The sequence below is a fragment of the Phaenicophaeus curvirostris genome, chromosome Z, assembly GCF_032191515.1.
Source record: "Phaenicophaeus curvirostris isolate KB17595 chromosome Z, BPBGC_Pcur_1.0, whole genome shotgun sequence".
Classification (NCBI taxonomy): Eukaryota; Metazoa; Chordata; class Aves; order Cuculiformes; family Cuculidae; genus Phaenicophaeus; species Phaenicophaeus curvirostris.
The window spans coordinates 30,252,259-30,828,974 of NC_091431.1; the positions used below are offsets into that span (position 1 = coordinate 30,252,259).

The 576,716-nt window shown below is 41.0% G+C and overlaps 5 protein-coding genes and 1 long non-coding RNA gene across 10 annotated transcripts; 1 reads left to right on the forward strand and 5 right to left on the reverse strand.

Annotated features, from left to right (window-relative positions):
* Positions 1-775: 775 nt before the first annotated feature.
* ROR2 (receptor tyrosine kinase like orphan receptor 2) lies at positions 776-149,040 on the reverse strand. Of its 3 annotated transcripts, none has more exons than XM_069879945.1 (9): positions 148,940-149,040; positions 48,503-48,580; positions 35,040-35,327; positions 33,943-33,973; positions 11,844-11,971; positions 8,227-8,541; positions 6,123-6,368; positions 4,278-4,480; positions 776-2,617 (listed from the first exon to the last, which is right to left on the reverse strand). In XM_069879945.1, the coding sequence occupies exons 1-9, from the start codon at positions 149,004-149,006 to the stop codon at positions 1,175-1,177; spliced, it is 2,799 nt and encodes a 932-aa protein (XP_069736046.1). In that variant the 5' UTR covers positions 149,007-149,040; the 3' UTR covers positions 776-1,174. The 3 variants fall into 3 exon arrangements, with proteins under 3 accessions (XP_069736046.1, XP_069736047.1, XP_069736048.1); XM_069879946.1 differs by lacking the exon at positions 148,940-149,040 and adding an exon at positions 71,628-71,678; XM_069879947.1 differs by lacking the exon at positions 148,940-149,040 and adding an exon at positions 71,514-71,533.
* A 19,682-nt stretch (positions 149,041-168,722) lies between these two features.
* SPTLC1 (serine palmitoyltransferase long chain base subunit 1) lies at positions 168,723-373,470 on the reverse strand. 2 transcript variants are annotated; one of them, XM_069879952.1, is made up of 16 exons: positions 373,465-373,470; positions 203,007-203,049; positions 200,382-200,489; positions 191,892-191,986; positions 190,565-190,658; positions 190,050-190,122; positions 187,909-188,041; positions 186,068-186,197; positions 184,177-184,266; positions 182,389-182,496; positions 180,684-180,779; positions 180,288-180,384; positions 178,951-179,005; positions 176,244-176,361; positions 174,622-174,695; positions 168,723-172,414 (listed from the first exon to the last, which is right to left on the reverse strand). In XM_069879952.1, exons 2-16 carry the CDS (start codon positions 203,025-203,027, stop codon positions 172,321-172,323), a joined length of 1,386 nt encoding a protein of 461 aa, XP_069736053.1. In that variant the 5' UTR covers positions 203,028-203,049; positions 373,465-373,470; the 3' UTR covers positions 168,723-172,320. The 2 variants fall into 2 exon arrangements, with proteins under 2 accessions (XP_069736053.1, XP_069736052.1); XM_069879951.1 differs by lacking the exon at positions 373,465-373,470 and having other exon boundaries at positions 203,007-203,082.
* Positions 248,041-412,107, reverse strand: CDC42SE2 (CDC42 small effector 2). Of its 2 annotated transcripts, none has more exons than XM_069879958.1 (5): positions 412,095-412,107; positions 283,714-284,028; positions 254,907-255,008; positions 250,172-250,289; positions 248,041-249,747 (listed from the first exon to the last, which is right to left on the reverse strand). In XM_069879958.1, the coding sequence occupies exons 2-4, from the start codon at positions 283,765-283,767 to the stop codon at positions 250,191-250,193; spliced, it is 255 nt and encodes an 84-aa protein (XP_069736059.1). In that variant the 5' UTR covers positions 283,768-284,028; positions 412,095-412,107; the 3' UTR covers positions 248,041-249,747; positions 250,172-250,190. The 2 variants fall into 2 exon arrangements, with proteins under 2 accessions (XP_069736059.1, XP_069736058.1); XM_069879957.1 differs by lacking the exon at positions 412,095-412,107 and adding an exon at positions 310,324-310,396.
* LYRM7 (LYR motif containing 7) lies at positions 349,194-466,211 on the reverse strand. The gene is made up of 12 exons (XM_069881158.1): positions 466,182-466,211; positions 465,664-466,008; positions 462,382-462,424; positions 461,646-461,716; positions 421,661-421,733; positions 420,914-420,984; positions 420,099-420,180; positions 392,803-392,873; positions 352,978-353,050; positions 352,231-352,301; positions 351,416-351,497; positions 349,194-349,833 (listed from the first exon to the last, which is right to left on the reverse strand). The coding sequence occupies exons 1-12, from the start codon at positions 466,209-466,211 to the stop codon at positions 349,763-349,765; spliced, it is 1,083 nt and encodes a 360-aa protein (XP_069737259.1). The 3' UTR covers positions 349,194-349,762.
* Positions 417,878-419,167, reverse strand: LOC138733070 (uncharacterized). The gene is made up of 2 exons (XR_011339366.1): positions 419,049-419,167; positions 417,878-418,517 (listed from the first exon to the last, which is right to left on the reverse strand). It is a non-coding gene; the product is annotated as an uncharacterized lncRNA (long non-coding RNA).
* Positions 466,212-492,472: 26,261 nt separating the features above from the next.
* Positions 492,473-496,591, forward strand: HINT1 (histidine triad nucleotide binding protein 1). Its single transcript, XM_069879843.1, has 3 exons — positions 492,473-492,613; positions 495,434-495,538; positions 496,242-496,591. Exons 1-3 carry the CDS (start codon positions 492,503-492,505, stop codon positions 496,404-496,406), a joined length of 381 nt encoding a protein of 126 aa, XP_069735944.1. The 5' UTR covers positions 492,473-492,502; the 3' UTR covers positions 496,407-496,591.
* The last annotated feature ends 80,125 nt before the right edge of the window (positions 496,592-576,716 follow it).

The following is a 576,716-nucleotide window of genomic DNA, read 5'->3' on the forward strand; positions in this document are numbered from 1 at the left end:
TCCAGCAGTAATTGCAGTAAATCAAGTAAGTCTATAACCCCGTACAAACCCCAGCACTTCTGCAGTGCAGGAACATACATGTGGAGCCCTTTTCTATACTTGATAACCAACACGCAATTAAAGTTGGATTGTTAAGTTAGTGCACACCTACAATATCCCCTACAATATCCCCATTTTTGGTTAACAGTGTATTAAGGCTGCATGCTGCTGAAAATACACAGCAGAGTAGGAATACTTTCATCCACAAATGCAGTCAGATGATTTCATTTGGAAGCTTCTGTCACTGTCATTCATTGGGAATGATGAAAGAAAGCCATCCTCTCTCTTCTCACGTTATTCCACAGGATGATGTGGATGTTATGTGTGTTCAAAATCATTTGGATAAATTCATGGTGGAAAATTCCATCGAGGGCTATTAAACAGAAAAAAACTCCACTTCCGGCTTGGGAAGTCCCTATGTCACAAATTGCTGGAGGCTGGGGAAATACCCCAGGGAAATTCTACAAAGAAAATCGCCCTTGCAGTCTTCCCTGGGTAGACATTACCAACGAGACATGCTACTGGGCTGGACAGACCCATGGTCTGATTCAGCACAGCCAATTTTGTGTTCAGTTTCTGTATTTTTTCTGGTTCTTGTAATACATACACGGACCAGTATTCCCAACGTGTCATTTTTTCAGACTCAAAAAGCAAACAACAATCTCGTGTCCATTACTTCAAAGAGATAAATACTATAAACTAAGTTGTCCATCACGTCCAGGGCACTTCTTTATGCTCAGAGCAATTCTGCAACCATAGTTGGATTCCTTTTTGTGTTACTGGTTTAAGCATAATTCGCTAACATTAGAATCACATATCATGATATACATGATGTGCAATGTTACTCCGCAATTCGTTGCACAGCAACAGTACGTAACTGAAAAGCAGCTTCCCTCAAGAACTGCAGGACAGTAAAAGAGATTAAACCAAATAATTCTATACCATCATATTTGCAAAATCTGATGGTGGCAATGGTCAATAAACCTGGTGTACTATTACTGCTGCACTTTACATGGTTGTAGTTTTTTTGTTTTGTTTCTTTCAGTCAGAACAAAATCACTGCTATTAAGACTAATGATCTACAGTCTCCATGCATGGAAGTAATGTGAAATTCTTAGTAATGAGGCCAAATTCCTCAGGCTTCTGATTGAATTTCTGCTTCGTCCATTTGAAGTGTGTCATTATCACCCAGCAATTCTGTTTCAGGCACAGAGCCCTCCTCTTCCTCCTCCTCCTGGACAGGATTCTGAGCGATGTCTTCTGTTCCATTATGTGTGTCATCTGTGCCCTCTGAGAGCAGTGCAGCCCTGTCAGCCACTGATGCATTGGAAGGCGCTGTTGTTACGTAGCCTGTGCTGGTGGATCCACTCCCACTGTGGTGGGAGCCTGGTTTGGGAATGATCTGGGGAGGTATTTGTTGAGGAGCCATTTGCATTGGAATTTGGACGGGGTAAAAATTTGGCAAGTAAGCGCCATAGGCAGGCATTGGTTGGTAACCATTAACTGGAATGTAGAGCTGAGGAGGTGGGACCATCGGTCTCATCTGCCCTTTCATTTGTATGAACTGTGGTTGAGGAAAAGCTGGAGTTTTCTGCTTTGTTCCAATGTACCTAGCATTGCTGACATTGCTAACAGGGCTTGTGCTGAGAGAACTTGTCTGTGTAGTGTTGCTTGCCCCAGAGGTTTGCGCTGAGCTATTGTAATTAGAAAGGTTTCCCCATGTTCTTAGCCTGTTATGTATATCTTTAAATCTTGGTCTTCTGTTGGGAAATTCATTCCAACACTCCAACATCAAAGTGTACATCCATGTGGGACAGTCGTCAGGACATGGCAAAACCTGTCGGTTCCTGATCATCTCAATGACATCTTGGTTAGAATAACCACAGTAAGGCTGCAGGCCATAGCTGAAAACTTCCCACAACACAACTCCATATGACCATATATCCGAATCAACAGAAAACTTGCCATACATAATAGCCTCAGGGGACATCCACCGGATAGGAAGAAGGGAATTTCCCATTAGTTTGTAATAATCAGCAGCATACACTTCCCTGAAAAGACCTAAATCGGATATTTTCACGTTCAGCTTATCAAACACCAGTATATTTCTAGTGGCTAAGTCCTTGTGGACAACATGGTGGCTTGAAAGATATTCCATTCCTGCAGCTATCTGAGTCACGATGTGGAAAAAGTCTGCTGGTTCCAGAGTGGATTTTACTGTCTTGTCATCGTCAGTGCTGCCAACATCTGAATGGGGAGATCTCATCACCAAGAACTCATGGAGGTCACTGTGGGAACAGTAACTAAAGATCATGCTTATGGGTTGTTCCTTTGTCACTATTCCCAGCAAACAAACAATGTTTGGGTGCTGTAATCGTGACCTCATCATGGCCTCGTGTTTGAATTCTTCCCGAAGAGCCAGTTCTGCTTTGTCTTTAAGTGTCTTGATAGCAACAGCTTGTGTCTGTTCACCTGGTGCCGTACCAAAAAGATGCCCCTTGTAGACCTTGCCAAATCTCTCCTCTCCTAGTTCTTCCATAAAACGGACCGTGGACAGATTGATCTCTTTCAGTTTAGCCTGAAATGAAGTAAAAAAAGGTAAATCAATAAAAAATAAAAAAGTTTTCTAAATGGCAGGATTTCTTATTAAAGAAAAGTTCCCCATGATCATATGCTCCAAATGGAAGATAAATTGTGCCAAAATGACTTACCAACTTTTTTTTATCTACACTTCAGTATATTGATTTTACTGTTCACCTTGAAATGAGGTATACGGTTATCAGAAGTGTAAACTGAATTATCCTCAAGATGATGGGTATAACTATTTCTACAAAGAAGCGGCCGCATTTCTTGCACGCTAAATGAGTATCATTCAAAGTAAATCCGGTAAATGATGATGTTTATTAACCACAGCTGCACTTGCCTTGCAGATCTGCCCAGAGGTGCCCACTGGAGATCTGTCAGAAAAGCTGTGGGCACTGGCTGAGGAGGTGGCAGCCTTGGGGTGCACAGAAACATCCCCTATTGCAGGAGGAACAAAAGCCTCCCTCTCTCAGTTTTGCAGTAGCAGATACAGCCTTTCTCCTCCACTGCACTACAGAAACAGCTCCTGCCTATGGATCGACTGAGAAACCTTGTGCTACCTCTGATGAAGACAGAGGTGGAAGAGGAGCAGAAGGTACCTCTTTAGGTACCTCTCTGGTACCTAAAGGAAAAAGTGGCAAAACCAAAAAAAAACAAATTCCCAGAGCCTTCCTCCTGCTGCTGGCAGAGGAAGCAAGGAAGTTTGTCATGGTGATCAAATAGTCTTCATCAGAATGGGCTGGAGAGTCCCTGACCAAGCCTGAGGCAGGTGGTACAGCTTCACACGCAGGACAGCAGCAGGAAGGAGCAGAACAGATGGGAAAGGGGCTTTACCAGGTGATTTGGGAACAAGCTCTGATTTCAGTGGCCAAAAGGTTGTGGAATGGACCAGACAGTTTCCAGCACAGCTCAGATTCAGCTGTTAAACCAGTGTATTAACCAATAAAATCAATACAATTTGTTACAATTGGTAATATCCCACAAATATTCTACTATTTCCTGGAGAGATGTTGCCAATTGTTCCAAACTGAGTGTTGTTTTCTAGAGCTGGAATGCTGTAAATGCTGTGATTAAAAATTCAGCATTAGTTTTGCAAAGGATTTTAGCATGGAGATCAGTTAGTTGACCCAGAAAATTGTATGCAGGAGCTGAGGTCTGCAGACACAAGTTCAAAGCCATTTCGTCCTTTGCCATACACAGCCTTAGAAATATGTATACCCCAGCTCAGCTCCCTGCCCAGTGGTGGTTCACCATACCAGACGACTGAGTCAACAAATTAGACAAGAAACCCTACCAGACATCCTGCTTTAACAAAGCAAACTGGTTGTGTCATTACCAGGAGCAAAAATGAGCTGCAAGCTAAAGACTGGATCAGAAATAACATTTCCAGCGCCTGAGACAACAGGCAGAATGGGGATTGACAGATAAGGGCAAATGTCATAAAATACTTTGTCCTGAAAGTTGTTGTTTGAGGCCAGGATTTTTAGGTACAGATAGCAAGTATTAAGACCAGATTTTCACTGATGTAGATGGCCAGCACAGAATGAAAATTAGGTCTCTTCCAACATAGCTCAATTCAAACACTGGCAACATGAGACTCTGAAAAACACAACACTTTGAATATATGTGACCTAAGCAAATTCTGGAAAAAATACCTGTTTGTGTTGATTTATGAGTGGCATTTCCATGTCCTGGCTGGGAGATGCCATCAGTTGGCGGCGCTGTGGTGTAGCAGCAGATGCCTTCTGCTTGTTTCTGCACATGCAGACCAGGAAGAAAAGGCAGGCAATAACCAGAGGGATGGCTATGCTGGGAACCAGGATGTAGAGGATTCCCATTTTACTATTGTCATGTGGACCTGTCAGGCACAGAAATTTTCACTGTTTACAATAAATATTTTTAGTGCACTTCATAGTAAAGCAAAAACCAAACAACCAAGCAAAGAAACAATAGTATGATTATTAGTACTATATTTCAAAAAAAAGTTAACTCTTGCAGCTTGAAAACAGAAGACACATTACAATCTCCTCTTTCTCTGTAATTCTGCATTGAATACTTCAAAGGACTTTGAACAGACATAGGAACTAGCAGTATGGAGATAAAACTACAAGCCCCACACTTAATGTGTTGACTCTAAGAGTATGTGGTTTATTTCACCTTATTTTTGAGGTTTCTGGTTGTGGAAACCGCAGAACATAGACCAGAGTGCAACTGTATCTTGTTCAGGGGATAAGAAACAGGTGAGTACTCTTCATCACAGTATATATAAGGCAGTGAACTCAATATGATAAACCTCAGTACAACATTGCAGTCTGGCTTTCTCACTCAACTTCAGCCACTTCATCAGAACTTTGCACATTTTTTACCTCCACTGGTAAATAAAATAAATCTCACTTCTCACTGGCAAATACATTAGTTGTTTTATACTTAATAAAGTGCTTTTATGTTACATTAAGATTGACATGAAAAAGCCATCAATAAAAATAATAATATTTGTTCTGGAACCTTCTGCAACTTCTTTTTTCTTTACACTTACTGATTCTAGGAAAACATAGTGATGTCCAAAATATTCATTGGAACTGCCTGGGATGTTTTCTGCAACCTGTGGTTTTGCTATTTGTGGCTACTGCTTTCACCACAACCACATCCCAGTGTTATCTTTACACCATGTCACATGCAATGTAGAAATTTATTATAAACATCAAATCATATTACCATAAAAAAAGGGAAGTAACTAAGAAATCTTGGATCAATTTTGAGTACTCTTAAATATCCAAACAATCTCTAACAAAGCCCCTTTATGGCTTCCATGATACATTTGTTGCTGCACATGCTGCAGAAAACATGCTTTCTTCTTAATGAAGCACAATATTAAGCTGCTTTGTCGTGCCTGAAGACTGTCACCACTGTAACAGCTCTAGAGTGAAGGCTGTACGAATAGAGGGAAGTGAGTGGGACAATATTAAGCTCTGAGAGCTGTGTTTTCAGTTGAGTAGTGCAATGCCACTAGCAGATAGTGCAGTTTTTTTCTGATAAGATCATCTGTATCATGACATCTCTGCTTCTGCACTTCACATGGTTTCCTTCCAACCAAGCATGGTGCTGTACCTCCCTCTACAGGATCTGAAAATCCTTGCTGCCTGCAAGATGCCATATAGAGTGAAAGCGATATACCACTGAGTAGTGTCAGCAAACCAAACACATGCAGGTGAGAAGTATGTCAAGTCTGGCATTTGACAAGTTAGAATACAATCTGCAGTGGTATCATTAATTATTATTTCAGCTTAGGCACGCAATATGTAACAAAAAAGTGTCACAATATCTCAGTTACAAGCTCTGATCTCCAGAAAATATTAAACACCTACAACACAAAACAATGGTGACACATCACAGCAAGTGAAACGTCTTAAAGCATAATTCTGTTAAGTAAAAATAAGGAACATTCAAAATTCCACAAAATTCAGGACAGTAGTAGGGGAAAAAAGAAAGAGAATACATACTACAAGAAGGTATGTCACACAGTTCCATGCGTACGTTTTTATTCTTTGTAAAACACCAGGGCCCATCCATCTGACCTCCAGGATTTCGGCAATATGCATGTCCTCCACCTAGTTCTGGAAACTGTGCGCTTGTCAGATCATGGCTGTGGGGACTCTGGGAGTCCCAGAGTTGGCAAGTGTGGCCAGACTTGGTAATACTGACCGTCCCTCTGTAGTCTGCTCCAGAACCATTATAGCACTGATGATCTGCAACACAAGGTTTGACAAAGCATTGCAAATAGCAGAACAATCAAGGGCCAGCAAGATCAAAAGTGTTTTACTGCGTAGGCTATGTAAGCAAATAGTACTTGAAGGTACTTCAGGTACTTGACTGAAATTAAAGATGTGGGCTTTGAAATTTCAGTTCTGCAAGTATCTGTACATTTTGGCCAGGAGTGTCTCAGCTCTGTGACTATGGAGTAGTGAGGGGTGGCAGAGTGTTGCTGGCTTCCCTTCTCGCATGTCTGCCCCTACTCCGGCTCCATCCTTGCCTTTTTTTATTTCTTATAATCTTCCTGTCTTCCTTACATTGATAACTTCCTAGAGAAATTAGTGTGGCATTTTCTAAGGCCTCTTGCCAATTTTTCCTTCTTTTCCTCTTTAGAAAGAAGGATTTCAGGGTTTTCTTCTCCTTAAATATATTAATTTCAAATCTGCTGAACTCTTTATTTTTCTGCTATCATCTCTTCGTACTTTTGAGTGTTTCTCTCATATGTATCACATGAATGAATAATGCTTTTTTCTGTAAGTCTGCAACATCACCTTCTCCATTTCACAAGTCTCCAACAGAGCCCTTGCAAACTCACTTCTCTCAAAGCCCTTGCTTCTCACTCCAGAGTCTTCATGCGGTGAGTGTTCCACCAGAGGGAGCCCTGCTAGCTCCAAGGATGGAGGACAACATTGCCAGTATTTTGGTTGCTTTTATCCTCCTTCCTGTTTACTTGGTACTTGTCCCCTGTCTATTTGTCTCTGTCATCATTACCTCCCGCCAGGGGAGGTTTAGGCTGGACATTAGGAAAAAATTTTTCACAGAAAGGGTCATTGGGCACTGGAACAGGCTGCCCAGGGAGGTGGTTGATTCACCTTCCCTGGAGGCGTTTAAGGCACAGGTGGACGAGGTGCTGAGGGGCATGGTTTAGTGTTTGATAGGAATGGTTGGACTCGATGATCCGGTGGGTCTTTTCCAACCTGGTGATTCTATGATTCTATGATTCTATTTCTGCTTCTCAGCTACACTAGCTTATTGCCTTACTTGCACACATATAGTCTTCCATGCCCACGATTATGCCATAAACCCTGCTCCTAACTGTGGGTTCAGACAACGGATGCTCAGAATAATCTTACTACACTTTAAACTTCAAACATCTTTAGCGTCCTAGGCTTCCTTGCTGAACATTTTAGGGGGTGATGATTAATTGCTAGGAGACAGAATAAGCATAAAAATTCTCAGGACATAATTACTGACATGGAAATTTCCTTCCATTCTTGGATGCAAATATAAATTCATGGAAGTGAGATCAGTGTTTTCACCCATCCTGTGTGCGTGAATACTCCATGCTCCTTTTACAGGATTAATATTCTTGTAGTTTTCCATATAGAACGAATGCACTTTAGATGTTTAATTTCTGAACGGATTTTTCTCCACTGAAGTTTCCACAGCCTATCTGAGGTTTACTGATAAGTAAACAGAACTCACAAACAGCTTTATGGGGGACTCATCCAGAAAGGCAAGGATGGTGCCAGAGGTGAGCCAGACGTGTTGGAAGGGAAGCCTGCAACACTGCTGCCCCTCGCAAATTGGAGTCAAATAGGTTGTGTGAGAATAGAGTTTTGTAGTGCAGGGTGGTAGATATGATCCTTTCCAGTACTGAGCAGCATACTTTGGAATTCCCCCCCATCCTAACTATACCTTACAACAGTGCAAGAATATGGTCAGTATTAACATGATAAAAAGCAGTAGCATCCAGTATAGCAGCACTTTCTTCATAAAAATGCTTTTTCTCAGACCCAACTTGAGGAAGCAATAAATCCTACTTTTTCCCAGTGATGAAACACCCAAACTTACATCGGCTGAGTCTCTCCACCGGGATCCCGATCCTTATGCAGCTGGCAGCTTCCAAGGTGTCAGGTTTTGGGAGATCCTCACACTTAGGCAACTGTAGCTGCATCAATATGAGGGGGTTTGACCTAGCTATGTTGTACTCCTGCCTACAGAGGTCGTTCTCCAGAACTTCACATTCATCCCGGCACAGCTCCCGTGGCTTAGGATTCCGGGAGCGCTCGTCACACAGTGGAAACACAAAGTGGCAGAAGGATGGTATAGCAAACTGTGAGCACTGATCAGATAAATGTGTAGAAGTGCCAATCATAGTAAATGCAGCTGGAAAGGAACAAAAATAATACTTAAGTATTAATCATGAAAAGTATGAGAAACAATATAATTTCCATGTCATATGCATTTTAGAACCTTCATCCTTTCTTTAGGGTCTGAAAGCCTACTGAGCAGCAGCGAAATGCGGTCATTTCTGCTGTAAAAGACAGTTGACAATTTCAGACAGTAAACCCAGCATCTCAGTGTTCCTCTGATGTCTGCACAGAGCTTGTAGTGCATCAGTTCTTAGTAAGTTACCAAGGTGACTAGCATTGAGCCAACTTTTGGCACTTGACTAATATTAACTCGAAAGGATAAAGAGCAAAGGCAAGAAACACTGCAAGGATGTTGACATGTATTTCCAAAGTTCCCAATCAGGGAATATCTGAATGAGGATCACTTACCTTTTTCCTTTTGTAGACATTTTGACCGAGAAACAAGACAAATGTTTTTTAACAAAATGGGTTTTGCCTCTTTACAGGCAAAAGGAAGTGTGGCATAGGTATTTGGGGAGATACTGCTATTAATAGACTAATAGATACTGCTATTAATAGACTAATAGAGAAGCCTAACAGGCAGTGGCTGTGAGAAAAATCAATGTAATCAGTCTTAGCATATTGACCACATTAAGGTGAATGTCATAATGAATTAGGAGCTTAATCCTCCCCTTCAGCTCTCAGTATCTACACACTGAGTATCTACAGTATCTACACATTTATCTGAGAGTTCTCTTGAATATTGTAAAGAAAAGACAAACATGCATGTGCATTGTGTATCTAGGGATAAATCAAGCTTTAGATGTAGCTTTAAACGTAGGAATGTTTCCCATGCTGGAAACTATCACTTGTGAGTGAGGCTCACTAGACTGCACGTTGCACCAGTGCACTGTTAAAAGAAAGGAAATGAGCAGTTCAAGTCATTCAGCAGTCTATTTGCTACTTACAAAACAAATTCTTCCCCCTCGTCCACCTCTCTCCTTTCAACCACCTACTTCCTGCTGCCACTTACTGTCAGTCTCCTGACTCTTCCTAAATACCACAGATGTAGCAAGCAGCCCCTACTCCAGCCTTCTGTACTGCTTACACTTTTGCTTATTCTAATGCAGGGATATTAACACAGAAATATAACCATTTATCAGTCATGTAGGGAACACTCCATGAAGGCATGGTATCAGGCCTCAAATGACAGCTGTGATATGTGCTTGTCCTGAACACAAACAGGAAAAAATCAAACCTAAAAGAGTGAAGCAGTCCCTGTTGGGTATTTGAAACATCACACTAATTCCTGTGAAAGTGTTGCAGAATTTAGATTAGCATACGCAGAGTGCACGACTCACAATCCTGTCCTTATTTTGATGGAAGGCGCAAAAGCCAGCAGGACTGTGTAGTGGCATCTAAGAGGACTATTTTTTGTTATTAAACAGATACTAAACAGCACAGCAAAGACATTGCTAGCCACCCATAACCACAGGCAAGGGGTCAGGGCCATATGCTCTTTATTGCTGGCCTTCCAGTCTTTCAAGTCATGCCTCAATCTTTTCTCCAGAAACGTCCCTCTTTTTAAATATAAGACTGCAATTCTCACCTCATGGATTCCTCATGGATGTTGCCTGTAACCTTGTTAAATATTCTGGGCATTGGCAGTAGGTGTCCCTGTTTCTCAGATGCAGCCTCCCCTGAACCCTTTATAGCTCCAAGTACAGGGTCTAAAAACTGTGCTTAGGAAGTATGGGCAAAAGTATAAGCCGAATTTCAGCAGCAATTACATAGTAGATTTTTTTTTTTTCATTTAACAGGTCACGGCAGTTTCCAAAATACTCTGTCATTAGGGCAGGGAACACCCAGGCTTGCAAAACTGGTTTTACATATTACACGACTAGTAAGAATCAAGTACGCTGTGAAATCCTCAGGGTTATTTCACATCCTTTAGATGCATATAGTTTGAAAATGCCATATTTTTAATATATTATCATTGCTGCCTACCTAGGTACTGGGAAGTTCTACATGCTGGCTCACAAATTTTTTCTAAAAAAGAACGTTCCATCAGAAATTCTTTACAACTCCAGGACAGAGAGATTCAGCCCCTGGAGGTATTACAGATCCAGGAGCCAGGTCATGAATGTCAGTGTTGTATATTCCAGAAATAAGTATAACTTGATTTATAAACATTTTCTGGAAGGTATCACTTTTTTTTTTTTTAAAAGGGCATTATGAATCCAATTCACAGAGTTACAAATTTAATAATGTCAGATAGATTGAACATTTCTGTATTGCTGAAAACTATCCAAATATAACAGAGGTTATGTCATAGAAAAAAATTGCCTCAACAGTATGTACTGATTAATGACATAAAGTTAAAAGTACATGGAGTCATAACAGAGTGCAGGAGAAAAGAGGGAGGGGAATGATTTGTAACAGCACAAGTAAAGGACTTGAACTTCGCCAGTCCCAGGAATCTGATCACCATCTCAAGAAGATAAAAACACCTGACCTGGATTTCTGGCTTGAAAATAAGCCTTTAAGGTAATATCATTAAGGAGACATAGCTGACAAGTGAAGTCAAGCTCCTTTTGGCAACTAGATATGTTAAAATTGCAGACTTGGTTAGCCATTTCTGGCCAGGTGCAAACAAGCTCCTGTTGGACTGACTTAATTTGCTGTATATTATAATAAATAGTTTGTTCCATTCCATGGATTCATTTGCTGGGTCTGCTTGTGTACATCAGAGTCACAGCCACTAATTTCAGCTAACTGAGGTCCAGCAATGAAAAAAGAAACCCCTCATTGATGTACAGAACATTAGGAGCCATTAAGGCTCCACATGCAGGGCCAGGCCATATGAAAGTTGACTCTAGTTTTATATAAATCAATGTGAAATCCAGACTGACAGAAATACGCAGTAAGGGAGGAAACACAGGGGAAATCCACCATATAGTTTTCAAGAAAGTAAAAAAAAAAAAAAAATAGATTTATTACATCTCGAGTTGATTATTTAAAAAAATCTTCTATTTGACTCCATCCTATTCAAAAAGGTCCAGTGTAAACTACAGCTGTTAAAAAGTCAATGCTCTGACATTTTACTTAAGGATATGGAAAAAGTTTCCATACATGATGGCAGAAGTTAATCTTCCTCAATCTAAATTTTGCTAACCACACATGTAAGAACCTGGCTCACATCCTATAAACCTTAACATAAGGATATTTTTGTCACTAGCCAATAAAACTGAAATCCAAGGTTGATAACACAATATCTGAATTAGATACTTTCACAAACGTTTTTTCGCATTAGTACAGATATATAAAAAAGCTTACCAGTAATTCGGTTTTCAATTTCCCCTTGCATCTGGAGAGAGTCCACATAAATAGTCCTGTTTCCAATGATTCGTGCACATGCAATTCCCCTGTATGGCTGACAGAACCCATCTTCACGGTAATCTTCTCTGTAAAAGACAGATTAGGATTTTATGAGCAGAAGTCTATCCATCCCCAGTGAATTTTTACAAAACACATTCTTACAAAAGAAGAAAATTCAACAAAACTGTAAATCTGAAATTGTTCTATTTCCCCTGGTGCAGCTTTGTCCTCCAACTCTCTTCACACTACCACAGAAGCATTAGTGAGGCACAATGCAAATAGCTAATTGGAGAAAAAAGTAAACCAAACCCCAAGATTAATTAAAAAATCGTATGCTAATAGTAACAGTATTTAACAGATGAGTCTGCTAAAAAGCTGTTAGACTAAGACAGAAACACAGACTTTGTTACACATCCCCATGCATTTTTGGAATCTAGTTGCACCCAGTACAATTGCATCAAACTGCACCCAGGCTAACAGCCGGTTCTCTTCTCCCACCTCTTTCTCCTTTTCTTCAGCAGAGCAGCAGAAGAGACTTTGCCAAGCTCAAAGTAAAACACAGAATAACTTTGAGCTCTGAATTAGGTAAACAGAATGAAAAGTAATCAAGTTCTTAAGTTCTTTTTCTCATCTCTCTAGTCATAGTCAATGACAAATTCTCCTTCCAACATGTACTTTAATACATTTTTCAATTCAATGAGGTTAAGGGCCACATTCTACTCCATTACATCAACAAAAATATTTTGGTGTAAAAGACTGTCATTCAACACATTATCCTGAAAGCCTCAGTAAATAATACAGAGCTCATCTGTAGATCATGATCGTCTTGAGCACTGAAAAGAGGCTTCGGAGTGAGAGCGACCTCAAAGCTAATATCCAGTATCCTGTGTATTTCCTCCGGCATGGCACAACCTCTATGCTACGATTCACTAGCCTGATGGATGCACATCATGTCAACCTCTGCACAATGGACCAAAACCAGAGTATAACATAAACTAGAAAACCAGACTCTAGAGCAATCCTAGGACACTCAAAAGCTTAATCAGTTTCTGTAATCACACAGTCAGTTTAAAAGTCTGAGGTAGCTCTCCCACACCACCGATTTTCAAAGTATTACTTCAATACTCTTCTGCACTTTGTACTATATCATCTTTGGAGATCAATACTTGTTTAGGTCACCCATGTTTCCACTTCTCTTATAAAAAGTTTTCAGCCTTCCTTAGCATGCTACATAAGCAGGACAAAACTGTTAGTGAATACACGTAAAACCACATCACTTCAGTTGGGCCAAATCGGCATGAAAACCTGCTGCCTGACAAAAGCTAGCTGTGATGAGCACATCACCCAAAACCTGTGCAGTGCCGAGAACATCCCGTTATTTATGGTATCTTATTCTGTCTAAGAAACCTTTTTTGAATTTTCCTCTGCTGCATCTCCCTGGTAAAACACATCTCTTCAGGGAAATGTTACCACTATTTCTTAAAGTATAAACTCTTTGGCAGTGGGTGGTTGGGCAGGACTGTCCATACAGTGTAGCCAAAAGCTGGAACTGCTGATAACCACTCAAGCAGCGTCTCTCTCCCTTTCCTCCCAGAAAGACAATGACTTAAGTGGACCCAATCCATCACACCGCTGTTAGATAAACCATGGTGATATGATGTGTCTCATGCAGTTGTTGCCCAGAACTGATCTCTAAGTTTGTTAAATATTCACAAAGCAACCTTTTGTCTATACACTCCAAAACAAGTTCTGTTTCCACAAGGATACCTAAGTTTCTTATTATGGTGGATGAAGTAATGGAAGACTCTTACCAGATCAACTAATTCCTGCAGTGAAATTATTTCACTCTCATAACAAACCCTCTAGTTTTGCAACAACTGCATCATGCCTGAAGGGATAAAAATATCAAAGCATTTTGTTTGTACCTGTTTAATGATCCTTGACCACCTCAGTAGGAGGTCAGCAATTCCTATAAGGAGCTGAATGAATACGAAATCGCGATCTGACCTCCCTCTCAAGGGTAAATTCATACCCATATCTTGCAGATCAAAGTCTGCAATCTATCTAGCTGAAACTGCACCTCACACTTACAACTCTCAATGCAGGGCTCTCTTGCCAATACAAAAGAAAAAAAAAACCAAACCCCCAAATCCATGAAAACCAGCACTTCAGTGAGTTTGGTGACAAAAGCAGTGTGATCTCTTACTTAGCTCAGTTTATTTATTTCTGTCAAGAACTTCTAAATACAGCATAGATGCTATATATACACACATATGCTCCCCTCTCCCATGTTATAGTCAACCAACGATTAAACTAGACTGGATATCACAGAATCACAGAATAACCAGGTTGGAAGAGACCCACCGGATCACCGAGTCCAACCGTTCCCATCAAACACTAAACCATATCCCTCAGCACCTCATCCACCCATGCCTTAAACACCTCCAGGGAAGGTGACTCAACCACCTCCCTGGGCAGCCTGTTCCAGTGCCCAATGACCATCACCATGGATGCATGCAGAAGTAAATAGTAACTTGATGTCAGACACTGGACAGAAGCCGGGCTATTATTCTGCACACATTTTTGTCAGGTTAGGCAACTCAGTGAATATAGTTTGATTAGTACTAGTGATCAAGGGGATAAAATTACATTAGTGTTTTTAGGAAAACAGCTGATTTCAACAAAGTTGCAGAAGTGGCAACACTTAGAATCTCTCCTTACTGATTAATCTTTCCCTTGGCTACATGTACACACAGCACATGGCAAAACATCCGCAGCAAAAAGCAAGCACAGCACAGGAGTGGCGTCATGCTTCATTCAAACAGGAGTCTTTGGAATCATGTGTGGCTTTGATTTGTGCTCCAAACCATATGCCAGCGATTTAGTTGCTGATCAGAGCAAGAGTTAAAAGCTGTTGAAAATACGCAGACAAACTGACTCTTCAATTTCCTGCTGCTTGAGCTATAAAGTCTACTCTGATCAAGAAACCTGGTAAAAGCAGAAATCTGACTCTGCAAGAGGAATCTAGAGAAGTCCAATTCGTTCCACTTGCAGAAATCTTACGAGCTAACTGCCATAGGTACTTTTCTACCTTTGTTCTTTATTGTTTCTTTCTGAATGTTTCAAGATGTCATTATCTTTCCTCACTAATGATTTTCTTCCATTTTCATGTAACTATTATATACATATATACAAAACAAAAAACAGAGTTGGGAACATGCTAAGTGTTGACCTCCTTTTTTCACCTTTGCTAGAGGAAAGTCTCAGAGACAGTACAGCTGGAACATGAAACTTCTCATCACACAGATAAGAGTGGAGGTAAGGTATATTCTCCTACCGAGAGAACTCTCCTCCCAGCTACTTGTCAGATGTTTGACCAGAATTTGGATTTAAAAATAAAATCATAACGAATCTGACTAAACAGACCCTCTATTCCTAAAACCCCAACTTCCACTTCTTAGGATGAATGCCATTAGCTTTCCAGGCCTATAAGGTAATCTTCTACCAGGACAATAAAGTTAAGAACTACATTTTCAAGTAAAAAGTCAAAGCAGAATAACCTTTTATTTTGCACATGCACAAGTAGAACACTGATACTATTTCAGTGTATAACATGCGCTGCGTATAGGTTTGACCAGGCTTACAAGTCTGAAAACTTCTTGAAGAAGCAACCACTCATAAGATGTTTACAAGTTTCTTAACACATAAATGCTGTACCATCTGATTAAGTACAGTCTGCCTTCAGGTTTGTGGGAAGAAGTCTGTATGACATGTAGAATTAACCAAACAAGAAATGCAGTAGAAAGATGCAGGTTCAGTGTTATGTTGCCAGTTAAATCTCCTCCCACTGACAGAAACTGTTACTCCCAGAGACATCTGGGTATATAAAGGAAGCAATGGAAGATCCAGATGCCTCCAAATAGCAATAAAACCCAGCATGCATGAACAGGAATCTCTCTAGACGGTGATCAGGCAAAATAGCCATAAGGTAAATATTTCCTCTGCAAGTATATGGAGAGATTTCTAGGCATACTGCATGTGCTGCGGAAAACATAACAAACATTGTCACTTCCATCCTTGCATTAACCACTACTTTAATTTCACATGTGACACAGAAAGAAAACCAATCAAAACACTACAAAAGAAAATACCTAGTGAACAAAGAGGCTTTTCTTAACAAGAAATCTAAAATACTGAAAGAATACAGCTAGGCACGATACACTATATGATATGTATGTAACATAATCTATTCTATGCAACAGTCACAGTTTAACAATCCGGAGAGGATCTGAAATGAAAAAGTCCCAGTCGTGGAAACTCTATTCAATACTAAGATCACCTTGGGAAGTACCTAGGTCTAATGAGAGCGTTCAGTATGTATTTGTTGCCCCTGAAAACATAGTAAGTGCAGATCTAGTGGTTTTGCTGAAAAATAAAGAGAAAATACAGGAGGGTATAACAATCTCTATCAAGGGTTCATGAAAGCAGTTCTGAAAGTGAAGTTGAGAGATGCTAGATATTTATTTGCTAGTAAGATACCTCATCTGGTTGCATTCTACAAACTTAATTTGCAAAGACAATAAAAACTTTTAAGTTAAATCTACTTTCTTGGAAATAGAACATTGTGCATCGGCCATAGAAAGAAACTCAGAAATCCTCTAGAACACTAAGAAAGAAAAACTTTTTACTGAATACAATAAAATGCCCAACTAATTTAATATACCCCACCAACAGACCTTTGTAATGAAATTAACAAAAATGTAATTTAAACTTATAATTTGAGAACAATTTATTTTAATTATTCAAACAATAAATTTATAAGTTATTTGGAGGGATATGTCCTCAGCCTACACTTTACCAAAGTACGTAATATGAAGCCAACTCACAGACTATAACAGGATATTCCAGAGGTTAGTTTTTTAAAAGATAGTAGAAACTTTGTTACAGTAGTTTCCCACAAGCAAACTAAATGAAGTTAAAATCTCCTATAAATTTTTGCACAACAAAAAACAAACTTGAAGTTTTGACCTTCTTTCATATCACCAAGGGATTAAACAGCTTTTAATTAAAAACTGTTAAATATTAAGAGAGGTCATTGGGACTCCCCTTCATATTCCACTATAAGTGGAATGCCAAAGCAAGGAAAAAGTCACAGAAAACCACAGTTTGACAGTGACAGCTGATGGAAAGGAAAAATTATTTAAACCATCCTATTTGCTAAGGGTAAAAAATAAATTGGGTATACAGTCACTCATTTTGTAGGTAAGTCTCAGAGTTTTTAATAGCTACAGCTTGAAAACTAATGGCAGAAGCCATGTAAAGAGGATGATTTATAACTGACAGTAAGATCACAGAGAAAAGGACGGGCATCGTATTTCAGATTATGAGTTTACTTAGCCTGGTGTGAGGCTACACCATAAACATAAAGCACACAAGTTAAATGACCTGCAATACAAAGAATTAAAGAATAAAGGGTTTATGTTAATTAAAGAGAGGCAAATCACTTTGACTTGTGGGAACAGCATTATAAATGGTTGCAGTAAAATATCAGGAATTAATATTTTTAATATATATACATATATATTCGGTTTTGTTTTTTTATACTGTGTCTCAAAATCAGGACCTCTTATAATCTGGTACTACAGCCCTTGTAATTTGTTACCCTTAGTCTTAACATGTATCATATCATAGTGTCAGGGAGCAAACTCAGTTCACAAAGGGGATCGCTCTATGATAACTAAAATGGGTTCTCGTCTCCAAATATTTACTCCCAATGAAACAGGTCACAGAGAAGATCTGAGGGAAGAGAAACATAGTACCCTTGTCCATGCTGTACCATAGCTATAAAATTTGCCTTCTGTCAAAAACATAGTGAATTTAAATTAATGTTACTATAGAAAAATACTTGGTGCTTTATGATCAGCTTTGTATATTTGCCCTTCGGGGAAAAATCAAATAAACCCCTCTATTTCTTGCTTTACCACGAACTAAAATTTGCCGAGAGTGTTGTCTTTTAAAGTAATACATCTGACAGGCTATAAAACTGTTCCTTCTCATAGGCCTCCTGTTGTTCACAGGAGATCAATGCAACTTTTAATACTGACATTCAAGGCGACAGGACTGCTGTATAAATATTTGATGGAGGAAAAGAATGGGATTTTTAAATACCAGAATTGCATGAATTATTACTATTAATCCATTGAGAAGGGCTGGGCTAATAGCAGGTGCTCCTAATAAAACGCGTAACTTCTACCCACGCAGGGCAGAAATTCCGTAATATGCACAAATTGGTTGGAGGTTTTAGCAAAGTTTCCAAAGCCCAGGTGTACAGGAAAACAGAAAAAAAAACCCTACCCAACCCAAACCACAAAGCATCAAAACACACACACCTGCAAATCTGCGACCTGCCTGCTGAAGCCAAGAAGTGAAAGGATAGCCAGGACAACTTCACTGCTTCATCAGACCCCTGCCTGGACAGAGGCACCATGAGCCCATGACACCAGAGAAGGGTGCAGGCTTCCTGCCCTATGGGTTTCCATGTTCTGAATAGGTTCATTCTCTGACTAAATCTTTAGCTGCAAATAACCTACCTATGCAGCACATAAAATAATTTATTTGCACATCTTCACCCATGTCTAAAGATTAGCACTACAGGGATATCATAAAATATTCATCGAAGTAGTTAACAGCTCAAAGAGACAATTCTCTAAAATACAAGAGGGATGTAAAAACTTCTCCCATACACTAAAGGAATGTAAGAAACAGTATCAGAAAAGAAGGGGAGTCTAGTGTTAGAAAGTCAAACACTAACGGGCAGGAGAATTTGTGTGAATAGTCATAGCTCAGTTGAAGTCAATGGACCTATTACAATTTACACTCACCAGGAATATGATCCATGAATTCTGTTACCAGATGCTCATGGAGTGTAACAACAGACCCCAAAAGCAAGATTCCCTTACATCTAGCATACAAGTTTGATAAATATTAACCAATATTCAGAACAGAATCCATTTTTGTGCTTTTATCTTAAAAGTAGCACATAACAGAATCCCTAAAAAAATTAGTCACATTTATTGAACACAGCAATTGTGTAGTATTTGATTTGAATATTTACATGCTAATTCCTAAAAAAAAAGTACATCATGAACTGAAAGTCCAGATTTAATGTCTAAGATCAGTAAAAAACAACAGTTGATTTTTATTCTACTGATTCTACTAAATGATGAATTTGTTAAAAGTCCGCCTTAAAGATTTGAGACAGCATTTTAAGCCAGGTAGTACATGAAGCAGTTCATTGAAATGTCACCAGTAAAATCACAGCTGCCAATGGACTTAGTGTTTGTGACAAACCAGAGAAAGTAAGTTGTTGTCAAATAGCAATTTTTAAACAATAACCTTATTTTTTAGCCTGTTGCAATTATCTCCACAATAGATTATAAAATCAGTATTTTTAAACGCAGAACTCAGGCTCAAATGTCTGTCTCTAACACATAGTCTAAATCATGTTTTAAATATATATTCCAAAGTCACCGTGAAAGTAGGATGCTTTTAACGTAAAGTATTTAAAAAGCACTTACACATAAGAAAGAGGGAAGACATCAGGAAGATTTAAGCATATGAATACTTCATTGAATCAGGAACTAAACTGTTTTCCTCACTAGGCATTACCTCTGTCTACACTCCTAGCTGAGCTATCTCCTTGCTAAAAGATACTATGTTCAATTATTTAAATCAATTAAATCAATGAAAAATCATATTGCCATCCTCCCTTTCACAGAGTCATCCTATATCACTTCTATAACAAGAAAAATGCATAGTCTGCACTGTGTAGGAAAGAACAGAACATACAAAAGTGTGCCAGGATGCTCATCAAATAACACTACATGCTGCTGTGTTTTGATAATATCACAGGCATTCACGTATTTATTATTGTTTTACATATTTAGAAAAGGCTTCAGTGTACCAAAAACTGTTGCTGTTCCAAAGTACAGTAATCATCTACAGCAGCCAAGACAAGGGTGGCAGGATGGGTCTTACTACAGTAACCTGGTTACAAAACAGTCAAAGAAGCAAAGCTATACAAGGAGCATCTATGTCCTGCATTTCTGCAAGGAATGGAGGATTGCCCTTGGATAATCTGCCATAATCCTCTTATTATCACAAGTAGTTTCAAACAGATATTAATTCTACTTACAAACTCTCTGTTTACTCAAATGACATCTTTGTAAATTCTCCCCTTGCTTTCACAGGTGTCAGCATGTTGGGATGAGATCTTGATATCAGATGAGTCAGCTGACAGTCTAAGGAAGTCTGCAGGTTTGTTTTCCTGAGCATTGACATTTTTAAGAGAAATGACTCTGTTACAAACAAGATTACTGATGAACTAGAGAAAACAAAAACTTCCAGAAAACTAATTTCAACATGTGGAAACATGGAACCTGACCATGCAGCATTCCTTCTTCTTACTGGAATGGAGTGTCCTCCCAGCTCCTGTTTTTAAGGCAAGTCATCCCTCTCAGTGTGTTATGACTGTCTAATAAATTGTCTTCCTCCAACAAAACCAGGGGAAAACAGCAGGGCCAACAAGCCCTCTGAAGAGTCCCTAACAAGCACCTCCCAATTCTCCAAACTGCCAGAGGAAAGCAAAAATTTTCACTTTGATTCTTCCTCCTCCAGCCATGCCACTCTGAGAAAGTATACGCAGGTCTTGGAAGAGTCCACCAGCTGAAAATGTCATCATAACGTTACAGGCTGTTTTCATAGTTGCTCTTAATTTTGCAGAACATATTCAAGCTGAAATTTTCCACAATCCAAAGCTGATTTTTTTTTTATTTCTTCTTTTACTTGAAAAGAAATGGTTCAGGTGTTTTAAAAACTGAGGCCAGAGAAAATTACCGGTTTTCTCTTCAGGAAAAAAAGAAACATAGAACCCAAAAGAAAACCAGAACCAGGAAAAGGAGCAGCTATTTGGTTGTGATGCTGTTATGTTCCTTGCTATTGAGCAGACACCTGAGACTTCCTGAACATACCTTTTGCTGTTCCCATGAAACACTACCCAAATTTGTCCAGCCTTTACATCACTTCCAAGTTAATGTGCCCAATCCATAACAACGTAGCTGATACAGTCTCCAAATGTGGAGGGGAGGTTTAGACTGGACATTAGGAAAAAAATTTTCACAGAAAGGATCATTGGGCACTGGAACAGGCTGCCCAGAGAGGTGGTTGAGTCACCTTCCCTGGAGGTGTTTAAGGCACGGGTGGACGAGGTGCTGAGGGACATGGTTTAGTGTTTGATAGTAATGGTTGGACTCGATGATCCGGTGGGTCTTTTCCAACCTGGTGATTCTACGATTCCATGATTCAAACATCCCATCTACAGCAAGCTTTGCAGATGTAAGTGAGAAAATAAAACTGTTTGGCACTCTTCTCAGAGCTAGCACCCAAGATTAATTGAGGTAATGGTCTAAGGATTTTGCTGAGGGTCCAGAAGGGCACGGGCTGTGGAACTGGGAGGAAGAGGCAGGTCAGGCATACATACAGGGGCTACCACCAGGACAGCACATAGTTCACCAAAATCTGGAGGAAAACCTAATATTTTTTGTGTCTCAGCATTTCTTTCTGTCAACAGATAAGTACGCGTCTCCTCTTCCGGGGTGGTCTGTACTGAAGACAGCAGTCTATTATTAGCATTATCTGCCTGTCAGCTGGATTCAGCGACTGAGGTCTGGGTGGTATGGCTGAGGAATCCAGAACTCATGAAATAATTCTGGTGTGTCATCATAGTTCCACATAATATATTGATTTTTTCCAAATCAGGAAAATTAGCTTTTTCTACACAGGAAATTCTATGCCAGTTTCAATCAAAGCCTCTGGGATTCTCAAGACTTAAAAATAATCAGGCAGTTCTCTACTTCAGCCGCTGGAAGAGAGTAGAAATTAATGATCTCCAGCTCTGCAGCTACCCTTTGCTGAGGCTGGGGGCACGGTACCCTGAACCACCCAAAACTGCTGGGAGGCCAAGATATCCATCTAGCCCTCATGTAATCCCAAATGACAACTATAACCTACTTTTCTTCCTTCGGACTTAAAAGCACTTATTGAATGATCCTCAGACCTCATTTTCTTAGATATTTCTCTTCTATTTTTACCTATTAATAACCAATTAATGGCTGAATGTCACATTTTTTAATTTATATCTTCCCACAGTGTAATAGTGGATACTTCCCTTGTATCTCAGGCAAAGCAAAATAGCTCAATTCCAAAGTCAGAGTTACAATTTATTTTCAGATGCCACATACAATGTTACGTGAACATTATTAGCTTAATAGGCTGTGAGTAGCAATTGTACCAGCACCACAGCTCCATAAATTAAATTTAATTTGGCTTAATATTAATAAAGTCCTCATGAATCAAAATGTGTAAAAATTCAATTAGAAAATCAAATGCTTCTCCAAGTTTAGCATTTCTGCATTTAGCTCTCAGTGGCTGAAAACTAAAATCCTGTGTGTACTGATATATCTGTCAGTCTGAATGACAGGGAACTTAAAAGTACAGTGATGAGCAATTGCACGTTCTTGCTGGAGTGTCTGAGTATTGGAACTGTTGATTTTGCAATATATTTTTCCTTTTTTCTCTTCTCTTCTTCAATGTAATGGTGAAATAAAAAATATGCAGCTGAACTTTGTTACCCACTGATGTTGTCTTTTAATTACCAAATGCAGTATGAAGACACTACCTTTCAGCTACCAGCAGCAAATGGAGAGTTTCACCATAGCAACTCAGAGTCAAAAAGCAGCTACAGTTTTAGTTTTGTTAACACAGTGCACCCATAAGCATGCCTTTGTTCTAAGTTTCGGATTCCTATGTAATTCAGCAGATCTAACAGATAAGAACATGTTTTTAAGTAACACATAACATTTTAAAGTTGGACTTCATGATCTTAAAATGATTGCATAATTTTATATAATAAACTGTGTTCTATTACAGAAGAAAGTAAAAAGTCTGCACTACACCTACTGAAAGCGTGAAACATTTTCTTATACTGCTTGCTACTGAGACAGACATTTCTTACTCTTTCTATTTTGAGGACTGAGGTAACATTGCACATGTTCCTCGGGAAGACACATGGTGTGCTGGGTGAATAAGTGGCGGAACAGTAGGGTTCAAAGGGTTGTAGTGAATGGGGCTGCAGCTGGGTGGTGGCCAGTCACTAACAATGCTCATAAGGGTTCAATTCTAGGGCCAGTTCTGTTCAATACTTTAATCTATGATATGGAGAAAGGATTTGAATGCACTGTTAGTACATTTGCTGATGATACTGAATTGAGAGGCGCTGTTAACTCTATTGAGGAAGAGAGGCCTCACAGATGGATCTAGATAGACTTAAGCATTGAAAAATCACCAATGGCATGAAATCTAACAAGAACAAACAATGACTTCTGCACCTGGGATGGAGGAACATCAAATACAAGTGTAAATTGTGAGAGGAAGGACTGAAGAGCAGCCCTGCAGAAAGGGATTGAGTGGTGCCAGTTGACAGCATAGAATATCTCAGGCTGAATGGGGTCCATAAGGATCACTGAGTTAACCTGCTGCTCCTCACAGGAGTCCCTAAAACTAAATAATCTAAGAGCATATCCAGATACTCCTTCAACTCTGACAGGCTTCAAGCCATTACTCCTGTTCCAGTGACTGACCACCCTATGAGTGAAGAACTTTTCCCTAATGTCCAAGCTGAACTTCCCCTGATGCAGTTTCATTCCCTTTCCTTGTATCCTATCACTGGTGACCAGAGAGAGGAGGTTAGCACCTCTCCATCCACTACTGACCTTGAGGAAGTCGTAGACTGCCGTGAGGCCACCTCTCAGCCTTCTCTTCTGCAATCTGAATGTGGCAAGTGAACTCCACTGATCTGTGTAAATCTTACCCTCAAGACCTTTCACCATCACGGTCACACTCTTAATAGTCTGATGTCCTTCTAACCCTGAGGCACCCACAGCTGCACACAATACTCAATGTAGAGCCACACCAGTGCAGCGCAAAGTGGAAAAATCACTTCTCTTGACAAGCTAGCAATGCTGTGCTTGATGCACTCCAGGACATGGTTGGCCTTTTTGGCTGCCAGGACACACTGCTGATACATATTGAGCGTGCTGTCCCAGAGCTGCAACATCATTGGCATAAGTGAAACCTGGTGGCATGAGTCCTGTGACTGGTGTGCCATGATGGATGGTTATAGGCATTTCAGGAGGGATAGGTAGGGCAGATGAGGTTGGGGCTAGGCGCTGTATGTCAGGGAGGGGCTGGACTGTACGGCACATGCAGTTGGCAACAACACAGTTGAGAAACTCTGGGTAAGCAAAAGGGGAAAGCAAATACAGTGGATATTGAGCACTGAGCCAGGAAAATACCAATTAATTATTCTACAAGGAATTAAGAGATATCTCTAGATCAGCTGCCCTTGTCCATATGGGTGCTTTTAACTTCCCAGATGTCCACTGGAAATATCATACTGTGGACACAAAGAGGCCCAGCAAATCTCTGAATCATGTTAAAGATAACCTTCTTGGTGCAGGTACTAGGTCAGCCAGCTAGGAAAGGTGCCCTTCTAGATTTGTTACTTCTAAACAGAGAGGGATTTATCGACCAGGTGGTAACTGGTGACTGTCTTGATCGCAGAGATCGTAAAGTAGTTGTGCTTCAAATCACTAGTGAGATAGGAGAAAAACTGTCAGCAAAACTTTGACATGAGTATGGGGAGAGCAGACTTTGGGCTGATGAAGTAGCCAGTTAACAACATGTCTTTGAAATCTGCTTTTCAAGGTACTGGAGTCCATGAATGCTGGTTGTTTTTAAAAGCCATCTCTTATGAATGCAGGAGCAGGCAATTCCAAAGTGTCAAGAAAGTAGAGTTGAAGGCCGGCTTAGCTGAGCAGGGATCTTCTTCAAGAACTCTAGGTGGAAAAGGAAAGTGTCTGGACATTGGAAGCAAGGACAGGTGACACAGGAGGACTACAGAGATGCTGTATGACAAGTAGTGAGAAAATTTGTGTAGCTAAAGGTCTATTAGAGTTCAAGCTTGCCAGTTCTGTGAAGGACAACAAAAAAGGCCTGTAAACAGCAAAAGGAGGATCAGAGATAGCATTGGTCTGTTGCTTGATGAGGTTTGCCAACTCACAAATAGGGAAGCAGACAAAGCAGAGGTGTTTAATGCCTTCTTTGCCTCTGTCTGTAACACTGATGATGGATCCCAACACCCCAGAGCTCTGTGCTGTAAGACTATGACTGGGGGCATGATAAACTCCCAGCTGACTCTGAACTTCTTCAAGACTTGCTACTCAAGCTGGGCCCAAACAAGTCTACAGGGCCCACTATGCTTCATCCTGTGGTGCTGAGAGAGCTGGCTGATGTCATTGTGGGTTCTGCCTCCATTATTTTTCAACAGTCTTGGGAGTCTGGAGAGGTCCTAGTTCACTGAAAGCTGGCAAATGCTGTCCCAGTTTTCAAGAAGAGTAGGAAGGAAGAGCTTGGTAATTACAAGCCTGTTAGTCTCACCTCAGTGCCTTTTAACATTATGGAGAAGGCTTTTCTGGGAGTTCTTGAAAGCCACCTGAGAAACAATGCAGTCATTGGACATAGCCAACATGGGATCATGAGGGCTAAGTCTTGTGTAACTAACTTGATATCTTTTTATGATAAGGTCATCCATGTAGCTGAGCAAGGGAAGGCAGCAGATGAGGAGGTTTTGCATTTTAGGAAAGCATTTGACAGTGTCTCTGACAGCATCCTCCTGGACAAAATGCTCAGCACACATCTAGGCAAGTCCATAGTACACTGGATGAACAGTTGACTGACAAACTGGGCTCAAAGGGTTATTGTAAATGGGGTTACATCAGCTGACGATGGGGTGACATGAGTCACATGAAAGTATCAGGATTTCTACAGGCAGGTCAGCCTGCTGATAGTGTCCTACTGAACTAATGAGACTGATTTTCCAATGTGAAGGGGTGAGGCACAGTGAGGCAGGGGTAAATATGCTTTACGGGCTGCAAATTCAAGTGTTAGTAAAACTGGTGGGGGTGGGAGGGGAGGATGCATGTTCACACATACATATAAAAACAAAGTTTCTGTGATAGATCAAATATTGTTTATGTCCCAACTATAGTAATCCTCTGCCTCTTTTATGTTATTATCAGAATGAAAAAAAAAAAGATCAATGAGACATGACTTACTTTTTTAAGGAGCATCAGAGAGAGTGCTTATGAGATGCAATTCCTGCAACATTATTTTTAGAGTAGTATTACCTCAAATACTTTAGACTTAATAGAGCAGTACTGACCTAAAAGAGCAGATTTTCTTAGACCATTTCTTCCTTTTTGTAAAAACAATGCCTTCTATCACTCCTAATATTATTTAGTTTTGATTGGAAATGTTCAAATTTTCTGAGTTCATACTGTTTGTTTTACCTTTTCTTAAGTACCGTAAATGAATTGCATCTGTATTTGTTTGGCTCCCTCAAACTGCAACAGAGAATAAAATAATACAAAGGTAGCAAAAAATTAACCATAAAGCCATAAAGATTGAAAGGATGATTTATAGTGAGTTCTTACAACATTATTCCATTTTGCTAAACTACCTAGTTTTCATTAGAATGGTGTTCCTTTATCTTTGTGCCCATTTCCTTGTATGCACTTAAAGGCTATTCAGCATCCTAAGAAACTCTAATTAAACTCAACGTGGCATCAAATGCTGACAGGAAGTCTCAGGGACACATAACTACCTTTTTGTAGGACATACAATAAATACTTTGAAAGCCATTTAAGCTACTGAAGGAAGGACAGAAGTGAGGGGGAGGAAGTAAAATCAAAACAAACTAAAGATCACTGGTTATATCAGGGATGTCCAACAGCTGCAGTAGCTACTTGCCAAAAGCTTAAGGGCTATCACTACTTTGAATATCAATTTACATATATCCTTAAACGGACTAACAAATGTCTTATTTCACTTGCAGCTTCTTTGGTAGCTTAACACCAACTGTTTATCTGAGCTGCCCGAACCTAAGTACCTGGTGCTGATCTGGAATTTGCCAGAAAAAGGTATGTTGTGGTCACATATTTACGAAGTCACAGCTGCAACTGGCTCTTTACTATATATTGCACCACATCTCAGTGTTTCACCTTACAGCTTGCCTGATATGATAGGCATATGATAGGATATGATAGCCTGCTGGCTGGCTATCAAAAACCTAATCACAGTGCTGCAAAGTTGAAGCAGGCTCTCCCAACAAACAGTCTGTGGGTAATTTTTCCCCTACTGAAACCTTCAACTTCCTTTAACATCCACCTACACAGTAAATGTGTAAATGTATGCTGTAGTCTCATAAATAAATAATAGATAAATGCAAAGTGGCATGCATGACATTCATTGTGCTACTTGATCCAACCCATTTAAAAGCATTTTGACAGTACTAGTAATGTAAGTGGGAAGGTGCTTCCTCACATTTAACCCCAGATTAGCTTAACTGTAAGAGTAAACAGAACTGCAACTAATCACTTCTTCTCCCTAAAGTATTTGGAAACCTTGCCCAAGAGCAGGCATGTCCCATAGGGCCGCTTTCTTGTCTTTGCAACCAAGCTCTCTCAGTAAAACAGTGCAAAATAACTGCATTACATTGTTAAGTCTCAGGGGCCTTTGATTTACACAGCAGCACAAAGAAAGTAAAGCTTTCCTGGAGGTCTATTTTTAATCACTTTTGCAGATGCTTGCCTTTGTTTTTTTGAGTTTCTGAACAACATGGATTAGTAAGCATAACAGATTGAAACAAACTATCATCCTTTACACTGTATTGCCTGTCAGCTTTCTTTCCTTCCTTTTTAGAAAAGCAAAAAAACTATCACTTACAATACTTTTCCTCGATAACAAGTTGCAGGAATACTGACACTTGAGTCCACTCCAAGATGCTACGCATATTAGTTTAAATGTACCTCTGGCTTTTAAAATTAGTAAATTTTGTAAGCACATACTGAAATTCTATTTCTATCCTAAAGACTATAAAATGCATTAGATTGTTGATAATTGATTTTGAAACACAGAAGTAAGTTTAGCATAAAAATTATGCCATTGCCATTGTGAGACAGGGGGTTAGTATCTTCTGAGTGCAATCTACATCTCTGGACAGATCAGAGTACTATTTTTTAGTTATATATTATTTGTGACATAGTATATCTGTGAGCCCTACCAGGATGTATACTACTTACCTAGAGTTAAAAAAAGCACTGTACTGAAAAAATACACTCCAAAATCAGTAAGAGAGCAAAGAGTATGTAAAATAATCTAGTGTACCCTTGGCTTCAGTTCCCTCCTTCCTCTACAAATTTCCTGTCTCAGCCTCAGTGACTCTCAAATGTCATTTAAACCAGCGGACCCAAAAGCAGATCTGAGGCTGTGGTTCAAAATTCCCTGAAAGGAGCTCCAGCCTAACACCAAGGGAAGATATAACCCTCCCCAAAGCCCTTAAAGAAAAAAGGAAACTGACACACAGGGACTAGGAAGGAATGGCAGCCAGATTCCCAAATTCGATTGTCAGGGAGCCAGGATATATGCCAAGGCAAACATATCCTTTTTTAATGTAGACCAGCCCGCAATAATCTGTGCCTCAGTTCCTCATTTGTAAAATAGGAATAACACACCTTACTTTGTGGGGACAGAAGGTACCCTAAACATTTTGCAGTGATCTGATCTCATGGTAGAGGAAGACAAAAAATTCCCAAGATTGACCATCTCCATTTGATACATGAAACACGGAACAGACAAAGGTTAAACAACTTGCTGCAATCACACATGGAGACAGGAGCACAGCCAGAAATTGAATCCAGACCTCTAAAATTACAGTCCAGTGTTTTAATCACAAAAACTGTCTTCTTCCTTGATTGAAACAGGAAACCAGAACATGAAATATGCTCTTATTCTGTAACTTCAACATGTTACCACAAATAACTCAGAAAAAAAAATATACTTCAAATATAGTCATCTCAGCCAAGGGTATATTTTGAGAAAAAAAAAGGCGTGCATGTCATTCTGGAGGAGACCCATCATTGAACACCTGGTCCTCATGAGCCTGAATAAACATTGTAACTTTTGAGTTGAGACAACCTTGTATTGGTTATAAAAACATCTGTTTATGTGAATTTTAAGATAATCTTGTATAACTTACAAGATTAAAAATGTTGTTATCAGTGGCTGAACTGCACTTACACTGTATTATATTTTCCATGCCACCCGGGGAAAGATACAACTGATGCTGGTGTGTGCATTCTTTCCACTACAGTCACAGCCATAACAAGAAATCCAAACAGTTTCAAAACGGGATTTTGCCCAATGGGTAATATTCAATCTAACCCTTCAATTCAGGAGAACAATACATCAGACGAGAGAACATGCAGTCTCTTAGAATGAAATTATTTTGAAAGAACAATACCTCTAGAAAGGAAGACAACTTTTTCTGCCCTCCTGCTCTTAAGACTCCAAGAGGTTAACATTAATTACTTAATTGTCAATAACGATAAAAAAAGCCCCAAACATTCTCTAGTATTTGCTACCCATTTATTTTATGTCCACATACTCAAAACTTTCTGAATGGACAGAAAATCTCTCTTTAGAAGGGCAAAAGTTAAGACTGTTAATGATACAAAAGGTAACAGCCTTACACAGTAAAAGTATCCAGCGATTCAGCCTGTTAGCTTGTCCTCTAGTAGAACACTAGGTTTCTGACTTTTTAAGATTTTATTTCCTTTGTAAATTAGTTTGTATTACCTATTAATACCTTCAATAACTTTAATACTTTTGATAAATGAAAGTAATTGAGAGAGAGAGAGAAAGAGAGAAAGAGAGAGAGATTGTGGCTTTCCATTTCTACAGAAAAATTCTTGTAAATTTTCACAGGTAAGGACCTTCACAGAAAATAAAGATCTCTTCACCTTCTCTAAAAAAATCACAAGTTTAAGACTATGCATTTGATTGAAAATTTTCACCATTAGATTTTTATGGAAATGTCTCAACTTCACTACCTGAAGGTCAGCACCCTTTTTTGAACTGGCAATTCAGACTGCATAATGCACATTTGGTATCTGGCAATCTTTACTTGTAGATAATTTCTAGAAAGCCACAGGAGAACACACGGACTGCACAAAAACGCCTTGCTAGATGCTATCTCCACAGTTAATGTTTTTTATTCCTTAATAATTCATTAGACATAGTTTTAAACCAAGTTACAATGGTTTTAGGTTTCAGTGTTTCCACTCAAGCACGTTTTTTTGGAAGCATTAATGCCAGAAGAAACAGCTCTCAGGTGGCTCAACACAAGACTGCTGTGCAGCCAGTAAACAGAAAGAGCCCTTTGTTCCATGTGGGCTCCTTCCAAGCAGTTAGGTATTTCTCTTGCGTTTTCGCCCCTTCCCTCCTTTCTGGCTTTCAAATTGACCTGCACAATTTTAAACAAAACATTCAGTAAAAAAAATCATAACCAGTTTTTATAAAGAAAAAAAATACTGCCTAATTATGGCATTTTAGTTGAAGAACTAAGTAGGAGGCATGGAGAAGTGGAACATGGGAACAATTGCAAGGCATAAGAATAGGGAAGAAAAAAGGAAGTATCAAAAGGAAAGAAAGGAACTTTGAAGAGGTGAGGAAAACCTGGTTAAGTAACAAAGTGAAAGAAAATTGAAACATGAGCAGGTATGCAATGAGGCAAAGATCTGTAATCCCTAAAAACTCCTCGATCTCATGTGATAATTCCCTCACAACTTCTCACTAGACCTTTGGCCTGAGATTGTTTTTCTTAAGTTTCAACTTTCTCTTAAATCTAATGGATATTAAAAATAAATAAATAAATAAATAAAATCTACCAGCAGCATACTCTTTACTTCATCTTTCAATGGCAAGTCCGAAACAATGATGGCACGACTACTGCTTCCACGTTCTCCACTGATATCATTGTAAGAAGACCAATTTAGAGGTGTCATAACAAAAAGACTTTTAAAAATTGTTATTTCTTCATTTTAACTTAAGAGTTCATAATCAACAAATTTTTTTCACTCTGTCAGTTGGAATTTTTTATCTATATTGATATTTGTAAAATATTAATAAGTTAATGCTTATAATGGAGAAAAGCTTAAGAAACACTAAGGAAAGCAAAAGCTATAAGATTAATTATTTGCTCAATAACAAAAAGTAAATCAATGCAAGACGTGATTCCCAACTTCTCATCTTGTACCCAGAGCTTGCCACTCTTCAGTTGCATTAGAGAACTGTTCCTTGAACTTTAGTGCAGTGCTTTGCTACGCAGCCTTCAGTTTGCTGTCTCTTGCCTTCTGATCTCACAGGTCAGACAGCTTCCTGGTATCTCACAATTTTTCTCCTTTGTAGAACAAGTGAATAACACTTTCCTAAAGTGCTGTAAGATCTGAAGGATTTCAGTGGTTACTCTGTCATGAACAGCTGTTTTTAATCTTCAATAGTTAGCAATCACTTTTAAGAAAAATACAAAAAACTTGTTAAATCCCTATATCATAGAATCACAGAACCACCAGGTTGGAAAAGACCCACTGGATCATCGAGTCCAACCATTACTATCAAACACTAAACCATGCCCCTTAGCACCTCGTCCACCCATGCCTTAAACACCTCCAGGGAAGGTGAATCAACCACCTCCCTGGGCAGCCTGTTCCAGTGCCCAATGACCCTTTCTGTGAAAAATTTTTTCCTAATGTCCAGCCTAAATCTCCCCTGGCAGAGCTTGAGGCCATTCCCTCTTGTCCTGTCCCCTGTCACTTGGGAGAAGAGGCCAGCACCCTCCTCTCTACAACCTCCTTTCAGGTAGTTATAGAGAGCAATGAGGTCTCCCCTCAGCCTCCTCTTCTCCAGGCTGAACAACCCCAGCTCTCTCAGCCGTTCCTCATAAGGCCTGTTCTCCAGCCCCTTCACCAGCTTTGTTGCTCTTCTCTGGACTCGCTCCAGAGCCTCAACATCCTTCTTGTGGTGAGGGGCCCAGAACTGAACACAGTATTCAAGGAGGATTCCTTTAAATTAACTTACAGTTTCTGTGCATATAAAATGCAAGAATGTGTAGCATATGATATTATTTTTATATACATAAGACAACTGAGTGACATACGGGTAAGATGAATGGAGTGGTAGTCCAGTAGCCTACTGCAGTTATTTAAAGTTTTTCCACTTAAGCCACCAGATAAATAACATACTTGTGAAAAGCATCCATGTGTCTTTACAAATTTTCTTTTACTCTTATTTTTAACTAGTCTATCACAAAACTAATTTTATGCCATTAATATATAAAAGGCATCAGACTGCATTCCTCACTTCATTACTTGATCAACTGCAGAATCTACTTCAAAAATTATACAATCACAGAATAATAGAATCATTAGGTTGGAAAAGACCTTAAAGATCATCAACTCCAACTGCAGCTGTCTACTACTAAATCATGTCCCCAAGCACCTCATCCATCCACCTTTTAAACACCTCCAAGGATGGTGACAACCATCTCCCTCGGCAGCCTGTTCCGGTGCTTGATAACCCTTTCTGTGAATAATTTTTTCCTCATGTCCACTCTAAATTTCCCCTGATGCAGCTTGACACCATTCCCTCTTGTCTTATCACCTGCGTCTTGGGAGAAGAGACCAACACCCTCCCCTCTACAACCTCCTTTTAGGTAGTTGTAGAGAGCAATAAGGACTCCCCTCAGCCTCCTCATCCCAAGGCTAAACAACCCCAGCTCCCCCAGTCGTTCCTCATAAGACTTGTTCTCCAGCCCCTTCACCAGCTTTATCACTCTTCTCCGGACACGCTCCAGGACCTCAATGTCCTTCCTATAGTAAAGGGCCCAAAACTGAACAGCCTCACCAATGCAAAGTCCAGGCGCAGAAACCCTTCCCTGGTCCTGCTGGCCACGTTGTTTCTGATACAAGCCAAGACGCTTTTGGCTTTCTTGGCCATCTGGACACACTGCTTGTTAAGCCAGCTTTCGACCAACACCCTGATATCTTCCTCTGCCAGGCAGCTTTCCAGCCACTCTTCCCCAAGCCTGTGGCACTGCACAGGGTTTTTGTGTCCCAAGTGCAGGGCTCAGCACTTGAACCTCACCTCATTGGCCTCAGCCCATGGATCCCACCTGTTCAAATCTCTCTGTAGAGCCTCCCTACCCTCAGACACTTTCTCCCAGTTTAGTGTCATCCACAAACTTCCTAAGGGCGTATTCAATCCCCTCATCCAGAACATTAACAAAGATATTGAAGAGGACTGGACCTAGCAATGAGCCCTGGGGAACACCACTCGTGACCAACCTCCAACTGCATTTAACTCCATTTACCGCAACTCTTTGTGCCCAGCCATCCAGCAAAAGGTGTACCTGTCCAGACCAGTGTCAGCCAGTTTTTCAAGTAGAATACTGTGAGATACATTAAAATATGAAGTAGTTAAATTTAAACTAACATGTAAAATACCAATGATGAAACGGAAACAATATATTTTGTGAACTGGATCAGGAAGTGAGCCCAGGCAGCTAACAAAAATCACCAAAGTCAAAATGCCACTAACAAACAGAGGTTCTAGCCAGCTACTCAAACACAGAATTCTAGTCTTGTTTCATGTGACTTTAGAAGTTACAATAACAGAACATGGGTAAATGTACAAACACAAGAACCTAAGCATTTTACCCATTCATTTTTAAGCACTCTTCCAGGCCATACTTGCCCTATGAACAATTACTGTTCAAACATCATGACTTTGTGGTATTTTGCTTGTCCAATATAGAAAATAAGCAAGCAGAAGTTGTGCAAGAAAATTCAATCAAACCAAACCCCACTGTAACATAATGCTACCTCTGTCTGTAAAAGCTTCTTCCATTCTGAGAGTTTTAAATCAAATAATGTATTTTTAGCAAGCACACTGTGGTTGCAGACAGTGTTTGCTGAGCTTATGAAATAAATTCTTACAAAACAAAATTGGTCAGAGTGTATTAAGTAATCTTCCAAAAAGTACTTACTGAAGATTGTGATTTGGGCTGTTTGTCGGACCTGTAAAAACAAAACAAACATTGCTGACAAGTCTGGATTAAGAACAACAACATAAAAAAGCCAAGAGCAATCCAAGACACTCAAGACACTGTCTTTTTAAGGGTGGTTTGTCTCAAGATTCAAACAAAACCTTCTGTGTTCTTGCATATTATTATATATTGCTGTTTTCAAAGCCACAAATAAAAATCACATGAATATTCTGCTTACTTGGGCAGCAACACGAGTGGATCCCATTTTTTTAGAAAATATCTCTCACCATAAAAACACAGGCTGTTAAAAAGACAATGTGTTATCTTGACACATCACTTACCTCTTAATAAGCCCCACTAAAGCCTAGCTATCAGAGTTTATGGTATGACAAGGACATGGTCTTAACTTTAGTCACAGAAGGAACAAGATCAAATATCCAGCAAGTAATGAACCACTACAAACTAGACTGCAGAGTTCGCTGTTTTCACTACAAAATCAGAAGAAATTTTAGGAAAATGTCTTCAGAATTTTTTCTTTCCCATTGCTTCAGAAGCAAACTAAATAAAAGCTTGCCTTCCAGGCTGGATGATTAAGTGCAACGTGTGTACTTTTTAAAAGGTGTGCTGTACTTTCAGCTGTTGAAAGGTAGTATTTGAGGTCATGCTTCATGTAGCAGTAAAGACATGATATTTCACAAGGATCGGCCATCACTATGAACCTCGTATAGAAAATTGCTTCTCATTCTTCTCTGCAGTTTTTTTTTTAAAACAGACTGATTTCAGCAGTACAGTGAAAACTCCAGGCAATGCAATGTTATTTTTTTGTACTTTATACTGGTATTTGTTTAATTTTTTTTCTTCAGTACATATTTACAGATCATTCCATCTGTATTTACTTTCTTTTATTATGAGTAAATGAGTATCGAGTTAAATTGAGAAGTTCTGCACTGGAGGAGAGGCCCCAGGCAATAGCTTTATTTATTTCTTTTCATAAGAATTTTTCTTAAAATATCAAATTCATTTCTCATTATGCTATTGTGAAAACTAATACCCAGACTATAAAGCAATCTGAGTAATTATAAAAACCAGGAACTCACCAAGCCTTACAAACAACACTCCTGTTGCAGTTATCGTCTTCATCCCATTAGAAGCCACGCACTGATAGTATCCCGTGTCTGTAGTATCCAGATCCTGGATTCTCAGACGCGACCCATATTCTGTTTTTCTGATGATGATCCGTCTTGGCTCCTGAACCACCGGCGCATCATTTTTTAGCCATCTGACATTTGGAGATGGATTTCCTTCCACCTTGCAGTGGAGAATTGCTGTTTGCCCTTGGACTACAGTGATATTGTTTACCGGTTCCAAAAAGTTCAGGAAGTAACCTAAGAGGGTATAAGGTCAGAAAAGATCAAACTTCACTTTGGTTGCAATAGAAGACTGCCCAAAGGCACATTTTTAAGAGAGGATCTTGGAAATGGTTTTAGATTTCTTTCAAGGATACATTAAAAAAAAAAAAAAAAAAAGCAATTCACTGTCCTAGGGACATCATATCATCACTACAATTTGTCTTTCATGACTGACTTCGTGTTTGTTTGCAGACAGGTAGGCAGATTAGGAAGTAAAGCATGAATTACTGCCATTATAATCCTAACTCCCTTTGTGGACACTTATTCTGAAGCATTAATGACTTTTACTTGTCAGTTTCTATGCCTCTTGGGAAACAGGTACTGCTGTAACAGAAAAATATAGCCTTACTCCATACAACAGTAATCCCAGTTGCAATCATATTAGAATATATTATAAATTTACTACTTAATGATCTTACATAGTCATGTATTTGTCTTGAAAATAATTAAAACTAGAAATAGATATTAAATTCATGTGCCAGATACTCACCTGACAAGAAAATCTTAAGATGAGCTTGATTTCGGTAGGTTTATCTTACAACTGAATTTTAAAGATTTTAAGTTCACATTCAATTTAAAGGCTGCTGTTTTTTACATCAAGTCCTAAAATAGTGCTAAATCAAAGAAAGGTCTGTATAGATATTGAGTAATCAGGTTCCACAGGTTTAGTCTTATAAAGGGAAACTAAAAACTCTACTTTGTGGTTTGTTGAAAGCAAAGTGCTCATCAAAAAGCACATATGTTGTACTGGTGACCTCAAGAGATAAAAAAAAGATATGATTGATTGAAGAACACTCTAAAACTGGACAATCAAAGCTTCTGTATGTTACTATCATTCAGTTTAATTTGGTGCTAGGAGCACTGCAACTGACACACATCACAGATTTAAAGCTTGAAAGCATGTAATTCCACTGAAATAATAATGCGATTGTCAAAAAGATTGTCAAAAACATTAAGAGAAGTATCTAGCTGTCGTGCTCATATGTTTGTCTTTATGAATTTATACCACCTAGACATACAGCACTAGGAATATCTCATATTACATTATGCTTCTATGTCATCTGAATCCAAATATGAAATCGCTTTGATGGAGGTCCACATGTGCCATTTCCTGTCAGTTAAATTATTCTGTAGTTGATAAAAAATAGCATTACTGTGCAGGAATGTAACACCAGCAATACAGTGGTCAACATTCACAGTCTTAATTGCTGAAATACCTTAAGAAAATTGTTGTTCTGCTCTGATTTACGTTTGACATAATCATGCCAATCAGTTCCTCTTTAGTGGCTAGGTACAGCACTGGAGAGGGAAGCAGTAGAAACATCAGAATATAATGAATTTGCAAAGCCAGATTTTGCTGGAAAAATGGGTTTTCTCAAGTACTACGTTGTTGTCTATCACTGGCCTTTCAAAAGAAACCCTGCATTAATGAATAATATGAAAATACAATGTAGGCAAAGAGGAATTTAGTTTATCACTTTAGTTTGTAGAAAATGAAATAAAATCAAATATATATAATCTCCACATGATATTGCAAACTTATAAGAAAAGTATTTTGTCACCTTTTTTCCTCATAAAACAATAAATAATTCTGTATGCAACTTTACATTAGTTCTCCCTATTATAAGATTACAAATATATACTAGACTTTAAAGCACTTTGACAAAACACAAAAAATATTTCTTTTCAAACACCTGATAAAAAGGGGAGAAAAACATGAATATTTTCTGCAATGTCATATGACAACATCATTCATTGTTTCCAGTTACATTTCATAGCTGCAGAATTAGAATTATTAGGATGACATTCTGCCAGGGAAGAAAAAACAGCAGGCTATCTTGCTGAAATACTGAATACAAGACATTGATTAAAGCTATTACTTAAGCAAACATTTTAGCATTTCTAGCAGCAAGAAGGAAAGCACGATCCAGCATAATCGAAGAGCCCAGTTCAAGCTAACCACTGTGTAGCTTGAGAAGTAGTCTTGCTGAAAGGGCTTGGGGGTCCTGGTGGACAACAAACTGAACATGTATCAGCAGACTGCTGCTGCAGCAACAAAGACAAATTCGATCCTGGGCTGCATTGACAGGGGCATTACTATGTAGAGAGGTAGAAAGGTGATCATCCCAACCTGCAGAGTTTTTTGTCAGGCCACACGTGGTGTACTGTGTCCAGCTCTTGTTCACAAAATTTAAAAAAAGGTACAGAAAGACAGGGGAGAGTCCAAAGGAGGGCCATGCAGACAATCATAGAATTGTAGAACCACATAATAACCAGGTTGGAAGAGACCCACCGGTTCATCGAGTCCAACCATTCCTATCAAACACTAAACCATGCCCCTTAGCACCTCGTCCACCTGTGCCTTAAACACCTCCAGGGAAGGTGACTCAACCACCTCCCTGGGTAGCCTGTTCCAGTGCCCAATGACCCTTTCTGTGAAAAATTTTTTCCTAATGTCCAGCCTAAATCTCCCCTGGCAGAGCTTGAGGCCATTCCCTCTTGTCCTGTCCCGCGTCACTTGGGAGAAGAGGCCAGCACCCTCCTCTCTACAACCTCCTTTCAGGTAGTTATAGAGAGCAATGAAGTCTCCCCTCAGCCTCCTCTTCTCCAGGCTGAACAACCCCAGCTCTCTCAGCCGTTCCTCATAAGGCCTGTTCTCCAACCCCTTCACCAGCTTTGTTGCTCTTCTCTGGACTCGCTCCAGAGCCTCAACATCCTTCTTGTGGTGAGGAGCCCAGAACTGAACACAGGATTCAAGGAGCGGTCTCACCAGTGCCGAGTACAGAGGGAGAATAACCTCCCTGGATCTGCTGGTCACGCCGTTTCTGATACAAGCCAAGATGCCATTGGCCTTCTTGGCCACCTGGGCACACCCCTGGCTCATGTTCAGTTGGCTGTCAACCAACACCCCCAGGTCCCTCTCCTTCAGGCAGCTTTCCAGCCAGATTTCTCCTAGTCTGTAGCACTGCACGGGGTTGCTGTGCCCCAAGTGCAAGACCCGGCACTTGGCCTTGTTAAACCTCATCCCATTGGACTCAGCCCAGCAGTCCAGCCTGTTCAGATCCCTTTGCAGAGCCTCCCTACCCTCCAGCAGATCGACGCTTCCACCCAGCTTAGTGTCGTCTGCAAACTTGCTAAGGGTGCACTCAATGCCTTCATCCAGGTCATTGATAAAGACATTGAACAGGGCTGGACCCAGCACTGAGCCCTGGGGAACCCCACTTGTCACTGGCCTCCAGCTGGATTTCACACCCTTTACCACCACTCTCTGGGCCCGGCCATCCAACCAGTTTTCCACCCAGGAGAGTGTGCGCCTGGCCGGGCCAGAGGCTGGCAGTTTCCTAAGCAGAATGCTGTGAGAAACTCTGTCAAAGGCTTTACTCAAGTCCAGGAAGATACATCCACAGCCTTTCCCTCATCCAGCAGCCGAGTCACTTTGTCATAGAAGGCGATCAGGTTAGTTTGGCAAGACCTGCCTTTTGCGAACCCGTGTTGACTGGGCCTGAGCACCCGGTTCTCTTGCATGTGCTTCATGATAGCACTCAAGATCACCTGCTTTATGACTTTCCCTGGCACTGAGGTCAGACTGACAGGCCTGTAGTTCCCTAGATCCTCCCTGCGACCCTTCTTGTAGATGGGCACAACATCAGCCAGCCTCCAGTCCAGTGGAACTTCCCCAGTCTTCCAGGACTGTTGGAAGATGATGGGAAGGGGTTTGGCCAGCACATCTGCCAGCTCCTTCAATACCCTTGGATGAATCCCATCCGGCCCCATAGACTTGTGGGTGTCTAGTCGGGCTGCCAAGGCTCTGACCACCTCCTCTTGGATCATGGGAGCCTCATTCTGCTCCTCTAGCTCCTGGGTTTGTACACGGATGGAACAACTTTCTTTACACTTAAAGATTGAGGCAAAGAAGGCATTAAGTACCTCAGCCTTTTCCTCATCCCCTGTCACTGTTGTTCCTTCTGCGTCCAATAGGGACTGTATGGTCTCCCTAGTCCTCCTTTCATTATTTATATATTTATAGAAGGATTTTTTGTTATCTTTCACAGACTTTGCCAATCTGATTTCTAGTTGAGCCTTAGCCCTTCTGATTTTTTCCCTACACAATCTCACTTCCCTCCCGTAGTCCACCCAAGAGGCCTGTCCCTTCTTCCGGAGCCCATCAACGTTTCTCTTCTTCTTGATATCACTCAAGATCTCTCTGTTCAACCAAGCTGGTTTTTCCCCTGCCGGCTTTTTTTCTGGAACATGGGGATGGCTTTCTCCTGAGCTGCTAGGATTTCCTTTTTGAAGAGCTCCCAGCCCTCATGGGCTCCCTTGCCCTTAAGTATTGTTTACCATGAGACTTTGGCAACCAGCTTTCTGAAGAGTTCAAAGTCTGCCCTCTGGAAATTTAATGCTACTGTCCTGCTAACCATCCTCTTCACTTCACCTAGAGTAGCACTTCACCTAGAACAGAAAACCCTATCATCTCATGATTGCTTTGTCCTAGGCGTCCACCTACTGCCACATCCCCCACAAGGCCTTCTCTCTTCAATGGGTTGGAGAATATGCCATATAGAGAAAGACTTAAAGGAGTCAGGTCTCTTCTCTCTGGAAAAGAGAAGGCTCAGCAGGGAACCTCATCTCAGTTTCCCAGTACTTAAAAGGTGTCTACAAAGGGGATGGCGATGTTCTTTTCATGAGAAGCCCTATGGAGAACACAAGGGGCAATAGGTGCAAGTTGCATCAAAAGAGATTTCATCTCAACAGAATAAATAAATATTTTGCAGTGAGAACAATCATTCACTGGAAAACCACCTCTCCGGAGATGTGGTAGAGCCTGTATCAGTAGATGTTTTCAACATGCAATTGGACAACGTGCTAGATGATCTTGTCTAGGCTCCTCTTCCAAAAAAAAGGCTGGACCATATGATCTTCTGGGTTCCCCCTCAACCTGGGCTATTCGGTGGTTCTATGAGTCTATGATTCAGCAGTCCTAGGGTTGGCCTGATTGTGCTCACACAAGGCAGGCAAATGAGATGATTTAAGGTCTTTTTGAGAAGAATTAGGCCACTTCCAGTATGGAGCCAGCACAGAAGTACAATCATGTGGCTCAGAGGTGTTCCTGATTCCTAATAAGCAAAAGAGGCAGCGAAGATGTTTTCTGTACAGGTGGGATAAATTCAAGCACTGTAATTTGATAGCCAGGGAGCGTGGTTCTTCTACCTTTTCAATATACTTTTTTTCCTTAACACAGAAGTATATAAAGCATCTACATTGTTCTTCTGCCGTTGGTCAGCTTTTGTGCCATTGCTCAGCTTACACTTTGCTCAAACTCTTACCACTATTTCACTTTTCTTAGTTTAAATAGAGCTGGTTTGAGTCTGCACTTCAGGTTAGACATGGATATTACATTCAAATAAATCTGGATTAAAATAGATAGTAAGTTTTCCAAGAGATGTTATTAACTTGAGATAAACTAATGTTAGACATTTCTGTTTCAAAAATTAAACCAGAATTACTGTAGGAAGGAATTCAGTCCTTAGTTTTTAAGCAATCCAAAATATGTCATATGAGTTTATGAATATGATCCTATTAATAACTAGGACAGAACTATTACAACCAAATAGAATGCCAGAGATTTATGGATGAATTCAGACCCAGTGTGATTAGATACACTTCCCCTGAAGTCAGCATAACTGAACCCACTTCCTGCAGGTCAGAATTTGGCTTTAGTTCTTTATTTATCATGCCAATTTTACAGTTATTTTCTGCAGGATCTTATATTACTCTGTTATTACAAATCAAGTAATAAATATTTTAACTCATTGAACTTTGAAGCACTTGTGTTTTCAAAGTTCTGCAGAGCAGCTTAGGAGCAGTAGAGCTATTCACTGCCTATTCACTCTCTCTGTAGCCTGAAATGCATACTCTCTACTTAGTAGTTTCATTTCCACTTTAAGAGATGATGCTGAAGTCTGGTGTTTATATACTTAGTGAATCTGAAAAAAATGTATGACAAAGTGCACAGCTCTGTTGTGCTGCTCTGTTATTTGGTGCCCACTTCAGATAACCCGCAATTGCAAATCTTTCAAACAAAGTGGAAAATTTAACCAACCATGTTCTTAAGAATGTTTTCCTTATTTAGTTTCTGTGGTGATAATCAGTAGTTACTTTTTGTTATGTACGTCACACCATAAATACTGTGTGGATGCAAGTTTGATGCAATGGTTTAGGGGAAAAAAACAGTTTCCCAAGATGAATAAGGACCTCATCAATGTGTAAAGCAATGTTGTTCTTTTTCTCTCCTAACAAATATTCACTTGGACAGGTATGGAGGAAAATGAAATGTGAAGGTGCTAGAACTTGTATTTAACTTGTGCCCTATATTTTGTGTTATGCATCAGTGAATTTCATTTTTTTTAAACTTGAACAGTTTATTAATCTGTTTTAATACTGACATACCTTTGAAAGAAAGAATATACAAAGAAAATGTTTTGGGCTTGTTATTTATAAACAGCATTTAAAAACTTGTAAATGTTATATTATAAATAAAAATATTTCATTTGGTACACATCAAATAGAATGTTTTAAAAATCTGAGTGTAACGGACAGCAATTTTCTGTGCTACAGAATACTATTGCTGCAGACTATTTGCTATACCCCAGCTTGATTCCAAGGGTCACTGAAATGAAAGAATACACTTCCTTTGCCTTCAGTGATCTTTGCCTTGGCTTGAAGTACTTCAAAGGGAAAAGCTATCTGATGGACATTTCTGCATTTGCTGTAGGCAAAGATACTCTAAATTAAATTTCTCTTTTATTATGGTTTATAACGCAGTGTAGAACTAATACTACTTTTTTTTTTTTGCTTGAACAGAGTAGAAATGGTTCAGTCAACACGCTATGAGAAGATAATACAACTTAAGCTATACATTATCCTATACTTTCGTATTCTATTTACCCTATGAATAAAGCAGCTTAGGGAAACGATTGACATGAATCCTGGCAAAACTCTTTCATACTGTGAAATGCCTTCATTAGAAATACAAAATACTGGCAACCTAAGTGGAATACATTTGATAGAAGTATATAAAACAGAATCCCACAGAAAATCAAAATTAAGATGACAGGATTATTTTGTGCATTTTGACAAGAATGTGAAGATAAACTTCCCCTGCATGTGTCAAATCATTGTCAAGATACTGAAAAAACCAAACCAAAACAAAAAGAAAACCCAAAAAACCCCAAACCCAGAAAATCCAGATACTAAGCTAAAAACATAAATGTACAACTATTTACCTATAAGTAAGAGTTACAGAGTGTTCTGGGATTATAAAAGAGCTGCACGCTATCATTAAGAGAAAACAAACATGAAAGGTACTGAAATTCAAAGCATTTCATTCTAGAGGTGTCTATAGCAATACTGCTGTAAGAGTTCGGGGGGCATGGATCACACCATCACACCTCAGCTTTGGTAGGAGTCCAGTAAAGTGACTCTTCCCACAAGTAAATCAAAACAGGAAATACACTGAGAACCAACAAGGAGGGGTGAGAGAAGTCTAAGACCCATGATTTCCCGCACAAGGTATTTTCCTAAATACAAAGCAGTCTTCCCAATTCTTTATCCTTTTGCTTTATTTAACCACAATACGAAGATGAGTGATCTGCAACGTGCTAGAGTCAGGTTAGGAAATGGAAGGGGTATTTGCAGCTCTCCCGAAACACACACCAGCAGTTTAGGACACCGCATTGTTACACACTGCCACACAATGTTCCCAGATGAATCGATACATATATAGCCTAATTTAATCCCATTACTTGCCTGATATCTTCCATACCACTTGTGAACTCAATGTGTAAAACGGCAGACAACAGCATGTAAAATGAAGTGATTTGGATCACATGCATTACTTTGGAACAAATTATAGTCAAGTCAGGAATGAAGTTGAATCATAGAATCATAGAATCATAGAATAACCAGGTTGGAAGAGACCCACGGGTTCATCGAGTCCAACCATTCCTATCAAACACTAAACCATGCCCCTTAGCACCTCGTCCACCCATGCCTTAAACACCTACAGGGAAAGGTGACTCAACCACCTCCCTGGGCAGCCTGTTCCAGTGCCCAATGACCACTTCTGTGAAAAATTTTTTTCTGATGTCCAGCCTAAATCTCCCCTGGCAGAGCTTGAGGCCATTCCCTCTTGTCCTGTCCCACGTCACTTGGGAGAAGAGGCCAGCACCCTCCTCTCTACAACCTCCTTTCAGGTAGTTATAGAGAGCAATGAGGTCTCCCCGAATCAGCACTGAAATACTGCCACAATGTGCACATTGTACCCCGCAAAGAAACTGATGGTTTTACACTGTCTTAGCAGAATTAAACCTATTTTTAGGCAGTATTTTCTCATCCTGGAAGGACTGAAGATCTTAACTAGCCCTGGAATCCGGTTCTAAAGGGTGGAATGGTTTTGTTTTCTTGTTTTCAGAACTCCCAGATGAGACCATGAAGAGGCAGGTACCACCTATCCTAGGCTACTGACCATTTATAAGTACATCTTTGGGAGGCACAACAATGCAGGTAGGATGTGGACTGTTCTTTGGGTCACCAGTCACGTAGATAGAAAGCCACCACTTTTAGGATACATAGGAATGATTCCCGACAGCTTACCTTATATCAAGTCAAAGCACCCAGTCATAACTTGAATTTATTACACAGATAACCTTTTGCATCAGAACGAGTTTCCAGGCAGAAACCACAGTTAAGGTTAGGGGCTTGAGGACCATATCTCTTGGAACAACCCAAGTTACTCAATGTCTCAGCTATTGCAGGCTGCTCTTACTCATGCATTTCTTCAACTATCAAAGCATATTGCTGTAAGAATACCACCACCAGACATTATTTATGATGTAAGATTTGACTGGCATCTCAGCTATACATGAAGAGTCTGTATTTTACTCTCTAATATCTCCCTCAGCCTTATTTCAAGAGTATGAGAGAGTATGAGATTGCGAGCAGTAAGCTCCTCCATGATGATGCACTAACAGTGCTCATTATTACACACTTGGTTTTAGCTTGCGCCATAACTCTTGTAACTATTTCTCATTAATAGATACGTTCTTTTTCTTCTCTAGGCTTCAGACAGGAAAGCTTCCTGTTGGCCTTATCCTGGCCAACACCTTCCTGCCAGGAGAGAGGTGATTTCACCCCTTCCCCAGCATCACTGGCAGGAGAAGCTGCCCAAGAGCAGGAAAGCAGACAGAAAGCAGCTCAAGGCTCAGCAGGAAGCAAGTCTGGGTGTTTAGGGAGCACGGAGCTGACATGATTTCTGGCACCTGAGCAGGGAAAAGACTTTTTAGAAACTAGGGAGAGTTTAGTTTGTTAAAGTGTTCGCTGCAAAGCAGAAAGCCACCAAAAGATGTTAAATTGAAACTGAGGTTGGGGAAAGGATCATCTTTGCAAAGATTCCATGGACTGGGAGGAGACTGGTGTTCAAATCCTTATATTATTACTCTAAGACCTAAATTATTATGCAGCAAACGACCACTGTTCTGTTCTATTTTTCAGCAAAACATTGCTCAGAAGTAGTGTTCCTTTTGGTGGTTCAGGTGCTCACTTAAAGGAAACAGGAAGATAAGTCATCCTCAAAGCCTTTATCTGAGTTGTGGTATTATGCCAACTCTCAGAAGACTGGCTTCAGTTGTAGAAAGAGATTTGCAACTTTTTTAAGTGTACATTATTAATAATACTTTGCTTAACCTTTTTACATCTTTGGAGACAGAATCATTTTTCAGGACTTCTAGAGAATTTAGAAGAGAGAGTGACCTATAACCATTAGTAATTCTAAAGTGGCTTTAACATTGGGCACTATTAAAGCCTATTAACTATTATTTCATGCCTGTTTGGGGGCTATTCTACAATCAGAAGAAAAACAAAGGTCAGATACTAAACAGTTCTCAGGGAAGGAAATAAGGTCAATGTGATGGAAGAAGCTAAAGGACTCCTTCTAACAGCCTCAATGGTAAGTACAAACTCTGAAGCAGAACTATCCGATTTTTTGAAACAAAAATTGCTGCCTTGCTATGATACAGAAATACATTGGTTAACATTCCAAGCAAAGAAACAAAAAATTTCAGCCAGAAGATTTTTTGCTTATTTGGAGTATTTTGTTGCCACAAAAATAACAGGGGAGCAAAAAGAGGCCACTTCCAGACCAGGCGTGCTGGAAACTAACAACAGATCCTATACCAATGAGTCATGTAAGAATAAGGGTCTCTTTTTTTCTGACGGAAAAACAAAATCCTTATGATGTAGAAATGTTTGAGATGTGATTAATCACTTCCTTAGACAGGTATTGCCTGTGGCCCTGCAAAAAAAAAAAAGGAAATAACTACAACACCTTTCTCAGCAAGAATTTACCCAAGTAATGTCACATGAAATAACATTTTCTTTCATGTCTGTACCCTTAAAAGCTCAGACATAACAAAAAAGTAAAGTGGGACCAGCTTGCCAAGTAAACGAGCCTGTCAGATGCTGTGGAAGATTAAACATGGAACTTTTCCCACCAAAAGCAGTGGGTATGTGAATGTGGAGTGGCTAAAACAAGCACAGTATACAGTACTGCTGGCAGGAATGCCTACTACTGAAATTTACTTCTAAAATCCTGTAAAATAATTTGGGATTTTCAGGAAGTGGAAATGGGTTGAGGAGTATACCAAGTCTTCCTCCGAGATGGGAAGGACACAGCCACTTACTGATGATCAGTGAGAACATGGTTAGAGATATGCAAACATAAACACTTCTTTTATCCAGTTAAGGATAGAAATTCATAGAATCATAGAATAACCAGGTTGGAAGAGACCCACCGGATCATTGAGTCCAACCATTCCTATCAAACACTAAACCATGCCCCTTAGCACCTCGTCCACCCGTGCCTTAAACACCTACAGGGAAAGGTGACTCAACCACCTCCCTGGGCAGCCTGTTCCAGTGCCCAATGACCACTTCTGTGAAAAATTTTTTCCTAATGTCCAGCCTAAATCTCCCCTGGCGGAGCTTGAGGCCATTCCCTCTTGTCCAGTCCCGCGTCACTTGGGAGAAGAGGCCAGCACCCTCCTCTCTACAACCTCCTTTCAGGTAGTTATAGAGGGCAATGAAGTCTCCCCTCAGCCTCCTCTTCTCCAGGCTGAACAACCCCAGCTCTCTCAGCCACTCCTCGTAAGACTTGTTCTCCAGCCCCCTCACCAGCTTTGTTGCTCTCCTCTGGACTCTCTCCAGAGCCTCAACATCCTTCTTGTGGGGAAGGGCCCAAAACTGAACACAGTATTCAAGGAGCGGTCTCACCAGTGCCGAGTACAGAGGGAGAATAACCTCCCTGGACCTGCTGGTCACGCCGTTTCTGATACAAGCCAAGATGCCATTGGCCTTCTTGGCCACCTGGGCACACTGCTGGCTCATATTCAGTCGGCTGTCAACCAACACACCCAGGTCCCTCTCCTCCAGGCAGCTTTCTAGACAGACTTCTCCTAGTCTGTAGCACTGCACAGGGTTGCTGTGCCCCAAGTGCAAGACCCGGCACTTGGCCTTGTTAAACCTCATCCCATTGGACTCAGCCCAGCGGTCCAGCCTGTTCAGATCCCTTTGCAGAGCCTCTCGACCCTCCGGCAGATCAACACTTCCACCCAGCTTAGTGTCGTCTGCAAACTTGCTAAGGGTGCACTCAATGCCTTCATCCAGGTCATTGATAAAGACATTGAACAGGGCTGGACCCAGCACTGAGCCCTGGGGAACCCCACTTGTCACTGGCCTCCAGCTGGATTTCACACCCTTTACCACCACTCTCTGGGCCCGGCCATCCAACCAGTTTTCCACCCAGGAGAGTGTGCGCCTGCCCAGGCCAGAGGCTGACAGTTTCTCAAGCAGAATGCTGTGAGAAACTCTGTCAAAGGCTTTACTCAAGTCCAGGAAGATACATCCACAGCCTTTCCCTCATCCAGCAGCCGAGTCACTTTGTCATAGAAGGCGATCAGGTTAGTTTGGCAAGACCTGCCTTTTGTGAACCCGTGTTGACTGGGCCTGATCATCCGGTTCTCTTGCACGTGCTTCATGATAGATTAATGAAAGATCTGAAAATAAACCCTCTTAGTAAGCACAGTCAATGTAAGAAATCTAACTAGTGTTCAGGTAAAGTACAATAATGATTATATAACATTGGATTTCTATGAGAACAGAGACTGTATTCCAAGGTACCCTTGAAATTTATGTTCTTCTGGAAGAGAAGCTTCCAATGTTGTATCTGACCGGCAACTCAGAGGTTTGTAGGCTTCAGCACAAGCTCATCTTTCTGAGAATGCTAACGGTAAGGCAGAAAGCAGGCTGAGCTCTTCATGCTAACAAAATTATCTGACATTATGTCTAGGGATAGGGGTTGCCTTTCTACAGCAGTACATCCATACAATGAAAAAAAAGAGATCTGTATTACAAGTGAGAAAACTAGCTTCCTCAAGCAGAACACCAAAAATGCCTTAAGAAGTTGCACCAAATTGTAATTGGAGTCACAATCTGCAGTAAATATGTGCGTTTCCAGATCCAAGAACAGCATTGTGATCAATAGTTTAAGTGATAAAGTATTATAAAAAATTATGCTAGTCAACAAACTTATAGAAATTCTGCCATTACAGTAAGTTTAAGAAAAAAAATCACTAATGCTCAGAGCTACGTGAAAAGTAATTATTCTTGTGTTGCCATTGCCTGGCTTTAATTATTTCAAACAAAATACTCTTAGACACACCAATATTTCACATTTATCTTTAGATGCCAAATGAGGCACTGTAGAAAATTAAATAATTTTCATGGTGCCAATGCGACAGAAAATATGTGAGGAAGGTAATAATAACCCTCTGTGTTTGCGTCAAACATCTAATTCCTCTGTGTGGGGGGACTGAATATGCTTAAAAATTAATTTTTATAGACTCCTATAACCTTGCTATCCCTGCTTAGAATCAGAAGTATTAAGTCACACAAGGCTGCCTTTCTTACAGACTTGTATTCACAGGTAAATCAAGTGAACATATAATAACAAGATTTTGCTGGTCCTTTCTAAGTTATGCTTATGTTTGGGGGGAAGGGGTAGGTAGGTAAGAAAAAGTAACTACAATTAATTCTACCTTTAGGTGTTGGAATTGGTCTCTCAAGTCCATCTGCATGACCTAAGGGGTTATTTGAATCCGGAATTTCCATTTCACCTAGGGAAAAAAAGAGATTTTGTTGTAATGAGGCCTGAGTTAATCTTTCTCTTAAACAGCATTATGACAGTGAGTTCAGCAAACTTGTTCAGTCCAGATTGTGATTCCAAAGTAGCACATAGGAAACACCTACCAACAAGGTCAGTATTTATCCACTGCAGATTAGAAAACTTAGCAATAATTTACCTTGTGGACTTACCTTGTGCTCAGCAAATACAGGCAACATTGAAAAATACTTTCCAGTTCTTACCAGAATAAAATTCAAACAGTTTTATAAAGAATGCAAACACTTCCTGAAAGCAGTGCTAGGCCCGCAAACTAAGCAGTACCTGAGTTTTACTGATAATCTCAGTTCCAAAATAGCATAAATTCTATTTTGTAGTTACATTATAGTAATTCAGATTCTATTTCTGGAGGTCAGATTCAACACCTCTGTTTATTTTCTTATCCTATTCTCAACCACATCCCTAAAAGATATCATGTAGTAAATGTAAATACAGTAATCATTAGTCAAGTATTCCAAAGGGTGGTGAAATGGAAGGAAATCTTTCTGTGTGTGCTCCATGTTTGTGTTTAACATAGATCAAAATAAGCTACAAACAACGTTTATCCAGCAGCTGCTAAAGACAGTGGACATACTTCCATGTTCCTTTGTTTTTACAGGTCTTGCAAAACCCTGATCATTATAAAATGAGGGTTCATCTATTCACTCTTCTTTTTTAAATTATGATGCTGTCAGTAACAGAGTTGAACTTAGATAAAGCTATAGGGTTGCTTTTACTGAAACAATTTCTCAAATTTCATCCTCTATATTTTTGTATTTCTTCTTTTACATTTGGTTACCCAAATTCTTTATCACTTTGGCATATCACCAAGACAGCATGCAAATCTAAGGTCATCAGGATCCAAAGTGAAAGGTCTAGGTTTTGTTTTAGATGTGTTAGGGGTGTACATGGTAATGTTTTGGGCAAAATGAAGCTAGGGAAATGGCTATCCCTCTTCCTTTTGTCTCCATTCCGTTTCTTTCAGAGTAAACTCTACAGCAACACTCTGACTGCAGATAACAGTGATGAAACACAAGTAATCCCATCCCTATCTTCCACCATATTATAAAAGAAGAAAAGTATTAAGATTGTGATTATTCTTTATTTTTCTTTCATGCTTTTATCCATTAATTGAGAACAAAAGATTTAGCTAACTTGCCTTAAGTTTACAGGGTGAAACAGAAAAAATTGGAGGCTTCCTCTATCTCAGACTGAAAGTATTTATTTTATCACAGCACTGCCACTTTGTCACTACTTCACCTCTTCCTTTATCTTCTACTGCTTGAAGTTCCTTGCCTGGCACTACTACTGATTTCAGTTGAGTTGTGTGCTCATTCCCAGACACTCCAACCAGAGTGATGGTGAAGGTAGTGCTGTACTCCTGGTAAGGCACTCTCTTTCAAATTGCACCAGGTAAGGCTTGGACAGACAGCAGCTTCTGTCACTCCCAGCACTGGCCAACGGAAATGATAGTTTTCATTTGCAGAGTGGAAGGGGAAATGGAAATAGGTAGTCAACGTGGTGGCATCTTAAATTGCCCTTATGAATCCTGCTCCAGTCTGACTTCACACTGGCACAGTGCACACTCAGTGTCTAACTTTTTACTGTACAGTAGTTTTGTTGACCAGTGTGAAATGATGAGTGTATGATAGGGATATTTCCACCAAATTTCAGCAGAGATATGTAACATCAATTTTCCCAAGGGGCAGCAAGGCAAGTTCATGTCTATTCCCTGGCTTCTGCTTGACCTCCACTATGTCATACAAGGGCATTCACTGGCTACAGGGCAAATAAATCCAACATGAGACACTGGAGTAAAAAGAAGAGTAGGAAGAAGCAACTGTTCTTTAGTCCACAAGCACCTGTACCTGGCTTGTTCTGATGATCATAATCCACCAGTATTCACAGGATGAAATATTATTTATAGAAGCCCATTTTCAAGGACATTCAGTTGCTTAACACTCACATTTCTAGATCCCGAACTGACCAAGAACTGAGGAGCATTTTTGGTTTAATACCACATGTTCTAGTTTAAAATAGTTGTTTCCATCTCTTCGGTCATTTAGTGGGATTCACAACAGGAAAAAAACATTGGAGGGACAGATAAATGAGCTTATAAATGTCTTCCTCCCTCTCCCCTCCTGCCCAGACTCACATAGTTTAATTTTTTGAACCTTTTGAAAACAAAGAGTAACAAGTAACAAAAGCATTTGCTGATTTGAAAATGTTTCAATAATAGTTTTGTATGATTCATTCTTGTGCTTGATATGTTTACATCTGGAAAAAAAACATTAATCACCATACATCCTTTGCCAGGGAACAATTACAAACCATAGAAACCACCTACTAGCAAAGTTACCACAATTAAGCAGAGTTAAAATTGGAAATCCTTTGTGTATTTTGTAAATTAAAAATAAAAACCAGTTTTGTCACTTAAACTTGCTTTTATGAAAGAAAAATTTATATTTTCAGTTACCTGCAAAATTCCACTTCAATCGCATTTATTATGAATCCAAAGCTTTAATCCTAAATTTTCTGTACCACAACTTAAAACATCAAAAAGTTATAATTTGTATGAAACATTAAGGTTTTTTACACCATAAACTCTTCTGGCTAAGATGACCAACAAACCACTACTTGCTCTTGAATTAAACACAATCCAAAATATCCTGCAGTCAAGAACTTCAAGGAAAAAGCTGTGTATTCCTGTTGAACATTATTCTCACTGCTTTCTGATTTTGCATTCATAAACTTAGTATATTTTTCCTGCTAGGGGTAAATTTATGGTTAGACTCGATGATCTGGTGGATCTTTTCCATCATGGTGATTCTGATTCTATGAAATTAATGTTTTCCTCAATAGATAATAATTTTTGTTGACATTTTTTCTTTACTTCTGTTTACTGTAGTGTAGATGCACCCCTGATCATGTGCAATTACCAACTCTCTACAGTCTTACTCTTGTTTGAAAACTCCTAGACAACTGTGCTCCTGTCCACATATGATTTTCAACCTATGTCCCTTTTCCTATTTTGTTTACTCAACATTTCAGTAAGAGTACCCAATACGCTTTTCTTCTTCCTACTTCCTAAATCTTCTCTTGGCAGCTACTTTTATGTGTCGTTCCACTGCCTGAAGTGGAGGAAAACACACAAAGTGGGTGTCCAACTTTTCCTCAGTCTTATCAGTAAGCACCTACTGCTAGAAGAGATATAATTATTCATTAAACTGATTTTAAATGTAACATAGATATTAGATTTCTGTATCTACTACAAACACAGCATTGTCATACAATGCTCAGAAAAAAAGCAGGCTTGCAAACCATAAAACTGACAAAACAACAATGGCAACCCACAGTAGTTGCTATTAAAAACTGATAAGAAGATAAATGCTCAATATCTGAACCTTACATGTGCTACTACCAACACCCACTGGCACAGATGATGCTAATTAGCATGCTACTACGTAACTGTGTAGCTAGCTGAAGAAAAATCGATCACCATGGTGCCTGGAAAGCATGGACATTGGTGCACAAGCAACCCCCACAGCAGGCTGGACAACTGTGCAGGTGTGTACAGAAAGCAGCTGCACAGGCTTGTATAGTCCAAGCCTGAAAGAGCTCCTGGCAGAGGACTTTGCATGGCCCAGATGTTCCCTGAACAGGAAGGACAAAATAAAAAACTGGATAAAAGGTATACAGGCTGTCAAACTCTAATTCAAGACTACTAAATAAAGTGAAGCAGATCCCTAGGAATACTCCTCTTTTCAGCGACCACACAGTGTGGTTCCTGGCTTCAGCAGGGGCAAGTCCTGCTTGACCAACCGTGTAGCTTTCTATGAGGAGGTAACCACAGCAGTGGACACAGGAAAACCAATAGGTGTGATCTGAAGAGACTGGTTGGTTAGTCGCATTAAGAGTAGTGGTCAATGGCTCAATGTCCAGATGGAGATACGTGACAAATGGTGTCTCTCAGTGATACTTACTGGGACCAGGGCTGTTTAATATCTTCATCAATTATATAGGCAGTGAAATTAAGTGCACCTTCAGCAAGTTTGCAGATGACACAAAACTGAGTGGTGTAGTTGTCACACTGGAAGGACGGGATGTCATCCAGAGGGACCTGGACAGGCTGAAGGAGTGAGCCTGTGTGAACCTCATGGGGTTCAACAAGGCCAAGTGCAAGGTCCTATACTTGGGTCAGGGCAATCCTCAATTTCAATACAGGATGGCGGATGATGTGATTGAGAGCTACCCTGCAGAGAAGGACTTGAGGGTGCTGATTGATTCAAAGCTCGACATGAGCCGGCAGTGTGCGCTTGCAACCCAGAAGGTCAACCATATCCTGGCTGCATCAAAAGAAACGTGACCAGCAGGTCAAGGGAGGTAACTCCGCTCCTCTGCTGTGCTCTTGTGAGACTTCACCTGGAGTATTGCATCCAGTTCTGGAATCTCCAACATAAGAAGGATATGGAACTGTTGGAATGGATCCAGAGGAGGGCTACAAAGATTATCAGAGAGCTACAAAGATTATCAGAGGGCTGGAGCACCTCTGCTATGAGGACAAGCTGAGAGAGTTGAGGTTGTTCACCGCTGAGAAGAGAAGGCACCGGGGACACCTTACAGTGGCCTTCCAGTACCTGAAGGGTGCTACAAGGAAGCTGGGAGGGACTTTTTATAAAAGCATTTAGTGATAGGACAGGGGTGAACAGCTATACATTGGAGAGAGGAAGATTTAGACTAGACATTAGGAAGAAATTCTTCACAATGAGGATTGCCCAGGGAAGCTGTGGCTGCCCCATCCCTCCACTGAAGTGTTCAAGGCCAGGTTGGATGAGGCCTTGAGCAGTGTGGTCTAGTGCGAGGTGTCCTGGCCCATGGCAGGGGGGAGGTTGGAAATAGATCTTTCAGGTCCCTTCCAACCCAAACTATTCCATGATTCTATGACTCTAAGTGAAACACCGATTCTGTAAATAGCACCTCTTTTAAACGGCTCACCCCTACAAAAAGGATTTCTTAACTTTTCAGGGCAATAAAAGAAGCTATATCTATTTAAGGAAAATCCCAACTCCAAAAGAGAAATCATATTTAAAGCCAGTGTTCCGTTTCTAATGTTTAAATTACATTCTGTTCCTTTGACTTGCTATAGTAAACCACAGCAAGAAAACAAGAAGTATAGAAAATCCTTTTCCAAGCTGAATATAAATAATTACTGCTTCTTTTGTAAATTCCCTTCTGATGTTATGAGAAAGTTTGCTTCCTGACACAGTCCAGTGCAAGTAGCCCCACTGCTCCAGTTTAGCCACCAATGACCAACAAAATACACAGGCAAGCATGCTGTATTATTGAGACAAGAATGCCCTTTCACAAAATTTATACCCAGTTGATTGCAATGCCAACTCACAGGGCATATGGCATAGATCATAAAAGAGCTAAATTTTTCCCTCCAAAATGGTTATGAGTTCACAGATCATTCATTACCTGAGAGGGAACTGTAATAAATAGGTTTCAGAATGCTCATGACCATCAGCACACATCAAAACTATACATTAATCTTCATCAAAATGTCACAAGGAGGCACTTATCATAATTGATACCAGGGACAAACCATGGCCTCAGCCTAACATAGGAAGAGAATAATGAAGTAAAGCATTTTCAGCCAGAGTGGGCCTGATTAATTTAGAGCAGTTAAGAGCTGGCTGATGCAATGCCATGAATTGTTAAGAATTCAGTGCAATGTTTCAGTTTTTGCACAGCATAGGTGAGATCTTAAAAGATGCGAAATTGCACAAATAGCTCCTATTATTTATTAAAAAAGGGTAAAAACAAGTGCCAGAGAATTACAAACCCATCAAATTAACTTCAAGTCCTAGAAAAATTATGGAACAAGGAGGTTATTTTTAAGTATTTACAATAAAGCAGACGATGAGTAATAACCAACATAAATGCTAACATTGAAGTGGCTTACATGGATTAGAACTAAATGTAAGTCAACACTCTCAAGCTATTGAAAACAAGGCAAACATCATACTGGGACACATACATGGCAGTAATTCTTACAGTCTACTTAATGCTGATAAGGCTCTGGAGTGCCTTCTCCAGCTTTCTGTATTCCCATTTCAAGATGGATGGGTGTCAAATTGATATACAACTTCTGCTACGATGATGGTCTACAAAATACGACCAACAGAAAGAAAAAATTAATGACTGATATGCCTGATTTGTCTGAAGGAGAGCAGGCATGTACTGAGAGATAGCATTCTTCCAACACACAGGTTTCAGTGAATGAAATTTTCCAGGGTGGAAGACTAGGCAAGCACCTACTGCATATGATACTGCACAGATACAGCTAATGCTTCTTATCCCAGGGTGAAACAGAACCTCTAAAGGGCTTTTCTAGCCTCATTATTCTATGATGAAAACAACCATCCTCCTGCCATTGTATGTTATATCCCAAAGCTTACAAATAAATCTTTCAACACTAACAATTGCACATAGCTACAATTAGGAAAACTGCAGATTTTTGCTCAGTCTTTCCTTCCACTCATCAATAATCCTGCTTCTGGAGCTGAAACTATTTTCATATTTAAATAGCAACATACAACCTTTGCTTCCTGCTGCTGCAACCTTTGACTCAGGTTCTAACTTTCTTCCAATAACATAAAACTCCCAAACTCCCTCTCTTCAGCCTAATACCCTCTAATATTCTGTTCTTCTCTTCATAAAACTTTGTTGACCTTCTGTCAGTTACTAACCTCTGGAGCTCCCAAACAAAGGGCCCACTGTATCCTTTGATTCAGCTGCCAATCTGATTACTTTGGCTGGGGGGAGGCAGGCTGCTTGGGTTGCTGAATCAGGGCCTTTCATTGAAATTTCTCTTTTCCAACATCTGCAGCCCCTGGCAACCAATTGCAGAGTGGGCATGGCAGACCTGTAAAGGGTGGTGAATAGTCTACAAAAGATGCAGTTTGTAGCATAAAATCAGTACACCTCTTTCATAGTGATGGCAGATTAGAACCTCCACAGCATATGTTGCCTAACTGCTACAGCTTCACATAAAAATAGCTGAAGGTGAGGAAAATAACCTGTATTTTTTTGTTGCAGTTGCTTTAATCAGACACCTTTGAAGTTTGAAAATCCGGCATTTCTTAGCTTGCTATCAGCTTAAAAAGCATATTGTTCACACGATAGTAAGTTGTTAATTTAAATTTAGCCATCCAAAACTCTTTAAAATTACTCTTTGCTAAATTCGTAGTAATAAAAAGCTCTGACTACGAGAGCATTAGAAAGGGAGTAAGTTTTTGTAAGCCTTAACATCATCAGTTATAACATCAAAAATAAGTATATTTAAAGTAAATCCAACACTAGCCTGCAAGTCAGAGAACCTTCAGAAAGCTGGTGGACAACACAGACAAGAAACCTTTTACAAGAGAGAGAGCTGAGTTCTACAGAATAAGTTTCCATAATTTATAAGCATTTCTGATTGAAACAAATCTCTTGTTCCACTAATGTGAATTTTTCCACTCTTTAGATTATTTTTTTTAAACCTAGTAGTATGTTTGAAATGTTGTCATTCAGTAAGTATCAGGAAAAACACTCTATTGCAAAATGAAGGAACGACATTAGTGGACAAAGGCAGATCTGATATTTGTGGTCTGTAGCAATGAAAAAGGTTGCATTATTTATTTTGGACAGAAAATGTATCACTGATTTAAAATAAAAGACAAATGCTAGGTGATCTTCATAGTGCATAGTGAGATCTCGTTTCTCGAAGGCATCTTAACAGAGATTCAAAATCCTATACTTCGACGTCTTTTTTTTTTAAAAATGCATAAAGAGGAGATCTGCGTATTGCATTAATCTGTTACTGTGAATGTTTCTGTTAACAGACAAATCCAAGATAGACTAATTGTCTTTTTTTTTTGAAAACTGGTAATGGAGTGCATGATGAAAAAGTTGCTTTACAAATTTCACAAGGTTCCTGCAGGAACTTATTTAATAAGACAACCCTTATTAACCTACCATCAAAACAAAACACAGCAAAAGAAACCAGCTGGCCATCAGCACAGAACTGCAGAGAAAGAACGAGTCTTCATTTCCACACAGAGAATGAGCCTCCAAAATAGACAAAAGTATACTGAAGATGCAGTTTACCTTCTCAGTCATGAGCCAGGCACCTCACCAAGTGCTATGAAGTCAATGTGAAAAGAACAAAATCAGATAAGCCATTTAAAATACTATTACCAGGAATTCAAACAGAGACTTTGAACACTTTGAATTATTTCAATGCTTCAGATTGTTAATGCACATTGTACATTAACCACACAGCTACATTTTCAACTACACTGTCAATCTTTACACTTAGATTATACTACCCTCATCACTGAGTCTATCTATTGAATAACTTAGATTCTTCCTCTTGCAACTCATATTTGCTACTTAAAGTGCAAGTTCAGATATGTTAATGAGACAAAACAACAATAAATATTTATTCAGATTTCATTCACAGAGGAATCCGCACCAATAGCTGTCTCAACACTATAGTAAAATGAACAGCATCCATGGAATGAGAAGGTAGTTCTGAAGATGACAAGCTTTGGATTACAATTATTCTATTAATTCACACCCAAACCACTCTTTTCATAAAGTTACAATTAAGTTCAGCCCCTCTTGTTTTACAACAGAGTGGAGAACATTAAACAGGAACCCACCCTGCAAGAAGGAATGTCCAAATTCTGTTTGCAATTCTTGGGACTTCTTGCGAAGTCCTAGCCAAAGCACTTTGGGCCTGCTTGCTAAAAGAATTTCATGCCAAAAGATGCAGACAGATGTCTACCAGGGTTTTCAAAAGCATATAAACGCCCAGTTCTCATGGCTGCAGTAAGTATCTGTTAATCTTTTGTACCTCAGTTGCCCAGGGGCAGAGAGGGGGAAAGGTTAGCTCCTTGATTTGGTTGCCAGTGCAGCTGTGTGACTGCTGGAGTCAGCACAAGGAAAGGAGTGGCATGGAAGAAAGAAGCAGAGGCAGAGAAAAGGTGTGTGTATATGCAGTTTTTAGATGACTGTAGTGATTCACGCCACTTTCAAATGATCACAGATTTCCAGACTTAAACTTTATTCCTGTACACTGTGGTAGAGAAACCTTAGAGCCATTGCAGAGTGCTAGCTTTGCTCCTGGCCTTAATAACTCTATCATTCCACCATTCTGTTTGGAAGAAAATTAAGATGTAATTATGGCAACCATAGAATGGCTTGAGTTTGAAGCATCCTTAAAGATCATCTAATTCCAACTCCCCTGCCTTGGGCAGGGACATCCCACTAGATCAGGCTCCTCAAGGTCTCATCCAACCTGGCCTAAAACTCTTCCAAGGATGGGGCATCCACAGCTTCCCTGGGCAATGTGTTCCTGTGCCACACCACCCTCATTGTGAAGAATTTCTTCCTAATGTCTAGTCTAAATCTTCCTCTCTCCAATGTATAGCTGTTCACCCCTGTCCTATCACTAAATGCTTTTATAAAAAGTCCCTCCCAGCTTCCTTGTAGCACCCTTCAGGTACTGGAAGGCCACTGTAAGGTGTCCCCGGTGCCTTCTCTTCTCAGCGCTGAACAACCTCAACTCTCTCAGCTTGTCCTCATAGCAGAGGCGCTCCAGCCCTCTGATAATCTTTGTAGCCCTCCTCTGGACCTATTCCAACAGTTCCATATCCTTCTTATGTTGGAGATTCCAGAACTGGACACAATACTCCAGGTGAAGTCTCACAAGAGCGCAGCAGAGAGGCAGAGTCACCTCCCTTGACCTGCTGGCCACGCTTCTTTTGATGCAGCCAGGGTATGGTTGACCTCTGTGTTGCAAGCACACACTGCCGGCTCATGTCAAGCTTCTCATCAATCAGCATATAGAATTGTTCTGAATGGTTCAGTAAATAAGAATGAACTCCATGGTGTTTACAGCATAAAATACTTCAGGTTTTTAAAACCTAAAACTCACTGCAATGTACACAAAGGAACAAAGTCTACTAGCCATCACAAACATAGCTTTTCTGTACATATTTAACAGTCCAAGTCAGTATACCAAGGAGCATCAATAAGCCTCAAAGCATGGAAAAAACATAAGTCATTCTGGACTTCATAACAAATAGTCATTGTGGGTAATGTATTATGTTCGGAAAAAAAAAGTAAAAAAAAAAAAAAAAAGTAAAGCAATTATGGGTACATTCCAAAACTCTTCACTACCTCAGCAGTAAAACTGCAGTTTAAACACAACCAATAGTGCCTCTGAACACACCTGCAGTAGCTCAAAGAACACCAAGAAACATGATAATTATCCACAGCATTGTTACATGATTGATTATTTTACTGCTTCTGGCTGTGAAAACAAAATAATCTCAATGAAAAGGTTAAAAATAGTTGTGATTTCTGAGTATAACACTCCATCAACAGGGACAAACAACAATTTTCACAGTGCTCTGTTTTTCTGAAGAATAATTTAGAATCCAAAAATGCCAGTCCAGTTCACAGCCTTAGGCTGAAATCTTTAAGACTCCTATTAAGAAAAACACTCCTACTCAGACACTTGAAAATGGACTTATTTATAAGCACACTCTTAAATGTTTTCTTATATTTGAAACAAAAAACAATATTAATCTCCCTCAGCCTAGGTGCTAATATAAAAATAGCTTAGAGCACAAATGAGCATAACAGAATTTAGTAAGAACTGCTATTACCTGTCCTAATGGTTATTCTGACTGTGTTGACAACTACAACCAATGGAACTACTGTAAGTGAAAAAAAACCCCACCTTACTACAGTTTGTTTAGTTTTAACCTCTCATTGTACTTCTGAAGCAGGAATTGCAGCACCATCTTAGAAGGTAGTGCAGTTACAGCCAGCCACTCTGCTCTCCAGAAAACAGTGACAGTAAATAGCATGTTTCTACCAGAGTAGTTTCTGAATTATAGAAGTATTTGTGGGTAAGTATTAAAACCTTCTTCCTGACCAAAAGGATACAGTGGAGACCAATGAATAATTAATTCTCAACCCCAGTGCCTGATGCTAAACACTAATTTGAGAAAACTGGGCACCCAGGCAGGCCTGGCTTATCAATATTCTAAGAAACTAAGGCTGGCAAATGAACAAATGATAGGGCAATATTCATCACTAAATAAAATCATTAAACAGATGCTCATGCTCTTTCTTATCATCAAGTATCACAATTTTTAACAGACCCAAGCAGTTAGAGGAGTGTGCTTTTGTCTGTATGGAGCTCTACCTACTTGGGATTTGTCTCCATTGAGTCATATTTTACATGATTTTACAAAGCTAGGCTGTGAATATGTAACACCAAATACTGTGCTTAAAGAGAAGTAACTGCTTATTAGTCAAAATTATTTCTTACCATAGGTTTTTCTCATGACCGGTTGGCATAAAGTTAAATACACTAGACTGTATTCTTAGAGAAGGCAAATACCTTTTTAATGCAAAGTATGCTGGTTTCTAGATCAAGTGCTTAAAATTCTTAATTTTCTGCTGAAAGTCCTCTTTATAATGTGGAATGGTGTATGTAAAAAAAAAACCAAGAGTAATTCCTCTCTACCACTAACAGAACAGCTTGTACTGACAGCCATGAAGAAATACTGAGGGAGCAACTCAGTGTACAGGTTAAGACACAAGCGAGCACTATCAGCACTTGTGACCAGACCAAATACTGTTGGTGGCTAAACATACGTGTATGTGTGTGGGTGGGTGGGTGTGTGTAAGGATGCCAGGATATAAAGGAAATTAACACCTGATCAATATTTTAGCCACTGAAAAATGCAAACCAGTTATTCTAACAGTAAGTTTAAAGCATATTGTATTGATTTGTTTTAGTAGGGTTTTCTACAACAATAATACCAAAATTTATATAATATCTACATTTCTTTATTTGAGGGTAAATATCTAAACCACACCTTATTTTGGCTAATGACCTGCTTTTCCAGCCTAGACAGGAAAAATCTTTTTCTTCCTACTGCAGAATCTGTTTGACTTCTTGCATTGCAACTGAATGTATACAGCAAAGTCATAATATTTGTCTGCTCTTAAAAACAACTCCCATTTCAGATTATCCTGCTGTTTAAACTACCTTCACTGCTATAGAGGAAAAAAAAAAGCTCAGGTGCATAAATGGACTTTGATACAGTTCCTCTCTGTTGCTTGTCTTTAATTAACAAAGACAAGCAACGTTCTTCTGTGTGAAAAGAGAGGGGATATTATTTGCTTATTCTTTTCTCAAAAACAGTAATAAGAAAGAGTAGAGCCCTGAGGTGGAAAACAGAGTGAGCAGAATGTTTCCAGATATGGATACATGCCATTTTCAGTGACGTAAAGATCGACTTCCCTATTGAGTGAACACAGAGGAAACTAAATGAAAACGCAGTCCCACTGATAGTACCCAACATGGCCATTTCCAAATGATATAATGAGGTATAGGAGTCCCTCCTCTGCCATATCCACCTAGACACAAAGCAAGGAGCAGCTTCTCTAAGCCACACGTGCAAAGGACAGCCAGCCATGTGTTGACTAGCCTGCTCCAAGCACTTGGCAGTCTCCACCCAACTACTACACATTTCCCCAAGCCAGGCAGTGATTTCCTTTAGCCCTCACTATCATTTCTTATTACCCAGCTTAATGATCGTAACTGATGCTAACCTTAAAGATCAGCCTTAAAACCATTTAATTACAATTTATTTTCAGCAGCAATATTCAAGCCCACCACACTGTAGTTTTAATGGGCCCCGAAAGCAACACTTGTGTAAAGTGCAGTGCACTTTCAAAGTTGCATCTTGACACCAAACAGCTCTGAATCTTGGACATGTAAACTCCTGTTTTGCAAACTACAAGCTTTCTCACCTTTTTGTTACTCTGACAGAAGGACTTAGTTTTTTATCACATGGGTCAGTTTTTCTTCCACATCATAAAAAATGCTGAGTTTGTAAAACACCTGTTTTCATGACATGTGAGTGAGAAACAACATACACAATCTGAGATTTCATAGGCATGTTTTCAGAAAACCACTCACTTGAAGCATAGCCTCTTATACTTTTAACAAATGCAAAAAAAAATAAAACCAGCTCACAACTGTAAGTAAACTATTGCAATCGTAATCATAGATGGGAGTGGAACAAGCTGTGTGGAGCCAGCAACATTTACTGCTGGAAAATTGGTTGGTTCCACCACTGAAGTGTGAAGCACACCAAAACTGACAGCTATTCCAAGCAACTGCCAAACACGCTGGTCTTCATTCCTAAGTCATAATGCAGATCCCTTACCTTTGGGATTGAAAAAGGTTGTGTTTTAAGGAAGAGGGTGAGAATAGTGAGAATTAAACTTGGATATACTTGTACTCTGTTTTCATGCATTTTATTATGTTTCAACATCTGAAAATATACATCGCAGGTATTCTGCTCAGACCCATATGTTACTTTTGATATATTCCCTTGCAACCATTGCTTACTTAATTAAAGTGGACAACTGTGGTTTTCATTATCCTTAGGCAAATATTTGCACAACTATTACTTACTTGTATTACACATTACCATAAAGTTTTGCAAGCAAACATCAATCCTGCCAATCTAAATGTCCTCACATATGAACCTTTTGTAACAAGTGTGAGCAATTGCCAAATAAATTGTTTCAAGTGTATAAGCAGCTGCCTTCCCTCATGTTAGCAATGGACAGCTGTAAAACTGCAGTAGCTGCAAATTACAGGAGACTGCTAACTCTTATAAGTGGAAAAGGATGCTAGAACAGAATACATCTATATACACAGCAATCAAAGCAGCCATTATAGAAGAGAATAACATAAGAAATTACATGATTTTAAGATTTTAAGTACTTGTAGGAATCCAACACCTCTGTTGATTATGAAGCTTCAGTGGAAGTGTCCCATGTTGTGTGCTCTATGTGGAAGCAATGTATGCACACAGTTGGCACTTGCTGTCAATAGAGACATAGAAAACTGCTGAGCTTAATGGGGAACTTCGTAACTGCAAATGCTCTTGTTTATTCTCAATACAGGGTATATTCTACAATACTAACTTGGTTTCCTCTGGTACTACAACAGAAGTAGAAACAAATCTTTCCATTCCTGCTTGCACGTGTAGTCAAACCACTTTCCGTGCGCTATGTGAATTTCCTGGGTCTGGCTGGTACAGATCCCGCCAGATAATTACCAGCATGTTCTGTGCTACTGCACAGGCTGTGATCTGTGGTGTTTGGCATAACAGCTGACTCAGAAAGGGAACTGTCAGAAATGGAGAAGACAGCAGTTTAAGCTCAGCACACACAGATCAGGAGCTCACTCAACACTGAAAGAACCCAAACCGTAGGAATGACAGCAGCATGGCCAGTGAAGCAGAATGGAAGAGAGAAACTCACAATAGTACAAGCCAACTAGCCAGCATGATGACTTCAAAGCCAGGTGCATTTCTTGTCACACACTAGTCAGTATCAGTAAGAGGCCAACAGTTTGATTCCCATAAAAAACATAGACAACTTGTTATGAAATAAACCCAGGTGCTCCAGTTTAACCTGACAAGGCTTCACAGCAATATAAACTAGTTATCTGATGGCTGTCTAGGGGAGTCAGCCTAATTGATAGTAAATACCATTTACAGGACAAAAGACTACCATAAAAATTAGCAGCCCAAAGATATCTTTGCTAGCAGCCACAGAGATGCCATCATTAAAATGGTCAGAAGCAATCTATCATGGTACTGTAGACCGGGAAAGTTTATTATATCTGCCAACAGTTTGAAAACAGAGCTATATACTACTCCCAGGCATTAATTTCTCAAAACTTACTTTTATAAAATGTTTGTTATTTACAACTTTTTTTGTAGGAGCATCTAGCTGTCTCTTCCTCATATTTTTCAGGGCATGAGAGAATCAATTTTTTCCTGTAACAAAATTCAACTACAGTCAAATTTTTATATCTTGGCAGAGTACTTACATCAATAACAGTTACTGTGCTACTAAAGGTATGGGATATAATTTTTCCTGGTATTTATGCATGTTCCCATGCGTAAAATCCTTAGGGAATTCTGTTCAAAGCACAAAGTTAGACAGTAACCAAGCCTAACCATTAGCTGTTTGCTGTGGCATTTAAGACATGCATTTTTGAAATGACAGGAGTGGTTATTTGCACACACTGCATTTTCTACCACTGGACATGAAATTAAGGTTACAATGGGAGAAAGCATCTTTGGATTTTCCACTATGTCTGCTGCTTACTGCCTCTTAAGATTCTCTACAAAGCAACCAACACGAAAGAGACTTTGTAATTTACAGTCCAGCTCTACGAATGCAGATAAGATCTGGTCAAAGATCTAAAACAAAATGAAAAACTCCTGGAATGGCTTCTCAAATATTTAAAACTACTATGACCCAGAAAGCCAGTCAATTGATATATTGCCCTCGACCTTGTCATTCTCACCTAGTTTGTTTTTCTCTGCTCTGCCTATATATTCTGTCTTGTATATATTAATCTGAAATAACTAACCTCTCTCATTTGATAAAGTAAGCACTGATAATAGGTTCTGCTCATCTGCTTGGATGTCTGTGAGCATCTCCTGACCACGCACTACACTAGTTTCACTAGTGTGACTTTTCAGAAGAAAAATATAATTATAAAAACCTACTAAGACACCTTCTATGATAACAGAAATCACATTGGAAACATACTCTAGGAATATGTATTTTCATTGTTTTTTTTATAAAATGAAATTATATATTATATGCATTTTCCCCTACTCATAAAAAAAACAAAAATAAATTCTTTATTCCTCAAAAAAGGAAATTCTCTGTACATTTATAAAAACACCTATCTCCAATAAAACCAAAATTCAGTTAAACTGCTAATACAGTAAACACAAGGTAAATGAACTCCATTTTCTCCTTGTATATGCCACACTAACACCAACATATACCAGTATTTGTAACAGAGAAAAGCACTAGCAACTTGAACACACAAACATGTCATCAATCTAAATGCAACAGAAAAAAATTTATTGTGCATATAGAGCAAACAAAACAGGCTGCACTACATATACAGATTTTTCTCTCCCATTTTTCTCCTTTTCTGCACATAAATATGTATACAAAAAAATCCAAGCCCTCCCCCTAAATCCTGCAAAAGAATGTGAATCCTACCACTCATGCAGAAATTGGATGGTAAATCATAACTGACTACCTAGCACTGCAGTTCTTACATGCTTACAACTGCTAACACAAATTTGAGACAAGAACAGTAACAGATGAAGTCCTTAATAAGCATGGACATCTTTCCAGGAAAATGCACACCTTTCCACAAAACGGAAAAAATAAAGTTAAATTATAATGACAAAGAAAGAGATTCATAGACTGCAAAAGTCAGCACTGAGGACCACATACCCCTGCTACCGCACAGCAACTCAACTTTTAGTAGTCATAGAAGGACTGAATTCTTTACCATAACCCACACTTCTACCTATCACTTTCCATGAAATAAAGGCTACTGCAAACTTTGAGTTGCTTGGTTTGGCAGGGCTTTGTGAAACTACTTTATAAACAAAGAGGGAACATATATACTGTATTATGTTACTGTAACAAGGTTTTTAAGCAGATCTGAAGTGACCTTATGTTCCTGAGTCATAAAACGGTAATTCTTAGCGGACTTGAAATTTATGGTAGAATTTGACTTGAGCAACAGCCCCTTGATGCTTTAGTTAATATAAAGGGCTATATCACATCCTGATTTATTGCATTCTGATTGCTATACTTTTTAAAGAGATTTATAACAATGCTATTACCAGAGCCCCAGTACAGTGACAACAAGCAAGCCAATAACCGGGCTCTTGCATATGCATTTTTGTTTTTCAAATAAAGAATCTAACATTCCACACCAATCTCAAAGTGCTAGCATATCAACCGCAATTCTTTTATCAGCTATGTTAGTATAAGATACAATTATGTCAGTTCACTTCAAAATTATGCCTAATGAGATATGTTAGGCAAAATCACTTATTACATGATACAAGTGTGGCGGAATTTCTTTAGTTTTCGCACAATCCTAAGCATTCAAAAGAAGCTGCATAGGTGCAGTAATGCTTAACATGGAATAATAAAGTAAGGTGAAGCCTTTATGGTAAGTTGACACCTTCCTCCACAGACTTTCTAGCTAAAGTTTATGAGAGAAAGAGCTCAGTGAAACTGAGCGCACGTTGACAGAAAGCAGTGAGAGCAAAGGCTGTAATTACTGCCCGTTCCACTTCAGTCAACTAGAATATAAAAAAGGCTGATCAAAATTTAGTCTTGCTTGGAGGATGTCTGAAGACTAAATTGTCATTCAGTATCAGTAGGACTGAAACTATTCAATTGAGCACCACCTCAGCCTCTTCCATAGTATCAAACACTGCAATTTTCTCAGTTTCTGATATTTTAGTTGTGGAAAACATTTTTAAGGGTAAAAGTTATGCATAACTGTTTTGAAGATGATTCCAGGACTCAATGTTAGAAACAAATAGGCTTGTGCCAAAAAAATCATGTGTTAATTCTTTGCTATGCCCTGTGTAATGGGCCTACAGGAGCACGTCTTTACAATGAGAGAACACCATGTTGCTGTCAGCTGTGAAAGTGAGAAGCCCTTTGAAATTCAAAGTAGTTTGAAAAGTTCACATCTACCTAGAAAAAGATGTATTAGGAAAAGAAAAAAAAAAAGAACAGTTTCTTTCTTCTTTCAACGTTTTCAAAAATAAGACAATTTAAGAAAAGCATTTGTATTTACAGTCTCTCAAATACTGTAGGCCAGAAGTGATTAAGATATAAATGTGTACATATCTCAAGCAGTTGAAAATGTGTTTTGTATTAGATTAACTGAAAGCAGATACTAAACCTAACAGAGCGTTCAGGTTTTTGTTAGTAAATGCCTTTCTTTTCCTTTTTCCAATTCTTCAGGGGAGACTAGGAGCACAAATTAGAGTCCATACATTCACCTCAAGCTGCAGCCTGTCAGAAAATCTCATGTAGTAATCTTTGCCTCTGCCATTCTTTCACACCTTTAAGTCTTGGTTTCAATCCAGATAAACAGAGACAAAAATGCATTACCTCGTCTTTGTATCTTTAGTCCCCTAGCTATTGTTGAGGTCACAAGACATTTTTTTTTTAATGCACAGAAATAATTAAGAAATTCTGATAATAAAAGGATTTCCCTAGATCAGATCCTTAGACAGTGCCATGCAAACACACATTGGGTAACATTTTTGAGTAAGCCTGGGGAGTGTATAAGCCATGATATATGATGAAAGAAAATCCACAATCTTTCCAATTTGAGTTTTAAGCATGGCCCGAAGCCCAAGGACAGTGGAGAAGAAAGCCTGAAGCGACAGAGCTGCCACCCTTTCCTGCATGAACTGCAGCCAGGTAGCAACACTGCGGATGTACCTTTTTGGCACCTCTACACATGCTGCCTGGAGCTGTAATTCCCCCAGGCAGCCTGTGGAAAGCTTTCCAAAGGCAGATGTAAGGGAGACAAATTGTTATTAGCGAGCTTTGTGTCTTTTGTGTGTAGCTTAAGCCTTGCTGCTGTTGGAAATGAAGAATCACCACTACATTCAGCAGCAACTGTGAAGTTGCTACTTACCATTCAGAAGTGATTCCTGATACCACTAGAATTAATAAAGCCACAAAAAAACCTACTGTCTCCTTCCCACTTGCATTTTTCCACTTAGCTCTTCTCTTTCTAGAAGAGTTAATGTTTAGGTGGCAATCTTTACCCCAACAAACATGGGTGGACAGTCTATTCAGAAACAGCACAGATGTTTGCTGTGAGATATGTCACTGCTTTTTTCTGCCAGATATTGCCCTATTCAAAGTTTGTACAGCAAAAGAAACATAACAGAGAAGTCCTGCCTTTTGGCAAAATGACAAAACAGACATACATTAAATGTCGGCTTTCCAGAGTTTACATCACTCACACCCCTCAGTCTACAAGGACCTACAAATTACAGCTGTCGAAATTTTTGCATAACCTAAACTTTCAGCTCTAGAGAACCCTTACTTGTCTACATTTATTTATATTCTTGGTAATGGAGTGGTTCATTATTTATACTAGCCGTTTAAACAGTAACTGGATTGTTTTAGGAATTGTGCATTTGTGCAGAGATGGGCCGTGCAGTTTATGTATCTTAAGAAAATCAAGACTCATCAACCAAAGAAAGTTGACTTACATTTGTACAATCATAAGAGTAAAATATTTTTCCCTAACATCTTTTGAAATATTTTTTGCAAGTAAACAATGTAGATTAAGTTACTTCCCACATTTACTACTCACACTGATTGACCGTTAGGATTTAATACTGTTAAATCCATAAACAGACATTGCTGCATTTTCAAGTCTCCTTTCAGTTTTAAAAATGTATAAATTTGCGCATTTGTAAACAGCAGCTCTGGAGAGATGTGTTATGGAAGAGTTATTACCTACATACTAAACAACTTCCTAATGGAATGTAAAACCCATATTAGTGCTCTGCAGACCTTCAAAAATCTAAATGGGTCAATCTTTTCAAACAGGGAACTTTCTGATTTTGCAGATTCACGGTGTCCACGCAAACAGCAGTAACTCTTGCATCTCATATCTCCAGCATTTTGAATGTACGTTTCCCTTCAAAGTTGACTGCATCAACAGAATTGATCATTATTTGCAGGCAATTGGAAACCTGGACTGTGCATGCATGTCAGGTAGCCTGTATTATACTGAAAAGAGAGCGTTAACATAGTTAGGAGTATGCATACAGTAAATATTAATTTTGATTTTTTTTCTCTCTCCACTCCCATTCCTCTAGCATCTTCTAAGTATGCACCTTTTTAAGAACTATTCAATGGTGTAGAAATTCAAGTAATTTTCTGAAAACTAGTTAAGTAACTTAAAGAGCATTCTGGATGCCACATTTCAGACTTAAAAGGCGTTTAAGAAAGAAATTAAGGACTTTGTGCTAAAACAGAGGTAGTGACCATGTACCCAGTACAAAGGTGAGTGTTTATGACCTCAGTGAGATGGGATTTCCATTTCTTTTAATGAGCCAAGACATCAAACCCACGCTGTTTACTAATGCTTACACAGAACCAGCCCCTGGGACAATACGCCTGTTTCTGCAGAAGGCAAGTAGGTGTGGAGAAGGGCAGGGGGATGGCAGGTGGAAGACTAGGGTGGGGTGGTGTAAATGGGGGTGGGGACTTGGCAAAAGACCTGCATGACTACATCAAGAAAACGGTGGTAACTGTGCTCTGGGTGCTATTTGAGCCAGAAAGGAAGAGAAGAAAGCACAGCTGTGAAATTTTGCATTGGAAGTCACTGGTGACTCTGGGTGGCATCTCTGGGTAGCACTGTGTGCATTTTTCTTCCAAAGACTGAGTCCGTCAACAGCCCTAGTCACCATAAAATACTGATTTCCTGTTTGCAGTCTCCAGAACAATGGCTTTTGTTCACAGAGCACAGTGGTTTTTGCAGAGCCACTTGGATTTTTACTTTGATGGGATGGCAGAAGCATGTGTTACTCCAGCATCCATGTCATAATGTTTAATACTGGCAAAGGCAGTAAAAACAATGTGCCAAACTATACCAGAAATGATACACCGTATTTAAAGGCATCTTGTTTACTTCTGTTATTCACTGTTTTGTACTTAGGGAAATAGATGCATCTCAGACCTACAAGACATCTGGGCCACAAAGTCATAACTCTGCTTTATCACAACTGAGAAGGGAGCCTGTGAAGTTTAGCCCAAGGTTCTCAAAGCATACAAGTCTACTGATGGAGAGCAGAGATTGGATGGTGAGTGAGGAAGGAAACATTTGCCAGCTGTAAAGTCCACATCTGGCTGGTCAGCCGCATCCCTTGGCAAGCAGCATGTGCTGCAAGTTCACTCTGAACAAAGAAGACAAGAACTTCCATATAGAGATAAATAAGAATAAAGGCAGGAAGGCAAAGGGGAGGCAGGGGAACTAAGAAAATCTGGATAAGTCTTTGGAAGGGGATGGTGAGGTTGTACCTGTAGGCACCACAGAACTCTAGGAAAAAAAGCTTAGGTTTACTGGTGTATGTGTAAAGTGAAAAGAGGTCTCACTGGGGAAAAACAGGAAGCCAGATAGTAAATGAAGTTCTCAGCAGAACACCTCCCCACTTGCCTAGTATAACCATAACCTTCTCTAACCATACCACCTAAGCATACAGTTTTGGCTTGCTTAGCCTCAACTACTCTAGCCCCATTCTCACAGATCAGAGAAGTGAAGGTTAAAAGTAAGCTAAGTCTTGGAAATGTCTTTAGTGGTCTGTGAAAAAAAGACTGGAAGAGGAAAATAATCCATGACATTTGAAATATAATTTGGTGGTTCAAATTAGAAGGCCCTCGATGGATAAGATATACATTGTCAAGTGTGCACTACTTTACTCAAGGATATCCATAACCTGAAGTAGTACATTGTTTTATTTTTAATCTCACACTGAAGATTTAATCTACATGAGCACTATCTAGCATTGAGGCTATTTTTATAATACACTAAGAGCTTAATCTATGGGCAAGAATGAGAGATGATTGGGTAAAACACCTTTAAACTACAAAAATAATTAAATGTTGGATGGCTAATACTCTTCCTGGAGCTTTTCAATTTCTTAATTAATTTCTGGGAAAAGCTATTAGCTACAGCTCATTTGTTGCAGCTGTAAAATGCTGTAAAGTGCCAGACTAAGACACTTCATTAACTACTGTTTCTGAAATAACAGCTTGCTATCTAATAAAAGTATGCACTTTTATTTATTTATTTATCTAAAGTAACTCAGTCTCCTGGTAGCACATACGAAGAAACATAAGCCAACACAAAGCTTCCCCAGTCACTGATTCTGACAGGAGACTGACAGCAGCAGAACCAAAAACAGGAAAGGGAAAAGTGCATAACGTTTATATCTGACCTCTTAGCCTTTGTCATAGGGAAATGTAATCTGCACATATAACAAATTATGTTCCATTCAAAGAGTTTATGTAGGTTTCTGCCTCAGCTTCAAGCAGGGTTTTAGCTGTAATCTACAACTTCATAAGACCTACGCAACCCAGTTGTTCCACAAACACAGTAATAGAGCTTCTGTTACAGAAAATTGAAATATAACTTTGAATAAAACAGCCATACAGGTAGTTGTGACTGTTTTATTGTCTTGCTGATACCACATGACCGAAGTGCTAGCAAAAAGCAAGGAGAGCCAAAAGGATATTAAGGAAGCAGAAGTGTTAAACGTCTTCAATTCTTAGTAGCCTACACTTACACTTAACATGGTGAGATATCAAGTACATGCAAGAGTTGTGACTGATGTAAGAAACAGGATATTAAGTACAGACATTTATTCTTCTTAAACCGACTTGTCCAGTTCTCTAATGCTACACATGCTAGTTTATGTGTGAAAAAGTACTATAGACCCTCATCATTTGTTATAATAATGATACAGCCTGAACAGTTATTTCCTTATGAAAACCAGCTTTATAATAATTGAGCAGTATATTCTTATCTCATAGCAACATGACTCAAAGCATCTTCTTCCGTTAATATGGTTTGTCATTTTACCAAAATATATACTAAGGCTATTTGTATTCTACACAAAGCCAGAATGTAGGACCTGAAACAGAACACTCAACATTTAAGGTAAAATATGTATGTTTCAGTTCTGAATGAGGCACTAAATCAACCAAAACTTGCTTCTGACAGACTAGCGATTAATGATAGGATTTTCAGTAATCCTCCAGTAACAAAGTGAACACTGTTCTTCACACAGAAACCACTGGTTAAATCACACATGACACAGATCTGGTATTCTTGCTGGAAAATATGACATTACCTTGATTGTCAGGCAGCCTTCTAGAAACACTCAGTTTTCCAGTTTGCCTCTATATTAGCACACAGTTTGAAGAAAAATTATGTGACAGAAGTCATAAACATACAAAAATCCTACCTAGCAATGCAGATCTTGAAAGAGTTTTCTATGCTCTGGATGAAAGGCAAAAAATACTTTCAAAAATATACTGTGAAAGAAGGAAGAAGGATTACATGAGCTTGAATTATTTTGCAAAAAAAATGAAGCATGTCATCCCTCTCTAAAAGACTGTAAAGATGCCTAACTAATTAAAGTTGGTTTGTCACCTGTAAGAGGTTGGATTCTATGTGGTATTTGGAACAAGCCTTGCCTTGCAATGGTAAGCTCCCTATCTGATTGCACTATGTGGCAAAACGTTATTTGTGAAAAAGGGAGAGATCTCATGCTTCCTGATGAACATGTCAGTAACAAACAATCTAATGGGGCAAAAATGAGGTGCATGTACCACTCTGTGCTTTAAAGTATAAGTTTGCCACGGCAGAATTAATTCACAGAATAATTTCTACTAAAATCCCTATTCTAACTCTTGGACAAAACAATTAACCTGTATAAATAGCAGAGTAACAGAATGAAATTACATGACCCCCATCTGTCTGCTTTTAAGGTGATGAGCCAAGCTATGCTTATTGAAGTGGGAAAATGTATCAACCCTTTCTATCAAATACAATTTCTTCAGAGAGCCATCTTCTCAGATCTCCACAGGGATGTAGGCAGGGTGGATAAAAGTGACAGACTTTCTTAAAATAGCAGGCTTTTGGATTTTTTTTATTTAGAGACATCTTTGTATTCAAATTCCCCATTTATATTTAAATATTAAATTATTATATCCTGAGCAAAGTAGTAATCTAGTAAACACAACTAATTTAAGCTACAAAAATGTTCAGTAATATTTAAAGTGTTTAAGAAAAATCAGACCTCTGAAGAAGCAGAAGCCAAAACCAAAGCAACCGAAGCTAGAATAATCTGAAATGTTAAACTATCTTTTGAGAGAAAAAGTCTATTCCACAGGTGCACAGTGAATATTTGTTTCATTCCAAATTTCAACTACTTCATTCAAAGCTGAAAAATCAACTGGGATTTTAAAAGCCAGTAAACCTTATTTTCCTCTTACAATCCTTGAATAAAAATGAGGTGAGAAGTTGAGATCCAGTTTTAAAATCTCGAAGCCCATGGTAACGAGAAACAATCTATTCAATTCACTACTACGGATAAAATTGTATTTGCTATGTCAATATGTTTCAAATTAAAATGATCTCCTTGGAATGCTATTTTCTCTTCCCTACACACTAAAGAGATTTAATTTTATTGGTTTTTTCCAAGATTTGTTTCATGCATAAACAAACAGCACATCCATAGGTAATAAACATTTGCACTCATGTTGCTAATTTTGTGAAAATGAGAGAAGATAATATATGTATATGAATCTACAGTACTGCTAAAGTGCATCACTCTTTAGCGAAAAGGAATGGGTACATAAATCACATACTTATGTACCTCTAAGATGTTTTAACTATCAAAGATAATCAACCATTCCCTAACCAAACCAAACCAAACCAAACCAAAACATTGAAAGCAATAAGTTTTCCTATTTTTCAATTAGAAAGTATAGTAGGAAGCACATAAGTGACTTTAAATTTTCCTACCCTGCTCTTTTTGCCCAGAACATGGAGGGAAAGAGACATCAGTTACAGTCCTTGGAAATAACTTAACCCCTCTGCTAAATGTATTTCAGGTTTCTTTCATTGTAGCAAGGAAGAGTCCTGATACAGAGCTGAGATTATTTCTGTTGATAAGGAGTATAAAATTTCATTTTCTTCTTTTGATAAAATCACAGTGCTGAAAATACAAGCTCTAAAATTATGGGGGTATGGAGCCGACAGCGGGATTTGCTGGCTAGCACTACCTCTTCCCATTACCTGAACTGCAAAAAGGGATTTAAAAGAGCTCATTTCTGTTTCAAGACAAATTTCCTCACTTTCTCATGGCATAGGGGTAGTATTTTCTCTCTGCCTTTAAACAGCAAGGTGTGGTCTCTGTGATGAGGATAGAAGGAACTCCTCCAAAATTAAAATACACCAGTAAAAAGGGCAAAAGTGTCACTACCCTACCTCATCGGAGGCCACAGAATGCCATTGCTGTGAAGTCTCAGGGTGGGAGTATAATACCCATGTTGATACCACACCACCATAATTATCGAGACTGTACAGTCAATAGATTTCATCAAGTTGCTTTCAATTAAGTCACCTGATGTTATGAATTTATTTCCAGTTTCCGGTCAGACAGAAATGAGCAAGGAGTTGAAAGGGCCCGTTTAGGCTACAAGGGCTAAAGACAAGGAGAAGAACTACAAGACTACTGCTGTCTGCAGTAGTCAAGTTGCACAGATTAAGTCAGACCACTTGAAGTCCCCAGTGTGGACTAGGTGCATAGTACAGCTGGCACTCAGATTCACAGTTCAATATTAAACAGTTTTGATAAGCACAATTTCATGCCAAATAAAGCCATAAACTAATGAATTTTTTTTTTAAATTTGGCCATTTGAACACCTAGCAAACTGTTACAGTTGTGTTTTCCAGCACATGCAGGACAAGCTTAGCCAGCTTTCTAACTACCTAAAAACTTGTACCACTGGCTCCGTCAATTCAATGCACCCCTAATCCTACTCTGAAGGTCTGTATTTCAACCAGGGAGTTTCATCACTTAAGCAAAATATGAATTGTTTAAGAATAGCAATAGCAGGTCATGATACAACTCAGGTGTTCTGCAGCAAAACCACAGTACTATGGCACTATGTTTCCCGCCCCCCCCCAAAACGTTGCCAGTTTAATCAAGTTTTCCTTCCCCAAGACTGACTTCCTTGCTAATATTGCTTGGCATTAAATTAAAATGTATTTTTCTGTGGTAGCTTATTGGCATTTATTTAATGAGGTTTTTTTCTCACACTTTTGACCTTGGCACTGCAAACAGCATGTGATATTATATAGTTTATTTATGTCTCACTAGTTCCAATTAACATCTTCACTATCTTTTTAAGGTAAAGTTATTGCTATTTAAATGAAGAGAATATATTCAGACAGCTACCTGGTAATGCAGAAAAATAAATACTAAGATTTTTATTGCAGATGCACCGTTTATTTATGTTAGTGAGCCACACATATAGATATATATAATTTATAATTGCTTATGACAATGAAATATGTGTAAGTTTTAAGAACTCTTCTATTTACCAGAGAAAAGCAAGTATCTTATAAAACCAGAATGAATTCACTGAAAGGTATGAAGTTGATGCAGTTCAGCTATGCTGATGTAACTCTTAAGTTACCCAAGCTTTGATTCCAGTTTAGGCAGTAATAATACTATAATATGGATAAAACTGTACTATTTTAAAGATGTTTGTATTCATGACCTCCTCAAGGACAGGTAGCCCAATAGCTGCTCTGAATGTCAGTGGGCAGTCATCCCTGTCCTCCAGCTATTTGGTCACACACTCAGCAGAAGAGGAAACTGAGGACAGACATTATATTCAAGACTAATGCAGAATGACAGCAGTTGACATTCATTATTTAAAGCAGTTTCAGCTTTCCAAGAAATTTATTTCCTCCCAGCACAACCATAAGTACATCCTCAAAGCAGCTCTGAGAGCTCCCCACATCATGCATTCTGCAGGCACTGCAGGCACTGCACACATCAGGTATTAACCTCCACAATGACAGGAAATGGCTCAGTGGTAGAACTTGCCCTTGATGCATAGGATGAAGGAACAGAGCATAGTAAAGACCTGAGTGATGCTCTCTAGTGACTCTGCCTGCTTCCCTCCCCACCCTGAGCTTGCTTTCCACTCAGAACCATCTTTCCCTTCATCTTCCTCTACATGAACCTGATGGTCTTTGCTTTGACCTCCATGGGCTCAAGGCTGGAACACCTAAGTCTGGCTTACTAGAGCTCATACATCAAGAACTTTAGGCAATATAAGAGCCTCAATCTCCCATTCATCTTCAGAACCGTGCAAAGTGGCTACCTGCACCATGGGGTTTAAGATATTGGCAGGAATGTGTTAGAGTGAGTCAGAAACCTAGTCATGTTGTTGACGGAGGAGTAGTCCAGTCTCTCCTGGTAAGTGAGATGACACATGACCTAAAATTATATGAACGTGGCTCGTGCAAGTGAACAAACAACAGAAGTTTTCTTTCTGCATACCCAGAGTAATATTCTTTTTCTCCAGTATCCAGGAGAGAACAAAAGACATGGGCTTCAGTTAGCCTATAAAAAGGAGACAAGGAACAGAAGTAACATGGGTCCTACAGCATCTGAAAGAAAAGCCACCTCCGTCTGGGTACAAACGAAATGAGCTCCACACACTCAGTTTAGAAATACAGCTAGATATGCGTTAAACACAAAGTAGAAGTAACAGCAATATTGACTTGATCCTGTCCCGGAACCTGTATAGTTCAGAGAAAGCAACTAAAGCCAGCTTCTGGTGGCTGCATGGCCTGCATTAGAGGCAATCATAGAATCGTAGAATCACCAGGTTGAAAAAGACCCACCGGATCATCAAGTCCAACCACAATCTTCCACCATCCCCAAATAAAACAAATCAGGCTGCTATTGAGCTGAAATAAACACATCTGTGACATATTCTACCAATTAATGGGTGTATCATAACTTTTTTAAAACGTGTTACTTTCTCGTAGTGTCATCATTACATGTGGCTTAAATTGACAGTTACTGACAGTGTCTACAACTGATGTCATGCTAGTCCTACAATCAGTGAACCATCACACCTCAGCTTTCTGTGTTTTCCCAAGCATGAAATTATTAAGCATACAAACCCTGCAGCATCATAATTGTGCAGTAGCAACAATATAATCACATGTGTGTTGACCAAACAGGGACAGTTCTGAGGAAGAAAAAGAATGGCAAAGAAACTTGAGTAAGAAAGAAAATAGTAAATGCAGGATTTGGAAACCTAAGTCCAACACGCAGTATCTACTATCTTCTTTCACTCAAGCAGAACACGCAATACCAGTCCACAAGACCTCACTAGAGCTGGTTTTAAATACCCTCAGTTCTACATATTTAATATGCCTTCCAGAGTATCTGGTTGAGCAGAAATATCTTCTCTTTCTATATATATAAAAAAAAGAATACTCTTAAAACACAAAAATAAAATCCTGGCCCTTGGTAAACACTGCAAAGGCTAAAGGCCGGATTTTCAAAAGATAAACACTCTTTCTCAGAGGGTAATCTTACCATAAGGCCTTTATTTCCAATTGCACAATTATATATATGCGTGTGTTTGTACAATGCAACAATTATAAAAGCGAAGGAAAAACTTTAGGGAATTAGTTCAATCAAATTCCTATAAGAGACTATTTACTAAGGACACAATTTAAGTTCAAAGTACCTACATATAACGAACTTACTGTAAAATAATTAATTTTCTAAAACAAATACAAATTTTATACAGCCTAGGTCTGACATCCACTGGAGAGAAGCAAGTTATAGTCAACGTTAAGAACTCATTTCACAAGCAGCCTCCGCAAGTGCTTCATTTATGAGGGCTAGAGGATATAATGATGTTGTGTGATATGGATTTACAGGCTCAGATTGAAGCAATAACAAGTTTCTTAGAGGTTTTATATTCAGCAGTGCCACTGGTTTCTCTCTCATTTATACTATTGATTCATGTTTCTGTGATTTGAACAAAGCCTTGTCGAAATTATTGAAGTCTCTCTAGCACAGCTTATCCAGTAGTTACACTTTGTAACCTTTAACACTTATTAGTGCAAGAAGTCTCCATCAGTTGAGAAAAGAGTCTTGGTTAAAATGTGTTTTTACTGATATTCAACAATTTTAGAAGATTTATTAGTGATCTTTTGAAAAGATCTCATAGTTTAATATATATCCTAAAAAGTACCAACCTAGCTAAATAAGAACGTAATTATTAAATGTTTATTCTCATATTTTATATTTTTAATGAGAGTTTTCAGCACATTTTTGCTCATCTGTTCTCTAAAGACCTACCAAAACATTATGGATCTTGCACTTACACTACCTCTATGAGCTGAAGGCAAACAAATCCGCTAACTCTTGTGCTCCTAAGCAAACATTTCCAGAGAACTCCTTTCAAACATATATTAGCAATGATCTTCAGAGGCCAAAGGAAGGTCCCTAGAGTCATGTGAGAAAAGACAGACTTGTCATGCCATTAATCTAGCTCTTTCTCCTTATATCATTAGTTCTGTAACAGAAAGAGCAATTTAATTACATTTGCAGTGCCCATCAACAAGTTATGGACTTGGATGGAAAAGGGACCTTGAATTAAAGAAAAAAATTAATGGAACACGTCTCCAGAAACAAACAAAACATAGGGCACTACACAGTGAGTAGGTGAGGACTTTAGCTGAGTCAAGCGAGTAAAGAGAGAGTGCTTTTAGAAAAACTCCTGGGACAGAGGAGCTATTAGCTCAGCTGGTGACCCAGGCACTCCAGAGACACCTACTGTTCCCCCACATTCAGGTTAGGGATATTTAATAAGACAAGCTCAGCTCCTGCAATGGAGAGAAAAGTAGCATGCAGCTGCCAGCATTTGTTGGGAGAAACAAAAAAATAATCCATGGCCAGCTCAGGCTTACCTCCTTCTTAGCATTACCAGAAGACATAAATATGGACTCCTGGCAAAAAGTAGCCAGGTCACAGGCATCAGAAATAAGCGACACAAGACCCAGCTCTTGGACAAAGAACCACACTTAAAGAGCATCATGTTAGTGGAGGCACTTGTGCAAGGGATCTGAAGACAATGGACTTAGGAAAACATAGGTAAAGACTGAAGAGTCAGAAAATGACCTCTCTTATTTGTGAATCCCCAGCTGCTAGGTTGCAGGGATGACTAATGCTTATCCAACAAATGTGCTCAGATCTTAAAATATGTCTATATACAAAGTTGCAGTCTTATTTTTTCTATCCTCTTTCAAGTGTCTCTACCCTTACACCATTATTGAAATTCAGAACATATTTGTAATGCAGGCATGAGGCATCGCTTCACAAAATGCCACTCAGAGATGCAGAGAAGTTCTTTTAGAACACCAAAATTAAGAAGTTAAGTGACAGGGCAGTTACCTATTGCATCTATGTTTCACTCCTTCAGAGGCAGGAAGCAGAGAATGAACTTCAGAGCAATATGGAATTTTTAAAGGCATTTCCTTCTACCTAAGAGCCAAAAGCTGTGATCATTTAAGCTTTTTTAAATACCTATTCATTTTGTAGCTTTTGCCAAACTAAATGAATCCAGTCTTTAAAAACCTGGAGTTTTTTTTAAAAAAAAATATTTTGCTAATCATACTTGAAGTCTGACTTTTTTCCAAGGATGTCAACAAAAATGTATATTAATTTCTCCCTTTACAATGAATTCCAATGTGTGCAACAACAGTAAGTTAGCATTAGACTGTTATAGATCTCAAAACTTCAGATCTAAATACAACCATTTCACTTAATAACTGGGAAGCAACCACTCATTTTTTCCTGTAACGGTGTTTCTGTATTCTTTATTCTTTTTTTTTCCCCCCCGTTGGCTGATTTTTTAATCCCTTTTGGTTTTTTTTCACCTTGCCAACAGTAATATCAGGTAATGGTGATACAGCTGTTGACCCTGAAATTCAAAGACTGCTTAGCAGTATAGAATAATATTATAAAACTTTATAAAATACTTGCTGAAACTGTATTTGGGAGTGTTTTTCTTAATTAATAATTTAAAGTTGGTCATGTTTCCAAAGAACAATCCAATTTTCTGACTCTGCATATGTTTGATACACCTTACTCTTCACTTACGTGAAGTCCTGAACAGAAGCATAAATTATTCAGGAACACGGACTCCCCTAGAAAATGTTTCTTTCACTCCTGAGGAGCTCTAAAGTATTTTAAAAAAAATCAGAATGTGTTAAAAATGTTTTTTAAAACACAAAGATGTTAAAAATGTTAAAAAAAACCTTAATGTTGTTGCTTCCCAAATGACAGTGCTGTAAGAAAGGGAGAAATTTCTCATCTGTTGCAGTAAGAGTTATATGACTTTGGAAATATAAGAACTACAAATGTTAGAAGGAAAAAGAAAAATTCATTTCACAAAAATTGTAAAAACTGTTTCTGTTTCTAAAAGCCCGGACTAGTTTATTTCTGATTTTTTCTGTGTTCTGCATATGTACATTACACATTGATAGCAATTTTCTCACTCTGCTTTCTCATCTCCAATTTCATGCCTCTTACTTTTGACAAAAATAATATTGAAAAACCTGAACCAGCTTTAACAAGCAAAAAGGAAGGCACCGGGAAAAAGAACAGAAGAACACTGATAAATTATGCATGACATGATAAAAAAAATCTTGCTGGGTAGGGCCTCCCTGGGTGAGTTTATGTGTGTGTTGACAGTGTTTACTGCAGAGACAACCTTGAGTAAACCAACAATTGTAGACAACTGGACTACAATGTGGAAGAAAAAAAACCAAACAGCTAAATCACTTAAATAACCCAAAGAAAAAGACAACCTTAGTAGTTCAAAACTACCAAAATTAAAGTAGCATTAGATGATTTCCAGTAATAGTATTAACAATTAACAACAACAATAATAAAATAAATTAAAATAACCACTACTAACTAGGGACACTAAACCTCCTGATACTATAGTGCTACTTCAAACAATATAAGAAAAATAAGTACAACACACAAATCAGTCATACACTGAATAAATTAAGTTCTCAATCTCAGGTATTTATTTGCATGAAAAAGATGTACTTCCCAGAGCTCTTGAAATCTAGGTAATAACTCAGAGCATACTCTGCAAACAGATACTATTTGACTGTAGTAGAATTATCAAGCCTTAAGTCACGACAGTACTCAGCCAAGACACACAACAGGGAAACTTTTATGTCCAGTTCTTAGGAAAGCTGGCAGTACAAAACCAGAACTTCCGTGCATTATCATAAGGGCTGCGGACAGTTATGCCCCTTCTTCTCAAGCTCTTGCATGCCACTTTTCTTTCAGTACCTCAGACCTACAGGAAATGTGGCCTCCCCTGCATCATGTGCATCACACACATGATGAAAAATAACAGCAAGAAGAAAACAAAGAAACAAAACACAAGCTGATTACTCATATTTCTGATTGAAAGCATACAGTTACATCTTTAGCAAAACAGGATACGTACTACTTGCCTTTTAACTATAATGAAATTCAGTAATAGCCCAAATAGTCCAAGTATTTCAGCAAGGATTAAAAAAAAAATGGCCTTCACTAAAACAACAGCTTGAATCTCTCTCTCCAAACCCTGCTCAGTACTTGAAAGTAACTTTGTACTTTCTGGTGATGACAGAGGTAGCTGAACAAGTGCCAAATACCATTACGAGTTGTTTCAAAATCTCTAATCCTCCTGAGATTTCAGAAGTAGTTCTATAGGCAGCAACAGACTTTATGAAGCTGGAGTGCTGCTTGTGACAGCACCCCCAATTCTGGGCACAAAGATAGAAAAAAAACTCACTGCTAATAGTCTGTGATATTGTCTCAAAAATGAATTAAAGTAGTCCCCAGAACATACTGAACATCACTAAGAGTGGAAGTTGCATTCACTTTTCAACGGTGATGTTGCAAAGGAATTGTAATTATACATCTTTATTGCACTCTCCATATTTAAAAAAATACCCCAACAACAACAAAAACCAATAGCCCTTGCACAGCGAATAAACTATTATTTACATGAAAATAAGTAGAAATTTGACAATCTTTTTTCATTTTTCTTCTTCTTCTTTCCATGTTCTATTTATACTAAACACGACACTTCCAGAGGGGAACAGTTCACAGGGGAAGAGAAAATGAACTGTGCTCAATGCTTTAAGGGTATGATGTCAGGGCCCTGCTGTGCAGAGGCCAACATTTGCTAAGCATGAAGTAACACTGGTAAGATAACAGCAATACAGATTTTCAAATTCTCCTCAAGTTTCCAACCACAGACAATGCACTGAACAGATGATAGAAACTAAAAGTAAACTGTTATTTTTAAATCTCAGGAAGGTAACTGGTTTTTTTTCAAAATTTGTTCCCTTTAGCATAAGCTGTTTTCATTGAAATATTTGGGGTGCCCAATGCCTGCAGAGCAGCTGTACGTTGTCACAGTTTGATGAAGCAGACCTGCTTTGACAGGGAACAGGGTTACTAAGGGTTGTCATTCATATATGCTGCACCAGAGCAGGAGATCAGTCACTTTCTGAGCCCATGCCCTGCTCTTTATAAATATTCCCATGTGTTTGCAATTAGTTAGTGGGCTAACTATTCTGGCAGTAAAGGTTATTGAAGGCTGTTTTCCAGATGTAGGACACGGGTTTGGTTTGGTTTTTTTTTCCCCTCTGCACAACTAAGTCTCAATCTTAGCATGTTTAGTAACAACACAGCCGAACAGTAGGCTCCCATCAAAAAAGACCTTAAATGGAAGAGTTTATCTGCCTTCCTTTGCAAAAAATTGGAGATGCTTCAGATGTAGAGCACTGCAGAACGCAATTGTATAGCTTTCAGCAACCTATGACAAGCAACAGATGCCTCGTAAAGCACAGAAAATTTCTGAAATCTGTTTTAAGCTGCTGTTGTGTTTTGAGGAAGAATTCAACCCCTGCTGATCTGAAATTTCATTGTACTAATAGTTTCATTAAGAAATTAAGTTAGCTAGGTATTCCCCTCCAAGTTCTGTAAGTATTTGTCCAATTAATGAGTTATATCTCAAGAATTACATTCACTTGTGCACGATAAGGTGTGCAATGACAGAATAAATCATCATGGCCTTCCAGAACACATGGTGTGACATACCACATGTACTTCAATGTACCAGATTTCTGTTTGTTCTTTTACCCCAGATGGTAACTTATGTATCAACCAAACTGCCTAGATCTCATAATTACAAGTACCTAGTCTTAGGAACAATAGTGTAATCATTTTACATAGTAAATATACTCAACCAGATAAAGCATTAAGGATTATTCATAATATACCACTATAATGGGGAATGTCCTGTATGCAGGACTAAGGAAATATAACATGATTAAGTAACTTCATAAACAATGTTTGCATTTCAGTAGGCTGTCTCTAATGCTCTGTGAGGTTAAAATTGCAAGTGCTTACTTTAAAATCCTTGGACACAAAATGTAAAAATAAACCAAGTGCAGAGTAAAGTATTAGACCCTAAGAGAAAGGCTTTATGAGACTGTTAATTCACTAACCAAACCACCCTCTACAGTTTGTGTGGCTCATGAACTTAAGGTAAAGTAAACCCTGAAGCTGTAGGATTAAATGTGTGTTCTGCAATCTAATCTGACCAGGTGACTCTGATATCCTCACAGTACTGTCCTGTGATGGCCAAGAGCATCTGAAAAGAACAAGAAGAATCTTAACTTCTACTGCTGACATAAAGCCATTGTTTCCTGCCCAAGTCATCCCTTTGTTATGGTCTGCCTGTTCACTGCATTTCAGAGAAAGGCTACCGAGTCAATTCTGAGCATCAAATGCACAGTCAATAGTAACAGCAGTTAATTCATGCAATTTTTTTTTTTGCTACAAGCAACAGGTCATCACAAAGAGGATAAAATGGCTTGTTCTAGTAGAGCACCATACAGCAAACATACACACTTTAAAAAAGATCAGGAGAGAATATAGACAAAAGACTTGACTCTGAAAAGGGCTTTCACAGTGAGTTACAGTCAGTAGGATTATCCACGTGACTAAATGCAACTCATGTTATGAATTAGGCTTTAAACGTCAGGATTAGCTAACACGAGAGAAAGATGAGAAAAGGGCTGGATGAAAGTAAGGAATCTAAAGTTATGTAGTCTTTAAGGAAGGCATGTAGGTTAAAAAGTATGTTTAGATAAAAATTATTAGATGATTCTCAGGTTCCACAGTAACACATAAACCATAACCAATTACATTAAAGCCATATCTCCATATTATATTTAATAGATATGGAGTAAGAAGCAAGCCTAACATCTAGTCCTCTTCAGTATCTAGAAGGAAATGAGAGTTTCATTAAAAGAAAAAAAAAAAAGCCATTTAATTTTTACAGTACTGTCAAATACAGACATAACCTTACAAGGTAATTTGATTTCATAATACTTTTACCATGTAGGAATGAAAAGGTCTGATAGTAGCTTCCAGAAATTCATCACAACTCAAGCCAAGAACCAGATCCAAAATAGAGGCATGAGCCCAAATTTCAGGTGAAATTTCATTCAGATTTGCCCTCCAAGTTCATCTCCAATATTTGTACTATCAAATACAAGAAAGGAAAAGTCCAGAATAGAAACATAAGGACATTAGATGAAACTGTACATTTTAACAGCATTTACTGCTGCAAATGAAAAACAAAATAAATCCTTCAATTACATAATTGAGGAAAACAAACAAATAAACAAGAACCAAAAGGAGATCCTCATGTTCACTGCTTGAAAAAAACAGTCAAAGTCTAGCAGTTACAGACTTAGAATACCAAGACTGACAAGTATCTATACTCTACTGAGGAGTGAAAATCTGTATTGGTGATTCAGTACTGGGTAATACTTTCCTACGTCTACTCAATTATGAACAACGGAAAGGCTGTAAGTAATTTCACCTTTTTCCAGGAAAATTGTTGAAAATTCCTGTCTCAATATTTTCCAGTCGCTAGCCTCTCTGTCTATACCTTCTTAAGGAGATAGCATAGCTTAACGTTATTATAATGTCAGTTGTATTCCAGAGTTCACAAGACTCAAGCCTCACTGGAATCCAGCACAGTAGCTCATTCCCAGCTGATAGTAGTGAGGGAATGCTTGCAGTATGAAGGAATAAGCGAGCAGATAAAGAGTAGCATGCATGGCCAATAACATGATTACACAGCATACTCTGCATTTATTTTGAATTTCCCATCTGAAATTCAGTTGTGGTCTTCAACATTTGCCACCTACAATTCACAGTTGCTAAGAGATGTAAACATGTAACAGATTGGTCATTCATCTCTCTGCCAACGGAGAATTACTGCATACACCATGTTTTCTAGTATTAATCCAGCTCAGTTTTATGATTTCCAAGAAATGGAACCTCCCTTGAGAAACTATTCCTGACATTGACAGGAATGTTCTGATGGAATAATGCATTACATTCATTTCTGGCTTAAGTTTACTCTTATTCTTCATTATTTTACTATATCCCTTACTTACACCACGTAAGTATTTCAGTGCTTGTGCATTCCTATGGCACTATCACTTCCCCAAAATGCAATCCTTTTCATGTATTTGTACACATATACACAAGATGTGATAATTTTTGTTGCTTTTCTCTGAGGCCCTTTCAATTCATTAATATCTCTCTATTGATCACAAACTCACATCTGCAACAACCTAGCAAAATATTTTCCTGCCTCACAGAAAAGGCTGTTTAACACAAAACTGCTGGTATGCAGTCTGCTTGCCAGCCCAGCCCTTCTCAAGCATGTTCAAAGACCTTTCCTTCAGAAGCCATGCTGCCTTGAAGAGATTTTACTTCTCCAGTCCTGACTCCTTTTCCTCAGTGTGTCTGTGGTAGCAGTGTATCTGTTTATTCAGCCATTCTGTGATTTGGAACAAACAACAAACCAGGCTAAAAATAACCCGTCAAAAGCGAAAAAGATAAGTTCATTTTTAATACAAATCAGTTTTCCAATCCAGTTTACTACACTCTGTTGTAACAGTTGATCAATGGCATCTCTGGTGATTGCAGTAAGCAGCAGAAAGCAAAAGCTGCACTGCAGAATTGTACTGCCAGAAAAGGATACAGCCATGAAACTCTACAGCCATCCTGTGAAGAACATCTTGCCAGAGAGTGCCTGGAACTGCACTTTATCGCCTGCCCAGAGAGCCCTGTGCTGTGATGAAGTGCAAAGAAACACTCATTGGTGTAAGTGACATACAGGCGAAATCAGGTGAGAGGGCCTATTTTTACTCTGTACTCCAAATAAAGTAATGTATATCTTTAAAAGAACAAGCCAGTATATTGTCACCACTGGTCAAAGTAGTGCGAGGACTTTTACCCTTCCTCTCCACACAACATTTTTCTGTCACTGTGCTCGTGCAAGTAGGATCACTACTACAATGGCTTAGAAATGTCCCAGACTTTAGAACAGAGGTTCTTAAATGGAAAATCTCATGTTTTAATAATTATGATCTTCAAAACAGAAAAAAACCTTGAAAAAAACCCAAAAACATCTGCCATATATTATTTAAAATAGGTATAAATTTATGTTAACTGGGAATGAAGGTCAATGCTCAGAGGCTACTTCAGCACCTTAATGCACATGGTATCTGAACACTGACTGTCCTTCACACTTCTCCCCAGAAAAGAGAACCAAAATACTAAGTACCATCTTTACGTAAAAAGCTGAGTTTTTTTACTCCATAACATATAAGTTAACAATTATTTTTTGAAGAATTTTATTAGTGAACATCCTTTCACTACCACTGATATTCAGGGAACTTAATACATACTCACATGAGAAGACCTAACCTCCTTAACAGGATCTTTGAAAATATATACTACTCAGGAGAAGAACTTCAAGTAATCCCAAAGTAGGTGATTAAGAGAAATTTTGAACAAATACTGATTCTAAATCTTGTAGGAAGATCAAAAGCCTTGCTTTGGTTAGACATCAAATCCAGTAATGTCTAAAGCAGAGATAAAACATTCAAATGCAAATGACAACACTATATGAACTGGCAGCTTGTACAAAAAATCAATTAACAATTTGATGAAATACATACAAAAGATTGGTTAAAAGTCTATAAAGTCAAAAGCTATATTTTGTACCAACAGGGACAATCTTAGTTTTGATCCAAGCACAGCACACAGCAATAACTTACTCACCAGGCAATAAAAGCACAAAATACATCCTCATCCATCCAAAGATAAGGGAATGTTATGAGGAGAGTTTTATGATTATTGAGTGCAAAGGAGACTATGCCATAAAAATATACCTGTGCTTGCTGGAAAACCTTTTCTCTATTATATGGAAGGTGAACACTAAGAACATAATGCTGTGCAGATGAATCATCCACCACAGCTCTAGGATATCATACTGCTTACAACTTTGGATAAAAAAAGGCTACAAAAGCCCTTGGCAGGTAATTTCATCACCTTCTTTCATGCTCCTTGTTCATGTTTTGACAACATTCTTCAGAAAACCTTCAGGATCTCATTGTATGTGGCTCCTTATCTATGCATCACACTTCTGCCTCCTTTACAGTAATATTTGCCTTACACAGTAAGTGAAAATTCACTTGCAATTACCCTATACTTCAATAATATAGGAAGGGAAGTTATATTTCTTCCATTATTTGGATTTGCCTTTGTGTTTAAAGCAAGCTCACCAAGAAAGCTAGCTGCAATGTACAGATAAGCAGAACAAGAGTCCCAGCTTCACTTGAAAATGAGTGGAAACAGTTTTCTCTGGGTAAGGCTGATATGATTGACAAGAGGAGTCTTACAATGAGGAATGTGAAAAATGTTGAGATATACCCATAATTTCCACACCTAAAACACAAGAGAATGTAAATCAGGCAGATAAGAGCACAGTAACAGGTAAGTAAAATTAGTAAGCACGGGATAGAGAGTAAGAGAAAATAATTTCACCTAATATGAAGGAGAAATTCAACTAGGTATGCAAAAGAAGTAAGTGATAGGACCCTGCCTTATACATCCAGGACTTAGTGCAAGCAATCAGAAGCAACCAAAATATGATCCAGGCATTTTCAGGCCAGGACTTAATTAAGGGACAAGGGTTTCAGAACAGATATTCAAGGAAAGAATAATAAATTGCAAACAAAACTAATTATAACATAGGATCTATAATAATCTATCAGTGTTACCTGATATTCTTCTCTAATAATGATATATCCTTCCCTTAAAACTGCAGTGATTTTATAGATAATGTCTTCTAGCTTAGTTTAAGTAAAGCATATGCAGTGTTAGATGAACATATTACAAGAACAAGCCAAAAAAAAGAGATGGTAATAAGTATTAGCAAAATTATTTTAAGATTGGCAGGAGGTCGCTGAAGACATCCCAAACATCCTGATGCTGTGTCCAGTCCTGCTTAGTATTTTCATTGACAATGCCAGAACAAATGTCGTAAGTTTGATGCTGAAATCACTTAACCACAATGCATAGTGATGGCGCTGTAAAATGCCCAAGAAGAATGACCTTGGAGTTTGGATCAGAAAAAGGGAACCAATCAACATCAAAGTCATGACATCTTGGGGTCAGGGACTAACATAAAATTCTATAGTAGGCTAGAGCTCATCACTTAAACGAGGTGAAGATGGGTCTGAGTACACTAGTAAAACACAAACGTGAAACAGGAAAATCCTTAAACATACAAGTGAGTCACTGCAATACTGCAGAACTAGCACTGTTATGTGTCTTATATAGAACCTTGAATTAATATTGCATGCGTTAAAGAATGAAACAGCAAATAGAATTAAAGACAGAAAGAATTGAGAGACAGTAACTGCAGACTACATAGACACAAGATTTTCTTGTTTCCCATAGCATAATGAAATCAAAGACAATTCACATCTGCTCTCTATGGAAAGTTCAAGGAAAGTAAGCCCAGGATGAAAAATAACTGTTTGGACAAAAATAAATAGATATAAATGAGCAGTGCATAAACTTATGTTCAAAACTGAAGAATTCTACCTGTTAAAGCAATCAAGTCCTGGAACAGCCTTTCCAGTGAGAGACACGGGGGCAAGAAACAGTTACTGTTTTCTATACAGACTTCGATAAGTCTAAGAAAGGGACTATATGGCACAGTGCCCTCAACACCAGAAAACTGCTCAATGGTAGAGGAGGTTCCTTACAGCCATAGGAAATCTGCTTTTTTTCCCTTTGGGTTCAGCAGCTCATAAAGAATTTGGACTGCCACTCTTTCCCTTCCAACTGATCCCTATTAGAACTTATTGGCTGTGAAAAAGGAGTCCCTGAGACAGCACAGAGTATGACCACCAAGAGCCACAGTGATTAACGCTAGAATGAGGAGGAAATAAGAAGCCAGCAATGTGCTTCACACTTCATCCTGCAGCTGTGGACTGACCCAAACAGGATAAACCCAGATGGGTTTTGCCTGACAAAGAAGGTGACAGGCATGTCACCCCAGCCACAGAGATCTGGTTTGACTAAGTTTCACATAAGACTCTGGAAAACAGGCTGCTCCAAATAGAGCACAAGTGGAAATCAGCTGGGGACAGAGGGGAGCCCCATTCAGCAACAGCAACATTACATAGAATGAATCATAGAATCATTAGCTAAACTGCAACATCAAATCTAAACGTGCTGAATGTTGGCTAATTCAGTGCAATATCAGCTTGGGTGGCTTTGCTTAGTGCATCTAGCACTGGAGCTCCAGCGAGTGTTATCTAGAGGCATCGAAACACTGCTCTGAAAAGTCACATCTCAGCCCAGCTGAGTTTATTAGCTGATCCCAGCACTCCTGGTGCAGATTTAGCTCCAGTGATGACACATCTGAAGATGAAAATCCTTGGTTGGGTGTGACGAATTTTGGCATGGGGTGAAGAGGCTACAGATGAAGAGCTACGCACTGCAAATTTCGACCACTTATTTTTCTCAGCTAGGCCACTGCAACATGAAACCACTGCTCTAAAGTACATAGATCGTAGCTTTTAGTGCTGTAATAAAAGCTGTATACAGCCCCTTTTTTCTTTCTAAAAACACGTAGCTTACCTTTCAGACACATGCATCACAACTCTTAAGACCATCTACCAAAGCAGTGGTGGGCTTCTGAAATGGAATTTCTCTTCTTTTTTCTACATTTTTAACACATTGTTTTGACAAGAGGTTATTTCTGAATAAAAAAGGAAGTGATTTCAAAATTAAATAAAACATTTCTCTGAGTCTCATACTTCATAAAGGCACAGACCTTTAGATGCAGTACAACGGTTTACCTAAATTTCCATTTCTCTTTACTCCCACAAGGCCCAAGATAAACAGTACCCTAATAAAAGTTGATAGCATGGGCTGTGTTCAAGTGAAACCACTTTATAACTTGACCAAGTGTGTTCTCTGCCAGGAAATGATTGCTTTTCCAGTTCAACCCAAGAATGTTGCTCTGCCTTATGTCTGCTGGTAACAACATCTCTGTTTATGGTTGAGCTAAAAAAGGAGGATTCAGAGGCTAAATTTAGGCCTCAGCTAATGGTGCTAGGATTAAGATTTGGTGCTAGATTTTACCATATCTATCATACTGGTTTATGAGAACGAGCAGACAAACAAGGAGAGTATTGTAACATATTACATGGCTTACTAAGGTTCTGTATTTCTTGCCCTTACACTTGTTCACTGAATCTCCATTCAAATCAAAATCAGGTCCACAATAATGAAAACAGTAGCAGGTAAGATTAATTTAACTTCCTATATCATGTCAACACTATCATTGTACCCTCAGAGATGTCTTTCAAGAAAAATCCCTGCAACTTAGTGAAGACCATTCCTGATAAATGGAGTACAAAACGAGCACTATAATTGGTAAATATCTTGCAATGTCCCACAGCACTACCCTTTAATGAAGAGAAGGAAATTGATTCCTCCTAAAAGAGAAAGGCATTCAGGTTACTTAAGAGGTTCTGCTGCAGGACACCATCAGCTCTCTTGCCAGGGAGACTTGTGACGGAACATGCTGCCAAGTATTCCCTGTATCTCTAACGCAGAGAGTGAAAACTAAAATTAGACTATCCTCTCATCCTGCACCCAGAAGTAAATCACCTCAACATTAAGCTACATACTGTAAACACATTCATAGGAATTTCTCATGATGAAGAAAATCTAGTATAGGTTAGAGTGTTAAAAGAACTACAATTCACTGCTTGAGACTTTCTGTAATCATGAAACACCCTAGAATGTAAAGTTAATTGAATCACATAGTCACATTCTATTTACTGGTTGTATGGTACATCAAGTTCTGCTCTTGGAGATAAATATTTTTTTTTTTTCAGAAGAAAATCCTATCGCTGGCAACACTACCTGGAGCTGGGGAATTTTACTTAATTTATTTAACACAAAATAATCACTGACTAGAACATTGAGAAAAAGAACATAAACTAAAAATCAAACACTTAAATAAAGAAATAATCTTCCTCTTTCCCCATCTCCATTTACCTGATTTTCATCAGATTAAACTCAATCCATTCACATGACAAACAGGAAATACAGGAGGTTGGAGGTTAGCTTCATAGGTTTTCTGCCCTTCTGTCCCCTGGCACCCCTGTCCCAGCATGGGATACCTGTGGGCTGCTGCCCTGGCTTTCTGTTCCTGGCCTGGCTTGGACTGCCTATTGGCTGGGGCCTTTTAGGGGTGTCCCATTCCAGTGTGTTCCACTCATGGGCCCTCCAAGAGTGGTCCTGCACCCCTCCTACTTAGAGTCTATAACAAGCTTGTTCAACCTACTACCCCCACCTCTCCAAAAAAAATCTTTACTTTACAGGAGTTAACATTGTAACAGTCTGGACATATTTTCACTGAAGACCTTTCAGAGCTCAATCATTTCAGAAGGAAATCATAGAATCATATAGAACAATTGCAAGAACAGTAGTAAATTAAAGAAATAGTCATCACCCATGCAGCTACAGAAAACTTAAGATGGGTAATGTCTAAGCAAGAAGGGCAGAGGAGGGGAAAACAGCTTAGACAAACTCCCACAAAGAAAAGCAAAACGTGAACATTTAATTGAAATGCTTCTGTTACTAGGCTATTAGAAAAACAATTTTATCATTCAACCTCTCATATACAAGCCTCAGTTTTTAAAATAATCTCATGGTAGCAAGTTACCTTCACAGCCTGAGCAAAACATCTGGAGACCTTTCAACAGCTTCCAGCAGGGATGGGGTAAGCAGAACAGAGTGAAATTTCTATCTCCCTAGCTCTTCAGATTGTTCTTTTACTACTCACAGATGAAGTAGATATGCAAGTCTATCCCTGGAAAGAAACGCTTCCTACAATACAACTTAGTACAGCTGCAGACATGCCTCATTAACAACTTATCCAGAACTGTGAACACTGTTAGAAGTAGGCCAGAGTTGTACTAAATCAAAAAACAATCAGAATACCATTATACCAAAACTGTATCAAGTTACAGAACTGACCTGGTTTATAACAACTCTGTTTACCATGACACAGCATCAGAAAAAAAAACCAAACCAAACCAAAACCTTTGATTCTTGAAGTTTTAACACAAAGAACGTGGCAGATTTTCGGGAAATGATTGTCTAGCACACATCTCAGACAGACACCGGCCTTCTTAAACTGATACTTGGAGACCTTCACTTAGCATAAATAGTTTACTTTCAAGTCCTTCTGCATTACTCAACTTGGTAATGTCAACTACTTCTGGGCAGCCACCCTCATATAAGCTTAAGAGAAGAACTTTTTTAAATCAAGCTCTTCTTGAACACACTTTGCCAATATCTTATCTCAGTTATCACTAGAATTTTTAGTTGTTTGCAACATAAAGCTTTCTATTGCACAAGAAGAACAAGGAAAAATTAACTGTGGGTGTAAAGACTATACGTAGAATGAAGAAATATTACAGTCTTAAACCAAGTTGCTCAGGATTTAATACTAGACAAAGGCAGGCTGCACAAGTATCTACAAATCTTAGGCTCCTTTAGGGACCTAAAGGAAGCACAACTGTCTGAGGAATTGATAAATCAACTCTATTTTTATAGATGGGTTCAAATACAGAAAAAAAAAAGAGAAAAATTAAATAAGACTCTCTGAAGTACGAGGACAAAAATATAGCAAAAAGCGATATTGTGAGAGAAAGAAAAATAGCACAGAAGTAATATAATACTGACATCTTAGAGACATGAAGACAAAGGCAGGAGAAATAATATCCTGGTGTATGAAGGGCTTTGAAGGTAAACAGACTATTCAGTGCAAGTTATTTTTAAAAAGCCCCTTAATGGACGTAGGAAAAGCTGGAAATTACATAATCTCAAAATTCAACATCTTATAAAACACAGAATGTAGCAATATCTCAGGAATGTGACGCAGAGGAGGACCAAGAAAGGTTTAAAGCCAAAATTGAAGACAGGGGTAAGAGAAGGGGGAAAAGAAAAAGGGCTATGAAGAGAAATCACAAGTACGTAAGAAGGAAAAATGAAGCCATATTTTAGACAGTTGAAAAGGGCAGCAGGGTAGGCAAAGAAGATGTCAGAAAATCTGTTCTCGAAAAAAAAGCCATCTGATCTGATGACCATACTAACAAAACTAGCAAAGAGAAATACTGAGAAAACAGGAACATTTCTTAAACAAAAAAAATAAGTGAAAGAAGATCAAGAGTATTTTTACAAAGCCCTGGAAGACATGAGGATTTTATGTTTAATTTTTTTTAAAAGCTATTTATGTTAATCTGACTAGGTTAGCTGTTGAAAAAGTGGACATTATTGCTCCAGATCTACTCACTTGAGTCACTTCAGGAAAGTCAGAATCAGTACAAAAGCCTGTGGTTACAGACATCCTATATTTATTTTCATCTGAACTTCTGATACATTGTTAGAGCCTGCTGGCTGTTGCTGTCAAGCACTGCATGCCCATCTACACAGCTGTGATTTCTGCAGCTAGCAACCATATATGAATTTTGGTGCCAGAACACCTAAAAGACTTCTTAAATGTCGATGGAACAATAATTTCTCTTGGAAAATTAACTCTTGGAAGAGCATATGTGTGTATATATATGTATATACAAACTGCATTAATCCCTGCATAGCACATGGGAGTTACCACATTCACGTATTCCTCACAATTGAAGGATGCTCAGCTTCCTAAGGTGTATCATTCTCTGAAAGCAGATTATCATTTCTCTGATTAATGAGTATAGAAGTATTTCCCAGGTAAGAATTTTTCCTTGGTACAAGCAATATCCTGATAATACTCAGATCTATATTTCAGCCACCAACCTAGTATATGTTATAAACCAACAGTCTACATGAGAAAGGCAATGAAACATTAGCCCAAGAGCAGCTCCTCAAAGCCCAAGAAGGAAAGCAGAAAAAAATCTGCTTGGAAAAAAATATCCAATACATTTGCTAAGGTATTTCTTGTGCATTTAACAGGTCCTGGAATGTGTCCAAAGAAAAGCAACAAAGCTGGTGAAGGGTCGTGAGAACAAATCTTAGGAGGAGCAGCTGAGGAATCTTGGGCCGTGCAGTCTGAAGAAAAAAAAGGAAGAGGGGAGACCTTGTAACACTTTACAAGTTCCTAAAAGGAGGCTGAGGAGAGGCGGTGTTGGTCTTTTCTCCCAAGTAACAAGTCATGGGATTGAGAGGATATGGCCTCAAATTGCTCCAGGAGAGGTTTAGACTGGATATTAGGGGAAAATTTTTCACTGAAAGGGTTGCTAAGCATTGGAATGAACAGGTTGCTCAGGCAAGTAGCTAACTCACCATTCATGGAGGTGTTCAAAAACCATGTAGATGTTTTGTTTAGGGACGTGGTTTAGTGGTGAATTTGGCAGTGTTCAGTTAAGGCTTGGAAGAAATGATCTTTAAGGTTTTTTCCAGCCTAAATGACTCTATGTTTTTAAGAATTTCTGTGTCTTTAAACAGCATTTTTACAGTATCAAGGTACACAATCAACCCCAAAATTTTAGCAAAAAGTCCCTGCAATTATACTCTTAGCTTCAAACAAACTAGAGTGGAAAAGAACAGAACTACTTTTTTCCTACTTCTACTTCCTATTTTTTGCTTTCATTCAAAACCACCATAATCTGGGACCAAGAAAATTATCTGTTGAAATAAAAGTGTAAGACTCATAAAAATTTCAGTCATATCACATTTTTTTAAAAAAAACCCTACCACTACCTGAAAGGAGGTTGTGGAGAGGAGGGAGCTGGCCTCTTCTCCCAAGTGGCAGGTGACAGGGCAAGAGGGAATGGCCTCAAGCTCTACCAGGAGATGTTCAGGCTTGACATCAGAAAAAAATTTTTTACAGAAAGGGTCATTGTGCACTGGAACAGGCTGCCCAGGGAGGTGGTTGAGTCACCTTCCCTGGAGGTGTTTAAAAGACGGGTGGATAAGGTGCTGAGAGGCATGGTTTAGTGTTTGATAGGAATGGTTGGACTAGATGATCCTGTTGGTCTTTTCCAACCTAGTGATTCTGCGACTTTTTGTTGTGCTGAGGTGACAGGAACTGAAGGTGAGAATAATTTTTAATATTTGACTTACTATTAAAATAGCTTATTATAACTTCCAGGTCATCCTTCATATTGAAGCATTTCTCCTGCAGTATCTGTTCACAATGCAAATCTAGCAAAAGCAATTGTCTGCCAGAGTCAGATGTAAATTGTTCCAATAATTTCTTGTACTGTTAGTTGCATTCATTTTTACATCTTTATACCATAAAGGTTCTCAGAACCTAGTAGTAAGAAAAAAACAATAGTAAAAGAGCAGAATGCACACAAAATGGTCATTTCTGTAGAGTATAAAAATAGCTGCTAAATTTAACTATATATTGATAACTTCCAGCTGTAATAGTGAAAATTAAAAACATAAGCAATTCAGAACAAAATAACTGTGTCTCTGGCAAAAGTGTTCAAGCCAGCCATAAAAGAGCAAAAAGAATTCAAGAAGGATAGCGTTTTAAATTAAATCTGTTTTTTAAGAAACTGCTTTTTGCTTCAGGAAAAATGTAGAATTCTTAATAGAAAATCTCCTTCATCTACCTCCCATGGATGCTTATTACATGAGCACACCTTGGATACTTTTTAAAGCACCTCTTCATTCTGCCTCTTCATACTAATTGAAGTAGGCAAATAACAATACCCAAAATGGAAGATGCTGCCTCATTTCTCTTGTCCTCTTATCACCAGCTACAGGCTTACCTCCTTTGAGACGCAATTATCAGCTGTAAATTACCTCAAAGAACTGAATAAACATTCTAATTGCTCTTTCTCATCTAAAATAGATTGCTGCATTACACAGAATTGGGGAACAAAGCAACAGCATTCAGGATCGTCAGGTTAGAGAGACATATTCTTCTGCTTAGCTTGCAAAGAAGGTAGGAACAGTTAAGGCTTACTGTTCTCTTCATTTGCACCTGTGAAGAAGCAGGAAACATTTTTGGACTTGCATTCAAGATACAGATATTTAACTTTTAAATTGCACAGACTTCTGGAAATCTTTCTGTAGCACAAGAAAAATTAAGTTATTTAATTGCAAAAGTTAAACTCTTACAGTGGAAACCCTTGGCTGATGTAGCTAATTCCACTGTGCTCTGTTCTTTTTTTTCAAATATAAACTGTCATGTGAATCTTTCTATATGGTGATGAACACTCTTGATTACAGTCTGTCATCAGAAAGGATTTAAGTATAGCCCTATTCTAGTTCTTAACAGAAAAGCGCTTCTGTCCCTACAGCTCAGTGGACACCTTAATTCAATGGTCTAGTTCTTAGGGTGCTTAAAGACATGCCTATGAAACAATACAGCACAGTGATCAGTATAAAAATCCCACAAGCCAGCACAGAATTGCTTATGCTGGTGGTGAGGAAAGCACCTGAAATATTTCCACTGCCCACGGACACCAGGGCTGCCTGGGGTCTTTCTGTACAGCACTGTGGGAAGTTGCGCTTTGCAGCAAAGTAATCACAGACTTTTCTCCTTACACTAGTGAAGAACATAAAAACTCTTGTTCTGTGCTCAAGCTATCCCCAAAAAGCCAACCGAGAAGATGGATTTTATTCCTTAATGATAACCAAACATTTAATGACTACCTCATAATCAGTAAAAGCTGGGTCAAACCTTAAAGGCAGTGGCATTATACACATAGCAGTTGTAGCATAATACATCATTCTCAACAGCACCTGAAATTTAAGCCTATGGTTTATCTAAATCTAGTCCTAACTTACAGAGCTAATAGATGCTTGTGTCTCTGCATGCACGTGCACATGCATGCATGGTGGGCCACGAACATGTTTTAGGAGCTGTGTTTCTGAGTGGATGTAGGTGCATATGTAGGGGGGGGGTGCGTAGGAGGGTATGTGCATGGGGGCAGAGATGAGTGGGTATTTGCAGATATGTGTGTGCAATATGTGTGGATAAAGGGGTGCATGGGTATAGAGGTATGTATCTGTAACTGTGCAGGTACATGTGTGTGTAGATGCATATGTGTGAAAGCTGTGTGTACAAATGTGTGATGGTGTTTGTGTACAGATATGCACATGTGCATAGGAGTAGGTACAGGTAAACGTGTGCAGAGTTTGTAGGGAGTGTGTATGCACGCATCTGTGATTCTGGCTCTGACTAGGGACATGTAGTACAGTAAGCAGGAAATACATGGATGTTTACAGGTATGGGGTATCACAGGGAGGTGTAAAGTTGTGTGTATAGGTGGAGAAATATACATGTCTTTGTGCAGAGATTTGTTTGTACTGACGGGTGTCTGTAGGTAAGACTGCAGGGGTGTGTGCATGTGGCAGTGTGTGTGTGCACCCAAGCAACATAATTCAAGCACATGTAACATAATATTTAATAGATTTTCAATACATCAGTCCATTTTTAAATGAGTACTTTTGACAGAACTTAATACTGACTCATACTTAGAGTGAGTTTGCTGTGATTTCTGTGACATTTACTTTACTGCACTCTGAAGAATTAAACATGCATTTGGAGAAGCAATGAGTATACAGGCCGAGTATTCACAGATTATCCATTGACATTGAATTATTTAATTTCACAAGGAAACTGTGAGCAGCCAGTTTTGCATTAGTGTTGGATTTATCCAGAAAGGGAACCCTCTACATTTTCCAGCACTAATGTCATTTTATAACTCACCATTTTATAATATATTACCATGTTCAAGGGAGAAGTGTCTTCTGAGAAGATATAACGTTGTGCCTTCTGGTTTGATTTATTAGACTGCCATTTATCATGTAACTGAGACCTTACCATAAAACACATTAAATTAAGCTGAAGTTTTCATAAGTATTTTCTTCAATATATAGTAAAATAAATGTCTGGATTTAAATTCACTTCATGTTACAATTAAACTAATTTCTAGGCTTTAAACATATCGTATTAAAAAACTCCACCCCTCCAAAGTTATGTCTGTTTGGGGACAAGCTACAATATTTTAGTAGAGAAGAGAAATAGGAGTGTGGAAGCAGGACCTAACAGCAAGAGAGGTTATCTGGGTACGCAAAGAGAAAGACACAGACAATATCAAAGACAGCACTGCTCCCAAAGCCAATATTTTTTAAGGAGAATTAAATCAGAGTATCTGAAACTAGAGGTCTACTTCTTAAAATATGGCTGTAAAACCTTCCACATGTTAAGACGTGAGCATAGGACTATGCTGGAACTCCCAACAGCTAGTTACCCTTGGATTGCTTTGGCAGCTATCAAAACATAGATATATCTTAATCAAATAGCACAAGGAATCATTGACTTCAGGGACAAGGCTGCAAATTTACTCTGTCTTGGTTTATGCCTCTAAATGTTTTCAGTTGTCATGCAGTTGCTGTTAAGCAATAAGGACAAGGATGGGATGTTTACCACAGAGCATCTGTAGCCACTTCAGCTAGGGTTACTTTATAGCATTACCTCAAGGAGCTCCAGATGCAAAAAGATCTACTGTGCCAGAAGTACCAAGCTGTGAAACCTCCACACTATACAAGCTCCAAAAACTCTCTAATAAGGACACAGGAACGGGACACTCTTTCCCCACTGAAACCATTGAAACCCAAGAAAAAGTAACTAGCCAGTCTTCTCTTCCCATGCTGCTGATTTTCTATTGAGCAGTAACAAGTATTGCAAATTAAATATTGTTCACATATTACACTTTGCCTTATGTTAAGGATAAGCAGCCATAGTGCAGTTTTAGTAAAATAAGTCAAAAATCCCCAAGACAGATGGGTAAGAAGATAAGAACATTCCAGACCTTCTTAATCAGTAATAAAGGAAAGGACAGAAAAGCCTTACTTCTCCTTCTATGAAATGCCACATTTCCCTAGACAACCACTGTTTATGAGGTGGGTCCCTAAGTTTCAGGGGAAAGAAGGGGCAACAACTACAGGAATATAAAGAACCATGCTTTATTCTTGCAAGAATGTTCTTCTTCCTCAGCCCATAAATGAACAGTTATGATCAGGATTAACAAATGAATTATTTACAGTCAAGAGTAACAGATTTACCACTACAGAAAAAACATCACAAGATAATGCTGCAGCTTCTCTCACATGGAAGGCAGGCAGTAATTCCATACCCAGAGACTTTTCTCTCATCAGAAAGTTAAATTAAGGGTCAAGTTAGACATGCAACACAACACAATCTTCCATATTTCTGAAGGCACTTATTCTACCAAATTTTACATCCAGAAACAGTTATGAATTTTTTCTTTTAATCACTCTGGTACACAACACAACATGCAGCTTCTGACACACTCCATCTTCGTTGTGGAAGAATCTAAATCACATTAGATGCTTCTCTACTCACAAAGGAAAATTACAAATTCTTGTGCTAACTAAGACTTAGGGCTAAACCCAGACAAAATCCATGCAATCACCACCACTGAGGCACTGCTCAAGTACAGTCTAATAGGAAAGGCCAGGCTGTTACAAATCAAGTATCCACCTCCCCAGCTACCCAGTCTGCCACAGCATTCTACGGCAGTTATAAAAAAAAGTTATAAAAAATTAAAGTGGAGTTTGTATTCGTACTTCCCATAGATTCTCAAATCTTTTAGCTGCCTGCGGCTAAAGGGCTTCCTGAGCTAAACATGGTTTCTTGGTATTTAGTAGCTCATGGAAATTCTAATGACCCCTTAATATGCACACCTGGAACAAAATGTACATCTTACCCCACTTAACATCTTTGAAAGAAAATTGGTAATAAAGACATGAATACAGATGCCATATTGCATCAGATCAAAGGATAATTTAGCCCAGCGCCCTGTCTCTAAGAACAGCCAAAACCAGATTTATATATGACAATTCTGCTTCATGGTCTTCCAGGTTTGAACTGTTTTTTCAGATGGATGTATGCTTAGTAACCCTCAAGAGATTTCTCTTCCATGACCTTGACCTAAGCTCCCCTCGAAACTACATTTTGGTAACCAACATCTCCAGCGTCCTTTGGTAATTAGTTCCAAACCTCTTTTACAAGATGCATGAAGAGTCACCTCCTACTTGGTAAGAGATGGTACTTAACAGCTTTATTTGGTGTCTCCTAGGTACTCTAAGCCTGGGGTGAACTGTGATATTTCACATTTCTTTAAAAAATGAAATGTGGTCATGAAGAGTATCTTTCAGGCAGAAAAATGAAAATTAATCAAGTGGATGTGTGGTCAATGTTATTTTGATACCATAATTACAGAATCGATATCCACAGATTGTTTTCGCAAATAAAATATTCAGAAAAATCATGTTATCAAACAAGACCATGTTACTTCTGCTACATGATCTATAACAGCACTCCACTAAACCTAGAAAGAAATCGAGGTGTCTGTGTGCTCTGAAGTGAAAAATAGATTAACCCCTGTCTCAGCAGAGACGAAAATCTAATAACTAAATCCTGGGCAGAGAGACAAAAAATAAATTAAAATACACATACAGAAAACACACACTGCACAGGATCCTGATGATATCCATGCTTCTCAAGAGCAAGGCATACCTCAAAGCCCACCACAGTTCAAATATGGAACAACAGTACTTAAAAACTAAATGTAATAAAATATCAAGTAATTTTTAGGGGAAGAAAAAGAAACAGAACTCCCCTCCCTTTTGGACTGATTCCTGGCGCCACTGGTTGAGCAAGGAACCACAAGCACAGCATATTTACAGCACTATTTCCATATTGTGCTTCAAGAGCCAAGAACCTTTTCTGTGAGGCCTTAATCCACATCTTCACATTGCAGCTATGTGCATTGAATAAAGCTGCACATTCACATTTTTATTTTATTTACTATTGTTAAATTGCTTACATTACTCTGCATTAATGTCCTTTTTGTAAAATCTCCTAAACTGCTCATAAAAACTGCCTTAAAAAGAAGTAAAATGATCCAGCTTGGAGATCAAGGAAGAGAAATGAGGCCATTTTTCACTAGAGAAGTAAAGAACAGAGAAGAAAGCAATGTATCACTGACTGCTGTACAGGCCCTGGCAGCAGAATCAATTCTGGACTCTTATATGCTAAAATTTGTTCCAAAATGGTACAGAATGGTGTTTGAGAGAAGGCATCCATAGTCATGTTTTAAAAGGTAATTCTAAGCACAGAAATAAAGTTATGCAAGATCCTCATGCAAATTTAGCAGGAACAGGGAAATCGTATACAACCAAATTCCAATAACCCTCGCAGGTTTGAAAATCCAGTGAGACATCCTGAGTTTCTTTGGTAGCTATGAAGATGTATCTCTGGAATCTGACACAAAGACACATAAGTAACACATTGAAAAATAGCTGCCACCGTTTCAAAAATGAAGAGGCATCATCTTAGAACTTAGATTTAACAAAAAGAAATATAAAGACTACACAGAAGACTGTGTATGACTGTGTTCAAACAGCTATTCCATACAGGTATTTATCCTCAACTCCCTATTTTTGTAGCTCTTCTCTAGTAAAAAAATTGAAAAAAGAAAAATTTAAAAAAAGCTTAGGCTGATGACAAGCCCATTTGGCATGAGCTACTTTAAATATCGCAAAGTTTCCATTTCTTTCTCTTTAAGCACAAATACAGTCCTTTTATGTTCCCATTTAAGTAATCACTTCCAGGTTCCATACAGACCCATCCCCACAAGTAAGACTTAAAGTCTGCTGTTATGAGCAGAAAGGATATAACTGCCCTTTGGCAGAAGTGTTATTTTTGTGTTGTTAAGATTTTTGGATTTCTACCACTTCCCTTGCTGGCTTTCATTCTTCCACCTTTCCATACTTGCAGACATACCAGACCTTAACTTTTGCTGCCAAAAGTACATTGGGGGGGGGAAGAGGGCAGGGAGGGAAGAGTAATCAATTCTGCTTTCCAACGCTTTATAACAAACAAGCCACAAAAGGACTTTGAGTCAGCAGAAAACAGTAGGCGAATTACTGTTTATACCCTAGGAATGTTCCATCTTCTGCCCAGAAGGGAAGCTAGGACACCCACTGGAGTTGCACTCACTCTGCTCTGGCTTTGGTGATTCTCCTTGACTGGCAAGTCACCATATACATTTGATGGGAACATTTTAAATCATACCCCAGAAAGCTGTTAATTAGAATATGGTTATTGAAAACTTGTCAGAAAACACTAATTATTGAAACTGACCCACAGCAGATATTCAAAAGCCAATAATCACCAAAATAAATTACTATTAAACTTCTATCTTTTGCCTCCATGCTGACTTCTACTAAACTACGCTGCTGGATTTCTTACACCATAATTGGTTTGCAGGAAACTAAGATAGCACTAAAAAACTGACTGAAGTTCACTTTAGATTTGCAGGTGGTAATTTCAAAACTAAGGTATTGTGCACGCCCACTTTTGAATAATCAATGGGACACATTTTAAGGAGGTCTAAGCTTTGGCAGATACCACACAGCAACTTCATTAAATTGGTTTCCTGGTTTCCTTTGAAACAATCCTAGCTGAGTATCGAAAATAAAGTTTTTCGGTCAGAAACTTTTCTGAGGGTCACAGGAGAGACAACAGGCCAAATATCTGAAATGTCTATATGGAATGTCAGAAATAAGGAGAATAAACAGGAAGAACTTTCAAGTCCTTAGAAACAACCAAAAGTGTGGCTGAATTCACATCACAAAGACTAGGGATAAATCACAGGGCTGTGATTGGTGTGGAGGGGTGCAAAGAACTTGCTGATGAAGCAGAGGAGGATGAAAAAAGAGAAAGAAGCTCTTACACTTTAAGTCAAGAACATATACACTCACTTTGAAGTTCAGGAGGAGTTGAGAAGCAGAGTTTGAGATACCTCTGTGCAAATACAAAATGTGAAAAGAGTGAGGGCAATCATGTCTTGTTGCAGACCTGCTATAGATCACTTGTTCAGAGGGAGATATGCACGATGTTTTTCCTTTAAGCAACCAGTGGAGGCATCCACAATAAAAGAATGGGGACTTAACCAGGAAATCCATGTGCAAGGAGGAGAAAAGGAATATACAGGCACTCCAACAAGATTTTTTTTTTAGATTTCGTAGGTGAGGTTGATTTACACTTATCTCTAAGTATAAGAGATGAGTCAAGAAACAGAAGATAAATTAGTGGTAAAAAATGACAAATTCTTTACTCTGTGGAAAAAAAAAAGAAACAAGATTGACAAATTAAAAAACCCCCAGCCTGATACACTAAAGAATGTTGTATTCAGAAATGGATACAATAACATGCTAAAGCTACTGGTAAGCAGAGTGCCTGGGGATGAAAATCTTGAGTAAAAACAAGTGAAGAGAGAATTTGCCCCACCACAGAAGAAACAAGAAGCACAGCAAGTAACAAATGCAGTTGTGTAAGGGCCTCATTACAATCAGAAAACATAAAGGGAATTTTTTTTAAAAAATCTAGAAATGAAGACCCGTAATGAACAATCAGTTACAACATAGAGGAATTACAGGAACACATATGGGTAAAATCAGAAAGGCCAAAGCATGCAATGAGTTATAGTCGTCACGGATACAAAAGACAATAAAAACATGTTCCTTATAAACGGTATGTATAAAGAAAATATTGAAAGTAAGAGCCATACTTAACTGGGGAAGCAAACGAACAAAATAAGAAAGAAGTAGAAGTGGTTTTCTTAAAGTTGTTTTTAAAAACTGATTGTGACTTGGTTTTTTAACAAACGAATATGATCACAGGCTTGAAGAGAGGCAGCACAATCAAATACTATATAAATTGCAGTTATCCAGGTCATCATCAGGGTCTATCTGTCATCCTTTTTCCCACCAAATTCTTCCTGTGAGACCTTTTCTCAAGGGTTCATCAGATGTGAGCAGTGTCCTCAAGTTCTCGCCTCATCCGGTGAAAATCTCATCTCAAGGAAGGACTAAGTGCATGCATGCAAGGTTAGATGACCAGTAGCTGCAAGTCTATAGGGCTGTGCAACTGTTAGAATTGGGTAGGCATGTCTGAATGGCAGTCATGCAATATACCTTGACCAACTACAGCTTCCGACCATCTCTTCAAAACAATAAACGGGAACACAGGTAAAAAGACCAGTTAGGTATGCTCACAATTAACTGAAAAACTCTCTGCCTGCAGAGTAATTCTCCACCTTCAAAACAGAAGAGAATCCTATTCCACTAGGATTTCACAGGTCTACTGTCTTGGATTGTATTCTACAAAATACTTTAATTAGGAACCTGAAAGGGAGAGTATCAAACCTGTGAGTGACTGCCTTACAGCTGAAAAGATGAACTTTAAAAATGTTTGTATATGCAAAATTTAGTAACATCTAAAAAATACAGCTGTACAAAATGAGGAAAACTACTCTGTTTGCAATAGTGCAAAACCACTTGTAGCTGCTGCAGATAATAAAAAAGTAGACTATGGATGCTTAAGATTTAAAAGCCAAGGAAATGTTACTGGACCTATCAGACTGAGACACCAGAGAGGATTATTACAGTCGAATAGATGTTGCTGAGGACTGGAAATAATTATTCTTCTGATTAAGTGCCAAGGTCCTTGTCAAACTCTGGGCACCATTGAAAAAAATGTGATCAACAGACAGCTCCAAAAGCAACAGGAAACGTGAGTCAAAGAAAAATTGTGCAACCCAGTTTAAGTATAAAAAGACACAGGTGAGCATTTGTCCAATGTATAAAAGTTTGTTTAACATGACAGAATCTCTTTTAATTTCTACTATGTGAATAAGCAGGACGAATAAGCCTAATTTGCAGCCCATAGGATTTGAGCTAGGAACCAGGAAAGCATTTCTTATTTTGAGGATAGGTAAGCAAAGAAACAAGCAATATATTCACTGGAGATTTTAAGGAGAGGATAAACATCTGTTGGGGCTCGTTTGAAGTCCACATAACCTGCTTTAGAGCATGAGCTTAAACAGCATCACATGTTTGTTTTAAACTTAAATTTTTCCCAAAATCTTTCATCACTTCATTGCGGCTTTTGTCCTACAGCTGAAATATCTGCAAGGAACTGATATTTCTTTTTTTTATTTTAAAAGCAAGTGTTTAAGCTCCCAATATTTTTAGAAGGTACTTCCTAGGAAATTCCTAGATAATTATTACACCAACTTCCTCTTCTCAGATACAAGCTTCAAACACATGAAAGAGCTATCAACATTTCTCCTGAAATTGGTGGAAGACAAAAAACTTGCTGGATGCAAAGTAGCCATCTCTCTGGCAAAAGGAAAAAGCAAAATGAAGATAAGAGACCGATCAGGGGTGAGCTATTGCTACTGCAGAACCTGTAGTACTGGCAGTTCTGAGGTATCATTCCCCAGGTCACGCAGGAAAGTACTAAAATGGATTAAGCTTTCATTCAAAGGACACAAGCAAAGGAATGAGTAAAAACGTCTTTGCGTGGCCTAAGCAGACATGAAGCACTTTAAAACAACAGAACAAGTAAGAAGAACCTAGCATTAGTCCTTTTCATGTTTGAAGCCAATAACCATCTAAAGCCCTTCCTGACTCAACATGCTTGAATTTGGCTTTCATAGCTATCAGAGAGGTGCTGTCAAGATATGTCTTTTCCAATAAGCAATACTCTATTGTATCTTCTACTCCCTCTCCCTACCTAAAAGGGCAAAAACTCATACACAATCGCCGCCTCTAGACACCAAAAGAGCCTAGATTAGGCCTGAAGTCATACTGGCAGGAGATTAAAGTAAATTCTGATCACAGTCCAGAGGCTGATTTCATCTGGGAGAAGGAAGAGGAGATAACTGGGCGTGTTAATTCCTGAACTTAGTCTTTTTCATTCATCTTTGCATTGGAAAATAAATGAAGCTGGAAATCTTTTAAAGATGGGTGAATATACTGAAAAATAGGTTTATGCACATGAGCCAACTTTCAGACAAAGCATTGTCTCAAACTGCAGGTCTGCATATACCAGAGAAAAGTGAAAACACCACTAAGTCTTGTCTTATCAGAAAGTTCAGAGGTAGAATATTAGTATCTCTAATATTTTGCAGAAGAATTTTTCCACTAAAAAATACAAATGATTGAAGAATATAATGCAACTAACAGCAGTAAACCAGGAAGAGTGATTTTCTTCTATATAAGTGATTATAAACTTGCAACATCGAGTTATATAATTAAATAGCCAAATATTAACATCTACAGATACTTAACCTGCACTTTCATTAATTAGAGTCATGCTGGTGGTTTTGTTCCTTCCCCAAAAAATGTTAAATAACTTGAATGAATTAACTTTGACTATAGCAAAAATTCTGTGGCCATTACACAGACATTCTTCCCAAAAAAAAAAAAAGTTAGACCTGAATTTGTTTCAATTCTGTCCTATCATCCTGGTTAAAAAAATTAACTCTTTCAGCAATACTATTCTATCAAAACTATGTTTTGTAGATCAGGTTCCTCCACAAGCTAGCTTAATACTTTGTTGTTTTCCATACTAACAACAAAATACAGCACCAATAGCCAAAAAAGCCCCAGGAAGTAAATAAATTCATTTCAGTGTTTCTGCACTGAAACTAGCTTTAGGTGATTTTCATCTAAAATTATTAAACTCATTTAAGCCTCTGCTAAAAATTTGCTATGTTGCTACTTAACCTTAGGAAGCTTCTCCTAAATGATACAAACAAAAAAAAATCACACATGCCTTGTGCTCTTAAAGCATTCATTCTGCATATTTAATCGACCATTGGGTGGTCCAGCTACATGGCAGCATATTCCACAACTGACTGTAAGGTGGACAGGCAGAACAGGAAGGACACAAGCTGACCTACCATTCACTATTTTTAATACAGTTGTCATTTACTGACATACCTCTTGAAATGTTTTCCAATAGTTTTCGTTGGAAACGATCTTTTTGAAAAGGGTACAGATCACAGTCTGAAAACACTTCACAGAAGTGTATCTATTTCTAAGAAATGCAGATTGAAATACAAACTTTGCATGAATATGAGGATAAGAAAGGTTTTTCATCCCTAAAAAAAGCTACTCACCCTTCATTCACTTTAAATTCAATGCCAGTAGGAGAATTTCAGTACAGATCTCTGTATCACGAAGAAAAGGTTCATCAGGAAAATGGTACCTATTCAACAAGGGAGTCTTGGAGGTGGGGTGTTGGGAGTGTGCATATGCATGTGTGTTACATGGAAATAAACCTTATTTTTTGTTTTGTTTCAAGTTACTGGCTTTTAGCCCAAGTTTTCTCCCCACCTGATTTGTCAAAGTGGGTAGCTATCTCACTGCTATGGGCACTTAAAAAGCGTTAGAAGAATTACTTTCTGCAATGTGGGTAATCCTGAAATGACGACACACTCTCTTCCTCCTCCCAAGACAAACTCACTACTTACCTGATCATTTTGAATACTTGCAGCTGATAGTGTCATACAGTTCCAGCTCCAAACTACAGAGTCTCTGCTAGACAGCGTGTGAGTAATCTCCTTCTCAATATTAACTCTGCAGAATGGTTATGCAGTGTGAAAAATGCAGAACATTTACTCTTATGCAGAACATCTCTACATTTACTACTTATACATTCTTAGCTTTCTCAGCTTCTATATTATGAAGATTAAAAAGGTCACTAAGCATTTCCACCACTATAGTTATGCTATAAAAAGAATTATATCAATGTAAGAACATAAACAAGCAATTCAACCTTAAGGCTCCACATTCCCCAGCTAAACTCTATCTAATCCTAAAACCATGTACAGTTATGTTATGGCTGTTGTTAAGTAGCAGTGGTGCTGCGCACCGTCATCAGTGCTAAAATGGTGCCTCACATCTACTGCTCAGGCTTGTCTTGCTTTGTATTCTCTATCACTTCCCAGACAAGTAAGGACTGAAGCCATTTATGTCCCACCAGAACTTATCCCTCTTTCTGCAGCAAAGAGCCAGAGAAGTGAAGAAGACATTGGACAGGTTTTCCATTCCTGGTAGTGAACAGGTGAAATATGGGTTTATGCTGGACTACGAGTTTATGTTGAACTGTGGAATCTTACAGCCCATGGGAAAGAAAGCACACCCCAAACACCCTAGCAGAACATCTAAGGGAAGAAGACAACTCCTTCCCCTTCACTTCCAAGGGCATCAGTATACTTGGGGATGGGAGCTAATGAACAATGGAGACGGGAAGAGGAAAATTTTTTTCATGCATATTATGAGAAGGCAAAATGGTATTTCTCATTACTAATTTTGTCTTCATTTCCATGACAAATAATCCTGAACTGCAGGAGAAAGAAGCCAGTTACCTTCCTACCAATCCCAGAACAGAATCAAGTTCCTTCCGTCTTTCTTTCACTTTTTTTCTTTTTTTACACAGAGAGATGATTCAAAGATAAGCAAGAGAAGGTTGGGGTTTTTTATCCTCAAAATGACTTATTCTATTGTACCTGATCATGCAAATGGCTGAGAAAACACATTAAGATAAAAAAAAGATAAACATCACCAGCAGGTTACTATATTTTGTTTCTGAAGAACTGCTACCAGCTATATACCAGTATATAGTAGACCCGTTGTGCGAGTCAGAGTTCCTTTGATGTTGACGGAAACCTGCTTTTCAATTGATTCAAAAGAAGGGAAGCACACGTATTTCCACTGCAAGTGCCATGCTAAAATCTCACAATAAATTCTCTGCTAAATGCGGAACAGAAGAGATTTAAAAGAAAGTTATTTATATCACGGAATCTTTCAGTCAAATTGGGAACTAATCTTGATTTATCACCTGCCACTTTACACTAATGATACCTAAGTATGGATATTAAAATCGTGCATTTGCTGGGAGGAAAAAAACCCACCAAAGTAAAGAAAGTACTCTTTAATGATAAACTCCTAAGAAAAATCTAATTACACTTCTGATCTGTAAATTTTGAAAGGGCAAGCTAACAAGAACAATATCAAATAAATGGACCAAATTAAAAAGTTAAATTTAAAAAAAAAGTATTATTAAGCCTTTTAATTTTTATACTAATCATGGTTTCACTCTGAGCAGCTTCATAAGAATCATCACTGCATTCCAAGGTTATTGCCTCAAAGATTTCCAAAGCAATGTGCTCAGTTTACACTCCAGTTTGGTAAATTTGACCAGGAACCCAGTTACCAAGCTGAGATACTTCCTCTTTGTATAAAAATCAAGAACAAAGATAAGCAAAATTCTGCCACATGTGACACTTCAGAAAATCTGTCATCTCCATCAGCATAGCAGAGATTGCATTGCTGCCTTATCAGTAAACCAGGTGAGAGACAAACCATAAGGAAGGAAGATAAAATTACCTCAGGTGGATGCCACAATTTCAAGTTCAGCACGTTATCGTTCTAGTTGTGTATTTATTAGTGTGACAGGTGTCTTCTAGTTTTAACTGAAATTTCTGCACTTCTATCCAGCTCTTCACTAAAGCTCACCATGTAAGTTTCTTATTTCATAGCTTACCTGGAGCCACTGATACGGTTATATGCAGGACACTGTGGAAAACCAGACAAGTTTGCCTAAACTGATTTCACCAGCGATATATGTTGAACTGGCTGACTTCAAACAAAATAGGTAGGCAATATAGACATGTCCAGTTCCCTGAATTTATCTGGCAGAAAGTGGCTGCAGATTTAGTACATGGTACAGATATGGTATAATATATTAATTCATTCTTAATGTGAAATATAAGCAAAAACTGTGCTTAACAAAGAAAATTTCCACCTCTTTTGCTGCCATATACAATTTTTTTTAAAAAATACACCTTGACACCTGTAAAATTTCCACATTTTATACTATTCTAGGATGATGGCTTGAAAAGAGATGTGCAACATCCACTTGCAGTTAGCATAAATACCAGATAAACTGGGCCAATTGTTAAAGAAACCCCTAAACCTGTGCTGTTTTACAATTATAATTTTCCTGCCCTGATATCATTTCTATATTAGTAAGAACAAGAAAAATTATTAAATATAATATATTACTTAAGCCAGCAGGCTTTTGCCAATCTAAAAACAGTATGCTAGCAGTGGTCAATATTGCACCTCCTTTTTTCTCTAGCTACCTAGCTAACTAGATGGCTAAATAAAGAGTTCTCTGCTTAAAACATGGTTAAACAGTTTTCCTAACACATGAAAGACAAGAAGGTGAGACTGTGCACTTACATGGTCAGAAGAGATGTTTGTTTCCCCCTCAAGCATCTCTGATGTTAAGATTTCCAAGAGATTATATGGTAGTTGTGCAACAGCAGTTAAATCCTCACATGTACCACCAGACCAGTCCATCTTACCTCCAAACAAGACTCAAGATATGTAACTTCTAAGGAACAACTTGAATTTAAAATAGTAATTATTTAGTACTATGGTTACAAGAATAAAAGACCAGAAGTACCAGGAGTCTTTCTTCCTAAGGTGAAGATACAACTATAATATAAAGCATCTCACCTATGATTTTTGGACAAACTTTTCTGATCTGGTCATGAATAATGAACCAGAATGTCCCTCTGTTACAGATACACGAAACACGACAAAGTACAAAGGGCAACAGGCATGAGAAGAGCGAACAGTGGTCCTCACAATTAGACTCATACTACTTGTACTTCAAACGCTTAAAAATGAAAGCCCACATCAAAGTCCAGAGTGGTACATTCATAAGTAGAAACATAGCTTATTACTTCAGAGAGTAATTTTAAGGTAATGTGCGCAATACACTCTCAGACTCAATCTGCAATTCCTAATGAGAAATTAGCTCATATTATGTTAAGAAACATTGTTTAATTGTCATGATGAAGCCCTATATACACTAACAAACCTCTATTGCCTGAGCCAGAATGCTTCTCTCTCTAACACAGGATGTAAACATATATAAAGAGAGAAAATCCACATCAAATGTATTTATTTGTGTTTATATTTCGATGTACTGTAAGTACAAAGAATGTAGCCAAAGCTACTTTCAAAAAGACTTTAGAAACTGTAATTTATTTGTATCTTCTCTTGATTTGATACTTGGAAACAGTTGGTACTGGAACTAAAAACTTACTCCAAACTTGAAAAACAGCAGGACACAAAATTTTTTTGTTGCCATAGCAAATTACGATCAGCCACAAAAGTTCTATTACAGTTCATAAGATTAAAAGCAAATATACTACTTTACCAGAAAGACTAAATACTCCAACAGGGATTTTAATGTTATCTTATAAGTTTCTATATCTGGTGTGTTACCAGCTGAAATTACTTCTAACAGGTGAAGCCTGACAGCAACAGTGGCATTCTCTCTACCAAAAGTACACATTAAAAAAAACCCTCAAATTGTTATTGCTACGCTATTTTAAATGAGACTCTAAGGCACCAGAAGAAGGAACTATCTATAAATCAAGGGCATACTGTGTATAGTAATTCACTTACAGTGCTGAAAAGAGATATAAAATCTACTAATCCATTTTTGGCATGAAGTGCAAACAGGCAAGACAGTTTACTAATACAGGTTATAAGCACTGTTATTAGAGCTGCCACACCAGGGATCTCAGGCAAATTCTGAAGGATGTTGCTTCCTTTCTGAGCAAATTAAATACGCGGACTTCCCCCATACACCCTTAGCTTTGAACAGCTGAATCATTCTCGCAGCAGGTAAGTCTTTCTGACTGCTGATTATTCTGATGGGGTGGGGAGGGGAAGACATTCTGTGTGACAGAGTCCCTTTTGTTTCAGGCACAAAAATCTGGTTTACATTTGAACAGATTTTTTAGTTCTCCCTCCATAACATTTTTCTTTAATTATGATAAAAGACAGTAACTTAATCAGGTATAAATACTGTTCAAGCAAATATAAGAAAATAAGGGGATTAACTTTGAAGGCCAAAATTTAGACATGACCTCACAGTTACAACTGTAGATAATACACCTCTAAAGCACTGACAAGTGAAAAATTAATTCCTCAGATTTCCACTAGTATCATTAGAAAAATTAATTAAACAAACTTGCAATTTTATTTTTATTAACATGCTTTGCCTAGAATGTAACTATTGAGTTATAAAATTATCTCGACTTTTACTCCAATAGCATAGCCGTATATACGCATAGCTGTTGCCAGAGAAAAACATTTTCTTTGCAATATGCTATTTATTTCAGAAACTCTGGAGACCAACACCTCAAGTTGCCAAGTAAGCTGGGAAAAAAATACGAAGTTGGGACTGATACCAGGAGGGAAAGATACTACCTTCATAGCTGGGCTAGATGACACATGTAATACAGGCAAGTCCTAAATGAAGACTAGGATCAGCATTCTCATAGTACAAATACTCATTGCAAAGTCCCAAAAGTGGCATATAAGATTGCAATGATTAAACAGTTAGTTATTGGAACCAAAAGTCACCTTGGCCAGCTAAACTGCAGTAGAACTTACCATGATTCACACAGAAACAACCATCAGTTACTTTCAAAGCTGTGAATAGGCTGCCTGTATTAACCCACTCTAAAGAGGAATGTTCAAGCAGAACACCACCTCCACCCACCTTCTCAAGGAGCTGAGTAAAAGAATATACCAAATGACTCACCTCTTAGAAAACTGGAAATGATGGGAGTAAAGGAAGAACATGTTCTCAGCAGAGAAAAGTGAGAGGATGCACCACCAGACTAGTGTGTGAAGGAGCCTAGAAGTAGTGGCAGCTGAGCAGGAAACAGGAGAAGGACATGGAGAGATCCCAGTATGACAGGTTAGGGAGTTAAGATATCTTTAGGATGGAGGCATGAGGTGTTGTTAGACATGGCAGAGAGACAGCAAGGGAAAGAAATTTGAGGGCCAAAACTCGGATGTTACTGGAAACATAGATAGATGTGCAGAATGTATTCTAACTGAACAGGCATTGAATCTTACTGAGCAGAAAAGGTCAGAGGCGTTTTGTTGGCCCTAAACACAAGTGAAACAGTATGGGTAACACCCACATGCTAGCAATCTCTCCTCTCACTCCCAGAAAGGCTGGCCACATCAAGGCTAACCCTGGGAACGTGCCTTGCCACATGCTATCCCACCACATTATACTCAACACCGCCAGAGTTAGACCTACAGGCTAAAACTATGGCAGAGAGCATGTTCCTAAATAAACCACAGCCAACTGCAGGCTGGCATCCAAGCTTCAACCTAGATCCTCTTTTGTTTATAGAGAAGACATAACCCAGGCTACTGGAGAGAAAAGATGGGGGACACTGGGGATAGGCAATGGAGACAGAAGTTCACCATTAAAGACAACCTAGGGAAGTCACAGGGAGTTCTCTAAATACAGAGAAATAGACGGATCACACACAAAGATGTTGGTGGGCAGGATAGGTGATTTGCATAGGTTTATGTAACAAGGATGGGTTCGCAGACTTTGCAAAGTATCCAAGTGCTCCACTTCTCCCATAAATATAAGTAATTGCCACTACCAATGACAAGGTCAACCATGTACCACAGCGAGCTTTCCCACTGAGTTTCCTTAGCCATGGTTTATAGCTAATACCTTCTCTGCATAACAAGCACCAAGATTGCAGTTCTTAAGACTACAACGTCCCTATATGAACAAAAGATAGATTTGGTTAATTGGTTAAAGACATATCTTTAAGTTGCTTAAGTTATATATATCTCTTAAAGCTGAATAAAAAGTTGACTGTTCAAACTACAGACGTCAAAAGGAGAGAACTCCCTTGGGGCTTGGGGTTTTTTTGGCCAGTCTGGAGTGCATTATTTCAGGCAGAGTGGAACTGCCTCTGGCTACAGTTACAGAGCAGACTTTAAATGAAAACTGGTGTTGCTCTGCATAATATTTTGTGCACCTGGGGAAAATACTTATCCAAGCAACAGCCACATCTGTGGCCACCAAACACGTTGAGGCCTCACCGGCATTATGTTCAATGGAATCTTTGGAAGTACCAGCAAACACTTAATTGTATTTAATCCAGTTTCAAATCTTTAAAATTTATGAACAAAACTTAGCAAAAGAAACAACATATTGAATTAGAAACTAGAATATTCATACAACATAGTCAAATTTGCTACACAGTTACTCTCGAAGTACGTATTTTCATTATGATTTTTAGAATGACAATTCAGGTTCAAATGCATCATGCTTGTAACTTGTTTTCCCCAATTAGACGTTTCATAACTCTAAAATGTAAACATATACTTAGGGTTTTAATATCTTGAATGTAAATCTGCCCTTTTAAAAAGTCACATACAGACTCAGTCCTGCACATTAATGTTTTTTCCAAAACAAGCAAACATAATATGCCATACCAGCTTTGCAGTAATTCAACATCCAAATGTTAGATTTTAGGGTGTGTGATGCTGTACAGAATCAAGGGTGGAACAGCAATGCTTCCTTATCAGGAAAGAAGACATTTCAAAGTACCAACATTCCTTCTTCCTTTACATGGAAAGCTTATTATATAAACAAACATACATTCCTCTACTGCCATCCAGTCCCGACATCTCTCTATTCATATTACTGTGCTCCTGCATCAGGATAGTAGATTATTTGAGACATTGGGAAAGTTTTAATTAACTAAACCTAAATCACTTAAAGTGTAGATCACTATATATTGTTCTTTCCTGGAATAAGACAAAATATGACAACCACTTCAAATTCATCTAGAGCTAAATTACAATTTACGTTGTTCCTCCCCCAACATGCTAAAAGCGCTCTCTCTGTAAAAGAACTCTCCTAAATAACGTCTCTGTTACAGACGTGCATTTAGGTATCTTCCTAAACCTGAGATAATTAAAATCTGCTGAAGTAGTAAGATACTAAGTCTGTAAAGAGTTTACTGAAGAAATGCTCTCTGAATGCTAAACAGCATCTACAAAATTTTCACACAGATATTTTTTCCTAACCAACTAAAAGTATTCCTTCTCAACAAGTGTAAATGCTAACGTTAATGGAACTGCAGTTTTCACACAGGAGTACAGCTGCCTCAAGCAATGTCAAAAAGCATCCTCAGCACATCAGCATTGCTGCCCTGTTCCTTAGCCACACACTGCATGGAGTAATCACTTCTTGACAAGAGCTCAGACTACAAATTGCCTCTGACCAATTGACTTCCATTTTGTCTTCTGATGTAGGATGACGAGAGATGCCACTTAAAAGTATATTAAAGAAATTATTTCTTGTCCCTCAGTGACCACATTGCCTGGACTACACCAAACCTAGAACAGAAGCCATCCTCTAACCTATAATTTTATTTTACATCCAGAGGTAACTCAAGCTGAAGCAGAAGAAAATTACAATGGCCATTTGGAAAGCTGGGCTAATGACAATTTTGCTGTGAAAACCACCACAAAATCCCATGAAAATTATGCTAAAGGTGTAGAATGAAAATTCAATAATTAAAATCCTAATTCTTTCTCTGGAAATGCGATGTAGGAGTAGGTCTGTTCTGACACCATTTTAATGGGAATACAATTTTTCAGAATGTGTAATGTTAGGAATGAAAAAACTTTAGAATTTTATTACTTAAAATCTTTTTGCAATCTTCTACAGTCTTAATAATGAGAATATAAAATTCTAAACAAGCACATTTCTCACAAATACCAGTTTTAGTTTATGAAAATGTCTAAGTACTATTAAATTTACAAAAATCTTTTCAGACCAATGCATCACGAAGTATTTTATTCAATTATGTAAAGCCACAGCTGGTTTCAGAAGACCAAACTAAGCTGAGAGGAACAATAAATCTTGGTTTATCTTTTTAAGGTCACTTTATTTGATGATGTCTCACCAACTAACATTTTTCAAGATGCAAGTGATGCAGGAGTAGACATCACAGTTGGAAACAAAAGTGGCTTTTACACCTCTGTTTAGTGAATTTGCATTACCAGATCACAAGTGTAGCAGATTAAGTAAAATCTGATAGACAAAAGAAACGTTAGTGGTTGTTCCCACACTTGATTTTCCAAATACCAGAATGTAGATAACATAATTCCTTTTACTGCTGAGCAGGATTCCTTGGGTCTTTTTCTTTGTTTACTATGTGATAGAACAGACTCTGCTTAGGACAAAATACAAAGCACAAGCTTTTAGATATAACAAGAGTCTGTCAGCAGGAAAAAAATAATAAATAAATATACTGGATACTTACATAATTCCAAAGCTCAAAGTTGGAAGAAGTGAGAAGGAGATGTCAGTGAACAATCTTTGATAACTCACTAGGCTAAAAAAGTATTAGCAGACTAACACAGCAGAGACCTGGAAAACTCAGATACCACTGTCTCTTACCACCACCCATGGAGCAGAACCTATTGCAACCATATGATATGATTATGCCTTTTATGGGAATGTTGTATAAAACATTTATCAGAAACACCGCAAAAAGAACTAGAACTGCAAAGTGAGAGTGACCAGGATCTTCGCTTCTTTACCACACTGCCTCTCAATTCTGCTTAAGGGCCTGACACCAAATTGGCAGCTAAGTCTGTGGCATAACAGCCCACAAGTTTATTCAGCCACTTTGAGACCTATCAGTGATCAGATTTATCAAGGTATCAGGCATTTGAAACATTGAAACAATGAAACATTGTTTAAAATAGACAGAGGAAATACTGGATTTAAAGCAAAAAGGAGAAACAGATAAACCGCTAAGTCTGAATCAGTACTTGATGAGGATGTATTCTCAAGAATAGTCAAGAAGGAAATGCTGTTGGACATTCCAATATGTTTTTAATTATCTCACCCTACTGCATATATATTACTGTGACTGTTTCTGAAAGATCAGCTAAGAAATGTCCAATATTTACAGGCTCTGTAGTTATTTTTCAGTACAAATCCCTGCTGTCTTTTCAATTCCTTGCTTAACTGTGGAAGAGGTAAAGATTACAATAACACTTAAATCTGGTATTACCCTTGCTTGTTGAGAAATTGTTTGATTAGAAGCAAGCAGAGCTTTCTTTTTTCTTCTTCTTCTTTTTTTTTTTTTAAAGTGTCTTACCAACCCATTTGGCAGAAGAAAGAAGTCTTGATTGTTGGCAGTGAGGAACACACTCAGAAATTTGTGGTTGGACCAAAAAAGTTACTTCTAGTGCAATAATGGAAAACATAAAACCATCACTAAAAAAAGCAACCAAAAAAGAAACCAGGCCCCACTGTCTTAAAACAGTGAATCATATTTATCTTCTGTGCTGGAAATTCTGTACATCAATTAAAAAATGAAGACTTACCAATATCCCATCTAAGCATGGAAAATGTGGATCTTTTGCTTGCAAATTACACCCGTACAGTTGCAAGGATAATATTTAAAAAAAAAAAAAAAAGTAATGTTTTCATCCCAAATTCACAACTGGGATAATAAAGCATTAGAACTCTGAGTAATTTTATAACTGCTCTCTGCAACCCCACAAACAGTAAATCTACCAGGAAGAAAGTCTATTTCCCAGAGCTGCAAAGGAGTGTGAAATTAAGAGCTCGAGTTATCGAAGAAACACCCAAAGGATACAAGGCAAGTAGCAAGGCTTTTTTTCTCTGATCTCATCAATATCCTACATGAGCCAGCTACATATGGGGAGCCCTACAACTTCCCACTCAGCCAGATGAATACACAGTTTATACCCCAAAAACTGCAGCCAGAAGTAGCCTTTACAATTTTGCTAGGAACCCAACATTCAGCACAAGTATCCACACTCAGAGAATAGAAAATGATCGGGCTGAAAGGAAAGAGGTGGAGAAAGGCACCATTTCTCACAACCAGCCTCCAAAAATGTTTCCCATCCTTTCAGAAACATAAGGGCAATTCCTTATCAGACTCAACTCAGCTTTTCACAACTACAATTCATGTTTTCTCTTGAACTGCATATAAAGAAAAAGAGTTTGAAATACACACTCTAAGTTCCAGCTTGCTGGACTCCTAAGTAATTCAAGACTGAGCTGCTGTTCAAGGGGAGGGAGAAACAAACAAAACCAAAAAAGAGCAACATCAAAAAAATCCAGATAACCAAAAAATTCCACACACATCCCCGATAAAAGCCAATACCCATAATCCACACACCACAAAGGAAAAAACCTCCATTATATCTTTCTCACTAGAAGCAGGAACAATCAACTGTATGGCAATCAAATCAGACAAACAAGCTTTCGCTATTTACAGTCCATAGTCCAGAGATGTTCAGAAAGAAGTGTTTATGTGAAAAGAAGGGAGGTGCGGTGATAGGGTGGGAAATGAAAGAAATAAGACATCCTAATGAAAGAACTAGAAGCAAACTAATCAAGTCTAGTGTTATCTTCAAAAAGTCATTAATTCATACTGAGGTGTAGATTTATCAGCTCCTTTATAGCAAAATCATCACATAAATATCTTCACAAGTGAACATACACCCAGCTTCATCCTCTATTGTGAAAGCAGATCCCATGTACCGTAAATTTGTCAGGCTTAATCAGAATATACATCAAGTAAACAAAACAAAAAATTGAGGAGAAAAGACAGGTTTAGTATAAAGCACCTTTTAAACTTATGATCAAGATGTTACTTAAAAGCAATAGAATCACAAGGGTCTTATTTTTCCTTCAAGTGACTCCATGCAATCATTTCTAAATCATTGTTCTGTTAATTTCTTCTCTGCTCTTTCTGCTTGGCCTCCATTAGACTGACTTAAGTAGTCAGAGCATATGCATAAGTCAGTCTGAGCATATACATATTCAGAGTTAAGGCTAGTCCTTGAATCTTTATTAACAATTTAAGTTTCTCTGTGTGTAGGTGTCCCACTAACTGAGTTTAATTTTTCTCTTTTTCTTTAATGGCATTGTATTTGTCTACCATACCCTTGTGATGGCATTTTTTTTTTTTTACATTTCTACGTATTTTATTTTTCTGGGAGTATCTACCTTTACCACATGATATTTTGGTCTTGTAAACACCTTAAATTTTTTTTTAATTTTATTTTATTTCTTTTTATGTTCAGTTCAATATGATTAGAAGCATTTTATTATATACCACACTATATTTGTATAATGTTGGTACGTCTTCCTAAATATGAACACTGTCGAGGTAAAATGTGCTTATGACCTTCCATTTGTACATGGAAAAATGCAGTCAATATGTATGGTTAGAAGAAAACAGTTTGATAGTCTGAAAACTAGAATCTGCTAAGTGAAGGAAAAAATACTCCAAAATTACAAATACCGCCTCTGTGCAAAATCCGAATGAAATTTTCAAAATAACAGAATTTCTATTTTTAAGAAAAAAAATTAGAACTTCACAAAATTAAGCAAATTTTGTCAAGTACTTAAAATCAACATATCTATCTAGTCTCAAACCACAAAAAATAAAAATCCTGTGCAAGCAGACAGTACAAAAAAAATTACACATTGTTCTCCTGAAATATGTTCAAAATCGTGCCTGTAGATTTATTTTAAAATATTTTAAAAGCTTTTTAAATATGATTTTTGTGAATTCATAGAATCTCAGTTTAAAGAAATACTTTCAAGATTTTTTTTAAATATTGTATGTATGGAAAATCATACATACATTTTTACCTCCATCTCAGACAGTATTTAAAACAGACACAACATTACAAACACTTTTATGCTATTAAGTCTACAGACCATACTCAAACTCCTGTTGGTGAGCAGCGTTGTTCACTTTTCAGTTGATATTGGTAGTTGCATGCAAGCTGCAGGAGGTTTATAAATCCATTTTCCCAGATCCAGTTAACTTTCTGAAACAGCCTGCAAACTGTAATAAGAATTTTCCAGGAATGCACCTTCTAACTCCATTTCCTGTTGTATTTAGAGTCCTGCCAAAGGAACATTTCAAAGCGAAACACAGGATGTAAGAGTATGATGGAAAGCTTGTTGCATGCTTCCAAAATGACAAAAGTAGACACAGTAATTTAGAAACATGATGTGAAATTGTTTATTGAAGAAACATGGACTATTACATTCAAGCGGGTCTAAGAAATAATGCTAAGAGTGTTGCAGACCTCGCAGAGTTGTTTTTAATTTTACATAAAAGGTTGTTATTGAAATAAAGTACAACTGTTTCTGGAATTGCTTGTCTTCCCATCATTTTGCTCCCTCTAACATTTGGAGTAAAACAGGTTTTGAAGAAAAGCACTTTAAATACCGCTCGCTGCAGTCTTCAGATTCAGGGAGAGTTCAAGCCTTTTCTTCCAAAGGGGACCTAACTCAGTCCTCAGCGGAGCCAACGGAGAGCTCCACCACTGACCTGAGCAGGAGTAGGGCATCAAGTGGCCTCCTCCAGGTCCAGCACCCAGCACCCTCACAAGCTGCACCTTCTGGCTGGTCCTGTAACTCACTTCCCGCAGCAAACTGAAGCAACAGTGTGTCAGTGTGCCCTGTTCATTTGGTCCATTAAATAAGTGACTCAGGGAACAAGTTAAAACTCTTGTGTTTTGGTAGCATTGCCAACGAAAATTCTGAAAAAGGTATCTGAGGAATCTACAAGGCATTTGCAGGAAGAATGTGCTAGCAGTTCCCCTCCAACAACAGTTGTCATTCCTGGAAATGCTGTCATCGCTATACACAAAAACATAACAAAATTTTAGGCTACACAGCACCAATGAGCAGTAACCATGCCTGATGCACAGCTGTCAGCAACAGCTTCTGAAACTGACAGCATCTTCTCTCAATCTAGCAACACAGATGCAGAGCTCAAAAGGACTGACACTTCGATCCTGTGGGGTGCCTCTCATTAAATGAATAAATGTTCATTTATACAACTATGAAAGTAAAAACCTATCTTATCTATTGCTCTATCAATACCATTTCCTTCTGTAACCTGCAGACTTGCAGGGAAAAGTAACATACATGGGTTGTATTAGCTTTGTTTTCCAAGTGATTGTGAACAGAAAGTTGCATTCAGATCTTGGGTTCACCGAGCAATTTCTGGAAGGAAAAACTGGAATACATAAAATCAGTGAATGCAAGAAGCTTTTCTGCTACAACGGCACAGATAAAGAGCAAATATTCTTCAAAGTACACGAAAACAGAAGGAAAAATGACATGGCTTACACGAACATACAACTAACTTCTGCAAGCACCAAACTTGATTGAGCTGAGTATACTGGCTATATTAGTCACTAAGAAAATGTTCAAAACACATCTAAGAACTACTGATATTTTTTTTCTGTTTTACAGTTTTCTATAGCATACTTATTTCCTCGGAAGTACATACTTTTCATAGGACTTTTAACTATGCTTCCCTGTTTGACAATGAAGACCTGCAGAGGGTTAAGGATCTGACTCTGGACGTCGGGTGGAGTTTTACTGTAGTGCTTCTTATTGACTGCCACCAAATGTGGCCTTTTCGTAGGGAATAAAAATACTTCATTTTTTGTAGGCTTTTGTGGTTTGTTTTGATGTTTTTAAGTTAGCCATTACCTGTATTTAAGGAACAAATTTTAAAAGGACAAATATTCTAGAAAAAAAGCTCAAGGATGGCTAAGGAATTGAATGCAGATGTCAAATCATAGGTAACACCTGCATTGTAATCACAGGTCAGTGCTAGTTCTCTAAATTTTCCTGTGAAAAGTATGTTTTGGATAATGCTACTAATAATTACTTTTAAATAAGAGATCTATTCTTGAAAGCTGCTTTCATTTTACATACAGAAATATTGAAGTCTATGATTATTACTGAGAATGTATAATTACAAAAAATTTAACACTTTCAGATGGTCCCCAGATGTCCCCCACCCAACCCAGTCATCTCCACTACTATGTTATTTTATGTAAGAGGCAAAGAAATACTACACCATATTATTTTAAGATAGTTTAAGTCTAAATTATACTAGTTTGAAAGCATATCTCTCTTTAAAAAAATATATTATTTTAATCCCTCTGCAGTCCTATTTTTCTTTAGACTTAGAATTAATTAAAACAAAATAATGCTCTGTCCAAACCTGCATTCTTTTCATAGTTTTACCTTTCTTCCATCATCATCCTAAAATACTGTACTCTTAAAACAGAGAATTCTTTCATTAGTCCTGACATGCATCTACTTTTCACTTGGCCCAGCCCCAGCACACACAGTTGTGCTCTACTACACATCATTTCTCTCCATAACCTCTCTTTTCCTCTGGGTAACATACTTCATTTCAGAACATACCTTCCGCTAAAAAGCAAGACTCCAGGCTTCTGAAAGGGTTAACTTTGAGCTTGAATAATTGATGCACAAGCAGAATTCTAGTTTAGCTTAGAAATACTACTTTCATTGGATCCGAATTGTGGCCAAACCAGCTGCAAAACTACACTTCAGTCTTCCTAATCAATTGCCATAGACCATGACTGAAATCTTCATTGTTTCTCAAAAGGGTATGAGTATGTTTCAGGATCAATGATTCTTCAGGTTTATCAGCTCTTCTGTGATTTAACAGAAATTATTAAATTGGTAAAACATCAAGTCTAAATATTACTTCTGCTACAACTATCACCATTTGGGAACTCAGCCCAGCACCACAAGTATGATGGCAGAGAACAGAGATAGTTTTCCAGTACCACACCCCTGGCAAAGGAAGATACACATATATTTTTCTAATAATGGTGTGCAGAGGCATATCTTTTCAGAGAGCATTACTTCTGCCACTAAAAAAAACCAAAACACCCCTATTTCAGAAAACAGGAATACTTAAAACTATATATAGTTTTCCTAGGCCAATGGCTTTGATCTCAACTCCATTAAAAAGAGTTATTCTTCCTCTTGCCAGTATCATCAGCAACATACGAAATTATGTGCAATTCTGGGAGTCTGTTTTTCATTCACCATGCTGAAAGCCTAAAGAAAAACTTAAACTTCGAGTTACTGCTCTCTCTTCTTGATGAGAACATTGACTATATATCTGTTCTGTATACCGAGTTCTCACAAATAACAGAAATGTCTCCTCCAGCCATCTTCTCCTGTCTTTCTGGAAGGCTGTTCCACTGCAGGAAAGGCAGCGTCCATTAGATCTAGTTTAATCATATTGTGCCATTTCATATTTAGTTTAGAGACAATCATGTTGGTAAGCATACTTCACAGCAACTAGAAAATTCAGAGGAAGCTGTGAAATAAGAGATCTTGGAAATATCTGATTGAAGACAGAACAACCTGAGACAACTGTGCTGGCAGCAGGAAAGAAAGAAAAACAACCACCACCCTGCAATGAAAGCAACCACAAAGGAGTTAAACTTATAACTTCTTTATGAACTTGTATAGGAACGGAATACAACATGATCCTGGGTGTTAATCCACAAAAGCACTCCAATTTGGAGCACATACATAAACAACCCATGTCTTCAGCAGGTCACACACTGGCAGCTGTAGAAGAAAAGAAACAGTTGCGGGGTTGCTTGGGACTGAAGAGTTACACAGAGCATTTAAAATGCAATGGATGCCCCCAGATGTGATTACAAAATGTGCTATTAATCCTTCCTTTTTCTACTCCAGAATCTCTTTATGGGCATCACATTTACCCAGGAGTTCTGATTTTTACAAACAATGCACCCATAATTCTATTTCTGCATAACAATAATTTAAAATATATAGATTAGATTTTAAATATTACTGAGATCTTAATCCATCTGGGAAGCAATACTTATGAAGTATTCTGTTCACAAAAAAAAGGAGCATCAAAGAGTTTATTCATGATAAAAATTCTACAACACTTTCCACCTAAAATGCAGAGCTCGGGGAAGAAACTGAGTAATTCCCTTAAGAAATTATAGACATTATTAAATTAGATATCTCCTATACAACCATATTTTGAGTTGTGTTTTTCCAACCAAAAATACGTGAATCACAAGAGAAAATTCAATGCTCTTTCCAAGGCTACAGAATCCCAAGTCCTTAAAGCACGTGGTAAATATGCTTAAGGCTGTATGCTGTTAGTGCAGCAAAAGGTAATACGCTTAGCCACAGGGACAAGCATGAACATTTTATGAATAATGCAACAGACAGACAGGTAAAACTGACAAAAGCTCTTGAAAGGTGACGTAGAAACCCCCTCCAGGCAACAGGGACTGAAACAAGGTACTCCTCTTTCCAAGCTGCACATATCCTTTTGGTAGGACTTCATTTTCCTGGAGATACGCTGGCAGCTATACACAGTCATGGAAAGTTGGTACTTTGTTTGCACGTTAGACACAGTAGCTGGCTGAACAGACAAAGCAATGTTGAGTCAGCAGGTCGGACAGCCTGGTCAGAATAAGACACATTCATTACCTCGAGCCTGTTTTTTGACCAAGTCAGATTTGCACAAGAATGGAAAACAGGGCTCACTACTCTTTACAAGGGCAGAATTACTTTTCCAAGCTAAAGTAATTTTGATATTTGTCAAGCCAAACCTTATCCTCCTGCTTCGTGGAAATCTCTTTTGATCATAGACTTTCCACCAGTAACTGACACTTTATGGGTTCTTGTTAAGAAAATGAAAAGAGTAAGTGCTTTTTGTTGACTTCTCAAGGCAAACACAACCTTATCAATATCGTTCAACAACTCTAGATAGTTAGAAACCTATGAAAAAAGTTACTAATTTTGTTTCATTCAATTATTTTAAACAGATGAAGGCACATTCAAATTCTTTTGTTTAGGCAAATCTTTAGTACTTTGTTTGCTTTGTTGTTAGAGATAACAACTTTCCACTCAGGTTAAAGATAAACCTTATGGCTCTTGTTCACATAAATTATCAAAATTCCAAGCCTGATGTCTGACCTTAATCAGTAGGATCAGTCAAAGGACTCAGAAATATAATTTTCTTGTCCCATTTTCTTTTTTTGAATATATGTTAATTTTTGATACAGGGTTTATATGAAAGCAAACATTAATAAAGGCAAAAATAAAAGCTCCACTGTATTTGCTCTGAAGTACAAGAAACTCACTAAAAATCTGATTAAAACACTCTCAAAGCAGAACAAGGAAACTTTTAATGCATCAAAATGTATAGTATAAAGAAACTTGAGTTTACAATACGGCAGATTCTTATCATGGATAAAACCACAGAAAAGCTACCTACACTAAGTTAAAAATTAAGTTCTGCTGTTCTTTTGCAGTGCAGTCAGTAATGCAATTAGCATGTTATGCATGAAAGCAGGTCTTCTTTGTAATGTATTTAAATCCCAGGAGGCGAGTCTGGCCTCTGGCAACCAGTGTGAATCGTGACTGACTCCAAATATCTCTCTTTAAAATAAAACTTTGCTTCCACACTTTGTTATCAAGCTTTTCCCTTGTTTTGTAGCCACCACAACTGAATAAAAAATTAGATTGGAACAAGGTCAAACTGTGCTTTAAATGAGGATGAACCTGATAAATTAATGACAAGGCTAATTATTCTAAATGGAACGGTGCAAAGACTGCCACAAAGATTTTGCTCAGTACATCACTTCCTTTCCTCCTATGAGGGAAAAATATTCATATTGCAGCGTAATTTTCAAAAACTGCCAAGTAACACTTTTGGGATTGGCTTTATTTAAATAAGCATTTTAGAATATGAAGTGTCAAATTTATTGTCAAAGCGCCAGCAAAATGTATTGGGCTGTCTTTGAAACTGGAGATGGCTAGCAAGCTCACAAACTGTGAGTAGTCCATCACTTCCACAAATACACAGTTGTCACAACAAATCTGTCAAATGTTTTGTGTTTTAACCCTAGGTTCATTTATACTTCCATAGCAGAATGGTGAAGGCTGAATATGCCTTTCAAACAGCTCCCACAGGCCAGGTGTTATGATGGACTTCGGTGTTATTAGTAACACAGGAAATCCCCATGTGGCTGCTGCCACACATAGCCTTTGGGTTGAGAGATTTCCCTCCTAGATGGGCATAGCCACTGCCGTAACGCTCAGATACTGTGGTACATAAGACAGTATGCAACTGTACCACTATAAGAAACTGCAGAGGCCACCCATGAGGTGCTCAGCTTCAAGTGTGACGGTTTTGAAAGCAAGGTGATGCTCATCATCTGAAGGTTTAAGCAGACCTTCAGGAGACCCCAGGAGTCCCATGACACCTCCATACATTAGATTACTTGACAAATGGCCACCTACATTATCTTTTTCCATTTCCAGTTTACCCCCAGGAAAAAAAAAACAAAACAGGGTTCAGTAAAACGTAATCTTAAAGAAACACTAATCCATTTCACTCCCTCATGACCATATCAGCACATGTGCTGCCTCATCAACAACATTCTAACCAATAGATGTTGGAGGAATCTCATGCTTCAACAGCACCTAACTCAGTATACTCAAACCAAAATAATACTAATGGAAACAGTAAAAGAAAAGTCTGATAAAATTTTAGCAGCTGAGCTCCCAGAAGGCAGAAGTGCTAAACGTTTTCCCCCGAGACTTTCTTTAGAAGATAAGATACTGAGCTGTCACATCTACACCTGAACACCCCCATGTTCCTAAAACTTAAACAACAAAACTAATAACTGATCAATAACAATTAAAAAAAAATCTAAAAATCAGTCTACAGATTACAAGTTGATCTAGATCTCACAGCAGAGCAAGTAACTCAGCAAGTTCAATCTATGTGAAACTCAGCCTGAAAAACCAATCAGATGGTTTAACAGTAATCCAAGAACTCCTGGAAATGCCAGAGTTGTCAGGCCACCACCTTCTCAATAACATTTCCCCCAAATTAGAAACTGGATATACTAGGTCACTAGCTGGCAAAACTCCCAGCCCCAAATGATGGCCTGTCAAACAAGCGAGAAGGGCACTCTTCTACCTCCTTCACTACTAACAGGAGGGCCTGACAGTCTCTGGACAGCAGAATCAGTGCTTCAACACAGAAAAATGACACAGACATACTTGATTTTCTGTGCAGTACTACATTCTTCAGCAAACAAATTTATTCAGAATTCACTAAGTGGTTTTCTCTTCAAAACTTTCCCTTTAAGGAAACTTGATCTATTGCTAAGTAATGAACCTCACCAAAATCATAAATTGTAACTGGGAGTTCATTCGGAGTGGAGCAACCTGATTATCAAGGTGATAAAAACTTCACCAGTAACTCTGCTGCTAAATATATTTAAGTGTTGATTCCTTCATAAAAATTGGAATGGGGAAGGTGGTGGAAGATGAAACATTAGTAAATGGTCAATAAAGCTTTTTCTAATAGACTTTCCTGGAAGAAGAAAAAATAGCTGTTTCCAAATCAGATTACAATGTCAGGAATTCCTTTCACTCACTCACTTGCTTACCTTCCCAACCTTGAAGATGACCACTGCTGCAAGACCATCCACACATATCACAATAAACACAGTGCCACTCTCAAACATGGACATCCCATATGCCTTTATTTTAACCAGTCCTTTATTTTAGCCAGATCCCAAAATGTTTATGTGGCTCCCAGTGGAAACAAATGCCCTAGCCCCAGTAAAGAAGATGATTCACAGGAGGCAGATGTGATCTCTCACCTGCATCATGGGGAATGAACGCTCTGTGGAACACCCTGAGTCTCCAGAGGACTGATCTTGATGTATTTCATTTATTCCCTGCCCAAGAGCTTAAGTATCTTTACAAATGGAAAGAAAATATGTATTGCATATCTTTCCAAAGGAAAGAAAATATGTATTGCATATCTTTCCTTAAGGAAAGAAAATATGTAGTACATACCCAACCTCATCCTAGCGTGGAGTCAAAAAGAGCCTGGGGTGCACACTGGGAGACCAGAACGAGCAGGCATATTTTGAAATGCAATGTACAACAGGTCACCATCAAAAACATCCACGTGAAAGAAAAAGGCATCAAAGTAATTGACACTGCTGAAAATTCAGATAACCTTAACTAGGCTACAGTCAGAAACTAGGAAGTCAAATTTAATTTAAGGTGAAGCTACAAAGCCTTTCGGAACAGAGACTCTCCTGAAATGGCATTTACAGAGGCACACTCTGCCACTATATTTCAAGTTAAACATCTATTAGACACTTAAAGAGAAACAAAACACTAATAAAACCAGAAAAAAAGAATCTCTTCGATTCTCTACGAAGGTCACATATATGGAGTAAAAGTTAATCAAATGCTCTGAAAAGCAAAAGCATAAAAATCACTACAAGAGAGAAAAGAGCGAAATCCTAACTTTTCTAAATAAAGCAAAACAAAACAAAAAAAAACATTCCTATTCTTAAAGAAGAAAAGGTCTTTGAAAGCTATCAAGAGCAATCAACTTGAAAACTCCATTTTGGAAATATTTACTAGGAATTTTTTCCAACCAGGCTGAAATTATCACACCCAGTACAGAAAATGGCAGGAAATAATATGTAGTACAAATAGTATTTTAAAAATTCCATTAGTTATGTAGGATTGGGTTTTTTCTTGCAGAAAAAAAACTAATAGAGGGTGCACATAAAACAGAATTCAGAAAAATGCAGGATAAATTTGTGGGAAAGCATGTGTGGTTAATTCTTTTTAATGTTACTAAATGCCAAAAACTCATGACTTATAACAAATATAAGTAAAGTATTTCCTTATTAAAATGGTAAAATAATTTGTACTAAGTCACAGTGAAATCTACATAAATGGCACAGGGTTTGGCATCTACAGGTCTGTGTTTTGGGATAAACTAACTTCACTATCAGTGAAGCAGAACTGAAAGCCTAACCTTTATCTTGCACAAGCTGATTAAGGAGGCAGGAGTCTGGCAAACTTAAGTTGGCTTATGATGAGGGAAACCAGGCTGTTGGAGGAGGGGGAGGGGTAGAAAGTAGGCAGGACTACATCAAAATCATCCAACTAACCAATTTTGCTAGGCAAAATGGAAACTACATATACATTGACTTTCTGCCTTAAAACCACCTATCTGTCATCACAAGGACAGCAGAGGGGCAAGGAAACACATCTCCCTATTCCAAATCTAAAACATATACAGCATCAAGAATTGTTATCAGGGAAGAAAATACTAAACCATGCTTGAGAGTTTAGCTCATAAATATCAGGATATCTAATAGGAAGGGAGAGCATCTTACTGCAAAACAGCTAGCTCTTCCTCCAACAGGAGAGGAGCAAGGCTTGCAAGTACAAAATAAGACTTTTGTAACACAGTGTTGAAACACAGACCTGAAGATGAGGTAAGGGATGACCAGAAGGCATCCTCTAGGACAATCAGGCCAACAGGGCAGTGAAATCCTTGAGGCAGCAGAAGCCAGTGCCCCACATGCCACCAGGACCCACCATGGCTCACTTCTCCCACCACGGGAATTAGTCACCCACCCAAGCAGAGATCAAGCAGGCACAGTCAGTCATAGGGCTCTTCGCACCTCTCATAATCCAGGCTACCATCACCTTTTCAAGGAAAGGTACAATTTGTACTGAAGGTGTCAAGCGATTGCTGAGGACAGAAAGCCAAACACAGCCAAAACAGGGATGGTTTGCTTTGCCCTCTGCATGGCAGCTCGCTGGTGTTGGTGCAGGGCCACCTGCTACCACGGTAGGGGCAATTCGCCAGCTGCTTCCCCAGCAGCTACTCCCAAGCCTCATCCACAGAATGGGGCAGAACAAAATCATCTCACAACCTACCTCTTTAACCATTTTAGTTCACGTAACACAGACATCAGTTGAGCAAGAAGGAGGCAAATAATTACAAATAACCTGATAGTCAGCTGAAGCATGTAAAACACAGAAAGACTAAAGGACAAATATCCAGGTTATGCAGACAAACAACACTCCAAAACTTAAAATACTGTCAAGAATTTGTGCCTTCACAAAATGAACACTTTTTTTACCCAGTATTCTCCAAACATCATTACAAACATAGCTAAACTCAAACATTACTCTAGGTTATCATCAATAAAGTATAAGTAAGGCCAGTTAGCAGACCACAAGCACTTAACTTCCATCTGGGCAAATGCTGAGCAGATCTGAATTTCTGAAATATCTCTTGCTACTCTCCAATAACTTCATGTGTTGTAGAGGCCAGCAGAGAAACACAGCCAGCCAGCCAGGAGACCTCAGAGCCATGAAATAATTTTACTTTTGAAATGTGCCTAAATAATATTTCAGTGTGAAGAAACAGACATCTTTACTGTGCATTACATTCCTGTCATTCCAACCTGTCCACAGGTTCCTGTTCATTTTCTTTTTCCTCTGTATACAGAAAGCCTTCTTTCTCAAAGACATATTGCTCAGGGAAATTTCAGAGCAAGCTACACTTTCAGATGACATGCTTGAAAGTTTCAATTATTGAAAAAATACCATCCTTTAGGAAAAAAAAAAGAGTAGAAGAGAGACATAGACCAGATGGTGTGGGAGGCAAATCAAAACAGCACAAGAGTTATTAAATTGCATCCACTTGAAACTCTTAACTGCCCAAGAATCAGCAGGACAGGTTTCCAAGTGAGTCTGAACACTCAGACTAAAATCCTGTGCCTAAAACTAGCTGCAAGATCAATATCAAAAGAGTGACACTGTAAACATACCAGGAAAAAGAAGTAAAAAAGATAATTTATTTACTGTTTAATTTATGTGCTTGCTGCAGTTACAGCGGTGTATTGGAACCGAGACATCTTACCCACAGGAAAATCTGAATGCTGATTTTTATGCAGAATAGACTCTTCTACCAAAAAATATTATTCTTGCACATGACGTCAAATTATTTTTTTTCAATAAAAGCAGCAGATACTCTGTAATTGTGAAAATATAGTCACTTATATTTAAAAATTTTAAACATGCAAGTTAGAAAGCTCTGGCCAAAGTGCACAACATACCAGCGTAAATGTTTCCCAGATTTGCAAAATGCAACATGACTTACTATAGTATTTATTTACTGGAATGTAAAAAATAGTTTTTCTCCTTTGCTTTCACATTCTGAACTGCATGACCTTATACACAACAAAAGGGAAGAAAGAAAACCTCTTATGAAAGGTTGAGGACTCCTGAAACCATTATCAAATTTGTCAGCCTTTCAAAAAAACATATGGGCTAGAAGAACATTCACCTAAATTATATTAGGGAAATATAATAGCAGCTCAGATCCTGAAGGTCTAGGGCAATTAGGAAGAAGAGTTTGTCAAACAGAACAAGAGTTCTTGGGGCTGGACAACATTGTAACAACTGTTCCTGAAATGTAGTTGAAGTCTACAATGCAAGTAAAAGAACTGACAAAACGATACATTGCCTGTTAAAGGGCTTAGGTATTACCTAAGGTAATACCTTAGGTATTACAGGTATTACCAGTAAGTATAGACATACAACCTCATCTTCAAAGCGTTAAACAATGAGGAAGCTCAACTCTCCACTGACTCAAAGTATCATTCCTATTACGCATAGAGAGAAACTAAAGTGTTATGGCAACCTCAGGTTGTCAAGTCAGTCCACATGAAATCAAGCATTACAGGCAGAAGGTTGACTCATACTTCTTTAAATTCAAAATTATGACTCTAGAAAGGTCAGAAAAAAGGAAAGATTAAAGACGCTGTAAAGCAGAAGTGCCAAAAGAAATGAACAACGCTTTAATGAAATGTCTTCAACTTAAAAGTCAGCGTAGACACAGTGGAAGATCTCCAAGACTGAGAAGTTGTAATATCCAGGGTCCTAAAACCAAAAGACAGTGAGAAATAACATATATTTTTTGTATTTCAGGTATTTACTTCTAACAATCCAAGAAGCTGTGAGGTTAGGAGACTGTCTTTAAGCTTCTGCAAATCAGACGTTATTTCTACTGTCAATCATAACTATGGATAGGTACTTCCTAAAAACGGGTGTCTAGTAAAGGGTATCACTGAAACAAAGCTCAAAAAGATATTCTATGTATTTCTAGCCTTCTCTGAGTGGGCCTGAACCCAATGAGGAATTGAGGTCCCGTCAACCCTAAATATCCCAGCTTGCAAGTATTTCAACCTCATGTGTCTATTCAGTGTCTAGCCTAACTAAGGCTCTATTGTTTTAACTTTTTGTCATTCCATTCAGTATTAGATTTCATCATCAGTTCACCTCACAGCTGAACATCTGGCTCTTCAGGCTGACCACCCTGTAAATCCATCCCATCAAGAACCACCCCACACATGGCCATTGGCTGGATTTCGCAATTCAGTGCTCTAGTACTCTCAGAAACACTTCCCTCAGAAAAAAAAAAAACAGAGATAAACCTGAACATAAGCAAACTGCTGTAAATTAGAGCAGACTTAAGACAGAAATTTCCTGCAACACTTGCTCCAGTAAGAAAAAAAGCAAAACCAAGACCTAGCTTTAAATTGTCTCCACAAACCTCACACCGATGAGCATGAGAGCAAGAGATATAGGACTAAAGTAAGCCAGAAAAATAGCCATTTAGGCAAATGAAAACTATCAACTTTCAGAGTAACCTGCTCTTTGTTTTACGCCTGTGAAAATCTACACATCATTACCATATCTACCAGTACAGCAAGAATGAGAGGCATAAAGTCAAACCTTCAAATTATCTTTAATTTTAACCAATTTGCATTTACTTTAAAAAAGAATCTCTATCCTGTTGGCGATCTAAAATAACCCACCTTTCTGATTTATATTTAGGAAAAGAAAAGCAAATGATGAATGATTATAAACTGTAATCAAGTCATCCAAACAAGAGCATTCAGTCATCTCTTAACTAAACGTTAATAAAAAGACAAAAGCCAGTTACTCTGAGATCCAATAATAAGCATTTGCAAAGACATACAAAAATCCAAGATTAAATCAGTTCTTGATTCAAGGCCAGAGGAATGTTGTTATTTACAACATCTATATTGCTTCAAAGGGAGGCCAGTTGGCTTGAACACAGACTTTCAAATCAAAAACATCTTCAGGAACCAAAACCATCATCTGTCAGATATAAGAGACCCTAAATTTAATCTTTGTTTGAATGTTTATGAACATCCTCAGTGTGACTTCATTGACTATAATAGAATCATGCCAATTTCCAACAGCTGAATACAGGCATTATGCTTTTTGTAGTATTAACCTGTAGTCAGTATCAGCCGCTATACTCTGCAGTCATACAACAGGAGTAAAGGATGAGCAGAAAAAAAACAGTTGCAGACAAGATGCCCTGATGAAGACTGAGGCAAAAAAAGCTGTTGAGTATCTCAGCCTTCTCCATATCCCAGCTAGCTAGGAGACCAGGTCTACAGTCTCTTTCTGGAGAGGGCTCACATCTTTCCTGTCCTTGCTTTTACCACCGACCTACCTGTAGAAGCTTTTCTTGTTGCCCTTGACAATGTTGGCCAAATTTAATTGTATTCAGGGCTCTAGCTTTCCTAACCTAATCCCTTGCTGCTTGGAATATTTCTCCGTATAACTCCCAGGGTACCTGCCCTTGCTTCTGCCCTCTGCAGGGTTTCTTTTTGTGGACGTGTACTACAATTGTTTGTTACAATGTTCCATGATTCAATTATTCTCCAACTGTACACGTACATTCTCCTATTTTCTAATAAATCCATTTTAACAAGAGATCTTGGACTCAGTCATTCTAGAACAATTGTTAAGTTTTCTTCTAGTTATGACCTGCCTATTTTTCTCCCGTGCTTTCTGTTTTAACCTGCAAACCAACTTTTGTAGTTCTTTTTACAATTCTGGTCAGTATTGACTTGCTCAAGACATAGCTCTAGAAATGCTCTAAGTTTTTGCCATTTATGCTCTGCTGTCTGTTCCCTCTTTTTAACCAGTAATCATTAAGAATGAATCATAGGAGCAGGCCCAAGCTACTTAACTGCAGTACAGTATACATATGTGCCAAGATATTTAAATGCAGTAAGAAGAGCTTAAGTTACCTACTTCCTAGGATAAAAATGCAAGCAAGCTAGCTGCTTTACTTTCATTTGAATTCAAAACAATACGAATTTCTGATACAGGATTTTTATTTTAGCATTTTGATCTGTTATTTTTTCTTCTTAGAAATCCTGCATTAAATAGCATATTATGTATATGCACAGTCATGCCTGATGCCATGTGCTCTTGGACACAGCATACAGAAACTCTTGCTCACACAAAATCTTCTCTGCCCACAGCACACTTCACAGATTTTCCTTCTGCCTCAGGTTCCTCATTTGTGAGATAAACAAGACCATTTCATTTTCTCATTTATTTGAAAATTAATTAGCATTTATAAAGTCCTTTCACTTTGTAACAGGAGTTTCAAGACATGTTACTGACTCCACAAAACAAGATACCACTAACATCTACAGCTGCAGAAGTGAACTGCAGCTCCCTGCTCATTTCTAAGTGTTAAACACCAACCACTGCAAATGAAATGCCTTTCAGTTCCAGTTTTATAAGCTACACTATAATCATATCGGTCTGACTTCTCATTTTAAATAAACCTTCTATTGAGGTAAAAAAAAAATACTGTATTTTCACCAAGAATCTGGTTTTCTAACAAAGTTAGAAACCCATTACCTCCATCAAAGAGGTATAATAGCTAACAAAATGCCTCCAGAACAGCACTCATCCTCATGCAATTCAGAATGCCATTACAACGGAGACAGATGAATGTCTTTCCACACCTATTCCAGTCCTAGACCACATTGCTTTAGTAGCAGCTAGACCACTATGCAGACTGAGGCCTCTAATTTGCGATGCAATCTGTATGTGTACATGAACTTTACAAGCCACTTGCAAAACTGTTTTATTTGTGGCACTAATTATGATAGATGCATTTAGAAGAGAGTGTTAAACACATAAGATAACTTAAAGTTTAGAAGCAGAACAAAACGCAAAATGTGTTTATGAAACCACGTCTTTTAAAGTCTATCCCAGCAGATGGCTGCTGGGGCGCAAACGGGAGAACAGGCTACAGATTTTTAGAAAAATCTCTCTGTAGGGTTTTATTTCTGAATAACTCCTGGTTCTTGTAGCTCCTTCACTGTCCAATCCTGTGGAGACACAGGCAAGCTTCTCTTTAGATGGTTAGGGTTCACTTATACTGTTTGCCAGGTGAATAAAATCATACAGTGAACCAGAACCTATGTTAATGCAAAAAAAAAAAACATTAGAATCGGTAAAATAAACCTTCCTGGAAATTTCTTTTTAGACAGAGTGAAAATATAAAATAAGAATAGGCATCAAAGCAACTATTCTACGCTACACAAAGGTCTGCCTGCCTGGACAAAGACAGAAATAAAGACTCCTTAGAAATGGATGTTCAGGTAACTGAAATTCAAGTAAAATGAAGCCTCTGGAAACCCAGCAAAAATTACTTCTGTAAAGCTGAGCTGGCACTCGAGCTAACTGAACACGGCAAATGAATTAGTGGTGTAGCTCACTAATTAATTACCTACTTATCCTGTAAGTGCAAGTCTATTATTTGTCACAAAATTCAATACATCATAAACGTTAAACTCTGTTAAAACGTTAAGCCTGTTAAACTCTGCTGACACACAAATAGGGAGAAAAAGGGGTTATATACAATTTTTTTAGTATATGTGAGAGACTCCTATTGCTTCATAGATGCAACTGAAAATCCAAACAATGTTTTCAAAACTTGTGATGATGAAGCAGTGTTTCATACAGAATTCCTTTTAAAAAAACATGTGTTTGCACTGCATGTCTGAGGAACTCCTAGAACATGAAGGCTTCTGCTGCTTGAGTCTTAACTACTGCAGCTATAGTCATGTTAAACACCAATAAAAAGTATGCAAAAATTAGGGAAACATCTGCTAATAACACTGTTGTATATGACAGACAACACATTCTCAAGAGAATACCACAAATGCATCTTCAAACACTTACAAGGATTTAGCACAGTATTTGACAAGTCAGTCAAGTGAGTTGAGTACTGAAAAAATGAGCTCAGGAATAGGTTCTCAGACTTAAGTTATATTTTGCAGTTTCCACATCAAATAAACGTATGATTTAACTTGGTTTCTAAACCTAAATTTTTCTTCACTTAGATAGCTACTTGCAATATTAAGCTATCTGAAATTCTTTTCCTATATTAAAGGTCAAATTACATAAGCCATGAGAAGTTCCAGATACCCTACTTTTTCAATGGGTTACTGAAACATTAAAATTGCGGCATTTAACTTCGACATATAATTTCAAGCTAAACTATCTTATTTGCTAGTTGAATAGAATTTTCCCCCCACTCTACAGAGTGAATTCACCGCAGAGCAAAGAATTCTTACCACTTCATAAATATCTTGTTAACAGCTAAACTATGACCTAGGCAAGACACTTCATCACAAAACAGAACATTAAATCAACTAAACTCCTTTTTGTTAGAGCAGCAAAACAAACTGTCGCCTTTTCAGAAGGGAGGTGAACCCTGATGGTGGAAAGAATGATGACTAATAGTATAAATGAATGTATTGGGGTTTTTTTCTCTTGGGACTAAGGAAGGATCTTTTCCAAATTACAGCTTTAAATAAAGACATTTGGAAGTCTCAAGTCTTCGTTCCTTTTGAACATTCACCCAAATCCCTAAACTACCATATATTTTAGAAAAACTTGGCAGCTTCTGCACACAAGAGCCCAGGACTCGCCTAACTGACTCTGATAACCAGAAAGAATGGTTTAATCAATTTGAGGGGGGGGAGGGGGAGGAACAGGCACCCTAGGAAAACCAATATAGAGAAAAAAACACCAACGGGGCTACATACATCAAACATGCACAAGGATCATGATTTTCAGTATTTCATAACTATTGCTTTGACTTGAAGAAAAAAGCATGTATATTTTCCTAAACAAGCTGATTCAGATATTGTTTCTAAGCTGTTTCTAAGCTATCATGGCTCTCAAAGTGACAGGACTTGCAAGTGGTGAAATTGGCAATGAATTCTTGATCTGCTTTTTAATGTTATAAATTGGGCAAGCTATTTTAAATATCCAAGCACCACCACAGACACAGCTTCCCCTTCATTTTTCCCTTAAGTAAATCTTGTTGTATAACCCATGGTGAAAGACATCGCCATTGACTACATTGCATGTCCTGAAGATGAAAAAAACTAACACGGTTTTTCCCAAGGACAGTGGGGTGAAATGTTCATTACAGGTACCACCCGCCACACTGACAGGGCAGCAGTAGAAGTTTCTAATTTTCTGCCAGTTTGCTCTTGTGAGCACATTAGCCTCCCTTATACTTGTTATCACACATTGTCACAACTCTAACCCCATTTCCACACCCCACTTTATTTTCCTCATCAACTGGATCACAGTCCAACTCCTCTGCTCAGACAAGCCCATTTGCTCCAGCTCACTCCCACCTCACTGGAGGTGTGCTCCCCATATCATCCTTTCCTGGCTTTACTCTTCAACCCCATGCAAAGAAAGCACAGATCCCAATACCAACAGTCTTTTGTGCAACATCAGTTATGAAGGAGAATGCTAATGGTTCAGTTAGTCACAGAAGTCTGAGAGTCTGGAGGCATTTTTTCTACCTGCTGCTTAGGCTTTTTTTTTTTTACCAGACAGCTAGAAACATCTGCTGTAGATCACTGTGAAGCACTTCCTACCATTGGCAAGCAACCACATTGTATTTGTGAATTCCTAAGACTTAAAGTGCTAGGTAATTGAAAAAGAATTAGTCAGGGGTGGAGGGACACAGAAAGAAAGCAAGTAAAGAAAAAAAAGTATCAGAATAAAATAAGCTGCAGGGGAAAAAAAAAAATCATAGAACAGAAAAATAAAATTAAGGAAGAGGATGGAATAATGGCAGTCACAGGAAGCAATGTCAACCCTTTGGAGAGCAAAGACAATTACAAGGGCACATATTTATTCTTACATTATTTCTATAATGCTAAAGGCATAACTTATTCCAGATAAGTGTTAATACTTAAAATCGAAGCTATATCATATGGTCCCAAATGTAAAGTAGTTAGTTAATTGCTTTGGTCTTGCAACATGCAACTACTCAAAAAATATGGGAATTTTAAGTGCAAAAGAAGTAGGAAAATATTAACCAGTATGAGATCAAAGGATATAATTTTTATTAATTAAATTGACATAGACATGATATTAAGAGATAAACTCACTTCCAGAAGTTTTCTATGAACTTTGTCTGAGAAAAAAAAAAAAACCACAAAAAAAAAATCAATCTGAATCTTTGAAAGTAACTGGGTCTGAAAACTGCCTTTCAAAATGATGAGTCTCACTGGTACACTATGACAACATACCTTACCAGAGGTATGGTAAGCTAAGTTACAAAAAGATGAGTTATCTACGAAGTAACCAAAGAAGCAGAGAGTTTCTGCTGACGGAAGTTTGGCTCCCAAGGACTGTAGTGTGACATTTCCTATCCTGCACTCAATGACAGCATGAAACTGAGGTGCCAGCATGAAATGAAGGTGATACTTAGTTTTAGGGGAATTGTCTCACATGACATTCTCATAGATAAATAAGAAGAAAAATTACCTAGAGGCATATGCCAACTCATTGGAAAAATCACAGTGTTAACTCTCAGTGGTTAACTGATACTATGGAGTTTCACAAATTTCAGTGCTATGGATACCTCCCTTACCAAACTCCATAGGCAACACCAAGGTGTTAGGTGTTGTGAATAGTCTGATCTTGGCAGATGAAAAAAATATCAGAAAAAAAATCTATGGAGCAGGTAGGAATAAAGATGCACAACTGCGCGAAGACAGGCAGAAGGTTTTGTGCTTAAACCATTGAACTGGTATCAAACAGGGACTTGGCAACAATTCTGCATGAAAGAGATGGAACAGATCAGAACTTGAGCAATGCCATCCTGCCAAAAAACAAGTCAGATATTGCTCTGGGAAATAAAAACCAACACCATCTGGTAAATATAGGAAATAACCCTCTTCCTTTAGCTGCTGCTGGTGCAGCCTGAGCTGGAATACACTGGTTTTGTTAGCACACTTCTAGAAAGTCATTTTGGAAAAAGTCCAGTGAGGAGAAACGAGCATAATCATGAGATTCGGAAAACACAATGTAAAAGGAAAAGCTGTGAAAACAGGCTGGAGTGGTGGGGTGTTCAAGGAGAGATGACTACAAGCAAACAAGATAATTTTTTGGAAGAGTTTGTTTCAAAGTTTATAGGAACTGTTTCAGAAGTCACACACACAAAAAAAGTACAATTACAAGCCAGCTACAGGTGATTCTGCCTTGAAGAACACAGTATCTGACCTCTCAAGGTTCTTTCTGATGCCTTTTTCCCTAACCATACTGTAGTTACACAAGGTCATGAGTGTCCTAGAAAATATAAGAAACGTAAAGACACAAAGACACTTGAGAATTCCTATAGGGCCTGAGATCCCACTAACGAGGTTTGATTTTTCTCTGTTTATTTCTAGAAACAATAAATCACACACTAACAGCCAGCAGAAACAAAGACAACATTTCAAGTATTTCACTGATCACTAAAGACTTGTTTGCAGGACAAAATTACTACATCTAGTTTACTCTTGTTTCACACGAAACTAGAACTTTCTAATAACTACCTCTGCAGTATGGTAAGTGTTCAGTAAATGTAAGGTTACATTTTCCACTTTATGTAATTTTGAAAATGAGCTGTAAATCAACACCTTTGCTTTTTGCAGTCCTATGTAAACACACCCTCCCCAAGTTCTACTATCAAAACTGTTCCTGGCTTTAAGTGTGGTCTTTGGATTACAAACCAGGACAGCTTCTGAAATCAGCCTTTCCCAATTCTATATGGTCTTATCTTTGAACGGCATGATCCTCTTACAAGAAATTACTATACTTACGATGTTCTTAAATAACACATTGACAAAAATATGCATACTTTTCTCAAGTGCAATATTATTCAAAAGCTCTCCAGGGATAAAATTTGAGAGATGGATATTTTTCTTGTTACTTTGAAAACAACAGCATCATGAACTTCATAACAGATTCTCCTCTTCCTGTCAGGGAACAGATTTCTGAATCCTATTTCTACACTGACACAGAGAGAAGAAGATATATGTGGGATCAGCTTTAGGAAAACAATTTGAGTTACTGTCTACAGTTTCAGCTAGTAATACCCAAATTCACTGAATTTGCAAATCAAGCATAAAAACACTCACCCTCTCAAGATATCTATTAATGGCTGCTTCTGGTGTGGCTGGAAATACTTCTTAAAAAAATCAATTTGCTGCATTAAATTGCTTCCAGACAGATCTAGGAAGCACTGTTATTTTTAAAATTAAAACAACAGCAGATATATGTTCCTCATGTAGGTTTGATTCAGATCCTGTTCAAGCTTGTAATTTTATCTACATTCACTTTCCCCTTTGTAAGGGGTTCTGGTCTGTCATGAAAGGAGTCATCACAAACCACCACTTCAACCACAATTTTCAAAATATATTTTAATGTTTAAGTTTACCCTTCAGCTATTGAGTTCCTAGGGTACCACAAACAATTTCTATTTCCCATTCCCCTGTAAAGGAATTTCTTACATGAACATAATTCCCTGGTTTTTCTGTCACAGACTCCTCTTTTTTCTTTTCAATTTCATGAAAAAAACATATTTCATGTCTTTTCTAAGGAAGTATAATTTCTATTTCTATATAGAAAGTCATAAAATTTAAAAAGCAATTACAGCTAGATGCTAAAATATTCTTGTTACTTTAAACTTAGCATATTCAAATAACATACAAAGTTTTGCTACATCTTCAAAATCTTTGTAGAACTCTCCTTTTGTCCATTTCATTGTCTGTTGTGCCAAAAAATCTCCCTTGTTTTATTAACGCAATTAATTTCAAAAGATTATCCATTCTTGCCTATTACACTGCAATACAAAACTCAACTGGAATCCTAAAACTCAGCTTAAGCAACAAGTGCTAGAGTTTCAACTGCTCAGACAAAAAGAGAAACAACAAAGATTATTTATGGTGAGACAACTACCTGACAACTGATCAAACACTTGTTTGCAGACTACACTTTCAAGGCAGGTGAATTTTTTCTTATTTAAAGTTCACAGATTTGGCTCAGCTTTGCAGAACCCAAATCTTAGACAGACATCATTTATAATAACATTGTGAAAGCATTTAAAAATTTCTACCACACACAATTATGTTAATGTTTCTGCATATCACATTTTCTATCTCTAAGAGTATAGTCCCATGGCAATTTAAGCTACTCTGTGCTAGGGCTGCCACGTTGCTTTCCCTCCCAGCCCTACAGCCACCCAGTCTGGCCTCTTCCCTGAGCCAGTGTTGTTGCTACTGGGGACAGGAGATAAACCAATTCAGGCAGCCTGGTGAGCACTGCGTTGGATTTCGCAGTGTTAGCTTTTGTCCAGTCAGCTCTCTGATACACAGTTTGGGTAGTTTCACCTTACTAGACATTTACCCCTCAGGGCAGGCACACCTCAAGGCCAACTTTTCATAAAGAAAAATGCATTTCTAATATACCAGCAAAATGTGAAAACCGACACACATTTAGAGTCAGAATAGAATTTTTACTGCCTGAAATAAACAAATATACGATACTGTATTTGAATTATCTATCCAAAATCTATTGGCATAGCGTTCATTTGTCTTTTTAAGAAAATATAAAGCTTACTAAGTACAGAAACACCACTGCCACATTATTATGTCTACAGTTGTTGTGTTTTTTCTGCAACACAATTTTCTAAACTAGAAACAACTACAGTAGAACTATGTTAACTTAGCTCCCAGAATATGCACTCTTTCATTTTATGCACTAAGAAATCTCAGCATCCCCTTTACATTGTATAATTTCTCAATAAAACTTTATTATGATCAATCACGCGGTTTTCAAGCAGTTTTGTCCACTATTAGTCCATAAAAGAGATTCACATTACCTGTTTTAAAGTAACTCACCTGATATGATCCTGGGCTGTCAAGTAATTCAACTCTTTTTTTTTTCCCCACTCATTTTCTGATCTTTCTCTATTCAGCAGAATTTTTATACACCCCGAGTACCTTCTCATACAGATAAATCTGATGACTGTTTCTAGAACTGTCATTGGCTTTTTCTTTTCAGAGATGTTTCATCCTTCTAGTATCAGACTTTTGTTTGTTCTACATCCAAAAGAACAAACCAGCCATCTAAGGGGGCACTGCTGTGACTCAAACATCCTGTCCCTCAGTGTGCAGCCCTTTTTGCCACCACTGTTGATCCCACACACAACTAGTTTTATCACAGTGCTCTCACATGGACGTACTGTACCAGCAACAGTTTATTTCTTTATATATCTGTACTTCACTTGAAATCCAGGCACTGACCAAGGTTAGTCAATGATGCATTCAACTGTATTAAATAGCTTGCAATATGAGACAAATTTAAGACGGTATATACAGAGAAACAGACAGCAGTGACCAGCATGATTAAGCACACAATTAGCTGAACCTTCGCATGAGACATCACAACAAGGACGGATAACGATTCATTTTGCAGGTAGTTATGGAAAGCTTCTATAAAGCATGAAGGAAGAAAATAGGAAAGTGTAACATATTGTGAGCACCATGGAGATCAACACTGCTGTTGGAAGATACCACCACTGCTCCTATTTCCTATTTCCTATTTCCATCGTCTTCCCACCTGCTCAGCGAAATTCTCTTACTAAGGCCTACCAGCTCTGAGTGAGCTAGTGAAAAAGGTAACCTCCCTACTGAACCCCAGCTTAGTAACAGCACTGTCGAAGTTATAGACTCCTCTGGCCTATTGGCAGAGGTGCACATGTGAGAGACCTCTGATCCACTGATCTCAAAATCAACTCCATTAGTTTAGTACGAGTGAATTGCAGGATTTTGCTGATGTTCCCCAAAACAGGTTGCTGAAAGTTCACCTACTGCTCTGACAGGGAAGTTGGAAAGCGTTTACATCCCACAGGAATGAAATGATGAGGAGCTGAGGAGGAATGAGGTAACTTCTTTTATCTTTTACTTATGGATGATGTCTGGCCAAGTGCCTGAAAAAACTACAACAGTTAGAGCTTGTTAAGGACCTTAAAAGTGAAAGATTAATGTCTCACAAATAGAGATGTATACAAGGAGTAATTTTAAGATCTTACAATGAAACACAGCTCAGATACCTGAGTTGTGCTCTGAGTTAACTTGCTCCTAAGACTCTTCTGTGCTGGTTATCTCTAACTCTGAAATTTGCCCTTAAAAAAACCCACCAACTTTCATGTCTCCTTTATATTCAAGCTATAGGTATGAAATCTATCTATTCAGTTGTTAGACAGGGAGGAAAATTCCTCCACTTGTGCAGGAGCTTGCCAGTCTCATTAGTTTGCATTGAATGGAGTTCTATGATTCCTCTTTTAGACTTACATATGATGAATTTACTTTTTTTTTCTACAGTTCATGTGATATAGAAGAATAGAGTGTTTCTGACTAGTATAAATCAAATTTATTATTTACAATCATAGTCTTCATACATGTTTTTCTAAAGAATAGGGATAAAATTCTTCCTGTCTTTTGCTGTATTTTATCTGCCTACTATCTACTTCATAATTGAATATGTGACTGCATTATTACGTTGATAAGGAATTAGTCCTCTGATAGGTTGATTTACGATTCAATTAGACAGTTGTGTATGTTGTTTTGAAAGGTAAGACTTCACAGTTTTAGGAGAATTCTAACAGAATTTGTTCTCTCTATATACGAGTCAAGCCATTCTAGTTATGTACACAACACCATGGAAAAAAATAATGTTAAGGTATTAAACTACCAAAAGCATGGAAAATCACATATAGAAGCCACTTCATCTTGAAATAATGCTTACCAGATGAACCGCCTAGAGCAGTGTTGATGAGAACAAGCAGCAACAACCCAGAGTTACAGAATTAAATGTTTATGCTGCACATATAAAAGGAAGTGTCCAAACTAAGCAATTAGAAGACAAAAACCTAAGTTCAGTAGAGGTTTCATAGATATGACACTATACATTCAGCAATTTTTCTTTCAAAAAAGAATATGAAACACATGTCTGTTGTTTCTCTTTACAAGCTCATATCACCTAAATATAAGTATCAAGTCTAAAAGGTACTTAGACGCACATCTCCCATGTGACATCAATGGAGAGCGCAGTGCCTATGGAGACCCAACTTAACCTCCTTATCAGAGTATTCACACTTTAAAACTAGACACTGGTCAAACAGGGGTCCCGAATAGTCCCCCACTGATTTCATTTTGCTGTTCCTGCAAGCAGTACCCTCACAAAACATATTCCTGTCACTCCAGCAAAATCAGTGTAGAAGAAAAAGAAAAGGTCTCATCTCTTTTCATCATGCTAATTCTTGGTTCATCTTTGCCCACCTACTCTTTCATTTCTGCAGAATTCTTTTTCCTTATGTTTACTTTCCAATAGTGTTAGCTTGCTGATTTAATTAAATAAAAAGGAGCTTCAAGTGTCTATGAAACTGCACTTTCACAACTACACAAATTTTACAGGATGTCAGCCACCTCTGCTCTGGACTCAGAGGAAACAAATACATAAGCTCAGATTCACTCGTGAAATACCTACTACTGAAGCAGTAATACCATTATGTCATTTCTCTTCCATCAGCTGTTTTACGCCACACTTCTTCACCATCACAAACAAGCACACATTGGGAAGGTTTATATAGCAAAACCAGAAGTATTAATGTAAATGAAGACTAATTCAATCAGCAGGCAGCTGCACAGACCCCTTGTTTCAAGAAGCAGTGCATGCTATCAATAAAACACATGTTCACAAGCTCATGCAGATACACAGAAGTTAATTTAAAATGAATTCAGAATCATGTAACTGCCTACAGGATACCTACAACCCTCTTCAACAGGCTTTGCAAACTGCTCAAGACCAGTGCTAGGACTCTGTGAGCTAGTTAAGCCTGAGGTTGGTGGAATACATCTGCTTATCCTCATCTCAATAACAGTGTATCTTAAGTCAAACGCATTTCTACTGTGAGTTCTTGTTTTCACTGAAATTACAATGCAATTTGTTTGTATTTTTTAATGTAAGCTTTTACCCACTGCCAATTAAAAGACAAAAGTCCTGCTCTACAGCTAAGAGATCACCCTGGATTTTTGAAAAGCCTCTTACACTGCCACCAGAAAAGTCAGATACAGTCTTTTTTAATTTCAAAAGAAAGATCACCGGCCAGCATCACTTGAAAAACAAAGTGGAAATCCATTTCCAAACTTGCTGAAGAATACGAAGAGAAAAAGGTTGGCTCGAGTCAAGCCTGCGGAGAGCATCAGAAAAACTTTCTATCAGGATATTTGCAAATGAATATCAGTGCATGGTAAAGGCCCGGGGGGGGGGGGGGTGGGTAGTGAATACAAAAAGCTGGTGAACTACTCACACGTTTAGACTAAATCAAGAGGAAAGACAATCTTTAAGTTAAATTGTTGTTTGTCCCAATGGTTACTAGCAATGCTGCAGCAGTCTCCAGTATGAGCAGCAATTAAAAACAGGACTAACAAACAATGAATCTTCTTTCAGTTCAGCAAAATCCTGTCGTTCCTTTTCTTTGAAGCGTTAACTACTTTGTAGACACTAGATTAGAAGACTTGAGGACTTGCATACTTTCCAGACCTGCTGAGCCTAATGACAACTTCCTTTACAAAGCAACAGCCTCACAATGAATAAACAAACTTAAATAGCAAGCCATCCTTTGCACAGAGAAGAGGGACAGATGCTATAAATTAGATGGGATACTGCAAGTAGCATTTCTTCCCTCTGAGCACCCACACAATGCAACACAGAATGTCTATAGAAAGATTTATGTGTAAAAGCCAAAGGAAGTCTGTTTAATATTTTTTCTTTGCCTGTGATGTTCAAAATAATACAAAGAAGCTCTTTAAAATAAATTCTCTCAATTAAACTTATGATTAAAATCTTCAGATGCTGACTGCTTCTAGCTGACAATTTTATTAAACATAAAATGTTAATTTAAGACTGAAGATAAGCCACGAAGAGGACTCCACAAGCCTTCTATACAGAAGAATCTCACAGTTGTCAAACAAAACACGGTATTTATTACCATTCCTTCCTGTTATATTTCATTTGTATTAGTTAGTGAGCTAAGACTGTCTATTTCCTAATTAGCAGTCAAATGTACTCCCATGCCAATGACAATTCTGAAAGCTATTCACACCTTACACAGAGATCAGTGAGTTTGGAAAAAAGATCAGCTTTTCTGCAAACTGGAAGCTCACTAAATACGATTAATTTGCTTCGTCTGTCAACTAGTCCTTTTCTTCCTGCATCTTGCATTTCTAAGCTGTTTACAGCATAAAAGAGATTAAGGAGAAAACTGTAATTCCATTACAAATGCTTAACCTAATCAAGACACTCAAGAGGAAAAAAAAACATTCAGTAGCAACCCTTGACCCAAGGATAAACTTCACTACTAAACAACAATTTAATTAACACTAGAATAGGTTCGATTGAGGTTTGACCTGAAAATAGTTAATGTAGTCGATGCCATTTATTAAAAGCTATGCGAAGACTTTGTGTATTCAAAGCTGTATCAACTTTTACTAGGTGACCTATGTACAATTTCCAGAGCTGAATCTCTTTTATTAAAGTCAGGAGGGAGCTGTAGCTAAATCTCATGCAACATTAAGGATTCAAACATTTCAGTGTTTTGTAGCTAGAAAGTTAAAGGCATTGAGAAGTTACACGTAATTCAATCCTCCAGTAACGTTGTATTTCAAGAAATTGGGGGAGGGGTTCTTTACAAAATTAGGTAGAAGTTTACAAACTTCAGGGCTTGCAAAATCGTAGCACAGATTTACCATTCTGTTTCCATTCCCACACATTCTGTTGACAGAAATATCTTAAACACAATGTTCTGCATACTTCACGAGTCACGTGAGTATTAACTTCAAGTTGATTAAATGTTCTTTCCTATTTAACGGTAAGGAGGCAAAAGCCTTTAAACCGAGTACATTATGCATCAGTATTTCCAATAAACGACCATCCCAGTTCCTATCGCCGCTCACTCGGTGTAAAGTGAACACTGAGAAGGCTCAAGCAACATTTTCTAAAAGAAACGTTTAAATTAATGTAGATTAACAAAGACTTTTTTTTGTCCCATTAAGCAGACCTAATTAATCATAAGAATCCCGCTATCAAGAGGGTCTACGAGTATTTACTGCTGTGATTAGGCGCTCTCAAACACTGCGCTGCACACTCAGTGAAACAACTGGAGTCTCAAACTTCATGCCTATAGCGAATCCACACTTCCCACGGGTGGCTGAGACAATTATCACAAGCAAACAATTATCACAAGGGGTAGCATTTAAATAAAATAAAACAACATAAACCCCCCAACTGCTCTTTTAATGGTAGTTCGTGATTTTTACGGCCTCCACGAAGCCTGAAACGCTCTCCCCGGGTCTGCAGTGCCTGCCGATGACACGCAGGCAGCAAGCAGCAAAAGGAGCGGGGGATGCGCCGCCGCGCCCGCACCCCGAGCGCCCTCCGCCCCGGGAATCACAGAATCACAGAATTGCTAGGTTGGAAAGGACCCACTGGATCATCAAGTTCCACCATTCCTATAGGAGGGCAGGATGCTCAGGGTTCGGGGTTCCAAGGCCGCGGGGGTGGGCAAGGGCAAGTCGGAAAGAAGGTCCAGGGCTACCCTACACGCCTTCCTGCCCGGAAAAAAAAAAAAAAAAAGAGATCCAGCTGCTCGGGGAAAAGGGAAGAAAGCGGGGACCGTGACAGAAACTCGGGCATCTCCCTCCTCCCCGCGGCCCCGGGGGAGGCGCCGCTCCCGGCCCGGGACCCGCCGGGGGGGGCGGCCGCGCAATTTGTCGGCGGGACCCCCTTCAAAGAGAGCAATAAAAGCACCAGGAAAAATAAACGCGACGGGAACTGACCCCGAGCCCGAGAGCCGTCACACGCTCTTCCCCACCCCGGAAAACCCCCAGACCTCTCTCTTTCTGCTGACCCTCCATGCTAATGCAACAAATGGCAAGACCCGGGACCCTGGAGCTGAATAACAGGAAATATAGGCATCTGTCACCTCCCAGGGAGAGGTAAATGGATTAGCGAGAGCAACAAAGGGAAGAAAAGCCCTTTCAAACGTGCAATTGATTAACAAGTCCCCTCTAATCTGCAGCATCGCTGTTTTTCCTTAAAGACATCATCGGCCTCCCCCGGCACTTCGGTGCAATTAAGTTAAAGGCGGGAGGGCGGTGGGAAGGTGGTGCCCGCCGCGGAGGGGACAGCGCGGGAAGGGTTACAAACACGGCAAGGAAACGGTGTCGCCTGTCACCTCCTCCCTCAGTCCGCGGGCAGAGCGCCCCGGGAAGGAGTTTGCGAGCAACCTTTATCTGCTGCAAAAAGGGGGGAGAAGGCGATTTTCCAGAGAATGTCTTCCCGAGCGATCAAAGAGCTGAATCCGGCAGCTCCTATCTCCCCCGTGCATTTCGTATCCCAGGGAAAACCGAAAAAGTTAAACCTCCCCTTTTCTGCTGTGAAAGCACCACACGTGCCAGGCGGGGTGGGGGGAGCGTGGGGGCTGCAGATCTGCGGCTTCTCTTACGGGAACGGGTAACTCTCAGACCATCGCGGTTCTCCAGCCCCACTCGGTCCCCAGGGTCCCAGTGAATCACGGCGCTCTCCTCGGAGATGCCGGGAACCGCTGAGCATCCCCACGGGCGCTGCCGCGGTGCGAGATTAACAAGGGCAGCTTGCGCAGCCCCAGAAAGTATCGCGGAGCTCGGTGAACACTCTGGTCTCGGGAGTGTTTCCCGAGAGCGGAGGCTGACGCTTCTCAGCTCCCCAGGGTCGGTCAGGTACACAGAGGAAATCAGACTCTCTAAAGCTCAAGGACACACAGAAAGAGACCCCCAGCTGCAAGGGGGCGGCTGCCCCTTCTCCCCCTCGTGTTTCATCTCCCCTTTCCCTTCCTCCTGGTTCCCGCTGAGGTAGGTTCTCAACGGTCCAAATAATTTATTATAACCACTCCGAGGGGAGGGCTGGAGGGCGGGCAGAGCGAAGGAGGAGGCTCCACTTATTTCTTTCCACCCACGGCAACAACAAAACTCCGGACTTTTCCTTTGTTTTCTCCTTCTCTCCCCCTCCCCCCAGTCGCCACCAGCTCGCCTCCGTCCGTGCGCTGAATCGGCGGAGACACGAAACGCCAGGGTGCTCTTGGGTCAAAAGTTTTAGGGAGCCCTTCCCAGCGCAGCCACCGCTACCCTCCCACCAGGCCCCTCGTAAAAAAAAAAAAAAAAAAAAAAAAAAAAAAAAAAGGAAAGAAAAGTAACATCAGGTTTCCATTTTGCCAAGAAGAAAAATTAAAAAAAAGCGGCCCCCAAAAAAGAAAAACAAAAGAGAAAGAAAGCAGAGAAGAAAGAAAGAAAAAGCAGCCAGCATCAGCCACCAAGTGGGGATGCTGGCTGCTCCCAGATGGATAGGCGCACCTCTCCTAGAGGCTTCCCCGTCCCCTCCCGGGATGCTGCCGCCCCGGCGGAGCCCCGCTCCTTACCTGCGGCGCGGAGGAGCGATGCGGCGGCCAGCAGGGCCAGGAGGGGTCCCGCCGCCCCCCGGACCATGCTGCTGCCCGGCCGGCACGGACCCGCGGGGGTGCGCTGCTGCGGGAGCTCGGCGCGGCGCTCCGCTAACGGGCTGTCCCGCACTGGGGGCGGAGGAAGCCGCTCCCCTCCTCCTCCTCCTCCTACCCCTCCTCTTTCCCCAGCATCCCAACGTCACCCGGGACAAATCCGACGCGGGGGAGCGGCGCCGAGGGGCGGACAGGAGCGGGACGGTCCCTGCGCTCCGGCACCCTCTGCCGGGAGCAGCCCCGCCGCCCTCCCCTCCGCACGGGAGGCGGCGGGACTTCAGCCCCCTCTGAAGGGCGAGTCCTCCCCGCGGGAGCCTTGAAAACACCTCGGAGAGATCGCAAATAAACCAGAAACAAGCGGGCGGGGGACTCCTTCCTCCCCGCTGCACAGTCGACGCCTTCTCGCGACCACGCAGCGTTTGGGGACATTGGGACTGAAGTTCGCTCCGGCCCCAAAAAGTCCCGGGGCGTCAGGCTCGCCGCACACGCTTCGAAAGGCAAGGACCGCAGCCTCCGGGGGCTTCTACGCGCTCTGACGGTCCCCGCTCTTGTTGGGGTGCGAAAGTAAATTTCACTTTATGTCTTTAACGGGCAGAAAAATCATTCTGCTCCCAGTATAGCTTCGAAACATTTAGAAGTTTTTCATTACCATAAATAAGGGCATTCTGAGTACAATTTAAATGCGCTTTTCAAAATCCTTTTTTTTAATTTGTATTTTTTGCAGTTCAAAGGAATCTGCTTTATCTGAGATAAAGCAGAACTGTGAGCAAGCATCTGCTGACTATGTCATAAAACTCCAAGAACAGTAACAACTGAATATTTGTCATATTTTAGAAGTCATTATTTAATAACACATTTAATCAGATATCTTCTCTGTAAATACAACATTCCTATTGTTTTAGACTTCACTTCTGAAGATTTTATGCTCAGTAGTACTGAATACTTGCAAATCCTTTTAAGTTCTTACCCAAATCAAGTTCTAAATTCACAGTTGTTCCAGGGAAATTAATTTTCCATTAAATTTACTTCTTACTGCAAATAAAGACAAATACTACAACGTATTCTTTCTTTCTGCTTTTGTACTCCATTATTTTTTCTCTCTGGTCTCCTTTCCATCTTGAAACTTCTGGCACCTAAGGATGACAAAAGAAGGTCCTGTTCCCTCTTTGGCAGGAATGTGGGGCTGTCTGAAATCAGTCTCTTGCGATAACAATAATACATTTTATAGTCCCTTTCATAAACATATGAAACCTAATGTAAAAGTAGTGAGAATCTGTTTTATAAGCTTCACTCTTTAGATTAAAGGCTACTACAGATGCTTGGAAACCTACTTGTAATAGCCAGCCTGTATTTTTGTGACCAGTATATACTCCTTGTCTTTTGTGCCAGTACTATCCTTTCACATAAAGCTTTACTTCCCTTCTCTATGGTATTATATAAAATTAACAGAATCACACCTTAACCTTTATTTGATTACACTAAAAAAGCCTAACTTTTAAAATTTCCTCTGAAATGATCAGTTCTGCATTCTCTGATCACTCCAACAATTTTTCCTCACACACACACACACACACACACGACATTTCTGGCAGTCTGATTTAATCTTCCAGAAGATGGGTGACTTGAGCTCTGAATAGTAGTGCAACTGCTTTCTCTATCAGAGGTCTTGTAATTTCTTTTCTGTGCTGAAGAGACTGATATATTGTGATGATTACAGCAACTTTCCAGTTATAGATATTTTATGATGGGTTGGAAAACCTACATCCTCTCCTTCTTTGTCATTTCCACTATATACCCATCAGCAGAGAATTGCATAAAAATTCTGCATGTTCAGCCTCACTAATTCCCAAACCTTTTTTTTTTATCTCAAGTTATCAAGACCAGTTCTTTGTGTAAGACATCCTGCTCCATCTTTTATCAAAAATACCTGTTGATCTGCATCAGCAAAAAAACGTTGGCTACACATTGATAACATGTCCTAAAGCTTTTCCGAATGCATGGTATCTGTATTAAATATCAGGGATCAATAGTGAAGAGCATCCCTCCATCTAACAGTTTGCAGTTCAATATATCTCATTTTCGTCTTTTCTGCCAGTTTATCATCCACCTTGCAGTCTATCAAGGCATCCTCATAAACTCCATCTCAACTCCTAACTTCCTGTATGTATATCAAATGTTCAACTCAAGTCCGGATGAATGAGATCGAATATGTCCTCTGTTTTGAAATTCACTGAAAAGAAGCTGTCAAGGTCACCTGACAAGGTACCCCTTCAATAAGTGAAGTTTTATTCTATTAACTTCCATTATGTTATTTTTAATTCCAAACCCTGTTCCAGAGCTTTGTAGATTCCTGAGGTGGAACTAATAGATCTGTAGGCAACTGGATGGCTTTTTTCTTACTCTTCATAAATGTCATTTACAGGGCTGAAAAAAAGCCTTGATCCCTGGCGAAATAGGCAAGATCACATAGCCACATAATATGATACATGAAGCGTATGCAGCACACAAGCTGAGGATAACAAAAAAACTATATACTTCTCTGCTCCTCTCCAAAACCAAGCTGTTGCTTGCCACTGGCTCTAAGTAGACAGTGTGTTTGTTACTTCCCAGTTACACAATACTACACCTCCTTCAGCGGATTACGTGGGAGGAGTGGGGAAAGAGAAGAAAAACAGAAAGGTAACTAGGCCTGCAGTTGAGTGTATTCCTTCTCCTTTCCTCCATTTTTATTTTATCCCACAATTCTGGCAATATCTGCTGTTTGGTTGTGATGATAAGCACACTTCTCGTTAGGTGGTGGGATTAGTTCTGTTGCATGGCAAGAGATGAACTCATTGCCAACAAGTGGGGCCTAGAAACTAAAGTAGAGACAGTGCTGTGACTTTTATGACAAAGCTTGATTGGTTAAATCCTGTAGCAGTTACCTGCCTAAAACCTGACAAGCTCTGAATCTATGTTCCTCTGGAGCTTATGATTATTCAGATGAGTTTCTTACCTTTGAAATGTAACAAGGGATAAAACTACTTGCATAAATTTTGCACAGTCCTCTCAAGAAATAATATTTTGCATGTTTTAGGGTTTTTTTTTCTGATGCTCTCAAAGAATCTTACAAAATAACTAGGATATGGCTCCCAATAATTTTTGTCTTTGAGAATAAATTAGCATTTTATATTTATTTTTATATCAACAAATATTTGATATTAAATATTCACTGGTGAATTATTTTTCTGACTTAGCAGGGGAAGCTGGTTATGTTATAAAGGCTAAATGATTAGATAAATTTAACTGTTGAGAATTTAAGTCTCATTCATATCCACAACTGATTTTGTCACTGACCACAAACACTGCTGTTTGATATTTCACATTTGCAGGGAGAACCACTTGGCAGGAATAAGGTGAAGTCGGTACAGTGAAGAACCTACAGTACAAACTCTTGCTCTGTATTACAGAAAAATGTGTACAGCAAGAAAAGAAGCATGGACCAGTGCACATTTCTTCTGAGTTGGTTCACCCTGCTCAAGTAAGCCATTAGAGTGCTTACTCATCTTCTGCAGCATATGGTCCCAAACAGTTTTGTCACTGTTTGACAAAGAAAAAGCTGTGCATGTATTTGGTTGTGTGACCATATGTTATGTGCCTGATAGGAGTAGTTGAAAGCAATGGCAAAGCTGGAATTCAGTCTGAATTTGCTTGGAAATCTTTCACAGAATTTGGATAGATCACCTTTGCCATGTGTGTCTGCTTTCATAATAAATGTAACAAAAGTAACTTTAAAGAAAATTAAAGATCAGATGTAGTTCAGACTTCAAGTTCCTAGTATTCCTGTAATCATTCTACAAGCTTAGATAAGTCTTAATTGGTACGGTATCATTATTCAAAAGATTCATTCCACACCTCATCTTTCCATCCCTATGATGAAAGCAGCACAAAAAACATTATTGCAACCATTACTTACATGCTTCATGTTTGCAGGATTAACTCTTGGGCTTTTTTCTACAATGGTAAAGTATGTCCCACAGAATTCTGTTGTGGGCCTAAACTGATAGAAGGATTTAGACATCTAACATAGGATTCAGACAGGCTTCAGACAACCAAGTGCAGATTTGTAACCCCAAAATATAGATGTTTAATCTTCAATGTCTCTTTAGCTGTCTCCTGATTGATGTAAACATTCCTTGAACACCCAGACAGTTATACATCACGAGAACTACCCCAGCCATAGCAACTGGATGGCTAGTTCTACTGAGGGCCAGAAACTTTCCCAGTACAATACTTGGGGCTCTTACAACTCATGCCTGATTCTGGCCACCCAAACAATTTTAGTCACTCTCCTCTGAAAAGCACAGCTTGGAAGGAGTCTGTGGTGAGGGTACTCAGTGTTATGTATTGGTCCATCCTAACATAAAATCATAGAATCACTTGGTTGGAAAAGACCTTTGAGATCATTGAGTCCCACTGTACCTGTCCACTACTCAATCATATCCTTGAGCTCCTCAGCTACCCATCTTTTAAATATTTCCAGGGATGGTGGCTCAACCACCTTCCCGGGCAGCCTCTGCCAGTGCCTGATGAACCTTTCAGGGAAGAAATTTTTCCCAGGTCATTGATAAAGACATTGAACAGTACTGGATCCAGCACTGAGCTCTGGGGAACACCACTTGCAACCAGCCTCCAACTGGATTTAGCTCAATTTACCAGGACTCTTTGGGCTCGGCCATCCAGCTGGTTTTTATTCAGCAGAGGGTGCACCTGTCTAGGCCAGGGGCAGCCAGTTTCTCAGGCAGAATATTGTGAGAAACGGTGCCAAAGTCTTTAGTAAACTACAGGTACACTGTATCCACAGCCTTTCCCTTGTGCATTAAGTGGGTCACCTTGTCATAGAAAGTGATCAGGGTAGCTTGGCAGGACTTGCCCTTCATAAATCCATGTTAACTGGGCCCGATCACACAACCTCTTGTGTGTGCTCTGTGATAGCTCTCAAGATGACCTGCTCCATGACCTTCCCTAGCACTGAGGTCAGACTGACAGGCCTGTAGTTCCCTAGATCCTCCCTCCAACCTATCCTGTAAATGGGTTTAATGTTTACATAATCTCCAGCCAAGTGGAACTTCCCCAGTCAGTCCGGACTACTGGAAATGGGTTTGGTGGGTATCTCTGCTAGCTCCCTTAATACCCTTGGGTGGATCCCATCCAGCCCCATAGATTTGTGAGTGCCTAATTGGCCAAGCAAGTCTCTAACCATTTCCTCTTGGAACATTGGAGCTTTTTTCGGCTGGAAGCTGAGTACCCAAAGAACATCTTGACTTACTATTAAAGACTGAGGCAAAGAAGGCATTAAATACCTCAGCTTTATTCTCATCCTCTGTCACTATTGTTCCCTCTGTATCCAGTAAAGGATGGAGATTCTCCTTGGCCCTCCTTTTGTTATGAAAATATTTGTAGAAACACTTTTTATTGTCTTTCACAAAATTGGTCAATTTAAGTTCTAGTTGGGCTTTTGCCCTTCTGACTTTCTCTCTACCAGTGGATCTAGATAACAGAGAAGGGTACACTATGCAGTATGAAAATATAGTTCAGTTTCAAAATGCATCAGATCTTTGCAAGTCACCACAAAACTACATATTGTTTTATTTTGAAAGGTCATCATCTGGACATGAAGTTATCAGATGAACACTAAACTGAACCAAGAGTTTAAAAGCCAGCACCCAAAGGGTATTGACTATGGATAATGCTCTTTAAGAGCCTTGCTGTGTATGTCAGTATCTAAAGAACAGTTGCAGGGGAGGTTGGGAGAGAGGAAAGAAGTGAAGGTAAGGATTTTTTTGGTTTGGTGTGATTTGGGATTTGTTGTTTTGATTTGGATGGGGCTTTTGGTGGGGTTTTTTGTTGTTTTGTTTTTTAAAGCTAGCCTTAGCTAGACAACAGGCAGTCTTCAATGGCAGCACACAGGAGCTCAGGGTCAGAAACAGAAATCACAAGCTGCATGCCCGGTTCTTAAGAACATTTAAGAGTACTCCAGATGGGAGCCATCACACTACAAGTTTGTCAAAAGTACATCAAAGAATGCCTAGGATTTATTTTAAAAAAAAAAAAGTTGTAATTGAGAAAGAGGTAAAATCTAGGAGGAAAGTAAAAAGAGTCAGCACAAGCAATTATTTCTTATCCTATAGGCCCAAAGTTTCTCGCAACTCCTCTCCCTGTCACAAAGCAGCCCCTAAATGGACACCAAATTCAGTCTAGCAGAGGCAGGCTAAACAAATTGCAATCCTGCATATGGATCAGTCATGTGGTAAAATGAAATTCCTCTCTTATCCTCTTCCCTCCCAAACTCAGGGGTACATATGGCATACACACATAAGGGAGCAAGAAAAACAATGGGATGAACTTCAAAGAAAACATATTCCCAGTAATGGGAATACAAATATAACTGAAATCCACTTGGTGTTGCTGGGTTACTGTGGCATGGAGCAGATGACTGCCCTTGGCTCTCAGGATACATACCCCACTGTTTTAGGTTTGGCTTACAATACTGTCTTCCTAGGGTCTGCCACATTTTTTTGTTCTCTCACTCACAACCTGGACTTTAAAAATCCATGAAAATAAAATTCAGTGTATTGAATGAATATTAAAGTATGTGGGATACCATAAGCTAATAATATGTTCTATTGACTTCACAGATCCCTGTGCTTAAAGAATGGGGACCTGAGAAAGTGATATGGACTCAAACAGACATACAGACATGCATAGAACTGCTTAACACACACACACAAATGAAACTAGCCAACAGCATGAATAACAGAGACTTCACACTGAAGTACTCCAAAGAAGATGCGACTATGCTGGATGCTACTTTCGAAATATTTTGAAGACTACATAAAACGTTTTTTCCCAGAGAGATTTGCAAAGCCAATCAGCTGGAAAAAAAAGAACTGCAGGGTTCCAAACTCCCACATGATTGTTGATGTTCTCTTCTCTTAATTGCAGCATAGTGCTAACAAGTGAAATTATTTTTAAACAGATTATTTTTTAAATAGAACTACAATGTTGCACTGTGTCTGAATTGGTTATCAAATGGCTTTGAACTTGCAAGACTACTATCTATTATATATTATTTTCCTTCTTTGTTTCACCTTCTCATTGTCTCTGTACCAGTCCCATGCACACATACTTTACAAAAAAATTAAGAAGTTTGATACTTCTGTTCACTTAAAGATGCTCTTTATCTCTTCTCAGTCCTTTACTGAAATTGGAATAACCTGAACCAATTATTTGCTACAGAACTACAAAAGGGAGTGTTCACCTTATTGCTTCTTTTCTAGAACTTTACTTTTTACTGAAGTTGATTTTTAACTACCTAATTATCCCATCTCTTCTGTGCAGTTATGATCTATAAACTCTACAAGTAGAAGAACCTTATCTAAATATACTTTTCCTGTCAAGATTTCATTATTACCCATTTCACATTATACATCTTTTATTCACAAAAGAGACACAACAAGATTGGAGACTAAAATAATAAGAAAAAAATATTCATGTTTTATCTTAGGCTTAAATTGCAAGCTCACTCTGATCTGTCAAGGGAGGCAGGTAATTGCTTCAACCTAAGGGCAGATTAGATAACTCTCGTGAATGAAAAGGCCTTGTGTTCAATACACAGCACAGGGAGACAAAGAGGGACCAAAGGCAAGTAAGTTGTTTCACTTTTTATTACCTTGATGTTTTTGTACCTTGTCAGTTGCTTTGGTAGCACCATGTCCTGTTTCCCTTTAGGAATTACAAGAAGGTACTTCCTGCTTTGAGTCCCACTTTTGCACTTCAAATTCTGCCTCATCTGAGCCTCTGTTTACAGGGATCAGCATCCCTTCTCTGGCATCAGCTAGCATTAATCACCTTGAGCAAACAGGCAAGGATGAATTATCAGATCAGTCCCTAATATTGTTCCATAACAGCTGTAATTTGACCAAGATCAAACAGGAGAGAAAACTTACCTTAGTTCCTATGTTGTTCAGAAATTGCTGAGCCACAGGTTTTGATGGAGGTGTATCTTGCATAACATCGGCTGCTGCACTGCACAAATGTCTACCTCACTCCTGTTAAAGCCTCTTAAATGAGCACTTCTTGATATCTTTCTTTCATAGCTAACCATAGCAGCAGCAGTGAACTTCTTAGAAATAATGTGTAATTAAATTGAATCGCACAGTTAAATTAGACTCAGATGCTCTTAGCTATTGCATAGACTTGATGATATCTCTGAGACATCAGAGTAATTTTTGTGGAGAAGAGTTCATCTGAAAGGTCCCAGCATGTGCCAATTGCTGCCTTGTGCAACAGCTGACTTATGCAATGCTGGTCCTCTGTCAGGTTCTCAGCAACTACTGAGGAGCATGGGAATCAACCCAGCTAAGAAAAATAGGAAATGGAGAAATGGGACAGCTCATTTCCAACTCGGAGCTGAAGCCCTCTGGGAACATCAGCGATAAATGGGGAAAGTCTGAACAGCACTTTTTCTTTTGCCTTTAAGTTGTAGATAATAGGGAACGCAGAGACAATGGAATGTAATAATATTTCTCTGTGTGGTTGCTTCTGAAGTATTCAACACTTGATAGCACTTAAGTTAGACAAGACGACATGGACTTGCAGAAAACTGCTGTTTAGTCTGTAATGTAAAACATACGAGTGTGGTCTATTTAAACTGCATTTCTACACCTGCAGAATTTTTAATTCAACAAGGTGGGGGAAAATAAATAACTCTACTTTTGAAAGAGTATGAAAGGAATCAGGAGACCTTTGTTATATACTGACTTACAGAGTCTAGCGCTACTCACACTGAAATGAACTTGAATGGTACAGACTGCATCTGAGCCACACATGGCACTGGAAATAAAAACTGCTAAATACATACACATGGGGGGAAGGAACTATGAGAAATCATTTTTTCCACTGTAGAATGGGAGGAAAAATTGTAATACTTTTTTAGCAGAACTGTTGCCAGTGGGGCTGAATGTGAAACCTACAGCTTGCCATGGATGCTAACCTCACTGAGGAAGTTTCTCTGTGAACAAGAGCTTGAGTTCCTAGAACACAGAGACTGTATACTGGATATAGGCATATTTTGTTAATAGTGTACCACAGACATGGTTTTATACCGATGTGCATATTACCGAAATGAAGAACCTTACAAGATATTCTAATGCAAGCAGCTACGCGTATCCGAAACCCACAATTTTTTTTCCTTTTTGTTTTAAATTCTTCGGAAACAATGCCATTTAAGTAAGATGAAGAAGGGAGAATTAACAGTGCAATATGGAGAAGATAATGTAAAACAGAGTTCTGCATATATTCATTCTACTTCCACTTCTTGTTTACCTTTGCAATTTCCTGAAATTCTCTGTTAGTGTATGCTAAGGCAATAAAATATCAAAAAAAAAATATCCAAGACACAAATATATTCCTTATACATAACATGATTATTGCTAATGCTACTTTTAGAAGTTTAGCTTTTGCTGTTTATTTTCAGTTTACAGCTTCAACATTTTAAATAGCAGAAAAGAAGCAACTGTTAAGAATTCCAGGCCAAAGCTTAATAAAAAAAAATCATGTCTTTAGCAATGACAATAACGTCAAAAGACTGTGATGTGTAAAACCTTAAGGTTAGCCTACCTACTACCTACAATAAACTCCATGGGGTTCATTTTGTTTATTTAGCAATATATAAGGTCGAGGTGACTTCTAGGACTACTTGAAGCCATAGTTTTTTCAACTTTCATTAGCATTAGTGGGAATCACATACCTCTATCAGTGACAGGATAAATCCTAAAAGAATCCATTTTTAAATAAAAAGGCAGATTTAAAGACAGATTTCTATCAGTGCATTTTACATGACTATGCGAGGATTTGGATTTGATCCACACTCAGCAGGGGTGCCTGTTATTCAAACCATGTGGTATCCACTTGGTATGCATGGTATAATACTGCTGCTGTCAGCATTTGCTTTAAAATCTGATGCAATGTATTACAAAGAAGATTTGAACAATCATAACTAAAATTTGTTGGGAAGACTTGAAACAAAAGACTGAATGAATTTGAAAACTTATGGAAACAATAAAATCTAAAATGTTATAAAAAGAAACTTAGTATCCATATGGGAACTATTCTACAACCTTCTTGGCAAATTTTAATCAGACATACCTAACAAAAGTAATATAGCTAACTTCTACATAAACAAAAACATACATACCTTCCAACAAAGGGGTTAAACATTACAGTTAACATTTTTTAGGACTAAGGAATACTTGATGCAATCTGATGGCACTGAACTTACATAGCCAATTAGCAAAATAATTTCCAATACATTTCTATTTATCAGGTCATCTTTCACTTTTTTCCACTATGAAAACTATATTTACATTAGCATCTATACAATGTAATTCTACCAGTTTTATCCCATCTAGCTTTATTTGGTCTTATTAAACATTAGGAGAAACTTTTCTGTCCAAAACATACACTGATAGCCATAAACTTCACCAGCTACCATATGTAAATCATTTAAAGTTTGACTATCAGTGTTGCTGTAATTCGGTATTTAGACAGATCTGTCAGAAGTTATGAAGGAGTTTAGATCAAACAGTTTTTTCCCCTGAAGAGATCTAAAGCTTTAATGTAAGTTACACAGCACAGAGACTGAAGGCACAAGACTTGAAAACAGAGATTCACCTCATAATAAATACTTGGTACTGCACAATTTACTGGTTCAGGGGTTTTCAAAGTCTTATGGAAACATGGATACATGCAACCTAAAGTTAAAAGATGCCATCCTAGCAACTTTTTAGGGATAAATAATTTAAAACCATGGGAAGATTGGCAAATTTTTATAGAAATGGTGACAGTATGAGAAATAAAACCTGCATCTCAGATCAGGATATGAAAACTTGTACCACTTCAACTTAAGTCCATTCTTCAGAAGACTGGCCTTCAGCTACACAAAAATATCTTTCCTTCTCTACTCAAGCAGTAAAGTCTCCTCTGCCAAACTTATATTATTGCTAAGATCTTTAGAGCTAAAAAGTGATGTAGAAGCATAACAGCACGCCTTAATATACAACATACAAAACATGGAAAGGACTACAAGAATGACATTTCAGATAGTAAAATGCATTTTCTATTATTTATAGTGTCATTAAATAAAGGAAATGAGAACAGCACTATAGGATTTGATTATTAGAATTGTCTGGTGTTTTCTCCTTTTGCATGTTTAAGTTCATCAAGATCTTAAGGAAAAGAAAGGGTACTCTTAACCAAGGTAAAGCAGTCTTAAAGGTGTTCTCTACTCTCCTGTAAAAAGCATTCTGATAACAAGTTCTGGGGCAGACAGGTCAGTATGATTATTCTTTCATTAACTGTGTTCAATGGAAGTTTTCCTGTATCAGCAAGACTAGACACTGTCAATAATTTTTGCCATGTACTTGTTTCTGCTTTGGAGAAGATTACAGGGCCTTTTGCGATCCTTTTTCCAAGATAATTATTTACAAACAGTAAGATGGGTACTATTGTTAATACATAAAGTGCTAGAATCCCTGTGACCACAATGAAATTTTAAATTCTACCATGACAGATGAGTGCTTGTCACTGACATGAAAAACCACGGAAGTATCCAAATTTGATTTCAAATACAAGCAAAACTGAGACCTGAATACTTAAAAATGCAGACATAAATATTTTGCTGTTATAGTCAGTATTATTCTTAAAAGTACAGATTCCATCACAGATCATGAAAATATCTTTTTTTTAAGGGATATGTTAGTTTTTACCAAGGTTAAAAGTTCTGGTGACTGTATGCTCAATAGTTGTGCTGGCAGAAGAAAAATATATCTGAATTGTGCTTTTGTCACTTTATCTGTCCTACTGATTGGCATGCAGTCACTTATTTTTTTTTTCTTTTTGGATTCAACATAGCCACTTTTACTTGCCAAGTCTGTAGTACAGTCTGATGGAGATGTGCACAAAAAGAATAAATTGAAACAGAAAACTCAAATATTTTCTTCAGTTTAACCAATGGCAAATAGTCTACAGAAACTTTTTAATTCCAGTTTTCAAGTCTTTCTCTTCCATAGGTATGCATTATTTATTATTTTTAAGAAAGAAAAAGATAGTTTATTAAAAGATAATGATGGAGGAACAAGAAGACAACAACAATGTATTAACAATAAATTCAAATGTACTTTATTCAATGCTTCCTTGCCAGCTTCCAAAACACAAAAGGACCAGCAAGATCTGGGGGTTTTGGTGTTTCCCTTGAATATTTTTTCCACCTACTGTCTATCTAGAACTCTTACATAACATAGACTTTTTTGTGCGTGTGTGTTAGATAAATGGCAGTATTAGAGCACAATGTTTCTTAAAAAGCAATGTTGAAGGGACTTTTTTAAGCACAAAACACAGAAACAACCATCAGACACAGTACCAGAATACATAGGTCATGGCATGTTTCTGGCAGTATCTTTCTAGTCTGTTTGACTACTGATCAGCCATATGATAAGAAAGGTGTCGAAACTGTTCTTGTTGTAAGAAGGTATGTGCAAAAGCAGTCACTGAATTTAATGATATATCCTCCAGAAGCATCCATTACTATCTAGAACTATAGACCTGTCAAACACTACAGATAAGGAAAACTTTTATTATATGAAGAGAATGTTCTTAAAAGATGTACAACTTACGTCATCTCAGTTACCCATTCTGCACCAGAACACGTTTCCTCCCATTTCCTTGCTTTGATAGATCTATGCCATGAATTTTATTCCTAATACATGGCACCTCATATTTCAGTACATCATTCCTTATATCCTAGCCCACAGTATTCCACTGTGATTTCTGATGACCACAATAAATCACCAGGGAAAATCATTGTACCCACAAGAGGACAAAATTTGAGATCCAATTTCAAAGTCTATTGAAGTATTTCAGAAAGTCACTTTGATGAGCCTGAGCAGGGAGTCAAACAGGAGAGACCTATATGCAGAGGGATTCTAAGCGTATGTGCAGTGAAGTGGTTGAATATCCAGCTTAACAGCACTCCACACTCAGATAGGTACTGTACCCAAACACTACCACCAAATACAAATCCCTAATTAAGTGTAGAAGTTTGTATTAGGCACACATTGTCTACTAACGTGATCTGTGTATATCTCAAAGCTGCCATAATTTCATTTTTACCATTACAGATCTTCTTTCAATTCAGGGCCCTCAGAAGCTGGGAGAGAACTTGCTCTTTAAATATTTTTAAATCACAAGCACTGGGAAAAAACTACAATTGAAGCCATAGTTTGGGTATAAAAAATTATTCAGACAACTGCTTTTTATTTTCATTTTTGTTTTCACTGACTGAGAATGTAAATTGAACTTTAGCGCTATTGTGCTTTGTTCTCCCTCTCTGTGAAAATGTGTTCTGCATTAAATTGCATGGATAAACTAGAACAGCTCCAAATATCACCCTTCAGCTTTTGTACAACAGAAGAGCCAAGAAAAGATAGAGAATGTGGTTTTATGACCAACAGATGGTGTAATTGGTATCATAGATGGTTTTATGTCAGGGGGTCATAGGTTCAGCCTCCATCTGGAGCCTTCTCAGATCTGCTGTGTAGCTAAATGATTAAAGAAGCTATATTAGGTCAAAACCACAACCACCTGCCTGAGGGTAAAAGTATTGCTTTCTTGATCTAGCTGTTATACTACAGTTGCCTCCAATATTACAGTTCTCAAGCCAACCAATGCAGCAGCTAATACCAACAGGATTCACCAAAATATTAAACACCAATTTGCTCATATTCTTCAAGATTCTCAGTAACTTTTGACAAATCTCATAAATCTACTTTTGCTTATGTGAGTGAAAAGCTGTTCAATCAGACTGATAACAGGCAACAGGCCAAAACACAAGGAAAAGGAAACAGGTATGCTGTGTAGAATTTCACATATTCAGCATTGGTCAGTTGGCCATGATGGCTCATGTCTCCCAATCAGAATTAGACACATTTGTATTCTGATGTTAAAAAGCAACATTAATACTCAACACAATTGGTCTTCGCTATGTTGTCTGTATTAGGATCAGAATATCAACCAAAATGCTTTAATCCTATAGTATTAGGGCCGTATATTATTTACTCGTCTGTAAGAGTGTACCAGCAGAACAAAACCAATAATTTATGCACACAAGGTCACTAGTTTCTTTCTCTTATTGGGCAAGCATTAGCAGCAATAAATGAACAAAATCAGTGAAATCATGACTTCAGTGTAAACCCATACTCACGACTCCATGAGATAGGGATTCTACCTAGAACGCAGTTCTGCCTCAAAGCATCCTATTATTCTTCACAAACTCTGAATAGCAGTACTCCTATGCCAGACAGAAATAGTGGTCCAGGATCTGAATTTTAAAGATAATGACAATTACGTTTTCCATTATCACATTTCATGTGCTTGTACATAAAAGAACAGTAGAGTCAAATTATTTCAAAATGTCAAAAATGCTCACTTGTATTGTGTCTTAAGGATTCTCTCATCTTAAGATAACAATAATAACAAGAAAATATACAAGAAATAATAACAATAAATAATAACAAGAAAATAACAAGAAAAACTTGTTATTTATTAGTACTTCAAAATAAGCTCTAACATAAACTAAAAGCTAATGTTAGACTGGTTTATTTAAAAAATTTAAACACAAACCTTAAAATTTTAAGTGAACATAGATATGAAGAAAATATGTGATCTCATTACTATCTCTAGAAGTTTGTCTTTCCTTGAACTGAGAGATAGATCTCTGCAATCACTTGCTGAAGATTTCTCTGACTTACATACCTAAGGCTGAGCTTCAAAATAAGAGCTTTCAGCTGCTGATAACATGCAAGAGTACATGCCTCTTTTTTGCAGATCCTCAAACAAAATACACATATACATGCCTTCAGAAAGCAGTTGGTAATTAATGGCAAGTAAAATTTTAACTGCACTTTCTTCAGTGTTAAACATATATTTGCATAGGGGGTCATTTGTATTGTATATGTTTCCAGGTATAAGAAAAACTTGAAATACAAGTGAGAAAAAAAAAAGACATTATTTTCTCATTTCTACACACACAAATGTATCTCTATTTATTTTTACTCACCAGCAACAGTTGAAATATTTTCCTTTAACAAGGGAAACATGTTCTCCCTGCTGAAGAGCGCTTTTCCTAACAGCCAGTGTATGGGAAAGATAACAAGCAGTACATCGGTGTAATAACATATATTCCCATTCCAATCATCTCTGAATAGTTGAGATATTTCAAGTGGATGCAGGATTTATGAAAATGAGTAATTTTAGCTGACCATACCAAAATATTTATACTAGCTGCTGAGCATATTGCCTAGACTTTTGAGAGTCTCTTAGTAGCAAACACCATGAATTCAGCAGCCAAGAAAACAAGTTTGTTAATTTAAGTACTTCTATGTGAATTTATGTAGCCTGTCTTCACAGGTATGTTATGTCCCTTTATTACTGCTCAGGAACACGCCACAGTTTCACATAGTTCTTGGGAAAAAACCTTATTGAAAACATTTTAGTAAAATAAATAGGCAGAGCACTGCAAGTAGTAAGGAGGTCATACATCCTGAAACTATTGTGAAACACAGTATGATGCTCCTATGCTACCTGAGAAACCTAGTTTGCTTTTCCATGCACATCAGGAATTATTTAATAATGTCAAGGCACTGGATGATTTCACAAGAAAAGAGATAACGAGAAGACAAGGCCCAGACTTGGATCTTCCAAGAAAACTCAAAAATTAACTTCCTCTCATCTCTAGGTTCTTCGGGTAAACATGAGCACTTAAAAGTTATCCATTGGTCTTGAAGCTGCTGTTCCAATGTTACTGGTAACAAAGATGTTTCAAACCTCTCTTTTTGCCATTAATGCCTGGCAAAAGCAATACTGTGATATCTGTGAAGAGAGCAGGATGAATCCATGGCATTTTGGGCTGTGTTCTACTGAAAGAGACATAGCACCTAGAAGACAGTCTGCTTCCACAGGGAGGTGCTCTTCCTTCATTTGTCTCCTCAAATTGATCAATACTACCTCAAAGGAAGACAAACACAAAGGGGTGTACTAGCAGTCTAACACTTTTCTAAGGCTACTCCTGTGTGATGGAAGTAAAAAGCTGCATCAGTACCTTCAGCTAGACAGACTGGGCATTGTGCAAGTTTCATGCTGCCCATCAAGAGTTTGACAGTAAGCTACCCCAAAGGCAAATGCTGCTGCCAGTTTTCCAACAGTGACAACAAGAAATCCTTCAACCAAGAGTTAGCTTGCTACACCTTTCTTCTGCCCTGCTGGCTGCACAAAGAATTTCTGTGGCCAAAGCAGTACACATATGCTGACTTTTCCATTTTTTAATTTTAAGAGTTGAAGTAGCCAAAATTTGTTCAAAACTTGTAATTTAATACCATCTCTTAGCTCTGCTCAAAAATGTTATGAGGCTGGTTTTTTTTTCACCTAGATATTTTCAACCCTTTCCTTACCCCTGCATAGCAAATGCACTTATAGAAAGATGTGTGGATAGATAATAAATTCCCTTTGTTATCACACATCAAACTCGGGTATGTATAACTTTATTAACCTGCTAATTGCTGTGTGATTTCACAGTTGCATGTAACCTTGCTGCAAGGTCAGTCACTATCACTACTTTTTCTTGCAAAGACAAACAGTTTCTGACATACAAAAATCTCCAGTATTCACACCAAGCTTACCAATCTCTAGTTTGCAATTACTCTCTAGACTTGGGCAGATCAACAATGGCTTAGCAACAATTCTGGTGACAATTAACTTCCGTAACCTAGTCTCATTACTAATGATAGCTAGTCTTACTGTCCATTTTCTCCACTGCAACTCCACTCCAACATTTTGCATCCTTATGTCTTATTAATCTTAATGAGCACTTAACATTTCATGTTCAAACTGAGGGCCTGTCAAATACTACCAAATTGCACCTTTATGAAAAACATCACTATCTTGCTGTCCTAAACTCATAGCATTCAAAAAGTGTTTCCACTTTTGACCTGTAACTCCAGCATATCTGATACTGCAGCTGCATGCTTAATGCTATGCTTTCAAATAGTAAAAATACACTACAGTGGCAAAAGCAGCCTCCTGTACTTAGAGGTGAACACTGATGCATAAATCATTGTGCATTTCTACAGGTTTCAACTTATGCCTCAAACCTTCGGTATTCATGTACTGTAAATTGCACAGCATTCATCAGCATTATGTACCAAGGAACAGATAAGCACTGAAACTAGACTGAAACTGAGTCACTACATTTTCACTGGAAATATCATCTAATAAATCCAACTCATTTGTACCATCATATTAAATCCCCAGTTCAATGCAACTTTCTGCACATCCCTTGCCTCCCACCAGTCGAACAACAGGAGCATGCCTCTGCATTTAGGAAATGTGGACATAATCACTAAAACAAAGTCTACTGCATACCAAATACTTTCACTGCCTAAATAGTTTTTAAGCTTGCAACAATGCCTTTGGTTTTGGGGACTTTCCTGGAAAACAAAGGAGAAAAAAAGCAGAAAGATGACCGGAAAACAAAGGTGCAGGAAAAGCAAAAGCTTCCAGAAACAAGACACCAACAAATTTAAAAAGTCTGATCTCTTAAAATCCTTAAACATTTAAAAAATTTTATTCTCAAGATAGAAATTTAGGCAATTAAATTAGAAATTAAGCAAGTAAAAGTATTTAAGATTTGCTTATTAACAAAGTTTGAAAATTAGCATATTTCAGTAAAACAATCCATACACAATCATGCCTATGACTTAACTTCTTTCATGTAGTTCTTATTCGGGAAATTTATTATTACAAATGCTGATTACTGGTTGCTAGCAATTCTTTGTGTGTAGCTTGACTATGGACATCTAAAGATGGATAAAAATCAGATCTCTAGTCTTTCCCCAATAAAATATCCTATGTGAACAGCCATAAATAAGAATTTTGTTACCATTGAGTATTCCTTGCTACCAACTATTTATCAAACATATATAAAATTAAACATGTTCCTTTTCCAGGTTAAGCAAAGGTGGTAAAGACCATTGATTGATGTCTTTTGGCAGGATAGATGACACGTCATGACTCTGAGCCCCTTTCTCATCTCTACGTAACCTTGTTGCTGGATTTTCAGTATGAATGAAATACCTGTGACACTGCCTGCTTTTGTCTTTGGCCCTTGGCATGTGCCACTCCTGGGGGTTCATCTCCCACCTCAGATAAACAGAAAGAATCAGCCAATTTACTATTCATTAGTTTACAATTAAAATTCATTGCTGCATTATGATCCTGCTTGACTACCAAATACACACACAATATTTACTGAAGTAAATATTTACTGAAGACTGATTTGAAAAGCAACAAGCAACGTCTTCCTGCTGGGAACTGGGAAGTCCCAATTCAGTCAACAGTTTCTAAGAGCCTTGCTATCACTTCCCACACGCTCCTAAAGGAAATACCATACATTTAATAGTTGCAGCATTTGTCAGTTCTTGCACCTCATCCTTAAAGTGCTGGTATTTCTTTACTTTCTCCTGCCACTGCATCCACCAAAGACGTCACTTTACTCTCATACCTAATTGTTAAGTCCACGACAATAGCCTGGTCTGTTTTGTCAAACACCACATCTAGGTTATACAGTTCATTATATTCATCTTTCAGCAGTGGTTCTTGGACTACTATCCATTCCTTCTTTTTGGCTTCCTATACCAATAAATCACAAAGTTTGCTAAGTTTTTTAATCCCCGTGTCTTGCACTGTGGGACAATACCCAATGACATGCGAGCAGATCTCATTCTCTGCTTGACAATGCTGACATGATTTGAGAACCCTGTCTGCCCCTTGCCAAACACTCTTGCAGAGTAGACATTGACCCATAACTGAAATGCTGTGATGAGTCTTTCTGTGAGGAATGCCTCAGTTCTTACTTATTTTATCCCTCTCGAAGGTGGAAATTCCATGGCCCTAGGATATGAAGGCGGGTGATCATGTCTCTATCAGGCCTCAGAATGTTCTCATTTTTGGCCTGCACCAAATATAAGTTATCCAGTGGATTATACATTTCCAGTTCTACTAAAGTTTTTCCTCTGTCTCCAATACTAAAAGTTTTTTTTGCCAATCCTGGATCCCATGTAGGAAAATGCAGCTCAGTTATCCAAAGAGCATGCAGTCAGGTGGTAACATCCTTAATAGCAGGGGTAAAGAGAGAAATCTTAACCACGTAACATGTTAGGCAACATTTCAGTATTTTATTCCATAAAGGTCTTTCAAAGATGGGGCATATTTCATCTGGACTCAAGAGTTTGTTCATTGATCAGAAATTCCATTCTGAGTCACAGCAAAACTCTATCTGGCCCAGTGTCTAGTTTCCAACAGTCATTTTCCGTAAGTATCTGCTACTTAAGTATTAGAAGAAGGTCCTGTAAAGAACTGTCTTCCTCTGATAGACACTTCTGGCAATCTGCAGCTCAGCTGATTTATTAGTTTATATGACTTATTATGCATATTTTGCAATGACCTAGCACACACTGCACAGGAAACTAGAATCTAAAAATCCAAACAGCAAGACAGCGTAAGCCTATTATCTTATTGTCATGAAAACTGCGAAGCAACACAAAAACACAACAAGAAATGTTATCCAGACACTTCCATTTATTAGGACACTGAAACATCTTAATGTACAAATGCCTTCTGTTAGTTGTAAATATTTCCTCTGATTAAGCAGCACTTACAGCTCATATACACTTCTCAGGTCATCTTAAGATGCAAGACACTTCTGCGGTAGCAGCTTCAAAGATAGTGAATACCAACACTCCACAACCCTGTTTAAAATAATAAAGTCCAAATGGAGTGACAGAAAGGAGACAGTGCAATATTTTGTGCAGTGACTGGGATTGTATTTCAAAAGTGAAAACAAAAAAATCAAAGTTATTCAGTCATATCTCTCTTTCTTTCTTAATACTCTCCTTATGCATTTCATCTCCCTTCCAAAAATAATGACTACTATAATAAACAGAAAAGGCATCTGTGGGTTTTCCTATGAAAACAACGAACGTACATAAATAACTATCAATTATTTTTAAATATTCAAGGAGAACAGGTGTCTTTGTAAACATGTTTCTTCAAGCCAGAATACCTTCAAATATAAATCCTTTCCAGTCCATCCCAGTGCCCACATATTGCAAAAACCCAATTTCATCAGGACAGTTTCAATAAATGGGCACCTTTTTACAGTTAAAATGCATTCCATCTCAACTACCAGATACTAATCTTCAGTGAGAAAAAAATAACATTAATCTTTATTACAATTTATTATCCATATGCTTCACCGTAGCTCAAACTCTGTTTCAAATACTTGGCAGGGAAAAATACCTAATTAGTTGAACAAAAATTAGGAATCCAGATATTTATTTTCAGTAGAAAAGCAGAACTTCAGAATAAGGCCTATGTGCGTTTGATTCACCTCACAGTATCTTGCTGAAGAGCTTTTCATTTATTTACCAAGACCCTAGCCTCACTCACATATCCGAAAAAATGGCTAAGAAAGTTCCGCTTTGTCCAAACACAACTACCAGGCAACTATAACAGGCTTGTTCATGTATCTACCAGCCTAGAGCACCAAGAACTTAAGCACCTTGCCAGGGTTCTGATTTTTTTAATGTCAAAAGTTTAACCAGAATCACCTGCTGTCTCCCTAACACTAACCAACTTTTCTCCCCAGAGGTATCCTTCCCCTTCATCTGCTTGCCATGACAGAGACATTTGAGAAAAAAGTCAAAACAAAGAGGGCCAAACATACTCTAAGCATATTCTCTTCACCAACTACATCTCATAAGCATCTTAATTTCTCAGAGACTATGTATATAAACTGTCAGTAAAACACACATTATAACAGTACTTCAACTGCTATCAATCATAAGCTATCCGCTTTAATGTGATCTAAATGATTCTTTTCTTAACACCTGCAAATAACAAAAACGGACAAAGACAGTTTAGCCGATGTTTAAATGCTGGATATGTGTTTGCCAAATGAATTGGATGCTAGCATCTCTTAGCAACACCCTGGAACTTTCGTTTCATAATAGCTGCTTAGTCACAGATTTGACATTGCCAGACATTTCACCGTGCTTCCTGCTAATTTAGGTGTAATCACTCCATTTTAAAGCAAAAATCTCAAAATTAAAAACCACAAAACAAACCATGTATCTAAAGACTGTTGACAGTCCTCAAAAGTGCAAAAATAATCCTCCCATCTGCACGAAACCTCAAACAAAATGCAAGTGAATATAGATTCTGCAACCTAGTATCCCAATGCTACTGGCGATTTGCACCTACCATGAATTCCAAAACCATTTGCGCTGCTGCACTGGAATCCAAGTGCCTCACTTGTTTCCAGCTTACACATCAAAGGCTTGAGATTACTTGATCATTCAAGTTTCAATTATCAAACCAAGATGGCTCACAAGCCCCAAGTACAGTGATAAGTTTTAATTTTCATCTCTCCCTATCTCTGAGGGTCTTGAGAAGGTTGTTTTGCACTTGAGTTCCAGTCTGTAAAATGGGAATCAGCTTCCTTCCCCACATTTTTGCTCTTTGGAAGTGTTTGATTCTCACAGGCTTTTACTCACAGTTAACAGAGAAAAATGTAAATGTCAGTGAAACAGGAATACTTCTTCACATTGGAATGAAAGTTTCTCCTACATAGCACAGATAATTATTTCAAATAGTCAAGAAACAATAAGAAAGGTGCTTCAATGCAACATTAACTGGTTCATCTGAATTACACAGGAGAGGAGTTTTTAAAGCCAGTGCAGAGACAGTCACTATTTACTGAAGGAGGCAACATAGACAAATGCTTGTCTGATGCAGAAAAGCAAAGGTACGGTTGATCTTGATGTAAAAATCTAATTATATGGTAAGTAAAAATCTGAATCAAACATTATTAACTTTTTATTTAAACAATGTTCCTCAAAAATAGTCCCGTAGTCCTTGTAGCAGTAGCCAAAAAAAGGCACATAAGTACAAAACCACCCAGAATACAGATCAGGCAGAATACAAAAATTTTTAAACAAGCATTCTTAAAGCAAAATCCTGAAATACACAGCTATGGTTTTTATTTTATAAAAAGATACAACTTACTGCCACGCTTTCTTATCAGTTTCCTCTGACTGGTGTGTTGTGCCCCACTGCATAATGTCCACTTGTGCTTACTAAAAATCATGACAGTGTAGAATTTTTATTACTCCAAATATTACTATCCAATTAACACATATCGAGTTGTATTTCAGTAGTATTTGTACCATCTAAATTCTTAATTGCTATCTGTGAGTCTTCCCCTCTAAGGTATAGCTGTTAAGAGACAAAACTTGGCACATATAATTTTAGTGCTTCAAACAGTTGGACTAAGCCAGTGTTTAGTTGGTGTTTCAAAATCTTGGTTCATTCATTATGTTGCTTATGACTCCTCTTCAAGACTGGTGCAAAGTCCCCTGACTGAACCTAGTGTAATGGAATTACACTAATTTCACAATTCAGAGGTTTCATTTAGACGTTTTAAAGTTAATAATATGAAAAATCTCATCTATAATATCAACCATGCATATAATTACGTAAGAAAAGCAGAAAGATAAAAACAAAAAAGAACTGATGTTTCTTCTACAATTCAATAATAACTTACATAACGTAGCACAAAATTATCTCTTAAGGTGTTATTTTTTCGTATTGGCAGTATTAGAAACACCCTATCTTCATTTGGGGCAGAGGGGAGGAATAATTCCTTTAAATTTGTTTGAAGTGTCTACATTTTGATAATGTAAGAAAGAGAAAACAATAAACTTAAGATTTTTTGGGGGGAGAAAACTACATGTACGCATTTTTGAAAATATACATAGATATTTTTGAAAACATTTAAGGGTTTGAACGAATAAATTTAAAACTTTTTAAGATGCAACTTATGAAAGAGTCCTGTAAGCAATAGTGATGTCCTCTTTTAAGGAATGCTAGTAAATGCTAGAGTTTGAATTGCAAGTACACTGTGTTATTCACCAGTTCCAAAATCCAGCATACTTCCCCACACTGCATTTGTACGATTCTGGAACAATCTTATTCAGTCAGTTATTCAGTCAGGTTTCAATGCCATCAGTAGAAGAACTTGAATATCTGAAGTGAAGTCACTACACAGTAGAAAACACTTAGGGTATCTGAGAGAAAGAGGAATCTGAAACAAGATTCTAATTCAATACAGACTGTGCAGCTTCCTTAAGAAGTGATGCAGCTTTGTCAAGTTCTTGTTCTGTTTGTTCCACTGTTACCACTACTCGAATACTAGAAAAAGAAAACCAGAACATACACAGTAAACTTTATTCATTGCCTTCAGCTTCAGACTTTTCTTGTAGTAATTTTAACACATCGACATCACTATGTCTAGGGAAATAGCTATGCATTCATATTCAACCAGAAACAAGAAATGTGACTAAATAGAAATGGTCAGACTACTTCCCCAGTCCCTGTACCCACCACAGAAATTTGATTGTCACAGTTTTTACCTGCAGATGCACAGCTTATGGAAATGTGCCTGCCAACAGGTAACATGATGGCCTTTGTGATTCGGGTAGTTTTGATAGAGTGAGTGGAAGAAAGGCAACATAGTGCCCATTTCTAAAAAGGGTAGAAAAGACGACCCTGGGAACCATCGGTCTGTCAGCGTCACCTCTGTGCCTGGGAAGATCATGGAACAGATCCTCCTAGAAGCTATACTACAGCACATGGAGGATGAGGAGGTGTCTCGAGACAGTATGGCTTCAGCAAGGGCAAGTCCTGCCAAAACAACCTATGACAGGGCAACCACATCAGTGGACAAGGGAGAAGCAATGGATGAAATCTATCTGGATTTCTGTAAAGCCTTTGACATGGTCCCTCACAACTTGTCTCTAAACTGGAGAGAGATGGATTTGATGGGTGGACTCTTCAGTGAATAAGGAATTGTTTGGGTGGTTGCATTCAGAGAGCAGTGGTCAACAGTCTGATGTCCAGATGATGATCTGGGACAAGTGGTGTCCCTCAGGGGTCCATACTGGGACAAGTGCAGCTTAATATTTTCATTAATGACACAGACAGCAAGAACAAATGCACCCTCAGCAAGTCTGCAGACGACACACAGCTGAGTGGTACAGTTGTCACACCAGAACGACGGGATGTCACTCAGAGGGACCCGGACAAGCTGGAGAAGGGGGCCTGTGTGAACCTCATGAGGACCAACAAGGCCAAGAGCACAGTCCTACACTTATACAATAGAATCATAGAATCACCAGGTTGGAAGAGACCCACTGGATCATCGAGTCCAACCATTCCCACCAATCTCTAAACCATGCCCCTCAGCACCTCATCCACCCGTGCCTTAAACACCTCCAGGGAAGGCGAGTCAACCACCTCCCTGGGCAGACCGTTCCATTGCCTAATGACCCTTTCAGTGAAGAATTTTTTCCTTATGTCGAGCCTGAACCTCCCCTGGCGAGCCTGAGGCCGTTCCCTCTTGTCCTGTCCCCTGTCACTTGGGAGAAGAGGCCAGCTCCCTCCTCTCCACAACTTCCCTTCAGGTGGTTGTAGAGAGCAATAAGGTCTCCCCTCAGCCTGACATGGGTCAGGGCAATCCATGGTTTCAATACAGGCTGGGGGACAACATGACTGAGAGCAGCCCTGCAGAGAAGGACTTGGGGGTGCTGACTGATGAGAAGCTCGATGTGAGCCAGCCATGTGCGCACACAGAAGGCCACCTGTATCCTGGGCTGCATCAGGAAAAGTGTGGCCAGCAGGTCAAGGGAGGTGACTCTTCTCTTGTTCCCACCTGGAATACTGTGTCCAGTTCTGGAATCCCAAACATGAGAAGGATATGGGACCATTGGAATGGGTCCAGAGGAGGCCCTCAATGATGATCAGAGGGCTGGAGCGCCTCTGCTATGAGGACACGCTGAGTGAGTTGGGGTTATTAAGCTGGGAGAAAAGAAGGCTCTGGGAAGACCTTACAGTGGTCTTCCAGTACCTGAAGGGAGCATACAAGAAATCTGGGGAGGGATTTTTACAAGAGCATGTAGTGATAGGATGAGGGGGAATGGCTATACATGGCAAGGGGGAAGATTTAGGTTAAACATTAGGAAGAAATTCTTCACAATGAGGGTTGTGAGGCACTGGAACAGGTTGCCCAGGGGAGTTGTGGATGCCCTCTCTGTGGAAGTGTTCAAGTCCAAGTTGGATGGGGACCAGCCTGGTCTGGTGGGTACCTCTCCTGATGGCAGAGGGGTGGGAACTAGATGTTCTTCAAGATCCCTTCCAGGCTGAACCATTCTATGATTCTGTGACTTCAGGGTATTAGTATTCTGTAAGAGCCACTGAAAATATACCTCAAAACAGAACTTCTCCCATTTTGAGCAAGACCAACTCTTCAATCCAGTTTATAGAACATCCCCCATCATTGTATGAAAAGAGATTGAGGGTCATATGCAATAAAATGAAATAAGTATTGCCTTTCTACTAACCTCGGTGGAGGAAGACATTTTTCTTCTTTCTCCAAATAGCGGGCCTGAGTTAACGCAACACCACTATTCATGCACTACGAATAAAGAAAATACAGCTGTTATCACTCTAGGAATTTCTGATACCATATCCTTTTGATCACTCAATACAAAAACCTAACTTTTATGAGTCTTCTCCCGAACGAAGGTTTTGAAGGTTGTACAAAATCACCTCTAATTCTAATACAGCATAAACACACAAAACAGTATAGCTTCTTTAGCTTTCACCTCTAAGTAATCACAGGAAAATGCTGTATCAAGTAGGTTATTAAATCATACTGAAGCATATTTTTGAAGAAATCAACTTCAGTTTCTTTTTGTTGGGTAGTCTAGTTTACCTGCCACCTGAAATATCAAACTTCTTCATCAACCTTCACTTCCTTCATGTGGGAGAAAGAATGAACATGTACTGAAGATGGAAAAGGTATGACATACAAACATGACGACTTTTCACATAAAACAAAGTTCACAGTCTCAAAGAAGCAAAATTACGGAAAGCTCAACCTCAAATGGATAAAATACAGCACTAGAACTCTGTTGAAATGATAGCCTTTATTCTTAAGAACACTACAGAAATTTTCTAAGTAACAGTTTTGTATCCAAATTTAACTTGAGTTTTGAAATGTGCAACAGGAAATCATTATGAAATAAAAAGTCTAACATAGAATCATAGGATCACCAGGTTGGAAAAGACCCACCGGATCATCGAGTCCAACCATTCCTATCAAATACTAAACCATGCCCCTCAGCACTTCGTCCACCTGTCCCTTAAACACCTCCAGGGAAGTTGACTCAACCACCTCCCTGGGCAGCCTGTTCCAGTGCCCAGTGACCCTTTCTGTGAAAAATTTTTTCCTAATGTCCAGCCTGAACCTCCCCGGCAGAGCTTGAGGCCATTCCCTCTTGTCCTGTCCGCTGTCACTTGGGAGAAAAGGCCAGCACCCTCCTCTCCACAATTTCCTTTTAGGTAGTTGTAGAGAGCAATGCGGTCTCACCAGTGCTGAGTACAGAGGGAGAATAACCTCCCTGGACCTGCTGGTCACACTGTTTCTGATACAAGCCAAGATGCCATCGGCCTTCTTGGCCACCTGGGCACACTGCTGGCTCATGTTCAGTCGGCTGTCAACCAACACTCCCAGGTCCTTCTCCTCCAGGCAGCTTTCTAGCCAGACTTCTCCTAGCCTGTAGCACTGCAAAGGGTTGTTGTGCCCCAAGGGCAGGACCCGGCATTTGGCCTTGTTAAACCTCATGGAACTGGTCTCAGCCTGGCAGTCCAGCCTGTTCAGATCCCTTCGAAGAGCCTCCCGACCCTCCACCAGATCAACACTTCCACCCAGCTTAGTTCTTTTATCCATATTTTTACATATATTTTTATCCAGTACTACAGACCTAAACATCTGCAGCAAGAAATGGTTATAAGATAGTCTTTAATACAGTCCTGCAGTCAGCAAAGAAACTTGAGTTTCTTGCAGCATTCCTGCAACATACTTTAAGTTACCCAACAAGCCTCCTTATCCATATGCATTTTATTCATTATCCACATTATCAAAGGTAATGATATATTTAATTGCTATGGGGACACTCACATAATCCACAACTCTTCTGAGCAACTTCACATCATTTTCTCGAGATCCACAGCTCTCTTCCAACTGCAGATGCAATGCTGGAGAAAAAGATTCTCCCACTACTTTTAACCCAGAAATCCTAGAACAAATAAAAAGCCTTTAATGCACGTCCTAACTTGAATGTATGTGTTAAAGTTATATATAGTGTTTCTGCTTTCTACGTGGACAGTGAAAAGGAAGGGATATTTCACGTTACTAATACTAATGCAGACAAAACGTGCATTTCAGCTACCAGTAGGTAAATATTACTAAACTTACAAAATCTAATAAACTCCTTTGGGAAGATATCAATATAGTTTCAGCAAGTCTGTTAACAACAGTGGCTCCTCCTTTTGCAAAAAGAATTAACAGAAATTTTGAAGGTTCCTTATGAAAACGCAGGAGAAATGTTAGTGTTACGCATGTGTGTTGCTGACAAAAACACAGCTAGCTGAATCAAGTCTTTGGAGTCTATATTAACAAAATCAATAACAATAAATCTTTTTACCCACTTATGTGATAAGAAGAAATAATGTTTACTTTTTTATCAAAATTTCCAATTTTAAATTATTTCCTGCAGAAAATCCTTATGATATCATCTGTCACTCAGTCAGAAGCTCCTCTAAAACTATTTATATTAGTAGAATTGCTCCCATACCTGCGTTTAGGGTCAGCTGCTAATCGGGTCCTTCAAATCTAACTGAATTGTAAAAAATGATTGAGAGATGACTGTCATTGTCCTGATAACATCACTGGGACCGAGTTATTACTCTCAAAAAAACTATACCCGCTACCCAAGCAAGCCCTCTGGTCTACAAAACTAACAGGCCCATAAACTCATGTCTGCCATCACCCGTAATTTTGATTTGCTGACTTTTATGATTTTGCCTCAGACACATTATATGCTTATGTCCTCATTTTCAAATAACTTTTCTATTTTCACAAAGTTCATGAACCAGTAAGAGCAGAAGAGATGTTAAATCCAAAACCAACCAAACTGGAACCTAAAGGAGAGAGAACTGGCACTACAAACACTAGATCAATTATAAACTTAAAAAAAATAATAGTGTACTCTAGCATGGAAACATCTTGCATTATTTCTACAATGCTATTTTAATTCACAGTCCATTCCAGAAGGCAAGTAAAACTGATTTTCTTCCTCAGCCACAAACCGCAAACATTCTGGTGCCATTCACCTACACCTGCAAACTTGCAGACACAGGCTATTTCTTTAATACACACACAGAGCATTTGTCTTATTACTGCAGGCCTATCTAGGGATTGGGGATATAACATTTGGAAACATAAAGGACAAGGAAAAGAACTCCAAGGTGCAGCTACAAAATAGAAAGACATACGCAGCATGGCTATTTAACGTATCTGTTCTTAGTTACTTCCCTAGGACTGATTTGACTTCTAGCAGTACTGTTCTACAAGGAGGGAGGTAAGAGTATAAGTCAAGCTGAAGTCTCACTCTAACTCAAATGCATTTGCTGAAGTTCAAGACAAGGTGCTACAACTATTATGTTTTGTTTAGAGAGGAGTATTAGCTTCTCTTTACAAAACAGACATAATTCTTTAATTGAAATAGATAATTATAAATACCGCCCCCGCAAGAGTAAATGAGAAAAGAGGAGGAGGAAGCAAACTTTTTATCACCTCCATTCAAACTGAGACTTGGCCTTAACAACATGCTTTGTATTTGCTATGCACTTATTCATTGAGACTGCTTGCAAGTTTCAAACTTAATTTCAACCTTAAAGATTTTTCTGTTAGTCACAGCTGTAGTAAACTGAAGCACATAATTCATCTTATCCAACTATTTGAAGAAATCTAGGAGTTTAACATGAGGTCTTCTGATGGCCATACCTTAACCTTCATGTAAAATATTAACTATTTTTTTTTCTGAGCCTCTGCCAAATTAAGATTCAACAAGTATTTGAGCTCACTGAAACCTTCCTGAAATCAGAATTGATTTCTTAACAAGTGCTGGGGAAGTTTCATTTTCAGACAAAAATGTACAATTTCCACACAAAAGAGAAGTCTGAAAGATCTGATTTTGAGGTAAAAAAGGAACAAATCCACCCTCCTTAACACCAACACTGCTTTTAAGGCTAGTTCTGTATTAGTAAATTAAATATGACTTGGACTGTTTTCTAGCCCTGTGGTAAATGGGTATGGAATGAATCACACTCGTAATGAACACTTCTATTACTATTTACCATTCAAGTCTCATCTCTAAGAACAATACTGTAATTAAAGGTGACTGCAAGGTGTACTGAGTTTTCTGAAAGTGGATCTGCTAAACTACACCCTAAATGCTTTCACTTAAGACATTATTGTCAAAATGCTTATCAATACTTCATAGATTGAAAGCTGTTACAGTCTCCTAAAGACTTAAATGTCTAATGGCTTACAAACATACTCACTATCATTAAGGTATCGCATTTCAATTCTTGGAAAGGGATTTTGAAAACCTGGACTGGTTTTAAGTTGCATAACAGAGACACTAAGAAAAGGATGACTTTCTTCCTCTCGTACATACCTAATTTAGAATATTTATATCCAGTCTAAGCATCTGTAAAACCAGAAGTAGATTTGGGCAAGGACAGTTCTTTAAAGCTGGCATGACAAAGGAATGGTCAAATCAACAACAGCCAAAATAAACCAACCACCAAAATACACTTACCCTTGTAAAGCTTTGTGAATTCGTTCGCATTTAGCCCGGAGAGTCTGAAAAATGTCTATATACACAGGCACACAATTGAAAATAAAAAAAAAAAGAAAAGTAAAAGGCTTAGGTATCCTGAGTCTGCTTTGTATTTCTATTTGTCTAAGATTTAAAAAAAAAAAAAGCACTGGGAAGGAAAGAGATACACAAATCCATTGAAGAACTAAGTCTTTCACTACTTTTCAAAATGTTCCTGATTCCCATTTTTGCCAGGAAATGACAGGCTTTTAAGACCTGACAAGTGCATTACTTCCTTTTATCTCATTACTCCAGCTGCATTAGTTCATGATCATAGGAAAAGGACGACATGAATACTTGGAAATGACATTGAAATGGCAGGTCCAACTTCTTTATATCTACAAAATATATCAGCCACGCAGATCCTCGATACTTTCAACAACTCACTGCAGATTTTTAAATAGGAAATTCTGACTCCTGGATCTGCAGATCCTCGTTCTTTTTCTAGGTAAAGGTTAACCCTCCACTACAGCTAACAGTCCCATAACTTTTTTTTTTTCTTGCTTTTGCTTAACTTCTGAGGACTAGGCATGGTCTACCAAGTAGTTTTTGTTTATTTGTGACAGACTAAAATACTACTACTTTTTGTAGATGTCCTCCAATCAGCTGATGCTAATGAAGGTTAAAAACAAATACACACAGATTTAGCAAGTTTTGTCCTTCTCATATGTCTCACCCCTTTCACTCACCACAAAAATGTATGTTCTAGCAACAAGGGCAGTCCACTGATTCCAAGAGCAGAAACTCCTGCTTTATCCTTTATCTTTATCCAAATGTCCTGTACTTCATCCTACCAAAGCTGCAGTTGTTTGAACCATTATACTTTCTGAGACTCTTGCCTGGATGCTGACTTGGAGAAGTAAAAAGAATTATGTAGTGCAAGTGGAAACAAAAGGGTTGTTTGGTCCTGAGGAAATATATTCCCATTTGTTTCTCTTTAACCTTTCCTTCCTCCATTCGTGTTGAAGGAATTTGTTTTCAAGGAAGAAGCATTTAATGAGTCTACAAAGCATAAAGGATAACTTCTTATTTGCTTAGTGACAACCACTCTCTGTCCCTCCTAGCCTCAAGCAACTCACTCATTTCCAGCTGGAAGAATGAAATGGGAGGGGACACTGAAGAAGAAAAGCAGGATAGGAAAATATACGAAGAAAAAAACATGCACGTAAAATTAATTACCTAAAAAGAGAGTAAAAGGGGGAGGAATCAAAGTAGGAAGAAGCATGAGTTATTAGTTTTGGGTGAAGAAAGACTGAATGAGATCCTGAACTAAGTACCTGGATTATCTTCCATAATATTCAGAGCCTCAATAGCAGCAGCAGCTAACAAAGGAGGTAGGGATGCAGAAAAGCAGTAACCCTGACCAGACAATCGCTGTGGGAGAAAAAGAAAATAGGGGGAAAAAAAATCACTTTTTTTGTTCATAACAGTATAGGCGATTTTTTAAGTGTTAAGTCATATACATTTAAACAACCTCCCCTCTACACTTAACAGGCTCATGTAAGGATTTAAAAGTAGGTCTCTAGTTCACCTACAATATTTCATAGAGACAGACAGTTTTGCATAGAATCAAATGTTACATAATGATTTATACCATAACAGTCCTTGCAAACTAATATTACTAACTAACTCTCATTTCCTGCCACACCACATAAAAATGAGACCTGGCTTACCTGATGGTCAATAATAAAAGATCTTCCACAGCAAAATCCTCCAATAGAAGCAAGTGAATTTTCCATGTTTGCACTAATGAGATCTATATCATCAATCTGCCGGTTAAATTAATAAGTTATTAATCTAAGCAGCAACCACCCTTCCCCAAGTTTATATACCGAGCACAACATTTTATGGTATGGAATATCCCTTTGGCCAGATTGGGTCAGCTGTTCTGGCTATATTCCCTTCCAGCTTCTTGTGCACCTCCCTGTGGGCAGAGCACGGGAAGCTGAAAAAGTCCTTGACCTAGTATAAGTGCTACCCAACAACTGCTAAAAAGGTCAGTGTGCTATCAACATAATTTTCATCTCAAATCCAAAATATGGTGCTATCACGTACCAGAAAGAGTACGTGATACTCTTGAATTCTATGCCAGCCAAAATCAGGACAGCTATAAATGAACTAACAATTTTAAGCAATACAAGGAGACTTTAGAAATTCAGATTTATAAACCAGTAAATAACTCTATAAGTTATGTTCTTTTCCAGACATTATTATGTGAAGAACACAAACAAAGAACTATACAGATACTGGTAAGAATTCCTCAAAGCACTCAGTGTGACAGTGTCCTTCAAAAATGTAAGTAGTCCCACTGCAGCCAGTAGAAGTTAGACTGTGATCAAAATTAAGCATAAGCCTAATTAAATCAGGAGTTTGAACATTAGAGACACAATTGTCTTATTTCACTTGTTAGCTGCGACCATTTTTTTTTGCCAGGCCGTGTGATGAGCACCATGACCACTGCTACAAATGCCCACTCCTAGCAGACAAAACTGAAAGATTATGTTTGTAAATAAATATAATGTGGTAGATAATTAATCACATGGTAGTTGGCAAGCACCACAGTAGCACCTTTTGTTTCCTTTTCTAAAACCATTTAACATTTATTTTCTCTTTTCCATATTTGATATTAAGACACTCAAAAGTTAAACCAATAGGATACATGGGAAGACTTAATGAATTCTCAGAGTTTCATATTTCATTTCGAACCTGAACTCAGACACTGTCAGAATTAGTGAGAGGTGTTCCACACCAAAACACTGGCAACCAAAATAGCACTTCTTCCTCCCCAGCTCATGCAGCTGTGACAGCAATTAACTGCAAGGATACTATTCTGGATTTCCAAAGTACTCCTCAGCTGAATAAACACCATAAAAGGTAGATTCTTAATAAAAAAAAAAAATTGGTTTAATCTGCTGGTAAAGTAGTAAGATATCTTTGAAAGGACCATCAAAAGCTTTATCCTATTTTTTCCCACTGGATTAAAAGACAACAGAGCAAAGTGGGATGGCTTTGTGCCAAGATCATTTTTCTGACTTACCCCTAGCCCCTAAACATTTCTGTGTAAGCATCACACTTTTAAGAGGATGTAGCTGTAAACTACTGCAATCATCATCACACTGAGTCATGAACAGGATAAAACTATGCATTGTAGAAATTCTTATTATCTTCTTCCCTAAAGATAAGTAAAATTATTTCAAGTAAGTATATGAGAGAAGAATGCTGAGACCTGAATGCTTTAAGATTGAAGGAAAAGTATGTTTAAATTTCTATTGTAAGCTACTACACATTGTTGATGGCACAGGTACGAGAAATCAACTGCACCATTTGCATCTGTACAGGTTTCTTGTTCACAACAAAACTCACAAAAAAGTCTCTTACATTTATTCCAAAGTGTTCAGTTATTCCCCTTCCGTGTTCTCCAAGGACTCCAAAGGAAAGGCTTTCCTCCAAAAATATTCTGACTTTGTATTTATACTTCAATTTTATCTAAAATGGAGCAAATGATATAAAATACAAGTCAAGCAAATCAGAATTTGGTAAGAAAAGGGGGCAGGATATAAGGTACAGTATCTTGAATACCACAAAAATGTCAGCTCTAGAGTTGCATTTTATCATTAAGACACTTAAAATCCCCAAAACCCTTCTACCATGTAAGACTAAATATCATAAATGTTCTTGTACGAAAACCATTTTTGACTCTTTGTTTTTAAATTGGCTATCAAGTACTTTCAAGATGATGCATTTTTACAAGATTTCTTCCGTTATCTACTAGAACATAGGCTGCTCAAAAAGCCAATTTATGCTGAATAGCAGATATTTTCCTTGGAGTTTCCATTTACGACAATTCAACAGCATGACGTTTAACAAAGCCAAGTACCAAGTCCCACAACTGGGACACAACAATCCCATGCAGTGCTACAGGCTTGGGGATGAGTGGCTAGAAAGCCGCCTGGCAGAGAAGGATGTGGGAATGTTGCTTGACAACTGGCTGAATATGATCCAGCAGTGTGCCCAGGTGGCCAAGAAGCCCAACAGCATCTTGGCTTGTATTAGAAATGGTGGGACCAGCAGGACCAAAGAGGGAATTGTGCCCCTGTACTCGGCACTGGTGAGGCCACGCCTCGAATCCTGGGTTCAATTTTAGGCCTTTCACTACAAGGAGGACATTGAGCTGCTGGAGCGTGTCCAAAAAAGGGCAGCAAAGCTTATGAAGGGGCTGGAGAACAAGTTTTGCAAGGGTTCTCAAGCTCTGCCAGGGAAGGTTCAGGCTGGACATCAGAAAAACATTTTTCATGGAAAGGGTCACTGGACACTGGCAGAGGCTGCCCAGGTAGGTGATTGAGTCAACCACCGTGGAGGTATTTAAAAGATGGATGGATGAGTTGCTGAGGGGCATGGTTTAGTGGTTGATAGGAATGGTTGGACTTGATGATCCTGGGGTTCTTTTCCAACCTAGTTCTTCTGTGGGTGGCTGAGGGAACTGGGGTTGTTTAGATTAGAGAAAAGGAGGCTGAGGGGAGACCTTACCACTGTCTACAATTATCTGAAGGGAGGATGTAGTGAGGTGGGCATTGGTCTCTTCTCCCAAGCGACAAGTGACAGGACGAAATGGCCTCAAGTTGCACCAAGGGAAGTTTAGATTAGATATCAGGAAAAAATTCTTCACTGAAAAGGGTTATCAGGCTCTGGAACAGGCTGCCCGGGGAGGTGGTTGAGTCAACATTCCCCAGGGGTATTTAAAAGGGAGATGCAGTGCCCAGGGATGCAGTTTAGTAGTGGACAGGTATGGTTGGACTCTTGATTTCAAAGGTCTTTCCCAACCAAACAATTCTATGATACTATGATACTATGACACTTGTGTGAGGGTTGCTTTGAAACTTCCTATGTTTTCTTAGATATAACTTAGTTTAATGATTTAGTACCATACAGCATAGCTAAAAAATACATTATACTTTACAGGTTGAAAATTAAGACCATAAACATATACCCACGTACAGGTCTCATTATATATAGCTTCATAATCCTACTCCTGATCAGAAGTTTCAAAACAGTATGACTTATGATTGCCATTTCATGAATGTTTAAGAAAGCAAGAAGATAAACAGAAAACCTGTATGTAGAGCTTTTCCACATGCAGAATTTAAAAGGTAAACTGAAACCACTTACCAGTTCTGGAAGAGGGCACACATCTCCTGTGTTCATATACAATCCTTCCACTACAATAAACCTTCGAGTTACACGGGCCTTGCGAGGATTCTTTAGAGAAAGATATGGTTTCAGATGATATCAATTATTTCTAATAAGCAAAGTTCTTGAGATTTTTTCATAGGAAAGGACAGTAATGGAAAGGGAGATGAAGGAAGATAACATCTCTTTTTCCAGTACGCTTTTACTTTAGTTTAAGTATTTATCATTTCCAATGAAAGTTGAAATGCCTCATTCAACTAGTTGTTCTTTATACTGTAATTTTAGAAGTTTCTAGCTCTTATGCAAGATTTAAGATAATTTGGACTTTATGGATAAAATACAAACAATACAACTACAGAATACTATAAATCTTGGTCTCTAGTATATTCACCATCTGTTCAAAAGCCCTCTAATTGCCCAAAACAAGTAGTTTCTGCATGAGGATTCCCAATGCAGCACAAATCTCTCACAAGCAATGTCTTCATAAAACACAATCCAAAGCATTCAAGTTGCAATCTCCTTGACCAATCTCTGGACAAAATAGGCCAGAAAAATACCCTGCACTGGTTTCTCTTTAAACTTTAATGGTATGTTGTTTCCCCGTTACTTACTTTAAACCTTATTTATGTCTTCTGATCAGGGATTTTAAGTCATGATTCTTACCTTATTGAGTTCTTGTAAAATGAGTCAGAAAAACATCTATTTGGCTTTTCTAAGTAGTAGGCACCAAAGCTAGGCATAGTCCACTCCACAAGCTGGACCAGCTCTAGTGGTAAGATCTTTCTGTTCCTAGTCTAGTTCCTAGTCTTAGTTATGTACACACGGTCTATATTAAACTCTTGGTCATCGACTTCATGTTCACATTCTGATAATTATGTTAAGAAACGTTAACCATGTAGCTAAATCAAAGTACTCTGTGCTAACAAACCAAACTGTAACACAAATTGCAACACTAGTCTGGAACCACATCTGAAAACTTACGTAAAGATTATCTGACAAAATGTAGTCTCCATGAAGTTATGTTAACCCGTACATTGTCTATAAATTGGCTGTTAATCAGATCCATTACTGATTTAGACTGATGTTAAGCTGATTGACCTCAAATTATATGGTTCAAGGACTTTACTTATCGTGTGAGCGCAAAACCATCTTTCTTTCCATTGTCTGTAACTTTCCAGCACTCTGTTAACAAGGCACATAATGCTGCCAGCTCTTCAGCTAATTTTTTAAAAATTTATTTAAGCAAGTTATCTGTATCTCTTGATCCTAATTTTAGTAGCTGCTTTTGGATACCCTTTTGTATTACTGTCAGCATGAGTTGCCAGCCATCAAACTGACCCAAATTTCTCCAGAGAGAGAACACTTTCAGAGTTCATTGCAAGACAGGGGAAGGCTCTAAGAAAAATAAAAATAAAATAATGTTGATTCTGTAACTTAAAAGGTTAAGACTAGCCACTTTGTGTTGACTTTACGGTGTGGCATTTGAACAGATAATCAACTTGCGTGACTATGTAAATGCAGTTATACAAGTTTCTAAATGACCAAAAAAAGGCTCTGTAATGATATTTTAAAAACCAAAATACGCTCACACTTCAGTCAGCTGCCCACAGAGGTATACCCCCACTCCATGAATGCCTATGAGCTTGCTTCCAGCAGTTATGCAGACAAAACTAAATAAATAGATACTGCTTTATAGAATTGGGTCTTAATTACATAAGCTACATTAACTGCTTAACAGAGATTTACAAAAAACTATAAGTAAATGCTTTACCTATAAGCATTGCGTCCACTCAATTACAAAACCCAGTAAAAAAAAATGTGGGGGAGGTGGCGCAAAAGAATTCAAATATCTTTTCAAAAGGAATGGTACCTTTTGATCTTCAGTCTCCTGTTCTTTCAACAGTCGTTCAAGGTCAGTCATATCATTATGCTTAAATAACTTGATGTTACTACGAGATGCCTGTAATCCCTTCTGAATAGCAAAGCAGGCAGCTTCATCTCTGTAAATAAAGCAAGACCTTCTAAGTTTGCACTTTGAATAAAGCTGGCTATTAGGACTGTCCTAATTTGAGCAGATGTCTGTATTTAGGTGTACTTAAATCAGCTTTATTAAAGCTGATATTTTATTTACATTTTGAAAACTAATATCCAAAGCTTTGACTTTCCTATGCACTAAAGCTATGAAGGCAAGCCAGTAGGTTTTTTTTTCTTGAAGTGTACACTGGTCCTTTTGTTTGTATGTGACAGTAGTTTAAATGAACATAGCATTCCACAGACCAGGTACAATACCACAGTAAATCATCCCAGAAACCTCTCACTCCATTTGCACTGGGTCTTAGAAAAAAGGTGCAAAGATGTGCCTGTAACATTTATAGTAGTCCTCCAATACTCAAAACCTGCTTTTTAATATCCTTCGGGAATTACTGTCTCGGGGTTCAAATAAAGATATGGCATTTTTAAGTGTTGGAAAAACAAATCTCTGAGCATGATAATGTATGTAATTTCACAGCTGCTGAAGTTGAGTAATCTTTTTAAAATGGCAACTAAATCAAAATTTCTGCACATGCTATATGCAGTAATTTCAACCTAGTTGCTTTAAAATATAGTGTGATCATCTTTCAGTTAGAAGCTGAAGTAGTATAAGATAGCTAAATCCAGGATACACTGGCATTTTGAATGGTATGCACAATCTTGGTCCCAAAAATGTTGATCCAGAATATGTTCAAAGACTATCAAAAAACTTTATCATGATCAAGTTATGACATTTCTTTAAAAGAAGTCAAATAGCCTACAAGACTTGCACTTAGAAAAGAGAGCACTGACGAATGATTTTGGCAAATACAAAAGCATCAGTGTCTGGTGCCTTAACCCCAGCAAACAGCTAAGCCCACACAGTCACCCACTCACTTTCCCCATCGAGAATATATATCAGTTCATTGTCTAAAAATCAAATTCTTCAACTGAAATTGGTAGGTGTTGTCTTCAAAACAGGTATTTCATGTTTCTTCATAAAATGTTCAAGTTAAACTGTGAACTTACATGTCACAGAAGCACTGCAGTTATTAAAGACTTACAAAGGTACTAAATGAATAGGAAAGCTTAAGAAAGGTACATCAACTACTACTAAATACAAACCCTCTTCTTTGGCTCAGCAGTTTTTGGAAATTGTTAAATAGTTTCTCCTGGCTTTTGTTTTTTTGTTTTTTTCTTTAACTCTTACAAATTATGACTGTCTATTTTTAGGGGCCAGATACTGGGCTTGCTGAATCCTTAGTTTCACCTTGCAAAGCTGTTCTTGTGTTATTTCAACATGTACCAATATTTACCCAACTAATTCACTGCAAATATGCATGAGGAGAACAAATGTCCTGCAAGAAAGGTGAAAAGCCAGCAGCGAACAGAAGAAAAGCAAATACGACCGTATGGTTTCTTAAGAAGAAAACTAAGTATTAGACTTCTATTAGTTCCTGCATGCATGTTTTGTGTTTCTTTCATCTGAGTGCCCAAGTCTGCTCTTCCATGACAAAAGAAGTAACTGATTTGATCTGGACTATTTTACAAAGGTATCTGACCTCTGTACAACAAAATACTTGATCAAAACCAGCATTATTTTCTAAACAGTTAACTTAATATGATTAACAATAATGAAGAAGAGAAATTGAAAGAAAAACTCTTTAATCTGGAATTTCCCAAGTAGAAAACAATACTTACACAAACACAATGTCCCCCCTTTTTGAATATGCAGGAATAGCACTGGCAATTGTAGCAAATCCATATGAGTATATAATCGCTTCCTCTGTCCTCATGAATTTTGCTAGTCGTTCTTCTAATTCTAAATGCACATCTATTTGAGAGAAAAATTGAAAAGACCTTAGAGAATTTACTTGTTTTCATATCAGAAAGGCTATTATTGCTTCTACTAATCATCTAACTGAAGCAAACAGAATGTTTCTTTGTAGGAAAAGTGTTGGAACAAATAACTTCCAGTAAAACAGCTGCAACTAATCCAGCCTTACTTAAACTGACAAGTAACCAATATTAATCAGAAGCTTTGACACATGTGAAAATATTTACGCAATGTGGTTCTCTCATGTCCTTATGCAATTATGCAATGTTAATTAAAATCTACTTGTGATTACACCATAAATAAATGATGCAGCATTCCTGGACAATGGCTAGGGAGCAGTTTCCACTGTCAGACAACCAATAGCTGTGTAATTTATAGCAATTATGAAGTCTTGTTGGCAGATTGTCAGTTCTTCCACTGTATCTAATGCAGCTATTAGTATAACAGAAAACTACTCTTATCAGGCTGCAATCACATACCATGTCCCGAACACACTTCAGACAACTGAAATGGTCACTATCTCCGTGCCAGAGATTACTCACCCTTAAGATAAACTGACAATTACACATACAGGCATTTTCCAAATCAATTTGGTCAAAGCGACCCATGTTAGAAACAAAGCACCACTAAATCAAAAGATTAATAAGGGTAATACCAGATGGTGATTGGATTGTTGCTGCAGAAAGGTGAGCACAGTATTACGTATTCTGCCTAAATAAAATAACCTGTATCAGACTGTTATTTTAATTCATAGAACGACAGAGTGGTTTGGGTTCATAGGGACCTTAAAGATCACCCAGTTCCAAACCCCTTGCAATGGGCAGGGACACACTGCACTAGGATCAGGTTGCTCAGAGACTCATCCAACCTGGCATTGAACACTTTCAGGGATGGGCATCCAAACCTTCTCTGTGAAACCTGCTGCAGGGCCTCACCATCCTCAAGGTGAAGAATTTCTCCCTTAGATCTAATCCAAACCTATCCTCCTTCAGTTTAAAGCCATTACCCTTTGTCCTATCACTATGTGCCCCTGTAAAAAGCCCGTCTCCAGCATTCTTGTACCCCTCTCTTTAGGTACTGGAATCCTGAATCTATAAGATTGATGTCAAAGACTCAACTTCATTCTGATACACAGACTTCTAATAAATCAAAATAGGTAGAGCAACTGGTTGATCAATTAAAGGACTAGCTTGATTAACTTCTATGATTCTATGATTCTAACCGAGAAAAGTTCAAGCTTCTCTTGAATTCAAGCCAAGGCTACAGGAAGCCAGCTCTATGAAATCAATTGAGTAGAAACATGCTTTGAATGCAATCACTTTGAACTGGGAAAAGACTAGAAAGTTCACAAGATGATGAGTTGATGGTTCTACCCTGCAACTATGCAGTTATTCATGTATCACTTTTTGGTTTCAAACAGCATTTCAAAATACTAATGGCTGTAAAGAATTATTTCCAGAGGCTGGTATTTAACAACTTATTACTTCTTAAAAAAAGCATGAAAAAACTTTGTAACATCTGCTTGTGTCATCAAATTTCTTAATTACAAAAATTAAAACTATCACTAAAGGATAACATCATTCTGACTACACTACAGCATTAGATAAACTCAACTAATGACCCTGATCATGAAAATCAGACTGCCCTCTTGTGGTCTACTTAGAAAATTATTATTAATTTAAACACATCATGCATGAATAAATTTCAATGTTTATTTTCTCTTTCTACTATGGTGACCAGAACTAAACCAGATTATATTTAAATTTGCAACTCTCCTCCTAAATCAGTATTAGAAAGAGTAAGAAAACACATAAAATTAATAAGAAACAAAGCTACAAACGATAAAAGCTACCATACTTAACAATTACAGTAAAAAGTGTGTAAGACGGTAACTGTTCTTCCCAGCAACAGAAATAATTTCCCACTTCTGCTATGCAGGACTATTTTGGCTGACTTATCAAACCAGTCTGAACACTTTTAAAGCAAACCAAAGAAAGTTACTCACCAAAAGTACCATAGAACCCTCTAGGTCCACAAGTGCCAACACCATATTTTTTCAGAGATGCCTGGGCCGCACTCTTGAACAGTAAAGAATTACACAAAACATTTATTCATATGCTAGATCTCTTCTGTACACTTCACACTGACAATTTTATACTAGTTATCACAGGCCAGTTCTTGCATCATGTAACATGACCTGCTTTAAAGACAGCAAGATAGGTACTGAATTCTGTGAACTAATTTCACATGAAAACTATTTTAAACAAGTGTTTATGCATCACTCATGGTATTCTACTGATTAAGGACACTAAATACTAATCTAACTTGAAAATCAGCTAGTAAGCATTAAGCACATGAGATTAAACTTCAGTAAAAAGACAAACTCAAGCAGCACAATATTAAAAGTTTTACAATCTTCCTTGGCAAGGTTTCTGCTTTCTGAAGTAAAGTTTGATTTCAAGATAACATGCAAAGTAAAAGAGGAATAATCACACAAACACAATAATCGGAGGAACTCACCTTAACCTTTTCATTATCCAGAAGTCCAAGAAAGTTAAACGATGCAAAGTTTATACATTGCTTGCCATTAACAGTGATAATATGGCTGGGAGGACTGAAAAAAAAAATAATGCTGTTATGAATGATCGGTTGGCATTTTAATAAACAGTCAAACAGTACAGGAATTTTGGGTTTCAACACTAAAAGGCATACAGCTTTTTCAAGATTCTGTCCTTCTACCTCTTCCTTCGTAGCTGCCATGTAATATTTAAGTTCAGTGCCAAGTCACAAATTACTACTATACTCAGCAAAAACTGTAGTCCTGTAGTTTAATAAAAAAAGCTATAAATACCTTCCCAAGATACTTAGCTTGATGATTCCTTGCTGAAAACTTAATTAAAAGCTGACTCCTGAGCAGCCAAATAAAGTTTCTCCTTTAAAAGCAAAGTGATATCTATTTGAAAGGAAAAATATCAATTTTGAAAAGGAAACTTAACTCTACAGCACTGCCTGTTTCAAATTCTGAACAACTCAGAAAGACTGCTCACATCACAGCTGATGAAAATAGGCATCCCTCTTTCTAAGGCAGACTTTTCCATGGTGGCAGAACTATCAAAATGGAGCTCCCTATGACAGCAAATAATTGTGCTCTGTCACTAAAATATTTTAAATCATTAGTGTTACTAAAAGGATATCAAGTGCGGTTACTGACACAAAATCTGAAGCTGGTGAAAGAAATCTCAGAGACACTTCTGGTATACGGTGAACCTTGACTAAGTCAGCATACATTTTTAAAAGCCTTATAACAATGCAAGAAAGTAATCCTGAGCCATAGTTCCTCACAGAACAACTTTGCCATCGAGCATCTACACTTCTGATTGTTCAAAGAAGCACAACTTTTCATGAAGCGCTAAGTGGCTGCTCACAAAATCAGTTTCTTGAAGCGATTTGTGATGACAAGTTTCCTCTCAACTCACAGAATGTGGTTAACCACTTTTGGAGGTCTAAGTCTACCCACTCAGAAAAGAAATTAAACAAATTACTACCAAACGATACAGACAATGAAGGCAAATATAAAGTGTCCCTCCTGCCACATCATCCAATATCTAAAAAAAAAAAAAAATTTACAATATTTAAAGTAAGAAAGATTTTCTAAGATAGTCTTGATAACATTGCAAACCAAAGATCATCTCTTCAGCAGCAAATGTGGTCCTGCTACCTAAAAATGCAATTCATTTAGGGAAGCTTTTAAGGACATGGAAATGCATAGTAAGCAATACCCTTAAAACTATGAACATGAAGTATTTGAGTTGAAATGAAAAACAGAATTTATTTTGGTTACATTTACCCTGAAACAATGTTGTAGTTGAGAGCTGGGTGATCTTTTGGTATAGGAGGTACAAGAGGCTCTGGCTGCCATTCTTCAATTAACTCTTCTTTTTCCTGAAAAGGAGAAAAGAAACACTGCTCAGAAAGGATTTTCACTAGAAAAGACTCCATGTACTAAAATGCACTTAGCAATATTGCATGAGGAATTATGTATGCTAATATAGCCCTGTCATTCCTGCCCCTGTGGCATAGTGGGCTGGCACAGCTCTTTGCGCAGGTGTGTTGGGAAACAATCCCCTTATTTCATCTCAATAAATTCGGTTATATAGCCATAGTGGAGACTCCTCAGTAACTGAGGAAAGACTCAATTGTGTTTCAGACACTCTTGCAGCCAAGTGAGTGCAAGCAAAGTCAGGACGTGAGAGACTTCACTGTACAGGAAACTTGGGCATCGATATTAAGGATGTAGCAGCTTGTTCCAAATCAAATGCTGCAGTACTGAATGTTCTACTTGGGATGTAAATTGTCCGAATTCTTATTTTACACCCTTGCCAAAGTTAAAACCAGAATCCTGCTCTCCTCTTCCCATTGCTGGGACTTAACTATGTGAACACTTCTCTCACTTAGACAACAGATGTGATAACCAAGTTAGGGTGTTCCCACTGATAAAGAATATACTGCATAGAACTTCTATTTCTTTCAGTAATAGAAAAAAGTTTCTCAACGTGACTGAGCCAGTTTGTTGTGTATATTATGTATGCACATTCCTTAAAGCATTACAGAAATTAGGTTTTAATTGAAGATTAAACAATGTAGACATTTCTTTTCTGATAGACTCTCTTTTTTACACTGCAGAACTAAATGGTTGGACTCAATGATTCAATGGGTCTTTTCCAACCTAGTGATTCTATGATTCCATGCCAACTTTCTGAGGCACCTAGAATTGATATCTCAGTATGTTCAACTGAGGGGCTCCAAATTCTTCAGAGGGAAGGAAATGTAAAGAAAGACAGTCAGTTGTGCCTGTGCACTAAAGATCTCATGATGTGAAGAGATACTAGCTTGATGTCCCTACCAAATTTTAATCAATAACATTTCATTCAACCTATTACAATCTTCTTCTACAGTTTATGTAATTGAATACAAATCACATAATTATTTAATATAAGTTGCCTCACTTTACATTCTCAAGTATTAAATAGTACATTTAAACAACTGCGGCATTACAATACATAGCAAAGTAACATGTAAGTAAGGACAAAGTGGAGAAAAACTGCCAAATTCTCAAGAAATAGTAAGAATTACTAAACTACGTTTCTCTCACCTAACCATGGAAAAATACTGAATGTATATTAATTTTCAGTGTGCTTCCAACTATTTGGAAAACCTCAGATGATTTTCCAAAGGCTATATGGTAGACCAACCTAACAAGTGCACTAGACTAGTTCCACATAAATTAGCACACACTCAGGAAAATCACCACCAAGACACACCTGATAATATATTTAACACACTAATTTTGAACGATATGACTACAATGCGTTTTTATTTTTCTGTTATTTAAAAAAAACAATAGAATATTTAAGGCTACTTATTTAAAAATGTAAATTCTGCAATCAATTTTTGAAAATACCACAGCAATTATCCTTTCTCATTTTTATTTTTCTCACTTTTCAAAGCCTTTGAAGTACAAAATCAAATTAAGACATGAAAAACTCAAGAGGTAACTACATGCAGCAACAAAATTAGTTTCTCACACTTTCATCACTTTCCTTTTACTAAGCTAATGAATAACTTTGTTTCTAGATATTTCCTGAAAATTTATTAATATCACAGGACCTCCACAAAGGCCTATTTCAAATCACAAATGGAAATTTCAATAACTCTGTATTTCACAAAAGATCCTTTACATGTGATTGCAGTCATTTGTGTTTCTAATATTTTGCAGATATACTTCAAATACCTTTTTAACTTTCTCATGTTAAAGTATCTTGCTGGACTGAAATTATTCAATATTTTGAAGTGGCTACACTTATGTTAGAAAAACTGCTTAGTTTCTTCAGCCATCATAGGACAGACTGCAGCTGGAGCCTTCCACACAGTTCTGTATGAGTATGAGTTGAAATGCGGTTCCACATATTAAGGAAAGCATTGAAGTGAGGGGTTTTGTTAATTTACTTTGTAGTACTGCCACTCGTTTAATGTCAAATAACAGATTTTAATGCTTTAATTAAAAAAAAAATCCAAACAGATAACTGAGCACCAGAGAACAGAACAATAATTAAGTTGTGCGTAAATACTATTGACTACTGCATACTGCTATCAAAGCTGATGTTTGATGTGACTCAGAAAATACCTTGAGTACCCTAGAGGAAAAGATTATCAGATTATACAGCTCATAAAGACTAACACATAACAAAGTACCAAAATGGTGTAAAAGTAGAACTCAGATTCAGTTTAATCTCAGAGAAGAACCACAGCAATAAGCCTGCATACTAAACACCATGACTTCAAGGCAGAGAGTGGCAATTCCATCCATGTCTCGGAAAAGGAACTAGTCTGCATCTCTACACCATACTGCTATTTGAAAAAAAATAAAATCAAAGACATAATTTAACACTAAGTGTGCTGACCCACAGCACTGTTGGCCAGCTGCCGCTACCCTGCAGTCATCTCCCAGCTACAAATACATTCTTATGCCCTGAGCTGGCATAAGCAATACAAAACCACACTCAGGGCTCATTAAGCACAGTGCTGCTAGTAGGTCAAGGAAGGTGACTGACCCACTCTGCTCTGCACTGGTATGGCCCCAGCATGACTACTGCGTGCAGTTTGGGACACCACAGTACAAAAAGGATATATAGCTACTGGAGAGTGTCCAGAAGAAGGCCACAGAAGTTGGTGAAGGGTCTAGAGGGGAAGCCATATGAGAAACAGCTGAAGTCAGCTGTTGTGCCTGGAGGAGACTGAGGGGAGACCTCATTGCAGTCTACAGTTTACTCACAAGGGAAGGAGGAGGAGCTGGCACTTAACTCTTCTCTCTTGAGATCAATGATAGGGCCAAAGGGAATGGCCTGAAGATATGGCAGCGGAGGTTCACTCAGAGGATGCTGAAGCACTGCAACAGCTCCCCAGGGAAGTAGTCAAGGCGCCAAGCCTGACAAAATTCAAGAAGCATTTGGACAACACTCTCAGACACACGGAGGGAATGCTGGGGTTGTCCTATCCAGGGACAAGAGTTGGACTCCATGATCCTCGTCCCTTCCAACCCAAGACAATCTATGATTCCATGACTCTACAAAATAACACCAATATCTACCTCCTAAATATGCACCAAATTTCAGACTAATATCAAGAAGAAAAATGTTAGTTTTCCAACTCAGAGAGACAGAAGATTTTAATTTTATAATGTAACATCCTCAATATACAGTTTATTCAGTTTTTACTCCTCAGGTCACTGCACTGAAAATACCCACTTGAAAAGAATTAACTTAAAACTTTCAACTTACACTCTCTCAAGCTATAACATATGCCAAGTCATCTCTCTGCTCTTCTTCTTTGTCTTTTATAATTAATATTAGTTTATACAAACACAAGTGTTAAATAAAAAAAAATATTTTTATTACCACTACATACATATGACAATGTAACAGATATAATGTTTATAACTAAATTTTATAAATTATAATATAGACATTTATATATTTGCGCATATATATAAGCACTTTAAATAGTTATTTAAATACCCACACATATATATAAATATAAAACCAAACTGTTCTGGGGTGGTTCTAGATTTCACTTATTAAACACCAGATACCTTGGTAAGAGAAATACGTTGATGTAAACATATCCAACCCAAATTATTTAAATAAGTTACCTTGTTGACCCTGGGTTTTAAGAAAAGCTAGCAATTATGTTAATGGAGTTCTTAGCTAGGACTAATTTTGAAACATTGTCATGCAATGCATATTCATGTCAATATCCAAAGATTAATAGTTTTTTTTTTACTTGCTGGTTCTCAAATAACACGTTGTCAATTTCACAGTATGTACAGAATCATATGTCAGCATGGCATAAGTTAAAATGTACAATAATGAGCATGCTAGTTAGAAATCTCTCTTTCAAATTATGCTAATACTTAAAGACAGTCTTTACCTACATAGGGAGTCTTGGCTCAAAATGACTGGAAACCTTTCCATAACAGACTATTTCTGCTCTTCCACATAGAACAACATCCAATCAATCTCTGAATGCTGTTCCTGCTACAGAGAGCTCTTGTGATCAACAGTATTTCTCAATCACACATTAAACATTTGCCTCAGGTATGAACTCCTTGGCTTCCTGACTAATATCACTCTAATAAAACTGTTGCCATGCTACTACTGTAGCGAAAATTCTAAACCCAAAGACTGTTCCTAAACCCAAACTATTCCTCCACACAAATGGTAAGACCTGGCTCCTAGCAGGACTTCAGTGATTTTGAGAGTAGCTCAGTATAATTTACTGAAAAGTGACAAACATCTGGAGGGTACCTTCCTTCCACACAAGTGTTGTTGGCTGGGGGGTGACCTTGTACCTAAATGATGCCACCCAATCTCCCACAGCCCGCTCCAGTTCTCAGTAACACTTTGCTGTTTTCCTATAGATTTTATTTTGGGAGAAAATCCCATAAGAATCATATGCAGTACCCTGTCTGGCCAAAGACTTATTTGTATTCCCTAATAAACCAAACTATCAGGAACTTACAGTCACAGAGAAGAACTCCACTTTTTTAGTTAACGATTTAAGATATTTAATTATTTTGGAATACAACCAATTGGAATTCCTACAAAAACTGTTATTAAAGGGTGACAAATAGTCAGTTGAAAGCCGATTCCTGTACTGGATTTCATAGTACTCTTGCTACACATTAGACTGAACTCAGAAGCCACCTATGGGGCAGATTTCTTCACTGTTTCAGAAGTGTGACTCCTAAGTGCATTAGGTTGCACAATGTATCATCTACCTCTGGTTTCTCAGAACAGACAGGTCCTGACAGATCACATTAAGATGGCTGTGCAACAGTGGTGTTCTTCAGTAACAGTTATTATGCAGAGCCAGCTCTGGCAACATTCCCAAGAATAATTCACAGAGAAACTCAAAGTACCATTACATGAGTGGCTAACAAACATAGCCTGAGCTCCACCGCCTGAGCTGGCTTATCTCCAGGACTTATACGTGAGCAACCTAGTATTTCTTTCTGGTTTGATAAAGACTGGACACCACAGCATGAATCAAGCTAGAGCAAATCAGAAGGCAGATCAGCAGACTCCTCACCGAACAGCTGACATGTTACTACATGCAGTTCAACAAGCACGCAAAAGCCTATCTGTGTGGGATCCTATGTTGTATGAAACATACTGTATGGGGCCTGGCTGGGATGGTGTTAATTTTCTTTGTAGCAGCTCATGTAGCACTGTATTTTAGATCTGTGATCAAAACAATGCCGATAACACACTAATATTGTAGCTCTGGCTGAACAGCATTTGCACAAGTATCAAGACCTCCTGTTTCTCACTCTGCCTCCACAGCAAATAGACCAGGGAGTGCACATGGGGTTCAGAGCGGACACAACTTGGCAGACAACACTAGCTAACCAAACAGATATTCCATACCACATAATATCATGGTCAGCCGTAAAGGGAAAAGAGGGAGTTTAAGGAAGCTAGTGTCTTTTGCTCAGGTACTGGCTGGGCATTTGTCTACCCATGGGAGGTGGTGAGCAATTGCCTTCACATCACTTGTCTTGTTCTTCTTTTGCTTATGAAGGAATTTGATCTTGACTAACAAATCTTTTTGCTTTTACTCTTCCTTTTCTCTTCTCCTGTCCCAATGAGTGTGTGGGATAAAGTAAGCAAGCAGCTGTGTGGTGCTTAACTGCCTGCTGGGGTTAACCCACAACACAGCCCACTGCCAACTATCTGTGCCACCACTGTTGAGAAGTCAAAGTCATGGCAGTCTGGTAAAGTTCCCACTGACTGGAAAAGGCGGAAACATAACTCTCATTTTTAAAAAGGGAAAAAGGAATACCTGGGGAACTGTGCAAGACTCATTCACGGTTTCACTTCACTTTTGTATTTATGCTTACTATCAATAAATTATCTGTAGACAAGACAGACAAGAAGGGATTTTCAAATACAGCTCTTGTTATGGGAAACACTGCTTCCATCTCCCTAAGTCAATGGTAAAGCCAACTAGACTAAATTTCCTTCATCGTCAGCCAACCTGAACATACAATCAAACCAAAAGGCATTCTTCCATTCTATTCTTTTTGCCATCAAGGTACTGGTATCAAAAAGCAAGAATTACTGCAGCTTTCAACATCTAAAGTTAAACCATTTCTGTAATATAGCCATTAGTGCTTCATAAACTTTTTTCTTCTGTGCCTTGCAACTGTGAATCAATGCAACCAGTATCTGCACAATGCAATCCTTGATCACTTTAGATTTTTGCTAGCATTCATACTCCCTTCCACCCCTCAAGCTCAGCAAAGTTTCTACAAATCTCAACAGAATTACGCAGGCAATAACTATTTTTATGCTTCTATTCTTCAGCGAGCCTGCCACCTCTGTTCTGCCATTGAACTTTACTACTGTCCTCCTACAAATGGAGGATTGAAATAAAGCATGTTTTTTCTCCCCTTTCCAGATCCCTGCTTCTACCGTTCTGCAGCAAACCAGCTAGATAATGCAATCTCCCAGTTGCTCATTGTCCCCAGTATAAGAAGATACAGAACAATTTTCTTCCTTGCACACCACTGTTCTAGATTTGTCTGAGCACTTTCTTGCCTCAGCTTCAGCAAAATTGTCTGGCAGTGAATGAAGGAGATGACCTGCAACTGAGTGATAACATTCAATATGCACAAAGAAATATCTAAGTGTAATCCTCATTCTGTGAGTAAGAAAGAGGTTTCAGCTTTTTCAGGTCACCAATTATGCAAGAGTAGCAAAGAGCCTTTCCCCATCTTCTACTGCAGAGAAAATGGATCTTTCAAAGGAAAGAAAGTTACCCTCCAAAACACCAGAGGTTAAAACCATCTGATGCAGGAAATCTCTACTAAGTGAGCTACCATAACTTCTGAAAAGACAATCGGGGCTACTTTAAAGCTGCAGCATGTCCTCCTAGATGATCTGAACATTCAGCACTTCACCAGACTGCACTTCCCCTTGTGTTCACTCTTCCTCTGGATTCTTGACAAAGGTGGCAATCTTCAGGAATCCCAGGATCAACTTAAACCCTTCCACGCAAAAAATTGAACTGGCCTTTCTTGATGCCTTCTCAGCTCACTTCTTGCCCCCAATATTAAATGTCTTCAATAAGTACATGCTGAAGCATTCCCTAGACAAGTCTCAGCTCATTTAGCAAGTAATCCCCAAAACAGGACACTACGTGCAGATTTGCTCACATTTATAGCCTTGTGCCTACAGTCCCTGCAACCTGTTCACTGATGCTCACATGCTTAAAATCTATCCTTAGCAAGAATGAAATCAAAATGCATGATATAGACAGGAATGACAAGGTAAAACAGCCATAAATCTGTTTCACAAACCTTCCTCAGTACCAGGAAGAAATTCCTGTGTTTTATCCCATTCATAAAGGATAGCATTGCTCTGAAGCTCTAACAAAAGAAGCTTGTTTGTTACATGGGCCTTTAGATCACTCAAATCAACCCATCACATACACAAGCTGGTTGTCACATTGTAATGCATTGCTATAGCTCATCCTTGACCGAGAAAAATGAGTGTGCCTTTTTTCACCTCACTATTTTCACATTCAGAGACTGCACCAAATCATCCTTTGAATACATCCAAAGGCACCCTTGGACATTATGCAGCAAGCCCAATTACAGATCACGTCTCAGCATGTCCAGGGAAATCTCCAAAACAAACTCTGCTCACTCCTGATAGTCTCCTGCCAGAAGTCAGGAAGAAATTCCAGCCTTCAGAAACAATAACAACTTGTTTGTATTGTTGGTTTTGTTTGTTTAAGGGTTTTGGTTTGTTTTTTAGACAACTACATTGCAAAAGAAGAAAATTGCACTAAACTACAAAGTTTTCTGGAACACACTTTATCACTGTAAACTCTCAGAGTTATTACTCACATACAGTACATATACAGACTGATCATTTTGCTATTTCCTACACTCTTACAGTTTAGTTTATTATTTGGTGGGATTTGTTTCGTACAACTTCCATTCCTAAAACAAAGCCATCCACTAAGTAGATAATGCCAGCTTTTCATAGCTTAGCAGTCACATCAGTCCTTTAATATTTCTTAGACTCTCAAACACTGTGCTACTTTAAAAGCACAAACTGAAGTGTTTAAGCAGTTTCTTAGTTCAAAGTAAGCTTACTCTTTGAAATCATAAAAAAACCGAACACGATTTTTGATGCAGCACTGGTTCAACAGACAAATATATGAATAGCTATAAACAGTTCCTCTAAAGAAAAATATTTTTCTACCATACCTTAGGTGTTAGATCAGACCGCTCTTGAAGCTTATATGTCTTGGAGAAAAGAAGTCTGATTATCCATAGAATTAGAATTCCTTCCAAAATGAGATGGTAAGCAGGAGCCTAAAAAGAAGAGCACTAAAATAAGTCTGCACAGCACTCTATTTACATCAACGGGACACTAAGCAACAGTTTTGTCTCTGCTGGTATGCTCAGGAAAAAAAAACCACAAATCTGATCATTTACTGATATGTATTTCTAAATCAGTACAAATTACAATTACATGAAAGTGGACTGCTTTGCAACTACTAGTTGTAGCTGTCATCTTGAGTTTGAATGGATTTATTCAGTTGCTAATAAGTAATGCACATTCTAACGTGATAAGCAGTTTCAGTTCCACACATGCATATTAAATAACTATCCAGAGCAAAGGCAGACAAGCTGTACAGGTTGCATCAGTATCTGTGAGGGCAGAAGGTTTCACAACAGGCAAAAGCCTCTGAAGAGCTTGAAGGTCTGTGTCATCTGTACACACCCACTTCAACCCTACATTCTTAGAATTACAGTTCACCAGCAGCTACAGCAACTCTTCTTTACAAAGAAATCTAATCCTTTACTCATAGCCCATTTTTTGTTAGTTTCGCAGGCACTTTGAGCAGGTATAACCCAACACAGTCACCAGAAGTAGTTTTGCCCCTGTGTAATTTACTCTGTTTTGTGGACACAATAATTAGGAATACATATATATATACCAAACCAGAACAGAGAGTTCATCCAAGTTAGTGTTAGCTGCTTTGGGTGCTTGGAGAGCAGGAAGTTAGTTTCCTCTGGCAGCACAGCTAGTTTAGAGTAGACGTGGAGTTACAGCATCGGCATGTGACATCTAGTTTTAATGATGAGTTTAGCTATACCATTTTAGTATGGCTCCTGCCTACACTGTGCACAGCTAGTATTTTTAAAAGACTTGAAGTGCACACACCCTAGTACATTCCCTCTTCAAGTCAGTGGAAGAGCTTCCACACATGTATGTTTTCTGGTGGTATCTGACCTGTTAACAAAGGAAATGGAAGGCACCACACATCCAGAAACTAAAGGACAGTGAATACAAGTTTCCAAAACAAGGAGCACATCCTATAGCAGATCAAACTGCAAACAATGAATTCATTACTTGCAGAATACTTTTGATTTCACCAAACATTTTAAGAATACCTATGTACACTACAACATCTAACAACCCCATAGTATAGCAGTAGTAAAGGCCCCCACAAACTGCTTCCCTGTGCTTTTCAGTGCCTATAATTATCCTGAATTCACTGTACTAGACTGTGCCACCAGCTTCAGTAGCTAAGCAATTCTCCATTTGCCCTTCAAACCCTAATATAAGCCCTCAAAGAGTTACCATACTTTGCCAAAGGAAAGGAGGGAAATGGGCTGTTGATACAAGAACATCAGGACAGCCGTTTTAATATCATGAAACGAAGCATGAATACAAACGTACCATGATGATCCCTTGCAAGACAGAACCCAAGCACAAACATTTCAAAGTTCTACACAAGCTGGAAAAGTGGGCCTCTGTGGATTTTGTGAGGTTCAACAAGGCCATGTGCAATGTTCTACACCTGGGCTGGGGCAATACGCAATTTCAATACAGTATGGGGGACGACACGATTGAGAGCAGCCCTGCAGACTTGGGGATGCTGGTTGATGAGAAGCACGATATGAACCAGCAATGTGTGCTCAGAGCCCAGAAGTCCAATTGTATACTGATCTGCATCAAAAGAAGTGAGGCCACTAATTAAAGGAGGTGATTCTGCTCCTCTATTCCTCTCTGGTGACACCTCACCTGGAGTATTGTGCCTAGCTCTGGAATCCTCAACAGAACAGCTTAACTAACTTAATCCTTAACACAACCTTAACTATAGGAACAGGTCCAGAGGAAGGCTGCAAAGATGATCAGAGGGCTGGAGTGCCTCCCATATCAGGACAGGCCGAGAGAGCTGGGATTGTTCAGCCTGGAGAAGACAAGGCTCTGAGAAGACCTTGTAGTGACCTTCCAGTACCTGAAGAGACTGACTTGTAGTGACAGGACTAGGGACAATGGGTATAAACGGGAGAGGGGCAGATTCAGAGTAGACATAAAGAGGAGTTTCTTCACCATGAGGGTGGTGAGGCACTGGCACAGGTTGCCCAGGGAAGCTGCCCTGGAGCTGTTCAAGGCCAGGCTGGATGGGGCCTTGGGCAGCCTGGTCTGGTGCGAGGTGTCCCTGCCAGGGACAGGGTTGGAACTGGATGATGTTTAAGGTCCCTCCCAACCCAAACTACTCTACGATTCTATGATTCTCAGTCGTTTCTTTCTTTGTAAATAACAAACGTTCGTAAATTAAAAACCCCGACCTCATACCTAAAGAGCGCTGTGAATCTTATTAAGGTTTGATGCTCAGGAATACATCTTAAACGCAGCTTTATAAACTTAAACAGAGAAAAAAAAAACCCTCCGAGCCAGCGCCCACTTCATCTCAACACGCGCACCGGGCGCGGCGTTCGCGATCCTGCAAGCGCCACCGGCCCCTCCGGCTCCGGCTCCGGCTCCAGCCCCGGCCCCGGCCCCGGCCCCGGCCCCGGCCCCGCCGCCGAGCGCACCTCGTAGAAGGCCTGCACCATCTCCACCAGCACCCACTGCTGCCCCGCGCTCGCCGCCGCCATCCCCTTGCCCGCTTCCGCCTCCGCCCCGCGCTCGCGGCGGCCGCGCGCCGGCGCCCGGGGAAGGAGGCGGGGGGGTCCGCGGCGGCCGGAGAGCGCCCCCCGGTGGGCCGGCGGAGAGCGCGCACGGGGCGCGGGGAGGGGCGGGCGCGGCGGGGAAGGGGGCGGTAACTAAGTTAAATTGGCAGCTGAGTCCTGCCTGAGCAACGCGGTGGGTTTCTGTGACGGGGTGACCGCAGCAGTGGACACGGGAAAAACAACGGGTGTGATCTACCTGGACTTTTGTAAAGCGTTTGACACGGTCCCCCACAACATCCTCCTGTCTAGACTGGAGAGAGATGGATTTGATGGGTGAACGGTACGGTGGATAAGAAACTGGTTGGAGGGTCATATTCAGAGAGTAGTGGTCAGTGTCTCGATGTCCAGGTGAAGGTCTGTGACAAGTGGTGTCCCTCAGGGGTCTGTACTAGGACCGATGCTGTTTAATACCTTCATCAATGACATAGACAGCAAGATCAAGTGCACCCTCAACAAGTTTGCAGATGACATCAAACTGCGTGGTGCATTTGTCATACCAGGATCACGGGATGTCATCCAGAGGGACCTGGACAAGCCTGTGAAGTGGGCCTGTGAGAACCTCATGAGGTTCAACAAAACCAAGTGCAAATTCCTACACCTGGGTTGGGACAATATGTGGTTTCCATGCAGGATAGGGGATGATGTGATTGAAAGCAGCCCTGTGGAGAAGGACTTGAGTGTGTTGATTGATGAGAAACTCTACATGAGCCAGCAATATGTGCTTGCAGCCCAGAAGTCCAAACATGTCCTGACCTGAATCAAAAGAAGCGTGGCCAGCAGATCAAAGGAGGTGATTCTGCCCCTCTATTCCTCTCTGGTGAGACCTCACCTGGTGTACTGTGTCCAGTTCTGGAATCCTCAACTTAAGAGGGATATTTAACTACTGGAACAGGTCCAGAGGAGGGCTGCAAAGATGATCAGAGGGCTGGAGTGCCTCCCATGTGAGGACAGGCCGAGAGAGCTGGGATTGTTCAGCCTGGAGAAGAGAAGGCTCCAAGAAGACCTTATAGCGACCTTACAGTACTTGAAAGGGGTCAACAGAAAAGCTGGGGAAGGACTTTTTACAAAGGCATGTAGTGATAGGAAAACGGGCAATGGGTATAAACTGGAGAGGTGCGTATTTAAACTAGACATAAGGATAAATTTCTTCACTATGAGAGTGGTGAGGCCCTGTCCCAGGTTGCCCAGGGAAGCTGTGGATGCCCCTTCCCTGGAGCTGTTCAAGACCAGGTTGAATGGGGCCTTGGGCAGCCTGATCTGGTGCGAGGTGTCCTTGCCCATCTCTGGGGAGTTGGAACTACATGATCTTTAAGGTCCCTTCCAACCCAAACTATTCTATAATTCTCCGATTCTATAAGTTGGACTTGCATAAGAAGATAAAGTTGGGTGCACTGGTGTGTGCTTCCTCACTACATTTCCAGTCCAGTTCTGTTTGTTGAACCTGCTGCTGGTGTCATCTTGGTGCAGCTTTGTCCACACTTGCATGCTGCTTTGGCCAGACTCCTTCCCGGTAAAGAGCCAGACAAGGGGCAGAGCCCATGCTCTGGTACCTCATCAACACATATCACACACTGCCTCTGTACCTGAAACTGTGGACTTTGCTGCTGTAAGAAACCATCATTCATATACTTGACCAACAAGTTGAACAGCAAAAGCAGAACCACGGTATACTGGAAATAGTAAATTCAAGTAAAAAGAGAAATTACAGCTTGAAGAAAAAGGGTCATGGTGAAGACCTTGCATGGATGCACCTGAATGTGGGTAGCTGACTGACTCCTTGTGCTCAGCTGCAGAGGACATGAGTGACTACTGAAAAGGCAGCAGAGAGGATGGGGAGCTGGAAAGAATTTTTGAAAATTAACAGAAAGGGAACAAAGGACATTGCTGCTAAAAGAGATGTTTGGGAGCTACTTCATTGAAGCTAGATAGCTGTGGAGGGCTTCTGGTAGTCTTCTGGGAGAGTACCATGGAACTACACCCCTTGAGGCTTCACTCACTTGTCTTCAGCATGGTTAGATGAGAAGAACCTGGGGCAGCAGCTGATTAAACAGATGATAGTAAAAACTTTGTGCTGTTCTGTGGCTAACTGAAAGCAAACAGCAAGCTGTAGTTTTACAGTAGCAGATCGTTAAAGACAGTGAACTTCACTTTCATGCTGGCTGAAATGCACAATAGTTGATCTGCTCCCCCCGTTTCTTAACTTAATGATACACCTTTCAAATTCCAGGCTTTGCACAGTAAAGAGAAAAAAAATGTGCTTTGAGGCTATCTGAAAAGTCAAGACAGAGACAATAAATATTCCTTTTGGTTTTTAGCTTCATGAAGATTATTCTGTTCACTGTTAAGTACTTCTGCGGCCGTTACATTGTGCTGGGGAGGAGACTTGGGCTCCTGGCTGCTACTATCAGCCTCAAAGAATGTGTCTGGTATGCATCCCAGTCCCAAGTTGCCCCCAGAAGAGTGGGCGACATTCGTCATCTTTGTGAGCTGCATGTTAAGTTACAGCCCTGCTCTCAGCATCAGAATCTGACTTTCAATGTTTGCCATATATGTGTATGATTGTGAGACTAAGAAATTGATTTTGTGAAACACTGGATGAATTGTTTCCAGCTGGAAATGCAGTGAAGTTCATAACATACTAACCAGTAATTCTTTTGGCAGTGAATTCAGTTCCTGGTCTGGATAGTCGTAGGGTTGGGTGTCTCATAATTATGAGCCTATCCTTATTGTTTAGTAGTTTCATTGTTCCAACACAAGGCAACTGCTGCTAATAGCTTAAGGCTGCTATACTTCTGACAGCAAAGAAAGGGGGAGGTGAAAAGAGAAGTTCTTTGCAATAGCAGTTTATGGCTGGAAAGAAAGGGAAGAGGAAACACATCTTTGGTCTACCTCTGAACTTAAAGTGCTGAAAACACCTATTGAGATAGTGCCCTATGGAAGTTTCTACTCTAGAAGTGTCAAATTTTGTCTTCCCCCACCATATCCTCCAGTTGCACAGTATTCCTAAACTGCTCTGACTCTGGATATTCCTCACCAACCCACTTGTTTCCCACACACTGCTTTCAATTCCCAGCTAAATTCCCCTGGGTGAGTGCTGGCATGCCAGTTATCTGCAGTTGTTCTCAGTAACTACAGAAGCAGAAAAATGGGAGTTGGTATGGCTATCAGGAATTTTCTTTTTCCTAAATATCATAGAGGCACCCAGAACCAGTTGTATTTGTTCCTCTTTGATCTGTTAGCTATTCTTCTGCCTTCTTTGTTCTTCCTCTGTCAAGTATGAGGCAGATAGTAGGAGCTGGATTTGAAGTGAGGGAACAATGTGTGCCCTCTTGGGTCTCACCCCTGGCTTCTTTCACTCTGGAGGAGAATGTCAGTAGGAACTGATGCATGTCTGTGAGGGGGTGGGTGGTTTCTGCCATCCTGCTAGTAATGCTGTGTTGGAGATATGCATGTGAAGGGAATGGTGGGAGGAGAAATGTGGGAACTGGTGAGAATAGGTTCTGAGAGTCATTCACTTCCCCCCTCCTCCTCCAACCACACACACAGAAGAAGGGGATGATGGCTTAGGAGATTAGGGACATAAAGGGGCCTTTACAACCATTTTCATGTTTTGGTTGCTGAAAGCTTACCTTATATTATTGTGCTTTTACCAGACCTAGTAATTTCTTGGCTACCCTTAAAAAATAATAAAAAAATAAATAAAGCTTGGGGAAAATGATCCTGTACTGGTAAGAAGAACAGCACTAGTTAGTCTATTTTCTCTTGAAACCTGATGCTCAACCAAAATGATGCTGGCAGCAAGCACAGAAAATGTCCAAAGTCAGCTGGAAGCTTAATATTAAGCTCCAAAATCATGTCCAGATCTCTGGTGGGAAGCAGAAAGATGTTGCAAGAGTATTGTGCAAGTACCAAGAAAAACCTGAATATCAAGTTCTGCTTATTACCTGATATGTGGAGGAGTAATTGTTCACAAGGCAAACAGAGCACAGGATAAATTTAATATTATCTCAAGACATGCACCACTACATCTTGGAAACATGCTTAAACCTAGTTCTATAATGAATTAGCTCTGGATTAACTTCAGCTGCAGAAGCCTGTCTTCAATCTGCTTGGGAAACACCTAGAGATCGCAACTTTTGACACTAGATTTCTGTAGGAGTAAGAGTACCTACTGGTACACACTTATCCCTGATTCAAGACTTCAGACATACTCAGGTTGTGGATTTGCAGCCAAGAACATCCTGCTGGGCTGATTCTGCATACTGCAGAAGGATATACGAGTAGATGAGTGGCTCAACTGAATATACAGCTGAACCGCTGTCCACTTTTACTTCAAAACCTTAGTCCAAACAGCACATGATTTTCTACAAGTTGTGCCAGTTTAAACATCATTTCTATTAGAAACACAAGCACTGTATCAAGTAGTACAGCTTGGATTTGTGTTCATCACTTCTTCTTGTCCTTATTCTTTCTTACACTGAATCGAGTAATTGTTGCTTACCCCAGTGTATTTATATTAGAAACATGACAGACACAATAGGCGGACTTATACCCAAAGTCATTCTAATGGAATTAAAGCAGGTTGACCACAATGAAGTCAAGATCACTTCAGGGAGAAATAGTGCAGTATACTGTGCAGTTCTTCACATGCTAATTGGCTAGATTCAAATGTGCATGCAGAGAGATATATCATAAAGGTAGGTGTCTGCATCAGACTTTTTCTAGGATGAAAAGTGTTTCATATGCTATTTTTAGAAAGTGGTCTAAAGGGCTAGTCTGTCATGAGTTTTAGGTAAACACATGTAGCATGCACCATGTGTAAGGCAGAGGTTGTGCCATGCAAGATGAGAAAGAAAAATATAATTAGCATAAATTCTAGCCATTGGTAGGGCAGCCAACAGAAACTTCTGAGGTTTGGCTCTGAGGGTTCATATTCCATACTTCGTTTAACTACCACCATGCAGGCCTCTTCTCTTGAGAATGGGACTAGAAGAGAAGCAAAGGGATATTAACTCTGAGTCAGTTTAGCTTATTCACCTGAAGATTTGAACTCCAGTCAAAATCAAAATGTCTAAGGAGCTAGGTGGAGATGAGGATTTGTTTTTTTCCAGTCAGATATTGGAGTTTTTTGAATTAAGATAGTTCAGTCTATTTTTTTTTTTTTTTAAATGGAGCAGCATGTAGTGTAAATTACATTTGACTTCAAAGAATAGCGGCAGGTGAATAGGCAAGTACACAGACATGGTGTTATAGGTAGGTGGCTGTCTCCTACTTCGGTTTCAAAAGTTGTCTTAGACAGAGCCTGTGAAAGATTGTGTCTGTATCAGAGATAAGGTCTTTTCTGCACTGGACTGTGACTTAAATGTTCCACAATATTTCAGGTTTAGAGTGTGGTTCAGATGCAGTGAGCCTAATGGGAACAGTGTGTGCTGGCTTTAAGGTTGCATTTTAAGGATTAAGACAGCAATTTTATCCTCTTCATACAAAGAAATGCAATAGATACCTATCTTCCAGCACGAGCCTCAATAAATTAGCTTTCGATCAAGTACCACAAATTCAATTCCTAGTCTTAAATCTTAATACATTTTAAATCCATTCAGGCAGCAGATCATATTTAAAGGTTAACAACAAATTTATCCTCCTTATACTTCCATAGCTAATTGCCAACAAATCTTTAGGTGAAAATTCGGCATCCCAGGTGCGAATCCACTTTGCCCAGCTGCAGGACCCATTTGACATTGGTACTCTCTTGGGTATCCCCAGGGATTTCTCCAGAGAGACTCCTCTTTTCAATTGGATGGCTGCGGGGACAGACAAGGACCATCTGATTAAAGGTATTCTTCAGAAATTTTACTTTAGGGTTTGAGGACTGGCCTGTTTAATAATATAATATAAAGCAATAACTCATTAGTTATTGCTTTATAATGCAGGGTGAGCATATACTGGATTGATACTGTCTTGTAGGCATACATTGAAGTTACTTGAGTCTTGGTTGTAAAGGTGAATATTTGGTTTCTGCGTGGAGGTCTCAGTTGTAAAAGCAATAATAACCAGAGAAACTGGAGTTGTGTGACTACTTGGTTTCTATGCTTTGGTTTGAATTGTTCAAGTTAATATTGCTGTGTTGTGTGTTATTTTTGTGGGATTAAATATTTGTGTAAAAACTGTATTTGTTCTGTTGCAGATATTTTGTCCGGGTTGTATATGGATGACTGATTGGTGTCACAATCAGTGCATATTACATCCTGATAAACAGTATACACCTATATTTGTGTTGGATTGTGTGTGGTGCAACAAGAAATTGTGGGTTACATTCAGGTGGGATTTTAGTTGTCCTAAGTGTAAGGTTTGGATGGATTGGGACAACAAGGAAAGATTCACCTATACAGTGCAAGTGATTTGTGGTTGGGGAAATAGAATACAGGACCAATAATGTGGGAGGCTGGCAGAGTGCCCGCATTTTAAAATGAAGTCCATTGGGATGTGTTTTAGATCATTGGAAGGAGATTGGAGTACCACCAGCTGGTGCGACAAAAAGAAAAACCTTGATAAAAGAAATTGTAATTAGTGATGGCCAGTGTATAAGCTTGATTACAGGGAAAAGTAGTCATTTAATAGCAAACTAACACCTTGTTGCAATTAATGTTGCTCTTGAGACCTGAGAAGTGGGACAAAGTAATCTATAAAGAGCAGGTGAAGGTAAAATTGAAGCTGGGGCCATGCCTGTGATGGTCAGGCAATACCCACTGTGATTAGATCACAAGGGTATAAAAGAGATTGACAAGTTTTTGCAATTGGGTTAGTAAATAATGTCAGTTAGAATATAATACTCCAATATTGCCTGTAAAGAGAGAAGGATGTAAAAAGCTATAGATGAGTGCAAGACTTAAGGGCCATGAATAAAATTGTAGAAGATCTACAGCCAGTAGTGGCAAAACCCTATACCTTGTGTACCAAATTAAAAAAAAAAATCTTCAAATGTGGTTTACGATATTGGATTTAAAGATGCCTTTGTCTGTTTTATATTGGCTTTAGAAAGCCAAAAATTATTTGCCTTTTAATGGGAAAACCCTGAAACTGGTAGCAAACCAGAGCTAACCTGGACAGTATTGCCTCACGGTCTTAAGAACAGCCCAACTATTTTTGGGAACCAGCTTGCTCGAGACCTGGAAATCTGGGACCCTCCCTCTCAAACCAGAACCCTGTTGCAGTATGTGGATAGCCTTCTGATAGCTACATACACTAAAGAGGACTGTGTGCAATGGACAGTAAGTCTATTGAACTTTTGGGGACTCAGTAGTTATTGGGTCTCTCAGCAGAAGGCCCAGCCTATACAACAAGTTACTTACCTTAGATTGCAGATCTCTGGAGGACAGAGGAAGGATCTTGGGACAGACTGGAAGGCAGCTGTATGCTGTAGACCCATGCTGGGGTCAGTAAAGGAGCTCAGAATCTTTCTGGGAATGACAGGTTGGTGTCATTTATAGATATACTACTATGGACTTGCAGTAAAACTACTGCAGAAACTATTGAAAAAATATCCAATGAGATTGTTAAAATTGGCATGGACTGTGGAGGCAAGTAGGGCATTTGAACAACTAAAGAAGGAATTGATGAAGGCCCCAGCTTCAGGTCTCCCTGATGTTTCAAAGTAATTCTGGTTATTTTCACCACTAGCATTGTTAATCCAGCATCTTTCCTTAGTAGTGTCGCTTCAGAACCGCTGATACATCACTGCCTGAAGACAATGGAAACAGTGTATTCCAGCTATCCAGATGTAAAACTAAAAACGCTTATGGATGCAGAAGATTCCTGGTACACCGATGGATGCAGCTTTGTGAAGCAAGGCTAGGTATGCTGTGACCGCCACCAGAAAAGTGATTGAGGCCAAACTGTTATCCCCAGGAACATCAGCCCAGAAAGTGGAAATAATCACCTTAACTTGAGCATTGGAATGTGCTCCTTACTGTCCAGGGAAGTCATGTTAAACATGCAGCAGAAATCTTAAGATTACTGGAAGCTGTGAATCTTCTAGAAGAAGTGGCTGTCGTGCACTGTAAAGGGCACTGGAGAGGTAATACTGACCAGGAAATTGGTAGCAAATTGGCAGATCTTGAGGTCAGGAAGGCCAGAAAAGGCAGAAGTAAAGTCTGCTTTGATTCCATACAGCAAGCTTCAAATCCCTGATTCTGGTTGAAAAGAAAAATATTCAAAGGAAGATAGAAACCTGATTAATGATATGGCAGGAAAAGAAGGAAATAATAGGTGGGTTTTGATGTTCCAGACAGATAGATATTACCATAAGGAGTACAACGGAAATGGGTCTTAGACACGCATAGAAAAACTCATTGGGGCACAGATGTTCTGTATAAAGAATTGAGTAAGAAATTGGTGAATAGGAATGCAAATAGATTTCTCTGAACTCTCAAGCAAAGTGAGGGACTGTTTAATACTAATATATATTAGGGAAAAAGGGAAAAGCTTCTGGCTAACCTGAAAAAGTGTCTGTTCATACTAATATATACTAGTTCTAACAGATATCTGTCCTGTTTTTATTTGCAGGATAAATAAAGCAAGAGAAGTCACGAGAGTATTGTTGAATGAAATGATACCTCGATTCGGAGTGCCTGCAGTAATATTGTCATACGTTTGTGCTAAAGTAATAAAAAGGTTAGTGAAATTTTGGGAACTGTTTGGCAGTTACATATGCATACGACCACAGGCTAGTGGCCAGGTGGAGAAGATGAATCATCTGATTGTTGTTGATAAAACAACAGTTAGCAAAAATTGGTCAAGAAGCCAATTTGTATTGGTTTCAAGCACTTCCTTTGGCCTTGCTTAGGATTTAAACCAAGCCAAAGTCCAAGGAAGGCGCCTTATATCAATTGCAGTATACAGGAGAAGATCTTACACAATTAGGTGGGAATTTGCAATGATGTTTAATCAGCATGCAAAACCAGCTGAACTTGCTCAAAAAAATACTTCCCCTCCCCCCAAACAAACAAACAAAAAGCAACTTGTATTAGCTGCATGGGCTAGAGGTTTAGATGAACCTGTACATCCTTTTAAAGATCTTAAAGGACAACTGTTGGGAGAAAAGTGGAATGGACTGCACTGAGTATTGTTAACAGCCTTCACAGCAATCAAGATTAAAGAGCAGCCGACTTGGAGTCACTTTTCTCAAGTGAAGAAATCACCTACCATCCAGTGGACAACAGAACACTTCACATCTTTAATATTAGGGCTAAATAAAGTAAAGTAAACTCTAAAGATGGAAAACTGTTAATATTATTATTGTGTCCATTAGGACACAATTTTTTTTCCACTTTTTTTTCCCAGTGGAAAGTGGGATACCTCTATGAACATTTAGGAAGAACTGGCTCATACAATATATGACAGTACAGCTTTTTGTTTACATGCTGGTTCTTCAGTACAAGATGTATTTACTTTATGTGCTTTGGGAATCGCCGCAAACATTCAAACCTTGCAAAACTATACTTGGTTGTCAAACTTAACACATAAAGCCGAAAACTATACTGGCTTCCTTTTAGCACCAGGAGCATGAATTATAATATCTTAAAGAGATTTATTTGTAGCTGTGCCAAGAGCCTCAATTATACCCCTTGAGCTTTGGAAGCCTTAAATCTTGAAACTAGACAACTTCATGAAGCAGTTGTAGAAAACAGAGCTGCAATTGATTATCTGTTACTAAGACACCATAAAGGGTGCTCTGATTTTGAGTGCATGTGTTGTTTCAATTTGACCAATCAGTCTCAGACTTTAGAAACCTCTATAAAAGATTTGTACAGCCTTCTTAACTCCATACAAGAGCAGGAAGGTACAGATCTTTCTTGGTTAACATCTTAAGTTCCAAATGTATTGTGGTTAAAACAACCTTTTCCTTGTGTTGTATAGTGTTTCAATGTGCATTTCGGTACTGTCACTGAACAGTAGAAGACTATGAGACATGGAAAAGAAATTGGTTCAGACATGCAGTAGAATCAGGAAAATATTTTAGAAAAACCTTATTTTTTTTTTTTGGCAAAAATGTTTGTAAAGGCCTTGAAAAAGGGTGATTTGTAAATGGTGAGGTAGAATGTCAACTGTAATGTGTTAAAACAAGACTAACAACTAGATAATGGTAAAGACCCTTATCTCCCAGTGTCACTGAGACTAAATGCTCAGATATGGACAAGATTTAATGACTCTGGATGGGATTCATTTTAACCCACGGTATATGCAATGAAGTTCCAGGAATAAGGTGTGCTTGTCATTTTGTGGAAAAAACCTATGAATTTGAAGATACCTCTGTGTGTATAAAGTTCTCTGAAATCACTGTTGGGTAGAAGCACTCTGAGAACAAGTCCCGATGCTTCTCCAGTGCTGGATAAAGAATACCTGTCTTAATAGTTTAATTAACTATTGAGTGAACAAATTTCTTTGTTCCAAAAAGCAGAATTGTTGAACTACTGAAGGTATGCAGCATTCCAGACCTCAGATCAAAACTCAGATGAAATTATGCTCTGTGCAGTTGCTATTTTTGTTGGCTTAGGAAGAATGAAATGACAGCAAATAGTTGCAGATTAGGTGAAAGCAAAGGTACCCCTTGATCATACCTTTATTGTGGTGCGCCTGGCTCACTTTCTGGTAGCTTTTTACATATATGTAAGACTATGTGGCATTCAAGTATTTTAGTATCCCATGCTGTCTTCACATAATCAGAATGAATGTTTATTTCAAGTTTAAAGCAATCTGTAAATCTTCACAAACCATTTCCAAGAGCTTTGAGCGCAGGCTGAGCTGTCAATGAGAACATAATCTTTGTTTTTCTCCTTAATAACTGGGTCTCTTCACTAAGGTCTGCATGATATACAGTGCTCTCAGTAACTCCATTGTGCTGGCTGTTGAAAACATTGATTATTAATATGACACCTTCTACAGATGTTGATGGGTCTTTTTCTGTTAGTTTGTTTTTTCCTTCAGTTCAGCTCCCTTGATGTTTAGGTTGGTCTGCATTTTAATGGTAACAGTATAGTTTGTAAAACTCCTAGTGGCGTACTTGAGTTTAGAAACAAGAGGCTTATATGGCATTATTAGAGCAGAGAGAGGTTTGAAAAGTTATGGTAACTTCAGCAATTTAATGCACAGTTTTCACCATGGTATTTGGTCCCTTGAAGATATATTTGCAAAACTGCATGTAAAAGAAGCAACTAAATTTCAGCCAGAAAAACACCGAGTAGTCCTTTATCAACTCATCATTTTTGACAGCCTACCAAATCACAGAAAGACAGTCTATTGTTTGCAGATCTGCGTAACACATACCAGAATACAAATTAAAATTCTTTGTGGTAATAGGTAAAATGTGTGTGTGCATTAGTAGAGCTGGTCATGTCTGATAGGCAACACCTCACATATATTTGTTAACCAGAGAGTTGCAACATAATTTCTATTAAGTCAGAACAGATGTGGCTGGAAACATTTTTGAATGAATAGAGCAATGATCTTTCAGCTGCTGAAATTCTTACCTGGCTTTTAAACCATATGCTTTTACCTGTGTAAGTCGGGAGTGAAAACATAGTTCCCTATTCAACTGTTGTCCCGTAGCCAGTTGGTGGTTCACCATTATTAAACATCCATAGCCACCCCAGACATTTCACAAAACACAGCAACTGTAAACAGTTAACATCTAAAAGAATAAATAAACTGGATAAAATTATAATGCCAGGAAATAAAGTGACTGGGAACCACTCCACACACTATTTCCACCTGAAGTGCTTACTGAAAGGTATCCTTCAGAGGGACCTGAACAGTAGGATTGAACAAGGACATGAGACAACAGTGCAGCCCTTGTTAGTGGGTGAGTGTTGGTGGCTTCCTAAGACAGATTGTGATATTTCTGATGCTTTGAAAATCTGATGCCTCTGAAAATCTGACACCTCTGAAAATCTAAGTGAAAGACTGCTGGAATAAAATGAAAGAGTAACTTGTTTTTTGAAGCTTTTCAGAATCTCCTGGTGCACTCTTACCATCATGAAGCACAGTTTTTGAGGCTTCACTTCTGTAAGATGTTTGCACTGGAAGACAAGTCTGCTGCACACAATTGTTTAGGTCAGCTGCTGAAGCTAGTGTGAAAAAAATGGTGCAACTTATCTTGTGCTCCATCTGAATATCCTCGTAATTATTTCAGATTATCCTAACATTTTTTTCTCTTCTCTTGAAGGAAATAGATTCAATTTGTGGCTATAATATTAAGATTTTTTACATATATATGCACATTTATGCCATTGCTTCACTCTAGAATTAAAAAAAAAAAAAAAGACAGCAGATGCATTAGAACAGTGTTCTGAGAACTGCAGTGGACTGTGGCTTGCCTAGCCTTTTTGGTTTGGAAAACAAGCAAGTCAGTTTTCAATTGCTGTTTCTTTTTTCTAACTTTTATTTCTGTAGCCCTGGTTTATATTCTGTCTGTTTATGTAAAAGGATGACAGTGGTCTTAGTTGATGTTGCAGCTTAAAATCAATTGGTCTTTCTTCAGTGTAACAAAATGCAACAATTCTTCTAAGATTCTTGTTTATTATTTCCAGAAGACAGGAAAAGACAAACATGTTCATTATCCAAGCAATTATCAAATAGAGAAGAATGTGAGATGAGAGCTTTCTCAGTAAGTATCAATAACAGACACCACTAACTGATGCAAATGCAAATACTTGATTCTTTGGGAGAGGAGAAGAAATCTGGAGAGAAGTCTGATAAATTCTTGTAAAAGATCCTTTCTGCTAAATTTCTGTTTAAAGAAGCTGAACAACACAATCAGCTCTTATGGTTGCTAGCAAAACAAGGATGTAAAGTAATCCAATAACTTTCTGTCCTGGTAGGTTTTCTGTGTTTTTCAATTGTAACACATTTACTTTTCATCAAAAAGATAAAACCATTAAGAATACTTAGAGGTGCTTCTAAGCAAATCTTAGTTCCTTGTGCTCCTAGGAGGCAGAAAGTCTTCGTCTGATTCTTTGGATCATGTCTGTATTTATGTAGAAAGTATACCATTAGGCAGATGCCATCTTTCATAGAATCATAGAATAACCAGGTTGGAAGAGACCCACCAGGTCATCAAGTCCAACCATTCCTATCAAATTTCCTTCAGTAGTTCCTTGGATTTCTGTGTTCAGGTTTGTGATTCTGTAATATTACCTGTGTTTCCTTCTGCTCCAAGCACAGCTGATGAAATGAGCAGCATACATTGTTAAATTGCCCAACAGTCTTATAATGAAACAGGTGGCTTGTGCAACAGCAGTTTTTATATTCATGCACATTTCAAGGTTTTTTGTGTATGGAACTCATCAGGAAATTAGTGAGATAATAAGAATTTGGAGTTGTGGTACCAGCATTCCCAGACGCATTTCTTTATTCCATATGGAGAAACAAATGTGTAAAAAAATTTGCAAAACTACAGTATGTTTTCCAGCTGATTTTTCTGTTAAATATTTTAACCAAAATTGGACATGTGTGACTAGCTGCAGCTTTTGCCCTCCCTTAACCACACTTGCATTACCTCATAGAGAAAATTGTGCAAAACTTCTGTTCTAGATTGTTGTCTCTAAGACTGCAAATGTACATTGCAGGGCTTGAAAGAACATCTTTATTGGCTAGATGCTGCGACTCCACCACCAAAGCAATTCTTGGCGAGTGGTGTAAATTGCTATAACTATGTTGAAGTAGCTCTGACAGCTAACAGTGGCTGTCTGGTGTAACTGGCTGAAGAGGGATACCCCTACTCCTACTAACTTGGAAGAGCTGTTGTGTTCTAGTATCCAAAGCTATCCAAAGCTTTAAGTAACTTATAGTTATCTAAAGTACTGTACACTCAAAAATAAACTCTTCTACCCGCAGAAATACAGGCCAAGTACTAGACATCAAATCCAAAATTTTCCAGTTATTTCACTTGCTTTCTGATTTAGATCTCTAACTTACCAAAACCAGGAGCTGAGAATGCATATTTAGGTGTGTAATTGAAAAAAACAAGTTCTGTGTTAGAGAGGAAATGCATTTAAATCATAGCTAATAAGTCTTGGTAGAGTGACTTTCATGGATTGACTCATGACTTTTGCGGTGAATTGGCAAAGTTAAATACGAAGAATCATCCTAATTCTCTTTGTTTTAAAGCATAAAGTAAAAATTGAATTGAGATTTACAAAATTTTTATTTTCTCTTGTTCCTTCCGTCTTGCATTTACAAAAATACAGAAGCAACATATCTTTCATATTGCCAGAGCTATGAGAAAATAAGTGAAGTAAAATGATGATGCTGTTCAGCAGATAAAAACTGTTCATGTAATTATGCAACTGGTAGCCTTTGTTCAAATGCAAATTGATGGGCAGAAAGGGACATCTGCTGCCAGTGAGAGGCAATGCAGCAAAGTCATTTGACATTCATGCAATGGTATTGTGGAAAAGTGGAAATAACATACATCTTTGTGCTCCACTTATGCATTCATGCCAGACTCCAGGAAAGATCTGAGGATTTGTTTGTGTGTGTGTGTGTGTTTGTGTGTGTACGTGCTTAGTTTTGTGTGTGTGTGAGGAAAGGGCAGCAAGAAAGCAAGATGGGATGGATGGAAAACCAGATCTTCTTTCTTGATTCATTCACCTCAGAGCTGTAAGAAGGGCTTGCTCACCCAGATGTTTCAGAAGCTCTCTGAAATGAGGGTTATTTTCTTTGGTACAGCTGTTGCAATCCCTAAACATCCTGACAGCCCTTTCATTCAGCCAAGCAAGGTATTAGCCTCATGCTGGAAGACTCCTTCTTGGAACAGTTATATGCTGCAAGTGAACAATAGGACTGCGAAGTTATTAGTTTGAGTCTGGCTTGGCAGTTGTCCCATCACAACTAAATGATTTTTAAAGTATACTCGACTTGCATAGGGTTGGTTAGCAGTCTTGAGCCAGTCCCTGGCAAACGTATAAAGGAGTGAAAGGCAACAGTAATACTGACAAAATTTTCTTTAACCTATTTAGTGTGGAAAGGGTATTGTTGGAGGGATTTTAGATTAGGGCACACTGATATTTCACTGGAGAATACTATTTATTCCTGACACCTCATCTATTTGTAGTTTTATAACTTTCAGATGACACAGTTGTGTTAGTTTTCCATTTGGAAAATCTGTACCATGGTGCCTGTCATTAGACAGCTGCTGAAACTTCTTTCAGGTGTCCACTTCTCTTTTTTTTTATGGTGTTTACTCTTTGCAGGGGGTAAGAAAGTGCATTTCCTGTGAGTAAGAGTATTGCTATTATAAAAGGCATTTAACCTAGAAGTCAAGAGACAAACAAGTCACTGTAAAGACAAAACAAAGATGTAAAAAAGACTTGTGTTGCTCACATCTGCCATAGGGATTTTTCAAGTATCTTTTGACTTCCAGGTGTAACACATTGTCAGTGTATTCACCATCACAACTATAACAGCATTTCACATGCTTTACTGATGAAAATATTGTGGCAGTGAACTGTTGCATCTTAGCTACATAAATCAATTTCAGACAAGGCTAAATAAAATTATCATGGGTATCAGAAAAAAAGTGAAAATTTTGCTAGTGTCCTGAACTATATGGCCTGTTTCTGTTTTGGTTCTTTTTTTAAGAAAAAAAAGACAAACCCAAACCAATTGAAAACCAGCCCCAAAATACAGTGCAGGAGAATATTCAAGACACTGCACACACACCCTTTACTAGTTGTTGATCTTGTTTGATGGCAGCTGTGATTAAGTGTATTTCCTGTGTAAAAGAGATGTGTCATTAATTACAGTAAGAAGTTGCATACACCACAAAATTAGGCTACGATGAACACTATTCATAAATCTTAACCTTAATACTGCTCAGAAACTGAACATGTTGCTGCTTGGTGCCTTGCATCACATGCCTATAATAATGAAGTAAGCTGTCTCTGGATTTTCACATGAAACTCACGGTATTGGGGTTTGACCTCTGACACTCGTATGGGTGGGGATAAGACTAGCTCCTACCAAAAATGTAATTCTGCAGCTGCACTCAGGAGGCTCTTGAGGTGTCCTCTGCCACCCACAAAGGGAATATTGCTGACTCGGTGATGTTTATCAGGCTGGATCTGAATGAATTTCCTTTTTTTTTTTTGCCAAAGCTCTGATAGGTTAATTTTCCACATGTGCTTCAAAAAAACCCTCCAGCCACAAAAGCAGATCCTCTTGAAAAGAGAACTCTTTATGACACACTTTCTCCCTGGAAGAATGACAGATGTACTAATAACATATGGCAGATGTTATTTGGGCTGGTTTAAGTCTTAGCAGGAGCTCAGACACTACAGGGATAGGTGCTGAGTGAGAACATAGAAGCAATAGAAAGGTGGTTTTCTCCAGGTGATTTCTGAGTGGGGTTGCAAGATGCTGAAATGCGAAGTTGTTGCAGAAAGCTTTTATGCTGGGGTTGTAGGGAAATACCCTGTTGAAGGAGAAGGTTAGTGTGTAAAGAATAATACATTCATGACCTGTTTTTTATTATTCAGGTCATAGCATTTGACACACACACATTTATTGGCGGTTCAATACATATAAATTTAAGGTTTTCCTCTATTTTCATTGCTGGGGATTTTTGCAGGGAGATATTCATTTGTTACCAGTTTTTTTTTCAGGAGCAGGAATATTTTTCATTTATCACATTGGGCTATTTTTCCTTCATCACATTGGTCCACATTCTATGTGGAGTGCACACTCTCCTGGGTGGAAAACTGGTTGGATGGCCGGGCCTAGAGAGTGGTGGTAAAGGGTGTGAAATCCAGCTGGAGGCCAGTGACAAGTGGGGTTCCCCAGGGCTCAGTGCTGGGTCCAGCCCTGTTCAATGTCTTTATCAATGACCTGGATGAAGGCATCGAGTGCACCCTTAGCAAGTTTGCAGACGACACTAAGCTGGGTGGAAGTGTTGATCTGCTGGAGGGTAGGGAGGCTCTGCAAAGGGATCTGAACAGGCTGGACCGCTGGGCTGAGTCCAATGGGATGAGGTTTAACAAGGCCAAATGCCGGGTCGTGCACTTGGGGCACAACAACCCTGTGCAGTGCTACAGACTAGGAGAAGTCTGTCTAGAAAGCTGCCTGGAGGAGAGGGACCTGGGGGTGTTGGTTGACAGCCGACCGAACATGAGCCAGCAGTGTGCCCAGGTGGCCAAGAAGGCCAATGGCATCTTGGCTTGTATCAGAAACGGCGTGACCAGCAGATCCAGGGAGGTTATTCTCCCTCTGTACTCGGCATTCGTGAGACCGCTCCTCAAATACTGTGTTCAGTTCTGCGCCCCTCACCACTCACCACAAGAAGGATGTTGAGGCTCTGGAGCGAGTCCAGAGAAGAGCAACCAAGCTGGTGAAGGGGCTGGAGAACAGGCCTTATGAGGAGCGGCTGAGAGAGCTGGGGTTGTTTAGCCTTGGGAAGAGGAGGCTGAGGGGAGACCTCATTGCTCTCTACAACTACCTGAAAGGAGGTTGTGGAGAAGATGGTGCTGGCCTCTTCTCCCAAGTGACAGGGGACAGGACAAGAGGGAATGGCCTCAAGCTCCGCCAGGGGAGATTTAGGCTGGACATTAGGAAAAAATTCTTCACAGAAAGGGTCATTGGGCACTGGAACAGGCTGCCCAGGGAGGTGGTTGATTCACCTTCCCTGGAGGTGTTTAAGGCACGGGTGGACAAGGTGCTAAGGGTCATGGTTTAGTGTTTGATAGGAATGGTTGGACTCAATGATCCGGTGGGTCTCTTCCAGCCTGGTTATTCTATGATTCTATGATTCTATTCAAGGAATTAGTAAAAATTTTATTTGTGTGAGGAAAAGTAGAGGGAAAAATCTGCAATTGCCAAGTTTCAGTTCTGATAATGAGTGAGGACCAGAATGAAAACCAACCTATTATTTAATTCCTGACCCAGTTTTGGGGGCTAGATGATCAAGACAGTTTTCCATTCTTATGGAACTTGTTTCGTGTTTTCTTATGGGACAATAAACATGAGTGTTCTAAACAAATGAATGTCCCAAACTCATTATCTTTGATCAAACTGCCAATTATATTATTCTGTCAAGAGCAGTTTTTCAATAATAGTTTAAAAATTAAAAAGGGCTAGTTGTGGGAGGAATGTCAAGACAGAAAGGAGTACATGCTGACACCATTTCACCGGGAAAACACTGTTCCTGTGTCTGATATAATACACTGCATCCTTCCTGTGGCTAGTAATTAATTCCTGACTGTCCTGCTGTGAGGTGTGATATCCTAACCATTAGGCCTTCCCTCCCCTCTCCAGTATTTCATGTTTCTGCTTTTTGATGATCTCCTCTCACCCTCTCAGGTTTATTACAATCTGTCTTATGACAGATTGATCCCTAGATAAAAGCTTGGTTTTCTTTTATATACATATATGTATATATATTTATATATATTCCAGCACACTAATTAGTTTTCTTTTTGATCTCCTGCAAAACATTAGTTGGGGATGTTTTCAGCAATTTCTACAGTCAGTCGTGCTGTGAGCAACACTGCCTTGCCTCTGTTTGCTCAAGTCTTACAGAAGTGCTACAAGTGTATCTGACTCAATGCTTCCTAAACACACCAGTACTAATCTCCTAAATATTGGAAACTACATCTGTGAAGCAATGACTTAGAAGTGTGTTAAATTTTGTCTGATCTAGCAAGGGACAGTCTTTTATAGTTATACAAGTGCTTTTAAACAATACTGTGCAAAAGGAGAGATGTGAAGTGGTAATATCCCATTATCTAAGTGTGTGAGTAAAAGTGATAAGCCTTGCTTGAAAAGAATCTGATGTTATATTATTTGGAATTGAGCTAGCTTGTTGCCTTATGAGGGCAGAGTATGAGATTTCCTTGTATGTGCACATATCAGCTACGGAATGGGGGGTGCATCTGTTTCCTTACTATGTTAACTGTTCTGGGTAGTGCAATTGGAAAATTCAGGTAACTTATCTGAACTGTTTGGTTTGTACTACTGACTCCACAGGAAGTAATCTTCAGTTTTTCTTAAAAATTTTTGTCTCAAATTTTCTTAAAAACTTGTGTGTTTGAGTTTAACCTCAGTCCTGATGTAAATATTTCTGGAATTAAGTTGGATTAAGTTGAACTGGTATGCCTTGACAATGTAGAGAAATCTTGAGCCAAAGTAGTACTTAATTTAGTACTGCAGATATTTTTTTCATGCTGTAGAATAATGCTGTAGACAGAAAAAGCTACAGAAGCTTTTAAAGTGCTCATCTAAGGTATGTCTTAGACAGAACAACAAGATGTCCTGTTCTTACAGAATTGAACAACTTGCTTCCCCAGGCACTAGTTTCCCATAACTACTTTTTTTTTCTGCATGTGTGTTTACTTCTCACAGAACTTTGATTGACTTTGTACAGCAACCTGATCCTAACAGGAATCTGTAAGTACTCCAAAATGCAAGGAGCAAAGAGCTTTGTACGCATGCAAGACAACCTTGTTGCACCTTTTAAATCCCACAGCAGATCATCTGCACCATGCCGGCAAAAAACATTTTCAGCTAGGCAGCTGCTGCACTGTGATGGCTTCTGTTACGCAGACCAGTCTGTCTGTCTGTGCCACAGTGTTATATTGAGCTGTTGTCACATTGATCCCTTAGGTTGCTAGCTGTTTGGGCAAGGATCAGTTGGTTTTCAGATAGGGCTGTTGCTTAGTTACAGAATAAGAAGAACCAATACATAACAAGGAACTAGTGCATGCTAACTGCAGCGCAAAAAACATAGCAGGAGGAAAGTGCTAAAGGTTTAGCTGTTTATAGTTGTTCCTGACCAGCAGGTGCACAGGTTATGCAGCTGCGTGCATTTGCACATGTGAATGAGTTTCTGTCTTAAAAATCCAAAGCAGTGTTTTCAACTGATACAAACCTTTCACTGCAGTGCCTAGAAAGAAAGTTCCTGGAAGCTGTTGGTGTGCCCTATATTCCAGTTTTGAGGGCTGGCAGTTAAGAGAGTACTCTGAGGCGAGACTGTCATGAAGTGGAATCTCATTTTCTGTATTAACCTACTCCTCTTCCAATCTTCTTAATCTTTCTTTTACTGAACATCTGAAAAATCTTCCAAATATCATATAAATACAATGATCTAAGGAGAACTCCAAATATTTCTTAAGTCACTTAAATAATCTTAAGCACTCATAAACCTCAACTTAATCCTTCCAATATCCTCTCAAGAATCAAGTATTTTGGAGGCTATGGCAGAACTAGCTATCACTGTCCTCTCTGTGCCCTCCTTTGAACATGCACACGTAGCTGTTGCTGAACTTCTGCATATTAAAATTACCACTTTGGGTTGCCTTTACTTCCTGCACTGGAAAGCAACTGTTCATTCCTCAATCCCTGTATGCACTTCAGCCAAATACTGACATATGGGAGTCATGGCCAATTAAACTGTTGCACTATAGTTTAATCTACAAGTATACAAAAGGGAACACCCACTTATATGTGAATTACTAAAATGAAAAATGAAGTTAGGAAAAACAGGTAGAAGAAGAGCTAGGAAGGGTTGTGCTACACAGCCTACTCTAAACACAATCATGATTCTGAGAGCTAATGATAAGTTTACAGTTCTCCAAATTGAAATTAGTAGACTGTAAATTCAATTGTAATATTTCTTTACAGTCTTCCTTGAAGTCTGCCTTGGCAACTTACACAAGGAAGGATAAAACTGGGAAATTATTAAAATCATGAAATCATAGAATGGTTAGAGTCGGAAGAGATCACTTAATTCCAACCACCCTGCCATGGGCAGGGACATGTCTCAGTAGATCGGGCTGCCCAAGTTCCTCTCCAACCTGGCCTCGAACACCTCCAGAGATGAGGCATCCACAACTTCCCTGGGCAACCTGTTCCAGTGTCTCACCACTTTCATAGTGAAGAATTTCTTCCTTATGTCTAGTCTAAATCTGCCCTTCTCCAGTTTATACTCATTATCCCTTGTCCTATCACTACATGCCTTTGTAAAAAGTCCCTCCCCAGCTTTTCTGTTGACCCCTTTCAGGTACTGTAAGGTCGCTATAAGGTCTTCTTGGAGCCTTCTCTTCTCCAGGCTGAACAGCCCCAACTAACTCAGCCTGTCCTCATATAGAAGGTGCTCCAGCCCTCTGATCATCTTTGCAGCCCTCCTCTGGACCTGTTCCAACAGTTCCATGTCTTTTTGATGTTGAGGATTCCAGAGCTAGACACAATACTCCAGTTGAGTTCTCACAAGAGAGGAACAGAGAGGCAAAATCACCTCCCTTGACCTGCTAATCACGCTTCTTTTGATGCAGATCAGGATATGTTTGGACTTCAGGGCTGCAAGCACATTGCCAGCTCATGTCAGACTTCTCATCTATCAGCACCCCAAGACCTTCTCTGCAGGGCAGCTCTCAATCACATCATCCCCCATCCTGTACTGAAACTGCGGATTGCCCCGACCCAGGTGTAGGACCTTGCATTTGGCCTTGTTGAACCTCATGAGGTTCTCACAGGCCCACTTCTCCAGCCTGTGCAGGTCCCTCTGGACGACATCCCACCCTTCTGGTTTGGCAGCTGCACCACTCAGCTTGGTGTCATCTGCAAACTTGTTGAGGGTGCACTCGATCTTGCTGTCTATGTCATTGACAAAGATATTAAACAGGACCAATCCTAGTACAGAACCCTGAGGGACACCACTTGTCATGGATCTCTACCTGGGCATCTAGCTGTTGACCACTATTCTCTGAATACGACCATCCATCCAATTCCTTATCCACTGAACAGTCCACCCATCAAATCAATATCTCTCCAATCTAGAGAGAAGGATGTTTTAACCTTTAACCTTCATTTTCTGACTGACATACCTGTAGAAGCCCTTCCTGTTGGTCTTAATTTCCCTTGCCATGTTTAGCTCCAGCTGTGCCTTGGACTTCCTTATCCCCTACCTACACAACCGGGCAGCATCCCTACACTCTTCCCCGGTTCCCTGTCCCTGCTTGCACTGCTTTTGTAGTTCCCTCTTGCTTTTCAGTTTGACCAGCAGGTCTCAATTCAGCCATGCTGGGTTCTTCCCTCCTCTGCATCTGGGGACTGAGTGCTTTTGTGCTCTAGGGAAAGCATCCTTAAATATTTGCCAGCTCTGTTCTGCTCCCCTGTCCCTGAGGACCATATCCTAATAGGTCCTACTGACTAACTCCTTGAAGAGCTGGAAATTGGCTTTCCTGAAATTTAGGGTCCTGACTATAAGCCTTGCCTGTCCCATATCCCTCAGGACCCTGAACTCCCCCAGTGCATGATCACTGCAGCCCAGGCTGCCTCCAGTCTTGACATCACTGATGATCTCACTTGTATTGGTGAGTCTCCTGGATTGCCTACAGCTGCTGTGCTACTTTCGCAGCAGATGTCAGGGTGGTTGAAGTCCCCCAGTATGATGAGATCTTACAAGTGTGAAGGCTCCTGAAGGTGGAGGAAGAAGGCTTCACTAGTAGGCTGTCCTTGATCAGATGGCCTGTACTATACACCAACCATCCCTTTTGCTGCCTCGGTCTTTTATTCTGACCCACAAGCTTTCAACCTGTTTATGGCTACTCTTCAAAGACAAATCAAAATCAAACTATCTAGTGACTTTGATGCCTTGCATTTCTATGGTCACTTCCTAACTTAAAGGGAAAGAAATATTATGGACTAGTAATAACGTGCATGTGCATTAAAAGCTGACATTCCAGTCTTAAAAGCTTTCAAGATTGCTGATTTGAACCTGTTAAAACCCTGCACAGTGACACCAGCAGGAAATTAGCCCTTTTTTTTGTTAATTTTTTGCTTGTGATTACACAGCCTCCTCAAATATATTCTAAGTCTATATTACAAAAGATTGATCTGGTCCTTCCAGAGAAAGAAAGAATTACTATTAGAGTTAGCATTATCAGATCTAAACAGAGTTACATAACCTTAGTTTCAGTCGCTTAAATTTTTGTTTATAAATTTTTTTTCCCTTATTACCCATTCTTGCAGAACTGCAATGAAATTACTTCATTATATGAGGATTAAATAAGTTTTTTTTCTATAAAATTGCTGTAGTTAAGTTTTTGCCACCAGAGAGCAGATTTGCACTATAAAATATACTTTACCCTAACCAGAGACGCCAAAGTGGCTGGGAGAGCATCCTGTAAATAAAACCTTCAAATACAATGGTAATATGGATGTATGACTGTCGTCTTCTCAAAGATACTTTGGAGTCTTCCCGTATTGTTACAAATTGTATCTTTCAGAAACTGTAATTGTCAAAAATTATGTGTGTTTGAGGAGTTCAGTGGAATGCTACAGTTCTCTTCATGTTAACCTGAAAATCAGGAAAAAACAGAACATTCATTTGTGGTGTTCTAAGTATATTACCCTGGTAAATGTATGAACTGATGGAAACTCATCAGCTCAATTTAGTTTACATGTAATTCTTAAATGTTTTGCTCCCTTAAATCAACCTTCCTTTGCTTGGGTATTCAATTAAACTGTATTTAGAAGCAACATGGAAATATCTCTGAGCTATTGAGGTACTGCAAAGTATGCACAGTGTGGGGAAGGCTTTCATAATATGTTTTCAGGCTTTCTTACTGTCTAAAAGGTACAAAGACTTTGCAAAGACAGAAAAGGGAGGCTTAGAAACCCTGTTTGTTGTCCAAATACACCATAAAACTGTAATATTTCAGGTATAATCATGAGTCTGTTAAAATTAATAGTTGTGCTAATTCTTTCCTAAAGTAGGTGTAAGCCTAGGTGTTACTGGGGAGTGAGTATCCTTACTTTGCATCCCTTAGCTGAGGATGGTTAATAGATATCAAAAATGGCATTAGAAGCTTCCTTGCTTGAGTAGCACAGCAGTGGAAAAAAGTGCTGCTAAACAAAGTCACAAACAGACATGGTCAACGTGACAACTAAGATTCATGGGCCATCAGTGATGTATGCCTTTCATTATTCTATACATACAGTACATATTCTTCATGTGCAGTTAATTAGCTGGTTAGGAGGACCTCTCTTAATATCCCGTGATCACGCATTGCAGGATACTTGAAGAACTTCAGCAGTGAAATTTTCTTCCATTCAAGTTTCTTCACTGTGTTGTGTCAACTTAAGCCCACATACTTCTGATAAAAGGCAGTATTATAGAGCTAAGATTTGAAAAAATATGTCTATCACAAACAGAGAATGTTTTACCTCTCCAATGATCTCAGTTAACTTTATCTTATAGATTCTAAGAAATGCACGTGCGGTCTAGCCTGTATTTTGGTTACATAGCTGTTGGTGAGGTGTGGCTTGAATAGCAAGCACCTCAAAAGCTTCAAGCTAAACTTTAGTCAACTGTGAGTTATGTGACAGATCCCCTCCATGAAAGGATTGACAGGAACATTCAGATCACTTCATCTTTTCAAAGTAAAGAAATAGATGAACGTATTTTACATTCTCATCCATATGCTTGTTCTGCGCTTTTGCGGAAGCTACCAGGGGAAACCAAATCAAGTTGACACGTGTAAAACATGTCTAGGAAAAAGGATTTAAATATGTGTTCTTGGAAAAGTTATAACTCAGATATTTTAACATGCTGCTGCACCACATCCATACTCCCAACCATGCTCTCATTGTTCTTGCATTTAGGATATCCAGTAGTAGAGAACTAGATAGCTGGGAACAAAAGACATATCTCTGCTACCCGTGAAGATACAGCCTCTTGGCTGCTATAAAATAAATAGCAATGATATCTATGTTGTTTAAAATATCATGGTTTACATTGTATCCTAATAACATTTTAAGCAGAGTTGAAGGTTGTTCTGAGTAACAGAGCAGACTGGTGAGATCCGGTTCTCTTTAGCAGTTCATAAAAGAGACAAGAAAGAATCATTGGGTATGCCTCAGTCTTGTCATGTGAAGGGCAATAATGATGTTTCATTTACTTTCTTTCTAAACCATCTAACAATATGTCCACTTGGTCATTTGATGTGATTCCTTTCCCTAGATGTCCTTTGGAAAACATCTTAGAGGTTTAAATAGATTAGCTGATGTCACTGTTTTTGTCAAGTGATTTCTCCAGCTCTTACTGGGGTCAGATTATTCTATAACCAGCACTGGCTTCTCACAACAGTAACACTTTCTGAGGTCTACTAGGGTTCACTGTGGGGAGAATTGGCCTCCTCAACAACTGCTGGCAGAATTCATGGAGCAGCTCAGGTGGCACCTGCTCTTGTTCGTGTACAGCAACGATAGCATTATAAACATTAAGGAAGAAGATGAGCTTCAGCAAAATTTATGTCCATTATGTGTAATTTAACTATATTAGAATTCTCAGCGGGATGTAGATGGCACGATTCAGGTATTACTACTTGACATGCATACACTCCTTACTACAAGGATGGCAGAAGGGACCAGTAGTTTGCATTAATTTCATGCAAAAGCTGATTAGGCTGGTCATAAGCATAGCCAACTCATCAGAAACCAACTGTTGCCCTGGAATACTTGTAACAGTAGAATGTGTGTTTGGTGTAAGTCAAAATGTTTCTTTAACAAAATAATGTTTGCTTGTGCTCCAATAAAATCAGATCTGTTGTGCTAAGTAGGCAGCATATTATTTGGCTTAATTATAGTTACAGAATATGAAACTACCATTTCTTCCACCCTTTAACATTAATCACAAGAAAATGGGACCAAGGAGGAGAGTGCTCTCTAATTAGAAGCTTTATAGTTGTGACTCTCTTTATCATAGAATCATAGAATCACTAGGCTGGAAAAGACCTTTGAGATCATCAAGCCAAACCTTAATAGTGCACTACTAAATCATATCTCTAAGCACTTCCTCAACCCATCTTTCAAAATGTTTCCAGGAACGGTGACTCAGCCACCTCCCTGGGCAGCCTGTTTCAGTGCTTGATAACCCTTTTGGTGAAGAAATTCTTCCTAATGTCCAATCTGAACCTCCCCTGGCATGGCTTGAAGCCTTTCATCCTATCACCTTGGTAGAGGAGACCAACAGCCACCTCTCTACAATCTCCTTTCAGGTAGTTGTGGAGAGCAATTAGATGTCCCCTCAGCCTCCTCCAGCCTAAACAGCCCTAGTTCCCTCAGCTGCTTCTCTTAAGACTCGTTCTCCAGCTTCTTCACCAGCTTCATTTCTCTTCTCTGGACATGCTCCAGGACCTCAATGTCTTTCTTGTAGTGAGGGGCCTGAAACTGAGCTGGTGAGGTGCAGCCTCACCAGTGCCAAGTACAGGGGCACAATCATTTCCCTGGACCTGCTGGCCATGCTGTTTCTGATACAAGCCAAGATGCTATTGGCCTTCTTGGCCACCTGGGCACACTGCTGGCTCATGTTCAGTCGGCTGTCAGCCAACACCTACAGGTCGTTCTCTGCCAGGCAGCTTTCCAGTCACTCTTCCCCAAGCCTGTAGTGCTGCACAGGGTTGTTGTGCCCCAAGTACAGAACCCAGCATTTGGCCTTGTTGAACCTCATCCTGTTTGTTTCAGCCCATCAATCCAGCCTGTTCAAATATCTCTGTACAGACTCCCTGCCCTTAAGCAGATATGACCATCAACACAGTGGGAAATTCTGATTTCTCATACTACAACAGAAAAAAAGAATAAAACCACAATTTCCTCCTGTCTTACACTATCCAGCTGAGTTTTCCAATGTTTGCTGCTTTGCAGAAGCTAATGTGCTAAGCCTTATGATTTACTTCTTGTGACGTAATACAGCTATTTTTAAGGCTGCTAGAAGTCAGAATACATTTTCTACCATTTGATAGAACAATATCAGTCTACATCAGTTGACTATTGATATATTCATTTTTAGTATCTCATACCAAGGTAGGTTGTTACACAGAATGATACTAAGCACTGGGATTCAGTGGTTCCCGGGAAATGAACTAGCAAGCTCACTATTCTTCATTCTACTCCATCTGCCTTTACTGTCTGTCCTCCTTAATGCAGTTTTTGTCCTGAGATGAGCTTAGAATGGAAATGCTGAAGTCAGACACCCACTGAATTTGGAAATATAAATCTATGACCAGTCAGAAGCTTCTGTTCATTTCTTCCTGTAGTTTTAGTCCTGCTGTTCCAGACCAACCTTTAAGATTTAGGGAAAAAATTGTAGGGGCTGTTTTAAACTTCTGAATGTTAATCAAGAGCTATCATCCAGTGACCTAGTTACAATTGAGAATAGTCTCTAAGGATTTCTGATTCTTTCTAGTATCCCCGCTTCTAATTCATGCAAGAAATTTCTAGGAACATGTCATAACATTGTCTTTGTGCTTATGTCTTAGGATGTAGGGTTAAACAATGCAAAACAGCATGATATGAGCCTCCTAATAACAGCAATTAAAAATTATAAACCTGGTTTTCTTTATGGAGTACTGGTCTTTAAGAATATCTTCAAATAGTAGCTGACATTAAGATAACCAAGCCAAGACATATTTAGGTATTCCCACTGTTAAAATTCCAAAATGCAAAGATACACTGGCAATGCAATATATTAATGTAGGGACAATGGGTTGATGAGGCTCAAATTTAATCAGAATAGATAAACTTTAGTTGATACGATTTATGCAGATTCTTTGATTGGTTAGAGGTTGTAATCTGTGTTTATTTTATAAACCAGGGAGCACTCCAGGCTAGGGATCATAGCCTTTTTTTGCTGGCTCTCCTCTGAAAGTCTTCAGTCCTCAAGCATAGTGAATATTGGAATGTAAATTTATGTAGTGCAATACATTGTTACAGTACTGATGACTTTTTTCTTAAATCTTATGTAATGTTAGATAGAAAAAAATCTCTAATGTATGTGCTACTGCTTTTAATTGCAGTGCAGCTGTTAATGCAATAGCCTGGTACTCAAGATACTGAAGTTTGACCCCCAGCACAGCTGGGTGCTTGTGTTTTGGTCTCATTTCCTTCTTAGAGAAGTGCAGATAAACTTGCTTCTCTTGTGGTTATGTTATATGACTTTGAGGAACTCATATGCTAAAGAAGCAGCAAAGATATTTAATATCAACTGCACAATTTAAGTATCTAGCTAGCAGAGGAAAGATCATTATTCTATCCTTACCTTGTAGATGTTTAAGTACATTGAAGTAAGCCTCCAATAAGAAATGTGAGAAGAAAAATTTCCCACAGATAACGTATTTTCTGAAAACTTTATTAGTATTCATGGCACACAAAGAAAAATTTATAGATTTGTTTAGGTGGCATACTGATATAATTTTAGTGTGTTTTTGAAAGATTAACAGCAGGATTTCTAGGCAATATTTCTAAAATGTTTCCATCCCAAGGCAGCTTCAAATGAACTTAAACAAGTATTGCTATCTCCCATTACCAGCAGTCATGTTCTTAGCATGATTCGTTCACTTCACCATTTAATCGTTTATATGAGCTTAAAATTATGTGCATTTTTTTTCCTGAAAACAGAATCTAAGCCAATGTTTTGTTCTGCACCTTAGACTTAAACAATTGCATAGCATCAAAAATATTTGGTGCTTTGTGTAGAGTTAATGAACTCTCACATGTCATGGTCTTTTTCCTTTGAAGCTAACAGAATAATTATTTTTAAAATAGTAAGGTATTTTAAAAGTGCTGTGAACTTCCTTTCAACCAATTCTAGTTTAATTTGTCTATATAACCCCTTTGTTCTTTTTATAGCTTGTTAAACACATATGATTTACAGTATTTAGTGTTGTGTAATGGTGCTTTTGAAGAAATGCATTAGATTTTTTAGAGTGTAGTGAAAGTGTAGGGTTCACTCACAATTTTAGAAGTTGAAAGTTATGTTTTTTCCATCTTCTAGACACCTCTCTTACCTCCACATGTTGCAAGGCCAATTCTTCTTTGTCTTGTGTAGATGACTTGTTACAGGTGAGACCTTCAAAGAAGGACAAGTCCCTACTTGGCTTGTTCTGAAAAAATGTCACTGTGAACTTGTCCTTAAGCTCTTAAAAAAAAGGTTAAAAAAAAAAAATCAATATAAACTGTCAGTAAGTCTGCTATTTTCACAAGGAATTGCAACACAGAACTGACAAAATGCTCCATGAGTATTGTGTGGGTTTTCATAGAAACCTATGAGAAACTCATCGTCCTCATGAAGTCTGTGGGGGACAGTAACTAGTAAAACAAACATAACCATCTCATTCTTGAATATCATATGTTCAGCTTGTATTGATAAGTCAAGATCTTTTTCTACACAGACTAAAGTCAGGATCATTAGCTAAACTGCACATGTCCTTTCCCGCTAGTCAATGCACAATATTGTAAGCACTGTTTAACAAGGATGTCTGTCTATCCCTTAGTTATGCTAGTCAGACCACATGAAGTGCTGGGTTAAATGCTACATCAAGTTATTCTTGAATTGTGTCACTATTATGCCCTGGCTCAGCAAAGATGGCTCAGTATTTTAAATGGTGATATAGTTACCTAAATTGTAACTTAGCTGTAGAAAGTGACATAGATTTCCCAGAAAAATGCAGTGGGAGGTGGCAAGAAAGAGGGGTGATACAGCTCTTTATCTTCCCTGTGTTTTATCCCTGGGGTTTTATCCCTGGGGTTTTTTTGTTTGGTTTTGGTTTTGGTTTTTTTCCCCAATCTCCCGGTATGTTTCCGTTCAGCAGAACACTTGATACTTTATTTGCCAGTGTGCAATCCTGAGTCTAGTGACTTCAGGCTTCATCTTCTCAAAAACTCTGTGGCCAAGAGCCAGCTGCTGGTCTTGGTGACAAGTCTGTGAACCCAGAAGGTTTTTCTCAGCCACAATGGAACCATTCCAAATAAACTATATTTTAATGGATGGGAATCTAGCCTGCTTACTGTTTCTTTCTACTGTAGTAAATACTACAGTGAAAACAGAAAGAATTCTTGTCCAAGCACAATAGGTCCCTCAGTCACCCAGTACAAACATATAAAGGAGGTAAACAGCAAGACCTGTTATTTTTCCTCCATCACAGCAACTCAGTGATGCTTATTGATGTAGGAAAAGGACAGAATTAATCACAGAATATATTAATGACTTTGTTACAGAAAGAGGTTTCATTTAAAGAGCTCATTGAGTCAGATGAAAATGTTTGGTCCTTAAATTTATCTATAGCTTCCTTTCCCTGTGAAAAAAATTTCCATGCACACATGCTCTAGGCAAGTTGGCTGACGTAAGAAATTGTAGCAATGTTAACAATAAGATTGTGTATCTTCTTTTCAAAAAATAGTATCTTAAACTACCTAGGAAATTCAGTGCAGAACCAAGCGCTTGACAGTTTTATGGCTTGTGTTTATGCAGGCTGCCAGATTATGCATCGACAAAGGTCTTTTCTGAATCTGAATCTGAATCAGTCATCATTACAAAGTTAGCTAATTTTATGTTTAAGGACAATAGAGAACTTCCCAGTAAATATACTGATCTGACAGCACATTTATCGCGTGATTTATGCAGGTGATGGTTTAAAAGTGCTTCTCCTCCAGGTCCATTGACTTACCTTGCATAAAACTGGACCTATTGCTATAATATGGTAGAAGAAACTTCAAGTGCTCAACTTCAGTGCTTAGTTTTTGTGTACATTCTGTGCATGCATGAAATTTTTATGTAGGGTCATAGTATAATTTTTCATAAATGTTTTCAATGTGACTCCAGCATTGAGGTACAAACTGTACTATTATATAGGTGTTTTGAAAACCAAACCAAACCAAAAACAAGAAAAAACCAGACACAACAGACCAACTTCTGAATCAGTAAGGGTACCAACAGCTGAATGGGATTTGATTTTAAAAGAGGTTTTGGATAATTTTAAACAGCAAAATAGTTGCAAAATATCTGAATAGTACTGGAGTTGTATTCCTAACCCAAAGGAACCCAAATCTACCTTCTTTGTAACTGCTTACAACACACAAATGGCTGATGAATTTAAATTTTCTGAGGGATAAGGAGAAGGTAAAGGAGGAGAATCTTTTATGGGTATACATCCTCCACATAGGCCCAGTACTACAGTCTTGGTGTGGAGAAAAACAGGATGTGAGCAGCCTAAGTCCTGGGCAGGTGAAGAACAACCTGGTTTGGTCTCTTTTTGGGCTGCCACAGGGCAGTAGATACATGGAACTGCTCTAGCTATTAGCATTGTGAGACAAAAAGCACATGACTTTCAGTTTCCTCATAATGAAAAACTTGGATGTGATTTCCTTGTCTTGTTGACTTGGTCTCAAGAGTAACATATCTCTGCTTACTTTGACTCTGAGTTGTATTACACAGTAAGCTATGGACTGTACTAAATGGATTCTATCATAAAGGAAAGTAAACACTTGTCATTAAAAAAGCAAAGCAGTTTTTTAACATACACTAAAGTCTTAAATTAGGTGGTTTAGAAATATGTTGTTGTCTAACATAACTGTTGGAAAAGTTGGAAATCCAGTTGCAGAGCTACTATTGAAAAAGTTGGATCCAGTAACTGATATGAAACAAGCCAATAATTACATCACTAAGGGAAGCATTGTTTCATTCAGGTATGCGAAAATCCTGGGTGCTTGGAGGCTTTTTTCCCTCAGATCAAGCACACCTCAAGGAATTTATCACCTTCATTTATACACAACTTCGTATCTACCACAGTCAGTGAGAGTAGAAGTGAAGTATCTAGTAAAACCTTATTTGTCTGAAAGGAGCAGCAAAACACTCTAGGCAGATAATCTCACACAGCTTCTTACACTTCTCAGATGATTCATGTTATTAGTCTTATGCCTTTTGTTTCATAAATTAATTACTTGGAATAACTTTCATGAAGTATACTTGGCTTTTTTTATTGCTTGGCTAATAACTGAGATAAAACCTAGCTCTATTGGTAAAAGCCCATGATATTTAATATCTTAAAAAATATCTTAGGAACATCAGAGATGCAGGAGACTTACATAGCGCAGGTCCCAGTTAAAAATTACCTTTTGTAATTTTTGTGGTAAGGGATTAAAGTTTGTTCAGTTGTATGGTTAAAGAATAGTGCAATTTATTAGCATGACTTTTGAATGGGGAGCTGGGAACTTAATTAAATTAAGAAGTTCCAAGGCAGTGCTTTAGAGATACTGCCAGTAACTGAGAGGAGAATGGGAGGAAAAGGGGAGGAGCTGACCGATGGATGAACCCAGCAGTCAACTTTTGGGGTGACGGCCACCAGGCACCCCTGCAGACCCCCTTGGAGCGTACACAGAAGGGACAAGAAATTACATGGAATTTGTTATAATTGCACATAAATATGTGATTATATGCCTGATGAATAATGTGTAGTTTTGTGTATAAATGAAGGTAATAAATTCCTGGCAGTTGTCAGCCAAATTGAAGTCAGCTAGTCAAACTTCTAGCAATAGCTTTATTCTACTAAAACAGCAGCCTATAGCTAACTTTTAAAACAAATATTTTCTATTTAGGAGCTACTTTCTCCAGGCACATGGCTTGTGTTAGGTTAGGGAGTTCAGCCTGGCTGCCAAATTTAATAGAAGTCTGTATAGTATTTTTTTAACCAATGGAGTTGAAAACCTCAAATTATAATGTCAGTTGGAAACCCTTATTGGAAAGAAGCCTTACTTGCCATAGCATTTAGAAAAGCATCAGGGAGCTGAAAATTAAGAGTATCTATGAATTTATAAGTGAGTAGTAAAGTGGTTTTGGTTTTGATTTTTTTTTTTTTGTCCTTCAAATTACTATCGAATATGCCTTACCTCTAAAAATTGCAGCTTGCTCAGATTTTGAGCCCCAGTCTATTGCACTTTTTAAGTCTTGGTTTATTGCTAGTGAACTTTTATCGCAGTTAGTAGTTGGCTGTTTACCAGTGGGCTTAGTAATGAAAATTGCGTTGTTTTACCCTACAGAGCTCAAACTTATGTTGTCAGCTTAGTCTTTTGTAAGAACTGTGAGGAGAAACTCTGTTGCTTTCTCATTGATAATATCCAGCATCTGGTTATAATCCAGCATCTGAATTTTTCAATTCAGATCTGTAGTAGTTTCAACACAGCTTACTGTTTAAAGGAAAAAAAGTCAAAAGAAACTTTTCTGCATTACTTAAAAGAATTTATTAAATTCAAATGTTATCTTAACCTTGAAACGTTATCATTGAAATCTTGCTATCATTATGGTCAATACATTCAGCTTGACATTTGTATAACATTTGTACAGCGAATCATTCCTTCCTAACTTATTTTTGTTAGGGAAACTATCATTATTAGAATATTAGCAATGCATAAAACTCCATCATCATTTGGAAGGGTTGAGAAAATTAGACAGATTTGCCTTGGTCCACACACGCAATCACTCCCCCCTCAGTGGGTTCCTATAATTAAAAAAAAATAAATGTCAATTTTTGTTCTCAACTACTGGCCTTATTCCTGCTTGTTCTTAAGAACTGAAGACTTTGCATATTTATATTGTATATTTATCTGTATTTTATAATCCAAAACACTGGCACAGTTTTCATACTTTTGGTTAGAGAGCTGGAGTGCAGCAAATTTAGATAAATTTAATTTTTCATCCTTAGATGAGGATAAATGTCTCTCTAAGTGGAAAGCAAAGCTTCTTTTACACTTTCTGAGGAGAGAATAATGCAGGACTACTGTTTGTATCACAAATTTAAAAAATCTAGCTTTAGAAGATCTAAACCCCACATCATGTAGTATGACTCTAAATCAAGAGTTCTGCCCGAAACAGTTAAAATGGGTTTGTTACCATCGTGCTAATCTGGGATTCTAATATATAAATCCTAGTCTTTAACATTTCATCATGTCTAATGTCTTCAGCTTTGCCTTTTCTATACTGGTTTAACTAAAAGTACTTCGAAATAGTTTCAGAAGGATAAATACAACATAGCAACCAACGTTTTAAAAATAATATTGAAAAGTATAGAATGACATTAGTTTGATAGATTGCTTGGCTCGATATTTTTTTTCAGAAAGTTGTCTTGCATATTTCCAGTTGTACATACATCTTACTATTTATATGCTGCTTTTATCATTACATCATTATTACTATCATTATAGACCAGTGGAGTAGTGCCCTCTTACTAACTCAGCAGCCTGCTGGAGCTGGTATGTCCAAACACCATCCACCTGCAAACTGCAAGGTTGGGGGAACAAGAGATGGGGAATGGCAGCAAGTTCCTGCCAGATGAAGGAAACCTGCTCCCCTCACCCAGACAGCAAAACCCCAGATCCCCCTGGTGAACAAGTACCATGTGCTGCAGGTGGAACCCAGCCCTGGGGATGAGGATGACGGCTACCACAACCTAGAATCCTTCCCTAGGCCGCGCCATCCTCAGACAAAGATAAAAACATCCCCCATTAAGAAGAGGAGGAGGGTGATTGTTGTAGAGGACTCCCTCCTAAAAGGAACGGAGGGACCCATTTGCAGACCGGACCTGCTCCACAGAGAGGTCCGCTGCTTACTGGGGGCATCAGTGAAGGAGGTAGCCAGAAAACTTCCAGGTCCACGAGACAGTCTACTATCCTCTGATAGCAGTCCAAACCAGTAATAACGATGATCTAGTAAACAGAAAGACCAAAGCCATCAAGAAAGACTTCAGGGCCATTGGGAAAATGATGGAGGGCTCTGGGGCACAAGTAGTATTCTGCTTCATCCCATGGCTAAATAGAGAGGAGCTGGAAGTCAGGAAGAAGAATTCGATTAATGCCTGGCTCCGAGACTGGTGTGAGGAGAGGGGCTTTGGCTTCTTTGATCATGGGGTGGCTCACGCACCCCCAGGCTTTGTTGCTAAGGATGGGACACGTGTGTCTCCTAGCGGGGCTAAAGCGCTTGCTAAAAACCCAGCTAAGCTCATAAATTGAGCTTTAAACTAGATGTGAAGGGGGAGGGGGTTGAGCCCAGGCTAGACAGGAACGAGCCTGGATGTGGGGCAATGGTGATTAAAAGAGACTGTGCTGGTGAGGACCACCAGTACCTCACCACACAGAAAGTGGGGGTGAACACATCTGAGGGTGCTAAGCGAGATACGGGCACTCTGGAGCTAGCTACTCCAGTTACCAGGCAACTGGGGATGAACTCTATTCCCTCTAAGAGGGCTGAAGGCTCGGCAGCTCAGCTGAAGTGCATTTACACCAATGCACGCAGTATGGGGCTGGACTGCTGGGCTGAGTCCAGTGGGATGAGGTTTAACAAGGCCAAGTGCCAGGTCCTGCACTTGAGGCACAACAACCCTGTGCAGTGCTACAGACTAGGAGAAGTCTGTCTAGAAAGCTGCCTGGAGGAGAGGGACCTGGGGGTGTTGGTTGACAGCCAACCGAACATGAGCCAGCAGTGTGCCCAGGTGGCCAAGAAGGCCAATGGCATCTTGGCTTGTATCAGAAACAGCGTGACCAGCAGGTCCAGGGAGGTTATTCTCCCTCTGTACTCGGCACTGGTGAGACCGCTGCTCGAATCCTGTGTTCAGTTCTGCGCCCCTCCCCACAAGAAGGATGTTGAGGCTCTGGAGCGAGTCCAGAGAAGAGCAACAAAGCTGGTGAGGGGGCTGGAGAGCAGGCCTTATGAGGAACGGCTGAGAGAGCTGGGGTTGTTTAGCCTTGGGAAGAGGAGGCTGAGGGGAGACCTCATTGCTCTCTACAACTACCTGAAAGGAGGTTGTAGAGAGGAGGGTGCTGGCCTCTTCTCCCAAGTGACAGGGGACAAGACAAGAGGGAATGGCCTCAAGCTCCGCCAGGGGAGATTCAGGCTGGACATTAGGAAAAAATTCTTCACAGAAAGGGTCATTGGGCACTGGAACAGGCTGCCCAGGGAGGTGGTTGATTCACCTTCCCTGGAGGTGTTTAAGGCACGGGTGGACGAGGTGCTGAGGGGCATGGTTTAGTGTTTGATAGGAATGGTTGGACTCGATGATCCGGTGGGTCTCTTCCAACCTGGTTATTCTATGATTCTATGATTCTATGATTACTATTATTATCGATGATATTAACTGCTGCATTACATCTAAAAAACATGCACATAACATTTGAGGGAGACAAAAATCTAAGTTGTAGCTACTCTCATAGAGATAGTTTTTGACTTGAGATATTTTTGTTTGGAGAAAAACTCCTCTTTTTTTTGCATTTCTGAAAAGATTTGCTGTGCTAGTTCAAGCCCATGTATTTTTAGGAACGAAACAAAACTATGTTCTCAGTAAGCGCACTAAAATGTATCCTTCTTTCTGAGTAATTTATGAGAGTAACTAAAGAAAATCCAAGCCACTTATCTCCCTATCTAGTTGCTCCTGAAGAGAATTTTGAGTGTGATCTTTTCTTGGAAGCATATTTGGAGGAGACCAGAGAGGGAAAGGAACAGTATTGAGGGGTGTCTGTACATACCGAGAGTGAGATGCCTTCCACTAGCTTTGCCCTTCAGTGCAAACACAATGCAGTAATCCATGTGGAAGAAAAACCAGAGGAATAACCCCTGTAACCCTTTTCTTCCACTCTTCCTAGCGTGGTACATTTAATCCAGTGTTTCTTGTGTAAGCTGAAATACCTCTCTCTCCTTCTTACACGCACACACAGATGGGCTTTACAGCATGCCCAGGATGATTTGGACTCAAATTGCTTTGGCTGGGGCTGTGTCTGTCATAGTAAACAAAAAAAGAGAAGCAGAGGGAGACGTGACCTGCAGGTATTATCTTTTTATGACCAGCTGGGGTATGACTTATCTTAGCTCAGCTGTGTAGCAGCATAGTAAGGAGAACTTGTCTGTAGGAAGGATGATTGCCTTTGTGTTTAGACTTGATTTTATTGATAGCTAAGGGGTTATGATTTTTTTGAGGATATAGATTCTGGAGCTTGTTAGAGAAAAATTCTAGCTGTCTACAAAATAGATGCTTGCACGGCAGTATTACTTTGATGATGGTAGGCAGTGTTACTTTGGGGATATTGTTTAAAAGTTATGGAGTTCTAATAAAATTCATCTAGCATGGCTGTAGGATTGCTGAGAAAAGAAGGGTGGGTAGTATCTATTTGTTTCTTCTACAAATGTAGGTACTCTACATCATTACAAATAGTTTATATCGATGTCATAGGTGCAACATGTACACTGCTTTTCAGTTAATTAAGTCATGTTGTCTCTCATTCCTGGATGGGTAAAATGCCCATGGCAAGACCGTTTAATAGCATGAAATTGATATTATAAAATCACAGTATTTGAAATTGTTTCTCAAATTTTTGTCATCTAAACTTGATGATCTGTACTTCCAACATCACCCAGCAATGCAGAAAATGTGAATGTGGCTGAGACAATTCTTAATTAGGCATCTCTGACATGCTCAGATTTATTTCATCTTATAGATCCACATATAGGAAGAATGATTTTTGATTTTCTAAATGGCAGAGTGCTTTCTAGAATATGAGGCAACAATAAAATAAAGTTTTATTCAGTAGATATAAATAGGAGTCCAAATGGGATCTGGTTTTCTCATGTATGTTGAGAGCAAACAATGGGATGCAAGTGCAAACCGTACTTTAACAGATTGCCAAGCTTCACCCTAGCAGCTAATGGTGTACCACAGCATTCCTGGGCAGGAAGATGCTCAATAGATTACAGTCTGCTAAAGGAAACATTCTGTGACCTATTTGTTTTATATAAAACATCTTAGAAATGTTAGCATATTGACTTTAAGGGTACACACACGCCAGAAAAAAATATCTGGACTCTACGTGAATGGTGCCAATTAAATGCTTAATTTAATATTAATGTTAGTTAATGTTAATAAACGTTAATGTTAGTTAAATGTTGTTACAGAAAATCCAACCAAAACCACATGAATGTTCTCCAGTTTTCCATTTCAGAATGAGAACAAATAAACTCTGGAGTACATGCCATAGCATTTGGTCACGCATTCAGGTCTCTCCTTTCCTTAGTCAGTTCCTTTAACACTAAGATTACCATACTAGTTCTTTTAATTCTGTCATAGTGTACACGCTGTTTTTTGACAATAGACTGTAAAATCCACTTATAAGATGGGTAGAAGTAAATGTCAATATTTAGCAATAATATTTTGACTTAAGGACCAGCCTTAGATAGGATGACCAGGTTACAGCCAGAGCAAACTACATAGTGCCAGTTCTGAAGATTTTGCGGGTGCGTCTGGCTCCTTTACCAGAAACTGATATGAACTGAGCTTAAGTGGGTGGGCGTTGACATTGGGTATCACCCTATAACCAATGTGAAAACTCAGTTCCCCTGAACAAGATGTCTCAAATAATTTGAGCAGAACAATAGAAGATTGAATAAGCTGTGAAAGTTAATAACCCAGGAATAGAGTTGCTTTTGACCAGCGGTAGTGGGTTGATCTTGGCTGGCTGTCAGGTGCATACAAAACTGCTCTATCACTCCCCCTCCTCAGCAGGACAGTGGGGGAGAAAATAAGATGGAAAAAAACCTTGTAGGTCAAGGTAAAGACAGTTTAATAAAGAAAAGCAAAGACTGTGCATGGCAACAAGGGAAAATAAAATATTTATTCACTAATTCTCATCAGCAGGTAGTGTCCAGTGAAATAGGGCCTCAGAACACATTGTGAGTGCTTCAAAAGACAAATGCCTTAATAATGAATGCCTCACCATCCCACCTCAGCCTCCTTTGTCTCAGATTTTATTGCCAAATTAAGGTCATATGGTATGGAACATCCTTTTGGTTAGTTTGTGTTAGCTGTCCTGGTTATGTCCCCTCCCCAGCTCTTGCCTACACCTAGCCTACTGGCCTTTGGAGGGTGGGGTTACAAGACAGCCTTGATGCTGTGCAGGCTCTGTAGCCAAAATGCTGCTGTTTTACCAGTACCTTTTTTAGCTACAGATACAAAGCACAGCACTATCAAAGCTGCTATGGAGAAAATAAACTCCATTCCAGCCAGACTCAATATACCAGCTGTGCATGATACAGTAGTGAGTCAGTGGAAGGAGCTATGTTTGAACTAGTTTTGTTTTAGTTTTCACCCTCATAGTTTTGTGAAAGATGAATTTTCCCAGGCAGCTGAGACAGTTCAGATTCCTAAACAATAATAAATTAATCTAAGCCTATAAGATTCACATACCTTTAAAGGATGTGTAGGGAGGTGGTAGTAGAGGAGTTAATAGAAAGTATTATCTGAAAATAAAGTTTTCTGTGTGCATCATTTGGAGTAGTATAGTTCTGCAACACGCTGCAGTACAAGAAAGAATGAGTGATTGCATATACTGGAGTCAAACATGCCACACTAGTTGAACAAGCTCTTATTGTTTGTCCAAGAGTAACTGCAACAGCATACAAAAATTTTTGCAGCAAGTAACTAAGGAAGTGTTATGTAACGCAGTGATACCTGAACCGACTCAGTATCTAGTTGTATCAACATAATACTGTTCATATGCCTAAATGCTGAAATAATCTCCAAATAGTGCAAATGCTGTCCGCATTCAGAAGGGCAGAGCCGCTGTTTACAATGTGATCTAGAGCTGCAGAGGAACCTTCCAGCTGGTGGGAGTTCCGGGTCATGCCAAAAATGCTGACTTCTTTGGAGGTAATGTCAGTGATCTGTATGTTTTTCTAGAATAAAATTCAAAAGCAGGGGGAAAAAGAGTATTTGAAAGAGCCTGCAAAGTAAGGGAAAGCAAAATATTATCTAACATGAAAAACACATGTACAGCACCTTATTTAATATTTAACATAGCAGCTTCTCAGCTTCTTTCCAGAGCATGGCTATTTTGGTGTCTCATGGAGGCACAAAAGTTTTATGGTTTTTCTCACTGGGATCTGTCAAACTGGCCTCAATACATTCTGTTAGCTGCACTTTCACCCACCTAGAATTACATCCTCTAACATGTGACCCTCCAAGATCATGTTGAGCCAAAATACTGAGCTGTATTCACTAACTATCCTGTTCTCCAACAAAGCAAACAAATACATATCACAAAGGTGAACACTATGGCTTTTCACCCTGCTCTCTTTAACTCCAGTGAGCAGAACAGGACCTAGCCCATTAATTTTTCAAATAAGTCAGTATCTTGATGTGTCATGTTACCTTCTTGTACGAGTAGTGAATTGCTTTAATGGGAATTAAAGCCAGAGCCAGTGACGCCAGTTCTGGTGGCATGAACATGAATGAATAAGGGGGCCTCAGTGCAAGTACTTACCCATGGGACATTAGGAAATAGGGAAAACTGGGTGCTATGGTAATGAGAGCAAAGGTTTACTGTTATGCTGGGCTGCAGCTAATGCTACACCTGCATGAAAACATGGATTTCACAAGGAGATGTATCTCCTTGTTGAGATGTATCTCTCAGCAGCTCCTCTGCTATGTCTGCTCGCAAGACCTAAGCAGCCATGTACATCTTGGAAGATTAAAAGGACTGACCCCATCTGAGCTGTCATCAGAGACTAGACTGTATCATCTGATCAGTCTGATTATGTGCAGTTCTCTGCACCTGCATAGGAAAGTTGCATTGTCTTCCTATGTTTATAAACTTAAAAAACAGTGTTCCCTACAAAACTATCAGAAACAGATTGCAGTAGTTTATTTCTGGTGAGCAATATTGCCATTATCCCAGCAGAGGGAAATCTGGAGACATTGTCAAAGTAGTTTTAGTTTTACAGCAGTAAGATCAGCTTGTTGCCATGAATATACTGGAATTAGTTATTGAAGGCCTTTCTTTTGTAATTATATGACTGCAGACAATGATTAATTGTTGTTATTGTTTAGTATGCATTAGGACATGCATGTTTATAAGAAAATTCAATAGTTTTCCACAGCCAGGTTTGATAACCAAGTGAAGTTATCAGTATTCCCCATAACAGATTATTTCTGATCCCATGCTACTCACTCCCACGCATATTCTGGATAAGCATTAAGAAGCTAATCCAGGTTAAAACTAATAAATCTGGGGAAAAAACCCCCAACTTTTACTACAGGTCAGTACCCAAAATAGTCAGCTGAGCAATCAAATCAGTGTCAGTGCTAGCATGGACTCTGAGAGTAAGTAGATGGGACCAGTTCCAGTAAGTTTTACTGGTATGCCTTTTAAGTATTTGTACTAACCATTGGCAGAGCCAGGACATCATTTTCAGTAAATTTTAATGTCAGAGTCACTGCATATGGATCTAGGCAGGACAACATAATTCTTATTCAGGATGCTAAATACAATTACACGTTTGTCAACTTACTTATTGAGAAATGCATGTTCTAAAATAACATATAGCTGGGTCCAGCCCTGTTCAATGTCTTTATCAATGACCTGGAGGAAGGCATCGAGTGCACCCTTAGCAAGTTTGCAGACGACACTAAGCTGGGTGGAAGTGTTGATCTGCTGGAGGGTCGGGAGGCTCTGCAAAGGGATCTGAACAGGCTGGACCGCTGGGCTGAGTCCAATGGGATGAGGTTTAACAAGGCCAAGTGCCGGGTCGTGCACTTGGGGCACAACAACCCTGTGCAGTGCTACAGACTAGGAGAAGTCTGTCTAGAAAGCTGCCTGGAGGAGAGGGACCTGGGGGTGTTGGTTGACAGCCAACTGAACATGAGCCAGCAGTGTGCCCAGGTGGCCAAGAAAGCCAATGGCATCTTGGCTTGTATCAGAAACAGCGTGACCAGCAGGTCCAGGGAGGTTATTCTCCCTCTGTACTCGGCACTGGTGAGACCGCTCCTCGAATACTGTGTTCAGTTCTGGGCCCCTCACCACTCACCACAAGAAGGATGTTGAGGCTCTGGAGCGAGTCCAGAGAAGAGCAACAAGGCTGGTGAGGGGGCTGGAGAGCAGGTCTTACGAGGAGCGGCTGAGAGAGCTGGGGTTGTTTAGCCTGGAGAAGAGGAGGCTGAGGGGAGACCTCATTGCTCTCTACAACTACCTGAAAGGAGGTTGTAGAGAGGAGGGTGCTGGCCTCTTCTCCCAAGTGACAGGGGACAGGACAAGAGGGAATGGCCTCAAGCTCCACCAGGGGAGATTTAGGCTGGACATTAGGAAAAAATTTTTCACAGAAAGGGTCACTGGGCATTGGAACAGGCTGCTGAGGGAGGTGGTTGATTCACCTTCCCTGGAGGTGTTTAAGGCATGGGTGGACGAGGTGCTAAGGGTCATGGTTTAGTGTTTGATAGAAATGGTTGGACTCGATGATCCGGTGGGTCTCTTCCAGCCTGGTTACTCTATGATTCTATGATTTAATAATGTGAAATGATGATGTGCATATGAATGAGCACTTTGCTGCATGCTATGACCAGTGAAAGTAAATGGGTTTTCTTCCTCTGAAATACTGAAGAGCAGATGCAATTCTTCTCCATTACATAAACCTTTAAAATATGCTCACCAAAATACCATTTTAATATCCGCCAATATTACACAAGGTAGGACATCCATCACGACTGACAAGGATATTTTACTGAATTGTGTCTGATTATGTGTTTTCTTGGTTTTCAAGGAATCTAGACAGAACTGTACATTCATAGTGATGTTTCACAAAACATAGCTTGCACTTAGGAGTGCTATTTGTTCAAGTTCGTGATAACTTCCAGTTACGTTGACTTATTATATGCATATGCACAGACAGCACTTCTAATCACTTAACAGCAAACATTGAAAGAACCATTTAAAATTCACCGATTCTTCCTTTGACACAAAGATTTTTGCCCTTGGGAAATGGTTAGATTTTCATTACTTCTCATTCTGAGGAATCTTGCTCCCTGCTTGGCAGTTCCCTCGCCCAGTATCTCTTAGCTTCCAGGTGGCACACGTTGCATGTGCCATCAGTCTCAGGCAGGTGAACTTCAGAAAGAAGGCAGTGCTCTGCTGATTATAATTTTTACATCTTCTTACTGAGAGAAGAATAGTTTTGCAGGAAAGTTGTGGCTGCAACCAGCATGTTTTCCTAGGCTACATACAAAAGAAGCCTCAAACTCTTATTCCAAATACTAAGCCTATAACATTACTCTGAAAGTGTTTTGTATTCTGATGTAATTTTTTGTCCTCACAGAATTCCATTATACCACTGAATCTGCACCTTAGTCCAGATTTCCTCATCCTATCAGGTTAACAACTGGTTTTAGGGAGCAAGAGAACGGAAGAGTAATGAGTCCATAGTAATAATAATATGCATAATTATGCACAGTCTTCTGTGATTAGTTGTGATCATAAAAAAAGGTATAATAATGATAAGAAATGGGAATTTTAATGTTGAAAATGAAATAAATATAGTATTCCCAAACTGCAAATCTAGGACCTCGATCACTATGAAATCCTCACCAAAGGTTTTTGCCCTGTGGTAATGTGTACTACCCAAGACTCTTTCATTAAACTATTTTCAGAAATATAAAAACTTAAACTCTCTTTGCTAAGCCCTATAGTACTTTCTACTCATTTCAGAAGGGGACACAGTAAATTTTTTTTAAGCCATGTAAAGAGAGAAAGTACAGTCAATTCATGTTTTGAGTGACATGCATAGAGATCTTCATAGAAGATGGAGATCAGGAGATGCAATAAAGTGCTGAGGATATATAGAATCATTGTGAAGCCCAAAAATCGCTTTCTATTCTCTAGAAAGAGGATCTATTCATATGTGTATACTCAAAATAAAGATAGCTTAAAAATTAGACTTAGAAATTCAGTACTGTATTTAACTGTGTGTCTGTGTCCCCTCCACGCCCCTCAAAAAAAGGGAAGTAATATTGAAATCAGAATAACTGTGTTGTGGTGAAACTCGTCTTGTACTCTTTGGAAAAGAAATATTGGTAAGAGTGTGTCATTTTGTAGACAGGGCAAAATTTCCTAAGAACATAATTTTCTGAAGGGTGGGTTTTTTTTGGTCTGTCAAATCATGGTGGAATACAGCACTACCTGGGACCAAGACTATGTTCAGACACTTGGTTGCTAATGCAGCACCTTCTCACTTAGAAATTAGAAAAGGCTCAAAAGGGATGAATTGCTTCATACAACTGCTTTAGTCAGCTAAACAGACTAAAGAGTAAGCATAAACAGTCTAGTTTAGTTTCCTCTTCAAGAGGTCAAAATTCTTTTATTTTCATAGCTGCTTATACCAAAACACCTGCTCTTCTAAGACACACCTCTGTGGACAGTATTAAGCTTCTATACACTCAACAATTAAAGAAAAAAAACATCTAGCTGATAAAAACCTCCTGGCTTTATTTTTACCTTTCTTTCCCTTTAGAACTCTTTTTTCCTCAACTGTCAATTTCAAGAACTTGCCATGAACTAAAGAATTCATTATTAGTCTTTAACACTATTTAGCATGAACTTTAAAGTAGTAACTTAGTGCTTAAGAAATTAACTTTGAGAATATCAAAGATAAAAATTAATTGAGCCAAATACAGAGTAGACAATATTGTGCCTTGCAGGTATATTTAATGTGTGCATATTACAGTAATTAGCTGTACGATTAAGTTTTCTATTGACCACCACTGTAATCTGCTTCACAATCAATAAAGCAACACACATATCAGTGCAGTCAAAACAAAAGAAATTCTGTATATAAAAGTTTCTAATGTATTTTTAAGAAACTTTCCCTTGAAGATTCTTGCAGAAGCCCCTGGTATACATGCTAAATCAATGCAACAAAACTACCAATAAAATTATGGTTTAATATACTTGCCAACAAAAGGCTCAAGTGGTGTGAAAAAAAACTCAAGCCTGCAAATCTCTTATTGACACTCTCTCTTCAGAGGACTTTCACCACAAATTTGTCCATAGGCTGCAAAGTGTTTTTATAATGCAGATTTTATGTACAAAAAAAGAAAAAGGGTAGGCCAGCAACAGAAAGAAAACATTTATTGAATCAAAGTCAATACTTTCCTTTTAATATCTACAAGCCAACACCGAACTGACTTTATTCAAGAATGAACACAATGTACAAAAAAAGAATGTCTGTTATAAAAATACGTCAATTTTTTTTTTCCTTGCTATTGAGCTGAAAACATTGACAAGTGCAAGATAGGTTTGGCAAGCAAATTTAAGTCTCTATTACCAGTGTCATAGTTCAACTAATTTTGTAATCATAGCATATTTAAGACGCATTGATAAAGTGGCATTGGAAATGCTGACCCCTAAAAAAAATATCACTGCATTGCCATGTGTTTAGGCACCCAGCCAAATGAACATCTTGATCTTTTGTCACCACAAACTGGTACCATTATCAGTTAAGACTATCCAACTTAATTTGAACTATTCAACCAGAAAATTGTCACCTACCACTGGAATACAACTTAGGGAAGGCAAACTACCTCCTCGGATCTGTACTTTTTGTGTTTAAAAATCAAGAGAGAGTAGCAAGTAGGTTCATAGGTGTTTAAATCAACCTGACAGCTGTTGCAATGTGGAACCAGGGAAAGCATGGAAAAAGAATAAAAAATCATTTATGACAGCAATCTATACACAAAAATGGACCTGACTAGGTTCAGTTATGCCTTACTTGTTTGGATCCTTTTTTTCATATAAAAATTTAACTCAACCAGGACTAAAATCGCTGACCTCTCTCAAACCACCAAGAAGGAGGAAAAAAGGGACCATTTACAGAGATAATCTGAAAACAGTGCAATATTAAAATACAATTTCACAACGTGTGAAAGAAACATGCTTTGGAACCTGAGCAAAAGGTGGTTTACTGTCTTAGTAAAAAGTCACCCTGTATGTTGTTTTCAATGACATCTGTTCTGCCAGATTAGCATGTTGATTTTAGCAACTTCCATGGCTGCATAATATTTAGTACACAGAAACCGCCAACTACTTTGAGAGGTTTACTAAACTTTTCAGCAAGTATTGCAGGCAGTCTGACATGCTGCTACTGCAAATAAACATACAGCCTAAAATTAAGAAAAACTGTAGGAAGAAAAAGAAGCAGCCAAACATGATGCTTTTCTTTTTAAAACAGATTAAAGCATTTCCACAACACTTGGGTAAGGTACTACACTGGTCTCAGAGTCTGCTCTTTTGAAATAAATATAGTGAACATTTACAACAAATGCCTCATGAATGCAAGCTCTCTCTGTATTATTTCCAAGATAAAATAAAGACATAACTCTGCAGCAGCTGAGTTACAAGTCCTTGTTTAAAAACAGGCATGACTTGGTGCTACAGCAAAATTCTTCACCAGTCAGCAGTAAGCAATTTTTTTTTTCTAGCACCAAGCAGGCCATCATACAAAGCAACCTCACATAGCATGCAGTCATCTACTCTGCTGATTTTGTATGAAATAATCAATTCATGCTTCCATAAATGGGTATGAAGAACAGATCATTAAAGACATGAATGGAAACTCACTCATTTCTAAATTACTCGAATGGAGAAATGAAGAAATGATTCAAAAATTAATAAGCAACAGAATGTTGCACATTAGTATCTGTGAGGCATGAGGGAAGCTATGGTTGGTGCTTTAATTTGCCTTAAAACAAACAAAGAGCTAAACCAAATCCTAACCAGCATGGTACTTATAGAGGCTAATGAGTACATGCCACTGAAAGGCACAGTCAGACCAACCAGATATGGCATCATCAGAGCAGAACAGTAACTTTCACTGGAGTAATCATAAAGAGCAACGAGCCATCACTTCTCCGGTCACGAGCACAGAAATCAGTCACCAAGGCAAAAGAGGGGACACAGGAAAGAAGATACAGGAACTCACATAAATCTGGAAGACAGAAAACACTCATTAAACTGAGTTTTGAATATTCAGAGTGTCCATTCTCATACTGTAACATTGTAAACATTGATTTAACACCATAATAATCAGGCTTAAAAGGACCGAGCTGTGGTAAAAATGGCAGCCTAATTATATCACAAAATTCTTCTGAAATTCATTATACAACTAGATTCAATTGCAAAGATTTGCCTATCAAAAATAGGTTTACAGATAGACTAATGTGGTTAAGACAATCTCTTGCTGATTGTGTAAAAAAAAAAAACTGACACGCTTACATATATTGAATATTGTATTTCTTACTCAGACTCATTTTAAAACTCACCATCAAAAAGACACAGCTATTTATAGGGAAGAGTATGACTGTTCTTCCCACTATTCCAACAGTGCCAAAAAAGCAGAGTGCAATACTTACTGGAAAGGTTTCCCCAGGGCTATCCTGCCTTTGTATCTACAAGCTGCATCTGAACATTTGCAGACATGCCACCTCCGTAGCCTCCCTTGGACTGCATTTGGTTCTGAATTGAGCTGACCTGGAGATGCAAGTGGAAGTGGGGCAGAGAAAACAAGAAAGGTACTTAATGAGCCATGGCATCTTCTTGCTTCCCAATTTTATTTTTTGTTTAGGTTTGATTTTCAAGGGCCGTTTTACTATTAAAGCTACATTACTTTTGCATGAGGACACACACAGCACAGGCTTGCTGGACTTATCACTTCTGCAGGCACCTCGGCAGGACAGGTAGAAGAATTGGTGCTGAAGCCGAAGTTTTTCTTCTCTCCCAATGAAAACTAGCTGATTCAGGCTTTCACTGACCCACTTGATTGCTCAAAAATAATTAATCAAATGTCTTACTGGTATCCAACTCCACACTATCTGACAAGCTATAATTTACCTTGTTGTATGGAAAATGTTCTTTGCCAAGTATGATAAACCAGAGAAGCTGAGACAGTTACTGTAAAAATACAATAGATCTAATTGCTACTATTCTTTTAAATTGTAGGACATGTATTGTTTTCACTACACTCACTCAATCAAATTCCCTGGAAACAGCTTATCTGAAGATATTTTAGCCAGATGCAAATAAATACAAAAAAAGCCCTCTTCCCCTCACAAAGTCATGCACATCCCTCTATGGTTTCCATTGCCTGGAATAGTTCTTTCCTGCTTGTCTTGCATGAATCAAACTAATCATCTCCAAGTGCCCACAGGAAGACAAATTCAGCCTTAAAGGTCCAGCCTTTTTCTCTCTGCACCCCAGAGCATACATAACAACTATCCAATGAGCACAAAATAATACAATTATTCAGGCTACAGCTTCTGAAAACGAGCTTGCAGCAAAGGACATGCCTGCAGCACACCACTTGCAATTATTCTTGTATATTCCTTCACAGAGACCTCAAAACATCACTAGAAAGCTGTATTGAAACAGCAGTGGAGAAATATTTTCAAGTGGCTTGCATGATATTTTCCCTGTCTACAAAGACAAAAATAGTATACTGTTTACTACAGCAAAGCAAAACACATGTGCACACACAAAATAAATCAGAACAACTGTTTCTTACACACTGTTTCTCAAGCTAATGTGAAAAAAGCGCCTTGTTTTAGGATCTCTGCCTTCAACAGTAGGGCATATTGCAGTGCTGTGCAAATGATCTGATTTTATGTTTTTAAGCAGCACAAACCATGTTCTACCTCGGCACTTTGCTTAATTAAGGCAGCTGTAGCAAAGCAATGTTGTAGTTACATTTCTCTTTAGGGAAAAGTGTTCAAACTCTACAGTGGGCCTGACATCAGGGACTACAAACTCAGTAAGGAAGTGTGGAGAAGTGCAACCACATTCATGATTGTGTTTAAGAATTTTCACTTCTCACCAAGCTGATCATCTTCTTCACCAAGCATCTTCCATGGCACATTGGAACAAAAGGTGTTTGAATTTAATCTTTTTTTTCCTCAGAAAATAATTAATCTACATGTAAAGGTATTTGTGAGAATTACTTTAGGATGGCATTAATTTCATCTGAATGAACCCTGCCTCTAGTGAAAAAGAGCCAGAAAACATCTCCAGGCCATGTCACCTTCCAACCTGAACAGTCGCCAATAGGATTTTAAAATGTTGGAGAACACAAATTACGAGGCTAAAGTGTAAATTTTTATGAATACTTCTTATAAAGGTTAAAATAATTTCTCTGATACTTGAGTCACACATATAGATGTTTATGTTATGAGTAAAGGAAGCATCATGCAAAATGTATAGGCTGTTACACCTAAAGCAAAGAGAATACAGAAAATTAAACTTGACTACATTAAGAGTTTAGTGGCTATTTTGTATATGAAAACTGATATATAAGAGACTTAAAAACTGTTAGAAACACTAAGCAAAAAGCAGGTCTAACAATTTTAAGTTACAAGGTAGTATTCTTTCTGAGGCAGTTTGAGCTACAAGAACGAGCACCATGAAATGCAGTTTTGTTTTTCTCTATTAAAGACATCATTGCCTTCCTTTAATAATACATAACAACAAAGTTCATCCCTCTAATACCTAATACAGATTGGAAAAGGATTTAAAAATTTTGGAAGGGAAAGACAATGGCACCAATTAAAGATCACAGAATCTGTTGTGCTGCTTTTCTATCTCATTAATTTCCTTATTTTCTTTCCCTCCCTTCTAGAATAACAGAGTAGCACAGATGGTCCTTCAGAAAGAAAACAAGAGACTACTAAGAAAAGGACAGGATATGTGAAATAAAAACTAAACTGAGGCATATAAAGCAGAAGAACGTCAGAGGTTTCACTATGGCATATGAAGGTAAAAGAAGAAAGAAAGTGATATGAATAAGAAATAAACTGCACAGACAGTTCCTACTACTTAAGTATACTTTTGACAAAGAAGCAAGGCACTCTACAGAGAAGGCAAACAGAAAAGCATAATGTTTCAGGAGTCAGAAAATTACTGTACTCAAAATCATAATAACATGTAATGAAGAACTATGCTAATGAAAAAAAAGACAAATAACAAGATTGTGGATGAAGAACCAAATTTATATGGGAAAAGCTAACAAAATTTCAGGACATTCTTCTAATGTATACAGAAGAGCAACTGCAATAGGAGGATCACAAAGGAGTATAATGTCCACACTATAAAGAAAATCAAGTAGCACAAAGACATGCAGTGTTTAACACTAATCTTGGGATTTACACTGTGAAGAATGAACGAAGTGACTAGATACAATCATAGAATCATAGAATAACCAGGTTGGAAGACACCCACCGGATCATCAAGTCCAACCATTCCTATCAAACACTAAACCATGACCCTCAACACCTCGTCCACCCGTGCCATAAACACCTCCAGGGAAGGTGAATCAACCACCTCCCTGGGCAGCCCGTTCCACTGCCCAATGACCCTTCCTGTGAAAAATTTTTTCCTAATGTCCAGCCTAAACCTCCCCTGGCAGAGCCTGAGGCCATTCCCTCTTATCCTGTCCCCTGCCACTTGGGAGAAGAGGCCAGCACACTCCTCTCTACAACCTCCTTTCAGGTTAACACCTTTGAAAAGGTTAACTCCTTTCAATATTAACACCATAAGTCACCACAGAAGAGAAAGGAAAATAAGCACTGTGACAAAGTAGAAATTTCTGCTTCTGAAGAGAGAGAGGGCAAAAAAAAGGATTATTTTTCGCATACAGATCCTTTCTGGCTCTGGCCACTGACACAGCACACTACGCAAATGAAAAACAGTAAAAGAAAGAGATAGCCAGTTATAAGCATTCGAAATGAAAAGGTCTATGTAGAGAAACAATAATGTTTACCTACTACCTGGAGATGAATTGTGTATTAAGCAAGGCAAAGGTGAAGGCAAGCAGGAGGAAAGTCTGAGGTGAACGAACAAAGCTTCAGGCAGTCACCACAAACCTCACATAAGGGAGCTCAGCTGTGAGAATGAGACAGGTTCTCACAGGAGGGAAAACTAATGTTTAGAAAGCAAAAAGTCATGCTTTAAACAAAAGAAAACTACTCACTTTATTATTTCACTTTTTAATGGCTTTAAATATTGCACTAAATAAATAATTAGCTTTAACTGAATTTTATCAAATTGAAGCTGTGTTTGTCCATTTAACTCGCTTACAGATGTTTTAGTACAAATCACTTCCAGCCTGTTATGTTCTTTCTAGGAAAATGTATTATATTGTTTGTTATGTCAGACTTTCTATTTTTGCCATTCCCCAATAAGTAGTGAGTTACAAAAGTTTTTGTCTGATCTCAATAAGCTACAGATTGGTTGAAACTACAAATGACTTCACTTGCCTACAATTAAACCATCTCTTCCCTTTACAGCTCTCTCTATTCTGATACCTCTCACACAACTCTTCCTTCACCTTTGTCATGAAGCACATTTTTACCTCCAAACATTGTTTTCCCTTTCAAGAGGATTATAAAAGTAAAGAAATACTTTTCATCACTATTTACATTAAAACTTTTTCTAGGTTTCATACTATTGACCTTAAAAACGTATAGGCAAGTCACATAAATACAAAGCTGTACAAAAGAAATCTATCCTCATAAGGTGATTTTCAGTATCTCTCTTAGCCTCTGTTCTTCACTCCCAGAGAGATAAAAACATTTATTGCTCCTATCATCTACAGAAAGCCACAAAACCTTGCCTGTGACATCATCAATTGCTCTGGAAATAACTCACACTGCAAACAGGGCTACAGAGTATAGAAAAACCTCAACAAGGCCACTCCAAAATAAGTGGGTGCATCATAAGCCAAGGCAAGTTAGAGTTCTACATGAGCTATATTTAAAATAGCTTAAAGTCTTTAAGCTAAGAAATCTAGCAAATTTTAAGACACTTTTACAAGTTACCTCCAAGGTTCTCTAGAGGTACATCTGAAAACATACTATTTTAGTTCATACATGCAATCAGAACAATTTTTTTTTAAAAAAAACAACATATGCAACATACAGCCTGTACAGTTTATACAGTATCTACTATGTCAATAAATACAAAAATTTTAAAAATTATTGAATACAAGTGTTTAGGACTTGGAATTAAGATGCCAGCAGGTTGCTCTTCACTTTTATAGAAATACTTTCTTACAGCTGAAAGATTCATTGCTTCAATCACTCTTCATTCACTCATGCTTACCGAATTCATTCCACTGAATAGGTCTCCTGATCCTACATGAGCTGTGTGAACAAAGTTTGTTGGCTCCCCAATCATGCTTCGGTCAATTCGTCGTCGTCTTTTCTGAAAGGAAGGTAAAGAAACTATCTAACTGAGAGCTATTGAAAAGGCAAAACCAATGCATGTCATAAATGTAAATGTTAACAGATCATAGGATATTTCATACACTGAAATATATATTTACAGAGTCCAGAAGCAGAGTCAAAATTCTCAGGTTAATCAAGACATTGGCATCCTTTGTTTTTACCTGGAGGACCTATAGCAGATCATTAGACCAGCAATGGTAATACTCCTAAAATTTAAGCCAATAAAAGTTGTAAACAACCTTATTACATTCCATGGTTTATTAACTGCAATGTTCCATACAGCAACTTTGACTATGTTTCTATTTAAATCATGATATGACAGATCTGAGACTCAATCATTCACAAGAAGAATCAAAGATCAAAGAGCATCAGTATAGTCTATGAAACAGCTAACTTAAAGAATTTCTGATTTGCATGCCATGGAAACTTATGTCACTATTTGTAATATACTTCATGATAGTCTTCAGAACAATGCCTAGAGCTTGATCTTTACAGAAACCTGTATACTCAGATAACTTCCAGTTGGCACAGCTATAGAAAGTGAGCTGAAGGGTGCAGTGTGATATTAAGACACTAAGTAAGACAGTAAGTGTCACATTAGGAACTCTGATTCCTGTGCCATGAGACAGAATGCAAGAATTGCCTAACTTCTGCCTCCTCTATCTTAAAGTCACAGTTTCAATTTTTATTAAAGTAATAACACACAAATGAAAAATCAGAGGCAGTAAGTACTTCTTCTAATTAAAGCAGGTCCCTGCTTCCAGCTAAGCACCGCATCTGAAAGAAAAAAACAAGAAAACCCTATCCTCATTTCTTAGGACAGAACCAGGGAGCTTACACAGAGCAAAACATGCACTGTGTACTCAGTGTATACTCACATTCCTTATTTGGAAAAAAAATAATAACCATGAAGCACAGTAGGAATATATAAATTTAAGGTGTGTCATACAAAATGCAGTGTAATTCTAAGAAACTAGTTAAGCCCTATTAAAAGCTTCCTATCATCCTAAAGTCCACTCTTACTCAGTTTTAAAGGGATCTCTGTTTCTAACCTGCAATGAGATCGTAAGACCACACAGAGTCAAGACACAAGGGTACATGCTTCATGAGTGGTCTAGTTACTATTGAAATATAGCTACAGATTATATCTTTAGGAATTGGAGCCCACAGCATGAGTTTTAGCTAGCAAGTACATAACAACATAGTTAATCCTCTCCTGTACTTTTTCCCTCTTACTAAACCCAGGTTTCAATAGGTTTCAGTACCTTACTGCATCATGTTAACAGTTGGTGTAAGTTGAAACATAAAACACTCCCAATGAAATAGCAAAACAAAATGACCCAAACTATGTCAAAACGACTAGTGAATTCTCTGCTCCGAGCAAATTTGACGAGACCAACCAAATAAAACAATCATAGCTATAAGAACACCTTTACATAGTTTGAAGGCTTTCACAGGGAAAACGTTTATAGAAATTAACCGAGAAGTCTCAGTTACAGAAAACTATTAATAGAGTTCATAGAGCCATGAATGACAGCAACAGAATCTATTATCATGTCCCATCACTGCATTAATATTTCAGTCTGGAAGTCAAGCTCACTTACACATACACTGAAGGGTTTCCCAAGTTCTGCATAATATCAGCTACTAAAGTACACGTGAGTAACTCATGCAGAGAGACTCCATACCAGGTTTATGCTTCCACTCCATGAAAGCTGCTCATCTGACATGTTTAAGGCAAGCAGCATCACTACTAGGTGTGACAAATATTTTATATGCTTGTTGCTGTATTTACACAATATAGCAGTATAATTTTGTGTCATTCTGACACAAAAAGCAGCTTTAAAGAGCTGTATGACACGCATCACTTCAATTAAAACACTTAAAATTGTTTCAGGTCTGCAGTAGTTGACTCTCTCTTCCTTTTAAAAAATTAACAGGCGGGGATAGATTCATTTATATGTCTAAACAATATATCCATAATTTCTAGGCTTTAGCAGTTTTGAAATGCAGGGGTTTGATGCAGAGAAAACATATACAATCTCAAAACTTTTGAAAGTTTTTGTTTATTTGTTTTGTGAGTAATCAAACTCTTTCTTTGGGCAACTCAATATATTTTCCTGCTTCACTTGTTGCTATGATCACTGGCATGCCAGTAACAGAATTAAGAGTGCTGGATCTTGTGAACTGCTGTAAATCATTCTCCGCTAATCATCAGCCAGTGAACTAGTAACCACTAGTTAAACCAAATGGCCATCAAACCCTGTTTCTTATCTTAAATGAATTTCTTATTAGAGGCCATCAGCCAGTTACACCCTGGCATGTAACCACTGATGTGATCTCCTTGAAGCAATAGAACAATATTTAAATGCTCTGCAGTATTAAGAACACAAAGTAGTTCACTCTGAAAGCATATAAAGCATTGTTATTTTGCTGCAGGATTCAGACTAGCTGATGCACTCCCTTTGCTAACAGACATTGAGGACAATGGATCATCTGAGCCAGTTTGAAGCAGTCCACAAAAGACACTTGATGTACAACATGGCTCCCCAACACCAACTGTTCTACTGTACTACATAGCTGCTTCTACTAGGAAGAGCTTTTTCCACAGACCCAGCCAAAGCCAGAACCCAAAAGATCAGTTAACAAGGGTGAAATGATGTGGGATGCATCATAAAAAGTCACCTCTTTTCAAGGAATGTAACACAGGAGATAGGAGTAGGGGCCATCCCTAGGAAGGTTACAAAGCTTTGACAGAGGATGCCATAAAAATTAGCTCTGACAGGATTTTATTGTGAAGTTGTATTCTCTGAGGGCCTGTACCAGTAAGAATACATGCAACACTGTTGCTCTATAAACAATAAGAATTAACATACATTGATCCTTCAGTAAATTTAGTATATTTAATTTGAAAGATGAGAATCAGCACATTCACCTCTTACTTAAGAAGAAATTATACACTTATGGTCATTTCCCTCTGTGCATCACTTACACCTTTCCATGCTTGTTCCTAGTGCAAATCACGTGCCTCAGCTGACAGAATTCCTGCTAGCCTTCACCTATGCCTCAAATTCTGTTTCATAACAAAACGTAATTACCCATAGAACATATATGCAACACTAACCATTGCAGTCATGAGATTTGACCATAAAGGTGATCTATAAAACTGACTACTTTTATATTAGTACAAAGGACTTCAACATACATGCATGTGAATATTTGTATTATTTAAAGGTTTGTTTTAAAGATGTTTCTGATGGACCACATGTATGTCCCAATTCTGCAAAGTACCTGCAATGAGACCCTGTGTCCTGTATCTGCTTCTTATGGATATTTTCTTTGCAGGGGGATAGCAGAAGAAATCTTACATTATTATTAGCTAACTTGCCTGTTATCTCTTTCATTATATGGATCAAGTTACTAGCACATTTGGTATCAATGGGCAAAAAAAAGTTTAAAATCTAAACTGGAGTATTTGACATCCTCCACCCCCGCCTTATCCCAAGGCACTTCCCCCTTTCTTTAAGAAGAGAAGGGGTGGCAAGGAGTATAACAGAGGTGAAGTGCACAGCAGAGGTGAGTTGAGAGGAAAAGACTTGTAAAGTGATCCTGGAAGTGGAATATGAAATATTAACATTTAGTGGCTTTAGTCAGTTTATTCCCTTGACAAAAGCCTGTAGAATTTGGACTGTGAAGTACATACCAGGTAAACTTTATGCCACAAAAAGAATAAATAATATTTAAAGAGAAGTAGAAGTGATGCAGTTTTATGTGTTAAATGTTTGAGAGGAATGAAAGCAGTTTGAGGATCCATCTGAGAATCTTTGCTTTGAACATGTATTAGATGCATTGAAATTGGATCAAATTTCAGTTACCATAGTGACAAAGTAAAGAATTGATGTCTCTTCTAATCTTAATCTGCGAATGATGCTTTGCACCCACACAGAGACTATTTCAACCTTGCAAGTTTCTTGAAACTTTTGATAAACAGTTTAAAACTTCTATTCAGAAAGAATAAACTAATTATACCATATATTCAACCTGCCCTTCAGCAAAGCCACAAGCATTTGACTGAAACACTATTTTCATAGCTCAAAAACCTAATTCTTGCAAGAAATTCAAAACGGTAAATTGTTTCTCTAATAAACAGTTGCCACTGATGGGTCCAGAGTCATGTAAAAGTTCCTTTTTATTTCCCTCTATTACGGCCTGCAGGGGGGAACTATCTTTTTTGACTACCTCCAAATTCTGTTGAGGAGCTGTGTTGTGGCTTTTGTAGCTCAAGCCACTTGACAGTGATGACAACAGTTCGAATTAGATGTGTTCTCTGCCTATGCGTATATGTATATCAAAAGAAAAGTTTTGAGAAGTTTTCTTCTTTGCATAGTTATGCACCCCTCTCTGCCCTTCATGATAGGTCCTCTCATAAAAAGAAAAATAAAAGACAAGTAGAGTAACAATGAGGCGTCAGACACATCAGAAAATATTTTAGTGATGTCATCTAGATACTAACAGGCTGGTAGTTACTTTTTCTGGAAGATAATAAAGGTAGAAATCACAAGAGAACTCAAGCAGAATATCACATAAAGCTATCACAAAGTCAAGTACCAATCTGCATGTGCTGGGGACCAAAAGCAAAGAAATCTCTTCTGTTTAGCTGGGAGAAAAGCATATTCTGCTGAATCTCCTCCAAGTTTTTTGAGATAGCTGCTAGATACATATCCCAAATCCAAGTCTGAGTGAAATATAAGCAACTCACAGTGCTTCATAAAATCATAGGATGCCATGGTTGGAAGGGACCTTTACAGGTCATCTAGTCTAACTTCCCTGCAGTAAGCCTTGCTAATAAGTCTGACCCCATCCTTCCTGTAGGATCCTTTTAAGTAGTGGAAGGCTGTTATACAGTCTCCCCATAGCCTTCTCTTCTCCAGGCTGAACCCCAACTCTCTAAGCCTGTTCTCACATGGGAGGTGTTCTAGTCCCCTGATAATTTTCGTGGCCCTCCTCTACGCCTGCTTGCACAGTTCCACGTTCTTCCTGTGCAGAGGGCTCCAGAGCTGGATGCAGTACGCCAGGTGAGTTCTCATCAGAACTGAGCAGAGTGGCAGAATCACCTCCCTCAAGCTGCTGGGCAATCTTCTTTTGATACAGCCCAGGATACAGATGGCCTTCCAGCCTGCGAGCACACATTGTTGGCTCATATCAGCTTTTCGTCCATCAGTACCTCCAAATCCTTCCCTGCAGGGCTGTTATCAATCCCATCTTCCCCCAGCCTGTATTTGTGCCTGGGATTGCCCCAACTCAGGTGCAGGACCTTGCACTTGGCCTTGTTGAACCTCATTAGGTCCACACAGGCCCCCTTCTCCAGATTCAAAGGACCCTGCAGCGTAAAAGCCTGCATGCGTTTGACCTGCAGAAGGCTCCATCTCAGCCCTGGTCAGCCCTCAAATAGAAGTGGTATTGCGGGTGCAGATGAGGAACGTGCTTTCTTAAGCACAGTCATACATGGTGGAAACTGAAGAAATTCAGAGGAGATGCTAAGTTATTGCCACATTGTGAACATGTATGAGTTTCTCAGAGTTTCTGAGAGCAATGCTTCTTTATTAAAATTCCTGCATATGGTACTTTCTCATATCACCTACTCAATTTAGCTCCACTTTACAAACAAGAAAAACTGCCAACACTTTTTCCCACACAGCAGTGCTCCTTACCCAGCTGTATGTTGTCCTGGCTTTTAATACCTTAGGATCTCAGTCAAGTAAACTGTAAGAAACCAGCCAACAAAATACCTGCTACCCTCAAGGTCAGCCTCCTATGGGAAACAAACAGTTGTGGTTCAAATTTGTCATTGTATCTCCTTACTTCATAAGACTATCTCTATTATTTTTCATGACACGTTATTTTGGTTTCTCTTGTTATTTAAATACAAAATTTCTAAGCTTGCCACAAAGACTCATATGTATAAAATCTAAGAAGTTACATTTATTGAGACATAGTCCCTGTGCTTCTTAATCTCCCTTTCTGAATAAAATGAGAATCATCTTCTGTGTTTTAACTTCATAATCAGGGAAAACCAAACCAAAACACTATGCTTTGGCACTAAATCTGATGAAGATTAAAAGCATCACCCTGCCAAGATTAATTATCCAGTTTTATATCAGTCTCTTCTCTAATTCCAGGCTATAAAACAAAAAAAAAAAAATCCCTTAAAAGATGTGCAGACTGTGTAAATCAAAGTATTCACAATATTCCACGTAAGAGAGGACTCTCACAGCAAAATTTCAAGTGACAGTGGGCCGCATTCACCTGCCATAATTGCCTTCACTGAGTCAGCAATGCTTACTGCTGCCTTGCAGGTTCAGTAATCTAGTTAAGACAAAAAGCAATTTTTATGTTTTCTTAAATTACCCTGTCATAAAGCAGGCTTATCTCTTGGCAAGAAGATAACTGGAGAACATTTAATTCCTCTCTGAAGCCTCATTCAAGATTTCCAAAATATACTTGCTAACTCCCTACTGTGAAACACTCCCTAGTGAACAGAGAAGTGAATGATCCATCTGGACACTATAAAGAGCTGCTTTGCAGAAGGAGTTTCTCTTGTCAGCAAATTACTTCTATTTATTACTACCAAAAATTTTTGCCCTATTCAAAGCAGACAGGACAAATACAAACAAAGAATATGCTCCTAGTTCTCCATGGTACCTGGCTAGTACATTTGTTTTCATAATTAGGAGCTAGTCCAACACTGTATGGATGCACTATCAAGACAGCGATGGGTAAGTAGGAGTTTTGCTTTTTTTTAAATAGGAACTATCAGTTTATATGGGGGCTCACAGCTCTTGTGTTTAACCTTGTTTCACAAATAACCCTTGAACAGCAACCCTTTTTTGAAGAACATCTATTACTATTCATTCTCATGTTAAATACAGACTAACCCAATGAAAAAGTAAGTTCTTTTAATATGGTAGTTTACTCTCTGGGATCTTCAACACCAATCAAGATAAGCGTTTCATGAATCTTCTATGAGGACAACGGGATCTATTAAACTTTTCAATTATATAACTCTTGACTGAAATAGTGTTGTTTCCTAACTTTGTATTCAAGAGTTCAGCTGAAACTTCAAAAGCCACAAAGGCCAAAGATAAAAATAAGATAGAAATCTAAGGAAAGAATTTAATCAAAGACAAGATAGTCAACCATTTGACTATCAGATGAAGGATTCAGACAGTTACAGGATGAACTGAAAGAGAAAACACCCTTCATTTCATTCTCCTTCTTTGATCTCTACCTGCTCTGCAAAGAGCACCAGCAGTAAATGAGTCCTATGCTGTGCTACCCAGCTGATCCTCCACAAACTAACATGCACAAAGAACTGGGTACTCACTCAGAATAGGAAGTACCAGATCAATCCAAAGAGGTGGCTTTCTGTCCTCCCATATATGTGCATTCCTGCTCCCCAAAAGATCTGATATTCTCAGGATGGCTTTCTATCTCTGAAGACAAGCTGTGGTCTGAATGACATGTCTGGGTTCCCAATATAGACCCACCTAAATTACCTAAAAATGTCTTAGAGAGTGTCTACTCCCATGTCTAACAACTGGATCATTATGCAGCAAATTAATTCTGTGAAACCAATGGCTGGATGCATAGGAACATCATATAGCCAGCATGGTCTTCTTGAAGAACAAATGGCTGCACACCTAAACACCTCCCTGAATACTGTGTCATTCTCCACTTTTTTCCCCCGCCTTTTAAACCTGTGAGCTCACACTGCCAATTCCAACACTTACACAATCCGCAAGTATTATAAGCAAGTTAATTAGAGACACCATCTACAACAATGTTGAAATTCCAGTCGTGCTACTATATGTTTAAAATTTTAACATTAATATTTGAACTATAATCAGAGAAGTACAAATAAGAAAACATGCAAGATAAATAATAAAACATGTATGCCCTCCAAACCGCCATATTTCAGTGACAGATACATTCTAAAGCAGTAGCACGTGGTATTTATGCCCAGCATAATGATACTTTGACCAGTGCTGCAATTTTCATCAACTGTGAAACACCAAAGCTGTTACCATTATTAACATGTTTTTCCCAGTCCCTTACATGGGAAGTTTCTACCAGATTGCTTCAAGAGTCTTGATTGTTTACACATCTTACAAACTACAGCTTCATCAGAACAGAAGCAGGAGGTAACCAGCACATGATTTCATGCCAGCTCTTAAGCAACAGAGATAATCACAGAATCACCAGGTCGGAAAAGACCTCTTGGATCATCGAGTCCAGCCATTCCTGTCTGCCACTACATCATGTCCCTGAGCACCTCATCCACCTGTCTTTTAAACACCTCCAGGGACGGTGACTCAACCACCTCCCTGGGCAGCCTCTGTTAGTGCCCAATGACGCCTTCTGTGAAAAACTTCTTTCTGATACCTAGCCTGAACCTCCCCTGGCGTTGCTTGAGGCCATTACCCCTTGTCCTGTCCCCTGTCACTTGGGAGAAGAGGCCAGCACCCTCCTCTCCACAACCTCCTTTCAGGTAGTTGTAGAGAGCAACGAGGTCTCCCCTCAGCCTCCTCTTCTCCAGGCTAAACAACCCCAACTCCCTCAAACGCTCCTCATAAGGCCTGTTCTCCAGCCCCCTCACCAGCTTTGTTGCTCTTCTCTGGACTTGTTCCAGAGCCTCAACATCCTTCTTGTGGGGAGGGGCGCAGAACTGAACACGGTGTTCAAGGAGCGGTCTCACCAGTGCCGAGTCCAGAGGGAGAATAACCTCCCTGGACCTGCTGGTCATGCCATTTCTCATACAAGCCAAGATGCCATTGGCCTTCTTGGCCACCTGGGCACACTGCTGGCTCATGTTCAGTCGCTGTCAACCAACACCCCCAGGTCCCTCTCCTCCAGGCAGATTTCTAGCCACTCTTCCCCTAGTCTGTAGCACTGCACAGGGTTGTTGTGCCCCAAGTACAGAACCCAGCATTTGACCTTGTTGAACCTCATCCCATTGGACTCAGCACAGCAGTTCAGCCTCTTCAGATCCCTTTGCAGAGCCTCCCGACCCTCCAGCAGATCGACATTTCCACCCAGCTTAGTGTCGTCTGCAAACTTGCTAAGGGTGCACTCAATGCCTTCATCCAGGTCATTGATCAAGATGTTGAACAGGGCTGGACCCAGCACTGAGCCCTGGGGAACACCACTTGTCACTGGCCTCCAGATGGATTTCACACCATTTACCACCACTCTCTGGGCCTGGCCATCCAACCAGTTTTCCACCCAGGAGAGTGTGCGCCTGGCCAGGCCAGAGGCTGACAGTTTCCGAAGCAGAATGCTGTGAGAAACTCTGTCAAAGGCTTTACTCAAGTCCAGGAAGATACATCCACAGCCTTTCCCTCATCCAGTAAGCGGGTCACCTTGTCATAGAAGGTGATCAGGTTAGTTTGGCAGGATCTGCCTTTCATGAACCTGTGTTGATTTGGCCTGATCACCCAGTTCTCTTGCATGTGTTGTATCGTAGCACTCAAGATCACCTGCTCCATGACTTTCCCTGGCACTGAAGTCAGACTGACAGGCCTGTAGTTCCCTGGATCCTCCCTGCGACCCTTCTTGTAGATGGGTGTAACGTCAGCCAGCCTCCCGTCCAGTGGAATTTCCCCAGTCAGCCAGGACTGCTGGAAGATGATGGAAAGGGGTTTGGCCAGCACATCCGCCAGCTCCTTCAATACACCTGGGTAGATCCCATCCAGCCCCATAGACTCGTGTGTGCTTAATTGGCTAAGCAAGTCTCTAATCATTTCCTCTTGGATCATGCAAGCTTTATTCTGCTACTCAAGCTCCTGGGGATGAACACACAGGGAACAACTTTCCTTAGTATTAAAGACTGAGGCAAAGAAGGCATTAAGTACCTCAGCCCTCTCCTCATCCTTTGTCACAGTTGTTCCCTTCGCATCCAATAAAGACTGAATATTCTCCCTGGTCCTCCTTTTACTACTGATGTATTTATAGAAAGATTTTTTATTATCTTTCACCAAATTGGCCAGACTAAGTTCTAGCTGGTCTTTAGCCCTCCTGATTTTTCCTCTGCATGATCTCACTTTCTCCCTGTAGTCTACCCAACATGCCTGTCCCTTCTTCCAGAGTTCATAGATATTCCTCTCCTTTTTGATGTCTACCCAGATCTCCCTGCTCAACCAAGCTGGTTTTTGTTTTCCCCACTGGCTCTTTTCCCAGCACATAGGATTTCCTTCTTTAAGACTACCCAGCTCTCTTGGGTTCCCTTGCCCTTAAGGACTGTCTCCCATGGGACTTTATCAACTAGCCTTCTGAAGAGTCCAAAGTTTGCCCTCTGGAATTTTAACGTGACCGTTCTGCTAACCCCCCCTCCTTACTTTATCTAGAACTGAAAATTCTACCTTCTCATGGCCACTTTGCCCCAGGTGTCCTCCAACCGTCACATCCCCCACAAGGCCTTCCCACTTCACAAACAGCAGGTCCAGGAGGGCGCCCTCCCTTGTCAGCTCTTTCACCAGTTGTGTGAAGAAGTTGTCACCCACACACTCCAGAAACCTCCTAGACTGCTTTCTCTCTGCTGTACTGTACTTCCAGCAGACACCAGGTAGATTAAAGTCTCCCACAAGGACAAGAGCTAGCAATCTTGAGACTTCTCCCAATTGCTTGTAGAAGAGCTCGTCATCTTCTTCTTCTTGGCTAGGTGGTCTGTAACAGACTCCCATCACAACATCTGCCTTCTTGTGGGCTCCTCCGATTTTTACCCACAGACACTGAATCCTGGTTGATGGTATCAAAGCACTTTCTAACATAGAAGACAACCCCAACACCTCGCCTACCTTTCTTGTCCTGTCTGAAGAGTTTATATCCCACCATAGGTACACTCCAGTTATATGAGTCGTCCCATCACGTTTCTGTGATGACAACTACGTCATTGTCTTCTTGCCCTACAATAGCTTCCAATTCCTCCTGCTTATTGCCCATGCCGCGTGCACTGGTGAAGATGCACTTCAATTGGGCTGCTAATCCCTCAGCTCTCATAAAGGGAGTAGTGTTCATTCCCAAATGACTGGTCCTTGGATTACCTAACTCATCAGTGACAATTACATCTTTTCCATCACAAGATGTACTCACCCCCACCCACTCTGGGCTGATACACTGGAGGTTCTCGCCAGTACACCATCTCTCAGGCACTGGAGTGTCATCTCCAGGCTCACTCCTGTCCAGCCTGGATTCATCCCTCTCCCCCTTCACATCTAGTTTAAAGCTCTATTAATAAGGCCTGCTAGATTTTTGGTCAGGAATTTTGTACCCCTAGGAGACAAGCCTGCCCCATCCCTGGTAAGGAAGCCTGCAGGTGTATAGGCAAGTCCATGATCAAAGAACCCAAAGTTTTGCTCCTCACACTAGGTCTGGAGGCAAGAAGCAGGCCTCCAACACACTCAGCTTTCATCAAGTTTTCCAAAAATCCAAGATGCTACTAGACTTCTCTGTCTAAAAGAGAGTTGGGAAATTGAGACAAATGATTGAAAGGAGTTAAGTTTTTAAATAATTTAAGCTGTCATAATTAGTAACTAATAAATTGATTATCAAATGTATGCTGGATTTAGCCTTTAGGCAAATTCACTTGGCATTTACTGACTAACTCAAGTGGCAAAAAAAGAATGAGCAAATCTGATCGCTTTCTGAACTCCTGAGTAAAGGAACTCGCAGTCCTCTTTGAATTTAGAAAAAGGCAAAAGTACCAGGAAATTGAAAGAATCTAAGTCTATGGCAGAGGAACTGATTTTATCAAATCTTTCAGCGTGATTTCAAGTAAAACTTCAGATTGAATTAATCTATTTTATAAGTGGATATTGTTATCTCAGACTGCTCCTTGGCTTTTAGCAAATTCAGCACCTTCTTCAATCTTTTGAAATGCACACTTTTAAATCTGTATACACAATATTCCATTATATTATGACGGTGTTAGTCATCACAGGAGAAAACTGGCAATTCTAGCCTGTCTTTTCTAAACAAACAGGAAGATTTGCCAGATGAGGTCCAATGACTCTGAAAGACAATAGGTCTTTCACAAATTGGTTTAGCTCAGGCATTAAAGGGAACTTGTTCCATTGCAATTGCTTAAACCAACTTACAGTCACATAGTGAGGCAGAATCCATTCCTTGGTATGGATAGTAAGTATTGTTGTTTTCATAGTACACATTAGAACAATTTCAAGCCTCCATTCAAAATTTGTAATTTGGCTGTCACATTGATATCACAAACTACCTCTTTCCAAAGTGTTTATTTTCATTATTTTTGGCGATTAATGCCTTCTCAATCTAATTCAAAAAAATACAAGTCATCTAAGATAATAATATTGGTTTTTTTATTGTAGCAACCATATTTCTTTAACATCTTTAGACAGACTACACAGTCTGATTGTAGCATAACAAATAATTAATCAATGATAATTTCAGCAGGGTGTGATGAAAGGAACAAATCTGTGATACTGGCTTGTGGTATCTCAGCAAAAATCAAAACTTAGCATTTAACACATACTCTTCTTAAAATTGCCATACTGCATACCTTCCAACACATTAACTGTTCCTTGGACCGAATGCTTATGACCAGCCAGTACAGCTCAAAAAAAAGTTTATTTCTGCATCTTTTAGAGTGAATCTAGCCGAAACACAGGTAAGGGACAAAACCTATGCTGCATGTGGTATAGAAGTAGAGACTGGAAGACTGGGTTGGGTCACTCTTAAGAAAAGAAGAGACATCTGCCTGTGGTTTTAGTGGTCTTCTGCTACCTAACAGGAGGGTACAGAAGATAGACATACTTGGAGGTGAACAACGATAGCATGAGAAGCCACGTCCTGAAGTTGCAACATAGAAAATACTGACTAAATAAAAACAAAGTAATAATTGTTATGTAGGTGGTCAAACACTGGACCAAGAACCCAAAGAATTTGAATGTCCGTCCTTGGAGATCCCGAGAGCACAACTGAACATGGCCTTGTGTAGGTCAGTTTCGTAGGTTCTGCTTTGAATAGGTACAACACACCACATGGTATCCAGAGGTCTCTTGTCACCTAGATTATTTTCCAAGTCTCTAACCAGCTGGTGATGAAAAGGAAGAATGTAGAGTGGGTTGGAATTGACTAATTTATTTGTAATACTCTGTTCTTCTAAATACAGCCTTGTTGAGAAGAAGTATTCAGCAGCAGTAGCAAATAGATCCTTACTCTTTCACTAGTTGTACTAAGAAGGCACATAGATTTTATTAAGGAAGAAGTGTCAGGTACAATCTTCATTCAGAATTAACTGCCAGACTTATGAGTAGGATCACCAACACACTATATGATCATTTTTAGCAGTAACATTGGCTGCTCATTATGTTCAGAAAAACCTTTCTACTTACAAATCCATTTCTGTGGCAAGCCCTCCTTGTCTTGCAGGTCTTCTACACCAAGTTATCTACAATAAATTTATTAATGGGAGAGCAGAATTTCTATTAGTGTATTTCATACTTGCATACTTTTTGACTCCATTCTTTCAGTCTAGTACTGGCAATTCCGAAGTTGGATCTTCTGTAGAAATCCAGGAAATACAGAGGCTTTCTCACTGTGTCAGTCCTACTGGTATTACCAGAATAACCTCATACTTAACAGCTTCTTAAGGTAGGAAGAATACGAAAGCATGGCTCTTTAACAGTCGGCAACATGGAGGAAGCTTTGGCACTGCAACACTAAGTATCATAAAGATCTCTGAAACTCCTCCGGGTTCCTATGATACTGGCAGCTTCGGGACAACTGCTTCTCAGTTCCACAAGTGTAGTAAGCACCTATAAAAACCAACATACAGCCAGCATCAGCTGCTCGCTACAGATTTACAGTCACTGGCAGTTTAAAAAAAAGTCAGAATGAAGAGCAGAAAACTCATGTTTTCCGAAGAGCTGCAAGCTAGGTATTTCTAAACCTGGGTGCATAATAGTAAGCGTATATTATTGGTAGTGAATATTGTTTCCTTTTACTCTCTAGCAAATGGAAACATGATATCTAAAAAGACAGGTACACAACTCCATCTTCCCAACAACTAGAACGATGAACACAGAATTGAAGAGTAATTGTTGGTAGGAAAATACATATTGTTCCTAAATTAAAGGAAAACCCCAACAACTAAGCTAAAACACTACCAGTACTATCCCATGTTTGTTTTATAATCTGAGTGCAAGGTACCTTTTACCAACACAAAGGTGTCCAGTGCAGTCTGGTAGCTATGCCAATAAAACAAATTGGTTTTGAACACCTGGCTCATTAGCACAGTAACTGCCAAATTCTGATCATATCAGATTATTTTAAAAGCTTCCTATGCCACAGGCTACACAACCCAGGAACATGCTTCCATGATCAAAACACAAAATTTTCAACAAGTTCATTTTGTTTCCAGATCTCCTGCATGGTTTCTATGCCTCAACCTCACTTTGTCATTTCACCAAGTTTCCGTAAAGTACTGTGAAGATCCATGGACACAGGCACTGGAGGAGCTACTTACGACTGCTGTCATAAACATACATTGCCACTTAAGTACTTCTCAACAACTTCGAAGTTGTAGACTAAGGTGAGCTGCGAATTACATCAGTGTAATTTAGGACAAGAAGATATGCATCAACATAATAAGTCTCGCTTTTAAGAAGCAGAATTTGAGTTCTCTACCATGGAATTGGTAACACATCAGTTATCACTTTACAGCTACTCTACAGAGAACTTCTCAGAGCCTCTTTAATCTTTCACTTCAGGTATCTGGAAATAACACATCAGAAATATTTCTGAGATACAGAAGGCTCTTATGTACCTGTTGTCCCTTTGATGTTTGCTCCACATCCCCTTCTTCACTGACTGCAGGAATCAACACACACATGGACAGTGAGAGAAATTTCACCCATTCAGGTGACTGGCTTTTACAACCCTCTGCAAAGCCACTTCTCAGGAGCCCTTCCTGCCTTTGCTCCTTGCTCTCTGCTGTTACAGTAACTTTAACCTCTGTCCTGGTCCCTTAAAGGTGTCAGTCAACTTTGTCACTTGACAGCCATCTAAGCAGGAATCTTATACAAATGCTGCTGGTTTTTCTCACTGGAAAGAACAGCTGATTTATAAATTACCTCTAACAGATCCCAAAGGCTGCACAGCTATAAGACAAATGAATAGTTCAAGAAATCTTGACACTTTAAGCTTCAGCCTATTCCCTTACCTTTCTTTGCCCTAAATCATCTGTAGCAGCCATGCTTATGTCCTTCCTGAAAAGATAATTGCTATAGCTTTTCAGAAGCTTAAAAAGATTGTCTTCAGGAAAACAATGTATACTCAATTTATGCTCCGTCTGTTTTTACATGAAGCTAAATGTTTGTTTCAGAAGTAACACTAGTTCTCTCTGCAATACTTTTAGACAATTTTAAACATAATTTCTTAAACTTTAAAGTATTAATTTTAACATAATGAAAATGAAAATACATTTTAAGTAAGCTTCATGAATCTAACAGTCTAAAACTCAATGGCAAACAAATTTCTCCATTAAGAACAGCATAGAGGAGTTTTGGTTTTCAGCTGCAAAGCTAAAGAAGTCAGAAAGCAGAAAGATGTATGCATTATCAAGACAGTCAACATGCTCTCTTTGGAATCACTAAATAAAAACTGAAGAACTCAAATCTTTCTGCCCTTCCCAATTGTTTCCCTGCAGGCTTCATTTCCAGACCACTCTTCTATATTCTGAGATTGTACAGATACAGTTAATTTTTCGTTAAAAAACTAAAACAAGTAAACTTGTATAAAACACCACCCAAAACATAGGTGTCGTCATTTATCTGGGGGACAGTAACAGCACAAACCATACCACATCTACTGCATTCTGCAGCATTTCTTGTCTTGTGCATTGCAAATTTAAGTGTCTGCTATATTTGGTCATAAGAAATAAATTCTCAGTGATGTTCACCCCTGCAAAGTGTCCAGAGCCAGGACTGCTAAAAGCCTAAGTTGAATTCTATTCCTTCTTGGGCATGATCAAATCATTTACTAAATTCCAGTGAGCTGAAGCAAAGGGAATACTTGCAGAAAACTTACTGTACCAGTGTGGGAAAAAGATTCAGTCTGACTCTCTGAACAGAATGAGTTAGTAGATCTGGTAACTGGAAGTTTTCCTTATTTTCAAAAGTGATTCCTTGCAAGGGGTGATCACTTCACGTACATTTTATTGACTAACAAACAACCATATGTTAAAACAGGTTTTTGAGTTGCATTTCAGAGCATGTTTCAAAGGGAAAGTTTTGTCTGTATTTTCAGATAAAAACAGAAAGCCAAACAAAATTCTTTCATTACTTGTATCATTTTTCTCTCCTTTTCACAGTGTAGTAATGTGAGCTGACTAACTCTGGAACACTAAATTACAGAAGTTAGCACGTTAAGAATCCAATTACTTTTCCAATTATATAGAGACAGATTGGACTGACGTAAGCTCTACTAAACAGAAAATAGTATTTACCTGATGTCAAGTTCAGTAAGAGTGAGCAAGAGATAAAAATATTGCAGAATGTCATTTTGGTGACATGAAGCATGCTACCAGCAGCATACAAGAAAACTAATTTTACTGTCTTCAAAGGATGATGAAGATACCCTCATATTTGTAAGATATTACAGTAGATGTTACATAGCAGGTATTTCACATGAGCATCATGCACTTCAGAAACTCCTTTTGTATTATAATCTCTTTATATAAGGAAAAGCCATCTACCATCATCATCAAATAAATCACCTCCAAAAAAATCATGATGCTTATACACAAACCCCATAAAAGCTTACTACTAAACATGCAAGAGGCTTTCTATCTTCTATTATTTGGTAATGCCTTTCCTCAGAGGATCTCAGAACAGTCAGCAGGATCCTAGGAAAATTCAGAAAAATACTCTGGCAGTTGGTTTTCGCTGTAAGTCATCAGATTATTGCCTACACACATACACAAAAATTACTATGCAAAACACTAAAATCCAACCCACCATCCAAAACATGCTTACACACATCAGAAAAAACAGGAATTAGAGCTTGTATGCCTTTGCTATGTAGAAGAACACCAATGGTTGCAGCCTGCAGAAAACCCTATAATTTCAGTTCTTTAACTGCTAAATCAGCTAACACGCATCAAACTTCACACATCAGTCAGTTTCTTGCCAGACTTTAATCAGGTGTCTACATATTAAAATGTAAATTTTAATATGTAAATTTCGTCATGATTACCTTCTGTGTGCAGAAACATTACTCTGATTTTATAATGGAAATGTTGGCATTTCATTCCTGAATTTAAAAGAGCAGCTGAATTTCATTGACCTGAGATATGTACATATGTTTTATTTCTTTATGGGTAGGGCCACACAAAAAGTACTTGATTGCATCCTATGTAGTTTTCCAGAAGTCAGTTTAATACACATTGCTTTCACTATGGCCACTTCAATCACTCTTTTGCCCTCATACTCGTAGCAGCCTTGCATAGTTTTTACAGATTTATGCTGTCTTCACGGTTAGCTCACGGAAAAGAGGATATCCACATAACATAAAGGGCTTAGAAATCTTTGAGAGGTTTTAAAATAGTTTTTCAAAGCAGTAATTACGTAGCCCTGGTTCTTCTCTCTCACTCGTAAGTACTGTTTCTTTATTTTCGGAAGTCATATATTGCTGTTATTTTCTTTACTTCCCCAAAATTTCCTTTCTTTGATTACAAATCATAGACTCATACAACAGTTTGGTTGACATCATCCAGTTCCAAGCCCCTGCAGGGACATCCTACCAGATCAGGCTGCCCAAGGCCCCATCCAACCTGGCCTTGAACACCTCCAGGGATGGGGCAGCCACAACTTCCCTGGGCAACCTGTGCCAGTGCCTCACCACTGTCACAGAGAAGAAATTCTTCCTTGTGTCTAGTCTAAATCTGCCCCTCTCCAGTCTATGCCCATTTCCCCCAGTCCTATCACTACAAGACTTTCTAAACAGTCCATCCCCAGCTTTCTTTTAGGCCCCCTCAGGTACTGGAAGGTTGCATTGATGAGGCATGAAATTTTCTAAGCTTAATTCTGATGCTAAAAAACCCAAAATATGCATTTGCTATCTTTCCATGGAGAATAAAAGGCACCGTCGGCTCCTTTGTCTCCTATTCTGTAGATCAGCACACCTATCCATGTGTTGGCATTTCTTCTCTTTACAAGTTCAGCAATGCCAAGCTGCTACCACAAACACAAGCAATCCAGCATGTTACATACATGCACATACATGTTCATGTGTATGCATTTGCACTGCCTAGCAGATTTATGTGCAGTATATGCCTAGCAGGATTTATTTCCTCAATTTAACATTAATCTCCTATTTAACTATCATCCTAGAGCTAGCTATTAAATGTTAATTTTAAGTACCTAGAGTATAGCAAGCTGTATTTAAAATAATATTTGTCCCAAATAGAGTTAAACAACATGTCCTATGTTAAACAACAAGTCCTATGTAAATTTTTCTCAAGTCTATCAAGAAATCTAACTGAATAGGATTTGGCTTGGAAGACCCCTACGTTTAAGGGAACTTGATTAGTCATCAGAGCAATTTCCTTTTAGAAATAATACACTCCCCTGACACATATTTTAGTATCTAGTTGAACACAGCCAAGTGTGATCTTTCTTTAGATAATTTAGATAATTTAGTTCCTGATAGCCTTGGTTTTTCACTTCACATAGCTGATACAGCACCCCAAAAAGCAAGTTTTATGAAAATATACATAATGAGGTAAAGATTAATAATTACTTTTATGCAACTGTCTCTTTGAAAACCCTGATGTGACATCACCTCTAAAATTCTACCATTCTGGTATAATCCCCAGTTAGCATCTATTTATCAATCCTGCTAAAGTTTTTTCCTCTATTTCATTTGAATCTAATTCATTTTTCTCTACCTACCACATCACCCTCTCTGCCCCAAACAATTTTTCTATTCTTTCCTCATTTAAGCTCAGAGGCTCTGAAGCCACCACACAGTTCTCCCAGTAAACTGTCTGACATCTTCCAGGTGTAAAATAACATTAGCAGTGCTGATCTTTCAAATAAGCCAGGCCTGAGCTGCAAGAAAATGTAATCCAAGAAAAGTAACATAACCTGGGGGTTTCAATGGAAGTACTTTAAACTATGCTTAAAGCAGTCTGAGGCCAGAAGAAGAGACTGTAACAAATTACCAGGTTATTCACCTGTGCTTAGCTGTTACCACAGTTACTGCCCATCAGAAGTGGTTTTGTGTTTTAAGCAGAAGAATTTAAAAGGTTGCAATTTCTTTTAACAAAGTGAAACTACAAGGCTCTGTGCTGAATCACATCCCCCTCAGAGAGACTGACATAAAGTAGAGGGAGGGCAGCCTCCGATAAGCAGTATTATTTCCTGCTGTGCACAGTGATGAGATGAGGTCTACAACTCTGCTTCAGAGATGGAGAGCTCCAGCTGGCCAGTACTATCAAGATGGAGCAGTAGAGCAGGAAATGCCATGCTATGCCAGCAAAGAAGTGCTGGTCCATGCAAACTTCGAACACAAATCATGAGTTGGTCCCAATTTATTTCTCAGTTCCCGAGATAAGGCAGCCACCTATCCACCTGAAACCACCTTGTACAGGTTAGGAACACCTGAACCGTACCGCAGGCCTTCCAAAGATGCAAAAAATTTAAATATTCTGTTTTGAGAGCATACCAGTATGTAAACATACAACCTATGAACTAGGCAGTCCTTTATGATAAACCATCAAGCAGAATACAAAGGGCCTGAAAAAGTCATACCACAAGCAAGAGAAACAAACAGTTATGAAGACACTATGCAGGCTGAAGATAGCGTATTATAAACCCACAATATTTTTCTGAGACTGAATGAGCTGAAATTACAATTGTAAAAGGTGAGGTAATGTAGCTTAAAACTATTTTAAAAAATTCCGTGCATGCCACTCTCTTTTAATGTCAGGTCACTCTCAGAGCATGACATGTCAACAAATCACTCTGTGTCACACTTTTATTTGAGGGATAAAACACGAAGAGAGATGGTATCTTTCCTCATCTGAAGTAAACTACAGCTTTCTTGAGGGTACACCCAAGTAGCTGAAAAGCCCTGTGAAATTATTATTAACCAATGGGTACGGAGAGTCATTACTTCCCTGAATCTGCATCAGAGCAGGATTCATGGCTTCAGCTTTTCCGTCCAACCTCCACTACTCGTTTCTCCTTATTCTGTGCAGAATTTCAGAAGTCAGTATTTTAGAGTGATCAGCTGAGCCACATGAAGATGAAAGCAAGAAAATTTTTGCAAGTGAATATGTATTAAAGTCTATGGCTTAATGGGTACCTTATGATTTCTCTTAGAATACATGAAGGATAGCTATATTGCAATTCAATAGAAAATTTGATATCATGCATGCCTCACACAGTATGAGTCATGACAGGAAATGCAGAACCAAAGGTTTGAGAAACAGTCTGAAAAAGGAAAACTTTCACTATTATGAAGTGTTAATGATAGGAATTAAAAATATAAGTGCAAGCAGAGATTTAAAAATAGCCATTTAGAACTGAATATTTTGAGAGTTGCCCATTGGTCTTAAGAATTATCTCCAACAGCGTATCTGAGATCCATTACAGAAAAGTTACAATAAAAATAGAATACGATAGCAGCAGAGGAAGCTTCTACTATCAATACTCCCATTCATATCAAAAACAGTTAAAGGTGAACTGAACACTTAGGTTCAGTGACAAGTGACTTCTCCATTTGCTGACATGAAGCACACTTCCATAAAGATTCATTGAAGGTGCACTTCAGTCAGACTATGTCCAAGTTGTATCTCTGCTTCTAGCTATTGGCAAGTAAAAATGCCCCTAAACTTACATGTTTGCTCATGTGTTGTGCTCCAACATGAAAAATGGAAGAGAGGAGAAACAGCTGAATTGCAAAGCATCAAAATTAAGGCATGCCAAAAATATCAGGGCTTTGCAACTACAAATCCATTAAAAAAAAGATTAAAAAAATTGCACTGGATTTGGTAATTTCAGAAATGCTTCAGCACAGTTTCCAAGGGTGGCTGCAAAACTACCAACTTTTGCTAAGCAGTATTAACTATTTCTTGTGGCTGCTAATTTTGTCAGTAACTCATATTGGGCTGTACTCCAGAACATGTCTTCTTACTGAAAAATTTAGAAATTTAAGAGGAACAAGTGATTCAAGGGCTCTAACACTGGTGTCTAGATCAATCAGTATAATCTACTTGCTTGTCATGTTTAAACAGAAGGCCTGAGCTCTGCAGAGCTTATAGTTATTAAAAGCGTATTACATCCTTCTTCAATTATGTTGATAATGGCAAGACATATACTCGTCAACAGAAAGCTGGCACAACTCTTGTTTCTGCCTCCCCAAAGAGTTATTTACTATCCCATCAACTAGTGCTATATTAACTAAACAGCATCAATACAGTTAACTAAGAGATTCTAAAATTTCACAGACATACTAAAGGATGAGGAAATATTCAGTTGATTTTCATCCAGGTATTTATATATAAACAAAAAAAAATACTGCTTGTTTTGTTTGCTTTGTAAACATTTTACTACTTGAACATCACAACAGATATTTTAAGAGATGTGTGGGCTAATTTAAAGGTAGAAGAAAAACCTAAAGCAGCTCCAATAGATCAGGTTTGAGAAATAAAAGCCAAGCATTTTGCTGATTATTTAAGTATGTAACATTTGATAAGGTGTTCCCTCAGGCTTCTTCTACAACTGCGCTGAAAAGGAAAAAGAAGGAATTTGAAACATCTAAACTGGCAGCTCAATATGTAACTCAGCAAGACAGCTCTGGAAATATGAGGGTTCTCTAGTGTTGTCACCTTTTACATGTGAGCCTTTCACAGGCTTACTGAATGTGGTAGGTTGATCAAATTTAATGAATTAAGAGAGCCTGAGTTTTAGTCATTTTGAGCCAGAAGGTGCATTTGCACCACACTGCTGTGCTGACTGTGGAGCTTGGCCCCATACTTCTTTACGGTGAATGCCTACCAAGAGTGATACATTCTGCATTTGTTATGGACACTAAATGCTTCATTAACTTTATGGTACTCAAGTTTTTACAAGTTGCAGAAGTAGATGTACCTTAGTGGCATCTGCAATTCCTTCTCTAGAAAAAAATTTAGAGCTAATTTCCTTAAACAAGCAGAATCGAGATCATTTTATGTCTTCTGTAGCATTCCGCATTCAGTTCAGTTGATACATACAGCAGTACGCAGAGTTTGTTCTGCCTGTATTTTAAGATGGGCCTTCCCACCCTAAATACAGATCTGTCAATCCTCTTCCATATATCAAAAAAAACACAAAGCAAACTTCAATTTGTAAGCCACTTTTAAAATTATGGCATAGCATGCATCAAAATCACAACAGCCTTTTGAATACTAAGTGGAAATAATCTAAACAATATAAAAGCAACACAAAAGAAACTAATTAACTAGAGAAAGAATCTTGGAGAAAGAAGGAAGAGAGCATAGTTTATTCTTTTATGGCAGAGCAGCAACTTTACTGCAAGGTCAAAGGACACTGTAAAGCTCAGCTGTACTGGGTGGTGGCCCAAACCAGGCGGGAGTGCACCAGATCATGACCAAAGGTTTCTCAGATCAGAAATTAACTTTGCAAATTGAAAATGGACAGAACACCAAAAAAAGCAGAGGAAGATAACAGACTACTGGTGTAGGCGACAAGCTCAACCTAAGAAAGAAACCACAGACATATTCTCTGAAAGCCTGCAAGATAAGACTCTTAATTTCTGTTACCAAGCAATGCATCTGGTAGTGGGGATTTGGCAGAGTTTACTGAAACGTAGCAGTAGATAGGATGACAGCACATAGAAAGCATGAGGAGAAAGACTCATCTTGTCACTAAGAAGTGCAAGATGAGCTTACAGAACCTATAAAGGGTATCAGTGGGAGGTGTAAGAAACTGGAACACAGTTCCTTCAACTGTACCAATGTTTGGTTTTGTTCCTTTGCATGCTTGGTTTCTTCAGTTACCACTTTATTTCAAAGAAGCATAGAGACCTGTGTTTAAACATGCCCCTTCCATGGTTTTACTGTTTGGAAACTAAGTGAAATACTTAGCAACCAGAGTAACATTAGGAGAGAGAAGTAGAATACTGCTTTCCAAAACACCTGTTTTATTTCCCAGTGCCAAAAGACAAAAAGCTGCATTGTTATACATTTCAACAAAAGATGATGGTTAATACTTGAAAACTGTCTTTTAATTAAAGAGCCACTTAAAGGGCACTAATATATAACTGCAACACTGTTACCATTCTGCTTTGGGGTGTGCTACTAGGAACTTCACAGTAGTGAAATTAGTTTAGAAACGTGTTCTTATTGCTGTAAAGATTGCAAATCTTATCTAAAAAGACATGGTTCAAAATCAGGAAAATGCACTGGAAAGCACTAGTATGCAAGTCTGGAAGGCATACAGAGTATTGGTAATAACCTAGAAAATGCCTTTGTGTACAGTTCAAATATATAGAAGTGACTGTGAAAAGATTCTGTGCATGTACATGTTTTTTATTTTAAGTGCACTATGGCTGAAAAGACTTGAGATGCTGTACTGAAGATTCCTAATATAATAGGCTAGAATTTTGCCAGAAGAAAGCAACAGAATCAGTTCCTGCATCCTGGATTTCAAGAAAGGAGGAAAACCCCTTAGCTCAATGGCAACTATAAATATCGATGAAACATGCAACTACTGAAAGTTCCACTTTTTTTTTTCTCCAGTGAAGAGGCTTAGAATTTATGTAACTACCTATGACATTAAAGCTGTCCCAGGTATCAGCACCTGGCAAAGATAATAAAAAAAAAATATCAAATTTCACAGCATGTATATTTAAAAACAAAAGGAACATTTCAAGCATTGATTGGGCTAAGTAGCAAACTAAGTGTCTTCCTGCTTTACAGGTCTTTATTCTGAGCTGCTGGTGTATGTTAGTGTTGCTACTAAGCCACATTAGTCCTTCCACAGAAGGAGCATGATGAACATGTAAAGGTTGAACATGAAAGTGATGTTGGGGACACTGTTAAGCCATGAAGAACTTAAGATGTAGGAGGTAAAATGAAAGAGGGTACATGAAAGATATGAAACTGGGCAGATGAAGCATTTCTGCTGAGAAACTGGACTGAACTGACAGATTGAATGTGCAGTAAGGAACAAACAAGTAGCTTTAATGCATGTTGAGTGTTTCACATCTTTTGACACAACAAGGAAATAAGTCCCAGTATTTAGGAGCTAAAAACTAGCATGCATTTTGGCATGTAAGTTCCACAAACATGCAATCACACACTTGCAGAGACAGGGAAAGACTGCTTCCTTACCACTTTTCTGGTTTATCTGTTTGCCTACACTGGCAGTACATGCTTTCATACATGTCAGAGAGGAAAAACATTCCTTTATTTACTTGGATGTATACCAGGTCTGACATAAAAACCCTGAGATTAACCCTACAGCTCAGGAACCAACAGTGGGAGGGGAGAGGCAAAGAGATGGTTACAGAACATGTTCTGTCATAAGACAGAACAAGGCTGTCATAAGACAAGGCTCAAGTTGATCACTTCACTTGATACAAGTGGATGTGTGATCAATGCAGCCATTTTCTTACCCTTGGCTGGAAAATGTCACCCCACAATGCCTTGTCTGTGATGCAGTTTTTACCTAATAGCTACATCACTATGCTTGAGTCCTCACCCTTTTTGCCAGACCTAGCTCCTTCTTCCCAAAGGTCAATTCCTGCTCAAAGGAACTCATTTTTCATCAATGTAAGATGTGAAAGCAAAACGAAAGACCCTCGAAAGTCTTTCAGAAAACAATCTGTGGAACTGCTTTGAATATTGGCAGCACTGTGTGCAGCTGTGTGTCAGCTCAGAAGGGAACTAATTTAAAGGTGACTGTAGCTGAACTTCTTAATTTATTAAATAAAATGAGTTACAAGCACAGCCTCATTTCTTTCTAATGGACCTCATACGTATTAAAAACTCAGCTGCATCAGAGCATGGCAGAACAATGGCTGTACAACACAATACAGCAAAATAAGCCAAGTAACTGCAGGGGAAGGACAACTAAATGCCTTTTGTCAAGCATGCTAGGGAGGGCCCACAACTCATTTTTCTAAGGTGCATCCTGAAGCATTTTGGTACTTCATAATGAGCAAGAACCCTACAACATCTGAAAGGCAGATTTCAAGAATTAGGTCAAATGCTCAGCAACTTGCTATTTGTATCTTAAACATAAGGATGGGTTTTATTTCCTAAGCAAATGTGCACCACCAGAGGAGCAGAAACATTAAAAAAATTGGTTTGTTTTCCTTTTCTCCACTTTTGAAGTGCACTCTTGCCACAGTCCAGCCCCGCTCCAGCCAGGTCAATAGCTAAAACTGCATAGCTTTTAGTCCCAATCCACCCCCAACAGGAAAGCGAAATGGGAAATCAGAGAAAGAGATTTCTGGATTGGAAACTTAACACTAAAACACCTTTAATGCAGTAATAATAAAAGGAAGTTAATAATAAGAATTTAAAAAAAATATATACATGTATAGAAGAAACCAAAAGATGGTGATATACACTAGGCACAGAGTAGGTCCTGGACAGGACTGAGTGGCAGAAAGGAGACAGACTCAGGAACTGGATCCAGGAACTGGATTCTGGAACATGTTGATGGGTTCAAGGGCAGACAGCCAGTGAAAGCCTTCACAGAACATCGGCCATTACAGAAGAGGGCTCACCATCCTGATCTCTAAGCTTTTATACTGAGTATAATGTTATGGCATGGAATATTTTGTTGGCCAGGCTGGATCATGTGTCCTGTCCACCCATCCCAGCAGGTGTGACCCCCTTGCCAGCAGCTCTGGGATGGCCTTAATTTACCTAGGAATAGGTGTAAGCTGTGACTTCCCTGCACATCAGTGGTACATTATCTTGGTGATAACTGTCAGGCTGAAAGGTCAGAGAATATGTTCTGCTTTAGTCCAAACCAAAACAATTCTCCGCTGTTTCCACGAGTCACAATCCCATGGATCACTATAAGCCATATTAAGATACCATGCACATCTTGGGCAATACCTTAACTCTAGAATAAAGCTTGAGTCAAGATTTTATAAGGACTGAGTCTCAGGATTCTTGTAAACAAACAAAATATACCATTTTCTATCTCAGAGATTTTAACAGTCAGACCTTATTTTTAATTGAAATATATTCTAAAAACCAAGTAACTGGATATATGTGGACACAGCTAGCATACTAAACGTCTGCATAGTGTTCAAACAGTGGGGAAGAACTGCAGCGTCCTTATGCTGGGTTCTCAGAGCTCACCTCCCACACTTCTTGTCTAAGATCAAGATAAAGTTAAATTCATTTGTTAGAACTATTAATGGTAACACTTCAATATTTGCACTGCCATCCAAGCATCAGTGTGGCATGCAGGCTTTGTGCAATGACAATGTTTAACATTAGATATTGCAGTTTTTAATCCTGTGCCTTACCTAAAGCCAAATATTATATTTGTTGGCCAGGCTGAGCATGTTAATGTGAGTTTGGTCTGCTCCCTCTGGGATTCTCTTGGTACAGCATATTCTTTAGTAGTAACTGTCTTGGTAAAAGACCATGATAATTTAATATCTTAAAAATACCTTAGGAACATCAGACAGGCAGGAGACTTGCATAGCGCAGGTCCCAGTTAATGATTACCTTTTGTAATTTTTGTGGTAAGGGATTAAAGTTTGCTCAGTTGTATGGTTAGAGAATAGTGCAATTTATTAGCATGACTTTTGAATGGGGAGCTGGGAACTTAATTAAATTACAAAGTTCCAAGGCAGTGCTTTAGAGATACTGCGAATAACTGGGAGGAGAATGGGAGGAAAATGAGAGTAGTTGACTGATTGGCACACTTGGCAGGAAACTTTAGGGGTGACAACCACTAGGCACCCCTGAAGACCTCCTTGGAGGAGATCATACACAGAAGGGACAAGAAATTACATGGCATTTATTATAATTACACGTAAACTTGTGTTTACATGCCTGATGAATAATGTATAGCTTTGTGTAACTTTGTGTATAAATGAAGGTGACAAATCCCTTGAGGTGTGCTTGGTCTGAGGAAAAAAAAATCCTCCAAGCACCCAGGATTTGCATAAACCTGAATAAAACAGTCTCTTTCGGTGATGTAGTTATTTGCTTATTGCAAACTGGGTAATGGATCCATTTTTTGGACACAAACTGGGCTCTCTTCACATATTTGCAAGATGACTCTCCTTTCTATACACTAATCTAGTTTGATCTGGATGCCACACTATATAATTATTTTTCTCATAGTGCCGAACGTATTTCTGGTTAATTCCAGTTTCATGCTGGCAGACTTTCTCCCAACAGCACCGGACTCAGGAACACATTGTAAAGGTACTGAAGAGTATCATAGAATCACAGAATAACCAGGTTGGAAGAGACCCACCACATCATCGAGTCAACAGACCCACCACATCATCGAGTCCAACCATTCCTATCAAACACTAAACCATGACCCTCAGCACCTCGTCCACCCATGCCTTAAACACCTCCAGGGAAGGTGACTCAATCACCTCCCTGGGCAGCCTGTTCCAGTGCCCAATGACCCTTTCTGTGAAGAATTTTTTCCTAATGTCCAGCCTAAACCTCCCCTGGCAGAGCTTGAGGCCATTCCCTCTTGTCCTGTCTCCTGTCACTTGGGAGAAGAGGCCAGCACCCTCCTCTCTACAACCTCCTTTCAGGTAGTTGTAGAGAGCAATGAGGTCTCCCCTCAGCCTCCTCTTCCCAAGGCTAAACAACCCCAGCTCTCTCAGCCGTTCCTCATAAGGCCTGTTCTCCAGCCTCTTCACCAGCATTGTTGCTCTTCTCTGGACTCATTCCAGAGCCTCAACATCCTTCTTGTGGTGAGTATATGGAACTCCAGAATATTTCTGCACTTTCTGTCTTCTTTATGTATGCTCTGAAATGTTCTTTTTTTTATTCACCTGCTTGCTATGTACTTTTTCACACAACAGCCATTCCAAATCCTATTTTAAATAAAAATGTATTTATACTATGCACGCATCTCTTCCCTCTCCTAAGGTTTCATCTAAAAATTAACAAAATAATTATGTCTGAAATATTTAACTGAATTAAGGTGAAGGAGGACTGGATTTCACTCCGGACTTTTTAACAATTGATTTCCTTCCTGCATCATTGTCCTGCTGTACCTGAGGGCAAGCTTAAGCCATACAGAAATCCGGATGTTTAAAGATCTCCACTCAAAAATGACTCAATTTAGAATGACAGTTCAGGTCCTCCTCACCCTTCCATTCCTTTCCCATCCTCTTTAATTCAAACAAATAACATCTCTTTCCAAAGACTTCGGATAGATTTGATCTTAAGAACAGGAAAATATCTCTGTTACAGTCTAGAACAGATTTTTTTTGTCCCTACTAAGCCATGATGTTAGTTAATTCCTTAATTCTCATTAAGCTTGGTCAAACAGCACTAGCTTAAAAAGTCATAAGAAAATCAGAAAACATGAATTATGTAGTTAATTATACAAAAACAAGGCAGTGTCATTATTCATACTTACGGGCTGAGGCTGTTCTGCAATACAGCAGTTGAAACATAACCAAAACTCACTCATTGTTTACAGTCTGAGGTGGAAACACAGATGACAAGCAGGACTCAACGTCCGTAAATCTGTCTCCAGGTAGCAAGTTCTTTAAATAGGTTTATTTGTAATAGTTCCAGTGTGAAAATGTTCTATTAAGCTCTTCTCCAAAGACAAGTCAGTCCCAGGACAAACCACTTGAAGGCAAAAAGTTTAGAGTCTTCTTTTAGAAGGTTGGTCCCAGCACAACAGAAGTGTTATGTATGCTTCTTTGGTCCCTAGCGTTATATGAACCTGAAAACAGAAGTACATCACGTCAAAAAGAAAGAATATACAAAACCTTGTGCTCCCAGCCAGCAAACAACATCAGTAATTTATTGGTTAACATACTGAACCACAAACTGAAGGAAGAGGCAAACAAGTCACATGCTTATTTCTACAGTGAATACCAAAAATGGCATATACTAAAAACTCATATGAGGCTTCCATTTCAACTTTGGTTAGATTAAGAGATTACAAGAACTGTGGATGAAATTTCTGGCAGTCATCTCTGATCTATTCTAACTTTCAAATGCCATTTTAGAAAGTGAAAACTGCCCATGTACCACTTAAGGTATCTTGGGGAATTGTGCGTATTGACACTTCATATTTCTCAATGGAAGAGTTACTCAGTGCATTCGAAGCTCAATGTTTAAACAGTATTTAATCACAACCCTGTCACACAGCTGTAAAGCAAAGGTGTGCTTTTCTAAATGTTGAGGAAACAAACAAATAGATTCACATATATAGAAAATATGCAGAATATCTGGACTTGGTACACTCAAGGTATTTCCTTCTCCATTCTCTATCCTCCTGCTTCACGTACAGTTGACTTCAAAACAGATTACTTGTAGAGTTTGAAACTGCTTCCTTAAACTTCTAAAATTCCTCATGCAGAACAACGAAGGCTCCAGATTCCAAGGATTTGTAAAAATAATGTTTACTGGTTAATCTCCAACCTGATTTATTTCAGTAAGCATGCAATAAACTCCTGTGAGATTTCACCCTAGTTATTTACCTTGCCAAATGTCATAAAGCTTACTTGCAGAGAAAGTGAGATAATGAATATTCAGAAAGTTTTACATGCATATTCCTTAATAATTCTATATACTACTGCATCTTCATTTACAGAAATGCATGCATAACTACACATCATTACTTGTATGCAACTCCTCACAGTATGAAGTGGTTTGGTAAACTCTGTGGGATATGTAAACTACAAGTATCTAGGTTCCTTTATGCACATTCTGTGGTAGAAACTACTGCCTTTATCAGTTCTTTACATGCCAAACACACAAGCAATGAGGTACCTCATTTACCACATACATGCCAAGCCTACTGTGCAGCCACTACTAGCCAGGTACTTTCCAAGACTGTCAGCTACAATGTACGCATGCAGAAATATAGTAGCAGCTTCCCAGTACCAAGTCCAATGCCTCTGGGAAGCCTTCCTACTTCTTACCTTTTATGAGACTAACAGAGGTTCTTCAAGAAATAAATGCATGCTGCAGTAACACTATCTAAACAGCAAAACACAACAGTACTTGTGTCTCCTAGCTTTGAAAAAGCCACAAATAATGTTTAAATTAAGCTTATATGCCTCTTTTTGACATTTCTTCCATAAAAATAAGAATGGGGGGGGGAAATGCCTTGCTAGCTTTTCTGTCACTAGGACTATAAAACAAAGAAATTTTATTAAACAGAACAGCTTAAGGCTACAAAAAAAACCCCCAAAACTTAACAAAAAAATCTTTCTATACAACCTTGCTTTTGTTAAGACACCTCAAAAAAAGGTCTGAATACAGTGCTATTATGACATTTTCACTACTTAAAACAAAATGATAACCTAAATCTCATGTATGTGTCTAGAAGCTGCAGTAGAACATAGGAATTAGCAACCAACAGTGTGAAATCCAAGAATAAAAATAACTTAATAAATCTCTAAGGAAGTTTTAACTTCAAAATTAAGTGGCTTTGCATTGTTTTCTCAGTTCTTCTGGTTACTTAAAGCCTGATCAAGTTTAAATAAGAACAACTGGACTAACATAGAGAAGCTTGATAAATTACTGTTCTCTCCAGTCTCAGAATCTGCATGCTATACAAATATTTTCTAAACTTGAGTCAATATGTAACAATATTGGAACTAAAACATGGTTTAACTCCTGCTAAGCGTCTAACACTTTTAGTCCAGTAACTGTATAGCTTATCTTGAACCACCCTGGAACTTGGCGGTTTTCCTTCTGAGCAGATAGGCTTCAAGTTTTTCTGGAACTCGGCAATGCTCCCTGGTGCTACCTGCTCAGACTAAGAAAGTCAGCACTCAAAGGCAGAGTATTTTGAAAACTAATACGCTGTAACTGGCCAGAGCTAAAAATGGATACATAGCAGCAGGCTTCTCTTGCTGTGCAAGTAACCCAATATTCTGATTTGCAGCTCCTGATATTCTGACACTGGTATTATTGCTTCCTAACAGCCTCTTTCTGACAAAACACAGATTTAAGATACCAAATCCTTGTTCTCACAGAGTGTTAACTTCTGGTTGTAACAAGAGCTTAGACTGTTGAAGAGTTACCAATTGAAACAAGCAGGAAATCAAGTATTGTGAACCACGTGTAAACACTGCAACAATGAGTATCTTAAAGAAACTTATCTCTGAGAACAGGATGCTTCAAGGCCACTGAAGCAGGGCTGGCTAAAAGAAAAAAAAACAGTTCTGCGGCAGAAACAAAGAACAGAGACCCGAGTTCACTGAGAGGACACAGTGATGAGAAGATGAAGTAAAGACCACCAGAGATCTCTGAAGACCACCGAGAAATTGTAATACACATGCGAGTGTGGGTGATAAACTATGATAATGAGTTCTCCTAACGTGTTTCCTGGAATCTGTACAAATATGTATATATAACTAGTATAAAAGTCAAACCAGCCTCAATGGGTGTGCATGTTAGGGGGAGTTATCACCTATGTAGCCAGCTCTGTAATAAAGAATACTTGCTCAAAAAGTCACAATATTTGACTATTGAGTTTAACTTTGGCTTTTCACACCATCACTTCCATCCTGTTGTTAACATTCACGTACAGAAGATGTTCAGACAGAGGGAAGGGAAACTCCTCTGTCGATCCATCTCATTTGCTTAGTGGCAGCTGGGACTCTCCTCCAGCTCACTGCAACGTTAAGTCTTGAGCTGAAGCCCTGGGAACAAACCCGAAATGCTTGCGCATGGCTCCCTTGAGAGGGACAGCTCCTCCTGGTTACAAAATTCTCAAGGGCGCAGAAGACTGTCTCCACTCAGGTATTGTTAGCACGCAGGACCTGCGCTCTCCAGGACTGAGTTCTTTTTGAAATTGACTTCCCCGCCCCCTCTTAAATCAAAAGCCACTGAATGACAAGGCCAAGCTGGAGACATTGAAAAACAGTCCCTAAGAACACGTTCCTTCTTATGCATGTAATTCATCTTCTACAGCCTGCATAGTGTGTGCAACACTTGCCTTCAATTTCATGGTTCTGCAATCACCACTAGGCAGTTTTTCAAACTTGCGTCTTATAATTAAAAAAACAAAACAAAACAAAACAACTACGGTGGTGGGAAGACTTATCTGTAAGTCTGGAGAAAACCAATAGTAACTGCACAGTCTTAAAGGCAAACAAAAGTTTAGCAGCATTTGTTAGAACAGTGGGATTTCTTATACCCCCACTCGGCTACATTAATGATTTTTACAGTGGCCAAGTTAATATAAAAGATCAGGTATAAATCTGCCACACCAAAATGTAAAGAAAAAACAATTACACCGGAGGCAGAAAGGTATATTGGCACATCAATGTCAAAGGCAACACACTAGGAAGTCTCTTGCACTGCTAGTTGCTTTTTTAAAGAACAAGTTGAAACAGGAAAGTTCTGCTGTTCTTTTCCAAAGTACCATTTGTAAAAAAGAAAGAAAAAAGCATGACACTGACCTACAGCTAGCAGTAAGGTAACTGTGTAGTAACAGCCCACTAGCAATCTCACCAGAAATTGTGCCTGCAAAGCCTGGACTGCACCCCAAACAGAGCTGCAAGTAAATGAGATCCCAAATAACGTTCAGTACTTCACAGCTAGTTCTTTACTTTGTTGTAGGTTTTCACACGACATTGTTCATAAGTACTGTTGCATTTGTCTGTGGAGACCTGCCAGACGAAGCAAACCACAGAGGCTGAAGAACACCATACAGAACAACAGCTCTGTCACACTTAGTTTTCACTCTCTGCACAGGTTTATGGTGCTTAGGAGTGCCAGAACACCATACAGCTCACGCGAAAAGACAAGACACTTATATTCTGTCTGATCTGGGAAGTTAACCAGAGCAGTGAATGGTGAAACACCTATTTGCTTTTTTCCATTTAAAGTTTCTGAACTCTGAATGCAACTTTTATTTTGGAATGTATGATTCACGTTGCAAGGACACAAAGGACTATCATGCTGAACAACTCACATTTTAGGGCTCTTATATCTTACGTAGTATTTTAATTTCTAATTAAATAGAAATTTCCAGTAGTAGAAAGAAATTAAGATATTAAAAAGGATACATTATTTAAAATTTAAAGTGAAAACCAATAAAGTAATTTTCATTACTCTTAAGATTAGCCCAAAGCAGCTAATCTTATGCAAAATCCCAAACCACTGCTCACTGTTAAACACTAGTCATAAAGGCAGCAACTGCAAATCCTGCATTAACAGATAGTGGGGTGGAGCACACTCTTACACTATCAGCAATTTTTCTTATTAAAGCAGTATTAACTTTTCTGTAGGAAATAAAGCAGAGCAGGAAAGGAGGAAAGGTGAAAAAGGAAATTTATCTCCCCTTCAAGCTCTTCACGTTTACTAGCATAAAGCAAGTTAGAGTGCATTTACCTTAGTTGATCAAAACAGGAATATGCTGCATGCTGTGGAGGGTCAGTTAGCTACTTATTAATCATAGAACTTAAGAACAGCCTGCTGTTTTTCACAAATACCTACAAAGTTCCTTTTAAGTGTGAACCCTCAGTCTCTTTGACTGCATGCTGTTCGCTACAGCTTCCAACAGGAAGTGCCGTAACAACGCTCTGTGACAATTACTTGAAGCACATAAAACCACAGGAAAAGAAAGAAAATGACTGCAGGTGTTAACATCTGAATTTTAAATTTATTTGCTCCAAAGCTCAGACTACAGGGGTGAGGGTGGGAGTGATTAAAAAAAAATGAAACATTTTTCAAGTCAGGACCAAGTACATCATATCACAGTATGTCATAACATGACAATGTACCATGATACATACATGTATGCACAAAGTCAAGACCAGGACTACTGCTAGTTTTTTAGTCTCAAGTACTTTATAAGAAAGAAATTTACAATCATTCTTAGTACGGAGGGATCTTTCCATAAAAGGCACTCCAGTAGTTTTTTTTGCCTTAAGGCTCAGAACAGCTATCATTTGTTTCATTACAACAAGCTGCAAGTAAAAAATAATTTCAAAATGTATTTTTAAGTCTTCTTCGATATTTTTCACTTTAAATCTCTATTGTAGCCATATTATTTCCTCTTGCTGCTTAGCAGCCACTGCTAAATGGTAGCAAGAAATGTGGGGGAGAGGGGATTAAGGTGTGTCCAAATCAACAGAGAGATTCCTCTCTCTGGTGCACACTTCCATACACTTACAGCTGTAACTGGGGGATGCTCTCCAGCTCTCAAAGCTAGTGAAAAGTGTTTACTCTGTTTCCAGTTTCATTTATTGAATTAAAATAACCTGTAGAAGAAGCAATAGAGGTTTTAAACAAACACTGCCTATAGGGAAAGTTGCCTTTATGTATGCATTCTGTATTAGAAACTTCACCTCACTAGGGCAGTGCACTTGAAGAGGCAGCCTTGCTCCCTTCCCCCCCTAACAGAGCAAGGTAATTCTGAAGACTTGGGCAGTGCTTTTAATGCACCAATTATCTTTTGCACTTTCAGATCCCGATAAACTTGAGCTGCAAGTAATTCTTGCCAAACAAAGGACAACATTCACCATTGACATATGCTGAATAAGGCTGAAATCCCTTTTTCACTTCCTCATAACTTTCTCGTAACTATTCTGCGTCTTCCCCCCTCCCCCCCTCCAAGGGTAAGTGCTTTAGGGTTTAGTTTCAAGAGATTGAAAAAAACTTCTTCGAAGTTTTACTAAGACTTTCATGTGCATTTTCAAACCCTGAATACGTAGTTCCTGACACTGTAAAATGGTTTTTATTCATGTCTCTATGATACAGTTTTCAACATTATGGATAAAGCTGTTTATAAGATTTTATTACAGGGTTTTATTTTTGAATTATTGGTCATTTGGAGTAAGTCAGGATTCTTTGTCCCTATACCTACTGAAATGGTTTTCATTAACGTATTCCCTTAAGCAACTTAGGAATGGATTGTAATTCAAATCAAGCTCAACACAAATTATTAGCCATTAATGACTACATATCATGAGACGACTTTGTTTCTGAATCACAAAGAGTACTGCAAATGGTGGAATAGGATGAGGGTACTTTTACATCTTACTTAAAGGAGAAAGATGCGTTGGTTTTATAACTCTTGATGTTGTTAATAGAATGGAGTCCGGCTTCGGGCACAATCCTATCATTTTACTGGAACCAAAACACCTCCATTTCTTCTATGTGTTTTCAGTTTGTCAGAAGCCACTGTAAGTTTCCCCACAACCAATGTACCCATCTGAGATAATACATGAGAAGGCACCTAAAGATACAGGAAGGGAACCACAGCAATTCTGTAAGGAGAAATACTAGGCTTTTCATATGCAGTCCTTGACAGCATGAAAGGATGCTAAAAGCAGGCAAAGGCAGGGAAACACAACATTTTTTCAAGGAAAGAAGAGTTCACACAGTGTGATTGTAATCATAGAATCAAAGAATAACCAGGTTGGAAGAGACCCACCACATCATCGAGTCCAACCATTCCTATCAAACACTAAACCATGACCCTCAGCACCTCGTCCACCCGTGCCTTAAACACCTCCAGGGAAGGTGAATCAACCACCTCCCTGGGCAGCCTGTTCCAGTGCCCAATGACCACTTCTGTGAAAAATTTTTTTCTAATGTCCAGCCTAAACCTCCCCTGGCAGAGCTTGAGGCCATTTCCTCTTGTCCTGTCCCCTGTCACTTGGGAGAAGAGGCCAGCACCCTCCTCTCTACAACTTCCTTTTAAGTAGTTGTAGAGAGGTCTCTCCTCAGCCTCCTCTTCCCAAGGCTAAACAACCCCAGCTCTCTCAGCCACTCCTCATAAGGTCTGTTCTCCAACCCCTTCACCAGCTTTGCTGCTCTTCTCTGGACTCGCTCCAGAGCCTCAACATCCTTCTTGTGGGGAGGGGCCCAGAACTGAACACAGTACTCGAGTAATCACATTGTTTGCTAGTGCAAGCTGGGATATTTAGGCAGAGAGCTTTAAAACATCTTTGAAATACCTTGATAGTGTGAAGCTCAGATATTTCTTCTAGCTGACAAGTGCCCTGCTGTGCCATGTCCCCACCCCCACACCGTTTTTTTTCCACTCTTCCCCCTCCTCCTCACCCACCCCAACTACCTGTATTTTATCCTCTGGCCATTCTGTTAAATGTAATTACTTCAGGTAAGTGGTCTGGTCCTTGAAAAGTCCTTACTACTCTGTGCACAAACCAACAAATGTAACAGACAGTATTACATAGGTCCCATCAAAATTCCCTGTGTCCCATCTGAAATGTGAAAGCAGTTTTTCAAGACCAGCCCAAGTTGAATAGGCAATAAGGTGTCAGCGACTGAGCAATGCAAGTTATCTTTTCCTTAGTGACATTTCAAAGCTTCCTGTGCCTTCAATTAATAATTTTTTCAAATAAACATGGGTTCAGTGCAGTTTTCTGAAACAGCTGATGCATAGCTCATACTATTTCACACATACATATGCAGAGAACCTACTTCTCTGAAAACCACAGCACAGAACATCTAATTCTTCTGCTCTGTGAGAATATAGAAAGACTAACAGAAAACTAATGGTCTAAATTTATTTGCTAAATACGAGAAAGATAAACCAAAGACAAAATAAATATATTTTAATAAATATTTAATAAATATTTTGTCCTACCTAAGACATAGCCTAGGCATAATGTATTTTGCCCAGCTTACTAAAACAGTTAATAACAAGTGATAAGCCTTTGAGAATGCAGTCCTATGGTTTAGGAAATCTTATTTCATATTGCATACCCACTCACATTCAAAAAATAAATAAATCCTGTTATTAAAAGTTCTAACTGGTCAATAATATTTTCTTCTTAAGTGGCCAATCCTATTAAAGATAATACAAAAGGAACAGTTTTCTTAGCTGGCCTCCTTGTTAATTGTAATAGGTAATTGTGTTAATTGTAATCAGAGAGGAAAAACAAGGCAAACTAGTGATCCCAGGAAGGCTCTGAACAGAGTACCATTTTCATAGAGAATGGAAAATAAAAAAAATAACAACCTCAAAGCTTCCCTGAAGAGCCCCTTGTTATCAATTCTAAAGTAATAATGGGAATGCTCACCATCATCATTCAGAGTCCATCATTTTCACAAAATAGAATTGTCTTTGGGGAAAAAACTAGCCATGATGAACTAAGTTACAAACCACACAAGATATTCAAAGCCTCCTGTCTGTTTTTAGGTTGACAACAGGTAAAAACCATTACTCACAGCACTTATAACGTTCCTTTTTCCATAAAAGCAATTTCCAAGGTTTAGGATACAGCAAGTAGGATCAAAGGGAAAAAAGGCAATTAGAACTGTCATGAGTTCACAGAGGCAAACACACCAGCATAGTGTGTGTTTCATGTAAAAAAAAAAATCAACACGGTACACCACTACTGCAGATTTCAACTTACTGTTAAAAGTTAGACAGGCTTGCAACAGAAGTCTGACCCTGTATCTAAAGACATTTCAATGTACTTCAGCAGATCGCTGATGTCACTTCCTCACCTCCACTCAAGTACTAAACAAATATGAGACCAATTACAGCAAGCAAAGCAGCATCCCGTTTTGTGGGACTAGATAAGTTAATTTTACTCAGCTGGCCAGTAACACTAGCTAGGGTGCACACTTGCCTCTTTGAAAAGCCAGATGATTCGCTGCTGTTCAAGCCTTCCTTGAAACAGAGAGATGCGATGTGTCAAAGGAGAAGAGTGCACCAGCTCAAGCAGCATGCTTCTGCTTTAGCTTTCAGTTCTGTAGCTCGCATGCAACAAGAGTGACAGAACAGCATATTTTTCATCTGCAAGTGTTTATGGCCCTACCATTTCTTTTTATTTATTCTCTAGCCCTTTTATAATTTCTCTGTTATTAGCTGCTTTAGATTAGATTTGGGTCCTGCACTTGGGGCAAAACAACCCTATGCAGTGCTACAGACTAGGAGAAGTCTGTCTAGAAAGCTGCCTGGAGGAGAGGGACCTGGGGGTGTTGGTTGACAGCCGACTGAATATGAGCCAGCAGTGTGCCCAGGTGGCCAAGAAGGCCAATGGCATCTTCACTTCTATCAGAAACGGCATGACCAGCAGGTCCAGGGAGGTTATCCTCCCTCTGTACTCGGCACTGGTGAGACCGCTCCTCGAATACTGTGTTCAGTTCTGGGCCCCTCACCATAAGAAGGATGTTGAGGCTCTGGAACGAGTCCAGAGAAGAGCAACCAAGCTGGTGAAGGGGCTGGAGAACAGGCCTTATGAGGAGCGGCTGAGAGAGCTGGGGTTGTTTAGCCTGGAGAAGAGGAGGCTGAGGGGTGACCTCATTGCTCTCTACAGCTACCTGAAAGGAGGTTGTAGAGAGGAGGGTGCTGGCCTCTTCTTCCAAGTGACAGGGGACAGGACAAGAGGGAATGGCCTCAAGCTCCGCCAGGGGAGGTTTAGGCTAGACGTTAGGAAAAAATTCTTTACAGAAAGGGTCGTTGGGCACTGGAACAGGCTGCCCAGGGAGGTGGTTGAGTCACCTTCCCTGGAGGTGTTTAAGGCACGGGTGGATGAGGTGCTGAGGGATATGGTTTAGTGTTTGATAGGAATGGTTGGACTCGATGATCCGGTGGGTCTCTTCCAACCTGGTGATTCTGTGATTCTGTGTGATTACTTGAACTCTGTGTGTGCATCTGCATATACACACATGGGAGATTGCTTAAAGAAACTTAAAGACAAATCACATTTTCAAAGATACTCAGATCATTCTAGAACAGAAGGGGAATTTGGGATGTTTGGAGCATGGACTTACAAAAGTTATAGGCAGAGATCTATTAGTTCATGCAGTCCATCTCAGATGTTCCCACAGAGCAGTACAGTCCGTTGTATTGTACCATATACTGCACTTCCAGTGCCACCATTAATGCTCCTCAATGACCACTCTGCAGCTTCACACACATCATATCTGTATGGCTTCAATTTCTACCGTCTTTAGTGGCTCTTCATTTAAACAGCATCCACACAACAACCACACACAGAAGTCTAAATTAGGCTATGACTGCTCTGGAGTGGTGTCAGTTTTTCCTGACTAGACACTTCGAAGCAGTATTTTAAAATATTTGGTTTATTTTGTAGGAAGTCCATCTTCAGACTGAAAATGGTGCAGAAATACAAGCAATACTACCCAAGCCTAGGCAGGAAAAACAGGGACATATTGAGACACAAGGCAGACCTGGAAAGCACAGTTTTAGAACTGGTGAGAGGTGGCAAGTGCTAAGTGGGTCTGTTAAGATTTCACTCTAAAGATAAGCATGGGGAGTTGCAGCAGTGGGCTGACAAAGCAAGTCTCAAAAAGAATGCTCTAGTCAGAAATATGTGTACATGTAAAAATGCTTACCATAGCTATGTGTGCTTCCAGACCAGAGCACATGGGAGAGAAAAAAAAATCTGATAAATTGCCTGGCATTTTCCTTTTCTCCCATCAACAGCCACAGATCTGCTAGCACAGTACTGTGCAACACAGCACAAAGTGACACTGGACCGGAGGGTCTGGTTTCATCTTTACCTACCAGCAGACAACAACAGATGGTTCTCTGCCTCAGCCTCCAGACATTTCTTAAGTCACTTTAAGGGAAAGGAAAATCGAAACTTAACCATAGCAACAATGAAGTCAGGTTCATGTATCCTCATTTATACATGCCATAATGCAGAAGACTGTTCTAATTCTATAATCCTTCAATAACTGCAAAGACAACAATGAATTTAAGCACAACTGCTAAGTAAGACGTGTGCACAGAGAAATTCTAGACTTCCACAGCATAGATAACCTCTCTTATCCACTTTTATATAGAAGCAGCCTACCAAATACCATGACTGAGTGTGCAGGTACGTGTTCTGTTTGAAGCAACACACACAACCTATAATTCAGTAACTGCAGCAATTGCAAAGTGTTTCATTACTGTGGCTAAGGCTATTATGCTATATGCAAGTATGAAAATAACCAGAAATCTAACCAGCTTTTACTTCTATAAGCCGTAGGCAGCTAGTCAGTATTAAGAACAACTACGAACTGAAAAAGTTTTGTAGGATAAGCTAGTAAAAAAAATATCAAGTATTAGAGTTGCAGTCAGTATGAAATCATATTTTGCAGATGAACATCATCCTTTTTTTTTTTTCCCTCTGAAAAGAATACTTGTTTTTCAAAGCAGAATGAGATTTAGGGAGGAGAGAAAAATGGATAAAAAAAATCTGCAGGCAATGTTTTTATCTCTACAGTTCTTGACACTAAGGCATTACACATGGACACACAGATATACATATATAGCTCATGCTATAAACAACAACCAGGTTGTTTCATACAGAAGTCCTGTAATTCGGTATCCTATTTTGGGATCACCTTCAGACTGCCGTTTGATTCAGATACTGCATGTTAATTAAGATTAATTACTGCTCTTTCCTTCTCCCTGCCTCACGCTGGCAGTCACTACAAATGATCTTTAATATTCAGCGGAATTTGACTATTTATTCTTTTGAAGAAATACTTGAACACAAAGAGCTCCTATATGTCTTTTACAAAACACCAATTACATGTTTTATCTCCACAGTCAAAGTCACTAATATGAAAAACATAACTGCAAACAAAATCCTGAAAATCCTCAAGTTTTTCATTTTATGATAAGACATTCACTAATTTTTTTTTTTTGTTAAAACTACATATCAAGTTTGTTGTTTGGCAAGTCTGCCACACTCTGACAGAACAGTGCTTTGGTTCAGGCATCATGGGCAGTGAGGTCTGACTGAAGACAGCCCCACTGTGCAAACCGTGAGAAGTATGCCTGGCCAAATCTTTACAGGGACTAAAGAATCTATGTGAAGTCTTAATAGAAGCCAAGAGTTCCAGACTGAGCTGGGACTTGGGGTTTTACAAAACTAAAACTGCTAGAGTTACCCACCTGCACATGAACCAAAGCAGCATCTGACTACAAGTTTATTGCTTTACACAATAAAAAAATGTAGCCTCCACTTCAGCTCATTGAACACACCCGTATGGCAAGAGATTGTGATCTCTCCCTTGGGCAGACAGCCCTCTCAAGGTTTCTTCTCAAGGCTGACAGATCCTCTTACTCAGCATTTGGTATCTATAACAAGATAAACGATATTTTACAATAGGTTTAAAAGTATCACAGAATCACAAAGTACTGTAAGCTGGAAGGAACCCATGAGGATCATCAAGTCAGATTCTCTGCTCCTCACAGGACTACTTAAAACTAAGTTATATGACTAAAAGCATCTTCCACATGCTGCTTAAGGTCTGACAGGCTTGGTGCCATGGCCCTGGCGAGCCTGTTCCAGTGACTGACCTCTGAATGAAGAATGTTTCCCTAATGTCCAAGGTGAACTTCCCCTGATGCAGCTTCATTCCCTTTCCTTGTGTCCTATTACTGGTGACCAGAGAGAGGGGGTTCGTACCTCTCCACCCACTACCCATGTAGACTGCCACAAAGTCACCGCTCAGTCTTCTCCAAGCTGAACAAGAAAAATGACCTCTACTGCTGTGTGTAAATCTTACCCCCAAGACCTTTCACAATCTTGGTCACCCTCCTCTGGAAACATTCTTAATAGTTTGATGTCCTTCTAACCCTGAGGCACCCACAGCCGCTCACAGTACTCAAGGTGAGCCAGCCACACCAGTGCAGTGCAAAGTGGAAAAATCACCTCTCTTGACCAGATAGCAATGCTGTGCTTGATGCACTCCAGGACACGATGGCTGGCCCTTCTGGCTGGCAGGGTACACTGTTGACTCGACTTGCCACCAACCCAGACGCCTATATTTCTTCCTGCAAGGCTGTCCCTCCAGCCTCTTGTCCCCCAGTTTGTATGCATAAACAGGATTACCTCATCCAAGATAAAGAATTCAGCACTTGCTCTTGTCAAGTTTCACACTCCTCGTGATTGCCAAGCTCTAGAGTCTATCCATAAATCTCTGTAAGGCCTCCCCATCCTCAGGGGCATTCATAGCTCTCCCTAATTTAGCATCACCAGCAAACTTACTTAGCGTACATTAAAATCCTGAATCTAGATCATTTATAAAAACACTGAAGAGGACTGGCCCTGTGCAACCAAACTGGTGACAGGCTGCAAGCCTGATGTAACCCCATTTACCATAACCCTTTCAGCCCAGCTTGTCAGCCAACTGTTCACCCAATATACTATGGACATGTCTAGATGAGTGCTGGACATTTGTCCAGGAGGATACTACAAGAAACAACATGAAAAGCTTTCCTAAACTGTGAAAACCCAACATCTGCTGGCTTCCCTAGGTCAGCTACTTGGGTGACCTCATCAAAAAAGGAAATCAAGTAAATTGATCAAGACTTTCGCCTCGTGAAACAATGTTAGCTATGTCTAAGGACCGCATTATTTCTCAAGTGATTTTCAAAAACTCCCAGACTAACCTTCTCCATAAATTTAGCAGGCATTCTTCTCCCTTACCTTTATTGAAAACTGGGACAGAATTTGCCAGCTTCCAGTCAACGGGAACCTCTCCAGGCTCCCAAGGCCATTGAAAAATAATGGAGGCAGAACCCACAATGACATCAGTCAGTTCTTTAAAAACCCTGGGATGAAGCTCAGAGGGAACTAGTGAAATGAGATGAAGGATTTATATAACCAGTAAGAACAGCCTCCGAAAATTTTCTCATCTTCCAGAAAGAGTTTAGAAAAGTTTCTGGCATTCTCATGAACACACAAGAAAAGGACACAATGATGAGATCGGCAAACCGTGCTGTTCATTCACATTGATATACAGCTGGATTCATTCCAGAAACACATTGACATAGTTGGGCCACTTGTGAAGGGGAGAGGAATATGGGTGGTGTTCCCAAATGGAAAATTCAGGAAAAAAAAAAAATTAAACCAAATTGGAAATAATTAAAAATTCATTGTTTCTCAGATTGGCTCTGGTACCGTCTCGCTTGTAAACACCAGTGTATTATCAGCAATTTCCTAGAAAGAAGTTCTTTAGCAGCTCTAGCATTAGACAAAAAAAAGAAAACAGATAAAAACAAGTACTTTTCACTTTGGACTCATCTTCCTCGGGGCAAAAAAATCATTGGTGAGCAGCAAAAACTGAATGGAGAAGACATGGCACCAATGGGTGGACTGACAGGTCTACAGGCATTGGATTGTTGTGTCACCTGGCGATGGTATCCCACGTCCCGAGCAACTGCTTGTAGCCAAGCAGAGACTCTTGCAGGGGGCTCATCTTGGCACCCCAGCTGAGAAGTATACGTGCCTTGGCTAGTCCAAGAACTTTCTCTGGACCTGCCTCAGGGAGCCAGAGCACTGCAGGAGGGGCGCTTGCTGCAGCAGAGGTGAGCTGGGAGGGGAAACCTCACCCCTGGGAGCTGGGAGGGTTTTCTTCTTGTGGGACCTGGGCATTTCTTCCACCCGTCTCCAGGGCAGTCAACGAATGCGGCCTCTCTTCCTCTCCTAGCATAACACCCCCTGCTGCAGCAACAGCGAGAGGGAACAACATGAGCTCCACAACTCCCCCCAGCCCACCGCAGGCAGGCAAGAGCATGGCCACAGAGCTGGAGGACCGCTGTCCCATCTGCTTGGACAGCTGGGAGGAGCCCAGCTTTGCTATGCCATGCCTCCACTGCTTCTGTTACACCTGCATCCTGCGGTGGGCTGATGATAAGCCCGAGTGCCCCCTCTGCAAGAGGAGGATCACATCTTTAGTGCACTCGGTGCAAGCGGACGATGACTACGTGGAGCATGTCATCGCTCCACCCGCAACATCAGAAGTCATTGTCCGCCGGAGGGAAGGAGCTCAGGAAGACTCCGCTGTCCAGGACCTCCACCACCCTGGAGCGCCCCTACCATGGCCTGAGGAAGGGATGTCCAGAGCTCCTGTGGGTGGCCTCCAGCCGGAGGAATGGGCGAGCCTTTTCCAGGCTCTCCCATCGTTCCTCGAGATCCTGCTGCCCTGGCTTCACACAACACTGCGGCAAATCTTCGATGGCAGCCAGGCGGAGGCAGCCTTGGTGGAGGAGACTGTAATAGACATCCTGACCAACCATGGGGTGGACAAAGAAGTCCTTGTTCAGATGCTGCACGACTTCCTCCTTGACTACACAGTGACATTTGTTGAAGAACTTATACGTGTTGCTTTGCAACGGTGGCACAGGGAAGCCTTTCGTCTGCTGGGCCTGCAGGAGGGTCTCCCAGCCCCAATTCAGTCCCATGCGGCAGCAGCCCCACAACATCCATTGCAGACAAGCTCCCCGGCACCTCCTCCATTGCCATCGGTGGCGGGGCCAGCAGCCAGTCCTCCGTCCCCACTGTCCTCACTGCCAGAGGAAGGAGCGTCCCGGGAGGAGCCAGGAGCGGCCATGCCCACACCCAACACTTCCAGCCAGGGCAGGGAACACTCCCCTGTGAGGCCGCAGCAGACCCGAAGGAGGAGAGCCAGCAGCTCGGAGGATGCTCCAGCCAACAAGAGACCAGCACCACGCCCCTGATGTTGTATATATGTCAAGCTACTACAGCTATTAATCAGTGTTTTCTTGTATATATGTTAGACACAAAGAACCCATAGAGAAGTTAGATAGAAATTAGTTAATTAGTTAGTTAAGTTACGCATAGGAGTTAGTTAGAAATTTTATTTCATAGAATCATAGAATCACCAGGTTGGAAGAGACTTACTGGATCATTCAGTCCAACCTTTCCTATCAAACACTAAACCATGCCCCTCAAGGCCTCGTCCACCCATGCCTTAAACACCTCCAGGGAAGGTGATGCAACCACCTCTCTAGGCAGCCCGTTCCAATGCCCAATGACCACTTCTGTGAAAAATTTTTTCCTAATGTTCAGCCTAAGCATCCCCTGGCAGAGCTTGAGGCCATTCTCTCTTGTCCTGTCCCCTGTCACTTGGGAGAAGAGGCCAGCACCCTCCTCTGCACAACTTCCTTTCAGGTAGTTGTAGAGAGCAACGAGGTCTCCCCTCAGCCATCTCTTCTCCTAGCTAAACAACCCCAGCTCTCTCAGCCGTTCCTCATAAGGCCTGTTCTCCAGGCCCCTCACCAGCTTTGTCGCTCTTCTCTGGACACGCTCGTCAAAAACGAACAGAGAAGAGAAAGGACCTAACTCTCTGCGAGAAGCCTTAATATCAATACATAACAAATCTATGTACAAATACAATGGAAACAGAGAAGATTTATTTCACAGGAAGCAACCCAAAGTGGTCATTAGTTTCACAGTAGTAAACACATCCACAGAGCATGTGGGGTGCAAAAGCATTCAGACATAAGGTGTACTGTTACACAACAAGAGGAGGAGATTAAATCCCAGTATTTCTAGGCCTTAACTCAAGGTTACGCTAGTTTTTCGCTTTACGTTAGCAGGTCAGCAGTCCTGTACCTGAAGGTCTGTCTCCTTAGTGACAGTGGAGGAAACACCTGGGATTTGTGCCAGCTCTGAGGAACCCACACCTCCACAGAAGGCAATAGGAATCGCAGCATTTGCTGCCCAGAGGCTTACCAGAGCATCCTACCACATGCCCAGAGAGTCAGCCTATGATGATTTCCAGATACAGTCTGAAATTGAAAGGCTGTAACCTGTTCCACGAGCATGTTCCCATGTTAGGACCATAGACAGAAGTAGGACTTTCATCTCGGTCTCGATACAGGCTATACGGAGACAGACTAGTCTATTTGCTGGCAACTTTTTGAGAAACAGGTTAGTTCTTCCCTGACCATTTCCTCTTGGTACTTCTGCCGAAGTCTTTGAACGCCATGTCATTACTTGTGAATGGGCACAAAGGAAGGCAGAGATGAACAAGCCTAATTTCTGCACGGGAATTTCTTTAAACGCTCACATTTTGAAAAAAGCAACAGATGTACAGTTAACTGAGTTCTCTGTAAAGCATCTGATACCAGGGGGTCGGGAAACCACTAAGACTTTAAACTGAGATCCTGACTGCTAAGGCTCAGAGAAGTGGTAGAACAACAGTGGTGCTGAAACACCTGTAATTCTTGAACGTCCAATGTAGTGAATCTGCTGTTTATGCTCCTAGTACATCCACTTTTGAACATTTGACATTAACTAGTATGTGTGTCTATTGTCAGCTTGTATACATGGATAGATCTCTCAACCATTCCTGTTGCGAGATGTGCACAAAGCTTTCACACTCAAACTTGAGACAAATATGTCAAAACAAATGCTGATTCAGCTTGCTTTATCATATACTGATGTCCTAGACAGTTACAAAATTCAGACTGCACTGGTAACACTGGTAGCAATAGTCAGCGCATATTGGACATCAACTTTCACTCATTAATTCGGTACTAGCACTTGGTTGGGCAAAGAAACAAGGGGCTGGGGAATTTTGCAATTGTTCGCAAGACAGTAATCTAAACTTCACACTTCTTAGTGAATATCCTACGTTACTGTAATACTGAAAATGCAAGCTCCCAAAAATAAAATACTTTATACAAATATACAAATACTGATACCGTGACACAGAAATAGCAAAAAGCCTTTCTGAAGCTTTTCTGAAAAGTTACTGCTCTTAATGTGAAGGGAGAGACATTTCTTCTTTTTGTAACTGATTTGTAACTGTTATTGAACATGTTCTCAGAATAAAATCTGTTTTGACAAAACAAGCTATTGCTTCCAGATATCTGTGATGGTACCTTGGTTCGAGAGGATTCTCAGCTATCTGAAAAAACGCAGCTTGAGCTTCCAAATCAGGAAGTAACAGCTGCAACGCTTCTCTAGGGTAGAAGTTTCTGGGAAGCAAAGAGTGGTTTTAATCGCCTTTTTAAAACATATATGGAAATGCAACTCTGTCAGCCTCTAGAGACTGGAAAAACACATGCTTTTGTTACAGTTTGTTTTGGGACATATACAAAGTCAGACTTGTCTGCAACAAAGCTTTTACATCTGTGAATCTGATGTATATTTACAAGTGTTACTAGCCACAGCGATGCAAGGTATTAGGTTAACAACATGCACCCAAGAGCCTTCGCTGCTACACCAGGAACATGTAACAAGCTGCTCCTCCACAAGTGGCACTACAGTCAGTTTCTGGAGAGCTACCAGCTTTTGCCAAGGCTTTAGAAAAACAAACAAACAAACAAATAAAAAGGAGTTACAGTGTTCTCCTGGGCCATCCCAAAGGACTTCATAAGGTAGTGTTTTCCTGCAGCCTTCAAATGCTGGGTCCTTCTAATGCATCCCTTTGCTTTTCAGTAAATCAAAACATAGGAAAAGTGAGTTAAAGTAAAAGCACTCATAACGATACCACAACAGACAATGCACTGCACTGAGAAGTTTTGACAAATTATATCCAGATACCCAGAGGCAAAGATAGTGCAGGACATATTCAGCAGGTAGATGGAAAGCACAAGAAAGAGGGTGTAGAAACATAGGAACTACTGTATTTAGGAGAGAACACTGGCTAACAAAATAATCTCCTAGACTGGCTTATCTGAACAGATAGAATGAAATTTTGACAGTAAATCACATTTTCCTCGATAGCAACTTTGTGCACAATGAGAAATTTCAGCAGTCTTCTGTGAGGTTGTTTTCCCAAATGGTTAAGTTTAAGAAACTGGGCAGAGACATGTGCAATTTTAAAACCAAAAGACACTATGCCATAATATAGGTAGAAAAATAGCCAAGCAGGCACATAGTCAACTTAGAATAAATACAAATGGTCACAAGATAAATCTCCAGCACTGAAATGCAATTTCAGAGGAGACACCACACTTATTGACTTAGTTGAGAAACAAAGTGGCGAACAAAAATGCGCCAGAAACATTTTAACAAAGTGTGTAAACTCAGAAGAGCAGTTATTGCCTGTCTGAGCTGTGAACGCACAGGAAGCTAAATTGTCTCCTCAGAAATGACCTGCCTGTCTTGCCAGGAAACACCAAACTGTGCTCCCTATGCGCCCACAAAAAGTCCAGGCCACTGCTGCTAAAACTGTCTGTTTGCAGAATGCCCCAAGGGCAACACCTCACTGGGGGCTGAGTCACCTGGACTCTTACTGCCCATGTAAAACCACTTTAAGCCTCCGTTTGGCTTTTGTACGGAACGCCCGTGGACAAAGCGGCATAGGGCTTATCGACATCGATAGGTACAAAATGTGCAGGAAAACCTAGAATAAAGCTGTGTCAAGGCCAAGAGTAATTTTTCCAACAAGTTTTAAAACAACTTCTTCAGACGTGCAAGGGCTAAACAGATTCATTTCAGCTCCCCAAAATGAAAGGTGCTGACAAAATCATAACCAACTTGTAACTTTTGCCTACTAAACATTTTCCCAAAGAAACTTCATGCATCACAAGTTAAACAGGCAATGTGAAAAGTGTACTCGATACCAAACAAGCACATGATGACACTATTTGAACCCCACAATCACCTTCCAGTTCTGGCACCATCGGAATGGCTGCAGAAACTCTGGACATGAGTAAACATGCAGACCATTTGTCTGTGAAATCTGCATGCCCAAAGCTGAATGTTACTAAGATTTTCAAGGCAGTATTGTGAATCTATGTGCAAAAGCCCTGAGTAAGTGCTTACTGGAACACATTCCTCCTTCAAAGGACATAGCTAACGGTGCTTTGCTTGTTTATGGTGTACCTAGTAAAGCTGTACTTAGTGTTCAAACACAAAGCTAGGATATATTCCATTTTATATCTTACATTGTGCTGTAGAAACTGTTCCTCAAAAAGAGCACATCAGAGTGGAGTGTATTCCTGGAGCAATGATGAACCTAAAATTTAAATTGGGCCATTAGGAAAAGTCATAGAATCATAGAATAATAAGCTTAGAAGAGACCCAAGTCCATCACCGAGTCCAACCATTCCTATCAAACACTAAACCATGACCGTTAGCACCTCGTCCACCCGTGCCTTAAACACCTCCAGGGAAGGTGATGCAACCACCTCCCTGGGCAGCCTGTTCCAGTGCCCAATGACCACTTCTGTGAAAAATTTTTTCCTAATGTCCAGCCTAAATCTCCCCTGGCGGAGCTTGAGGCCATTCCCTCTTGTCCTGTCACTTGGGAGAATAAGCCAGCACCCTCCCCTCTACAACCTCCTTTCAGGTAGTTACAGAGAGCAATGAGGTCTCCCCTCAGCCTCCTATTCTCCAGGCTAAACAACCCCAGCTCTCTCAGCCGTTCCTCATAAGGCCTGTTCTCCAGCCCCCTCACCAGCTTTGTTGCTCTTCTCTGGACTCGCTCCAGAGCCTCAACATCCTTCTTGTGGGGAGGAGCCCAGAACTGAACACAGTATTCAAGGAGCAGTCTCACCAGTGCCGAGTACAGAGGGAGAATAACCTCCCTGAACCTGCTGGTCACGCCGTTTCTGATAGAAGCGAAGGTGCCATTGGCCTTCTTGGCCACCTGGGCACACTGCTGGCTCATGTTCGGTTGGCTGTCAACCAACACCCCCAGGTCCCTCTCCTCCAGGCAGCTTTCTAGACAGACTTCTCCTAGTCTGTAGCACTGCACAGGGTTGTTGTGCCCCAAGTGCACGACCCGGCACTTGGCCTTGTTAAACCTCATCCCATTGGACTCAGCCCAGCAGTCCAGCCTGTTCAGATCCCTTTGCAGAGCCTCCCGACCCTCCAGCAGATCAACACTTCCACCCAGCTTAGTGTCATCTGCAAACTTGCTAAGGGTGCACTCAATGCCTTCCTCCAGGTCATTGATAAAGACATTGAGCAGGGCTGGACCCAGCACTGAGCCCTGGGGAACACCACTTGTCACTGGCCTCCAGATGGATTTCACACCCTTTACCACCATTCTCTGGGCCCGGCCATCCAACCAGTTTTCCACCCAGGAGAGTGTGCGCCTGCCCAGGCCAGAGGCTGACAGTTTCCGAAGCAGAATGCTGTGAGAAACTCTGTCAAAGGCTTTACTCAAGTCCAGGAAGATACATCCACAGCCTTTCCCTCATCCAGCAGCCCAGTCACTTTGTCATAGAAGGCGATGAGGTTAGTTTGGCAAGACCTGCCTTTTGTGAACCCGTGTTGACTGGGCCTGAGCACCTGGTTCTCTTGCATGTGCTTCATGACAGCACTCAAGATCACCTCCTCCATGACTTTCCCTGGCACTGAGGTCAGACTGACAGGCCTGTAGTTCCCCGGATCCTCCCTGCGACCCTTCTTGTAGATGGGCACAACATCAGCCAGCCTCCAGTCCAGTGGGACTTCCCCAGTCTTCCAGGACTGTTGGAAGATGATGGAAAGGGGTTTGGCCAGCACATCCGCCAGCTCCTTCAATACCCTTGGATGAATCCCATCCGGCCCCATAGACTTGTGGGTGTCTAGTCGGGCTGGCAAGGCTCTGACCACTTCCTCTTGGATCACAGGAGCCTCATTTGGCCCCTCTAGCTCCTGGGTTTGTACACAGACAGAACGACTTTCTTTACAATTAAAGACTGAGGCAAAGAAGGCATTAAGTACCTCAGTCTTTTCCTCATCCCCTGGGAAGTCCCCTGAAGTCTGTTCATTGCTTCCCCTTTCCTTCTTGATCATTAATAGAGGAGGCAATACCATGCTTTTCCTTCTTTGAAGGAAATGAACAGTGGCATGGTTTGAAGTTCCACATGGAATTCGAGAACGGGATTTAGATATGATAAGTGAAACTGAGGTCCTTCACTGGTATTCACTTTCGCATTCAGCCTGCTGGGAAGATCAGATTCTTAGACTTCATATGAGCTCTTCTCTGCCTTGCAGCTCTCTAACTTACCATATTTTAAGTATCTCAAGTAATTTCACTCTCTAGAATAGGGTTCCTTACCTACTTCGTACCTATAGTGATCTAATTTGACTATGTAACACATGCACATTGTGTGCTAGCTCTTCTGAATGGATACGCATCGCACATTGGAACGGAACTACAAATCAGAACACAGACAGAAGTACTGAATAATTTGTGACAAGGACTACTAATACTAAGCCTGGGCTCTCCCAGAAAACCGGACTCCAGCATTCAAGCAGTCCCAGGGCATTTGTCCTTGGCATTCTCACTGCAGATAGCACTTTATGCATCATGTGGGCTCGACTCATTTTCTTTGGAGACATCATTATTCATGGTGGTAAAAGCCAGTTATGCTCTTAGATTTCTGTCTTTGCACCTTCCTTAAAAAATGGCAGATTTTCTCCTGCATAAAATCACATATCAAAGTAGAAATATGATTGCAAAGTACAGTGTGTCTAAGAAGGGAGGAGTTACATACAGGTTTTTCAGGATGCCATATTTCACATTACATAAGCTCAGCCAATTTAAGGAAAATGTTAAAGAATATGATGGTACTTTCAGAAAGGAAAAAAAAAAGTGCTTTATGGAACAGAACTCCCCAATCTCTTAGAGATACTTTAAATGTCACTATAGCTATTTAGAAGTCTAATCATAAAACTTCAGAAATGAAAGACCTCCCTGGTTGTATATTTTTCTGTATGTTCCAGGGAAAAAAACCCATTTTTAAGACCTATGCAAGATGCATGCAAGAAGCTGACTGAGTCACACAATTAAGCTGCACTGCAGTGATTTGACCCAAGTTTAACAATGAAGGAACTAGAAGGCAGTCAGATACAAACACAGTTGCTGCGAGAGACAACTGTAAAGAACTCTGACTGTCTGAACAAACAGGTGTCTGAAAAGAATAAGAGAAGACCATAGCTTTGCACCTGTGTTACTTCAGAGTTACTCTACAAGATTAATGCAATGATCAGAACGTGGGAGGCACAGATAAAAATTAAACTAGAAAAAAACAAAACCTCCATTAAACAAAAGTTAAAAACCAACATCTTACGTGACTTTCGACTTTGCCCCTAAAGTGCATGGCATGAATGCATTTCAATTAAACAACAGAACTAAAACTTCTCTTTGCCATTGCTCTGACATCATAGATCAATTACTAAATCGCAAATTAGAGTCATAGAATAGATAAAAGCATAGTGGATGAAGTCTAAATGCTTTCTGACACAGGTAACTAAAATCCATGAAAATCTTACTCAGAAAAGATGACCCACATATCAAATCTGAAAACCATATACTACCTTTACTAGTGATTTTGTGATTTTGAAGATATGCAGGCTTTTCTCTGGTTGTATCCCGACACGTACATGTGAATAGTCTGCTAACGTGCCCTAGTGCACTGCCCTGCATCATTGTCTTATAAACCGTCAGTCTGAACCTCAAAGCACTTAAGATAAATAAAGAAAAATATTAGGTATTCAAGTATAAGGGGCTTTTATGGTATGTTCTATTCCAGCCTAAGACGTTCACGGAAATTTTACGTTCGTCACTTCTGTAGCTGCCAGTGAGACAAGTCAGGAAGGTTTTACTTCCTGACCCATGATTGAAGCTTCCTGCAAACACTCCAGGAGCACGTACAGAAAGGGCAGCCAACAACTTGGGAACACCCATTGCACTTTATTTGTTTCTGCCACAAGAATGAAAAACACATAGTTTCACACTGCGGGAGTTCTCTTTTGCTTCCTGCTTCCCCATGCTCCAGGAAGGATCACTACTGACTGACACCACTGACCTCAGAGAACTGCTGCATCTTCCCCACTTAGTCTTCTTGCATTAGCTCTCATCCATGCCCATGCCCTCTTCCTGCTGCTTAAATCCCTTAAAGCCCTTATGTTTCTTCTCTTTTCCTCTCTGTCTGCCTCCTGAAACAAACAACACCATCTTTTACCTGCCCAAATCACCCCTACATCTGGTACCCAACTGTACGCCTTCTCCCCCTTCCACCCACCTCCACAGGGTGGGGTTTTTTTGTTCAGGGCTTTTTATGAGTTTGGGAGGTTTTTTACCTATTTATCTGATTGGGCTACCATTTCCTTCTTCTTTCCACCCCGCTCCTGGCAGAGTCTCAAGGACAAAGATTCTCCATCCCCACACCCCATTCTCATTTGGCCGTGAAACCCTTCTTTTTTTCACAGGGTGACTATATAAACACTGAGGATGCTCCTGGTGTAGAGTATTAAGAAGCAAGCCAGAGGAGGAATCACAGGGCCAGTAGGGGAGGCTGAAGCTCCTGCTCCCACTTTGAAATGCCACTTACACTAATTACATATTCTGAGAGTTAATTGATAAGTTTTGCTGCAGCTGGTTTGTATGTTTAATTATCTCCTCATATAAATCTGTGTTGTAAGATGTAGCTATTTTAGGCCAAGAGACAGCCAGTCCTAGGGCTCTGAGAATGTGTCAATATACTCAGTTGCCTTGTAAGACGCAGCTGTTGCAGGAGATATCCTGAAGGGAGTCTCCAGACATGGTTGGATAATAAAAAAAGAAAAAAAAAGAGCATTCTTTGAAGATTTCTATGATTCTTTGTCTAAAACTAGTATATATACCCACTGCTTTTTTAAGAGGTTATGCCTTTTTTAGAAGGGCATCCAACTCAGTGCTGAATTGTAAAATAAAAATATTATTGCCTTTGCCGCAAAGATTTTGTCCTTTTCAATATTTTACCAGTGAATGTGTGTTTCTCACAATACGCAAGTAATAAAACCATTTCCATTTCACACACTTCTTCAGGGTAAACTGACATGCAGACTCCTTTCCCCAAGCTCTCTGGCAGAAAAAGTTTACTAGGAATAGTGAAATCTGAGCAGAAAAACACAGTTGTGTTCATAGAAAGGAAGTGCACTACATGAAGGATAAGCCCAAACATGTCTGGTATTGTCAGTGTTACCGATAACTCTGAAGTGTTTTCAAAGGAACATGGGGGAAGGGAGAGAGAAAGAAGGAAACAAAGCATCACGTTAGCCATTTACCAGTACTTAAATGAAATTCAGGATACACTGAGTAGTTTCAGAGTAAAGCATCAAGTTTGACTACTACTTGAATTAAATACTTCATATACGGTGCTCAGAAGCACAAAACCCAGGGTAAAATAGAAAGATATTTATTACAGAATACTCAAGAAATGAAATAACGCTTTGCAGGCTTTGCTTTCAAAGGGGATAACTGTGCAATGCTCTACATGGTACAGCTCTTTCTGAGGAAGAAGCATGGGCAAGACAGCACGTGCTTTTACCTAGCAGAATCCTTCTCCACAGTTCATTTGGATTTTTAGACACTAAAGTGTGAAACAGCAAAGAACTTACAGGTCTCTAAAATAGAAGCTGCCGTACAGAACTGAGCTCATAAGAAATGAATACTAACAGACAGTTAAACCCTGAAACTACTGCTCGTGTACTCCACGGGATTGAACCCTACATAAACACGTTGCAATTGTACCATCCACTGAAGGTCAACAGGCATAGATCTATCCCAGAATTTTGCTGGAGCCAAATTCAGCCGATTAAAAACACTGGCCGTTCACTTAAATTATTCAAGACCACATCAAAGCACATGCACTTGATGGCAATTAGAAAATATTGAAGTCAAGCTGGATGGGCCCTTCAAAGCCGAGCAAAACAACACGAGCAGCAGCATATGACACTGAATTCCAAGTTAAAATATTTACGCCATGAAAGGTACCGCACAAAGAACAAAAAAGGAATTTTGTCATCTTATTGGAGAATTAGGCCCTGGAGATCTATTTACAAGACTTACACACTGAACAAAGAAATAGGAAGGTGAAACTGACACGAATTATCAAATCCATCCAGAATATGCTTTGGTAAGAAAATTAGGGAAGGAAATCTACATAAAGTATATATGGCTGCACATACCACAAATACCAGAGTCTGCTGGGGAAACAAAACAATTTAATGCTGTCAAAAACAATCCAGTAACTTAACTGAAGACCATAAAAGTACACTGACCTCCTGTCAAAGTAACTCCAACTTTGATATGAATATTAATCAATCTGTTTTTATTATAAGCACAAAGGACATTTGCATATCATAATTCTGCCGGACTTCTTATGAGGGGCCCATCACCAAGGAGAAACTTGAAATGCTGCTTAGAATTCATGAGAAGAGCCAGAACACCAAATCAAATCTACTTAAGATTGAAAACCCTAACAATGCCTTGATGGTTATGGTACCCCACAATGAATATTCATAACTCTGTCACCTACGTTTAGCTCAACATTTAAAGTGAAAAGTAAACTGACAGTATTGCTTACCTAATTTTCACAACTTCGGTTACTCTAGTCCTTTCTTGAAGCTGCAAATGATTCACTGAAGAGATCCCCAATTCTAGAGAGCAAGGAAGGAGGGGGAAAAAAATGGTATAATTAACCCTTACAGCTCCTAATGCAAAATATTTTATAAATAACAGCAACATAACTTTATATTAGCAGGAAGGAGCTTCCTCAACTCCTCCCCCTTGCAGAGCACCACCGACATCAGAAGGGCTGAACTGCCGCCATTTGTGAACAAATTCAAGGGTTAGAGGCTATCTTGTTCACTGCAGTATTAGAAGAAGCCTTCACTGACTTGTGCACACTTAGGTGCTCTTTATTCTTACTCTGGTATGTGTACACACTGTTTAAAATACTTACATTCCTGCCTAGGAAAATTGTGGCTGCCCCCTCCCTGGAAGTGTTCAAGACCAGGTTGGATGTGGCTTTGAGCAGCCCGGTCTAGTGGGAGGTGTCCCTGCCCGTGAAAGAGGGGTTGGAACCTTATGGTCCCTTCCAACCCAAACCACTCTATGATACAGGCACCATTTTTTTGTGTGCATGTATACGTATGACATAGTTAAAAAAGTAAATATGGAGCATGGGGTCAAAAGCAGAAACTTCTTAGCTCCCTTTGCTAAATTCAAACTTTAACGTTAACAAGGGCTGGTGGAAAATCCCTAACCAGATGTATATTTCAACATTTTTTTTGTGCAAGACTAGTTAGATCATCCCTCTAGTCATCAGCTTTTACATCACGGGCAATACCAGGTAGTTCAGGAAATAAATGGTTTGTGCTAAGTTCCAAATAAAAACGTTTAACTTGGCAGTTAAATCTCATTACACGAGACGTTTAGCAAACAAGTTTGTTATTGAATTATTGCCCATGTCATCTGCTACCACATTCAGCAGTTCTCAGTAAAAGGAAGGATGGATTACAAGTACCGTAGACAATAACAGAAAGGAAACACACTCCTGAGAGCTGTCTCTGAGCAACAAAAAGAATCACTGCTCTAGGATTTGCTGTTGAAGTAGCAATGGATAATTTATTGGTGTCAAATCTGTCTTTAAAACAAAAACCCACCACAATGCACAACACCCTTGTTTTCAACGAGTATCCACCCATAGTGATAAACCCTCATGACAGCATTCATATAACAGAAATGGCCTTCACAACAGACAAACCGAGAGGAAAGCTGAAAACTTCAAACAATTCAGTCCACATTTCAAATGTTCATGTAAAACAAGGTAAAAGTAGTAGTAAACTAAATTTTATGCATCTTCTATACCAGGTAGGGCAATGTTTCGTGGACACTGAACAAGGTACACAGTGCAACACGCTTCACTATCACAACGCTTGGGCTCCACATAAACTAACCATATTAAAATAAAGCTGATCCTCAGACAGAACTGCTGAGCAACCAGCTTACAGCACATGACACTGCACTGGTTGCCTAATGAGTCCAATAAGAAAGCAAATAAAAATCCTTAAAGTCAGCAAAGCAAATATGTTATTAGAGTAGACACCCATTTCATAACTGAACTGTCACCAAAAGTTGGCTGTCTTCTAGTCAAAGACACTGTGGATGATATCTGCTATATAGACAGGAGAATCAACTATTTAATCCGCAGTTTAACATGGACTTCCTCACTCATACACCACACAACTGAAGCCAACGTGTAGAAAGATACATACTAGTAAATTTTACTGAGACAGGACTGAGACAATTCTGCATTATGAGATGTTAGCACAGTCTACACATTAATCAGTTACATAACATCCTAAAACCACATAGAAACTGCAATCCTGTACAAGCCATTTCAATGTGTAACAATACTTACACAAATGAAGTAACAGTAGATATAATAATATCTGTATTTATAACTTGTAAGCCAAATGCTTTCCTCCACAAAAAATAGACTACATGGAAAATAAATGTATTACTCTTTCCTAAACTGTAGCATTAGAAATCTAGGGCCATGCTATAAGACCTGCAGGATAGAACAACGAAAGGCATCTTTATACAAAAACATTTTCACAAGTCAGTTACAAGCAAGATCTGGATCAGTAGTTCTAAGTCATCATGTCAAAGCTATTTAGAGCTACAGATGAATGAAACCTGTAGATTAAACCCACATCCTATTGGACAATTTAATTCACAAAACTGCTTCTATAAATGGTAGACTCCTGGCTTGAAAGGCTATTAAATGAATTGGCATAGACCACCAGCCAGCAGAGTAAAAGGGCTGGTTGCAGGTATGGCCAAGGCACGCTACTCATCAAGCTGTAACCACTTTCTATGAAGTCTGGACAGCATATTGCAGGTTCGCTCACATAACTCATTCATTAGCAATGTAATTTATAAACAGCCATTGTCTAAGTGTTAGCATTTGCATGACAATTTGAAGCTTTACAGTTGTGTGAAGCCTTGTTTTCAGGGCTAACAATTCAGTATACTTCCTGTATTTCTAAATAATAAATGTACTGATATAATCTGTTACAAAAAATTGCTAAAGTTGCCATAGTAGCAGGTGATTTTATCATCATCCTGACATTAACTGCTCAGATGATTTATTTCACTTAGTTTGTCACAGCTTAAAAGTCATATTAGCCTTTCTGACAAGTTCAGTATAAAACCTATGTATGGAAACAAAGATGACAAAGTGCAAATCAATATGGTAAGTGACACATGAATTATCTTAGAAAGGTGAAATATACCTATTAGTACAGCGCCCCTACTGCAGAGAAACACATTCTTTTAGAGAACTTAAATACCAAAGACGTCTGTTTTCAAGGAGCAGCTACTGAAATGTCATAAGCACGAATGGACTCAAGAAAACTAATGCTGTTCTAACCAAGTATATCAAATTCAGAAAGAAAACCATAAGATGTTACGGGGCTGCACTAATAAGTTTCTTTCTAATTACAGAGAACAGGTTAAAATTTGAAAAAGAACTTGAAGACACTATATATACGAAGTGCGAGCTTTAAAAATGCATTTGTGTCTTAAAGAAAAGTAGTTTCTAAGCTAAAGAGGTGAAGAGTTTACAACAGATGAAGATTTAAATAGCCTGCAAACACTCAGTCCTTCCCATTGAAAAAAAATAAAAATCCCAGACATTGAACATCAGCAGTATCACCAGGTTATCTGTAAAAAAATTATAATCTAAACTTTATATTTGGTTTCTTATTCTTCAATAGAACATCTGACTTTAAATCATTTCCAAACTGTTAAAAACAGAAGTGGAATACATATATTTAGAAAATACGTAAGTTTTGTAATATGTATATTTATATCTATCTTATACTCTTTATCTAATATTCTTTCTCATATTATATTTTAGCATACAACCTAAATCTAACAGTGTCTTTCACTGCACATAAAGGCTTGCTTTTTTCATAAGGAAATGGCGGAAACAGATTAATACTGTCAAGGGTTTTGGTGGGAGGAATGTGCATTTAAGAGTACGCTTTTCAGAAGTAGGTACTGTGTTTTCATACCTGCCAGCACAGACTGTGAGAATGTGACGTGAATAAATTAACTGATCTGTCAGATAACTTTTTTTTTTCCTCATCAAAATTTCATACAAATTACACCTGAGCTGTCTGCTTTAAATCACACAGGAGACAGATCCTATATGTAACACTAAAACCACTAAATCATGGCCCTGAGCACCTCAGCCACCCATTTTTTAAACACCTTTCAGGTAGTTACAGAGAGCGTCTCCCTTCTCCCTCTCTTCTCCAGGTTAAACAACCACAGTTCCTTCAGCCGCTCCTCCTAAAACTTGTTCTCCAGCCCCTTCATCAGCTTCGTTGCCCTTCTCTGGACTCGCTCCAGAGCTTCAACATCCTTCTTGTGGGGAGGGGACCAGAACTGAACACAGGATTCAAGGTGTGGTCTCACCAGTACTGACTAGAGTGGGAGAATAACCTCCCCGGACCTGCTGGACGTGCCGTTTCTGATACAAGCCAAGATGCCACTGGCCTTCTTGGCCACCTGGGCACACTGCTGGCTCATGTTCAGACCTATGACCGTAAAGTTTTGTCTTTTAAAAAAATGGAAAAAGAGATATCTTGCTAGGGCACATTAAATATCACCTTCAAAGCAAAGAAAGGACCTAGCAAGTCACTACCAATATGGACGGCTCCACTGCCTACACAATCGAGTTCAGCCTTTGCAAAACCAGCCTTGAAAAACCACAACTTGTTTTCCTAACACAAAGACTATCGCAGTCATCACTTCGCACATTTACCCTCTCAAAAGGAGACCTGGAATTTTTAAGAAAAAATACCACAGTAGTAAGCATTATTACTATGACAGACTGCATATAACAAGTGAATAGCTTTGCAGAAATAAAATACACCAACTGATGTGAATGCTTACATGGATGGCTCAGGCCTCAGCTGACTAAGTCCAGGACAGCCTGACTGAGTGTTCATGTCCTGCAAGGCTAAGTGCTCCATTTTGTTGATGGCACAGGCTACCCTGAGTCACCCCTGACTCACTCAAGCTCTGATGCAGACAGAGCATTTCAGCTCCATATCCCTCCCGGTGGTTTTGCTACAGGGTGTATCTAGGCAAGGAAAGAGTGCAAAAGCCCTTTCTCTGAGGCCTTGTAACACAACAGTCACTGCAACGTGATCTGCAGTTTAAACCAGTAGCAATGCTTCCACAAGTATCAGTAGCAGCGAGCCAGTATTTTTAAAATAGTGAGTTACTGCAACTCACAAGTTGAGACAGTCAATATGACAGTAATGTGGAAAATAAGTCATCCTTCATTCAAGTTTCCCAATTTTTTCAGTTTATTTAGACCACGGTAGTGAAGAATCAAGAAACGTCAGGTTTAACTTTTGTCCTCCACATAAAGCAAGAGCTAATGTTCCTACAGAAGAATAGGAATTCGTAAGTTTACCTGTTGTCAGCACTGACTGAATAAGGGCAATTTTAAGAACCAGTTGCAGCACTCTAGAAGAGACCATAGTTCCTCTTTTTCTTTTCTTTTTTAATTTAAAATAGCAGTGGCTACACTTCAGAAATAGTTGTGCCTATGGCAACAATTGCAGGTACAAATGCATCCAGACAGGCTTAGACAAAACCAAGAACCTTAAACATTCAGTGACTTGGCAGAAATCACCAGGACATGAGCTATCGGTACTAAGTGTCCTTGGTACGTAGCTCGAGTTGTAAAACACTGACTTTTAAGCCTATTCATAACTACTCAGAGAGACAGCAAAGAAGTTCTGAAGTTTCTTTCATAAATTACAAGATTCTTATATGCCATTTCCTGAAGAGAAAGAAGTCTCAATGATTACCCACATACCAAATAATTTCAGCGGACTAGTACCAGAATCACAAAAAATAATCCGATTAAAAACCAGACTATAAGCAGTATTAGCTGCATCACATTACTTCGTTTTTAATTAAGCAAAGAACATATCTACATCAAAGAACAGGCAGTCCTAGTGGCACTGAGCACATGCAATATTAACAGGTTCTGTTAATTAACAGATTCTGACTTTAGCCTTCCTCCCACCCACATGCACACACATTACCATGGTGACTTGCAAAATTTGCTGCCTGGGGTTTTAGAACAGTACCATATTTGAAAGGCCCTCAGCATTTTTGAACAGACACAAACACAAATCAAGTCACATTTAAAGAAACAATAAGCCACAAATAGTTTGATAAAGCTGTCTTTACAGCAGAATGCTGACAAAACTATCTTCATGTGACCTCAATGAGTAGAAACAAAGCAACAAAGCTTCCAGATTATGCTTTCTGTCCCTGAACAAAAGATTCAAGAAAAGAAATAGCAGATCTTCAGTATAAAAAGCATTATCTGGAATCAACCACTATCTCTGTCAGCATTTGAATTGCTGTCATGGAAATGTCACTGTAAGAACAACATATTTTCTTTAAAGGAATTCTTAATTTATATACTATTTCACTAACATGCATACTTGTTTTGACTACAGCAAGTCTAGGCCTGTTGCAAGTTTCCCACAAGTGGAATCACTCCTGATGCAGTTTCTTTTTATTTATTATAATTCTCAACAGAAAAAAAAATTCCTCTTACTAAATCAAAGTCGCCTTATTGTGAATATGTAGACATCCTTAACAGCATAGATGGCACAGGACTGTGAGCAAAGCCAAGAATTCTTGGTACTTTGTGCCTCAACCAAAATAACACGTTAAACAAACAAATCCACCACAGCCTCCGGTATGTGTATGGTCCTGCATATACAGTGATATTGTCCCATACTTCAGTTTATAAGCACCACTAACGTGATTATGATTCTAAGGAAGAAATAGAAGGGAAAAGACTTCAGCGACATAACTGCTACTTGCAGGTAACGATGAATATTACCCTTGCAAATGCATTCTTACGGAGATGCGGTTGACTTCATTCAGAGACACAATCGTAATGCATTTAGGATTTTAATCAAAGATTGACCACTAAATCCATCATAGCCAGGGTTTAACTTCAAACACTCAAAACTGAGAAGTGTCTCTCACCACTCCTGCCAGCTTCCCAGGAAAAGCTTACATGGAAGCACCACTTCACAATGCATGCAGGAAGACAAGGCACCAGTGCAGGTATTTACAGGCTCTTCTTTCCAGCTTTGGCAATCGTATGCCAGGCTCTCAGGGGATGCTTGGCAATGGTGGACATTGGCAGATGGTTCACATGGAAAAAAATGCATCAGAGACAATCTTTTGTTTCATGAGAGGGCAGCTGTACTGACACACCATCCCTTCAAATTCACCTCACTGATCACAACTAATGTCTTTCAAGAGCTCATCCATTAGAAGTGAGCTTAGTAGAAAACAAGTTACAATTGCACCAAATAGAGAGCTGAACACGCCTAGATTTATCTTTCAGAACAAGTCGCTATTTTAACACTGAAATAAAAAGACTACACAGCAAACCCTGGCTGTATCAGAGACATGATCAGTGACACACTCCCACAGTAAGCAAATCACAAAATTGATTTTTGATAGGAGAACTGTTCTCCCCCACAGGCTTGAAGACAATTAAAAAAAAATAAATCTGATGAGCAAGAAATCCATGAAATACCATGTAAAGCAATTATTTGAAGACCACTCCCTACTACCACCCCCTTAGGGCAGGTAGAAAGTTCACTTAAAACAGATACTTCCAAACCTTTCTTTCAGCCCACTGTAGATTGACCACTTGGATACTTCACCATCAAAGAAAAAACAGGTAAAACCCCCGCTTCTGAAATACTTACACGCGCTCTTGGCCAGAGAAAACATTTTCCATCACACCTCAAAATCTGTTCATAGTTCAGGTGATTGGGACTACTTCTTACATCCATTTTAATTTATTTTTATTTCTCAAGGCAAAAAAAAACCCCTTAGAAGTCTCAGCTTTTAGAAAAGGATGTCAGGATGTAAAATCAGGGCAAGATACCATTCTCTAGAAGGTTAAGAGGGGAAGTAAGTGAAATGCCTCTAGCAACTGGTGTTTGATAAGAACAGCTAAGTCAGAAGGGACAATTAAAAAAGATGTCACCTGTCAGCAGAAGAGTTAATGAACATTAGCCTTAACATAAAAGCCATTAATAAATGTAACAAAGAGCTTTCTGCAAGTAATACTAGCAGGACTGTTTTGACAAGGAAGACAACCGCAATTTATTAAAGTCCTATTTCTACACAAGATTTTAGCACAAGAAAGACGACAAAAGAGCCCCTTCCAAAAAAAGGAGGCGAGGGAAAAAGTGCATCAAACCCATACAAAGATAAGCCTGTACATGACAGAAAACGTACGAAGCTTAAGACAGAAATTACCAACTTCATTCAAACTACAGACAGAGCTTTTCCTGTAAGACAACCAGAATTTTAACTGGGAAGGCTTTGGGGACAACACACTTCCTAATCTGTGGGAAGAAAGTTTTCCCAAGAAAACACTTCTGAACTCTGTGTAATAACTGATCAAGTTCAAGGCAAGTACACTCAGAAAAAAAACATGTTGAGTTATACAGTAATTTACAGAAGTGCACAAGATATCAAGATACCCAGCAAACAACGATGCAGCCTGTCATCAGTTATTTGCCTTGGGCATTGTTGTGCCCTTGTGCAGTGATTAGATACTGATAAAACAAATAGCTCTCTGTTTCAGCTTAAATGGTTAGAGATACTCACTGTATTTTATGCCTGCTTGCTTGAAGTGCAGCTCTAAGTACCTCTAACTGTTCTGCTGTGAAAAACTATTGGATCGGAGTGGTCATCACAATATGTAATCTTCTCCCAGCACAGACAATGGTTTTATGCAGAGCAAAGAAACCTCACCATAGGCTATGACACTTCTCCTACAAATCATGTGTGGTGGGAAGAGGAATCAAACTCTGACCAGTGAAGGACTGAGCTGACAGTTTTCTAATAACCACAGTATCAGATCAAGTGCTCAGATAACAGAAACCTGACAGATCTTTGACACGCCAGATATTAGCCTATATTGTGACCCACGCTTTGAACGTTGGCCAAACATGCAAGCCATCCATTGAACACGATCCACAGAGATTCATTTCAGTTGTTTGTTGAATATACCTTAACCATAACTCTTACGCAAGCTGAACAGCAGTTCCTAGCTCTTCAGGCAGCGCAGTCAGCAGCTTCCTTTCTCTCACGTATCAATCCAATGCACTACTGCACAGGCAGAGAGAAGGTATCAGGTCTCCCTCTGACATCTCATGACAAAGATAACCAATCTGATTGGACAGAAAGCTAACTAAATCAGAAGAGGAAGCAAATACAGTATAGTCATGTTTCCAGGAAGAAGCCTGCAAAACCTGCTGATGACCACATCGACACCTTATGTCTTCCTCCCTACATCTCCCTCCTAAATGCTTCCGTTCACTTGACATGGACAAGGAAGATGAAAGTGTGCTCTGAGGCAGGTTTGCACTATTGTGCCTTCATTACAGACAAGAGAGCTTCTCTTTCTCTTGGAATCAACAAGTGATCCAGAGAAAATTCTGTTCCTCCTGGGACAATATTTGGTCTAGTAGTTTCACCTTCCACAAACTTCTAACTGCACATGAAACACTGAACTAGAAAGAGACCAAAGGGGTCCTCAGGCAGTTACCGAGGTACACAGCAGGCACTGAGAACACATCCTCTCGTAGGACACTCACCAGCCTAACTTTTCTACATTCTCTTTGCTGTTAACAGCCAGCTTTCTCACTGCTAAACTTTCTCTTCAGTCTGCTCCTTACGTGAAGCCCTCTGCTTCAACGTGTTTGTTGCAGCTGTTTGACTGCTCTCTTCCCCACTTGCGTTTCAGGTTGCTTGCATGATGTCAAGAAATAAGGAAACAACATTAATCATGCCATACAGGCTCGCTTCATCAAAACAGCCTGAAACCTCTAAATGAGTATGAATATTCAAACACCTCTCTTCAGATTTACTGACATCTTTTGAGCAAAAAGAATCCAGCTCACACATCTCAGGATCAGCATCCTTCAGAGAAGCATTCCTTTCCCCCCATCCCTCCCTTTTACTTTCCTCCAAAGCTTGACTACAGGAAAGAGCACTATATCCCTGTTTTTCTAGTGCATCTCTATCTAGTTTATTCAAAAATTTGTTCTTGAAGAAAAAAATCATTTACTTGTGCAGTCATCATGTACACTTAGATTTGGTACTTTTAATGCAACAGTAATACAACAAGAGAGTTATAACATTAAAAAAACCCCTCCATGTTAACCCTGCTAAGTATGCTTTAAGAATTAATAAAATTGCATGGGAAGACCAACTACATTTGGGGACTGAACAGCAGCCAATCCCCTACAATCCCTAAGTATGCATAAGAAAGCATTTCTGTGACTCCTTACTGAAATTATTGAAGCAGTGACATGACTAACACTCCCAGTTTTTATAAAACTCAGTTATTTGCTTTACAGGTCAATACTAAGATTAGGAGACAAGAAGACTAATATTAAAGCAGATACGGTAGTCACTAGCAAACACATTTTAATGAATCTGACACAGCATGGTACAGCAAGGCTTAGTAAAGGGCCACACCTGTCTTCACCCATTTTCTCTATTTGAGCACACAGAGAAAACTACAGCACTAAACAAACACCCAGAGGTGAGCCTGTGACCAAAGATAACTGGCTCATTCAGAGGCACGTTTATATAAGGTGATAGTCTTTACTATCAGCTAGAACCACATCTAGTAGAAACATGCGTTGCCAAGAAATTGCTAAGCAGCACCCAGACTCACTGTTGTCACGTGTAATCAAGAGTTGCAACTATGGCGCTGAAAGCTAATTTGAACGGTCAAAGCATCACTCAAAAGTAAATTAAAGCCCTACTTCAAGCCTACACAAGCACTCCATGATACTGACTGAAACCCAGAGGTTTTCTGGAGGATAACAGCAATCATGACAGAATTTGCAAAACAGTCTGGCGAGAGTTTTTCTTAGCAATACAGTTTGCTAAGATTAATTATAATCCGCCACTCCACAACAACCTAAGTTCACCAAAAATGAAATAGAAAACCAAAAGACAGACCTGCAAGAAAGGTACCTCCAAGAACTCCCGTAACAGTATCGAGTGACATATTTCCACGTTATGCTTCATGCCTAAAGGATGGTCTAGAAATCACATGAGACAAATGACTCTATGTTATACTTAATCTTTTGGAAAAAACCATTGTGAACTCCAAGAAACTAACACCTCGGTCAGATACCACAAAACAAAACAAATTTCCCTTTTAATTCATAAGTCAAGAGTGTAAAGAAAAAAAAAGGCATTTGAATACCTGCCATAACTCTGGCAAGAAATCCTAACTAAAGAGACAAAAAAAAAAACCCATCACACACAAAACTCCTTCATACAGCACCTCTGAGCACATACCTAAATGATTTGTACAAGATTGCTCTAAAAGGGCTGCTCAAATTACCAGCTGTTACATGGGCTCCTCCCAAGCAGGCAATGAATTACAGCAGCACCTGCTGATTAATGTAAGGGGCTGTTGATTACACCTCTCCTTGGGGAAAAACATTAAATGAGATATTTAACACTTCTTGTTTACAATAATGCCATCATAGGCCACGATTTGATTTCTCCACACTAGGCTAGGGTTAACGTTCTATCGCTGCAATGAAAGCTCCAGTACCTAGGCAAAAAAAACAAAGCCACAGTAAAAGATTTAGAAAGGCATTTGGAATACACATTCAATTTCTCTCCTGCCCTACCTATTTCTAAACCAACTCAACTTATGTTTTGGACAGCAGAAGCTATGACTGGACATCCAAAACATTTCTGAATGTCTTTTCCCTATTGTGACAAACCACTAGTAACACTGCAAGGCACCACAGTACTTCTGACACCCTTGGAAGGTCACAATTAGTAGCAAGCCTCAAAACAATTTGTTTTGTCTGGTTAGATGAGAGTCCTGTCAATCATGTTTCAGCTACACAGCCCTTAAATCAAAGATGACACATGACACAGCTGTAACATTTCTGGACAAGCTCCACCTAACAACATTTGCAGAGGTCTTCATTCCTTTGCTGTGCAAATGTATTGTAATGTTTTACAGACTGTGCTCTGTAATTTCTGAGCTATGCAACTTTGGTCTAGACACACAGATACTTCACTAGGAAGTTTCTTGAACACAGGATAACTGCATCTCTGCCATAGAAAGTATTACCCACTAGCAAAATAATTTTAGATATCCAGACACCTATGTCCAGGTCGTACTTCCACACTCAAGCCAACAGGAGAAATTAAATTTAAGAGAGCAACAATGCGACTGCTGACACGCAACTAGATTGATGTCCATATTAAAATGTATACAGTGAATTATCTCATACTTATACGAGCTGCTACTTAGTTAATTTGTGGTTGCAATCATTTGCTTGATCGCCTTCTACAACTTCGTCTACAACAGTCCGTTTCGCCCTTCAAAAAAAATTATTACAACAGAAATTTTGGCTTTTATTAGAGCTTTCAAAATTCCACCCGAATTTTAAAAACATAAAGAACAACTTTAAAAAAACATATCCCCGCCCTCACTGAGCTATTATTAACCACACTACCTAAAGACATTAATTGACTAAATACTCCACACCAGTGAGGTAAAAGCACCATCTAAGCTCAATCACCGCTGTTAAATATGAGGAAATGTACTATTATTACACTTAAGCGTGTTCTGTACGCATTGATTTAAATTTAAAAGCTGACCGTCAGCCCTTGAGGGCTAAGTAACAGCCATCACCAAAAAAATACCTTAAAAAAAGAGCTTAAGGCAACACTTCCCCAAAAGCTTTACAGATTTTCTTTCCTTACACAATCACAGGATGGTTTGGGTTGGGAGAGACATGAAAGATCACCCAGTTCCAGCCCCCACCCCCAGCACGGGCAGGGACATCCCACCAGATCAGGCTGCCCAAGGCTCCATCCAGCCTGGCCCTGAGCGGCTCCAGGCACGGGGCAGCCACAGCTTCTCTGGGCAACCTCTGCCAGTGCCTCACCATCCTCATCGGGAAGAAATTCCTCCTTATGTCCCGCCTAAACCTGCCCCTCTCCAGTTTATACCCGCCTCCTGTCACCACAACCCTTCGTCAAAAGTCCCTCCCCAGCTTTCCTGGAGCCCCTTCACGTACCGGACGGTGGCTAGAAAGTCTCCCCAGAGCCCTCTATCGCCAGGGTATTTTTTCACCACTTCTCACAGCCTAGGAGAGAGAGATTTGCCAAAAGCAGGATAAAAAGTCTGCACAGGGTCTCATTTAAACATTACTTCCCAAGCATCTGTCTTAACAAATGATAAATAATTACCCCATTCACCCACCCAAGCTCAAAAACAAACCCAGAAGGCTTACAGCTCACCGCACGCCCAACTCCAGAGCGAAAAGCCGCAGAGCCCTGCGCTCCCCCGGCCCGCAAAGGCAAGATTTGTCATTTCGGCGAGAGCACAAAGGTGACTCCTCACGGAACCACGGACCGCTTTGGGCTGGAAGGACCTTCCAATCACCCGGCTCCACCCCCTCCGCCACGGGCAGGGACACGTCCTAGCGGACCCGAAGGGCCCGAGAGCCAAGCGCTTCGCCCCGGGTACAAGGGGCGCCTCTCCGAGACCCGCGGAGAACGCCAACGGAATCGCGCCTCAGCCGCCGCGCCGCTCGCTCAGCCCCGACCCCTCCCACCGCCGCCCACCTGCGCGCCGCGGCACCTGCCCGCCGGGGAAGCGCGGGCCCCGCTCCTTTGTCCGCCGCCCCGCCGCCCCGGCCCCGCCGCCAGGAGGCCGCGGCCGCTCCCAGGCAGCGGGCGGCTCGCGCTCAGCTCCGGGCCGGCGGGCGCGGGGCGAGGCGGGGGCGAAGATGGCGAGCGCGGGGAGGGGACAAAGGAGGCCGGGCGGCGGCTGCCGCTGCCCGTCACGCCGGCCGCGCCTCGACCGCCCCGCCCCGCCGCGCCTCGAGCCACCGGGAGGGGCCGCGCCGCAGCGCCTCCTGCCCGCCCCGCCCCGGCCCCCTTTCTACCGCCGCCCTCCTCCGCCCGCCTCACGCCCCGTACCCACCGCAGCCCCCGGCCCGCCCCACGGAGACATAGCGGGCGCGGGCTGGGCGGAACGCGGTCCCCGGGGCGGGCTCCGCCTGTCCCCTGCGCCGGGCGGGGTTCGTGGCGCCTCCTCAGATGCTTTTCCTGCCGGCGGCTGAACGCTCCTTAGCTGCCCGTCCGACATTTCGTTCTGGCCCGGCGGGAACCTTGAAGAGGGGCTGGAAGGTCAGCGAGGGCGGTGCGGTTAGGGTCGGGCCTGCAGGAGAAGAGAAGGCGCTCTGGCTTCTGCTCTCAGGCTGCTGCCCGCAGCAGACCCGCTCTGGGCTGTCCTGGTTCAGAATAGGTATCGCACCGCTGCAACCCTGGGAGGGTTCTCCGCTCCGTTACATTTGACCACATGCTGGCTTTTAAAAAAAAGCAAAAAAAGAGGAGGAAAACAGCTGAAGGCAGCGAGCGCAACTCAACTATGGAACATGACAGCTGGGCGGGATCAGGCACTCCTTGCTGGGTGGCAGAGAGCAGTTGGCAGCCACATACTGTCTTCTAAAAAGAAAAAAGGAGAGGGAAGCAAGTTGAAGGTAGGAAGCGCAAGTCGAGTATCAAACATGACACACCTGTAAGATCCTCGCTGGGTGGCCAAGTGCAGCTGGCAGCTCAGCCCAGGAACACCTCGGTGCTGTTGAGCTGCAGTTCTCCATACAGAGGCAAGCTGCCATCCTCCTGCTCGTCCTGGCTTTGCGCGTCGTCTGTGGTTCAGCAGCATGGGTTAAAATGGCAAAGGAGGCAATCGTAACATGTTGCCAGTAAGCTGAATTTGGATGGTGTCCCAGGGAAAGAGACTGCAGAGACCAGTTGTAGAGTGGAAAACTGCCTGGCCTGTACTTAAATCCACAAACGGTTATAACACAGTCTGAAAAGGCTATTGAGTGTGTTCAAAAGATGATTCAAACACCTTTCATCTCTGTTTTTAGTCGGTATGAATCCCTGACATTTATACTTACTAACAATATAGATTCCTTGTTGCTAATAAGGCTCTTTCCTTAACATTTTGGGCGTTTTTCTGAGAGGTCTTTATTAGTGCTCACTGAGGTACCCGATGTGGACTTGCCATGGAAAGGACATTGTGTGAAGGGTTACTGAATCAGGCACACCCAGACACCAATCCTCCCTTGCACAGACAGGGGCACTGAAAACCAGTCCGAGCCCTGTGCCCTGTCAGGTGGTGATTTTTCAGCTGCGTGTGTTTACACGATGAACACCCTTATCTGATGCCTGCAAAGAACCCCAGCAGTGCTGGCTTCCGTTCTCCTTAAGCTTCTCAATGCTGTTAATGGACTTTCTTTCACAAGAACCCACTTTCAAGGTAAGAAATTGCAGCATAAAGAAGCAGTGTAGCTCGCGTGAGGTCATACCTTCAGTACATGGTAAAATGAGAAACTTAATCCAGAGTCTGGGTGCAGATACAGCCGGTGTAACCACAAATTCTTTTTCTTTCTGAAGCTCTGCTTCCCAGGACTCAGCTCCTGAAAAATTGTTGGAAGAAGGAGCAGAGCAATCCTGAAGAAGACACTCTGACAGGAATTCTGTTGTATGTCCTCAGGTGGAAATGTTGCAAGTAGACATGCTTACACAGAAAAGTTCTGCAGAAACATCCTGGTTTGGAAAGTGTACAAACCAAGAAGGGGAACACCGTGCGGTATATCACTTCAGTGTTGTGCATTTAAGATTTGATGTTACTAAGAACTTATGGCTTTTATTGGCCAAATTTCATGCAAGCACAAGTGAATCACAGGAGCATTGCAGGAATCTTAAGCCACAGCTGTTAACACTTCAATTATTCCCAGGAAGGACTACCCACATTAGGAGTGGCACTGTACAACTTTTAAACAGTTGTGGTGTTTTCATCAGACGCTGTGGTAACAGCAATTCCTCTCAAGGAATGCATCCAGTGTGTGCATCCACAGTGTGCTGCATGGTTCTGGTGCGTCTCTGGAGTTCTGCAAATCTCCCCTGCCACGTGTCTCAAGAGACATGAGAGCGCCCAAAGTAGCATAAATCCGTAAGAAGCCAGCCTCTCCAAACTAGGTCCAACAGCAGTCTCAAAGGATTCATCCACGCTGTGAAAGCACGGGCCAAATACTTGGCAGAAGACAATCATGTGCCAGCAGCCGTGGTACATATTCAGCTGCCATGGTTACTAGCAAAGTACTAATCGTGTTGTGTGTGACAACAAACCGTGAATAGAGCCAACCATGCTTGCAAATAAACTCAAAGAAGCCTTCAATAGATTGAACTGAGTTAATAAATAACTGAGTTAATAAACGTGCTCTGACCAACAGTTAGTACTCTGTTTTGTTAGGGTTAGTTCCTCAAAAGTGCAGTCATGCTGTCTTTTCCACATTTCAAATACCTTTCTTGTGTCCTTCTGACCAAATACTGACCGTTCTGATTTCTTGCCCCAGCAACACTCTTACCCATGTTAACTGCTTATACTAGTTATTTCTTCCGTATCCAAAGTTAGGCAAGAACTATACCTTTCAAAAAATTTTCCCTTTCCTGCCGTCCTCAGGAACTTATGCTGAAGCATGGAAAAAAAATGGTAAGGCAAAAATAGCTCAATATTTATATGAACCTTCGATGATAAATGACATTCTTCCCACCACGTGGGTCAGGATGCTTTTTAGTTAGCATAACAAACACAACAAATAGAAATCCATAATTGCTGACTTTAATGGTTTCTGTAGAAAAAAAAAAAGATTGCTTTTAAAAGGGAAGTTACTTTATCATTCCAAATTTAACAAGACATTGTTCCCTTTCTTTAATGAACAATAAAATGAACGTGTTAGCTGTGACTAAACAGCAATTTGTGGGTATAACACTCAAGCACCACAGGATTGCTCGATTTCTGGCATAGCCACATACAAGTCAGTGAAGGTATGGGTGGGAAATTACAAGTGAGCTGCATTAGCTGACCATGCCTGCATTCCTTACCTGTCACAGTCATGCACCTTCTTGGTGGCAGCCAAGGTAAATGTGTTTTGTTTTGCAGTTGCCGCTTAGAAGGAACCGTGGTTCAGTCCATTAATGTGTCTCAGCTAACAAGAGGCGACGTGTTGTGCTCTGCTTGTTCAGTCTGCTGCAAGGGTCTGTTCGTGACCTACGGCCAGTCATAGCCACCAGCTTTAAGAGGAGCTCAGCCCAGTGACTGGGGCTCGTGGAAGTGGAGAAGAAATGCTAGCTCCTTCTCTGCTAGAAGAAGAAACTACTGAGGATATCCACCTTCCAGTGTTTTCTCTAAATGGTTCTTCCCTGTGAATGAGTCCAAGTAAGGCAAAACTTGCTTTTTGAAACACAAGCCGAGGTGCAGTTTCACCAAGTAGCGTGAGGTGGAATTACCACTCACCAAGAAACTGAGGGGAGAATGGAAAAGAATGAGTCCTCTTGTCTCAGTCACTTCTCACTCAACATGCAACACTTGGCAAAGCGGCTCAGAGCTTTTCTGCGTAATAAAAAGAAGATCCTCAAACAAAAGAAGCTCACCGATTGAAAATCCAAAGGGATTTTCTCAGATAATAGTCCTGTTTCTATCAGAAAGGAACTGTGCTAAACAGCTGCAGTGTTATAGCTGCTTTCTCTGAGTCTGCAATGAAGTCTTGGGATATTTTCTTGATTGCCCTTTTTTTCCGACAGAAATGCAGCATCACAGAGAATAGCATTTTTCACGTTTGCGAGAAGAGGGGCTGGTAATCAGGTTTCTAATATATTTTATTTACCGTTCCTTAGTTTTCATTCTCTGCATGTACATGGCTTTGGAAAATCGTAGTTTCTTAACCTGCATCTCTATTTCCTGTCTTACCCTCTAGCTGTCTGGTCTTTTTAGACTGTATATTTCTGGGCTTTATGTGCTATGTTTGCACATTGCCCGATATTAAGCAACATCCCATATTTTTTTTTTTTACTACTTTACTTACTATTGTTATACAAATACTAAATACTTCTACACTTTTAAAATTCACTGTTATTTCAGAAGCTGTAGGGGTTGTCTTTGTGTTTCTGTTTATGAAAATACAGCTTTATTTGTTTTACCAGAGATCAGGGGCATCACATTTGGCACTGTATAAAGTAGGCTTTTTGTTTTACAGGCTTCACAAGTGCTGCTATGAAACACTAGAATGGCCTGGGAATGAGAGGAAACCCCCGAGAATCCTCTGTGATAGCTTATTTTTCTCACCATTGCTGTTAATATTCCTAGGTGCCTTGTAATGGCATGGAGTGTTTTACAGGCTTATCTCATCAGAGCTGCTGGCTACGTTCAAGTATTTTCCGAGGAAGCTTTTCTTTGTCTTGGAAAAAGTCCTCTCAAGTCAGTGTAAGGTGTAGGTAAGTGACTTAGTACATCTCTGAGTCATTTACAATCCCCCTTCCTAGCTCCAGCTGGTACTTTGAAAGCTGACATTTCTCCTCTGTTTTTATTCTTTAAGTTAAATTTCTTCTTCTTTTCCTTTTTGATATTTTAATTGTCATTTCTGTTAAAGATTTATATTCATTGTTTTTTGAATGCAACCATACCAGCCCTCTTTTGGCCTGCAAACCAGGTGGACTCCCTACGGAAGAGCCAGCTCAATTTAGCTGAAGAAGGGTGACAAAATGACAGCTCTTCATCTGGTAACAATACAAATCTTAATTTCTTTTTCTTACTTTATGTTGTTGAAACGCGATTTGCTTCCATGCTACCTCCAAAAAAGGAATGTGAAAAGGAAACTAGCATTCCTAATACTTTCAGAATAATGGTTTCTCTTATTTTTTTTAAATACAACAAGATCCAGTATCACAGGTATTTTGTACTTCGAAGGTGGATTCTGTCCTCTCCATCAAACGTTCTAATGGGTCCCGAACACAAGGAAGTACTGCAATCTGATGCTGATCCTAGAACTTGAATGACATGGTGGAAAACATGGGACCTGATTTTTACCTGCATGCTCAGCTTCGTAACACAGCTCTTTGTGTGTCTGTGTCTATTATTTTCTTTATTCCTAGGGCTTTCATATTCATTTCTACCTTATACATTTCAGGGAATCACTCTCCATTTTTTTTAAGAAAAACCACTCTACACTGTAGAGTGCCTATTGTCAATTGTTTAATCTCTTTATTTAATTTTAGACAAGTGACTGGAACATTACTCTGCTGATGGATAGGTAGTACTAAAAACTGCTTGCAGCAGTATTTGGCTTTGCCAACAGCCACTGCATTATGATCCTTTCCTTGTTTATGTAACTGGAAGTAAGTTACATCAACTCATACATTGTTGGTATTTCTGCTCTCTTGCCAACCTCCTAGATTAATTTGGAATTGTTTTCAGTTCTAGGCCATAAAAGACACAACGTTTGTTTTGAACGGGACATTCAAATTAATGGGAAAAAACCAACCACCCTCAGCATCTGAGCAGTGAATGCATGCCCTGAAGCTTATGCTCTTTGAATTTGCAGCTGGGGTTTCAGACAGTATTAAGTCCTGGTGTTTATTTTGTGTACATAGTACAAAAGGTGTGTGTTGCCACAGAACTAGATGATGTGCTAGGAAAAACATGCTGAACTTTTCCTAGAATGGGAATTCCACTAATTGCTAGCAGATTTAGGAGAATTTCAGATAACTCCCAGATCAAAATCAAGCCAGAGGCAGGATATATATGAAATTACCTCCAAAATTAAACTAAAATGCTTCCGATGCCACAGAAAATGCATATGTGTGGTTGCACAGGGTATTTTTTTCACCATGCCATCAGCCTTACTGATTCATGCTTCAGGAAGCTGTAGTTTTGCACATCCAATTGTACAGAGAGAGTTTGCCACACCAGGGCAAGGATGTCTCCGCAGGGCTGGGCCAAATCACCGGTCTTTTTGCTCCTGAACTGAACAAGTCAACTGAGGTAGCAAATAACGTTGGCATTGGGGTACAAGTCACATGGATATTGTCTGGTAGTTCTCAGTAGGAGAATATTCTCCTGAAGAGTGAATGGATGATAACAACTATTCTGAATGCAAGTCTCAGTTTCATAAAAGAAAGCAAAATCTCAATCTGTGCCACAACTACAAAAGAAAAGGGCCTAAGTAGGATTATAGGTTGAAACATGACTAAGATGCACTGACACTAAGAGACTAGTATGATGTTCTGGAATATGGGTGGAGAGTATGAGTGCTGGAATCCACAAAGTCTAGCTTTTTAGAGTTTTCATCCTATGACTGATTCCTTGGTGTCTCGTGAATAGTCAGATGACCAAAGTTTTTCTTCTAGTGGAGACATTCACAAAGTCTCTGCTGTGTGATTTCTCCACAGTCTAATGAAGGGAAACAACATTTTCCCGTTTTCCACCTCCTGGGCAGGGTTTCTCTTATCTCTTGATCTACCTCTTGTAGGGGCTTACAAAGCTAAAACTATACTTTTTTATGACAAACACGCAGGCATACACAGCATGCACAACTTGAACGATAGTAAGAAATACCTCACTTACGGAGACATAAAGAAAAAGAGAAATTCCAGCACAAAACTGCAAAAGAGAACAAATAGAATAACAGGAAAATAGCTTTAGAGATATTTCAGATTTTCACGTTATTGTATTTGATCCAAAAGGCCATGAAAACAGAACTACCCAACTGCCCAACTGACATAATGAAAGTTGTAGTTGCCACAGGCAGCCAGAAGATATTTTTTTTCAGGTCTATCTATGCCTTTAGCAATACATTGTGGCAACAAGTTTTGCCAGCTAATTGCAGTGAAATATTTTCTGAAACTCTATTTCTGTCTTACTTCCCTCAGATGTAGCTGTTGAGCTCTCTGTAGCAACAGCTGTCTAACGTATCACAGCACTGCAATATTTAAGCTGAATTAAATACAATCCTGGCTATATATTTGCGCTTGGGCCTGATGATCTCAAAGATCTTTTCCAACCTAGTGATTCTATGATTCTATATTCAAAGACAAAAGTAAATATACATATATTTCTACAATAAGGGGATTTAATGCTTTGGAATTTTGCTGAAAAAACCCAAATTACCTGCATGAATGTATTGGTAATCTGCAAACAAAAAGATTACCAAATGTGGCTTTTTGAGAAGTGTCTGAAGAAGAGCTTTTCTGAGATACGAGCCCTCAGTGGAAGTTTCCTGCTGTTGTGCCTTCAGGATTTTGTCTGGCAGCCAGGAGCATGAGCAGTGCAGTAGGTTTGGTACTAGTGTAATGAGGGTGAAATAGCAAAGCTTTCTTCCCACTGCAGTGGCATTTGTACCAGGCCTCTGTCCGGTGACACAAAACCTTAGGTGGTAACTAACTTTTTAACTAAGGTTTAATGCTCTGTGTTCGATTTCACAAATTCCTGGAACTGCTTTTTCTGTGCAACAGCCACGGTAGCACAGCAGGAGGTGATAGCAGTGCAAAGAAACCTCTTCCCTCACAATCATTCAGAGAAATCCTGGGCCATTCAGAACTCACTGCTTGTACTCCAGTCTTATCCCCATTGTTTATTATGGAACTCTTTAAAGACAATATTTGAGGTTAAAGTAATAAAACAACCACACTAATCCATACAAGTAAGTTTCTGTGAAAAATTGCAGGAATGTGCACCTGATTTTCCTCTGTAAATAGAAGCATTCAGCTGCTGCTAATTGGCATATCCATATCCTGCAATTTTAGTAGATTTATTGGTTTAGTGGTCTGGTGGATTCTCAGTAACTGCAAGAAAAAGCAGGCTCTGCATGATAAAACTGGGTGGACAAACTTTAAAAAAAATCTAGGCTGTAAATGGATACTAAATGTAATTCAAGTTCCAAATCATAAGCCAGATCTTGGAGTTTCTCCAGATATTGAACTCCAATTGAAATTTACAGCAGCTTCAGCAACATCTCTTTTTAGAAAGCAATAGGACTTCTGTTGTACCCGAGTAGCTTTCAGCTATTCCTTCCAGAACAGTTCATTCTATAAACAAAGCACACCAGTGTAGGCACTATACATAAGCAAAGCAAGTACGCTACCAGACCAGGTTCAGGATATTGACAGGCTACTGAGGCTGCCCCTTGCTAAATAATATAACTGTTGCTTTTCTAACATCCCCAAAATAGTCCAAGCAATACGATGATGAAATGTTCTCCACTTTGAAAATCTCTGACAAAGAGAGTGATTACAGTATGCAATAATAATATTATTAACAATAAAAAAGCTATAGTGAAAATACGGAGGAAAGCAGCAAGGAAAAGCTATATAAAATGTCCTGCCTATTTATATATTCAGGAAAACTTTCCAAAGATTTCTAGTCTGAATAACTTACTGAAACGGTAAAGGGTCTTTTCCTCAAACAACCCACAGCTCATGTACATGGTAGTCATACCTAAATAGGACTGTGCTCTGGGTATAAGGAAAAAACTGAAAATTCAGTAGGTACTTTGGTGCTTTGTGTCTTCTATGAGTGCTTCCCCTTTGATTTCTGTGGTTTTACCTCTGTCAGTCCATATAGACATTTGGAAAAAGCTTAACCACCACTTGTTTCACAGAGAACACAGGCAGTCTATCTGCATGGCAGAATCAGAACCACCTTGTTAACATGTCCTTGTTAACAAACTGCATTGCCCTGTCCAGGGAGTGAAGACTTCAAAACCAAGAGTCACATCAGGCTAACATCCCATAGGCTCTTGTTATGGCCCTTATTTTGGTAGCTTTGTCAGGTAGAAAAGGGTCTACAGACACACCAAAAACAAGTGACTTGCTTCAGTGTGTGGAGGACTGCGAATGATGTTCTGCTTCATTACTTGCCCAAACGTTTACAGTTTTGTCACCATGCGGTTATATATAGTAGCTCTATTTTGAGACACTTCAAGTGCTGATAGCCAGATCTGGGATTAAACCAAAAACTTGCTGGAAAACAGCTAGCACAGTTTACACATACAATTTAGGATCATGTTAAAAAAAAGTTGAATCCACTCAAGCAGTGAGCTTTTGTTTAAAGGCAGTTTTTAACCCACATGTTGCCAGTGCTAAGGCAACCTCAGTAATGTTGGGAACGAGTGGGAACAACAGCAAAAACATGCTGCTGGCAACCAGTGCTGCTACAGCCTGTTCCACTTAGCTGTCAGAGCTTTCCCTGTAATGTAAACCAGTGAATTGCCATCACTCAGGAATGGTTGGAAATTTTTGATGAAAAAACTTCTTGCAGCATTCAGCACAAGTTTGCAGAACGGTACAGATTGGACACATTAGAAGACAGTTGTAGTGGCAAAGTGTGTTTAATATATAGGTATGTGTCAATGGGCGTTTAAACAACAAAAAAAAGGATTGAGGTCATTTGGGTCATAGACAGATTTGGATTGGTCTTCCAGGTTCTTTCCCCAACTTGTTCTAGATTTAGAAAAAAATGAGATGCATCCTGCTAAGTGAAACTCTCTATATCACCTATGCCAATCCCTCAAGAATGCAGAAGTCCTTATGATGACCTAATCTAATAAAACCAAACAAAAACACAAACAAAACTGCACAAGGATCTATCCTAGAGGTCTGTTTCTGTTCCCAGTGAAATAAATTTAAAAGTTCCCACTGGCTTCAGTGGAAGCTGGATTAGGCTTGGTTAGTTTTAAAGGAACTTTAATAGGGGACTAGATGTCTGCTTTAGGCTGAAAAAGAATGAGGGACTTTCAAAGCATCACATTAGAGACATGGGGCTCAAATGTTCCATTTATTATGCCCAGCAAATCTAGTGTGGGAACACAACAATTAAATAGGCCGTTGTCTTCCTTTACAAACTTCTTCCTACATCTCTCAGATGAGATTAAAAGAGAACACACGTGCACTCTCCAAATCCTCCTCCTAAAGCTTTAGAATGACTCCCTCCCTCCCTATAAGTCCTTCTGTAGCAGACCATTGTTCCACACACACAAATTTATTACCCAGAATCAGGCCAAATGCTGTTTCAGAAAGTGCCCAGCTTTGCTGAGAATTTCATGTTTACCTGTCACCATCAATTGCCTGCACTTCACCACATAGTATTATGATATGTATGAGAGAGAGAGAGAGAGAGAGATAAATAGATATGATTGTCTTTCCAGAATCTCAATCTAGAATCACAGGATCACAAAATCACTAGGTTGGAAAAGACCCTCAGGATCATTGAGTCCAACCATTCCTATCAAACACTAAACCGTGCCCATCAGCACCTCATCCACCTGTCTTTTAAACACCTCCAGGAATAGTGACCCACCCACCTCCCTGGGCAGCCTGTTCCAGTGCCCAATGACCCTTCCTGTGAAAAATTTTTTTCTGATGTCCAGTCTGAATCTCCCCTGGGGGAGCTTGAGGCCATTCCCTCTTGTCCTGTCCCCTGTCACTTGGGAGAAGAGGCCAGCACCCTGCTCTCCACAACCTCCTTTCAGGTAGTTGTAGAGAGCAATGAGGTTTCCCCTCAGCTTCCTCTTCTCCAGGCTAAAGAACTCCAGCTCTCTCAGCCGTTCCTCATAAGGCCTGTTCTCCAGCCCCCTCACCAGCTTTGTTGCTCTTCTCTGGACTCGCTCCAGAGCCTCAACATCCTTCTTGTGGTGAGGGGCCCAGAACTGAACACAGTATTTGAGGTGCCGTCTCACCACTGCCGAGTACAGGGGGAGAATAACGCCTGTGCCAGGATGGGGTTGGGATACAGCCGGGAATATGGGAATACACCATACCTGCCTCTTGTCCCCAGCTGTGCCTTGCTTGTTATACCAAACTAACCAGGATTAGCAGCCTGTTGGGGACTTGCAATGTGCTCCAGCAGGTCCTGTGTTCAGTATATTGCTGGATCTGAACATGGGACATGCCACAAAGCACACTTAGCCCACAGTGTAGTCACAGACTCTTTGTCCATAGTAATGTTAGAAAAAACTCACAATTGTCAGATTCCAGTTCAAATTTTATAACTATCAATATGGATGTTCTTCAATAAGATGCCGGTTTCTCTGGCTTTCCTGTCGCTTTGCAGTTTAGCCATATATTACTGCTGTATATACAACTTTTACAAGCGCAACAAACTGAATCTACAAAAGCAGTAAATGGCTATGTGTTCATTCATTTCCCAAGTGTTCAACCGCTTTGAAAACAGGGAGCAAGAGCAGGCTGAACATGTAAAGGAAGGTCAGGCTATTAAATATGACTACTATTGGTTTTGTTTACAGTTTGCCTTGGGCCAGCATCCAAAAGCCCCACTATGTCATATTTAAAATCGAAACAAGAAAGTTCTCACATATGTAGAAACAGACCTTGCCTTAAGGAACTCACAGTCAAAATAAAGAACAAGATGGAGTGAGAAAAAGTAAGAAACAATCACGAAGGAGGAGGTGAGGATGGTTAAATGACCAGTTCGGTAGACTCGGTATCACACTGACAGTTCCAGGCTACCCATTGAAAAACAAGTATTTCTCCACAGGTTTTTATCAAAATGGCCTGTTTAAACCCAATTTGGCACTGAAAAATATGCATTTTCTGGTGGTCAGTTCATGCAAAACTATAATACAGAAAACTCTCCAAAAAATTGGCCACAGGCATAATTTCCAGCAGTTACTTTTTTCCAATTGTCTCATTGCTTACAAATTCAGGAATTTTCCAATTAGTTCACACCTGCATTTGTATTGTAAAAATTCCAAAACGTGTGCAGTGTAGACACTGGGTCCTCTGCACTTGAGTGCCTTGCTCTGCTGCACTGCTGCCACCACAGCATGCAACTTGTTCATGTAAAAACTGTCTTCCTGAAATATCTCAGATTTAGAGCAAGCACATCACACAGCAGACTGTAGCAGCCTATGAACAAAACTTGGCTGGAGTGTTTCAGGCTTTCTGTCTCTTCTGAGCAACCCTGGCATACTGTGTACCCTTTCATAATTCCTAAATGTGAATTTACATATGTAACTTCGGAATCAAAGCTTGAAAATGACTTCTAATCTGGCTCAGAACTCAGGGCCGTGGGCTTCTCAACCTATACTCAGGACATCTTACAGTTCCACCCTGCACATAGGATATTTATTTATTTCCTCTGTTACCTGCCTGAAAAAGAGAACTGCTTGAACCTTGCTTGGCAATACAGGAAAGAAAAATTCTCTCATATATAATTGTGTAAGTTATCGTGACAACAATAACCAGTTGTGACACAGAGATAATCCTATTGTGATACAGAGGCTTCAAAATGTACAAGTGCCCTAAAAATTAACTGTGACCATCTGAATTTACTGATGTACAACAAAAGATATAAATTGAACAGCTGGGTATAGAAGGTTTCACTTTCATACTGTTCAAAAATTAGACTGTTGGACTGTCAAGGACTGTTTGTTGTATTTTCTACAGACAGTTAATAAATATTTACATCAAATAAACATGCATGCATGAAAGATTGACAGAGTAAACTAGTTCCATGAGCCTCCATCAACCTCAAAGTCCTGGGAGGACATAAAAAATGGAGAAGTGCCTTACGAACTGAGTCACCGGTGCATACTAGCAAGAGCAAGTTTGCAATTAACAGGGTATAAATATAAACTAGTCATAAAAATTACTTCTCATAACAGGGCTAGTTGTTCATAAAACCATCCCCATAGTCTTCTTTTATTCTCTTTTGTAACAGCACTTCTCCTGTGATTTGTTTTGTGTTCTTGACTCGTTGCCAATGGTGATATCTGGAGAGAAATAACTGAAACAACTTTAGAAATTACTGTCTTTACATAGCCATAAGATTCTAATATTGCAAGGCTGCTAATTCTGAAATCTTACTTTCCCTCATTTCATCCTTCTATTACCCAGGATAAAATACTTATTGCAGAAAATAATGCGCATAGGTTTATAATTTCTCCTCAGTCTGGCAGCGAGGTGCAGCAGAGAGCTGGGTTGTAAGCTGCTGCTTCTCCCAGACGTCTGTCCCAGTTGCCTTTTCTCTCTATCAGTGGTGAAGTGGGTTTGAAATCACAAACAATCGTGGACCTCCTGGAGCAATGCAGAAGTGAAAGGAAGACACGGATGAGCAAAAGTACCATGGAAGAAGAGGACTCTTTTTCAGTGTGCTCTTCCAGCAAGGAAATGATTTCCTTGGCTTGTGCGTTTGACTGGGCTAAGACTGAATGAAAATCCATTCCTTGAGAACGCAAAAGGACTCTTTTCAACCACAAAAAGGGAATGAAATACTTGTTCCCTAACTCACTCGACATACACATTGTGATGGGCAGACAAAATATACTCCAAGCATTTCCCTGTGATTCAGGCCTGCAAATAAACACAAGAAGATGGTATACCATGTTACTTATATTTGAATCTCAGGAGACTTCTATAGGATTTAGCTTTTGTTTATAACAATTCACTGAAAATGTCATTGGAATAACCTTATTAAGGCCTTAGCCCTTCACAAACCTATGTTAAACTTCACAAAGAGAAGCTGTATTATTCATTAATCATGTTTCAAAATGAAGAGCTACTCCTATCTGACGCTGCCTGTCACAGTCCTCTACCTTGTGCTGCCTGCCTTCACTGTGCCTGCTCTGAACAGTGTGTAGGTCGCCCAGTAGTTAATCTCTGCCAACAGGACTTGACAGTCAGCCTCCAGAGCTACAATTTCACCAAACACACATTCTCTAGAGTGGAAATCTGCCTCACAAATGAAAAAGACAGATTCTTCTTCTTCATCCGCTGTCTAAGAACAGTTTAAATGCCTTCAGTGAGACTGTTCGCAAAGATGGATGTACATTGGATTTCATTCCACTGTTCATGGAGAAGAAAATGTGAAATGCTGATACCGCTCTAAGTTGCTCCACTTCTCTGCCTGATCAGAGAATTCAGATATAGGGTTTAGGTTTTTACTGTTATTAAAAGCATCACTGTGAGAAGAAAGTTACGTGTGAAGTAGGATCTATTCCACTCAGAGTTCAGCTGGTGAACACAAGAGGAGGCTAGGGATGTTATGCATGTTTTAAGTCTTGCTACCCTCCAGAAACTTTTATTACGCAAAGTAATACTTCTCCTGCCTCATGTAATCTGATGTAGCTTATTGAAAGTCTAAGTTTAATAAATCTGTTTTTATTTGCAGGAAGTCATAGTTTATATGGTTTAAAAAATGAGTATGTGGAAGACAGCCCTGGGCAAACCAAGCCCACATCTGGAAATGCAGCAGAGGATCCCTTGTGCCATTTGCCAGTTTAGCAAAGTCTGTTTGCAGAAGTCAGAACAACTCGTGTTTATACTCCAAGCTTGCTCAACATTGTACACCTCTCAGCAGTAAACATCCCCCCCTATTTTATTTGTGGTTTTAGCCTTCTTTGCTTAATTGACCATTTCTTATAGTTCTCGTTTCCTGTTATCTGAATTAAGTATCTCTATTATACCAGAAAAAAAAAAAAAAAAAGCAAAAGTGAATAATGTGATGCCTTCCAAAGGAACTGTAACTTAGGTCAAGGTCATGAGACGTGGTCTCCTTGAACTACACATCCACCTGTGCCACATACTTCCTCTAAGACCCAAACAGACCACTTAACTCCTCAGAATCCATTTACCCACTTGTAAAAGGAGAATGGCAATACTCTCCAAGCTCACTGATTAACATTTTACAAAGCACCTTTGCAACTGTGAGGACAGAACATCTCACCAGAGCCAGGTGTTACTGCCCAGGCTTCAATGAACTCGGCACAGTACAACAGATGGACACAGCCCTGGTCTGACCTGTGAGATTGTGCAGCTGGCTGGCCATGGCTGCTTTGCACGTTGATACTAGTGGAGGCTTCCCTGCTCCCTGTCCTTCTTCCTCTCCCTCTCCTTCCTCAGCTTCTTTCCCAAGAGCCATCCAACTGAAACTGATGCTTCTGCTAAAGCACTGCCTGCCTTCCTGACACTAGCGGAGAATGAGTTTCAGTTGTTTATGTGGTGTGTTATACCACTGCGCAGTAACATTAGTGGGTAACAGATGACTGAATAAAGAAAACTTAAATTTTACCGATTTTTTAAAAGAAAATACACAATCTGGATTTACATTGTTTTGGAATTTACATGTTTTGGAATTTTTACAACACAAATGCAGGTGTGAACTGATTGGAAAATTCCTGAATTTGTAAGCAATGAATAGGGGTCAGGAAAGGCAGATGGTTCCTTAGAGGTCCAGTGAAATACAGAAAGCCACCCAGCTGAAAGGAACAGACTAACCTTGGTATCTTTTTTTCCTTTTCTCACTTACATAATCCCATGCTGGCAAATTATTGATGGCCTTGATGAGCCCATTCCGTAGTACATAACTCATCTCAAGCACTGAAGAGAAAACCAGTGGTACAAAGTCCATTCTACGACTGAATTAGACACCAAGAATCCAGGGATATAAAATTCAGCAGTGCAATAGCTTTGTTCTTCTGCTGGAGATGCCTCTAGCCTTCTCTCAAGTGACAACAGCTGGAATTTTTCCATCATACAATCTAGGTTTTATTTTGATATCTTAAGGTAGAAAAGAGAGGTAAGTAAGGGAAAGAAAAAGAAGTCAGTTACCAGAGTACTATATTTCATTTTTGTTATCTATTTGAGTTTTATTTTAAGGGTATTTATTACCACCAACTTCTCCATGTGGAGGCTGTTGTTAATTCCTTTAATGCGATTACTTCACTCCTCTGCCCACATACTTCCTTTGCATTAGGCATGCCTTCCTGGCAATATTGATTATGAATCAGTTTACTTGTGACAACTGTTCCAAGCAGAGCTTTTAGAAGGCCATGAAAACTCTTCTTTCCCAAGGTGTTTCAAGCACAAAGAAAAGATATTAATATAAAGCTTAACGTTTTCTACATGCTCAGCTATAGTAAACAAAGAGAAATTTCTTCATACTGTAACCAAGGCAGAGACAAAGTTATTTTTGTCTGATGGCACTCATTTCAGGACAGGGTAAGCCAAGAAATCTCTGTGTGATGGGTCTCAATAATAACACACTGGGTCTAGGCAGGAAGATGTTACAGAGCAAAACACCAGCCCCACAGAAACATATGAGAAGATAATTTTAAATGGAGGTGTAGGCTGTGAGGGCTGCTGGGAGAGGGCAAATCTAATGTTCATTCATTTTGCCTTATCTTCCCTCAGTAATCAGGATTTATCCCTCTCTCTAGCTGGACCAGTTTAGCTAAAATTTCCATAAAGACTACTAGCAACGTCAGAGAACCCGGAGCCAGCCTGCAGATGTCCTCAGCTGTAGCTGAAAGAAGAAAAGAAGGGTTCAGTTAGTAATTGTTATATCAAATTCACTCAGGAAACACAGAGGCATAAACTGTACTTGTGGCTTCTTAAGAACTCGCATCCCTAAAGAGAGATTCCTCCTGAGAGAGGTCAGGAGCTGGTTTTGCCAGGAGCTATGCCATCTGTCCTGAGACAGGAGCAGCACTGAGTGGAACCAAGGAGGGATCCTAAGTGAGCGCATGATTCCAGTGGCACCCTGAGACTTGCCAAACAATTCCTAGTTTCAACAGGAAAGATGTAGCAAGAAAAGGTACCTGGGAGCAAGGCATAATCATCCTTTTCAGTGGGAACTCCATCTCAGAGAGGCTTAATGCAACAGAGGCATCATGCTAAAAAAATGTCTTGGAAATACGGTTTGATGCACCAGAGCCACCTGGTTTTATGTCTTCAGTGGTTCCTTCTGTAACTTCCATTAGCGTCATGTTTGCCAAAACATGTTTCTGTCAAACAGAGCCTGAGGGTGTCAGCATCTGGTTAAGCCAACTTTGAACACAATCTTACGCTTACATGAGAAACCTGCATGTGGCAGCCTGAAGCCTTTGGGTCTGCACTGATGCCCCAGCGATAGCACTAGCCCTACTTAGCTGAGGTAAGGGCAAGCTGGTGCTGTGGAGCAAGAAGCTCATGGAGATGCAGTTCAGACCCTAAGTTGCGCCCCAGGCTTGCAAGTGCAGCTACTCAGTGCCAGAGCTTCACAAGCTCTTACTTTGTGATCAGCTCCTCTGAGTCTTACCTGATGGTTCAAGACATTCAAGAATTACCTATATGTGAATATGCAAGCACACACAGAGCATGTACCGTGCTCTAGGCAATCTATTTAACAACATAATCATAATTTTCAGAGTTTCTGTGACAAGCTAAATGCAAACATGCTGTGGTTTTTTGTCATGTCTATATTGTAGAATTGTACAACATGAAACAGCACACCTAACAACTATGAAAGTGATTCATAAACTTGCAGCATGAACTTTTTCATATAATCATTGCTATCCTATTGTGGGCACCAGCAACGTCTCCCCAGCTTTATTTTGGATATTGCATGTATGCCAAATGGTTATTGAACTGAAAGTAATTTTCATTTGAAACATTTATTTTCTAGCACACTGAGGATGTATGTAACTCACCAGGGTTTTTTAGTACTGCATTGTATCTCACTGAATCAATTTTAGTGAGTGATTTCTGACAAAAATTCCTACTGTGAAAAGCAGAAAAATTAGAGCAGTGTTGGGCACCCGTAGACGTATTCTTCATCTCCCAGATTTGCCATTCCAGATATAAAGCCCTTAAAATACTACTGCTTCACTGTAAAAAAGCCCTGAAAGTAACCTTGTCAAGCCTAGTATGTAGCAAGATGACAATGCTGCTGCGTAGATATAAAAGATGCTTCTGAGTGCATCTGTACATGTGCAAATCACGTACATAGGTACCAGTCTCCCCATATTAAGGAGAAGGGAACTAAAACTGAGGATTGCAAGAGGAATAAGGCACGGTATAGTTCTTTGTACAAAAAAATGGGCAAAAATAAAAGTGACACGACCTCAAGCACTGCCCCTATGAGCAGGACATTTCTCCCCCAACGGTATTGTTACATCCACCTCAGACACACACTGAGAAAAAGCACTCGACCTCCACAACATTACCCCCAAGTCCCAGACCTTTGCCCTTCCTCCAGATCGTTCATCCAGGTTTTAGATTTGCTGACATGTCAGGGGAAGGCTAAATATGCAAAAATGATGCAAAAGCAGGTCTTTTCTTGTCACCAAACTAGCAGAAAAAAACATATTATTCCATACAGTCTCCTTTTAAATTCATTTAAAGATGAGAAATAAGAAATGCCTCTGCTGATATGTCTCCACATCATTTATGCAGAACAGGTCCTGAGTGTGTACTGAAAAACAGGGGTTTTAAACAATTAGCCTTACCCCTGTCCTCCTGAAAGCCAGGCTCTTAATTCCTCTAATGGGGAGGAGATACCACCTCATAAGGAAACTCTGGAATGCCACTGTAACAACTTCCTTCCTCCTGTTCCACTTTTGTAGGTCTGCTTGGGGCCAGCTGTGACCAGGGTCCATTCTGCTCCTTCGGCTACTGATGTTGCAGATTCTGTTCCCGTTTAAGAATTGTCCCCTTGTGTGTTGTGGTTACGTGCATAGTTTCTGATCCCTCATATTCACTTCTTCCAAGGAGCTGCTCACACCTCACTCACCCCTTTGCCCTGCCATGGAGGGGAGAACTCTGGTGAACAACGGAGCAGTGTGTTGTTATTCTGTACAGCCACTGTGTCAGGTGCACAGTCATTGCCCTGCTGCTTCTGTGCTGTGGATGCAAACGCGCTCCTCTCACTGCTAAAGCTTATGGTTGTCCCACTCCTGCAGCTAAAGTCAGAAGACAAAAAAGTGATACAGTCACTTGAAAATGCATGCAGCTGGGATGTCACCTGGACAGCACAACCTGACTATGGCTCTCTGGCTAGGAAGCTTGCTTCCTCTGCCTTTGGGAACTATTACCTGCTCTTGTCCGTTCTGCTGACAGAGTCTAGTTTTTTTACCTTCAGCTGCCATTAATGCCTGGTTCATTAATGAGCTATGGATACGCAGCCAACATTCATCCATCCACTTAGCCAGACATCTGGCAGCTCAGGAGCATCTGACCTCTCCTCCATTCTGGACCAGGCAGTGTAGGCAGGTGCCTCCATGCTGCCCACACAGATGGACCTTCTGGACTTTGGCGTGGATACCCTACTCCTGCCTCGGCTCCAGATGTTTTCTTAAGACCATATATGCAAAAGAACCAATGGCTAATTTTAAGAAGGGAGGAAGGGAGGGGAGTTATTACTATGAAAATACTTTTGTGCTTTGAGGGAAAATACTTTGGATATAAGAACTTCAAGGTAAGACAACAGCGATAAGAAACAGATCTCAAACAGAGATTAATATCCTGTTTTCTATCCAAAACAGCCTTTGTCATAATCTGAGCAGCATTTCTACCCTCGCATGGCCAGAGGGACTTTATCCTAAATACTTACCCATTGCTATAAACACAATAGGAAGAAAGAACAACACACAAAATATTTTTTTCCCATATAAGACTTTAAGACTTACTTTCTTTCTGCTATTTTGGTGATCAAACTGTGACTATAACTTCCCACAATCTACTGCCATGATTACTGAAATTTCTTTCCCTTTGAGTCCCCACTGCCATTTAATCTATAAGGCAGATCTTAAAACTGCTCTCCTTGACTATGAACCTAACTTTATCAATCTTCTTCCCTACGTTTACCTCAAGGCTGGTGTTCTGACCCCCACCACAGTCGAGTGCAATCCAGCTTCCCTCCAGGAGTTCAGCTTCTGCTGCATCTTGCCCTCCGCACTGATGGCTGCTACTCTCACATCATGATTTCCTCTTCCTACAGGTGCCCTGTAATTTATACAACAGCTTTTGGCTTGGCAATGTTTGGTCTGAACAACTAAATTAATCTTTTTGGAGACAATGAAGAAGCAGTCAAATATAACTGAGTGATGAAATTCAAGAGACTATCATTTTTGAGACTTTACATGCAGTTTCTTGACCCTTTTTTTCCCCTTTAAGAACTATAGCTCTGCCCTTAAAACCAGGCCTACTGAATTAAGACCAGGATAAAAAAAATGTCTTTGGAAGTACCAAATTTAACTACTTTTGCAATTGTGACACACGTACAGACTCGTAGACACACACTTTCTTTTGTTTAATTTATTGGTACTGACACCAAAAGTATGATATAGTCAACCCCTTTGGCAGTTTGCCTCCAGCACAAAAATCCTGAAAACTAAAACCCCAAAACCCAAACCAGGAAGAAATAATGAAGAAATCTCCAGGGAAATGATTGTACCTAGTCCTCAGCCTGTATGATGGCTTCAAAATTCAAACATAATAATCTGCATAGTTACACAGCATTTTCAACCTAAAAATAATACTTGCCAACCCCTATTTCAACAGTCGGGACAAATCTGGGCTTTCTGAATGGCATGTGGCTCACAAAGAGTCCAGATACAGGCAGTGCCTGCTCCTGACTCATTGTGAAATGAGAGGGAAGGGCTGCATGGGTCCAGAGGCCGTTGATTCACACCGAGTTCTTTGGCTAAAGGAGAAAAGAAACAAAGAAGAGCTTCTGTGGTCAGTAATCCTGTTTTCCCAACTGATCCTCAGGCTGCTACACTCACAGCTTAACTGACGAAGAAAATCCAGCCAGGAAGCTCTTACACCACGGCAGAGAATTAAAAAACCACTGTGGAATTCCACGGGTCTGTGAGGGAGTCACTGAGAAGCATTTTGATCTTCTCAGAAATCCTCTGCAATATTGCCTTACCCAGCTCTTTGTGTTGAGGTGCTGTCTGTCTCCCACAAACTCCATGTCATCTCCCAGGCGCTGACCAGTACCTGCCTCCCTCTGCTCACTCTCAGACATTCAGAACTACCATGCAGAGGGCTGGATCAGTGGGCCGAGGCCAATGGGATGAGGTTGAACGAGGCCAAGTGCTGGGTCGTGCGGTTGGGTAATAACAACCCCAGGCAGCGCTGCCGGCTTGAGGGAGTGTGGCTGGAAAGCTGCCTGGCAGAGAGGGACCTGTAGGTGTTGGTTGGCAGCCGGCGGAACAAGAGGCAGCAGTGTGCCCAGGTGGCCAAGGCCAGTAGCATCCTGGCTTGTATCAGAAATGATGTGGCCAGCAGGAGTAAGGAAGAGATCAGCCTCCTGTAGTCAGTGCTGGTGAGGCCACACCTTGAATACTGTGTTCAGTTTTGATCTGCTCACTAAAAGAAAGATGGTGAGATACTGCAACATGTCCAAAGAGGGCAATGAAGCTGGGAAAGGGTCTGGAGGAGAAGTCTTATGAGGAGCGCCTGAGGGAACTGCGGTTGTTTAGCCTGGAGAAAAGGAGACTGAGGGGAGACCTTGCCACTCTCTATGACTACCCGAAAGGAGGTTGTAGCGAGGTGAGGTCTTGGGCTCTTCTTCCAAATAACAAATGATAAGATGAGAGGAAATGGCCTCACATCCCTCGTCTTCCTGTCTTCCCTGCAAGGACACGTTATTACACGCAGTCAGTGACCCTAGAGCACAGATGAAAGCCATAAACTCTCGTGTGTTGGTGTTTGTCTTTGAAGTGTTTGTGTTCATCTAAGGTTTTCTACGGATGTTTGGGTACACAGCTGGATGGAAAACTAGAATACTCAATTATGTCAAATGTACGGTTCAAAAAATCAAACACATTGTTCAAATTATTCCTTAAGTCAGGTACTATCTGCTAAAGCATTACTGCATCGTATGCAGAGGCATAAAGAGGAGCATTACAAACCAAGTTAAAACACTTGAAGCAGTGCCTAACGTGGCTTCTTGAAGCAGCATGTTCACAGCTGCACAGCAATTCAAGCATTCAGTCTTGTGAATCTTTGCTGGGTTTCTTTGACAATTTCATTGCTCCATACTAAAATGTCACGTGCAAATGCAGGTTAGGAGTTCTGAAAAAGGCTCTGCTGGTGCTTTCGGCACCTGGGTATGTGAATATATCTTTTTGGACTGTCAACATCATATATATAGAACCATAGAATCATAGAATGACCAGGTTGGAAGAGACCCACCGGATCATCGAGTCCAAGCATTCCTATCAAACACTAAACCATGACCCTTAGCACCTCTTCCACCCGTGACTTAAACACCTCCAGGGAAGGTGAATCAACCACCTCCCAGGGCAGCCTGTTCCAGTGTCCAATGACCCTTTCTGTGAAAAAGTTTTTCCTAATGCCCAGCCTAAATCTCCACTGGCAGAGCTTGAGGCCATTCCCTCTTGTCCTGTCCCCCATCACTTGGGAGAAGAGGCCAGCACCCTTCTCTCTACAACCTCCTTTCAGGTAGTTGTAGAGAGCAATGAGGTCTCCCCTCAGCCTCCTATTCTCCAGGCTAAACAACCCCAGCTCTCTCAGCTGTTCCTCATAAGGCCTGTTCTCCAGACCCTTCACCAGCTTTGTTCCTCTTCTCTGGACTCGTTCCAGAGCCTCAACATCCTTCTTGTGGGGAGGGGCCCAGAACTGAACACAGGATTCGAGGAGCGGTCTCACCAGTGCCGAGTACAGAGGGAGAATAACCTCCCTGGACCTGCTGGTCACGCCATTTCTGATCCAAGCCAAGATGCCATTGGCCTTCTTGGCCACCTGGGCACACTGCTGGCTCATGTTCGTTCGGCTGTCAATCAACACCCCCAGGTCCCTCTCCTCCAGGCAGCTTTCTAGACAGACTTCTCCTAGTCTGCAGCACTGCACAGGGTTGTTGTGCCCCAAGTGCAGGACCCGGCACTTGGCCTCGTTAAACCTCATCCCATTGGACTCAGCCCAGCAGTCCAGCCTGTTTAGATCCCTTTGCAGAGCCTCCCGACCCTCCAGCAGATCAACACTTCCACCCAGCTTAGTGTCATCTGCAAACTTGCTAAGGGTGCACTCGATGCCTTCCTCCAGGTCATTGATAAAGACATTGAGCAGGGCTGGACCCAGCACTGAGCCCTGGGGAACACCACTTGTCACTGGCCTCCAGATGGATTTCACACCCTTTACCACCATTCTCTGGGCCCGGCCATCCAACCAGTTTTCCACCCAGGAGAGTGTGCGCCTGCCCAGGCCAGAGCCTGACAGTTTCTCAAGCAGAATGCTGTGAGAAGCTCTGTCAAAGGCTTTACTCAAGTCCAGGAAGATACATCCACAGCCTTTCCCTCATCCAGCAGCCGAGTCACTTTGTCATAGAAGGCGATGAGGTTAGTTTGGCAAGACCTGCCTTTTGTGAACCCGTGTTGACTGGGCCTGAGCACCCGGTTCTCTTGCATGTGCTTCATGACAGCACTCAAGATCACCTCCTCCATGACTTTCCCTGGCACTGAGGTCAGACTGACAGGCCTGTAGTTCCCCAGATCCTCCCTGCGACCCTTCTTGTAGATGGGCACAACATCAGCCAGCCTCCAGTCCAGTGGGACTTCCCCAGTCTTCCAGGACTGTTGGAAGATGATGGAAAGGGGTTTGGTCAGCACATCCGCCAGCTCCTTCAATACCCTGGGGATGAATCCCATCTGGCCCCATAGACTCGTGGGTGTCTAGTCGGGCTAGCAAGGCTCTGACCACCTCCTCTTGGATCACGGGAGCCTCATTTTGCTCCTCTAGCTCCTGGGTTTGTACACAGATGGAACAACTTTCTTTACAACTAAAGACTGAGGCAAAGAAGGCATTAAGTACCTCAGCCTTTTCCTCATCCCCTGTCACTGTTGTTCCTTCTGCGTCCAATAGGGACTGTATGGTCTCCCTAGTCCTCCTTTTATTATTTATATATTTATAGAAGGATTTTTTGTTATCTTTCACAGACTTTGCCAATCTGATTTCTAATTGAGCCTTAACCCTTCTGATTTTTTCTCTACACAGTCTCACTTCCCTCCTGTAGTCCACCCAAGAGGCCTGTCCCCTCTTCCAGAGCCCATGAACATTTCTCTTCTTCTTGATATCACTCAAGATCTCTCTGTTCAACCAAGCACGCTTTCTCCCCTCCTGGCTTTTTTTCCGGAATACGGGGATGGCTTTCTCCTGAGCTGCTAGGATTTCCTTTTTGAAGAGCTCCCAGCACTCATGGGCTCCCTTGCCCTTAAGTACTGTCTCCCATGAGACTTTGCCAACCAGCCTTCTGAAGAGAAGATTTCAAGATTAGAAATTTGCAGAAAGCAAACATCTGCTGGGCCCAGGCAGTGACCTACTCTGGGATACTTTTGTGCTCAATTCCTTACTTGGATTCCTGTTTGTCCTGGTGCGGATACCCTCTTGATTCCTTTCATGTTGAAACTAGAGCCACAAATAGGCCTATCAATCTTTTACATTAGCAGCCTTTAGCCACCAGCTTGACTGTCCTCATCTCAGCACAGCAAAATTCAGTTTGTATTTGCTGCCTAGGAATGCACAAGGACAGCAGGAACATGGAGCGTAATGCACAGAACATAAACATACTGCTCACGAGTGTAAAGGAATTGTTCTGAAGGACATTACATTCTACCAACTTTATTTTTAATCGTGTCCTTTATTTTCTGCAGTTATGTAGCTTTTCAGGTGACTCATTCTTTGTTTTCTTTAAGAGTATTCAAGATGTAGGTAAGGTGAAGCACACAAATGCCAGTTGAATCCCAAGCCTGGTCCTGTAAGTTGACATTTCTGCACTATCTTTCTATTAATGTGTTAATTCTTCCTAAAAATAAAACCTTAAAACACATGGCAGCAGAACAATACCGAAGCAATAGTCACACGAAAATAGTTTACCCACTTTTGATTTCCTCAAACATCTTATAAAAGACCATCATCTACTGTTGACATCATTAAGACTTTTAGTACTTGTTTTGCATAGGAACAGGCTACTCTGTTTTATGTCACTGCCAAAAGAGCAAAGACCTACCAGGCCTCAGGTCCAAGAAATCAGTCTGAAGGATAAAATCAGTAATAAACTACTCCTGTAGCCTGAAGTAATGAGTCCACAAGAAACTAATTCCCTCCAGTTTCAGCATGCCGTGGAACGTATACTTTGGTGGTTACGTTATTTGTCATTCTTGCTAGACCCCTGTTTAACTATTACTGCTTAAAAATCAGGCACTTCACTTAAGGTAGGATTCCTTTCTGTTTTCTCTTTAGAGCCGCAACTGCCTTCTATTTTCTCTCCTCGGTGTATCTCCCACTTACGCTCCTCATGGAAAAGAAAGTCAACACACCATGCTGCAGGCAGTTAGGAAACCAGACACAGAATATGCCTTGTCCTTAGGGAAGTCAATAGCGCATCCCCTACAGAGCCAGACGTTTGTTTTGAAGTGGAGCCAGCAAGACCTGCACTTATTTCATTCTATCTCCTGTCGTTTGCCTGCCTGCTGTCTCCGTAAGGTCAGTCTATAACCACAAGATAAAACAAACCCCTTGAGTTCATAAAGCACAGAGGCTAAACCAACACCCTGAAGTCAGGCTGTGGCTGGGTTCTTGTTCTGCTGTCATCTAAGAACTCAAACCCTGCCATGCTCGCTCATTCAAATATGTGAATGGGAAGAAAAAACATTACACAATCTCTGCCATCAGCAAAAACGAAATAATTTATTCAGATAAATCCTAAGAACTCTCTCAAATGTCACAACGTATTAGTGTGCAATTAATGGTAACTTCAGAAATCGTGCTTTTGGTGTAAAGCATATATGTAATGGTAAGAGCCACAAGATGACTTCTCCTTCCTTCAAAGCAGTGTATGACTGACAATAAACTTATAAATAAATATTATCAAGATTAAGAACTGCTTTTAACTTGTATTTAGTTAAAACCCAGATGGATAGGAAACAATCTGTCCGAAGACTGTTCATAATTAAAAATGAACCTGTTGAAAGAACACAATTCAGCAGCATATTTTTAGGATTAATTGTGTTTCTTGAGTTTCTGTGGAAGTTTTAAGTATCTTCCACAGAGGAAGTGCATGATGATCTCACAGTACACAACAAAATCAGTGGCTTGGTTTCAGTTTCTATTTTGCTAACAAGATTTAACGGTTTTTAAAATATAGCTTTAAAACAGGTATCCGCTATTGGTTTTCAGAGATTTCATAGAGGGATTTTAAACTTCTGCAGAGAGGGGTATATGTTTGTCAAGATTCATGCTTTTTTTATTGTTTTATCAAAGTAAGGAGTGTTGTCTTGTAGCAGATCTTTCCTGGGTATAAGCCCTGTAACAGAAAAAAAACCAAAACCCAATGGTGAGGATATAATCTTACAGAAAATAATACTTAAAATTCTGTATTCTACAGTTGATTTTTACATTTACAAACAAAAAATCACGTTACTGAAATTAGAATCTAAACTTCTGGTAAGCTACAAGCAGTATCGTGGTATCTACCAAAGGCAAAAGTTTTACCATCTGTTGGTCAGAATATTGCCCTCCCCCGCTTCCTTTTAAAAGCACTGAGACTATTTCAGCAGCATTAAGAATCTATACAAAATGGTAAAGTGCTGCAGTAACTTTTATCGAGAGAGAGAATGGCAATTTTATCCTGAGTCAGATTGTTTGCCTCAACAGCTGCAAAAATGAATAACAAATTTGACACAGCCCTCTCTCACAGCATCCTGGAATCTGATGCCTAATATTCATCTGGTCACACCTGCTTTAAAGGCCAAGAGGAAAAGAAAGCATCAAAGGAGAATCACGGCCACTTGATTATCACAGAAGGGAGGTGTGTTAGGGTTTCTCTAATTATACACCCTTTTAAGCTCCTCCTGACTCCAAGTTCTTCCCAGCTAACTCTTCAGAAATCAGCCTGTCCTTTCTTCATAAAGGGAAGGAGCTGTGTTATGCAGGATTTCCTCCAGCAGCAAAAACTATAGCACAAACACCTGCAGTCCCAATGCAGTATTTGCCTAGGTCACAGTGCCATGAAAGGTACAGCACACCTGTAAACCCATGTGGATTTGTGTGCCTGTGTTTATAATAAGTAACATTCTGTCCAAAGTACACTGATATCCCGGATCTTATAGGAAGGAAAAGTGATTTCCTTCAAGGTCTGTACCTTCAGAAGTGAAAGAAAACAATGTCTGAAGCTGAAGAGTTTTCCTATCCTCTACCACACAGTGGTATGCTGAACATAATAACTTTTCTTGTGTTTGACTGTAAGATAAAAGAACTTCAGACAAAAGAACTTCTAAACTAGGAGCCAAAATTGCAGAATTTGATCAGCTTTGCATCAAAGGCATCCTTGCGTCACAAAGTTTCCAAGGAATAATCTGAGGCTTACATTGTCAGAATAAGGTTTTGGAAAAGAGAACTCAGTCCTTGAAGAAAACACTCATCTCTGGACAGTGTACATGCTGCATTTGCTAATTCTCTTCAGGCAGCTGCTACTTAGTTGGTGGAAAAAGCACCTCCAGATACTCTGGCTACTACACTTAGAAGTACACTGACTGACTAGCCAGTACATGCATGCTGACTTGTTACCTAACTGCTGCCACTCCTAACAGTTAAGGTATCATGTTGTAACTTTTTTCTTTCAAGGAGGGCATTAAATGCAGTCACTGCCTCTTCTCTACTAACCTCAGTATGTCAAAATATCTGTGTAGAAACTTCCTGTCTTTGAAACCTCCACCTGTCCTGGGTAGCAACACTAGTCAGCAAGCCTAAACTACAGGTTTGGGCAGAGAAGTGACATACAGACAAACTTTGGCCCTTTCTATACCCTTACTTAGTTTTCAAGTTTTTTATTTATTTACTGAACCACAATATTTTTAAACATTTTATTAGCATGCAGCTTTACTCACGTATTTTGTCAGAATCTGTGTGAACTGCCTGAACAACAGACGTTCTGAGAATCACTTCAACATCTGAAGCTACTTTCAGAAGCTAGTAAAAGGAAACAAAACCAAACAACAAACAACACAGTAATTTAAATTGTATGTAACTGTTCCTGAAGATATTTTCCATACTAGACAGCTATTCAAATAACAAAGCTGGTCAGTTCTGTTATTCAGTTAGTTACTCACTACCTGGGCTGAGTCAAATTTCATGAGGTTTAACAAGGCCAAATGCCGGGTCCTGCACTCGGGGCATAACAACCCTGTGCAGTGCTACAGACTAGGAGAAGTCTGTCTAGAAAGCTGCCTGGAGGAGAGGGACCTGGCGGTGCTGGTTGACAGCCGACCAAACATGAGCCAGCAGTGTGCCCAGGTGGCCAAGAAGGCCAATGGCATCTTGGCTTGGATCAGAAAAGGCGTGACCAGCAGGTCCAGGGAGGTTCTTCTCCCTCTGTACTCGGCACTGGTGAGACCGCTCCTCGAATCAGTTCTGGGCCCCTCCCCACAAGAAGGATGTTGAGGCTCTGGAGAGAGTCCAGAGAAGAGCAACAAAGCTGGTGAAGGGGCTGGAGAGCAGGTCTTACGAGGAGCGGCTGAGAGAGCTGGGGTTGTTTAGCCTGGAGAAGAGGAGGCTGAGGGGAGACCTCATTGCTCTCTAGAACTACCTGAAAGGTTGTAGATCCTTTCAGATCTTAAAGGAGATCCTTTAAGAAATAAGCTCCTATGCTCCAATGCAAGCATTCTTATTCCAAGTGGAAAAAAGCAATGGAAACAATAAGTACCTCATTTATCTTGTCTTCAGATGTCTCATCTTGGTTATTTCTGAAGTCTTCATTTATCTTTTGTCTTGCAGCTAAATAAACAAAAAAAAAAACCTGAAGTGCAAATAAAAAGTGTAGCTTGTCTTGTCACAGCCTCAAAGCTCAGAATCCCAGGTCCTTTATAGCATCTGTCTCGTGCTCTGTCTGAAACATTTTAATAGAAGGTGCTATCGCTCAGGTGATACCACATCTTAAATTCACTGGTAGAGGCGTAAAATCACGTATCTAGCATTCTGAGCTTTAAAAATACCAAACACACAGAAGCCACAACTAAAAGTTGCTTTACTGCAAAAGCAGCGTTTATCCCCTAAGGAACAACTGAACATAAAGAAAATCTACTGAACAGTTCCGTACTGTTTAAACATGCTTTGGCTGGACTGAAGAGAGCAGCTAAAAAATAAGGGCGGGAAGGGGCAGGCAAAAAAAACCCAAACCAAACAGGAAGATCATCAAGGTTCCAAAGAGAGATGTTTTCTGTAGGAAATAGAGCCTTGAGTGCTTCAGTCTAACAACCATGGGGTTTTTTGTTTTTTTCAAATGAAAGGATGTTTTGTTACGTATACAAAAGTTTTCCCAAGGATTCTTTAAAAAATGTGGAAAAGAATAATTCAAAGGAAGGTTATGTTAAGAATCCTCTTTCAGTATATTCGGAGAAGAAAGTTCCACAGGAAGAGACCTAAGCATCCATCACACAACAGCATATCTCACCTTCAAGGGCTCTGGTATCATTTTTAAAAACTTCTTGCCGGGTTCTGTGTAATAATTTAAAAAGCTTCAAAACCTGTCAATAAAACAAGCACAGAATTAGCTTGTCCGCTAGCAGGATACTTAGTTGAAATTAACATGTTAAATAACATGCAGCTATTTAAAAAGTGCTGGTCGATCTTTCATGATCTTTCTGCTTACTACAAAATTTGGCATGGAATCAATATCTAAGATACTTTACCTCTATTCCCAATCAAGTAACTTGCAGCCAATACAGATGGGAGGAAATCAAAATCCCAGAGAGTTTATAGAAGCTTCAGATTAATCTAAGATGCTAAAGAGCACTAGCACTATGCTTGTTAACAACCATTTGGATTATGTGGAACAATCATGTGGCATCACGGGATTAGAATCCTGAAAATACAGTCACATAAACATATATATTGAGCCAATATCAAATAAACACAACAGAGTTGGAAAAATTCCAAGTCACCTGCAGGGACTCTCAAGGGTACATCACTGGATAGTCTCCGAGTACAGAAAAGAGAGAAATATAAATGGGTAAAGCGTTCTGATACTTAGCAGCCAAGATGAGAAAAGGGAATACCAAAAGGATCTCCAAGTGTACTTTAACTATTTCAACAATTATTTTTCATGCCTCTGTATAATACTTGGTCATAATATTTTACAAAGCAAAAAACCCTTCTCTAAATATAACTGCCAGATCACCAAATAAAAACTTCAGTAAAAACAAATACTCAAAAAATTAAGATTTACAATGTACAGATGACACACCTCAGTATGCACATGAAGCAAAACCCCTGAGACTCACAGCTCCCCCTCATGTGGTTTTGGCTGTTTAGTCATACAAACTGCAATGAATGACAGAAATCCTCAAGTCCTTGGCAGACAAAAAAAATCATCTTCACAACAAGATAGTTTTTGAAGTTATGCCTAGTACTACCTGCTATGTTTTGGCACCCCTAAAAGGCACAGTTCCACGCACTTAATAACAATTGTTTTCTCACAGTTAGTATTCCAAAAGTTTATTAGAATAACACAGAGCAAACACAGAGCTGTTACGGAGAGATGACCATCTTAGCGGCATCCTCTGCAGCTGTGAGCTACAGATGCAAACAACTGCCATCCTAAAAGTAAAAGGTCAATAAAAACATTCTGGCAGGGCCCTGAAAAAAGCGTGACCTCTGCTTCACATCTGCCAGTAACAGAAACAGCAAACAGCTCTGGAAGCTATTACCTTCAACATCTCCAACTATTCTCTCCACATTTTGAGATATTCCAAACCAAGTTCTCCCCTCTGCCCAGCGGGCCACTTAGCTACATCTTGAGATAATTCATCCTGAAGTGTGTACACACAAAAGACAGCTCTTAGGAAGAGGAAAAAAAGACAAGAGAACAGTAAGAACACGCAGCTTGCCAGTTCAGTACTGCTTCTTTAACAAAAGACGATCACAACTTTAGCAATATTAAGGAAAAGTTTACAAATAAGAATGAATTCAAATCTCACTTCAGCAGGTGGGTTAATCCACATCCTAATTTCTACTGTAATTTATGATTTAGAATCCTGTTGAGTATCTGCTACTCCATTATAGACACGTCGGGGAAGAGGATAAACTGGTGTGTTCTTGATTTCTTCTGAGTTCCAGAAATGTTTAAGTGAAAAAACTTCAGTCACTTTTACAAGAATTGGTGCGAGGCTTGACAAGCAGTTAATTCAATCTGGGAGGACACATATGAAAGAGAACATGGACTCTGCTCGCTTCTTTTCAGCTTCTGTGTCCTTAATAATTAGCAACTGAATGGCACCAAGTTGCTTTTAACCGCAGCCTTCCCAAGATAGCTGGATCTGTGGAAAGCATACGGACAGGATGAAAAGCCAGCAAATAAATTTCTTTTTCTGCAGAGACATTTGACTGACTTGGAGAGGGCATCCAGAAATATTTACACCACCTTACAAACACTGAAGTTAACGTTGCTAATTGTTTAGAGGCAAACACATGTATGGCGAAAGCTGAAAAAGCGTTTTATGGTTCTTCTGACCTCTTCGGTCAATAATTTTCAAGCAGCTTCCCCTGCTCTTTGCACACTATTGCAAATCCTTCCTGAAAAGTTCTTCACCACATCAACCTCAGAACAGTTATATCCGATGGACGAAGAAGAGACCGAGAGAAGGACCTGGGGGTCCTGGTGGACGAGAAGCTGGACAGAAGCCAGCAGTGTGCGCTAACAGAACAGAAGGCAAATGCTGTCCTGGGCTGCATTAAAAGAAGTGTGGCCAGCAGGTGGAGGGAGGTGACTCTGCTCCTCTACTTTCCTCTGGTGAGACCACACCTGCAATACTGCTCTGGAGCTGTCAGGACAGAAAGAGACTTGGACCTGTGGAAGCAGATCCAGAGGAGGACCACCGAACTGATAAAAGGCCTAGAACTCCTCTGAAGAGAGGCTGAGAGAGTTGAGGTTGTTCAGCTTGAAGAAGCTTCCAAAGTGACCTTGTTGCAGCCTTTCAGTACTCAAAAAAGAGGACTTCTAAGAAAGCTGGGAAAAAACTTTTTAGCAGGGCCTGTAGCAATAGGGCAAGGGGTAATGGTTTTAAACTAGAAGGCTTTAGACTACATACTAGCAGGATTTTTTGTTTTTCTAGGTGGTGAAATACAGGCACAGGTTGCCCAGAGAGCTGGTAGATGCCCCATCCCTAGAAACATTCCAGGCCTGGTTGGATGGGGTTCTGAGCAACCTGATCAAGGTGAAAATGTCCCTGCTCACTGCAAGGGGGTGGGGCTAGGTGACCTTCGTGGTCCATCCCAACCCAAGGCATTCCATAATTCTCTCTGAAGCACGATATATTAATGCGAAGGCGCCGCTAAGCTCTACGGTCCCCTAATGAAACACTGAACTCCCCCAATACCTCAAGCGTATTAGCATCCCTATTACTACGCTTCAGAACACCTCTGGGACCAGGGTTCAGGTCCCCGTGTAAATACCCTGTACTGTAAATACAACACATGGAACTAACGCTCCCATCTTTGTCTTTGCCGTCTTCGTATCACAGTTCACTCTCTCGATGCATCTGAAGCTCTCCCTGACCACCAGCTCTCAATGTGCTCCCTTTTTCCACAACTGCTTTTGCACGTGAGCCCCTACTTTCTCACAACTACCTTGGAGTTTTTCCTGCCCCAAAAGCCTCTGCCCGTTGACGCTATAAACGCTCGGCGCTGCTAGGGAAAAAACCAAACCAACCCAAAGCCCAAAGCCCAAAGCCCAAAGCCCAAAGCCCAAAGCCCAAAGCCCCGACCCGCACTGACCCGCAGGCAAAACCGCCCGCAAGCCCGCCACTTGCACCTGTCGCCACTGACAGCCCCGCAGACCCGAGGCGGGGGCGCTGCCTCCCCCGCAGGGGAAGGGCAGGGTGGGCCCCGCCGTCCCCGGGCGCTGCGGAGGCCCCGGCACCCGCCGCCGCCCCCGCGCACGCGCCGCACTGACCCGCCCGCGGCTCCCCATGCCGCCCGCTTCCGGCCCGAGCCGCGGCGGGGCCGGACGTGGCCGTCGAGCGCCTTCCGGGTGCGCCGGCACTGCCGCCCCGCCGCGCGCGGCTTCCCGCTCCCGTGGTTCCGGGCAGCCTTTGCCTCCCCGCCGCCGCGCTCCGATGCCTACGGGGGCTGGAGGGCACGAACGCGGCCTGATTGCTCTGGGAGACAACCAGGAGCCAAAAGAGCAGCTCAGGGTTGTCGCACCGCTGACATGAGAAGCAGTTACTACTGCAAAAAGTGGAATACTTTGATTTAAGCTAAGGCGGAGTTAAGTTTCATCAAAGTGTTTGTACTTCAAAAGTCAGACGGAGCGTCCCTCTCATCGTGTGTTTTTGCAGTCAAGCAGCATTTTTCCAGCCGCTGCTCATTCTTTTGAGATGACGACCTCCTGTGTGAGATTGTGTACAGAAGAAGCCAGAAGGGTTAAGGCTCAGCTAGAAATCAGATTGGCAAAGTCTGTGAAAGATAACAAAAAATCCTATAAATACATAAATAATGAAAGGAGGACTAGGGAGACCATACAGTCCCTATTGGACGCAGAAGGAACAACAGTGACAGGGGATAAGGAAAAAGCTGAGGTACTTAATGCCTTCCTTGCCTCAGTCTTTAATTGTAAAGAAAGTCGTTCCGTCTGTGTACAAACCCAGGAGCTAGAGGGGCAAAATGAGGCTCCCATGATCCAGGAGGAGGTGGTCAGAGCCTTGCCAGCCCGACTAGACATCCACGAGTCTATGGGGCTGGATGGGATTCATCCCAGCGTATTGAAGGAGCTGGCGGATGTGCTGACCAAACCCCTTTCCATCATCTTCCAACAGTCCTGGAAGACTGGGGAAGTTCCACTGGACTGGAGGCTGGCTGATGTTGTGCCCATCTACAAGAAGGGTCGCAGGGAGGATCCGGGGAACTACAGGCCTGTCAGTCTGACCTCAGTGCCAGGGAAAGTCATGGAGGAGGTGATCTTGAGTGCTATCATGAAGCACATGCAAGAGAACCGGGTGCTCAGGCCCAGTCAACACGGGTTCACAAAAGGCAGGTCTTGCCAAACTAACCTCATCGCCTTCTATGACAAAGTGACTGGGCTGCTGGATGAGGGAAAGGCTGTGGATGTATCTTCCTGGACTTGAGTAAAGCCTCTGACACAGTTTCTCACAGCATTCTGCTTGAGACACTGTCAGCCTCTGGCCTGGGCAGGCGCACACTCTCCTGGGTGGAAAACTGGTTGGATGGCCGGGCCCAGAGCGTGGTGGTAAATGGTGTGAAATCCGGCTGGAGGCCAGTGACAAGTGGTGTTCCCCAGGGCTCAGTGCTGGGTCCAGCCCTGCTCAATGTCTTTATCAATGACCTGGAGGAAGGCATTGAGTGCACCCTTAGCAAGTTTGCAGATGACACTAAGCTGGGTGGAAGTGTTGATCTGCTGGAGGGTCGGGAGGCTCTGCAAAGGGATCTGAACAGGCTGGACCGCTGGGCTGAGTCCAATGGGATGAGGTTTAACAAGGCCAAGTGCCGGGTCCTGCACTTGGGGCACAACAACCCTGTGCAGTGCTACAGACTAGGAGAAGTCTGTCTAGAAAGCTGCCTGGAGGAGAGGGACCTGGGAGTGTTGCTTAACAGCCGACTGAACATGAGCCAGCAGTGTGCCCAGGTGGCCAAGAAGGCCAATGGCATCTTGGCTTGGATCAGAAAAGGCGTGACCAGCAGGTCCAGGGAGGTAATTCTCCCTCTGTACTCGGCACTGGTGAGACCGCACCTCGAATCCTGTGTTCAGTTCTGGACCCCTCCCCACAAGAAGGATGTTGAGGCTCTGGAGCGAGTCCAGAGAAGAGCAACAAAGCTGGTGAAGGGTCTGGAGAACAGGCCTTACGAGGAACGGCTGAGAGAGCTGGGGTTGTTTAGCCTGGAGAAGAGGAGGCTGAGGGGAGACCTTATTCTCTCTATGGCCACCTGAAAGGAGGTTGTAGAGAGAAGGGTGCTGGCCTCTTCTCCCAAGTGACAGGGGACAGGACAAGAGGGTATGGCCTCAAGCTCCGCCAGGGGAGGTTTAGGCTGGACATTAGGAAAATTTTTTTCACAGGAAGGGTCATTGGGCACTGGAACGGGCTACCCAGGGAGGTGGTTGAGTCACCTTCCCTGGAGGTGTTTAAGGCACGGGTGGATGAGGTGCTGAGGGGCATGGTTTAGTGTTTGATAGGAATGGTTGGACTCGATGATCCGGTGGGTCTCTTCCAACCTGGTTATTCTATGATTCTATGATTCTAAGTACGATCTGGGGTGAACAGATGTGCTTTTTCCGATAATCACCTCTGCTTGCAGTCTCTTCCCGTCTTAAATGCAAAGTCAGGCAGAGCTGGCTCTGAGTTAGCAAGAGATGTGACTGTTGTGAAGCTCCTAACAATGCTGAAATTAGTCCTTGGAGAGTAATAGAATATGCGTAAGATTTCTCGGAAAATGTGCACGTATGCATGTAAGTGGGAAGTGTATTAAGCACCTAGCTCGTGTCTCGCTCTACGTGTTTGCTGGAGATCGCTGCCTCGTCTTGCCCAGGCCTGATAATGGATGCTTGCTTCCTAAACCTCCAAAAGGAGTCTCAACAAGTTTATTTGCCGGCACTGATGCCTCTGTGGCCTGACCAGCCCACGGCCCAGGGTTGCAGGAGTGCAATGCGGTGCAGTGCATGACTCCAGCCCCACCACCGCCTGAAGGCTGGCCCAGCAGCCACTGGTTCACGGGATTCCGTCACACAGCAGCACATGGAGCCTTCATCCAGTACATCTCTCTAGTTCGTTACAGGTTACCAAAGAATAATCAGTGTCCAGAGGCGGGCCATAAAGTTGGTGAAGGGCATAGAGAGGAGGTCGTAAGAGGAGCAGCTGAAGTCGCCTTGGCTGTTCAGCCTGGAGAAGAGAAGGCTGAGGGGGCACCTCATCGCAGTCTACAGTTTCCTCACAAGGGAAGGAGGAGGAGCAGGCACTGATCTCTTCTCTCTGCAGACCAATGATGGGACCCAAGGGAATGGCAGGAAGATGTGCCAGGGGAGATATAGATCGGATATGAGGAAAAGGTTCTTCACGCATAGGGTGTTGAAGCACTGGAACAGGCTCCCCAGGGAAGTAGTCACGGCTCCGAGCCTGACAATGTTCAAGAAGCATTTGGACAACACCCTCAGACACATGGTGTGAGTTTTGTGGTTGTCCTGTGCAGGGACAGGAGATAGACTTGATGATCCTTGTGGGTCCCTTCCAATTCAGGACATTCTAGGATTCTATGAATAAAGGAAACAGATGTCTATCGCAAGCCACCATCAACCAGTTCTACAGGAAAAATCAGCATTACAGCAAAAACCAAGAACAGAGGCAATCAAGCAGGTGCTCACTAGTCACGGTTACTCCAAACTTGCCATTAGCGGAGCAACTTATCTGCAATGTAATGCCAGATACCTTATAACAGATCCCTCATGGATATATATTAGCAGTACCAGTTGAATTAGATTTCAGAAGGGGCCAAACTGTCCTGGAGAGGAGGATACACCAAGCTCAGATAAGAAGCCAACCATCCCAGCAGCGGGAGGGCTGACCGAGCTGCCTCCAGCGTTGGCTGGTCCCAGTGGGGGACTGTGCAATAACAGCGTCACTTCAAAGACATTCCGCAGCACAGAGCCTGCAGTCAGCCTGGCAGCCCCACTGGGAGTCCTACATCTTGTAGAAGTTTCTGCAGAGAATTTAGCCTGTTCAGGAACAGAGAAGTACACGGAACATGGATGGTGAAAGAGAGAGGCTACATTTGTAAAAACAAAAAAGTCATTTTTATGTTATAGAGACATAAAATGCTGCAGAACATCTTGGGATGTCTCTGGTTTGTAGGTATCTAGCTGTCCTGAAAAGCTTCGTTTTTCAAGGACGCTTCGGGTTCACAAGCTCAGAGCTCCCAGGCTGGCAGGCATTTTTTCCACTGGTGTTTTTCAACAAACATTTTCTCCTAATAACTCATTATCATAGGTCTCCCCTTAGTGCTTGCACATTTTCTTGCGGTAGTGGACAATAGGGTCTTTGGGGATGAAGGCAACTAGTCATGGTGGCATTTGAACTTTTCACTTTTCTTCCTTGCGCATGCTCTTAGGCTCTCTGGGTCCTCTTCAAGGCCATATCTGGCCCAGCTAGTTCTTCTTTCTCTGGTCGTTGTACCAGTCCTTGTTATCTTGGCTTAGCCAGATACAGTCACAGCCTCGTTAAAACTCCTTATTGTCACAACTCTATATTTTAGTTAATATTCAGACTTATCTGTCTTCTTTCAGTGTAGCAATCGACAACAATTGTCTAAACTTGTATATCTTATAGTGGTTTGTGCCTGAGGAATGTTTTTCTAAGGGGGACCCATTGTGCAAAGAACAGGTGTCCCGTCAACAAAACTAACGAGTCAGCGGTGGCGCTCATGGCTCAGTCAGACCCTGCTCTCCTTCCCCACAGCCCTCGGGGGGAGGAGGGGAGGCTGCAAGGAGGTGGCCCTGGCCGTGAGTGACATTGATCAGTCACAGCAGTCGTAGAACTCATGTTGCCCTCGCCTTCAGCCTACAGGGCGAGTGTGACACGAATGGACAGCGTGAAATGGTCCAAAAGTCCCCACGGCATGGCCAGGGTCACGTTAACTGCTACAGGCACCATTGCTGGCCCTCGAGCTGAGCTTGTGCTTGGTCGGTGGTCCTAGGCAGAGTGACTCTTGCACAGCCCCGTGCCTGCCCCATTGGCGAGCAGGCCCTGGAGTTGAGCGCAGCTCCAGGCGTGCAGCATTCCCTCCTGACCACAGCTCAGACAGGGGTTGTGTTTGGTCAGTTTACTTCTGCTTTTGGGTTGGTTATTCACAGTGCCCAAATGGCAGAAAAGGGCAGCATGAAAAGCAAAGCCCCACCGGCAGATCCCTGGGCAGAGCTGGCAACACAGAATGTGTGGAAAAGAGCCTGTGCTGCTTGCCACCAGCCCCACAGACGCTGCTCAGCATCAGTCAGGTGCTCCTGGGGGCTCCCGAAGCAGGAGGCTCCTCACGTCACAGCCCCAGCCCCCTAAAGAGATCCAGGCTCTCCTTCGTTCTCTTTCCTCAGCTCCTTCTTTCACTTTCCTCAGACCAGGTCCTCTCTCCAGAACACACATGCGATGAGCCAAAAACTGGGGCACCCAACAGCCATCGGGAACGTACAGAGCTTCCTTGAGAAGGCAGAGCTACTGCGTTCAGAACCAGCTGGGTGGCACGAGGTGCTCTTCCATCCTGCCTCTCCTCAGTTCTTCTGTCTAAGTACATTTAAAAACAAAGGAACAATGTTTAAATCCAAAGTTGTCTGCTTTTTTTCCTGTGGCAGTAGGTGGTTGTCTCTGCTCCTGCGAGTTATAGTATGATACCTATCAAGTTTTAGTAGTGTCTGTAGTTTTCTCTACCGTGCTTCGAAAAGTTCTGCAGTATATTAAGCAGGTCTTTGACAGATAATCTTCTTAAAAATCCCCAGTGATTACAGCAAGTCTATTCTTTAGATCAGATATTAACATAGTAGACATGCAGCTGTTATACTTACCAAGGTTCACTTGCCAGGCATGTGACAAGCAAATATTATTACAAAAATGTGAAAGAAAAGATTTGCCTTCTTTGCAGCAATTAACCAACAATACAAGACTAAAACTGTGCCAGATAGCACTGCACTTCTTATATGTTTATTAATACACAGGTCTGCATAAATCAGTAGAAAGAAAAGAGAGAAAAACAATTGCTTTTCACTTTGGACTCATCTTCCTCGGGGCAAAAAAATCATTGGTGAGCAGCAAAAACTGAATGGAAAGGACGTGGCACCAATGGGTGGACTGACAGGTCTACAGGCACTGGATTGTTGTGTCACCTGGCGATGGTATCCCACGTCCTGAGCAACGGCTTGTCACTCGCTCACTGCTTGTAGCCAAGCGGAGACTCTTGCAGGGGGCTCATCTTTGCACCCCAGCTGAGCAGTCTGCGTGCCTTGGCTAGTCCAAGAATTTTCTATGGCCCTGCCTCAGGGAGCCAGAGCATCCCAGCAGGGGCGCTTGCTGCAGCAGAGGTGAGCTGGGAGGGGAAACCTCACCCCTGGGAGCTGGGAGGGTTTTCTTCTTGTGGGACCTGGGCATTTCTTCCACCTGTCTCCGGGGCAGTCAACGAATGCGGCCTCTCTTCCTCTCCTAGCATAACACCCCCTGCTGCAGCAACAGCGAGAGGGAACAACATGAGCTCCACAACTCCCCCCAGCCCACTGCAGGAAGGCAAGAGCATGGCCACAGAGCTGGAGGACTGCTGTCCCATCTGCTTGGACAGCTGGGAGGAGCCCAGCTTTGCTATGCCATGCCTCCACCGCTTCTGCTACACCTGCATCCTGCGGTGGGCTGATGATAAGCCCGAGTGCCCCCTCTGCAAGAGGAGGATCACATCTCTAGTGCACTCGGTGCGAGCGGACGATGACTACATGGAGCATGTCATCGCTCCACCCGCAACATCAGAAGTCATTGTCCGCCGGAGGGAAGGAGCTCAGGAAGACTCCGCTGTCCAGGACCTCCACCACCCTGGAGCACCCCAACCACAGCCTGAGGAAGGGATGTCCAGAGCTCCTGTGAGCGGCCTCCAGCTGGAGGAATGGGCGAGCCTTTTCCAGGCTCTCCCCTCGTTCCTCGAGATCCTGCTGCCCTGGCTCCACACAACACTGCGGCAAATCTTCGATGGCAGCCAGGCAGAGGCAGCCTTGGTGGAGGAGACTGTAATAGACATCCTGACCAACCATGGGGTGGACGAAGAAGTCCTTGTTCAGATGCTGCACGACTCCCTCCTTGACTACACAGTGACATTTTTTGAAGAACTTGTACCTGTTGCTTTGCAACGGTGGCGCAGGGAAGCCTTTCGTCTGCTGGGCCTGCAGGAGGGTCTCCCAGCCCCAATTCAGTCCCATGCAGCGGCAGCCCTGCAACATCCATTGCAGACAAGCTCCCCGGCACCTCCTCCACTACCATCGGTGGGGGTGCCAGCAGCCAATGCTCCATCCCCACTGTCCTCGCTGCCAGAGGAAGGAGCATCCCGGGAGGAGCCAGCAGTGGCCATGCCCACACACAACACTTCCAGCCAGGGCAGGGAACGCTCCCCTGTGAGGCCACGGCGGACCCGAAGGAGGAGAGCCAGCAGCTCGGAGGACGCTCCAGCCAACAAGAGGCCAGCACCACGCCCCTGATGTTGTATATATGTTCAGCTACTACAGCTATTCAAAACTGTTTTCTTGTATATATGTTAACCTACTACGGCTATTCAAAACTGTTTTCTTGTATATATGTTAGACACAAAGTACCCATAGAGAAGTTAGTTAGAAATTAGTTAATTAGTTAGTTAGTTACGCATAGGACTTAGAAATTTTATTTTATAGAATCATAGAACCACCAGGTTGGAAGAGACCCACGGGATCATTCAGTCCAACCATTCCTATCAAACACTAAACCATACCCCTCAAGGCCTCCTCCACCCGTGCCTTGAACACCTCCAGGGAAGGTGACACAACCACCTCCCTGGGCAGCCTGTTCCAGTGCCCAATGACCACTTCTGTGAAAAATTGTTTCCCAATGTTCAGCCTAAACCTCCCCTGGCGGAGCTTGAGGCCATTCCCTCTTGTCCTGTCCCCTGTCAGTTTGGGATAAGAGGCCATCACCCTCCTCTCCACAACTTCCTTTTAAGTATTTGTACAGAGCAATGAGGTCTCCCCTCAGCCTCCTCTTCTCCAGGCTAAACAACCCCAGCTCACTCAGCCGTTCCTGATAAGGCCTGTTCTCCAGCCCCCAGCTTTGTCGCTCTTCTCTGGACATGCTGGTCAAAAATGAACAGAGAAGAGAAAGGACCAACTCTCTGCGAGAAGCCTTTGTATCAATACATAACAAATCTATGCACAAATACAATGGAAACAGAGAAGATTTGTGCCAGCTCTGAGGAACCCACACCTCCACAGAAGGCAATAGGAATCGCAGCATTTGCTGCCCAGAGGCTTACCAGAGCATCCTACCACATGCCCAGAGAGTCAGCCTATGATGATTTCCAGATACAGTCTGAAATTGAAAGGCTGTAACCTGTTCCACAAGCATGTTCCCATGTTAGGACCATAGACAGAAGTAGGACTTTTATCTCGGTCTCGATACAGGCTATACGGAGACAGACTAGTCTATTTGCTGGCAACTTTTTGAGAAACAGATTAGTTCTTCCCTGACCATTTCCTCTTGGTACTTCTGCCGAAGTCTTTGAACGCCATGTCATTACTTGTGAATGGGCACAAAGGAAGGCAGAGATGAACAAGCCTAATTTCTGCACGGGAATTTCTTTAAACGCTCACATTTTGAAAAAAGCAACAGATGCACAGTTAACTGAGTTCTCTGTAAAGCATCTGATACCAGGGGGTCGGGAAACCACTAAGACTTTAAACTGAGATCCTGACTGCTAAGGCTCAGAGAAGTGGTAGAACAACAGTGGTGCTGAAACACCTGTAATTCTTGAATGTCCAATGTAGTGAATCTGCTCTTTATGTTCCTAGTACATCCACTTTTGAACATTTGACATTAACTAGTATGTGTGTCTATTGTCAGCTTGTATACATGGATAGATCTCTCAACCATTCCAGCTGCGAGATGTGCACAAAGCTTTCACTCTCAAACTTGAGACAAATATGTCAAAACAAATGCTGATTCAGCTTGCTTTCTCATATACTGATGTCCTAGACAGTTACAAAATTCAGACTGCACTGGTAACACTGGTAGCAATAGTCAGCGCATATGGGACATCAACTTTCACTCATTAATTCGGTACTGGCACTTGGTTGGGCAAAGAAACAAGGGGCTGGGGAATTTTGCAATTGTTTGCAAGACAGTAATCTAAACTTTACACTTCTTAGTGAATATCCAATGTTACTGTAATATTGAAAATGCAAGCTCGCAAAATTCAAGTACTATATACAAATACTGATACCGTGACACTGAAATAGCAAAAAGCCTTTCTGAAAAGTTACTGCTCTTAATGTGAAGGGAGAGACATTTCTTCTTTTTGTAACTGATTTGTAACTGGTTTTGAACATGTTCTCAGAGTAGAATCTGTTTTGACAAAACAAACTATTGCTTCCAGATGTCTGTGATGGTACCTTGGTTCGAGAGGATTCTCAGCTATCTGAAAAAACGCAGCTTGAGTTTCCAAATCAGGAAGTAACAGCTGCAACGCTTCTCTACGGTAGAAGCTTCTGGGAAGCAAAGAGTGGTTTTAATCGCCTTTTTAAAACATATATGGAAATGCAACTCTGTCAGCCTCTAGAGACTGGAAAAACACATGCTTTTGTTACAGTTTGTTTTGGGACATATAACAAAGTCAGACTTGTCTGCAACAAAGCTTTTACATCTGTGAATCTGATGCCTATTTACAAGGGTTACTAGCCACAGAGATGCAAGATACTAGGTTAACAAAGTGCATCCAAGAGCCTCCACTGCTACACCAGGAACATGTAACAAGCTGCTCCTCCACAAGTGGCACTACAGTCAGTTTCTGCAGAGCTACCAGCTTTTGCCAAGGCTTTGGAGGGGGGAGGACGGGGGGAAGGAGTTACAGTGTTCTCCTGTGCCATCCCAAAGGACTTCATAAGGTAGTGTTTTCCTGCAGCCTTCAAATGCTGGGTCCTTCTAATGCATCCCTTTGCTTTTCAGTAAATCAAAACATAGGAAAAGTGAGTTAAAGTAAAAGCACTCACAACGACACCACAACAGACATTGCACTGCACTGAGAAGTTTTGACAAATTATATCCAGATATCCAGAGGCAAAGATAGTGCAGGACATATTGAGCAGGTAGATGGAAAGCACAAGAAAGAGGGCATAGAAACATAGGAACTACTGTATTTAGGAGAGAACACTGGCTAACAAAATGATTTCCTAGACTGGCTTATCTGAACAGGTAGAATGAAATTTTGACAGTAAATCACATTTTCCTCGATGGCAACTTTGCGCACAATGAGAAATTTCAGCAACCTCCCATAAGGTTGTTTCCCCAAATGGTTAAGTTTAAGGAATTGGGCAGAGAGATGTGCAATTTTAAAACCAAAAGACACTATGCCATAATATAGGTAGAAAAATAGCCAAGCAGACACATAGTCAACTTAGAATAAATACAAATGGTCACAAGCTAAATCTCCAGCACTGAAATGCAGTTTCAGAGGAGACACCACACTTATTGACTTAGTTGAGAAACAAAGTGGTGAACAAAAATGTGCCAGAAACATATTAACAAAGTGTGTATTCTCAGAAGAGCAGTTACTGCCTGTCTGAGCTGTGAACGCACAGGAAGCTAAATTGTCTCCTCAGAAATGACCTGCCTGTCTTGCCAGGAAGTCTTGCCTGTCTTGCCTGTCTTGCCAAACTGTGCTCCCTATGCGCCCACAAAAAGTCCAGGCCACTGCTGCTAAAACTGTCTGTTTGCAGAATGCCCCAAGGGCAACACCTCACTGGGGGCTGAGTCACCTGGACTCTTACTGCCCATGTAAAACCACTTTAAGCCTCCGTTTGGCTTTTGTACGGAACGCCCGTGGACAAAGCGGCATAGGGCTTATCGACATCGATAGGTACAAAATGTGCAGGAAAACCTAGAATAAAGCTGTGTCAAGGCCAAGAGTTATTTTTCCAACACGTTTTAAAACAACTTCTTCAGACCTGCAAGTGCTAAACAGATTCATTTCAGCTCCCCAAAATGAAAGGTGCTGACAAAATCATAACCAACTTGTAACTTTTGCCTTCTAAACATTTTCCCAAAGAAACTTCATGCATCACAAGTTAAACAGGCAATGTGAAAAGTGTACTCGACACCAAATAAGCACACGATGACACTATTTGAACTCCACAATGAACTTCCAGTTCTGGCAGCATTGGAATGGCTGCAGAAACTCTGGACATGAGTAAACATGCAGACCATTTGTCTGTGAAATCTGCATGCCCAAAGCTGAATGTTACTAAGATTTTCAAGGCAGTATTGTGAATCTATGTGCAAAAGCCCTGAGTAAGTGCTTACCGGAACACATTCCTCCTTCAAAGGACATAGCTAATGGTGCTTTGCTTGTTTATGGTGTACCTAGTAAAGCTGTACTTGGTGTTCAAACACAAAGCTAGGATATATTCCATTTTATATCTTACACTGTGCTGTAGCAACTATTCCTCAAAAAGAGCACATCAGAGTGGAGTGTATTCCTGGAGCAATGAGGAACCTAAAATTTAAATTGGGCCATTAGGAAAAGTCACAGATTCATAGAATCATAGAGTAACCAGGTTGGAAGAGACCCACCGGATCATCGAGTCCAACCATTCCTATCAAACACTAAACCATGACCCTCAAGGCCTCTTCCACCTGTTCCAGCTACCCGTTAGGCAGCCCGTTCCAGTGCCCAATGACCCTTCCTGTGAAAAATGTTTTCCTAATGTCCAGCCTAAATCTCCCCTGGCGTTTGTACACAGACGGAACAACGTTCTTTACAATTAAAGACTGAGGCAAAGAAGGCATTAAATACTTCAGCCTTTTCCTCATCCCCAGTCACTGTTGTTCCTTCTGCGTCCAATAGGGACTGTATGGTCTCCCTAGTCCTCCTTTTATTATTTATATATTTATAGAAGGATTTTTTGTTATCTTTCACAGACTTTGCCAATCTGATTGCTAATTGAGCCTTAGCCCTTCTGATTTTTTCTCTACACAGTCTCTACACAGAATTAGACACCAAGAATCCAGGGATATAAAATTCAGCAGTGCAATAGCTTTGTTCTTCTGTTGGAGATGCCTCTAGCCTTCTCTCAAGTGACAACAGCTGGAATTTTTCCATCATACAAGCTAGGTTTTATTTTGATATCTTAAGGTAGAAAAGAGAGGTAAGTAAGGGAAAGAAAAAGAAGTCAGTTACCAGAGTACTATATTTCATTTTTGTTATCTATTTAAGTTTTATTTTAAGGGTATTTATTACCACCAACTTCTCCTTGTGGAGGCTGTTGTAAATTCCTTTAATGCGATTACTTCACTCCTCTGCCCACATACTTCCTTTGCATTAGGCATGCCTTCCTGGCAATATTGATTATGAATCAGTTTACTTGTGACAACTGTTCCAAGCAGAGCTTTTAGAAGGCCATGAAAACTCTTCTTTCCCAAGGTGTTTCAAGCACAAAGAAAAGATATTAATATAAAGCTTAACGTTTTCTACATGCTCAGCTATAGTAAACAAAGAGAAATTTCTTCATACTGTAACCAAGGCAGAGACAAAGTTATTTTTGTCTGATGGCACTCACTTCAGGACAGGGTAAGCCAAGAAATCTCTGTGTGATGGGTCTCAATAATAACACGCTGGGTCTAGGCAGGAAGATGTTACAGAGCAAAACACCAGCCCTACAGAAACATATGAGAAGATAATTTTAAATGGAGGTGTAGGCTGTGAGGGCTGCTGGGAGAGGGCAAATCTAATGTTCATTCATTTTGCCTTATCTTCCCTCAGTAATCAGGATTTATCCCTCTCTCTAGCTGGACCAGTTTAGCTAAAATTTCCATAAAGACTACTAGCAACGTCAGAGAACCCGGAGCCAGCCTGCAGATGTCCTCAGCTGTAGCTGAAAGAAGAAAAGAAGGATTCAGTTAGTAATTGTTATATCAAATTCACTCAGGAAACACAGAGGCATAAACTGTACTTGTGGCTTCTTAAGAACTCGCATCCCTAAAGAGAGATTCCTCCTGAGAGAGGTCAGGAGCTGGTTTTGCCAGGAGCTATGCCATCTGTCCCGAGACAGGAGCAGCACTGAGTGGAACCAAGGAGGGATCCTAAGTGAGCGCATGATTCCAGTGGCACCCTGAGACTTGCCAAACAATTCCTAGTTTCAACAGGAAAGATGTAGCAAGAAAAGGTACCTGGGAGCAAGGCATAATCATCCTTTTCAGTGGGAACTCCATCTCAGAGAGGCTTAATGCAACAGAGGCATCATGCTAAAAAAATGTCTTGGAAATACGGTTTGATGCACCAGAGCCACCTGGTTTTATGTCTTCAGTGGTTCCTTCTGTAACTTCCATTAGCGTCATGTTTGCCAAAACATGTTTCTGTCAAACAGAGCCTGAGGGTGTCAGCATCTGGTTAAGCCAACTTTGAACACAATCTTACGCTTACATGAGAAACCTGCATGTGGCAGCCTGAAGCCTTTGGGTCTGCACTGATGCCCCAGCGATAGCACTAGCCCTACTTAGCTGAGGTAAGGGCAAGCTGGTGCTGTGGAGCAAGAAGCTCATGGAGATGCAGTTCAGACCCTAAGTTGCGCCCCAGGCTTGCAAGTGCAGCTACTCAGTGCCAGAGCTTCACAAGCTCTTACTTTGTGATCAGCTCCTCTGAGTCTTACCTGATGGTTCAAGACATTCAAGAATTACCTATATGTGAATATGCAAGCACACACAGAGCATGTACCGTGCTCTAGGCAATCTATTTAACAACATAATCATAATTTTCAGAGTTTCTGTGACAAGCTAAATGCAAACGTGCTGTGGTTTTTTGTCATGTCTATATTGTAGAATTGTACAACATGAAACAGCACACCTAACAACTATGAAAGTGATTCATAAACTTGCAGCATGAACTTTTTCATATAATCATTGCTATCCTATTGTGGGCACCAGCAACGTCTCCCCAACTTTATTTTGGATATTGCATGTATGCCAAATGGTTATTGAACTGAAAGTAATTTTCATGTGAAACATTTATTTTCTAGCACACTGAGGATGTATGTAACTCACCAGGGTTTTTTAGTACTGCATTGTATCTCACTGAATCAATTTTAGTGAGTGATTTCTGACAAAAATTCCTACTGTGAAAAGCAGAAAAATTAGAGCAGTGTTGGGCACCCGTAGACGTATTCTTCATCTCCCAGATTTGCTATTCCAGATATAAAGCCCTTAAAATACTACTGCTTCACTGTAAAAAAGCACTAAAAAAGCAGGCCCTGCAAAAGCAGGTCTTTTCTTGTCACCAAACTAGCAGAAAAAAACATATTATTCCATACAGTCTCCTTTTAAATTCATTTAAAGATGAGAAATAAGAAATGCCTCTGCTGATATGTCTCCACATCATTTATGCAGAACAGGTCCTGAGTGTGTACTGAAAAACAGGGGTTTTAAACAATTAGCCTTACCCCTGTCCTCCTGAAAGCCAGGCTCTTAATTCCTCTAATGGGGAGGAGATACCACCTCATAAGGAAACTCTGGAATGCCACTGTAACAACTTCCTTCCTCCTGTTCCACTTTTGTAGGTCTGCTTGGGGCCAGCTGTGACCAGGGTCCATTCTGCTCCTTCGGCTACTGATGTTGCAGATTCTGTTCCCGTTTAAGAATTGTCCCCTTGTGTGTTGTGGTTACGTGCATAGTTTCTGATCCCTCATATTCACTTCTTCCAAGGAGCTGCTCACACCTCACTCACCCCTTTGCCCTGCCATGGAGGGGAGAACTCTGGTGAACAACGGAGCAGTGTGTTGTTATTCTGTACAGCCACTGTGTCAGGTGCACAGTCATTGCCCTGCTGCTTCTGTGCTGTGGATGCAAACGCGCTCCTCTCACTGCTAAAGCTTATGGTTGTCCCACTCCTGCAGCTAAAGTCAGAAGACAAAAAAGCGATACAGTCACTTGAAAATGCATGCAGCTGGGATGTCACCTGGACAGCACAACCTGACTATGGCTCTCTGGCTAGGAAGCTTGCTTCCTCTGCCTTTGGGAACTATTACCTGCTCTTGTCCGTTCTGCTGACAGAGTCTAGTTTTTTTACCTTCAGCTGCCATTAATGCCTGGTTCATTAATGAGCTATGGATACGCAGCCAACATTCATCCATCCACTTAGCCAGACATCTGGCAGCTCAGGAGCATCTGACCTCTCCTCCATTCTGGACCAGGCAGTGTAGGCAGGTGCCTCCATGCTGCCCACACAGATGGACCTTCTGGACTTTGGCGTCTTAGTCAGTGGCCTCCCAGGAGGAAGTAAACAGGCAACGTGAAAAGTGTACTCGACACCAAATAAGCACACGATGACACTATTTGAACTCCACAATGAACTTCCAGTTCTGGCAGCATTGGAACGGCTGCAGAAACTCTGGACATTAGTAAACATGCAGACCAGGTGTTTCTGTGAAATAGAAGTGCTTGGTTTGTGTAAGACTTGGGCTATGAGACAGCTAGGGAGGATGACCAGATGAGCAGCTAAATAGGCAAAATCTGGAGCAGCTTCTGGCCAAGGGCATAGTAAAGCAGGTGGGAGCATTTTCCAGGGGACAAGCCCTGGGCCACGCACCTCCAGTCAGCTTCCTAGCTCTGAGTATGGCTTCACTGATGTTACGTGCACTTGCAAGTACCCTCCACTGCAGACAGTTGACAAGTGTTTAAAAAGCAGGAAGAGGAAACAGATGGAAGCTTTAGGTTACTAAGATCTTATTTTTCTCCCCATTAAAGAAAAACCTGATTTACCTGCACCACATATACTCATCTACTCTGAGTACAAAAGTACTTCAGCCAGTTGGCCTTGACATAATCACACTTCTGATGTTAATTCTCCTCCTTAAAAACACTGTTTTATTTGCTCTTAAGCATATTTTGCACTACAAAACCCCTTCCTATTCTTTTCCCAATACACTCCAGACTAAGCTAATAACACAATCAAGATTGCATTCTGTAGAGGCAGAACTACTCCCTGACATTTCAAAGCAGACTCATGTCAGCTATTCAATGACCTAAATGAAAATCAATCAGAACAGTATTTTTTCCTCATAAAAGCACAAACCAGAGGGTATACGGGGCAAGTACATCAAAAATCATTCCAAAACAGACTAACTTTCAGGCTCTAATATCAACCCAACCAATGGATCAGAAGAAGAAGTTATACACTGCCACTGACTTCCTCCCCAAACTCTCAGTTCTGCAGCTTTCAGTTCTACCAACAGTACACTGTAAATGCTTTTGCTTTACACACAGCAATACTACAGTATGAGAAATATGCCACTGTAAGGCAAAGAGCACATACAGTTGTAAATCTGCTCTGCATTTCTATCCAGGGCAATAAAGAGGAAGATCTAAATAGCATGACATTATTTGCTCAATTTACCTTCACAGACACTGGGGTAATTATTAACCTTCCTGTTGCTATGAAATGGTTTTTGTACACTCAACTTGCAGCAAAGCTATCTGTTTCTAAATTTAGCACAGTTTGAAAACCAGTACTTTCTATCACAATACCAGGTGTTCAGAAACAAGATGTTTTGAGTGCACATTCAACTGCCGTGCTTGTGCTATCCGGAGTTTTAACTACCTCCGACTTTCATTAAACAAGACCCAGCACACTGTCCAGCTGTTCTTATTAGGTTTGGTTCCCATGGCTGACAGGAGAGCTCTATTCTGGACTAGCAAGTCGCTGCCACAACAGTCCAAGACCTTCCCAGAATACTCTAACCCCTCAAAATAAACCCCTAAACAACTGCACCTCAATTCTCCCCATCCCACAACAGGGGTATTTCATTCCTTACCTCAGTGCCAGACAGCAATTGCTGCTTACTTCCTATTAGCTTTCAGCTACACTTTTTTCCCCACAGTGTTACTTCTGCTTTTGAAGGGCTCTTATCTATGAATTATAGTAAGAATAAACTACCCTACTAAAAAAGATGTCAGAAAACCTGTTCTGCAAAGGAAAAAAAAAAAAAACCAACTAGGAACATGCTGGCTACGGAACTAGATTTGCCATTTGGGACGTACACTGTGTCTACAGAAGGAAGAGGTTGGTGCTCGGTTATTCGAGATGCGATTTCATGCATAAACATTGTGCTGCACTGAATCCATTTCACATGTGAGCACCTCAGGAAGAGTGGTATGAGGGAGAGCCGACTTTCTCAGGCAGAGAAGCAATACCCACACCAGACAGAATTTTGAGCAGACTACAGAAATGAATTCTGCAAATTCCACATGATCCAGACCCTCCTAACCTCAGAGCACGGTCCCTCACCTCTCACGGGCTCTATGCCTCACCCCTCATACGGCTGTTGCACAGGCACTTCCACCCATTTCTGGATTTCAATGTATGTCTTCTCACAAAGCTAGGACACTGAAACAGCTCCATGATGCTAAAGACAGATGGCAACACTTTGCCTGGCAAAACTGGGCAATAAACATTTATTAGTTTCTAGAATTCTGAATGTTAGTATTTTACATTTTTAGGAGCAGGCATTTGAAAGGACAAGATAAAAATACGGCGTCTTTTCATATAAATGAAGAGGTGTGTTTCTCAGCATAATTTTTTCTGAACTCTGCTCACCAAAATCTGATATTGCCATGAATGGTCTGCCTTGAGAAAAAACACTGAATATACACTGGTGATAACTTCAGTCTGTGGCGAATTTAAAAAAAAAAACTTTCTACACATCTGTATTAATATATGCTTTCATTGCATTCTAAAAATGTAAGTACAAAGTTACCTATTCAGACCATTTCACGCTGAAACCACAACATTCTTTTTACAGGGAATCTTCTCAGTTATTGAATTTTGCTGCTTAGAACAAACATAACCAGTGGTCTTTTGCAGGACTGGCAGTAATAAAACCTGTTGGTCTCATGAAAAGACTGGTTTTAATGCTTCTTTACGTGGGAAGGATTGAGAGTAGTAAGCAATGTTAGAATAATACAATGCAGTGGCTGCAGTATCCTCAGATACTACTTCTAGACTAGACATAGGAAACTGTAGTGCTCACATGGTGAGTTATAGTATGATACCTATCAAGTTTTAGTAGTGTCTTTAGTTTTGTCTACCGTGCTTCGAAAAGTTCTGCAGTATATTAAGCAGCTCTTTGACAAAACAATCTTCTTAAAAATCCCCTGTGATTACAGCAAGTCTTTTCTTTAGGTCAGATATTAACATAGTAGATATGCAGCCGTTATACTTACCAAGGTTCACATGGCAGGCACGTGACAAGCAAATATCATTACAAAAATGTGAAAGAAAAGATTTGCCTTCTTTGCAACAATTAACCAACAATACAAGACTAAAACTGTGCCAGATAGCACTGCACTTCTTATCTGTTTATTAATACACAGGCCTGCATAAATCATTAGAATTTTATATTTTATTTTGAAAGGATTTTCAGGTGACATAACAGGATTTTAAATTGCCAGATTTTTGGCTCAAGATACAGACTTTAAACTTAACGCTTGAGACTACAAATAAGAGGCAAAAGCTTTGCAGATGAGACAAGTTACACAAGAAAAATCAGCTAAAGAAACAAAAAATGGTTTGGAAAGAAAGCTGGCTTACTAATTCTGACTGACAGAAGTTACCCGCAGAAACAACATGCTGTTTACTGGTGTATTTATTGTCTAGTATACGCTCCTGTCAAAAAAATACAGTTCTTTGCATGATTGCTTTTGCAAAGCGCTGTTAAGTCAAAAGTAGATTTTTATTTTTAATCAGTCAGAAAACAGATAAAGACACAGTTAAGTCATTAGATGACTTGTGGCCACTAATATGCTCCTACTGCTTTGAATTTAGCCAAACTTTCAGGCTTCTTTTGGTTTTTTCTTTTTGTAAACTAAGGGGGAGGCCCCCCTGAAGTTTTAAAGATTGTTGTGTAGACACACGCCAGCTACACCAAATACGGCCTACTTTAGAAATTCTAGATACAGACGGAAATGGTGATAAACGGGACTGGTGGGTCTACCAGTCTGAAGAGGTCTCTACAACGCTGCTATCCAGTATTCTACACAAAGAGATGTCAATGCCATGATGAATGACAATTATGGTCTTTAACTTGGAGTTTGTCTTGTGATCTGGTTTTAAAACAGGTATTGAAATTTCACTTGAAGAAAACAAAGTTATTTGGAATCTGAAAGTTCTTCTGATGATTAAGCAAGCACAGTCTTAAAAGTAGGCTCTTTTGTTTCCAGGTAATTCAAAGCTGTACAAAAAACTTTATCACCTCTCCCCCTTGACTTTTTTCTCCCTTTATCAAAGGATGCTTTTCCAAGCTCCTCACTTTTCAAAAGTCCAGATACAGGAAGCAGGACAAATAAGCACCTGGAAGGTGTGCATGGTTGGAGGAGATAACACATGACTTGCCTTTTACCATTATTTTCATTATGCATGACTTTCCAAGTAAAGATATATAATACGTTCCTTTCTTCTTAAATAATTTAATCCCAGCTTTGTAGATATTTTCCCTGCTTCACAATCTACCTTAACATTTTTGCCACGCATGTATTCTACTTGTTTAAAAAAACAAACAACTCTATTGATCTTGTCCATGTATGTATCTAGCTTCTTTAGGATTATGTACCTAGTACAGCTCAAATCTTCAAGGAAGAAAACTACGGGAGCAATAGAGAAATCAGGAATTTAAGAAAAGTGAACCCAAACTAATAAACACCTTCCTCCTTAATCCTTCCCTCACGATACTTGCATTATTATGCTGCTGCTAAGGCTGAAACTGATATTAGTTAATGATCTGTGCACCTTTCATCTTTCTGCCAGTATCTCACACAAACAAAAGCAATTGCCTCCAAGGTGCACCAAGCTGCCAGATACTCAGTCTCTAGTGTTTTTCCTTATGCTGCCTCTGTTCTCCCCGCAGCACTGTGCTGTGAAGCAAGCGTGTCAAACTCTGGGAGCAGTGGGGATAGCAATATAGAAATATATTTATATATATCAGAATATATAGATATATATATTTATATATCAGAATATATAGAAATATATTTTTATATATCAGAATATATATATTATTATATATATATTACTATAGAGATATATATATCTCTATATCAGAATATAGAAAACAAAATAGAAAGAACAAGCCAAGCGACCCTTTTGGGCTGAGTCTCTCCTCCATACAGTGAAGGTGAAAACCAGCCTTTCAAAGTGATTTGAATGAGGTGTTTATTGTTAAAGAGTCTTTTTAAACTTATGCTCCCACATTTTTTGTTGAAAGAGGTGGCCGGGCTTCCCACTCCTTCCCACTCCTTAGCAGCATGAAATAGTATCTTATCACCGTAAGATAACATAGCAATGAAGTTACATTCTTTTTCCCATTTGGGGCACTTCAGCTCATTGTCACATTACCCAGCAGTATTTGCTCATCCACACTGAATGAACACTTGGAAGTACAAAGACCTAACTCTGGAGAATTTGGAGGGATTATTTACAAAAAAACACATTTGTAAACAGCAGTGGCAATTGTGGTATGGATCAGAGGCATTCTGTCTCCAAGCAACCTCTCTTACATTATTTTAGTTAACCGCTTGCAAACAGGTAAGGATGGGAAATAAAAACCACATACATAAAACACTGCCCTCTTCTTTCTGACCTTCCGACCTAACAACATACAAAAAATCCTATAATTTGAGATCCAAGACATTCCCAAATATTCCACAGGTGCCTGAACTTTCCCTTTGCACTTCAAAGCAAGAAAACAAATGCACCCATAGTGAAGGAACATGTTCTTCCTAGTTTTCACCTTCAGTTTTCTTTTATTGCTCAGGCTGAGGACACAGCAAGTGAGGGAACAGGCAGAAGAAAAAAAGAAATAACGAAGAAAGCCAAGAAATCAGAAACTTATCCCCCCTTCAACCAAGCCCCAATAAATCTTGCTTGAACAGTTCAAAATAATGTATTCTACATTTCCGCTCAGCTCCTGTTCAGGACATTACTGCCTGCGTAGCAGAGTCAGTGGCAGAGAATGTCCTCCTGACTTTCAGTAGCCCCACATCAGCTCACCAGCCGTATCAGCGAACATCCAGGAATCGTCAGTGCTGCTCCATTTACTCTGGGCTCTGATTTACAATCAGCTTGTAGCACAGACATTAGAGACTGCACGTAGGAGGTGAGAAAGCAGAAAAAAAACCCCACCTGTATCGATCTTGTCAAAATATGGTTACTACATTTGTCAAAATACTGGAAAACAGGGCTTTACCTCCCCCTTTCCTCCCCAAAAAGAACTGTCAGTGGCTCACATGTAAGGTCCAGCATGAAGACCAGATATGGCTGTGATGCTTATACACTGGATAATCAGACACTTCCCCGAAGCCCTCTTTGTCTGTCCTTCAGGCACAGATTTTAAGGTATTCATTTTTCAGCCTCTCAAACAAACACACCCACTCTCTTCCAGACACAGAGCCAGAACTGGAGCTGAAGAATCACTATCCACAGCTGGGTAAGTAAAGTAGCCTACTGTGTTCACATCAGTATTGTGGTCCATGTTTATTCACAGGACTTCCCAAGCAAATAGACAGGATAGCTGCATCTTACAAATGAAAGATTTAACATTCATTTCCCTAGAATACATCCCTCACAATACGCACAACCACGTTAGAGGAACCAAAGCAAACCTTGCAAACAGTCCCATGAATATATATATAAACACACACACATTTGAAAAACAAGTAACTGGTTTCTCAAACCACTGCTTCTTTACGGATTTTGTGTATATACACTACAAAATCCAGCTGAACTGAATTCCTTCACGCTTTTTAAGGAGTGGGAATGAATTGTGCGCTCAATCAGACTGCTGTGAACTCTCCAGGAAATACACTATCAAGTTAAGACACTACAATCACCAAAAAACCCCAAACCCCAGAATCTTTACTAACTGTTACGAGAAAAAATTTACAATGGTGTGTTCAATACCAGAAATTCCAGAAGTCCAAGCCAAGTAGATGGTTAAAAGTAACAAAGACGCTGACAAATCTTAAGTCATTATTTTATCTACGTATTAAAAAATACACAGACAGATTTCAGTTTACGGATTAAAATAACAAACAAAGGAAAATGCCCCTAGGAAGAATAACAGGCATATGGATTCTTCTAAATACTACGCTACTGGTTTAATTTGTTCATCTTCCAACACGGCCACCCTCTGCTGGGAAGTTGCACTCATGCTTTCCTTCAGGTCCTTGTTGCTACGGTCGCAGCTGCACGTCCGTTCCCACTGAAGCACATGTCTTAGGAGAGGGGCACTAAGGGTTTCATTATGTGCACCTCAGAGCAGGCACAGCAAGGCCAGAAAAGAGCATTGACCCCGCTCCCCCAACAGAAAGCAGGCAGGCAACCCCTGCTGCTCCATCATGACTATTTACAAATGGATGAGCTAGAGAAGATATCCCATGCCCTCCCTAAGGAGCCTGCCAACACCATAGGTGGCTCCATTCCCAGCAAGGGTCTTCGGAAGTCTTCATCTCTACATTCATGACTTGATGTGAAGATTGCACTGCAGTTTGATTTAAGAACTAGTGAAACGAGAGGAGGGATTTATATAACCAGTAAGAACAGCCTCCGAAAAATTTCTCATCTTCCAGAAAGAGTTTAGAAAAGTTTCTGGCATTCTCATGAACATACAAGAAAAGGACACAATGATGAGATCGGCAAACCGTGCTGTTCATTCACATTGATATACAGCTGGATTCACTCCAGAAACACATTGACATAGTTGGGCCACTTGTGAAGGGGAGAGGAATATGGGCGGTGTTCCCAAATGGAAAATTCAGGAAAAAAAAAATTAAACAAATTTGGAAATAATTAAAAATTCATTGTTTCTCAGACTGGCTCTGGTACCGTCTCACTTGTAAACATCGGTGTATTATCAGCAATTTCCTAGAAAGAAGTTCTTTAGCAGCTCTAGCATTAGAGAAAAGAAAACAGATAAAAACAATTGCTTTTCACTTTGGACTCATCTTCCTCGGGGCAAAAAATTCATTGGTGAGCAGCAAAACTGAATGGAAAGGACGTGGCACCAATGGGTGGACTGACAGGTCTAGAGGCACTGGATTGTTGTGTCACCTGGCGATGGTATCCCACGTCCCGAGCAACGGCTTGTCACTCGCTCACTGCTTGTAGCCAAGCGGAGACTCTTGCAGGGGGCTCATCTTGGCACCCCAGCTGAGCAGTCTGCGTACCTTGGCTGGTCCAAGAATTTTCTGTGGCCCTGCCTCAGGGAGCCAGAGCATCCCAGCAGGGGCGCTTGCTGCAGCAGAGGTGAGCTGGGAGGGGAAACCTCACCCCTGGGAGCTGGGAGGGTTTTCTTCTTGTGGGACCTGGGCATTTCTTCCACCTGTCTCCAGGGCAGTCAACAAATGCGGCCTCTCTTCCTCTCCTAGCATAACACCCCCTGCTGCAGCAACAGCGAGAGGGAACAACATGAGCTCCACAACTCCCCCCAGCCCACTGCAGGAAGGCAAGAGCATGGCCACAGAGCTGGAGGACTGCTGTCCCATCTGCTTGGACAGCTGGGAGGAGCCCAGCTTTGCTATGCCATGCCTCCACCGCTTCTGTTACACCTGCATCCTGCGGTGGGCTGATGATAAGCCCGAGTGCCCCCTCTGCAAGAGGAGGATCACATCTTTAGTGCGCTCGGTGCGAGTGGACGATGACTACGTGGAGCATGTCATCGCTCCACCCGCAACATCAGAAGTCATCGTCCGCCGGCGGGAAGGAGCTCAGGAAGACTCCGCTGTCCAGGACCTCCTAGTCTACGCAGTGGCAATTGCGCAAGAACTTTTACTTCGCACTTTGCAACAGCGGGCAGCAGCCAGTCCTCCGTCCCCACTGTCCTCACGGCCAGAGGAAGGAGCGTCCCGGGAGGAGCCAGCAGTGGCCATGCCCACACACAACACTTCCAGCCAGGGCAGGGAACGCTCCCCTGTGAGGCCACGGCGGACCCGAAGGAGGAGAGCCAGCAGCTCGGAGGACGCTCCAGCCAACAAGAGGCCAGCACCACGCCCCTGATGTTGTATATATGTTCAGCTACTACGGCTATTCAAAACTGTTTTCTTGTATATATGTTAGACACAAACTACCCATAAAGAAGTTAGTTAGAAATTAGTTAGTTAGTTACGCATAGGAGTTTGTTAGAAATTTTATTTCATAGAATCATAGAATCACCAGGTTGGAGGAGACCCACCGGATCATCGAGTCCAACCATTCCTATCAAACACTAAACCACGACCCTCAAGGCCTCGTCCACCCGTGCCTTAAACACCTCCAGGGAAGGTGACTCAACCACCTCCCTGGGCAGCCCGTTCCAGTGCCCAATGACCCTTCCTGTGAAAAATTTCTTCCTAATGTCCAGCCTAAATCTCCCCTGGCGGAGCTTGAGGCCATTCCCTCTTGTCCTGTCCCCTGTCACTTGGGAGAAAAGGCCAGCACCTTTCTCTCTACAACCTCCTTTCAGGTAGTTATAGAGAGCAATGAGGTCTCCCCTCAGCCTCCTCTTCTCCAGGCTAAACAACCCCAGCTCTCTCAGCCGTTCCTCATAAGGCCTGTTCTCCAGACCCTTCACCAGCTTTGTTGCTCTTCTCTGGACTCGTTCCAGAGCCTCAACATCCTTCTTGTGGGGAGGAGCCCAGAACTGAACACAGGATTCAAGAAGCGGTCTCACCAGTGCCGAGGACAGGGGGAGAATAACTTCCCTGGACCTGCTGGTCATGCCGTTTCTGATACAAGCCAAGGCGCCATTGGCCTTCTTGGCCACCTGGGCACACTGCTGGCTCATGTTCGGTCGGCTGTCAACCAACACCCATTGGACTCAGCCCAGCGGTCCAGCCTGTTCAGATCCCTTTGCAGAGCCTCCCGACCCTCCAGCAGATCAACACTTCCACCCAGCTTAGTGTCATCTGCAAACTTGCTAAGGGTGCACTCAATGCCTTCCTCCAGGTCATTGATAAAGACATTGAGCAGGGCTGGACCCAGCACTGAGCCCTGGGGAACACCACTCGTCACTGGCCTCCAGATGGATTTCACACCCTTTACCACCACTCTCTGGGTCCGGCCATCCAACCAGTTTTCCACCCAGGAGTGTGTGCGCCTGCCCAGGCCAGAGCCTGACAGTTTCTCAAGCAGAATGCTGTGAGAAACTCTGTCAAAGGCTTTACTCAAGTCCAGGAAGATACATCCACAGCCTTTCCCTCATCCAGCAGCCCAGTCACTTTGTCATAGGAGGCGATCAGGTTAGTTTGGCAAGACCTGCCTTTTGTGAACCCGTGTTGACTGGGCCTGAGCACCCGGTTCTCTTGCATGTGCTTCATGACAGCACTCAAGATCACCTCCTCCATGACTTTCCCTGGCACTGAGGTCAGACTGACAGGCCTGTAGTTCTCCGGATCCTCCCTGCGACCCTTCTTGTAGATGGGCACAACATCAGCCAGCCTCCAGTCCAGTGGGACTTCCCCAGTCTTCCAGGACTGTTGGAAGATGATGGAAAGGGGTTTGGTCAGCACATCCGCCAGCTCCTTCAATACCCTGGGATGAATCCCATCCGGCCCCATAGACTCGTGGGTGTCTAGTCGGGCTGGCAAGGCTCTGACCACCTCCTCTTGGATCATGGGAGCCTCATTTTGACCCTCTAGATCCTGTGTTTGTACACAGACGGAACGACTTTCTTTACAATTAAAGACTGAGGCAAAGAAGGCATTAAGTACCTCAGCCTTTTCCTCATCCCCTGGGAAGTACCCTGAAGTCTGTTCATTGCTTCCCCTTTCCTTCTTGATCATTAATAGAGGAGGCAATACCATGCTTTTCCTTCTTTGAAGGAAATGAACGGTGGCATGTTTTGAAGTTCCACATGGAATTCGAGAACAGGATTTAGATATGGTATGTGAAACTGAGCTCCTTCACTGGTGTTCACTTTCGCATTCAGCCTGCTGGGAAGATCAGATTCTGTAACTTCATATGAGCTCTTCTCTGCCTTGCAGCTCTCTAATTTACCATATTTTAAGTATCTCAAGTAATTTCACTCTCTAGAATAGGGTTCCTTACCTACTTCGTACCTATAGTGATCTAATTTGACTATGTAACACATGCACATTGTGTGCTAGCTCTTCTGAATGGATACGCATCGCACATTGGAACGGAACTACAAATCAGAACACAGACAGAAGTACTGAATAATTTGTGACAAGGACTACTAATACTCAGCCTGGGCTCTCCCAGAGAATGGGACTCCAGCATTCAAGCAGTTCCAGGGCATTTGTCCTTGGCATTCTCACTGCAGATAGCACTTCATGCATCATGTGGGCTCGACTCATTTTCTTTGGAGACATCATTATTCATGGTGGTAAAAGCCAGTTACGCTCTTAGATTTCTGTCTTTGCACCTTCCTTAAAAAATGGCAGATTTTCTCCTGCATAAAATCACATAAGAAAGTAGAAATATGATTGCAAAGTACAGTGTGTCTAAGAAGGGAGGAGTTACATACAGGTTTTTCAGGATGCCATATTTCACATTACATAAGCTCAGCCAATTTAAGGAAACTATTAAAGAATATGACAGTACTTTCAGAAAGGAAAAAAAAAAAGTGCTTTATGGAACAGAACTCCCCAATCTCTTAGAGATACTTTAAATGTCACTATAGCTATTTAGAAGTCTAATCATAAAACTTCAGAAATGAAAGACCTCCCTGGTTGTATATTTTTCTATATGTTCCAGGGAAAAAAAAACATTTTTAAGACCTATGCAAGATGCATGCAAGAAGCTGACTGAGTCACACAATTAAGCTGCACTGCAGTGATTTGACCCAAGTTTAACAATGAAGGAACTAGAAGGCAGTCAGATACAAACACAGTTGCTGCGAGAGACAACTGTAAAGAACTCTGACTGTCTGAACAAATAGGTGCCTGAAAAGAATAAGAGAAGACCATAGCTTTGCACCTGTGTTACTTCAGAGTTACTCTACAGGATTAATGCAATGATCAGAAAGTGGGAGCTGCAGATAAAAATTAAACTAGAAAAAAAAAAATCCTCCATTAAACAAAAGTTAAAAAACAATATCTTACGTGACTTTCGACTTTGCCCCTAAAGTTCATGGCATGAATGCATTTCAATTAAACAACAGAACTAAAACTTTTCTTTGCCATTGCTCTGACATCATAGATCAATTACTAAATCGCAAATTAGAGTCATAGAATAGATAAAAGCATAGTGGATGGAGTCTAAATGCTTTCTGACACAGGAAACTAAAATCCATGAAAATCTTACTCAGAAAAGATGACCCACGTATCAAGTCTGAAAACCATATACTACCTTTACTAGAGATTTTGTGATTTTGAGGATAGGCAGAGCTTTTCTGTGGTTGTATCCCGACATGTACATGTGAATAGTCTGCTAACGTGCCCTAGTGCACTGTCCTGCATCATTGTCTTATAAACCGTCAGTCTGAACCTCAAAGCACTTAAGATAAATAAAGAAAAATATTAGGTATTCAAGTATAAGGGGCTTTTATGGTATGTTCTATTCCAGCCTAAGACGTTCACGGAAATTTTACATTCGTCACTTCTGTAGCTGCCAGTGAGACAAGTCAGGAAGGTTTTACTTCCTGACCCACGATTGAAGCTTCCTGCAAACACTCCAGGAGCACGTACAGAAAGGGCAGCCAACAACTTGGGAACACCCATTGCACTTTATTTGTTTCTGCCACAAGAATGAAAAACACATAGTTTCACACTGTGGGAGTTCTCTTTTGCTTCCTGCTTCCCCATGCTCCAGGAAGGATCACTACTGACTGACACCACTGACCTCAGAGAACTGCTGCATCTTCCCCACTTAGTCTTCTTTCATTAGCTCTCATCCATGCCCATGCCCTCTTCCTGCTGCCTAAATCCCTTAAAGCCCTTATGTTTCTTCTCTTTTCCTCTCTGTCTGCCTCCTGAAACAAACAACACCACCTTTTACCCGCCCAAGTCACCCCTACATCTGGTACCCAACTGTACGCCTTCTCCCCCTTCCACCCACCTCCACAGGGTGGGGTTTTTTTGTTCAGGGCTTTTTATGAGTTTGGGAGGTTTTTACCTATTTATCTGATTGGGCTACCATTTCCTTCTTCTTTCCACCCCGCTCCTGGCAGAGTCTCAAGGACAAAGATTCTCCATCCCCACACCCCATTCTCATTTGGCCGTGAAACCCTTCTTTTTTTCACAGGGTGACTATATAAACACTGAGGATGCTCCAGGTGTAGAGTATTAAGAAGCAAGCCAGAGGAGGAATCACAGGGCCGGTGGGGGAGGCTGAAGCTCCTGCTCCCACTTTGAAATGCCACTTACACTGCTAATTACATATTCTGAGAGTTAATTGATAAGTTTTGCTGCAGCTGGTTTGTATGTTTAATATACTTAGTTGCCTTCTAAGACACAGCTGTTGCAGGAGATATCCTGAAGGGAGTCTCCAGACATGGTTGGATAATAAAAAAAAACCAAAAACCAAAGAGCATTCTTTGAAGATTTCTATGATTCTTTGTCTAAAACTAGTATATATACCCACTGCTTTTTTAAGAGGTTATGCCTTTTTTAGAAGGGCATCCAACTCAGTGCTGAATTGTAAAATAAAAATATTATTGCCTTTGCCGCAAAGATTTTGTCCTTTTCAATATTTTACCAGTGAATGTGTGTTTCTCACAATACGCAAGTAATAAAACCATTTCCATTTCACACACTTCTTCAGGGTAAACTGACATGCAGACTCCTTTCCCCAAGCTCTCTGGCAGAAAAAGTTTACTAGGAATAGTGAAATCTGAGCTGAAAAACACAGTTGTGTTCATAGAAAGGAAGTGCACTACATGAAGGATAAGCCCAAACATGTCTGGTATTGTCAGTGTTACCGATAACTCTGAAGTGTTTTCAAAGGAACATGGGGGAAGGGAGAGAGAAAGAAGGAAACAAAGCATCACGTTAGCCATTTACCAGTACTTAAATGAAATTCAGGATACACTGAGTAGTTTCAGAGTAAAGCATCAAGTTTGACTACTACTTGAATTAAATACTTCATATACGGTGCTCAGAAGCACAAAACCCAGGGTAAAATAGAAAGATATTTATTACAGAATACTCGAGAAATGAAATAACGCTTTGCAGGCTTTGCTTTCAAAGGGGATAACTGTGCAATGTTCTACATGGTACAGCTCTTTCTGAGGAAGAAGCATGGGCAAGACAGCACGTGCTTTTACCTAGCAGAATCCTTCTCCACAGTTCATTTGGATTTTTAGACACTAAAGTGTGAAACAGCAAAGAACTTACAGGTCTCTAAAATAGAAGCTGCCGTACAGAACTGAGCTCATAAGAAATGAATCCTAACAGTTAAACCCTGAAACTACTGCTCGTGTACTCCACAGGATCGAACCCTACATAAACACGTTGCAATTGTATCATCCACTGAAGGCGAACAGGCATAGATCTGTCCCAGAATTTTGCTGGAGCCAAATTCAGCCGATTAAAAACACTGGCCGTTCACTTAAATTATTCAAGACCACATCAAAGCACATGCACTTGATGGCAATTAGAAAATATTGAAGTCAAGCTGGACGGGCCCTTCAAAGCCGAGCAAAACAACACGAGCAGCAGCATATGACACTAAATTCCAAGTTAAATTATTTAAGCCATGAAAGGTACCGCACAAAGAACAAAAAAGGAATTTTGTCATCTTATTGGAGAATTAGGCCCTGGAGATCTATTTACAAGACTTACACACTGAACAAAGAAATAGGAAGGTGAAACCGACACGAATTATCAAATCCATCCAGAATATGCTTTGGTAAGAAAATTAGGGAAGGAAATCTACATAAAGTATATATGGCTGCATATACCACAAATACCAGAGTCTGCTGGGGAAACAAAACAATTTAATGCTGTCAAAAACAATCCAGTAACTTAACTGAAGATCATAAAAGTACACCGACCTCCTGTCAAAGTTACTCCAACTTTGATATGAATATTAATCAATCTGTTTTTATTATAAGCACAAAGGACATTTGCATATCATAATTCTGCCGGACTTCTTATGAGGGGCCCATCACCAAGGAGAAACTTGAAATGCTGCTTAGAATTCATGAGAAGAGCCAGAACATCAAATCTACTTAAGATTGAAAACCCTAACAATGCCTTGATGGTTATGGTACCCCACAATGAATATTCATAACTCTGTCACCTACCTTTAGCTCAACATTTAAAGTGAAAAGTAAACTGACAGTATTGCTTACCTAATTTTCACAACTTCGGTTACTCTAGTCCTTTCTTGAAGCCGCAAATGATTCACTGAAGAGATCCCCAATTCTAGAGAGCAAGGAAGAAGGGGAAAAAAATGGTATAATTAACCCTTACAGCTCCTAATGCAAAATATTTTATAAATAACAGCAACATAACTTTATATTAGCAGGAAGGAGCTTCCTCAACTCCTCCCCCTTGCAGAGCACCACCGACGTCAGAAGGGCTGAAGTGCCGCCATTTGTGAACGAATTCAAGGATTAGAGGCTATCTTGTTCACTGCAGTATTAGAAGAAGCCTTCACTGACTTGTGCACTCTTAGGTGCTCTTTATCCTTACTCTGGTATGTGTTCACACTGTTTAAAATACTTACATTCCTGCCTAGGAAAATTGTGGCTGCCCCCTCCCTGGAAGTGTTCAAGACCAGGTTGGATGTGGCTTTGAGCAGCCCGGTCTAGTGGGAGGGGTCCCTGCCCGTGAAAGAGGGGTTGGAACCTTATGGTCCCTTCCAACCCAAACCACTCTATGATACAGGCACCATTTTTTTGTGTGCATGTATACGTATGACATAGTTAAAAAAGTAAATATGGAGCATGGGGTCAAAAGCAGAAACTTCTTAGCTCCCTTCGCTAAATTCAAACTTTAACGTTAACAAGGGCTGGTGGAAAATCCCTAACCAGATGTATATTTCAACATTTTTTTTGTGCAAGACTAGTTAGATCATCCCTCTAGTCATCAGCTTTTACATCACGGGCAATACCAGGTAGTTCAGGAAATAAATGGTTTGTGCTAAGTTCCAAATAAAAACGTTTAACTTGGCAGTTAAATCTCATTACACGTGAGACGTTTAGCAAACAAGTTTGTTATTGAATTATTGCCCACGTCATCTGCTACCACATTCAGCAGTTCTCAGTAAAAGGAAGGATGGATTACAAGTACCGTAGACAATAACAGAAAGGAAACACACTCCTGAGAGCTGTCTCTGAGCAACAAAAAGAATCACTGCTCTAGGATTTGCTGTTGAAGTAGCAATGGATAATTTATTGGTGTCAAATCTGTCTTTAAAACAAAAACCCACCACAATGCACAACACCCTTGTTTTCAATGAGTATCCACCCATAATGATAAACCCTCATGACAGCATTCATATAACAGAAATGGCCTTCACAACAGACAAACCGAGAGGAAAGCTGAAAACTTCAAACAATTCAGTCCACATTTCAAATGTTCACGTGAAACAAGGTAAAAGTAGTAGTAAATTAAATTTTATGCATCTTCTATACCAGGTAGGGCAATGTTTCGTGGACACTGAACAAGGTACACAGTGCAACACGCTTCACTATCACAACGCTTGGGCTCCACATAAACTAACCATATTAAAATAAAGCTGATCCTCAGACAGAACAGCTGAGCAACCAGCTTACAGCACATGACACTGCACTGGTTGCCTAACGAGTCCAATAAGAAAGCAAATAAAAATCCTTAAAGTCAGCAAGGCAAATATGGTTTCAGAGTAGGCGCCCATTTCGTAACTGAACTGTCACCAAAAGTTGGCTGTCTTCTAGTCAAAGACACTGTGGATGATATCTGCTATATAGACAGGAGAATCAACTATTTAATCCGCAGTTTAACATGGACTTCCTCACTCATACACCACACAACTGAAGCCAACGTGTAGAAAGATACATACTAGTAAATTTTACTGAGACAGGACTGAGACAATTCTGCATTATGAGATGTTAGCACAGTCTACACATTAATCAGTTACATAACATCCTAAAACCACATAGAAACTGCAATCCTGTACAAGCCATTTCAATGTGTAACAATACTTACACAAATGAAGTAACAGTAGATATAATAATATCTGTATTTATAACTTGTAAGCCAAATGCTTTCCTCCACAAAAAATAGACTACATGGAAAATAAATGTATTACTCTTTCCTAAACTGTAGCATTAGAAATCTAGGGCCATGCTATAAGACCTGCAGGATAGAACAACGAAAGGCATCTTTATACAAAAACATTTTTACAAGTCAGTTACAAGCAAGACCTGGATCAGTAGTTCTAAGTCATCATGTCAAAGCTATTTAGAGCTACAGATGAATGAAACCTGTAGACTAAACCCACATCCTATTGGACAATTTAATTCACAAAACTGCTTCTATAAATGGTAGACTTCTGGCTTGAAAGGCTATTAAATGAATTGGCATAGACCACCAGCCAGCAGAGTAAAAGGGCTGGTTGCAGGTATGGCCAAGGCACGCTTCTCATCAAGCTGTAACCACTTTCTATGAAGTCTGGACAGCATATTGCAGGTTCGCTCACATAACTCATTCGTTAGCAATGTAATTTATAAACAGCCATTGTCTAAGTGTTAGCATTTGCATGACAATTTGAAGCTTTACAGTTGTCTGAAGCCTTGTTTTCAGGGCTAACAATTCAGTATACTTCCTGTATTTCTAAATAATAAATGTACTGATTCAATCTGTCACAAAAAATTGCTAAAGTTGCCATAGTAGCAGGTGATTTCATCATCATCCTGACATTAACTGCTCAGATGATTTATTTCACTTAGTTTGTCACAGCTTAAAAGTCATATTAGCCTTTCTGACAAGTTCAGTATAAAACCTATGTATGGAAACAAAGATGACAAAGTGCAAATCAATATGGTTAAGTGACACATGAATTATCTTAGAAAGGTGAAATATATCTAGTAGTACAGTGCCCCTACTGCAGAGAAACACATTCTTTTAGAGAACTTAAATACCAAAGACGTCTGTTTTCAAGGAGCAGCTACTGAAATGTCATAAGAGCGAATGGACTCAAGAAAACTAATGCTGTTCTTACCAAGTATATCAAATTCAGAAAGAAAACCGTAAGATGTTACGGGGCTGCACTAATAAGTTTCTTTCTAATTACAGAGAACAAGTTAAAATTTGAAAAAGAACTTGAAGACACTATATATACAAAGCGTGAGCTTTAAAAATGCATTTGTGTCTTAAAGAAAAGTAGTTTCTAAGCTAAAGAGGTGAAGAGTTTACAACAGATGAAGATTTAAATAGCCTGCAAACACTCAGTCCTTCCCGCTGAAAAAAAATAAAAATCCCAGACATTGAACATCAGCAGTATCACCAGGTTATCTGTAAAAAAATTATAATCTAAACTTTATATTTGGTTTCTTATTCTTCAATAGAACATCTGACTTTAAATCATTTCCAAACTATTAAAAGCAGAAATGGAATACATATATTTAGAAAATATGTAAGTTTTATAATATGTATATTTAGATCTATCTTATGCTCTTTATCTAATATTCTTTCTCACATTATATTTTAGCATACAACCTAAATCTAGCAGTGTCTTTCACTGCACATAAAAGCTTGATTTTTCATACGGAAATGGCGGAAACAGGGTAATACTGTCAGGGGTTTTGGTGGGAGGAATGTGCATTTAAGAGTATGCTTTTCAGAAGTAGGTACTGTGTTTTAATACCTGCCAGCACAGACTGTGAGAACGTGACGTGAATAAATTAACTGATCTGTCAGATAACTTTTTTTTTTTCATCAAAATTTCATACAAATTACACCTTAGCTGTCTGCTTTAAATCACACAGGAGACAGATCCTATATGTAACACTCTTTTAAGCTCCTCCTGACTCCAAGTTCTTCCCAACTCATCAGAAATCAGCCTGTCCTTTCTCCATAAAGGGAAGGAGCTGTGTTATGCAGGATTTCCTCCAGCAGCAAAAACTATAGCACAAACACCTGCAGTCCCAATGAAGAACTTTGCCTAGGTCAGAGTGCCATGAAAGGTACAGCACACCTGTAAACCCATGTGGATTTGTGTGCCTGTGTAAGTAACATTCTTTCCGAAGTACACTGATATCCCGGATCTTATAGGAAGGAAAAGTGATTTCCTTCAAGGTCTGTACCTTCAGAAGTGAAAGAAAACAATGTCTGAAGCTGAAGAGTTTTCCTATCCTCTACCACACAGTGGTATGCTGAACATAATAACTTTTCTTGTGTTTGACTGTAAGATAAAAGAACTTCAGACAAAAGAACTTCTAAACTAGGAGCCAAAATTGCAGAATTTGATCAGCTTTGCATCAAGGGCATCCTTGCGTCACAAAGTTTCCAAGGAATAATCTGAGGCTTACATTGTCAGAATAAGGTTTTGGAAAAGAGAACTCAGTCCTTGAAGAAAACACTCATCTCTGGACAGTGTACATGCTGCATTTGCTAATTCTCTTCAGGCAGCTGCTACTTAGTTGGTGGAAAAAGCACCTCCAGATACTCTGGCTACTACACTTAGAAGTACACTGACTGACTAGCCAGTACGTTCATGCTGACTTGTTACCTAACTGCTGCCACTCCTAACAGTTAAGGTATCATGTTATAACTTTTTTCTTTCAAGGAGGGCATTAAATGCATTATCTACTAACCTCAGTATGTCAAAATATCTGTGTAGAAACTTCCTATCTTTGAAACCTCCACCTGTCCTGGGTAGCAACACTAGTCAGCAAGCCTAAACTACAGGTTTGGGCAGAGAAGTGACATACAGACAAACTTTGGCCCTTTCTATACCCTTACTTAGTTTTCAAGTTTTTTATTTATTTACTGAACCACAATATTTTTAAACATTTTATTAGCATGCAGCTTTACTCACGTATTTTGTCAGAATCTGTGTGAACTGCCTGAACAACAGAAGTTCCAAGAATCGCTTAAACATCTGAAGCTACTTTCAGAAGCTAGTAAAAGGAAACAAAACCAAACAACAAACAACACAGTAATTTAAATTGTATATAACTGTTCCTGAAGGTATTTTCCATACCAGACAGCTATTCAAATAACAAAGCTGGTCAGTTCTGTTATTCAGTTAGTTACTCACTACCTATAAACACCTTTCACTTTGGGAATGCACATTTGGCTGGTGAACATTCATTTCTTTAGCTGCTGTCAAAAGCAGAATACTAACAACTCTTATGCAAATACATGCACAAATTCTCACAAACGCTACGTGTCATTCGATTCAGTCCCTCTGCATCCAAGTCTATTCAGTCTGTATATGTATGCATACATAATAAATATGACAACTTCGGTGATGTCCTACCATTCTGCAGTTTGTGATGAAAGTCTAGGGTTTCTTCCATTGACCCATTTCCCCAAACTATCAATTAACCCGTATTAAAAAGTTACATCTATGCATTTTGTAAGCTGCCATTCCTAACAAACATAGTGTTCCTGTACATCTCTAACAACAAGAACACACAATTTAGCACATCAGACATTGGCAAGACAAACACAGGAGGATTACTACTGGGGCCGGCCTGATAACAAGTCAAAAGTGCTACAAAGTCCTAACTAAATACTCAGAACTGTTTACGTTATTCTCCCATAGCTAGTACGATACAAAGGGCAGGATGGAGGCACTGTCTTCCAACTACTGTCCCACGACAATGTAAACACAGTTGGTTAAAATGATGAACAACAAGGATTAAACTGTTCACTCTGTATGGAAGTTAAGAACTAAAAATATCTAAAATACGGAAGCTTCACTTCTGCTTTCAACAAGCTTTAGAAAAATGTCTCAGTAAAAAGCGCTAAGGTAACAACTATGTAAAGTTAACTTGTAGAGTGAACAAACAGAATGTTCTACTCCTTTCAATGCACGATGAAGAAAGTAGCAGCAAAACCCCTCTACATTAAAAACATCATGATCATTTGGCTGTTTTCTACACCCCACAAAAAAATGCTGCCTCGCTTGTGAGAAGGAATCAAAATAACTTCTCGTGTCTGCTAGTAACTCAGCAAATCATTACATTTCTCTGTACCTTTCTGACCTTGCCTATACAATAACGACCAAGTGCACTGAAAATGACCACAGCTCAGATACATACATGTACGAGCATAGTATCAAAATACTTACATGAAAATACCAACAGTTTTTTCCACAATGTTATTACAGCCTCAAAATAAGCATATTGAACTACCAGAAAACAGTTTCTCCTTCCTTATGCATTTTGGTATGCGCAGAATTCTGCAACATATTATCAATACCAATGGAGGTATCACTGTATTTACAAACAAAGATCTACGTAAAAGCTTTTTTGAACTCACCTGGCTCTCCCAATGTCTCAGTAAGTACTAACATTGGTTTAGAGATCCTTTAAGAAATAAGCTCCTACGCTCCTATGCAAGCATTCTTATTCCAAGTGGAAAAAAGCAATGGAAACAATAAGTACCTCATTTATCTTGTCTTCAGATGTCTCATCTTGGTTATTTCTGAAGTCTTCATTTATCTTTTGTCTTGCAGCTAAATGAACAAAAAAAAAACCTGAAGTGCAAATAAAAAGTGTAGCTTGCCTTGTCACAGCCTCAAAGCTCAGAATCCCAGGTCCTTTACAGCATCTGTCTCGTGCTCTGTCTGAAACATTTTAATAGAAGGTGCTATCGCTCAGGTGATACCACATCTTAAATTCACTGGTAGAGGCGTAAAATCACGTATCTAGCACTCTGAGCTTCAAAAATACCGAACACACAGAAGCCACAACTAAAAGTTGCTTTACGGCAAAAGCATCATTTACCCCCTAAGGAACAACTGAACATAAAGAAAATCTACTGAGCAGTTCCGTACTGTTTAAACATGCTTTGGCTGGACTGAAGAGAGCAGCTAAAAAATAAGGGCGGGAAGGGGCAGGCAAAAAAAACCCAAACCAAACAGGAAGATCATCAAGGTTCCAAAGAGAGATGTTTTCCTTAGGAAACAGAGCCTTGAGTGCTTCAGTCTTAACAACCATGGGTTTTTTTCTTTTTTTCAAATGAAAGGATGTTTTGTTACGTATACAAAAGTTTTCCCAAGGATTCTTTAAAAATTGTGGAAAAGAATAATTCAAAGGAAGAATTCTCTTTCAGTATATTCAGAGAAGAAAGTTCCACAGGAAGAGAGGTAAGCATCCACCACACAAAAGCATATCTCACCTTCAAGGGGTCTGGTATCATTTTTAAAACTTCTCGCTGGGTTCTGTGTAATAATTTAAAAAGCTTCAAAACCTGTCAATAAAACAAGCACAGAATTAGCTTGTCCGCTAGCAGGATTCTTAGTTGAAATTAACATGTTAAATAACATGCTGCTATTTAAAAAGTGCTGGTTGATCTCTCATGATCTTTCCACTTAGTACAAAATTTGGCATGGAATCAGTATCTAAGATACTTTACCTCTATTCCCAATCAAGCAACTTGCAGCCAATACAGATGGGAGGAAATCAAAATCCCAGAGAGTTTATAGAAGCTTCAGATTAATCTAAGATGCTAAAGAGCACTAGCACTATGCTTGTTAACAACCATTTGGATTATGTGGAACAATCATGTGGCATCACGGGATTAGAATCCTGAAAATACAGTCACATAAACATATATATTGAGCCAATATCAAATAAACACAACAGAGTTGGAAAAATTCCAAGTCACCTGCAGGGACTCTCAAGGGTACATCACTGGATAGTCTCCGAGTACAAAAAAGAGAGAAATATAAATGGGTAAAGCGTTCTGACACTTAGAAGCCAAGATGAGAAAAGTGAACACCAAAAGGATCTCCAAGAGTACTTTAACTATTTCAACAATTATTTTTCATGCCTCTGTATAATACTTGGTCATAATATTTTACAAAGCAAAAAACCCTTCTCTAAATATAACTGCCAGATCACCAAATAAAAACTTCAGTAAAAACAAATACTCAAAAAATTAAGATTTACAATGTACAGATGACACACCTCAGTATGCACATGAAGCAAAACCCCTGAGACTCACAGCTCCCCCTCATGTGGTTTTGGCTGTTTAGTCATACAAACTGCAATGAATGACAGAAGTCCTCTAGTCCTTGGCAGACAAAAAAAATCATCTTCACAACAAGATAGTTTTTGAAGTTATGCCTAGTACTACCTGCTATGTTTTGGCACCCCTAAAAGGCACAGTTCCACGCACTTAATAACAATTGTTTTCTCACAGTTAGTATTCCAAAAGTTTATTAGAATAACACAGAGCAAACACAGAGCTGTTACGAAGAGATGACCATCTTAGAGGCATCCTCTGCAATTGTGAGCTACAGATGCAAACAACTGCCATCCTAAAAGTAAAAGGTCAATAAAAACATTCTGGCAGGGCCCTGAAAAAAGCGTGACCTCTGCTTCACATCTGCCAGTAACAGAAACAGCAAACAGCTCTGGAAGCTATTACCTTCAACATCTCCAACTATTCTCTCCACATTTTGAGATATTCCAAACCAAGCTCTCCCCTCTGCCCAGCGGGCCACTTAGCTACATCTTGAGATAATTCATCCTGAAGTGTGTACACACAAAAGACAGCTCTTAGGAAGAGGAAAAAAAGACAAGAGAACAGTAAGAACACGCAGCTTGCCAGTTCAGTACTGCTTCTTTAACAAAAGACGACCACAACTTCAGCAATATTAAGGAAAAGTTTACAAATAGGAATGAATTCAAATCTCACTTCAGCAGGTGGGTTAATCCGCGTCCTAATTTCTACTGTAATTTATGATTAAGAATCCTGTTGAGTATCTGCTACTCCATTACAGACATGTCTGGGAAGAGGATAAACTGGTGTGTTCTTGATTTCTTCTGAGTTCCAGAAATGTTTAAGTGAAAAAACTTCAGTCACTTTTACAAGAATTGGTGCGAGGCTTGACAAGCAGTTAATTCAATCTGGGAGGACACATATGAAAGAGAACATGGACTCTGCTCGCTTCTTTTCAGCTTCTGTGTCCTTAATAATTAGCAACTGAATGGCACCAAGTTGCTTTTAACCGCAGCCTTCCCAAGATAGCTGGATCTGTGGAAAGCATACGGACAGGATGAAAAGCCAGCAAATAAATTTCTTTTTCTGCAGAGACATTTGACTGATTTGGAGAGGGCATCCAGAAATATTTACACCACTTTACAAACACTGAAGTTAACGTTGCTAATTGTTTAGAGGCAAACACATGTATGGCGAAAGCTGAAAATGTGCTTTATGGTTCTTCTGACCTCTTCGGTCAATAATTTTCAAGCAGCTTCCCCTGCTCTTTGCACACTATTGCAAATCCTTCCTGAAACAGAACAGTTATATCCGATGGACGAAGAAGAGACCGAGAGAAGGACCTGGGGGTCCTGGTGGATGAGAAGCTGGACAGAAGCCAGCAGTGTGCGCTAACAGAACAGAAGGCAAATGCTGTCCTGGGCTGCATTAAAAGAAGTGTGGCCAGCAGGTGGAGGGAGGTGACTCTGCTCCTCTACTTTCCTCTGGTGAGACCACACCTGCAATACTGCTCTGGAGCTGTCAGGACAGAAAGAGACTTGGACCTGTGGAAGCAGATCCAGAGGAGGACCACCAAACTGATAAAAGGCCTAGAACACCTCTGAAGAGAGGCTGAGAGAGCTGGGGTTGTTCAGCTTAAAGAAGCTTCCAAAGTGACCTTGTTGCAGCCTTTCAGTACTCAAAAAAGAGGACTTCTAAGAAAGCTGGGAAAAAATGTTTTAGCAGGGTCTGCAGCAAAAGGGCAAGGGGTAAGGGTTTTAAACTAGAAGGCTTTAGACTACATACTAGCAGGATTTTTTGTTTTTCTAGGTGGTGAAATACAGGCACAGGTTGCCCAGAGAGCTGGTAGATGCCCCATTCCTAGAAACATTCCAGGCCTGGTTGGATGGGGTTCTGAGCAACCTGCTCAGGGTGAAAATGTCCCTGCTCACTGCAAGGGGGTGGGGCTAGGTGACCTTCGTGGTCCATCCCAACCCAAGGCATTCCATAATTCTCTCTGAAGCACGATATATTAATGCGAAGGCGCCGCTAAGCTCTACAGTCCCCTAATGAAACACTGAACTCCCCCAATACCTCAAGCGTATTAGCATCCCTATTACTACGCTTCAGAACACCTCTGGGACCAGGGTTCAGGTCCCCGTGTAAATACCCTCTACTGTAAATACAACACATGGAACTAACGCTCCCATCTTTGTCTTTGCCGTCTTCGTATCACAGTTCACTCTCTCGATGCATCTGAAGCTCTCCCTGACCACCAGCTCTCAATGTGCTCCCTTTTTCCACAACTGCTTTTGCACGTGAGCCCCTACTTTCTCACAACTACCTTGGAGTTTTTCCTGCCCCAAAAGCCTCTGCCCGTTGACGCTATAAACGCTCGGCGCTGCTAGGGAAAAAAACAAACCAACCCAAAGCCCAAAGCCCAAAGCCCAAAGCCCAAAGCCCCGACCCGCACTGACCCGCAGGCAAAACCGCCCGCAAGCCCGCCACTTGCACCTGTCGCCACTGACAGCCCCGCAGACCCGAGGCGGGGGCGCTGCCTCCCCCGCAGGGGAAGGGCAGGGTGGGCCCCGCCGTCCCCGGGCGCTGCGGAGGCCCCGGCACCCGCCGCCGCCCCCGCGCACGCGCCGCACTGACCCGCCCGCGGCTCCCCATGCCGCCCGCTTCCGGCCCGAGCCGCGGCGGGGCCGGACGTGGCCGTCGAGCGCCTTCCGGGTGCGCCGGCACTGCCGCCCCGCCGCGCGCGGCTTCCCGCTCCCGTGGTTCCGGGCAGCCTTTGCCTCCCCGCCGCCGCGCTCCGATGCCTACGGGGGCTGGAGGGCACGAACGCGGCCTGATTGCTCTGGGAGACAACCAGGAGCCAGAAGAGCAGCTCAGGGTTGTCGCACCGCTGACATGAGAAGCAGTTACTACTGCAAAAAGTGGAATACTTTGATTTAAGCTAAGGCGGAGTTAAGTTTCATCAAAGTGTTTGTATTTCAAAAGTCAGACGGAGCGTCCCTCTCATCGTGTGTTTTTGCAGTCAAGCAGCATTTTTCCAGCCGCTGCTCATTCTTTTGAGATGACGACCTCCTGTGTGAGATTGTGTACAGAAGAAGCCAGAAGGGTTAAGGCTCAGCTAGAAATCAGATTGGCAAAGTCTGTGAAAGATAACAAAAAATCCTATAAATACATAAATAATGAAAGGAGGACTAGGGAGACCATACAGTCCCTATTGGACGCAGAAGGAACAACAGTGACAGGGGATAAGGAAAAAGCTGAGGTACTTAATGCCTTCCTTGCCTCAGTCTTTAATTGTAAAGAAAGTCGTTCCGTCTGTGTACAAACCCAGGAGCTAGAGGGGCAAAATGAGGCTCCCATGATCCAAGAGGAGGTGGTCAGAGCCTTGCCAGCCCGACTAGACATCCACGAGTCTATGGGGCTGGATGGGATTCATCCCAGCGTATTGAAGGAGCTGGTGGATGTGCTGACCAAACCCCTTTCCATCATCTTCCAACAGTCCTGGAAGACTGGGGAAGTCCCACTGGACTGGAGGCTGGCTGATGTTGTGCCCATCTACAAGAAGGGTCGCAGGGAGGATCCGGGGAACTACAGGCCTGTCAGTCTGACCTCAGTGCCAGGGAAAGTCATGGAGGAGGTGATCTTGAGTGCTATCATGAAGCACATGCAAGAGAACCGGGTGCTCAGGCCCAGTCAACACGGGTTCACAAAAGGCAGGTCTTGCCAAACTAACCTCATCGCCTTCTATGACAAAGTGACTCGACTGCTGGATGAGGGAAAGGCTGTGGATGTATCTTCCTGGACTTGAGTAAAGCCTCTGACAGAGTTTCTCACAGCATTCTGCTTGAGAAACTGTCAGCCTCTGGCCTGGGCAGGCGCACACTCTCCTGGGTGGAAAACTGGTTGGATGGCCGGGCCCAGAGCGTGGTGGTAAAGGGTGTGAAATCCATCTGGAGGCCAGTGACAAGTGGTGTTCCCCAGGGCTCAGTGCTGGGTCCAGCCCTGCTCAATGTCTTTATCAATGACCTGGAGGAAGGCATTGAGTGCACCCTTAGCAAGTTTGCAGATGACACTAAGCTGGGTGGAAGTGTTGATCTGCTGGAGGGTCGGGAGGCTCTGCAAAGGGATCTGAACAGGCTGGACCGCTGGGCTGAGTCCAATGGGATGAGGTTTAACAAGGCCAAGTGCCGGGTCGTGCACTTGGGGCACAACAACCCTGTGCAGTGCTACAGACTAGGAGAAGTCTGTCTAGAAAGCTGCCTGGAGGAGAGGGACCTGAGAGTGTTGCTTGACAGCCGACTGAACATGAGCCAGCAGTGTGCCCAGGTGGCCAAGAAGGCCAATGGCATCTTGGCTTGGATCAGAAAAGGCGTGACCAGCAGGTCCAGGGAGGTAATTCTCCCTCTGTACTCGGCACTGGTGAGACCGCACCTCGAATCCTGTGTTCAGTTCTGGACCCCTCCCCACAAGAAGGATGTTGAGGCTCTGGAGCGAGTCCAGAGAAGAGCAACAAAGCTGGTGAAGGGTCTGGAGAACAGGCCTTACGAGGAACGGCTGAGAGAGCTGGGGTTGTTTAGCCTGGAGAAGAGGAGGCTGAGGGGAGACCTTATTCTCTCTATGGCCACCTGAAAGGAGGTTGTAGAGAGAAGGGTGCTGGCCTCTTCTCCCAAGTGACAGGGGACAGGACAAGAGGGTATGGCCTCAAGCTCCGCCAGGGGAGGTTTAGGCTGGACATTAGGAAAATTTTTTTCACAGGAAGGGTCATTGGGCACTGGAACGGGCTACCCAGGGAGGTGGTTGAGTCACCTTCCCTGGAGGTGTTTAAGGCACGGGTGGATGAGGTGCTGAGGGGCATGGTTTAGTGTTTGATAGGAATGGTTGGACTCGATGATCCGGTGGGTCTCTTCCAACCTGGTTATTCTATGATTCTATGATTCTAAGTACGATCTGGGGTGAACAGATGTGCTTTTTCCGATAATCACCTCTGCTTGCAGTCTCTTCCCGTCTTAAATGCAAAGTCAGGCAGAGCTGGCTCTGAGTTAGCAAGAGATGTGACTGTTGTGAAGCTCCTAACAATGCTGAAATTAGTCCTTGGAGAGTAATAGAATATGCGTAAGATTTCTCGGAAAATGTGCACGTATGCATGTAAGTGGGAAGTGTATTAAGCACCTCGCTCATGTCTCGCTCTACCTGTTTGCTGGAGATCGCTGCCTCGTCTTGCCCAGGCCTGATAATGGATGCTTGCTTCCTAAACCTCCAAAAGGAGTCTCAACAAGTTTATTTGCCGGCACTGATGCCTTTGTGGCCTGACCAGCCCACGGCCCAGGGCTGCAGGAGTGCAACGTGGTGCAGTGCATGACTCCAGCCCCACCACCGCCTGAAGGCTGGCCCAGCAGCCACTGGTTCACGGGATTCCGTCACACAGCAGCACATGGAGCCTTCATCCAGTACATCTCTCTAGTTCGTTACAGGTTACCAAAGAATAATCAGTGTCCAGAGGCAGGCCATAAAGTTGGTGAAGGGCGTAGAGAGGAGGTCGTAAGAGGAGCAGCTGAAGTCACCTTGGCTGTTCAGCCTGGAGAAGAGAAGGCTGAGGGGGCACCTCATCGCAGTCTACAGTTTCCTCACAAGGGAAGGAGGAGGAGCAGGCACTGATCTCTTCTCTCTGCAGACCAATGATGGGACCCAAGGGAACGGCAGGAAGATGTGCCAGGGGAGATATAGATCGGATATGAGGAAAAGGTTCTTCACGCATAGGGTGTTGAAGCACTGGAACAGGCTCCCCAGGGAAGTAGTCACGGCTCCGAGCCTGACAATGTTCAAGAAGCATTTGGACAACACCCTCAGACACATGGTGTGAGTTTTGTGGTTGTCCTGTGCAGGGACAGGAGATAGACTTGATGATCCTTGTGGGTCCCTTCCAATTCAGGACATTCTAGGATTCTATGAATAAAGGAAACAGATGTCTATCGCAAGCCACCATCAACCAGTTCTACAGGAAAAATCAGCATTACAGCAAAAACCAAGAACAGAGGCAATCAAGCAGGTGCTCACTAGTCACGGTTACTCCAAACTTGCCATTAGCGGAGCAACTTATCTGCAATGTAACGCCAGATACCTTATAACAGATCCCTCATGGATATATATTAGCAGTACCAGTTGAATTAGATTTCAGAAGGGGCCAAACTGTCCTGGAGAGGAGGATACACCAAGCTCAGATAAGAAGCCAACCACCCCAGCAGCGGGAGGGCTGACCGAGCTGCCTCCAGCGTTGGCTGGTCCCAGTGGGGGACTGTGCAATAACAGCGTCACTTCAAAGACATTCCGCAGCACAGAGCCTGCAGTCAGCCTGGCAGCCCCACTGGGAGTCCTACATCTTGTAGAAGTTTCTGCAGAGAATTTAGCCTGTTCAGGAACAGAGAAGTACACGGAACATGGATGGTGAAAGAGAGAGGCTACATTTGTAAAAACAAAAAAGTCATTTTTATGTTATAGAGACATAAAATGCTGCAGAACATCTTGGGATGTCTCTGGTTTGTAGGTATCTAGCTGTCCTGAAAAGCTTCGTTTTTCAAGGACGCTTCGGGTTCACAAGCTCAGAGCTCCCAGGCTGGCAGGCATTTTTTCCACTGGTGTTTTTCAACAAACATTTTCTCCTAATCACTCATTATCATAGGTCTCCCGTTAGTGCTTGCACATTTTCTTGCGGTAGTGGACAATAGGGTCTTTGGGGATGAAGGCAACTAGTCATGGTGGCATTTGAACTTTTCACTTTTCTTCCTTGCGCGTGCTCTTAGGCTCTCTGGGTCCTCTTCAAGGCCATATCTGGCCCAGCTAGTTCTTCTTTCTCTGGTCGTTGTACCAGTCCTTGTTATCTTGGCTTAGCCAGATACAGTCACAGCCTCGTTAAAACTCCTTATTGTCACAACTCTATATTTTAGTTAATATTCAGACTTATCTGTCTTCTTTCAGTGTAGCAATCGACAACAATTGTCTAAACTTGTATATCTTATAGTGGTTTGTGCCTGAGGAATGTTTTTCTAAGGGGGACCCATTGTGCAAAGAACAGGTGTCCCGTCAACAAAACTAACGAGTCAGCGGTGGCGCTCATGGCTCAGTCAGACCCTGCTCTCCTTCCCCACAGCCCTCGGGGGGAGGAGGGGAGGCTGCAAGGAGGTGGCCCTGGCCGTGAGTGACATTGATCAGTCACAGCAGTCGTAGAACTCATGTTGCCCTCGCCTGCAGCCTACAGGGCGAGTGTGACACGAATGGACAGCGTGAAATGGTCCAAAAGTCCCCACGGCATGGCCAGGGTCACGTTAACTGTTACAGGCACCATTGCTGGCCCTCGAGCTGAGCTTGTGCTTGGTCGGTGGTCCTGGGCAGAGTGACTCTTGCACAGCCCCGTGCCTGCCCCATTGGCGAGCAGGCCCTGGAGTTGAGCGCAGCTCCAGGCGTGCAGCATTCCCTCCTGACCACAGCTCAGACAGGGGTTGTGTTTGGTCAGTTTACTTCTGCTTTTGGGTTGGTTATTCACAGTGCCCAAATGGCAGAAAAGGGCAGCATGAAAAGCAAAGCCCCACCGGCAGATCCCTGGGCAGAGCTGGCGACACAGAATGTGTGGAAAAGAGCCTGTGCTGCTTGCCACCAGCCCCGCAGACGCTGCTCAGCATCAGTCAGGTGCTCCTGGGGGCTCCCGAAGCAGGAGGCTCCTCACGTCACAGCCCCAGCCCCCTAAAGAGATCCAGGCTCTCCTTCGTTCTCTTTCCTCAGCTCCTTCTTTCACTTTCCTCAGACCAGGTCCTCTCTCCAGAACACACATGCGATGAGCCAAAAACTGGGGCACCCAACAGCCATCGGGAACGTACAGAGCTTCCTTGAGAAGGCAGAGCTACTGCGTTCAGAACCAGCTGGGTGGCACGAGGTGCTCTTCCATCCTGCCTCTCCTCAGTTCTTCTGTCTAAGTACATTTAAAAACAAAGGAACAATGTTTAAATCCAAAGTTGTCTGCTTTTTTTCCTGTGGCAGTAGGTGGTTGTCTCTGCTCCTGCGAGTTATAGTATGATACCTATCAAGTTTTAGTAGTGTCTGTAGTTTTCTCTACCGTGCTTCGAAAAGTTCTGCAGTATATTAAGCAGGTCTTTGACAGATAATCTTCTTAAAAATCCCCAGTGATTACAGCAAGTCTATTCTTTAGATCAGATATTAACATAGTAGACATGCAGCTGTTATACTTACCAAGGTTCACTTGCCAGGCATGTGACAAGCAAATATTATTACAAAAATGTGAAAGAAAATATTTGCCTTCTTTGCAGCAATTAACCAACAATACAAGACTAAAACTGTGCCAGATAGCACTGCACTTCTTATATGTTTATTAATACACAGGTCTGCATAAATCAGTAGAAAGAAAAGAGAGAAAAACAATTGCTTTTCACTTTGGACTCATCTTCCTCGGGGCAAAAAAATCATTGGTGAGCAGCAAAAACTGAATGGAAAGGACGTGGCACCAATGGGTGGACTGACAGGTCTACAGGCATTGGATTGTTGTGTCCCCTGGCGATGGTATCCCACGTCCCGAGCAACGGCTTGTCACTCGCTCACTGCTTGTAGCCAAGCGGAGACTCTTGCAGGGGGCTCATCTTTGCACCCCAGCTGAGCAGTCTGCGTGCCTTGGCTAGTCCAAGAACTTTCTGTGGCCCTGCCTCAGGGAGCCAGAGCATCCCAGCAGGGGCGCTTGCTGCAGCAGAGGTGAGCTGGGAGGGGAAACCTCACCCCTGGGAGCTGGGAGGGTTTTCTTCTTGTGGGACCTGGGCATTTCTTCCACCTGTCTCCAGGGCAGTCAACAAATGCGGCCTCTCTTCCTCTCCTAGCATAACACCCCCTGCTGCAGCAACAGCGAGAGGGAACAACATGAGCTCCACAACTCCCCCCAGCCCACTGCAGGAAGGCAAGAGCATGGCCACAGAGCTGGAGGACTGCTGTCCCATCTGCTTGGACAGCTGGGAGGAGCCCAGCTTTGCTATGCCATGCCTCCACCGCTTCTGCTACACCTGCATCCTGCGGTGGGCTGATGATAAGCCCGAGTGCCCCCTCTGCAAGAGGAGGATCACATCTCTAGTGCACTCGGTGCGAGCGGACGATGACTACATGGAGCATGTCATCGCTCCACCCGCAACATCAGAAGTCATTGTCCGCCGGAGGGAAGGAGCTCAGGAAGACTCCGCTGTCCAGGACCTCCACCACCCTGGAGCACCCCAACCACAGCCTGAGGAAGGGATGTCCAGAGCTCCTGTGGGCGGCCTCCAGCTGGAGGAATGGGCGAGCCTTTTCCAGGCTCTCCCCTCGTTCCTCGAGATCCTGCTGCCCTGGCTCCACACAACACTGCGGCAAATCTTCGATGGCAGCCAGGCAGAGGCAGCCTTGGTGGAGGAGACTGTAATAGACATCCTGACCAACCATGGGGTGGACGAAGAAGTCCTTGTTCAGATGCTGCACGACTCCCTCCTTGACTACACAGTGACATTTTTTGAAGAACTTGTACCTGTTGCTTTGCAACGGTGGCGCAGGGAAGCCTTTCGTCTGCTGGGCCTGCAGGAGGGTCTCCCAGCCCCAATTCAGTCCCATGCAGCGGCAGCCCTGCAACATCCATTGCAGACAAGCTCCCCGGCACCTCCTCCACTACCATCGGTGGGGGTGCCAGCAGCCAATGCTCCATCCCCACTGTCCTCGCTGCCAGAGGAAGGAGCATCCCGGGAGGAGCCAGCAGTGGCCATGCCCACACACAACACTTCCAGCCAGGGCAGGGAACGCTCCCCTGTGAGGCCACGGCGGACCCGAAGGAGGAGAGCCAGCAGCTCGGAGGACGCTCCAGCCAACAAGAGGCCAGCACCACACCCCTGATGTTGTATATATGTTCAGCTACTACAGCTATTCAAAACTGTTTTCTTGTATATATGTTAACCTACTACGGCTATTCAAAACTGTTTTCTTGTATATATGTTAGACACAAAGTACCCATAGAGAAGTTAGTTAGAAATTAGTTAATTAGTTAGTTAGTTACGCATAGGAGTTAGAAATTTTATTTTATAGAATCATAGAACCACCAGGTTGGAAGAGACCCACGGGATCAATGGAAACAGAGAAGATTTGTGCCAGCTCTGAGGAACCCACACCTCCACAGAAGGCAATAGGAATCGCAGCATTTGCTGCCCAGAGGCTTACCAGAGCATCCTACCACATTCCCAGAGAGTCAGCCTATGATGATTTCCAGATACAGTCTGAAATTGAAAGGCTGTAACCTGTCCCACGAGCATGTTCCTATGTTAGGACCATAGACAGAAGTAGGACTTTTATCTCGGTCTCGATACAGGCTATACGGAGACAGACTAGTCTATTTGCTGGCAACTTTTTGAGAAACAGGTTAGTTCTTCCCTGACCATTTCCTCTTGGTACTTCTGCCGAAGTCTTTGAACGCCATGTCATTACTTGTGAATGGGCACAAAGGAAGGCAGAGATGAACAAGCCTAATTTCTGCACGGGAATTTCTTTAAATGCTCACATTTTGAAAAAAGCAACAGATGTACAGTTAACTGAGTTCTCTGTAAAGCATCTGATACCAGGGGGTCGGGAAACCACTAAGACTTTAAACTGAGATCCTGACTGCTAAGGCTCAGAGAAGTGGTAGAACAACAGTGGTGCTGAAACACCTGTAATTCTTGAATGTCCAATGTAGTGAATCTGCTCTTTATGTTCCTAGTACATCCACTTTTGAACATTTGACATTAACTAGTATGCGTGTCTATCGTCAGCTTGTATACATGGATAGATCTCTCAACCATTCCAGCTGCGAGATGTGCACAAAGCTTTCACTCTCAAACTTGAGACAAATATGTCAAAACAAATGCTGATTCAGCTTGCTTTATCATATACTGATGTCCTAGACAGTTACAAAATTCAGACTGCACTGGTAACACTGGTAGCAATAGTCAGCGCATATGGGACATCAACTTTCACTCATTAATTCGGTACTGGCACTTGGTTGGGCAAAGAAACAAGGGGCTGGGGAATTTTGCAATTGTTTGCAAGACAGTAATCTAAACTTTACACTTCTTAGTGAATATCCAATGTTACTGTAATATTGAAAATGCAAGCTCGCAAAATTCAAGTACTATATACAAATACTGATACCGTGACATTGAAATAGCAAAAAGCCTTTCTGAAGCTTTTCTGAAAAGTTACTGCTCTTAATGTGAAGGGAGAGACATTTCTTCTTTTTGTAACTGATTTGTAACTGTTTTTGAACATGTTCTCAGAGTAGAATCTGTTTTGACAAAACAAACTATTGCTTCCAGATGTCTGTGATGGTACCTTGGTTCGAGAGGATTCTCAGCTATCTGAAAAAACGCAGCTTGAGTTTCCAAATCAGGAAGTAACAGCTGCAACGCTTCTCTACGGTAGAAGCTTCTGGGAAGCAAAGAGTGGTTTTAATCGCCTTTTTAAAACATATATGGAAATGCAACTCTGTCAGCCTCTAGAGACTGGAAAAACACATGCTTTTGTTACAGTTTGTTTTGGGACATATAACAAAGTCAGACTTGTCTGCAACAAAGCTTTTACATCTGTGAATCTGATGCCTATTTACAAGGGTTACTAGCCACAGAGATGCAAGATACTAGGTTAACAAAGTGCATCCAAGAGCCTCCCCTGCTACACCAGGAACATGTAACAAGCTGCTCCTCCACAAGTGGCACTACAGTCAGTTTCTGCAGAGCTACCAGCTTTTGCCAAGACTTTGGAGGGGGGAGGACGGGGGGAAGGAGTTACAGTGTTCTCCTGTGCCATCCCAAAGGACTTCATAAGGTAGTGTTTTCCTGCAGCCTTCAAATGCTGGGTCCTTCTAATGCATCCCTTTGCTTTTCAGTAAATCAAAACATAGGAAAAGTGAGTTAAAGTAAAAGCACTCACAACGACACCACAACAGACATTGCACTGCACTGAGAAGTTTTGACAAATTATATCCAGATATCCAGAGGCAAAGATAGTGCAGGACATATTGAGCAGGTAGATGGAAAGCACAAGAAAGAGGGCATAGAAACATAGGAACTACTGTATTTAGGAGAGAACACTGGCTAACAAAATGATTTCCTAGACTGGCTTATCTGAACAGGTAGAATGAAATTTTGACAGTAAATCACATTTTCCTCGATGGCAACTTTGCGCACAATGAGAAATTCCAGCAACCTCCCATAAGGTTGTTTCCCCAAATGGTTAAGTTTAAGGAATTGGGCAGAGAGATGTGCAATTTTAAAACCAAAAGACACTATGCCATAATATAGGTAGAAAAATAGCCAAGCAGACACATAGTCAACTTAGAATAAATACAAATGGTCACAAGCTAAATCTCCAGCACTGAAATGCAATTTCAGAGGAGACACCACACTTATTGACTTAGTTGAGAAACAAAGTGGTGAACAAAAATGTGCCAGAAACATATTAACAAAGTGTGTATTCTCAGAAGAGCAGTTACTGCCTGTCTGAGCTGTGAACGCACAGGAAGCTAAATTGTCTCCTCAGAAATGACCTGCCTGTCTTGCCAGGAAGTCTTGCCTGTCTTGCCTGTCTTGCCAAACTGTGCTCCCTATGCGCCCACAAAAAGTCCGGGCCACTGCTGCTAAAACTGTCTGTTTGCAGAATGCCCCAAGGGCAACACCTCACTGGGGGCTGAGTCACCTGGACTCTTACTGCCCATGTAAAACCACTTTAAGCCTCCGTTTGGCTTTTGTACGGAACGCCCGTGGACAAAGCGGCATAGGGCTTATCGACATCGATAGGTACAAAATGTGCAGGAAAACCTAGAATAAACTGTGTCAAGGCCAAGAGTTATTTTTCCAACACGTTTTAAAACAACTTCTTCAGACCTGCAAGTGCTAAACAGATTCATTTCAGCTCCCCAAAATGAAAGGTGCTGACAAAATCATAACCAACTTGTAACTTTTGCCTTCTAAACATTTTCCCAAAGAAACTTCATGCATCACAAGTTAAACAGGCAATGTGAAAAGTGTACTCGACACCAAATAAGCACACGATGACACTATTTGAACTCCACAATGAACTTCCAGTTCTGGCAGCATCGGAATGGCTGCAGAAACTCTGGACATGAGTAAACATGCAGACCATTTGTCTGTGAAATCTGCATGCCCAAAGCTGAATGTTACCAAGATTTTCAAGGCAGTATTGTGAATCTATGTGCAAAAGCCCTGAGTAAGTGCTTACCGGAACACATTCCTCCTTCAAAGGACATAGCTAATGGTGCTTTGCTTGTTTATGGTGTACCTAGTAAAGCTGTACTTGGTGTTCAAACACAAAGCTAGGATATATTCCATTTTATATCTTACACTGTGCTGTAGCAACTATTCCTCAAAAAGAGCACATCAGAGTGGAGTGTATTCCTGGAGCAATGAGGAACCTAAAATTTAAATTGGGCCATTAGGAAAAGTCACAGATTCATAGAATCATAGAGTAACCAGGTTGGAAGAGACCCACCGGATCATCGAGTCCAACCATTCCTATCAAACACTAAACCATGACCCTCAAGGCCTCTTCCACCTGTTCCAGCTACCCGTTAGGCAGCCCGTTCCAGTGCCCAATGACCCTTCCTGTGAAAAATGTTTTCCTAATGTCCAGCCTAAATCTCCCCTGGCGTTTGTACACAGACGGAACAACGTTCTTTACAATTAAAGACTGAGGCAAAGAAGGCATTAAATACTTCAGCCTTTTCCTCATCCCCAGTCACTGTTGTTCCTTCTGCGTCCAATAGGGACTGTATGGTCTCCCTAGTCCTCCTTTTATTATTTATATATTTATAGAAGGATTTTTTGTTATCTTTCACAGACTTTGCCAATCTGATTGCTAATTGAGCCTTAGCCCTTCTGATTTTTTCTCTACACAGTCTCTACACAGAATTAGACACCAAGAATCCAGGGATATAAAATTCAGCAGTGCAATAGCTTTGTTCTTCTGTTGGAGATGCCTCTAGCCTTCTCTCAAGTGACAACAGCTGGAATTTTTCCATCATACAATCTAGGTTTTATTTTGATATCTTAAGGTAGAAAAGAGAGGTAAGTAAGGGAAAGAAAAAGAAGTCAGTTACCAGAGTACTATATTTCATTTTTGTTATCTATTTGAGTTTTATTTTAAGGGTATTTATTACCACCAACTTCTCCATGTGGAGGCTGTTGTAAATTCCTTTAATGCGATTACTTCACTCCTCTGCCCACATACTTCCTTTGCATTAGGCATGCCTTCCTGGCAATATTGATTATGAATCAGTTTACTTGTGACAACCGTTCCAAGCAGAGCTTTTAGAAGGCCATGAAAACTCTTCTTTCCCAAGGTGTTTCAAGCACAAAGAAAAGATATTAATATAAAGCTTAACGTTTTCTACATGCTCAGCTATAGTAAACAAAGAGAAATTTCTTCATACTGTAACCAAGGCAGAGACAAAGTTATTTTTGTCTGATGGCACTCACTTCAGGACAGGGTAAGCCAAGAAATCTCTGTGTGATGGGTCTCAATAATAACACGCTGGGTCTAGGCAGGAAGATGTTACAGAGCAAAACACCAGCCCTACAGAAACATATGAGAAGATAATTTTAAATGGAGGTGTAGGCTGTGAGGTCTGCTGGGAGAGGGCAAATCTAATGTTCATTCATTTTGCCTTATCTTCCCTCAATAATCAGGATTTATCCCTCTCTCTAGCTGGACCAGTTTAGCTAAAATTTCCATAAAGACTACTAGCAACGTCAGAGAACCCGGAGCCAGCCTGCAGATGTCCTCAGCTGTAGCTGAAAGAAGAAAAGAAGGATTCAGTTAGTAATTGTTATATCAAATTCACTCAGGAAACACAGAGGCATAAACTGTACTTGTGGCTTCTTAAGAACTCGCATCCCTAAAGAGAGATTCCTCCTGAGAGAGGTCAGGAGCTGGTTTTGCCAGGAGCTATGCCATCTGTCCCGAGACAGGAGCAGCACTGAGTGGAACCAAGGAGGGATCCTAAGTGAGCGCATGATTCCAGTGGCACCCTGAGACTTGCCAAACAATTCCTAGTTTCAACAGGAAAGATGTAGCAAGAAAAGGTACCTGGGAGCAAGGCATAATCATCCTTTTCAGTGGGAACTCCATCTCAGAGAGGCTTAATGCAACAGAGGCATCATGCTAAAAAAATGTCTTGGAAATACGGTTTGATGCACCAGAGCCACCTGGTTTTATGTCTTCAGTGGTTCCTTCTGTAACTTCCATTAGCGTCATGTTTGCCAAAACATGTTTCTGTCAAACAGAGCCTGAGGGTGTCAGCATCTGGTTAAGCCAACTTTGAACACAATCTTACGCTTACATGAGAAACCTGCATGTGGCAGCCTGAAGCCTTTGGGTCTGCACTGATGCCCCAGCGATAGCACTAGCCCTACTTAGCTGAGGTAAGGGCAAGCTGGTGCTGTGGAGCAAGAAGCTCATGGAGATGCAGTTCAGACCCTAAGTTGCGCCCCAGGCTTGCAAGTGCAGCTACTCAGTGCCAGAGCTTCACAAGCTCTTACTTTGTGATCAGCTCCTCTGAGTCTTACCTGATGGTTCAAGACATTCAAGAATTACCTATATGTGAATATGCAAGCACACACAGAGCATGTACCGTGCTCTAGGCAATCTATTTAACAACATAATCATAATTTTCAGAGTTTCTGTGACAAGCTAAATGCAAACGTGCTGTGGTTTTTTGTCATGTCTATATTGTAGAATTGTACAACATGAAACAGCACACCTAACAACTATGAAAGTGATTCATAAACTTGCAGCATGAACTTTTTCATATAATCATTGCTATCCTATTGTGGGCACCAGCAACGTCTCCCCAACTTTATTTTGGATATTGCATGTATGCCAAATGGTTATTGAACTGAAAGTAATTTTCATGTGAAACATTTATTTTCTAGCACACTGAGGATGTATGTAACTCACCAGGGTTTTTTAGTACTGCATTGTATCTCACTGAATCAATTTTAGTGAGTGATTTCTGACAAAAATTCCTACTGTGAAAAGCAGAAAAATTAGAGCAGTGTTGGGCACCCGTAGACGTATTCTTCATCTCCCAGATTTGCTATTCCAGATATAAAGCCCTTAAAATACTACTGCTTCACTGTAAAAAAGCACTAAAAAAGCAGGCCCTGCAAAAGCAGGTCTTTTCTTGTCACCAAACTAGCAGAAAAAAACATATTATTCCATACAGTCTCCTTTTAAATTCATTTAAAGATGAGAAATAAGAAATGCCTCTGCTGATATGTCTCCACATCATTTATGCAGAACAGGTCCTGAGTGTGTACTGAAAAACAGGGGTTTTAAACAATTAGCCTTACCCCTGTCCTCCTGAAAGCCAGGCTCTTAATTCCTCTAATGGGGAGGAGATACCACCTCATAAGGAAACTCTGGAATGCCACTGTAACAACTTCCTTCCTCCTGTTCCACTTTTGTAGGTCTGCTTGGGGCCAGCTGTGACCAGGGTCCATTCTGCTCCTTCGGCTACTGATGTTGCAGATTCTGTTCCCGTTTAAGAATTGTCCCCTTGTGTGTTGTGGTTACGTGCATAGTTTCTGATCCCTCATATTCACTTCTTCCAAGGAGCTGCTCACACCTCACTCACCCCTTTGCCCTGCCATGGAGGGGAGAACTCTGGTGAACAACGGAGCAGTGTGTTGTTATTCTGTACAGCCACTGTGTCAGGTGCACAGTCATTGCCCTGCTGCTTCTGTGCTGTGGATGCAAACGCGCTCCTCTCACTGCTAAAGCTTATGGTTGTCCCACTCCTGCAGCTAAAGTCAGAAGACAAAAAAGCGATACAGTCACTTGAAAATGCATGCAGCTGGGATGTCACCTGGACAGCACAACCTGACTATGGCTCTCTGGCTAGGAAGCTTGCTTCCTCTGCCTTTGGGAACTATTACCTGCTCTTGTCCGTTCTGCTGACAGAGTCTAGTTTTTTTACCTTCAGCTGCCATTAATGCCTGGTTCATTAATGAGCTATGGATACGCAGCCAACATTCATCCATCCACTTAGCCAGACATCTGGCAGCTCAGGAGCATCTGACCTCTCCTCCATTCTGGACCAGGCAGTGTAGGCAGGCGCCTCCATGCTGCCCACACAGATGGACCTTCTGGACTTTGGCGTGGATACCCTACTCCTGCCTCGGCTCCAGATGTTTTCTTAAGACCATATATGCAAAAGAACCAATGGCTAATTTTAAGAAGGGAGGAAGGGAGGGGAGTTATTACTATGAAAATACTTTTGTGCTTTGAGGGAAAATACTTTGGATATAAGAACTTCAAGGTAAGACAACAGCGATAAGAAACAGATCTCAAACAGAGATTAATATCCTGTTTTCTATCCAAAACAGCCTTTGTCATAATCTGAGCAGCATTTCTACTCTCGCATGGCCAGAGGGACTTTATCCTAAATACTTACCCATTGCTATAAACACAAAACGAAGAAAGAACAACACACAAAATATTTTTTTCCCATATAAGACTTTAAGACTTACTTTCTTTCTGCTATTTTGGTGATCAAACTGTGCCTATAACTTCCCACAATCTACTGCCATGATTACTGAAATTTCTTTCCCTTTGAGTCCCCACTGCCATTTAATCTATAAGGCAGATCTTAAAACTGCTCTCCTTGACTATGAACCTGACTTTATCAATCTTCTTCCCTATGTTTACCTCAAGGCTGGTGTTCTGACCCCCACCACAGTCGAGTGCAATCCAGCTTCCCTCCAGGAGTTCAGCTTCTGCTGCATCTTGCCCTCCGCACTGATGGCTGCTACTCTCACATCATGATTTTTTGGAGACATCTTTTTGGAGACAATGAAGAAGCAGTCAAATATAACTGAGTGATGAAATTCAAGAGACTATCATTTTTGAGACTTTACATGCAGTTTCTTGACCCTTTTTTTCCACTTTAAGAACTATAGCTCTGCCCTTAAAACCAGGCCTACTGAATTAAGACCAGGATAAAAAAAAAGTCTTTGGAAGTACCAAATTTAACTACTTTTGCAATTGTGACACACGTACAGACTCGTAGACACACACTTTCTTTTGTTTAATTTATTGGTACTGACACCAAAAGTATGATATAGTCAACCCCTTTGGCAGTTTGCCTCCGGCACAAAAATCCTGAAAACTAAAACCCCAAAACCCAAACCAGGAAGAAATAATGAAGAAATCTCCAGGGAAATGATTGTACCTAGTCCTCAGCCTGTATGATGGCTTCAAAATTCAAACATAATAATCTGCATAGTTACACAGCATTTTCAACCTAAAAATAATACTTGCCAACCCCTATTTCAACAGTCGGGACAAATCTGGGCTTTCTGAATGGCATGTGGCTCACAAAGAGTCCAGATACAGGCAGTGCCTGCTCCTGACTCATTGTGAAATGAGAGGGAAGGGCTGCATGGGTCCAGAGGCCGTTGATTCACACCGAGTTCTTTGGCTAAAGGAGAAAAGAAACAAAGAAGAGCTTCTGTGGTCAGTAATCCTGTTTTCCCAACTGATCCTCAGGCTGCTACACTCACAGCTTAACTGACGAAGAAAATCCAGCCAGGAAGCTCTTACACCACGGCAGAGAATTAAAAAACCACTGTGGAATTCCACGGGTCTGTGAGGGAGTCACTGAGAAGCATTTTGATCTTCTCAGAAATCCTCTGCAATATTGCCTTACCCAGCTCTTTGTGTTGAGGTGCTGTCTGTCTCCCACAAACTCCATGTCATCTCCCAGGCGCTGACCAGTACCTGCCTCCCTCTGCTCACTCTCAGACATTCAGAACTACCATGCAGAGGGCTGGATCAGTGGGCCGAGGCCAATGGGATGAGGTTGAACGAGGCCAAGTGCTGGGTCGTGCGGTTGGGTAATAACAACCCCAGGCAGCGCTGCCGGCTTGAGGGAGTGTGGCTGGAAAGCTGCCTGGCAGAGAGGGACCTGTAGGTGTTGGTTGGCAGCCGGCGGAACAAGAGGCAGCAGTGTGCCCAGGTGGCCAAGGCCAGTAGCATCCTGGCTTGTATCAGAAATGATGTGGCCAGCAGGAGTAAGGAAGAGATCAGCCTCCTGTAGTCAGTGCTGGTGAGGCCACACCTTGAATACTGTGTTCAGTTTTGATCTGCTCACTAAAAGAAAGATGGTGAGATACTGCAACATGTCCAAAGAGGGCAATGAAGCTGGGAAAGGGTCTGGAGGAGAAGTCTTATGAGGAGCGCCTGAGGGAACTGCGGTTGTTTAGCCTGGAGAAAAGGAGACTGAGGGGAGACCTTGCCACTCTCTATGACTACCCGAAAGGAGGTTGTAGCGAGGTGAGGTCTTGGGCTCTTCTTCCAAATAACAAATGATAAGATGAGAGGAAATGGCCTCACATCCCTCGTCTTCCTGTCTTCCCTGCAAGGACACGTTATTACACGCAGTCAGTGACCCTAGAGCACAGATGAAAGCCATAAACTCTCGTGTGTTGGTGTTTGTCTTTGAAGTGTTTGTGTTCATCTAAGGTTTTCTACGGATGTTTGGGTACACAGCTGGATGGAAAACTAGAATACTCAATTATGTCAAATGTACGGTTCAAAAAATCAAACACATTGTTCAAATTATTCCTTAAGTCAGCATTAAAAAAGCATTAATGCACCGTATGCAGAGGCATAAAGAGGAGCATTACAAACCAAGTTAAAACACTTGAAGCAGTGCCTAACGTGGCTTCTTGAAGCAGCATGTTCACAGCTGCACAGCAATTCAAGCATTCAGTCTTGTGAATCTTTGCTGGGTTTCTTTGACAATTTCATTGCTCCATACTAAAATGTCACGTGCAAATGCAGGTTAGGAGTTCTGAAAAAGGCTCTGCTGGTGCTTTCGGCACCTGGGTATGTGAATATATCTTTTTGGACTGTCAACATCATATATATAGAACCATAGAATCATAGAATGACCAGGTTGGAAGAGACCCACCGGATCATCGAGTCCAAGCATTCCTATCAAACACTAAACCATGACCCTTAGCACCTCTTCCACCCGTGACTTAAACACCTCCAGGGAAGGTGAATCAACCACCTCCCAGGGCAGCCTATTCCAGTGCCCAATGACCACTTCTGTGAAAAAGTTTTTCCTAATGTCCAGCCTAAATCTCCACTGGCAGAGCTTGAGGCCATTCCCTCTTGTCCTGTCCCCCGTCACTTGGGAGAAGAGGCCAGCACCCTTCTCTCTACAACCTCCTTACAGGTAGTTGTAGAGAGCAATGAGGTCTCCCCTCAGCCTCCTCTTCTCCAGGCTAAACAACCCCAGCTCTCCCAGCCGTTCCTCATAAGGCCTGTTCTCCAGACCCTTCACCAGCTTTGTTCCTCTTCTCTGGACTCTCTCCAGAGCCTCAACATCCTTCTTGTGGGGAGGGGCCCAGAACTGAACACAGGATTCGAGGAGCGGTCTCACCCGTGCCGAGTACAGAGGGAGAATAACCTCCCTGGACCTGCTGGTCACGCCATTTCTGATACAAGCCAAGATGCCATTGGCCTTCTTGGCCACCCGGGCACACTGCTGGCTCATGTTTGGTCAGCTGTCAATCAACACCCCCAGGTCCCTCTCCTCCAGGCAGCTTTCTAGACAGACTTCTCCTAGTCTGCAGCACTGCACAGGGTTGTTGTGCCCCAAGTGCACGACCCGGCACTTGGCCTCGTTAAACCTCATCCCATTGGACTCAGCCCAGCAGTCCAGCCTGTTTAGATCCCTTTGCAGAGCCTCCCGACCCTCCAGCAGATCAACACTTCCACCCAGCTTAGTGTCATCTGCAAACTTGCTAAGGGTGCACTCGATGCCTTCCTCCAGGTCATTGATAAAGACATTGAGCAGGGCTGGACCCAGCACTGAGCCCTGGGGAACACCACTTGTCACTGGCCTCCAGATGGATTTCACACCCTTTACCACCACGCGCTGGGCCCGGCCAGACAACCAGTTTTCCACCCAGGAGAGTGTGCGCCTGCCCAGGCCAGAGGCTGACAGTTTCTCAAGCAGAATGCTGTGAGAAACTCTGTCAAAGGCTTTACTCAAGTCCAGGAAGATACATCCACAGCCTTTCCCTCATCCAGCAGCCCAGTCACTTTGTCATAGAAGGCGATGAGGTTAGTTTGGCAAGACCTGCCTTTTGTGAACCCGTGTTGACTGGGCCTGAGCACCCGGTTCTCTTGCATGTGCTTCATGACAGCACTCAAGATCACCTCCTCCATGACTTTCCATGGCACTGAGGTCAGACTGACAGGCCTGTAGTTCTCCGGATCCTCCCTGCGACCCTTCTTGTAGATGGGCACAACATCAGCCAGCCTCCAGTCCAGTGGGACTTCCCCAGTCTTCCAGGACTGTTGGAAGATGATGGAAAGGGGTTTGGCCAGCACATCCGCCAGCTCCTTCAATACCCTTGGATGAATCCCATCCGGCCCCATAGACTCGTGGGTGTCTAGTCGGGCTAGCAAGGCTCTGACCACCTCCTCTTGGATCACGGGAGCCTCATTTTGCTCCTCTAGCTCCTGGGTTTGTACACAGATGGAACAACTTTCTTTACAATTAAAGACTGAGGCAAAGAAGGCATTAAGTACCTCAGCCTTTTCCTCATCCCCTGTCACTGTTGTTCCTTCTGCGTCCAATAGGGACTGTATGGTCTCCCTAGTCCTCCTTTTATTATTTATATATTTATAGAAGGATTTTTTGTTATCTTTCACAGACTTTGCCAATCTGATTTCTAATTGAGCCTTAACCCTTCTGATTTTTTCTCTACACAGTCTCACTTCCCTCCTGTAGTCCACCCAAGAGGCCTGTCCCCTCTTCCAGAGCCCATGAACATTTCTCTTCTTCTTGATATCACTCAAGATCTCTCTGTTCAACCAAGCACGCTTTCTCCCCTCCTGGCTTTTTTTCCGGAATACGGGGATGGCTTTCTCCTGAGCTGCTAGGATTTCCTTTTTGAAGAGCTCCCAGCACTCATGGGCTCCCTTGCCCTTAAGTACTGTCTCCCATGAGACTTTGCCAACCAGCCTTCTGAAGAGAAGATTTCAAGATTAGAAATTTGCAGAAAGCAAACATCTGCTGGGCCCAGGCAGTGACCTACTCTGGGATACTTTTGTGCTCAATTCCTTACTTGGATTCCTGTTTGTCCTGGTGCGGATACCCTCTTGATTCCTTTCATGTTGAAACTAGAGCCACAAATAGGCCTATCAATCTTTTACATTAGCAGCCTTTAGCCACCAGCTTGACTGTCCTCATCTCAGCACAGCAAAATTCAGTTTGTATTTGCTGCCTAGGAATGCACAAGGACAGCAGGAACATGGAGCGTAATGCACAGAACATAAACATACTGCTCACGAGTGTAAAGGAATTGTTCTGAAGGACATTACATTCTACCAACTTTATTTTTAATCGTGTCCTTTATTTTCTGCAGTTATGTAGCTTTTCAGGTGACTCATTCTTTGTTTTCTTTAAGAGTATTCAAGATGTAGGTAAGGTGAAGCACACAAATGCCAGTTGAATCCCAAGCCTGGTCCTGTAAGTTGACATTTCTGCACTATCTTTCTATTAATGTGTTAATTCTTCCTAAAAATAAAACCTTAAAACACATGGCAGCAGAACAATACCGAAGCAATAGTCACACGAAAATAGTTTACCCACTTTTGATTTCCTCAAACATCTTATAAAAGACCATCATCTACTGTTGACATCATTAAGACTTTTAGTACTTGTTTTGCATAGGAACAGGCTACTCTGTTTTATGTCACTGCCAAAAGAGCAAAGACCTACCAGGCCTCAGGTCTAAGAAATCAGTCTGAAGGATAAAATCAGTAATAAACTACTCCTGTAGCCTGAAGTAATGAGTCCACAAGAAACTAATTCCCTCCAGTTTCAGCATGCCGTGGAACGTATACTTTGGTGGTTACGTTATTTGTCATTCTTGCTAGACCCCTGTTTAACTATTACTGCTTAAAAATCAGGCACTTCACTTAAGGTAGGATTCCTTTCTGTTTTCTCTTTAGAGCCGCAACTGCCTTCTATTTTCTCTCCTCGGTGTATCTCCCACTTACGCTCCTCATGGAAAAGAAAGTCAACACACCATGCTGCAGGCAGTTAGGAAACCAGACACAGAATATGCCTTGTCCTTAGGGAAGTCAACAGCGCATCCCCTACAGAGCCAGACGTTTGTTTTGAAGTGGAGCCAGCAAGACCTGCACTTACTTCATTCTATCTCCTGTCGTTTGCCTGCCTGCTGTCTCCGTAAGGTCAGTCTATAACCACAAGATAAAACAAACCCCTTGAGTTCATAAAGCACAGAGGCTAAACCAACACCCTGAAGTCAGGCTGTGGCTGGGTTCTTGTTCTGCTGTCATCTAAGAACTCAAACCCTGCCATGCTTGCTCATTCAAATATGTGAATGGGAAGAAAAAACATTACACAATCTCTGCCATCAGCAAAACCGAAATAATTTATTCAGATAAATCCTAAGAACTCTCTCAAATGTCACAACGTATTAGTGTGCAATTAATGGTAACTTCAGAAATCGTGCTTTTGGTGTAAAGCATATATGTAATGGTAAGAGCCACAAGATGACTTCTCCTTCCTTCAAAGCAGTGTATGACTGACAATAAACTTATAAATAAATATTATCAAGATTAAGAACTGCTTTTAACTTGTATTTAGTTAAAACCCAGATGGATAGGAAACAATCTGTCCGAAGACTGTTCATAATTAAAAATGATCCTGTTGAAAGAACACAATTCAGCAGCATATTTTTAGGATTAATTGTGTTTCTTGAGTTTCTGTGGAAGTTTTAAGTATCTTCCACAGAGGAAGTGCATGATGATCTCACAGTACACAACAAAATCAGTGGCTTGGTTTCAGTTTCTATTTTGCTAACAAGATTTAACGGTTTTTAAAATATAGCTTTAAAACAGGTATCCGCTATTGGTTTTCAGAGATTTCATAGAGGGATTTTAAACTTCTGCGGAGAGGGGTATATGTTTGTCAAGATTCATGCTTTTTTTATTGTTTTATCAAAGTAAGGAGTGTTGTCTTGTAGCAGATCTTTCCTGGGTATAAGCCCTGTAACAGAAAAAAAACCAAAACCCAATGGTGAGGATATAATCTTACAGAAAATAATACTTAAAATTCTGTATTCTACAGTTGATTTTTACATTTACAAACAAAAAATCACGTTACTGAAATTAGAATCTAAACTTCTGGTAAGCTACAAGCAGTATCGTGGTATCTACCAAAGGCAAAAGTTTTACCATCTGTTGGTCAGAATATTGCCCTCCCCCGCTTCCTTTTAAAAGCACTGAGACTATTTCAGCAGCATTAAGAATCTATACAAAATGGTAAAGTGCTGCAGTAACTTTTATCGAGAGAGAGAATGGCAATTTTATCCTGAGTCAGATTGTTTGCCTCAACAGCTGCAAAAATGAATAACAATTTGACACAGCCCTCTCCCACAGCATCCTGGAATCTGATGCCTAATATTCATCTGGTCACACCTGCTTTAAAGGCCAAGAGGAAAAGAAAGCATCAAAGGAGAATCACGGCCACTTGATTATCACAGAAGGGAGGTGTGTTAGGGTTTCTCTAATTATACACCCTTTTAAGCTCCTCCTGACTCCAAGTTCTTCCCAGCTAACTCTTCAGAAATCAGCCTGTCCTTTCTCCATAAAGGGAAGGAGCTGTGTTATGCAGGATTTCCTCCAGCAGCAAAAACTATAGCACAAACACCTGCAGTCCCAATGCAGTATTTGCCTAGGTCACAGTGCCATGAAAGGTACAGCACACCTGTAAACCCATGTGGATTTGTGTGCCTGTGTTTATAATAAGTAACATTCTGTCCAAAGTACACTGATATCCCGGATCTTATAGGAAGGAAAAGTGATTTCCTTCAAGGTCTGTACCTTCAGAAGTGAAAGAAAACAATGTCTGAAGCTGAAGAGTTTTCCTATCCTCTACCACACAGTGGTATGCTGAACATAATAACTTTTCTTGTGTTTGACTGTAAGATAAAAGAACTTCAGACAAAAGAACTTCTAAACTAGGAGCCAAAATTGCAGAATTTGATCAGCTTTGCATCAAGGGCATCCTTGCGTCACAAAGTTTCCAAGGAATAATCTGAGGCTTACATTGTCAGAATAAGGTTTTGGAAAAGAGAACTCAGTCCTTGAAGAAAACACTCATCTCTGGACAGTGTACATGCTGCATTTGCTAATTCTCTTCAGGCAGCTGCTACTTAGTTGGTGGAAAAAGCACCTCCAGATACTCTGGCTACTACACTTAGAAGTACACTGACTGACTAGCCAGTACATGCATGCTGACTTGTTACCTAACTGCTGCCACTCCTAACAGTTAAGGTATCATGTTGTAACTTTTTTCTTTCAAGGAGGGCATTAAATGCAGTCACTGCCTCTTCTCTACTAACCTCAGTATGTCAAAATATCTGTGTAGAAACTTCCTGTCTTTGAAACCTCCACCTGTCCTGGGTAGCAACACTAGTCAGCAAGCCTAAACTACAGGTTTGGGCAGAGAAGTGACATACAGACAAACTTTGGCCCTTTCTATACCCTTACTTAGTTTTCAAGTTTTTTATTTATTTACTGAACCACAATATTTTTAAACATTTTATTAGCATGCAGCTTTACTCACGTATTTTGTCAGAATCTGTGTGAACTGCCTGAACAACAGACGTTCTGAGAATCACTTCAACATCCGAAGCTACTTTCAGAAGCTAGTAAAAGGAAACAAAACCAAACAACAAACAACACAGTAATTTAAATTGTATGTAACTGTTCCTGAAGATATTTTCCATACTAGACAGCTATTCAAATAACAAAGCTGGTCAGTTCTGTTATTCAGTTAGTTACTCACTACCTGGGCTGAGTCAAATTTCATGAGGTTTAACAAGGCCAAATGCCGGGTCCTGCACTCGGGGCATAACAACCCTGTGCAGTGCTACAGACTAGGAGAAGTCTGTCTAGAAAGCTGCCTGGAGGAGAGGGACCTGGGGGTGCTGGTTGACAGCCGACCAAACATGAGCCAGCAGTGTGCCCAGGTGGCCAAGAAGGCCAATGGCATCTTGGCTTGGATCAGAAAAGGCGTGACCAGCAGGTCCAGGGAGGTTCTTCTCCCTCTGTACTCGGCACTGGTGAGACCGCTCCTCGAATCAGTTCTGGGCCCCTCCCCACAAGAAGGATGTTGAGGCTCTGGAGAGAGTCCAGAGAAGAGCAACAAAGCTGGTGAAGGGGCTGGAGAGCAGGTCTTACGAGGAGCGGCTGAGAGAGCTGGGGTTGTTTAGCCTGGAGAAGAGGAGGCTGAGGGGAGACCTCATTGCTCTCTAGAACTACCTGAAAGGTTGTAGATCCTTTCAGATCTTAAAGGAGATCCTTCAAGAAATAAGCTCCTACGCTCCAATGCAAGCATTCTTATTCCAAGTGGAAAAAAGCAATGGAAACAATAAGTACCTCATTTATCTTGTCTTCAGATGTCTCATCTTGGTTATTTCTGAAGTCTTCATTTATCTTTTGTCTTGCAGCTAAATAAACAAAAAAAAAAACCTGAAGTGCAAATAAAAAGTGTAGCTTGTCTTGTCACAGCCTCAAAGCTCAGAATCCCAGGTCCTTTATAGCATCTGTCTCGTGCTCTGTCTGAAACATTTTAATAGAAGGTGCTATCGCTCAGGTGATACCACATCTTAAATTCACTGGTAGAGGCGTAAAATCACGTATCTAGCATTCTGAGCTTTAAAAATACCAAACACACAGAAGCCACAACTAAAAGTTGCTTTACTGCAAAAGCAGCGTTTATCCCCTAAGGAACAACTGAACATAAAGAAAATCTACTGAACAGTTCCGTACTGTTTAAACATGCTTTGGCTGGACTGAAGAGAGCAGCTAAAAAATAAGGGCGGGAAGGGGCAGGCAAAAAAAACCCAAACCAAACAGGAAGATCATCAAGGTTCCAAAGAGAGATGTTTTCTGTAGGAAATAGAGCCTTGAGTGCTTCAGTCTAACAACCATGGGGTTTTTTGTTTTTTTCAAATGAAAGGATGTTTTGTTACGTATACAAAAGTTTTCCCAAGGATTCTTTAAAAAATGTGGAAAAGAATAATTCAAAGGAAGGTTATGTTAAGAATTCTCTTTCAGTACATTCGGAGAAGAAAGTTCCACAGGAAGAGACCTAAGCATCCATCACACAACAGCATATCTCACCTTCAAGGGCTCTGGTATCATTTTTAAAAACTTCTTGCCGGGTTCTGTGTAATAATTTAAAAAGCTTCAAAACCTGTCAATAAAACAAGCACAGAATTAGCTTGTCCGCTAGCAGGATACTTAGTTGAAATTAACATGTTAAATAACATGCAGCTATTTAAAAAGTGCTGGTTGATCTTTCATGATCTTTCTGCTTACTACAAAATTTGGCATGGAATCAATATCTAAGATACTTTACCTCTATTCCCAATCAAGTAACTTGCAGCCAATACAGATGGGAGGAAATCAAAATCCCAGAGAGTTTATAGAAGCTTCAGATTAATCTAAGATGCTAAAGAGCACTAGCACTATGCTTGTTAACAACCATTTGGATTATGTGGAACAATCATGTGGCATCACGGGATTAGAATCCTGAAAATACAGTCACATAAACATCTATATTGAGCCAATATCAAATAAACACAACAGAGTTGGAAAAATTCCAAGTCACCTGCAGGGACTCTCAAGGGTACATCACTGGATAGTCTCCGAGTACAGAAAAGAGAGAAATATAAATGGGTAAAGCGTTCTGATACTTAGCAGCCAAGATGAGAAAAGGGAATACCAAAAGGATCTCCAAGTGTACTTTAACTATTTCAACAATTATTTTTCATGCCTCTGTATAATACTTGGTCATAATATTTTACAAAGCAAAAAACCCTTCTCTAAATATAACTGCCAGATCACCAAATAAAAACTTCAGTAAAAACAAATACTCAAAAAATTAAGATTTACAATGTACAGATGACACACCTCAGTATGCACATGAAGCAAAACCCCTGAGACTCACAGCTCCCCCTCATGTGGTTTTGGCTGTTTAGTCATACAAACTGCAATGAATGACAGAAATCCTCAAGTCCTTGGCAGACAAAAAAAATCATCTTCACAACAAGATAGTTTTTGAAGTTATGCCTAGTACTACCTGCTATGTTTTGGCACCCCTAAAAGGCACAGTTCCACGCACTTAATAACAATTGTTTTCTCACAGTTAGTATTCCAAAAGTTTATTAGAATAACACAGAGCAAACACAGAGCTGTTACGGAGAGATGACCATCTTAGCGGCATCCTCTGCAATTGTGAGCTACAGATGCAAACAACTGCCATCCTAAAAGTAAAAGGTCAATAAAAACATTCTGGCAGGGCCCTGAAAAAAGCGTGACCTCTGCTTCACATCTGCCAGTAACAGAAACAGCAAACAGCTCTGGAAGCTATTACCTTCAACATCTCCAACTATTCTCTCCACATTTTGAGATATTCCAAACCAAGTTCTCCCCTCTGCCCAGCGGGCCACTTAGCTACATCTTGAGATAATTCATCCTGAAGTGTGTACACACAAAAGACAGCTCTTAGGAAGAGGAAAAAAAGACAAGAGAACAGTAAGAACACGCAGCTTGCCAGTTCAGTACTGCTTCTTTAACAAAAGACGATCACAACTTTAGCAATATTAAGGAAAAGTTTACAAATAAGAATGAATTCAAATCTCACTTCAGCAGGTGGGTTAATCCACATCCTAATTTCTACTGTAATTTATGATTTAGAATCCTGTTGAGTATCTGCTACTCCATTATAGACACGTCGGGGAAGAGGATAAACTGGTGTGTTCTTGATTTCTTCTGAGTTCCAGAAATGTTTAAGTGAAAAAACTTCAGTCACTTTTACAAGAATTGGTGCGAGGCTTGACAAGCAGTTAATTCAATCTGGGAGGACACATATGAAAGAGAACATGGACTCTGCTCGCTTCTTTTCAGCTTCTGTGTCCTTAATAATTAGCAACTGAATGGCACCAAGTTGCTTTTAACCGCAGCCTTCCCAAGATAGCTGGATCTGTGGAAAGCATACGGACAGGATGAAAAGCCAGCAAATAAATTTCTTTTTCTGCAGAGACATTTGACTGACTTGGAGAGGGCATCCAGAAATATTTACACCACCTTACAAACACTGAAGTTAACGTTGCTAATTGTTTAGAGGCAAACACATGTATGGCGAAAGCTGAAAAAGCGTTTTATGGTTCTTCTGACCTCTTCGGTCAATAATTTTCAAGCAGCTTCCCCTGCTCTTTGCACACTATTGCAAATCCTTCCTGAAAAGTTCTTCACCACATCAACCTCAGAACAGTTATATCCGATGGACGAAGAAGAGACCGAGAGAAGGACCTGGGGGTCCTGGTGGACGAGAAGCTGGACAGAAGCCAGCAGTGTGCGCTAACAGAACAGAAGGCAAATGCTGTCCTGGGCTGCATTAAAAGAAGTGTGGCCAGCAGGTGGAGGGAGGTGACTCTGCTCCTCTACTTTCCTCTGGTGAGACCACACCTGCAATACTGCTCTGGAGCTGTCAGGACAGAAAGAGACTTGGACCTGTGGAAGCAGATCCAGAGGAGAACCACCGAACTGATAAAAGGCCTAGAACACCTCTGAAGAGAGGCTGAGAGAGTTGAGGTTGTTCAGCTTGAAGAAGCTTCCAAAGTGACCTTGTTGCAGCCTTTCAGTACTCAAAAAAGAGGACTTCTAAGAAAGCTGGGAAAAAACTTTTTAGCAGGGCCTGTAGCAATAGGGCAAGGGGTAATGGTTTTAAACTAGAAGGCTTTAGACTACATACTAGCAGGATTTTTTGTTTTTCTAGGTGGTGAAATACAGGCACAGGTTGCCCAGAGAGCTGGTAGATGCCCCATCCCTAGAAACATTCCAGGCCTGGTTGGATGGGGTTCTGAGCAACCTGATCAAGGTGAAAATGTCCCTGCTCACTGCAAGGGGGTGGGGCTAGGTGACCTTCGTGGTCCATCCCAACCCAAGGCATTCCATAATTCTCTCTGAAGCACGATATATTAATGCGAAGGCGCCGCTAAGCTCTACAGTCCCCTAACGAAACACTGAACTCCCCCAATACCTCAAGCGTATTAGCATCCCTATTACTACGCTTCAGAACACTTCGGGACCAGGGTTCAGGTCCCCGTGTAAATACCCTGTACTGTAAATACGACACATGCAACTAGCACTCCCATCTTTGTCTTTGCGTCTTCCCATCCCGGTTCACTCTCTCGATGCATCTGAAGCTCTACCTGATCACCAGCTCTCAATGTGCTCCCTTTTTCCACAACTGCCTTTGCACGTGAACCCCTACTTTCTCACAACTACCTTGGAGTTTTTCCTGCCCCAAAAGCCTCTGCCCGTTGACGCTATAAACGCTCGGCGCTGCTAGGAGAAAAAACCAAACCAACCCAAAGCCCAAAGCCCAAAGCCCAAAGCCCCGACCCGCACTGACCCGCAGGCAAAACCGCCCGCAAGCCCGCCACTTGCACCTGTCGCCACTGACAGCCCCGCAGACCCGAGGCGGGGGCGCTGCCTCCCCCGCAGGGGAAGGGCAGGGTGGGCCCCGCCGTCCCCGGGCGCTGCGGAGGCCCCGGCACCCGCCGCCGCCCCCGCGCACGCGCCGCACTGACCCGCCCGCGGCTCCCCATGCCGCCCGCTTCCGGCCCGAGCCGCGGCGGGGCCGGACGTGGCCGTCGAGCGCCTTCCGGGTGCGCCGGCACTGCCGCCCCGCCGCGCGCGGCTTCCCGCTCCCGTGGTTCCGGGCAGCCTTTGCCTCCCCGCCGCCGCGCTCCGATGCCTACGGGGGCTGGAGGGCACGAACGCGGCCTGATTGCTCTGGGAGACAACCAGGAGCCAAAAGAGCAGCTCAGGGTTGTCGCACCGCTGACATGAGAAGCAGTTACTACTGCAAAAAGTGGAATACTTTGATTTAAGCTAAGGCGGAGTTAAGTTTCATCAAAGTGTTTGTACTTCAAAAGTCAGACGGAACGTCCCTCTCATCGTGTGTTTTTGCAGTCAAGCAGCATTTTTCCAGCCGCTGCTCATTCTTTTGAGATGACGACCTCCTGTGTGAGATTGTGTACAGAAGAAGCCAGAAGGGTTAAGGCTCAGCTAGAAATCAGATTGGCAAAGTCTGTGAAAGATAACAAAAAATCCTATAAATACATAAATAATGAAAGGAGGACTAGGGAGACCATACAGTCCCTATTGGACGCAGAAGGAACAACAGTGACAGGGGATAAGGAAAAAGCTGAGGTACTTAATGCCTTCCTTGCCTCAGTCTTTAATTGTAAAGAAAGTCGTTCCGTCTGTGTACAAACCCAGGAGCTAGAGGGGCAAAATGAGGCTCCCATGATCCAGGAGGAGGTGGTCAGAGCCTTGCCAGCCCGACTAGACATCCACGAGTCTATGGGGCTGGATGGGATTCATCCCAGCGTATTGAAGGAGCTGGCGGATGTGCTGACCAAACCCCTTTCCATCATCTTCCAACAGTCCTGGAAGACTGGGGAAGTTCCACTGGACTGGAGGCTGGCTGATGTTGTGCCCATCTACAAGAAGGGTCGCAGGGAGGATCCGGGGAACTACAGGCCTGTCAGTCTGACCTCAGTGCCAGGGAAAGTCATGGAGGAGGTGATCTTGAGTGCTATCATGAAGCACATGCAAGAGAACCGGGTGCTCAGGCCCAGTCAACACGGGTTCACAAAAGGCAGGTCTTGCCAAACTAACCTCATCGCCTTCTATGACAAAGTGACTGGGCTGCTGGATGAGGGAAAGGCTGTGGATGTATCTTCCTGGACTTGAGTAAAGCCTCTGACACAGTTTCTCACAGCATTCTGCTTGAGACACTGTCAGCCTCTGGCCTGGGCAGACGCACACTCTCCTGGGTGGAAAACTGGTTGGATGGCCGGGCCCAGAGCGTGGTGGTAAATGGTGTGAAATCCGGCTGGAGGCCAGTGACAAGTGGTGTTCCCCAGGGCTCAGTGCTGGGTCCAGCCCTGCTCAATGTCTTTATCAATGACCTGGAGGAAGGCATTGAGTGCACCCTTAGCAAGTTTGCAGATGACACTAAGCTGGGTGGAAGTGTTGATCTGCTGGAGGGTCGGGAGGCTCTGCAAAGGGATCTGAACAGGCTGGACCGCTGGGCTGAGTCCAATGGGATGAGGTTTAACAAGGCCAAGTGCCGGGTCCTGCACTTGGGGCACAACAACCCTGTGCAGTGCTACAGACTAGGAGAAGTCTGTCTAGAAAGCTGCCTGGAGGAGAGGGACCTGGGAGTGTTGCTTAACAGCCGACTGAACATGAGCCAGCAGTGTGCCCAGGTGGCCAAGAAGGCCAATGGCATCTTGGCTTGGATCAGAAAAGGCGTGACCAGCAGGTCCAGGGAGGTAATTCTCCCTCTGTACTCGGCACTGGTGAGACCGCACCTCGAATCCTGTGTTCAGTTCTGGACCCCTCCCCACAAGAAGGATGTTGAGGCTCTGGAGCGAGTCCAGAGAAGAGCAACAAAGCTGGTGAAGGGTCTGGAGAACAGGCCTTACGAGGAACGGCTGAGAGAGCTGGGGTTGTTTAGCCTGGAGAAGAGGAGGCTGAGGGGAGACCTTATTCTCTCTATGGCCACCTGAAAGGAGGTTGTAGAGAGAAGGGTGCTGGCCTCTTCTCCCAAGTGACAGGGGACAGGACAAGAGGGTATGGCCTCAAGCTCCGCCAGGGGAGGTTTAGGCTGGACATTAGGAAAATTTTTTTCACAGGAAGGGTCATTGGGCACTGGAACGGGCTACCCAGGGAGGTGGTTGAGTCACCTTCCCTGGAGGTGTTTAAGGCACGGGTGGATGAGGTGCTGAGGGGCATGGTTTAGTGTTTGATAGGAATGGTTGGACTCGATGATCCGGTGGGTCTCTTCCAACCTGGTTATTCTATGATTCTATGATTCTAAGTACGATCTGGGGTGAACAGATGTGCTTTTTCCGATAATCACCTCTGCTTGCAGTCTCTTCCCGTCTTAAATGCAAAGTCAGGCAGAGCTGGCTCTGAGTTAGCAAGAGATGTGACTGTTGTGAAGCTCCTAACAATGCTGAAATTAGTCCTTGGAGAGTAATAGAATATGCGTAAGATTTCTCGGAAAATGTGCACGTATGCATGTAAGTGGGAAGTGTATTAAGCACCTAGCTCGTGTCTCGCTCTACGTGTTTGCTGGAGATCGCTGCCTCGTCTTGCCCAGGCCTGATAATGGATGCTTGCTTCCTAAACCTCCAAAAGGAGTCTCAACAAGTTTATTTGCCGGCACTGATGCCTCTGTGGCCTGACCAGCCCACGGCCCAGGGTTGCAGGAGTGCAATGCGGTGCAGTGCATGACTCCAGCCCCACCACCGCCTGAAGGCTGGCCCAGCAGCCACTGGTTCACGGGATTCCGTCACACAGCAGCACATGGAGCCTTCATCCAGTACATCTCTCTAGTTCGTTACAGGTTACCAAAGAATAATCAGTGTCCAGAGGCGGGCCATAAAGTTGGTGAAGGGCATAGAGAGGAGGTCGTAAGAGGAGCAGCTGAAGTCGCCTTGGCTGTTCAGCCTGGAGAAGAGAAGGCTGAGGGGGCACCTCATCGCAGTCTACAGTTTCCTCACAAGGGAAGGAGGAGGAGCAGGCACTGATCTCTTCTCTCTGCAGACCAATGATGGGACCCAAGGGAACGGCAGGAAGATGTGCCAGGGGAGATATAGATCGGATATGAGGAAAAGGTTCTTCACGCATAGGGTGTTGAAGCACTGGAACAGGCTCCCCAGGGAAGTAGTCACGGCTCCGAGCCTGACAATGTTCAAGAAGCATTTGGACAACACCCTCAGACACATGGTGTGAGTTTTGTGGTTGTCCTGTGCAGGGACAGGAGATAGACTTGATGATCCTTGTGGGTCCCTTCCAATTCAGGACATTCTAGGATTCTATGAATAAAGGAAACAGATGTCTATCGCAAGCCACCATCAACCAGTTCTACAGGAAAAATCAGCATTACAGCAAAAACCAAGAACAGAGGCAATCAAGCAGGTGCTCACTAGTCACGGTTACTCCAAACTTGCCATTAGCGGAGCAACTTATCTGCAATGTAATGCCAGATACCTTATAACAGATCCCTCATGGATATATATTAGCAGTACCAGTTGAATTAGATTTCAGAAGGGGCCAAACTGTCCTGGAGAGGAGGATACACCAAGCTCAGATAAGAAGCCAACCATCCCAGCAGCGGGAGGGCTGACCGAGCTGCCTCCAGCGTTGGCTGGTCCCAGTGGGGGACTGTGCAATAACAGCGTCACTTCAAAGACATTCCGCAGCACAGAGCCTGCAGTCAGCCTGGCAGCCCCACTGGGAGTCCTACATCTTGTAGAAGTTTCTGCAGAGAATTTAGCCTGTTCAGGAACAGAGAAGTACACGGAACATGGATGGTGAAAGAGAGAGGCTACATTTGTAAAAACAAAAAAGTCATTTTTATGTTATAGAGACATAAAATGCTGCAGAACATCTTGGGATGTCTCTGGTTTGTAGGTATCTAGCTGTCCTGAAAAGCTTCGTTTTTCAAGGACGCTTCGGGTTCACAAGCTCAGAGCTCCCAGGCTGGCAGGCATTTTTTCCACTGGTGTTTTTCAACAAACATTTTCTCCTAATAACTCATTATCATAGGTCTCCCCTTAGTGCTTGCACATTTTCTTGCGGTAGTGGACAATAGGGTCTTTGGGGATGAAGGCAACTAGTCATGGTGGCATTTGAACTTTTCACTTTTCTTCCTTGCGCATGCTCTTAGGCTCTCTGGGTCCTCTTCAAGGCCATATCTGGCCCAGCTAGTTCTTCTTTCTCTGGTCGTTGTACCAGTCCTTGTTATCTTGGCTTAGCCAGATACAGTCACAGCCTCGTTAAAACTCCTTATTGTCACAACTCTATATTTTAGTTAATATTCAGACTTATCTGTCTTCTTTCAGTGTAGCAATCGACAACAATTGTCTAAACTTGTATATCTTATAGTGGTTTGTGCCTGAGGAATGTTTTTCTAAGGGGGACCCATTGTGCAAAGAACAGGTGTCCCGTCAACAAAACTAACGAGTCAGCGGTGGCGCTCATGGCTCAGTCAGACCCTGCTCTCCTTCCCCACAGCCCTCGGGGGGAGGAGGGGAGGCTGCAAGGAGGTGGCCCTGGCCGTGAGTGACATTGATCAGTCACAGCAGTCGTAGAACTCATGTTGCCCTCGCCTTCAGCCTACAGGGCGAGTGTGACACGAATGGACAGCGTGAAATGGTCCAAAAGTCCCCACGGCATGGCCAGGGTCACGTTAACTGCTACAGGCACCATTGCTGGCCCTCGAGCTGAGCTTGTGCTTGGTCGGTGGTCCTAGGCAGAGTGACTCTTGCACAGCCCCGTGCCTGCCCCATTGGCGAGCAGGCCCTGGAGTTGAGCGCAGCTCCAGGCGTGCAGCATTCCCTCCTGACCACAGCTCAGACAGGGGTTGTGTTTGGTCAGTTTACTTCTGCTTTTGGGTCGGTTATTCACAGTGCCCAAATGGCAGAAAAGGGCAGCATGAAAAGCAAAGCCCCACCGGCAGATCCCTGGGCAGAGCTGGCAACACAGAATGTGTGGAAAAGAGCCTGTGCTGCTTGCCACCAGCCCCACAGACGCTGCTCAGCATCAGTCAGGTGCTCCTGGGGGCTCCCGAAGCAGGAGGCTCCTCACGTCACAGCCCCAGCCCCCTAAAGAGATCCAGGCTCTCCTTCGTTCTCTTTCCTCAGCTCCTTCTTTCACTTTCCTCAGACCAGGTCCTCTCTCCAGAACACACATGCGATGAGCCAAAAACTGGGGCACCCAACAGCCATCGGGAACGTACAGAGCTTCCTTGAGAAGGCAGAGCTACTGCGTTCAGAACCAGCTGGGTGGCACGAGGTGCTCTTCCATCCTGCCTCTCCTCAGTTCTTCTGTCTAAGTACATTTAAAAACAAAGGAACAATGTTTAAATCCAAAGTTGTCTGCTTTTTTTCCTGTGGCAGTAGGTGGTTGTCTCTGCTCCTGCGAGTTATAGTATGATACCTATCAAGTTTTAGTAGTGTCTGTAGTTTTCTCTACCGTGCTTCGAAAAGTTCTGCAGTATATTAAGCAGCTCTTTGACAAATAATCTTCTTAAAAATCCCCAGTGATTACAGCAAGTCTATTCTTTAGATCAGATATTAACATAGTAGACATGCAGCTGTTATACTTACCAAGGTTCACTTGCCAGGCATGTGACAAGCAAATATTATTACAAAAATGTGAAAGAAAAGATTTGCCTTCTTTGCAGCAATTAACCAACAATACAAGACTAAAACTGTGCCAGATAGCACTGCACTTCTTATATGTTTATTAATACACAGGTCTGCATAAATCAGTAGAAAGAAAAGAGAGAAAAACAATTGCTTTTCACTTTGGACTCATCTTCCTCGGGGCAAAAAAATCATTGGTGAGCAGCAAAAACTGAATGGAAAGGACGTGGCACCAATGGGTGGACTGACAGGTCTACAGGCACTGGATTGTTGTGTCACCTGGCGATGGTATCCCACGTCCTGAGCAACGGCTTGTCACTCGCTCACTGCTTGTAGCCAAGCGGAGACTCTTGCAGGGGGCTCATCTTTGCACCCCAGCTGAGCAGTCTGCGTGCCTTGGCTAGTCCAAGAATTTTCTATGGCCCTGCCTCAGGGAGCCAGAGCATCCCAGCAGGGGCGCTTGCTGCAGCAGAGGTGAGCTGGGAGGGGAAACCTCACCCCTGGGAGCTGGGAGGGTTTTCTTCTTGTGGGACCTGGGCATTTCTTCCACCTGTCTCCGGGGCAGTCAACGAATGCGGCCTCTCTTCCTCTCCTAGCATAACACCCCCTGCTGCAGCAACAGCGAGAGGGAACAACATGAGCTCCACAACCCCCCCCAGCCCACTGCAGGAAGGCAAGAGCATGGCCACAGAGCTGGAGGACTGCTGTCCCATCTGCTTGGACAGCTGGGAGGAGCCCAGCTTTGCTATGCCATGCCTCCACCGCTTCTGTTACACCTGCATCCTGCGGTGGGCTGATGATAAGCCCGAGTGCCCCCTCTGCAAGAGGAGGATCACATCTCTAGTGCACTCGGTGCGAGCGGACGATGACTACATGGAGCATGTCATCGCTCCACCCGCAACATCAGAAGTCATTGTCCGCCGGAGGGAAGGAGCTCAGGAAGACTCCGCTGTCCAGGACCTCCACCACCCTGGAGCACCCCAACCACAGCCTGAGGAAGGGATGTCCAGAGCTCCTGTGAGCGGCCTCCAGCTGGAGGAATGGGCGAGCCTTTTCCAGGCTCTCCCCTCGTTCCTCGAGATCCTGCTGCCCTGGCTCCACACAACACTGCGGCAAATCTTCGATGGCAGCCAGGCAGAGGCAGCCTTGGTGGAGGAGACTGTAATAGACATCCTGACCAACCATGGGGTGGACGAAGAAGTCCTTGTTCAGATGCTGCACGACTCCCTCCTTGACTACACAGTGACATTTTTTGAAGAACTTGTACCTGTTGCTTTGCAACGGTGGCGCAGGGAAGCCTTTCGTCTGCTGGGCCTGCAGGAGGGTCTCCCAGCCCCAATTCAGTCCCATGCAGCGGCAGCCCTGCAACATCCATTGCAGACAAGCTCCCCGGCACCTCCTCCACTACCATCGGTGGGGGTGCCAGCAGCCAATGCTCCATCCCCACTGTCCTCGCTGCCAGAGGAAGGAGCATCCCGGGAGGAGCCAGCAGTGGCCATGCCCACACACAACACTTCCAGCCAGGGCAGGGAACGCTCCCCTGTGAGGCCACGGCGGACCCGAAGGAGGAGAGCCAGCAGCTCGGAGGACGCTCCAGCCAACAAGAGGCCAGCACCACGCCCCTGATGTTGTATATATGTTCAGCTACTACAGCTATTCAAAACTGTTTTCTTGTATATATGTTAACCTACTACGGCTATTCAAAACTGTTTTCTTGTATATATGTTAGACACAAAGTACCCATAGAGAAGTTAGTTAGAAATTAGTTAATTAGTTAGTTAGTTACGCATAGGACTTAGAAATTTTATTTTATAGAATCATAGAACCACCAGGTTGGAAGAGACCCACGGGATCATTCAGTCCAACCATTCCTATCAAACACTAAACCATACCCCTCAAGGCCTCCTCCACCCGTGCCTTGAACACCTCCAGGGAAGGTGACACAACCACCTCCCTGGGCAGCCTGTTCCAGTGCCCAATGACCACTTCTGTGAAAAATTGTTTCCCAATGTTCAGCCTAAACCTCCCCTGGCGGAGCTTGAGGCCATTCCCTCTTGTCCTGTCCCCTGTCAGTTTGGGATAAGAGGCCATCACCCTCCTCTCCACAACTTCCTTTTAAGTATTTGTACAGAGCAATGAGGTCTCCCCTCAGCCTCCTCTTCTCCAGGCTAAACAACCCCAGCTCACTCAGCCGTTCCTGATAAGGCCTGTTCTCCAGCCCCCAGCTTTGTCGCTCTTCTCTGGACATGCTGGTCAAAAATGAACAGAGAAGAGAAAGGACCAACTCTCTGCGAGAAGCCTTTGTATCAATACATAACAAATCTATGCACAAATACAATGGAAACAGAGAAGATTTGTGCCAGCTCTGAGGAACCCACACCTCCACAGAAGGCAATAGGAATCGCAGCATTTGCTGCCCAGAGGCTTACCAGAGCATCCTACCACATGCCCAGAGAGTCAGCCTATGATGATTTCCAGATACAGTCTGAAATTGAAAGGCTGTAACCTGTTCCACAAGCATGTTCCCATGTTAGGACCATAGACAGAAGTAGGACTTTTATCTCGGTCTCGATACAGGCTATACGGAGACAGACTAGTCTATTTGCTGGCAACTTTTTGAGAAACAGATTAGTTCTTCCCTGACCATTTCCTCTTGGTACTTCTGCCGAAGTCTTTGAACGCCATGTCATTACTTGTGAATGGGCACAAAGGAAGGCAGAGATGAACAAGCCTAATTTCTGCACGGGAATTTCTTTAAACGCTCACATTTTGAAAAAAGCAACAGATGTACAGTTAACTGAGTTCTCTGTAAAGCATCTGATACCAGGGGGTCGGGAAACCACTAAGACTTTAAACTGAGATCCTGACTGCTAAGGCTCAGAGAAGTGGTAGAACAACAGTGGTGCTGAAACACCTGTAATTCTTGAATGTCCAATGTAGTGAATCTGCTCTTTATGCTCCTAGTACATCCACTTTTGAACATTTGACATTAACTAGTATGTGTGTCTATCGTCAGCTTGTATACATGGATAGATCTCTCAACCATTCCAGCTGCGAGATGTGCACAAAGCTTTCACTCTCAAACTTGAGACAAATATGTCAAAACAAATGCTGATTCAGCTTGCTTTCTCATATACTGATGTCCTAGACAGTTACAAAATTCAGACTGCACTGGTAACACTGGTAGCAATAGTCAGCGCATATGGGACATCAACTTTCACTCATTAATTCGGTACTGGCACTTGGTTGGGCAAAGAAACAAGGGGCTGGGGAATTTTGCAATTGTTTGCAAGACAGTAATCTAAACTTTACACTTCTTAGTGAATATCCAATGTTACTGTAATATTGAAAATGCAAGCTCGCAAAATTCAAGTACTATATACAAATACTGATACCGTGACACTGAAATAGCAAAAAGCCTTTCTGAAAAGTTACTGCTCTTAATGTGAAGGGAGAGACATTTCTTCTTTTTGTAACTGATTTGTAACTGGTTTTGAACATGTTCTCAGAGTAGAATCTGTTTTGACAAAACAAACTATTGCTTCCAGATGTCTGTGATGGTACCTTGGTTCGAGAGGATTCTCAGCTATCTGAAAAAACGCAGCTTGAGTTTCCAAATCAGGAAGTAACAGCTGCAACGCTTCTCTACGGTAGAAGCTTCTGGGAAGCAAAGAGTGGTTTTAATCGCCTTTTTAAAACATATATGGAAATGCAACTCTGTCAGCCTCTAGAGACTGGAAAAACACATGCTTTTGTTACAGTTTGTTTTGGGACATATAACAAAGTCAGACTTGTCTGCAACAAAGCTTTTACATCTGTGAATCTGATGCCTATTTACAAGGGTTACTAGCCACAGAGATGCAAGATACTAGGTTAACAAAGTGCATCCAAGAGCCTCCACTGCTACACCAGGAACATGTAACAAGCTGCTCCTCCACAAGTGGCACTACAGTCAGTTTCTGCAGAGCTACCAGCTTTTGCCAAGGCTTTGGAGGGGGGAGGACGGGGGGAAGGAGTTACAGTGTTCTCCTGTGCCATCCCAAAGGACTTCATAAGGTAGTGTTTTCCTGCAGCCTTCAAATGCTGGGTCCTTCTAATGCATCCCTTTGCTTTTCAGTAAATCAAAACATAGGAAAAGTGAGTTAAAGTAAAAGCACTCACAACGACACCACAACAGACATTGCACTGCACTGAGAAGTTTTGACAAATTATATCCAGATATCCAGAGGCAAAGATAGTGCAGGACATATTGAGCAGGTAGATGGAAAGCACAAGAAAGAGGGCATAGAAACATAGGAACTACTGTATTTAGGAGAGAACACTGGCTAACAAAATGATTTCCTAGACTGGCTTATCTGAACAGGTAGAATGAAATTTTGACAGTAAATCACATTTTCCTCGATGGCAACTTTGCGCACAATGAGAAATTTCAGCAACCTCCCATAAGGTTGTTTCCCCAAATGGTTAAGTTTAAGGAATTGGGCAGAGAGATGTGCAATTTTAAAACCAAAAGACACTATGCCATAATATAGGTAGAAAAATAGCCAAGCAGACACATAGTCAACTTAGAATAAATACAAATGGTCACAAGCTAAATCTCCAGCACTGAAATGCAGTTTCAGAGGAGACACCACACTTATTGACTTAGTTGAGAAACAAAGTGGTGAACAAAAATGTGCCAGAAACATATTAACAAAGTGTGTATTCTCAGAAGAGCAGTTACTGCCTGTCTGAGCTGTGAACGCACAGGAAGCTAAATTGTCTCCTCAGAAATGACCTGCCTGTCTTGCCAGGAAGTCTTGCCTGTCTTGCCTGTCTTGCCAAACTGTGCTCCCTATGCGCCCACAAAAAGTCCAGGCCACTGCTGCTAAAACTGTCTGTTTGCAGAATGCCCCAAGGGCAACACCTCACTGGGGGCTGAGTCACCTGGACTCTTACTGCCCATGTAAAACCACTTTAAGCCTCCGTTTGGCTTTTGTACGGAACGCCCGTGGACAAAGCGGCATAGGGCTTATCGACATCGATAGGTACAAAATGTGCAGGAAAACCTAGAATAAAGCTGTGTCAAGGCCAAGAGTTATTTTTCCAACACGTTTTAAAACAACTTCTTCAGACCTGCAAGTGCTAAACAGATTCATTTCAGCTCCCCAAAATGAAAGGTGCTGACAAAATCATAACCAACTTGTAACTTTTGCCTTCTAAACATTTTCCCAAAGAAACTTCATGCATCACAAGTTAAACAGGCAATGTGAAAAGTGTACTCGACACCAAATAAGCACACGATGACACTATTTGAACTCCACAATGAACTTCCAGTTCTGGCAGCATTGGAATGGCTGCAGAAACTCTGGACATGAGTAAACATGCAGACCATTTGTCTGTGAAATCTGCATGCCCAAAGCTGAATGTTACTAAGATGTTCAAGGCAGTATTGTGAATCTATGTGCAAAAGCCCTGAGTAAGTGCTTACCGGAACACATTCCTCCTTCAAAGGACATAGCTAATGGTGCTTTGCTTGTTTATGGTGTACCTAGTAAAGCTGTACTTGGTGTTCAAACACAAAGCTAGGATATATTCCATTTTATATCTTACACTGTGCTGTAGCAACTATTCCTCAAAAAGAGCACATCAGAGTGGAGTGTATTCCTGGAGCAATGAGGAACCTAAAATTTAAATTGGGCCATTAGGAAAAGTCACAGATTCATAGAATCATAGAGTAACCAGGTTGGAAGAGACCCACCGGATCATCGAGTCCAACCATTCCTATCAAACACTAAACCATGACCCTCAAGGCCTCTTCCACCTGTTCCAGCTACCCGTTAGGCAGCCCGTTCCAGTGCCCAATGACCCTTCCTGTGAAAAATGTTTTCCTAATGTCCAGCCTAAATCTCCCCTGGCGTTTGTACACAGACGGAACAACGTTCTTTACAATTAAAGACTGAGGCAAAGAAGGCATTAAATACTTCAGCCTTTTCCTCATCCCCAGTCACTGTTGTTCCTTCTGCGTCCAATAGGGACTGTATGGTCTCCCTAGTCCTCCTTTTATTATTTATATATTTATAGAAGGATTTTTTGTTATCTTTCACAGACTTTGCCAATCTGATTGCTAATTGAGCCTTAGCCCTTCTGATTTTTTCTCTACACAGTCTCTACACAGAATTAGACACCAAGAATCCAGGGATATAAAATTCAGCAGTGCAATAGCTTTGTTCTTCTGTTGGAGATGCCTCTAGCCTTCTCTCAAGTGACAACAGCTGGAATTTTTCCATCATACAAGCTAGGTTTTATTTTGATATCTTAAGGTAGAAAAGAGAGGTAAGTAAGGGAAAGAAAAAGAAGTCAGTTACCAGAGTACTATATTTCATTTTTGTTATCTATTTAAGTTTTATTTTAAGGGTATTTATTACCACCAACTTCTCCTTGTGGAGGCTGTTGTAAATTCCTTTAATGCGATTACTTCACTCCTCTGCCCACATACTTCCTTTGCATTAGGCATGCCTTCCTGGCAATATTGATTATGAATCAGTTTACTTGTGACAACCGTTCCAAGCAGAGCTTTTAGAAGGCCATGAAAACTCTTCTTTCCCAAGGTGTTTCAAGCACAAAGAAAAGATATTAATATAAAGCTTAACGTTTTCTACATGCTCAGCTATAGTAAACAAAGAGAAATTTCTTCATACTGTAACCAAGGCAGAGACAAAGTTATTTTTGTCTGATGGCACTCACTTCAGGACAGGGTAAGCCAAGAAATCTCTGTGTGATGGGTCTCAATAATAACACGCTGGGTCTAGGCAGGAAGATGTTACAGCGCAAAACACCAGCCCCACAGAAACATATGAGAAGATAATTTTAAATGGAGTTGTAGGCTGTGAGGGCTGCTGGGAGAGGGCAAATCTAATGTTCATTCATTTTGCCTTATCTTCCCTCAGTAATCAGGATTTATCCCTCTCTCTAGCTGGACCAGTTTAGCTAAAATTTCCATAAAGACTACTAGCAACGTCAGAGAACCCGGAGCCAGCCTGCAGATGTCCTCAGCTGTAGCTGAAAGAAGAAAAGAAGGATTCAGTTAGTAATTGTTATATCAAATTCACTCAGGAAACACAGAGGCATAAACTGTACTTGTGGCTTCTTAAGAACTCGCATCCCTAAAGAGAGATTCCTCCTGAGAGAGGTCAGGAGCTGGTTTTGCCAGGAGCTATGCCATCTGTCCCGAGACAGGAGCAGCACTGAGTGGAACCAAGGAGGGATCCTAAGTGAGCGCATGATTCCAGTGGCACCCTGAGACTTGCCAAACAATTCCTAGTTTCAACAGGAAAGATGTAGCAAGAAAAGGTACCTGGGAGCAAGGCATAATCATCCTTTTCAGTGGGAACTCCATCTCAGAGAGGCTTAATGCAACAGAGGCATCATGCTAAAAAAATGTCTTGGAAATACGGTTTGATGCACCAGAGCCACCTGGTTTTATGTCTTCAGTGGTTCCTTCTGTAACTTCCATTAGCGTCATGTTTGCCAAAACATGTTTCTGTCAAACAGAGCCTGAGGGTGTCAGCATCTGGTTAAGCCAACTTTGAACACAATCTTACGCTTACATGAGAAACCTGCATGTGGCAGCCTGAAGCCTTTGGGTCTGCACTGATGCCCCAGCGATAGCACTAGCCCTACTTAGCTGAGGTAAGGGCAAGCTGGTGCTGTGGAGCAAGAAGCTCATGGAGATGCAGTTCAGACCCTAAGTTGCGCCCCAGGCTTGCAAGTGCAGCTACTCAGTGCCAGAGCTTCACAAGCTCTTACTTTGTGATCAGCTCCTCTGAGTCTTACCTGATGGTTCAAGACATTCAAGAATTACCTATATGTGAATATGCAAGCACACACAGAGCATGTACCGTGCTCTAGGCAATCTATTTAACAACATAATCATAATTTTCAGAGTTTCTGTGACAAGCTAAATGCAAACATGCTGTGGTTTTTTGTCATGTCTATATTGTAGAATTGTACAACATGAAACAGCACACCTAACAACTATGAAAGTGATTCATAAACTTGCAGCATGAACTTTTTCATATAATCATTGCTATCCTATTGTGGGCACCAGCAACGTCTCCCCAACTTTATTTTGGATATTGCATGTATGCCAAATGGTTATTGAACTGAAAGTAATTTTCATGTGAAACATTTATTTTCTAGCACACTGAGGATGTATGTAACTCACCAGGGTTTTTTAGTACTGCATTGTATCTCACTGAATCAATTTTAGTGAGTGATTTCTGACAAAAATTCCTACTGTGAAAAGCAGAAAAATTAGAGCAGTGTTGGGCACCCGTAGACGTATTCTTCATCTCCCAGATTTGCTATTCCAGATATAAAGCCCTTAAAATACTACTGCTTCACTGTAAAAAAGCACTAAAAAAGCAGGCCCTGCAAAAGCAGGTCTTTTCTTGTCACCAAACTAGCAGAAAAAAACATATTATTCCATACAGTCTCCTTTTAAATTCATTTAAAGATGAGAAATAAGAAATGCCTCTGCTGATATGTCTCCACATCATTTATGCAGAACAGGTCCTGAGTGTGTACTGAAAAACAGGGGTTTTAAACAATTAGCCTTACCCCTGTCCTCCTGAAAGCCAGGCTCTTAATTCCTCTAATGGGGAGGAGATACCACCTCATAAGGAAACTCTGGAATGCCACTGTAACAACTTCCTTCCTCCTGTTCCACTTTTGTAGGTCTGCTTGGGGCCAGCTGTGACCAGGGTCCATTCTGCTCCTTCGGCTACTGATGTTGCAGATTCTGTTCCCGTTTAAGAATTGTCCCCTTGTGTGTTGTGGTTACGTGCATAGTTTCTGATCCCTCATATTCACTTCTTCCAAGGAGCTGCTCACACCTCACTCACCCCTTTGCCCTGCCATGGAGGGGAGAACTCTGGTGAACAACGGAGCAGTGTGTTGTTATTCTGTACAGCCACTGTGTCAGGTGCACAGTCATTGCCCTGCTGCTTCTGTGCTGTGGATGCAAACGCGCTCCTCTCACTGCTAAAGCTTATGGTTGTCCCACTCCTGCAGCTAAAGTCAGAAGACAAAAAAGCGATACAGTCACTTGAAAATGCATGCAGCTGGGATGTCACCTGGACAGCACAACCTGACTATGGCTCTCTGGCTAGGAAGCTTGCTTCCTCTGCCTTTGGGAACTATTACCTGCTCTTGTCCGTTCTGCTGACAGAGTCTAGTTTTTTTACCTTCAGCTGCCATTAATGCCTGGTTCATTAATGAGCTATGGATACGCAGCCAACATTCATCCATCCACTTAGCCAGACATCTGGCAGCTCAGGAGCATCTGACCTCTCCTCCATTCTGGACCAGGCAGTGTAGGCAGGTGCCTCCATGCTGCCCACACAGATGGACCTTCTGGACTTTGGCGTCTTAGTCAGTGGCCTCCCAGGAGGAAGTAAACAGGCAACGTGAAAAGTGTACTCGACACCAAATAAGCACACGATGACACTATTTGAACTCCACAATGAACTTCCAGTTCTGGCAGCATTGGAACGGCTGCAGAAACTCTGGACATTAGTAAACATGCAGACCAGGTGTTTCTGTGAAATAGAAGTGCTTGGTTTGTGTAAGACTTGGGCTATGAGACAGCTAGGGAGGATGACCAGATGAGCAGCTAAATAGGCAAAATCTGGAGCAGCTTCTGGCCAAGGGCATAGTAAAGCAGGTGGGAGCATTTTCCAGGGGACAAGCCCTGGGCCACGCACCTCCAGTCAGCTTCCTAGCTCTGAGTATGGCTTCACTGATGTTACGTGCACTTGCAAGTACCCTCCACTGCAGACAGTTGACAAGTGTTTAAAAAGCAGGAAGAGGAAACAGATGGAAGCTTTAGATTACTAACTTATTTTTCTCCCCATTAAAGAAAAACCTGATTTACCTGCACCACATATACTCATCTACTCTGAGTACAAAAGTACTTCAGCCAGTTGGCCTTGACATAATCACACTTCTGATGTTAATTCTCCTCCTTAAAAACACTGTTTTATTTGCTCTTAAGCATATTTTGCACTACAAAACCCCTTCCTATTCTTTTCCCAATACACTCCAGACTAAGCTAATAACACAATCAAGATTGCATTCTGTAGAGGCAGAACTACTCCCTGACATTTCAAAGCAGACTCATGTCAGCTATTCAATGACCTAAATGAAAATCAATCAGAACAGTATTTTTTCCTCATAAAAGCACAAACCAGAGGGTATATGGGGCAAGTACATCAAAAATCATTCCAAAACAGACTAACTTTCAGGCTCTAATATCAACCCAACCAATGGATCAGAAGAAGAAGTTATACACTGCCACTGACTTCCTCCCCAAACTCTCAGTTCTGCAGCTTTCAGTTCTACCAACAGTACACTGTAAATGCTTTTGCTTTACACACAGCAATACTACAGTATGAGAAATATGCCACTGTAAGGCAAAGAGCACATACAGTTGTAAATCTGCTCTGCATTTCTATCCAGGGCAATAAAGAGGAAGATCTAAATAGCATGACATTATTTGCTCAATTTACCTTCACAGACACTGGGGTAATTATTAACCTTCTTGTTGCTATAAAATGGTTTTTGTACACTCAACTTGCAGCAAAGCTATCTGCTTCTAAATTTAGCACCGTTTGAAAACCAGTACTTTCTATCACAATACCAGGTGTTCAGAAACAAGATGTTTTGAGTGCACATTCAACTGCCGTGCTTGTGCTATCTGGAGTCTTAACTACCTCCAACTTTCATTAAACAAGACCTAGCACACTGTCCAGCTGTTCTTATTAGGTTTGGTTCCCATGGCTGACAGGAGAGCTCTATTCTGGACTAGCAAGTAGCTGCCACAACAGCCCAAGACCTTCCCAGAATACCCTAACCCCTCAAAACAACCCCCTAAACAACTGCACCTCAATTCTCCCCATCCCACAACAGGGGTATTTCATTCCTTACCTCAGTGCCAGACAGCAATTGCTGCTTACTTCCTATTAGCTTTCAGCTACACTTTTTTTCCCCACAGTGTTACTTCTGCTTTTGAAGGGCTCTTATCTATGAATTATAGTAAGAATAAACTACCCTACTAACAAAGAACTCAGAAATCTTGTTCTGCAAAGGAAAAAAATAAAAAAACTAACTAGGAACATGCTGGCTACGGAACTAGATTTGCCATTTGGGACGTACACTGTGTCTACAGAAGGAAGAGGTTGGTGCTCGGTTATTCGAGATGCGATTTCATGCATAAACATTGTGCTGTACTGAATCCATTTCACATGTGAGCACCTCAGGAAGAGTGGTATGAGGGAGAGCCGACTTTCTCAGGCAGAGAAGCAATACCCACACCAGACAGAATTTTGAGCAGACTACAGAAATGAATTCTGCAAATTCCACATGATCCAGACCCTCCTAACCTCAGAGCACGGTCCCTCACCTCTCACGGGCTCTATGCCTCACCCCTCATACGGCTGTTGCACAGGCACTTCCACCCATTTCTGGATTTCAATGTATGTCTTCTCACAAAGCTAGGACACTGAAACAGCTCCATGATGCTAAAGACAGATGGCAACACTTTGCCTGGCAAAACCGGGCAATAAACATTTATTAGTTTCTAGAATTCTGAATGTTAGTATTTTACATTTTTAGGAGCAGGCATTTGAAAGGACAAGATAAAAATACGGCGTCTTTTCATATAAATGAAGAGGTGTGTTTCTCAGCATAATTTTTTCTGAACTCTGCTCACCAAAATCTGATATTGCCATGAATGGTCTGCCTTGAGAAAAAACACTGAATATACACTGGTGATAACTTCAGTCTGTGGCGAATTTAAAAAAAAAAACTTTCTACACATCTGTATTAATATATGCTTTCATTGCATTCTAAAAATGTAAGTACAAAGTTACCTATTCAGACCATTTCACGCTGAAACCACAACATTCTTTTTACAGGGAATCTTCTCAGTTATTGAATTTTGCTGCTTAGAACAAACATAACCAGTGGTCTTTTGCAGGACTGGCAGTAATAAAACCTGTTGGTCTCATGAAAAGACTGGTTTTAATGCTTCTTTACGTGGGAAGGATTGAGAGTAGTAAGCAATGTTAGAATAATACAATGCAGTGGCTGCAGTATCCTCAGATACTACTTCTAGACTAGACATAGGAAACTGTAGTGCTCACATGGTGAGTTATAGTATGATACCTATCAAGTTTTAGTAGTGTCTTTAGTTTTGTCTACCGTGCTTCGAAAAGTTCTGCAGTATATTAAGCAGCTCTTTGACAAAACAATCTTCTTAAAAATCCCCTGTGATTACAGCAAGTCTTTTCTTTAGGTCAGATATTAACATAGTAGATATGCAGCCGTTATACTTATCAAGGTTCACATGGCAGGCACGTGACAAGCAAATATCATTACAAAAATGTGAAAGAAAAGATTTGCCTTCTTTGCAACAATTAACCAACAATACAAGACTAAAACTGTGCCAGATAGCACTGCACTTCTTATCTGTTTATTAATACACAGGCCTGCATAAATCATTAGAATTTTATATTTTATTTTGAAAGGATTTTCAGGTGACATAACAGGATTTTAAATTGCCAGATTTTTGGCTCAAGATACAGACTTTAAACTTAACGCTTGAGACTACAAATAAGAGGCAAAAGCTTTGCAGATGAGACAAGTTACACAAGAAAAATCAGCTAAAGAAACAAAAAATGGTTTGGAAAGAAAGCTGACTTACTAATTCTGACTGACAGAAGTTACCCGCAGAAACAACATGCTGTTTACTGGTGTATTTATTGTCTAGTATACGCTCCTGTCAAAAAAATACAGTTCTTTGCACGATTGCTTTTGCAAAGCACTGTTAAGTCAAAAGTAGATTTTTATTTTTAATCAGTCAGAAAACAGATAAAGACACAGTTAAGTCATTAGATGACTTGTGGCCACTAATATGCTCCTACTGCTTTGAATTTAGCCAAACTTTCAGGCTTCTTTTGGTTTTTTCTTTTTGTAAACTAAGGGGGAGGCCCCCCTGAAGTTTTAAAGATTGTTGTGTAGACACACGCCAGCTACACCAAATACGGCCTACTTTAGAAATTCTAGATACAGACGGAAATGGTGATAAACGGGACTGGTGGGTCTACCAGTCTGAAGAGGTCTCTACAACGCTGCTATCCAGTATTCTACACAAAGAGATGTCAATGCCATGATGAATGACAATTATGGTCTTTAACTTGGAGTTTGTCTTGTGATCTGGTTTTAAAACAGGTATTGAAATTTCACTTGAAGAAAACAAAGTTATTTGGAATCTGAAAGTTTTTCTGATGATTAAGCAAGCACAGTCTTAAAAGTAGGCTCTTTTGTTTCCAGGTAATTCAAAGCTGTACAAAAAACTTTATCACCTCTCCCCCTTGACTTTTTTCTCCCTTTATCAAAGGATGCTTTTCCAAGCTCCTCACTTTTCAAAAGTCCAGATACAGGAAGCAGGACAAATAAGCACCTGGAAGGTGTGCATGGTTGGAGGAGATAACACATGACTTGCCTTTTACCATTATTTTCATTATGCATGACTTTCCAAGTAAAGATATATAATACGTTCCTTTCTTCTTAAATAATTTAATCCCAGCTTTGTAGATATTTTCCCTGCTTCACAATCTACCTTAACATTTTTGCCACGCATGTATTCTACTTGTTTAAACAAACAAACAACTCTATTGATCTTGTCCATGTATGTATCTAGCTTCTTTAGGATTATGTACCTAGTACAGCTCAAATCTTCAAGGAAGAAAACTACGGGAGCAATAGAGAAATCAGGAATTTAAGAAAAGTGAACCCAAACTAATAAACACCTTCCTCCTTAATCCTTCCCTCACGATACTTGCATTATTATGCTGCTGCTAAGGCTGAAACTGATATTAGTTAATGATCTGTGCACCTTTCATCTTTCTGCCAGTATCTCACACAAACAAAAGCAATTGCCTCCAAGGTGCACCAAGCTGCCAGATACTCAGTCTCTAGTGTTTTTCCTCATGCTGCCTCTGTTCTCCCCGCAGCACTGTGCTGTGAAGCAAGCGTGTCAAACTCTGGGAGCAGTGGGGATAGCAATATAGAAATATATTTATATATATCAGAATATATAGATATATATATTTATATATCAGAATATATAGAAATATATTTTTATATATCAGAATATATATATTATTATATATATATTACTATAGAGATATATATCTCTCTATATCAGAATATAGAAAACAAAATAGAAAGAACAAGCCAAGCGACCCTTTTGGGCTGAGTCTCTCCTCCATACAGTGAAGGTGAAAACCAGCCTTTCAAAGTGATTTGAATGAGGTGTTTATTGTTAAAGAGTCTTTTTAAACTTATGCTCCCACATTTTTTGTTGAAAGAGGTGGCCGGGCTTCCCACTCCTTCCCTGCGTCGTCCAGGTCTCCCTCCTAGTCCAGCACACTCTTCAGATGTTGCCCCTACCTCCTTCTTGCTTTCTCATCCTTTTCTCAAGAATATCTGCACTTCTCTCCTCCATGCACACATATGACGAGGAAAAAAGATTCACTAAATATTGCATTTTGTAATAGCCAAAATAGTAGCTACTTACAGCAGATGTTAGCAGCATGAAATAGTATCTTATCACCGTAAGATAACATAGCAATGAAGTTACATTCTTTTTCCCATTTGGGGCACTTCAGCTCATTGTCACATTACCCAGCAGTATTTGCTCATCCACACTGAATGAACACTTGGAAGTACAAAGACCTAACTCTGGAGAATTTGGAGGGATTATTTACAAAAAAACACATTTGTAAACAGCAGTGGCAATTGTGGTATGGATCAGAGGCATTCTGTCTCCAAGCAACCTCTCTTACATTATTTTAGTTAACCGCTTGCAAACAGGTAAGGATGGGAAATAAAAACCACATACATAAAACACTGCCCTCTTCTTTCTGACCTTCCGACCTAACAACATACAAAAAATCCTATAATTTGAGATCCAAGACATTCCCAAATATTCCACAGGTGCCTGAACTTTCCCTTTGCACTTCAAAGCAAGAAAACAAATGCACCCATAGTGAAGGAACATGTTCTTCCTAGTTTTCACCTTCAGTTTTCTTTTATTGCTCAGGCTGAGGACACAGCAAGTGAGGGAACAGGCAGAAGAAAAAAAGAAATAACGAAGAAAGCCAAGAAATCAGAAACTTATCCCCCCTTCAACCAAGCCCCAATAAATCTTGCTTGAACAGTTCAAAATAATGTATTCTACATTTCCGCTCAGCTCCTGTTCAGGACATTACTGCCTGCGTAGCAGAGTCAGTGGCAGAGAATGTCCTCCTGACTTTCAGTAGCCCCACATCAGCTCACCAGCCGTATCAGCGAACATCCAGGAATCGTCAGTGCTGCTCCATTTACTCTGGGCTCTGATTTACAATCAGCTTGTAGCACAGACATTAGAGACTGCACGTAGGAGGTGAGAAAGCAGAAAAAAACCCCACCTGTATCGATCTTGTCAAAATATGGTTACTACATTTGTCAAAATACTGGAAAACAGGGCTTTACCTCCCCCTTTCCTCCCCAAAAAGAACTGTCAGTGGCTCACATGTAAGGTCCAGCATGAAGACCAGATATGGCTGTGATGCTTATACACTGGATAATCAGACACTTCCCCGAAGCCCTCTTTGTCTGTCCTTCAGGCACAGATTTTAAGGTATTCATTTTTCAGCCTCTCAAACAAACACACCCACTCTCTTCCAGACACAGAGCCAGAACTGGAGCTGAAGAATCACTATCCACAGCTGGGTAAGTAAAGTAGCCTACTGTGTTCACATCAGTATTGTGGTCCATGTTTATTCACAGGACTTCCCAAGCAAATAGACAGGATAGCTGCATCTTACAAATGAAAGATTTAACATTCATTTCCCTAGAATACATCCCTCACAATACGCACAACCACGTTAGAGGAACCAAAGCAAACCTTGCAAACAGTCCCATGAATATATATATAAACACACACACATTTGAAAAACAAGTAACTGGTTTCTCAAACCACTGCTTCTTTACGGATTTTGTGTATATACACTACAAAATCCAGCTGAACTGAATTCCTTCACGCTTTTTAAGGAGTGGGAATGAATTGTGCGCTCAATCAGACTGCTGTGAACTCTCCAGGAAATACACTATCAAGTTAAGACACTACAATCACCAAAAAACCCCAAACCCCAGAATCTTTACTAACTGTTACGAGAAAAAATTTACAATGGTGTGTTCAATACCAGAAATTCCAGAAGTCCAAGCCAAGTAGATGGTTAAAAGTAACAAAGACGCTGACAAATCTTAAGTCATTATTTTATCTACGTATTAAAAAATACACAGACAGATTTCAGTTTACGGATTAAAATAACAAACAAAGGAAAATGCCCCTAGGAAGAATAACAGGCATATGGATTCTTCTAAATACTACGCTACTGGTTTAATTTGTTCATCTTTCAACACGGCCACCCTCTGCTGGGAAGTTGCACTCATGCTTTCCTTCAGGTCCTTGTTGCTACGGTCGCAGCTGCACGTCCGTTCCCACTGAAGCACATGTCTTAGGAGAGGGGCACTAAGGGTTTCATTATGTGCACCTCAGAGCAGGCACAGCAAGGCCAGAAAAGAGCATTGACCCCGCTCCCCCAACAGAAAGCAGGCAGGCAACCCCTGCTGCTCCATCATGACTATTTACAAATGGATGAGCTAGAGAAGATATCCCATGCCCTCCCCAAGGAGCCTGCCAACACCATAGGTGGCTCCATTCCCAGCAAGGGTCTTCGGAAGTCTTCATCTCTACATTCATGACTTGATGTGAAGATTGCACTGCAGTTTGATTTAAGAACTAGTGAAACGAGAGGAGGGATTTATATAACCAGTAAGAACAGCCTCCGAAAAATTTCTCATCTTCCAGAAAGAGTTTAGAAAAGTTTCTGGCATTCTCATGAACATACAAGAAAAGGACACAATGATGAGATCGGCAAACCGTGCTGTTCATTCACATTGATATACAGCTGGATTCACTCCAGAAACACATTGACATAGTTGGGCCACTTGTGAAGGGGAGAGGAATATGGGCGGTGTTCCCAAATGGAAAATTCAGGAAAAAAAAAATTAAACAAATTTGGAAATAATTAAAAATTCATTGTTTCTCAGACTGGCTCTGGTACCGTCTCACTTGTAAACATCGGTGTATTATCAGCAATTTCCTAGAAAGAAGTTCTTTAGCAGCTCTAGCATTAGAGAAAAGAAAACAGATAAAAACAATTGCTTTTCACTTTGGACTCATCTTCCTCGGGGCAAAAAATTCATTGGTGAGCAGCAAAACTGAATGGAAAGGACGTGGCACCAATGGGTGGACTGACAGGTCTAGAGGCACTGGATTGTTGTGTCACCTGGCGATGGTATCCCACGTCCCGAGCAACGGCTTGTCACTCGCTCACTGCTTGTAGCCAAGCGAAGACTCTTGCAGGGGGCTCATCTTGGCACCCCAGCTGAGCAGTCTGCTTGCCTTGGCTGGTCCAAGAATTTTCTGTGGCCCTGCCTCAGGGAGCCAGAGCATCCCAGCAGGGGCGCTTGCTGCAGCAGAGGTGAGCTGGGAGGGGAAACCTCACCCCTGGGAGCTGGGAGGGTTTTCTTCTTGTGGGACCTGGGCATTTCTTCCACCTGTCTCCAGGGCAGTCAACAAATGCGGCCTCTCTTCCTCTCCTAGCATAACACCCCCTGCTGCAGCAACAGCAAGAGGGAACAACATGAGCTCCACAACTCCCCCCAGCCCACGGCAGGAAGGCAAGAGCATGGCCACAGAGCTGGAGGACTGCTGTCCCATCTGCTTGGACAGCTGGGAGGAGCCCAGCTTTGCTATGCCATGCCTCCACCGCTTCTGCTACACCTGCATCCTGCGGTGGGCTGATGATAAGCCCGAGTGCCCCCTCTGCAAGAGGAGGATCACATCTTTAGTGCGCTCGGTGCGAGTGGACGATGACTACGTGGAGCATGTCATCGCTCCACCCGCAACATCAGAAGTCATCGTCCGCCGGCGGGAAGGAGCTCAGGAAGACTCCGCTGTCCAGGACCTCCTAGTCTACGCAGTGGCAATTGCGCAAGAACTTTTACTTCGCACTTTGCAACGGCGGGCAGCAGCCAGTCCTCCGTCCCCACTGTCCTCACGGCCAGAGGAAGGAGTGTCCCGGGAGGAGCCAGCAGTGGCCATGCCCACACCCAACACTTCCAGCCAGGGCAGGGAACGCTCCCCTGTGAGGCCACGGCGGACCCGAAGGAGGAGAGCCAGCAGCTCGGAGGACGCTCCAGCCAACAAGAGGCCAGCACCACGCCCCTGATGTTGTATATATGTTCAGCTACTACGGCTATTCAAAACTGTTTTCTTGTATATATGTTAGACACAAACTACCCATAAAGAAGTTAGTTAGAAATTAGTTAGTTAGTTACGCATAGGAGTTTGTTAGAAATTTTATTTCATAGAATCATAGAATCACCAGGTTGGAGGAGACCCACCGGATCATCGAGTCCAACCATTCCTATCAAACACTAAACCACGACCCTCAAGGCCTCGTCCACCCGTGCCTTAAACACCTCCAGGGAAGGTGAATCAACCACCTCCCTGGGCAGCCCGTTCCAGTGCCCAATGACCCTTCCTGTGAAAAATTTCTTCCTAATGTCCAGCCTAAATCTCCCCTGGCAGAGCTTGAGGCCATTCCCTCTTGTCCTGTCCCCTGTCACTTGGGAGAAAAGGCCAGCACCTTTCTCTCTACAACCTCCTTTCAGGTAGTTATAGAGAGCAATGAGGTCTCCCCTCAGCCTCCTCTTCTCCAGGCTAAACAACCCCAGCTCTCTCAGCCGTTTCTCATAAGGCCTGTTCTCCAGACCCTTCACCAGCTTTGTTGCTCTTCTCTGGACTCGTTCCAGAGCCTCAACATCCTTCTTGTGGGGAGGGGCCCAGAACTGAACACAGGATTCAAGAAGCGGTCTCACCAGTGCCGAGGACAGGGGGAGAATAACCTCCCTGGACCTGCTGGTCATGCCGTTTCTGATACAAGCCAAGGCGCCATTGGCCTTCTTGGCCACCTGGGCACACTGCTGGCTCATGTTCGGTCGGCTGTCAACCAACACCCATTGGACTCAGCCCAGCGGTCCAGCCTGTTCAGATCCCTTTGCAGAGCCTCCCGACCCTCCAGCAGATCAACACTTCCACCCAGCTTAGTGTCATCTGCAAACTTGCTAAGGGTGCACTCAATGCCTTCCTCCAGGTCATTGATAAAGACATTGAGCAGGGCTGGACCCAGCACTGAGCCCTGGGGAACACCACTCGTCACTGGCCTCCAGATGGATTTCACACCCTTTACCACCACTCTCTGGGTCCGGCCATCCAACCAGTTTTCCACCCAGGAGTGTGTGCGCCTGCCCAGGCCAGAGGCTGACAGTTTCTCAAGCAGAATGCTGTGAGAAACTCTGTCAAAGGCTTTACTCAAGTCCAGGAAGATACATCCACAGCCTTTCCCTCATCCAGCAGCCCAGTCACTTTGTCATAGAAGGCGATCAGGTTAGTTTGGCAAGACCTGCCTTTTGTGAACCCGTGTTGACTGGGCCTGAGCACCCGGTTCTCTTGCATGTGCTTCATGACAGCACTCAAGATCACCTCCTCCATGACTTTCCCTGGCACTGAGGTCAGACTGACAGGCCTGTAGTTCCCCGGATCCTCCCTGCGACCCTTCTTGTAGATGGGCACAACATCAGCCAGCCTCCAGTCCAGTGGGACTTCCCCAGTCTTCCAGGACTGTTGGAAGATGATGGAAAGGGGTTTGGTCAGCACATCCGCCAGCTCCTTCAATACCCTGGGATGAATCCCATCCGGCCCCATAGACTCGTGGGTGTCTAGTCGGGCTAGCAAGGCTCTGACCACCTCCTCTTGGATCATGGGAGCCTCATTTTGACCCTCTAGATCCTGTGTTTGTACACAGACGGAACGACTTTCTTTACAATTAAAGACTGAGGCAAAGAAGGCATTAAGTACCTCAGCCTTTTCCTCATCCCCTGGGAAGTACCCTGAAGTCTGTTCATTGCTTCCCCTTTCCTTCTTGATCATTAATAGAGGAGGCAATACCATGCTTTTCCTTCTTTGAAGGAAATGAACGGTGGCATGGTTTGAAGTTCCACATGGAATTCAAGAACAGGATTTAGATATGGTATGTGAAACTGAGCTCCTTCACTGGTGTTCACTTTCGCATTCAGCCTGCTGGGAAGATCAGATTCTGTAACTTCATATGAGCTCTTCTCTGCCTTGCAGCTCTCTAATTTACCATATTTTAAGTATCTCAAGTAATTTCACTCTCTAGAATAGGGTTCCTTACCTACTTCGTACCTATAGTGATCTAATTTGACTATGTAACACATGCACATTGTGTGCTAGCTCTTCTGAATGGATACGCATCGCACATTGGAATGGAACTACAAATCAGAACACAGACAGAAGTACTGAATAATTTGTGACAAGGACTACTAATACTCAGCCTGGGCTCTCCCAGAGAATGGGACTCCAGCATTCAAGCAGTCCCAGGGCATTTGTCCTTGGCATTCTCACTGCAGATAGCACTTCATGCATCATGTGGGCTCGACTCATTTTCTTTGGAGACATCATTATTCATGGTGGTAAAAGCCAGTTACGCTCTTAGATTTCTGTCTTTGCACCTTCCTTAAAAAATGGCAGATTTTCTCCTGCATAAAATCACATAAGAAAGTAGAAATATGATTGCAAAGTACAGTGTGTCTAAGAAGGGAGGAGTTACATACAGGTTTTTCAGGATGCCATATTTCACATTACATAAGCTCAGCCAATTTAAGGAAACTATTAAAGAATATGACAGTACTTTCAGAAAGGAAAAAAAAAAAGTGCTTTATGGAACAGAACTCCCCAATCTCTTAGAGATACTTTAAATGTCACTATAGCTATTTAGAAGTCTAATCATAAAACTTCAGAAATGAAAGACCTCCCTGGTTGTATATTTTTCTATATGTTCCAGGGAAAAAAAAACATTTTTAAGACCTATGCAAGATGCATGCAAGAAGCTGACTGAGTCACACAATTAAGCTGCACTGCAGTGATTTGACCCAAGTTTAACAATGAAGGAACTAGAAGGCAGTCAGATACAAACACAGTTGCTGCGAGAGACAACTGTAAAGAACTCTGACTGTCTGAACAAATAGGTGCCTGAAAAGAATAAGAGAAGACCATAGCTTTGCACCTGTGTTACTTCAGAGTTACTCTACAGGATTAATGCAATGATCAGAAAGTGGGAGCTGCAGATAAAAATTAAACTAGAAAAAAAAAATCCTCCATTAAACAAAAGTTAAAAAACAATATCTTACGTGACTTTTGACTTTGCCCCTAAAGTTCATGGCATGAATGCATTTCAATTAAACAACAGAACTAAAACTTTTCTTTGCCATTGCTCTGACATCATAGATCAATTACTAAATCGCAAATTAGAGTCATAGAATAGATAAAAGCATAGTGGATGAAGTCTAAATGCTTTCTGACACAGGAAACTAAAATCCATGAAAATCTTACTCAGAAAAGATGACCCACGTATCAAGTCTGAAAACCATATACTACCTTTACTAGAGATTTTGTGATTTTGAGGATAGGCAGAGCTTTTCTGTGGTTGTATCCCGACATGTACATGTGAATAGTCTGCTAACGTGCCCTAGTGCACTGTCCTGCATCATTGTCTTATAAACCGTCAGTCTGAACCTCAAAGCACTTAAGATAAATAAAGAAAAATATTAGGTATTCAAGTATAAGGGGCTTTTATGGTATGTTCTATTCCAGCCTAAGACGTTCACGGAAATTTTACGTTCGTCACTTCTGTAGCTGCCAGTGAGACAAGTCAGGAAGGTTTTACTTCCTGACCCATGATTGAAGCTTCCTGCAAACACTCCAGGAGCACGTACAGAAAGGGCAGCCAACAACTTGGGAACACCCATTGCACTTTATTTGTTTCTGCCACAAAAATGAAAAACACATAGTTTCACACTGTGGGAGTTCTCTTTTGCTTCCTGCTTGCCCAGGCTCCAGGAAGGATCACTACTGACTGACACCACTGACCTCAGAGAACTGCTGCATCTTCCCCACTTAGTCTTCTTTCATTAGCTCTCATCCATGCCCATGCCCTCTTCCTGCTGCCTAAATCCCTTAAAGCCCTTATGTTTCTTCTCTTTTCCTCTCTGTCTGCCTCCTGAAACAAACAACACCACCTTTTACCCGCCCAAGTCACCCCTACATCTGGTACCCAACTGTACGCCTTCTCCCCCTTCCACCCACCTCCACAGGGTGGGGTTTTTTTGTTCAGGGCTTTTTATGAGTTTGGGAGGTTTTTACCTATTTATCTGATTGGGCTACCATTTCCTTCTTCTTTCCACCCCGCTCCTGGCAGAGTCTCAAGGACAAAGATTCTCCATCCCCACACCCCATTCTCATTTGGCCGTGAAACCCTTCTTTTTTTCACAGGGTGACTATATAAACACTGAGGATGCTCCAGGTGTAGAGTATTAAGAAGCAAGCCAGAGGAGGAATCACAGGGCCGGTGGGGGAGGCTGAAGCTCCTGCTCCCACTTTGAAATGCCACTTACACTGCTAATTACATATTCTGAGAGTTAATTGATAAGTTTTGCTGCAGCTGGTTTGTATGTTTAATATACTTAGTTGCCTTCTAAGACACAGCTGTTGCAGGAGATATCCTGAAGGGAGTCTCCAGACATGGTTGGATAATAAAAAAAAACCAAAAACCAAAGAGCATTCTTTGAAGATTTCTATGATTCTTTGTCTAAAACTAGTATATATACCCACTGCTTTTTTAAGAGGTTATGCCTTTTTTAGAAGGGCATCCAACTCAGTGCTGAATTGTAAAATAAAAATATTATTGCCTTTGCCGCAAAGATTTTGTCCTTTTCAATATTTTACCAGTGAATGTGTGTTTCTCACAATACGCAAGTAATAAAACCATTTCCATTTCACACACTTCTTCAGGGTAAACTGACATGCAGACTCCTTTCCCCAAGCTCTCTGGCAGAAAAAGTTTACTAGGAATAGTGAAATCTGAGCTGAAAAACACAGTTGTGTTCATAGAAAGGAAGTGCACTACATGAAGGATAAGCCCAAACATGTCTGGTATTGTCAGTGTTACCGATAACTCTGAAGTGTTTTCAAAGGAACATGGGGGAAGGGAGAGAGAAAGAAGGAAACAAAGCATCACGTTAGCCATTTACCAGTACTTAAATGAAATTCAGGATACACTGAGTAGTTTCAGAGTAAAGCATCAAGTTTGACTACTACTTGAATTAAATACTTCATATACGGTGCTCAGAAGCACAAAACCCAGGGTAAAATAGAAAGATATTTATTACAGAATACTCGAGAAATGAAATAACGCTTTGCAGGCTTTGCTTTCAAAGGGGATAACTGTGCAATGTTCTACATGGTACAGCTCTTTCTGAGGAAGAAGCATGGGCAAGACAGCACGTGCTTTTACCTAGCAGAATCCTTCTCCACAGTTCATTTGGATTTTTAGACACTAAAGTGTGAAACAGCAAAGAACTTACAGGTCTCTAAAATAGAAGCTGCCGTACAGAACTGAGCTCATAAGAAATGAATCCTAACAGTTAAACCCTGAAACTACTGCTCGTGTACTCCACAGGATCGAACCCTACATAAACACGTTGCAATTGTATCATCCACTGAAGGCGAACAGGCATAGATCTGTCCCAGAATTTTGCTGGAGCCAAATTCAGCCGATTAAAAACACTGGCCGTTCACTTAAATTATTCAAGACCACATCAAAGCACATGCACTTGATGGCAATTAGAAAATATTGAAGTCAAGCTGGACGGGCCCTTCAAAGCCGAGCAAAACAACACGAGCAGCAGCATATGACACTAAATTCCAAGTTAAATTATTTAAGCCATGAAAGGTACCGCACAAAGAACAAAAAAGGAATTTTGTCATCTTATTGGAGAATTAGGCCCTGGAGATCTATTTACAAGACTTACACACTGAACAAAGAAATAGGAAGGTGAAACCGACACGAATTATCAAATCCATCCAGAATATGCTTTGGTAAGAAAATTAGGGAAGGAAATCTACATAAAGTATATATGGCTGCATATACCACAAATACCAGAGTCTGCTGGGGAAACAAAACAATTTAATGCTGTCAAAAACAATCCAGTAACTTAACTGAAGATCATAAAAGTACACCGACCTCCTGTCAAAGTTACTCCAACTTTGATATGAATATTAATCAATCTGTTTTTATTATAAGCACAAAGGACATTTGCATATCATAATTCTGCCGGACTTCTTATGAGGGGCCCATCACCAAGGAGAAACTTGAAATGCTGCTTAGAATTCATGAGAAGAGCCAGAACATCAAATCTACTTAAGATTGAAAACCCTAACAATGCCTTGATGGTTATGGTACCCCACAATGAATATTCATAACTCTGTCACCTACCTTTAGCTCAACATTTAAAGTGAAAAGTAAACTGACAGTATTGCTTATCTAATTTTCACAACTTCGGTTACTCTAGTCCTTTCTTGAAGCCGCAAATGATTCACTGAAGAGATCCCCAATTCTAGAGAGCAAGGAAGAAGGGGAAAAAAATGGTATAATTAACCCTTACAGCTCCTAATGCAAAATATTTTATAAATAACAGCAACATAACTTTATATTAGCAGGAAGGAGCTTCCTCAACTCCTCCCCCTTGCAGAGCACCACCAACGTCAGAAGGGCTGAAGTGCCGCCATTTGTGAACGAATTCAAGGATTAGAGGCTATCTTGTTCACTGCAGTATTAGAAGAAGCCTTCACTGACTTGTGCACTCTTAGGTGCTCTTTATCCTTACTCTGGTATGTGTACACACTGTTTAAAATACTTACATTCCTGCCTAGGAAAATTGTGGCTGCCCCCTCCCTGGAAGTGTTCAAGACCAGGTTGGATGTGGCTTTGAGCAGCCCGGTCTAGTGGGAGGTGTCCCTGCCCGTGAAAGAGGGGTTGGAACCTTATGGTCCCTTCCAACCCAAACCACTCTATGATACAGGCACCATTTTTTTGTGTGCATGTATACGTATGACATAGTTAAAAAAGTAAATATGGAGCATGGGGTCAAAAGCAGAAACTTCTTAGCTCCCTTTGCTAAATTCAAACTTTAACGTTAACAAGGGCTGGTGGAAAATCCCTAACCAGATGTATATTTCAACATTTTTTTTGTGCAAGACTAGTTAGATCATCCCTCTAGTCATCAGCTTTTACATCACGGGCAATACCAGGTAGTTCAGGAAATAAATGGTTTGTGATAAGTTCCAAATAAAAACGTTTAACTTGGCAGTTAAATCTCATTACACGTGAGACGTTTAGCAAACAAGTTTGTTATTGAATTATTGCCCACGTCATCTGCTACCACATTCAGCAGTTCTCAGTAAAAGGAAGGATGGATTACAAGTACCGTAGACAATAACAGAAAGGAAACACACTCCTGAGAGCTGTCTCTGAGCAACAAAAAGAATCACTGCTCTAGGATTTGCTGTTGAAGTAGCAATGGATAATTTATTGGTGTCAAATCTGTCTTTAAAACAAAAACCCACCACAATGCACAACACCCTTGTTTTCAATGAGTATCCACCCATAATGATAAACCCTCATGACAGCATTCATATAACAGAAATGGCCTTCACAACAGACAAACCGAGAGGAAAGCTGAAAACTTCAAACAATTCAGTCCACATTTCAAATGTTCACGTGAAACAAGGTAAAAGTAGTAGTAAATTAAATTTTATGCATCTTCTATACCAGGTAGGGCAATGTTTCGTGGACACTGAACAAGGTACACAGTGCAACACGCTTCACTATCACAACGCTTGGGCTCCACATAAACCAACCATATTAAAATAAAGCTGATCCTCAGACAGAACAGCTGAGCAACCAGCTTACAGCACATGACACTGCACTGGTTGCCTAACGAGTCCAATAAGAAAGCAAATAAAAATCCTTAAAGTCAGCAAGGCAAATATGGTTTCAGAGTAGGCGCCCATTTCGTAACTGAACTGTCACCAAAAGTTGGCTGTCTTCTAGTCAAAGACACTGTGGATGATATCTGCTATATAGACAGGAGAATCAACTATTTAATCTGCAGTTTAACGTGGACTTCCTCACTCATACACCACACAACTGAAGCCAACGTGTAGAAAGATACATACTAGTAAATTTTACTGAGACAGGACTGAGACAATTCTGCATTATGAGATGTTAGCACAGTCTACACATTAATCAGTTACATAACATCCTAAAACCACATAGAAACTGCAATCCTGTACAAGCCATTTCAATGTGTAACAATACTTACACAAATGAAGTAACAGTAGATATAATAATATCTGTATTTATAACTTGTAAGCCAAATGCTTTCCTCCACAAAAAATAGACTACATGGAAAATAAATGTATTACTCTTTCCTAAACTGTAGCATTAGAAATCTAGGGCCATGCTATAAGACCTGCAGGATAGAACAACGAAAGGCATCTTTATACAAAAACATTTTTACAAGTCAGTTACAAGCAAGATCTGGATCAGTAGTTCTAAGTCATCACGTCAAAGCTATTTAGAGCTACAGATGAATGAAACCTGTAGACTAAACCCACATCCTATTGGACAATTTAATTCACAAAACTGCTTCTATAAATGGTAGACTCCTGGCTTGAAAGGCTATTAAATGAATTGGCATAGACCACCAGCCAGCAGAGTAAAAGGGCTGGTTGCAGGTATGGCCAAGGCACGCTTCTCATCAAGCTGTAACCACTTTCTATGAAGTCTGGACAGCATATTGCAGGTTCGCTCACGTAACTCATTCATTAGCAATGTAATTTATAAACAGCCATTTTCTAAGTGTTAGCATTTGCATGACAATTTGAAGCTTTACAGTTGTCTGAAGCCTTGTTTTCAGGGCTAACAATTCAGTATACTTCCTGTATTTCTAAATAATAAATGTACTGATTCAATCTGTCACAAAAAATTGCTAAAGTTGCCATAGTAGCAGGTGATTTCATCATCATCCTGACATTAACTGCTCAGATGATTTATTTTACTTAGTTTGTCACAGCTTAAAAGTCATATTAGCCTTTCTGACAAGTTCAGTATAAAACCTATGTATGGAAACAAAGATGACAAAGTGCAAATCAATATGGTTAAGTGACACATGAATTATCTTAGAAAGGTGAAATATATCTAGTAGTACAGTGCCCCTACTGCAGAGAAACACATTCTTTTAGAGAACTTAAATACCAAAGACGTCTGTTTTCAAGGAGCAGCTACTGAAATGTCATAAGCACGAATGGACTCAAGAAAACTAATGCTGTTCTTACCAAGTATATCAAATTCAGAAAGAAAACCGTAAGATGTTACGGGGCTGCACTAATAAGTTTCTTTCTAATTACAGAGAACAAGTTAAAATTTGAAAAAGAACTTGAAGACACTATATATACAAAGCGTGAGCTTTAAAAATGCATTTGTGTCTTAAAGAAAAGTAGTTTCTAAGCTAAAGAGGTGAAGAGTTTACAACAGATGAAGATTTAAATAGCCTGCAAACACTCAGTCCTTCCCGCTGAAAAAAAATAAAAATCCCAGACATTGAACATCAGCAGTATCACCAGGTTATCTGTAAAAAAATTATAATCTAAACTTTATATTTGGTTTCTTATTCTTCAATAGAACATCTGACTTTAAATCATTTCCAAACTATTAAAAGCAGAAATGGAATACATATATTTAGAAAATATGTAAGTTTTATAATATGTATATTTAGATCTATCTTATGCTCTTTATCTAATATTCTTTCTCACATTATATTTTAGCATACAACCTAAATCTAGCAGTGTCTTTCACTGCACATAAAAGCTTGATTTTTCATACGGAAATGGCGGAAACAGGGTAATACTGTCAGGGGTTTTGGTGGGAGGAATGTGCATTTAAGAGTATGCTTTTCAGAAGTAGGTACTGTGTTTTCATACCTGCCAGCACAGACTGTGAGAACGTGACGTGAATAAATTAACTGATCTGTCAGATAACTTTTTTTTTTTCATCAAAATTTCATACAAATTACACCTTAGCTGTCTGCTTTAAATCACACAGGAGACAGATCCTATATGTAACACTCTTTTAAGCTCCTCCTGACTCCAAGTTCTTCCCAACTCATCAGAAATCAGCCTGTCCTTTCTCCATAAAGGGAAGGAGCTGTGTTATGCAGGATTTCCTCCAGCAGCAAAAACTATAGCACAAACACCTGCAGTCCCAATGAAGAACTTTGCCTAGGTCAGAGTGCCATGAAAGGTACAGCACACCTGTAAACCCATGTGGATTTGTGTGCCTGTGTAAGTAACATTCTTTCCGAAGTACACTGATATCCCGGATCTTATAGGAAGGAAAAGTGATTTCCTTCAAGGTCTGTACCTTCAGAAGTGAAAGAAAACAATGTCTGAAGCTGAAGAGTTTTCCTATCCTCTACCACACAGTGGTATGCTGAACATAATAACTTTTCTTGTGTTTGACTGTAAGATAAAAGAACTTCAGACAAAAGAACTTCTAAACTAGGAGCCAAAATTGCAGAATTTGATCAGCTTTGCATCAAGGGCATCCTTGCGTCACAAAGTTTCCAAGGAATAATCTGAGGCTTACATTGTCAGAATAAGGTTTTGGAAAAGAGAACTCAGTCCTTGAAGAAAACACTCATCTCTGGACAGTGTACATGCTGCATTTGCTAATTCTCTTCAGGCAGCTGCTACTTAGTTGGTGGAAAAAGCACCTCCAGATACTCTGGCTACTACACTTAGAAGTACACTGACTGACTAGCCAGTACATGCATGCTGACTTGTTACCTAACTGCTGCCACTCCTAACAGTTAAGGTATCATGTTATAACTTTTTTCTTTCAAGGAGGGCATTAAATGCATTATCTACTAACCTCAGTATGTCAAAATATCTGTGTAGAAACTTCCTATCTTTGAAACCTCCACCTGTCCTGGGTAGCAACACTAGTCAGCAAGCCTAAACTACAGGTTTGGGCAGAGAAGTGACATACAGACAAACTTTGGCCCTTTCTATACCCTTACTTAGTTTTCAAGTTTTTTATTTATTTACTGAACCACAATATTTTTAAACATTTTATTAGCATGCAGCTTTACTCACGTATTTTGTCAGAATCTGTGTGAACTGCCTGAACAACAGAAGTTCCAAGAATTGCTTAAACATCTGAAGCTACTTTCAGAAGCTAGTAAAAGGAAACAAAACCAAACAACAAACAACACAGTAATTTAAATTGTATATAACTGTTCCTGAAGGTATTTTCCATACCAGACAGCTATTCAAATAACAAAGCTGGTCAGTTCTGTTATTCAGTTAGTTACTCACTACCTATAAACACCTTTCACTTTGGGAATGCACATTTGGCTGGTGAACATTCATTTCTTTAGCTGCTGTCAAAAGCAGAATACTAACAACTCTTATGCAAATACATGCACAAATTCTCACAAACGCTACGTGTCATTCGATTCAGTCCCTCTGCATCCAAGTCTATTCAGTCTGTATATGTATGCATACATAATAAATATGACAACTTCGGTGATGTCCTACCATTCTGCAGTTTGTGATGAAAGTCTAGGGTTTCTTCCATTGACCCATTTCCCCAAACTATCAATTAACCCGTATTAAAAAGTTACATCTATGCATTTTGTAAGCTGCCATTCCTAACAAACATAGTGTTCCTGTACATCTCTAACAACAAGAACACACAATTTAGCACATCAGACACTGGCAAGACAAACACAGGAGGATTACTACTGGGGCCGGCCTGATAACAAGTCAAAAGTGCTACAAAGTCCTAACTAAATACTCAGAACTGTTTACATTATTCTCCCATAGCTAGTACGATACAAAGGGCAGGATGGAGGCACTGTCTTCCAACTACTGTCCCACGACAATGTAAACACAGTTGGTGAAAATGATGAACAACAAGGATTAAACTATTCACTCTGTATGGAAGTTAAGAACTAAAAATATCTAAAATACGGAAGCTTCACTTCTGCTTTCAACAAGCTTTAGAAAAATGTCTCAGTAAAAAGCGCTAAGGTAACAACTATGTAAAGTTAACTTGTAGAGTGAACAAACAGAATGTTCTACTCCTTTCAATGCACGATGAAGAAAGTAGCAGCAAAACCCCTCTACATTAAAAACATCATGATCATTTGGCTGTTTTCTACACCCCACAAAAAAATGCTGCCTCGCTTGTGAGAAGGAATCAAAATAACTTCTCGTGTCTGCTAGTAACTCAGCAAATCATTACATTTCTCTGTACCTTTCTGACCTTGCCTATACAATAACGACCAAGTGCACTGAAAATGACCACAGCTCAGATACATACATGTACGAGCATAGTATCAAAATACTTACATGAAAATACCAACAGTTTTTTCCACAATGTTATTACAGCCTCAAAATAAGCATATTGAACTACCAGAAAACAGTTTCTCCTTCCTTATGCATTTTGGTATGCGCAGAATTCTGCAACATATTATCAATACCAATGGAGGTATCACTGTATTTACAAACAAAGATCTACGTAAAAGCTTTTTTGAACTCACCTGGCTCTCCCAATGTCTCAGTAAGTACTAACATTGGTTTAGAGATCCTTTAAGAAATAAGCTCCTACGCTCCTATGCAAGCATTCTTATTCCAAGTGGAAAAAAGCAATGGAAACAATAAGTACCTCATTTATCTTGTCTTCAGATGTCTCATCTTGGTTATTTCTGAAGTCTTCATTTATCTTTTGTCTTGCAGCTAAATGAACAAAAAAAAAACCTGAAGTGCAAATAAAAAGTGTAGCTTGCCTTGTCACAGCCTCAAAGCTCAGAATCCCAGGTCCTTTACAGCATCTGTCTCGTGCTCTGTCTGAAACATTTTAATAGAAGGTGCTATCGCTCAGGTGATACCACATCTTAAATTCACTGGTAGAGGCGTAAAATCATGTATCTAGCATTCTGAGCTTCAAAAATACCGAACACACAGAAACCACAACTAAAAGTTGCTTTACGGCAAAAGCATCATTTACCCCCTAAGGAACAACTGAACATAAAGAAAATCTACTGAGCAGTTCCGTACTGTTTAAACATGCTTTGGCTGGACTGAAGAGAGCAGCTAAAAAATAAGGGCGGGAAGGGGCAGGCAAAAAAAACCCAAACCAAACAGGAAGATCATCAAGGTTCCAAAGAGAGATGTTTTCCTTAGGAAACAGAGCCTTGAGTGCTTCAGTCTTAACAACCATGGGTTTTTTTCTTTTTTTCAAATGAAAGGATGTTTTGTTACGTATACAAAAGTTTTCCCAAGGATTCTTTAAAAAATGTGGAAAAGAATAATTCAAAGGAAGAATTCTCTTTCAGTATATTCAGAGAAGAAAGTTCCACAGGAAGAGAGGTAAGCATCCACCACACAAAAGCATATCTCACCTTCAAGGGGTCTGGTATCATTTTTAAAACTTCTCGCTGGGTTCTGTGTAATAATTTAAAAAGCTTCAAAACCTGTCAATAAAACAAGCACAGAATTAGCTTGTCCGCTAGCAGGATTCTTAGTTGAAATTAACATGTTAAATAACATGCTGCTATTTAAAAAGTGCTGGTTGATCTCTCATGATCTTTCCACTTAGTACAAAATTTGGCATGGAATCAGTATCTAAGATACTTTACCTCTATTCCCAATCAAGCAACTTGCAGCCAATACAGATGGGAGGAAATCAAAATCCCAGAGAGTTTATAGAAGCTTCAGATTAATCTAAGATGCTAAAGAGCACTAGCACTATGCTTGTTAACAACCATTTGGATTATGTGGAACAATCATGTGGCATCACGGGATTAGAATCCTGAAAATACAGTCACATAAACATATATATTGAGCCAATATCAAATAAACACAACAGAGTTGGAAAAATTCCAAGTCACCTGCAGGGACTCTCAAGGGCACATCACTGGATAGTCTCCGAGTACAAAAAAGAGAGAAATATAAATGGGTAAAGCGTTCTGACACTTAGAAGCCAAGATGAGAAAAGTGAACACCAAAAGGATCTCCAAGAGTACTTTAACTATTTCAACAATTATTTTTCATGCCTCTGTATAATACTTGGTCATAATATTTTACAAAGCAAAAAACCCTTCTCTAAATATAACTGCCAGATCACCAAATAAAAACTTCAGTAAAAACAAATACTCAAAAAATTACGATTTACAATGTACAGATGACACACCTCAGTATGCACATGAAGCAAAACCCCTGAGACTCACAGCTCCCCCTCATGTGGTTTTGGCTGTTTAGTCATACAAACTGCAATGAATGACAGAAGTCCTCTAGTCCTTGGCAGACAAAAAAAATCATCTTCACAACAAGATAGTTTTTGAAGTTATGCCTAGTACTACCTGCTATGTTTTGGCACCCCTAAAAGGCACAGTTCCACGCACTTAATAACAATTGTTTTCTCACAGTTAGTATTCCAAAAGTTTATTAGAATAACACAGAGCAAACACAGAGCTGTTACGAAGAGATGACCATCTTAGAGGCATCCTCTGCAATTGTGAGCTACAGATGCAAACAACTGCCATCCTAAAAGTAAAAGGTCAATAAAAACATTCTGGCAGGGCCCTGAAAAAAGCGTGACCTCTGCTTCACATCTGCCAGTAACAGAAACAGCAAACAGCTCTGGAAGCTATTACCTTCAACATCTCCAACTATTCTCTCCACATTTTGAGATATTCCAAACCAAGTTCTCCCCTCTGCCCAGCGGGCCACTTAGCTACATCTTGAGATAATTCATCCTGAAGTGTGTACACACAAAAGACAGCTCTTAGGAAGAGGAAAAAAAGACAAGAGAACAGTAAGAACACGCAGCTTGCCAGTTCAGTACTGCTTCTTTAACAAAAGACGACCACAACTTCAGCAATATTAAGGAAAAGTTTACAAATAGGAATGAATTCAAATCTCACTTCAGCAGGTGGGTTAATCCGCGTCCTAATTTCTACTGTAATTTATGATTAAGAATCCTGTTGAGTATCTGCTACTCCATTACAGACATGTCTGGGAAGAGGATAAACTGGTGTGTTCTTGATTTCTTCTGAGTTCCAGAAATGTTTAAGTGAAAAAACTTCAGTCACTTTTACAAGAATTGGTGCGAGGCTTGACAAGCAGTTAATTCAATCTGGGAGGACACATATGAAAGAGAACATGGACTCTGCTCGCTTCTTTTCAGCTTCTGTGTCCTTAATAATTAGCAACTGAATGGCACCAAGTTGCTTTTAACTGCAGCCTTCCCAAGATAGCTGGATCTGTGGAAAGCATACGGACAGGATGAAAAGCCAGCAAATAAATTTCTTTTTCTGCAGAGACATTTGACTGATTTGGAGAGGGCATCCAGAAATATTTACACCACTTTACAAACACTGAAGTTAACGTTGCTAATTGTTTAGAGGCAAACACATGTATGGCGAAAGCTGAAAATGTGCTTTATGGTTCTTCTGACCTCTTCGGTCAATAATTTTCAAGCAGCTTCCCCTGCTCTTTGCACACTATTGCAAATCCTTCCTGAAACAGAACAGTTATATCCGATGGACGAAGAAGAGACCGAGAGAAGGACCTGGGGGTCCTGGTGGATGAGAAGCTGGACAGAAGCCAGCAGTGTGCGCTAACAGAACAGAAGGCAAATGCTGTCCTGGGCTGCATTAAAAGAAGTGTGGCCAGCAGGTGGAGGGAGGTGACTCTGCTCCTCTACTTTCCTCTGGTGAGACCACACCTGCAATACTGCTCTGGAGCTGTCAGGACAGAAGAGACGTGGACCTGTGGAAGCAGATCCAGAGGAGGACCACCAAACTGATAAAAGGCCTAGAACACCTCTGAAGAGAGGCTGAGAGAGCTGGGGTTGTTCAGCTTAAAGAAGCTTCCAAAGTGACCCTGTTGCAGCCTTTCAGTACTCAAAAAAGAGGACTTCTAAGAAAGCTGGGAAAAAATGTTTTAGCAGGGTCTGCAGCAAAAGGGCAAGGGGTAAGGGTTTTAAACTAGAAGGCTTTAGACTACATACTAGCAGGATTTTTTGTTTTTCTAGGTGGTGAAATACAGGCACAGGTTGCCCAGAGAGCTGGTAGATGCCCCATCCCTAGAAACATTCCAGGCCTGGTTGGATGGGGTTCTGAGCAACCTGCTCAGGGTGAAAATGTCCCTGCTCACTGCAAGGGGGTGGGGCTAGGTGACCTTCGTGGTCCATCCCAACCCAAGGCATTCCATAATTCTCTCTGAAGCACGATATATTAATGCGAAGGCGCCGCTAAGCTCTACAGTCCCCTAACGAAACACTGAACTCCCCCAATACCTCAAGCGTATTAGCATCCCTATTACTACGCTTCAGAACACTTCGGGACCAGGGTTCAGGTCCCCGTGTAAATACCCTGTACTGTAAATACGACACATGCAACTAGCACTCCCATCTTTGTCTTTGCGTCTTCCCATCCCGGTTCACTCTCTCGATGCATCTGAAGCTCTACCTGATCACCAGCTCTCAATGTGCTCCCTTTTTCCACAACTGCCTTTGCACGTGAACCCCTACTTTCTCACAACTACCTTGGAGTTTTTCCTGCCCCAAAAGCCTCTGCCCGTTGACGCTATAAACGCTCGGCGCTGCTAGGAGAAAAAACCAAACCAACCCAAAGCCCAAAGCCCAAAGCCCAAAGCCCAAAGCCCCGACCCGCACTGACCCGCAGGCAAAACCGCCCGCAAGCCCGCCACTTGCACCTGTCGCCACTGACAGCCCCGCAGACCCGAGGCGGGGGCGCTGCCTCCCCCGCAGGGGAAGGGCAGGGTGGGCCCCGCCGTCCCCGGGCGCTGCGGAGGCCCCGGCACCCGCCGCCGCCCCCGCGCACGCGCCGCACTGACCCGCCCGCGGCTCCCCATGCCGCCCGCTTCCGGCCCGAGCCGCGGCGGGGCCGGACGTGGCCGTCGAGCGCCTTCCGGGTGCGCCGGCACTGCCGCCCCGCCGCGCGCGGCTTCCCGCTCCCGTGGTTCCGGGCAGCCTTTGCCTCCCCGCCGCCGCGCTCCGATGCCTACGGGGGCTGGAGGGCACGAACGCGGCCTGATTGCTCTGGGAGACAACCAGGAGCCAAAAGAGCAGCTCAGGGTTGTCGCACCGCTGACATGAGAAGCAGTTACTACTGCAAAAAGTGGAATACTTTGATTTAAGCTAAGGCGGAGTTAAGTTTCATCAAAGTGTTTGTACTTCAAAAGTCAGACGGAACGTCCCTCTCATCGTGTGTTTTTGCAGTCAAGCAGCATTTTTCCAGCCGCTGCTCATTCTTTTGAGATGACGACCTCCTGTGTGAGATTGTGTACAGAAGAAGCCAGAAGGGTTAAGGCTCAGCTAGAAATCAGATTGGCAAAGTCTGTGAAAGATAACAAAAAATCCTATAAATACATAAATAATGAAAGGAGGACTAGGGAGACCATACAGTCCCTATTGGACGCAGAAGGAACAACAGTGACAGGGGATAAGGAAAAGGCTGAGGTACTTAATGCCTTCCTTGCCTCAGTCTTTAATTGTAAAGAAAGTCGTTCCATCTGTGTACAAACCCAGGAGCTAGAGGGGCAAAATGAGGCTCCCATGATCCAAGAGGAGGTGGTCAGAGCCTTGCCAGCCCGACTAGACATCCACGAGTCTATGGGGCTGGATGGGATTCATCCCAGCGTATTGAAGGAGCTGGCGGATGTGCTGACCAAACCCCTTTCCATCATCTTCCAACAGTCCTGGAAGACTGGGGAAGTTCCACTGGACTGGAGGCTGGCTGATGTTGTGCCCATCTACAAGAAGGGTCGCAGGGAGGATCCGGGGAACTACAGGCCTGTCAGTCTGACCTCAGTGCCAGGGAAAGTCATGGAGGAGGTGATCTTGAGTGCTGTCATGAAGCACATGCAAGAGAACCGGGTGCTCAGGCCCAGTCAACACGGGTTCACAAAAGGCAGGTCTTGCCAAACTAACCTCATCGCCTTCTATGACAAAGTGACTCGACTGCTGGATGAGGGAAAGGCTGTGGATGTATCTTCCTGGACTTGAGTAAAGCCTCTGACAGAGTTTCTCACAGCATTCTGCTTGAGACACTGTCAGCCTCTGGCCTGGGCAGGCGCACACTCTCCTGGGTGGAAAACTGGTTGGATGGCCGGGCCCAGAGCGTGGTGGTAAAGGGTGTGAAATCCATCTGGAGGCCAGTGACAAGTGGTGTTCCCCAGGGCTCAGTGCTGGGTCCAGCCCTGCTCAATGTCTTTATCAATGACCTGGAGGAAGGCATTGAGTGCACCCTTAGCAAGTTTGCAGATGACACTAAGCTGGGTGGAAGTGTTGATCTGCTGGAGGGTCGGGAGGCTCTGCAAAGGGATCTGAACAGGCTGGACCGCTGGGCTGAGTCCAATGGCATGAGGTTTAACAAGGCCAAGTGCCGGGTCGTGCACTTGGGGCACAACAACCCTGTGCAGTGCTACAGACTAGGAGAAGTCTGTCTAGAAAGTTGCCTGGAGGAGAGGGACCTGGGGGTGTTGATTGACAGCCGACTGAACATGAGCCAGCAGTGTGCCCAGTGGCCAAGAAGGCCAATGGCGTCTTGGCTTGGATCAGAAAAGGCGTGACCAGCAGGTCCAGGGAGGTAATTCTCCCTCTGTACTCGGCACTGGTGAGACCGCACCTCGAATCCTGTGTTCAGTTCTGGACCCCTCCCCACAAGAAGGATGTTGAGGCTCTGGAACGAGTCCAGAGAAGAGCAACAAAGCTGGTGAAGGGTCTGGAGAACAGGCCTTACGAGGAACGGCTGAGAGAGCTGGGGTTGTTTAGCCTGGAGAAGAGGAGGCTGAGGGGAGACCTTATTCTCTCTATGGCCACCTGAAAGGAGGTTGTAGAGAGAAGGGTGCTGGCCTCTTCTCCCAAGTGACAGGGGACAGGACAAGAGGGTATGGCCTCAAGCTCCGCCAGGGGAGGTTTAGGCTGGACATTAGGAAAATTTTTTTCACAGGAAGGGTCATTGGGCACTGGAACGGGCTACCCAGGGAGGTGGTTGAGTCACCTTCCCTGGAGGTGTTTAAGGCACGGGTGGATGAGGTGCTGAGGGGCATGGTTTAGTGTTTGATAGGAATGGTTGGACTCGATGATCCGGTGGGTCTCTTCCAACCTGGTTATTCTATGATTCTATGATTCTAAGTACGATCTGGGGTGAACAGATGTGCTTTTTCCGATAATCACCTCTGCTTGCAGTCTCTTCCCGTCTTAAATGCAAAGTCAGGCAGAGCTGGCTCTGAGTTAGCAAGAGATGTGACTGTTGTGAAGCTCCTAACAATGCTGAAATTAGTCCTTGGAGAGTAATAGAATATGCGTAAGATTTCTCGGAAAATGTGCACGTATGCATGTAAGTGGGAAGTGTATTAAGCACCTAGCTCGTGTCTCGCTCTAAGTGTTTGCTGGAGATCGCTGCCTCGTCTTGCCCAGGCCTGATAACGGATGCTTGCTTCCTAAACCTCCAAAAGGAGTCTCAACAAGTTTATTTGCCGGCACTGATGCCTCTGTGGCCTGACCAGCCCACGGCCCAGGGCTGCAGGAGTGCAACGTGGTGCAGTGCATGACTCCAGCCCCACCACCGCCTGAAGGCTGGCCCAGCAGCCACTGGTTCACGGGATTCCGTCACACAGCAGCACATGGAGCCTTCATCCAGTACATCTCTCTAGTTCGTTACAGGTTACCAAAGAATAATCAGTGTCCAGAGGCCGGCCATAAAGTTGGTGAAGGGCGTAGAGGGGAGGTCGTAAGAGGAGCAGCTGAAGTCACCTTGGCTGTTCAGCCTGGAGAAGAGAAGGCTGAGGGGGCACCTCATCGCAGTCTACAGTTTCCTCACAAGGGAAGGAGGAGGAGCAGGCACTGATCTCTTCTCTCTGCAGACCAATGATGGGACCCAAGGGAACGGCAGGAAGATGTGCCAGGGGAGATATAGATCGGATATGAGGAAAAGGTTCTTCACGCAGAGGGTGTTGAAGCACTGGAACAGGCTCCCCAGGGAAGTAGTCACGGCTCCGAGCCTGACAATGTTCAAGAAGCATTTGGACAACACCCTCAGACACATGGTGTCAGTATTGTGGTTGTCCTGTGCAGGGACAGGAGATAGACTTGATGATCCTTGTGGGTCCCTTCCAATTCATTCACAGGACATTCTAGGATTCTATGAATAAAGGAAACAGATGTCTATCACAAGCCACCATCAACCAGTTCTACAGAAAAAATCAGCATTACAGCAAAAACCAAGAACAGAGGCAATCAAGCAGGTGCTCACTAGTCACGGTTACTCCAAACTTGCCATTAGTGGAGCAACTTATCTGCAATATAACGCCAGATACCTTATAACAGATCCCTCGTGGATATATATTAGCGGTACCAGTTGTATTAGATTTCAGAAGGGGCCAAACTATCCTGGAGAGGAGGATACACCAAGCTCAGATAAGAAGCCAACCACCCCAGCAGCGGGAGGGCTGACCGAGCTGCCTCCAGCGTTGGCTGGTCCCAGTGGGGGACTGTGCAATAACAGCGTCACTTCAAAGACATTCCGCAGCACAGAGCCTGCAGTCAGCCTGGCAGCCCCACTGGGAGTCCTACATCTTGTAGAAGTTTCTGCAGAGAATTTAGCCTGTTCAGGAACAGAGAAGTACACGGAACATGGATGGTGAAAGAGAGAGGCTACATTTGTAAAAACAAAAAAGTCATTTTTATGTTATAGAGACATAAAATGCTGCAGAACATCTTGGGATGTCTCTGGTTTGTAGGTATCTAGCTGTCCTGAAAAGCTTCGTTTTTCAAGGACGCTTCGGGTTCACAAGCTCAGAGCTCCCAGGCTGGCAGGCATTTTTTCCACTGGTGTTTTTCAACAAACATTTTCTCCTAATAACTCATTATCATAGGTCTCCCGTTAGTGCTTGCACATTTTCTTGCGGTAGTGGTCGATAGGGTCTTTGGGGATGAAGGCAACTAGTCATGGTGGCATTTGAACTTTTCACTTTTCTTCCTTGCGCGTGCTCTTAGGCTCTCTGGGTCCTCTTCAAGGCCATATCTGGCCCAGCTAGTTCTTCTTTCTCTTGTCGTTGTACCAGATACAGTCACAGCCTTGTTAAAACTCCTTATTGTCACAACTCTATATTTTAGTTAATATTCAGACTTATCTGTCTTCTTTCAGTGTAGCAATCGACAACAATTGTCTAAACTTGTATATCTTATAGTGGTTTGTGCCTGAGGAATGTTTTTCTAAGGGGGACCCATTGTGCAAAGAACAGGTGTCCCGTCAACAAAACTAACGAGTCAGCGGTGGCGCTCATGGCTCAGTCAGACCCTGCTCTCCTTCCCCACAGCCCTCGGGGGAGGAGGGGAGGCTGCAAGGAGGTGGCCCTGGCCGTGAGTGACATTGATCAGTCACAGCAGTCGTAGAACTCATGTTGCCCTCGCCTGCAGCCTACAGGGCGAGTGTGACACAAATGGACAGCGTGAAATGGTCCAAAAGTCCCCACGGCATGGCCAGGGTCACGTTAACTGCTACAGGCACCATTGCTGGCCCTCGAGCTGAGCTTGTGCTTGGTCGGTGGTCCTGGGCAGAGTGACTCTTGCACAGCCCCGTGCCTGCCCCATTGGCGAGCAGGCCCTGGAGTTGAGCGCAGCTCCAGGCGTGAAGCATTCCCTCCTGACCACAGCTCAGACAGGGGTTGTGTTTGGTCAGTTTACTTCTGCTTTTGGGTCGGTTATTCACAGTGCCCAAATGGCAGAAAAGGGCAGCATGAAAAGCAAAGCCCCACCGGCAGATCCCTGGGCAGAGCTGGCTACACAGAATGTGTGGAAAAGAGCCTGCGCTGCTTGCCACCAGCCCCGCAGACGCTGCTCAGCATCAGTCAGGTGCTCCCGGGGGCTCCCGAGGCAGGAGGCTCCTCACACCACAGCTCCAACCCCCTATAGAGATCCAGGCTCTCCTTCTTTCTCTTTCCTCAGACCAGGTCCTCTCTCCAGAACACACACACGACGAGCAAAGAACTGGGGCACCCAACAGCCAGCAGGAATGTACAGAGCTTCCTTGAGAAGGCAGAGCTACTGTCTTCAGAACCAGCTGGGTGGCACGAGGTGCTCTTCCATCCTGCCTCTCCTCAGTTCTTCTGTCTAAGTACATTTAAAAACAAAGGAACAATGTTTAAATCCAAAGTTGTCTGCTTTTTTTCCTGTGGCAGTAGGTGGTTGTCTCTGCTCCTGCGAGTTATAGTATGATACCTATCAAGTTTTAGTAGTGTCTGTAGTTTTCTCTACCGTGCTTCGAAAAGTTCTGCAGTATATTAAGCAGCTCTTTGACAAACAATCTTCTTAAATATCCCCAGTGATTACAGCAAGTCTATTCTTTAGATCAGATATTAACATAGTAGACATGCAGCTGTTATACTTACCAAGGTTCACTTGCCAGGCACGTGACAAGCAAATATCATTACAAAAATGTGAAAGAAAAGATTTGCCTTCTTTGCAACAATTAACCAACAATACAAGACTAAAACTGTGACAGATAGTACTGCACTTCTTCTATGTTTATTAATACACAGGTCTGCATAAATCAGTAGAAAGAAAAGAGATAAAAACAATTGCTTTTCACTTTGGACTCATCTTCCTCGGGGCAAAAAAATCATTGGTGAGCAGCAAAAACTGAATGGAGAAGACGTGGCACCAATGGGTGGACTGATAGGTCTACAGGCATTGGATTGTTGTGTCACCTGGTGATGGTATCCCACGTCCTGAGCAACGGCTTGTCACTCGCTCACTGCTTGTAGCCAAGCGGAGACTCTTGCAGGGGGCTCATCTTTGCACCCCAGCTGAGCAGTCTGCTTGCCTTGGCTAGTCCAAGAATTTTCTGTGGCCCTGCCTCAGGGAGCCAGAGGACCCCAGGAGGGGCGCTTGCTGCAGCAGAGGTGAGCTGGGAGGGGAAACCTCACCCCTGGGAGCTGGGAGGGTTTTCTTGTGGGACCTGGGCATTTTTTCCACCTGTCTCCAGGGTGGTCAACGAATGCGGCCTCTCTTCCTCTCCTAGCATAACACCCCCTGCTGCAGCAACAGCGAGAGGGAACAACATGAGCTCCACAACTCCCCCCAGCCCACGGCAGGAAGGCAAGAGCATGGCCACAGAGCTGGAGGACCGCTGTCCCATCTGCTTGGACAGCTGGGAGGAGCCCAGCTTTGCTATGCCATGCCTCCACCGCTTCTGTTACACCTGCATCCTGCGGTGGGCTGATGATAAGCCCGAGTGCCCCCTCTGCAAGAGGAGGATCACATCTCTAGTGCACTCGGTGCGAGCGGACGATGACTACGTGGAGCATGTCATTGCTCCACCCGCAACATCAGAAGTCATCGTCCGCCGGCGGGAAGGAGCTCAGGAAGACTCCGCTGTCCAGGACCTCCACCACCCTGGAGCACCCCAACCACAGCCTGAGGAAGGGATGTCCAGAGCTCCTGTGGGCGGCCTCCAGCCGGAGGAATGGGCGAGCCTTTTCCAGGCTCTCCCCTTGTTCCTCGAGATCCTGCTGCCCTGGCTCCACACAACACTGCGGCAAATCTTCGATGGCAGCCAGGCAGAGGCAGCCTTGGTGGAGGAGACTGTAATAGACATCCTGACCAACCATGGGGTGGACGAAGAAGTCCTTGTTCAGATGCTGCACGACTCCCTCCTTGACTACACAGTGACATTTGTTGAAGAACTTATACGTGTTGCTTTGCAACGGTGGCGCAGGGAAGCCTTTCGTCTGCTGGGCCTGCAGGAGGGTCTCCCAGCCCCAATTCAGTCCCATGCGGCGGCAGCCCTGCAACATCCATTGCAGACAAGCTCCCCAGCACCTCCTCCACTACCATCGGTGGGGGTGCCAGCAGCCAATGCTCCATCCCCACTGTCCTCACTGCCAGAGGAAGGAGCGTCCCGGGAGGAGCCAGCAGTGGCCATGCCCACACCCAACACTTCCAGCCAGGGCAGGGAATGCTCCCCTGTGAGGCCACGGCGGACGCGAAGGAGGAGAGCCAGCAGCTCGGAGGACGCTCCAGCCAACAAGAGGCCAGCACCACGCCCCTGATGTTGTATATATGTTCAGCTACTACGGCTATTCAAAACTGTTTTCTTGTATATATGTTAACCTACTACGGCTATTCAAAACTGTTTTCTTGTATATATGTTAACCTACTACGGCTATTCAAAACTGTTTTCTTGTATATATGTTAGACACAAAGTACCCATGGAGAAGTTAGTTAGAAATTAGTTAATTAGTTAGTTACGCATAGTAGTTTGTTAGAAATTTTATTTTATAGAATCATAGAATCACAGGGTTGGAAGAGACCCACGGGATCATTCAGTCCAACCATTCCTATCAAACACTAAACCATACCCCTCAAGGCCTCCTCCACCCGTGCCTTGAACACCTCCAGGGAAGGTGACACAACCACCTCCCTGGGCAGCCTGTTCCAGTGCCCAATGACCACTTCTGTGAAAAATTGTTTCCCAATGTTCAGCCTAAACCTCCCCTGGCGGAGCTTGAGGCCATTCCCTCTTGTCCTGTCCCCTGTCAGTTTGGGATAAGAGGCCATCACCCTCCTCTCCACAACTTCCTTTTAAGTAGTTATACAGAGCAACGAGGTCTCCCCTCAGCCTCCTCTTCTCCAGGCTAAACAACCCCAGCTCACTCAGCTGTTCCTGATAAAGCCTGTTCTCCAGCCCCCAGCTTTGTCGCTCTTCTCTGGACATGCTGGTCAAAAATGAACAGAGAAGAGAAAGGACCAACTCTCTGCGAGAAGCCTTAGTATCGATACATAACAAATCTATGCACAAATACAATGGAAACAGAGAAGATTTGTGCCAGCTCTGAGGAACCCACACCTCCACAGAAGGCAATAGGAATCGCAGCATTTGCTGCCCAGAGGCTTACCAGAGCATCCTACCACATTCCCAGAGAGTCAGCCTATGATGATTTCCAGATACAGTCTGAAATTGAAAGGCTGTAACCTGTTCCACGAGCATGTTCCCATGTTAGGACCATAGACAGAAGTAGGACTTTTATCTCGGTCTCGATACAGGCTATACGGAGACAGACTAGTCTATTTGCTGGCAACTTTTTGAGAAACAGATTAGTTCTTCCCTGACCATTTCCTCTTGGTACTTCTGCCGAAGTCTTTGAACGCCATGTCATTACTTGTGAATGGGCACAAAGGAAGGCAGAGATGAACAAGCCTAATTTCTGCACGGGAATTTCTTTAAACGCTCACATTTTGAAAAAAGCAACAGATGTACAGTTAACTGAGTTCTCTGTAAAGCATCTGATACCAGGGGGTCGGGAAACCACTAAGACTTTAAACTGAGATCCTGACTGCTAAGGCTCAGAGAAGTGGTAGAACAACAGTGGTGCTGAAACACCTGTAATTCTTGAACGTCCAATGTAGTGAATCTGCTGTTTATGCTCCTAGTACATCCACTTTTGAACATTTGACATTAACTAGTATGTGTGTCTATCGTCAGCTTGTATACATGGATAGATCTCTCAACCATTCCTGTTGCGAGATGTGCACAAAGCTTTCACTCTCAAACTTGAGACAAATATGTCAAAACAAATGCTGATTCAGCTTGCTTTCTCATATACTGATGTCCTAGACAGTTACAAAATTCAGACTGCACTGGTAACGCTGGTAGCAATAGTCAGCGCATATGGGACATCAACTTTCACTCATTAATTCGGTACTGGCACTTGGTTGGGCAAAGAAACAAGGGGCTGGGGAATTTTGCAATTGTTTGCAAGACAGTAATCTAAACTTTACACTTCTTAGTGAATATCCAATGTTACTGTAATATTGAAAATGCAAGCTCGCAAAATTCAAGTACTATATACAAATACTGATACCGTGACATTGAAATAGCAAAAAGCCTTTCTGAAGCTTTTCTGAAAAGTTACTGCTCTTAATGTGAAGGGAGAGACATTTCTTCTTTTTGTAACTGATTTGTAACTGGTTTTGAACATGTTCTCAGAGTAGAATCTGTTTTGACAAAACAAACTATTGCTTCCAGATGTCTGTGATGGTACCTTGGTTCGAGAGGATTCTCAGCTATCTGAAAAAACGCAGCTTGAGTTTCGAAATCAGGAAGTAACAGCTGCAACGCTTCTCTACGGTAGAAGCTTCTGGGAAGCAAAGAGTGGTTTTAATTGCCTTTTTAAAACATATATGGAAATGCAACTCTGTCAGCCTCTAGAGACTGGAAAAACACATGCTTTTGTTACAGTTTGTTTTGGGACATATAACAAAGTCAGACTTGTCTGCAACAAAGCTTTTACATCTGTGAATCAAATGCCTATTTACAAGGGTTTCTAGCCACAGAGATGCAAGATATTAGGTGAACAAAGTGCATCCAAGAGCCTCCACTGCTACACCAGGAACATGTAACAAGCTGCTCCTCCACAAGTGGCACTACAGTCAGTTTCTGCAGAGCTACCAGCTTTTGCCAAGGCTTTGGAGGGGGGAGGACGGGGGGAAGGAGTTACAGTGTTCTCCTGTGCCATCCCAAAGGACTTCATAAGGTAGTGTTTTCCTGCAGCCTTCAAATGCTGGGTCCTTCTAATGCATCCCTTTGCTTTTCAGTAAATCAAAACATAGGAAAAGTGAGTTAAAGTAAAAGCACTCACAACGACACCACAACAGACATTGCACTGCACTGAGAAGTTTTGACAAATTGTATCCAGATATCCAGAGGCAAAGATAGTGCAGGACATATTGAGCAGGTAGATGGAAAGCACAAGAAAGAGGGCACAGAAACATAGGAACTACTGTATTTAGGAGAGAGCACTGGCTAACAAAATAATCTCCTAGACTGGCTTATCTTACTGCCATGTAAAACCACTTTAAGCCTCCGTTTGGCTTTTGTACGGAACGCCCGTGGACCAAGCGGCATAGGGCTTATCGACATCGATAGGTATGCAATGTGCAGGAAAACCTAGAATAAAGGTGTGTCAAGGCCAAGAGTTATTTTTCCAACACGTTTTAAAATAACTTCTTCAGACCTGCAAGTGCTAAACAGATTCATTTCAGCTCTCCAAAATGAAAGGTGCTGACAAAATCTTAACCAACTTGTAACATCTGCCTACATGGCTGCAGAACCTCTGGACATGGGTAAACATGCAGACCAGGTGTTTCTGTGAAATAAAAGTGCTTGGTTTGTGTAAGACTTGGGCTATGAGACAGCTGGGGAGGATGACCAGATGAGCAGCTAAATAGGCAAAATCTGGAGCAGCTTCTGGCCAAGGGCATAGTAAAGCAGGTGGGAGCATTTTCCAGGGGACAAGCCCTGGGCCACGCACCTCCAGTCAGCTTCCTAGCTCTGAGTATGGCTTCACTGATGTTACATGCACTTGCAAGTACCCTCCACTGCAGACAGTTGACAGGTGTTTAAAAAGCAGGAGGAGGAAACAGATGGAAGCTTTAGGTTACTAAGATCTTATTTTTCTCCCCATTAAAGAAAAACCTGATTTACCTGCACCACATATACTCATCTACTCTGAGTACAAAAGTACTTCAGCCAGTTGGCCTTGACATAATCACACTTCTGATGTTAATTCTCCTCCTTAAAAACACTGTTTTATTTGCTCTTAAGCATATTTTGCACTACAAAACCCCTTCCTATTCTTTTCCCAATACACTCCAGACTAAGCTAATAACACAATCAAGATTGCATTCTGTAGAGGCAGAACTACTCCCTGACATTTCAAAGCAGACTCATGTCAGCTATTCAATGACCTAAATGAAAATCAATCAGAACAGTATTTTTTCCTCATAAAAGCACAAACCAGAGGGTATACGGGGCAAGTACATCAAAAATCATTCCAAAACAGACTAACTTTCAGGCTCTAATATCAACCCAACCAATGGATCAGAAGAAGAAGTTATACACTGCCACTGACTTCCTCCCCAAACTCTCAGTTCTGCAGCTTTCAGTTCTACCAACAGTACACTGTAAATGCTTTTGCTTTACACACAGCAATACTACAGTATGAGAAATATGCCACTGTAAGGCAAAGAGCACATACAGTTGTAAATCTGCTCTGCATTTCTATCCAGGGCAATAAAGAGGAAGATCTAAATAGCATGACATTATTTGCTCAATTTACCTTCACAGACACTGGGGTAATTATTAACCTTCTTGTTGCTATAAAATGGTTTTTGTACACTCAACTTGCAGCAAAGCTATCTGCTTCTAAATTTAGCACCGTTTGAAAACCAGTACTTTCTATCACAATACCAGGTGTTCAGAAACAAGATGTTTTGAGTGCACATTCAACTGCCGTGCTTGTGCTATCTGGAGTCTTAACTACCTCCAACTTTCATTAAACAAGACCTAGCACACTGTCCAGCTGTTCTTATTAGGTTTGGTTCCCATGGCTGACAGGAGAGCTCTATTCTGGACTAGCAAGTAGCTGCCACAACAGCCCAAGACCTTCCCAGAATACCCTAACCCCTCAAAACAACCCCCTAAACAACTGCACCTCAATTCTCCCCATCCCACAACAGGGGTATTTCATTCCTTACCTCAGTGCCAGACAGCAATTGCTGCTTACTTCCTATTAGCTTTCAGCTACACTTTTTTTCCCCACAGTGTTACTTCTGCTTTTGAAGGGCTCTTATCTATGAATTATAGTAAGAATAAACTACCCTACTAACAAAGAACTCAGAAATCTTGTTCTGCAAAGGAAAAAAATAAAAAAACTAACTAGGAACATGCTGGCTACGGAACTAGATTTGCCATTTGGGACGTACACTGTGTCTACAGAAGGAAGAGGTTGGTGCTCGGTTATTCGAGATGCGATTTCATGCATAAACATTGTGCTGTACTGAATCCATTTCACATGTGAGCACCTCAGGAAGAGTGGTATGAGGGAGAGCCGACTTTCTCAGGCAGAGAAGCAATACCCACACCAGACAGAATTTTGAGCAGACTACAGAAATGAATTCTGCAAATTCCACATGATCCAGACCCTCCTAACCTCAGAGCACGGTCCCTCACCTCTCACGGGCTCTATGCCTCACCCCTCATACGGCTGTTGCACAGGCACTTCCACCCATTTCTGGATTTCAATGTATGTCTTCTCACAAAGCTAGGACACTGAAACAGCTCCATGATGCTAAAGACAGATGGCAACACTTTGCCCGGCAAAACCGGGCAATAAACATTTATTAGGTTCTAGAATTCTTAATGTTAGTATTTTACATTTTTAGGAGCAGGCATTTGAAAGGACAAGATAAAAATATGGCGTCTTTTCATATAAATGAAGAGGTGTGTTTCTCAGCATAATTTTTTCTGAACTCTGCTCACCAAAATCTGATATTGCCATGAATGGTCTGCCTTGAGAAAAAACACTGAATATACACTGGTGATAACTTTAGTCTGTGGCAAATTTAAAAAAAACCAACTTTCTACACATCTGTATTAACATATGCTTTCATTGCATTCTAATAATGTAAGTACAAAGTTACCTATTCAGACCATTTCATGCTGAAATCACAACATTCTTTTTACAGGGAATCTTCTCAGTTATTGAATTTGTGTGCTTAGAGCAAATGTAACCAGTGGTCTTTTGCTGGTCTGGCAGTAATAAAACCTGTTGGTTCTCAACATCACCTTATGAAAAGACTGGTTTTAATGCTTCTTTACGTGGGAAGGATTGAGAGTAGTAAGCAATGTTATAATAACACAATGCAGTGGCTGCAGTATCCTCAGATACTACTTCTATACTAGACATTGAAAATTATAGTATTTACATGCTGATTGCACAAAGTCAGTGATATTCAGGTCCACCTTGGGGTGGGCTGAGGAGCTGGGCTCTGTACTGCTGCCATCCTTAAGGCTCAGCAGGGGAGAACCATCCATCTGCTTCAGGCAGATCTCTGGACAGTGCTCCACAAACATCCCTGCCTTGTTGTACTTCCCATCATAAATGAGGAGGAGGGAGCTGGAGTGGAACTGGTAGTAGGCCTGTCTCTCCAAAACTGCCCTCGGGCTTCCTTTTGTTGTTTGTCATGAATAGGCTAAAAGAGGTCCTTGTGCAGCTCCATGCTGTTGTGCAGATACTGGAAGAGAGCATTGTGGCAGCCTTGATGGAAAGACTGCGTCCATAATATTTACTCCTGCACAAGTTATTTCCTGTGTCCAGCTGATAGACCTACGGAACCAAAGGAAACAGACATCAAGTGGGAGAAGCAGACATCTAGGGCGAGCAACAGGCGAAGGCCATGCACAGAGAGCCCTAAGCAGACACCGATAGGGCACAGGGAACTCATTGTGTCACCAGCACGCCCAAAAGGGAGTATGGAACTATTAGTTGATTGTGAATTTGACTAGTGAAAAAGCTGGATGGAATTTACCAAGTAGTACAGGACCTGAGAAAAATAAAAAGATTGTCAAATATTTGCATCATGTAGTAGACTAAATTAAGAATAACCAGATATGGTTTACAGTGTTAGACTTAGAAGATGCATTTTTCTGTCTGCCAAGAGCCAAATAAAATCAAAAGCATTTAGAATCATAGAATCAAATAATAGTTTCGGTTGGAAAGGACCGTAAAGATCATCTAGATCCAATCCCCTGCCATGGGCAGGGACATCCCACTAGATCAGGCTGCCCAAGGCCCCATCCAGCCTGGCCCTGAACACCTCTAGGGACAGAGCATCCACAACTTCCCTGGGCAACCTGTGCCAGTGCCTCACCACTCTCATAATGAAGAACTTCTTCCTTATATCTAGTCTAAATCTCCAGTTTATAGCCACTGCCCCTAGTCCTATCACTACAAGCCTCTGAGAACAGTCCCTCCTCAGCTTTCTTGTAGGCCCCATCAGGTTGCTACAAGATCTCCTCGGGGCCTTCTCTTCTCCAGGCTGAAGAAGCTCAACTCTGTCAGCCTGTCCTTGTTTGGAAGGTGCTCCAGCTCTCTGATCATCTTTGTAGCCGTCCTCTGGGTTTGTTCCAACAGTTCCATGTCCTTCTTATGTTGAGGATTCCAGAACTGCCCACACTACTCCAAATGGGGTCTCACAAGAGAGGAATAGAGGGGCAGAATCACTTCCTTTGACCTGCTGGCCACGCTTCTTTTGATGCGGCCCAGGGCATGGTTGGCCTTCTGGGCTGTGAGTGCACATTGCTGGCTCATGTTGAGCTTTTCATCGACCAGCAACCCCAAGTCCTTCTCTGCAGGGCAGCTCTCAATCACATCATCTCCCATCATGTACTGAAATCAGGGATTGCTGATTTGAAGGAGATGCCATTTGAAGGGCAGAGTCCTACCTCTGGTAGGAAAACCCGGCTTACTCGGATGGTGTTATCCCATGGTTTTAAGAATAGCCTAACAAATCTCAGAAATTAATTAGCATGAGAAATTGAAATATGGGATTCTCCCTCTAGAGATAAAATCCTTCTATAATATATGGATGATCTTTTAATAGCAACTGAAACACGACCTGAGTGCATTCAGCGGACTGTGAGTTTGTTTAATTTTCTTGAATTAAATGGATATCAAGTCTCTTAACAGAAAGCCCAAATGGTGCAAGAATGAGCAACAAACTTGGGATATGGATTGTCCAGCAAACAACGAGAACTGGGAACTGAATGAAAGGAAGCCATGTGTCAGACTCCACCCTCACAGACGGTAAAAGAACTTGGAGCCTTCTTGGGAATGACAGGTTGGTGCTGCTTATGGATTTACAATTATGGAGTGATGGTAAAACTGTTATATGAACTTTTAAAACCAACCTTCCCCAACGGGCATGGTCTAAGGAGGTTAAAAATGCATTTAAGATGCTTAAAAAGGCACTTTGGACTAGAAGATGCCTCATCTAGGTTTTTGAGATACCAAGCCATGCTGGTCAAGTCAGATAATATTGAAATTGAAGTAACCAACATTGTGAACCCAGCTTCTTTTCTCAGTGGAACAACAACCAAACCACTGACACATGACTGTCTTGAAACATTAGAAGCTGTATGTTCCAGCAGACCAGGTCTGAAGGAAGAACCTCTGGAGTATGCACAAGATTCCTGATTTTCAGGTGGACAAGGTATCTGTAAAGCTGGTTTTGTAGTAACTGCTAGGAACAAGGTAACCGAATCCCAACCATTACCTGCTGAGACTTCGTCTCAAAAGGCTGAAATTATTGCCTTGATCAGAGCCTTAGAATTGGTGAAAAGGAAAAAGATAACTATATGGACAGATTCTAAATAGGCCTTTGGAGTTGTTCATGCTCATGTGTGGATGACCTTGTGAGCACTTGGTTACAAGAAAAAGGTCATGAGGCCCCTCGAAGCTTGGCTACCTAAGCTTAGTTATTGTTTTACAATAGTTATGGCCGAAACGCAAGGCTTAGCAAGTTCAAAGCCGCTTAGATCATAGTACAGAACGTAGTTAGACTGAGATAATCATGCTTGTAGTTGTTCTTTTTTAAGAACCTGATGTTTAGATAATTATAATAGCCGTGGTAACAGAATAATGCAGTATTGTGTTATATTTAGACCTTTTGTAGTAAATGACTAAAATAATGTAACCAATGATGAGCCTTTATTTTGCAATATGTATGAGCTAATTAACTAGTGTATATATGTCATCGCTTTATCCCTAATAAATTGAGACTTGTTGATCATCATCTGATGTGCATGTCTCCCGTCGTTTCCGACAAATGGTGACCCCGACGTGATAAAGGTGACCGTACATACGAGCCTTGTTGCCACGGCGGAACGACGAGTGGTTCGAGTCCTTACGTGGCGAGGACGGCTATAAGCGCAGGAGGAACCGCGCCGAGCCCCAGGTGACCGTATAGACGAGCCTGGTCGATACGTGCTGCCGAGACCTTGGAGAGCCACAACAGCGCTGACATTTTAAGGTATGGAGAGGCAAGCAGCATATGATTTATTTACCTGTTTCTTAACTAAGCGGCAGGTCAAAGATGTAGATTTAAAAAAGGAACTTCCAAATTTATTAGCATATGGTCAAGAGCAGGGTTGTTTTCAAAACCCGCATACTGTACACGAGTTGTCTGAATGGCGCAAATTCGGAGATAAATTATGGGAGGCAGCAATTGATGGGGACAAAACCGCAAAGAAGTTCGGTAAAGCATGGAAAACTATACATAATGAGCTGTTACAGTACCAGGCAGAACAAAAAGCCGCCGTACATGCCACAGCCGCGCAAGATAAAAATAAGTCTTATATCTCTGACTGGATGCAGGTTCCTATTTTACCTCCCAGCACAAATACTGTTGTTCTACCCCCCCCTCAACCTCCTCCACCTCCTGATGCAGTTGTTCCCTCTGCGCCCCCGGCGGTGCCTCCACATTCTCTGCCAGCTGCTAGTTCCCCGGCAGTAGACTCACCGCCAGATCCACTCCCCTCTGATTCTATTCCAACCCCTATCAAGGTATCTACCACGTCTCCTAGCCCGAAGGGTGATACCTTGCCTGGTGCTGAATCGGATTTGGCCGAAGCCATGGCAAGGGAGCATCGAGAAGCATGGGCAACTTTAGCTAGAGAGCGTGTAGATACGGGAGATGCTGATGTGTTTCACGCGGCTGCTCAGTTGGCGTGCCCAGTAACTTATCAGCCCTTGCCCGGCGGTGGATTGAATGCTACTGTAACAGCCCTAGACTGGAAGCTTTTATCACAGCTCCGATCCACTGTTAGTCAGTTTGGAGTGAGCAGTGAACCCGTTAAACAAATGTTAGATTATATATGGGATACACAGTTATTATTGCCCTCCGACTGTAGAGGAGTGGTTCGCCTCCTTTTTTCACCACATCAACAACTGCTTTTTAATGCTCACTGGCAAACTTTGGTAAATCAATGCCTAGCTGTGCAGCGAGACCCAGCAGATCCCCTTCATGATATAACTATGGAGGAATTAATGGGTCTGGGACCATTTTTGCGAACGGAGGCTCAGGCACTTATCGGCCCAGATAAACTACGTGAAGCTATGCGCCTTGTTCGGTTGGCAATTACTCGTGTAAAGGGTCTGGGTGGTGTACCAGTTTACATGGGAATTAAACAAGGTCGTGATGAGCATTTTGGTACCTTTATAGACAAAGTCGCTTCTGCTATTGAACGTGCAGGAGTGCAAGATTACATGAAAGGAGCATTGTTAAAACAATGCGCCTTGCAAAATTGTAATGCCACTACACGTAATGTGTTAAACACGTTGGGAGCTAATTGGACCATTGAGGAAGCATTAGAGAAAATGTCTCACATTCCAGTGGGTCCACAAGCCTTTGTAGTTGAAGCTATTAAAGAGTTAGGACAGGGATTACAGGAACAGGCAAAAGCCTCTCAATCACAAGTGTTAGCTGCTCTTGCACCTCTCCAAGTGTCAGCTGCGCAAACAAGGAATGCACAACCCAGAGGCCGGCCGAAATGTTATCGTTGTGGAGTGCTCGGACACACTCGGCGAGAATGTGCAGCAACAGGAATGTGGTGTGCCCGATGCCGATCTGATACACACAATACTGGAGCTTGTCGCCGCAGATCGGGAAAATTCAATGGGAGCGCGACTCGCAGCTTCTGCGCGACGACACAAGTGGCCGCTGCTCAACCAGCACTGCCTCTACACTTTCACCAGCAACCCGAGGCAGCCTTGGGCTCGACTTGGCAGCCTCAGTAGATACTAATTTGCTGACGAACCAGCCACACAAGATCTCAACTGGAATCATCGGACCACTAAAAATTGATGGACAACAAGTAGGAGCACTGTTAATTGGGAGATCCTCCGCTTCAATGTTGGGACTTTTCGTACTCCCTGGACTCATTGATGCTGACTACACCGGAGAAATCATGATTATGGCCCATACGCCGTTTCCACCTGTTTGTATTTGCAAGGGACAACGAATTGCTCAATTGATACCAATGCCACAATTAACCAACAAGCTGACTCCAATTTCTACTTCTCCCCGAGAAGACAAAGGATTTGGTTCTACAGGAGGACTCACGCTGTTAACAATGAACCTCTCAGAGCGTCCTAAATGTAAAGTTACAGTGACCTATCAAGGAACTCATACTACACTGTTAGGACTTTTTGACACTGGGGCGGATTCTAGTATAATTGCCCCACAATTTTGGCCTTCTGATTGGCCAATTCAGCCAGCTACGGTAACAGTTTCTGGAGTTGGGGGTCTAACACTGGCCCAACAATCACCTACCGTGACTGTAAAAATTGATGGCTGGAAAGTCTCTGCTGTTTTTTCAATAGTTCAGCTGCCACCTACTGTTCAATGTTTAGTTGGCCGAGATATTCTCACTCAATTGGGACTGGTTCTCACAAATGAGCACCCTTTAACCTTGTAGCCATTGCTTGGTCTTTCCCAATTCCCATAACTTGGACAACTGATACACCAGTATGGGTTAAGCAATGGCCTTTAAAACGGGAAAGCCTTCAGCAAGCACATCATTTGGTGCAGGAACAACTTCAGCAAGGACATTTAAAATTATCTACTAGTCCCTGGAATACTCCTATCTTTGTTATCAAGAAAAAGTCAGGAAAATATTGTCTTTTGCATGATCTAAGAGCTGTGAAGGAGCAAATGGAACCTATGGGGGCCTTGCAACCAGGCCTCCCAAATCCATCTATGCTCCCTCAAGATTGGCCTCTACTGATCATTGACCTGAAAGATTGTTTTTTCACTATTGATTTGCACCCAAAAGACAAAAGACGTTTTGCATTTACATTACCCTCTTTGAATAGAGAAGGTCCAGATCAACGCTTTGAATGGACAATATTGCCTCAAGGTATGAGAAATAGCCCGACCTTATGCCAGCTATATGTTGATGCTGCTCTTCAACCACTCCGGAGACATTGGAAATCAGTGATTATCTACCATTACATGGACGATATATTATTTGCACAAGCAAGACCTTTTACAGACAAACAAGTAAACACAATTCGGCAAACACTTGCTCATTCAAAATTGATCATCGCTCCTGAAAAAATACAGCGCTCTTCGCCATGGAAATACTTAGGTTGGACTTTAACAGAACGTACAGTATCTCCTCAAAAGATTCAATTGAATTTGAATCTGAAAACATTAAATGATGCTCAACGTCTCTTGGGAGACCTACAGTGGTTGAAACCTATTGTGGGCATTCCCAATGAACTTTTAGACACTCTACGACCATTACTACAAGGCACAAATCCTGCTCAAGCAATTTCAGTAACTCCAGAGCAGAAGTGTGTCATACAGCAAATAGCAGATAGGATAACAACTGGCTGTACGTCTCGTTTTATCTCATCACAGGAACTCAGCCTACTCATATGGCTGGGCCAGCATCATTTATTAGGAGCCATCGCTCAGATTTCATCACAAGGAACAGAACTGAGTGTTTTAGAATGGATGTCTCCAAGTCTACAACAAACGAAAACATTAGTCCAACAAGTTGAAGTATTAGCTCATCTTATTAAAAGAGGCCATGAAAGAGTTTTGCAACTTCATGGTCGTGAACCTACCACGATACATATCCCGATGAACTCTAAAGGCACTCTCCAGTGGTATCCTGACAACAGCGAAGACCTTCAGGAAGCCCTTTTGGGTACCTCAGCTAGCGTCAACATCAATTTATTTAAATCACCCCTGCTACAATGGATGGGGAAATGGCGCTGGTTTGCCTGTCCAAAAAGAAAACGGGATCCAATTCCCCAAGCCATCACCGCGTATACTGATGCAGGAAGGAAATCTCGAACTGCAGCCATAACGTGGCAGCAAGACGGAAAATGGCAACATCATATTTTGCCTGCAGAAGAAACAGACTCTCTACAAACCTTGGAACTATCTGCTGTGATTTGGGCATTGATGACTTTGACTGATCTTCTAAACATTGTCACAGACTCATTATATGTTGCAGGAATTGTGGAACGTATTGAAGACGCCTTTATCAAAGTGGTTCAAAACAAAAGACTATATGAGTTATTTCTCCAATTACAAAGGGCAATTAAACAAAGGGAAAATGCATTTTGTATTTTGCACATTCGTAGTCACAAATGGGATGTTGGTTTAGGTGAAGGTAATGATAGAGCAGATAAATTGGTCTCATTTACTACCAGAACCCCAATCAATAGTCAAAAATTAGCCAGAGAAGCACATGCCATTTTTCATCAAAATGCAAAAGGCCTTGTCAGAGAATTTCAAATCTCACATTCTGAAGCAACTGCTATAGTACGGGCTTGTCCAATTTGTAGTTATCACAATTATGGACAAGGCCTTGGATTAGGCGTCAACCCTCGGGGCCTTACTGCTAATGAAATCTGGCAAATGGATGTGACTCATGTCTCTGAATTTGGACGATTAAAATATCTTCATGTAACTATTGACACGTTCAGTAAATATATATGGGCTACAGCCCAAGTCGGAGAAAAAGCTCTCCATGTTCGTCGGCATCTCTCCAGCTGCTTCGCAGTCATGGGGGTGCCCCATCAAATCAAAACAGATAATGGTCCTGCCTACCGCAGCCAGAATCTTTCACGTTTTTTGAAGGAGTGGGGAATACGACATGTAACGGGTATCCCAAATTCTCCCACAGGTCAAGCAATAATTGAGCGAGCTCACAATACGCTGAAACGTTATTTAAAAATTTGTCAGGAATCTGACATTTCAACGAAACTTGTAAAAACGTTGTTTGTGTTAAATCATTTATGTGTGTTCGGAGATTCTAAAGATCCTCCTGTTGTTTTACATTATGATGCCCATCACGAAAAGGTGCAACCAAGCAAACCTGTTGTAGTCCTATATAAGGATCCCAAAGATGGTAAATGGTGTGGTCCTTCAGAAGTAATTTATTGGGGCAGAGGATATCTTTGTGTGTCTTCCCCTACAGGTCCTATCTGGGTCCCAGCAAGGTGGACGAAGGCTGCACCGAAGGCTGCACCGAATGTTGCAACTACTGAAAACATGCTCCCGAATTCTGATAATGACGTGGATTGAGATCCTAGTTCTCATGATTGTGTCGTCGACCCAAGGTCACATCAGTCCAAGAACTAACTTATGGGAAACTTGGGCAAACAAAACGGGTGTAACCTCCTTTTGTCTCTCTTTGGCATCCGCCACCGACCCTTTTCAAACTTGCCTACTTGGAATTCCGGGGTTCAACGGGTCAGACTTTAAGGGTCTGACCAGAGGGAATTGTGATGTTCATACGAGGCAGGATGAATGTGCTGCCCGTTTGTTAGCAGGATTAAATGTTTCTTTACCTTGGGATCCCCAAGAGATCAAACTGTTAGGCAGTCGCATGTTGAATAGAACAGCCAATGAATATGGATGTTTTAAATTAGGGTTTTATATTTATAAGAAAACTGACAAACTAATGTGGTTAACACCTAAAGAATGGCCTTTTTGGGATGCCACATATATGTGTGGTGGACCTTCTTATGGATGGGCGAAGAATCAGACCATAATTTGGGCAAACCGCACTGCGATGAAATTGCCCCATGATCTTTATTTGGTATGTGGGGACCGTGCTTGGCAAGGAATTCCCCGAAACCCTATGGGAGGCCCCTGTTACTTAGGAAAACTGGCTTTATTTGCCCCAAATGTGTCTGAAATTCATTCTCTTTTTCCTAACCATCGTCTCAAACGCTCCATAGCAGCGTTATCACCTGACTGTAATGATCAAGTGGAACTTTGGGGTCCGACAGCCCGAATTTTTGCATCCCTTGTACCTGGTGTGGGTACAGCACATGCATTGAATACTTTAGGGAAATTGGCATGTTGGATTGTAAAACAATCTAATGTAACTACTGAAATTTTGTCTGAAATGGCACAAGATATGGATAGTTTGAGACACCAAATTTTACAAAACAGAGCTGCCATTGATTTTTTACTATTGGCTCAAGGTCATGGTTGTGAAGATTTTGAGGGAATGTGTTGTTTTAATTTGTCTTCTAATTCTAAGTCAATTCACCAGCACCTGCAATGGTTACGAGATCACACACGAAATATCAAAGTGGTCTCTAATCCCTTAGACAAGTGGTTGTCCTCTTTTGGACTGGGTCCATGGCTCAGAACATTTATTATGTATGCATTAGGTGTAGGGATTGTGATACTGTTCATAATCATCCTGTTACCTTGTTTGCTGACTTGTTTGCAGAACTTAGTCCTCAACTTAATCCACAAGTCACAGGCCAATGTTTTCTTACTTAAAGAAAACGGGGGAAATGTGGATGACCTTGTGAGCACTTGGTTACAAGAAAAAGGTCATGAGGCCCCTCGAAGCTTGGCTACCTAAGCTTAGTTATTGTTTTACAATAGTTATGGCCGAAACGCAAGGCTTAGCAAGTTCAAAGCCGCTTAGATCATAGTACAGAACGTAGTTAGACTGAGATAATCATGCTTGTAGTTGTTCTTTTTTAAGAACCTGATGTTTAGATAATTATAATAGCCGTGGTAACAGAATAATGCAGTATTGTGTTATATTTAGACCTTTTGTAGTAAATGACTAAAATAATGTAACCAATGATGAGCCTTTATTTTGCAATATGTATGAGCTAATTAACTAGTGTATATATGTCATCGCTTTATCCCTAATAAATTGAGACTTGTTGATCATCATCTGATGTGCATGTCTCCCGTCGTTTCCGACACTCATGGAGTGATTTGGAAAGGAATGAGGGCTACTGACAGCACAAGGAAAACAGATTAAACATGCTGAAGAAATACTTCGCCTGTTGGAGGCAGTACAATTACCAACCAAAGTTGCCATCATGCCATGTCTAGGGCACCTGAGAGGTAACACTGACCAGGAAACAGGTAATAGATGGGCCAATTGTTAGGCTAAATGAGCGGCAAAAGAATGCAAGAAGGGCAAATTTTAGCTCTAATCCTAGATAACAGAAATGAAAACTTAGAAAATCAGGAAGATATTAGATACTCCATGTCTGTTCGGGAATTAATACAAGAACTTGGAGGACACGTGCCTTCCCAGAAGTGGGCACAATTAAAAGATGGCAGAACTATTGTACCTGCCAGCTTGGTCTGGGAACTTGTAACATGATAAAACCCATTCAGAACCAGACCCTTTATATAAATACCTAAATCAGGAATGGATAGGGAGGAATTTTATTTACCATGGTTCAGCAAGTGACTCAACAGTGTGAAATATGTTAAATGTAATACCATTAGGAATAATTAGGAAAGGAAACGTGCCTAGAAGGGGTTGGCAAATCTATTTTTCTGAACTCCCAGGAAAAGGGGAGTACAGATAATTGTTAGTATTCACAGATACCTTTTCTGGATGGCCAGAGGCCTTTCCTTGCTGGACAAATGAGGCAGGGGAAGTGACAAAGGTTTTGTTGAATGAAATATCCTGATTCAGGGTACAGATGATTATTTTGTCAGATAGAGGAACTCGTTTTTGTGCACAAATAGTACAATAGGTTAGTAGAGCATTAGGGATTGTTTGGGAATTGCACACTCCATACTGATCACAGTCTAGTGGCCAGGTGGAGAAAATGAATCATCTGATTGTTGTTGATAAAACAACAATGTATAATGGCATTAGGAAAACAATGTATAATGGCATTAGGAAAACAGCTGAAACAAATCAATATTTTGGGTACCAGGGCAAGGGGCTTGAATTATCCCATCAACCCCTTTAAACCTGGGAGACTGGGTATGTGTTAAAATTTTTTGTTTATGTGAGCAAGTGGCAGAAAAGTGGAAAGGATCTTTACACTGGAAAGTGATTTCATAAGGACCACTAAAGCTGTGTTTAAAATGAACCTAATAATGTTTATATTTTATGTGATTGTTTTTAATATTTTAAGTGCTTTTGCTTGGATTGAAAATGTGTATCTTAATACGACTCAACAACTTGTAACCGCTGCTAACTTATCTGAATGTTGGATATGTATAAAACTCCCTCAAGGAAATACGAAAATTTTCTTGCTTGGAGTGGCATCTTCAAATTGGACATGTGGTCCAGAGGTGTGGTTGACCCTAATAAGGAATGAGCAGTGTAAATTTGGGAAAGAAGTAGTGTCTGGCAAAGGGCCAAGACTTGATCTGATAATATTAAATCCCAGTCAGACTCCTTTTGTAGAGCAAAGCGATATAGGGAAAAATAGGATTTAGGAATGTTACTGGAACAGGTTGCGGTTTGGATCTTGATAATCCAGGGAAAATAACTAGTCACATTGCTGCGTGGGTACAGGGAGAAAACTGCAGTTCATCAATGTCTCATAAACTTGATGTCGTAGGTGCAGGAGTATCCTTATTGAACCAATCATATTGTAAATTACCGTATGGATACTGGTGTTTATGTGGAGAGGGATACACTAGAAAACCTTGCTGCAAAACTGGACAGGAACTTGTACAGCTGGCTATCTAACTCTGCAGAATACTATCCATAAAGAACTAAAAGGACACAGCAATTAGCAAACTCTGTCCTGTCAGGGAAACCAGAAGACAGTAACCGATTAGCAAACTCTGACCAGTTGGAGAAGTCAAAAGACAGTAAGCAATTATATAATGAAATCCGAGAGGAATTGCAAAAGCAACTAGGATTCCCCACTTTCAGAAATAATTTATTCGTAGATCTGGCTGAAAAAATAGACAAGGAAATAAATGTGTCTGGTTGTTGGGAATATGGAGGTCCTTTAATGACTGAAGAATGACCCTGGAAAGGAACCAGTCTGGGTCCTCTCCAGATACTAAAATGGAATCGTTCATTTAGTTCAGAAGAAAGGACGAGCCCATTGGGGTGGATCCTAAGTTCCCAAGTAATTTGTACAGAATACTTAAGTTATATAAGGTATGGAGAGTGGGTAAGAGAGAACCCCTGTAAATGGGTGTATACCCACGGGACCTGGTGGCCTGGAAAAGAAACCTTGGTATTGGTCCAAATATAATAACAATTGTACCAAGGTCACTGATCCTGAAGGTTTGGAAAAAAAACAGGAAACACCTCTAGGAACTGGTGTCTAATAAGATGTAGTTGTCTTAGGTCAAGAGATAACCTGAAGGGAGTCTCCAGACATAGTTGCATAACCTAAAAAAATAAACATTTTTTGAGGACATTTTGTGTAACTTCCAAAAACCACAACAGCTTAGACAATATGCAACTGTACCCTAGCCTAAATCAAAATATTCCACATATTTTATTAGCCTGACATATCACTTCCCTTGAAGCTGCTGAAGAGGGCTACTGCTTTGCTGAGTGACGGGGTGGAGGGGAGTGAGACCAAGGTCTGGTGGCCACTCCATATCAGTGGCCACATCAAAGCCCATGTGTGCAGCAAGGATGAGTGGGGGGAATGGGCTAGACATTATGTCTTCACCACTCATTTGCCTATCAGGATGACCAAATCGGCCTTTGGTCACCACCTCCTGCATATCGACTCAGGTATGCAGAGTTTCACCATAGCCACAAAACAAAGAATCAGAGGTGATCCTGAAACCAGAAGTATTAATAAGGTCTATTAATAGAGACCAATATATGTTGTAGTTGGATGACTTATGGATGTGGAAACCGTGGGATTCGTGTGTTGCAAATGGCTTAATGTATGACCCTGGAGTTTTCTGGATCCCTATGCATAGGTGGAGGTTGCACTGGCAGGGGACAAAGCAACCCACTGCGTCTCTTACTGGTGCCACTGATGAAAGGTAAAGAAGACAAGGAGCTGGGCTGACTGATACCCCAAACGTTATCACTCCAGAAGAGAGTATAAGAGAATGCAGGAGCAGATCATAACTGGAGCTCCTTCTCAGCTGGTCTGGGACTGCACTAATGTCAACATAACATCATGGCTCCAATCCCTTTGAGCACCAGAGTATCCGCAAAAACTTCACCTGCAGCAACCTCGTAACATCCAAAAATAGTTTATCACTGAACTCCAGACAGGTGGTACAGTCCCTCACAAAGACTTATATGAGAATTAATTGATACATTTTACTGTAGCTGGTTTGTATGTTCAATTATCTTGTCATATAAACCTGTCTTGCATCAAGAAGTAATATGCAGACAGTCTCCAGACATGGATAAATAATGTGAAAGAATAAACACTCTCTGAAGAGTTGCAAGAATGTTATCGATATGCTTAATTTTCTTGTAAGATGTAGTTGTCTTAGGCCAAGAGATAACCTGAAGGTAGTCTCCAGGCATGGTTGGATAACCTGAAAAAATAAGCATTCTTTGGGGACCTACATGGTTTTGTCTAAAACTGGTTTATATAACCACTGCTTTTGTATGATAGAACGGCTTATTTTAGAAGAGGATCCTGTTCAGCGCTGAACTGTAAAATGAAAGTGTTATTGTCTTTCCTTTGAAGACTTTGTCCTTTTCAGAATATTACCAGTAAATGAGTGTGTCTCACGCTTATAGGATGGCGATGCGGGCCTCGGCGGGAGCGGAGAGGTCACCTCCCGGTCAGGGGGAACGAGGCCTTCGGGTGCCGCCGCGTGTGTGGCCCCGCCTCCCCCGGGCGGTGCCGGGCCCTGCGCACCGCCCCTCGCCGCTGCGCACGGCCCTGGCCGCCATGGCCGACGAGATCAGCAAGGCTCAGGCTGCCCGGCCCGGGGGAGACACCATCTTCGGCAAGATCATCCGCAAGGAGATCCCCGCCAACATCATCTATGAGGACGAGCAGGTGCGGGCGGGTGCGGGGCCGCGGGGCCGCGGGGCGAGGGCAGCCGCGCAGGGCGCACGGCCCGCCTCTCCTAGCATGCTGCTTACACCGCTTTTTTTTTTTTTTTCCTTAAGGCACCTTTTTAGCATTTTTAAGTATTTTTTTATTAGCATTCCGTAAGCATGTTTTAAAATACAATTTTCATAACACGTTTTTAATAGCACTTTTTCATAGAACGTTTTTGGGTTCTTAGAGCATGTTTTTTGCGTTCTTAGATCGCGTTATAGAGGGCGGAGCACCTCCCGTACGAGGGCGGGCTGAGAGAGTTGGGGTTGTTCAGCCTGGAGAAGAGAAGACTCCAAGGAGGCCTTATAGGGACCTCTCAATACCTGAAGGGGACATCCAAGAAAGCTGGGGGGGGACTTTTTACGAAGGCTTGTAGTGATAGCACTAGGGGGAATGGCAGTAGATTGGGGAGGGGAAGGTTGAGACTGCGCATAAAGAGGAAATTCTTCACGATGAGGGTGGTGAGATGCTGGCACAGGTTGCTCAGGGAAGTCATGGCTGCCCCATATCTGGAGATGTTCGAGGCCAGGTTGGATGTGGCCTTGGGCAGCTTGGTCTGGTGGGAAGTGTCCCTGCCCATGGCAGGGGATTGGAACTAGATGATCATTAAGGTCCTTTCCAACCCAAACCATTCTATGATTGTATAACTCTTTTTTATAGCATGTTTTCTTTTTTATATAGCATGTCTTTTATAGCATTTTTTTTTTTACAGCATGTTTTTCAAGTAGTGTTTTTCCAGACACTGGTCATTCTTTGGAGATGATAATATCCCGTGTTAAGTACAATCTGTACTGAATGGATGTGTTTTTTCAGTCACTTCTGCATGCAGTCTCTCCCTATCTCAACTGCAAAGTCAGGCAGAGAGCTGGCTCCAAAGCTCCAAATTAGCAAGGGATTTGACTGTTATGAAGTTCATTATAACACTGAAATTAGTCCCTAGAGAGTAATAGAATATGTGTAAAATTTCTGGGAAAACTTACATGTGTAAGTGGGAAATATATTCTGTTTCCAACTCATGTCTCACTGTACGTGATTGATGGAGATCACTCCCTCACGTTGCCCAGGCATGAGAAGGGATGCTTGCTAAATGAAACTTCAAAACCAGCCTTAGGGTGTTTATTTGCTGGCGTTTTCAGTACTGCGGCATTGCAAGCTGTATGGGCTTTACTGCTGAGGGTTAGAGGTCCTTGCGCCCTGGGTAGGAGCGTGGTCGTGAAACCTGGGGTTAACGTCCTGCAGACAGAGTCCTTGTCCATTCTGGGAGTGTATGTCTAAAATGTGCCATAGCCAGCTGTTTCTGCACATACAAAGTGCAGATCGTGATGTTCCTCTCCATGGCGTTATGGAGATTATGCAGCTGTGACTGCCAGCCTGTGGTTATGAACTTCCGAAACGATTATTGAACTAAAGAATTAAAGAGAATTACAGCTTTTTGTGCTCTTCACAAAAGTCTGGAACTGGTCATCCTGCAGGCTGCAAAAATCAGTTTCTGTGGTGACTTGGATCTGTGGGTTTCAGTGATGCTGGTGCACCACAGCTTGCTAGGAACAAAGTGAAATGGTTAAGGTATGAAAAAATGCATCTGTTATCTCCGAGATGTAAACTAGCTTAGTATCCAGTATAAGCCCTTCTTTTCTTTTCATTGAAATAATGAGCATTAATGGGGACTTTCGGCTTTGAAATGAGGGATCAGCTGCAGTGTGGAATACAGACTCACTGAAGGTGCTGCTTGCCTGATTTATGTGCTTCCTTTTTGTTTGCTTTCTCTTCTAGTTCTTTTATCTATTGGAAGTTTCTAATTTGAGATTTATTTGATGTAGTTAGGTGCTCCGTGCAAATTCTTATTAGTTTTGGTACTTACATAGAATTAGTGGGGAATCAACTACTTATTACAGATAGTTCGTATTCCAAACGTGATGCCTTTCCCTCAATTTGAGAATGGCTGAGAAGCCAGCCTTAATACATTATTTTGAAATATCTTTTTTCTGAAATACTTGATGTTATTGAGAGCAGAAATGTAATATGAACTCAATCACATAGCTTCAACTTCTTTGAAATTGCCTTTCTCTCTTTGCCCAAGGCAGTATTCAGACATAACTGGAAGCTGATTAGCAACTCTTTGTTATATGCTTCATTAATTGAGGCATTAATTAAAAAAATAAGCATAAATGTATTTTTATAGGCATGCTTGCCATCAAGCCTGTTAGTTGTTATGCATATATGTTTATGGCCTCAAGCTCCGCCAGGGGAGGTTTAGGCTAGACGTTAGGAAAAAATTCTTTACAGAAAGGGTCATTGGGCACTGGCAGAGGCTGCCCAGGGAGGTGGTTGAGTCACCTTCCCTGGAGATGTTTAAGGCACGGGTAGATGAGGTGCTGAGGGATATGGTTTAGTGTTTGATGGGAACGGTTGGACTCGATGATCCGGTGGGTCTCTTCCAACCTGGTTATTCTGTGATTCTGTGATATGTGGAAATAACAAATCCTGAGCCCAGCTGCATATTAACTTGCTGAGAAGACGATAGCTTTTAAATAATACTTAACAGAGAATAATCACTATCTTTTTCATACTGGCAGGTCTTAGTAAGTAGGTGTTTTGAGTTTAGAAATTGGAGGACTTTGAATAATATGTCACTTAAGAAAAGTCAACATCTCTACTTATATTTGGGTATCTGATAATCTGCTTAAATGTGTATTTTATAGGGCATATTGATTTGCTAATACTCCTGCCTTTTTCTGAAGGAAATTATGTTTTAATTGTTTGTCCTTCCTCCAGTGTCTCGCGTTCCACGATATTTCACCCCAAGCTCCAACACATTTCCTAGTGGTTCCTAAGAAACCAATTGTGAGATTATCTGAAGCAGAAGATTCTGATGAATCTGTAAGTACTCTAGAAGCTTTCTGAACAACAAACTATACCTCTGATTAGTTTGTAATTTACTAGACTCTCCCTCTTTTCCTTTGACACTTCAAAAGGAAAAGTAGTTTTCTGATAACTGTAATCCTTTTCCTGTAGCTTAGAAAGGGAGCAAAGCTAAGGTTTTCCAGTAAAAGTAGTGATACTAAGCAAAATGTATCTCTGGGTTTGTATTTGCAGTGCAAAATGCTTTACTTTGAAGTACAGCCTTTCTCTTCATTCTTTACAGACAGCAGTACTTACTCTAATGTGAGCTTGTGGGTTTTGGCAGTCAAAGGTGAAGAAAGGGAAAGTTAGCAAACCTTTACATAATAAGATAAAGTTTATTTTCCACTGGAAGTATATCTGTTGCATGAAGTAGTAGTGGGGGCTTTAACCATGAGATAAATTTAACTTCTGTACACTTTTGCAGTTTGTTACTGTCTAGCTTGAAAAAATTCTTTAGCTTTTTTTTCCCCTGTATTATGCATAGTAAGACTTCATATCTTCTATTAGAAAGTGTCAGTTGCTGGCAGACAACTTGAAGAGCAGTAGCTGAATTAATAAGAATTGCCTTACTGGCTTATCTGAATGGTTCTTTGCTCTCATTCCTTCCTTTCCTGCCCTCTCCCCTTTTTGTGTGTTTTCTTTGTTGTTTTTTGGTTTTTTTTTTGTTTCCCTTCTCCAGCTTCTTGGGCATTTAATGATTGTTGGCAAGAAGTGTGCTGCTAACCTGGGCCTCACCAATGGATTCCGGATGGTTGTGAATGAAGGACCTGAGGGTGGGCAGTCTGTCTATCATGTACATCTCCATGTTCTGGGTGGTCGTCAGTTGGGCTGGCCTCCTGGCTAAGATTTTTACACCACAAGAGTTAACAGCATGCATATAAATCACCACCAAATAGATTTAATATGTTGCTGATCAATGTAGCCACTGTTAATGTGTTGTTTTTTTTTTTTTCTTCTCAATTTGTGTCAAATGATGGGTGATAAATGCTCTGAACAATATTCGCACAATAAAGATGCAGCATGCAGGAATCTTCTGTGTCTGATGTGTCTTACTGAGACAAGTTAAAGTGGTGTTCTATGGAGTTTAAGTATGTACACTATTTTAGTCTGCTATTAACACTCTTCTGTAGACGGTGATTTGCCAAGGCATTTGAAACCGGAAGATACAATTGTTTAGTAGTTTTCGTGTCTTTTGGGAAGAAATGTGAATGTGGTATGTAAATATTACTAAAGTCAGTAAAAGATGCTGCTACTGTTTTAAAGAGCATGGTATGTGAAATTCTGGACATACCATGCAGGGGTTGTGTTAGTATAGTGCAGTGTATTGGAAACATACAGCTCCTGTTGGCTGCTTTATAAGGTGCCATCTTTCTGCTGAGGAGAGGTAGAACAATAGTCTTAATGGCGGCTGTGATAGAATCATAGAACACCAGGCTGGAAGAGACCCACCAGATCATTGAGTCCAACCATTCCTATCAAACACTAAACCATGCCCCTCAGCACCTCATCCACCTGTGCCTTAAACACCTCCAGGGAAGGTGACTCAACCACCTCTCTGGGCAGCCTGTTCCAGTGCCCAATGACCCCTTCTGTAAAATTCTTTTTCCTAGTCTTCAGCCTAAACCTCCCCTGGCGGAGCTTGAGGCCATTCCCTCTTGTCCTGTCACTTGGGAGAAGAGGCCAGCACCCTTCTCTCCACAACCTCCTTTCAGGTAGTTGTAGAGAGCAATGAGGTCTCCCCTCAGCCTCCTCTAGGCTAAACAACCCCAGCTCTCTCAGCTGCTCCTCATAAGGCCTGTTCTCCAGCCCCCTCACCAGCTTTGTTGCTTTTCTCTGGACTCATTCCAGAGCCTCAACATCCTTCTTGTGGGGAGGGGCCCAGAACTGAACACAGTAATTCAAGGAGTGGTCTCACCAGTGCTGAGTACAGAGGGAGAATAACCTCCCTGGAGCTGCTGGTCATGCCGTTTCTGATACAAGCCAAGATGCCATTGGCCTTCTTGGCCACCTGGGCACACTGCTGGTTCATGTTTGGTTGGTTGTCAACCAACACCCCCAGGTCCCTCTCCTCCAGGCAGCTCTCCAACCAGACATCTCCTAGTCTGTAGCACTGATAATTCCATAGCATGCTCATAGTTACTTTGAAGTTGTGATTTTAATGGAACTGAGGACTTCAAAATATTGAGCTGTCTGTAGGGTATCATAAGATGCTCAAGACATTTCATCTTGGCCCATAAACGCATACTGTAGTATGTATACCTTTTCAGTGTGTACATAGTACATTAATACATACTATATACGTATGTGGAAGACCCCAAAGGTGCTTAGGGGACCGAAGCATCTCTCTTGCAAGGAAAGGTTGAGAAGCCTGGGTCTGTTTTGCCTGGAGATCTTGTCAATGTTTCTAAATGTCTGAAGAGCAGTTGACAGGAGGATGGTACGAGACTCTTTACAGTGGTGCCCAGTGATAGGACAAGGGGCAGTTGGCACAAACGGGCACACAGCAAGCCCTACCTAAACATGAAGAAAAACTTCCTTATTTTCAGGGCGACAGAGCACTGGAACAGGCTGTCCTGAGTGCAGTGATGAAGGAGATGCAGATTTTGCATCTTTTCTCTAGGTATATTCTTTTAATCGGCACGGCATGCAGAAGCAAAAATTAGGAGAGCGCACTAGCTCCTCTTTTTCAGGCCAGTTTATACAGCTTCCTGGTTCCTGAACTGAAGCCAAACAGAATGTCAAACATTGCTCTTTTTCACACCCACACCTGTGACTGTTTTGATTCACGTCCCCATACCCATACATTCCCAGGGAGTTTTCCCAGCCTTCCGTATACTTGGCATTGCTCCCACATCTCCCCTCCCGACCTTTTTTTTGGACCATTGGCTTCTCAGCAAGTGTATCAAAGGACCTTCAGTTCTTCTGAGATCTTTCATCATTCTCCAGGTGATTCGAGTGCTACAAGCATAAAAACAACATAGGTGCAGCTGATACCAACAAATGCCGAAATTTGTAAATTTAATTGGGTACACCAATTTTTTGGGGCTCAGCCATTTGACACTATTAGAAATGTCATCTGTTACGCTTTAATGTACTAACTCTTGTAGTGCTGCCGCTTGTCCTAGCAAAGCAAGGGTCAGATCTTGAACCATACCATCTATGTTAGTTGAAAAAGTGCCTTGAACATGCTGTTTAATTTGATCCCGTGTATATACACTATCATTCCACACTAATGGTGTAACACTCACATTTTTTTCTCTACATTCCCCATCACATTGTAATTTCATTTGATTAGCCATGGCACTCTGCCTATCACCTAACCATATCATGCCTGCTTCCAGTCTTAAGTGCATTAATACTTGCTGATGGATATTTACTTGCATAGTTAGTTCTTGTGTTACATTACTCGATACTCCTGCTATTTTGTGTGCAGTATGTACAGACTGCTAAAGCTGTAGTAGCAATAGCTGCAGTAGCTAAGATAATCATTGCAGATACTATAAATGAAACGAGCCAACCTATAAAGTGTATTCTTCATTGTTAGGGTTGTTTAAGTGCCTTTGCTAATTGACTTAGGCCTGAATCCTCTTCCCTCTGCTGAGACATATTTCCAGGGAGCCACATATCAGCCTTCGTCTCATTGGTATTATGGCAGATCTGTTTAATTCAGAGATATTTGCCTGTGTAATGCAGCTAAAATAATATGTGTTCTGTAAGGTGAGTTTAAAGGTAGGATTTGTTTTGGAAATACTAATCCAAGATGCAGCAACAAAAACATAAGGTACAAGTAACAAGAGTCATCATGAAAATTGGTTGAGTTTAAAGAATACTGAGTTTTATTTTTTTGTATAGACTCTATGTGCTGAGTCTAAATGGCAAGACCAATATCCAAAGCTTCACAAAATTCGAACTAAAACTGTCATTAACCTGGGCATGTAGCACAAGTCCTGAAAGACCTTCTTCTGACCACTTCAACATCTCGTTAAGTCACCCCAGAAAAATGTACAGCTTTCAAGGAATTATGTATGAGGTTTCTGTGAGGATCCCAGTCTCAGAATTTTAAATCAGTTTTGCTTTGTATGACATGTTCTGATCATCTACAAGGTGCCCGGTTAAGATTTATCACATCCCTTTTGTTACCTCTGGGGATCTTACGTAAAGGTAAGTCTGCAGGGGGAATCATGATTGTATTTCAAACAATGCCTCCATCAGCTATTCTGGGAGCAGAGACAAACGTTAAATTGCTAATTACTCCTTGTCTGCTCTCCTGGTGTTGATAGAACAGATGAAATTTCCATATTAAGGCAATTCGATATTGGCTTGTTGGACATGTGAATGGGTGATAACTCAGTACGGTACTGATGGCTGTCATTACTTTGCAGCCAGTCTTTGCTTTCAAACCGTGTTGGTTTGAGGGGCACTGGGCTGCATGGCCTCTTCCCATTTCCCAAGAGAGGTTGCCCAGTTTTGTGAAGTTCAGGTTTGCATTGATTACTCCAACGATATCCTTTCTGACATCGGGGACAAAGCTGTGCAGTTTTCTTATTCTTACACATCTGCTGCTTTTAAGGTCATTCCCTGCTTAAATGTCCTTGTTTTTCACAATTATATCATCTTACAGTGTTCTGATTAATTTGCAATTAAGATAATGCAGTAGTGAGAACTGACGTGCTCTGTGAGTTGCGGTTCCAATGTTTTGATGTGCTTTAATATATTCTCCTGTGTCAGTTGCCTTTCCTTTCAATGGTATTAGTGCTGTTTCACAGTCACTGTTAGTGTTTTCAAAAGCTAACTGAAATAGCAAAGCTTTAGTGGCTTCAGAGTTATCTGCTTGCCTTGTAATTGCCCCTTGCAATCTATCTATAAATGTCAAATAGGGCTCCTGAGAAACTTGTCTTATGCTGGCCTCTTCTCCCAAGTGACAGGACAAGAGGAAATGGCCTCAAGCTCCGCCAGGTGAGGTTTAGGCTGAACACTGGGGAAAATATTTTCACAGAAACGGTCATTGGGCACTGGAACAGGCTGCCCAGGGAGGTAGTTGAGTCACCTTCCCTGGAGGTGTTTAAGGCACGGGTGGATGAGGTGCTGAGGGGCATGGTTTAGTGTTTGATAGGAATGGTTGGACTCAAGTGATCCAGTGGTTTTCTTCCAACCTGGTGATTCTATGATTCTGTGTTGTACAAGATCCTGTATGTTGCCCTGAGGCACTTATCTCCATGTAGCTACCACAATATGTGAAGCTTGTTCAAAAACCTGCCTATCCAGGGTTATCTGTTTCTGTGCAGTTATGTATTGTCTTGTGCCTATTAGCATATCCTGATGAATTGGTATTCCTGTGCTCAAATTGTGCATCACTTTCTGTGTTAGTAAGTCATTGCATTCTATTTGCAAAACTGTCTGTCTGACAGTAAGTTATTGCATTCTATTTGCCAAACTGCGTATTGCACTGAGGATAATATCGTTTTCATTAATACTTTCCAATCCCATGGTGTCATTATATATGCCGCACCTATCGCCTCTGTTATTCCTACACTGAATTTATTTTGTAATCCATTTTCCGTAATATGTTTTTTTAAGCTCTTCAAAAACTTGGTAAGGCAAACCTTCATGAATGTGTCTCTGTTTTAGGGGGGTGTCTCTTGCCATGGGGGATGGCCCTGTTTTGGGGGGGTTCCCTGTTTCAGAGGGGTCCCTGTCACTGCAGGGGCAGGGTCCATGACACTATAGTGGGATTCTGGTTTCGGTAGGGTGTGTTCATGTTTTGCTTCTTCATAAAAGGGTTAGTAGAATCATAGAATAACCAGGTTGGAAGAGACCCACTGGATCATCGAGTCCAACCATTCCTATCAAACACTAAATCAAGCCCCTTAGCACCTCGTCCACCTGTGACTTAAACACCTCCAGGGAAGGTGACTCAACCACCTCTCTGGGCAGCCTGTTCCAGTGCCCAATGACCATAGGCAATGTAGGAGTTAACAGCAGTGGAGGTGGAAATTTTGACAAAGCAGGAGGGGGTACTGGAGGGTATAAGTCTGGTTCTGCCTCTGCATTAACCAGCCTGGGATCAAAACAGTCTTCAGACTCAGAGTCATTTGGGACATCTTTAACCTGATGATATGCATTTTGGCCTTCATCTCTATCTTGTTTAACAGTAGCTTCTGAACGTCTGAGCTGTGCCAATGCGGAGGGTAAGAACTGCCATGTCACAATAACAAAATCAGGAATCTCAAAGCCTAATGTTTTTTGTGCCTGCAAGCATTCCCCCTCTCACTCCCACATTGCACTGTAAAAAATGCTGTATACCGGGAACAAATTACAATGTTCTTCTACCAGTAGTAATAGTTGTGCTAAATGTTTTTCAGTTACATGATAGCCATTGGCGTGCCATACTGGTTGCAGCACTTTTAAATGTAGCTTGTGCTCTTGCAAAACTGTCTGTCTGATTGCAATATGATCCTGTGGCTTTCCCATTCATCAGGCACTACTGTTTCTGTCTAAGGAATGTGGCCACAAAAATTTTATATGAGTAAAAAAGAGCAAACTCACCTGTCAGATAGTTTCTCTAAGTAATTGTAATCAGCACTGACTTTAATCTTACTTTCTTACAAATCCAAGATTCATTATCCTGTGTGACTTGTTTGGAACACCTGGTCTTTTAATCATGTTTATTCTTATACACTTGGCATCAGCTTCATGCTTTTATCTTAGTCTTGATTAATCTTCCATATACTTGGCTCTGCTCCCACGCTGAGAGATTGTGGAGTGTCCTCTGGAGGTAACTCAAAACTCACATGGATGTGTTCTCTGCAGCGTGCTGGAGGTGAAACTGCTTTAGCTGGGGGATTGACTAGATGATCTCCAGTGGTTGCTTCCCATCCTGACTGTTCTGTGATTTGGTTCTCCTACATGTGTACTTTACACCAACACTGGCATTTGTGAATCAAAGCATGGCTAGTGAAGTTAATCGCTGTATTGCAGCACTCTATGTGAAAGTAACCCAGTAAAGCTTTTGCTACTCTACTTGGAATTTGACTTGCAGGTGTATGTGTTTCAGGCATGTAAGAAGAACTCCAAGTTAGAGCAGAACCATGTGATTTTTGCAGGGGTAGCCATGTGCTGAGGTTGCTAACCAGTTTAGTTGTGCTTTATTTTCAGATCAATTTGTTCTGCAGTACCTTGAAAACCAAAGACAGATGGTCAAATGAGGAGAAAGGTAATAGTGAGCTTAAGAAACCTGTCAGACAATGGTGAACTCAATGTGGGAAAAATACAGTTGAAGGAAAACTTTATTTTCCACAACTTGTGGCTGTTAAGAGATCACTGAACCTTCAGGAAGAGGGAGAACTGGATATTAATTGCCCTTTTCTAGCTCTTAAAAGCACCTGTCAGTTTGTTGCTAGAAGGCAGCCTCTCTGCCATCAATTTTCTTCTGCCTGAGATGCAGTCTGGTACTTCTGTGGCTAAGTAGTCAGCTCTGGTACAGCTACTCTGTCCTGTAATTTATAAAGCTGGTTCCAAATTGAGATATGTTAACTGCATCACAGGGAGACAGCAAACTTCATCTTAGATATTAAAAAAAATGGGAAGGTGGACATGGGAAAGTAGGGTTATCCTACATAGCCCATGTCTACATTCCTGGTGGATTTGGGACTCCCACTGGAAGAGATTTGCTAAGGATGGGACATGTGTTTCTCCTGGGGGGGCTAAAGCCCTTGCTAAAAACCTAGCTAAGCTCATAAATTGAGCCTTAAACTAGATGTGAAGGGGGAGGGGGTTGAGCCCAGGCTAGACAGGAACGAGCCTGGATGTGGGGCAATGGTGATTGGGAGAGGGTGTGCTGCTGAGGACCACCAGTACCTCACCACACAGAAAGTGGGGGAGAACACACCTGGGGGTGCTAAGGGAGATAGGGGCACTCTGGAGCTAGGTACTCCAGTTACCAGGCAATTGGGAATGAACTCTGTTCCCTCTAAGAGGGCTGAAGGCTCAGCAGCTCAGCTGAAGTGCATTTACACCAATGCACGCAGCATGGGGGATAAGAAGGAAGAGCTGGAAGCTGTTGTAGGGCAAGGAGCCTATGATGTTGTTGCCATCACGGAAACGTAGTGGGACGACTCACATAACTGGAGTGCAGCTATGGTGGGGTACAAACTCTTCAGGCGCGATAGGAAGGGTAGAAGAGTAGATGGGGTAGCCCTCTTTGTAAGGGAGGACTTGGACACTGTTGAGATGGATTGTGGTGATAAGGAGATTGAGTGCCTGTGGGTTAAAATCAGAGGAGCCCAGCAGAAGGTAGATTTTGTGATGGGAGTCTGTTACAGACCACCCAGCCAAGGAGAAGCAGCTGATGAGCTCTTCTATACACAGCTGAGGTTAATCTCTAGATGAATGCTTCTCGTTCTTGTGGGAGACTTCAGTCTTCCTGATACCTGCTGGAAGTACAATAGAGCAGAAAGGAAGCAGTCTAGGAGGTTCCTGGAGTGTGTGGAAGACAACTTCCTTGCACAGCTGGTGAATGAACCAACAAGGGAGGGTGCCCTCCTGGACCTGCTGTTTGTGAACAGAGAAGGCCTTGTGGGGGATGTGGCAGTAGGTGGACGCCTAGGACAAAGTGACCATGAGATGATAGGGTTTTCTGTTCTAGGTGAAGTGAAGAGGGTGGTTAGCAGGACAGTAGCATTAAATTTCCAGAGGGCAGACTTTGAACTTTTCAGAAGGCTGGTTGGCAAAGTCTCATGGGAGACAGTCCTTAAGGGCAATGGAGCCCATGAGGGCTGGGAGCTCTTCAAAAAGGAAATCCTAGCAGCTCAGGAGAAAGCCATCCCCATATTCCAGAAAAAAAGCTGGCAGGAGAGAAAGCCAGCTTGGTTGAACAGAGAGATATTGAGTAATATCAAGAAGAAGAGAAACATTTATGGGCTCTGGAAGAGGGGACAGGCCTCTTGGGTGGACTACAGGAGGGAAGTGAGATTGTGTAGAGAGAAAATCAGAAGGGCTAAGGCTCAACTAGAAATCAGATTGGCCAAGTCTGTGAAAGATAACAAAAGATCTTTCTATAAATATATAAATAATAAAAGGAGGACTAGGGAGTCCAATGGGATGAAGTTTAACAAGTCCAAGTGCCGGGTCCTGCACTTGGGGCACAACAACCCTGTGCAGTGCTACAGACTAGGAGAAGTCTGTCTAGAAAGCTGCCTGGAGGAGAGGGACCTGGGGGTGTTGGTTGACAGCCGACTTAACGTGAGCCAGCAGTGTGCCCAGGTGGCCAAGAAGGCCAATGGCATCTTGGCTTGTATCAGAAATGGTGTGACCAGCAGGTCCAGGGAGGTTATTCTCCCTCTGTACTCGGCACTGGTGAGACCACTCCTCGAATACTGTGTTCAGTTCTGGGCCCCTCCCCACAAGAAGGATGTTGAGGCTCTGGAGTGAGTCCAGAGAAGAGCAACAATGCTGGTGAAGGGGCTGGAGAACAGGCCTTATGAGGAATGGCTGAGAAAGCTGGGATTGTTTAGTCTGGAGAAGAGGATGCTGAGGGGAGACCACATTGCTCTTTATAACTACCTGAAAGGATGTTGTAGAGAGGAGGGTGCTGGCCTCTTCTCCCAAGTGACAGGGGACAGGACAAGGGGGAATGGCCTCAAGCTCCGCCAGGGGAGATTTAGGCTGGACATCAGGAAAAAATTTTTCACAGAAGTGGTCATTGGGCACTGGAACAGGCTGCCCAGGGAGGTGGTTGATTCACCTTCCCTGGAGGTGTTTAAGGCACGGGTGGATGAGGTGCTAAGGGGAATGTTTTAGTGTTTGATAGGAATGGTTGGACTCGATGATCCGGTGGGTCTCTTCCAACCTGTTTATTCTATGATTGTATGATTCTATATCTTAGTCTCTTCTATTTCTCTGATGTCGTTAGATGACAAAAGCCTGTAAGCAACCCAAGGAACTCCACCTCTATTTCATCCTCTTAGGCATAATGAGTTGCCTGAACTAGATAACTGATGTATGGTCTGAAATTGAAGTGGTGTACTGTTTGTGTCCATTAACTGAATGATTGGGCTAGGCAGCATCTATTGTTATGTCTCTTTAAACTCCCTGAGTTGTCTTGTAGATGTTTCTGCTTCTCAGAGGCAGGGAGTGTGTTGCAAAATTGTTGGGAGAATTTTTACGTAGTTAGATATGGCTTACAAATTCAGGAAGATTGAGTTATTACTGTAAGTTTTAGTGGTCTCTAGTGCAATTTCTGTCTCATCTTGCAGATAACACCACTGTTACATTGCTTCAAATCAGAGATAACAAATGGATATTAAACAATAATCCACCGAAAAAGAGCTAGGCAGGGTCAATTACTGGTAGACAGGGCTTATGGATCACATCTATTTGTTCAGTTTTTAAGGATTTTAAAGAGTAATCAAGAGGTATATATATGTCAGTATTTTGGTTTGGATTGGAACTGTTCTGTCAAAGTGAGTTTGGATTCTTGAATGATCCAGAAGATGTATGTCAGGACAGACCAAATACGCTCTGGCCACTAATAGACATTTGGTCTGTGTGTCCAAACACAAGAACAAAACCCAAAAGCTGGAATATGTGTAGTATGGATGTTAGATTTTCACATTAGCTTTACAGATTGTCTCTTGCTGATCTGCACTGCTTGCTGATGTATTTCTAGTAAAGGTGGCATCCATGGAGATGGCAATAAAGCTATGAAAAAGAGGTAAAGCTTACACAGAAAGCAGAGCATGAAACTGGGAAGATCATGGGATGAGGAGGTCTCTGGTTTTATGAGGGGAATCACATGTTGAGGGTGAGCTTGATCTAAAAATATTTTGCCTGTCCTCAGGGCAGCTGAAAAATGCAGAGACCAAACTGACAACTTTAAAGGATGCATCGCCACCTTGCATAGCAACACAGAATACATTCAAGGGAGTGAAATGCTATATCAAATTTATTACTTTTTTCCAGCTTGAAGGTAATTGTTGTAGTCATGAGAACATGGCTGTGTTCAAACCATGTTTTTGTTTAGATTTATTTGTATTTGTTTCCTAGGAATTAGACTTGGCGAAAAGGTTGATACCTTCAGGAGTGAATGACAGGGATATATTTGAAAGAGTTATGGAATACTTTGAAGGGTCCATGCTAGCTGCAGGTTCCTGTAGAGTTACAAGAGTTACTTTTTATTTAAAGCTAGTGACTGGTACTTAAAATTACACAAAGACCAGGTAACCCACTGATGAGTGTCCCAGAGAGAGTGCTAAACAACATGTGTGATATTTATGTCAGTTTTTAAAATGTCATTCACTGAGTTTGAAGAAACACTTCTAGGCATGAAATTTTCTATTCTTTTAGGTATTGAGTTGTATGGTTTTGTTGAGCCAAGCACGTACCCAGACAGCTCTTGAAAATCCCATGCCAGTAACTTGCAGCTTTGGACAAGCCATCCTGACTTAGGCTACATTTGCCTTATTTTCCCCTTTTTGTGTATTATTTTCTTGTGTATTGAAACTCCTTTCTGTGGACCAGATTGAATTTATCTCAAGAACACTGACTATATTAATCTTTTACCTGATTTTGACTCTATCTGTTATGGATATACAGAGCTCTTCCTTCATTTTGTCTGTTTCTTCTCCAGTTATTGGGGGAAAAAATGACCATGGCAACAATTTCTTCTGATTTTAACAGGCAGGCAATATCTTTAACAAACTTGGCAGAATGTAATCCTTTTTTATTTTTCTTTCCTGTTACAAATTTTCATCCTTTCAACAAGCTGTAATAGTATCCTCTAGCCAATTCATACCTGAGCCTGAAGAAGCTAGAGGAAAATCAAAACCTAGGCTTGTCCTGTTGAGCAGAGCTGTCTGCCAGGGTTGGCCATCAGGTATATGTACTGTACTGGACATGAAGGAGTTGAAAAGGAGATGTAGGCTTTATTTGACTGTGATGTGCATACATCTGACACTTGGGCTAGTTAATGGCTGCCAGGTGGGAAAAAAACTTGCAGCTAAGCCGAAAATGCAGAGTCTTCTGTGTAGGAGTTGAAGGGGGGGGTGGTGGTGGTGGTTTAAGGTGAGGTCGCTGCTTTAGTTCCCGGGGTAGGAAGATGAATCTTTAGAGAGAAGAAAATTGGGAAATACCTGAGGATCCAGCCCATTTGAATGGGGAGATTCAAGAGAACAAATGTTTTGGGTTTTGGGGGTTTTTTTTGTGTGTGGTTTTTTTCTTTTTTTTTTTTTTACCTGATAGACAGGAGGACCTTGAGTGAAAAAGCCTTGAGAGGTTCCAGAAGAAAGAGCTTACCTCTTCTCAACTTGTGGTAGAAGTGAAAAAGAGCAAAGGGTTAAAAGTGTAAGTGTTAGCCTGTTGGATGTTCTGTGTGTTATGACCTTGGTTAATTTGGTCTTGTTAACTTTGGTCAAAACACAGTCTTACAGGAGACTATTCCGTGAGGATGTGAAGAGCAAAGGGAGAATAAGTGAGGCTGGAGCTGTAGTTCTTGATTGCTTTGTTAGGAAGAATTTGTACTGTTGGTTTGGTTTATTTTGTTGTAGTGGTAGCTGTGCTTCTGCCAAATGCTTTTCAATGTAAAAATTCTCTTACTGTGAAAAAGACAATGATTTCTCTAGAAATTTGATAAAACATCGTATTCATAGTGTACATTTGTTGAAAGATGGAAACTACATGTGGAAAAGCCCCACCTTACTCTGTTGTATTGGGGAGAAGGGAGAATGTACGCCCTTGCTTGTGGCTTATATTTTGTTTAAAGCTCTCAAGGGCCCTGGAGCTGTAGTCTCTTGCAAAACCGGAACATTTCTGTCAATTCATTCATAAAATGTACATCTGTGCTGCAGGTACTATTTTTTTCTTCTCCTAGAGTAGCTGGACTGACTCTACTATATCAGCAAGGGTCAGTGTGGCCACCACAGCAGCCGGCACTTAGTGAAGCAACTTGTTGGAGCCATGGTGTTCAAGGCCATTTACCCTTACATTTACCCTTACAGGGTTGAGATAATGCTATTTATCCCTATACCTCTGTTTTATTGGCACAGTAGGATCTAGACTACTGTGTATGTGACGTGAATGGAATTAGAATTCCAGAAACTTCATTTCAGGAAGAAAATGACTGTGGAGAAATGTAAGGGGAGAGGTGAGGGAAAAAACCCTCAGTAAACTGAATGTGGTGATTGAATAGGGTGATACTGCTGTGAAAATCCATACCTGTTTATATTGTGCTAGGGCAGAAAGCAGCTTATTCACATGAAAGGCCTCTTCTTTCTTAGTGGCACTGGGAACTTGTGTGTTCCCAGTATTATTCTCTCTGGGCCCTGTGCCCAGTGTGCAAGTGTAGAAATCTGGAGATGAAGTTGCATGGCTCTAGAGAGTGGTTGCTTGTCTTTGACTCATCTCAGTCTTTTGGGTCTGTCTCTGTTGAATAACTCAATGCAAGCCAAGGAAGGCTCAGCACCTTGACTTGCATCAGAGCTCAGTCACTGGTCTATAATATTTCTCTACTCTTGCACAGAGGGGACGTTCCAATAAGCTGTGGTGACAAATCTAACATCACAGTAGTTACCTAAGTCATCCTTTCTGTATATTGTTTGGAATGCATTCAATGATTCTGCTTCTTACTGATAGTGTTTGTTCTTTTTTCTTTACAATAATTTCTGCAAAAGGATTTAACTTGTTTTAATTTTTAGTCCAGAAACTTTACCTTATAAATTGTGAATGGGTCTCAGTTTAGTGAGAAAACTTGATTTTATGCTTCAAGGAATTAATTAACTCATGGCTGCTTTTTTTTTTTTGTAGTGAGAAATAACCTCATTTGATTCTTAATGTTGTAGCTTTTTTATCATTTAACAGTTCAGTGGTGTCCACAAAGCTCCTTCTGCTCCTTCACAGTAGAGCAAACAACATTCATTTGCATTTCCAGCTGTGACAAAGAAACATTCAGGTTTTGAATCAGAAGATATGAAGTAAGTGGGAGATATGGTACAGTTCACTTTTCACTCTGGGGCACCTCTGGATTGCATCTCAGTCTCCCTGGAGTCTCCAGTTATCATTAAGTTGTAAGCCAGCCTAGAGCCTTCCTCTGTTATTTCTGTGCAGAGAGAATGGAATTTGAGCTTTGTGGCCAAACAAGATGCATCGTGACTCTAGTCCAGTGGTTACAACAGTAATTTATAACCATTGAAGCTCAGCTTAGAGAATTGCGGAGAACACTGTCGTCTTGATCCCAGAAGAGGTATTGAACACCAGCATGAAGGTCAGGTTGTCGTGACCATTTTGCAAAGGAAGCTGGGAAGAAGAACAGAGTAGAATTATATTTCTGTACTTTAAACTCAAGTCCTCTGTCTGATGGCTAGACATTTTGTAATAATTATTGTTTTCCTTCAGGCAGTATTTCATAATAAAAGAAAAAAAAGTTCTGACTGCATTTTGTGATGTGTCCTGCTCTTGTTGGTGGGATGCAGGTGTGTGTGATGTCTGTCTGGTCTGTGTATGTATCTCTGTTTGTAAGGTATGCTGTAAGCAGGCTTACCACGTTCACCTTCTTTGAAAAAAATATGGGTAAACATGGAAGCTTTCTTGAGATAACCAGGTCAAACAGGTGGGTTCCTTGCATATTTAAGCATTTGCAGGGCAAATGGACAGGGGTGAGCTATGTAGCTGTGTCATCTTTAGTGTCATTATCTTCAGAGCTGAATGAGAGGCCATGTGTGTTACAGATATGATCAGTGTAATTAGAAGGATGTGTTATCTACTGCAGAGAAATAAAAAATTATGAAACTGAGACCTTGACGTGAGTACATTTACCTCTGTCAGAGGATTTGGTTTAGATTGTATTTATGATTAGTAGTGCACTTCATCAGTATGTTAAGAAAGTGATTTTCTGAGTTAATCTCATATATTACTGCGTGAAAAGAGAAGGTGTAGCAGAACAATGACTCTTTGTCTTCGTAAGAATGGCCTCTATGTTCTTGAGTGAGCTTGTAGATTGGATCCCATGGGAGGCAGCTGTAGTGAGTTTAGAGGCCAAAGACAGCTTTTTGACTGTCAGGAATAGACCCCTTTAGTCATTCAAACTGCAAGTTCACAGACTGAGAGCGTGTGGCAAGAGGTCCACATGGCTGAATAAAGAGTTCTGACTGAACTCAAGTGCAGAATGCACTTGTGCATAGGTGGAAGTGGGGGTGGGCTACATGGAAGAAATAAACATTGCTCAGAGAGAGTAGAAAAAACAAGGTCATCTGGAACTGAAATTTGTGGTGAATGAGAAGGGCAACAAGAAGGGCTATTAATGCTACCAAAGCAGCAAGAATGGACTATGGAACATGTAGACCTGCTGAAGAATGGGTGGTAGGCCTAGTGACCAAGGAAGCAGAAAAGGCTGAGTTACTCAACAGTGTTTTTTTCCTCTTTCTTTACTGGCAAGGTCTGCTGTCAGGTCTCCTAGACCTGTGCCTACAGGCCAAATCTGGGCCATGGTAAAGAAAGGTTGAGTTAGGGACTTACTAAGCAATCTAGACATACACAGAAGTTCATGTGACTGAGTGGGATGCATCCTGTGCTGCTGAGGGAACTAGGGAATGTCTTTGCAAAGCACCTCTCTGTGATGCTCAAAAAGGCATGATGGCTGGGTGAAGTATGCTATGACTGCAAGGCAATTGAAGCTATCCTGAAGAAAGGTAAAATGGATTTGGGGAACTTCAGCCAGGCAGCCTTATCAAATTCCCCAGGAAGACCATTGAGCCAGCCTTCCTGGAAGCCATTTCCAGGTACATCAGGAGTAGGTGAACAGCAAGCACAGATTTACCTGGGCAAGTGTGCCTGACCAACCTGATTACCCTATACAATGTTGTAATAAGTGGTGTGAGTGTAGGGAAAGCAAAACTTTTGTCACAGCCTATTTGTACCTGAAGTGGAGAAATAGGCACTGTATTGGCAGAATGGGAAACTGGCTAGACAAGTGGGCTTGAAGAGGAGGAGTTCATATAGTGGATGCTTAGGCTTAGAATTCCTCAGGGATTTATATTAGGGATGCTAACATTTACTGTCTTCTCCAGTCTCCCAGAAATGGAGTACACCTGTAGGAAGTTCGCAAATCACACCATATTGAGGAAGGGAATGACTGATTAGCTGGGGGAAATGCTATGTGTGGTTTTGGGCTCACCAGTTTAAGGAAGATGCAGGCATACTGGAGAGAGTATAGTGGTGGGTTGCTGAGGTGCAGGCTAAAGCCCATGATGTACAAAGTGACTCTGAGAAATGATGTTGCAGGAGGAGAAATTCTGTATAGATACTAAGAAAAAATTCTTCACAGTGAGGAAGGTTAAATGCTGGAGCCTGTGGTTCAAAGAGGTTGTGGCATCTTCATCCATGGACATGCTCAAAGCGCAACTCTACAAGGCCCTGAACAATATGGATCTGACTTCAAATTTGTCTCTCCTCTAAGCAGAAAAACGGACTAGACAGTCTCGAAAGGCTGTGGTTCCCTTAAGAGCAGCATGAACATCTTCAAAGAAGATTCAAAACAAGTGAAGCCACAAGGCAAAAGAGCAAAAAGCTAAAATTGTAGAACTGAAATAAAAAGCACATATGAGAGAAGAGTCATTTGCATTTGAAGTCCTGTAATTTTTGAATCATAAATTTGTATTCAAAAGGTTTCATATGTTTATATAGAATATATGACATGTTTTTGAGAGTGGGATAAATGCCATATTATGCTGCTCATTGTTGGCCACAAGTAAATGGAAATCAGTGGCTGGAAACTCTTAATCAGAATGTGGAACACACTTCTTTGAAATACTAAATGAAAATAAATGGAACAAAAGAGGATTCAAGTTGTTGTGAACAGACTAAATGTTCTGTCTTGAAAAATGCATAGTTGTGTCTTGCTTTACAGGATGTAAGTGGTAAGAGAAATGTGGATAATGTCCCCTGTCCCTGTTCTATCCCCCAATGGGTTGCAAGTGTCCTGGGATGTTCATCAGCTGCTGTTAATCCCTGTGTGCAATTTTCAACCTCAGTACATGGAAATGAGCTCTCTTATTTTCTCAACTGATAGACTTTGATATGTCAGACTATGCTGACACTGCTGTTGATAGGTTCAGAAAAGTAGCAGTTGTGTCTGAGAACACAACACACAAACCTAAAATGGTACAATATGTAGCCTATCTAAAGTTTTCATTTTATACATTTTTTGAGAGTTGTGTGAGCTGGTGCCCTTCTCAGATGCTTGTTTGGTTTAAAATATATGTGTAAAATATAAGTAAAGCAGAATGTAATGCAAATGTTTATACACTTAAGTGTTTATATAATGCAAGTATTTATACAGTAGTGCCTGAACTTTTACTGCTGCGCAGCAGTCTCTACTGATTACTGTTCGGGTGGCAAGAAGCCAGTTCTGTGCTGCCTGCCAGGTTGCCTGCATCAATGAGCTGCCAAGCTCAGGTCAAAATTTCTGTCTGGTGTTTTTTTTTGTTTTCTTTTTTTTTTAAGCCTCTATTTTATATAGCTGCATAGATTTCAATGTTATGACTTAACAAAATGGTAATTTTTTATTGAAAAAATGATGACTACGTGTGGTTAAAAGGGTGGATTCTTATGTAGTTTTGTTTCATAATACTTTTATTAAAAACTGTTCTATTAGTATTGGAGTCTGAAATTACAACCCCAAACTTCAGGTTGAGTCTTAGTCCTCTTGTATTTTCTTATATCTAGAATATTTAGAAAAGGTACATCGTATTTTGCTCATGTTTGAGAAAAAGTGGAAACAAAGGTATACTTGTGATGTAAATATACTTGCCAGTATTGTACATTGTGCTGCAAAGATTTACATAGTTAATTTATTAGTTGTTATTGTGATGTAATCAAACAGGGTAAATTACTATTTCCTCTTTAATCTGGATTTTTCTGTCTTTCAGACTTTTAATTCAGAAGGCCATGTTGTTTACCTGAATTAAGGAATTTAAAAAGGACAGTATTTGGTAGATGCAGGTGTTTAAAAGTTTGTTTGCTGCCCTGAAGGAACTGAACTGTGGCATTTCCCTGGCTAATCTAGACTCCTGTGGACAGCCATTAAAATTGTTCCTTTTCTAAATGAAGTGACAGGGCCTGATCCACAGGCCTAAAACAATATAGGTGACCTATGGATGATTCATGTCAGATTCCTAGGTGTACTGTTAAAACTGTAACTTCTCACATTGCTGTTTTCAGTGGAGTTGTGCTGTGCTATTCTTGCTGCAGAGAGTGTGAAAAAGAGAGGCAGTAAACAGCTGGGGCTAGAGAATGCGGTTTTGGGGTGATGTAATTTGTTTTATTCAATAATATAAAAGCCCCCCAAAGATATAGACCCCTTGCAGCAATGGCTGGAGACCTCACCTACGAGTGGATGCACTGTGTGGGACCCCCAGTTGCTGGGATAGCCTCACCAAATCTTTGCTGTGAAAAAGATGCTCCTCAGCTACTGCAGAGCTGGATGATGATGATGAGAAGGCAACTGATGATGTATCTACCGTAAGTACTATACTTATTTTCCTGTGCATTGCCTTTAAAAGCTGTTACTCTTAGCTTGTTGATCACTACTAATAATTTGTTATCTGTCTTGCTGTAATAAGTTGAGTAAAACTTGACTTCACAGAGTATTCAAGAGTTTGGGCTTTTATGCTGATTGTACTTTGTGCTAAGCATCTTGTGGTAAAACATTAATTCACTGGGATCAGCCTGAACTTTCTTGCACTGGGATAGACTCAAAAACAAAATAACTTGTAGTCAGTCTTTCACAAAGAAATATTATATTAGTTGTTTATTTTGAGCTGTTGAAACTTACAAAATTAACTGCATCTGTTGTATCTCAAAGGTAATGTGACAAAAAGAGGGAAAAATTATAAAAAAATTAATGTGTGGTAAATGGAACAACATATAACAACAAAATAGAATAAGAAAGACGAGGGCAACCAGAAATCTAATAATTATATAGTGTAATTAAAAGGAAGAAGGTAACTTTCAAGACAGATAATGGGATGATGGGAAAATAGAGACTGGAAGATAGGAGATTAAAAAAATATGGCTTACTGAACTTGACTTCCAGTCCAGATGTCAGAGTATTGGATTACAATGGCAGTATAATTATACTGTGGTAGAAATGTATTGCGGTATAATTTTTATGTATATTTTATTGAAGTATTTTTCAAATGCTCTTAATTTCTTGCCTTTGAAACTTCCACTGGTTTGAGTGGGAGCCACATTCAGCCATCCCTGAGCACTTAAATTTCTTATGTCTTGTCTAGCTGCACCAGTGCACATTAAAATATAAAGTCTTGTGGTAGTGTAAGACATATTGGTACACAATAGAGGATATCTGATTCTAGTATATGTTCTATAATTGAAACAATGTGTAATTTGGTAAGCAGGTAAAATGAATACACCCTCCCTGCCCCGCCCTCCCCCAAACATCCACAGTGAAGTCCTTGTGTTTTTGTTACCAATCAGCATACTGTCTTTCATTCAGCGAAAGATTATCCCTTAGAAGAGCAGAAAATTCCTGAGCAAAGGTGCACTTCTCAGACCTGGCCCCGGGAGGGCAGCCTATGACCATGGCTAAATTCAGCCTCCTGTGGTTCCACAGGGGCCTTGAGCATCTTGGCTTTTCACTTAATTGTAACAAAATGTGAATGTTGTAAACAAACGTTGTAAATATCAACGATTCAGATGGCTTCTTCTCTGATGCACAAAATTTTGTGTTTGCAGAACAACGTGTTTCTGTCCAGCATAGCTGACTTTGTTAGATAGGCTTTTTCAGCATTTTAGTGTTTAATTAGCTTGATACAATCTTATGAGCTGCTGTGTGATAGGTCATAAAAAAGATCTTGCTGGTGGTGTCCTTGTGCATCATGCATTGATTATCCTTGAGAATATGTTGTGTACACTTGTGTTTGCATGAACTTGATGCCTCTGGAGCATCCTTTCCAAGAATTATCACAGAATCACAGAATCACAGAATAACCAGGTTGGAAGAGACCCACCGGATCACCGAGTCCAACCGTTCCTACCAAACACTAAACCATATCCCTCAGCACCTCGTCCACCCGTGCCTTAAACACCTCCAGGGAAGGTGACTCAACCACCTCCCTGGGCAGCCTGTTCCAGTGCCCAATGACCCTTTCTGTAAAGAATTTTTTCCTAACGTCTAGCCTAAACCTCCCCTGGCGGAGCTTGAAGCCATTCCCTCTTGTCCTGTCCCCTGTCACTTGGGAGAAGAGGCCAGCACCCTCCTCTCTACAACGTCCTTTCAAGTAGTTGTAGAGAGCAATGAGGTCACCCCTCAGCCTCCTCTTCTCCAGGCTAAACAACCCCAGCTCTCTCAGCCGCTCCTCATAAGGCCTGTTCTCCAGCCCTTTCACCAGCTTTGTTGCTCTTCTCTGGACTCTCTCCAGAGCCTCAACATCCTTCTTGTGGTGAGGGGCCCAGAACTGAACACAGTATTCGAGGAGCGGTCTCACCAGTGCCGAGTACAGAGGGAGGATAACCTCCCTGGACCTGCTGGTCACGCCGTTTCTGATACAAGCCAAGATGCCATTGGCCTTCTTGGCCACCTGGGCACACTGCTGGCTCATATTCAGTCGGCTGTCAACCAACACACCCAGGTCCCTCTCCTCCAGGCAGCTTTCTAGACAGACTTCTCCCAGTCTGTAGCACTGCATAGGGTTGTTGTGCCCCAAGTGCAGGACCCGGCATTTGGCCTTGTTAAACCTCATGCCGTTGGACTCTGCCCAGCGGTCCAGCCTGTTCAGATCCCTTTGCAGAGCCTCCCGACCCTCCAGCAGATCGACACTTCCACCCAGCTTAGTGTCGTCCGCAAACTTGCTCAGGGTGCACTCGATGCCTTCATCCAGATCATTGATGAAGACATTGAACAGGGCTGGACCCAGCACTGAGCCCTGGGGAACCCCACTTGTCACTGGCCTCCAGCTGGATTTCACACCATTTACCACCACTCTCTGGGCCCGGCCATCCAACCAGTTTTCCACCCAGGAGAGTGTGTGCCTGTCCAGCCCAGAGGCTGACAGTTTCTCAAGCAGAACGCTGTGAGAAACTGTGTCAAAGGCTTTGCTGAAGTCCAGGAAGACCACATCCACAGCCTTTCCCTCATCCAGTAGCCGGGTCACTTTGTCATAGAAGGCGATCAGGTTAGTCTGGCAAGACCTGCCTTTTGTGAATCCATGTTGACTGGGCCTGATCACCCGGTTCTCTTGCATGTGCTTCATGATAGCACTCAAGATCACCTGTTCCATGACTTTCCCTGGCACTGAGGTCAGACTGACAGGCCTGTAGTTTCCTGGGTCCTCCCTGCGGCCCTTTTTGTAGATGGGCACAACATCAGCCAGCCTCCAGTCCAGTGGGACTTCCCCAGTCTTCCAGGACTGTTGGAAGATGATGGAAAGGGGTTTGGCCAGCACATCCGCCAGCTCCTTCAGTACCCTAGGGTGAATCCCGTCCGGCCCCATAGACTTGTGACTGTCCAGTCGGGCTAGCAAGGCTCTGACCACCTCCTCTTGGATCACGGGAGCCTCATTATGCTCCTCTAGCTCCTGGGTTTGTACACAGACGGAACGACCCTCCTTACGACTAAAGACTGAGGCAAAGAAGGCATTAAGTACCTCAGCCTTTTCCTCATCCCCTGTTACTGTTGTCCCTTCTGTGTCCAATAGGGACTGTATGGTCTCCCTAGTCCTCCTTTTATTATTTATATATTTGTAGAAAGATTTTTTGTTATCTTTCACTGACTTGGCCAATCCAATTTCTAGCTGAGCCTTAGCCCTTCTGATTTTTTCCCTACACAATCTCACTTCCCTCCTGTAGTCCACCCAAGAGGCCTGTCCCTTCTTCCAGAGGCCATAAACATTTCTTTTCTTCTTGATATCCCTCAAGATCTCTCTATTCAACCAAGCTGGCTTTCTCCCCTGCCGGCTTTTTTTCCGGACCACAGGGATGGCTTTCTCCTGAGCTGCTAGGACCACCCCTTTGAAGAGCTCCCAGCCCTCCTGGGCTCCCTTGCCCTTGAGTACTGTCTCCCATGAGACTTCACCAACCAGCCTGCTGAAGAGATCAAAGTCTGCCCTCTGGAAATTTAATGTTACGGTCTTGCTAACCACCCTCTTCACTTCACCTAGAACAGAAAATTTTATAATCTCATGATCGCTTAGTCCTAGGCGTCCACCTACCGCCACATCCCCTACAAGGCCTTCTCTGTTCACCAACAGGAGGTCCAGGAGGGCACCTTCCCTGGTTGGTTCATTCACCAACTGTGCAAGGAAGTTATCTCCCACGCACTCCAGGAACCTCCTAGACTGCTTCCTTTCTGCTGTGTTGTACACCCAGCAGATATCAGGCAGATTGAAGTCACCCACCAGAACGAGAGGCATCGATCTAGAGATTAACCCCAGCTGTTTATAGAAGAGCTCATCAGCTGCTTCTCCTTGGTTGGGTGGTCTGTAACAGACTCCCATCACAAAATCTCCCTTCTGGTGGGCTCCTCTGATTTTGACCCACAGGCACTCAACCTCCTCATCTCCACAATCCATCTCAGTGATGTCCAAGTCCTCCCTTACAAAGAGGGCTACCCCACCTCCTCTCCTACCCTTCCTGTCCCGTCTGAAAAGCTTATACCCCACCATAGCCGTACTCCAGTTATATGAGTCGTCCCACCACGTTTCCGTGATGGCAACGACATCATAGGCCCCTTGCCCTACGACAGCTTCCAGCTCTTCCTTCTTATTTCCCATGCTGCGTGCATTGGTGTAAATGCACTTCAGCTGAGCTGCCGAGCCTTCAGCCCTCCTAGAGGGAACAGGGTTCGTTCCCAACTGCCTGGTAACTGGAGTAGTTGACACCAGAGTGCCTGCATCTCCCTTAACACCCCGAGGTGTGTTCTCCCCCACTTTTTGTGCGGTGAGGTACTGGTGGTCCTCGCCCGCGCACCCTCTCCCAATCACCAATTCCCCACATCCAGGCTCGTTCCTGTCTAGCCTGGGCTCAACCCCCTCCCCCTTCACATCTAGTTTAAAGCTCGATTTATGAGCTTGGCTAGGTTTCTGGCAAGGGCTTTAGCCCTCCCAGGAGACCCATGTGTCCCGCCCTTAGCGAGAAAGCCTGGGGGTGCGTGAGCCCCCCCATGATCAAAAAAGCCAAAGCCCCTCTCCTCGCACCAGGCTCGGAGCCAGGTATTAATCGAATTCTTCATCCTGGCTTCCCCCTCCTCTCTATTTAGCATTGGGATGGAGCAGAATACTACTTGTGCCCCAGAGCCCTCCATCACTTTCCCAATTGCCCTGAAGCCATTCTTGATGGCTTTGGCTTTTTTGTTTGTTAGGTCATCATTACCAGTTTGGACCACTATCAAAGGATAGTAGTCTGTTTCGTGAACCAGGGAAGGAAGTTTTCTAGCCACCTCCTTCCCTGATGCACCCGGTAAGCAGCAGACCTCTCTGTGGAGCGGGTCCGGTCTGCAAATGGGTCCCTCCGTTCCTTTTAGGAGGGAGTCCCCTACAACAATCACCCTCCTCTTCTTCTTGATGGAGGATGTTTTTATCTTTCTCTGAGAATGGTGCAGCCTAGGGAAGGATTCTAGGCTGTGGGAGCCACCATCCTCATCCTCAGGGCTGGATTCCACCTGCAGCACCTGGTACTTGTTCGCCAGGGGGATCTGGGGCTTTGCTGTATGAGTGAGGGGAGTAGGTTTCCTTCCTCTGGCAGGAACTTGCTGCCATTCCCCATCTCTTGTTCCCCCAACCCTGCAGTTTGCAGGTGGATGATGTTCGGACACTCCAGCCCCAGCAGGCTGCTGAGTTTGTGAGAGGGCCCTGCTCCACTGGTCAATCTCCCTCTCACACTCCCTGATGGTCCTCAGTCTCTTCACCTCCTCTCTTAACTCCTCCACCATATGAAGGAGTTCCCCCACTCGAGCACAGCTTTCACAAGTGGAGCCAGGACCAGAGGCACGAGCCAGTGTGGGAGGGGGGCACTGCCTGCAGCCCAGGGTTTGGGTAGCTGCATGCACCCACTGTGGCTCCGTCTGGGTGGCAGCATCCACCCTGCCTGCTGCAGCACACGGAGCAGCTTTAACCTTCTGACGGGTGGCCACCATGGTCTTCGGTGTCCTCTCTCTAGGTCCTCTCTGCGCCCTGCCTTCTCGCCCTGCCCGCTCGAACTGCCGCTCAAACTGCCCCGCTCCTCTTCGCCGTGCTCCAGGTCGCGGTGCTCCCAGGGGCGCAGTTTAAATCTCCCGCGGTAGCTGCCGGGACCGCCCCCTCCCGTCAGGCACCGCGCGGGACCGGCGTGTGGGGCTGTCAGGACCCCCGCCTGGGTTTTTTTTATTTTTCTGGGATTTTCCCGGCTCCGGGAAGCTCCCACCGCCTCAAAACGTCCGCCCCACCACAGAACTCACCGTCCTGCTGCTAGATGCTGCCGAAGAAGCAGTGTTAATGGCTGCTCCGCGTTTAAATCTCCCGCGGTAGCTGCCGGGACCGCCCCCTCCCGTCAGGCACCGCGCGGGACCGGCGTGTGGGGCTGTCAGGACCCCCGCCTGGGTTTTTTTATTTTTCTGGGATTTTCCCGGCTCCGGGAAGCTCCCACCGCCTCAAAACGTCCGCCCCACCACAGAACTCACCGTCCTGCTGCTAGATGCTGCCGAAGAAGCAGTGTATCAGTGCAAGTGCTACGGAAATTACAGTCACATTCATATTTTGGAGGTGAAATGTGTAAAAACTTGTTTTCATGTCACTGTATGTGCATAAAACATAGGTGGTTACACAGCACTTTCCTATAGAAAGGAAATTGCTGTCATTGCTGTCTCATTCTTCAGACAATTATGGGATTGTTGCAGTGTATCATTACATTTCTAGGACTGCATTCAGAACATTCACAGCAAAAGGGTTATAAAAAATCTCTGAGTAATAAACAGAGGTAGACTAAAAAACACTTAACTGTACTTTTAGTCTTTACTGTAGTTATATATCAATGCAGTTTTTCAGAAATGCTTTGGATTTATACACAGTATTATAAAAAATAGTGTTGAATTACTGAATAGTGCTGTCAGTTGCTTAACACTGATCAAGTGTTTTTTAGATCACTCTTTAGATGGAGCTGTTGCATTTCAATCAGGAGGAGCATTAAAGTATAAAATAAGGGACTAAGTGCTACCTCTTGTCAAGGGTATTTTGACTCTCACTGACTCTTAACTCTTTTTGGGTCTGTCTGTTAGGTACCTCCTCAAAGCGAGCCTCTCCTATCTGATTCACTAACTCCTTTCTCATGCCAGAAAGAAAATTAACTCTATCTCAGCCAAAACTAGGACATCCTCCTATATGCTTTTATTTAGACTGCTGGTGGTATCAGGTATGCCTTGGAACCTTACTGAAGCAGGAACCAATCCTGTGTATTTCACAGGGAAACACTTCAATTAACAAAGGGAAGAAATAATTCAACTTTGAATGTGTAAAATGTTGTGAAACCTGATATGCACAGTTTTGCCTTACAAAATAAGGAATAACTTCTCCTGTGGCTTCCCCTTTTTTACTATGGGAATCTATTGACTCCTTGCAACTTTTTCAGACACTCGATCTGCAGAGAACTTCAGAGCTTGCTGTTTGCTTTGTGTATGTGTCCTGCACTCAACAAAACTCCTAATAGTTTGAAAGAAAATGCATTGCTTTAAATACTCTAATCCACTGTACAATATCTTCCATTCTCTGTAGTGCAGGTGCTTTCAGAATATCACAGAGTGGTTGGTGACAAGCAATGAAGACTTGGGAAATAGGCAAAACTGTAAAACATTCAATTTTGAGGTGTAACAACAGCTCAGGAAAAATATTTCCCACTTAGCTTTTGTAGTGCTTGTACTCCATTAAAAATCACTGCTGCGGTGTCTGTGTGTATTAGTATTTCCTGGTTGTACATGATTGGTGCAGTAGGTAACTGAGAGTGAAAGCCTAATTATAGCTGGGCCTTAAAGTGTTGGGCCTTAAAGTGTTGGGCCTTCAAGAAAGAGCTTACAATTTTAATTTTACTGATCTGCTTCAAAAATAGCCCATGCCTCTTTACAAATTAGAGTAGTTAATAAAATAAGAAGGCTTGTGGGGAGATTTTAGTGTTTAATTAAAGCAGATGATATGGGGAAGAAACAGAGCAGCTTTTCATCATGTTTGGTGTAAAAACTGTAAAAGTATTTGTGCAAGCACCTTCTTCTATATGATTGCCTGCATTAATGACCTAGTTGTTACAGAAAGCCCAGGGGAGATGCATTACTGGACCTGTTGCTTCCCAGCTTTTACCAGCTTATTCAAGGAGTATAGGCTGATAGCAGTTTCCCATGGGGGTCCAAGACACTAGTTCCTTAAACAATTGAAAGTTCACTTTCCTAATGTCTAGGATCTCAATTATACTTTTTACTTGGTCCACATACCTCAAGATCATGAATTCCACCAGGGCACGATCACTGCAGCCCAGGCTGCTATCAGCTTCCTACCAGTACTTTGTGATGGGCCAATTGAAAAGGCACAGTGTTGTGCTTGCCTTTTCTGATTGGAATGCAGCTCGTGACTGGGCATCAGTAGGTAAGTGGTGTTTTTTCAGAGGTTAAATTAGATGCTTGCTTTATTTTATCTCATACATACACCAAAGATCTGCCTTCTTTGAGCGTGTATGGGTGTGGAATTTAATCCTTGAATTAATATATGTGAAAAGTAAACAAGACAGAATAGAACATGAGAATTAGCAGAAATGTTAACAAAGTCATATTTCCACAATTTTGCTCAGTATAGCTGTGATTGCTCTAGTTAGAACAGCAAAAACTCTGAGGTTTTCTCAGCTTTGTAATAGCACTAGCAGGAATCAAATATATTTTAATTACTGTCTGAGACCATGACTAAAGAATGTAGTTTGTAATAAGCTGTTTAATGAACTGCAAGTATAAAATGGCTGTATGTTCTTATTTAGATTTCTGTATAAGATTGATTAAACGCAAGCTGAAGAAAAAAAAAGCAACCCACTGTTTTAGCTTAATAACGGAGAAAGTGCTCTGCTGCAGCTAAGTTTATTTTTATGTTTTCCCAGAGAAGAGATATGGATGACAGATGGAAAAAAGAAAATTAATTCAGGAACAGTCACTTTTTATTTACCTAGAATACCTGAATACATTATGAGGGCACTGAAACGCTAGGGAAATACAATGCAGCTTTGAGATGCCTGGCAATCCAGAAAAGAGGAGAGTCATGAGAGGCAGTACCACTGCGTGCTGACCTAAAGAAGGATTGCTTAACCTTCTGGCTTTTCTCCCATGAAAAAAATCAGTCAGAAGACCACAGCTCTGTTTCACATCTTTCTGGAATGTGTGAGTTTCTGAACTGTTGCTCATTTCTGTCTCATTTTTGAAAAGCACTGACTTTGTCTATGCTACAGTTGTTTTAAGTGCTCATCACTAAATACTTAAAGATACTGTACTCCTTTTTCTTCACCCTGTGATGTGGACCTGAGCTAGACTGCTGCCACAATTTGCTGGTTTTTTAGGTATGCCCTGAATCAAACAGGACCTTGGACCGTACCAAACTTTAGTCTCTTACAGGAAATGGGTTTTGGAGTAGTACAGGAATCTGTCTGAGAAGTACAGGAATCAGTTTTTCAGTAGGCAGCCTTTGGATAGTCTTTGCATTCAATTTGTCTTTTAAAATAGAAAATACTTTTTCTCATCCTCACTTGAGTTAATTTTTATACTAAGCTATTGTCTGATTCCTAAATTTTGCGTTCAGATACAGCAGAGTGCCTCTGTAGGAAGGCAGGATGCATTTCTCTGTTATATCCCGTTGCTAGCTTTCACGAGGCTACCTTTGTAGAAGTGTCAAAAAAATGTGCATTTACAGGTAAGAAGCAAATTTTGCTTACAAGAATTTTTTTGTGAGATATACTGAACCCTGCTAATAAATGAAAATAACCAGCACCCTACTAACACCTGATCCTAGCAGGGAAATGAGTAGAGCATTATTTGAGATCAGAAAGGAGACAATTACCTTAATAAGAGCTTTGTCTTGCTTCTTAGTGGAAGTTAAAGCACTTGCAATAAAGAGGATGTTAGCAGGGTTAAGAGTGTTTTGCATATTACAGCTATTGCTGCTTTTTCCAGAAAACAGCAGATAGTTATCGTAAACAGGACTTTTACACACACATAAAAGCTATGGATTTTCTATTTATGCTGCTTTTAATGTGCACATTGATGTGTCCATGTATACCAAAGTAACAAGTACTACTGTGAAAGCCAGGCATGTGATTTAATACTACGTGCTTCACTGCTAATTTCTGTTTATGTAACTGGAATTAGTTTGGGGTAATTCGAAGATGATGACCACTAGGCTGACCTTCTGAAAGATTTTGCTAAGCTATATGTAAATAAGTATATTAATGTAGGCTTCCCTACACAGCTTCCTGATATACCTGATTGGTGTGAATAGTAAATTAATGCTTCACTTCTTAACCGGTCTGCCACACCTGGTAATGTAGCATCAGTGACAAAGTTTGCCAGTCTGTTTGATATAGGTGAATTATTTTTGACCGTCTTTTCAGGGATGTAGTCACTTAAAAAGTATAGAAGAAAGAGTTAGGTTCATCTGGACTTGTATGGGCTGATCAGAAGGCTCAGGACAGCATGAAGGATCCTGTGTCAGACTGTCAAATGCCCTCATCAGGCAGTTTATGGGAGGACCCCATCTAGTGATATTTGGGGTAAGCCAGAGGTGGTGCTGGGAGCTGGGAACGTATGTCAAAACCAGGCTCCACTCCCATCTTACAAACTTGCAGTTAAAGCAGCTTGGAGATGCTAATGTGATTTTGAGAACAACAAAGGCTGTTTAATTTATGAAAAGTCGTTGTTAGTTCCCAGAATACAGCAGAGAATCAGAAGGCTGAAAAGTGTTCTCAGGTAGTTTTAACATGCTTTCCCAGGGTATTTGTTGCTTATAGGCAGTTAGTTCTGCATCATGCTTAACACAGGAGCTGCACTGTGTCTTGCTGAGTTTCTAAGGCCACACTTAATCTGCCTGTGTTATTGACAGCAACTTCCTCATAGCAGGTTTCTTTAAGTGAAGCTCAGTGGTAGTGCAGGAAGACACTGTGACTGGGATTCTTCCAATAAGGCTAATGGCAACTATGTTTTCTAATCTGGAGAAGGTTTTATGCCCTATTACGCTGGCAAAAATGAAGGAATTTCATACTCGAGGGAAATATTTTTTTGTTATAATCTGGTGTGATAGACCATGAAGTGCGCTTTCCTTCAGACACAAGTGAGAGCCCTAGGTAAGGAAGACAAATAAAATATTGAAGCTGAAGTTTACTGTATGATTCAGATATGAACATTTGTTTGTTGTATTTCTTGCAAATTAATTAATACACAGAAAGCACAGCTGATTTCTGATTGTTCATACATAGTACTAGTGTCAAGGTGGAAATAAAACAATTACACAAACTTCAGTGTTATAGGAATGAGACTAACTCCTACCATCCTGCAACAGAAATTTACTGTTAGACAAAAGCTGCGTCATCCCTCTAACATGGTACTTGACTAAGATGTGCTGTGAGCTTGAATATTTCCTAGCCTAAGGGCTTCATGGACCACAGTGTCTGTTTGTACTGAACCCACTGTAATAAACTGTGTTGTTTCTGTGATCCGGTGCTGCGAAAAATATATATTGGACTTCTCCAAATATTTTTGATATGTTTCCTTCTGTTGGTTAAGTCACTGAAGCAGTCCATCTAGATGACTGGTGAAGTAAGAAAGAATTGAGTTTATTATGCGAAATAAGTTTGATGCCCTGACTATTGTTTTGTCAGCTCTGAACTGTTGTTAACTCTGAACTTACCTTTGTAAGACTGAACATCATTATCTCAACACCAGAAACAGAGACAGCCTCCACTGAAAGCAGGTAATTTCAGCTCCTATCCTAGCTTTCCTCTAAGGAAATTTTTGCATACTTTCCAGACAAATGATACTTCAAATGAGTTATAGAATTCATTTGTGACTTTAAAGTGGGCATGTGTAGAAGAGGAATAAGTGCTTGAATAGATAGAATTTATTTGGGTTATGTAAGTATATTGGCCAAGGGCTTAATATTATTATGACTCACCTATCAGAGCTGTCAGATCTTCCTTTCAGTGTGTTATTCTTATTATGAGAGTTTAACTTCATTGTATTTTTCATACCTCTGTTTTACTTCTGTGAAGACAGTCTTTTTGCTGTCCATTAGGAGACCAAAAGTAATTTCTTTTTTTGACCACTGTTGTTTATTTTTGACATCATCTAGTGATCCAACTTAAGGAGACACTAATTTTGAATTGTTTGAAATCCTTTTAGCAGAAAGACAGTAAAATGGGCATAAGTAATTGAATATATTTTTAAGATTTGAATGTATCACTTGTGCTCTTGTACAACTGAGTTCTAAATGTGTGTTTAGAATTATTTAAAAAATGATCTTTTTTGCAAACTGTTCCAATTTTTTTCCAATTTAGAAAAATTTGGTGTTTTATGAAAACTTGCATAATAACCAATTAAGTAACATAAAATTTAAATGAGAGTTTTAAGCAAGAGAATTATGCAGAAGAAAGTAAGGAATATTGGATAATTATATTGAGGGGTGATTCTTCCTAATACTAACCTGATTCTAGTCAAATACATGCAATTTTAAGGTGTATCTTTAATATCTGGCAGCAATTTCACACATGCAGAAATGAAAACCTACTGAGAACATTTAGGAATAATTTTTTTGTGTAACTCTTCCACATATATTCAATGAACCTGCTCTGCTCTCTGATCCTCCAGTTAAATGCAGAAGTGTGACTTATTTTTGAGAAATGTCAGTCAGAAATGTGAGGAATTCAGGCAAGGAGTGATGTTCATGCTTACTCCAACATAGTGTAACAACTTGGTAAGGTTTGCTTTCTGCGAAAGTATTGGTAGAATAATAAGGCTTTCTGTGCTTTGTTTTTGTTACTGAAGGCCAAGAAAGCTTTCAGTCTAGCCTTTCTCAGGCTACTGCTCATCCCATTGAAGAGAATGAAACTGCAGCTTGTGTTTAAAACATTCCAATAGACAAAAATTCTTTAACAGGGAGATAAAACATTGTCCAGTCAAAACTTTTCAGAAAATTAAAGGAAGACGTTGAGCATCTTCAAGTGATAGTGAATTAGATGAGATTTGGCAAACTCTGTGGGACACACTTCAGAATTCATTTTGTAATACTGCAGTTGTTGGAAGCACTCTATTTGTGTCCTAAGTTTCAATCCTATAATAATATATGTTCAGGTATTTTCCAAGACAGCAGTGTTTGTGTTCCATTAACATTCATTTCTTTGTGGATCTGTCATGTCCATAGTCCACTGACCTTTTCGGTGTGTAACTTATTTTCTGGAGTAGCACTGATGAACGTGTTAGTCTTTTAAGCAAGAGAATCATGCATAAGAAAGTAATAAATGTTTATTTTATTTTATTTTATTTTATTTTATTTTATTTTATTTTATTTTATTTTATTTTATTTTATTTTATTTTATTTTATTTTATTTTATTTTATTGTTTAGTTTAGCTTAGTTTAGTTTAAAATTTAAAGAAATGCATAATGAACTAGTGTCTAGTCACTGGGCTGTCCATTCTGACTTTGGCTCAGATTTTCTATGTTACTTTTCAAAAATCGCAGGACACCTAGAGATGCAGCTATGGGATTTGTTGGCCAAAACCAACAGTTCATGTGCCCCACGCCAGTCACCTTCTCAGTTGTGCTGGTACATCTAAGTGTACAAGTGTAAGCCTTCCGCATATGAGCTGTCATGTTTCTCACCTGCTTCTATTTGTGCTTTCATGGTGCCTTTTCTGTGCTAGTATGCACACTGGTTCCATTACATCATGAATGGAAGGTGTCCAGGCTTAAAAACTGTAGTATTGCCACCACTAAAATATCTATCTTGTTCCCAGTTTGCTTCCTGCACTGGCTTACCACACAGAGCCAGTGCAGAAGAGGAGGTCAGAAGATGGGCCAGGAGCATTGCTTCTAGGGTTTAAAATGCCTGAGGCTGCTGTGACACCATACTGCTACCTTTGCCCAAGATGTAGATGATAAGTAATACTTGTCATATAAACCTTTGTAATTTCCTGCTTCTGTAAAAACTGGAAATACTGGAATATGTTAAGTGCATTTAGACCCACTAAATGACTTGTTATCATTAAAGCAAAGTGCAGGTGACAAATTAGAGTCACTCATTTTTCTTCGGTCCTCCAGTTGTTATATGAACAGTTTTTACTGGTTTGAATACATAATGTTTTCATAATGCCAGATGCACTGCGGATAGCTGGACTATTCATAAAGCACAGTCTTCACAGACTATTCGTTTTATATACTTATTGTCACTTTGTCATTGAATGAATTATCTTTTGGGTGATGGCAAAAGGGGAGGGGGAGAACTGACATCAAGTTCCTGGTTCCTTGGTTTTTTTCCTCAAGACAGCAAAAACTTTGATCTGTTAAAACAGCAAGTACAGAGACACTGTTGTGTCTGATGGGACAGTGTATGTGGCTGGGCAAACTAGAATTAACCTAACACTCTCCTTTTGTTTTCTATGTGATTTTGAGTAATTTGCACCATCCTTTTTATAGACCACATTAAGGTTCTTAGTTTCATGTTAGTAAGGCTGTCTCTTCCTACGTTTGTACAGTTTGCTGCACAAGAAGGTGATGTATCTGTCTAATTATGTAAGTACTGGTAAAGTAGTGCTAGTGTTCAGGTTAGATTGAAGCCTTAATCCCTTGCAAAATATTTTTATGCAAGACTAGTCATAGGGAGTGCATCTGGGTAGTTCTCTAACTTATTTGACTTCTTCAGTTAAATAACCTTGGTTCTCTAACTTTGATTTTTCTCAAGCCCCACCTTCTCTTACTTGCGTTTTTTAAGATAAAAATTCTTTAATTAATCTTATTCTTGTTGAGATCTGGAAAAACTGGTGAACTCTGCTTTCTGTTCAGGACAACTTCAGTGATGTTTCTGCTGGCTGTGCGTTCTGGCCTCAGTGTGCAGACCCTGATTCAACTAACTGCGTACTTCCTAAGTCTAGGGTAGCCTGCTGGTGAACTGCACTTAACATGAAACATATACCTTACTGGATTGAAGTTTTAAATGTCAGAGAGATTTTACTTCAGAAACCCTTTTGCTTAAAAAAGAAAAAGATAATTTTATATTCTGAAGAAGATCTCTAGGAACTTCTAAGTAGATCTATACTGCTAACACTACGCAGATTTCTTTGGTTAGCTCAATCCTTGTGAACATTTTTTGATAGCTTTTTGACAGTATGTAAGAATGTGTCACTTAGCCTTTTTCCTTCTTTGTATTGGGGAGCAGTATTGCAATGTACTCTGCTTCTTAAGGTTATGCCTTGCCTGTCAGATTCTGTTCTAGATCAGTAGTTTGCCTTATTATGGTGAGGTCAAACCACAAATAATTGAAAAGTGCCTCAGCTGCCAGCTGCAGAAAGAAAGTTGGAGTTCAAATAGGAGAGAAAGGTGTTAGAACAAGCTTGGTTCTTAGTGTTTTTATACCTAATTAGGGCTAATCTCTGAGTGAATACAAGTGTTTTTTAAAGTGTATTACATAAAAGAATAATTCTAATTCTTATTATACACACGGAGCAACTTTAGAATTAGCTCTTGTGCCCACAGCTGTTTGAAATGATCAGGGTGCCTTTCATAGTTGTCCACATCAGTCAGCCACAGAAGAAAATACAGAAACCAAAGTTTTTAGGAAACAGAGTGAGGGAAATGAAGTTAAAATATTTGTTAAATAGCATAATGCTGGAGACATAGTTGTGCTTGCTGTAGTTCTTCGCTGAAGTTAAAGTTGCAGGATGTATGTAAGGAAGCTCTAGTTCTTCTTTCTGGCTTCTGGACATCCATAATTCATGGGACGGAGCACAGAGATAATCTGATCTGCACTGATGTCTCTACACTTGTGGAAATATCAACTCTCAGAGGTCAAAGAAGCAAAAGTTGGGGAGAGTGAGTGTTTTTCTGATTAAGAACTAATGTCTACCCTATTGAAACAATATCATCATGTTGTAATTCAAATATGTTAATAAAGGCACAAAGAGAATGGTCCTTTTTTAGGATTTTGTTTTCAAGACTGGTAATTCACACATTTCTAAAGTGGAGGAAATTACAGTATTTGTGTTAGATGTAGGTGGAGCAATACACCTTGCGATGAAGTTAATAGGCCTTCCTTGTGCACCATAGCTGTCTTTGTGGACAGATGGTCACCTGCAAATATTAATTATATTTTTTTTCTTTCTAGTGATATGCAGTATTGTCACTATTCTTGGCAACCAAGTAGAAAAAATATGGCTGTAAAAGTCACAGTAATTTGCTCAGCTTTGCAAAGAGTACCTAGTACTACCTAATATACATTATAATTTATGTAGGACAATATAAATTCAACCCAACACTGCAGCAATTTTTGACACTAGATCAATAGGAAACAGGGAATATATTAGAGCCTTGCCTCTTCCACAGAGCGAACTGGGCAGTGGATCTGCCTGCTTTCTGTTGAAAGTTATGGCTCACTAATGAATCATGCAATTACTTTTTGTATGTTGACAGAAATGCAAAATGAAGGAGATGTGTGTTACATCTTTGCCCTGCCTTTGTAGAATAGCAGAGAATTTTTGTGGGCAGAGACAAAGGCTGTTGATTTTATGGCAGGCAAGTGATCTGGGCTTTATTTCTCTGGATGTGTCTATATAGAATCATAGAATCATAGAATAACCAGGTTGGAAGAGACCCACCGGATCATCGAGTCCAACCATATATAGTGTTACTAGCTTGCAGCTTTGAGTGGTGTGGCATCCTCATCCATGCTGCTGGTGTAGATACTAAGTGGTCTGCAGCCAGCAAGCCACATTGGAGTGCACTTCAAGTAACAGGTGACGTTTGAGTCTTGTCCCCTTGTCTCAGGCTACTTATTGAGAAATTTTGGGTAGTGGAACATGTATATGGCGTTATAACAACCCTGTCATTACCAGGTTCTGATGTTAGTTGATGTGGCGGCATTTAGAAACTGTTTAAGCTGCTGCTCAATGCTATGGCATGCAATAGTTCAATGCCCTTAGCTAGATAATACAACTTAAACTTCTGCAGGTGCTGCAACAAGTAAGTGTGAATTCCAGATGCTCAGAAAAAACAATTAATACAGTCTTGCAGGGGACTGAACAGGACTGAGTCTAATCCTGTAGGGAGCGTAGCAGGCATTAAACATAAAAGAACAGTGACAAAATAATTTAACTCTTCAGATCTGTGTTGTGCCTGTTTTTCTGAGGAGATTCTTCGCAAACACAGATTTGTATATATACACATGTTGTTCTTATGAAAAGATGCGAATAAAAACAATTTGACCTCAGTGCTCTGAAGCTTCTGACTAAAATATGAACCAGACTGCATGTGCCTTGCTTTATTTTCAAAAACATGATTTTTAATCTCATTGACAAGTTTTCTGCTGCTCACTCCTATAAATATTTTCTTTGAATATTTAATCAGCTCTTCAGTGTCTTCTATCTTATGATCTTGACCAGCTTTTTTGGAAACTGCATTAATTAACCTTTTCTAAACAAACCATTGAAGCATCATGAATGAATTGAAGAACCCAGTATGTAAGGTCATCTTTCTTCCATCATCCTTGAGATTTTTCTTTTCTAGTGCTATTTCTTCAGCCAAGAAGAGAGTAAAACTTTTCAAGATACATTTGAAGTTTAAAGTACTGGAATAAGTTGTTATTCAGCTGCCTGTGTACTCTGTTCCTTAAAATGGCCAATGCTTATGAAAAAGTTAAGGAATGCAGAAAGATGTGTAGTGATAACTTCCTCAATATGATTTTTCTCTCAGTCTGAGGCTGAAGGACTTAAGAAATAATATCATTTAGGGCTTTTTGACTGTATTTAAACACTTTATTATTTCCCTAATGGATTTGTCCAATTGGTTTTTGGATTTTAATATGCCTTTGGTATCTTCAGCATTTTGCTGCACTGAGTTCCTCAGTTTACTGTAAGTCTGTGATGTAGGGGGTAAAATACCTCTAATAAACAACTAAAAAATGTTTTAAAACCTAAGACTTAATAGTTTAATTTGATGCCCTTAGGTTTCTGTATTATATGGAAATAGGGAATACTTACCTTTTTTACGGTAACACCTGATTTTACTGTCCTGTTGAAAGAAGAGATCATCTGCTATCAGTTACTAACCTATTGTAAGTTTGAATATTATGTATCGTTTCTGTGATTTTAGAACTAAAATACAGAATTAGCTTGAACAATAACTTCTAGCTAGCCTGAACCTGGATACTAACGCTTATATAAGGAATTTTAACAAAGCTGCAGTTAGAAAGAATGGGAAAGAATGTGACTGTATCTAATTAAGCCAGATAACAAGGACTGGTGTAATGGTAAGAGGAAGAAGAACCAGCTGGGACCAGATGCAACCTTGAAGAGATGCCCAAAGAGTCTAAGAGCACGAGCAAGAAGGAAAATTGAAAATTACGACGTGACGAAGACGGCCTGCCTTCATCCCCAAAGACCCTCATCGACCACTATCACTAGGAGGAGCGCATGTGCAAGGAGGAGGAGATATATGTTAATAAATCCTTGGAACTCATCTTACTAACCCAACCCACTTCTCGGAAAAGTCATGACTATGTATACTAACCCAATAAATATGAATAACATAGCATAATAAAAATGTGCTGGCTTGAACGCCTGGTGTGCAAGCTTGGAGGAAAAATCCCCCTTGTGCCCCATGCATGGCTGCATAACTGTGGAATTTAGGCTTCATAATATGGCTCATAAATGGCTGCTGCCCAGTCTCTTTTATGCTCTTTTTATGTCATGTATATGAAAAATACATAGCCTAAAAAACAAGCTTTATGGAAATCAATACATTGATTCAATCTGCTGGTTAAATCTGTTGGGAGGAAGTGTCAGGAAAGGAACAAGACTCTCATTGCTTTTGGAAAGAAATGTTAAAGTTCTAACCATAGAGTAGAGAGAGGTTGTGTCTTCTGTTTGGGATCTATAGCTACAAATCCATGTGACTGTAACAAGCTGGATGGCGTCTTTTCTTTCAAGAAAAGAGAGAAAGTTATTCTCATGTAACTATGGATTGCCCAGGGCAGTGAAGGAAGTCATGAGCAATTTAAAATGTGTGTACTGCAGATGTCAGAAGTGAGATGAGATAAAGCTTTTAGATGAGGGTTTCAGGAAGTGAGAAGATAGCTAAATATGAGCCAGAGCTACTTATCTAGTAGATTTGAGGTGGACATCAGGATCCTGATGCCTTTGTAGTTTGAACCTAAAGATCCTGCAAATGGACCTCTGGTTCTGGTTCATATTTCTTGATACTACCACAATCTCAGTAAACATACGTTACAAATATCAGCTCTTTTCAAACACTTTTACTTTCTTCCTTTTCCCTGGAGGGAGGCAATGAGCTTGCATCTTTGTATCTTGACTTTGGAATGGGGTAAGAAACAAATAAAAGCCCATAAATGAGCATGACACCACTTCTGGTCACGTGGACTTTTGCATTCAAGAACTGCAGAACACTGAAGCAACAATTAGAAAGGCTTTGCAAACATTCAAATGCAGTAGTCAGACATTTGAAGCAGCCTTAGGAAAAGTCCTGTAGCCTACTACATTTGTTTGAGATTAGCTTTCCCTACCCTAATTGAAAGAGGTGAAATATGCAATTGAATGATTTTGTAAAATATCTTGGTGTTCTTGTTCCCAGGCACATAACCACTATTATCTAGAATATATTCTAAAGTTGTTCTTTTGAGTTTGACCTTATATGCCTTGTCCATTCATTTCACTGCTTGCCATGAGTCATGTTTTTTTCTGTTGACTCATTTGCTTTTAGGCTTTCCAACTGTGAATTTATAAGGCTGCAGTCTGCACCTGGAAGATAACTATAACTGGTTAGAAAAAGTGAAATGTGCCTTAGACACACAAAATCCTGTGATCACTGCAATGCATCATCTTCAGGCAAACACTAGGCCAGTTTACATGCAGCCACTGCAGGTTTTTACACATTCCAGTGCTGCAAACTTTTGCCTCAGGAATCAAAAATTACCAGTGTACCAGGACCTTTTTGATGCAAATCCCTATTCCTAGAAACACTTGTCACAGAAAAAAAAAGGACAGTGTGCATGCAAGCAGCTAAACTTCCTCTGTCCTGCAGGGTTGGTGGTCCAGCATAGTGTTTGATACTGGGACTGGCTTTAGGTCAGCTCTATGTGTTGGAGATTTTGTCCTGTTGTTTTGTAAATGGTCTGGAAACAAAGAAAGCAATAAAATAAGCTGCTGCTTTTTCTAATTTCATTACTTTTAGTCTATGTGTATGCATTTGTAATCAAACACCTGTAGCACAGAAAGTAGATGTTCTGATCTTGTGTGTAATTTTGTTTTGTTAAATGTTGGGCCTCTGGAGTACAGGAGAATCATAGAATCATAGAATAACCAGGTTGGAAGAGACCCACCGGATCATCAAGTCCAACAATAACTGCACTGAAGTGCAGTTCTCCTTTGTTTATGAAACCCAGTGTACATTCAGAGTGACATAGAAATTCAAATTCTTACTGGAAGAGGAAACTATAAGCAAAGGCCATGAGAAGATCTGTGCATCTGGAAACAGTAAATCTCATGCAAAGATTCCTGAGAGTTCCCAAGTGCATTAATATTTCTAATGTCTAGAGTTAATGTTCGTACAAAACACAGGTTACACTGATATTTTCCAGTGTTCACATTCCAAAACAAATTATCTTTGGGGGTTTAAAGACAATTTCTTTTTCCAGGAAGGGATGTAAATATCTCAAAAACAATTTTACAAACAGAGATAAACCTGTTTATAGATGGCTATGGATCAGTTTCATTTTCTCTGTTTTTTGTTTTTTACTTTTTGCAGCTGCAAATATGATGTTGGCCTACTGAAAAAGGACTTGCTTTTTTAAGTATCTTGAAACATATTCTAAGGTAAACAAGCAGCTGTATACTTTAAAACACTTAACAGATACATGTTTGTCCAGTCCAAGGAAGGCTGCCCTTGCTTTCTCCTTGTCTTCCAAGAAAAGGTGCTTCTACTGGAGAAAATAGTCACAACATCTGCTGCTAGAGCTAGATATAAAGTATAAGAGACTCATTTTGACACCACTCTGTACATAATGACATATAAAGAAAGATACTCTATTTAGACTGTCTTTGACCTCATTGACACTAAGGTTTTTTTGCAGCTTAAGAAGAAATATCTTCTTGTATGTTCTCCAGCTGCATTTAGTCTCTAACACTGTCTCTCCTCTGGACCACATACACTGATTTTTCAGGCTTACAGTTTGCAAAACAGGCAATTCTCCTTACTGAAAGGATCACTTATATAATGGTGTACAATTATATATGCATCCAATGGCTCTGATGCCAAAACTTCCATTGACTTTGGTATTAGTAAACCAAGTTCCTTTATGATAACCTGATCCGTGGAGTGTTTTATGTTGAGCTGGGAGAGGCCTTGATTTTGGTTTTCCAGAGGTGATGGATTAAATCAAAACCCAGTTGTTGATAGTGTATACCAACTGAGATAATAAAACAAAATGTTGTTAAAAATAACATTATTGAAAATGCAGAATTATTTAAAACTGCTATCTTTTACTTTCTCTTCTTGCTTTCAGGTGGCAGTGAATTACCTACTTCTGTCTATGAAGCCTGCAACTTGAGTGGCCTGTGTGGATCAATACAGGAATTTTAGCTGTTGAAGTGTAACTGTAAAAATAGTTGATAATTCTTTTTTGTTAGTAACAGACAAGTATTCATATGCATCCTGTGTTACAGCAACAACTTTCCTACTGATTTTATTTAGAATTAGAATTTCTCCTGCTTCTGTAGAGCTCAGCAACATATTTGATCAGAACTTCCGCAGATCCTGTGGGTGTTCTCATATGGGGTTTTGGTCAAAGCCCACTTGTCTTCATGAGTTATAAATACATCATAGAGCTGCTTGTATTCTTGTTTGTTAGAGGATTGTTTTCTTTTCCAGGAAGTATTATAAGTATATATATAAGGCTTGGAAATGGTAAGATGGTGCAGCAGGAAATGCTCCAAATTAGAAGTGACTTCTTGCATGGGAATCACAGGCAACACTTCCTTATGTGTCTTGCCTGCAGTGAAGATGGGGAGTGTCTCTTTATCAGGGAGTGTAATGATAGGACAAGGGGTAATAGTTTTAAGCTAAAGAGGGAAGATTTAGATTAGATACTACGAAAATTCTTTTCTTGTGAGAGTGGTGAGGCACTGGAACAGGTTGCCTAGAGAAGTAATAGATGCCCTATCCCTGGAGGTGTTCTAGGCCAGGGTGGATGAGGCTTTGAGCAACCTGGTGTAGTGGAAGGTGTTCCTGCCCATGGCAGGGTGGTTGAAATTGGATGGGCTTTAAAGGTCCCTTCCAATCCAAAGCATTCTATGGTTCTATGAATCTATGTCAGAAAGTACAGCATGTTCTCTGCCTCCCATTACAGTAAGAAAAGGATTGCCTCTGTGCATTTTCAACTTTTTTAGGCATCTAGAAACCAGATGGATTCCAGTAAGAAAGTCTTTTCTCCCTCACTGCTCCTCGAGCACTGTACACTGCTCCTCGAGCACTGTACACTGCTCCTTGTCACAGTCTTGCTGCAAATTCTGTTCCCACAGTTGAACAGCAATTTAAATGTTGCTTTGTGATCAAGACAGATGGCACCTACTCCAGTAAGTGATCTGCAGCTTTAGCTGAGTGCTGCCTTTGTCTGGCATTTTGCCGCATTTCATAATGTCTTTTTAAAGGAACCAGGAGAAGATTACATTTTTGCATATGTCACAACTCAGCCTGGACAGTCCAGGGGTCGCTAGGGTGAAACCCTGGGTCTCATGGTAAAATCTATGCGTTCACTGCCCACTGAAGTCAAAGTGATGCCAAGAAGTTGATCAAAAAAGGAATTTATTTGTATGGGCAATCTTAGGAATAAGATTGTCATGGGCCTGCTAAATCTATGGCCAGAGAAAAGAAAGAAAGAGAGGAGAGAAAACTACGGAAAACGAGAGAGAGAGACAAGTGCAAGGACACCCCCTAGGCTCTGGGCGCTCTTCTTCTCCTCCCAGAATGGTGTTCCCTCCCAGTCTTATGAGTGTTATTTATACATTGAAGTGTCAAAGGGGAGGGATTCCCCATGGACTTGCGCAGCGCTCTCTCTGCAAGGTTCTGGAACCAATTTTTAGCGGGGCTTAGAGGGGCTCTAGGCTCCGAATTGAGCCCTAAGTGTTGTTCTGCTCTTGCTCCCCTTACTGGCGGAATTACAACATGACCTCTGGGCAGCAGAACAGCCAGGCTGCTTGCGAGAGATGAGGTGCTGAAGGTCACAGAATCACAGAATCACAGAATCACAGAATAACCAGGTTGGAAGAGACCCACCGGATCATCGAGTCCAACCGTTCCTATCAAACACTAAACCATATCCCTCAGCACCTCATCCACCCGTGCCTTAAACACCTCCAGGGAAGGTGACTCAACCACCTCCCTGGGCAGCCTGTTCCAGTGCCCAATGACCCTTTCTGTAAAGAATTTTTTCCTAACGTCTAGCCTAAACCTCCCCTGGCGGAGCTTGAGGCCATTCCCTCTTGTCCTGTCCCCTGTTACTTGGAAGAAGAGGCCAGCACCCTCCTCTCTACAATGTCCTTTCAGGTAGTTATAGAGAGCAATGAGGTCTCCCCTCAGCCTCCTCTTCTCCAGGCTAAACAACCCCAGCTCCCTCAGCCCCTCCTCATAAGGCCTGTTCTCCAGCCCCCTCACCAGCTTTGTTGCTCTTCTCTGGACTCGTTCCAGAGCCTCAACATCCTTCTTGTGGGGAGGGGCCCAGAAGTGAACACAGGATTCAAGGAGTGGTCTCACCAGTGCCGAGTACAGAGGGAGAATAACCTCCCTGGACCTGCTGGTCACACCGTTTCTGATACAAGCCAAGAACCCACTGGCCTTCTTGGCCACCTGGGCACACTGCTGGCTCATGTTCAGTTGGCTGTCAACCAACACCCCCAGGTCCCTCTCCTCCAGGCAGCTTTCTAGACAGACTTCTCCTAGTCTGTAGCACTGCACAGGGTTGTTGTGCCCCAAGTGCAGGACCTGGCATTTGGCCTTGTTAAACCTCATGCTGTTGGACTCAGCCCAGCGGTCCAGCCTGTTCAGATCCCTTTGCAGAGCCTCCCTACCCTCCAGCAGATCGACATTTCCACCCAGCTTAGTGTCGTCTGCAAACTTGCTAAGGGTTCAAACTTGCTAAGGTCACTGCTCTGCTGCACTCATAACATTCATAACCAAATTAGCAAAGGGAGAACATTTGAGTAGCAAAAAAATCAGTCTTTGACAGTATGTATGCTGGATATGTTTCCTGCAGGGTATCTGAGAATCCTTTCTGTGAGTGTTAAAACTGATGGCAGCTACTGCTTCAAGGTAGAGATAGCACAACGTATGAACAAGAAAGTGAGACTGAGCAAATGCACATGGGGAAGCACCTTTTTCTGCGGGAGAAGACAGAAGCACTGATAAAACAGTGCATCATTCATTGGTTTACATGACAAGTGGTCGGATGAACTTTTTATGGTGACTTCAATGTCCAGCCGAGTAGCTTTCCGCTCTGTAGGATTGTTTTAGGGATCCTTCAGGAAGGGTTGCTTACTGAGAGTTTTGCTGAGAGCAGCGCAAACTCTTGCACAGCCACCAGTCTCCTTGAAGTACTGGGTAGATTGTAAGTCAGAGGGCAGTAAGGAAGAGTGATACTTGTGTGCAATGAAGGTGCTCCTTGACTAGGCTGTCCAACTGGGACTTGGAACAGGCGAGAAGAGACAAACACCCATATCACTACAACACCCTTTCAGGTAGTCGTAGAGAGTGATAAGGTCTACCCTCATCCTCCTTTTCTCCAGACTAAACAACCCCAGTTCCATCAGCTGCTTGTCATAAGACTTGTACTTTAGACCCTTCACCAGCTTTGTTGCTCTACTCTGGACATGCTCTAACATTTCAACATTTTTCTTGTAGTGAGGGGCCCAAAACTGAGCACAGTATTCAAGAAGTGGCCTCACCAATGCTGAGTACAGGGGCAAAATCTCTTCCCTACTCGTGCTGTCCACATAATTTCTGATACAAGCCAGAATGCTATTGGCTCTTTTGGCCACCTGTACACACTGCCAACTTATATTCAGCTGGCTGTTGACCAGCACTCCCAGGTCCTTTTCTGCCAGGCAGCTTTCCAGCTACTCTACCCCAAGCCTGTAGTATTGCATGAGGTTTTTGTAGCCCAAGTGCAGGACCTGACACTGAGTCTTGTTGAACCCCATAGAGCTGGCCTCAGCCTTCTGATTCTGCCTGTCCAGATCCCTCTGTAGAGCCTAAATATGCACAAGCAGATCAACACTGCTACCAATCTTGGTGTTATCTGCTAAAGTTATTAAGCACATTGATCTGTGCTTGGATCTCAGGTTTAAAAGAGACAAAAGTGTCCTCTAGAGATTGCTCTGTCCTTGCTGCATGAATGTATGAGACGCTGTCAATAAGCTTCTGAAGTGCTGCAGGGTGTACAGCATGATGTTTGTTTCAGGGTAAATTTCACAGAGTTTTGCTTGGTATTGAACACTAGGCTACAAATTGTTGTTTTATGGGCTGATTGGTGAGCAGTGTGTTTGGGTCAGAGAGGAAACATCCTAATCAACTTTCACAGGCTTAAGCAACCTCGTCTGTCAAACACAAATTTTACCTTATGAATACCAACTGAAGCTGCATTTATTCACTTTGTGCGTAATAGCATCTCCTTATTCCTTCTACTTGGTGAGCAGATGGCAAATCTGTGCCCTCCTGTAGTGTGTTCATTAATGTCTGAATTTACAGACACTGGTAGTATGACTAGGAGTGCCCAGAAAGAAACCATAGGTTGGATATTGGAAGCAAGGAGGCTGAGGTTTGGCATGTGAGAGGAATATCTTTACGTGGGGCAAAATGATGCCCAGAAGAGGCTTTTGCTCCCTGTTCCTAGTGTCGATGTATGTCATCAGCCCTCCTGTGCTGGTAATCTGCGCTATGCTTTCACTAGGCCTTTCTGACTGTGGACTGTGGCATTTAGGCTTTAGGAACTGGAAAGAACTGTAATCACAGAATCATAGAAACATTAGGTTTGAAAAGACCCATACGATTATCGAGTCCAACTATTCCTGTCAATCACTAAACTATGCCCCTCAGCGTCTCATCCACCCACCTTTTAAAACCTCCAAGGAAGACCACCTCCCTGGGCAGCCTGTTCCAGTGCCCAATGACGCTTTCTGTGAAAAATTTTTTTCTGATGTCCAGCCTAAACCTCCCTTGGTGGAGCTTGAGGCCACTCCCCCTTGTCCTGTCGCCTCTCACTTGGGACAAGAGGCCAGCTCCCTCCTCTCCATGACTTCCTTTTAGGTAGTTGTAAAGAGCAACGAGGTCTCCCCTTGGCCTCCTTTTAAGGCTAAACAACCCCAGTTCCCGCAGATGCTCCTCATGAGACTTGTTCTCCAACCCATTCACCACCTTCATTGCTCTTCACTGGACTCGCTCCAGAGCCTCAACACCCTTCTTGTGGGGAGGGGCCCAGGACTGAACACAGGATTCGAGTAGCGGTCTCACCAGTGCCGAGTACAGAGGGAGAATAACCTCCCTGGACCTGCTGGTCATGCCGTTTCTGATCCAAGCCAAGATGCCATTGGCCTTCTTGGCCACCTGGGCACACTGCTGGCTCATGTTCGGTCACTGTCAACCAACACCCCCAGGTCCCTCTCCTCCAGGCAGCTTTCTAGACAGACTTCTCCTAGTCTGTAGCACTGCACAGGGTTGTTGTGCCCCAAGTGCAGGACCCGGCACTTGGCCTTGTTAAACCTCATCCCACTGGACTAAACCCAGCGGACCAGCCTGTTCAGATCCCTTTGCAGAGCCTCCCTACCCACCAACAGATCCACGCTTGCACTCAGTTTGGTGTCATCTGCAAACTTGCTAAGGGTGCACTCGATGCCTTCATCCAGGTCGTTGATAAAGACATTGAACAGGGCTGGACCCAGCTCTGAGCCCTGGGGAACACCACTTGTAATGGGCCTCCAGCTGGAGTTAACTCCATTTACCACCACGCTCTGGGATCAGCCATCCAACCAGTTTTGCCCCCAGGAGAGTGTATACCTATTCAGGCTAAAGGCAGCCAGTTTCCTAAGGAGAATTCTGTGAGAAACTGTGTCAAAAGTTTTACTCAAGTCCAGGAAGATACATCCACAGCCTTTCTCTCATCCAGCAGCCCAGTCACTTTGTCATAGAAGGCGATGAGGTTAGTTTGGCAAGACCTGCCTTTTGTGAACCCGTGTTGACTGGGCCTGAGCACCCGGTTCTCTTGCATGTGCTTCATGATAGCACTCAAGATCACCTCCTCCATGAATTTCCCTGGCACTGAGGTCAGACTGACAGGCCCGTAGTTCCCTGGATCCTCCCTGCGACCCTTCTTGTAGATGGGCACAACATCAGCCAGCCTCCAGTCCAGTGGAACTTCCCCAGTCTTCCAGGACTGTTGGAAGATGATGGAAAGGGGTTTGGCAAACACATCCACCAGCTCCTTCCATACTCTTGAGTGGATCCCATCCGGCCCCATAGACTTGTGGGTGTCTAGTTGGGCTAGCAAGGCTCTAACCAACCTCCTCTTGGATCATGGGAGCTTTGTTCTGCTCCTCTGCCTCCTGGGTGTTTACACAGAAGGAACAACTTTTCTTACTATTAAAGACTGAGGCAAAGAAGGCATTAAGTACCTCAGCCTTGTTCTCATGCCCTGTCACAGTTGTTCCATTTGCATCCAACAGGGACTGAGTATTCTCCCTAGTCCTCCTTTTATTGTTTATGTATTTATAGAAAGATTTTTTGTTATCTTTCACAGACTTTGCCAATCTGATTTCTAATTGAGCCTTAGCCCTCCTGATTTTTTCTCTGCACAATCTCACTTCCTCCCTGTAGTCCACCCAAGATGCCTGTCCCTTCTTCCAAAGCTTACAGACATTCCTCTTCTTTTTGATGTCTCTCAAGCTCTCCCTACTCAACCAAGCTAATTTTTTCCCCTGCCGGCTCCTTTTCCAGCACACAGGGATGGCTTTCTCCTGAGCTGCTAGGATTTCCTTTTTGAAGAGCTCCCAGCCCTCGTGGTCTCCCTTGCCCTTAAGGATTGTCTCCCATGGGACTTTGGCAACCAGCCTTCTGAACAGTCCGAAGTCTGCCCTCTGGAAGTTTAATGTGACTGTTCTGCTAATCTGCTAAAGTGACTGTTCTGTAATGCTGCAGGGGAGTGAGAGATGAGAGTTTGAGAGAGAGTAAGTGGTAAATCTGTCTTTGTATAAAGAAGTGAAGGACACCATTCTTCAGGAGGTGGAACAGAGGAGTGACAAATGAATGTGCCAGGAAAAAGATGGTGATTGGCTTCTTCAGGCAGAGGAGAAGCCATACCAGCATGACTAGAGAAATCAGCCAGGAAAAAAATCCCATCTCTGTTGCCCTCTATTTTGGTGTGTCTTTTGCCACTGTGCTTATGACATGAAATAATTTGTTCATACCTGTTTATGCATCAAAACTTCTCTCAAATGCATGGAGAGCTGTGGCATTCATGAATTGAGCCAAACTGAGGGACAGTGAAGATGCTGGGCAATCATCCCAAAAGGGTCAAGGAGAGAACAGGAGCTTCCCAGCAGGTTTCTTTAGCTCACTATGTTAAGCCACTTGTAGAGAAATTTCTGGTTTGTCTATTGGACCTCTCAGAATTTTATCAGTGATACTGTGCTAGGGCTTGTAAATATTTTTCAGTTAATTTTGTATTAAAGATAAAAATGATAATAATGACTGTAAAATAATTTTTTTCTAGTAAACTAGTGATGTACTTTTGCCCTAATTGTAGCAGTTTTTTATTGCTGTAGTATCTTGGCAGATAGGAAACAAATCTTAGAATCACAGAATCATGGGATCATAGAATCACAGAATCATAGAATCACAGAACAATTCGGGTCAGAAGGGACCTTAAAGATCATCTACTTCCAACTCCCCTGGTATGGGCAGGGACATCCCACTAGATCAAGCTGCCCAAGGCCTCATCCAACTTGGCCTTGAACACCTTGAGGGATAGAGCATCTACAACTTCCTTGGGCAACCTGTTCCAGTGCCTCACCACTGTCATGGTGAAGAAATTCTTCCTTATGTCTCGTCTAAATCTGCCCCTCTCCAGTTTATACTCATTGCCCCTCATCCTATCACTACAAAACTTTGTAAATGGTAGCTCCCCAGCTTTCTTCTTGGCTCCCTTCAGGTATTGGAAGGTTTTTTCCTAATGTTCAGCCTGAACCTCCCCTGGTGGAGCTTGAGGCCACTCCCCATTGTCCTGTACCCTGTCATTTGGGAGAAGAGGCCATCTCCCTCCTCTCCATGACTTCTTTTTAGGTAGTTATAGAGAGCAACGTGGTCTCCCCTCAGCCTCCTCTTCTCCAGGCTAAACAACCCCAGCTCACTCAGCCGTTCCCCATAAGGCCTGTTCTCCAAGCCCTTCACCACCTTCATTGCTCTTCACTGGACTCACTCCAGAGCCTCAACATTCTTCTTGTGGTGAGGGGCCCAGAACTGAACACAGTATTCAAGGAGCGGTCTTACCAGTGCCAAGTACAGAGGGAGAATAACCTCCCTGGACCTGCTGGTCACACTGTTTCTGATCCAAGCCAAGATGCCATTGGCCTTCTTGGCCACCTGGGCACACTGCTGGCTCATGTTCAGTCGGCTGTCAACCAACACCCCCAGGTCCCTCTCCTCCAGGCAGCTTTCTAGACAGACTTCTCCTAGTCTGTAGCACTGCACAGGGTTGTTGTGCCCCAAGTGCAAGACCCGGCACTTGGCCTTGTTAAACCTCATGCCATTGGACTCAGCCCAGCGGTCCAGCCTGTTCAGATCCCTTTGCAGAGCCTCCCTACCCACCAGCAGATCCACGCTTGCACTCAGTTTGGTGTCATCTGCAAACTTGCTAAGGGTGCACTCAATGCCTTCATCCAGGTCGTTGATAAAGACATTGAACAGGGCTGGACCCAGCTCTGAGCCCTGGGGGACACCACTTGTAACGGGCCTCCAGCTGGAGTTAACTCCATTTACCACCACTCTCTGGGATCGGCCATCCAACCAGTTTTGCCCCCAGGAGAGTGTGTGCCTGTCCAGAGGCTGAGAGTCTCCTGAGCAGAATGCTGTGAGAAACTCTGTCAAAGGCTTTAATGAAGTCCAGTAAAGCCTTCTTATGTTGAGGATTCTAGAACTGGTTGCAATACTCCATGTGAGGTCTCACGGGAGAAGAACAGAGGGGCAGAATCACTTCCCTTGACCTGCTGGCCATGCTTCTTTTGATGCAGCCCAGGATATGGTTGGCCTTCTGGGCTGCAAACACACATTGCTGTCTCATGTTGAGCTTCTCATCAACCAGCACCTCCAAGTCCTTCTCTGCAGGGCAGCTCTCAATCACATCATCCCCCACTGCATACTGAAATCGGGGATTGCCCCAACTGAGGTGTCGGACCTTGCACTTGGCCTTGTTCAACCTCTTAAGGTTCACACAGGCCCACTTCTCCAGCCTGTCCAGGTCCCTCTGGATAACTTCCAGAGGGAGTATTCCAGTATGGCAACTGCACCATTCATCTTGGTGTCATCTTCAAACTTGCTGAGGGTGCACTCAGTCTTGCTGTCTGTATCATTGATGAATATATTAAACAGCACTGGTCCTAGTGCGGACCCCTGAGGGACACCAATAGTCACGGATCTCCATCTGGACATTGAGCCATTGACCATTACCCTCTGAACATGACCATCCAACTGGTTTCTTATCCACTGTACTGTCCACCCATCAAATCCATATCTCTCCAATTTAGAGAGAAGTATGTTGTGGGGGACTGTGTCAAAAGCTTTACAGAAGTCCAGATAGATCACATTCATTGGTTTACCCACGTCTACTCCTGTGGTTATTTCATCATAGAAAGCCACAAAGTTGGTCATACAAGATTTGCCATGCTGGCTGCCATTAATCACCTCCCCGTCCTCCGTGTGCTTTAGCATAGTTTATAGGACAATCTATTCCATGATCTTCCCAGGCACAGAGGTGAGGCTGACAGGTCAGTAGTTCTCAGGGTTATTTTCTACCGTTTTTAAAAGTGGGCACAATGTTAGCCTTCTTCCAGTCACCAGGGACTTCTCCTGATTGCCGTGACTTTTCAAATATCATGGAGAGTGGCTTGGCAACCACATCAGCCAATTCCCTCATAACTCTGGGATGCATCTCATCAGGTCTCATAGACTTATAAATGTTCTGGTTCCTCAGGTGATCACAAAGTTGATCCTCCCCTACTATGGGAGGGGCTTTACTCCCCTGGTCACTGTCTTGTTGTCCCATGGCCCAGGAGGGGTAAGGAGAGTGGTTGTTGACACTTCTAACTGGATTTTACTGGAGTTATCCACAGATCTGGCAACATTCCAATAGCAGAAAGGAGCCTACAAGAAAGCTGGAGAGGGACTATTCATAAAGGCTTGTGGTGATAGGACAAGGGGGAACAGATATAAACTGGAGAGGGGCAGATTTAGACTAGACATTAGGAAGAATTTCTTCACCATGACAGTGGTGAGGTACTGGAACAGGTTTCCCAGGGAAGTTATGGCTGCCCCGTCCTTGGAGGTGTTTAAGGCCAAGTTGGATGAGGCCTTGGGCAGCTTGATCTAGTGGGATGTCCCTGCTCATGCCAGGGGGATTTGGAAGTAGATGATCTTTAAGGTCCCTTCCAACCCTAACTATTCTATGATGTTATGATTCTTTATTTGGCAAACTTTGGTTTTGCTTAGGCTAATATTTTAATGCCACTTTAATGCTGAGATTGCTTTAGCAATGCAATATTGGACAGTGAATCTGAAGACAAAAGAGACACTTCCAGGGGTATTTAATCTTTGGCTGTATCTAATTATTAATTTTAGTAATTTCTTTAAGATCTGCCACAGAAGACCCAACTCTAGGCTTCACCTTTAAGTGCATGTTTCTAGAAGGATAATGGTCAGATGAAAGCATGCCAAGAGATACAAAGGTTGATGATAACCTATGGAATTTAAAATATATATTAGAATAAGTACTAGATTGTTATTTTGTTACTTGAAATACCCTAAATTTTCCTTTGCACTGAACAAGTAATATTTCATAGAAGTATATTTATTCCGTGTTTCTAGGATCCTCTTCACTATGAAATGCATCTTTCTCTTGTTGCTGATCATGATCATTTTTCTATGTTAAAATATCAGTTTCTAGAACAGATTTAGTAGCATAATTGGGTGGATAGCATTGATTGTCCATACAAGCAAATATCAAGCTACAGCTACTTTGGATGTAGATATGTTGTTATAGGAGAGGTAGCTGTAGGGCAAATTTGTAAGCATTAAACAAATTTGTGAAATTCCCAGTGTCATTAAAAGCACATGGGAATGAGAAGAAATATATTTCCTTATTGTTTTATGGCATGATCTGAACTGTTATCAAGCCCAAAGTGAAATTTCGCCCAAACCAGTTAAATACAATTTATTATATTGTCAAAAAGTTTTTATACAAGAATTCACATGATTGTGAACTAGTTTACCATAAAACCTTGTGGCCTGTTGGCCTAGAATTAAAATTGGAATATCTCCTTTGTAAATTTAGCTTCTTGCCACACTGTACTGGAATGTACTTAAGAATAACATTCATGTAGTAATTATGAAAACATCTGGGAAGAAAGAAATCTGGCACTTCAACTTGGATTTATCCTGTCTAATTTTAGTTACTGCTTCATGTGGACTGCAAGGTACTTCTTCAAACTGTGCTAATTCAAAGGATTATATTATTTTTTGCATCACTCCCTTTTTTTTTGAAGTCCTTCAAACACCCTGTGCAACTGTGGTATATGTTTGGAGACAACAATGCTGAACTAGTACTTAATGTATTCTTGGCATACTTAGATCATGCATTACTTTAGTCTTTTTTTTTTAATTATAAATCTTACTGTCTACTTCTTTTCCCTCTAGTGCCTCCACCCATTTGTTTTGTGTTTAACATCTACTAACAAGGAAAAGAGCTTTAATCTTGTGATCAGCCAACTCTTTATAGATTATAAATAAATGTTTGGCCAATGCTTAGTTGTCTACAGAGGAGGACTGGCTTGCTTCAAAGTATTTTTCTCCAAAACAATAAAAATTGAAATATCTCTAAACTTTTAGGTTCTGAAAAGGAGAAGAGATTGGAATTTATGGAATTTATTACTTTTACTTGACTTTTTTTTTCTGTAGCTTTGGTGATAAAGCCTGTTAAAAATGGATCATTGGCAATTACTGGTTTTTTAAAAACCCTGCATTCCAAACAAAATTTTGAGTGAGCTATGAGAAGAAACTTCACAGCTTCTCTTGGCGGAAGTCCTATAATGAGATGTAAAAACTTATCCAGGGTCTAGTTAGATGTACAGGTGATTTCTTTCGTTCTGAACAAAGCTGATTACCTATTTGTTTATAGAAGATTAGTTAAACAGTCTAATTATTTTTAATATGCTTTCAATCTAATGCATTTAAGGATAACTACACTAAGAAAAGCAAGGGCAAAAGTATGTGAATGGCTGAAGTTCCAGAATGTGAAAGATGATTTCTGGAAGAAAGTCTACAATCCTTGGAGACTTGGCATGATTAAGCCTACTTCCCAGGGGAATGAAAAACAGAGCTATTGCTGTATTCTGAAAATCCCAAACCAATCTGGTCATGCCCTATAGGAATCAAACTGGACTGTTTGGTTTTGTTGGTTTTTTTTTTCAAATAGAAAGGGATGCCACATTATAAGGCGTCACAAAATACTATGAACAGCTAACAGTAAGGAGTCTGTTCTCCAAAGTGTAGACATAATTGGTAAATTATTTGAACTGATTTGGCAATAGAGTTCTGAAAAAGAGAATGTTTTTGATATTGAAAATTGTTTCTATTTTTGTTTTCTTTTAAGTAAAAGCATGACTCATTGACATATACATGCTTTAAAAGCTAACATGCTTCTCTGTGTATTCACAGTCTTCAGTCAATAAAACGGCATTTTTTTTCTGGTTTATAATGGAATATCTTGGGAAAGATACTGCAAAACAGAGAGACTTATAGCCTCTGTCATGCTGTAGAAATGTTCATTCCTGCCAAAAGACTTGTATTTTAGAGTAAGAGTACAAACAAAAAATAATGGAAATTGAATTGCACTTTAAATGTTTTGAAAAATGGTGAAAAATCCTTAATGAAAAGAGAATAAATGGAAGTGATAAATTGAAAGCAGATAAGTGTTTTATCTGTGTTGCCTTTGTCAAATTTAAGGCTTTTGTTCATGAGTCCAAAGAGAAATAGAAGACATCCTTTCAGAGATATTTTCTTCTAGGTGGCATAAAACTATCAGGTTCAATCCAAAATTAGTGTATACTCATCTATCCAGTCCAGCAAACACTTCATTTTCCAGGAAACATTAAAAAAACATGGTTCTGGAACACTGTAAAATATTTTAGTGTTTTAAGCTTTAAGAAAGTATCATCCAGAAACATAATTTTGACAAGTGCAACTGTTCCACAAAGCACTCATAAAATAAAAATTAAAAAATTAATCTGAAAATTAGTCAGAAGAATAGTCATATATGAATGGAATAGAAGGAGGCAAGTCTGTTCTTTCCCCTCAGAAAGCCTCCTATTGACATGAAGAAAATATTTTTATCATTACTCCCTTTTTGTAATATAAACTTAATTACGAATCATAGTGTTTTCTTTGACATGCTTTGACAATAGACCACTATATGATATACATCACCTTCACAGTCTTATTGGTGATGGTTTTGGAATTCAGTACTTATTGATGATTGCTGCAGTCACTCAGAAAATATAAGGGCTAAATTTTACCCATCAGATTTTCCATTGCAGGCACAAAGATCCGTATGAAAATGCATGGGTAAGCCTTTTCCATTTTGCCGTCTTAGAAAGTTAAGTTCATCCTGTTTCTTGCTGATCGTATTTTGTACTTTATGACCAAATTCTGAAAATAAGAACAGAAATGTATCATCCTATTCAGCTCGTGCTTCCTCTAGGAGAAGAATGTTTTTATTTGTAGCAACAGTTTCACCTACTTATACTGGGTAGGAAAGGAAACTTGTTTTTATCCTAATATTATTTTTTTCCTTTGTTTCTGACAGTTAATATTTTGAAGTGTTTTGATACTTCATTATCAAGGAAAGAAACCTCATCAATCCGTTCTTCAGCTCTATGTCAAAGAATAGACTTTTTGCACTGAAAGTTATTGTGAGAGTCTTCATTTGAATGGGAGTTCTTGGTCAGATCAAACTATCATGTCCAACTTACATGTCACAGTCACTGTCCCTTGAACATTCCCACAGGAGTATTATGGTCTCTTCTCTTTCTTTCATTTTGCATAGTTTCCTCTTAAAAAAAAAAGCTGACTAAAACAACCACAAAGACTCATTTTTTAAAATAACTGCATTTTCACTGGGGTAATGCTTGGACACCTAGCCCCCTGGCCTAGAAAACAGGGATGGGGAACAGAGTGAAGTCCGCATAATCCTAGAGGAAATGGTGAGTGACCTGCTACTCCACCTAGACACAAATCAGTATATGGGGCCAGATGACATCCACCCAAGAGTACTGAAGGAACTGGTGGAAGTGCTCACCAAGCCACTTCTCATCATTTATCACTGGTCTTGGCTAACTAAGGAGGTCCCTCTTGAATGAGATTAGCAAATGTGATGTCTCTTTACAGGAAGAGCTGGAGGGAGGATCTGGGAAACTACAATCCTGTCAGCCTAGCCTCAGTGCCAGGGAAATTTATGGAGTAGATCATTCTGAGTGCCATCATGTGGCATGTGCAGGATAACAGAGTGGTCAGGCCCAGTCACCGTAAGTTTAGGAAAGGCAGGTTCTGTCTGACTAACCTGATCTCTTTCTGTGACAAGATGATGTGCTTGGTAGATTAGAGAAAGCTTGTGGATGTTGTCTACCTAGACTGTTGTAAAGCCTTTGACACAATTTCCCCCAGCATTCTCCTGGGAAAAACTAGCTGCTTATGTTTTGTGTAGACATACTCTCTGCTGGGTAAAACCTGTCTGGATGACCAGATCCAAAGACTTGTGGTGACTTGAGATAAATCCTGTTGGTGGCTGGTCACAAGTGGTGTTCCCCAGGGCTCAGTCTTTGGGATGTTTCTCTAATATCTTTATCAATGACCTGAGTGAGGGGATTGAGTGCAACCTCAGTAAGTTTTCATATGACACCAAGTTAGGCAAGAGCGTCAGTCTGTTTGAGGGAAAGAAGGCTATGCAGAGGAATCAGGACAAGCTGAATTGATGGGCCGAGGCCAACTGTATGGGGCTCAACAAGGCTTACTGTTGGGTCCTGCATTTGGGCTACAACAACTCCATGCAAGCCTACAGTGGAAGAAGAGTTGCCGGAAAGCTGCGTGGCAGAAAAGGACCTGGAAGTGTTGGTCAACAGCCAGCTGAATATGAGCTGGCAATGCTTACAGGTGGCCAAGAAGGCCAATAGCATCCTGGCTTGCGTCAGAAATAACATAATCAACATAAGTAGGGAAGGGATCGTCCTCCTGTATGCTGGTGAGGCTACACCTCAAAGATGGTGTTCAGTTTTGGGCCCTCACCACAAGAAAGATATTTAGGTGCTGGAGTGTGTCCAGAGAAGGGCAATGAAGCTGGTGAATGATCAAGTGCAAAAGTCTTATGAAAGGCAGCTGAGGGAAATGGAATTGTTTAGTCTGGAGAAAAGGAGGATGAGGGGAGATCTTATTGCTCTCTACAACGACCTGAAAGGAGGTAAGAAGTACTTGGATGAGAGGAAACAGCCTCCAGTTGTGTTGGGGAGGTTTAGATTTGTTTCATCAAAAGGGTTGTTATGCACTGGTAGAGACTGCCCAGGGAAGTCCTTGAGTCCCCGTCCCTGGAGGTGTTTAAAAGATGTGTGGATATGGCACTTAGGGACATGATTTAGTGGTGCACTTGACAGTGTTAGGTTAATCTTTGAACTCAATGATCTTAAAGGTCTTTTTCCAACCTAAATGATTCTGTAATTCTGTAAATGGGAAAGATGATGTGTCCTATGTATTTATACAGCAATGGTGTCCTAAACCACTATTTTGGGTTTCCTTATCTTTTCTCATCAAACTTTGTAGAAATTGAATGAAATGGCAAATAGAAATATACTTTCATTTAATCTTTAAATCAAAAAACAGAGAAAAGGGTTTTGCAGCATTGTATGAAGTCTCATATTTTCTATAACTTTTACTCTTGAGGCACTGTGCCGACTGGCTTATCAAAGCGATTTTCTTCCATCTATATTCCTCTTTTCTAACTACTCATTCACCATAGAATTTTAATGCAAAATGCAGCTGAAATTTAATAGGTAATCATAGAGAAAACGAAGGCTACATTGATTTTGTATGTTGCAAAAGCTGAATGTGTTACTTGAGAACAAAGTATTTGTTATCCAGCCATCAAACATTACTGTCTCTGTTTTCTCGTACAGAAGTCCCAACACAATATTCCAAACAACCTCCCCACACTCTTATGATGTCTACTATCTTTCCAAACTATGTTAGGGCCTGTTTCCATTCTCCTCTTTCACACCCTACCCTTCATTGCCTTGCAAAGCATCTCTGTACTTTCTTACCACGTCTCTGGGTCTGCCTGGGTGGCCACCTGACAGGTGATAGGGTTGTTGCTGGAATTAAACTGCTTAGCAACTAGTGAGAAAGAGTGAGCATGGCTTTATTATGGATCCAAGCACATGAGAATACTTCTGCTGAATCACATCCACCAATATCATGACTTCAGTTTCCTTAAATCAGGTAACTGATACATATTCTTTAACATTTCTTGGAAAACTATTACATATTGTGATTATTTTGGAGAAATTATTTACATTGATCTCTCCCAGTACTACATCATCATAGCCTGTCTGGGCATTTTTGAAGTTCTCGTTATCGTTTTTTTTGGTGGTTTCCCATGAATTAATGAGGGTTTTTCATCTTATCCTTCTTCTGATCGTTTAGTCCTTTCTCTTTATATGATTTTATCTTGTCTTACAGTGCAGGCAATGAGGGCCTGTTTACACAAAACCTATCCTGGTCCAACATGTTCCAGGAAATTCTTACTGCATTCACAAAATATCCACATGATATCTATGGCACCATAGACACTGTACTGTACACTGGATGCCATTAATCACAAGGTCAAGCTAACTTAATAAATAACTTGCATAAGAAAGAAAAGAAAAAAAAGAATTAAAGTCTACAATGGTAAAAGAATTGCTACTAGCAGTTTTGAACTCATGGTTCTTGAACTCATGCTGGTAATAATACTGTAGTGGGCCATGGTCATTATAATACGTATAAAGTGAGAATAAATTGCCTTTATGTTTTTACAGTGAAGTAGCTGATCAGTCCAGGATCTCTTGTTTGTGACTAGCTTTGAAAGCAGGAATGTCTTAGAGATCTCTCTACAGTGCAAACCCCTGAAAAATAAAAGGAAATGTAGTTTACTGCTGAAAAAAGCTGCAAGTTAGCATCTGCTTCCTGTAAACTCAGCATAACTGATATATTTTTTTTTGCTAAAGGGGTCTTTAGGAAGTCCTGAAAGTCAGGTTTTCAATTCAGTATTGAAAATGTTGCAGGCAATTACAGGAAGGAAAGGCTGCAAAGGGTGGAGAAAGAACATTGCCCTGTGAGAGAGAGCAAAGAAAGTCAGCAGCTGATGTAACATGTCTTAAACAGCAAGGGGAGGGAGGATTTGCTCCTGTACATGGCATTTCTAAGAGTACCCTTAAAAGGATGCTGGCATTTTGGGATGGTGGATGAAGCGACATCAGCATTCGAGAATACCCTGCACAGCATGGAGCTAAACTTTCAGAAGGAGAATTCTGGCTTTTAAATTTCTACAAAACTGAAATAGGATTGTATTTCTGGAGCATCTTTATGTAGCTAAAATTTCTTCTTCCTACTACCGTTACTGGAGTAAAACTTCCATGCTGCCCAGAGTTTCCTGTTTCTGATGAATGGGAGTCCAGTGTGCTTCCCTATTAGCCAGGGAGTTATCCATGTTGCTAGGTCCTATGGGACATTTTCTAGTGATCTATGGAAGACTGATTTGATCACTCTATTTTACTTTCTGGCTGCCAAATGCCTACAGTAGGAGTTAATAGTACTGTTCTCATTTGTTCAGTGGGGACTGCGTCTGTTTTTCTGTCCCTGATCCTGATCCATGCATTCTTAAATCCATTTGCTGAGTCCAGCTCCCCCTGCCACTGAGTCTAGTCCAGGACCTGCAGTGTCAGTGGTGACATACTGCCATCTGGGTAATTTACTTGCATATATTTTCCTATTTATTGCTATTTTCGTTTGTATTATGTTGTTTCATTAAAGCTGCTTTAGCTTTAGTTTCCAACCCATAGGTCTCCCCCTCTCATTTCCCTTTCCCCTTTCCCTGTGGTGGGACACTGAGATACAGCTGCCCAGTTTAGCTGGTGCTATGTTAGATATTAATCCAGTTAATTAATTCTGCTAATGGAAAAATTTTAAAATCACAGACTTTTCTTTTTCCTCTTCCTAGATCTCTAGTACTGGAGCTATAGAAAACATCCTTATTTCATTCCTTCTCCTTGCACGCAACAATCAATATTAGTAAGCTGCAGCTGTATTTGATATGGTTGGACTCGATGATACGTTGGGTCTCTTCCAACCTCGTTATTCTATGATTCTATGATTCTATGATCTGTATTGAAAACTATTAAAAGGTTACAGTTATAAAATGCAATTTTACACAGCCTCTAAATAAATAATGACTTTGCAACTCAGATGCCATAATGGAAAGCCTGCCTTCTGTCCAGAGGAGCAGAAATTTCTATTGCATCTATGAAAAGTTTCATTAATACAAATATTAAATACTTAAAATACTTGCAGGCTATTGTTAGGTAGTTAGACTGTTTAGGCTTTATTATTTATCACAAGACTAAGTGCAATTCAAACAATCTAAAAGAAATCCAGCTAAGAATGAATGCTTTTTTATTTCTTGATGTGCTGCCATGTAAACAGGCATGCAATTTGCAAGTAACTCTCCAGATGCCTTTTGTAACAAGCTGTTTAAAGACTGTGAAGTATTGCCTAGTAATGATGAGATCAACTTCAATCCACTAACCTAAGTGGTGCAGAGGTATTGAAATAGTTGCCTGGCAGAGCTTGCAATCTTGCATTGCTTAGTGCTGCAATAGGAGATGGACACAATGAGTTTGGATAAGTACCTAACCAATGCTGCATGCAGGGTGATGTCATTGGTCTGCTTCAGTGAAGAAAACATATGGTTTACCAGTGCTGGGTAAATTTTCGACCCCAGTTGAGTTCGGAGACTTTTGTGTGGCCAGAACATCCCTGTATTTTTTTCAAAACTTATTTTAATCTCCATGCAGTTGTAAAACAGCAAGTGATTTTTCTTACTTGTTTGCAGCATTGTACTTCCTCTTCTGGATTTTTGTGAGCTTTTGGTGGTATTCGTTTCTGGGTTTACCCCAAAATGCTTTAGGGATATGCAATTTTTCCTTGCAATTCTGTGTTAATATTTTAAAGTGTTTTGGAATTGAAAATCATATTATGGGAACATAAAATAACAATGTAATGATAAGAGCAAGTTGGGAAAGAATTTATTGTGTAAGATGTGGCAGCTTTTTCTTTATCTTGCCAGAAGTGTGCAGTAAGAACTTGCTCTATAGAAAGAATGTTCAAGTAATAAAAGTGCTTACAGAAATGTCTCCCCATGTGCATTCCCACTAGTGTAATTCCTCTGAGAGCTACCATGTGCAGATTTTGCACAGCCTGTAATTAAATGTACAACTGGAATAGCCTTGTGCTAGAGTTTGAATCTTGATCTTAGACAGAATGTTCCTTCCAGGTTTATGAATAAGGTGATCATAAGCATATTTGCCTTGACAAAGTATTCTTTCTACTATGGGATTACATTACACTAACAAAACAAACTGATGTTATGGGAAGTGAGTTTTGGCTGGTAAAGAGAAAATATCTTTTAAGGCTTTACAAAGATATAGTAAATCTATATACATTTTAAGCATTTTGTGAGCACATGTATTTAGAAGATATTTATCTGGGAATGTGAAGGTGGTACTTTTAACACTATTTAACTGGCTCCTGCTGTTTCAATTTTTCTCTGAATCTGGCAGAGGCATACTGAGGTACTGCATCAAATTTCAAGCCAGCCTCAGTTCAGGTTTAATCTGACAAGTAGTCACGTTAGTATCTTAAAATGCCTGAATACTTTCATTGAGTCTGCTGGTGCTGTAGGCATTGCTCGCATGAGTAACTTTGTACTTACTCAGTATTCTGTGCTAGGCACTTCTTACTTGCTGAATGTGGATAGCATTAAATTCTGCACAAAAGGGCTGCTGCTTAGATAAAATACAAAGGCACTGAGTGACAGGGGAAGGGTGAAAAAGCCATTAGCTTCTTTTGCCTCTCTCTCTCCTCCACAAGCAGCACACAGGGCACTCTGTATTCCCTCACTCACTTGATGGGCTACAGCCATATGGTTGTTCTGTTATCTCTTCCATCCCATTTTGTTCTTGCTGGGCTGATTATAGGCTTCTCAGGAATGTAAAAGTGAATATGGACAAACCAAGAATGAAGGCCAAACAACAATAAAACTCTCTCAAAACAATTATCTGGGACAAATGGCCAGCTGAGAAACTGGGCATCCTGCTTCTGATGCTACTGAGACGGATTTGAAGGGCAGCTCTTGCTTCTGAGAGATACTATGATTTCATCTACCTTGATCCTTCTCATGAATGTAGAGACAGGAACAGTAGCTGTAACCAGGCTTCTGCATTTAGCTGTGCAGGTGGGAACTAGAGAAAGAGGTCAAGTGCAGCATGTGTTGGCTAGCTGTGCTGGATAAGACAAAATCTAGCTCGCTGAAGTAGGCAAAGAGGTAGTTAGTTCTTACAGATTTGCATTGAAGCAGTCTGTAATAGTTTTATTAGCCTGTGTCTAAGGGTATTTTGCAGCTCTGCTGCAGCATAGCAAATACAGGAACAGACCCTTTCAATTTGTTGGCATCCTCTTTTACAAATTCTGGAAGCATGCCTGCACTTAGTAATAATAATAGGTTTGGGTTTTTTTTGTTACTCCAGTGTCACAGAACTATTTTAGACCTTTCAAAAGTTAATATGGCATTGGTGATGTTCTGTGTAATAGACAAATAATGCAGTTATGTTACCTGAATGGTATGTTACACCAGAAGCTCCAAATGCTACGGTTGTGCAACAGCAGCAGCTTGTATGTAGTGAGATTGTCTGAGAACTGCATCAAAGCAGATTTTGAGGTGGGCATGTCAATTCCTTGTTTTGAACATATGTTGAAGCATAATAAATGTGAAGGGGCAATGTTGAGTAACCTGGCATACATAAGGTGGATTCAGTTGGTGTACACTGAGCAAGGACTCAGTCTCAAAACATCCACCCCCTCCAGCCATAAATGGCAGCCTATGAAGTTCTTTGTAATTCATAGTCTGGGTGTCTGTGTTAGGAAAAGACACAACTGCTGTGTTGATATGTGGCAGTGAATACTGTTCATGTCTCTCTAAATCACATATAAAATTTAACATTAACAGAAAACAGCAGTAGGCTTTGTCAGGGTTTTCCTTGCAGTGAAAAGCTGTCAAGGATTTCTAATCCACGCTCTTGCCTGCTGCATATATGTGGTCAAACTAGAAAAACCGAATTACCTTCAAAATCAGTCCCCTGAGTGAGAAAATATATTCAGTTCTGGAGGAGTTAAACGTGATGATGTAAAGGTATGAGATGCACAGTTGCATTAAGGCTACATTGTATCACTTCAGCCCCAAAGCAAGTGTCACTGCAATTAATTTACTATATTTAGGCACATAAAGGAGAACAAAAGCCCATGTGTGTCATTGTAGATTTAGTCTTTTTTTCTATATTGCCCTTCTTTATGCATTTCATTCCATCTTGAGTCTTGCTGATTTTCAGAATTTTTTGACATAAGTGTCCTATTCTAACTGGAGTGTTTTCTGGCTACCTGTTGTTGCTATACTGCCTGATCTTAGCGTCAGCCAACTGGCTGACATCCTATGACATTTTCTAAATAATGTGCTTGAGGCAGCTTTGTGCACACAGAAGCATTGTTTTTCAGCACTCTTTTAGGATGTTGATATGTACATGCTAATGATGATCTAATGTTTTTATATGTATTTGTGTGTGCTTTCAGCACTATCCAGAGTGGTAGCAGTTTGAACCATTCTTAGAGTTTCAGATAAACTCCTTTAGTTGTACGGCCGAGAGCTGATTAACTACAGCCACCAGATCTCCCTGCCCTCCTTTGACAACCTGCAGAAGAGAGACAGATGAATGACACATGAGTCAGCTCTGGAAGTGCTGCACTCATAATGCAGTAGGTTGCAGGATGCTAGCTGATCTCAGTTGCTACAAGTCTGCTGAGCACTGGACTGCGTAGCTCAGAGGCTGAGGTGTGAGCTGTTCTGCCACCACTGCAGTGAGCCACCAGCCTCAGAATTGGGGCAGTGCAGGAAGGCAGGGATGCCAACTGCTGCTGCTGACCCAGCTCACTCAACAAACATACATCCAGCAACCTGACATAGTGTTCTTCACATTCAGCTTGTTCACATGAACAGGTAATGAGTCTGCACATATTTTCCAGTAAGATATCTAAAATGGAGAAAGAACACTGCTATCTTGTTTTCTCTTTTTATTCTCAATAGCATGTTCTATCAAGAATCTTTGGGAATATGTTATGTAGACATCAATATTTCCTAGGGGTGTTTGCCATACCTTGCCCTTGGCTTCATACAGTGATTCTTACCTCATTTGAGATACTGAAGCACTGATTACACACTTGCAGTGTGATTGCTTTAGGTCTTAGCATCCTTTTGAAGTGATGTGAAAGAAATGAGAAGTAACTAATCTGATTGCTGAATAGATATTTCACTATAAAAAGTGAAACAAAGACTTTCTTTCTAGCTGTAGGGAATGTGACTATCCTTCCTGCTATCATAAAGGGTAATATCTGCATTGGGAAAAGCGATGTCACCTTTTGATGTGGACAATAAGAGGAGTCTAGTCAATACATTTTTTCCAGTACTAGTGTTCGAAGAGGAGTTTAAGTCCTCCAGTATAAGTGAAATTCAACAGTACTGGATTTTGCCTTTGCTGCAGAAAGCTTGGGTTTGTGTTGCTGTTGTTTGTAAGTGGACAAAAAGCACTTAGAAAAACAACAGGAAAAAAGTCTTAGAAGTATATTTAGGAGGTTTACATAGTAAGAAAAAGTATTTTATATGACCTCAATTTTAAGCAAAGTTGTTCCCAACAGCATCCTTTTTCAAGTGACTTCTGTGTTGTCTATTTCTCTGCAACAAATCAGCTTTTTCATCACAGGTGAGAAATCTGGCACAGAGTTTACCCCCTGGAGATTACAAGGACTCTGTGTTGGTAAAGGCACGACCCAAATCCTGGTATTACATCATACTCAAATCAATGGTAAACTTTACTGGCATGCATTCAGAAATACATGCTAAGGACATGAAGCCTTCATGAGAAGGGGGAAGGCTCATAGCTTATAGGAAAAATCTAAGAATATGCGACTATTAGCTAACTTATGGAACACAATGCATTTTAATACTATGTACATGTGAGTGAATGAACGAATGAATGAAATGGAAGCCAGGACAGCACACAGAGGTTGTCCACTGGAAACCTATCAGTTCATGTGCTTCTAATGGCACTGTGAGAAGCTGAGAAAATAAATGAATTCTTTGCAGAATAGTTATATACTGCAAAGTGGAATTTGTTGCTATGGTAGCGCAGGCGTAGACTGAAAGGAGCTGCTTTGTGCCTAAAGTGTAGTTTGTTGGTTTGCAGCTCAAACCACCTGGTTCATTCAAGAATTCAGTGTGTTTTTCTTTTCAGCCCCCATATCTCTGTGTTTGAGACATTTCCACTTCTAGTTAGTTTGATGTGGGTTCTCATCCCATTGAAGTTAATGGGATTGCCTGTGGGTATGATAGAAGATTGAGGCTTTGAAATAATGAAGCCAGAACATTATGGCTGAATGAGCAAAATGAAAATTTGTCACCAAAATTTTATCATGGCTGCTAAGGAATAGGAAATGCTATGTCTCTTAAGCCTGTGCTGTAAATTTAGCCATTTAATATATTCCCAGAAACACAAGGTTACTTAATAGCAGTGCTCTCCATCACTTCCTCTCTGTGAATGCCTCTTTATATTATGTATGAAAGTTCAAAAGAAGTTTTCCTGTATCCTTGCTGCTAAAGATTGTGAAATGTTCAGATCTGAAATCTTTAACTAAGAAATGATTTGCTCATTAAATCCTTTACTGAAAGCAAGCACTACCTGACACTTACTAGAATCAGATTATTCTGCAGGAGACAGACAGTTATTTCCTTTATCAGCACCCTGGTATATGCAGTTGACTGTTTGGGGCATAAATGTTTTTTGAAGACTTGGCCTTCAGACATTTTCGAGGTGAAAGCCTTGTGGTGTTAAGGGGAGAACCCCTGTGCCAAAGTGGTAAGGAGTTACTGCAGGGTGTTATGTGAAAGCTGTGTTATTTTTGCAGTTTTGATCATCATGACTGTTGCATACTGCATGTACTATGAGAAACAATGTGAAGATAAAGAAATGATTTTGTTTTTACCTGTTTATGAAGGTTCTATCTATTCTTCCCTGCATCAGTTACTCGTCTGCATTAAGAATATTCCGAAGATATTTTTTAAACTTACACAGAAAGTAGACACAGCTTGTGTTTGACTGACCTGGTTTATGCTAGGATCTATTCTTAGTTGTAATGGAGTCAGACAGTGAACTGTTTTGGCTCCAGAACTAGCCTGAACAGAAGAATAGAAACTTTTATTTATACTGGAGGAAGGCAGTTTGTTTTCTCATTAAGGCTGAACAGGTACCAAGCACTACATGAGTATGACTGTGAAAGTCAGGCAGTATACTTTTTGGTATCTGATGCAAATTAAGATCATAAACTGCAGCTCTGCATCTACCTGGCCAAATGCAACTACAGAATGAAAGAGAACTAGCTGAAGTGTTTGATTCTCAAAGCCTGATTTTCTTGGCAGTGTCAGCCTACTTTCAGACATAAAAGTAGGCGTTAGATAATGTACAGTGAAAGTGGCCCTACATCTGTGTTTCCTTAGCAATGGGAGGCCATGACTTTAAAAGTTGGGTTTTTTTTAATAACTTCAATAACAACTTTTAATAATTTTCCCACTTCTCATACTTCATCTTTACAGCTTCACAATTTTTCCTGATTTTCTTTCACAGATTCTTACTGGTGCTGCTATAATTTAGGCATCTTTTAGTATTCCAACAGATGCTATTTTGGAGATATGCGGACTTACCTACCCAGTGCTGGAGTTTAGACTCTTGGGATCATAATTTTACTTATATTTGAATTACAGAAAATATCACAGGAGAGATGCTTCAGTTTCTCCATCATCTTCATGATCATTTGCTGGACTCTCTCTGTGGCCTCGCCAGTGCTAAATGTAGGAGACAGATCACCTCCCTTGACCTGCTGGCAGCACTCCTCCTTACTGCAGCCTAGCATGCCATTGGCTTTCTTTGCTGCAAGGGCACAGTGCCAGCCTATGTTCGACTTGGTGTCCACCAGGACCCCCAATAATGTAATTTTACAAGTAGCATTATTTCATTTAGGCTCCTTTCAGATATACAGGTGCATGAAAATAAATGTCACTTATAGATTTCCTGTGTTATCTTAGTCCATGTTGCTTGTAAGCATACGTAGGCCAGTTAAGGCACTGAATGGTTGACATTCTTTGTACTCGAAAGCACCCAGTCTACACTGGAGGCTACTGGCCACTTGGCAGTGAGCTGAGGATTTACCACTGCAGCAATGGAATTAACAAAAGGAGAAACTGAAAACACCCACTGTCTGTTCTGACCAGTGATGAGTCTCAGCTTTGCAAAACGTTGGGTTTGAACCCAAACCTGGTTAAATTCCTGTCTTTCAGATTTAGAGTTGTCATGTGAATGAATACCAAAACAAACTGTACCATAGTTTTCTGGTCAGCCACTGAAATCTACAGACTACTTGGTGCTTTCCTATATGCATTGCATATCCTACAGGAGAAGCAATAGATTCCTTATGATGGTTCTACATTAAAGTGAAGTAGTAGTGGGAACATTTTGCATTTCTGTGACTCTACAAGCTGATATTTTGGCTCCTAGAGAGGTACTTTGAAGAAGAGGGTTCTCTGAATGTCCAGGCTGTTCCATGTTGTATTTATGATATCTGGCAGAACAAAATAATCCTTTCAAAATTTTGAGTTTTAGCACTGCAGAGCAATGTCATAACAGAGATGAACATTTTTGCTTCTTCAGGACTGCAACTTGGATCTTCTTGGCACCCATAAGTGACAAGGGTTTTTGACATTTTCTCCTATTATGCAAGAAATGGCAAATATTTCTTTTATATCTGAATTTTTACAAGATGACAAATAGTATGAAGTTTCTTAGAGCTTTGAAAAGCTGAGTCTAGACTATATGGGGTCACACATGTATGACAGTCAGTTTCTGTTGTATGTGCAAGGATTTCACCCTCAAATCACATTTATAACAAAAAAAAGAGAGGACACTGGAATAGTTTTTTAAACTTACTTATATTTTCTTACTTATATTTTTTACATACAGATCCATGAATTTGAAATTTTAAAATTCCACCAGCTGAATAACACTATATTCATATGAAACATTGCAACCCATGTGCATGTCTACAGGACACATGAAGCTTTCTATGTCCAGAACTGCATTCATATTTTAAGTCTTGAAATATATAGATGAACATGTCAATAAATATATGTACATGCATACATACACGTATACACACAAACACACACACACACAGAGTCATTTATTGTTCTTGGGCTAAACTAGGCCTAAGACCTTAAAGACAGCAAGTTATAGAGCTGTAAAGAACAAGTTACACCTACACTGATGTCATGTTTACCAGGTGCACCACAGAAGGCACAAGAGAGTGTTCCTTCCTACACCTCCTGAGAAAACATCCATTTGCAAAATTATCTCTAAAGAAAGCTCCTGAATTTCTGGACTTTTATTAGAACTTCCTCTTCTTTATACTGCTTTCATTTCTACTTGGGAGCTCGGCTCCTTTTTGCTGTCCTTTTTGGTTTTTTTCCTTTTTTTACAGTAAGCATGTTGAGTGGATCACAGTGCTGCTTGTAAAAGAAGTTTGGATGAGTACTGGCTTTTATCGTTGGTCTCAGATGAAGACTTTTCAAGTGTGACACAGCAGGTAGCTGACTGGCCTCCTGCTCACTTTAAATTTTATAAGTGTCTTATCTCCCACAATGATTTCTTTTTGTTTCCTTTTCAACAGAGTCTCTTTACTGAATCCACAAGAAAAGAAAGGCTTGGATGGAGCTTTGTGAGACAGTGCCCCTTCCATTCTGGGGCAACATCTCATAATAAAAACATTGATTCTCTATGTGAACCCTGCTTTTTTTCTGCAACAGTGAACTTTTTTGTTAGAAATAAAGTTTAAAACTGACTCCAGTGCACATTATGATCATGAAGGGCAGCACAGCACTGTTTAGATTTAATGCCTTGCTCATAAAAACATGTAATGTGTTGCATGTAAGACCTTGTTCCTATTCAGCTGTGTTAGCGTAGTGCCATGCTCTAGCTAATGGGCATTGCAGCTTGAGGAAGAAATTGTGCTACAACAGCTATCCTGTGTCAGCTTCTGAAGCCAGTGTGTTTTTCACTCACTCTACCATCTATGCTTCACTCCACAGCGTGATGCAGACATGACTTACATGATTCACTTGGTTTTGGAGACTTCTAGCTAGAGCTATTCTTCTAGCTATTGAGGAGAAATCAGTAATCTGACATTATAACAAGTGCAGAAACTCTGTTTGTTCATTTCTATCTGTCTCTGATGCTGTTGCAGTAGTGTGTTGCAGTCTTTCAGTCTCCCTTTGTGGTGCTTTAAATGCTGAAGTACTCCAGAGCACATCAGATTCGCACCGGATTTCTCAGCTGAGGTCTTAGACTCAAATAAGGCAAAATTCTGTGCATTTTAAAGTTTATTAGAAACACAAATCCAAATAACTTTGAAGGATGAAAGGATGATAGCTTTGAAGGATGATAGCTTTTAAGGAACAAAACCTTGTGAATTAGTCCTAAAGAACAGAGAATCTTCCTGAATTCATGATAGAACAGTTTTAAATGGACTGCTAGTATGTTACAAAGGGTAGCACCAGTATTTTTTGATATACAAGGAGTAAACTCTTCTAATATTTTTGTACTACCACCTTGACTTCCATTAGGAGATTTAATGGTGTATGTCAAATACTAAAAAGACTACAGAAATTCTGTAATACATGCATAAGCGTTGGTATTCCTGCATGAGGAATGGAAAAGATCAGGACAGAGGAGCTCAGTGTTGTCCTCAGGATTGTATTTAAGCTTGTGGAGCCAAGGGGTAGAACAACTCCTGCACTGGTCAGAAAGCCTGCTTCAAGTGGGTTATATTACTTCTATTTCAGTAAAATTGTTGGTAGAAAATGCAGATGCATTGCTAAAGTCTTATTAAAGGAATACAATCACTTCACTAGATCAAGAGGCAAAACACATGTAAAAGTGACATGCACCATACCTATGCCAGAAAAAAAAATCTTCTGTTAGTTTGCGGGACAAAGTAAAGTTTATTTTTCCAGCTGCAGGGATTTTAATCAAAGAAGGGGATACCTTAAGAGTCCTGATATCATGTAGAAGTCACAATGGGCAGAAAAGGCTGTCTCCTGTATATAAGCCACAGTTTGACCTCTAAAGCAATAATCTGAGGGCTGTCCGTTCAGGCAGCTGATTTTTTGGGTGATATAAAACAACCCCAGTGAGCACAGCACTGCTTTTAAGATCATAAGTCTGTCCTCAGCTTTCAGTTGCATACAGATGAAGTCATACGGGATCTGGCTTTTGAAATGTTTCAGTGTAGGTCTGAGGTAGTCTTTCCTCAGATATTAGCCTGTGCTGAACACAAGGAGCCATCACAGTGTACACTCAGCACATCTTGATCCAGAAGAGAACATTATCCAAATTATTTTCAGGAAAAAGGGAACATTTAGCTCCTTTGTACGGACATATTTGTTGTTCCAGTCTCTTCTAACTGCCGTGTGAGCACTTTAGAGATGTCCCTGGACAAGGATGGGTGACTCTTGCTTCAGCAGCAAATGGGATTCTTCAAGGAATCTGCTGGCCCTGATCCTGGTATATGATAGTGATTGTGAAATGAATGTAGAGAGATTTTTCGTGTAAGGGCAGAATCTTTTTTCCTTCCTCTCTGCCTGCTTTCATCCAGAAGACACTGTGGAAGCCAGCCCCTGGCTCTAAGAAGCTGTCTTACATGAGCGTCTGTCTAGCTGTCCGGTCAGTATTCATTAGTGGACTCTGAATGATGGAGATGAGAGACTGAGAAGGAAGTGTGTCATAGATATGGACTTCATCTGTGGACAGGGTGGTCTGATGCAGAGACAGGGTAAGACCATGGCACCCCATGGATCTATTATCCTTACTTTTAAATACCAAAAGAAGGATTTTGTGGCGCTGGTACAGCAGGAATGGCTCTAGCCATTGGTAAACTATCTTGAGCCCACTATGTGGTGTAGAAGAAGGAGTGAGTGAGTTTGGGTTCTTCTGGCAGTTCCCGCAGTGCTGTTTTCTTAGAATTGTTTCTCCTGCTGGTAAAAACGTAGCACAACTGGAAATGGGAAAAGATTCTGGCTTTAAATGCAGAAGTGTATATTAAAAATGTGTTTTGGAGGTAGGCTGTCTTTATAGTCCAAAATAGTTTGCCAGAAAATATCTCACCTCCAGCTCACAGTGAGTGCCTTGTTGCTTCAGTAGCCTGGCTGGCTGGTTTGCCTCCTCACAAAGTGAACTGGTGGCTCCATCATTTTGTCTCATGTTACAGTCCCGCAAGTGAACAGTAGTACCACTCAGGTCTCAGCTGTTCACAAGGCAGCCTCAGGTAGAGATAAGGCAACACGCTTGCAATGTTGTTTCTTTTTACCCTCAGACTTAAGCTGGTTTGGGGTACTTTTGTATCATGGTAATTGGGAAATCTAGTTAAATTAGATCCCGGAGTCCTAATTAAGTGGCTTTTATGGCTATAAGATATTTTGAGAATAAAATCTGTGAAGACTTGGGACCAATGTTCCTCTTGCATGTGCAGTTTCTATGGCTGTGCAAGTAGGAATTTATAGTGTTTGCCAAATACTTCCTAGCGTTTAGTTTTTGAGTCTGATTTTAGAGTCAGGGAGACAGCTGACATAAAATGCTGTACTTTAGTAGAAATGCAGAAAATAAGTCACATTTTGTTCACTTAAACTGTAGGGTTTTTTTGGCAACTTTTATATCAATTGATGGAAAGTTAAAATGTTGCAGCTATTTTAACACCTTATTAAACACCACAGAAATCCTTGCTAATGACTAAGTATGTACTGTGGTGTGGGATATATATTAATACTGTTCTAGTTAAGCAGCATTCGTTGCCATTCCCTCTCATTAGGTAAATAATTTCTAAGGCAAATATACTATTTAAGTGTTTTTCCTCATTAAGTATTTCATGATTGAGAAGATTTTAGTGCATTTACAGCAGTGCAAGTAAACTTATGCAGCACTAACCATGACAATATTTACTGAGCACAGAGAGGTTCTTATGGTTCTGTCTTCTTTGTTTCTAATTGTGAAGCGTCTGTTTAGTTTCTTAGACATGCTTTCACTCTGAAATGAATAGAATGATCCCTAAGTTGGTAAAGTGTTTTCAGATCCTCTAGATCATAAATGATTTTATAACTTTAAAATTCTACTGTTATTAAGTTCTCTGAGCTATATGCTGCTGTCAGACAGCTGATTTGCCTGTTAATGATAATGATAAAAATCTGTTGTTAACATAGTATTGCTGTGTAAAGCTCTTTAATGTTGGACTATTGCAATCATCTGGTGCACATAGGTTTAGAAAAGATTTCTTTCCTATCTTATGGCAGCTTACTGCCTGCTGGCATTACGAACTTTTTATTCCTTCTTGAACAGAGACCATTTTTTTAAATTCTTGTTTCTAATTTCAGAGACACATAAAGTATTAGTAACCCATACGCAGCCTGGAGAACTTTATTAAATGTTAGCTTTTGTACTCAGCTTTACTTCCAGCACTTAAGTTTTCTGTACCACATAGATGAACCTATCAAGATGAAAGTGTTTCTGTGGTTATCATTTGTGTCTAGGTAAATACCATAACAATTTAAATAACTTTTGTTAGAAGCCAAGAGCAGCAGAATTAGTAGAAAAGTAATGACCGCTCTTGACCTTGCCAGATAACAGGCAGGATCGTGATAGCATATATGTTTGGGATCAGGAGATAAAGTCCAGTTCTTCATAATGGCCATTTGTCAGACTCTTGCTTCAGTGTTTTCACACCCATGCAATTTTTTTTGTGGATGTCATGCTGTTTTGGCAGCTTAACCCAGTTTAAATGCCATCTTGTTCCTGATTAATTCTTTTACATTTCAGAAGGATTTGATTTAAAGTTAAATGGTAGTTTTTCAGAATTCTGAGTAAATGTAATGCCTTTTCTTGTCCTTCTTTCCTTCTGATCCCTATACCTTGGGAAACAAGCAGAAGATAAGAGGCTGAAGGCTTGTCCTGATTTTGTTGCTTTCTTTAAAATGTGAATCTATTACTATCCAACTTGCTCTTCTCCTTGTAGCCATTCCTTTCCTACTAACAGACAAGCAATTAAATTATTCCTTTTTTCCTCCTTCACTCCAGCCCAATTTACAGAAGAATCTGGCCAGGATCTTATATAACTAACATTTCTCCGTACTCTTGAGGGATATCTGAGCTGTTTCTCAAGCCAGTGAAGCTGTGACTGTGTAAGGATTCTGAGAAGGCATGTGTCATTTTGCAAGGATTGTTCTTTTGGATATTCCTCTATGGTTGCCAGAGTCTTCATGGGTGCTTTAGGCTCTGATCTCTGGGAAGAAACTAAGAGGTCAGGGCAGATGCTTTTGAGTCCTGGGCTCCTTCTTGAAGGTGACTCTGGAAGCTTCATTTTCTGTGTACAATCAGTGTACAACTGAGTACAAATACAGGAGATGAAATGTAATCATCTTACAGTTTATTGTTTCTCAGTCTGACAGTTCTGACTTCCATGAGAGGCTGTAAAACATTGAAAATGTTCCTAGTCTAGAGAAAAGAAATCTAATTTCCCTCACCACCACCCCAAATGCAGCTACTTTCCCATTAAGTCCCAGAATTCTCAATCAAACGTTTCAAAACTTTCATGCAGCATTTGACATTTGACATTGGCTTTATCACGTGCAGGTTATCCAGAGAGCCAGGGGGATAATGACTCCTACTCATGCTGACCAAAGCAAAGGGCGCAGGCAGGGCCAAGCACCTTCTGTGTGCCAGCACACCCACAAACAACATTCCTTCAGAGTTATAATTAATCCTCTCCCACCCACAAGTGATGAAAATGTTTTATTTCGAATAAGGGGCTTGCATCTGAACAGAAAATGACCTAAAGGTCAGATCTGCCTATAGACAGATTTAAGTACAAATTTCAATGACTAAATGACATAAAGATAAACAAGGATTTGTTCTGTGACAAATCAGCAAATTGACCTGGGTGTAGCTTTGTTAATCTTTTTTCTTTTCATACAGTTCTCAATAACTGGAAGAAAAAGCATTTTGAGAGCCCTAACATGATCTCAACATGTCTCAAGCTTCTTTTTTTTTCCCTTGCCTCTCTAAATTTTTCATCTCTAAAAGCCTTGGAATAGGGAATTCAGGATTATATCTTAGTATAGTCTCTGTGCACATAATAGAAAAAAAGAACAGCAAAAACAATCAAAACCAATCAGTGTGTGTAGGGCAGGTAGACAAGGGACTTTGTAAGGTTATTTGGTCAGTCATTGACTTTCTGATGCATCTGGATATTTCCTGCTAAAAATCCTATTCCAGCTTTGTCTGGCTATGGTAAATGTCATTCATAATACTTTCAGATATAGTAGTAGATCAGTTTGCAAAAGTAAGTATTGCATAAACATAAACAAACTAATTAAATGCTAGGGCCAGCCAAACTGTGGAAAACACTCTAAGGTAATTTCCCTGTTTGTTTTCTTTGGATGGAAGGTATCATCTAGTGTGCAGTCATAAGTTTTCATATATCCTCATTTTTGTTGTATTGCCTACACATTTTTGTTGTATTGCCTACACAAGAAAATTAGGTGTTCCTTAGTTATGCAAGTCAATGAACTTGAAAATTTAGTAGAGTTTAATTAGATTTTTAATTATTCTCTTTTCTTTTTTGTTCTTCACCATTTAGAATGACATTTGCAGTTCTAATTAAGTGCATTAAATATACAGCACAGAGTTGTTTTAGTATGTCAGGGAGAGTGGCATGACAGGAAGCATGCAAAAAAGATATGTGATAAAGGTCTGAGTCTGTCACTTCAGGTGTCAGAGATTTGACAAATGTATCCAGAAATGTCTATATTCATATTGACAGTATATGGCATTATTAAGCCAGAAGCAAAATTCATAATTCTTCAAGGTTTGTAAGCTAAAGTATGCAAACAAGTTTTTCTTTATGTGAAAAAGGAATGTTACCCAGGAATGTAACTCCTAGGCTGAGATTTGAAATATGGCTGCAAATTAGATACTAAATTAACCAGTGGCTATACTGATGCAGTGATTTATTGTCACCACGTAACTGTGCAATGGCGGTTATAGTTAAAGTCCATAGAGGCTGTGTTGGCTATTTGATTGCTTGAGTGGCTTTTCTTATATTAATATGTTTTATGTGTCAGGCCCTTTGGGCAATAAAGAAAAGTCAGTTAAACCTCAGCTGAAAGGACTTTTACAGGGTAACTCCCCAAAGAGTCTGGTCTTGGGATTTTTCTAGCACTTGGGATTTTTCTGATTTTTACACTTAAACTACTACAATTTTCATTTTATTCAGTCATCAGCCTAAACATCCCTGGTACCAGGACCCCTTATTGCTGGTTCCCTGTCACACCAAAAGATCAATATGCCAAAAATTTCAGCTAATTCCAGCTCTTGTTAAGCTTCTTTTATCCCATCATTTTATAAGACTCCTGATAGGTAATCCATATCCCCTCACTGAGAAATCACAGAATCATTTAGGTTGGAAAAGACTTTGAAGATCACAGAGTACAACTGTTAACCTGACACTGCCAACTCATCCATATCCCGAAGCACCACGTCTATGTGTCTTTTAAATACCTTCGGGGATGGGGACTTGACTACTTCCCTGCGCAGCCTGCTCCAACGATTAACAACCCTTTCAGTGAAGTAATATTTCATGGATTGTACCCCTTTTCACTTATGGTCTGGTACTGCCCAGAGCTTTTAGTCAGGATTGAGGCCACTGGTGAAAGATTCTTGATGGTGTGAGAGCTGCTTTTGAGCTCCTGGTTGGGGTTTCAACTGTTCTGGGTTTGGTTTCTTACAATTGACTCATTCAGCACTATAAACTTTTGAGGTGATGAAAACTAGGGTTATTTTTTTCTGATGACATCTTTTGTTCAACTTTTTAGCAGTGATACTCCAGTAATACCACCACAAATGCACCACAGAGGTGGTCATTCTCCATGGGAACTGGGGTCCATGCTTCTCCAGGCTAGCTGGCAGGGAAAGGTTTAAGAATGAACATCCCTGAGAGTAAAGCTGGGTGAAACAAATGAGTTAATATCACAAAAGTATGCTTGAGCTAATTTTTTGAGCTAAGGTGAACACTTAACAGAACTTTTTTGCCATTATTGTCACAAATATAACTTCTTGGTAACAAATTATAGTGCTTAAGGTCCTGGATATGGCATTCTCAAGCTACATAAAAGCAGATTGAAGCCTGTTTGGAAACATTCCTCAAGAACTTCAGAGTGTTTGCTAGGTCAATAGTCTCAGGTAATTTTACAGCTAAGGCCACATAGTATCAACTATGTAGATGAGCTGATACAGAATCAGAAGCCATAAGGTTTATTTCTACACCTTCTCAACCTTGGCTGAGTTGATTATCCTTCCTTAGCCTGTTCCTCCAGTTATATCGTGGAGATAATATTATTCTGTCTTGTAGTGAAGAGGTTTAAGGATGATAAATAGTTTAGAAATGCTCTTTTGGGTGCAAAAGTTGAGAATTTCTCACCTGCTCTATTGTAATTATTAATATCTTCCCCCTTGTTACTTTTCCAGCTTTCAGAGAGCAATTTTTTCTTTACTACTTAGTGAAATGACAAAGTCTGACTTAGTGCTAACTGCAAGGTGTTGCTTTTACTACTAGCTTCCACCTCTTTGTAATTTTGGTTAGCTTCAGTCTGAAGAACTTAGAAGTATTACCTCTTTGAATTAATATTTTTGTTCTTCATAGCCAAGTATGATGTATCAGCTGTAGAGGAAATCGCTGTTCTAAATCTCTGCCTACCAGCAGATAAGCATTTTTAATTTTTTTTTAGAGTATGGTCTAATGTGTTACTGTATCTGTCCCAGACCTGTCCTGGATGGTATGATGACATGATCCATGTAGCCATTGTCCGTCTGCGCTGAGTGCAAGGTGGACAGGATCATCTTCTTGCAGAGCAAGCACTTGGGTGAGGCGTCTCCTCCCAGCTCACCTCTAATACTGCAAGTGCACGTCCTGAAGCTTGCAGGGCTGAGAAAAATCCTTTCATGTCTCTGGGTTTGGGAGCGAAGAGTTAGGATGAATAACCCCTTGAGTGCAACATCAGCACCAATGTCTTGCTCAACACTCCAACCTTGCAGACTGCTTAGCTGGAGTGCAGACGGGACATCACAATGGTCTGTCCTTGTCTATGGTTCTTGCCCATATGTCTGGAGTTACTGCAACTCCACTGTCCAGTCCACCCATCTCTTCTGTGTTTCACCAGTTATGGTGGCCTCAACTGCGTCTTCACAGGACTTTGTCACACTGCTGTACCCTTCGCAGATGTGTCCAGGCACACATCGTGAAAGGGTTCATTTAGTAACTCCTCCTGCCTTCCTGGGAAGCTGCAGCACAAAGTCCTGCAGGCTGTCTTCATTCTCCAGCACTGCTAGCTGTCCTTCTGGAGGCTTGCTTCCTTCCACAGAGGTCACAGGCAGCACTTGGCTCTCTCTGGCGAGTCTTCACCTGTCTTTCTCCTCTATCTGGGAGGCACAAGGGTGATCCTCTCTGGTCAGCACCCATCAAGCCTCATCCAGGCACTGTGTCCCATTTGGTGTCCTGGAGGCAGGTTGGCACCCCAGAGAGGTGCTGCAGAAGTAAGGAAAGTGTGTGGGCAGGTTCAGCACAGAGCAGAGAAAGTGTTGGGGTGCCTACCAGCACACCTCGCTGCTTCTGGGGAAGGGATCAAGGGGATGAGGGCAAGCTCTTCGCAGCACTGCCTCATGGGAGTGTGAGGGACAGTGTCATCTCCTGAAGCTAGAGAGGTTCAGGCTGGAGATGAGCAAGTGTGGTAGTGTGATTTCTCCCTCCCCCGTACTAGGCTGCACAGGCAATTTTAGGCCACTCAGCAGAACTTCTGACAAACTTGAAACAACACCTTCCACCCATCCCTAGGCCACCTGCTGATCCAGTGGAAACCATGCTCGTATTGATGCAGGCGTGTTGGGGAAAAGTCTTCCCACTGCATAGACGCAGTCATTCGGGATGCCAGAGCACCCAATTGGCCTACCTAAAACTGCTGCACTTGGGAAAAAGATACTTAAATATATGTATATATCTACCTTAAATTGTCAATAAATTCTAAATTGCTGCTAAACTAAAGTTTTGTAAATTCCTACCTGTGAAAGGAAGAAGAAACAAGATCCCTGTGTGGATCATGAAGCACTGGAGTGGCTTTCCCAGAGGGGTTGTGGGATTCCTGAGCCTGGAGGTCTTCAAGATATGAGTGACCAACAACAGAGCACAAATATCACTGGCTAAAGTACTGGAAGAGAAAGCATTGCCAGTGGGAAAAAGGGTAAAGGTTTCCAAAGATGCAACAGTTTCCAGAAGGTTTCAACTTTCTGGTTTCATTTGGTTCAGTAGCTTCCACAAATGTTTACTTACGATAGAACAGAATGTTTCCCTGTGAGACCATAACTTACCATACAGAGAATGCGTGGTTAAACGCCCAGTACAATACAAAGCACAATACAATACAATACAAAATACAATACATATAATACCTGCAGTACAGATATTACCTAGAATACAACATATATCACACTTCATGATCTGATACAATACAATACATTCAAAACCACATACATTACAAACTATACAGTCAAATTTATTCCATACACACGTGCCCTAGAGAGCACCAAGGTGTTTATTGGAGGTGACAGAGGTGGGTGCTGTGGGGCTGCAGCTACCCCATTGGTTGGGTGGGTCCAGGGCAGCAGCAGGGCCAGCTGAGCGCTCACCTGCAGTGGGTGGTGTTGGTTTCCAAGCAGGGCTTTGTGTGTGAGCCTTCTGGGAGGTGCTCTTGGAGGGTGCCAGAGCTGCCTGGGATGAGCAGGGGGGTGGGGCAGTACAATACAAAATATTGTACTGCATCAGTACAAGATGAAACAAACAACAATATAGTGCAAACCATACCATGAAAAGCCATACAATACATAAAATGTAATGTAAAAATAGTACAAAACACAATACGTAGAATGCACAGTGCCATAAAAAATACAATACAGTATGATACAAAATACAATATATACAAAACACAATAGAATGCAAAATACAATACAAATTACAAAATGATACATGCAAATCAATACATATAATGAAATAAATAGCATACCATGCATACAATACACAATAAAATAAAAACCCACTATACAATATTATGCAAACTAGAGTAGTCAATACATAATAAACTACAGTGTGATGGAAAAGCAAGTACAGTCCAATACAATACCTAAAATGCAACCTTCTAGATTAAAATACATATAGTACAATAGATACCATACCACAAAATGTAACACATACTAGCAAAACACACAATATAATACAGCACATAAAAACATCTACTATATGATGCAATATGTACACTTAATACAAACTGCAATGCATACTATAGATTACAAAGTACAATAAAATAGAAAACACAGTAAATACAATACCATACATAAAATATCATACCATACAATACCTAGAATACCATACTATGTATACATTACAGTAGGACAATACAATAAGAAATACAAGCAACACAACACAAGCAATACAATGCATAGCTCATAGCATACAATAAAAAAATTTCCATGTCATACACTCCATAAACAATATAGAATCATAGAATTATAGAATGACCAGGTTGGAAGAGACCCACCGGATCATGTATGTATAATACAAGATACGAAATACATGCAATACAACAAATACAATACCATATAATGCAAAACATACAATACAAAGTAATAAATACTATCCAATCTAGTAAATACCATAGTATATGTAACATACCATAGAATCCATACTAATACCATACAATATATAACATATAATGCAATAGATATAATTAATACAATACATACAACACAGTAAATACCATACCATACAATAAAATACATGTACTACAAAATACAATCATAGAATCATAGTATCACCAGGTTGGAAAAGACCTCTTGGATCATCGAGTCCGACCATTCCTATTCGCCACTAAAGCATGTCCCTCAGCTTCACATCTACCCATCTTTTAAATACCTATAGGGACGACAACTCAACCACCTCCCTGGGCAGCCTGTTCCAGTGCCCAATGACTTTCTGTGAAAAATTTTGCCCTGACATCCGGTCTGAACCTCCCCTGGTGCAGCTTGAAGCCATTGCCCATAGTCGTATCACCTGTCACATGGGAAGACAGGGCAACATCCTTTCTCCACAACCTCCTTTCAGGTAGTTGTAGAGAGCAATAAGATCTCCCCTCAGACTTCTCTTCTCAAGGGTAAACAACCCCAGCTCTTAGCCGCTCCTCGTAAGACTTGTTCTCCAGCCCCTTCAGAAGCTTTGTTGCTCTTCTCTGGACACACTTAAGAGCCTCAACATCCTTCTTGTGGGGAGGGGCCCAGAACTGAACACAGGATTCAAGGAGCGGTCTCACCAGTGCTGAGTACAGAGGGAGAATAACCTCCCTGGAGCTGCTGGTCACACCGTTTCTGATACAAGCCAAGATGCCATTGGCCTTCTTGGCCACCTGGGCACACTGCTGGCTTATGTTCAGTCAGCTGTCAATCAACACCCCCAGGTCCTTCTCCTCCAGGCAGCTTTCTAGCGACTCTACCCCTAGTCTGTAACACTGTGTAGGGTTGTTGTGCCCCAGGTGCAGGACCTGGCATTTGACCTTGTTGAACCTCATGAAGGCACTGAACCTGGATGAAGGCACTGAACCTGGATGAAGGCATTGAGTGCACCCTTAGCAAGTTTGCAGATGACACTAAGCTGGGTGGAAGTGTTGATCTGCTGGTGGGTAGGGAGGCTCTGCAAAGGGATCTGAACAGGCTGGACCGCTGGGCTGAGTCCAATGGCATGAGGTTTAACAAGGCTAAATGCTGGGTCCTGCACTTGGGGCACAATAACCCTATGCAGTGCTACAGACTAGGAGAAGTCTGTCTAGAAAGCTGCCTGGAGGAGAGGGACCTGGGGGTGTTGGTTGACAGTGACCGAACATGAGCCAGCAGTGTGCCCAGGTGGCCAAGAAGGCCAATGGCATCTTGGCTTGGATCAGAAACAGTGTGACCAGCAGGTCCAGGGAGGTTATTCTCCCTCTGTACTCAGCACTGGTGAGACCGCTCCTTGAATCCTGTGTTCACTTCTGGGCCCCTCACCACAAGAAGAATATTGAGGCTTTGGAACGTGTCCAGAGAAGAGCAACAAAGCTGGTGAAGTGGCTGGAGAACAGGCCTTATGGGGAACGGCTAAGAGAGCTGGGGTTGTTTAGCCTGGAGAAGAGGAGGCTGACGGGAGACCTCATTGCTCTCTATAACTACCTGAAAGGAGGTTGTAGAGAGGAGGATGCTGGCCTCTTCTCCCAAGTGATGGGAAACAGGACAAGAGGAAATGGCCTCAAGCTCCACCAGGGGAGATTTAGGCTGGACATTAGGAAAAAAATTCTTCACAGAAAGGGTCATTGGGCAGTGGCAGAGGCTGCCCAGGGAGGTGGTTGATTCACCTTCCCTGGAGGTGTTTAAAGCATGGGTGGACGAGGCGCTGAGTGACATGGTTTAGCGTTTGATAGGAATGGTTGGACTCGATGATCCGGTGGGTCTCTTCCAACCTGGTTATTCTACGATTCTATGATTCATGCTATTGGTCTCAGCCCAGAGGTCCAGCCTGTTCAGATCCCTTTGCAGAACCTCCCAACCCTCCAGCAAATTTGTTAAGGGTGCACTCAATGCCTTCATCCAGGTCATTGATAAAGACATTGAGCAGGGCTGGACCCAGCACTGAGCCCTGGGGAACATCACTTGTCACTGGCCTCCAGATGGATTTCGCACCATTTACCACCACTCTCTGGGCCCGGCCATCGAACCAGTTTTCCACCCAGGAGAGTGTGCGCCTGCCCAGGCCAGAGGCTGACAGTTTCTCAAGCAGAATGCTGTGAGAAACTCTGTCAAAGGCTTTACTCAAGTCCAGGAAGATACATCCACAGCCTTTCCCTCATCCAGCAGCCGAGTCACTTTGTCATAGAAGGCGCTCAGGTTAGTTTGGCAAGACCTGCCTTTTGTGAACCCGTGTTGACTGGGCCTGATCACCCGGTTCTCTTGCATGTGCTTCATGGCTGCACTCAAGATCACCTGTTCCATGATTTTCCTGGGCACCGGGGTCAGACTGACAGGTCTGTAGTTTCCTGGATCCTGGATCCTCTGACCCTTCTTGTAGATGGGCACAACACCAGCCAGCCTCCAGTCCAGTGGATCTTCCCCAGTCTTCCAGGACTGCTGTTAGATGATGGAAAAGGGTTTGGCAAGCACATCCGTCAGCTCCCTCAAAACCCTCGGATGGATAAGAACAACATGCCATACACGGTAAAATACAACATGCAATGCACAATACAAATTAAACTATACAATAAATACAGTAAAGAAAATATGTAAATTCCATACCAAACAATACAATGCAACACAGAACACAGAGAACAGAACACAGACAATACATACCCAATGATACCATGCAAAAACCATAAAACACCATGCAATATCATGCTATACCATCAAAGAAAATACCATGCAATAGAAGAAACCACCTTACCCTAGCTACCATATCTGCAATATATACCATATATGCCGTACAAAGCACTACATACAACATAGTACAAAATGCCATAAAAAACAAAACGCAGTACCACATGATATACAACATGTACCATACAACACAATACAATATACAACACTTCTGTAGCTTGAGCTAACGTAGAGTCAGTTTTGTGACTAACTCTGTTGTTCTAGGTAACTTTATTCTCTGAAAGGTTTTTGAGACATGCATGTTTTTGCATGTTTTTGAGACAGTGTTCTTCACTGGAAGTGGTAACACAGGGCATTGGTATGCAGAAAAGCCAATGCTTATAGTTGTCACTATAGTAATCAAGGTCATCCTCTAGCTGGTGGAAAAAGGCTACACCTGCAAGGAAGGTTGAACAGGACAGGTGACCCCAATCTGACCAACAGAGGATTCCATCCCATACATGTCATACTTGGTATATAACTGTCTGCCCTCTTCTGCAATGGCTAACATCCAGTGAGGATCTCCTCTGCCTGTTGGTCTCTAATTCCGGATCCTTGTGA

Excerpts from the sequence above, each read along its gene's own strand:
- LYRM7 (XM_069881158.1), bottom strand. The coding sequence starts at position 466,211 with ATGAGAGGGACGTTCCGTCTGACTTTTGAA. Across the intron at positions 421,734-461,645 it reads CTGAAGACAAGATAAATGAG|GTTTTGAAGCTTTTTAAATT; the intron begins GTACTTATTGTT and ends TTTTATTGACAG. Across the intron at positions 392,874-420,098 it reads CACAGATTCTGACAAAATAC|CTGCAAGACAAAAGATAAAT; the intron begins GTGAGTAAAGCT and ends TTGTTCATTTAG.
- CDC42SE2 (XM_069879958.1), bottom strand. The coding sequence starts at position 283,767 with ATGAGTGAGTTTTGGTTATGTTTCAACTGCTGTATTGCAGAACAGCCT. Across the intron at positions 255,009-283,713 it reads TTGCAGAACAGCCTCAGCCC|AAAAGACGACGACGAATTGA; the intron begins GTAAGTATGAAT and ends CCTTCCTTTCAG. Across the intron at positions 250,290-254,906 it reads TATTCAGTGGAATGAATTCG|GTCAGCTCAATTCAGAACCA; the intron begins GTAAGCATGAGT and ends TTGCATCTCCAG.
- SPTLC1 (XM_069879951.1), bottom strand. The coding sequence starts at position 203,069 with ATGGCGGCGGCGAGCGCGGGGCAGCAGTGGGTGCTGGTGGAGATGGTG. Across the intron at positions 200,490-203,006 it reads TGGTGCAGGCCTTCTACGAG|GCTCCTGCTTACCATCTCAT; the intron begins GTGCGCTCGGCG and ends TCTTCTTTTTAG. Across the intron at positions 186,198-187,908 it reads AGGGGGGACATTGTGTTTGT|AGATGAAGCTGCCTGCTTTG; the intron begins GTAAGTATTGTT and ends CTTTATTTACAG.
- HINT1 (XM_069879843.1), top strand. The coding sequence starts at position 492,503 with ATGGCCGACGAGATCAGCAAGGCTCAGGCTGCCCGGCCCGGGGGAGAC. Across the intron at positions 492,614-495,433 it reads TCATCTATGAGGACGAGCAG|TGTCTCGCGTTCCACGATAT; the intron begins GTGCGGGCGGGT and ends TCCTTCCTCCAG. Across the intron at positions 495,539-496,241 it reads CAGAAGATTCTGATGAATCT|CTTCTTGGGCATTTAATGAT; the intron begins GTAAGTACTCTA and ends TCCCTTCTCCAG.
- ROR2 (XM_069879945.1), bottom strand. The coding sequence starts at position 149,006 with ATGGTCCGGGGGGCGGCGGGACCCCTCCTGGCCCTGCTGGCCGCCGCA. Across the intron at positions 33,974-35,039 it reads AGTGTTGTTTGTAAGGCTTG|GTCCGACAAACAGCCCAAAT; the intron begins GTGAGTTCCTGG and ends TTGTTTTTACAG. Across the intron at positions 6,369-8,226 it reads GGTGGAGAGACTCAGCCGAT|ATCATCAGTGCTATAATGGT; the intron begins GTAAGTTTGGGT and ends CTTGTGTTGCAG.